Source organism: Halichoerus grypus, chromosome 1 (assembly GCF_964656455.1).
Source record: "Halichoerus grypus chromosome 1, mHalGry1.hap1.1, whole genome shotgun sequence".
NCBI lineage: Eukaryota > Metazoa > Chordata > Mammalia > Carnivora > Phocidae > Halichoerus > Halichoerus grypus.
Window position 1 is genome coordinate 199,465 of NC_135712.1, and position 550,330 is coordinate 749,794.

Here is a 550,330-nt window from a genome sequence, read left to right on the forward strand (position 1 = left end):
AACTTTACATCTAAAGGAGTTGGAGAGAGAACAGCAAATAAAGCCTAAACCCAGCAGGAGAAGAGAATTAATAAAGATTAGAGCAGAAATCAATGAAATAGAAACCAAAAGAACAGTAGAACAGATCAATGAAACTAGGAGCTGGTTCTTTGAAAGAATTAATTAGATTAATAAGCCCTTGGCCAGACTTATCAAAAAGAAAAGAGAAAGGACCCAAATAAATAAAATCATGAATGAAAGAGGAGAGATCACAACCAACACTGAATAAATACATACAATTATAAGAACATATTATGAGCAACTATATCTCAAAAAATAAGGCAATGTGGAAGAAATGGATGCATTTCTAGAGACGTATAAACTACCAAAACTGAACCAGGAAGAAATAGAAAACCTGAACAGACCCATAACCAGCAAGGAAATTGAAGAAGTAATAAAAAATCTCCCAACAAACAAGAGCCCAGTGCCAGATGGCTTCCCAGGGAATTCTACCAACATTTAAAGAATTAATACCTATTCTTCTGAAGCTGTTTCAAAAAATAGAAATGGAAAGAAAACTTCCAAACTCTTTCTATGAGTCCAGGATTACCTTGATCCCAAAACCAGACAAAGACCCCACCAACAAGGAGAATGACAGACCAATATACCTGATGAACATGGATGCAAAAATCCTCACCAAAATACTAGCCAATAGGATCCAACAGTACATTAAAAGGATTATTCACCACGACCAAGTGGGATTTATCCCTGGGCTGTAAGGTTGGTTCAACATCTGCAAATCAATCAATGTGATACACTACGTTAATAGAAGAAAGGACAAGAACCATAACTACAGGGAGACTCTCTGCACCACGTGGGCTCACTGTGAGCTGGTTGGCTTAAGACTCTGTCACCCGAACACCACAAATTCCTACTGGGAGTGGGGGGCCATGGTGCCATTTTGTGGCCCCAGGAATTAGCGTCCACTCAGAGCCCATACCTAATAATCCCTGGAGATCTCTAAGCGTTTCCTTTTAGATCTTAATGTTTCCACTATGTGGTCACATTAGCAAGTAGCTGCAGGTCCCTTGGGGACGGCGTGAAGGACGGTTCCTGATGTGTACCGGTGGCAATACAGGGCCCCATCTGAAAGGCCTCGCTCTCCCTCAAGAGACTTGGGGTTCGACCCGACTTAGGTCTGGGAACTTGGGAGAGAGAGGCCGTGGTTCTCCGCGGTGGTGATTCAAGTCAGATTTTGGTTCCCAGACCTGGAGTTTTTCCTGTCTTTCGGGTTAAGGACGGCTTGAGTAGGCTGTCCATCCGCTGCCAAAGATCTCCATGGACCAAGGCCTTCTGAGTACTGGGACGTCCCTCTGCGTCATTCACAGGCTATGTGTTCTACTCAAGTACGTAGTTCTTGCTGCGTTAGGACAGGCCGCTCCCGTGGAATAGAGCTGCAGGTCGGGAGTGGGTATGCAGGTCATGCGTGACTAGACCAAGGGTCCAGTGTAATGAGATAGGACCCCGAACTGGGGAGTCTGGAGAGGAAGCCAGGGTCAGCTGGAAGTGCAAAGGCCAAGGAGGAGCTTTGGGCCCCAGACCACCTGGCGGATGAGGGCTGTGAACATCCCTCTCCCGGGATGGCTGTAATTTGCCCTCAGTCGCTCGTCTGTCAAGAGGTGGTGTTGACACCCAGCAGGGGAGGTCACGCTCCCGTGTTCTGCTGAAGTCCCAGTCTGTGAGCGCCGGCGGGAGAGGATGCTGCCCTGGGGGCCCTGCAGCACTTGAAAGCCCCTCTCGTCCGGATGCTGGTTCCTCTCTCTGCCGGTGAGCCTCAGCATCCCTTCCTCGCTCTCTGCTCGCACAGAGCCCGCCACAGGGTGGGCGCATCCACCATATGTGGCTGTCCCATGGGCTGTGCTGTGGGTATCCAGGGGGCAGGCCCCACGCTCAGGCGTCCAGGGGTTGGATGAATAGATTCCAAACTGCTTTTCTGCTGCAGGAGCTGAAGCTGTGTTGTGTACCCGGAAGGGTGACCACAGGGTGAACCCGCCCCTAGTGCCCGGCACATACCACCCGGAGCCAGGCGCCCTTCCCTGGACTCGGGCAAGTCCTGCCCTACGGAGTGCACACAGCGTGTGACCCTTCAGCGGCCATCAGCCTGTGGGGCAGCTGAGGGCGCAGGCCCAACCCACACACTCAGGTCCCACCTCACGGAGGGGTGGGCCCAGGCTGGGGGTCCAGGATGGCACAGCTCAAGTCCCACGGCTCACAGCCCAGTGCTGTTTCCAGGACATACTGCCGCGTGTTGAATAGTCAAGAATTTCCTGGTAAAACAGATCATGACAAAACAGCTGTGTCCACAGACGTCTTGTGTACGGATCCTTCCGTGGCCACTGTGAACCCACGTCAGCAGAAGGGCCCCGCGTCTGGTCCAGACGTCCTTGGATGAGTTTGAGGCCATGGCTTTTTGTATAATTTGGCTAAAGGAACGCCTGCCTTTTGGGTTTCCATTTGGAAACAGCTCAGGAAAGGTGCTGCTGAAGACGGGGGATGGGGAGTCTGGACCCGGCTCTCCCGTAGCTGGTTGTGGGGCCCCAAAGAGGGGCGTTCCGCCGGCACCCTCCGAGGCTGGGCAGGACACGTCCAGGGCACTGTCCAGCTCCAACAGTCTGTGACCTCACCCCGGGTGGGGCGGGAGGCCTTGGGGTGCACCCGGCAAGTGCCCTCCACCACACTGAATGAGGATTTTCCCCTGAAAGCATTCGGTATCCACTTTGCAGAAGCAGGGCTTAGCTTGGGGTGGGGGGCAGCCAGGAGACCGTGCAGGGGCCGGGCAGGGGCCTCTCCGCTGGAAAGCAGCCCGCGGGGCCCTAGTCCTCGTGTTCAGCCTGTACTTGGAAGCTCTACAGTCTGGGCTGAGCATTTGCTTTGTTTGAATCAATGACTCAGTCTCTCTCCTCTCCCCACCCCCAACCTTGCCTTTAGAGCAACATCAATATTCATGTATAATTAAAAAACAGCACAAAAAGCTGACTCCCTACTTCCTGCCCCCCAGGACTTTCTCTTCCTTGGCCGGAGTGCAGTCCTGGCTCCTCGGCAAGTCCCCGGGTGGCCACCGGCTCAATGCGGCCCTGTGTGCAGGCCTGGCAGCCCGCTGCCCCCCGCCCCCCCGGCCCCCCCCCGGCCCCCATTGGCTGCCTGGGCCCGCAGCGGGCCGCACCGGCCGGGCCCCACCGCCGGGAAGGGATAAGACACCGCCCCACAGCCACTCAGGCCACTCTGGACGCGGCCGCCAGGAGGGACGGGAGCAGCTAGCAGGAGCCACTGACGTGAGGACACTCGGGGGGAACCTGCTCTTTTCTTTCTGGGGGCAGGGAACCCAGAGGGTGGGGCTGGGAACAAGGTGGTAGCTTCGAAAGCCCCTTTAGGATAACTGGCAGCATCTGACAAGTGTGAATCCTGTTACTGCTTTGTGGACGTGACTGCTCAACTCGAGACAGCTAGAGGCTCTTTCTGCCTGAGTTTTAAACCATAAATCGGAGAAACCTCAGGTCCCGTGGCTCAGAGGTGACTGCTGCATTTCCCCAGCAGGACTAACAAATGTCGCTTCTTCCCTAAGTCTTTGAAGGGCAGGGTTTTCACGTCCCCCCTGGCGGAGAATGACTGGCAACCAGAGCTAGGCCAGCCCTACCTCAAAAATAAATGTTTTCTCTTCTTGTTGCTTCTGTCCTGGCCCTGGGTGTGCAACCGCTTCCCTCTTTTCCCTCAACGGGGAATGTCAGGGTCTGCCTGGACACCACCCAGAAATTACATGACAATTGGGAGGTCTTTACAAGTAAATTGCAAACGGGGTCAAAGAAATTGGGGGTTTGGTGGGTTTAACTTCCTTCAGTGTTGGGGTTTCTCAGGGAGGTAGGGCCCCTTCCCACATCATGTGTGATGTGCCCTTCCACAGGGAGTTAAAGCCCAGAAGCTCTCTCGCTTTCCACATAAAGAGATTAATGCAGGAGTAACATTCACCAAACTAAGTGGAAAGGAAATACGGATATTTGATTGCCATTTCTCTTAAAAGATAAGCTTTAAAGCAGGGAAGAATTTAAAAGGAAAAAAAATTTTAATTAATTTTAGTGTGGTTAAGAAAATCACATTATATGGAGTTTTTAAACATGGAATAGATGTTTTATGCCTTTCCTTTTAAAAAAAATCCCACTAGTCATACCTTATGAAAAAATAATTTAGCCTCTCCTTCCCCCAAATGATCACAGGCTTTGAGAAACATCAGAATGATACAAATGTTTCTTGGGTTCTTTGTTTTGTTTCCAAAAAACAAAATCAATCATTGAAAACCTGGGTGCAAAGGGTAAGAACGAATGAAAGGTTAAAGATGTTAGTCTATGTGATTTGTCCCATCCATGTGTGATAAATCTGATTTTTAGGGATTTAAGAGCAAAACAAAGGATATTGATTATTAATAGGGTGACTTTAGCAAAAATCCTCAATGCTTTCTCCTTTGAGAAATCAGAAATAAATAAAATGTTAAATATTTCTTCCAACTTATTGTTCAGATATAAGTGACGTACCCAACATGGGACCGACTTTTCAACAATTAGATGTAGTTCTTGTAACCACTTTCAGCTGTGACAGGGCAAAGACTCCAGGCCAAAGGTCGGTAGACGTCTCTGGCTGAATGTCTCAGTTTTGTGAAACAGTTGACAAGCCGTCCTTTGTAAAATGTACCCAAGTCCCAGGATCCAACATATTTCCTGTTTTCAGGCCACGGTCTGAGGTTCAGGTGGTGAGGGGAGTAGGAAGTTGTGTACTTTGGTGCCCGCAGAGACCCCAGCTCCAGGCCTGCGCAGGGCGCACCGGTGAACAGGCCCCCTCCCCGCGCCGGAGGCTGTTGGGGGCCCCCGGGAATGCGACGTGCCTGGCGGTGCTCTGCCTCTTCTTCCTCAGAACCAGCCCAACCCTATGGCCTGTAATACAATTTTGTTTCTGGTAGGTCTTCCCTGATCTCTCACTCATCTTCTTTTTCAAGAATATCTGCGGCATTTCTGCCATATTTGTTTTTCCAGTTCAGTTTTACAGCTGTTTTTGCTCATGTTGCTCACACCCATCAAAAAAGATTGCCTTACAGACTTGTATTTAAAATGAGTTAAATTTATATATTATTTCAAAGGAAAGCGAGTTCCTGCGTTTTACGATCCTTAGAGTCTTTTGGAAGGATCTGCACTTTCATTATTTTTTTTTAATGATTTTATTCATTTATTTATTTGAGAGAGAGAGGGAGTGAGCTCACATGCACACGAGCAAGTGAGGGGAGAGGCAGAGGGAGAGAGAGAACCCCAACCAGATTCCCAGGGCGCAGGGCTCGGCCCGAGGCTCCATCTCACCACCCTGAGGTCGGGACCTGAGCCGAAACCAAGAGTCGGCACCTAACCAGCTGCATCACCCAGGCGCCCCAGGACCTGCGCTTTCCTTGCTAAACTTATGCTTAAGTAGTATGTGTGTGTTGCTTTATGGATTTATGAAAAGGATTTTTCTACTCTGTTTTCTAATTGTTTATTGGTAGAATACAGGGACACTATTGATTTTTGTAGCCTCGTTTTGTTCCTGGTCACCTTACTTCTTTCTAGTTAATTCTAACAGCTCGCAGTCAGTCCTTTCTCCCCTGCACTCTGTCCCTTCATCTTGGAGCCCGGTAAGGGCAGAGGGTGGCCTCCTGGGAGGAAGCAGGAATCGACCCCCAGAGCCCCTCCCTGCGCTGCCCCTGTCTATCTGCTGAAGTTCCCCATTGGCCAAATCACGCAGAAGCCAGGGGGCGTGGGAACTTAAGGATGTGGCCACAGGGATGAAGAAGGGAGGGGCGGGCAGGAGTGGATCTAAGAGGCTGCTGGGAGAATTGGGACAGAGGCCCCCTGCCTGAAGGGGGGATGAGCCAAGGCCGGTCAAGCCCCCTCCTCTGGGTGGAGGTCTGCACAGCTAACATGTTAACTATTCTGCGTACAAACAAGGCAAAAAGCATGAGAGGGCATCTTTCCTTTGTGGACCCCTAGGATGTCTGAGCTGGAGAAGGCCATGGTGGCCCTCATTGATGTTTTCCATCAGTATTCCGGAAGGGAGGGTGACAAGCACAAGCTGAAGAAATCCGAACTCAAGGAGCTCATCAACAATGAGCTCTCCCATTTTTTAGAGGTGAGTCTTGATTTTTAAAATCGACAGTTTATCCGTTCTCCTGTCCGCTTTTAAAACCACCTGTCCATTTTCTCTTCTGAGCTGCGCTGAAGGTCATTCTAGTGTAGGCTGCTTCTAAAAACGAGTTTATGCAACTGAACCCTCACTTAAGAGGCTACTCAGACGGCCCCACGGTTCTCATTTTCATCTGTTTTGTGTATAGTTGGAACAGCAAGGAAAAACTGCTGTCTCAAAGGCAAAAGAACAGGTTCCAAATAATGCTGACTTTTCTCTGAAAAATCTAAGGATTTACAGCAGTAATGATGGCGGAATGGGATGGAAAATATACTCATGACTTATGGGCCACAATGAACACACGAGAAAGATGTTAAACATAGGGTCTTGATTTTGGGAGAAGGACTATTTTCACTTTAGCTGCATGATCAGCATCCACCGGGGTGACTAAAGATGCTATTCACTCAGCAAGTTAAGTTTACTGAGGACGCACTGTGTTCACTATCGGCAGAGACACAGGCCCGAGGACATGGCCCTGCTTCTGGGGCACCCAGCCTGGCGCATCAACCCCGGCCGCAGCCTACGTGCTGAGGGCACGAGAGGGGAGGCCTGGGGGGTCTAAGGGGCACCCGTGGAGCAAGAGCCCCTAATGTAGGAGGCGGCATGAGGGGTCCTGATAAGCCTGCGGGGGAGTATGTCCATGACTCACTTCCCTGCCCGTCTCCACCGCCCCAGGCCGGCCACCATCTCCACTGCACACCAGTCCCGTGCCCTTGAGGCGATGAACCGCATCCACCTGGCCCTGGCCCTCCCTTAGTGCCCAGAACCCAGGTCACACACAGGAAATGGCCAGACGACCAACCAGGGCGCCGAGGTCTGACCAAGCGCTAATTCCGGGGACGGTGCCAGAGCGCCAGGCGTGTGGCCCCGCCGCCCGGTGGTGAGGAGCCGCCCTCCTGAGCCCGCTGAGCTCACTGAGGCTCCCCCGGTTCCAGCAGCAAGGCAGGGCCCGCCACCTGCAGGACTGGCTGGGACTCTCCTGTCCGCACCCCGACCCAAACACACCATCGCTGTGAGGGGCACCACCAAATCCGAGGACGTGCCTGCAGGCTTGGGGGGATGGGCGTCTCTTGGGCTGATTCTGGGATTTTCTCAGGCATTCAAGTTCAAGTGCCACTGTCCACACCTGCCCAGTCAGTTTCCCACCAATCCCACCTTCTAACCTAACAACCAAAACTCCCAGTTTCTTCTGTAGATGAGGGTTGTTCTAAGGGTGAAATGAGACAGTGTTTGAACCTACAGTGAAAGCTCAACAAGCAGTTATCAATAATTAATAATTATAAAATTATTATAAAATAATATAAATTGTGTAAAATAGTTATTAATTATTGATTTTAAAACAGGAAAAGCTTAGCATGTGGGAACCACAATTTATAAAAGACAATTCATGGTAAGTGTATCAAGATATCGTCAACATTTGCTGGCCTGGTTTTATTGTAATTTCGGTTTGGAGGCAAATCCATAATGTAATCGAAACACCGTACTTCCCGTCCCTCTTTGGCAGATGCTTCCAGGTCCCACCCAACGCCCACTGGAATCAATCCTGCATATATTCCACATTCAAGGGGGCTCGTGGACATTACCCCTGGCTGCTTGGGGCCGAGCTCTCCTGCTCCGGGGACTGGCGATTCTGAGCAGTCTGCTCTTACGCTGTCCTTGGGTGTTTGGTGCCACGTTCTTCCCACCGCACCTGCAGCCCTGCCCTGTGTCTGCCCCTGTGGGCCTTGTAACCCCGGTTGCTTGGCGGCAGTGAGGGGCAGCAGAACCGGCAGGAAAGTCCCATGATACCCAGAAAGCAACTGAAGGGGCAAAGAGAACACAAGGACTTAACAAATTTAGGACCTGTTGCCAAGAGTCATTCCAGGAAAAAAACAACTTTCAAAACATGGAAACCCACTGAAAGCCTTCACTCTAAGGACTTCCACTCCCAGAAGCAGTGAAACACTTAGGGGGATCCAAAAGTTCATGTTTTCTTCCAGGATGTTTGCTTATACCATGCTCAGGCTTATCTAGACTGCATTCCCCCTTCCCGGGTGTTTTTTGTTGTAAGTACAGTGATAGCAAGCTGCAGTTTTTTAGATCCTGGTTGTTCCATTCAGTCTTTTTCAAGTAGCTCTGGTCCCACGGGACCTACAGGTGGAAGAGACGGCGCGGACCCCCAGAGACTTCTGCCCAGCCAAGAGTCTCCCGGCCACACGAAAAACCTTTCTGGCATTTTGCATTTTATATCTTAAGTTGCTTCTGATACAAATTATGAAAGCCAGCCAACTATTAATCATGTTTTGATGGCCCTACATTCCATTTAAAAACAAGCTAGGCAATTTCTCTTCTATCTCGTAGGAAATCAAAGAGCAGGAGGTCGTGGATAAAGTCATGGAAACTCTGGACAGTGATGGAGACGGCGAATGTGACTTCCAGGAATTTATGGCCTTCGTTGCCATGGTTACCACCGCCTGCCACGAGTTCTTTGAACACGAGTGAGACAGCGAAAGCAGCTACTGTGTTCAGTGGCTGTTGAGGGTCACACAAGCAGAGAGCGAGGGCTTGCAGGCTAGTAGGAGCTGAGCTTTCCAGCTATGTTGTAGCTAATTAGGAAGCTTGATTTGCTTTGTCAATGAAAATTCGACGACCTCTTTCCCAGGGCTGATTTCAACGGCCCCATCATTCTTTCTGCTCTGTTAGCTGACGGGTCCGCGGGACTCTTGTGATAACCATTAAGGAGAGCGTGTGCTCAACCCGCAGTCATGGCTGTGGAGAATCCTCACCCAGAACGACCAAACTGACACCAAAAATGGCTCTGAACATCTGTGGTTCCTTAAGTCAAAAATACAAAGCTTTGCCCACCGTCCTTTGAAAGGCTGCCCTTCCTTAAATTGGTTTATCATCCGTGCAAATGAAACCTAGGGTCGTGAGGTGGTCTGACATGCGGCCGGCTACCCAGAGAGCGCCGTCACGCTCCGGTCCCTTTCCCCGTGGTGAGCTGTGGGTGCTGGGCAGACAGCCCTTGCTCACAGTGCTGCAGGAAGAATGTGACTCACCAAACATCACGTACTGACATGTTAATTCTAACCAGGACTGAGGATCAAAATTCCGCATTCTGTGGGACTCTTCTGCTCGGGTCTCACCTTGCTGGCTGTGTGGCCTGGAGGGGGAGGGGGCACAGCCCATGCCCGTGGCCTCCTCCGCCGTCTGGGGAATGCCCTGGCCCTCATGCATTTGTGTTGAAACGGGGCCTGCCCACGGCTGTTGGTGAAGTCAGCGTACGTGGAAAGCTGAACTATGTGCTTTGGTATCCACGATTTCAAATAAATCAAATTTCAAATAATTCAATCAACTTATAAATATTAACAGTTACTTCCCAGAAAATTCAAATTAACCTTATCTACCCCCTTCTTCTGCTGCTTTTAAGTGCACAGATTTGGAAATTCATAAGCCAATTGATTGCTTATATTTGCATTAAATAAAAAGAGTACTATAACAAGTCTCCGTAGCCATTAAACATGAAACAGAAGTGAAACACCTGCCAAACTGGAAGGAGGAGTAAAGTGACGGCCTGGCTTCATCACGACGCACGTGTGGCCTTCCCCAAAGCCAGGGCAGGTGCACAAGGCAAGGGACTCTTGGATGGGGGTGGGGTGAGCAGGGGTGGGGTGTGAAGGGACAAGCATGGATGGGGCAGGGTGCAGAGGGGTGAGGAGGGGCCCAGAGCGGTGGGGGTGAGGAGGGGGGGTGAGGGGATGAGGTGAGTTGGTGAGGGGGGTAGAGAAGGGGGTAAGGAGGGGGGCGTGAGTGGGGGTGGGGGTGGGGGAGAGGCAGGGAGGCAGGAGTAAGGAGGGTGGGAAGGTGGGTGTGAGGAGGGGGAGGTGGTGGGGGGGTGAAGGGGGTGAGGCAGGTGAGGTGGGGGGGTGAGGAAGGCAGCGCCAGGTGGGACAACCACTGGCCACAGGCTTCTGCCCCGGACTTCCTGCCCGGTTGGCGCCAGGCGGCCTCCCCTGGACTAATCGCGGGCAGGGGGCTGTGATGGGTCCTGTGCCCGCGGTGACCGGGCGCCTGGGCGGGCTGGAGAGGGCCTGAGACGCGCGTGGCTGCCCAGGCATTCGGGGCTGGGGACTGAAGCCAGCACCTAGGAGCCCCCTCCAGGGACCACGCCCCAGCTGGCGTGCCCACCGCCCACGGCAGGGCCCGTCTCAGTGCGGGCATCTGGGAGGGTCCTTTGGGCTCCAGCGGGTTTGCTCCCCACGTGGGCAGTGGCACCTGCTTGTCCCACCGTCCTGGCCTCACTGGGCCTTGCAAGATGTCCTTGAAAATAAATCAGCATAAGGGGTCTCTTTGGGATTGGCAGAGGAATTGCAATCAGGGACGTGCCAGTTACGACAAAACTGTGGGCAGGTCCCGAGGAAACAGCAGAGGGAGGGGCCGCGGTGAAGGAGAGTCCGCTGGAGGAAAGACTGCAGCCCGTCTGGGTCCTTGGGCAGCGGCGGGGACAGCGGGGGTGGGGAACGCAGGAGGAGGAGCAGGGGTGGGAGGCCCGGAGGGTCCCCCACAGCTGTCCCGCTCAGCCTGGGGCTGGCGTGTGCCTTGCACAAAGGGGCCAGCGAGCGGCAGGGAGGAGGGCGGTGGGTCAGCTCCGGGGTGAGCAGCCCACGTTGCAGCCCCCCCCTCTCCATTCATCACGGAACGACAGCCCTGCTGCTCTAGCCAGAGGCGGAGTGAGTCCCCGACAGTCATTCCCTCACCCGCTTCGATCCAAGAATCTCAAGGTGACTCAGTTCCCAGATGTCCCTGAGCTTCCAGGCCAGAGAGGAACCAACTGGAGTGGCCTGGCCCCCGGCGAGCCTGCCACGGCAGCCACGGAGTGTGCCCCCGGACCCCGCATCCAGGGGGTGCCCCTTTACCCCAAGGAGGGAAGCTCTCCTCAGCATGTCTGCACAACCACCTTCAGAGATCCTGGGGGCCTCTTTGAACCAACCACCACGCTTCCTGGTTGTAAAATGCCCATCGTCCTCCCCTGACTTCCGCTCAGTGTGACCTGTCTTCCCCCGCAGGCCGCGGCTAGTGCCGTGAATGGGTAAGTATGGTCCCCACACAGCCCCTGGCGGGCAGTGCGGGTCTGACCACCTGGAAGCTGCCCCAGGCATCCTCAGGCGGGCAGGGGCGTGTGTGGACAAGGCGGGCCGTTGGGAGGAATGACCTGTCTGGGAGGGAAAATCAGCTCCTGACTTCAGCCAGGAGCAAAGACCGCTCACTTGGGGCCTCAAGGATGGGAACTCTGCATCTTAAATGACCTCCGTCCTCTCAGGTTGCTTTTCACAAGGCCCAGTGCAGCCACATGCAATTTCCCCTGCCCCATTGGTTCACCGGCTTGATCCACAGTGGCCCAGGGAGTCTGTCTCTGACAGGGCCAAGACCCTGGGGCCGAGCCTGGGACCATATTTGTGACAAGTGCTGTCGAGAGTCTGGGGCCTCCTGGGGACCTCTCCTCCACCCTCTGGACTTCAAGCCTCCCAGTGGGCACCACTGCCCCGGCCCACAGGCCTGGCGAGACAATCACCAGACTTTCCTGCTGCGGAGAGGAGGAATCCTCACCTCATGGTCTTGGGGGGTGGCCGGCAGGCACAACAGCCACGGGAAGACCACTGAATTCCTGAGCCCTGGCCCTGCCGAGGGAACAGGGTGCAGTGGGGTGTGGGACAGAGCCGAGGCCGAGGCTGAGACGGGGACCTCCCCAAGAACAAAGCCTTTCTGAAGGTCCCCCACCTCCAGGGCCCCTCATGTAACGTGGAGGTTCCTGGAATACCTGTCACACAGGGGAAACCATCCTGAAATTTTCCCCTCTGTGAGAGGCTGGGGGTGGGCGGTGGGGGGGGGAAGTGCTGGCTGCGCAGACCCCCAGCACAAATCCCCCCCACCAGGAGCTTGTTAGATATCCAGCCACCCGGCCTCCCAGATCTGGGCTGGGCTGGGGAGGGGGGTGGTTGTTGGGAGGCTGCGTGAATAAGAATGCAGGTGATTCTTATCCTCGGAGAAGTTAGGAAAGACCAGATTAGTAAAACAGCACTATCAGCCTAGATCCTTCTAGCATTGTGCCGCCTTCCCTGAATGATGGGCGTCCCAAGAGCAGACGAGGGTGGGGGAGCCTCAGCATCCCCAATATTTGAGGATCCCGAGCAGGGATCTCACGGAAGCCGGGCCCCCAGACTGCAGCTGCCTTGTTTAGGAAAGGCTGTTGGATGGTGAGTGGATCTACCCGATGCAGCCCCCACCTCCTCTCCGGGTGGCCACACCTTGTGTGATACCCTGATGAACGTTCCTGATCTTAGGGGGAGGCATCCAGTCTTTCACCATTAAGCAAGATGTTCGCTGGGGCTTGTAGGTGCCGTGAAGTAACTTCTACCCCAGGAGTGTTGGATTTTGTCAGGTGTTCTACATTTATTGGGAATGATCATGTGGTTTTGTTTTTCATTCTATTGATACAGATTACCTTGATTGAGTCTCCGATGTTAAGCCAACTTTGCGTTCCTGGGATAAATCCCACGTGGTTATGGTATATGTATCTTTTTGGGTTTTTTTTGTTTTTTTTTTATATGTATCTTTTTGTATGTTGATGGATTTTATTTACCTTTTTTTTTTTTAGGATTTTTCTGTCCATGTTTGTAAGAGACATTGATCTTTTGTTTTCCAGTCTTTGTATTGTCTTTGGTTTTGGCCTCTTTTATTTCTAGGAAGATTTTGTGAAGAACCAGTATTAAGTTGTCTTTAGATGTTTGGTAGATTTCAGTGGTGAAGCCATCTGGGTGGATAGTTTTTAAATTACTCATTCTTTATCTTTACTTGCTATAGGTCTGTTCAGATTGTCCCTTTCCTCTTGAGTCAGGTTTTGTAATTTGTGTCTTCCTAGGAATTTGTTCACTCATCTAGTTTATTGGCATACCAGTATTGATAGTATTCCTTTAGAATATTGCTTATTTCTGTAAGGTTGGTAGTAATGTCCTCTCTTTTATTATGATTTTAGTAACTTGAGTCTTTTATTTTTTTTCTCAGTCAAACTAAAGTTTTGTCAGTTTTGAAAGAACCAGTTGTTTCATTGATTTTCTCTGTTACTTGTTTATTATTATTGTTAAAGATTTTATTTATTTGAGAGAGAGCAAGAGAGAGCATGAGCAGGCGGTGGGGAGAGGGAGAAGCAAGCTCCCTACCAAGTAGGGAGCCCAACGTGGGGCTGGATCCCAGGACCCCAGGGTCATGACCTGAACCAAAGGCAGATGCTTAACCGACTAAGCCGCCCAGGTGCTCCACATGTTGCTTGTTTATTAATTTCTACTTTTATTATTTTTCTTCTTCTTGCTTTAAGCTTAGTTTGCTCTTTCTTTTTGCAGTGTCTTTAGGTAGAAAGTTAGGTTATTGATTTGAGATCTTCTTTCTTAATATAGGCATCCATGGCTATAAATTTGCCACTGCTTTAGCTGCATTGATATGTTGTCCTCATTTTCATTCATCTCAAAGTATTTTCTTATTTCCCTTTTGATTTCTTCTTTGATCCATTGGTTATTTAGGGATGTGTTGCTTAACTTCCACACATTTGTCAGTTTCTCAATTTTTTTCCTGCTGATTCCTAATTTTATTCCACTGTGGTTGAAGATCATACTTTGTATGATTTTTATCTTTTTAAAATCTACTGAGGTTTGTTTCATGGCGTAGCATATGGTCTAGCCTAGAGAATTTCCATGTGCACGTGAGAAGGATTCATATCCTGTGGCTCCTGAAGGGAGTGTTTTGTAGATGTCTGTGTCTAGCTGATTTATACTGCTGTTCAGGTCTTCCACGTCCTTGTTGGTCTTCTGCCTGGTTATTCTATTCCACAGAGAGAAAACAGGGTACTGAAATCTCCAATTATCACTCCTTCCTTCGTTTCTGTCAGTTTTTGCTCCATGTATTTTGGTGATCTATTATGGTTAGGTGCATATATATTTATAATTATTAGGCCTTCCTGATGAATTAATTGTTTTGTCATTATAAAATGTCCTTCTTTATCTCTTCTAGCAAATTTTTGTGTGTGTTAAAGTCTATTTTATCTGATATTAGTTTAGCCACTCCACCTGTCATGGGGCTGCTGTTTCCAAGAATTACCCTTTTCCATTCTTTTACTTTCAATCTGTCAGTATCTATGAATCTAAAGCATGTCTTTTTTTTTTTTTTTTTTTTAAGATTTTATTATTTATTTGAGAGAGAGAGAGGGATAGAGCACAAACAGGGGGAGCAGCAGAGAGAGAGAGGGAGAAGCAGGCTCCCCGCCGAGCAGGGAGCCCGATGCGGGGCTCGATCCCAGGACCCTGGGATCATGACCTGAGCCGAAGGCAGACGCTTACCCAACTGAGCCACCCAGGCGCCCCTAAAGCATGTCTCTTATCCGTAGCATATACTTGGGTCTTTTTCATATATACGCAGTCAGATAATTTTTGCCTTTTGAATGAATTATTTCATCCATTCACATTTAAAGGGTTTTATTTTCTTTTAAAGATTTATTTATTTATTTATTTATTTATTTATTTATTTATCTGAGAGAGAGCGCACCAGTGGGAGGGGCAGGGAGAGAGAGTGTGGAGCCTAGATTGGGGGGTGGGGTGGGGCTTGATCTCACTACCCTGAGATCATGACCTGAGCCAAAACCAAAAGTCTGACGCTTAACCAACTGTGTCACCCAGGCGCCCTTCACCCATTCACATTTAATGTTTTGTGTCTCTGAATCCTCCTTTATCACTTTCTTTGGCATTAAGTGAATATTTTCTTTTTTCTTTTCTTTTCTTTTTTTTTAAGTCGGCTCCATGCCCTGTATGGAGCCCAACAGGGGCCTTGAATTCACAACCCTGTGACCAAGACCTGAGCTGAGATCAAGAGTCTGACACTCATCCAACTGAGCCACCCAGGTGCCCCTAAGTGAATATTTCCTAATGAAGCCTGTAGATTTCTTGAATGATATTTTTTGAGCTGTTTGTTTGGTGGTTGCTTTAGGGCCTACCATACACAATGTATCAGAATCAGTTTCAGATTTATACTAGCTTAATTCCAGTGAGACATACAAACATGACTCCTGCATGTCTTTCCATTTCCTTCCTTCTGTGGTATGGTTGTTATGCACATTACATCTGTTAATGTTATAGACCCAACAATACACTGTTGTAGTTATTACTTTACCATCTGTGAAGTAACCTGCTACAGCTTTGCTCCCACCCACTTCTTTTGTGCTGTTATTGGCAAAAATATTACATAGACACTATATTTCTGTAAGACCAACATTACATAATATACATATTATTTTATGCAATTTCTTTTAAAATTAGTTAAGGAGAAAAATATGCATTTATATCACCTTTTATAATTACATAATTACTGCTATCTTTACCAGTGCTCCTTGTTTTTTGTTTTTTTTTTTTTATTTGAATTCAAATCACCATCTGGGATCACTTGTTTTTAGCCTGAGGGACTTAATATTTCTGGTGATGCAGGTCAGTGTCTGGGAATATCTTTATTTTGCCTCCACTTCTGAAAGATAGCTTAGCTGGATACATGATTCTTGGTTGACAGTTCTTTTCTTTGGGCTCTTTGAACGTCCTCCCAGGGTCTTCAGGCCTGTGATTGCTGCTGAGAATTCAGCTGTCAGTCTCGTTGTGAGGGGCAAGTTTCTCTCTTGCAGATCTCAAGGTTTCCCCTGTCAGTATCTTTACTGTACAGCTGACCCTTGAACAACACAGGGCTACAGATGGTCACCTCTGTGCAGTTGAAAATCCATGTATAACTTTTGACACCTTCTAAACTTAACTGCTAACAGCCTCCTGTTGACCAATAATGTAAGCAGCCGATTAACACATATTTGTGTGTGTTTTATATACTGTGTTCTTACCATAAAGTAAGCTAGAGAAAAGCAAATGTTGACAAAATCATAAAGAAAATACATTGACAGTACTGTATGGTATTTACTGAGAGAAAATCAATGTGTGAGTGGGCCCGTGCCGTTCAAACTCATGTTGTTCAAGGATCAGATGCTTACGCCTGTGAATCTCTTTGTGTTTATCCAAATTGAAGTTTCTTCAGCTCCCTAATGTGTACGTTAGTACTTTTCAATATATTTGGGGGAGTTTTCAGCCACTAATTCTTCAAATTTTTTTCTGCTTTTTTCTCTCTCTTGTCTCCTTTTGGTAGTCCCATTACACATGGCTGGTGAGCTTAGTGGTGTCCCACATTTCTCTGGGGCTCTATTCCTTTTTTATCTTTCTTCCCCCTCTGTTCTTTGGATTGCATAATCTTTATCAATCTATCTTCAAGTGTGCTGAAACTTCTCCCCATCCAGAAGTACTGTTGAGCCCCTCCAGTGAATTTTTCATTTAAGTTCTTGTACTTTACCAACTCCAGAAATTTCCATTTGGTTTTTTTATGTATGTAAATATATTGTATATTTTAGATATATATTTGGATATCTTATATTATGTAATATATAAGTGACATCTATGGAATGTACAAACATGTTATATAAAATATTACACATTATATATTTTATTTTGATCTTTCTATTGATATTCTTTGATGTGACATTGTCATCATACCTTCCTTTACTTCTTTAATTATAGCTTCCTTTAGTTCTGTGACATATTTTAAGTGGCTACTTTCAAGTCTTTTTTAAATCTGACATCTGGTTCATCTCATATGAAGTTTCTGTTGTCTTCCTTTTTCCTGGTGTATAGATCATGCTTCTGTTTCTTTACATGCTTCATAATTTTGGGGGGGAATCGACATTCTAGATAGTGCACTGAAGCAACTCTGGGTTCTTGCCCCTCCCTCTACCACCCATCCCCCCAACCCTGGGCTTGTTGTCGTGTGTAGTGACTGGCCCCCTCCACGCAGTGGTAAGGCTCTGGTGTCATTCCTGTTCCTTGGGAGGTGCAGCGGTGGGTATGCCCACAGTCGCCCTGGGAGACAGTGGTTTGGGCAGGACTCTCGGCTCTTTCACTGACCACACCTGGCTGTTAAGCTCAAGCAGTACCAGCTGATTGCTCTATTGTTTTCAGCTGGGGGGGGAGGTACGGATATTTCTAGAGCCCAACTTGACCCAACGTGGGATTCACAGAGGAAACAACTCCCAAGATCAGTGTTTGAGGTTTGTTCTAACTCCAGGAGGGCTCTTCCCCAGTCTCTCTCCCTGGTTCTCCCGAAAATTTGCTGGCCTACAGTTCAGCCAGTCCCTTCACTGAATCTATGAATCTCTTTCCAATGGCCTTTCACCACAACTCCTACTGTTTTTGAAAATGTCCTTGTGATTGAACTTCTCCATGCTCTGGTGCAAATGCAGTCAGTTCCTTTGGGAAGAGACAAGGAGCTACCCGTTCTATAACCTGCTTCTCCCAACAGGTGAGGGCTCTGGGCCCAGGAGTGGGAGCAACAGCACACTTCTGAGGGACACACCCACTCTCAGAGCTTGGTGATCCGTGGGCTTGGGTACAGTACTACCCTCGGGTCTTCTCAGCTTGCTTCTCCTGGCATGGAACCGGCATCTTACCAGCTGGGCGAGGGGGGACTGGGCCCCTGCCTCAGTGGTATCTCACCCAAAGTAGAGGCTCCAGTCCACAAGGAGAGATTATGGTTATGCTGACCATCCTAGTAGAATCACTTCGAAACAAATCAGCTACATTCATAATCTGAAATTAAGCACAAGTAACCATAGTTTGCATAAAATACTTAAAACATTTAAAAAAAAAAAAACACCTAAATTGGGGCGCCTGGGTGGCTCAGTCAGTGGTTGAGTCTGCTCAGGTCATGATCCTGGAGTCCCGGCATCGAGCCCCTCATCGGGCTCCCTGCTCAGCGGGGAGTCTGCTTCTCCCTCTCCTCTCTGCTCTCCCCCCACCGCCCCCCACTCATGCTCGTTCTATGTGTCTCCTTCTCAAATAAATAAGAATCTTAAAAAAAAAAAAAAAACCTAAACTAAAACAGAATCGAGATACAAATGACCTACTAGACACAGTATGGACTATATGGACATTGTAATTCTTAATATAAAATGGCTCCTACAAATCAACCTAAAAACCTTTGAGCACAGTAAGAATCGGCAGATGTGAATAGAACGAATCAAATGAGAAATCAAAACGACACATGAAAACATATTTAACATGACCAGACATGACACTTATTTGACCATCAATTTGGCAAGGACTTATTTTAATCTTGGCCAAGAGTCCGTTGCCAATACCAGGGGCTGCTGGAAAGAGGCCACCGCCACACGGCCTTTCAAACTGGGATGAGCTCTGACCTGGTCACTCTCCCCGCAGGAACTGCGTCTGAGACAGCAACTGCCATTGCGGACGGGCGGGCACCCAGCGCGGCTAACGCGCGTCACCCGCCACCGGCGGACAGCAGGGGTAAAACTACCGTTAGTCACGGCACAGTGTCTAAAACAAGTAGAAGAATATATGTGATAGATTAAAAGTCTGTAATTTATTAAGTACAAAAATGGATATAAAAGCATAGGACCCTAATTTTGTAAAAATTTTAATAAAGAAAAAATTAATCCCTGAAAGGGTTTTTAGCAGATACTAATGCTGCTATTTCGCAGAGGTAGGATGAGAGGAGATCTTAATTTTCTTCTTCACACTTTAATGTGCTTTGTAGATTTTATGCTGTAAGCATAAATGCTTTTATATTCAGAAAAAAGAATGCATAATAAAATACATCCTATTTGGGGTAATTTAAAAAACATTTTCACACATTTCAAAGTGCAGAATTACAAATAGTCAATACCTTTTATTAACATAATGATATAAAAAAATTTTAGTGTGATATACAGAATTCTCAGAGAGTAATTTTAAAACATTTTAATGCGCTTCCTAAAATCTTAATTTACAAGACACTTTGTCTTACTGCCACTGACCTCTCAATACAAAAATTTTACAATATTTGTTTCCTATAAAACTACAACATTAAGATTAGGGTTAGGTAGTTTTCCCCTGCTGGCCACTGTATTACAAGGAATGTCCGTTAGTCCACTGCTAGAACCTCCGTATGTCCGACAATAAGTTATACAGATCATGTACATAATTACAATGGGCTTAGTAGGATTCCAGTACGTTGTAACACATCACACCGCAGCTTGACACCACAGGCAAACAGAACGAATGTGCACATGCTGCCTGCAGCCCAAGTAAGAGACGTGAGCGTCGGCCCAGCTGGCCGGGCCCATGCGGTGGTGAACTTAAAATGGTAGAGAATTAATAAGAGCTCTGCTAGGCACCGCTCCAGGCTAGTTCCAGAAACACCTGGTTGTTCCTAGGAAGCATGCATAATTCACAAACTTTCCCACACTCAAGCCCCCCAAAACCCCGTAACTTCATAACATACTCTTTAATAGCTATATAAAAATAATCTTAGATTTGAGCTTCGCTTCAAATTCTTTTAAGTATCTAAAAGATTTTACATTCTCTTCTTTGATTTAGGTTTACTATAATATTAGATCCGTCAGTTTCATCAAGTTTGAATAAAATAACCGAATGCAGTTTGGCCAAGTTTTATAGGCACACAACTCAGACTGAAATCCAGGGTAGGGCACAGGGCTGTGTCACGGCCCCCGGAGCCCATGCAGGGTGCTCCGCAAGCCGCGCCCAGGACCCGAACGCCCCGGCGCTGCCACCAACGCCCCAGGTCTGTTAACAGGAATAAAAATAACAATTCAACACAATTCCACGGATTGAGAAGGACTTATCCGGTGGTGTTAGGAAAACGAGGAAGTTAACTAAACAGCATGAAGTGACAAACCTAGGAAGTGGTTTAAGACTAAATGCTGGTTTACCTGCCCAAAAGCAAGCATCTAATCTGACAGCCCCCAGTGGCACTTCTCGAGGGTCAGTGACAACAAACGCGGACGATCGGGCACACGCGTTCTCACGTGTTTCCACATCCAACCAGCTCGGGAAGTGCCCTGTGAGCGCAGGGGGGGGGGGACCCAGGACCTACCACCCTCGCTCGGCTCCTCCCTGTGAAACAGAAGCGAGGCACACGGACCAGGGGCCTCAAGTTCTTCCTAGCATGAATTCTATATACGAAGTGGGAATAAATAATTGAATTTTTAAATTCAAGAACTATATTTTCAGCCTAAAAAAAGTGCAAACTCGCAACACAGTAGCGCACTTGCAATGCCTCCCCCCTCAGGCAGCCCTCCGTTCAGGTACTGACATTCCTGCTCCCCCAAATGTCCTCCAAGAACAAGACACTTCTTCAGATGGTCCAGGAGGCGGTTTCCCAAGTGAGATTTGGGGAGCCTGGAGCGGATCTGAACAAGCAGAGGAAGAAGGGGTGTGGCGCGCGGGAAGACTGGAGCCCTTCTGGTGGCCGCTGGTGGCCCGACGTCTCTGCCGGTCCCCGCCGCGGGAGGCACGGGGCTGAGGAGCCGCGCTCACATGTTGTAGGCCACGTAGATCGGGTCCAGCTGGTCGGCCAGGAAGCCGTCTCGAAGGTGCATGCGCTGCTTCTCGCCCCGCGAGTTGATGGGGATCACACCGGGGTCCACGATGACCACCACGCCCACGACCAGGTGATGCTCCTCCAGGACCACGTTTGTGACCAGAGCCACCAGGTCCAGTGCGTCCCGCTCCAGCCCGTCCAGCTCCACCACCACGACCAGCAGGTTGGTCCAGGTGAACACGGCGCTGCAGGGACAAGACAGGCAGCGTCACACGGGGGGTGGGCACAGGCCTCCGGGCCACACGGACGTGCGGGGAACAGTGCCAAATAGAGAGCAGTAAGCGAAATCACAAACGTTTGCTGACGTTACACCACAGCTTAACGTCACTAACAATGCAAGGGTTAGGCTAAATGCATTTTCCAGGAATCTCTGTTCTAATTAAAGCCCTGAACAAGAGCCGAGAGTATCAGCTGACGCTGAAAGCTCTGCCTGACCCAGTTCAAGCTCCCACCAAGGGCAGACGTCAGGAGTCACAACCATTTCAATTAAAAAATTCAAGTAAAAGCAGGAACACTTCAGGATAACTGAGGGACCTCACGTTTTGAAACGGATTAGGAGGTGAGGAAAGAGCTTGCAAGAGGCCTGGGGTCTGCTGCTGGAGGCGGGCTGGGCCGGGCGGGACGTGGCTCTCACCACTCAGCGATGCTCCTGTGGGCTCGGACCACGGACGTCTCGATGTCGATGGGGTGGTAGCGCATGCCTCTCAGCTCCAGCGTCTCATCCAGAGACCCGACCACGTACAGCGCATCATGTCGCTCTGTGAACACGGTTCGCACGCCTCAGGACACCCAGGGGACACCGGGCGCATCTGCATCCGTGTCAGCCCCGAGTCATGCTGTGTGGGACAACCGAGCCTCCCGTCCGTGAGCCGAGCAGGGGGCCCGGAATGATTCCCCGCGGGCGCAGCCCTGCGGCCAGTCACCACCTCAGGAGAGCCACGTCAGGGTGTGAACACACACTGTGAAATAATCTGTGCCATCTCTGGAATGAAACAGCATCTGTGGGGACACCCAGTTCTGACTTGATCTGGGCAACCTGTGGTGGCCCAAGGGACTCTGCAGCTTTCAGGGGTCACACGTGGAGGGGGCCTGGCGGCCTTGTCACCAACACCCCGCATCCCCAGCAGAGGCTGAGGGCCCAAGGCCAGTGAGGGACAGCCACGGGGGCAAAACAGCCATTTTCAGAGAAAACTGCTACCAGAGCACATCCCTGCCCCCCACACCTCACGACACAAGCTCACAGCAAAGGGCGGGGTGAGCCAGCAGGACGTCTGAGACGCTGCGGCTCGCGGGCGGTGCGGACAGAGCCCAGCACACGTCAGCCCCGGGGCGGCGGCGTCAGAGGCAGCCCTCACCTCCGCTGGCATCCGTGAGCTCTGTTCTTCGAAGGAAACCGAGGTAGCCAGTCCTCGCCCAAATGGTCTGGGTGTCTCCGAAACTCAGCCGGGCACTGAAGTGGTCGGCGTGCAGAGCCTCCTCCCCGTAGCCCGTGTAGTAGCCGGTAGCGTTGTGCGGGCTGCTCACCCAGATCTGCGGGGCTCAGAGGACGAGAAGGTCGGCACATCACAAATGCTGGGCACAGTGTCAGGAGACGTCACCGGCCCGGAGTGCTTAAGGAAACACTTAACAGAGGTGGCGGAGGGCGAGCTCTTCTCTCTTGTGAATGGAGTTAAAATTCCAGGCACGGAAAGCAAGCAAACAACCTTTCTCTCCTCAAGTGACGCATTCCTCCCTTTGCCCTAGAAGGTTTCTGGGAGCCCCTGCACGTCCGCTCGGGGACAGGTGAAGGGAGGGAGGGCTCACAGGACGGAGCGGGCAGGGCTGCTAAACCTCCCTGCGGACATGCTGCGTCTACACGACCCCACAGAGCCGTCGGCCGCACACGGGTAGCCGTACCAAGTGCTGTGGGGTCCCCTGGGGTGTCCTTCTAAACACAGGGCCCATCCAGGACCCACAGTCAGCTCCCCAGACTGAGCGCCTGGTTCTAGACAGCCCCCAGACGGCATCTCAAAGAGGACGCGGGGCGCCCAACAGGGCCTCCTGCCCCAAGAGGCAGGTTCCCAGCCTGGCACAGACCCTCCATGACCACCTTGGGGGCAAACTGTTGCCCTAACAGGCCTGGGTCCAGCTGGCCAGGAAGGGGGAGGGCTGAGGGGCGGCCCCATGCTGACTACACCCAGCCCTGGGCCCGGGACGTGAGCGATCAGGACAATCAGGACACTGAGCGACCCCTGGAAGGCCCCCATCAGACAAAATGGGCAGCATCTGTGTAAATACCCCTGAACCCCATCTGCCAGGACCCCAGAAGCTGTCCGCAGCAGAGCACAGTGGTCCTTGTGCCCACCCGGTGCTTGCCCACAGAGCCTGGAACTGGAAGCCTGAGACGTTCCCACCATGACTGAGCTGCCTGGGCCCCCGGCCCCCAGGGAACAGTCCCACCTGCCCTGAGTCACTCAGGACCCACTCCCATGCACGACACATTGTGTCGGCACAGTGACTCCCACAAAGCCTGCATCCTAAGAACACAGAGGCCCCCCCGCCCCAGCCTATGTCTGCCCCCAGCCAGGCCCTCCCTCGGGGACTGCTTTTCAAGGGGAATCACAGTGTCTGGGCTGCTCCCCGGGCCTCCCAGTGCCCACAAAACTCGAGGTTTCCCTTCGCTGGAGGGCAACCCTGGGGTGGGCTGCATCCTGCGGGAACCCAGAGGGACCCCCCCCACACAAATGGGTGCAGTACGGGCAGGAGCAAAACAGCTTCTCCAAAGTATGCGTGACTCCAAACGGCTGAGAATTCCCGACTCTGGGACAGACTGGGGAGACGAGTCGGGGCAGCTGCTGAGATCGTGGGGGCTCTGGCCCCCCACCTTACCTCTCCCAGGTGTGAGTCTCCAAGGGGCCCTTTGGTTTCAGTGTGCGCAATAATGACCTTCACCCCAGGGAGGATCTGGAAAGAGGATGTGAGTGATCAGGAGAGTTAGATGCCAACCTAAATCAGACACCGATTTTTCACAGAAATAAGAGACTTTTTAATAGATAAAAATAAATTGTGAATCTTAGCAAAATTATCCCAGTTCCTAAGAATGGACCCTATTTCAGATGTCGAGAGGGGTAAGGAGGGTTTCTGTAAGCATCTCCCACACCTGGGGTCTTTCACTAAGGCCACACGAGGACAACCTGCCCCTTGCAGGGGCCCACGAGTATGGGGTGCCGTCCACGCACCACGGGCCGCTGCCAGGGCTCTGTGTGCCGGCTCGGTGAGCCCCAGCCTGGCCTGGGGAGCTACCCGTGAAGACATGGAGTCAGTCCCACTCTGCCGGCTGGCTCAGGCATGCAGGGGCACTGGCTCTGGTCAGACCACCCGGATACCTGTTCTGTCTCAGGTGGCGTCCCCATATACGAAACAGATGGCAGTGGGGACCTCCAGGCAGATGGGAGGAAGGGTCAAGGGGTCACAGGAACATGGGGATGCAGGCTCTGTCGCCCATGGTCATCTTCCTCCTCTCCCCCAGCTCAGCTCCAGCCACACTGGCCCCTCTGAGGCCCACACTCCCACCCCAGGACCTTTGCACCAGCGGAGCCTTCTGCCCCTCAGGTCTGTGGCTGTCCCTCCTCAGAAGCCCGACCCTGGTCACCCTCTGCAGGCGCACGGCTCTTGTCCTGTTGCCGTCTCCACTGCCCTGTCCCTAGCGGTCGCTGTGACCCTAATCGTGTGGGAGCAGAATCGGGGTGGCCCTTCCAGGCTGTGTGGGCCGTGCCAACCTCCATTTCTTGCCTCTGGGATTGCGCAGGAACAGGACGGGCCGCCCCTCTGCCCTCGGCCTAGCACCGGCACGCTGCGGGAGCTGTGGGAAGCCCTGAGATCAGGGCCGTCTGTTCCTGGCCGCGACGCTGGGCGCCCAGCCCTGCCGTTGACCCTGCTGTCCCCTGACGCCCAGGTCACTCCGCACTGCATCACACCCCCTGATAAAGCCACGCGGGCGCTCTTCTTTCCCTTGAACTTTCCCTGGCTCTGAGGACACCTGTTCTCCAGATCCCCTGGTGGCATCGGGCCCAGCGGGCTCAAGCCCCCAGTGGGAGCTCTTTCTGGGCTTCTGCCCATCTCTCCTTTCTGATGTCCTTGTGTGAGAGGTGAGGAGGAGAAGAGCCCTCTGCATCAGCCCAGCCGCGACCCCGGTCGACCTGTTTCCATCAGGACATGTTGACCTCTCGGAACCCGCCAGGGGCCAAGTTCCAGCTCCCACTACCTTTCCAGACTCCGTCAACGGCAGACTGTGCGGAGAACCCCGTTCTACCAAACGTACCCTGAAAATTAACAAGGGAAAAGTCATCAGAAACTGCTTGTCACTATAAAGGTCAGTCTGTGGACAATTCGTCGTCTTCAGACTCACGACCTTGCCGTGACCTTGGAGCAGTGACTGCCTGCTGACTGGCCCCGACTCAGGGCAGGGGTCGGCTCCGGCTTTCTCTGCACCCTCCCCCCACCCACCCCCACCTGCTGGCCCCACCCCCAGGAGGCTCCACCACTGTTTACATCAAGGGGCAGCGTGGCCGCGTTTGAGGGTCCAGAACCAGAACCCAGCTTCGGAGCTGGGAGGGACCCAGACCCACAGGGACACACTGTGGCCCGCGCACATTTACTGGACGGAAACGCTAAGTCTGGTCTTAAAATGGTATCGTGGGAAAAACATGCTTGCCATTGGCTGGTTCGCTTGTTTTCTACCCCGTAAGACGACCCGTGTCAGGTGTTGGGTAACTCCCATCATCCCTCCAGGGGTGGGAACCACAGGTTCAGGGATGCTGCCTGAGCTGCGCTGACACGAGGGGCGAGAAGGCAGCCCAGGCTCCCCAGGGGGCCCAGCCAGCCAGCCGCTCACGCCAGGCTGCTGGGAGGTCGGCTCGGGACCCAGCCGGCCCACACAAGCTCCCCTGCGGGTGTGGACGGGCCCTTACCGGTCGTGCCGCAGCGCCCTCATGTCCACGTAGACGGTGGTGGGGTCTGGGCCGGCCGTGCCCTGAAAGGAGAGCAGCAGAGGAACTTCCCTTCACCGGGTCTGCAGGAGCGGGTCTGCATCTACACGGGCAGAGCCGCGTGACAGCCCCTCCCGGGCCCCCAGGGCACACCCAGGAAGGCAGCAGCTCTGCCTGGGGCCGTGAGCCTGCCCGGGGGCACAGACGCCCTCCATCCAAACATCTACCTGGCTCAACAACGTCGAGTGGAGCATCCAGCAAAACCTACAATTCAGTTCTAACAGCTCTGTGTTCCCGCTGGTCCCCACCCTCCGTGCGATGGTAGAAACACCACCGTAGGTTTTGGAGGGCATTTCCGCCACGCCGTCAGATCAGGCCTGGCCTCTCGCCAGCCAACTGGATTCTACCAAGGGCCGAGCAGAGTGGAGGCTCTCTCGGGGATTCACCCTTCTCGCCTCTCTTCGGAGACTTGGCATTGACCCTGCCGAGGCTATTAGGGCCCATTTAGTAGCTAAGGAACACGGAGTTAAATGGACACTCTGCTCGACGTCACTCTCTGAAGACCCCAGACAGTGTAACCCACGTCTGCCCTGGTTAAAACAAGTGTCTTCTTTGAGACCAAACACGGCCCTTCCTCCACAGGCAACGCTAGGACTGGTACGTTCTTTTGAAAATAGCTTTGCTCTTCCATTTGGTTTCAAAGGAGCTTTTGTAATATGTCAATAACATCCACTGTGAGCAAAGTCAGACAGGAAAGACACATGCGTTTGTCTGGAATTCACAAGAAGCCACAGGAACTCTTGGGGGGAAGCACAGAGGTGCCTTGAGGTTGAGGTCAAGGTCGTACCTGCTCAGCCAGCTTTCCCAGCCTGTTGGGCTGACAGAGGCAAAGAAGGCCAGCAGAGGGAGACAGGGAGGAGACAGCCACAGGAAACAAACAGGAAGCAACAGGCCACGTGAGAAACACACGTAAGAGAAAGCAAAATACGTCACTGCATCTCAAAGCGCAAACGTGAACAACCCATTAAGAGTCTGGCAATCCTACGTGGCATCCCACGTGCCGACAAATAGTACAGACACCTTCAAATATCGAGTAGAGAGGGTACCAGCTTTTAGATGTTGAGCAGAGAGTAAGGTGTTCACTTACAGCCTCGAACTGTGCATCAGCAGCCTGACACTTAGTCGTACTTTCTACAATAGGAAGGGACGTGAGGAGGGGGCCCAGCCCACCTCCTCCTGCCACCGGCAAGGGTCTGAGGCTTGGAGAGGCCAGCAGGGTCTTCACGGCGGGGAGGACATCAGCAGAAATGCCCGGAAAACAGGAGGATGGTCTCTGCATGAGAGACCGGCCCTGTGCCGGGGACAGGCTGGCCCAGGACAGGTGTGCCGGGTGCCAAGGACCAAGGCTGCGCGAGGCTCTGGCTGGGCACCTGGGCCCTGCTCTGGCTCCCGAGGTGCCTCTTCCACCCCGTAATTCCTATACCGTGTCCGTGAGGAAGGCATTCAGTATGCTTTTACGAAGAAGTGAAAGGCAGATACTGGTACCAAATCCGGAAAACAGCCAGTCATCTGAAGCAGCATTAGACACACTCTAGCTGTTCAATTTCTGAAACTTCGTGTTCTCCTTTTAATAAGTAAAATACCTTAATGTTTCAAAAATGAATTTGGGGCAATACAAACCACCACATTAATTAATGTTTCCATTTAAAATTGGTTGAGTGTCATAAGCTTTAAAAAATGAGCTACATATTGTATCCACCTTAGAGGTTTTTCCAGGTAAGTGAACAGCCACTGCTGAAGAACGTGTTGTTTTCAAATGAGCCTTTGTTCATCTAGGAGACTAGAATATCTTTTACAATAAAACCTCCTAGCTCACAGGCTGAACTGACATATGGAAGTGAACATCAAAGGCTCAGAGGACAAGCAGGGACCAGGGACCAGAAGGCAGGACAGCACACGGAGAGCGGCAGGAGGGCGGCAGGAGGAGGGGCTCCCCCGGCAGGCCTTACCTGGAGGCAGATGGCCACGTTGACCCTGCACCCGAACGTGGTGCTCACGGCGCGTGCCGGCAGCCCCAGGTCCTTGAACAGCTTGGAGAAGGACTGTGTGAGCGCGATCCTGGGCCTCTCCTCTGCGACCACCATGCAGGTGCGCACGCAGGACAGGTTCACCCCCTTCATCTGTGGGAGGAGTGGCGGAGCGGTCCTGAGCCATCTGAGGAAGCCTTGGAGGGGCACCCCCAGGGGCACCTGGTGCAGGAGCAGGGTGAGCGGGAAGCAAACCACAAACCCCAGCCTCCTCCTCCCCTGGGTCTCGCTGGCTGGGTCTCAGTTCCCCAGGGTCCTAAGCATGAAAGCACTGGAGGGGGACCCTGGGCTATGCACCCACTCCTGGCCTCCTGTGCCCCCGCTCCAGGCCCCTGGACCCCACGGTGCACTCAGAGCTAGTACGGGCTCCGCCCCCCACCCTGGCTCCCCTGCCCACCGCACTCTGCTCCCTGCACCCCTGCCTGGCTCTCACACCCTCCTCTGATGTGCGGGGTGTGCAGAGGAAGGGAGGGACCTCTAGGGGCTCAGCGAGGAGCTTGCAGCACAGTGGGGGCCGGGACAAAGCGCCATGGAGCCATGTGGCTCAACTCTATTTCCACAAACGGCTTGAACAGATCTTGGGGGTCTTTGTTTAAGGTTCCCGGGGTCCAGTTTAGAAACAAGTAGGAGCCCCTGGTTTGGGCACTCTGACAGGAAAGCAAGCAGGGTCGCGCACTCACCCTGAGGACGCCCGTCTGCGCTCCCAAGCCCTTGGTGCACATCTCCATCACCGAGTAGGAGCAGAAGGTGACCCGGGCCTTGTACTGGCTGACGGCAGACAGCCACAGGGACACGTTGCTCTCCAGCTCCAGCGGGGGCACCAGGACGGACTGGTGTCCTGAGTAGACGCTGGGAGAGTGCAGGGAGGGTCAGACAGCTGCTGAGCCCACGAGACGTCCTGGCCACCCGCGTCCCTGCCTCTTTCCTTCCCCGAGGACACTTCTTCCTAGCCAGCACTGGGCACAATTCGGCCCTAATTCAAGTGGGAGTTTCACTAGAAAATTCTGTGGGGAGCAGGGGGGTGACACAGGGGTGTGGTCTCCGTCTAAGCACTTCGGAAGGATCCAGAGTCACACTTAGGGACAGAACCTGCTGGCTAGAGACTCTGGCTTTCTACTTCCAAAGATCTGTCGCTACTTCCTAGTATTTGATGAAATTAAGTAGCCTCTTCCCTATTACTAGTAACGGATACTGTTTATATGTAGTGAAAAATGTATTTTTACTCTTTTTACTCCGTTTCAAACTCAGGCTCTGATCCTTTTCACCCCCAAACGAACCCACTCACATGTGCATCTTAGACTCTCTGGGCATCAAAAATGAATGTTAAGGTCCCAAAAATGACACGAGTGATTCCAGTCTTGCAGGCAGGCAAGCTGCAGGGGCACCTGCTCACCACCTGCTCACCACCTGCAGCACTCACCTACTCACCACCTGCTCACCACCTGCTCACCACCTGCAGCGCTCACCTGCGCACCACCAGCACTCACCTGTTCACAACCTGGGCACCACCCGCAGCACTCACCTGCTCACCACCTGCAGCACTCACTTCCTCACCACCTGCTCACCACCTGCTCACCACCTGCAGCACTCACCTACTCACCAACTGCTCACCACCTGCTCACCACCTGCTCACCACCTGCAGCACTCACCTACTCACCACCTGCTCACCACCTGCTCACCACCTGCAGCACTCACCTACTCACCACCTACTCACCACCTGCTCACCACCTGCAGCACTCACCTACTCACCACCTGCTCACCACCTGCTCACCACCTGCAGCACTCACCTACTCACCACCTACTCACCACCTGCTCACCACCTGCAGCACTCACCTACTCACCACCTGCAGCACTCACCTACTCACCACCTGCTCACCACCTGCTCACCACCTGCAGCACTCACCTACTCACCACCTGCAGCACTCACCTACTCACCAACTGCTCACCACCTGCTCACCACCTGCAGCACTCACCTACTCACCACCTGCTCACCACCTGCTCACCACCTGCAGCACTCACCTACTCACCACCTGCAGCACTCACCTACTCACCAACTGCTCACCACCTGCTCACCACCTGCAGCAGTCACCTACTCACCACCTGCAGCACTCACCTACTCACCAACTGCTCACCACCTGCTCACCACCTGCTCACCACCTGCAGCACTCACCTACTCACCACCTGCAGCACTCACCTACTCACCACCTACTCACCACCTGCTCACCACCTGCAGCACTCACCTACTCACCACCTACTCACCACCTACTCACCACCTGCTCACCACCTGCTCACCACCTGCAGCGCTCACCTGCGCACCACCAGCACTCACCTGTTCACAACCTGGGCACCACCCGCAGCACTCACCTGCTCACCACCTGCAGCACTCACTTCCTCATCACCTGCTCACCACCTGCTCACCACCTGCAGCACTCACCTACTCACCACCTGCTCACCACCTGCTCACCACCTGCAGCACTCACCTACTCACCACCTACTCACCACCTGCTCACCACCTGCAGCACTCACCTACTCACCACCTGCAGCACTCACCTACTCACCAACTGCTCACCACCTGCTCACCACCTGCAGCACTCACCTACTCACCACCTGCAGCACTCACCTACTCACCAACTGCTCACCACCTGCTCACCACCTGCAGCACTCACCTACTCACCACCTACTCACCACCTGCTCACCACCTGCTCACCACCTGCAGCGCTCACCTGCGCACCACCAGCACTCACCTGTTCACAACCTGGGCACCACCCGCAGCACTCACCTGCTCACCACCTGCAGCACTCACTTCCTCACCACCTGCTCACCACCTGCTCACCACCTGCAGCACTCACCTACTCACCACCTGCAGCACTCACCTACTCACCACCTGCTCACCACCTGCTCACCACCTGCAGCACTCACCTACTCACCACCTACTCACCACCTGCTCACCACCTGCAGCACTCACCTACTCACCACCTGCAGCACTCACCTACTCACCACCTGCTCACCACCTGCTCACCACCTGCAGCACTCACCTACTCACCACCTACTCACCACCTGCTCACCACCTGCAGCACTCACCTACTCACCACCTGCAGCACTCACCTACTCACCACCTACTCACCACCTACTCACCACCTGCAGCACTCACCTACTCACCACCTGCAGCACTCACCTACTCACCACCTGCTCACCACCTGCTCACCACCTGCAGCACTCACCTACTCACCACCTACTCACCACCTGCTCACCACCTGCAGCACTCACCTACTCACCACCTGCAGCACTCACCTACTCACCAACTGCTCACCACCTGCTCACCACCTGCAGCACTCACCTACTCACCAACTGCTCACCACCTGCTCACCACCTGCTCACCACCTGCAGCACTCACCTACTCACCACCTGCAGCACTCACCTACTCACCACCTGCAGCACTCACCTACTCACCAACTGCTCACCACCTGCTCACCACCTGCAGCGCTCACCTACTCACCACCTGCAGCACTCACCTACTCACCAACTGCTCACCACCTGCTCACCACCTGCTCACCACCTGCAGCACTCACCTACTCACCACCTGCTCACCACCTGCTCACCACCTGCAGCGCTCACCTACTCACCACCTGCAGCACTCACCTACTCACCAACTGCTCACCACCTGCTCACCACCTGCAGCGCTCACCTGCGCACCACCAGCACTCACCTGTTCACAACCTGGGCACCACCCGCAGCACTCACCTGCTCACCACCTGCAGCACTCACTTCCTCACCACCTGCTCACCACCTGCTCACCACCTGCAGCACTCACCTACTCACCAACTGCTCACCACCTGCTCACCACCTGCTCACCACCTGCAGCACTCACCTACTCACCACCTGCTCACCACCTGCAGCGCTCACCTGCTCACCACCTACTCACCAACTGCTCACCACCTGCTCACCACCTACTCACCACCTGCAGCACTCACCTACTCACCACCTGCTCACCACCTGCAGCGCTCACCTGCTCACCACCTGCTCACCACGTGCTCACCACCTGCAGCACTCACCTGCTCACCACCTGCAGCCCTCACCTACTCACCACCTGCAGCACTCACCTACTCACCACCTGCTCACCACCTGCTCACCACCTGCTCACCACGTGCTCACCACCTGCAGCACTCACCTACTCACCACCTACAGCACTCACCTACTCACCAACTGCTCACCACCTGCTCACCACCTGCAGTGCTCACCTGCTCACCACCTGCTCACCACGTGCTCACCACCTGCTCACCACCCGCAGCACTCACCTACTCACCACCCGCTCACCACCTGCAGCACTCACCTGAGCACCACCTGCACCACTCACCTACTCACCACCCGCTCACCACCTGCAGCACTCACCTGAGCACCACCTGCAGCACTCACCTACTCACCACCTGCTCACCACCTGCAGCTCTCACCTACTCACCACCTGCTCACCACCTGCAGCACTCACCTGCTCACCACCTGCTCACCACCCGCAGCACTCACCTACTCACCACCTGCTCACCACCCGCAGCACTCACCTACTCACCACCTGCAGCACTCACCTACTCACCACCTGCTCACCACCTGCAGCTCTCACCTACTCACCACCTGCAGCACTCACCTGCTCACCACCTGCTCACCACCCGCAGCACTCACCTGCACAGACACCACAGGGCGAAGCCGAGGCCGCAGTAGGGGTCAAGGCATATGGCGATCTGCCTCGAGGGGTACAGCTCACACTGCAGCTTTATGGAGCGGCACAAGGCACTTGTGGCTGCGTGTGACATCTTAAGGAGTAGAATGGAAGTTCCGGTCAGTGATGTGAGGGCAGAGAGAAAGTGAACAGCAGAGCCTATCAACCATGCGGACACAGTTGCTTCCTTAAAGGATGGCTGGCTCAAAGCCCCGTTCAAAACAAATAATACACAGGAAATGGCACACTAAAGACCTTCTAAATGAGATTTCAGAATATGAAAAAATTTAATGGAGCTCTTGGCTCCTGGTAAGGGGACAGACTCATTAAAGCCACCTGCTCCCAAAGCTAGGTATAAATTCTAAAGTTTAGATGTTACCATAAAACATCAAAATATGCATAGTTCTCGGGCTAACCTGATTCTGGGGGTTTACTGGTATTTAACACAAACTTCAAGGAACACTATTGTTGCTTCCAGCTGTGGATGAGAGTGGGGACCTGCATAAACCTGCACCCAACACCCTTTCTCCCCACCCGTCAGAGGCGGAAGCAAATAAGAGCTATGACCCCAGGACCCACCTTCACGCCTGCTAATATCCCCGTAGTTGACACGCTGAAGTCCAAGTATGCGAGCACATCTGGAGACGGGGGCCTGAAAATGTTCGCCACCTTCTTTTTTGGTATGTCATCTGTTGAAGCAGCGACCCCAGTAATGTTAACGCTACTCCAGGCTCTCAAAGGGAGAAAGAAAACATGATCCGTACCCGGGGAGTCCTGGGGAGAGCCCGCGCGGAACAGGAGGGAGGCCTGGAGACAGCAGCCCACACACATACGTGGAGAAGCTCATTTTAACCTTCAGGAAAAGGTCATGTGGAGCAGACCCGCCATGACTGCTCTGAGTGCATGGTGACAGGGACAGTGGGCGAGGTGCATTTACCAGTACGAGAGCTCGGAGGAGCAAGGACTTGCCAAAGGTCACAAAGCCTGTGGCAGAACCACTATTAGCGAGAGCTATGGGCAGGCTCCCAGGGCTCTCCCTGCTTCATCGTTCCTGTAAGACCACGAGGTGGACTCAAGTGAGGCAAGGGCTGGAGCCTACGTTGCCGCAAGCTGGCCAAGCAACAGGACTGTCTGGAGCCAGTCTGCTGGCTCCACACCGGCTGCCCTGGACCAGCTCCCCAGGCCTGTAGACGGGTACCGGGCGGGTAGCCACAGACAACACAACCCCTGACCGCTTGCCCTGGAGTGCAAGGGCAGATGTCTGCCCGGTGCGGGAGTCAGGAGGGACGCCCGCCTGCTCGTTGCCTGTCCCCCCGTGGTTGTGCACCACAGCCCACCAACAAAGCCTGTGGGGTGCTGCTAGTTTGGGGCATCTCAGCCCCAGGCTGACCTCATGGCTCGAGGCATAGCGGTCCAGGGGTTTACAGCCCTTCCTGCTGGCCCACAAGCATCTCATGGGGCACAGCAGCATTCACCAATGACGGGACAAGGGACAGAGGTGTGTGTGCGGTGGGGCCACGTGCTGTACAGGCATGAGAAGCAGCACGCGGAGGCGTGGTCCGCAGACACACCGGCTTCCGACAAGGGCTTCTGCCCCACGGTGCAGGGGTCCCGCCATGAGGGAGGCCCAGAGGCGAGCGGCCCTTCACCACCTATTTCAGCTGCTCCCACCCAACTTCTATTGTTTGGTGGCAAGCGTACAATCCGTACAACAAAGAAAGGAAAGGCGGTGTGTCCCGGGGGCCAGTGCACACACCGATGGCGCCGAGGACCCTCACCTGTATCTAGAATGGTCGGCCAGGTCCTGATGTCCACGGCGGCGGCCGCGTCTTTGGACTTGAGCAGCCGCATGATGGCCTGTGTGGTGAGGACGCAAGCGGACTTGCTGACCTGCAGAGCACAGGGGTTGAAGGTGTGAGCGGGACGTAGGGCCTGGGAGAGATGACGTGGTTGACTGCACAGGCCCCCCACCTGCCCCTGGTCAGGCCTGCCTGGCCGGTCCACAGTGCACAGGTACCTCCACGATCATCTTGACAGTGGGCAGCGTGGTGGTGAGGTTCTGGGGGTGCGGGGGCCGCACCGTGACGGGCACGCAGCCGCAGTACAGACAGCCGTAGAAGGCGGCAATGAGGTCCACTCCTGCAAAGACATGTGGTCAGAGACGGTCAGTGCGGGGTGGAATGTGACGAACAGCACCGAGTACCACGGAGGGCCAAACAGATGAGAGGGTCCCAGTCCAGCATTACCTGGATAAAACCATGACTACTCCAAACCGATACGGTATTGAGACAGGGAAACTGAAGGACTCCATAAAAATCTGATTTTTGCTCCTTTTCTTGCCTCTATTCTTGCTAGGACCTGCACCCCCACTTTACACATGCAAATGGTATATGTCCCCCTCGTAAGGGATGAGGAGTTAATGATTTCTTTAGAATAGATAACATCTAAGGAACGATCCGACCTGGTGAGAATGAGTATTCTGGACCCTCAGCTCTAGAGACATCTCTAGGCCAAGGCCCCCTGGCTCCAAGGAATATCACCTAAACCAGCTCCCGATGACTAAGAGGACATGCACACCAAACCACAGTCCTCAGTAAAACCCCCCACATCCCAAACAAAGATGGGACTCTCTCTCCTTACCTGAGTCTTCCAAACACTGTCCATAGCTGCGCTCTCTCTACACCTTCAATAAACTCTATTTCATTCCTATCTTGGCTGGTCCTGCAGGACTCCCTCCCAGTTCCCAGACCCGGCCTGCTGGCAACATATTTGTAGAAAGTGCTATGAGGGATGTACGGACACTATCCTGAAAGGCTGGAGAGGTAGAAGAGGGTGTGTCGTGGCACAGAGGAGGGCACCGAGGGCAGGAGGTCTCCAGCCCGGGAGCAGCACTAGGCCTACCATTCCGGGGGCCAAGCGCAGGGTAGGTGAGCAAGGGAAGTAGGAACCCTTTTGAGGGACAGGCTGCCCAGCTCTGAGAAGGAGGGAACACGGGAGGGTGAGGGGTCTGCCCACCAAGGAGAACTGGAAACTTGGAAGGCTGCAACTCCTCGCACATCTGTTCTCAGGCCAGGGCATCCCTCCTTGCTCTCAGCTTTCCATCATAACACGTGACCACCAAATGTTCCTTCAGATTTCTAAATGTTTAAGTCTTAGGGGGAATTATACCGCACTTAAAACCTATGCTCCCATCTTGAACTCAATCCAGCTTGAGACGCTTGCCCCCCCCCCCCCCCCCCGCAAACACACCCTGGAGACCCTTCAGAGCACACAGGGCCCCCACCTGGCATCCTCAGGCTACAAAACACCAGCCTCAGGCTATTTCAATTCCAGGGTCAAAATAACTCTGTCCCATTTAACCTGGCTGGTGGGTTTCACCGGATTACAAGTTCCCAATGTTCCATCAATATTAATAGCGGACTCTGAGGCCAGGGTTGCTCAGCAGGGCCGTGAGCACACCCAGCAGGCTGGTGCACATATGAGTGCTCTTACACCCAGCGTGGTCGCTTCCCAACACAGCACATGAGGAAGACATCGACAGGAGCCCACTTCCTTGAGCTCACAAAATTCATGCTGCTCCCTGAACGCACATATTTCCAGGTGCAGAGGTGGGGAGAATCCTTCTGATCCCACCAGCATCCCCCCCTTCTGCAGCTTCCAGAAAGCATGGGTTCTTAATCCCTTGGCTCAATACACCCCTTTGAAAATTGGAAAAGTCCTGGGCCACCCCCTTCCCTCCCAAGAAATACACAACACACCCAGTGGCAAATGCAAAGCATGGGGGGGAGTGCCCTCCCCACGGGGACCCCAGCTCAGCCTCCAGCTACTATACTCTCTACCTGCTGGCACGTTTTCAGATGTAAATTTAGACCTTCAGCATGCATCTTCTTTTTGTTGTTAAAAATGGTTTAAGAATAGTGTCAAACATACTTCACCGTAGCGAAGAGCATCAGGCCCCTCCCTCTCTTCACCCTCCAGATTCTCAATTATCAAGATCGCACTGGTTTGCTACCCATCTTTCCTTCCCTTTTCCTGTAGTTAAGCCTTCCCAGTGTTTCCCAGTTACTACAGCCCTGCGCTTCCCCGTGGGGGCGCTCCCTGTGCACGCTCCCTGTGGGCACGCTCGCTCCCTGTGGGCACATTCCCTGCGGGCGCGCTCCCTGTGGGCACATTCCCTGAGGGCGCGCTCCCTGTGGGCGTGTTCCCTGTGCGCGCTCCCTGCGAGCACATTCCCTGTGGGCACGTTCCCTGCGGGCGCGCTCCCTGTGGGCACATTCCCTGAGGGCGCGCTCCCTGTGGGCGTGTTCCCTGTGCGCGCTCCCTGCGAGCACATTCCCTGTGGGCACGTTCCCTGCGGGCGCGCTCCCTGTGGGGGTGTTCCCTGTGCACGCTCCCTGTGGGCGCGCTCCCTGCGAGCACATTCCCTGCGGGCACATTCCCTGCGGGCGCGCTCCCGCGTGCTGTGCGTGCTTGCAGCCCCAGCCCTGAGCCCGGGGCTCGGCACCACTGCAGCCGGTGTGGACAGCTCGCGGCCAGGGAGCTCCAGCTCAGCCATGTCTCTGCCCCTCTCAGTCAGGGTGAAGCTTGCCTTACATCTGGAACCCAGGGGTACTTGAAGAGTGGGGACTGAGCTCACCCTAGGGAAAAGTACCCTCACAGCCCAGGTGATGTGGGAAACAGAGGCAGAAGGAAATGTAGATAAAAGTAAATGTCCTTATAACCTGCAGCCCGTTGACGAATACTCGAGGCGGGCAGAGTGTAACATGCCTCCAGGAAGCTCCTGTCTTAATGTTGATGCCTTGTTAACAGGGAAAAACAACCCTAGCTTGACAAGAGCCAGGCCTCTGGTATCCTGTGAGTCTTCTTCAGCAGATCCAAGTCCTTTTGGACACCTCCCTTTTCCTTCCCTCCCCCAACTCCCAAGCATATGATCAGCCACCCCTCACAACCCTGGTGCAGCAGCTCCTTCTGCCCACGGGTCCTGTCCCCCCGGTCCCGTCCCCGGGCTTTAATAAAACCACCTTTCTGCACCAAAGACGTCTCAAGAATTCCTTCTTGGCCGTCGGCTCTGGACCCCAACACTCCAAACCACATCACAGGGAATGGAAGGAGGAGAAAAAAATGTGATGCCAGTGGGAGTTTTGGGAGTATTCGAGTTACCATGTATGTGTGCCAAGAAAGAGACCAGGCTGCCACCCTGCCCCAGGCCCCAGGAAGGGGAGACGTCTGCACTCCGTGGCAGTCCCCCAAGAAAGAGGCGCCCCGCTCCCACCAGCAGCAGCAGTCCCACATGGAGAAGTGCTGAATGCAACCCAGGGTACCCCAGAGATGCTGAAAAGGGGCCTGGACAAGTGGCCCAGAGATGAAGCACAGAGCACACTCGAGAGAAGGCACCCGACGGGGAGGATAGATCCAAGCCACAAGTCAGAAGAGTGCCAGGCACAGGAAAAAGGGAGGAAAAGCAGTCAGGAGAAAGAATATTTTCCTGAGATGGAGATGAGAACCCCAAGATTAAACAGGCAAGACAGTGAGCAGGACCCACCCCTGGGCGCAGCCCCATGCTTTCCTGGACTCTGAGTTGGAAAGGGAAGGCTGCAAGACTCTAGGCCAGATGACTCACAAACGGGGAAGAAGAGCTGGACTCTGACCTGCGAGACTGGAGAAGCATGGATACAGCCGTGAGAAACAGACCCAGGCGTCCTGCTCCAGTGAAGGCGTGAGTCGCCACAAGAGGGAGAGACACCGAGTGCACGGCCCTGAGTGCCAGACCCGCTGACAGGCAAACAACAAACTCACAGAAGGGGCACCTCCAGACCAGGGGCCGGATCGGATAGAGCAGGCGGAGCCCCAGGTCACCAAACCGAGGCTTAACCTAATTACACCTACGGCCTCTCCCAGAAAGGGGAGCTCAGCGTCCGTCAGGAGTCACCTGGTCGGCACGAGCGAGGTCCTCTGTCTGGCAGACCCCACGGTCCCCTGAAGGAGAGTGACCTTGTCCAACTAACCCGAGTTTTCCCGGGATCACGTCCTCGTCCCGCTCCCTCCTGCCCATGACCGTCTCTCATCTGTGCGGCTCCCCGGGGCTCCTTTCTGCCCACTGCGCTGCAGGCGGCCGGGTTAGGGGTCACCAGAGAAAGGCAATCAGACCTTCAAAATTTACCCCATTGGATTTTGTTCTTTAACAATCACAAAGTGTACAAACCATTATCAAAAACCAAGAACTCAGGAGACCACTGGTCCTAGGATTGCTTCCTGAGAAACCAGTTAGAGAAGGAGCGTCAGAAACCTGTGTGACCAGGAGACAGACAGCTCCGGGGGGAACTGAAAGCAAAGGAGGAGAGAAGCCAAGAGGCTGGATTTGTAAGGGCCGTCCATCCATCCCTCTGATAACGCAGACACAAGGCAGCAACAAGGTTGTGGGGGGGGGGGGGGTGGAGATGCAGAAAAGCATGTGCAAAAATTTTAAACTGTTTCCAAACTTCATTTAGGTGGTTACAGTATTTGTGCTGTTATTCTGGGGATGCTGCATGTGATGCGGGTTTGAGTGCCTGAGTGATTATGGGATATGTGAATTCCATCATCTCCCTGTTCTGAAGAACCAGGATCCTCAGTATGGAAAATGGGAGATACAAGGTAGGAGGGGTTTAGTCCTGAATTAAATGGGACATGACAGGATAAACTCATAAGGTACTGCCTCTCTAAGAGATACAATTGCATTTATTTGTAATACCTAGCTCTGCTCGCTGAAAGGCCAATAAACAGCAGTCAATCTGGAAGAAATGCGCATCCCTCAGGCCCAGGTTTTGTTCTGGGGGCACTGGGGTCTCCATGGAGGGATGGCTGGCTCTAGATCTGGGTGGGACGGGCAGGACGCGAGCCTGCAGCAGACTGTGGTCGCGTGAGACCAGCCAGGAGGGGCTCCTATTGGCCGAACGTGGGATGACCTGAGCTTTGACAAAGAAACTAACTGCAAAGGGCTGAAACCCAACAAAGTCATTCCAGTCCAGGAGTTCACAGTGATGTATGTATTTCTAGATCCACTGGAGTGTGACAGGAATACACAGGACCGACAGAAGGAAAGCATCAGCACGTAGGGATTCCACCGCTGCGGAGCCAAATGCTAGATGAAGGAAGTTTCTGTGTGTTAGTTTTATGGCCAATAAATGAAAACAGGAAGTGAGAGAATGAGAATATCACTGTTCCGTGACCCTGAAGAATGAATGAATGAATGAACTCTGAAGCACCAACAGTGGATGCTAACACCACAGGAGACACAAGCCAACACGGGTCCCTGATGAGATCATTCAACACCACCTGGAGTCGGCCAAGGCACCAAACCCGAGTCTGACCCAGGGCCAGGACCTCGCTGCCAACCTGCAGGAAAGACGGGAGCCAAGAACCCGCTGGCTTGCTCTGGGACTGGGGGGCCTCTGCAGAGTCAACCCAGAGCTTCCATCGATAAATTACAAAGAGGCGGAGAGGGAGAGCCTGTGGATTAAAAGAGACTAAAAACATACCAGATGTAAAGAAAACTGGCAGACTAAGCCGATGTGCAGGGTGCCCCGCTGGGCGCTCAGACGCTGGGGAACTGGAAGAGAGGGCTACAGAGCTCAGGGGTAGAGGCTGCTCCGGGGGGTGGACGAGTCTGTGCTGGGGACACCCGGGACACCTGGCCAAGACCTACTTTCCGACCTGGCTGTAGGTTACGGGGTGTCTGCTTTACAATAACGGAGGGCCCCGTGTGCTTACCTGGGGGGTAGACCAAAGCCACGTGGTCCCCGGTGCCCAGTCTTGCCTTCTCCGTCAGGGCGGCGGCCACCCGCTCTGCCTTCTTGTGCAGCTGGACGCAGGTTGCAGTGCTGGTGACGCTGCCCTAGGAAGGTGGTCCTTGCATCAGCGCGGAGCTGGGGCGGGGTCTGTTCCTCGGGCACCTGAGCACACACCGCTCGTGCGCTGTGCCCCGAACTCCTGGGCTTAGGGCCGGGGCCTGCGCCGGTTCTCGGGACACACCTAGTCGTTGTGTCTCAGGGAGGGTTCCCAAAGGCGGCTGTCTCTCCAGCAGGGAAGGGACCAGCTGCGCAGGGCTCCAGAGAGCCTGCAGCAGTGGGCACGCCGCTTGTCCAGGAGAGCCCGAGGCTCAGCCGTTAGGGAAGACTCTTGAGGGCACCCAGCTGGCTCAGCTGGTCAAGTGTCTGACTTGATTTCAGCTCAGGTCACGATCTCAGGGTCGTGAGATCGAGCCCCACGTCAGGCTCCACTGGGCGTGTCACCTGCTTAAGGTGCTCTCTCTCCCTCTGTCCCTCCCCCAACTCGCTCCCGTGTGCTCGCTCGCGCTCTCCCTAAAAAAATTTTTTCAAATAAATTAACTAAATTTAATTAAATTAAAAAAAAACTCTTTTGGCCTTTTTGATAAAATCTGTTAAATATAACAACATTATAAAGAATAATAGAATAAATATCCGGGTTCTCCTTACCTAATAATATTTTGCCACATAATGTTTAAATTTGTTTTCTAAAACATATCATCACCACTCTGCATACCAACCTTAATTCATCCTCTCCTTCCCCAGAAACAACCATTATCCTGAATATAAATACACATAATAATGCACAATAAACAAACATCCGGAAACTACACAGTTGTGCGTGTTTGAACTTCCTCTCCCCCAGGTCGGCGGCCTGCCCTCTTGGAGCACCTGCGGACACAGAGCGTTGCGGGTGGCACGGGCCCGTTCGCTCGCTTGCCTCGTGTCTCTGCCAAGGACATCAGGACACCAGCTCCCAGCAAAGGCCTCCTTCCCTCGGCTGACCGGAGTCGGGCAGGCCTCAGAGCTTTTAGTCCTTCTTAAGGAAATTAAAAGTGCAGCTTGGTCTAAACATAATGCCCCAGAACAGACCAGCCAAAGTCAGAACCCCTCCCTTCTCCCTTACGGAGGCCAACGTGCTTGTCCGCAGAGCCGGGCTGCGTGCAAGGGAGCTGGGCTTGCTTCCCCCGAGCCGCGCTGAGGTGCAGAACGGCAGAGCCGGCAGACCCTGCCAGCCCCCTTGGACGGCCACCTACACGGCCACAGGCCTCCTCCTAGGTCAGAGGCCAGCATGTCCCCAGGGACTCAAGGACAACTGAAAACCGAAGAAGGCTGACAAACCAAAAGAAATGCCAAGTTTTACTAGTGACTTTGAGGGGATTTGGAAAAGGCCAGGCCCAGTCTTCTGTGGTCTCCTCCTGAGCTCTCTCTTGGCTTTAAAGACCATCTACCTCGGGGTGCCTGGGTGGCTCAGTCGTTAGGCGTCTGCCTTCGGCTCAGGTCATGATCTCGGGGTCCTGGGATCGAGGCCCGCGTCAGGCTCCCGGCTTCTCCCTCTCCCTCTGCCGCTCCCCCTGCTTGTGCACTCTCTAATAAATAAAATCTTAAAAAAAAAAAAAGACCATCTACCTCTCCACACATGCCTGGTGGGCACCTCTGTGCGGCCCCCACCCCGGGGCCCCTCCTCTCTGAGCTGCCACCCCACACTCACCCTCCTGCAACCCACAGGAGCCACTCAGAACCACGAACCACATCACCATCATGCGCCTACAGCTCAGTCCCGCGCAGCTTCCAGCCACACCCTCGGGGTAACAGCCAGCAGCTGGCCTCGGAGCCCCTGGCACTTGGGGCCACACCCCTGCTGTTCTCATCTTCAGGTTCCCATCATGAGCTCATTTTACCTTGGCCACTTGTTAATTATTGGCTGTCTCCATGCTCTAGAACTCAATCAATGATAAATATTTTCTGAACACCGTTCTAGATCTGCGGATACACGGTGAACAAAGAACATAAAGTCTCTTTTACGGACTAGTTTTCCAGCAGGGAAGACTCACTGCAAGCGTCCTGAGGGCAGGACGCTTTTTCTCTTACTTAACACCCAGAACCTAACAGGTATCAATAAATATTTTTTAAATGAAGAAACAGTGGGCAGTAATAAGCAGAAACAAAAGCTAGACCAGCATTTTCTAAGGCCACAGCGACCTGCCCTTTACTGTGTCAAAGTGCAAACGTTCTCACGGCCTGTGTGAGATGCATCTGAGTGAGGCAGGATTTTTAGGGTTATTTAACTTGTCATGTTTCTATATTTTGTCTGCTGGCCCAAAGTTGGATGTGAGGGTTACGGCACCTCCTTCCTGTCCTGAGAACTCCTGGTACGGTGTAATCACACTAGAAGGTAGCCAAAATCATGGAAGTGAATTTCTGAATCTACCCCAGGATCAGGGCAATAAACAGCATTTGTCATGTTAAAGCTATAAACAAAAAAATCTAAATTCCTAATTTTTACAAAATAAACATTTCCTTTTAGCTCACTTAGGAGTCTTTACAAGCATGCTGTTTCTAACTGAGCATTTTCCTGTTAAGTACTAGCTCTACCAGAAATGTCACTGCCCGACTGAGGTGACCGCTGAGCTCCCCACACAGAAAACAGCAGGTGGGGCGGGCGGCCAGGGGCACAGCGCTCTCTGGGCAGGACCTGGGGGACAGAGCACTGGGAGCTGGCTCACCTTGGCGTTGAGCAGCAGGAAGAGCGGGTGGTCGGGAGTGGTGTGTGCCCGCCACTGCAGCACGTCGGGTAGGAACAGGAACTGCGCAGAGAGGCCCCCTCAGTCTGCAGCCTCGCCGAGGGGCGCCCTCCTCGCGCCCCCGGGCCCCGGCCATTACCTTTCTGGCCTGGTCGCTGTCCTCCAGGTGAGCCAGCTCCCTCCCCGAGGCCTGTGCGATCCTCTTCCCGGCAACCAGGTTCCCCACGATCATGGAGGCCGGCCCCACCTCTGGAAAACGGGGGATTCTGAGTGAGCAGGTGGTGGCTCAGGGACAGGACCGTCCTGTGGCTTTACTGCCGGAACGCTTTCTATCTGAATGAGGCGTTTCACTCTTCACTAAGGTGCTGACGCTCAGGAAGCCAGCCGTAAGGGTCATGGTGAGCGGCGAAGAGCGTCTCTCTCTCAAATACAAGCAACCCCAGACTGAGAAACTCGCCATCCGGCGTAGACCTGGGGGTATGACTGGACCTCAGCACAGCCACACGCTCAGGGTACTGCGCGGTTTTCCTGCATTTTACATATAAAACAGGAAATTAAACCTTCCTGAGTAAATGTATTTTATTTAATGATATCTTATGTGTTCAATAATCAGTGAAAGAAAAACAAAAAAATTTACATAACCAAAGGAACAAAAATAACAGTCAAGCCGGTCTTTGAACTTAGTTTCTAGATGTGTGAAATCAGGGAAGGGAGAGCATTCGTGGAGGCCCTTGAGGCATCAGCCGCGGGGAGCAGCCCGGCGGGCCGGCCCCCAGCACCGCACTGTCTCTCTCCATCCCTGAGCTCCACGTCTGCTCTTGGGCCGCACCTCTACTCCCAGGGAGCCACCCCCTCGCCCTCCAAGCCTCAGATGCCACGCCTGCATTTAGTGACTGAGATGGGTCCCAACAGGCAGCTGAGAACCACCACACAGGTGACATGGTAAAGTTTTCTCATCTGTGGCTTGGCTCCAGGGAGGCAGGAGGTGGTGACTGCCCTGATGTAGGTCTGGCTCCTAACCTCAGCCCCAGCGACGCAGGCCCCACGCGGGCTGCACCACTGAACCACGAGTGTGGCTGCCACCAATATTGAGACTGAACAGACAGCTATTGCTACATAGGACTAACCTGGTTGTTTCTGGCGAGGTTTGGGAAGGTTGGTGACACAGGTGTGAGGGCACATTAGTACATTACATGGGTGCAGCATCCCCTCCAGGAAACGCTGCTTGGTTTCAGAAATGTGAATCCCTCCGAGAGGAGCCTTGGGCAAGGTGTTGGCAGGAACCAGGGCCAGACAGTACACGCCCACCTGGTGGATGCTGTCGATGGCCTGGAAGAGAATAACACGAGATCGGAGGGACGGCGTTTGAGACCCGCCGTGTTACCCAGCTGAGGCAAGCACAGGCTGACCCGCTCACAGCTGCCGAGGGGCTGGGAGGCTGGGAGCTGCACCAGGTGAGAACACGCAGCTCTAAAGATCGTGGAGACTTTCTGTTCAACAAGAACACATAGAAGGACGTGCATATGTTTCTATCATTTAACACACACACGTACTGGTGTGTGCACATATACATAAATCTGAAGCTGCGTATATTAAAGAAAGGAAAGTTAGATAAGCCAGCGCAACTGTGGGGGCAGGAACTGGACTTCTCTGAATCTATCTTGTGTTCAGATTTGACTTTGAAGCCATGTATATATTTTACGTCCAAAAAACTTGAAATTTTAAAAAGCATTCCCTAACAATTGAAAGTGAAATAAAAGAAATGAACTCAGCTGAACTGGAATTAGGTTGGTGGCAAAGCCCCAGAGAGAGAATCTATTTAAAGTGACTTTAAACACGGTAATTTGATTAGTCCACCCCTAATGAGATATGCCCTATGGGCAAAAAGAACTGCAAAAAAATGTTAAGCTGCTCTCAGAAATCTCACGTTTTAGAGGGAGTGTGGAGACCGCTGTTTTGAGACTACAGTGTATAGCATGGCCTGAGGCAGATGAGTGATTCTCTGATGGGTTGTTGATGTCTGCAATTTTTCAGTGTGGGAGCAAGGAATCAGTGAGTTAAGTAAAAATTCTGTGCTCTTGAATTTGAGCTGGAACCAGCAGCATAAACTCATGATGTAGGTACTCTTACAAAGAGACATCATTTCCTACTCTGTCCAGTGAAGAAAGCCCAGAAACAGTGAAGAAGCCAGCAACATCAAGTGCCCAGATGGTGGTCCCCCAATTCCATTTCCCCTAGGAAGTAGCAGGGTCCCTAGGGTCCTGGCCATGACAGGTCTAGGATGCAAAACACACTGCCTTCCCCCAAGTATCTGAGCTTCCTCATCTCTACTATGGCCTCAAAGAATTCCAGGGGTACATCAGAAGGACTCAAGAGCCAACCTGAAGGGGCTCCCACTAACCACTGAAAAATAAAAAAAACTATAATAGACTGAATCACATCCAGTATGTTTGCATCCACTAGTTCTTAATGAAACAAATAAACAAAACTCATGGTCACTTGAAGAGGATTCTAAGAAACCACCTTACTACTCTGAAATCAACCCTTGATCTTGCTTTCTTACACAGCCTGCCTCCAGGCCCCTGGGTGACTGAGGAGGGCATGTGCTCTCCAGAGGAGAAACTTTCAAGGCTGCTCCGGCGAGCCTTCATAATCCGCGTAGCTCCGCTGTGAAGTCCTAACAGATCAGTGACCCAGGAGTGGTGAACAGAGGCAGCCAGAATCATATGCCACCTTCCAGGAGGAATTTTTGCCAGAAAACTGAACCTGAGTCTGATCCAACCACAATGTACAGGGTGAGCACAGGCGACAGACGCCTGTACTGAATGACAGATCTGAGACACAATCTTCAGAGCCTAGGCTAAAGAAACATACTGGACAAACAACGTGTTTTTGTCCACAAACCAACCACAAGAAAACTATGACAGAGGAAGAAGCTGTAGATTAAAAAAGACTTAAAGACCTTGTCCTCACCAAGCACAATTTTTTTTTACTTCATTTTGATCCTGAATCAAACAAACTAAACATTAGATAATGAGAGAGTCTGAATAGTGACTAGATATTGAATTACAACAAGAAATTACTGTTAGGGTAAAAACTCTGAACACAGCAGGTATAGAGAGAACATACCTCAATGTAAGAAAGATCATATTTGACAAACCCTCAGCCAACACCATTCTCAATGGTAAAAGGCTGAGAACTTTCCCCCCTAAGATCAGGAATAAGTACATGGAACTAGAAGTCCCAGCCACAGCAATAAGGCAAGAAAATGAAATAAAAGGCATCTAAATTGGAAAGGAAGAAGTAAAACCATCACTATTTACAGATGACATGATCTTATATATAGAAAACCCTTAAGACTCCACCAGAGGTCGCCTGGATGGCTCAGTCGTTAAGCGTCTGCCTTCGGCTCAGGTCATGGTCCCAGGGTCCTGGGATCGAGTCCCACATCGGGCTCCCTGCTCGGCGGGAAGCCCGCTTCTCCCTCTCCCACTCCCCCTGCTTGTGTTCCTGCTCTCGCTGTCTCTCTCTGTCAAATAAATAAATAAAATCTTTAAAAAAAAAAAAAAAAGACTCCACCAGAAACTGTTAGAACTGATAAACACATCCAGTAAAATCACAGGAAACATCTGTTGTGTCTCTGTACACTAGTCTAATGAATGAGCCATCAGAAGGAGAAATTAAGAAAACCATTCCATTTACAGTTGCACCAAAAATAGTAAAATAAAATAAATTTAACCAAGGAGGTAAGAAACCTATATGCTAAAAACTATGACAGTGATGAAAGAAATTGAAGACACAAAGAAATAGACATTCCATGCTCATGGATTGGAAGAATTAGTATTTTTAAAATGTCCATTCTACCCAAGGTAATCTACAGATTCAGTACAATCCCTGATTCCAATGGCATTTTTCACAGAACTAAAACAAATCATCCTAAAATTTGTAGGGAACCAAAAAAAGACCCTGAGTAGCCAAAGCAAACTTGAGGAACAAAGCTGGAGGCATCACACTTCATGATTTTGAATTATATTACAAAGTTTTAGTAACCAAACTGGTATGGTATTAGCATAAAAATAGACATACAGATCAATGGAATACAATAGAGAGCCCAGAAATAAACCCAAGCACATACGGTCGATTACTTTGTGACAAAGGAGACAAGAATATACCATGGGGAAAGGACTGTCTTCAATAAACGGTTCTGGGAAAACCGGACAGCTACATGCCAAAGAATGAAACTGGACCCTTTCTCACACCATCCACAAAAATAAAATCAAAATTGGTTAAAGACTTGAACATAAGACCTGAAACCATGAAACTCCTAGAAGAAAACATAGGTGGTAAGCTCCCTGACACAAGTCTTTTTGATGATTTTATGGCTGAGACACCAAAAGCGAAAGCAATGAAAGCAAACATAAAACAAAAAAGCTTCTGCACAGCAGAGGAAATCATTACCAAAATGAAAAGGCAACCTACTGAGTGAGAGAAAATATTTGCAAATCATATATCTGATAAGGGGTTAATATCCCAAATATATAAAGAACTCACACAACTCAATGGCAAAAACAAACAAACCAATTAAAAAATGGGCAGAGGATCCAAATAGGCATTTTTCCAAAGAAGACATACATATACTCAACAGGTACATGAAAAGGTGCTCAACATCATTAATCATCAGGAAAATGCAAATTTTAAAAAATGAGGTATCACCTCATACCTGTCAGAATGGCTAAAATCAACAACACAAGAAACAACAGGTGTTGGCAAGATATGAAGGAAAAGGAACCCTCCCACACTGTTGGTGGGAATGCAAACTGGTGCAGCCACTCTGGAAAACAGTATGGAGGCTCCTCAAAAATTAAAAATAGAACTACCCTACGATCCAGCAATTGTGCTACTAGGTATTTACCCCAAAAAACCCACCAAAAACACTAATTCAAAAAGATAAATGCACCCCTATGTTTAATGAAGCATTATTTACAATAGCCAAGATATGGAAGCAGCCCGTATGTCCACGGACTGACGAACGGATAAAGAACACGCGGTGTGGACACAATGGAATGTTACTCAGCCGTAAAGAAGAACGAGATCTTGCCATTTGTGACAACATGGATGGACCTCGAGGGTGTAAGCAAAATAAGTCAGTCTGAGAAAAACACGTCCCGCGTGATCTCACTTACACGTGAAATCTTAAAACTGAGCTGACAGATACAGAGAACAGACTGGTGGCTGACAGAGGTGGGGGAGGGGGGACAGAATGGGAGAAAGTGTCAGAAGACACGAACCTCCAGTTACAGAACAGAGAGTCTGGGGATGTAGTGCGCAGCATGGTGACCAGAGGTGAAAAGCTGTCCTGTACCCCTCTGAAAGCTGCTGAGAGAGGAGACCTTAAAGGTTCTCAATCACAACAAAAAGACTTGTAATTACGTATGATGATGAATGTCTACTAGACTTATTGTGATCACTTCACAGTAGATATAAATATCAAATCATTATGTTGTACGCCTGAAATTAGTATTATACGTCAATTATATCTCAATTTTTAAATTAAAAAAAAATTTTTTTTAAGATTTTATTTATTTATTTGACAGAGAGAGAGAGGGAACACAAGCAGCAGGCAGAGGGAGAAGCAGGCTTCCCGCTGAGCAGGGAGCCCGATGCGGGGCTCGATCCCAGGACCCTGGGATCATGACCTGAGCTGAAGGCAGATGCTGAAGGACTGAGCCACCCAGGCGCCCCCCGAAGGCAGATGCTTAACGACTGAGCCACCCAGGCACCCCTATATCTCAATTTTTAAAAATATTTTATTTATTTATCCAAGAGACAGAGAGAGAGAGAGATCACGAGCAGGGGGGAGGGGTAGAGGGAGAAGCAGGCTCCCCCCTGAGCAAGGAGCCTGATGTGGGACTCGATCCCAGGACTCTTGGATCATGACCTGAGCTGAAGGCAGGTGCTTAACCGACTGAGCCACCCAGGCGCCCCAATTATATCTCAATTTTTAAAACGTAAGAACATTATTGTTATTTCTTAGAGATGCGATAATGGTATTCCTTGTTTAAAGAAATAATAAAATCTTCACAGATAAAATGCGATGTCTGGCATTTACTTCAAAACACTCCTAAGGGAGAAGGGGGAGGGCCAGGCAGGGACACAGTCAGGACCTGGGTTGATAACTGTTGAACAGGGTGATGGGAACATGGGGTTATTATGATGTAGTTTTCGAATGTTGGTGAGGTTGGTGTGGTCCAGAGCCGACGGCCAAGAAAGAATTCTTGAGACGTCTTTGGTGCAGAAAGGTGGTTTTATTAAAGCCCGGGGACGGGACCGGGGAGACAGGACCCGTGGGCAGAAGGAGCTGCTGCACCGGGGTTATGAGGGGTGGCTGATCATATGCTTGGGAGTTGGGGGAGGGAAGGAAAAGGGAGGTGTCCAAAAGGACTTGGATCTGCTGAAGAAGACTCACAGGATACCAGAGGCCTGGCTCTTGTCAAGCTAGGGTTGTTTTTCCCTGTTAACAAGGCATCAACATTAAGACAGGAGCTTCCTGGAGGCATGTTACACTCTGCCCGCCTCGAATATTCGTCAACGGGCTGCAGGTTATAAGGACATTTACTTTTATCTACATTTCCTTCTGCCTCTGTTTCCCACATCAATTACACTCTTCTTCTTGTTTGTTGTGTCAGAAATATTCCATAATAAAACACCACAAATTTTATTAAAAATAAATGTTGGGAGATACTAGTGGGAAAACACTACTCTGAAGCTCAGGGCCGCCTGGTCTCCCTGACGCATGGACCGCTCTACGCCTGTTTCTACCAGCTTCATGCCAGTCCACACAACTGGCCTGGAGATGGCAGGGTACCAGAGGAAATTCACCCAAAGATTTGTACCATTGCCCACAGCAGCTTTATTCATAACAGTCAGAAACTGGCCACCCAAACGTCCATCAGGATGTGAATAGATAAGAAACACAACTCGGCCATCAAGAGGAATGCGCCACCCAACCACACGACGACACGAGGAATCTCGAAACCATGCTGAGGGAAGGAAGCCAGACAGAACGGCAAACACTGTGTGATTCCCTTTACCTAGAGTAAAGTGGTAGAAAGGGAGACACGCCGTGCCACTCACGCGTGCAGACACGCAGCCGACCAGTGGCTCTCGGGCTGGGCAGTGCGGCAGCGGTGGGGGACACGGGAGAACCACGGCATGGTGGAGACCCTCTGTCTTCATTACCATGGTGCACTGGTTACTTGGGTGCACGCTGTTGTCAAAACTCAGCGCCCGCACACTTACAGATGGGCTCATTCTACACAGAAATTGCATCCCATCAAGCCAACTGAAAGTCCCCTACTGGACAGCACACTGTTTGTGCACTTTACTGACTGTGAATTTTACTTCCTTCCCCCCAAAATAGCATGCTGGACTCCAGTTCAGTATTTAAAGAAATGAGGGCCACCATGCGGTGCAGGGGAAGGTGGCACCCCACAGCGTGCCCGGAGGAGTGGGCCGAGGGACAGAGGTGTGACAAGCAAGTGGGAGGACGTGCCAGCCATTGCAGAACCTAGAGATGGGTACTAGAACTTTCTGCAGCATGCTTTCCACTTCGCTCTAGCTCTGACATTGTCATAACAAGCTCTCAGTCCCCCCCGTGCCCTTGTGGCCATGGCCTGGTCCGAATCTAAGTAACAGTCTCAATGGATACCATCCTAATCGACAGGAGAGTCACGGGACTGCTGTTTTAGGACAACTAACCCTCGTACGGAATTAGTTTCAAAATGCTGTTCCCTTATCTTTACGAAGCCCGATTTCCTAAGCGCCTACTGTGGGCCGGCAGCACACGGTGGACGAAGGCTGCAGCTCTCAGTAACCAAGCCTGTGATCCTGTGTGGGGCGACTGGACATCTGGGCCGCTCGGCACTGAGCTCGAGACAGGGGCGGGCAGGCCGGGCTCCGAAGGAAGGGAACGCGACCCCCGTGCACTCGGACTCGTCGGAACCACGCTCGCAGAGACAGGCGCCAGCCGCCGGGGCCCACCTGCAGCACGCGGCTCATCCACTGGAAGCTGTCCTCCTCGGAGGCATCCGGCCGCTGCTCAGCCACAAGGACGATCCGGTCATCGTGCAGCACCGTCACGGAGAACACAGCAATCCTGGGGGAAGACGAGGACAAAAATGACCACCCTGCAGAGGACACCAAACAGGACGCGGACGCTTCCTCTCCCTTGAAACGGAGGGTGCAGACGTGCTCGTGTTGAAAAGACAATCTAACCACGGGCTGCTTGTTGCGACCTGGAGAAGTGACAGTCCCTAGTCTCCTACAGTACGGCTGAAATAAGTTCCAATTCGATAAAACAAAGAGGACTCAGCGCAAAGCAAAACAACCAGGCACAGATCTTAAAAGAAAATTTTTCTTTTATAATGTTAATGCATGTGCTACATTTCTTTGTGCAAAAATCTTTGTCTAGAAATACTATCAGGTGTATTGTTTAATCTTACTGATTAAATCTCTTTCACTAATGTGTTCATGTCCTCATGTTTACTGTGGTGTCAGTGGACTTGTTTCTCCCGCCTCACTTTAGGGATTTCAGCGCTCTCCGTTTCTCTGTATTTACTGCCTGTTGCCTCTTACACTTGGAGGTGGTTCTCTTCCTCCTTAGGGGACAAGAAGCTGGTCCCCCCATGGAGCCCAGCATGTCACACACCCACTGCCCCAGTTCTGGGCCCTCGTGGACGTGCTTGCTTTCTCTCGTTCTCCCCTTCGGCTGGTGTGCACATGCGCGCACACACACACTTTACCCAGCACTAAATTTCCCTTGCTTTCATGCATCTTGAATGGGTCTCCCTCAGTATCCCAAGAATATTTTTATTACAACTGCACAATTAAGTGACAGTTGGGATGAACATAAAATCTAAGTTAAAAATTCCTTTTAATAACTTAAAAACATCATTGCACTGCCACCTTTTGGAGCTGGCCCCAGCACTGGGGAGTCTCATGCCTTCTGCTTGATCCCGATGCCGGACCCTTCTTGAGTCCCGCAAACCCAGCCTCCTGCTGCCCAGACGCTGCCCTCCCCTCCACGCATGTGCCCTCCCCCTGGGTCTGCTATTTCGATGCCAACCCTTCCTTGGTTTTTTAAACTTTTTTTTTTTTTAACCTCTGGAGTACTTCCTTAATCTGACTTTCCAGTTTATCACTTCCTTCTCTAGCTGGTCTATCCTGCTATTTATTCCATCTATTGTGTTTGTGTCTAAGAACAAAGGACTCATTTTGTGTGCGTTATAATATTCCTGAGATGTTCGGCTTCCTCTAGCATACACACTCTATCGGCCGTGGCTCTAGTTCTATTTTATTTTATTCTTTTTTTGAGAGCGAGTGAGCGAGCACAAGCAGGGAAGGGGCAGAGGGCAGAGGGAGAGAAAGAGTCTTAAGTAGGCTCCGTGCCCAGTGCAGAGCCCAGTGCAGGGATCAATCTCACGACCCTGAGATCATGACCTGAGCTGGACTCTGAAATCAAGAGTCAGACACTTCACTGACTGAGCCACCCCGTCGCCCCTGTGGCTCTATTTCAAGGTGGGTGTGGTGGTGGGGACAGGCAGGTACCCCGGCCAATGGCTGATGCAATCACTGGCAGCCCCACTAATCACTCACGATGGCGTCACCTTGTCAGCTGCCTGCTCAGGAAGGGCCTGCACCCCTGGTCCTGCCAGGTCCTGGGGGCCTCCCTAATCTGCCCCAGAAGCAGGTGTTGGCCACCCTGACATTATCCCCACGGACACCCACACCAACAGTGTCCTGTTTCTGCTGTGAGGGCAGGTCACGAGGTGCTGGCAGCCCCCGCTCAGGCACCCACACAGGCCTGCCTTGCTGGCCTCTCCTTGGTAGGCATCCCATACCCCTGTCATCCCGACCTACGAGAAGGGCCAGCAGCACACACTCTTTGACAGAACTCCCTAATGATTTCTTTAAGGAATATTCAAAGGCAGGGTCTGGCCAGGCTCACAGGTACCCTAGTTTGAGTAATAAAGCACCCCCTTGAGAAGAAGAAAATTAAAAAATGCAGCCAGCTGGGTGGGCCAGCTAGGAGAAGGGAATGCTTCCTTCAGGACAAAGAGCTCAGGAGCTGAAGAGAGCCAGACACAGCTTCCCCCTTCACCCCCAGTTGCCCAGGGTCGGAAAGTGCTTGCCTAACACATTCAGAAAAGTTGAATAGTTGGTCATCCCAGGAGCGAGGTAGGGCCCTCCGTGTGTCTCGCTAAACCTCAGTAGAAAAGAGAATTGACCTTTGGTGATTCAGAGAAACTGGTCCTTGACTGTTTCAATCTGCATGTCTGAGGTTCCAGGGTCCTAAAGCAGGTGCTCTTTGGACCTCGTCCTCTTAAGAACCACATGAGCCCTGTGGGCAGTGAGGACACTAATGGGCTCCTGGCTGCAAAGATCGTCCTTTTCTTTGTGAAGATTTTCTGATGAACAGGAATTTTTAGGTTTTGTGTATTGCAATCACTGGGCTTTGCTTCTACTGCAGACAGATTCTCAAACTTCAAGGAGAGAAGGGGTCTAGAGCCATAGTACAGGGCCGCAGCGCATCACCTGCCTCTGTAGACAAACTTCATGGGCTCCACGGCCAGAGCTGTGGCCACGATGTCATCCGCACTGTGTCTACGAACTCCAACCACCATCAGCCCATCCAGCTTGCCCACGACAAAGACCAGGTTATCCTGGAAGCAAGGACACAGGTCAGGACTTGGGACACGCAGGCAGGCCCTGTGGGTCAGGCAGCTGATGGCACATGGAAACCAAGCGTCCTGCCATGTGGTGACACGGGGGGTTGGGGGGCCACAGGGTCCTGCCTCCTGGTGGGCTGGAGTGGAGACAAGGAGACATGGGGGGGTGGGGGGGCACAGGGTCCTACATCCTGGTGGGCTGGGATGGAGACAAGGGGACATGGGGGGCAGCGGGGGGGGCACAGGGTCCTGCCTCCTGGTGGGCTGGGGAGGAGACAAGGATATGTCGGGGGGGTAGGGGGGCACAGGGTCCTGCCTCCTGGTGGGCTGGGGAGGAGACAAGGGGACATGGGGGGGTAGGGGGGGGCACAGGATCCTGCATCCTGGTGGGCTGGGGTGGAGACAAAGGGACATGGGGGGCTGGGGGGGCACAGGGTCCTGCATCCTGGTGGGCTGGGATGGAGACAAGGGGACATGGGGGGGTGGGGGGGCACAGGGTCCTGCATCCTGGTGGGCTGGGATGGAGACAAGGGGACATGGGGGGGTGGGGGGGCACAGGGTCCTGCCTCCTGGTGGGCTGGGGTGGAGACAAGGGGACATGAAGGGGTGAGGGGGGCACAGGGTCCTGCATCCTGGTGGGCTGGGGTGGAGACAAGGGGACGGGGGGGGCACAGGGTCCTGCCTCCTGGTGGGCTGGAGTGGAGACAAGGGGACATGGGGGGCAGCGGGGGGGGCACAGGGTCCTGCATTCTGGTGGGCTGGGGTGGAGACAAGGGGACATGGGGGGCAGCGGGGGGGGCACAGGGTCCTGCATCCTGGTGGGCTGGGATAGAGACAAGGGGACATGGGGGGCAGCGGGGGGGGCACAGGGTCCTGCCTCCTGGTGGGCTGGGGAGGAGACAAGGGGACATGGGGGGGTGGGGGGGGCACAAGGTCCTGCATCCTGGTGGGCTGGGGTGGAGACAAGGGGACATGGGGGGCAGCGGGGGGGGGCACAGCGTCCTGCATTCTGGTGGGCTGGGGTGGAGACAAGGGGACATGGGGGGCAGCGGGGGGGGGCACAGCATCCTGCATTCTGGTGGGCTGGGATAGAGACAAGGGGACATGGGGGGGTGGGGGGGCACAGGGTCCTGCATCCTGGTGGGCTGGGATAGAGACAAGGGGACATGGGGGGGTGGGGGGGCACAGGGTCCTGCATCCTGGTGGGCTGGGGTGGAGATAAGGGGACATGGGGGGCAGCGGGGGGGGGCACAGCGTCCTGCATTCTGGTGGGCTGGGGTGGAGACAAGGGGACATGGGGGGGTGGGGCGGCACAGGGTCCTGCATCCTGGGGGGCTGGGGAGGAGACAAGGGGACATGGGGGGGCACAGGGTCCTGCCTCCTGGTGGGCTGGGATGGAGACAAGGAGACATGAGGGGGTGAGGGGGCACAGGGTCCTGCATCCTGGGGGGCTGGGGAGGAGACAAGGAGATGTCGGGGGGCAGCGGGGGGGCACAGGGTCCTGCATCCTGGTGGGCTGGGGAGGAGACAAGGAGATGTCGGGGGGCAGCGGGGGGGGCACAGGGTCCTGCATCCTGGTGGCGGGGGGGTGGCACAGGAAAGGTGAGGTTGTATAGGACTCTGACTGCCCGTGCCCTCGGGCAGGGCTCCCAAAGTCAGCGGCCGGGACATTCTGGGCTGACAGTACTCTGTCGTGGGCGCTGTCCTGTGGACTGTGGGACCTAGAGAGCATCCCTGGCCCCTAGATACACGCTGGATGCCAACAGCGTCCCCTCTACTGAGGTGTGGGCCTGTCTGGAGGCCCAGGTCCTGGCTGCAGGACATACTCACAGGCCCGATGAAGCCCAGCAGCCCCGTCCTGGTGAAAGGCCTGTCAGACACGGGCGTGCCTCCTGCCGTGACCGGGACGGTCTGCGCAGAGCAGAGAGGGGAACGTCAGGCTGTGCCCCATGGACAGCTAACCAACCAGATGCCGGCCAGGGTACGGCTCCCCAGATGGGGCTGTCACCCAAGGATCCCTGGTGGGGAACAGGCCACCCCAAGGCCGGAGTCTCTGTCAGCGGATGAGACGCTCCTCGGGCTCCCGCACCCAGCATGGTCTGTGTTCCTCCTGTGACCCCCTTATCCCCCTGTGCCCAGCAGCTGGCCCCTCGAGCATGCGGAGCGCTGGCTTCCCGGGCTGACCTCGACCCCCATCAGGGCTGGAGAGCCGCTGAGCCTCACGCCCCGCACTCCACTGATGCTACGGAATCCACCCCAACAGAAAGGGCAGGGAGAGGTACAAACCTCAAAGACACTCTTGGTGATTCCAAGCAGCCCATAGTACGCTGTGCCGGTGGAACTGGAGCTGACACATACCTCCCCGACCTCATCGGTTTTACAGAGGTAAGGGGCACCTTCCACCTTCACAACACACACGTCAGCTAGGAGAGGGAAAGCCCAAAGTCACACACAGGCAATACACGTAAACGGGTCATTCGCAGAGATCTACTCGTCGCTATGTCTGCAGTTATGGAAGCAAAACGTCGCACACGCAGTCTGCTCTTCCAACGAGCTGTCGGACGTGCATACCACACGCTCTGTCCAGGCGTGCGTCCTTCTGCTTCCTGCGCAGTATTTAACCGAAGCACGACGCATCCTGCACATCGTAAGCTCAGGCTGACAGGACACTTGCTCTCTCAGGGACACCTTCCGTGCCCCCTCCTTGTGTCACCCTCCTGACCCGTCTCATGCCGTAGCCCCGCACAGCCCATCCCAGAGCCCAGCCACCTCCTGGTTCCACTGTCATAAGCAGCTCCCCACCGACGATCCTGCCTGCCGCCCGCTCTGGCCGTGGGGGGCCGTGCCTGTCAGGTGACTGCAGTTCCAGGCCGCCCAGCGCTGCCACAGAGCAGGCATCCAAAACCAGCCTCCAACGGAAGGGTGAAATGCACACCAGAATGTGCAGTGGTCCATTTAAGGAAACTCGGTCACCCAGTGAGGAATTAAGAAGCCTGTGGTCACCGGGGCACGGCCCTTCCTTGGACTCTTGAGTGTTCTCTAACGCGTTCTCCTCTCCAGGATGGTAATTAGCAAGAGGACAAAGAAGGGGGCTCAGTGACTTGTTTGCATTCATTCATTCAAATGCTGGAGGGGGACGCTGGTGTGCAGGTCACAGCCAGATACTCCCACATGCCTGCATTCACAGCAGAGACCCTGATCTAAACGACAAAAGGCCACAAAGCCCTTGGGGCGAACACAGTGAAAGATTAAGTCTCTGCTGAAAACAGGACACCATCAGCCCTCAACACATCCCTCAGCTCTGCAATGGTCCTGGCAACTGACGGCCTGGGGAGCACTGTGCGCGCAGACACACATACACACGCAGACGCACACATACGCGCACACACCCTGGGGGAGCACTGTGCACACACGCACACACACGCACACATGCAAGCATCCAGGGGAGCACTGTGCGCGCGCACACACACACACACGCAAGCACCCAGGGGAGCACACGTACCTACACACCAGGGGGAGCACTGTGCACACACACACGCAAGCACACACACACACACGCAAGCACCCAGGGGAGCACACGCACGCACACACCAGGGGGAGCACCGTGCACACACACATGCAAGCACACACACACGTACACACACACGCACACTCCTAGGGGAGCACCGTGCGCACACACATGCAAGCACACACACACACACACACAAGCCCCCAGGGGAGCACATGCACGCACACACATGCACACTTGCACCGGGGGGAGCACTGTGCACACACACACACATAGGGTGGGTCAAGACAGCTGCCCATGAATCTCAGAAGGGCCCGCATGGCGAGGAGGAAGCCGAGCCACCGTGAGGGGCAACCCCAGAGCAGCAGGCAGAGCCTCCCCGGCTCACAACTGTCACTGGGCCTCCCGGGCAGGCTCAGGTCTCCATCTCCCTGCGCGACGCTCCGCAGGAGGAGCACAGGCAGGCCGTTCCCCCACCTCTCCTTGTGGCACTGCCACGGGGCCGGCACTCAGGTCCAGGGGGCCCGGGGGCAGGAGGCTGCAACGGGAATTTCTTGCAACCTTCAGAGTCATGCTCCTGACCGAACACCTCCCTGCTACCGCGGCTGCTGGCACCCGGCGGTCAGGCCGTCTGCAGACTCTGGAGCGCCGGGAGCTGACCAACGCCTCGTGTGTGTGCAGCATGATGCCCACGCCTGACGCGCAGTCAGCGCTCCAGCTCCCAGACACCGGAGAACCACATCCGGCTCAGGGGCCACCAACAGACCCTCCTGGTTTTGCGCAACCTTAAATTTAATACAGAGGCAGGCAAAAAACTGAACAAATAACACTATAAATCATAAAACCCCAGTATACATGGGAAACCACTGCTCAGAAGCCTTTTGCTTGTGAGCTTGCAGAGCACTCCCACGAAGCCGGAGCGCTCGGGACTTACGTCAAGCAGCTGTGGGACTGGACACACTCCAGCTCGTCCCTTACCTCCCGGCAGCACCTGACCAACGTCCTGAACGGTAAGAACGGACAGCTTTTCTTCAGTATCAACTCTGATCACACCAAAACTGAGACCGTTCATCGACAGAACAGCTTTCTTTGGTGGAGGTCCTCCCAGGTCTGGCGGCCTGGAAGACAAAAGCAGACGCACTGACGAGGGGACGGAGCCCACGGGGGGGAGGGATCCGTGCCCAGCTTGCCTGCAGGATGACGCTGCACCAAAGCCCCTGCTCTGCACCGCACACGGCTGGCCGTGGGGGACAGGCCTCCTGAGGACGCTGCGCACTGCTCGGCACGGGCACCTGGACACTCCTCCCCCGCCGGGGGCATCTGGTGGGCCGGGGGCATCTGGTGGGCCTGTGGCCAGGGTCTAAGGGACACTCTGTGACCTCCCCGGAGAGGTCATAAAGCTGACAGCTTCTGCCTGGCTGTGCCGGGACACTTGCTGGGAGCCCTGGGCAGCAGAAGGACAGGCCCTGAGGAAGCCCGGAGCAGCCCCCAACACGTCCAGTCCAGAGACCAGAGACTGCAAGGCAGAACCACCAGCCCTTCCCAAACTCCTGATGCAGAATGCAGGAGAAATAGTGTCTGATGCCACCAGGCGTGGGAGTGAGGTGTCACCATAGAGCAAAGGAGTGAGGAATACCTTATGGTTTGTGAAGGACAAAGATGTTCTTTTTCTTGCTAAGTTATTAAAATTTTAGGATTATTTAATACTTGCACATATGAAAGCACAGACTAATATAACACAAGACCACAACCATGACTGACTTTCTAATAACTGGGTTGAGAGCAGAAAATTAACGCAGAGACACTCTCAACTGTGAGCACACGGCCCTCAACCCCAGGACGGCACCCAGAGGCCGCTGCGGACAGGAGCCCTAGGGCCGCGAGAGGGGACCCGGGAAGGAAAAGGTGGCCCGTTAGGAGCAGGAAGGACAAGAGCCTGCCAGCTCTGAGGTCCCGACCCCACCCTCCGGGCTGAGACAGGGGGAGCGCAGAGAGAATGCAGCTGAGGAGCCGCGGTGGGGCTTCCTCAGGAGGGGGCGGGGGTGAGCGCTTGGCCAGGGCCCTTCTCCAGGACAGCCCTGCAGGTACAGACCCGTCCCTGGCTGCTGGACACTGGAGATGCCAGGGGCCCCCCTCGGGGCAGGGAAGGGCTCCGGGCTGCGATGCTTATGAAGGCCAAGGAGGAAGAGGAGCCCTCGGAGGGAGAACAAGCCCAGAGACCACAGCCCAGGGAGCCGCTACCCAAGTCCCGGCACGGATCCAGGCTGGAGTGAGACGCGCGACCAGCCCAGGGCGAGGGGCATGGTGCCCAGGGCTGCCCCCCCACCACGCGCACACGCCTGGGAAGCTGGCCCGGCGTGGCTTCGTGAATTCTCCCGCCTAGAGGCAGACTCCCACACTCCGCAGCACCGGTACTGCAGCTGCATGAGGAAGGCGAGCAAGCAACCACCTCACCTGCGGATGGCGACTGTTAACGCCTCAGGGGACGTCGCACAGGGACAGATGACCTCGGGCCTCAGCCCTCTGGACTGGAAGACATTGAGGAACGCATCACAGGAGGATATGGACCCTGCGTGAGACAGAGGGAGACGTGGGGTGACTGGAGGGCTGACAGGGACAGGCCTGACACCAACGCGCGGGCACACGAGCTCCAGGAGACTTCTGGGGAGGGGTGGGCCTGCTTCCATGGAAAACATGATGCGTCTGGAGACCAGCAGCAGGGACGAGCTGGACGTTTCTCAGGGAAGGCCTCTGCCGCGCCCTGCGTTGTGTCTGAGCGCTAACTCACGGCCAGCCCCACCCTCGCCCCATCTCCTCACAGGTCTGCTGATGGGAGGTGACGAGGAGCATTTATGGGGCAAACCTCCCTCATGGCGAGGCCCGGGTGCTGCTGCAAGTGCCTCAGGGCTGTGGGGTCGGCCAAGTAACCCCCCACAGGGGCAGCCCACACACTGTCCCCGGGCTGCCCCTGCTTCTCCCCGACTCGCCCCGGCCAGTCTGAGGTGTCATGGATATGGAAGCTCAGCTCCCAGGCGGGAGGGTGCCACCTGCTCGGGGCTGCACCCATTGGGACCCCAGGGCTGTGCCACGACCCTCAGGCACCCTGCCACAGCGAGGCTTGCGGAAAAGCAGGGGCGCTGCGTCCAGTTCTTGCCGGGCACCGGCAGACAGCAGAGTCATTCAGTGCCACAGGGCCCCGGAGGGCACGCGGAGTGGCAGGATCTGAGGTCTGTGGGGGACCACGTCTGCAGCCAGGAGGGTGAGCCCGGTGCCCGGTGAGGACCTGCGGGGGCGTGAGGCCAGGACCGGGCATGTGACTGGGTTCAGGCGGGCGTGGGGATGCCGGGCACCCAGCCCTGGGTGTCCTGGAGGCAGGATGGAGGGGCCCTGCTGGGCCCAGGGACGGGTGGAGGAGCTGGACGGCAGGGTGCCCTCCTGGGCGGTGGGGGACCAGGGGCGCAGGGCTATTAGGGCCCTCCTCAGGGGACTGGATGAAAGGCCAGCCCCCGGTCCAGGTGCTTCAATGCAAAAACAGCAGCACACAGCCGTTAAAGCAACGAGAACACCCTCCCACCTGGGCGAGGGCTTTGTGCCGCACGGAGGCTCCCACGGAGGCCCACCGCGCCTCCCCAGGGAACGCCCCGCAGCAGGCCTCAGACAGCCACCAACAAGCAGCCACACTCAGACCCTGCGCAGAGCCCGGGGCGCACAGCGGCACACCAGGGGAGATCCCGGCAGGAGGCCGAGCCGGATCGCTGGGGCCACAGGGGCCAAGGACAAGAGGCTGGGACAGGCTCCCAGTCCATATCTACATTCCGGCCATTTCCTAATGTAGCTTCTGTCCGAGGTGTTCAAATTGCTTTAAATTCAGTGCCTTCATAAACATGCACAAGATACACCAGGGAGTCCCCACCAAGAGGGCGTGTGGCCCAGCACACGGCAGGACATTTACGGATGTAACACCTCAGTGCTGCTTCTCGGCATGTTGTACTTGAACCTCTTCCCTCCCAAGTCAGGCCAGCGGTGGGGAGGCCCTGGCCACGCCCTTGCTCGGCTGCGCTTACTCACAGGGGTTAGCGCCGTCCGCCACGATCAACACGCGCAGTGAGCTGAGGCTGACGTCCCTCTGACCTCGCTGAGCTAGGAGAGACCAGTGCATGTCGCGGGACTTGACCAGCGCGGCCCGGGCTGCAGAGAGGGAGCAGCAGGAGAAGTGCCCTGCGTCACGGGAAAGCGGCACGCTTGCGCCTCACAGACACACCTGAGTCTACACGGGTCCCCAGGACGAGTGAGTGTGCGGACAAACCTGAGGCCCAGCCTCAGGGGGTCACAAAGGGGCCCCCCAGGCCTGCTGGCGCAGAGCCCGAGGGACGAGGAAGCCCTGTGGCTGACCAAGGCAGGGGGCAGGCGGGCAAGGCCTCCGGGCAGCCCCATGGCCCTCTGTCCACACTGCTTCCTGGGAATCAACAGCTCTAGCACTGGTAGCTTCTAAAGCCCTAACCTCAGATTAAAGCCATCCCCACTACTAAGAACCAGGAGCACTGATGGGACTGTAAAGAAAATTTCAAGAGAACAAAATTAGTAGCCTATGGTGTTTGCAGAAGAGAGCTGCCACGGGACCGTCCCCCGCAAGGTCCCCCGGGCCGTGTGCACAGGCCAGACACAGTCCACGACTGGTCACGGTGCGCGCAGGCCGTCAGCGCTCCTCAGCTCATCCCTGCAGTTCCGCATGTCGGCTTTATTACTGTCTGAATCACCAAGGATTAAATCAAAGTGACTTCTTGAATGAAGGATGAGTCAGATGACGGTGCTATTTCCCGTTACCTTTATAGGAACACACTTTCTGAATCCAGGACAGAGGGTTCACCTTCATCAGCGCGTACGGGATGCTGATGACATGCATCCTGTTCATGACACTCTGTGGAAGAAACGGAGGTGCTCAAGGGGCAGGCCTCGCTCAGGTGCAGACAGCAGAGGGCCACACCACGCCAGAGAAGGCAAAGATAACATCAATGCCCTCCTCATGATGACACTTCAGTTCAGATAAGGATTAATTACATCACCTAAAAATAGGGCTTGGTGTCATCTATTGATACGAAGCATTAGGATCCCTCAATTCCAACCATTAGATCATTTAGCATACAACACTCACTGTTAACACTCCATGCCACAGACCAGCATCCCTTTTGAAATCCAGCACATTTGTTAATGTCTCAGCTGAAAGTGGACAAAGATGGTTAAACCACTTGTGACCCTCTTCACAAGTCATGTGCATTTTTAAAGAAACTCTGAGATGAATACATCATTGATTGACATGAAGAGCTCTAGGAAACATACACACGATTTCCAAATACCATGTACCAATTAATCAATCGTCTTGGTTATCTATTCAAATTACTAGAAAAACTCAGAAGTAGGTCATACAATTTTGGATTAAAACAGAGCTATGCTGGGGCGCCTGGGTGGCTCAGTCGTTAAGCGTCTGCCTTTGGCTCAGGTCATGATCCCAGGGTCCTGGGATCGAGCCACCATTTGGGCTCCCTGCTCAGCGGGGAGCCTGCTTCTCCCTCTCCCTCTACTCCTCCCACTGCTCGTGCTCTCTCTCTCCCTCTCTATCTCTCTCAAATAAATAAATAAAAATCAGTAAACATCTTGAAAAAAAAAAACAACACAGAGTTATGCTGATCACTAATCTGAAAACATAAGGAACAGCGTGTACTTGAGCAGCCCCTCGAGACTCTCCCACTGCACATGGATATGCTTACTTCTCACTGTACATCCAGACGCCCCCATTCTCACACCGAGGCCACCACCCTGCATCTCTGGGAAACAACACATGCTGCTCATGTTGCTTCCCCTCAGAAAGCCGTCCCTTCCCTCTGCTCTCCTCCAGGAAGGGTGGCGACCCGGGGCTGCCCACAGAGCCCTGTGCCCTGCAGGACCTGGCTGCAGGCCCCCCACCGAAGCCACAGCAACCTCGACGTGCACCCCTCAGGACAGACACCAACGGTGAACATGAGTCTGCTGTGCCGGGAGATGAGACTGCTTTCTGAGAGCTCTGTATGTATGCTCCCTCTGTTGCTAAAGCGCCCAAATGATACGTGATATACACATGTCCAGAAAAAGGACACATGTGACTTAATAGATCCAATTTTCAAAAAATTATTCAGGCCCTTGAATATATCTAAAATCATCCTCCAAATCTCCACTGAAGTCTGCAGCGACCCCTGACTTTTATTTTATTTTCCCCTTACTTTTAAACACCTGTATTTTAGTTATTTAAAACATACCATTCAATTTACTTTCTAGTTTTATTCAATTCCAGTATTGTTACAGTAAGGAAACCATCATTTTTATAGTTTTTAAAAATAATAGTTCTAAGCTAAATATCCGATATTTAACAGTAAATGGGGGGAGGTGCTGCCTTTATCACCAACAGAAAATCTATGACTTTCAAGATTCCGTTTGTATATTTGCATGCATGACAGTTTTCGCCAAAACCACAGTCATAGAAAACAGTAATACAAAAGTGGGTCCATTAAGATGGTTTTCCATTTTTTTAAGTACAAAATACACTGCCCCTCAGCTATGTCACCGATGGAACCAGCCCACCACGCCTAAGTGGTGGTATGTGAATGTCATGCTCCTTAAGATCAACAGACACACACATGTACTGGAAAGGACCCTGAGCGGGCCTGCCTGGGTGACCTAACCCCCGCGCATCCAGCACAAGCAGAGGGCCCTGAGCACTCTGGCCCCCGGCCCCACCTGGGCGAAAGGGCTAGATGGACACAGCCACAGTCCCCAGGGGCCTGCACGCCCTTACCTTCTGAGTAGCCGCAAGCCTGGGTCAGAGCCTGGCACTGGGCCAGCAGGGATGCGTGGGACACCGTGACCCCCACTGTGCTGCCTTCTTTGCTGGTTTTATACTGAAAGATTTCAAGAAAAAAAACCCATTATGGGATGCTTCTGGAGGTCAGGGCAGACTGAATGGGAGGCTGACAGCATTTAAAAAGAAGTGGTCAGTTGTCCGTCCTTTAACCATCCCGTCACATGGGAGCACACGATAGGCCGTGAGTCTTGGGGTGACACCCACAGAGGAAAGCGGGGCACCCCTGGGGTAAGTGCCTGGGTACAGCGGTGCATGCGGGCTAACCCATAACTGCCTCTGGGGTGAAGCTCAAACAGAAGGGTAAGTTTAAGCCTGTAATCTAAAATAAATGGCAGCTTACACTCATGAGAAACAGGAGCCGAGCCTGTGGGGGCTGCTTCAACGTGCTCGGAGTTAGATGGGGCCATTACCTCGATGTAGGCGGTCCCAGCCCCTGCATCCTGGGTCTGCGGGTGCCAGTCTTTGGGGGGCTTGGTCAGATGCTTCCCGTCGATCACCAGCCAGGAGAGCGGGGGCCATCCTGTGAGGGTACAGACGGCCCAGGACAGTGGTCAGCGGGCCTCAGGGCTGAGCCCCCACCACACAGCCACGGGCTACTGCGCACCTGGGGAACACAAGTCTCCGTCCCGTTCACTTTGTATTAATTTATATTTAATTCAGTAGGTGCCTCTGACCAGTGACTCTGAACCGGGGGGAAGCGAGACACGCAGGCCTCTGACAAGGACCTCACTCCTGCTGGAGACACCTCCCCTGCCCTTGGGGGCCTACCTTTGAAAGTCGCCACCTCTCCCGTCTGTGCCTTGGGCAGGCCCTTCTGACAAGCATCCGTGGTCAGGGCCAGGGTGACGCCGCAGCTGCCCAGCAGAAACCCGACCTGCTGGCTGCCAGCGTCCTGCAGAGAACACAGCGAGGCGCTCACGGGGCTGCCACAGAGGGCCCTGCACCGCTCAGGCCCACCCAGAGAGCTGAGCCCTTCACCTTCATTCGCCCGCATCAACTTCTACAACTGAATCCTAGATGGGTATATACTGTATTTTCATGGAAATACAATAGAATCATTTTTAAATTGAAAAGATATATTTTTGCAATGAAATAGAAAGTTCTGGATAATGGGCTAATTTCTCAGTGTTTTCTTGTAAATGACATTTAGCAGCATTTTAATAAACCAAAAATAATAGCATGGAAATTTCCACTTGAGTCATCTTTAAAATTTGGAGATTAATCTGGGGAGGCCCAACCTTTAACACTTTAACACAATTACTTATTTCCCACAGAAATGTACATTTCCTTCCAGTCAATGCTTCTTTTATTCATATCCCTCAGTAACGTTTTGTCACTTTCTTCCTGCAAGTTTGACAAATCTTGCTTTTTCTGAAGAATCTCTGTATTCAAATATCTGTTCATCATATATTATCCTCTGGGGTGTGCTGGTTTTACGTCAAACTTCACTTTTGGGATTCTTGAGCATTTGTTGCTGATAATGCTTACTTTAACTGCCTGAACACTGATAGGGTGGAAAACTCTAATTTTCTAAAATACGTGCCTTGTGTACTCTTAAAATAATTACTTTTTTTCAATAATCAGATTACTGACATTTATACTTGAAATGTAATAGCTCCCTAGAATATCACCAAGTCCCCCACATTAATCATTTGTCAGTAGTAAAAACTGCTTGCCGTTATGTAAGCAGACAGAAAAGCAAGCAAATTCCCATCTCCCATATTCAAAACTATCACTGAGAAGGAGTTACAATATGTCACGGTGTGACTTACTCATTCTCAAGAAATGAAAATTATTATCGATAAGTGTATGGTTTTGAGAGACAGATTTAACAAAATCTGATCGTAAATTCTATCCATCAGAGGAAAAAACATGCACCATTTGTTCTGAAAAGTTCACAGAGATGACATAATAGCTCCGTCTACAGCTTCTAAAGTCCCTCTCACAACAAGACACACGGCAGCCGGACCGCAGCCGGCACCGCATCTAACACTCTCTCAGGTCCTGGCCGGCCTGCCTCCCTCTCTTCACTCCACACAGCGCCCGGCTGCCAGGTCGCTCCAGCAGGAAGGCGCCGGCTTCCGAAGAGAACCTCATGGGGCCGGAGCCCCACAGCCCCGACCGAGTTAGCTACCTTTCTTGTTAATGGCACTTCTATGGGGACAGGAACCAGGTCTGCCAGGAGACACCCGTAAAATGCCACCATGAACATCACAGGGTCACTGTTTGGAAACACCAGGGCCACCTACAACGGTACAAAGGAAATCCATGAAATCCACTCACGAAGGATGCCGCCATCCCAACGTTCAGAACCCCTGCTGACTAGATGGAATTTGGACATTTTAGATCATCTTACAGTTTTTCAAATGTAGTTCAGAAAATGTAATTTGGGGGTTAATTCTTGGTCCTTAGATTTCCTCAACCATGTAACTTTTCATAAATAGTTTTCAGGTTGAGGTATTTATTCTACAAGCAACAGAATAATTTAGAGCGTTTGTGCGTAACAGCGGTCCAGCACGAGTCTGGCGTGGGATGGAGACCTGGCTCGCTCCGTGCACGCCGTCTGTCTGGGGCACACCACCCACATCTGTCAGCCTGGGCGAAAAACACCCACAGCAACAGGAAGAGTGGGCACGGCACCAAATTATACCCAAAATACCTTGCACAAGATAAAATCCTAACACCAAAGTTTTAGTCGAACAGATCTTCGCTCAAGACTTAAATGTACTGACAGGGAATGGGGGAGGGCACCGGACCCCTCAGCGGAGACCCCCACCGCTGCTCCTCCCGCAGAGTCCCCTGGTCCCCATGCTGCCACCGTTTAAGTTACATGCTCTATTTTATTCATCTTACCCTTTCATTTTTATCAAAAACATTTTAAAAACACAGAATTTAAGATGACAAAAGTACTAATGGAAAACAATACCCCCATGCTCCACCCTTCCTCACTCCCCAAGGCAACCTCTTCAAAAATATCTTACATCTTCCTTTTGCTATTTACTCTCATATTTTTAAGTATTATGCTTACACTGCTATATTCTATTGTTGAAAATGTCTCAGTATAGACTTTATTTCCCATTATTGTAGATGAGTTCCCAGCCCTCTTCATTCCTGCCTTTCTCTTCCCCATCCTTGCAGCTGCCATTACTAACAACATCAGGTAAAATTAAAAGCTATTTATGGAATAAGATTTTTATAAGCCCCAAATATTGTAATAAGTGTGCTTGAAACCATAAGTGATAAAGTCAGGATAGTAGATGCTAACACCGGGCCCTTGAGGACACAAAACAATGGCTACATAGAACTACTTGATAAGACACAATTTAAGCTACACCTCTACTCTCTCCTTGAGGTCTGGAAATCCAGTTTCTAACAAGTTAATTTGCTGAAAAGGGCAAAGCTCTCCTTTAAAAGTTGATATTAATAGTGGTTGCACCAGAACTGTGACCCACAGCTTTGAGACTAGATATTTGGTATAACAACATTTTTAGAGAATTTAGAGTTGTGTTTGTTCACTTTTATAAACTCTTTTTCCCACAGGGTGATGAATTGGCTACCGACATCTGATAGTTAGCTCATTCACTGTGATCTGTCGACCTTCCATAATTAACCTAACTACGTGGACTCTCTCAGGAGTCAAGAAGGGTATCTGGTAGTCTCTGTCCTTGCAGGAATCTTTTTCAAGAAAATTAAATTAGTGATTCTTAGAGTCATTTTAAAGCACAACATAAATCAGGAACTCTTACAGTTTCATTCTAAAGCACAACGTATCAAGTACCATTCTCGGACTATTCTCATTTTTCAGCCGAGTCCACATCTGCTGATGGTAACTGCCACCTCTACTTGCTTTGCTTTCCATGTATCTGCTGGCCAATATGCTCTAAAATGCTCCGCCAGATGTGTTCAATACCTTTCCCAAGTATTTTCTAAGTAACCAACCTGTCAGGCTGTCCTAAGTCTTACCAGATGCCCAGCAGCGTACCCTGGCCTGGGGCCTCTGTCCTCCCAGGCCGCCCTGCACCTTGGCTCGCTCCTGCCCACCCGGAAGCTCGGAGGCTGGTTTCTGCACCCTGGTCCTGCTCAGTAAGTGGCAAGGAGCTCTGCTGCAGGCCCTCTCACTCTCCAACTTCAGGATGTTGACGGGCATTACTACCACCACTTAAAATTCTCTACTCTCTGTCCCCTTTCCCGTCTAGAACTCCTAGCAGCCAGACACCGGACCTTCTTGACCAAGGCTCAGTTTCTGTCCTTCCCACTTTCCATCTCTTAGCCTTCCCCACTAGCATCTTTGTCTTGATTTGTGGAGCAATATCTTCACCTTAGTTCTCCAGGGATATTAAGACTAATTTTTAAAAAAAAATTAATTTTCTGTATGTGACTTTCTTCCACGTTTGTTTCCTCCCCCCACCGCCCCCCGCCTTTTCCCTTTTCTTGTTTTTCTTTTCTTTGCCTGTTGGTTGTTTTCTTTCACATTCTTCAAATGCCCTGGGTGACTGGTTCTTTTTCAAGAGTGGACAAAGAGTTGCCTGAAACTTACAGTTTCACTGTGGGGCGATCTGACCACAACAGCCCTCTCACTAGGGGGTCTCACTGTTGAGTGTCCTGCCCTCCATCGTGGACGTTCTGGTCTACCTGCGCTCCTCATGTCTGCTTCAGTTTGCCCAGAGCCATGCTCACCAACAGAACTTCCTATGATGACGGAAACGTTCTATCTCCAAGCTATCAAATGTGGTAGCTATTAGCTACGTGTGGTTCACGAGCCCTTGAAACGTGGCTTGGGTGACTGAGGAACTAAATTTTTTATTTTATTTAACCGTGGTTAATTTAAATGGCCCCATGTGGCTACTGCAACAATGTTGGGCAGTGTAGTAAGTACAAGGAACAAATAAGCCTCTAGCCTCCTCGTGTTCTACCTCAGCAGTGAGGTAAGAGGGGGCTGCCTGGCCACGTGGACAAGAGGAAGAGATGAATTTCCAAGTAGGGTCAACGTTTTCTCATAAAACTTAAGCTTTGGGGATCCAATTTTTATTAATATTAATATTTTTACTAAAATCAATAGGTATGAAGTCAAAGAGGAAAGATGTTGAAGAGTCAGTGGATGAGCAATGAAGAATGAAAAGAACCATGATCTTACGTACATCATCATAAACTTTGTCCATATTTAATATTTTTCTTTGCTGACTTTAAACCCCTTGTATTAATGCTATAAGTCTAACCAACTGATGGAATACTGATTTCAATGAGACATATTTTTAGAGTTTGCTTTTGCTCACTCCAATAAGTTATATTCTAGTTACTTACTCTGTCTCCAGGTTTAAGTAGTGGTTCATTCTTACTAGTCAGTTTATTAAGTAGAGTATAAGCTAGTTTTAAACTCCGACTCCAAAGTTTGCCTAAAATAAAATAAAAATACTAAGCAATGTAAAATTTAAGAAACTGATAAATAACATTTTGATGTAGCAATCACAATATCCCATAATGTACCATCACTCTACTATTGGAAATTCAGGTAGTTTCCAACTGATAACTATTTTGCACAATGCTGTAATGAACATCATAGTTTTCTCTTAAAAATAACTTATGGATTTATTTTTCTTAATACAAAAATAGAACAGGAATTTATTATAGAAAATTTAGAACATAGAGAAGCTAACAGAAAAAAGTCAGCATTCTTTCGGTTATGTATGTACACACACACAACACACACAGACACAAAAGCATATATACATGTACATGCAATTTTCAAGAAATTGGATCATACTTCACTCTGCTTTGTTCAGTCAACATTGCATTTCGGATGCATTTTCATGTCATTAAATATCTCTCAACCTCATCCCTTATTATGATTATGAGTGGCATAGAATTCATTTAACCTCTATAATTCATGAGGTGGGTCCTATCTCCATCTCCAGTTTTCACACAAGAGGAGACCGTCCAGGAGACGTCAGTCCCTCCAGGAGACGTCAGTCCCTCCAGGACCCAGCCCTCAGGCCCAGCAGGTTCTGCCGGGCACACGCCCCTCCAGCACGCAGGCTCACGTACAGAGCACAGCCGTGAACGCTCAACAAAGGAGAGCATCACTTGGAAGATGGACGATGAAACAAAGGGAAGGGAAGGAAGTCTAAAGGCCTCTGGGAGGTAGACCGAGGAGGGGCAACAATGGGGTAGGACGACAGAAAAACCCAAGTCCATCCCCAACACCTGAAGCAGCCTCAACACCCACCCTACGTAGTACCAAAGAAGCAACACAAGAGTCATGATTCAGTCCCTTTCAAATTCCTGGGGAATGACCACGTGCAATTTGAGCAGCCATGCCCCCCGAGTAGTGCTCAGATTTCATCATAAATAAAACTAAACATGGGTGCAACATTATGAAACAAGTGAACTGTGGGACCTGAGAAATCAGTGAGAAAAAAAAATATTCAACTCAAAACACTATTGCCTTTGTCTATATACAAAGGTCAATTCAAGATGTTGATAACTGTAATAATCCAGATTTTCAATCTGAATCCAGCTATATATAAAAAGAATAATGTATCATGACAAAGTCAGTTTATCTCAAGAATGCAAAAAGTTTTGGGGCACCTGGGTGGCTCATAGGTTGAGCGTCCGACTCTTGGTTTGGGCTCAGGTCATGATCTTGGGGGGGTGAGACTGAGCCCCACCTAGGGCTCCGCGCTCAGTGGGGAGTCTGCTTGAAGACTCTCCGTCTCTGCCTCTGCCCCTTGCCCCACTCTCACGCACTCACTCTCTCTCAAATAAATAAATCAATCTTAAAAAAGTGCAAAAAGTTTTAACAGAAAATCAACATAATTTGTCACATTAACAAAAGTGAAAAAAGGTAAAACAATTGAACAATCATCCAGGATTTTAAATGATTTAAATTCAGAATAAAAGGAAATTTCCTTAAAGTTGATAAAGCCCATCTTTAAAAGTCCTACAGGAAATATCAGAATTAATGGTCAGATATTGAAAGCTTTCCCTGGGGAAGCAGAAACAAGCCAAGGACATCTGCCTTTTTATTGAAAGTCTTAGCTGACGCAGTAAGGGGGAGGGGTGGAGAGAGAAGGCCAACAGTTGGAAACAAAACTGTCATTATTTGCAGATGATGTGACTGGTACATTATGAATCTCTTGACGTCCTCCACGGATGTCAGGATTTACTACAGAGCCACAGTAATTCAGGAAGTTGGTACTGGCATAAGGGGAGTATATTCACTCAATGGGACAAAACAAAGAACCGCAACAGCCCCACCATGTGTGGACAATTCCATCTATGACACAGGTGGCCTGGAGAAGGGTGGTGGCCCTGTGGGAACGAGAATGGGACAGAGGGCTATCAGTCCTGAAAAACGGACCCTGGGACCCATCCCCACGCTGTACACAAGACTCATTCCCAGCGGATTTGGTACATCTAAATGTGAATGGCAAAACAGCAGAGCTATTGCAAGACAAGAGAATAACTTTATGACCTTGGCTTAGGTAGAGTCCTTAAGGAGAACTCCGGAAACATTCACCATGAACATAAAAGAAGGTGAGGTTGGGCGGAGCTTCTGCTCACTAAGGTGCTGGTCAGCAGTGGATGGGGAAGGCTCACAGTGGGGGACACTTGCAGCACAGGTCACTGACAAGGACTGGTATCCAGAAGACACCAAAAATTCCCACAAATAACCCTACATAAAAAATGTGCAAAAGATTCAATAGTACTTAACAAAAGAGAAAACCCAAATGATTAAAAAAAAAAATAGGAAAAGATGTCAATCTACTTTGTGATCAGGAAAATGCAAATTAACACCAAAATGAAATACTACTACCATATTCTCACCAGATTAGCCCCAGGAAGCCTGACGATGGGGAACAGATGGGACTGACACACTGATCAGTTAAGTGTAAACTGGGAACATTTGGCATTATCTGATAAATGTGAAGATATGCATAATCCCAGACCCAACACTTCCACTCAGGAGTACAGCCCCTAAAAAATGCATGCTTATGTACCAGGTGGCACACCCCAGAACGTTCTTAGCAGCATTGTTTGTGAGAGCCAAAACTGGGTATCAACATTATAGCCAATATGTAAATTCTGATCTATTCATTCTTAGACAGAAATGAATAAGCTACAACTATACACAGTAATATGAATCATAAAAGCATAATGGTAAAAGACTCTGCTTCCAAACAGGAGACAGTACTGGTGGCAGACCAGGGCTCCCACCTAAAACAATTTTATCCAACAACTGGATAAAATGCAGAAATCATCTAGCAAAGACAACTAGAGGAGTTAAGGCTCGAGAGGGAAAACCCTTGGGAAGGCGAGCTGACCGTGCACAGCTGGGGGTTATGCGGGCCCTGGCACCCACGGGAGACAGAGTATGTCATGGATTCATGCCCCTGGAGCACTGCCACTGAGGCACGAAGGTAACAGCAGAGCTTCTGGCAGAGGCTGGGAGCCACGACAGCACAGCCAGCCCCCCCCCCCAGGAAATCCACGGAGTCCTGGGCTGTGAGCAGCAGGGGCTGAGAACCCATGTGGAAAACCTCGGAGAAGCAAAGTGGAGTCCTTACGTCGCACATGAGACAAAAGCCATGGCTGGGGAACCCTGGAGGAGAAGCACAGACAGGCGCTCAGGGGGGGCTGAGCCAGCCCCAACTGCACGGCAGAGACCAGCCACCATGCTACCTGCCATGTGGAGTGAAGGAGGGACATCTCTCATGGAGGGGACATCATCTGGAACCTCCATAATTTTTTACACACAATGTCCAACATTTAATCAAAAAGGTACCAGGCATCCCAAAGATAAATTCCCCAAACTAAAACCAAGAGAAAGTACAGACAACAGCAACAGGCCCAGAGGTGACCTGACCTGGAGCTGGCTGACAGAAACTTTCCATCGTGGTAAGGGATGTATGGATTCTGGGAAATAAAGGGAAGGATGAAGACAATGCATGGAATGATAAAGAATTTTCCTAGAAAATTAGAATAGGAATTAGAATACAGAAGTGAAAATTCTAAACTAAAAAGACAATATCAAAATTAAGAACTCATCAGGAATTTCATAATAGAATAAAAATTTCACAGAAGACAGGATTAGAGAATTTGAATAAAGGAAAATTTAAAAATCTCCAAACTGAACTACAGACGACCCTCGAATAACACAGGTCCACTTAGTGGATTTTTTTTGATAAATACTATAAATGTATTTTCTCTTCCTTAAGATTTTCTTAATAACATTTTCTTTTCTCTACCTTACTTTATTGTATGAATACAATATATAATAAAAACAACATATAAAATAAGTGTTATCAACTGTTTATGTTATCAGTAAGCCTTCTGGTCAACAGCAGACTAGTAGTAGTTAAGTTATGGGGGTAGTCAAAACTTATACTTGGGTTTTCAACTGTGCAGGGGTCAGCACCCCTAACCCCTGTATTGTTCAAGGGTCAACCAAATACATAGAAAAGAAAACAAAATAGAAAAAAGAACATTAAAGCTATATGGGATTCAAAAAAGGTATAAGTGTAATCAAAGTCCCAGAAGGATGAGAGAGAGAGAGACCTCAATTCAACAGGTGGGGGCTGTGAGCAGACCACACTCCTCACAGCGGGCAGTGAGCGCCTTTCTGAGGAATTACAGATTGAGCTCTCATGAATACAGATGCAAAGATCCTAAACAACATATTAGCTAAATCAAATTCAGACATTTGTTAAAAAGATTATCATGGCGAAGTGGGATTTATTCTAGGAATGCCAAGGCTGCTTAACATTTGAAAATTAATCAATGTAATTCATCAAATTAAGTGGGGAAGAGAGAGAAAGATACGATCATCTTGACAGAGCAGAAAAAGTGTTTTATAAAATTCAATGCCATCCATGATTAGAAAAAAAAAAAAAACTTCTGGTAAACTAGGAATAGAAGGGAACTTCCATAATCTGACAGAGAATTTCTACCACAAAATAGCAATCATACTTCATGACCCAAAGCTTTCCACCGGAGATGGAGAAGGAAGCAAGCATATGCCCACTACCCAACATTGTACTGGGGTTCTAGCTCTTCAGTGAGGCAAGAAAAAAATAAAAGGCACAAGTATTGGGAAAGCCAAAATAACACTGTCTTTGTTCATAGATGACATGACTTTGAACATAGGATATCCAAAAGATATATGGACAAACTACTAATTAACAAACAGAAAAAGAATTAGTAAGTTAATTTAATGAGATTATTGGATACAAAATCACCATTTAGGGGTACCTGGGAGGCTCAGTCGGTAAAGCGTCTGCCTTCAGCTCAGGTCATGATCCCAGGGTTCTGGGTTCAAGCCCCACATCGGGCTCCCTACTCAGCAGGGAGTCTGCTTCTCCCTCTGCCTGCCCCTCCCCCTGCTTGTGCTCTCTCTCTCTCTCTTTCAAATAAATAAAATCTTTTTTAAAAAAAAAATCACCATTTAGGGCGCCTGGGTGGCTCAGTTGGTTAAGCGACTGCCTTCGGCTCAGGTCATGATCCTGGAGTCCCGGGATCGAGTCCCACATCGGACTCCCTGCTCAGCGGGGAGTCTGCTTCTCCCTCTGACCCTCCCCCTTCTCATGCTCTCTCTCTCTCTATCTCATTCTCTCTCTCAAATAAATAAATAAAATCTTAAAAAAAAAAAAAATTTAAAAAAATTAAAATCACCATTTAAAAAATCAATTGCACTTCTATATACAAGCAACAAATGAGCAGAAAAAAGTTTTTAATCATTCCATTTCAATAGGAATAAATCTAATGAAAGATGCTCAAGAGTTCTGTACTCAAAAGTATAAAACATTAATGAGAGAAATTAAAGGGGGCCTTGAAGTAAGGGGAAAATATTCCACAGTCCTGAATCGGAAGATTCCGTAACTGTAATGGTATCAATTCTCTTCACATTTAACTACAGAATCAATGCAGTGCCAATCAATATCCCAGCAGGAATCTTTCTGGAAATTAACAAATTGATTCAAAAGATGGCTTAGAAATGCAAAGAGCCAAGAATAGTCAAGAAAACCGTAAGGAACAATCACAGAGCTGAAGGGCATCTATACCAGACACTAGGGCTCATAAAGCTGTAGGCGTTCAGGGAGCACGGACAGACAGAAGAGCATGACAGACAGACAGAAGAGCATGAGCGCAGCCGCAGACCCACACATGTCTTTTCACCTGATATGCCTGGGGGAAGGATTCCTTTTCAGTAGATGGTACTAGGTCGATTAGACATTCACTAGGAAAGAAAATGATTCCAATGTCACACCATACAAACTAAACTGAAGATGAATCATGACACCTAAATATGAAGAGTAAAGCAAGTTTTTAGAAGAAAAAGTAGGAGAATAGCTTTGTGACCTTAGGTTTGGCAAACAGGACAAAAAGCCGCTAAAATAAAGGGAAAAAAATAGATAAATGAGACTAATTAGATTAAGACTTCTTATTTATCTAAAGCCGCAAAGTGTTAAAAGACAGTCCAGAGAGTGGAAGAAGACTTTTGCAAAACAAATCTGACAAAAGACATGTATCTAAAACATACAAAGAAGAAAACATTAGCAACCAAATGGAAAAATGAGCCAAAGATCTGGATAGTACATAAAAGAGGATATTCAAACAGCCAATAAACATACAAAAGTATTATTAGGCATCAGAGAAACGCAAATAAATTACCACCATAAATGACACCATAAAACACCTACAGGAAAGGCTAAAATGAAATAAACAGACAAGATCAAGTGTTGACAAGGGTGTGGAACAACGATAAGTCTGCACACAGTCTGGACACGGTGGAACAGTGTGTCCTAAAGCTGAACACGGCTGCTTGTACATGCACATTTATGCCCAGCACAGACAGACCCACCTAAGAATGTTCATAACAGCACCATACACAATAGCCCCAGGGGAAAGGTCCATTACTGTAGAGCACGCAAGTAATTTTTGGCATACTCATACAATAAACACATCCATCAATGAGCTTCACACAACATCATGGCTGAGTCTCCTAAACAATGCTGCACAAAAGAATGCGCACACAACACCTTTCACTTAATTCCATTTACGTAAAACTTGGACAGGGACAGCCAGAAGTGTTCACAAGCATCAGGACAGTTCAACCATCATTGTGAGGATGTACGTGCTGGAAGGGACACAAGGGGCCTAGGGAGCTGAGTGCTAGTTAGAGGAGTACATTCACTCCGTGAAAATGCATCGAGCCAGACGCTTATGATTTGTGTTACATAAAAATATAATACGGAACCAAGAGATGCCAAACACAAAAAATACATACTGTATGATTTCATTTATACAAAGTTCAAAATGAGACGAAACCAAATTCCATTGTTCAGAGGTGCGTATTTGGATGGGAACCTCAACACCAGAGCAGTGGCTGGTCGCCATCAGTCAGTGAGGAGTCCCCTCTGCTGGGAGGAAGGGGCAGTGGTCCAGGAGGGGCACCTGGAGTGAGGCAATGTTCTGTTGTTCTGACAGTTGTGTTGGTTTCTTGGGAATTGTTCTAGCATGTTCGTGAAGCTGTATGTCTGTGCTGTATGACATGTAACATTTTACAGCTAAACCAGAGCCCAGCTGCGTTCAACACTTGCCATAGGTGAGGGTGTAGACGGCCTTCCCAGCCGTGTCCAAGGCGGTCAGACAGGGGGCTTTGGGCTGCGTCGTACCCCACCGCTGCAGGGCGGCCAGCAGGGACGGGGGCCAGGGGACCCCCACAGCCAGAGGTTCCCCTCTCAGCACCACCATCTGGCTTCCCTCAGGCTTTGGCTGATTTGGATCTGGTTGCTGCACTGTAAGCAAAATTGAAATTTAAAAATCAGCATTTCATAGGACCATGCAAACATTCTGTTTTTAAGCTTTCTCTTAAAAAATACCAACTATAAGAGGGGCACCTGGGTGGCTCAGTTGGTTAAGCGTCTGCCTTCGGCTCAGGTCATGATCCCAGGGTCCTGGGATTGAGCCCCGAGTCGGGCTCTCTGCTCTGCGGGAAGCCTGCTTCTCCCTCTGCCCCTCCCCCTGCTCCTGATCTCCCTCTCTCACAGCTCTCGCTCTCTCTCAAATAAATTCTTAAAAAAAAAAAAAAAAAAAACCAACTGTAAGAAGGTTACAATAACTTGTTTAGATTTCCTTATCATTATAATAGTCCCAGACCAACGGACCAAAGGACAGATGGAGACTCGTCATGGAAACTGCGGGACACTGTACTGGACCCCATGGGCCAATCCCCAGAACGGCGGCAGTGCGTGGGGTGACAGCCGATGATGACACCTGAGGGAAAGGCACTAGTCCCACTTATCAAGGATGAAAGTGAGCAGAATCACCATCTCAGTTTGGGCACTCAAAACAACCATCACCATGTTGAAAGAAAAAGATAAAGTAAAATCGATTACATTTCCAATGGCTGTGTAACTGGCATTGGCCCAAGTGTAAGAAAGACTGCCCGGAGACCATTTCTACCACTGAACTCTGACTTTGAAAGGCGTCACCTGATTATAAAGGGGAAACAATGACCTAAGGGTTGTGTTAGCCCTCAGTGGGGAGGAGATGCCTGGCAGCGGTCAGCAGGGCAGCAACACGACGCAGGAGAGGCACGAGGGGCAGGGGGGTGAGCCGGCCATGCGCCCCTGCGGCTCGAACACAATTACACGCTCATACCTTGTACTAGACTTTATTTCTTTCCTACAGATTTATACTTCTTTCTACTTCTTGGTAATTTTCTTTTAAAAATAGATCTATATTCTTTTTTCCTAAGTGTATATCTCACTCATAAATGAGAGACTAAATTTCTGAAAAAGGGCCAAAACCATGCTAAAAATATACTTTAAAACCATGGGAAGACAAGTATTTCAGATTTAAAGTTTAAATAAAAATTCAAATAAGGGGGGTGCCTGGCTGGCTCAGTTGGTGGAGCGTGCGACTTAATCTCAGGGTCAGGAGTTCAAGCCCCACGTTGGGCATGGAGCCTACTTTAAAAAAAATTAAAATAATGTAAATAAAATGAAACCTTAGGAGTATTCTTATCAAGTACTAAGCACTGGATTAGAGGCACAGAGAAATGTTAAGTCCCTTAACCAGGAGCGACGCGTTTTCTCCCTGTTCACGTGACGTGACACACGGTGACCCCAGGGCTGGAAACAGACGGGGGGTCACTTGGTTGTGTTGTAACGTCACAGAGTGACCACACATAACACACATTAACAGGACAGCCACACTGTTCACACTGACACGGGAGCCCGCCCGAGGTCTCTCACCTTCCAACAGCTCCTCAAAATCATCCACAAAGAACTCCTTCAACGGAGGGCGCTTTGGCCTCTTCAGGGTGTTGAGAAGTTGCTGGATTTTGGAGGACACTCTGCTGTGCACAGGGACACCTGCCACGGAAAGAGGAGCGCTGAGGCCAGAGCTTGCCAGCCCTCTGGAGACAGGACGTGGGGACAGGGTTCAGTGACCAACAACGCACACACGTTGGAACTCATAAATCCAACCAAGCACTGGCCCCGCCGTGCAGCCATTTTGGAAGTCATTAACTCATTCAACAAATATTCACTGAAGGCCTTCCGGGAACTAGAACTTTTTTTAAGCTCGTGATCTTCCAAGCGGTCCAGAGACCCTTTCAGGGGGCTCGTGGGGCCACATGGCGGTGTCACTGCCCCTCCCTCCCTCCTCACAGGGCACGGCGAGTCTTCCAGAGGCCCCACGATGCGTGAGCCACAACAGACTGAACGGGGACGAGGCACGGGGGCCAGGTGCCTCCACCATGCCGGCGGCGAGGGAGACAGGCCGTGTGGAAACCAAGCCCATTCTTCCGGCCAAATCTTTGTTTTAGAAATTCTGTCATAAATATGTGCTACTTACGTGAAGATGTGATGAGTTTCTTATTGCTATTTTTAAATGGATTAATAAATATTTTTTAAATCTTTAGTTTTAACTTCTCACATAGTAAGTATCAAGAGATTTCAGCCACATACACTAAAAGCTCTTCGGTGTCCGCAGTAATTACCCAGAAACAATGTTTTGGGAGATGCAGAGTCAGCAGAAAGGCAGCTCCCCATCTGCTGGGTGAAAACAAGCAGGCACACGCGCACACGCCCAGAAGCCACAGCGGCCGACAGGGTGAGGCTGCTCTAAAGTGAGCGCAGTGGGAAGAAAGCCACAGGCTCCGCGGGCAGCACTGCCGTGGAGGACAGCGGAGCAGGGCCCCGAGCCTCAGACACAGCCCGCCGTCCAAGCGCAGTGGGCAGCCGGCGCCGATGTCCTCCCGCAGCAGCCCCGTCCTCCAATTTGGAGCCAGTCACGTTCCCGAACCAAGCACCGTACTGGGTCATCACCTGTCTAGTCTCCTTTGATCTGAAACATTTCTTTGTCCTTTATGACGATGACTTTTGAAAGAATACAGTTCTTTTTTTTTATGAAGTAGAACATACCTCATTTTGAGTTTGCTTGAGGTTTTCTCATGATTCAATTCATGCTGCGCTCCAGGTTGAAATACTACCCGAATATCATGTCCAGATATATGGGACGGCCACCTACCCTCACGGAGACAGATCTTCCTCACCCAAAATGCTGCCCAGCTTCTACACTACATTGTCACTATGTTTTCTTCTGCACCTAATATGCAATGTGTGAGGAGGCACTTCAAGACCACACAAATATCCCAATCCTCATAGAACCTTCTTCCTGCTTTTCACAGCCATTGGATCATTCTTGTCAGAAGCAGTTTTTACTGCAATGGTTGCAAAATTATTCTCCAACATTAGCACCCCATTTAAATTTACCTGTTGACACTCAGCATTCTGTTATCTATGTGTCTGTCTGTCTATCATTCATCAGGAATGACTCAGTGACTGCTCAATTGTTATAAAGCATTATGAATCTGGGGCACCTGGGCGGTGCAGTTGGTTAAGCGTTTGACTTGATTTCTGCTCAGGTTGTGATCTCAGGGTCGTGAGATCAAGCCCCAGGTTGGGGCCCATGCTCAGCGGGGAGTCTGCTTGGGATTCTCTCCCTCTGCCCCTCCCCCCACTATCCGTCACTGTCACTCCCTCTCTCCCAAATAAATAAATAAATCTTTTTAAAAAAGGCATTATGGTTCTTAACTATTTTGATGCACAAATTATCCCACATTTAGCAAGTGGGATCCTGGGCAAATTGATTGGTGACCTGCCCCCATCATTTTTTCTAAGCACTGCTGCTGTACATTGTCACGTTTCAGAGTCGTTTTATGCTAACCCTGCCCCAGCCCTGGAATTAGCATTTCTCTAAGGAGCCCCGGTCCTTCTGAGTGGGAAAGATGTTCAAGACTGAGATCTGGCCACTGAGTGCGCAGTGTCTTTGCTACTTGTGGAATACAGAGCTAGAGAAGTGTACTGTGGATGTACACATGCGCGTAGTCATGGATGCGCACACACACACACCTGGACGTCACGTACAGGTGCACAGACGGCACAAACAGATCCATATTCAGATCTTAGGAACCATGAGTACACACCAATACTTCCAATCCCAATCTTCCCCACGGGGTTCCTCTTACCTTTCCCATGCATATTTGGACATCCTTTCTTCCGCAGTGAGAACCCTGGCTCCCAACAACACTAATACCTTTGCTCCACACCATCATGTACATAAAATAAGCTCCAAGTTGCTCTTCCCACACAAACCTACAAGCAAGGCTTCAATATTTCTTTGCTGTTCACACCCACCCTCGTCCAAGACTGCAGGTATGAGTCCAACACCGTGTTCAGAACTTGGCTCCCTCTCTTCCCATTACCCCCTTAGATGTGGCTATGGAACTTCACGGGAATAGGACTGGGTTGATTTCCACTTGCTTTCAGTTTTAGGGGTTTTCCCCCTCTTCCCATCCTTCAAGTTTATGCTTTGAATTTTGTATTACATTAGCAAACTTCTAAAAGTCAAAACTATATTAAGACAAACTCAAACAAATGTCACTCCCTCCTGAACTCCTTCTACCCACCCACCCGCCCACCTCTGGGGGCGACCAACTTCACTGTTTTCTGGTTTGTCCTTCCAGTGCTCCTTCTATACAGATATGTGCTTTGTTATGTTCCCTTGTTTCTCACACAAAAGGCGGCATATTATAACTGCTCTCTTACTTTTTGCCCTTCTACTTACCAACATCTCCTGGAAAAACACCTCATCCCAAGCATAAAGAGCTTTCTCATTATTTTTGATAGCTGCACTGTACTCCACAATGAGAATGTACTAGGTTTATTCAACCAATTTGTGAGGTTTGGAAAGGTAGGGAGTTTCCGATATTTTGCAATTATAAGTAGTGCTGCCAAGAACTACCTTGCACACAATGTATTTCCTTACTTTTGGAAATGTGTGTTCAGAGTAAATTCCTCCATTGGCACTGCTGGGTCCAAATATAAGTACCTATGTATATTTTACCAATTTCTCTTCCAAAGAGGTTTAACTCTTTTGCATTCCCGCCAACGGTGTGTTTCTGTAGTTACGAAAAAGGCTGAACATGATGTTCAAGAGCTATTTTTATATCTTCTTATGAACTGGCTGTTCATATTTTTTTGCCCATTTTCCTATACTAGGAGTTGGCAAACTTTTCTTAAAGGGCTGGATAGGAAACATTCTGGGCAGTGAGCACCGTCTTGGTTGCAACTACCCTACTCTGCAATTCTGGGGCGAAAGCAGCAAAGACGACATTGGAAGGATGGGCATGGCCATGTCCCAGTAAAACGTTATTTACAAAAGCAGGATGCCAGCCCATACACTATAATGGGCTGACCAGCAATCCATATGATTTTGGGTCTTTTCCTATTTTTAAAAGTCTGTTTGAGGCACCTGTGGGGCTCAGTCAGTTAAGCATCTGCCTTCGGCTCAGGTCATGATCCCAGGGTCCTGGGATGGAGCCCCACATCAGGTTCCCTGCTCAGCAGGGAGTTTGCTTCTCCCTCGGCCTCTCCCCTCCCCCACTCATGCTCTGTCTCTCTCTCTCTCAAATAAATGGATAAAATCTTTTTTTAAAAGCTTTTTATTTTAGAAACATCAGAGCTTTAACTATCACACATGCTGTGAATAGTTTCTCCTAATTTGTCAATTCTCATGACTCTCTTTATGGGGTATTTTGCCATGTAAAGAATTTTTTTAGTTTCATGTAGTCAAATTCATGTATCTTTACTTTTATTGCATGTAGATTTTTAGTTAAATTCAGAAAGGCTTTACTTATAATCAGGTTAAAGAGAATTCACCAATTTTTTTCATTTTATTCTTCGTTTCTTATATTTAGAACGTCTGATTCTTTTGGAGTTTTGCCTTTTCAGTGGTATGGGAGAAGGATCTGAGTTTGACATTTCCCAACAAGCTTTCCAATGGTCCCAATAACATTTATTTAAAAAAACCATCTTTGCCACATTGAGGTAATATATATAATATCATGTGGAGGCATACTGTGATGAATATTGTAAATTCTACAGTAACCACTAAAAAAAAAAGTAGATATAGAATAGAATATAAACCAAAAGAAAGCAGGAAAAGGAGTAAAATTAACAGATGAGTCAAACAGAGAAAAGAGAGCAGGATCCTAGATTTAAACCCAACCAAATCACTAATTGGAATGGACTATAGGGGGAGTGCCCGGGTGGCTCAGTTGAGCATCCAAGTCTTGGTTTCAGCTCGGGTCATGATCTCGGGGTTCTGGGATTGACCCCCACCATCTGGTTGGATGCTCAGAATGGAGTCTGCTTGAGATTCTCTTTCTACCTCTGCCCCTCTGCCCACCCCACCCCTGCTCTCTCTCTCTCAAATAACTAACTAACTAACTAACTAACTAAATAAATAAATAAATAAAAATAAAATCTTTAAAATGGGCTATAGGGGCACCTGGGTGGTTCCGTCGGTTAAGCGTCCGACTCTTGATCTCACCTCAGGTCTTGATCTCAGGGTCATGAATTCAGGCCCACAATGGGCTCCATATTGGGCGTGAAGCATACTTAAAAACCAAACAAACAAACAAACAAAACTGACTATAAGTGATCCAAACACTCCAATGAAGTAAATGATTATGTGCTTAAAGAAAAATGCAAGAATGAATAAAATACTAATTATAAGAAACACATTTTAATTTTAAAGACCTAGGTAGGGTAAAAGTAAAAGGATAAAAAGATTTGCCATGTAACTAATACTCATCAAATAGCTGAAGCCAGCCATAATAATACCAGACAAAGAAGATTTCAGAATAAGAAATAACACAAAGGATAATTTTACAATTATACAGTGGCCAATTCATCATGACAGAACAATTTTTAAATATGTATGCACCTAATAACAGAACTTCAAAATACACAAAACAAAAACTGACAGATCTAAACAAACAGAAAAATCCACAATTAGAGTTGGAAATTCAATATCCCTCTCAGCAAGTTATAGAAAAGGTACACAGAAAATCAGTAAGGAGAGAGAAGACTCAAACTAAAGTATCAATCAACTGGATGTAACTTTCATTTACAGAAAAACTACCCAACAGCTTTATATACCCAAAACAGACCATGTGCTGGGTCATTAAAAAGTTTTAATATATTTAGACGGAGTTGAATTATATAATATAGTAAGAGAAATAGACCCAAAATATTTGGAAATCCATTGAAATTAAACAACACACTTCTAAATAAATCATGGGTCAAAATGGAAAGCATGAGGGAAATTAGAAAATATCTAGAATTGAATATTAAAAAGGAAAAGAATGGGGGCGCCTGGGTAGCTCAGTCGTTAAGCGTCTGCCTTTGGCTCAGGTCATGATCCCAGGGTCCTGGGATCGAGCCCCGCATCGGGCTCCCTGCTCTGCGGGAAGCCTGCTTCTCCCTCTCCCACTCTCCCTGCTTGTGTTCCCTCTCTCGCTGTGTCTCTCTGTCAAATAAATAAATAAAATCTTTAAAAAAAAAAAAAAAAGGAAAAGAATGTATCAAAATATGTGGGATGCTAAAACAGTTCTTAGAATATATTTATAGCTTTAAATGCCTTTTTTTTTTCTTTTTTGGAGAGGGAGAGGTGGGGGAGAGAGAGAGAGAGAGACTCTTAAGCAGGCTCCACACCCAGCATGGAACCCGACGCAGAGCTCAATCCCACGACCCTCAGATCATGACCTGAGCTGAAATCGAGTCATATGCTTAACCAACTGAGCCACCCACACACCCCTAAATACTTTCATTAGGAAACAAGAAAGGTCTAAATTCAATGATCTAAGATTCCACCTCAAGAAATTAGAAAAGGAAAAGCAAAGTAAACCCAAAATAAGTAGAAAAAAGATAGGAATAAATATAAGATTTGAAGTAAATACAATAGGAAAAAACCAATTAAACCAAAACCAGTTCTTCGAAAGATAAATAAAATTCAATTAACTTTCTAGCTAGAATGATCAAGATAAAAAGAGAGAGGACACTAATTACTAATACCAGAAATATAAGAGGGGACACCACCACTGATTTATATACATCAGAGGAAAATAAAGGAATATCATAAACTTATGCCTAAATTGGAGAGAACAGATGAAATGAACAAATTCTTTCAAATACACAAAATTGACTCAAGAATAGAAAAATCAGTTTTCTCTTATAAGAAAGTAGAAGAGGAGGGAATATTTCTCAGTTCATTTTGAGATAAGCATTATCCTGATACCAAGACCAGACAAAGATATTACAATGAAAAAAAAAAACAAAACAACTACAGACTACTACGTATCTTGAACACAGACCCAAAATCCTTAACAAAATGTATTAGCAAATCAAATCCATAATACAGAAAAAAATTATGCATGATAATTATGCATGATAACCAAGTGGGGTTTATCCTGAGAATATAACTTTGGTTTAACATTCAAAAATTAATTAATGAAATTTACTACATTAACAAACTACAAAAGAAAAACCATATGTGACTTTATCAGATCAAAAAAAAACACTAAACAAGGGGGCCTGAGTGGCTCAGTCAGTTAAACGTCTGACTCTTAATTTCGACTCAGGTCATGATCTCAGGGTCGTGAGATTGAACCCCCTGTTGGGCTCTGCGGTGGGTGTGGAGTCTGCTTGAGATTCTCTCTCCCTATCTCTCTGCCCATCCCCACCCCTTGCACTTTCTCTCTCCCTCTCCCCCTCTCTCTCTTAAAAAAAAAAAAAATCATTTAACAAAAACCATGACAAAAATTTTCAGGAAATTAGGAAAATAATAGAACTTCCTAATGAAGAGCACCTTTGAAAAACACACAGCTAACATCACAATTCAAACATGAGAAAGTGGATGGTTTCCCCCTACAGTTGGAAACAAGGCAAGTCATATCCTCTTTCAACATTTCTCAATGACACTAGTGGGAGTCCTACACTGCAATAAAGCCAGAAACATAAATGCTCCTAAAGACAGTTTGGAAAGAAAAGTAAAACCAGACTCATAGACAATATGGCCAAACATATAGAATCTTAAGGAATCTACCAAAAAAGTTACTGGAACTAATAAAAGGCCAACATACAAAAACCAACTGCATTTCTGTAGACCAGGAATAAGCAACTGGAAAAAATTTAAAATACTATTTACAATAACATCAAAAATATAACCTATTTTGGGATAATTTTAACAACATAGGTGCAATACCTGCATACTGAATTCTACAAAACAATGCTGAAAAAAATTTTATAAGAGCCAAATAAATGGAAAGATATACTGTATTTATCAACTGAAATATATAATATTGTTAAGATGCCAATTCTCTCCAAACTGATCTACAGAGTTAATGAAATATCAATCAAAACCCAGCAGGAATTTTGGTAGAAACAAACAAACTGACTTAAAAATACATGTTAAAATGCAAAGGAGCTGGTATTCCAAATTTGCCAAAGCAAACTGTAAAATGAAAAGCAGAGTGTGCGGGGCCTGGGGGGCTGAGTCGGTGAGGCGTCTGCCTTCAGCTCAGGTCATGATCCCAGGGTCCTGGGATCAAGTCCCACATGGGGTTCCCTGCTCAGCGGGGAGCCTGCTTCTCCGTCTCCCTCTGCCCGACCCCCCAGCTCGTGCTTGCTCTCTTGCTCTTTCTATCTCAAATTAATAAATAAAATCTTAAAAAAAAAAAAAAAAGACAAGCAGAGTTTGAAGAGAAACTGCACGATTTCAAGATTTGTTATAAAACCACAGTAACCATGACAGCATGGGATTGGTGTAAGAATGGACAAACAGCCATGGGATGGCATAGACAGCCAGGAACAGATCCTTCTCATATATGATCTACCAATTTTTGTTAAAGATGCCAAAGAAATTTGGTGGGGAAAGAATGGCTTATAACAAATGATGTTGGAACAACTGGACATCCACATGCGAAAAAGCAAACTCTGATCCATATGTTGTACTTACACTAAAATTAACTCAAAATGCATCTTATACCTACATGTAAAACCTAAAACTATAAAATTCTAGGAGAAAACATAGAAAACCTTTATGACTTTGGGTTAGGAAAATATATCTTAGATAAGACACAAAAGTAGGATCCATAAAAGAAAACATGAGTAAACTGGACTTCATCAAAATTAGTAACTTCTGCTCTTTGAAAGTCACTGTTAAGAGAATGAAAAAAAGACAAGCCACAGACTGGGAGAAAATCCAAATTATATACCTCATAAAGAACTTGAATCCAGAATATATAAAGAACTCTCAAAACTTATAAGAAAACATCACATTAAAAAAATAAGCAAGATCTGAACAGACTTCTAAAAAGACATACAGATGACAAATAAGCACATAAAAAGATGCTCCACTTCCTGAGTCTTTAGGGAGATGCTAATTCACCGCACAATGAGAGACCTCCACACACCCAGTAGGATGGGTGACATGAACAGATGGACAATACCAACTCCAGGCAAGGATGTGGGCGAACAAGGGCTCTCATCACCAGCCGTGGGACTGTGAAATGGTACAACCACTTTGGAAATCAGTTTGGCAATTTCTTAGAAAGTTAAGCATAAGCCTATTATATGATCCAGCCATTCTATTCCCAGCTATTGACCCAAAAGAAGTGAAAGTATACTTCTACACAAAAACTTGTATAAGAATATTCACAGCAGCTTTATTTGCAATAGCCAAAACCCGGAGGCAACCCAAATACCCCTCAGCAAGCAAACAAGTGCAGCGCATCCATAAAATGAAATTCTACTTATCAGTAAAAGGAACAAACTATCGATACATCCAAGAACATGAGTGAATCTCAAAGTACTTATGTAGAGCAGCAGAAGCCAGACAATCTACGAGGAAATACTGCATGATTCTATCCATATAAAATTCCAGAAAATGCAAACTAATTTATATTGTCAGGAAGTAAATCAGGAGTTGCCTGAAGCCTGGGGGTAGCCCAAAAGGGCAGAAGGGCGGGTTTACAAAGGGGCACAAGGAAACTTTTAGGAATGGTGGATGTGTTCACTATCTTTTTTTAAAAAAGGATTTATTTATTTATTTATTTATTTATTTATTTGAGGGGGAGAGAGACAGAGAGAGAGAGTGAGCCTGTGAGCAAGACATGGGGAGGGGCAGAGGGAGAGAGAATCCCAAACAGGCTCTGTGCTGAGCGCAAGCCCCATATAGGACTCGATCTCACCACCCTGAGATCATGACCCGAGCCGAAATCAAGAGTCGGATGCCTATCCGACTGGGCCACCCAGGCGCCCCAAGATTTTATTTATTTATTTATTTACTTATTTATTTGGGGGGGATGTGAGGGGAGGGGCAGAGGGGGAAGATGGATGTGTTCACTCTCTTGATCATAGGGACGGTTTTCACAGGTATACACACGTCTTAAAACTTGTAAGATTGTATACTTTAAATATGTGCAGTTGATTACAAGTCAGTTATACCTCAACTAGCTCTTATTTTTTAAATATAATCAAATTTAAAAAATCTATCTAACCAATGGAAAGCCTGCTTCATGTTGACTCAGTATTTTCCTGTTGCATCTGGACAAAGAGCTAAAAGACCTTGACAAAATTGGATTTACTGCTTAGGAATATCAAAATACACGTTAAAACCTTCGATCTAAGATCCTCTGGATTTTTTTGCAATTCTAATCTGGTACACTGGAAAGAAAACTTCACGTGATTTTGATAAAAGACACCGGAAACTGTTTCCAAAGGAAATAGCGCAAATGAGGACACTGTGAGGATCACACTGGCCTTTCTGGCCTGCAGGTCAGAACCAGGCTTGCCGCTATGCCCATTTCTCAGGCTGTGGGCACGGAGGGCGTGGGGACCAGTGTGTCACAGGCAGGGTGCTCTCACATTGAGGCCACACAGAGTCTGCAACAGAGACTGCCCACGGCTTCTCATTTTCCTACTGTTTTGTAGATCTGAACTCCTTTGGCATCCAATTTAGATGTGGAGGCTTTCTCCTCCCTGCTCTCCTTGTTCCCCATCTGACCCATTCCAGAGATTTTGCTGACTGCTTCTCCCCACGACACTCTCTGTAACGTCCCCCGCACACACTGGCCTCCGTTCACGCGCACTGAAGAATTACAGCTAATGGCTGGCTCAGGTTTGCTAAAGCAAATGCACCAAAGCCATGTTCCATACCCGAAGAGAAAGGCTGTGCTCTGCTGTTTCAAAAGGACAAAGACAGGCATGCTCACCACCAGCCGTTTCCAGGACACTCCCGCTGTAGCCCCGAGCGACACCTCGCACAGAAGCCAGCTGCGGATGTTCACGGTGCGAAAGCTCCCCAAGGCCCGTGGTGACATCCGGAGGGGCGGAGTGCACATCTGCTTTGGAAAAACAAACCCCAAATGAAAGTGGCTGTTGATTCAAAGAGGAGGAGGTTGCTCTTTAAATCCCATTCAAGGAAAGCCTCAGTAACTGAGCTCTAAGCAAGGAATGTGATATCTGATTCATTCTGTTTTTCTGGTTGACCAAGACACATCAGGACCCTGTGAACTCTGAACTCCCGGACACAGCCTGCGGACACCTGTATGCACGTGGTTCTCATAGGGATCTCGGCCAGAACCTCCGACGATAATGCGTTGGCAGTCATGAGTGAACTTTAGACAGACATCTCAGTGAAGGGGGCGCCTGGGCCGCTCAGTCAGCTCAAGTCATGATCTCAGGGTCCTGGGATCAAGCCCCTCATTGGTCTCCCTGCTCAGCGGGGAGCCTGTTTCTCCCTCTGTGTTCTCACTCACTGTCTCTCAAAACAAAATAGTAAGAAATCTCAATGAATCAGAGACACATTTTAAATCAGTTGTCATTGGAATATTTTCGTTGTATTATGAAAAAAATAGCCAGGCTTCTATAAACTACCCCCCACTCCCCCGAAAACTATGTTGAATGTCACAAAGACACAAGACCTTTTCAGGCTTCAAAGAATAAGCCTATGAAGATAAAAATGATCCCTGCTTCCAGATCAACACATCTCACTATTGGGGGACCTCAGTCAAGTACTAAAAGATATTAATGTCACAGTTAAAGACAAACGACGTTAGATGCAGAAAATGTTTGAAGTCACTCCTTCCATTGTCCGAATGCTCATTTTGGGGTTTAATCTGTACCATATGGCACATGTATCTGTTTGGAGTGCCGGCTGACTGGAAGCTGCTGAGGCGTGAGCGTGAGCATGAGCCTGAGCGTGAGCGTGAGCGTGAGCGTGAGCGCGGCGTCTGTATGAGGGCCGGCGGGACAGACCTGCCGTCCCTTTGGTCCTCTGATGCGTGTTCCTGCCCCCACAGGGGCCACTCTGCTGCTTCTGATTTTTAAGTTCTGATCGTTTACCTATTAGTTCATCACCTAGGCAAAATGCAAACCAAAATTTTTTAAAAATATGTAGAAAGATGAAATTATATGGAAGCAAAACCCAAACTCTATTTACATATCAGAAAACACCATTTGGAAAAATCTAACTTAATGACAGCGTTTTCACAACCCGTGAGAAAGTGTGATGTTGATGAAATTAGCATTTTAAAGTATGCCTATCATGAAGTTCTTTTAGTTTAGAAAGAAATTTCCCCAACCTTCCAAGTCTAGCAAAAAGAGTAAGTGATTTTAACAATATTCATGAAAGGCATAAATGGTAATCTTAACTATAAAGTAGTTTTAAAATCACTACATAAAAATAAACAATACTCAAAATAAAAATGAGCTGCTATAACTGAAAATACTACTTTTAAATATAGGTATTTACATCTGTGTCCCAATGTTTTATGGATTTAATTTAATTTCTTTAATCCAAAATTGAAAATATTTTTTTAAAATTACCTTTACCTAATATATTGTACCTCAATTTTTTTTTTTACCTAATATATCCTCCTTCTTTCTATATTTCTTTCCTTAGTCCAAACTGAAGAATTCCCCAGTGCTAAAAACTAAAAGGATGATTTTTATAATAAGGAGCAGGAAGGTAAGTATTTTCAGATTCAGGAACTCAAGTCAACTATATCCAGAGAACATTTAGCAGAAGAAGGCTACGATCCACAGTGAAGATGACTAGAATTTACAAGAACTGATCACACAGTGTGTGGGGGAGGCTAAGCGAGTGGGACGGGGGAGAAGAGGGTGCGGCCACACCCGCCAGAGTCGGGGGTCCTCCGTGCGCGCGGTAAGGAGTCTCCCTTGTCAGCCTCCACAGCCCCCCTCGCGGAGAACACACCCCCCCACAGCCACGGGCTTTGTGAAAAGACCCCACGGCCACAGGACAGTCCAGGGCTACGGGGCTCTGTGTTCTGGGCTGCGGCCAGCCGCTCATGCTACATACACTTTCATCTCTAACCCACCGGGAAGCAGGGTTCGCAACAGCTCGGCAATGCTGATGCAGTTCTACTTTCTACACCATCTCGCCCAGAACAGAGTATCAGGAAGCAGAAATAAGGTAACAGAACATTCAGAAACACCGTTTTCCTCCCATTGGAGATATCTATTTCCGATACGTGAAATCACTGTGACAAACAGAGGAAAAAATGCATCAGTGTGAAGGCCGTGTTTCCAGCTCTCCCCGGAAGCCCTCCTTGAGGACAGCTGGGGAGTGACCACAGCCGGCCCATCGGCAGGACACCCAGGGCCGCTGCCAGAAGAGCCTGCGGGGGCTGCTTCCCCAAGGGCTCTGCCCCCAAGCCCCAGCCCCGCCGGCTCCCCAGTGCCCTCGGCAGCCACTCCGTGCGCTGGAGCAGTGAGCCCACGTCACGGCGGAAGATAAGCTTGGCAGAAACGTGCAGGCTTCCCGTATTGACTCAACAGGTAAACAGAGAAGAGCATCCATGATGTGTCCACAGAGGATGCTGAGCCTCATCCAGTAAGGGGGTCAGCTCCCAGGGCAGCCAAATGACCAAGATTTCACAGGAAAGCAGCTCGGCCCCCGAGCCCGCACCTGCCTGGGGGTGGTAAGGCTCCGGGGAACCCCCGGAGACACGGCCTGTGACGGGCATGGTGCACCACGACAGTTTCAGCAGAACTCACAGCAAAGAGAACCGTGCCAGCCCTGGGCCAGCTGTGTGATCTCAGGCGAGGGACAAACAGCCTGCTGTCTGTCCTTCCCTGCACATCCAGAGAACCGCGGGGGTTAAGAGAAGTCTGCGGCAGTGCCGACAGCACCCCCGAGAAACACGCGTCGTTACGGGGCGAGTGCAGAGTGGACGCGAGCTCCGCGCACCAGCTCACATGCGGCGAACTATGCTACGGTCCAGCAAATAAGACTTCAACTCGGGAAAGGTTTGCAATTTTTCCTTTCTAAGATTAATGTAATTTAAAGAAATGGATGAATTAGAAAAGACCTACACATCTTTATGATTTAGCTTTGCCGGACACCTCGGTTCAGGGTGAGGGGTTGTTTCACTTGGGATGTGGCGTTAGGAAGGCCAGACCGTGGCTGCAGCCCCGGCCCCTGCCCCGCTGCTGGCTCCACTGCGGTGCTCACAAGGCAAAGAGCGAAGGCGGAGACAACGCAGGGGCAGCAGGCTCAGGGTGGCCATCAGGAGCCACCGAGGCCACGGCTGGGGACCGTCCCCCCTACAGCTGCTACCTGCACCAGCCCACCCCTCCGGAGCAGGAGGAGACAGGATTCCAGAAACACCACCACTTCTGGGGCCCACGGGGAGGCCAACAGACCACACGGTCTGCAACTGCCAAACCACAGAAGCATCAAGAACTACTTTTGTTCCCAAAATGACCTTTCCAGATGAAAAAGAGAAGGTGGGCCTTGATGGGCGCAGAAGCACCCCGTCCTGGAGGGGCCGTGGCTGCTCGTTACTGACCTATGTGGGCGTGGGCCGCGGGGCCTGTGAGCGTGGTGGCGGCGGCACTGGGAGCGGCGGCGGGTCTCCCTCCCGGGTGAGATGAGGTGGAGGATGCAGAGGATGAGGTGGACGAGCCCTGAATGACCCGGTCGAGCCAGGGCTCGATGTTGGAATGGCTCTGGAGCGGAGTGGAGGTGAGTCGCCCGGGTCGCCGTAAAGAGCCCTCATCTTCTGAGGCAGATGATGTGTCTGTGGTTAAAATGACGACAGGCATAATGTAGGGATGAGTAGGGAGGAGGGCGGAGTTCCCACACTGGCACCTGTGTCTCCCAGGCCCGCACACGGCAAGCTTTGTGCACCTGCACTGCTGCCCCCAGCCTGGCCCAGGGGTCACCTCAAAGGCTGCCCTCAGTCTCGAAGGGCCTGCGTTTGCCCAGCTGTGAGATCCAAGGAGCCCCACCTGGGAAAGTGGGAAAGGGGTTTCACAAGCCCAGCTTCCCCCAGGGGACGGTCTGGGAGCACCACACGCTGGGAGTGAGGACAACCCCAAGCCCTAAATGGCTTCAGCACACTCCCTGGTGGGGTCCCCAGGTGTTGAGTGCCCATCTGAGCGAACGCCCCGCACAGCCAGCACACAAGGCTCAGCCGGCCCCCTGAGGAAGTGCAGCCGTCAGGGGAAGCACCCCCAGCCCACCCAGGCCGCCCCCGTCCACCTGTGTCCTCCTAGGGGAGCTGGCGGTGAGCTCTGAGAACAAGTCCTTCCCCAAGACAACTGCTTCAGTCAATAAGGTTACCTGTTCGTTAAGGTTCTAGCAAGTCACCGTGACTGTGCATTTTATTATTATTAAAAAGTTTTTTTAAAAAGTGGGTAGTATCTATAGTTATATTTAGTAGAAACAATAATTTGACAGCTATTTCTAGAATATTTTTTTCAACAATATAAACTTTTATTTTTCTTTAGAAAGGAATTGTTACCAAAACCACCAAATTGTCTTGTAAATCTGGTGTGTTTGGGTTTCACTACATCATCAAACCAAAAACTCATGTTGCCATGTTTCGTGACTTCAAAAACAAGACAAGCAGCGCAGAGCGCCACACATCACCAACACCGGGCGTGGTGCGGACGGCGCTTACAACACCTTCGCTAAAGAAAAGCTCCATGTAAAAGTTCTCATTTCTAAAGGTAATGGCAACAAAACAATAATAAATTTTTTAAATCCTCCTAATAGCCTATACTCTCCTGTTTAAGGCTTGGTAACAATATAGTAAATAGTCATTAATAAGATGAGAATAATTTTAAAATTCTTAAATCAGAGAACTTTAGTATTCCAGTAACATTGATTTTAGGTTCCTCTCTTGACTAAAAAGCATAAATAGCATCTTAGTAAAAGAATTAAAATCTACCCAAAAGTCCTGTAGAAAGCAAGCACCCACGGGTAAGAGTCACACTGTATACCACAGATTTTCAGGAAGGAATACGGCACATATACAAACATTTCTAATCTCTAATTTTTCCAAATCTTTACTACAGGTCAGAGGGGTAAAGGAAGGCTATGAGGTCAGGCCTGTGGAACCCCACAGAAGCCAACAGTCCGTCCATACCTGGAGGCGTGTAGGTTTCCACCGAGGAATGTACGAGAACAGAACGTCTTTTCGAAGGCATGGGCATCTTCCTCTCCTTGTATTTGGCCAAAGCTGCTTGCACCGCCTCCGTGTGAACATCTACATAAAAACAAGAGCAGAAAAGACACTTTCTACAAGATCGCTTAGGCAGTAACAAAATTAAGTTTTATATTCTTATTTGTTTTCATTGAATGTGAAAGAGACATCAGCATGGCCTATCACAAAGGAGGGCACGTGATGGAATGAGCACTGGGTGTTGTATGCAACTGATGAATCATTAAATCCCACCCCTGAAACTAATAATACACTGTATGCTAATTAATTAATTTTAAATTTTAAAAATTTAAAAATTAAAAAAAAATAAGCATGGCCTATGACATTGGCCCTAGATTTCTTTAACTGTTCCTTCGTTTGTAGATTTGGACCCATGTAAATATTTTCAGTTATAAATCAAAACTATATAAAAAAGAAATCCCCCAAATTAAAAATAAAATGAAATAAATGAACCTAAATGTGTCTCCAGTTGTTGGCCTAAACTATTCCAAATGACTTTCAAGTACATAGTTAGACCCTTTGGCCTGTTCCTCTGGAGATATCTACTAAGGATGCACAGGAAATATAAACTCTGGGGGCGCCTGGGGGTGCTCAGTCAGTTAAGTGTCCTCAGCTCAGGTCTCGATCTCGGAGTCCTGAGTTCAAGCCCTGTGTTGGGCTTCACTACTTAAGAAAAAAAGAAAGAAGGAAAAGAAATACAAACTCTTTTCTGCATCACACAGCGATGCTACCATCCCTGGGAACCAAGACACTCACGAGGAAGAAGATCCAAACACAGAAAGGAAGTGAGGTCAGCCTCTGTTCCTGATCTGAATGGAAAGTGTCAGCATGAACACATGTGATATTTTGTCTTTAACTATTATGCGGTACCCCCTCTGCTAAAAATGCCTAGAAGTGCCAGCCCAGGGGCGCGTGGGTGGCTCAGTCGGTGGAGCATGGGACTCTTGATCTTGGGGTATGAGTCTGAGCCCTACGCTGGGCATAGAGCTTACTTAAAATTTTTTTTGAAATAAAAATAAAAAATTAAAAACCATACGAACATTTGGATATTTGATATTAAGGAATTATTTTTACTTATTTTGTGATAATGGTTTTTATCTTTCAGAGCTACAAGGATACGATCCTTTTCAGAAACAGGCACCAAGAATATTATGACATCTAAATGAAATAACGTCATCTCTGAGATTTGCTTCAAAATCATGTGGGAAGGGAGGGCGTAGGTGGGGTGTGGATAAACGGATCAAGACTGAGCATGACTGGGGCTGTGCATCTGGACAGTGAGTAATAACACGTGTAATAACACGAGGAAGTCCACTTTTGTACCTGTTTAAATTTTTCTCCAACAAAATGTTTTTAAAGCATTTAAAACCCTTACAGTGAAATGGCCCATAGGGTGATAATCAGGAAAGATGAAAAATCTGCACACAGATGTATTAAAATAAAATTTACAAACATCAAAGACAACAAGACAATTCTATAAGCTTCCAGAGGGAAAGACTGAATCACCTTGGAAGGATCGAGGAATAGACTCACATTACTCAACAGAAACTACTGGGGGCAGGAAGGCAACGTAGCACTGAAGAAAAACGTGCTGAACCTGGAATTTCAAATTCAGCCAAATTATCATTTAAATGTAAGGGTCTAATAAAAATACTCCCAGACATAAGAAGGTGTCTGAGGGAGAGAGACAAATCCAGGAGCCCTGCAACAACACAACAGTAACTGTGAGCACACACTTTAAACCCTACTGCAGCCTTAGAAACCAACACAATCACAAATACAGGTACAACAACAGAAGACTGAAAATCGACATGATACCAGCACAACAGGGGTCTAAGCCAACAAATCCAAGAAGCTCAGCAAACCCCAAGAAACATAAAACTACACACACCAAGGCACATGTAGGTTTCTGTGATTTGTCCCACATCACGGGCCAGCCCAACCCGCACGTAGGCAGACCGGCTAGAGCATGTTGTGTGTGAGACTCATGCTGCGCGAGTCACCTCAGGAGCCTGGTTAGTGGACATTAGCTGGCCTCCAGGTCAGAACCGGCCCTTCTGGTCTGGACCCCAAGAGCTGTAAATCTAGCCTCACATCTCCTCGCATGCCCGGCTGCTCCAGGCTGGGCTGGCCCCCCGGAATGGAATCTGGGAGGGGAGACAGACACACCCAGGAGCCCAGGCTCCTGGAAGATGTAAAGACATGACAACATGGAAATGCAGCTCACTCCAAACTGCACGTAGGTGAACCAATGTTTAACCTCAGACCCTGTCGTTGGCCCTATAAATACGGCCCTTATGGGGATGGTCAGTGGGAAGTCTCAGCTGCAGGGAGGACGCTCCGCCCAGGCCTCTCAGTGGGGACTCCACCCTGGCTGTCTCCACGGGGCTTCCCCAGCTGATAAGGTCGGGTGTTGCAAGCACCCGATCTGATGTAATTCTGTCCTATCCTCCTTTACTGCTTACTATTTCCCTCATCTATGCGCAGATTTCTCTTTTCTTCTTTCTATTTCTATGATATCAATAAAATGTTCTTTCCCCTTTGAAACTGAAAGTACGGCTGCCACAATGAGAACAGTACATCATAACCAAATCACTCAAAACCAGCGATGAAGAGAAAAATCTTAGAAGTGCCAGAGGAGAAAAGTCACATTACAGACAAGGGAACAACAATAAGGAACAAAGCAACAAAACTTGGAGGAAGAGCACTACTGATTTCAACAATTATTACTGAGCTATAATCACTGAAACATGGTTTTGCTGTAAAGATAGACAAATACATCAACAGGCCAGGACAGAGTCCAGAAATAGCATCGCGTCTACCTGCGCAGGTGTTCCTAGAGAGAGGGGCAAAGGCAGTGTGTTCTCAGCAAATGATGGGGGCAAGTGGGTATCTGTATGCCAAAAAATGAGCTTTGATTCATACCCTGAACTAATACTACACTCAACTAAAATATGGATCATAGACCTAAAGCTAAAATATAAAACTATAAAACATCTAGAAGAAAACAGGTGACAATCTTTGTGACCTTAGGTGAGGCAAAGATTTTTTAGATACAAGAACAAAAGCATTATCCACTAAAAAGAAAAACAAACAAAAAACGGTAAGTTGGACTTCATTAAAATTAAAAACTTCCAGGGGCATCTGGGTGGCTCAGTCAGTTAAGCGACTCACTTTTGCTTTCGTCCTGGGGGGTGATCTTGGGTCGCAGGATCAGCCCCACGTTGGGGTCCGTGTTCAGCACGGAGTCTGATTCTCCCTCTCCCTCTGCTCCTCCCCCTACCGCTGCGTTCTCTCTCTTTTTCTCATGCGCACGCATGCATGTGCTCAAATAAATAAATAACATCTTTTAAAAAATAAATAAAATAAAATTTAAAACTTCTGCTCTTCAAAAGCCGCTTTAAGAGAATGCAAAGACAAGACAAAACCTCAGAGAAAATACCAGCAAATCACAGTTATGGTCAAGGTCTTGTATTCAGAAAATAAAGAATTAGAACTAGAATGAAGTTCACAGTTTATTAACATCTGTCACATGGAAACAGATGGGGAGCAGAGGACGGGGAGGAGCAGGGAAAGTAGGAAGAAAAGGAGAGAAAGGGGGCCTCTACTATGACCCCATTCACGGAGTGCGTGCGTGCAAGCGAGTAACTGCATGTGCTTGTGGGTATCAGTGGGCGCGTGTGTGCACCTGCATGAGCGTCGGGGTATGTGTGTGTGCACGCAGGCATCGGCGGGTGTGCGAACCCTCGCATGCACCCTCCGCATGCACCTGCAGGTGTCTGCGTGCACCTGCTCAGTGAGATGCTGAGGGTGGTTGTCTCAGGATTCAGAGTTCAGGTGATTTTACTTTTGTCCTTAAACCTGATATATTTGATATCGCATGTAGTATTTATATAATCAGAAAAGAAAATAGGGGTGCCTAGGTGGCTCAGGTCATGATCCCAGGATCCTGGGATCGAGCCCTGCATCGGGCTCCCTGCACGGCGGGAAGCTTGCTTCTCCCTCTCCCACTCCCCCTGCTTGTGTTCCCTTTCTTGCTGTGTCTCTCTCTGTCAAATAAATTAATAAAAATCTTAAAAAAAAAAAAAAAAGAAAGAAAGAAAAGAAAATATTAACAGTGTGACAAATGTATGTTAAATTAGTATGAAATTATCTGATCAAAAATTTCTTGTCACTCCCATGTTAACGTAACACATAAAATCTTAACATTCCTCTGAGATATTCTTTAAACAAAATGGTCATTTCTTTATCTCTGTTGAAAGTTTTTCATCATTAAAAAAAAAAGCTTTCCAAAAGAGCTTAAATGGAAAGGAAATGTATGATCACACACGGTGGTGAAGCAGAGTGCCCCAAAGCTACTGACATGCAACCTACAGCTGAAAACATGAATCTTTTCAATGGGCATTCTGATCATTCAAATAAAATATCACAGGCTAATTTAAATATTGATAAAAGCACGGATAGAGTGGCAGAAATCTCCTTAGAAGGAAATCTCCAAAATTAGAAAAAGAAGGAATAGTAAAAACACCTATAGTAATAAAGCTGCTCCATAACATACAAAAATTACCAATACCAACCCCAAAGCTGGAGGTAGAAAAATGGACCAAAAAGTTTAAAGAAATTATACTAATTGCGGGGGGAGGGACAATTTCTCCAGGGGTTTTTATAAGCATTCCCTGGGGAGAGACCCCCAACCCTACAGGTCACATTAAGAGATCCTGTGATTGTGGGAAGGTTAGATTTTCTCTTGAAAAGTAACAGGATGTGGTAAATTATCCTTCAGTGAAAACACTTTCTTCAGCAGCCATTTACAGCCAAGTCCACCGCGGGGGGTGGGGGGGCTATCCCCTCTCTGGTCCCTACCTGACCGGAAGCGCTCGTCCCGGGAGCTGGTGGGCCGCGGCTTCTGCTGTTTGGGCACGGCGGCTGTGGTTTGTGAGGGGGCGGGGATCCTGTTCTCTGCTTGTAGGGATGGATCTACTCCTGCAACACAATTTTGTACGAACAGCTTGTGTAAACAATTTGCTTTTCCAATGATGGAAAAATCCATTTGAAACAGCACATATTCCTCCTATGTTGCTACACAGAACACACTGTAATAATCTGGGCACAAGCATCCTGCAGTGGCCCTTGAAGCCCAGAAGACCCCTGGATCTGGAGGCTGGGAACAGAGCCATGAATACTCACTTCCAGCTCTCTATCCTGAAAGTGCCCAGCCTGCCCTGCCTCATTGTCCGCCGTCCGCAAAAAGGGTGACCATCGCACAGCGTCCCTGCGCGCACCAGCACAGCACGTGTGGCCACCTGCGGCAGACTCTCCTGGGAAGGTCCCTCCTGAATCTGCAATGGCTGTGCCACTTTCCCTGGCACTGTCCATGACGTCAGCCAGCTCCCCAGAAAGCATCCCACGAAGCGGTCCCTGGGGCGGACCAGCTGCCCTTGGACACAGGCAAAAATGTGGGACAGGGGCGAGGGAGGGGTGCCCGTGACTGTGACAGCTGCAGAGCACGGGGTGCAGAGACCTCAGGCACTGACGCCCTCAGCCTGGGGAGCCGGCTTGCTTGCTGTCTGCAAACCCAACACCCAGACAGCCCGCCACCCTCCACGGCCCCTGAGCACACAGGTCCGTAGGACAGCGTGGTGAGTAAATGGACGGGGCCCAAGCATACAGGATCGTGAGACAGAATCCGTGGTATTGTCTGAGCTCCAATCTGCCGACCTTTGAGAACAGCACAACGCAAGCCTTCCGTCATGCTTCATCAGAGTGATGAAGGTTCACTTTAGTCTCTGGCTCCAGACATCTCATCCAAGTAGCCAGTAGGCATCCCAGCCCCGTGGGGTCTGCCAAGCCTTCATCACCTCCTGAAGAAAGGCTGTCTATCCCTGCCTCAAACCCACTGCTGGACACAGTGTGGCAGAGGCAACCCTGTGCGGCCTGGAGACAATGCAGCAAGAGGACACGTGAAAGGACAGCGGAGACCACAGTGGCCGGGGAGACTCAGCACTGCCTCCAGGACACCAGCTTCGGCTCTGGGGACAGGGCGAGTGGCCCTCGGAGCCACACTGCAGACGTGTGAGCAGAACAGCTGTCATCACTGGCGCTTAGGAACTGCACTGCTGGGCGTCTAGTTACAGAGCTAGAAGATGGGAACACTCCTGGAAATCAGTGTTTAGCTCTTCAAAATTTGAGCATACACATAGTATAGCAATACCGGTCAGCACTGTGATTGGCATCTTGTTTCTTGTGACTGGATAGAATGACTTTAAAGTTCGTAATGGAGAATACACAGAATCTTATGCATGATGGATACATGCCTATGGACATCCTTACATTTGCATTCCAAAATATGGGTGCTTTTATTCTTTGAGATAGATTCGTTTATTCCACAAAAATGTAAGCCCAATGTGAAATTATCACAAGAAAGAGCAGGTACATTTTTAGGTTTTACAGGTACCAAGAGATAACTTTCTAAAAGGGTTCCAGCAGTTTGCACGCCCACAAGCAATGCATGAAAGTGCCATTTCCCCACACCCTTGTCAGCACTGGGTGTTTAGAAAGATTTTTAGAATTTTGCCAATCTGATACGAGGACAATGGTTCACTTTAATTTGTACTTCCATATCTACTAGTGGGGTTGAACATCTCCATTTCCTCTTCTTTGAATTTCTATTCATTTCATCCAGCTGATGAGTTCCCGAGAAAGAGCTGCAGGAACCCCGGTCTGCTGGGGTCATGACCCTGGCCTGTGCACGCACCCCAGAGCTGGGGCCCGGCTGGTGGCAGCTCAGCCACTGGGAAATACTTTCATCTCTAGGCAACGAATCATACCTGCTTTCTTTTCCTTTCTAACTCCCAGGTCTCCCATCTTGCAACCCCCACTCAAAGGTGATTCAAATATCCTCCTGAATGTTACAGTATTTTACAATCACAAACATACTTCGAGCTTTGATTCTTCGGAAGCTTCTGTTCGCCGATGCTACATAGAGAGAGCACCCAGCTCCGCGGCCTCCGCCGGGATGGCAGTAGCCGTAAGACAAGGCCTCCTCCTTGGCGCTCTCCTGCATCTTGGCTGGACCGCCTTCCCTGCCACCGGCTGGCTCTTCTGCCCCGAACACCAACACCCCCTTGATGTGACTATGTGGGCACAACCAGGTTTAGTGCTGGAGGCCAGGCCGTTCTCACTAGTAGTCTCTCCCAGAGATGTACTGGCTACTCTCGGAAACTTTCCCCTTCAAATGGGTTATTATTTCCAATCCCAGGTTTGGAAATTTTAAAAACCAGCCAGTGGTATTCAGACTGGACTACATAAGGTCCACAGATTAATTTGGAAATTATAATTTCCATTTAGGAAATCAGTATCTTTCTTCATATTTTAGGGTCTTGGCTATTTCTTTCAAATAGATTTTATGATCCTAATAGAGGTTCTGTGACTTTCTTCCTAAGGCACTAATAAGCATTAGAGTGGCAGTCCCCTGTGGTCCCAAGGTATCACACACCTCTGAGCGCAGACAACTGTCGTTTGCTCTGGTCGTCCTGCTTTGCCCCCCGGTCATGCAGCGGCGGCGGCCCCCGGAGCAGAGTGGCGTCTCCCCCTGCCTGGGCTGCAGATGCCACAGTGTGCGTCACTTAGTCAGCTGCTGGTGACATCTGTCACGTGGGCTCTCAGAGATTAATGAATGTCAGGACATATTCTTCTTATTGTTGGTTTCTTGTGAACCGTACCATACTGATATCGGCAGCATAAGCCATGTGTTCCGTTTACAAATTATTACCGGGGAAGAAACCAGTGGGACAACGGCAGCAGTAAGGGACACTGAGGCACCTCAGGAGCCCCCTGCGTCCCCACCTCACTCCACGAGGACACGGCGTGCTGGCTTCGTGAACCCACTGCCTTGTCTCTCTTCACCAACTCCATGCGAGCTCCTGAAGAGCGCAGTCGGCATGTTTCTCTAGGCTGTGGTGGCTGTGCTCCTTCTGATTGTTTCCTTCACTCCCCATTATGTTTATGAGACGCATCCTTGCTGATGCGCGTGGGTCTCCAAGCTTCCCACCAGAGGGGTTCTGCTGCTCGACGTCTGAGCTCTTGGCAGTTTAGGGATCTAATAAACACTGCTGTGCACAGAGAGAGGACAGGGTGCAAACGTCCCGGAGTTTGTCCCGGGCACCTGTGCGGCGAGCGGCTGGGCACCGCTGCCCCTCTTCAGCTTTACCAGCTGTCCACTCCCCACTGTTGGAATCCCCTCCACAACCCATGCAGGTTACGGGCTTTGTCCACATCCCTCCGATTCCCACTGAGGTTAAACATCTTTCTTTGCTGTTGGCTGGTACGCTTGCCCACTTACAAAACAGTGATTCAAGGCTTCAGCCCGGTTTCCTCCTGCGTTTTTTGAAAAATCATGTTAGGGGACTTTCTGGCTATTTAAGTTTAAATTAATTACAATTAAATTAAAAATTCAGTCTAGCCGTATTTCAAGAGCTCAAGACCATCCATGGCTAGCGGTTACAGAACATTTCCATTATCACAAAAGTTAATAAATAGGACAGTGCTGCCGTCTATGTTCTGCATACTAGTTCTTTTTCAATTATTTGTGTTACAATTATCTTCCCACTGTGTGCCCTTAATCTCTTTATGGTGACTTTGGATAAAATGACCTTGTTAATTTAACCGCAGTCACCGCTCCCTCCCTTAGGGTCACAGCTCAGGCCCTTTAGTGACTCCTGAGGTCCTGCCTATCTTTCGATGGTGACCGTTTTCCTATACAATCTTCTAAGACGCCGTAGCTTTTGCCTTTCTTATTGGCCCTTCTGTGCCGGACACTGCTGTGTCCAGTGACACAGATCTTCTTTGAGGACAGGGAGCTGTGGCAGCACCGTCCCTGCAACGCTGCCCCCCCCCCCAGGCCACGTCTGCACACACATGTGCATCTCCATCTGGGCTCCGGGGCCTGCTCTTGATCCAGCTGCCTGCCCTTACTCCAAACCAGGCCATCTTCACGACGAGAGCGTGAGAGTCATTCTTCTTATCCTGGGAGGGCCATCTTCCCACCTCATTCTTCCTTTTTGAGCAGATTTTGAACCCCTTGGCCCTTTAAACTTATACGTAAATTTTAGAATTAGCTTGTTAAATTCCACCAAAAAAAAACTGTTGAAATGACAAGTGTGTTAGCTCTGCAGATCAATTTAAGGTAGGAAGAATTGGCACTTTACAACATTTGTTCTGAACCTAAGTAAGGGGATGTTCCTTACTATAATCACAGAAAGAATTGTATTCTATAATCATAAAAATATAATAAATCCTATTTGGAAATGAGATCTATACCAAACCCAAGCTATAAATTATAACCTGTGGATTATATTATTTAATATTAGATACGTTGGATTTGGATTTTATTATTTAATATTAGACACGTTGCCCAGTCCTCCTTAATAAAATATGAAACATACCAATGTAAAACTCTAAAATCCATATTTAGGTCAAGTTTGGTGAGAAAATTGACTGTTACAAAACAGTTGAGCGTGCTGACTTTACCTTGAATAAGTGGGATATAGCGTGCAAGCAGCTTTGCCCGTTTCTTTTCATATCCTTTTTGAGTGATGTCACCTGAAACGACAGTGGCAAAAGATGATTATATTTCCTCCAAAGTTCCAAAGTTTTTGAATGAAAAAATAATTCATAATGGAGAAACTGGAAACACTAATATCGCTGTGCACCCACACAACAGAATACTCTTCAGCAGAAAAAAGGAACAAACTTTGATATGTACAATTTGGACAGAGCTTCCTAAGTGAAAGCAGCCTGGCTCAAAGGGCTACAAACCGAATTACTCCATTTATAGGACATCCTGGAAAAGATAAAACCATAGGGACAGAGCAGATGGTAGTTGCCAAGAGATGGGGGTGTGGGAAGGGCTGACCACAATGGGGGATGAGGGGATTTTCGGGGGTAATGAAGCCGTTCTGTTTTGACGGTGGTGGTGGCCCATGACCATATGTGTTCGTCAAAACCCAACAGAACTACACACCAGGAAGAGTGGATTTTATTGTATGTAAATAATACTTTGATTTTTAAAAAATTGTGATCAGCATCCCCTAAGAGCCTGTCAGAAATGCAGATTCTAAAAAAATTTAATAAAAATTTTTAAAGTTAAAAACAAAGAAAGAGAAGCAGACTCTGAGGCCATCCCCCAGAATGAAGCTGAGCCTGCATTTTCCCAAGATCGCCAAGCGAGTCCCATGCGGGCTCACGCGTGCAAGTCCTGGTGTAAGGCCACAGTGCATCCCTGGGCAAGGACTCGGGAACAGGGACTGCTGTTCTGACAAATGATCATAAAGAAGAACAGCCTAAAAACGAATTAAAGCAGCCAGGAATGAGACAGGAAGTGTGTCTTCATGGAAACACTTCTCAAGCTATGCGCACATCTGTTTCCTAGAGAGAACTTGGCAGGCTCAACGGGAATCTGTCGTGTCTTCGAGACTTTATTTAGACCAGAAATATATATATAACAATTTCCACTAGTAGCTTGTTTGGGCAAACTGTCTTTAATAGAAAGCTCTTACTGTTTTGAAGCCCTCCTCCCCTCCCAGTCCCTGCCCCACCAAACCAGCCCAGGACCAGACTGCTGGCAGTTAGAGGGGCAGGATCGCCATCCCCGGGGGCCTCACCAAGCACGGGCTGTACATGATCTCTTGATGTACAATGATCTGTTGTGTCAAAATGTCTCCCATCTAAGTGAAGACTCGCTGGAATTCTCTGGGGAGACATTCATACACCATCCTACAGATGACGAGTTTGGGGTTGGGGAGCACCAGGTCCTGCTCTCCCAGCAGGCGGCTGCTCTGGTCCAGGCCAGACTACCGCAAGCTCCCAGTGGGTCTGCACTGCTTTAACCCCAGCTCCTTCAGCCGGCCCTCCCTGCCAAGCCTCTCTTGTGTATCTCACCTACCCTGCACTTGATTAGCCCCTCTGTACTTTATTCCCCCACCACCCCTACAGCAAACTAGTCTTCTAATTTGAATTTGTTCTGCAGAATGTACACTGCTTTGTGTCCATGTATTTGTGCTTTACCTGAATGGCATGATATTGCAAATCTCACTCTATTTTTTTCTGCTAAGCACTCCATTTTTAACACCAGGCAGTCCATGACGCAGTGAGCACACTAATCCGCTGCTACCAGCCAGGGCCCTTGGGGTGCACTGTCCTTGCCCTACCCCCTCACTGCACACTCACAGACACCAAGCCAGGCCAGGATAGGATTGTAGGATTTAGCTGCTTTTTTTTTTTTAAGATTTTATTTATTTGTCAGAGAGAGAGAGAGAGAGAGAGCACAAGCAGGGGGAGTGGCAGGCAGAGGGAGAAGCAGTCTTCCTGCTGAGCAAGGAGCCGGATGCAGGACTCAATCCCAGGACCCGGGGATCATGACCTGAGCCGAAGGCAGACGGTTATGCCACCAAGGCATCCCTATAGAATTTAGCTTCTTAATGTTTAACTTGTGAACAACTTTAAAGCACATGTATTTTTTTAAAGCAGTATCTACTAAAAAATTATGCTTCTTCTGAAATATATGAAAATATGTAATTAAGACAAATTGAAATGAAAACTAGATAGTTACATGACACAAAAACTGATAAACCCCTATTTAAAAGCAGAGCACTGATTTTCCAGGATATTTAAAAGTTAAGTATTCATTTCCTAGAGACGGCTTCTTCTTTGGTTCCCATTTCAAATGAACATTTCCGAGGTGAAGGTGCCAGGGAGCGTTCAGAAATGAAACGTTAGCTCCCTGCTTCATGCCTGTGATATTGCAAAAGTGGTCTCGTGTCTTCTCACTGAACCAGCTGAACATAACCAAGCTACGCATCTTCATGTGTAACCAGTTACCATATTTGTTACATCCAACTTAGACACTGACCCAACACGCCACTGAATGCAAACTTCTCCCCACACAGAGAGCAAGGCGGAATTCTAAAAGACAGTGCAGACACAAAACCAATAAGCTAATAGAAAAGGGACTCAAATCCAAATTTTCTGAACCCAAGTTCAGTAAACACTCAAGAGACAAACAGCAGAGCCAAACTCCCCAATTGTCTACACAAAACTGGAGTCTCCCTGACCCGACCGCCTTAGGGAATCTCGGTCAGGATAAAGCTCGCCCCTGGCTGTGCACCCAGGTGCCTGGGGGACTCTGGGAAGATGCCAGGGCCCACCCTTCTCTGGTGGTCTGTGGGCTGCTAGCTGTTCTGACCAGCCCTCCAGGCAGGGCTACGGTATGTGGCTCAGGTTGATCTCCACTGCTGCGAACCAAAGTCAGTTAGGGTTCCAAAGGCAAAATCGCAAAAAATATCTCCAAATCCCAACCCAGACACCACAGTTCCTAAAAGCCTATTCTCAAAAGCATTCAATAACTCCTTAAGGCCACAGCAACAAGGATAGGCAGAGCACATCATATATAACAACAAATAATGGGAGACAACCTAATTGTCCATCAAAAAAAAAAAAAAAAAAAAGGAAGAAAATATGCTGCCATACATCATTACTACATAACACTGTTGGTCCTAAAACAATACCCTGGTATTTGGAAGGTAGGGGATGGGTATCACTTACATAGATTCATGATATACTACTGGGTAAAAGTAGCAAGTTGAAAACTATATACATAAAGAATGATTTAATTCTGGTAACAAATAAATAAAACTATGCATGTGTGTAAGTGTATATATTTCTGTGTATGCAAGAAATGTCTGGAAGGGTGCCCAACAAATTATTAATAATGATTTATTTAGCTTGAGGTGGGTGTGAGAAATAGTTTTTACTTCATACACTTCTGAATTCTTTACATTTTTAGCACAATAACTGTAATTAAAAATATATGGAAAATAGTTTGATAATGTACTCTGGTTATATAAGATGTTATTGCAGAAAACTGAATGAATTCTATATACTATTTCTGCAACTTATGAAACTAAAATTATTTCAAAATAAAAAGTTAAAAATACATGGGAGAGACTATATAAAATTGGTGTTATATCTTTTTTAAGTGATAAAATTTGTCAGTGAAACCATCTGGGCATGCAGATTTACTTTCCAGAAGGTTGGCATTTTTTCCCCTTCTATCTTTTATTTTACTTAAAGCTATATATATATTTTTTTCTTTTTTTAGAGCAGTCTCAGGTCCACAGCAAAATTGAGGGCAAGGTACAGAGAATTCCCATACACTTTCTGTCCTAACGCATGCACAGCCTCCCCCATTATGAATATCCTCCACCAGAGTGGTGCACTTTGTTTCAATTGATGAACTATATGGATACATAGTAATTACCCAAAGTTTAGTTATGGTTCGTTCTTGGTGTTGTACATTTTATGAGTTTGGACAAATGGATAATAACATATCCATCATTATGATATCATACAGAGTATTTTCACTGCCCTAAAAATCCTCTGTGCTCTGCCTATTCATCCTTCCCTCACCCCCCAATCCCTGGCAACCACTGATCTTTCTACTGTCTCCACAGTTTTCCAGAATGTCATGGAGTTGTAATCATACAATAACCTTTCCAGATTGACTTCACTTAATGCACTTAAGTTTCTTCCATGTCTTTTCTTGGCTTGACAGCTCATTTCTTTTTAGTGTTGAATAATATTCCATTGACTGGATGGACCAATTTATTTATCTATTCACCTACTGAAGGACATCTTGGTTGCTTCCAAATTTTCTGTAAACAACTGTGTGCAGGGTTTTGTGTGGACGTGTGTTCTCATCTCCTTTGGGGAAACATCAGGGAGCATGATTGCTGGGTCATATGGGAAGAGCACATTTCGTTTTGTGAGAAACCACCAAACTGCCTTCCAGGGTGGCTGCCCCATCTGCTTCCCCAACAGCCGTGAATGAGCGCTCCGGTCACTCCACGTCCTCCCCAGCGCTTGGCGGTGTCCGTGTTCTGGATTGTGGCCGTTCTCGTAGGTGTGCAGCCGAGTTCACCTCCCCGAGGACCTATGACGTGGAGCATCTTTTCATATGCTTATTTGCCATCTGTATGTCTTCTCTGGTGAGGCGTCTGTTAAGGTCTTTGGACCATTTTTCCATCAGGTTGTTTGTTTCCTTACTGTTGAGTTTTAAGAGTTTTGTGTGTTTGGGTAACAGTCCTTTATCAACAGATATGTTTTTTTGTAAATATTTTCTCCCAGTCAATGGCTTGTCTTCTCTTACTCTTAACATTGTCTTTTGCAGAGCAGAAGTTTTTATTTTTAACAGAGTGTTTATTATTTATGTCATGGACTGTGCCTTTGGTGTTGTATCTAGAAGTCATCACCATACCTAAGGTCATCTAGGTTTTCTTCTATGTTATCTTCTATTTATCTTCTAGTTTTACAGTTCTACATTCTTACATTTAGGGATGAGGTCCACTTTGAGTTAACTTTTTGTGAGGGGTCCATACCTAGGTTCACTTTTTTGCCTGTGCATGTCCAGTTGTTGCAGCACCATTTGTTGGAAAGACCATCTTTGTTCCACTGTATTGCCTTTGTTCTTCTGTCAAAGATCAATTGGCTATATTTATGTGGCTCTATTTCTGGCTTCTCTGTTCTGCTCCACTGATCTATTTGTCTGTCCTGTTGACAACACCACACTCTCTTGATTACTGCAGCTTCATAGTAAGTCCTGAAATCAGAGTGTCAGTCTTCTTTGTTCATTTCCTTCAAAATTGTGTTGCTATTCTGGGTCTTTTGCCTCTCCCTATAAACTTTAGAACCGGTTTGTCAATATGCACAAAATAACTTGCTGATATTTTGATTGGGACTGCATTTAATCTATTGATCAACTTGGGAAGAACTGACATCTTGACAATATTGTCTTCCTATCCATGAACACAGAATACCTCTCCACTTATTTAGTTCTTCGATTTCTTTCATCAATATTTTGTAGTTTTCCTCATATAGATCTTGTACATATTTTGTTTGATTTATACCTAAGTATTTAATTTGGGGGGGTGCTAATGTAAATGGTATTGTGTTTTTAACTTCAAATTCCACTTGTTCAGGGCTGGTATATGGGCAAGTGATTGACTTTTGCATATTAACCTTGTGTCATGCAACCTTGCTATAACTGTGTATTAGTTTTGGTGGGAAGGAGGGCTTGTTAATTCTTTTGGATTTTCTACACAGACAGCCATGTTACCTGTAAACAAGGAGTTTTATTTCTTCCTTCCCAATCTATATACCTTTTATTTCCTTTTCTTATCTGATTGTATTAGCTAGAATTTCCACTACAATGTTGACAATGACTGGTGAGAGGAGTCATCCTTGCCTTATATCTGTTCTTACAGGGAAAGCTTTGAGTTCTTCCCCATTAAGTATGATGTTAGTTGCGGGTGTCTTATATTCTGCTTTATCAACTTGAGGAAGTCCCCTTCTATTCCTAGTTTACTCAGAGTTTTATCGTGAATGGGTGTTGGGTTTTGCCAAACACTTTTTCTGCATCTTTGATATGATCATATGATTTTCTTTCTTTAGCCTGTTGTTGTGATGGATTTTCCATTAACTAACTGATTTTCAAATGCTGAACCAGCCTTACAGACCTGGGATGTATCCTGCTTAGATATAGTATGTAATTTTTTTATACATTGTTGGATTCAATTTGCTAATATTTTGAGAACTTTTGCATCTATATTCATGAGAGATATTGGCCTGTAGTTTTGTCTTCTTGTAATGCCTTTGGTTTTGGTATCAGGGTAATGGGGCCTGATAGAATGAGGCATTCCCTCTGCTTCTATTCTATGAAAGGGACTACAGAGAACTGGTATTCTCTCTTCCTTAAGTGTTTGGTAGAATTCCCCCAATGAACCCCACTGAGCCTAGTGCTTTCTATTTTGAAAGACAATTAATTCCTGATTGAATTTCTTTATTAGATATAGGCCTGTTCAGATTGTTTATTTCTTCTTGTGTGAGTTTGATGGATTGTATCTTTCAAGAAGTTGATCTTTTTCATCTAGGTTATCAAATTCATCTAGAGTCAGAAATCATTGCTATGTCTACAGTGTCTGGCCTGTAGGCAACAGGAAGCTGTGACTACAACCCATGAAAACCAACAGATAATAGAAAGATACAGACAGGGAATCCACATAACGGCACTTTAAAATAACCATGATCAATATGTTCAAGGAATTAAAAAGCAGGATTGTGATTTAAAAAAAAAAAAAAGTAAATTCTATGCCTGAAAAATTCTGTATCTCAAATCCAGGAATAAATTTAATGAAAGATATATATGACCTCTAAACAGAAACTAAAAACACAGGGCACCTGGGTGGCTCAGTTGGTTAAGTGTCTGACCTGAGCCAAAGTCGTGGGGGGGTCGTGGGATCGAGCCCCATATGGGTTCCGCACGCTCAGTGGGGAGGCTACTTCTCCCTCTCTCTCTGCCCTCCCCCGACTCGTGCTCACTTTCTCTGTCTCATAAGTAAATAAACTAAAAGCACTACTGAGGTAAAGTTTAAAAGACCTAAAGAAATGAAGTGATGCAGCATGTTCATGGACCTGCACACTCAATACCATAACAATGTCATTTCTGTCCAACTGGACCTTTAGAGTCTGAGGAACTATAATCAAAACTCTTGCAGGGTTTTGTGTGTGTGTGTGTGTGTGTGTGTGTGTGTGTGTAGAAATAGACAAGCTGATGCTAAAATGTATATGGAAAAATGCAAAGGGCCAAGATTGGCAAATGAAACTTGAGAAATAAAAAGGGGCAGACTTGACCAGACACGGGCATACCATGAGGCTACAGTACGGAGCTCAGTACAACGCTAAGATGGACAAGGAGAGTAACCAGGCAGCCATCCGTCCTGAGCAGCAGGGGAAGACGGCCTTTTCCACAAATACGCCGGTCAACTGAGTATCCACACGAAACAGAAATGAAATGACTCTTTTCTCACAAAATTCAACTCCAGGTGGATTATGCATCTCAATGTGAAAGATAGATCAATAAAGCTCTTAAAAATAATACAAAAGAATATCTTCATGGCCATGAGGTAGGGAAAGAACTCTTACATAGGACAAAGATTATGAACCATAAAGGAAAAAACAAACATATTTCAGACCTCCAATATAATTCACGAAGAGGTAATATGGAACAAAAAATAAAAAGAAAACATCTTCTCTAAGTATGTTGCAGACCTTGAGGTGAGCGGATCCATGTCCTGTAGCTGCTGTAACAAATTACCACAAGCCTGGTGGCTTCAATCAAGGAAAATTTATTCACTCATAGTTCTGGGGGCGAGAAGTCCAAAGTCGGTTTCACTGAGCCAGAATCAGGAGACAAAAAGGCCGCACTAACTCTGAAGACTCTAGGGGAGAATCCATTCCTGGGCTCCTGCAGCTTCCCCGACATGGGGCCACATCCCTCCAGTGCCTGCCTCGGTGCCCCCCGCCGCCTCTCCCCGTCCGTTTGTGTGCATCCCACCGCCCTCTGCCTCTCTTCTCTAAAAACACCTTTGATGGCACGTAAGTTCCACCCAAAAATCCAGGTAACTCATCTCAAGATCCTCAATCACATCTACAAAGACCCTTTCTCCAAATATGGTAATGCTCACAGGTTCCAAGGATCATGACACGATTCTGGGGGAACTACCAATAAATGCGTTACAATGAGAGACCAATAAAAACTACGTGTGGGTCTTTAGAACTGCTATGCTCTCATGAAGAACACGTACTCCCTTGAGTCACTCTGGGAAGGGCGCGCATCTCTAGGTCAACAGTGTCAGATTTACCCTAACAATGTGGCTGCATAGAGAACCTGAATGACCATTTCTATACGCCCGTGGTCTAGCTGCGGCACACTGACCTACAGAGTAAGAGAGAAGCTGAGGCCAGGGTAAGCTGATAGTGAGATTCAAACCTGCCCTGACCTGCCCTGGGTCCACTTACTCCAAAACTGAGCCCACTCTGACCCTATGCTTCCCTCCAGCAGCCATCATTTGAGCATGGCCGGACCGAAGGTGCTCTGCACCCCTCTTCCTGGGCTCTTCCCCGTGCCGACTTGCGTGTGCACTCCCGGGCTGGGGAGAACCCTCCTCCACGTGGACGATGGGGCGATGCTGGTGCCAAGTTTGCAGATGGGTCGTCCTCAGTGCTTCAGAAAAGACCCTCAGGACCGCATGGTACACAGTGGGTGTGTGTCATTAGACATATGTCAAAACCCACAGAATATACAACACCGTAAGGCAACTTACAGAGCCGGGGGATGAGGTGCCAGCGTGGGCTCACGGACAGAACGAATGTACGCTGTGATAGTGGGGGGCTGTGCACGTGTGGGAAGAGGGGTGCACAGGAACTCTCCGTGCTTTCCACACAATTTGGCTGTGAACCTAAAACTGCTCTAAAAAATAGTTCACTAATTTAAAAAATATACACTCGGGAAAAAATTAATACACCATGGGGTCATCATGTAAGACTGCCACAAAGCCGTCAGTTAGAATGAGTCAGAGCTATAGGTATTAACATAATCATTACCATAATTCTAAAAACATAATGTTGAGATTAAAAGCAAGTTTCAGAAGGACTCATCTAGATGATTTATGTAAAGTTTTAAACCATGCAAGACAGCACTCTAGACTGTTTAAGGATATATGGAAATGCAATACAATGATCCAACACCAAGTTCAGGAGGGAGGCCGGGGGAAGGGGACTAGACTCAGAGTGAGTGTGGCCTACACGCTCTCTGTAATGGTTCTTTGCAAAAGATCTGAAGCTAGTATGAGAAAATCTTAATCAAGTGGTAGGTACATGGGTATGTATGATTCTCTCAACTTTTCTGTATGTTTGAAAGATTGCAAATATTAGAAAAAAGATTAAACAAGAAGAGTCATCCACACTCAACAGTTTCTGACTGCTCAATGCAAATGTCAGCCTTCTATTCCCCAGTCCTCGTGAGCTTATCTAAATTACCCCATTTCACTGAAGTAAGACCCTGAACATCCATTTAGAACATAAAGGAGACAGACAGCAGTGCCACAGAGAAGGGTAACAAGAGTCTCCCATAAAAACACAGCTCTTGGCGGGGCGCCTGGGGGGCTCAGCTGGCTGGGCATCCGACTCCTGATTTTGGCTTGAGTCCTGATCTCGAAGTCAGGGGATTGAGCCCTGCGTGGGCAGACTCTGCTTGTCCCTCTCCCTCTGCTCCTCCCCCTCCGTGCTCTCTCTCTCTCAAGTAGATCAATAAATAAAAGCTTTAAAAAATATACAGTCTTGGCTAACAAGTCTGTATTACATAAACGTGTAAACAGATAATAAACCTTTTAAAAATAGCAGATGGGCGCCTGGCTGGCTCAGCTGGTGGAGCATCTGACTCTTGATCTCAGGGTCGTGAGTTCCAGCCCCACGTTGGGTGTAGAGAGTACTTTAAAAAAAAAAAACATAAAGACTCACTCTGCTATTTCCAAAAAAAATTTTTTAATAAATAAATAAAAATGAAAATAGCAGACATTTAATGCAAGAATGCTTTTAAACACTACTTGGTGAGATAAAGTCACACAAGGGTATGATTCTTATTGGACACTCATGATCAGAACTTAGAATACTCTTGCAACTGGAAGGAGAACTTAAATACCATCCACTCTGGTGTTTTTCCAACTTTTCAGTGGCACACGTTCTATCCTCCTATTCAAGTGAGCTCTCCTGAGGAGGCTAAGTGGAGAGTCTGCTCTGGTGGAGGCCGGGCCAAGGCCTGCCCTCTAAGCACCGTCCCCCACCAGACGACCGGCCGCCCCTCTAAGAGAGCAGCATGGCAGGCTCCAGAAAACCCCTGGAAACCACACCCTCTCCTCGCTACTACCCTCCCCCCCCAACTCGGCTCCAAGAACACACTGTCCATCTGCTACTGGTCTGCCTCATTTCCCATCTTCCCTCCCTAGATGGTGCTCACTGTTCTGAGCTACCTTCCTGACTTTCCAGAATCTACATTGCTATGAATTTCTTCTTCATTTTTAAAATTTTTACCATTTCGGGGCACCTGGCTGGCTCAGTCAGAGGAGCCTGAGACTCTTGATCTCTGGGTCATGAGTTTGAGCCCGACGTTGGTGGTAGAGATTACTTAAATAAGTAAATAAACTTTAAAAAAATTTTAATAAATAAAATTTCTATCATTTCAATGCGATTTCAGAGAGGAGAGTCATCTTTACCTGATGGTGGTCATGAATATCGACCGAACACATCCTCGGTTCCCAGGGACGCTTCTTGTAGTAAAGCCCCTCCTGTGTCCGAGGCACGGAGGCCCACACCCCTGCTTCTCCTCCTCCTGGTGTGGCCCCTCTCTCTGTCTTTCCCTGATGGCTTTGGGTTCCCCAGGGTTTTGTCCCAGGACCTCTTTGCATTACTGAGGTCTCCCTAGAGGGTCATGGTAGTCACTTCAATCATGATTTCCTGCCAATGACTTCAGATTTCCACTGCTAGACAAGCCTTTCTAGAAAGTACCAGTCCTACATATCCAAATGCCCCCTGGACACCCCACACTCTACAGTACGAAACAGACATGTGCTTTCTGAGTTCTTTCTGGGCTGTTCTGTGAACAGCTCTGCCATCTTGCAGTCACCCATCTGGGAAACTCAGGAGTCCTCCTAGACCCTCCTCCAATGTCCCCTTCTTCACACTGAAACCTGCAGGGTCTGTGTCAGACCATTCTCTCCGTCCCACGGCCCTAGATCGCTGCAACTCTTTAACTCTTCTGCTGCCGTTTTTGTGCTCCTGCAGCCCACTCTCTACGCCCTGCCAGCAAACGTTGCTGTTGATCCTCAAGAGAGAAGAGGAGGAGGGACGGAGAGACAGAGACATAAGAAGGTTCACACGGGAGTATTTCAATTGCTGCTGACTGCCTTTAAAAACACCACCTGACTCCATCACCTGTTAAGGAAGACCCACTTCAAATAAAGCACCTAAGAAGAGCCACCCCCTTAGCCCTTTTTCAAAAACAGAAAATCGGCCATCTGTTTTCAAGATTTCATGGGTTCTTGAAAGCACACATGTATCACATCTTAATCTTTCCTAATTTCCCCCCATCGTCAAGTGCAGGGGTAGAAAACTGTGTAGGATAGACTTTGATGGTGTTACTCACTTCTAATAGAATGCCTTTAGCAGAGCAGGCGCTCGTCCACACGGGCTGTGCGAATGGTTGCTGTTCTTCCCGTACTGAAGAGTTCTGCCACCACCCTCTGATGATTCTCACCTATGCCAGTGGTCGGTTTGTCCACTCCCACATAACTCAAGACGCCATGTTTGTTTATTTACTGCCACAGTTTTAAAATTAATCTTGGTTATCTGGTAGGGAATGAGCCTTAACTTTGTTCTACTCTTCTTGGCAGTGTGCCCTCACAAATTCTAGGGTCAGACAAAGGACAAATTTAGGAACAACACGCATACTTGCAATATTGAGTATCCTTCTCCACCCAACAACATGGCATGATACGCTCCGCTCCCCTCTTTCTGGTCTGCCAAAGTTCCTCAGTAATATTGTGTGAGTTTCCAAAGGACAGTTGGCACATCTTTTGTTGGACATTCCTGGGTACCATATTAGTTTGTTGCTATTGTGACAGGTGGGGCTTTTGCCAACGGATTCTTTTAAATCCGTTATTCCTGGTGTGAAGGCATGTTCCCGATTCCACAGGACGGTCCTGCACCCAGCATCGGTGTGGCAATCTCATTAGCTCTGATACTTCACTGATTCTCAGGGATTTGTCTGTGTGAGCAAACCTACAGTTTACAAAGAGTTTTGTCTTTTCCTTACCACTGTAATATTAATAGAAGTTTAGATGGACAGATCTTTATTATATTCCTAATTTTATGGGAGTATTTTAAAATTTTAAGTTTTAAAGATTTTTTAAAATTTATTTGACACTGAGCAGAGAGCCTGACCTGGGACTCGATCCCAGGACTCTGACATCATGACCTGAGCTGAAGGCAGACGCTTAACCGACTGAGCCACCCAGGCACCCTTAAAATTTTAAGTTTTAAATTTACATTTTAATTAATTAAAAGTCAATTAAATGGGCTTTTCAGTTTCCCAGTCCCACTAGCCGCATTTCAAGTGCTTCACAAATGCACGTGACTAGCGGCTGCCGTGGTACTCAGTGGCCGTGGCGGCTGCCGCACAAACCATTTCCACCAGCACAGAAGCTTCCACTGCGCTACTCTCAGTCCTGCTCACCTCACACATCGGTAACACCCATCTGGCGGCAGGAGGCATCTGAGTTTCTTTCAACACTGGTCTAGACTCCAGAGAGCCCAGTCCGAATTCCCCACTAGGCTGTGTAAATCCTGCCATGAACCAGCCCCCACCTTTCCCAACCTGCCCTGTCTGCCCGTGTGCCGGGGCAGCACTGTCTGGAAATCCCCCAGCCCACTCAGCTCTGGCTCATCGTCGTTTGTCTAGCATGTTCTTCCCTGCCCTCCTGCAACACCCTCCTCACACATGCTTTCAAAGAAAGCTGGAAGAAACTCTATTTCCTCTATCAGCCCGGCTCGCCCGTACGGACAGCTGCTCCCCTTTGGGGTTACGATACAGCCACCGTGTACGTGTCTTCCAGCCCTCACTAAGCCATGAGCATCTTGGCACTCAGTCTGCTGAGTGTCGCTGAGCAACAGGGTGACACACAGAGTGTCTTGGTCTTCTCGGGCTGCCCTAACAGAATACCACAGACTGGGTGGCTTAAACAAGAGAAATGTATTTTATCACCGTTCTGAAGACCAGACGTCTGAGCTCAAGGTGTCAGCAGCTTTGGTTCTTCCTGAGGCTCTCTCCTTAGCTTGCACACAGCCGCCTTCTTACTTGTCCTCACACGGCCTTTCCTCTGTGGGCACACGCTCCTGCCATCTCTAAGAAGGACACCAGTCCTACTGGATCAGAGCCCACCCGTATGACTTCATTTAACCTTCATCCCCTCCTTAAAGGACATGTCTCTAAATATAGTCACACAGGGGGTTAAGGCGTCAACCTACGAATTTGGGGGACACATTTCAGCCCATGACGCCAAGATTACCTAATAACAAGGCCAGATTATCTCATTTCTATACCCTTCATCTCTAAATGATCTCCTAATTTTAGTGTTTCCTGAAAAGGGCTAATCCACACCCGCCATCTTCAGAGATAAGCAAAGCAAACAGAGCCCAGGAGTTAAGTAGGAACTCTCTATGACATGCTCTTTTGAGTTACTCACCTGCTTTGACAGCATGAATATGTCCTTTCACATTTCAGATACTTAATTTAAAGGTCTTTTATCAAAGATTCTGGAGAAAAAGTTCTGAAATCTGAAAGGAAACAAAAGAGCTTTCTCTGCTATTTCTAAAATGGTACTCTCAAGTCATGAATAGTCAGTGTAAACTGAAGGGACAGGATTTCTATTCTTCCCTTAAAGCTGAATAACACAAAGCCAAAGTCTGAAAGGAAACCCCTGCACGATTACTGTCCCCAGTGATTACCTGAGGTGCTGCCCCAAGAATCCAGGAAATCTCAAAAACAGAAGCCATTCATTTCCTGTGTGGAAAAGGAAGAGGGACTCTGGGTGCATCACTCTAAGTGATTCTTTATCGATAGATGACAGAGACAACTATTTTTAGGTGTTGCGTCTTTCAACGATTACACAGCTTTTTTTTTTTTTTTTTGCTGTGTAGTATATAATTTCCCAGTCTTTGTAATACACAGGTGCAGTATCAGAAATGTTAGATAATTTTCTCTATAAAGACTGATCCATAAAGATTGCAGTCTTACTCAAAAGCAAACTTACTGTAAACAAAATGCTAGCACAAAAATTAGTTTTAGAAGATCTATTAGCAGAGCAGAATAAAGTAACTCAACCCCCTTCATCCCACCCACCCTTTCTTCAGCTATGTCACAAGACAGTGACCAAATACTTTGTATGAATTCATTTTTATTTTACATACATGCCGCATATCACATCAGGTAAAATAACACATGAAAAGATGAAATAAAAATGTGTTTTCAAAACTTAAAACTCTTTCGTACCTTTCAACTAAAAAGATGGAACACTCAGAGCCTGGACCCTGACAAAGAGAGACAGGCATGGCAGCAACACATTGGCGACCATTCCCCGGGGGTGCACGGCGTGAAGTGTGGGTGCTGGTCATGGGGTGTGGGGGTGACGCCATTCCCCAGGCTCATGTTTCCATGAGACTCTTCATTCTAGCAGACCAGGGCCCCCACTCAAGTCTCTTTGCAGACTTCTAAGTCCTGGATGTACATCTACCCCACTTTGTGAGACTAAAGGTCTACAGAGAGAAGGGGACCAAACGACCTAAGTGATCTGAACCCAGTTCACGCTTGCCTCCCTGCATTCTTAACACAGCAGCTAGTGAGTCTCAAGGACATACATTGTCAGACCACAAGTTCCAGTGATCCCTCACGACGCTTCAAGTAGAAATCAGTAGGGCCACCGGGCTGGGCCCAGGCTCAGGCCGCCTTTCTGGCCTGCCTCCCACAACCCACCACCTTCTCACCACCTGAGTCACCACGCTCAGCCCACCCACCTGGTTGGGATGCTCCCTCTCCAGTCACATGGAAGTCACCTGCCAGGGGTGTTCTGACCACCAGTCTAAAACCACTTCCCTAAGTGCCAGTTGTTGTCTTTCTTTTCAGCAGAGCCTGGATGGACAGAGGTCCGTGGACATGGATGCACACCAGCTCTGGTGGCAGGGTCACAGAAGAGAGCAAGAGGCGTTTGGCCCCAGCCCTCAGGAAGTGTCACTATGGACAACTAAACCAGAGGCAGCCACAGGGAAGAGGGTCCTGAGAGAGGGAGTAATTCCATTCAATACACACAGACCAACAACTATGTGGCAGGTACAATCTCAAAGTGCAGACCGCTGATAAGGGAGACAGGCACTTAACCCCACAACACCAGGTAAGTCAGCCTTTCAACCTGGGTCTAAACCAGAGAGCCCATACGGCAGTTTAGGGCCTCTGAGAAGCAGATGCTAAGACAGAACAGACATGCAAGAGACTTAGGAGCGAAATGCCCGTGAGGGGGAATGGGGAGCGAGCCCCAGGCTGGGGCGCTGACACGATGCAGGTGATCCCTGGTAGAGGTAGAGGGAAGGCAGGCAGGTTGGCGAGGAAAGGCCTTAGGCTCCACGCAGCTCTAACAAGGTTTCAGGCCAGCATGGGTCCTTGAGCCAAAGTCCCCAGCAGGAGCCACAGGCTCCCAGGCCCGGGCCTGGCTTTGTACTCCTGCAACAGAAGTGTGGCCTCGGCGGGAAGGTGGTGTGGGCCCACAGCCCAGAGGGGAGGCCACGGGTGGATCACGGCCACCTCGGGGCTCGAAGATCCTTCCAGATGGCACTTGAGACTTGAGCCCCACACCAGCGGGCACTCCGCTGGTAGTTTCTTCCTGGTAGTCTGAGCAACCAAACCCAAATCCTGGGTCAATGGCCCCCTGAGACACAGGTCTGTCCTGCTGATGAATGGCTTCACTGAATCTGAAAAACTATTACCAAAAAAGCTAAGTATTCAATCAAGCACAGATGATTCTTAATTTACAACTGAAAACAGGGGTGCCTGGATGGCTCGAACGGTAGAGCATGTGACTCTTGATCTTGGGGTCATGAATTCGAGCCCCACATTGGGCATCGAGATTACTTAAGATAAAAAAAAGTAATAAAAGTTTTAAAAAACTGAAAATAAACACGTGTAGTTTTTACTCTTTTATTAATTAAACAATCATTCATTAAAATACCTAAAATATGCTAGGTGCTAAAGACATAAAGACAAACAGATCAAAACTTCCTCTTGAAGTGTTCCCTATGAAGTAGCAAAGAAAAGCAAGCAAACAAAGAAATACAATCGTGGGATAAAGCCTACAGGAGTGATACAACGAGCACTACGCGGACACAGAGCGGCAGGCACCTCACTGGAGAAGCGGGTGTTTCTCACAGCAAGGCAGAACTTCAAAGAGAAAGTGAAGTTTAAACAAAAGCAGGAATTCAACAGTTCAGACTAGTTGGCAATGAACAGTATGTGCAAAGTTTTAGGATATTAAAACCGAAATCATAGTATTGATACTCTTAAAAGCGTATAAATCAAAATTCTATAAAGAAAAAAATTTTTGTAAGGAGACAACTGTGCTAGGTGATTCACTACAAAAAAAATTCTAAAGGGAATATTCCTGAATCATGTAAAGTGGGACATACAAGCAATTAGTAAGTATAATTTTCAGAGATCTTCCAGCATGTTTTATAAATTGAAAACATCTGTCTTTACAAATATAAACAGAAATCCTTATTATGCCAGCAACAGATAAAAAATTTGTTACAAAAAGTATAAAGAAATATACAAGGACATTTGGGTATTTCCTTAAAAGTTCTGTTAGAGTTGCATGGACTAGCACTTCTCAGAAGTTTTGGACTCAGGACCCCTTCAGGCTCTTAAAAATTACTGAGGACCCCAAAGAGCTTTTGTTTGTGTGTGTTATATCGATCAACATTTACCATATTAGAAATTAAAACGGTGAAATTTTTAAAATATTTCACTTGAATTTGTTTATAATAAACCATGTTAACATAAATATATTTTAATAAAAAATAAAAGATTTCCAAAGCCAAAACATTCAGTGAGTACAGGTATTGTTTTACTTTTACAAGTCTCTTAAATATCTGGCTTCATAGAAGACAGTTGGATAGATTCTCTTATCTGCTTCAGCATTCAACCTTTTGCAATCTGGCTCTGTCTGAAGTCTACAAGGTGAATCCAGCCTCACACAGACAGATGCTGGACCGGGCGGAGTGTTTCAGTAGCCTTTACAGATCACTGTGGACATTCCTCAATACCACACCACCCAAACTAGGCAAGTGGTAGTTTCTCACAGAATAGTCGCAATGTAGAATCTAAAACCGTATCAATGAACTTTTCGTACTGTTGTGTTACAACCCAATGGTCTATATTTTGAATGGATCTTTTCACCTGTGCACAAATTTGTAACATGATACACTGATATTTAGAAAATACTGGTTCACAGAACTATACAGATCTTCCTAATGTTGACACATTTCATTATATAATATCAAAACCTGACATTAATATTGCCACTGATCTCATCAAAAAAGTATTTAAGTAATGAGAGGCTGTCATGCTCATGGTGCAGATAAGTTTTATAAAATTTTAATTTTTGTCCAAAAGCACAAATATTATCATTGACCATAAATTCTGACAGTTGTTCTCGTTCATTTATGTTCCAGAAAATGTCCACCAGATATCCAAGTCTTGGAAACTGCGGTTTGTCCAACACCCATTTTTCAAGTAAACACGGCATTCTGCAACAAACGCGGCTCATTCACTTTGCAACTCAAGACGCACAAGTGTGCTGTTCCTCACAACATGCCCTGGACCTCCTGGTGGCACTTCCCACTGCCTCACACGGACTATTAAAAAGATGGGCATTCAAGGGTCGGGATTTAAGAAAATTAATTTTTATTGCTTCATCAGGAAGGATACAGGTAAGTGACAGTGCCGCCTACGTTTGCTGCTGAGCGGGGGGTTGCCGAGGAGCACAACGGCCGTCGGCACCATCAGTGCAAACACGGGAAACAGAAAGGACATCCTCATGTCACTATGAAAACAGTCTTCCTTCACAGGTGCCCAGAAAAGGTCTCAGGGACCCCCAGAGGAACCACACTGGCAGATTACTTCTGGAAGGAAACCCAGGAAATGGACACGAGAGAACACCTGGCGGGGAGGGGGGCGCACCACACACTCACACTCACACTCATGCTCACTCACTCTACCCCACACTTCCTTTGAACTGTTTCACTTCTCTGCCCCTGTATCTGCATTACTTTTTAATAAAACAGTGTGCAAAGCTGATCAATGGAGAAATGCAGCTAACCCTGACCTTTGACAGCTGAAACATTAGCTTGCCAGTGGGCTCTCAACAATTATTGAATGCACGAATATATACAAATAACAAACACAAAAAACAAAAAGTGGCAAGAATCTCAAAGGTGGGAGCAAGTGTGATGAGACTTCCAAGAAAATAGCCACATCAGAGAAGGCATTTGGGCTCGGCTTTGATGGATGGAAAGAATTTGTGGACATGAGAACTTTAATATACCACAAAATATTTAGGAAGCACAACAAATGTTTATTGATGTAAAGGCAATGTCAGGCTTCTGTTTTGAAAAAGAAGAATTATATCACAAATTACAGACATTAAGAACATTCAACGAGGAAAAAAGCTTTGGGAAGAAGTCCCTTCCTCTACACCCACAGAGCTTTTCCCCTTTTTGTTTGCCAGCATCCAGGCTGAGGCCCCTGCATTAACAAAATGCAGTAAAACAAGCAACAGACTAAAGGTAAAGCTTTGAAATAGACCTATTAACCAGAATAGGAATAAAGAAACAGAAGTGGAACAAAGTCGATTGTGTAGGAATTTCCTTTCTAAACCACTGCAGGCCACTCCACCAGAGCACCAACTTGACACCACCATCCAGGTTTTTCTTTCTTTTTTTTTTTTTAAAGATTTTATTTATTTGTTTGACACAGAGAGAGAGAGACAGCGAGAGAGGGAACACAAGCAGGGGGAGTGGGAGAGGGAGAAGCAGGCTTCCTGCGGAGCAGGGAGCCAGCCCCATGTGGGGCTCAATCCCAGGACCCTGGGATCATGACCTGAGCCGAAGGCAGACGCTTAATGACTGAGCCCCCCAGGCGCCCCCACCATCCAGGCTTTTCAAGCAGTTCAGCCCCACCAGCCCCGAGATCCTGTACAGAACCAAATGAGCTGTGAGCTACTTAGACGGTAAGTTGACGCTATAAAAGGGTTTGGAAATTAATTCCTCTTTAAAGTCAAAGTTACACGTCTAATAACCTCATTCGCATCCACGGACAATCTCATATACTTTAAGGAGCCACACGTGTAAACTCTGTGTGTTCGTGATGGGGGGGTTGGGGGGTGCCTAAGAGTGGGGTTCTGCTTTCCACCTTTCTTCCTAGGAGATCCTAAGAAGGGTGAAACAGCTGGGAAAGTTAGGGGGCAAGACCAGAGTAATGCCTTACTTCCCTCTTAGGAATCCATAACATAAAGCCAATAAACCTGCCCTATAGGAGAAAATCAGTGTATTCTAAGACCAGAACCCCCCTAAGGGCTGACCCCAATTGCAGTGGTTAATGATGACAATCCAGTGAGGATGCTGGGGAACAAGGCCACACGTGAGTTATGAATAAAGGCAGGGCCATACTCAACTAATCACTACTAGTCAACTAGTCCGGTGTACAGGCCAAAGGAAGTTGTGCAGGATTTTCCAGATTATCCAGGTATCCATCACTACCGGTCTCCACGTGGGCAGCATTTTGTCTGTCAAGTCCCTCTTCCCCTAACCTGCCTAGCACAGTGTCAACGCTAGACTTGATGCAAGTTCTCACTCAGAGAAACGTGAGCACTGTGAAGCCATCCTATTTTGAAATTACTTTATTCTGAATTAGAAGTTTATCCCCCGCACACACAACGCGGGGAGGGGAGGCCCAGGACAGAGTCCCACTTCCTACTTCTACTTGATCAAAATTGACAAGTGATGACAACAAGACTGACCTGGGTTGCTTCAGGACTGTGCTCCACTAATAACACCTGGCCAGTTTCAAGGCATGTTCATGTACTCTATCCGACTGACTCTCTACAAGAACTACGGGGTGTCCATGAGGCTGCTGGTCGCCTCCCCACAGCCAACCAAACCCACGTTCAGAGCTGCCATCATCCAACGGAAGTTCAGGGGCGCGTACCAGATGCCAGCCACTGTGCAGATGCCGAAGGTCGGCCTGAGACAGTCCCCACCACAAAGCATCTCCGCGTCCAACAGGGAGGCCCTGTAGCAACACAACCACGACGCAAGCTGAAAAAGCCAGCATCCAAGGTGTAGGGACACCCTGGGAGCAGGGCCAAGTGTCGCTGGGCCTGAATCGTCACGGACCTATTGGGGCCAAAAGAAAGGTGTCAGGCGAGGCTAGAAGCTGGGACATAGGCCAGGGCCCCTGCCTCCCTGGCGCAATGCACTCTGTCCTTCTCTTCAAGGCTCTGTGCACACCCTTCTCGGCCTAGGCTAGCCTTCCAGGTCCCCTCCACTCACATCTAACCTTACACCCTTGACTCGTCTCTACATCCTCCACACACATCTAAAACGAGGCCAGCACGAACGGAAGCAACAAAGAAGCGTTTTGTTCACTGGACCCAGTCTCATCGGTCAACTCCTAGAAAGCACTCAAACATACAACCACAAAACAATAAGAATCGAGGGAATAACAAATACACTGGAGCAGGAATGAGGAGCAATCTGCAAACCCATATCTGAAATGTGTAAAGTCTGCATCTACGTGATTTTCCCTTGATGAAGAGCTATAACAAATTCAGGAGAGTACTTCCTGTCAGAACCATTCCTAATCGGAGTTTTTCAGACTTCTCAAGAGCATCTAATCACAAAGTATTCTCAAGTCCACCCACTTCTTACTGCACTTCCATTTAAAAAAATGTGCCGTTTATCATAGAACTTTAAAAAATTTCAGTGTTGAATTCGAAACAGCTGCAAGTAGATGCTGTGTTATCTTTAAAACAAAGGCGACAACCGCGCCTTCCACCCTGAGCTTGGTGAGGGTTAAACCGTGAGTCCAAGCAAGCACACACTTACTTAGACGGTTCTTTCAAAAATTCACTGCCCCAATCTAAGCCCGCTCACCAACCTGAAACTTAGTAACTGGACTATGAGAAAATGGATTCTAAAAACTGAAAATGCATTTGTTTCAAAAACAGAGTTAAACATTTAGATGTGTTTCCTCAACGGCCGCCGGCTGCCCTGCAACTGGGCAAGAACTTACTCTTCGCGCAACGAATCCAAACACAACATCAGGACACAAGTCTTGGGGAGCGATCATTCTAGATGCCGAAGCCACCCACCTCTGAAGTGCAGTGACTCCAGTCCATTTTTAACAAACAACCGTTCATTGTTTTTTTAATTTTTTAGAATTTTTAAGAATTCCGGAAATGGGGCAACAACCTCGTTCTAAGTGTTCAGTGCTTTGCATACGTTCTTTTAGCCCGAACGACGCAGACCGGCAGGTGCTGTTACACCCCGGTAATACGGGGGACACGGACACCCAGGCTGGAGGGAGGCTCCCAGGTCCTGGGAACAGCCACCCTCAGGAAGCCCAGACCTGCAGCCTGAAGCGCCGACACACACCGCCTTACTGCTTGGACAAAAATGGTCATTCCCATCGAGACTCACGTGCTTGAGGCCAAACCACCCAGTCAAACCGCAGGGCTCGGTGACCCGCCGGGAACCCAAAGGCTGGCGGCCTAAGCGGGGGGGGCGGGGGGGTCCAGTTCTCCGGGTGAGGGCCAGGCAGGGGTCCCGGGGTGAGGGCCGGGCGGGGATCCGGGCCAGGGTCAGGGTCCCGGGGTCCGGGGTGAGGGCCGGGCGGGGGTCCAGGCCAGGGTCTGGGGTCCGGGGTGAGGGCCGGGGTCCTGGATAAAAGCTGGGCGGGGGTCCCGGGGTCCGGGGTGAGGGCCGGGCGGGATCTGGGTCGGGGTCCGGGGTTCCGGGGTCAGGGCCGGGTGGGATCCGGGGTCCCGGGGTCCCGGGGTTCCGGGGTCAGGGCCGGGTGGGATCCGGGGTCCCGGGGTCCCGGGGTCCGGGGTGAGGGCCGGGTGGGATCCGGGCCGCTCACCTTCCGACAGCTCCAGCTCCAGCTCGGCCAGGCTCTCCCGCACCTCGGCGGGCAGCGGCACCGCCTCCAGCGGACACCCGCGGTCGGCCATGGTCCGCTCTGGCCGCGCCCCGCGGACGACCAGGCCGGAACACGCCCGGGAGGGGCTGGGGCCGCGGTCCCGGCCGGCCCAGGGCCGGGCGGCGGCGGCGGCGGCGCGGGCGAAGGCTACCTCGCTCCCCTCAGCCCCGCGACCCGCATCTGCCTGGCGGGGAGCTGAGGCGACGGGGTAGGGGCGCGGCCCGAGTGGCTCCGCACCGGCGCGGGAGCGGGAGCGGGAGCGGGCGCGAGCGCGGGCGCGAGCACGAGCGCGGGCTCCGCCGCCACTCCGCGCGCCCCCGACCTCCCGGCCGGCCCTACATGGAATGCGCGTGCGCGGCGGGAAGGGCGGGAGGGAGAGTGCGCGTGCGCGGCGGGTCGTGGGCCGGGCTTGGAGCGCCCGGCCCGCCCAGCAACACCGAAGGCTCGCTCCCATTGGCCCCGAGGATGCGGCGAGTGCCCTGCGGAGTCCCATTGGGAGAGGCGGGCAAAGTAAGCTGGGCGCCTGGACCAGTTCGCTGCCCGGGTCGAGCGCGCGCTAGGTTCGGCCCTGTCCGCCCTCCGGGGTTGGGGTCTGGGGTCCGCGGGCCTGCGCTGCCACTGGCCATCGGGGTGACAGCAGCCAGTTAGTCCATGTGTGACCCTGCAAGTGTTCCTTCAGCTGCACTCTTGGCGCTTTCCGCCGGTTCCCAGGAGCCTTGCTGGGACACCCTGTGCACACTTGGAATACCTGCTGGGATGTTAGCAGATACCTACATGGGCCCCCTGTGAGCCAGACGTTTGTCCCAGGCTTTTCTATGTGTTAGCTCATTTACTTTGCTAAACTGCCGCAGAACGTACAGTACTGACTAGGAATGAGCTCCAGCCGCCGTTTCAGACCGGGAGCTGACCTTAGGACGTGGGAGGACAGGCACCCGGGAGCAGCAACACATGAGGAGGCTGGGAGCTTGCTGGAGCTGACCCGGGAGGCCCAGGAATCCTGAAAGGGGAAGTGTGTCTGCAGGGTGCCCCTGAAGGAGCTGTTCCCCAAATACATAAGGGGAAGTGTGCAGGGTGCGCTGTAGTGGGTGTGCCCAAGGCCGTATCCTGCCTGGAGCAGTCCACAGCTGGTGACTGAATGGAGCGCAAGCATAAAGATCTGGCCATTTGGGCCCAACACCGAACCCCTCCGAGGATCAGTACCGGCCCCAGAGCACACCAGACCCGCAAGAGCTCTGCAGGGCCTCTGCACACTTCTGCGTCCTCTGCCCAGTCCTGCTTCCTTCCCCTTCCTCTCACAGGTCTTATTCCCCAAACTCCATCTCAGCATCTGCTTGTGCAGAAGCCATCCTACAGCACTTGCTACCAGGAGTGGTCTGCGGAAGTGAGGGAGGAGATGTGCTGGGTCACTCACAGCCCCTGTGGTGATCTGCTCATTTCTCACCGGCTCTGAGGCTGGAGGTCAACCAGTGACGTGAAGTGGAATACACTAAGTGGGTGACATGTGGAGCCTTTTTTACATTATAGTAGCTATCAACAAGGATCATGGAATTGGGTAGCTATTCCTCAGTACTACTGATACTCTTAAGAAAAACAACAGGCACACCTGGGTGGCTCAGTGGGTTGAGTGCCCAACTCTTGATCTCAGCTCAGGTCTCAGTCTCAGGGTCATGAGTTCAAGGCCTGCATTGGGAGCCCAGCGTGGAGCCTACTTAAAAAAATAAAATAAATAAAAAGAAAAACAGGGACGCCTGGTGGCTCGGTCGTTCAGCGTCTGCCTTCGGCTCAGGTCATGATCCCAGGGTTCTGGGATGAGCCCCATGTCGGGCTCCCTGGTCCGTGGGGAGCCTGCTTCTCCTACCTCTGCCGCTTCCCCTGCTTGTGCTCTCTCTGTCAGATAAATAAATAAAAATCTTAAAAAATAAATAATTTAAAAAGGAAAAAGAAAAACAATGGATAGCTGATGGCTAACAACAGATGGTTGAAAGCCACAGAGCCTCTTTGGTTGCATATAAAGAAAGCATCTCCCACACTGAGATGATAAAGACAAGGGCCAGGCCCAGGGATTAATACCTCAAAGATGGTAAGCACCCAACCAAGGCAGTTCTGTTATGCTGAGTTTGAGGCCCTGGTTGGGAAAAGCTGGGGCCATGACATGGGTTGGAGGTATTTGATATCTGGCTAGATACCCTCAAAGGTTTTGACTCCCCAGCCTCGCCATGTGGCTCACCTCTCCCTGTTTAGCCAGCACTCCTTCCCCCACTTCCTGGACACTAAGCATGGAATCACAGTTATTTGGGGGGCATAATTTAGCTGGAAACATGAGATGCAAGGGGAGCTATAGTCTCCTCCCCCTCAAAAGGACTGTGTATTTGTTTGCTAGGGCTTCACTAACAAAGTACCACAAACAGGATGGCTTACCAGGAATTTGTCTCTGGAGGCCAGAAGTCAGAACAAGAAGACGGCATGGGGGCACCTGGCTGGCTCAGTCGGAAGAGCATGCGATTCTACATCTAGGGGTCATGAGCTAGAGCCCCTTGTCGGGGGTAGAGATTACTAAAGAAACATAAACTTAAAAAAGAAAAAAGATGACAGCATGTCTGGGTCCTTCTGAGGGCTGCAAGAGGCTGTCGTTCCTCTCTCCCAGCTTCTGATGGTTTGCTGGAACGTTTGCTATTCCTTGGCTTGTAGGTGCATCACACCGATCTATGCCTTCATATTCACATGGCTTTTACCCTACATGTGTGTCTGGTTCTGTGTCCAAATTTCCCCTACTTAAAAGGACACCAGTGATACTGAATTAGAACCCACCCTAATGAATTCCTCTGAATTGGATCATCTGCAAAGACCCTATTTCCAAATAAGGTCACATTCAGTTACTCAGGGTTAGTACTTCAACATCTTTTCTGAGAGGGGGTGGGGATAAATTCAATCCATAACAAGCTGTAAGACCAGCCAACATGTACTTCCAGGAACTGGGAAAATTTGTGTGGGGCTGGATTATGAGTGTGTTTAATGAGTGGTGGTCCCCCACACGTTTAATTCACCAGCATGACCCTTGCAGAAATCAGAAGGGAGTTACAATGTAAAATTGGGTAGAAGACAAATGGAGTGATCCAAAGGGGCACCTGCACCCCAGTGTTCATAGCAGCAATGTCCACAATAGCCAAACTGTGGAAAGAGCCCAGATGTCTGTCGACACATGAATGGATAAAGAAGATGTGGTTCATATATACAATGAAATACTACTCCGCCATCGAAAAATGAAATCTTGCCATTTGCAATGATGTGGATGGAACTAGAGGGTATTATGCTAAGTGAAATAAGTCAGTCAGAGAAAGACAATGATCATATGATGTCACTGATATGGGGAATATAAGAAACAAAACAGGATCATAGGGGAAGGGAGGGAAAAATAAAACAAGATGAAACCAGAGAGGGAGACAAACCACGAGAGACTCTTAATCATAGGAAACAAACTGAGGGTTGCTGGAGGGGAGGGGGGCTGGTGGGATGGGGTAACTGGGTGACGGGCATGAAGGAGGGCACGTGATGTAGTGAGCACTGGGTGTTTTATGCAACTGATGAATCACTGACCTCTACCTCTGAAACTAATAATACACTGTATGTTAATTAATTGAATTTAAATAAATTTTATTTTATTTTATTTTATTTTATTTTTTTTAAAGATTTTATTTATTTATTTGACAGAGAGAGACAAAGTGAAAGAGGGAACACAAGCAGGGGGAGTGGGAGAGGGAGTAGCAGGCTTCCCGGCGAGCAGGGAGCCCGATGCGGGGCTCGATCCCAGGACCCTGGGATCATGACCTGAGCCGAAGGCAGACGCTTAACGACTGAGCCACCCAGGCGCCCCGTTGAATTTAAATAAATTTTAAAAAATAAAACTGGGTAGAAGAGTTTATTGGCTTATAAGCAATCTTCTAAGATATGGGGTTTAGGACCTGAACAAAGACTGGGTGTGAACTTGCTGAAGGGATGCTGCTAGCATGATGGGGTATCTAGTGCCGCATAACAAAGTACTACACACTTAGTGGATAAAACAGCAAGAAGCATCTCTCTTGGTGACTCATTTACGCACATGTCTGGCAGATGATATTGGCTCCCAGATTGTGGGACACGTGGAACAAATATAGTTTTGCCTGAAGGCTATGTTGACAATTGCACTGTCCCATTACATCCATAACAACATGTTCATCAGCCAGATGAGCAAGAGGTGAAGATGTTGGAGACCTTGGTAAGATACAGATACTCCAGAGAGGAAATAATAAACCCCATGAAGATTCAGGCGCCTGCTACATCCGTCATATTTTTAGGGATCCAGTGGTCAGCAGTGTCCCACAGGGCAGCTTTCCAAAACTAAAAGACAATTATTGCATCTGGCACCTTCAACAATTAGAAAGCAAGACATTGTTGGACCTCTTCCAGTTCTGGAAGCAGCATGTTCCACACCTAGGAATCCAGCTCTGACTCAAATATTGAGTGATTTGGAAAACTGTCAGCTTTGAGAAGAGCCGAGAACTCTGATATCTACATATTTGGATCCTCATCAAGGTATCCTGTTAGAGTGGTCCATAAGGGGGGCAGGTAACTAATGGAGGCCATAATAGGTCAGGCTCTGCTGCCTGAGCCAGAGGGTCTAGCAGGTGGCATGGTGGTTATTGGTGGCAGGGAACAATGCAACGTGGAGTTTCTGTCATGCCCCAGTAGGAGATTCACAGTTCAGGACCCCGAGGTTCTACCATACCACTTGGAGCAGAGAATTTATATGTCTTTTTGGGGAAAAAATACCCTGGTTTGCTGTTGTGCTGATAGACATGGAGCACCTGACCTTGGGACACTGGAGTCACCCCGCAGCCAAAATCGCCCGTTGTGAGATGGGCCATCAAACTTGGGAAGTCCTAAAGTCAGCTGGGCCCAGCAATAACCCATCATAAGATGGAAGTCTCAAGACTCAGAATGAGAACATACAGAAGTCACGAGTGAGTACAGAATAGGCAGCCCAGACCCGCGTGGCACCCACTGCTGTTCTGTCAGAGCCATCTATCATTCCACACCTATCACATCTGGGGGAACCTTTATGACCAATCGACAAAAGAGCAAACATCTCGAGCTTGGTTCCTAAATGGTTGGCTTGGTATGTGAGTTCGAAATGAAAACGGACAGCATGTAGGACAGGGGTAAGGGTATATCCTCCCAAAAGGCAAAGCTCTTAGTCACTCATCTTTTTTTTTTTTAAATGTAACAAGCAAACCAAGGTGAGAATATATATGGACTCCCACCAAGTGGGATGGTCTTTGTATAAAATGTTAATGCCCAGAGAGCATCCATGAAAGAAGTACTGAACAGCCCAGTAGACAGAATGCCTCAGCCAGCTGACGTTGGACGGCAGTTCTCATTGGCAACCCTAGTTCTGGCACGACGGGCACAAGAGTGGAGGCCATGCCCGGGCCCAGCAGTGTGAGTTCTCTGACCAAGGCTCATCTAGCCACTAGCTGCCACTGGATGTCCAACCTGCCAGCTAAAGACCAATGCTGAGCTCCCATGAGGGCTCCTTACGTACACTGAGAATTTCCCATGTTGGAACTCTTCCATCCGGGAAGAGCCAGCAGTTCATTTTCACAGGAATAGATCCATATTCTCTGTATCAGTTTGGCCTTCCTGCCCACAAGTACCAGCCAGCAAGGGCTTACGGAGTGTCTGTTCCACTGGCACAGGACCCGTATGGCATCATAGGAGACAGGATGCACCAACAGCAAAGGACGGGCAGTGAGCATGGGGTCTGCTGCTCGACAGAGCACTGGGACAGCCAGCCAGAGGCACAGCTGAAGTGCCAAAGTTGGGACTAAGATCCTGCAAAGCCAGGGTGCCCTCCAGACCATTATATAGCACCGTGTTCCCAGGGGGAAGGAGGCATGAGCTGAGACCCAAGGGGCGGAAACAGGAGTGGTCCCACTCACCATTGCCCCCAGTGGTCCACCGAGGGACCCTGCACTTCCTGTCTTCCCAAGTTCAGACTGCAGGGTTAGAGGTCCTGGCCCCCAAAAAGGACACTCACCCGTGAACGTATCAACTGTTCACTGGATTGCAAACTATGGAGGTCTGGAAACTGGGGGGTCAAAAGGAGGAGTCACTGTCTTGGCAGTGGAGAAGGTATGACTGCTCTTACATTAATTACACGATGGGGAAGAATATGTGGAACCCAGGTGATCCCTGTGGTGCGTCTTGGTACTCCTTTGCTTAACTGTGGTTAAGAAGCTAAAGAATTAAAACACTAACTCAAAAAGATACCTGCACCCGTATGTGCACTGCGGCAGTGTCTACAATAGCCAAGATACGGAAGCCGCCCAGTGGCCATCAGTGGATGACTGGATAAGAAGAGGTGGTAAATGCATACAGAGGAATATCACGTGGCCATTAAAAAAGAACAAAATCTGGCCATTCGCCACAACGTGGATAGAGCTAGAAGATATGCTAAGTGACATAAGTCATACAGAGAAGAGACAAATGCCGTATGCCAGGCAGGACGGGCCTGGCATCTGGCCCAGAACTCTGGGTGGTGCGCAACTGTAAAGGGGCACGAGGAGAACAGATCTACAAGAAAACGGCTCTGCTGTTTGGTTTGTTTTTTAGATTCCACGTGGGTGACGGCACCATGGTGAAACGTATAAACTTGTGGGGTCACGACACTGTACACCTAAAACTGGTATCACATTTCATGTCAACTATACTTCAATTAAAAATAAAAGTACAAAGGGCACCTGGCTGGCTCAGGCAGGGGAGTCTGCAAATCTTGATCCTGGGGTTGTGAGTTCCGAGCCCCATGCTGGGTGTAAAGATAACTTAAAAATAAAATCTTTAAAATAAATAAATAAATAAAGCGGCAGGCACCTGGCTGGCTCAGTTGGTAAAGCATGCAACTCTTGATCCCAGGGTCATGAGTTCAAGTCCCACATTGGGCATGAAGCCTACTTAATTAAAAAAAAAAAAAGTAAAAAATAAAAAAATTTTTTTAAAGTAAAATAAAAAAATTAATGAAAATGCATTAAAAATAAAAGCATAAGCTAAGAACATTTTATTCCATCAAAAAATAAAAAGTAGGAGCACCTGGTTGGCTTAGTCAGTAGGGCATGCAACTCTTGATCTTGGGGTTGTGAGTTCAAGTGCCATGTTGGGCACGGAAATCACTTAAAATTTTTTAAATTAAATAAAATATAAAAATAAAAATAAATTAGAAAAAAAAAAAAAGGAACCTAAGGAATTCAACTCGCAAACGTAATGAAGGGGTCTGCCTCTTGATTCACAGATTCCCAGTCTGGCTGTAAGGGAGGTTTAGGTGCTGTTGATTTAAGGTACACGCCACTTTGAGACATTCCCTCAAACGTGTACGATGTGCCTCCAGGCTGGTGCTGAATGGCAGCCTTCAGTGGCCACTCCACTCTTTGGTCAAGGCAATGGTTTCCAGCTGCTGGGACACACATGTTAGTTCTCAAACTGGCCCCTGTACACGGATACCCAGAAGAGAAAGAGTCAAAGGATGAGGCAGACCACTCCAAATTGGTAGGTGGCAGGTAGAATAAGCAAGGGAGCTTACTTATGGGGCCTGTCTTGGGCAGCCATAAGACAGGCAGATCTCCACGCCCACCTGCCAGTTAAAAGTCTATATAGAGGCTTTAACTGGATTCAGTCACATATTCGATCCAGATGGACTCAACAAGGCCATGTCCTTGGGACAGCTCCCACAGTGGGAACAAAGAGGCAGAGCACACATTCCAAGGACAGGGGAGGGAGTGAGGAGCCTCCGACTGATTGCCCAGGTCAAGCTCAAGGGTCACCTGGCAGTCACATCCTCTCGATGACCTCCCCCAACAACGGTAAGACCAGTGAGCTCTAGGAGCGTGAGCTCACCCTGCACTTTCCTTGCTTGAGAATGGCCTGGTGCTCAGAGGCGGGGCTGTGCCAAACCGCCCCTGGGGGTGGGATGTTCCGCAAGTCCACGGATGCTGGTGCTGATGGATGCACCACAGGCAGGGAAGCCAAACTCACACCTGTCCTAGGGTGACAAATCACCGCCTCCTCTGTAACGTGAGGAAGCAAGCCTCCATATCAGACTCAGCATCGGCATCCGCTCCTGGCAACTCAGGCCTGAAAAGTGGCAGAAGCCAAATGGAAATCTTCCCAAATCCACCCGTGAGCCAGGTTGTAGAGTGCCAACTGTCCGCTCCCGGCTGATGCCAACATGCTCCGGAGATCCGTCTGCAGAACAAACCTGTTCTTTCCTGTTCTGTCAACTGGCCAGAGGGAACGTCCCAGGAGACCACAGACCACGGGGGGAGGCAGGGGACTAGAAAACGCAGCACCACTCATTCTGGTTGCTTGGATCTGTTCAGACGCAGTTTTGCGTGTCTTCTAACGCGATGGTATTAGACGGTGGGAGGGAGCTTTGGGAGGTCATGGGTTCCAGGGGGTCATGAGGGTGAAGCCTCCGTGAACGGGATCAGAGCCTTACGAGTCACGAGAGCTTGTTGCCCCCGCCGACCCTCCTCCGCGTGAAGACACGAGTCACAGTGAGCAGTGTGCTCCCTGAAGAGGGGCCTCACCCGAAGCCCAGCACGCTGCCACTCATCTTGGACCTCCAGCCTCCACAACTGTGAGAAGGACGTTTTTGTTGTTGTCTGTAAACCACACAGTTTATGGTGTTTTGTTCCAGCAGCTAAGACAGCACCGTGTCCCGTGCTCGGTGGGATGCTCTTCACCCCTTTTCATGGTTTGCTCAGTTCCGCCCTGAGCAGGCCTGTTCTCCACTGGGATCAAACTCTTGACAAGGGCCCGGGAGCTACAGCACCTGAGGAAAGGCTTATATTCAGGCGCCTTGTCACCCCTTCCTCAATACCAACCAGAAAAGACAATCAGTCCAGCTTCAGTCGACAGAGGCCAGGGCCCGTCACAATCTTATCTTAGGGTCTTTGATTGTTTAGACACCATACGACTTTGGTCTGCTGCATTAAAAACATCACAGTAACAGGTCCTAGAGACCAGAAAGTAGCAGGATATGTGCTGGCTGTGAGGAAGGCCCCATGGAAAGCTGGGGCTGCCACTCGGCAGTTTCTGGGGGCGAGCGGCCTGCAGAGTAGCACGCTGCCCCTTCCAGGATCAGAGGCAAGTAGCTTGCGCTGCCGACACCTGGGGACGGCTGTCTGCGTTTGGGTCACCACCGTATTGGGATGTGCTGCCCAGTCTGCACGCTGAGGAGGCCACGGGCCGGGAGCCTCCTGGGAGACCGCACTGCAGACCTGCGGCTCAGACCCTCAGCGCCCCCAACGCGGGGTGCCGGACAATGCTCCACGTGAAGGCCCATCAGGGCGGACCACCAGGGTCTTGAAGCAAAGCTTTGTCTTCCTCTGCTGATAACTCAGTTTTCATTAGAGAAACCCCAGACTTATGCCTGGATCCTGGCGGAGCCCAAACGCCTGCCCAAGGAAGCAACACAACCCACACAGTGCATCCTGCCCGGGGCGCTGCCTGACCACCATGCCGCGAGGACAGGCGGGCACGGTGGGACCCCTGTCGCCCGAAGTGCTACGTATGTGAGGTGTGATGAAAAACACGTATCTGGTCTTCGCTGTTGGTTCCTGGCTCCTAAAACCCTTGGAGTTTCCTGATAGGAGCGTCCTCTTGTTATAATGAGCCCCCCTTGACCACACCGGAGTTTTTCACCCAGTGGACGCACAGTGGGGTCCCCAGAGAACCTCGGGAGGGGGGCTGGAGATTGACTTCGATCATGTGGCAAATAATCACGACGACATCATGAAGCCCTGATACAATCCTGAGCGAGGTTTGGGGTCTTCCGGGTCGGTGAACCCCTGCTGTGCTAAGCGGGTGCCACACGCACAGAGGGCAGACAAGCTCTGTGCTCTGCCCCCAAGCCTGTCCTGTGCATCGCCTCCATTGGCAGCTCCTGAGCTGTGTCCTTCATACCAAACCAGTAATAGTAACACACAGCACTTCCCGTTCTAGGCAATCCCCAAACTGCAGGGAGAGGTTGTGGAAACACCCGTATCTGTAGTTGGCCGGGCACAGGGGGCCCACTTACGGCTAGTGTCTAAGGTGGGGCAGTCTGTGGGACTGAGTCGTGCCAACCCCAGGGAGTGTCAGAACTGAACGGACGCACTCAGCTGTGCTGGAGACGTGCTAAAAACGGACAGGACACGAGACTCGAGCGGGTCAGGTACACAAACGTAAACTGCATGAATTTCTCCTGCTCAGTTGTCCCTGTGTCTCTGTCCAATTCTGTATGGGACATGGATTTGCTTTTCCTGCCCAAAGCTCATTTGTGGCCCTCCCAAATTCTTATTCACCATCACCGCTTCTCACAGTAAGCGTGGCATCCATCACCCGGAGTAGCTCACCAGCAGACGGTGGAAAGGCCCGCCTGCTCAAGACACTCCTGGAGCCGTTCCTCCCACAGCCGGGACGCGTCAGCCCGGGAGCCTGTGGGTGAGACGGGCATGGCCCGATACTGTCGTGGCAAAGGACGCCAAGGAGTTTCTGCTTCCCATCCTAGGACACTGGGCTCTGCTGTCCAAGGGAGGACTGCTTCCCCCAGAGGACAATGGTCCCTTTGAACAACCAGTGGAGACTGTCCCCTGAATCAGAGGGACAGGGTTACTACACTGGCTGGTGCGACGGACTCCAATCACCGTGAGGCAACTGGGTGGCTAGCGTGCAGGCGGACAGGGACATCGATCTGTAGCCTAGCGTATTCACTGGGCACCTCTTGGTACTCAGTACTTTCAGGCTCAACTGTAAGAGGAGAAAACAAGGGAAGTCTTTTAAAACCAAGACTATTAAGGTCTCAGACTTTCTGGAAGGGAAGCTAAGGTCACCCAACCAGCCAAGGTGCTGGCTGAGGGCCAGGAACCAAGGCCCGGGCGACGGAAGAGGGGATCAATGCCAAGTAGGGCCTTGCGACTCCATACAGAACAGGGAGGCGGCGGGCCCCCTGCCCCTCCAGCGCCCCCACTTTGTGTGACAAGCCGCGTGCATCCACTGCACAAAGTCATGAAGGACTGACCCTGTCCTAGAGGAGGGGCTCTGCTTCCCCTGGAGAGCAAGGCCGTGTGGGCCGTGGAGAGGCGCAGAGCATCCTACGATACGCCCCTCAGGTCAGGCAGGTGCACTAGGCTATGTCTCGGTCATTAACTGTGGGTGAGGCACGAGAACCGAAGGGCTGGCTGCTGCTGCCCACGTACCTTCAGACTGATTCTCACCTGTCTGCCCTGCACGAGGACCGTCCCAGGCTGCCCATCCAGCCTTGGTGGCCAGGAGGGCAAAGATGGGCGTCTCTCTCCTTTCCGCCGTGCTGCATGCAGCATCCCTATGACCGGCTCCTGCTGGAGGGCCCTGTCCCCTTGTCCATCGACCTGCAGCCCCCAGGCCAGCAGCTTCTGGCCGGGCTCACCACAGCCCCTGCACCACCAGGGTAATCAGACCCTTGCATTAAATCCCCTTTCCTTGGGCACCTGGGGTGGTTGCTGTTTCCCTGCCGGGGCCCGGATTCAGACAGGACCCTATTATTAGATTAAGGCATCCTGGCCCAGACTCCAGTTGGTCATGATGTATTTGTTCATCTTCTGTTACCAAAATTTTCACACAACCAGATATGCACTATATGAACTAGATTCAACATCTAACAGATTTTGCCATGTTTACTTAATACATATTCACGTGTATTTTTTTTCCTGATCATAGAACCATTTCAAAGTATGTTGCATACGTTGTGGCTCCTTATTCTTTAAAATTTTTTATTTTTTAAAAAAATTTTAATTTAAATTCAATTAACATCTAGTGTATCATTAGTTTCAGAGGCAGAGGTCAAGTGATTCATCAGTTGCATGTAACACCCAGTGCTCACTACATCACGTGCCCTCCTTCATGCCCGTCACCCACTTACCCCACCCCCCCACCCCCTCCCCTCTGTAACCTTCAGTTTGTCTTCTAGAGGTAAGAGCCTCTCATGGTTTGTCTCTCTCTCTGGTTTCATCTTGTTTCAGTTTTCCCTGCCTTCCTCTATGACCCTCTGTCTTGTTTCTTAAATTCCACGTAAGAGATCATATGATACATGTCTTTCTCTGATAGACTTATTTCACTCAGCATAATACCCTCCAGTTCGGTCCACGTCCTTGCAAATGTCAAGATTTCATCCTTTCTGATGGCTGCATAATATTCCATTGTGTATACATACCGCATCTTCTTTATCCATTCATGTGTTGATGGACATCTAGGCTCTTTCCGCAGTTTGGCTATTGTGGACATTGCTGCTATAAACATTGGGGTGCACGTGCCCCTTCGGATCACTCCATTTGTATCTTTGGGGTAAATACCTAGTAGTGCAATTGCTGGGTCGTAAGGTAGCTCAATTTTCAACTTCTTGAGGACCCTCCATCCTGTTTTCCAGAGTGGCCGCACCAGTTTGCATTCCCACCAACAATTTAAGAGGGTTCTCCTTTCTCTGTATCCTCGCCAACATCTGTTGTTTGTCTTGTTGATTTTAGCCATTCTGACTGGTGTGAGGGGGTATCTCATTGAGGTTTTGATTTGTATTTCCCTGATGTGGCTCCTTATTCTTAGTAATTCTGTGTATAAAGCCTAAGAAAGCAGCATTCTGTTACCTGTCAGCACACCCAAGATTTACAATCAACTCCCTTGAAATCTATTACCCAGCACAGATTCAGGTGTACCCCCAGTGGCCCCCAAAACTATCTTCACAGCTGCTGTCCCTCAACTTAAGGACTAAGCTTCACCACTGCACTGGGTTCTGTCTCCTTGAGCGAACAGGCCCTCACGTTTGTTTTCCCATCGGTGTGGCCAACCTGACGAGACCGGGTGAATCACTTACACAGTGTCCTGCATCTATCCTCTTCCTCACGGTCTCATGCACTTTGCTCCTCCAAGCCGGGGGCGCCACCGGAGACACTGTGCAGCCCACAAAGCATCACCCCCCGAGGCCCAAACGCCAGGCCGCCTGCTCGTCCGGGAGGTGCTTTTAGGACGCCAACGGAGGACGCCGCTGGGGGCTGCAGAATGGCGGTTCTCTAACTGGATCGTCCCCCCTCCCTAGTAATGAGCCAGCACTTTTCCGTGACCAAGAATGTTCCCTTGCCTGGGAGGATACCTGCAGTTCCCCCACGGGGGCTGGGTGATGATGGGGATGAACTCCCACGGGTACGGAGCTGGTACGATGGTCACTTCTGCTGGTGGCTCCACATGAGCCCTCCCACATGGGTAATTCTTCAGTATGTGATAACTTATCTACCACAGTCACTCTACTTCTGGACGGGAAACTGAAGAGACCCTGCCGGGGCTCCTGCCCCTGGGGGCTGGTAGCGATCCCGGGCGCCGTGAAAGCAAGCGGCCGAGCACACAGCTCGGCAGAGCGGGGCAAACACTAGAAAACTGGCCCGACAGTCACGTTCGCTGACACACAGAAAATGCAGACGTGCACCAGCGCTGTAGGCTACAAGGAAAATCTACCATGGAAATAGGCAGTCGTTTGGAAAAAGGTGTTTTATATTAAAACCTACGCCCGGCGTCCAAAGGTCCTAAAACCACATGGAAATACTTAGAAACCAAGGAAGACCGAAGCAAGCGGCCACTTTTCGGTCTTTACTGGGCGAAGAGGCCTTTGCGTTCCACAGAAAACTTTGACGTACAGTTCTACATAAATTCTAGGTCTGTTTTGGTTTTTCGCCAACGATGAAGCAAATTGGATCAAACTAAAAAACAACACAAGGGCCATTCACAAATAAAATAGTGCTGTGATTTTATTCTTTTTCTTTTTGGTGTGTTTTTGTTTTTAAACCAAGTTCCCATCTGTACACCTTAAGAAAATAAACAACAGGGAAGCCAGTCTCTGCTCACTTCTTGGAGGCGAGCAGGGCAGCTCGGCCACACGCACGGAGCTGGGCAGGCGCCCGTCACGCACGAGCGCGCCCGTCACCTTGTGAAGGAAGGAGCTAAAACACACAGAAGTTACAGAGGAGACTCCATTTGGCTTTGTAGCATTGCAAAAAGAGGAGAATGCTTAATGAGCGGCACTCGGGAGCTGGCATCTCGGGCTCGCAAGGAGACTGGGCGCTGCCTGCCACGCCATGCCACGAGCCTTCCTTGGAGAAAGGGAAAAAACAAATCTTTTCCTCAGATAGAACTGTCACAGGTAAGAGCCACAAGGATTTTATTCATTGTGTAATCTTCTGGCGGCAGGATTTCTTTGAAGCAGAATCTAAAATAAAAACGACACAGCAATTCGTTAGAGGTCTTCATGTGTCTTTTAAGAAGAATTTCAAAATTTTGAAACAGTGTCACTGAATTAATCTCATTTCTGGTAAAAATGACCATTAAGGTATACAACGGTTTAAACTGTGATGGTAAAGAAGCCCCAGCCAGATTACGTGCTGGCTGGACTGTGGGTCTTTGTGCCCCGTGTGCCCGAGGGAAGGGAGCTGAACCACAGGCCCAGCGAGGGCTGAACCCACGGTCCCCACGGCTTCCTGCTAAGGACACGTCCTTCTGACGCTGCTGCTGACAGCGGGTCACGAAGACTGACACCAACAACCCTCAGCCGAACGATACAGGCTTTGCTGTGCTGCTCCACGTTCCTTGTATGCAGCGCATTGTTGTAAAAAACAGAGAAGAACTTTTGTTACCTGGAGGCGCCCCGCCCAGTCTTTGCTGGATCATTTCTAAATGATGAATATATTCCGTCAAGGAATATTCAGGATCTTGAGAAGCAGTCAGGGATCTTTCTGATCTTGAATGTGGGGATGGAGTGGATCTTCAAACAAACAAACAAGCAAGCCACACCAAGAAACAAAGAGTGAAAGTCAACACATGGTGAACGTAGCCAGCATGCAGACAGGCGGTGGGGAATAGGGTGAGCCACACGGTTGTTTCCTTCAGATCCTTTCTTGACCACAAAATAAGAAAGTAAAGTGTGTGTCTGTGTGTCTATTTGTGTGTTTATCCACGTGCATAAGTATGCATGCTGTCTCTACACCCAACGTAAGGCTCGAGCTCACGACCCTGAGATCAAGAGTCGCATGCTCCACCGACTGAGCCAGCCAGGCGCCCCAAAACTAAGGCATTTTAAAGTGCTATGTAATGCTTTAAAAACCAACTTCTAGGGGCCCCTGGGTGGCTTAGTCGTTAAGCATCTGCCTTCGGCTCAGGTCATGATCCCAGGGTCCCGGGATCGAGTCCCGCATCGGGCTCCCTGCTCAGCGGGGAGCCTGCTTCTCCCTTTGCCCCTCCCCCCTGCTCATGCTCTCTCGAGCTCACTCACTCTCTCAAATAAATAAGTAAAAATTTTAAAAAACAAACAAATAGCAATTGCACTACTGGGTATTTACCCCAAAGACACAGATATAGTGAAAAGAAGGGGTACATACACCCCAATGTTCACAGCAGCAATGTCCGCAATAGCCAAACTGTGGAAAGAGCCGAGATGCCCTTCAACAGATGAATGGATAAAGAAGATGTGGTCCATATATACAATGGAATATTACTCAGCCATCAGAAAGGATGAATACCCAACTTTTACATCAACATGGATGGGACTGGAGGAGATTATGCTAAGTGAAATAAGTCAAGGAGAGAAAGTCAATTATCATATGGTTTCACTTATTTGTGGAACATAAGGATAGAATAGCATGGAGGATGTTAGGAGAAGGAAGGGAAAAATGAAGGGGGGGAAATCAGAGGGAGAGATGAACCATGAGAGACTATGGACTCTGAGAAACAAACTGAGGGTTTTAGAGGGGAGGGGGGTGGGGGGATGGGTTAGCCCGGTGATGGGTATTAAGGAGGGCACGTACTGCATGGAGCACTGGGTGTTATACGAAAACAATGAATTGTGGATCACCACATCAAAAACTAATGATGTATTATATGGTGATTAACATAATAAAATTTAAAAAAAAAGAAAAAACCAACTCTATAAAATGTCTCAGAGTTAAAATGAGTAAAAACTATTGTACATTATTTTATTATTTAAAAAGATTTATTTATTGGGGCGCCTGGGTGGCTCAGTCGTTAAGCGTCTGCCTTCGGCTCAGGTCATGGTCCCAGGGTCCTGGGATCGAGCCCCGCATCGGGCTCCCTGCTCAGTAGGAAGCCTGCTTCTCCCTCTCCCTCTCCCCCTGCTTGTGTTCCCTCTCTCACTGTCTCTCTCTGTCAATTAAATAAATAAATAAAATTTTAAAGAAAAGATTTATTTATTTAAGAGAGAAAGAGGGTGTGTGCACACATGAGGGCGGGCACACCGGGGGAGGGGAAGACGGAGAGAGAGAATCTCAAGCAGACTCCGTGCTGAGCGTGGAATCTGAGGCGGGGCTCAATCTCACGACCCTGAGATCATGACCTGATCAGAAATCAAGAGTCAGACATCTAACCGACTAAGGCACCCAGGTGCCCCAATAACATGTTACTTTATTCACGAAATTTTCAAGTATAAATGCATTACCCCAACTGGATTATGGAGCCCTGTCCCTCAGACCCACCCCTCGGTGCCCTAAGGGTGACCCCACTACCCACTGGCCTTTCTCTGATCATCCCAAACTGTCCCCTTCACTCGGGGCACAACCCACCGGATCCAGTCTCTACGCAGCACCCTTCCTCCCGGTCCTCTGCTTTGTGTCCTTCACATTCTCTTCAGGGTAGGCACACGTCTTCCTCATCCTCGTACCACCCACGTAAAAGAGGCCTTGGCTGGCACGGACTCTTTCCATAACCATCACCAACCCAGACACCAGGGTTGCCACAGCCACCGGCCAAGAGTCCCCGCCTTCCCCACACAGACCTGGGCATCCGGGGCCCCACGGACTCATGTGCACTCCCTGCCTTGCTTGAGGCCAGGCCAAAGCCAGCACTTCCGGAACACATCTCCCTGAGGAATCCCACACGTCGGTGGAACACCATCAGCGCAGGAGATCCCAAGTCAGCCGCACACGGGGCTGGCTGCCGCCTGGCCCCACACGACGCCCGTGCCTACGTCCTGTCCTGTCTCTCCTGTCAGAGACCGCTGTGCTCACCAGCGCAGCGTGCAGAGAGATGCCACCGTCAACCAGGGGCAACGGCTGAAGGCGCACACGCCGGCGCGTCCTCCCCGTCCACGGCACCCGTGGGGGACTACCACCCTAAGCACGGAGCACGCGCTGGGAAGCACCCTCAGAGAGACCGAAGGTTCTGGACGTGCAGACAAACACTCGCAAAGACACGAACTGAACTGTCCTATGTTACGAATCTTGGAAAAATCATGGTTGAAAGAACGAAATAAATGACTCGTAACCAGAGTCCCTCATCCCAGCGCCTGAGGAGGAGGTTCACGTGGTTCACTCTGCAGACATGAAACCCAAGGCCCATCTTTCACAGTAACAGCCGGAGGAGAAGTCGCAGCCGCAGCCGCACCCCCTCACCCCACCGCGGCCGCGGGACGTCCACGCAGTCACGGCTCAGCCCGCTCCGGCCATCAGGGGAACACAGTTCACTGTAACGTTGAAACAAACTTGCATTCCACCATCCAACCACAAGGCCTCTCATTTTTTTAACTGAAAAGGATTTTTTCCCCACAAGTAACCTACAGATGTTTAACGTGGTTGCTGTAACATCTCAATTGCCAACTGAGTAGTAAGTAGAGAGATGACCTCATGTGTGCAAAACACCCCGAATCCCACAGAAAAGAGACCAAGGCAAGCCCACCAAGGCCCTGGTGAGCACGCGCACATCTGAGTAGGGGCCCAGCGGCCCGCCTACCGTGCAAACGCAGCCTGGAAGCACACTCACCTCTCCCTCCTGCACGGGGAGGCCTTGGGCCCGCGGTCCCCGGCGTGGCTGGAGGACACGTCCCGGGCTGGCGGGGAGGTGCTGGTTTTGGGTGCAGGCTGCTGCCGTGGTGCTGGGAATCCTTCCCCCGCAACCGCTGAACAACAAAGGGATGAGGAAAAGAGACACGGATGCCTTTAGTAGAAAGGCCCCTCCACCAAAACTTAAAATTTACAAACTTTTAAGAGTCTGCGTGGCAATTTCAAAGCATTTTTAAAATACCCGGTTTATATATCGCTTCTTGGCCTTTTGGCTAAGATCAAGTATAAAATACCCGGTTTATAAAAATTATGTTTTAAAAAGCTCTAGAAGAAACCTGAGTTTTGATCACCTGTATTCTGCCCCTGCAGGGCTGACCTGACCCCCGCATCCATACGGCAGCGCCCCCAGGGGAGCACCCCGTGACCTTGGGGAGCCAGCGGGGTGCTCCCCCCCACCCCGGGATTTGAGGAGGGGGCTCTGGAGGAGGGAGAAGCAGAACCCTGAGACCACCAGGTGTGCCTGGTGTGGGAACAACCCTCCTAAAGGCCTGGAGGCCGAAGTAACCACACGTGGGAACCAAAGCTAATCGGTGGCCGGGGTCGCCCAGCTGCCGAGGGCTGGCTGCCTCCCTTCCAGACGCCTGAAGCCCCGCAGGACTGGGGGCCGCGCCCCTGCGAGTGGAAAGTTCTCTGCGCACATTTACCGCTCTTGGGCAGAGCGCAGGTAGTGGAGCTCCCAAAGGAGAGATGCAGCCGTGAAGCGGACCTTTTATTAAGTGAGTTATTCGTCTATATCTCTGGCATTTCTACATCGTTTCAACCATTAACCGGTCTTCTCTGCGCTTCCCAACATCGAAACCACCTTCCCTCAGAAGCCACCTGGCCTCGCCGACGGCCCCGCTAGCTGAGTGTACGGGTTTCCTGTGTGCTTTACGGGGCTCCCACTGGGCCCACCTGGACGGGGCGCTCGGCCTGCCACCATGGCTCCTTTCCGATTTACCTCTTGCCACTTCTTAACCAAGAAACGTAATCTACAAAGAAAACAAAGGACACAAAACATTGGAAACTAGAGCAAAACAGTTGTGAAAAGAGTGGTGAAAATCCAGATGTGACCGACACCCGGGGTCAGACTCGGGTGGGCCCCCGTCTGCGGTGACCGTGGCGCCCGTGCCACCAGCACCTTCCCGGCCACGGCGCCGCCCTGACGCCCACCAACCCGGGGTCTCAGAGACCCTGGTTCAAAGTCTGCAACACCCGCTCCCTACCGCCGCTGGGGCCACTCGACGGCTCCAGGCAAAAGGAGCAAGAGAGCGGCTCCTGCCCTCAGGTGTCCTTGGTCACACGGGGAGCACGGGTGTCAGGGTGAGGAGCGCCAGGGGTCAGTGCCCAGAGGGGCTGCGCTGCAGGGCTCCCTGACTCCTCCTGGGACGGCACCTCCGCGGCTCGGCGGACGCCCTTCAGAGACGCCTTCCTGTCAGCAGCTCCTTCGAGGCACCGCTGCCTCTCTGACCGCGCGCCCTCCTGGAAGGCACGTTCTGACTCGCATCCAAACCGCAGCTGCTCAAACTGCTCCGCCCCTTGACAGGAAGGCTGAAGGCAGGGCCTGGGCCGGGTCCCCTGCCCCACATCGCATCTGCCAGGCTTCCTGGCACAGAGCGTTCTCTCCAAACATGCAGACTGGACGGATGGATGGACAGACAGGTGGTGGGTGGGTGGTCTGCGGTCAGAACTCAGAGGCGAGGGGACGACGTGCCCTGAGGCTGAGGGCCGAGAGCAGGAGAGCGAGGAGGCCAGGCAGCCTCCCACCTCTGCTGGACCGGACTGGCCGGTGCTGGGTCTCTGCAGGGGCAGGGCCAGGAGGAGTGAGGGAGACAGCCAACGGGTGGGGTCTGAGGAAGGCACCTCGCGGGCATCACATGGCAGACAGAGCTAACAATTCTTAGTGGGACAAACATTTGTGGAGATTCAGCAAATCTTAAAATTATAACATAAAACGGATTTTCAGCACTGTTAATTCTGAACCGGTCAAAATTTCAGAGACTCACATTCCTGCCCCCAAAACGACGCCCCGTGTCAACAACGCCTAGGACACTGAGCGGTGCCTGGGGCTAGCGGGACCTCCACGCCCTGCCCTCCTCCAGGGAGAGGGCTCGTGGCCAGGATGAGGGCAGCGCACGCGGCCACCGCCCCGCGCGGGTGACGTGGCCCGGTGGGCCTGGCGCCTTTCATGGAGCGCACATTTCACTAAAATACAGGCAACTGGAGTGTGAAGCCGTGAAATGCAGTTTCAAACTCCATCAGACGTGCCTGTCATCAGAAGGAATCCTGGCACGAGGCCCGTAAGGGGCAAGGTATTGTTTTGTGATGAGCAGGCATCCCTCAACCTTAGTTTCAGAAGCTGGGTGACAGTTCTGCACAACATGGTCTCTCGGAGGCAAGCGTAGCTCAGAAGAGAGCGCCATTGTAGAGGGAGACAGCCCCGAATACCCAGCATGCCTCCCACTCACGAAGATGCGGCGGCGGGGGCCTCAGTGTACCTTAATATCGCGATCACCACCCTGACGGCAGTCCGAAACTTCGTAAAAGGGCGAGATGTGGTAATTTTCTTATCTGCTTTGGAAGGAAATACTCCCAAATGGGCGATCATGGAGAGCGTTTCTTGTTCAGAGTCCTGGAATCCACCAATCAATAGTAAAAGATACTTCTTTTGATAAATCAGAGCTTTTCTGAAGCTTTCTGCTCTCAAATAATGCAGGTACAATTTCTCCATCTGAAAGAAAAAAAAAGTTAAACAATCCTGGAACAAAGACATCTTGCTGACAGATGCATAGCACGTTCGTACCACTGGGCTTTAAGAAGAACCAGACAGGGGCGCCTGCGACTCTGGATCTCAGGGTCGCGAGTTCAAGCCCCACATGGGCTGTAGAGAGGACTTAAATAAATAAATAAATACATCTTTAAAAAAAATTAAACTAAAAAGATGCAGACCGTTTCTCCCTTCAGCAGACTGTTTACAGCAGTAAGCCCTGCGTGACCTCTGTCACCAGGGACAGCCTCGCTGAGCAGACTTGGACAAAAGGCAGACCAGACGTGCTTTCCAAGCCTCAGAGGAACCCTCAAAGGCCCCGTGAATCTGACCACTAGGTGAGGGGCACACCCGGGGCGGGACGGGGTCTCATCCCCAGGCCCAAGGCGTATCCTTATATCCTAATATTCTAACATGCATTTTCCCGCACCCCAGGGGCCAACACAATGACCAGCGAATCCCCGGTCTGGGGTGTTTTCAGGCTGTGGAGACGGTTACCTAATATGACTCCAAGCCTGACACCCGTAACTTGTGAGCACAGACACAAGACACCTGTACGGAACGACAGTGGGTTTCAGATGGAAGTGTATTCACTCTACTGCTCTAATCTGAGACGGCTCGACGTCGCCCCACTGCTGACAGACACACGGCGGATACACGTGTTGGCAACTATGCTCAGGCGAAGGAGAACCCCACCAGCACGAGAATGCTTTCGCAGCTACAATGAACAGACCAGGATTCTTAGAAGTACCGACTGTTACACCTTTGTCAGCCTCACGGAACGCACACCACCGAGCGTGAGCCCTGACGTAGCCTGTGGACTCGGTGGTGACCACCTGTCAGTGCAGGCTCACTCAGGTGCGGGCTGTCAGCACTGGGGGAACAAGGAATATATGGGAACTCTCTGTACCTTCCCCTCAATTCTGCTGTGAACCTTAAGCTGCTCTAGAAATACAAAGTGCTTGTTTTTGTTTTTTTTTTAAGAAAGTGTGAGCGAGCGTGCAGGGGGAGAGGCAGAGGGAGAGAATCCCAAGCAGACTCCCTGCTGAGCCCAGAGCCTAACATGGGGCTCAATCCCAGGACCCTGAGGTCACGACCTGAGCCGAGATCAAGAGCCAACCGGACACCCCTAGAAATATAAAGTCTTGAGAACAGATAAAGGGCACCCAGTGGATGACACTGTACATGCCCAGAGCGGCCCCCAGGCCTGGGCTTACGTGCACGCCGCAGGTGTTTCCCTCCTCGCGTGCGGCCGGCGCGGGCACTGCTGGGTCTGGCTGTCCTGCTGAGCTCTGCGAGACTGCCCTGTCTTGCTTCCACGCAGACTTGTCCGGTCTCTGTAACAAACCACAGACGACACCGTCTACACAGTTGCTCCAACAGAAGAACATCTTGAGAAAAACAGCCGAGGGTGGAGTCGCCACCCCCACCCCAGGGTCAGGGTCACGTTCACACAGCTCGTTTCTTCCTCGGCTGCTCCCCCAGGACGTGGGAGGGGGCTAGGGCACGTCTCCCGAATGCCACAACATGGGCCAGCCTGGGTCCATCTTCGGCATCTTTTCAGATGCCCCAGCTGTTACGTGGTATTATCAATCAGATAATTAATATTCACGGGTGGTTACTGCATACCAATTACTGAAGTATGACTGCACAAAAGGTACGTTTTTATCAAAAACAAACCCCAAATATTTGTGAAAGAACACCGAATTCAAAGCATTAAGCCTGCTGAACACCCGCACAGTCTCTGGTCCTAGAAAGGCTAACTCCTGACAGGTCCGCGTCCCTGGTTCTACGGCAGCACCAACAAATCACACGCTTGGAAACCTCAGCAAGGGCCCCACGTGGGCGCCGCGGACACTAAGGAGCTGTCACGACCAGGCGGCACATCCAAACATACACAGCGTGGCCTGGATACCACGGTGTGTGGAGAGCGCCCAGAGCTCCAGTGGGGACCCATTTATAGAGAAGGATCCCACAGTGAGGACAGCAAAGGGGCTGCCCGTTCCGGATGACCAGAGGGAGCTCCGAGCACTTTGGCCACGTGCACGGTGACCTCGTTCCTGCAGTTTGGAACAGGAATCAAAAGCAGCCTGGCTGCACCAGCCCCCAGCTCCAGGGCACAGCAGAGAGGAGGGGCCTGTGACTGAGGTGACCCTGTCGAAGGGCTCTCACAGGACCCCTGGTGAGGAAGGGGGAAAAGACTAGATGTTTGTTTTCCTGGTCCTAAAACACAGCCTGGTCATTTATGGAAAGAGGTTCTCTAGGAATCAAAGTCACCTTGGTTTCACCATGTTCTACCAGCTCACTCCCAGCCTGTGATTTACTCATTAAAAATATTTATTTTTCAGGGGCGCCTGGGGGGCTCAGTCAGTGAAGCGTCTGCCTTCAACTCAGGTCGTGATCTCATCAGGGTCCTGGGACTGAGTCCCACATTGGGCGCCCTGCTCAGTGTGGAGTCTGCTTCTCCCTCTGCTTCTGCCCTTCCCCCCATTCGTGCTCGCTCTCTCAAATAAATAAAATCTTTAAAAATAAATAAATACTTATTTCCTATAATGAAAGCAGAAATTAACAAGTGGGACTATGTCAAACTAAAAAACTTTTATACAGTAAACCATCAACAAATAATACACTCAACAGAGAGTGAACATCCAAAATATATTTAAAAACTCATATACAGCTCAATATAAAAAAACAATCCAATGAGCAGAAAATCTGGACATTTTTCCAAAAAATACATACAAATGGCCAAAAGACATCTGAAAAAATGCTCAACATCACTCGGCATCAGGGAAATCCAAATCAAAACCTCAATGAGATCCCACCTCACACCAGTCAGAATGGCTAAAATTAACAAGTCAGGAAAGGACAGATGTTGGCGGGGATGCGGAGAAAGGGGAACCCTCCTACACTGTTGGTGGGAATGCAAGCTGGTGCAGCCACTCTGGAGAACAGTATGGAGGTTCCTCAAAAAGTTGAAAATAGAGCTACCCTACGACCCAGCAATTGCACTCCTGGGTATTTACCCCAAAGAAAATTGAAATACAGATTCAAAGGGAAACAAGCACCCTGATGTTCACTGCAGCATTATGTACAGTAGCCAAACTGTGGAAAGAGCCGAGATGTCTGCTGACAGATGAATGGATAAAGAAGATGTGGTCCACATGTACAGTGGAATACTACTCAGTCATTGAAGAATGAAATCTTGCCATTTCTGACAACATGGATGGACCTCGAGGGTATTACACTAAGTGAAAAAAGTCAGACAGAAACAGACCAATACCATGTCATCGCCCTTATATGCGGAATCTAAAAAACCAAACCAAACAAACGAACAAAACAGACTCACAGAAACACAGAACAAACTGGCTGGTGGTCAGAGGCAGGGGAGGGCTGGGGGGCAGACAAAATAGACCAAGGGGATGAAGAGGTGCCAAGGCCCAGTCATTAGGACGCCGCCGCAGAAGGGGCAGTCAGGAAACCGTGACAACTCTGTGCGGTGACAGACGGGAACTAGACTCACGGTGGCCACGGTTTCGGGATGGATGCAAGTGTCGAATCACCATGTTGTACACCTGAAACTAGTACAGTATTGCGTGTCAGTTAGTCTTCAATAAAATAATCTATTTCCTGATTTCCTCGTTAACTTTCATAGAAAGGATAAAAGTGTTGTAATGGTGGCGGGGCTTTAGTCACAGGCACAATAAGACGCCTTCAACAGGGGGCCTCCAAACGCTTCCGACAAGTCCCAGAGAAGTAGACGGGACTGTGAACGGTGCTAACGGCAGCTTTCATCAAGATTAAAACGTGGAGCCATTGTAACTTCTTACATCAAGGAATGCAAGTCCTGGGTCGGCTTGGTGGTTGGACCCTACTTTCCAAGTACAGAGGTCCCTTTACCTTACCTACCAACAGAGCTTCAAAACAGACAAAGCAAAGCTGGATGGAGCGTGAAGACAAATTCACTATTCTACTTAGAGATGTCAACATCCCCCCTCACGGAGACCAAGGACAAGGAGGAAGCAGCTCAAGGCTACAGGAGATCTAAACGACCTTCGTGGGACCCTCCACCAACACCAGGAACACCAAGTCCATCACTAAAAACCTTTCCCAAAAGACCCAGGTGGTTTCACTGGTGAATTTTAATAAATATTTAAGGAAGAAATAAATACTAGCTCTAGGAAACCTCTTCCAGAAATTAAGAAGAGGAAGGAACATGTCCCAACTCATTTTATGAGGCCAAAACTAGACAATACAAAAAACCCCTCCAGATTAACATCCTTCATGAACCCAGAGGCAAAAATGCTCAACAAAATACGGGCAAATTGAATCCAACAATACGTAAAAATGGTAAGACATCATGACTGCCCGGGGCTTTCCCCGGCACACAACATAGAGTCCACAACCAAAAATCAACCTAATATACCATGTTAGCTGAGTAAACAAGAAAAAGCGCATCATCTTATCAACAGGTGAAGAAAAATCATAACAAATTCAAATATCCATTCATGATAGAAAGTCTTCGCAAACTAAGACTGGGAAGGGAACCTCAGCCCCAGGGCCTTCGCACGAGCACCTGACAGACGGAAGCTCCGGCCCTAGGACTGGGAACCCGGCCTGCCCAACCACGTCCAGGAAGTCCAGCCTGTGCAAGAGGCAAGAAACGGAAATCAAAGGTGTTCATATTGGAAAGAAAAGAAAACCCTATTCACAGATGATGTAACTGTCTCTGTAGAAAATCCCAAAGAAGGGCCCATCGGGTTAAAAAGCAAGGTTCGCAAGGGTCACAGCACAAGGTGAACCTGTGAACATGGACCGTGTTTCTACACACGAGCCACGAACAACTGGAGAACAAAAGGTTTGAAAAGTACCTTTTACAACAGCTCCCTGAAAAATGAAATGTTTAGGTATCAACCTAACATGTTTTTAGGATCTGAACGCTGATAGTTACAACACATTTAAGAGACAGAAACACATGAAAGGACATGCAAGTTCCCAGATGGGAAGGTTCGATGCAGCTAAATTCAAACATAGTTAGTTACGTAGCCAAGATGTCAATCCTTGCCTAAAACCTTTATGATAGCTTCACTGAAATGTAATTCACATACCATAAAATTTATCCTCTGAAAATGTACAATTCAACAGGTTTAGAATATATTCACAGAATGCAACGACCACCACTCTGTAATTCGTGTTTTCGTCACCCCCAAACCGCCCCCGCCCTGTCCCTCCCCACCACACCCCCAGCCCCAGGCAACCACTAATTTGTTTTCTGCCTCAATGGTTCTGCGGCTCTGGACACCCCACGTAAATAGGGCCCTACAAGGAGGGGACAGAGGCTCATCCACACTGCAGCACTTGGCAGTCTTTTAGTCCTTTACTGCCACATAAGCCCATTTATGGATATACCACATTTTATTTACCCGTTCATTAATTAATGGACATTTGGGTTATTTCCACTTTCAGGCTACAATGAGTAACGGTGGCAGGAAAGTTTTACGTGGAACTGTTGGTAAGAACGGCCAGACCATTTTCCAAACCAGTCAGACGCTGTACCTCCCGGTTCCTCCCACATCCCAACCAACCAACCAGCAAGATTCTAAAATTTATGTTCAAAGACAGAGGAACTAGAATAGCCAGATAATTGGAAGGCAGAAAAAGCCGGAGCATCCCCACTCCTGAGACGAAGCTGTGATCTCCCTCATGCTGCCTGGTCAGAACAGCAGGGAGAATCCAGACATACACGCACATCACGGAGCGACTTCTGACGTCGGTACAAAGACGATCCTCCAACACGTGCCGGAATAACAGTATCAACGTGCGTACAAATAATCCTCGACCTAACCCTCAGACCGAAAAAAAAATTACCTCAAGATGGATCATAGACCTAAATGTAGAAAGTAAAACTACAAAACTCTTGGCACAATCCACACACAAAAAATTTATTAAAATGAGAAAATCTTGTTGTGCAAAGGCTACCATCTCCACAGAGCGGGCTCTGCACAGACGGGGAGGAGAGATTTTCACATCATGGATCTGACCGCGCGGTCGCAGAACACGACAGTACCAGAAAGCAAACGGTGCCATTCAAAAGCGGGCAAGGGCTTTAAAGGACACTTCACCGAAGAGGGTACAGACGCCTCCCGGCACCTGGCACGACGCTAGCGGAGAACGCAGGCCGGCACCCAGCGAGCCGACGCAGCGGCGGGACTCCCACGTGTTGCTGAAGGGGAAGTGAACTGGTGCAGCCGTTCGACACTCGGCGGGCTCGACATTCACGTCATGGGGCACCCCTCCCCCCCAGGGATTCACCCCAGAGTAACTGCTCAGGAGCGCTGTCGTCGTCAAACAGCAGACACAACCCAGAGACGCTGCTGAGGCATGTCCGCGCCCGGACGCTGCTTGGCAACACGACGCCCAGGAAGGATCTCAGGCCCTCCGAGAGGTGACACACCGTGGGCTTCGGCCACGCCCCGGGAAGGGCACGCTGCAGAAAGCAGCCAGGCCGGGCCTGCCGGCGGCTGTGGGCTCTGTTAACGCCGGCGGGCACGGGGGTCACGAGAGTCTGCCCGCGCGTGAAACCTCAAATGACATCCTACCAACAAGGGGCAGATTTTACTGCACGTAAATTAAAAAATAATTTAGAAAATTTTTCATTGTAAAAAAGGTAAAGCAAATCACAAACGCAACAATCTCAATTTTATATAAAAGAAACGAAACTGGGCATTCCAGAAAAAAAGCCTATCAAACTACGCAGTCAGGAAAACTACGTCATTTTAATCAGGTCCGAACCGAGCAAAGAGATTTCCCGTCCCAAGCAGGCACGGAACGTGACCTCACGGCACGGTCACGTGTGTCACGCGTGTGCCGGCGTGTGGGACCCGCGCAGACACGTGGCTGGAGGGCTAAGCCGCTGAGGCGCCCCGGGAGCTCAGCCCACAGCCCAGCGGGAGCCCCGCCCGCGCCCGCGCCCGCGCCGCACAGAAGCGCCTACGTACAGTCCACACACCGCGCTTCAGCAGCTGCTGCTTCAGGGACGCCTCCAGCTGCGACACCGCCCGGCGCAGGTCCGCCTTCTCCTGCGTCACCGTGCGCAGGGCTCTCGTCAGGGAGTCGTTGTCCTTCAGGAGGACGTCCACCAGCTGGGTCTGCAGCTCTGCCGCCATCTTTGTCTTGACCAGGAGAAAACAGAAATAAATGTACACAGATTGTTTGTTAAAACGTATACACGTGCGGGGCCCGGGTGGCTCGGTCGGTGACGCGTCTGCCTGCGGCTCAGGTCGTGATCCCGGGGTCCTGGGATCGAGCCCCGCGTCGGGCTCCCTGCTCAGGGGGGAGTCTGCTGCTTCCCCTGCTCTCTCTCTCTGACAAATAAATCAAATAAATAAAATCTCTGTTAAAAAAAAATACACCTGTTATTTGTGTTTTTTACTGTTGGTTGCTTTCAAGAATTATAAATTTTACACACATCTGGAGTTCAGTGGGAGCCCGTGGGGCTGGGAAGAGCTGTAAATGGGAGTCATCAACTGCCGTTTCCATCCCGCCCCCGCGAGCGAGACCCGGCCCAGCACTGGCGGCACGAACGAAGCCCCCCGTTACAGCACACACCCGCTCCGACGGCTCACAGCTCTGTGAGCAGCACGCGCAGGGAGCAGGGGCACCGTGTGCTCGTCCCCGAGGGCCCGGCACACAAGGCCCTTAGAACAGTCCATCATCTCCACAGTCGGAGCTCAGCCCACAGCTGGCCTGGGACACGGCGGAGGCACGCCCCGCCCGGACCGTCACGCTCCTGCGGCATGCGGTGCCCTCTCCTGCCGTGTACACGCATGCTGCTCTCACACCAAACGGCGTGACTGCACAACTGCCCAGGAACAGCTACCAGGACCTGTGTCAGCAACCAGGACTTCTAAACACCTTCGGGCGCGGCCGACAGGGAGCTCAGAATTTGCCAGAAGGCCCGCGGGAGCTCACTTCTGGCTCAGGCTCTCAACCAGGTGCACACAGAGAAGGCTGGGTCGGCAGCACGCGCCCCCCCCCCCAACCGGGGCACCTGCCCTGAGCACCACGGCCCAGTGCCCGCTGGAGGGCGCACCGGGCGCTCGGCAAGGTCACGCCCAGGGCGGGCTGTCAGACAGGGGAGGTGGCAGGGAGGGGTAAACAAGGAACCACGCGGGGGGCCCCACCCCTCACCTGGGAGGAGCTGGGCGCGCTCAGGTCAGACTTGAGCTCCTCTAACGTGCGCAGTAAGGAGCTCACTGCTTTCTCATTCGATGATGTCCAATCACTAATTGTCCTGTGAACATAAACAGACACTGAAAAGCTCGTGCAGATCCCAACGGACAGTTACCCACGGCCACCGGGAACTCTGTGGGAGAAACGACAAATGGGGTCCAACGCAGCCCCCAGGAGGACGTGCTTATGACTGCTTCCTCCAGCCATGCTCTGCCCGCGAGAGGCGGGGGCTCGGAGCCGCTCCACCAACAGCGGGGGCCAGGATGTGACGCGGCCCTCACGCCGACAGTCTGCGAGGCCCAGAGACGTGGGCCGCTGACCACAGACTCCGGAGGCTCCGAGCGCTGCTCTCCACCGGGGTCTGTGTAGGGTGTGAAGCGCTGTCCGCTCAGAGACACTGCTGCCCTACAGACTGAACCAGTTACAGACGGGAGAGCCGTACTCGCAGAGGGCCGTGCAGACGGGGAAAGGGCGAGTATTAGTTTTCCTGTTCACAGAAACCCTCCTGTCGGTCCCTCAGCCATGGAGGTGCACCCTGGCTGTGTGAGCAGCGGTCCTGGGGGCCGCGGGCAAGGCGGACACCGTGTGGACGTGTTGCGCCACCCAGCCTTGACGGGCCCAGGCAGGACGGGCCTGGCATCTGGCCCAGAACTCTGGGTGGTGAGCATTTGTGAAGGGGCACGAGGAGAACAGATCTAAAAGAAACTTGGACTTTTCTCTCCTACTTAGAATGCAAAAAAATACAATTCTGTCAACATCTTTCAGGAGAGTGCTGCCCAGAAATTCACCCAGCACGTGGGAAGAGACCGTGTGCTGCACTACAACGGGGGCCTGAAATCAAAGCCACGCTCCAAGGCTCCATGTGTTGCCCCACACACGGGCTCCGATGGCAGGGGGAGCAGCCAGGCCCGAGCGGCTCACCTGTCCACCGTCTGGCTGACGAAGCTGGTCAGGAGCCCGGCTGCCCACAGCAGCTGCTGCCGGACCTTCTCTAGGCTGTGCCGTTCCTCCTGCAGCCGCTCGGCCTCCGGGGACTGGCGAGCGGCCGCCTTCACCTCCAGGGCCTGGACCGTCCGCTGAAGCTGCCGGATCTTGTGCTCATCTCGCTGATGCTGCAGCTCCAATTCCCGCTGTTGTCAACGGCAAAACAACAGAAAGTCCTTCACACGCCTGTTCCCAAAGCAGAAGCCTGAAGCCCAGCCGTCACCACGGGCGGCCCCGGCCGGCACGGGGTCCTGGGCGGGGGCCGCACCGCACACCAGCACCTCCACCGGGCGCAGAGACCCAGGCAGAACCAAGCTCCACGGCGCCTCCACCGGGCGCAGAGACCCAGGCAGAACCAAGCTCCGCGGCGCCTCCACCGGGCGCAGAGACCCAGGCAGAACCAAGCTCCGCGGCGCCTCCACCGGGCGCAGAGACCCAGGCAGAACCAAGCTCCGCGGCGCCTCCACCGGGCGCAGAGACCCAGGCAGAACCAAGCTCCGCGGCGCCTCCACCGGGCGCAGAGACCCAGGCAGAACCAAGCTCCGCGGCGCCTCCACCGGGCGCAGAGACCCAGGCAGAACCAAGCTCCGCGGCGCCTCCACCGGGCGCAGAGACCCAGGCAGAACCAAGCTCCGCGGCGCCTCCACCGGGCGCAGAGACCCAGGCAGAACCAAGCTCCGCGGCGCCTCCACCGGGCGCAGAGACCCAGGCAGAACCAAGCTCCGCGGCGCCTCCACCGGGCGCAGAGACCCAGGCAGAACCAAGCTCCGCGGCGCCTCCACCGGGCGCAGAGACCCAGGCAGAACCAAGCTCCGCGGCGCCTCCACCGGGCGCAGAGACCCAGGCAGAACCAAGCTCCGCGGCGCCTCCACCGGGCGCAGAGACCCAGGCAGAACCAAGCTCCGCGGCGCCTCCACCGGCGCAGAGACCCAGGCAGAACCAAGCTCCGCGGCGCCTCCACCGGGCGCAGAGACCCAGGCAGAACCAAGCTCCGCGGCGCCTCCACCGGGCGCAGAGACCCAGGCAGAACCAAGCTCCGCGGCGCCTCCACCGGGCGCAGAGACCCAGGCAGAACCAAGCTCCGCGGCACCTCCACCGGGCGCAGAGACCCAGGCAGAACCAAGCTCCGCGGCGCCAGAGGTGAAGGCCTATCTTCCGTCTCTGAGCACGATCAGGCTTTTACCCGCCTGCGCGGGGGAGGCTGGACACTGAAACAGGAGTGTTCACAGGCCCAAGTTCCGGCTTCCGGCCTCAGCACGCGTGCACACAACACGCCAACGCACACCAACACGCGGACACGGACAAGCACAGAGGAACGTGCACGTGCACCAGGTGGAAATGGCCTCATTTGCAAAACGCCCTTCACCACGTGTGCCGGGCATGTGCTGGGCTCCTGGGAGAAATCGGAGGAACGGCCACCGGGTCCCTGCCCAACACGGGGACCTGCGCCCCCACCAGGGAGACCGAGTGGATGACCCGGCGGAAACCTCTCTGGGCAGCCACTTAGAGCAGCTTCCACAGGTGAGGAGGCCTCAGGAAGGGCAGGAAGAGGCGCCGTGTCCGGGAGAACCTGGGACACCCGGAACCCAGCCTGGGCCTCTCGTCACGTGGCCCCACACAGCACATCATCTCGATCAACGCTCCAGCCTCGTGAGGACGCAGGGATTGTTACTTAGCTATTTTCCAGGTTAGGAAAGCGAGATACCGAGGGACCTACAGGTTTATTTTGTGTAGAGAAGATGCAATTGACCCTGAAACAACTATCCTGGGAGGCCACTGTGCTCAGAAAAAGAGTCCATAATCCAAAACAAATTAACCGTCTACAGTGACCATAACACCAAAAGGGCTGCATCAATTACTTAAAACTCCATTCCAAGATGCATCATGAAGAACGACTATTAAAACTTGGAAAACATTTTCTTTGCATTTTTTAAGCAATCACATTACCACTTGTTTTTTTTAAAAAAACCAAAGTTAAAGGGTTCGGCTGAAAACTTTGGAGATGGTTTGGGGAAGTCCTTAAGAAGCACATGAAGGCTACAGACACTCTTCCCCGGGAGAAAAGGCAAACACACACACACACACACACACACACACACACACACACACGGGCCTTGAAAACAGCAGGAAAGGAGCCAGATGGGAGAGGCCACGCACCGCCGGATCCCTTCAGAGGAAATGCCCACGACAGACCAATCCACAGACAGAAGGGAGACTCGCGGTGGCCAGGGCTGAGCGCTAACGGTGTGGGCTCCGTGTGGGGCGAGGAACATGTTATAACGTGGGTGTGGCAATGGGCACACGACCCTGAAGGTACTGAAAACCACTGACGTGTGCAAGTGAAGTTGGTGAACTCAAGTATGTGACTATCTCAGCAAATCTGTTCAAACCCACTGAACACACCCGACATGAACTTCCAAAACTAAGTAATTTCATAGCATTTTGGGAGCCGACTTATCTTTGTAACACTTAGAAATCTAGAGTTTTGTTTTTAGAAACACATACTCATTTCTCAAATATTTCATGGCAGGCTAACCACTGAAAAGTCCAGGCTACTGGTTTTCCTCGTGTGTTTTTAAAAACTTACTTGGATTTTCACAAATTTTAAAAAATTGTGTTTAAAAATATTTTTTAAAAAAATAATTAAAAAACATTTTTAAAGAAGGCAACACAAATGTCAATCCATATGAAGACACAGGATTTAATTTTCCCAGAAACAAAGGCTTCTGATTGACACAAAATGTATCTGAAAGTAACATTTTATCCAAAAAAATAGAAGAGGAACACTTCCCAACCTGTGAGGCAAAAATCATCCAAATATCAAAATCAAAGACACCACAACTTGAAAAACACAGACCAATATCCCTTACGAATACAGATGCAAAACCCTTATGCAAAACCCTAGCAAACCGAATCCAGGAGTATATAAAAACATCATCACCAAAGTCAAGTGGGATTCAGCCAAGAACGCAAGGGTAGATCCACAGACGGAACCTGATCAATGGGAAACTCGGCACCAACAGAATAAAGGGCAAAAACATTGATTCCAAGACACCAAAAGTGCAAATCCAAACTGTCTCATGACCGAAAATACAGCATACAAAGGCTGAGTGAACCAGAAGAGAGAGACTCCCGAGACGGGCAGGACGGCGTGTAAAAGTCACCCAGACAGGGACGGAAGAAGAAAGCCTACGTCTACGTGCCGGTGACATGACCTCATACACGGAAAACCACAAATACGTTAAAAAACTGGGAAGAACAAACAAGTCTAAGGTTGTATGATGCAAGATCAATAGCAGAACCAACCGTATCGCTGTACACCAGCCGGGGACGATCTGAAAATGAAATTAAGAAACCAATTCCATTTACAACAGCATCAGAACATCATAAAATACCTGGGGATAATTTAACAGTTAGTGCCACACTTATCACCTGAAAGCAGCAAAACGCTGTTGAAAGAAATCGAAGACCTAAATATGTGCACAGATTTCCGATTTCATGATCCACAGAGGTAACACCGTCAGGGTGACAACCCCCCAAAGCCATCTGCGGAGTCAACGCAACCCCCCAGAATCCCAAGGACCCCGGATATCCAAGACAACCCTGAGAAACACCGAGGTCGGAGACGCGGAAACCTGCCACGAAGCCGTGGTGAGCGGAGGGCGGCGGAGGACAGACACAGACCAGCGGGACGAAGGAGCGGAACGGGATCACGGCCCCGGGGTGCTCTCAGCCCCACGGCGGGCTGCTGGGTGGTGACGCGGCCGGCGCGCTCTCACCAGCTTCTCCTTGTCTCCCGTCGGCCGCATCTCCACGTCGGCCCGGCCCGGCCCCGTCTCCGCTCTCCTGCTCGAGTCCTCGCGTCCTTCCCGTGCGGCCAGCCTCGCGGAACTCTCCCCCTCTCTCCGCAGACCATGCCGCGGCTCCCGTGCCTGGGGGGGCTCCACGGCGGGGGTCTGTGCGGCCCTTACCTCCTTCTCCCTCTCAAGCTCCGCACGGCGCTTCTGCACGTCCACCTGCTCCAGCCTGGCTTGCAGCTCCGCCGTGCGGGACTTCTCGTCCTTCAGCCTCCTCAGCACAGCGTGGTGCGCCGGCGGGTCCCGTGCGCGGCTCAGCTGCTCCGTCAGCAGCCGCTCGTGCCGTAGAGCCGCGGCCAGCTCCAGCGACCGGCCCTTCTCGGCCTCTAGGCTCCGCCGCAGCTCGGACAGCTGGCCCCGCTCCTGTGCCAGGAGCGCCTCACAGCGCGAGGCCTCGATCTGCAGCTCCTTCTGGAGGTTGTCCTTCGCCGTCTGCTCGTGTTTCAGCGCAACACACAGGCGATTACTCTGCGCACACTGCTTCTCCAAGGATACTCTCAACTCCTGTGTCGGGGAGACGTCCGTCAAGAGCAGTATGGAAACAGCTTTCCCGCCCCGACTCCCGTTCCTATCCCCAGGCCAGCAACCACACCCTGTTCTGCGCTACCAACAGTCCCGTCCTCGCCTCACCGTCCCCTTCACGGGTGGAGCACGTTTTGGAAGCGGTGCTCCGTAAACGCACACCCAGCCCTGGGTTCACTCTCCCTCCCCGACAAGCACGACACCCCGGACACTCAGACAGCGTCCTGCTTGGCGGAGCCACGGGCGCCGTGTGTGTGAACGACAGCTTCGCACAACGGAGATGCGGCTGCACCAGACACAGGCCCGCTTCTCCCGGCACGTGCCCGCGGGGAGGGGAGGAGGGCCCCGCGGCCCAGGCACCTCCAGGGTCTTGCAGCTCTGGCCCTCCTTCTGCAGGTGCCGCAGATGCTCCTCCTGCAGCCGGCTCTGCAGGGCGCGCTCCTTCCCGCGCTCGCACTCCAGCTCCTGCAGGGCCGCCTTCAGCTCGCTCTCCTTACTGTCCAGCACGGACCTGTGTGGGGAGACGGGCCCACGCGGGTCACGGGCGCTCGCCCACAGTGCGCACAGACCGCAGCCCGCGAGGGCCACTCTTCCACGTCCACACCGAGAGATGTGGGGACAAGTGCGTGACTTCCGCGCGTTACTCGACAGTCCGCGGCCAGGTGGGTGAGGGCCCTACCTCAGCTGGAGGGCCTCCTTCTGCGCCTCACTGAGGGAGGCCAGCAGCCTCTCGTTGTCCTGCTCACGCTCGTGGAGCTCGGACCTCAAGTCTCTGACGACGGTCTGCTCCACCAGCAGGAGCTTCCGAACGCTGCTGGCTTTCTCCTGCTCTTCGTGCAGGGTTTTCTGAACTTCGCTTGCCATCCATTTCTCCCGCTCGACCTTATATGCCAGTAACTCCACTGGGGGTATGTTAGAGAACACAAGACAGCACTTCCCGTGAACCCAGCTGAGCTGTACCCGGCACGGCACAAATTAAAAACCAACCAGTGTGGGGACGAGGAAGCATTCACTCTTGGGGAAAATGACATTTCCGGGCCTACAGCCGGGACGCTGGCTGCTCCCCCCCCCCCCCCCCCCGCCAACACCCTCCAGGCCTCGGGGCACCCAGAGATGCATGGGCAGAGTGGCCGCACAGGCTGGAGGGCACGACATGGCTCCCCAGGGCCGGCTGCTCAGGCCTGGGGTCTGCCTAGACGCAGAACGGCAGGCTGGGTGGAGATGGACCGTCCCCGCAGTCATCCTGAATCACGGCTTCCCCCGCGACTCCTACACTGCACGGTCCCAACAGAGACAGCCCCGACCCCAAGAGCTTCACTGCAGAATTCTCCCAAAACCTAGGGAGGAAATAACCCCGGTTCTCTACAAACTCCAGAACGCAGAAGGGAAGAGACACCTGCCAATCCGCCACAAGGCTGGCACTACTCCCACACCAAAACCAAAGACAAAACCACAGACCAGCACCCCTCACGCATGCACATGCGAAGTATCAGCAAGCCCAGCCCAGAAATGCTCACAAGGTAACGCAACACGACCCGAATGCAAGGCTGCGCCGCTGGACGGGTCTGGCCCGCCATTTAACACCCAAAACTAGGAAAAGAAGGGGCTCTGCGAGCCAACGGGGCGCGGGTTCGAAGACCCCAACCGGCACCATGTGTGAGAGTGTGAGATGGAGCGCTGGCCCTACCACAGAGGCCTGCCGCGGCCCTCCACTCACCAAAACGCTCTGGCCTAACCAGAGCGACTGGTAACAAGAGGAGGCAGGCGGGGAAAAAAATAAAATGCTTTTTATTCAAAGACAACATGAGCATCTATTAAAAAAAAATCCAGAAGAGCCTACATTCAATGTAGAAACATGTGACAGGCTGTTTAAACCCAGCACAAGCCCCAGAGATTCCCAGGCACAGTCCCGCCGGCGTCCGGCGCTCACACCGACGCAGGCCCTCCACTGCCCGCCGGGACCCTGGGCAAGGCCTCCGCCCCCCTCGCCCCCGCCCCGGTCACCTCACCGGCAGCTCTGTGAACCGAGAACTGCCAGGGCTGATGGCCCCTGTGCCCAGGGACCCGGACAGGCTGGGACGCTGCTGGGGCCACGGCATCCAGTGCTGGGCAGCCCGCGGGGGGGAGGCTCACCTGTGCACCCCTCCCCCACAGGGGAGCACCGCGGGGCGCGGCGTGAGGGCGGCACTCACCCTGCCTGCGCAGCTGGTGCTCCTGCTGGCTCCCACGGGCCTCCGCGCTGGTCAGCGCCGCGCACAGCTTCTGCAGCTTCTCCTGGCTCTGCAGGTGGGTCATGCGCAGCTGGGCGCGCAGAGCCTGGATCTCGGACAGCAAGCTGCTCCTGTCTGACAGGCGAAGGTGCTCCAAGGACTCCTCCTGCAGACCTCCCCAGAGGTGCGGCGGGAGAAGGGGGGAGCAGGGTCACAGACGCGGCCACTAGCAGGCCTTGCGGTGGAGGAGCATCCCCGAGTGGGGAAACACGGGAGCCCGGAGCGCGTCCCAGGGGTGGGGAGGCCAGGCCTGGCAAGAGTGCTGACAACCCCAGGTGCAAGCAGCCCACCAAATGCAAACTCGTGCCTCCAGCTTCGCGGGCACGAGCTCGGCGACGGAGCCTCGCCCTGACACAGTAAGAACAGACTCGCAGGAGGATACCCGTGACAAACACGTGGTCTGGAACACGGACCTCACACACCTCTCCCCCAGGTCTATGCCAGAGTAGCCTGCTGTGGGCCCTGCGTCCAGACTCCAGTGCCCTCTCCTACGAGAGGCCTGGTGGAAACAGTGCTGACCCCTCTGGCGCTCTGACCCTCCAACCCTGGGCTCAGCGCTCAGCCTGGGTCAGGCCACTTAGCGCTGCTCTGTTTGCAAGGAAAGAACACAGGGAGGTTGAGAAGGAGAACGAATGCACAGACGTCTCCACCTGATGGAATCATGATTAAACAGTGTTACGTTTGGATGGAGGCAGGACTTCTTCCCGGTCACTGCCACGTTCCACGGTCAAATTGCCATGAACTGGTTCCGTCACCCTCGCTGCTGCGCGCCTCTGGGAAATCAATCAAGGCACGTGCTCACCTGCTGCTGGACCATCTTCTCTAGCCGCTCCAGCAGGGAGCTGTGGCCCCCGGGCTCAGAGCCGCAGGGCTGGGGCTGCAGCTCGGCCCTCAGCATCTCCCGCTCTTTTCCAAATGCCTCCTGCACAACCTGGAGAAATGCTCCTCTCCAGTCAGGACACATGCCGGGAGGGTCCTAAAATATTGGGACAAGGAGCTCAGTATTCTTACAAATGCGTCCTGTAGGCTGAACCAGAAACCACCCAACAGAAGAGCAGACACAAGAGAACCCATGACCGTCCAGGGCACAAGAAGCCAGCCCTGCTGAGGGAGGAGAAGCCACCGCAGGACAGAGCGCCGCCACACCACGAGGCCCAGCATGGCGGCTGCTGGCTGGCCACCTTGTCCCCTGGCAGGCCTGGGCCGGGCACTGGGGTACTGCTTCCCCGCACACCCTGTGGCCAGTAGCTCCCCTTGGATGTGGTTCAGCACCTGGCCCTCACCGAGCTGCCCCGGTTCCCTGGCTGCAGAGTGGACACTGGGACCCTGTGGGCTCAGGCCCAGCCCCCACGCCTGCCTCCCGTCACCCACCTCGAGCAGAGCTCCACCACGTGTCCTCCTCCCACAGCCTCTCCCGCCCTAATGGGGCCGGGAACGTGCTGGCACATGGCTGGTCCCAGCGCACATGACTGAGAGGGTGGCTGGCCAGGAACACGGCCCTCGTGCCCACCGCTGACCCACCCCTTTTTCCCTTTATCCCACTTATGTGGCTAAGCAACCCCCTCCACCTGCTCCTCACCCACACCTTATTCTCCTTCAGGTGGAACGCCCCATACCTTCTCTCCCTTTTGGGGTGCTAGGTTCAGATGTCTCCGCAGGGCCGGCACCGCCTCCAAAAGGCTGGGGCCCTCCCTCGGGAAGTGCTCAAGGGGGGCGCTCGGCTCGCCCTTGCTCAGGGCGCTGGGCGGCCCGCGGCACTCGGACAAGGCCAGTATGTGGTGGCTCTCGTCACACACCATCTGCAGCAGAGCCTGCGAGGGGACAAGCATTTCAGAGAGAGGGAGAACCAGCTTGAAGCTACTCATGCACCCAGGCCCCTGCCCGTCACCCATGAATGCTCACCAGGGCGGCCTGCACAGCACTCCCATGACCTTTGAACCAAAGACCGAGCTCTGCGGTTCTGTAACATTCTGAACCGTCCCGCCCCCACTACCTTCAGAGGCTGCCAGAAAACCAGTTGGAAGAGAATTTCTGGGTAGGCTACCCCAAGGACGGCCATCCCACCGGTGCCTGCATGGTGGGCACCATCCCCACCCCCTTCCTTAAGCCTGGCGGGGAGCACGGCAGGGCCTCGGGCCAACTTCTGAGGCCAGGTCATCAAGATGCCTTGTGATTCCCCGGCCCTCCTGGGACTGCACCTGCCACGCTCCGAGAAGGCTGCAGGGAGCCGCACAGGAGGCCTGTGCGTCCTTGGGGGTGAGGGGCCTGCACACTCCAGTGTCTACGGTGGGGCCCAGACATGGGGAGCAGAGGGACGGTCGCCCTGACAAGTCCCTGCGTGCAGGGTCTGTGAGCACTGGAACGGGCCCTTCACGGCACCGGGACACTGGGACACATACACTGGCCACCTGTCTCCTGCCCGAGGACACAGACAGAGGAAGAAAGTGGCTTCCCCAGAACTACCCCCGGGGCAGGACCGATACAGGGTCCAAAGTAACTATCACGGGCCTCACTCCACACGAAGATTCATTCAAGGGGCATGTTATGTTTCAATCTCTGGGGAAAAAAGACTAATAGATGCCTCAAACGGGAAGTATAAAAGCAGCAATGAAGGAGTTAGCTCGGTCAGTTCAGTGTCCAACTCCTGATTTCGGCCCAGTTCATGATCTCAGGGTCCCAGGATCGAGTCCTGTGTCAGGCTCCCGGCTCAGCAGGGAGTTTGTTTGAGATTCTCTCTCCCTCTGCCCCTCCCCCCACTAGCATGCGCGCACACTCTCAGATAAATCTTAAAAAAGTTCAACACCCAAAAAACAAACAACCCAGTTAAAATGGACAGAAGGCATGAACAGACGCTTTTCTGAAAAAGACATCCAGATGGTCAACAGACACATGAAAAAGTGCTCAACATCGCTCGGCATCAGGGAAATCCAAATCAAAACCTCAATGAGATCCCACCTCACACCGGTCAGAATGGCTAAAATTAACAAGTCAGGAAACGACAGATGTTGGCGGGGATGTGGAGAAAGGGGAACCCTCCTACACTGTTGGTGGGAATGCAAGCTGGTGCAGCCACTCTGGAAAACAGTATGGAGGTTCCTCAAAAAGTTGAAAATAGAGCTACCCTATGACCCAGCAATTGCACTACGGGGTATTTACCCCAAAGATACAAAAGTAGGGACCCGAAAGGCTACGTGCACCCCGATGTTTATAGCAGCAATGTCCACAATAGCCAAACTACGGAAAGAGCCTAGATGTCCACCGACAGATGAATGGATAAAGAAGATGTGGTTCATATATACAAGGGGATATTACTCAGCTATCAGAAAGGATGAAATCTTGTCATTTGCAATAACATTGATGGAAATGGAGAGTATTATGCTAAGTGAAATAAGTCAGTCAGAGAAAAACAATTATCATATGATCTCACTGATATGCAGAATATAAGAAACAAAACAGGGGCGCCTGGGTGGCTCAGTTGGTTAAGCGACTGCCTTCGGCTCAGGTCATGATCCTGGAGTCCCGGGATCGAGTCCCACATCGGGCTCCCGGCTCGGCAGGAAGCCTGCTTCTCCCTTTCCCACTCCCCCTGCTTGTGTTCCCTCTCTCGCTGTCTCTTTCTCTGCCAAATGAATAAATAAAATCTTTAAAAAAAAAAAAAAGAAACAAAACAGAGGATCATAGGGGAAGGAAGGGAAAAATAAAACAAGATGAAATCAGAGAGGGAGACAAACCATAAGAGACTCTTAATCATAGGAGACAAACTGAGGGTTGCTGGAGGGGCGGTGGGGGGATGGGGTAAGTGGGTGACGGGCATGAAGGAGGGCATGTGATGTAATGAGCCCTCGGTGTTGTATGCAACTGATGAATCACTAAACTCTACCTCTGAAATTAAAACTAATAATATACTATATGTTAACTAGAACTTAAATTTAAAAGATACATGATTAATAAATATTTTATTTTTAATGTATTTTAATGTCTTTTTCACCACCTACAATGGGAAAATTGACATGTATAAACACATTATGACTTTTAAAAATAAATAAATAAATAAGTAAGTAAATGTCTGGTAAAATTCCTCTGGGAGGTGGGAGAGTAGCAATGAAGAGGCTTATGACAGAGCACAATTAGCTAACTAGAAATAGGTTTTGCTAGGATTCTAATGATGTGACCCAAAAAAGTGGAATACTGACATAAAAGTGCTAAAGGCCCAACTACACATTATGTTTATTTTAAAAACACTTCATTTGGGGGCTCCTGGGTGGCTCAGTCGGTTAAGCGTCTGCCTTCGGCTCAGGTCATGATCCCGGGGTCCTGGGATCGAGCCCCGTGTCGGGCTCCCTGCTCCCTCTGCCCCTCCCCCACCCTGCTCATGCGCACACTCTCTCTCAAATAAATAAATAAATAAATCTTGTAGAAAGAATCGTTTTCTCTCGATGGTACCGTAACCGCAATGTAACCGGACCGCACCTATGGGGGGCACAGCGTGACATATAAACTTGTCAAGTCACCAAGTTGTCTGTGCACCTGAAACTGGTAGAACGTTGGTGTCAACGATACTCAAAAAAAAAAAAAAAGTTTTCTTTGGAAATGCTTTCAGTTTCACGACAGTGACACATCATTTACTTACTCAGCCAAGTCTGTGTCAGTGGTTTGACGTCGAAAGGATTTGCTAAACCGGCGAGAGAACAGAGAACTTGTGGAAAGTGCACAGGCCATCTGCCCCGGGTGACGGAGGTGCTAAGTAACCTCACTGGGGGGTCACTGCACCTTAAACTCACTGTCCCGCGTCAATTAAAACCAGAACAGAGCTGTTTTAAAAGTCTGCTCCTAGTTGAGCTGCCGCATGCTGACCGTGGCTGCCCTCCTCCGGCGAGGACTCAGCTCTGTGGCCAGGTGGGCAGCACGAGAGGGTCCTTGGGGAGGCGCCTGCAGGGCCAGCACAGGGGCGGCGGGCGGCTCACCCAGCGGGCCACCCTGTCTGCTCTGCGGCTCGGTCCCCTGCAGGCGCCTGGCGGAGGGCCCAGTGGTGAGCACATGCCACAGTCGTCTTAGGAAAGGCCAAAGGTCAATCTCCAGGACCAAACAGAGGGTCGTGCGTTCTGATACCTGAACTCAAGTCAGGAAGACTGACCCCAATTACAGCACCTGCACCTGCAGGCCCACTGTGCGCTGCGCGGCAGCAGGTGCGGGAAGAGCTGGTCCTCCTCCGGGGACCCCAGTGCCCGAGGCTCCCGCAGCCCCACCAGCCCGCCGCGCCAGGCTCTCACCTGGGACACCCGTCCCCACGCACCCCAGGACAGCAGCTATCTCCCTCCGGAAATACTCACACGAGACGTGAGTCCGAGCCCAGCTAGAACCGACACAGCGGTCTGTGCGGGATGACGCACGCAACCCAATGCCACGCGCCCTCCCAGCAGCCACAGCAGCTGCAGACGGAGGCACATGGCCACTGCACACCCTCACCTTCACTTGTTTCGGATGCACTTCCTTCTCCTTCATAGCTTCCAGCGGCCGTCGGAACCTTCCAGAGGTGGGAGGCGGCACTGGAGGACTAGCAGTGGGGGTTTCGAGTCTTCCCGAACCTTGGTTTAGTATCTTTCCAAACCCCAAGCCATCACCTAAAAACACAGCACAAAGTCAGGGTCTAAACCACAATCCTCTGGCGGCATTCCTGGGGGAGGGTCCAGGGGGGAGGGGCACTCAGCGAGAGCCAGGGGTGTGGTCAGACCCCGGCTTCCTGGTGCCGCGTGAGGCCCCAAAACACCCAGGAGAGCTACAGCCAGGGCTCCCCTCCCTGAAGGCATCGACAAACCACCGAAGAAGGCAAAAATAGTTTTACAAAACCGTAAGATGACATAACTACACACATTAAGAAAAAGCATATTTTGCATCTTTGGTATGTGAATACCCATGATTCCAACATAAACCTTAACGGGATCTCAGCTTATTTGTAAACAGATGCAGAGGTGGGTTTCCTCATCCCCCAAAGACAGGACCCAAGCCCGCAGGGCTCACACAGGAAGCGCCTGGGCAGACTGATGTGGGCGGGGCCTGTATTTCCACACCCAAGGAAGGGATGGGGACAGGGCAGGGCTCCCACCGCGTGCAGAGAGGAGGAGGGGGACAGGAGATGCACGGTGCCATCCGCAGGACTGTGTGCAGGCAGCAGGTCGAGCAGTAGGCATCTGGCCGGGAAAAGGTGAACACACCTGATGGGGGGGTGGGTGGAGACAAGCTCTGAGACCAGCCAGGCTGGACTGGAGAGCCCTCAAAAGTCTAGGGTTTGAGACACCAGAAACCCCTCACGGGGGCACCTCAAAAAGGAATTCCAAACCTCTCTGAAGTACGTGGTGCGTCCCGTGCAGCCCACAGCCAATGCCCAGAGGCTTGGAAAACAGAGGGAGGCATCCAGGGAAAAGCAGGATCAGCCTTTGGGGCTGTTCCACTGACCGGCCCCGAGCACGCGTGGGAACGGGGGCTCAGAGACCTGGCACGGCCCCTCCCAGCACAGACCTTCCAGCAAGTTGCCGAGACCACCCTGCTGAGGAGTCTGGGCTCTTAAACATGCCAAAGAATGCGCAAAAGACAGCATGAAACAGGGACTCAGAGACCGCTGGGGGAGATACAATAAAGGCAGCAAACATAAGAAAACTTCAGAAAAACCAGAATATTTTCAGAGAAATAAGTCTCATTCGTGGAACAAGGAAGTTTCAAGAGAAAGGAACAGAGAATAAGAAAGAAGAGCTCTTAGAAGTTAAGACACAGCAGAAATGAAAACATTCACTTCCAAGCTTAAGAACTAATTTCTTAAAAGGTTCTTTAACAAATAAGAACAAAAGTACAAAGAAATGGAAACAAAGTGAGAAAATAAGAACATCAGTCCAGTGATTAACAGGAAGTACAGCAAGATGAGAGCCAGGGGGCAGTACCCCAAGGAACAGTGAAGACCTATTCAGGATGAAGGACGTGCCCAGGCGCGTGGCGTCACGTGGCGGCCACGGCGCTCTGTGACACCAGGCTCTGGGACAGTGGTCAGACGCTCTGGAGTCTGAAGGGATGTGACTTCGCACCTGTGAACTGCACCAAGCCCAAACCATCAACAAACACCAGGAAGATGCGGAAGTTCTTAGAAAACCCACCTCACACGTGCGTTTTCTGCAAATGCTTCTAGAGAACACACTACTTAAAATAAGGACCACAAAGGAGGGACAAGGGGTCTGACCCAGAAAGCGGAGACGGCATGTTCAGAAGATGACATGGGCAGCGCACACCCATGCTTGCGGACAGTGTGGGCAGGAACCGTGACGGAGAACAGGAGGGAGGCAATGAGAAAGGGAACCCAGCTGTCTGGGAGAGGACACTCAGTCCCAGAGGTTCTGCGGGAATCTGACAGGTTGCACTCAAAACGCAAACACTCTGTGGTGAGGGGACAGGGCAGGACGATGGGGCCACCTTAGAAGATGGGGAAGGGAAGTATAAGAAACTGGCAGCCAGAAGTTTAAACACGTTGCTGTAATTAGCACATGTGATTTAGAAATAAATTCCGGAACAGATTTCTCAAAATTAAATGTGGGTGTCCTCAGGGAATGGTGGTTTGGAGTGGGGGCAGCTGGAAGGCACCTTGCAGAACAGCTCGATTCTTAAACCAGACACTTACCACACAGAATAACTCAAAACTAAAATTAAAACGCTGCTGGCCCCAATGAACTTTACTTCATTGTGGTCTAGTTTTCAAAAGCACTGAACTGAGTCAATGACGACTTTTTTTAAAAAAGCCAAAACATCTCAACAGGTGATGAACTTGTAAAAAGCCAACAATTACAGAAGGACAAGGTTAGAAGGTCACGGTTTGGCAACCATTCCAATGATGACCCCGGCGACAATCACTCCTGGAGGCTAACGTGAGTGGGTCTGAGTCTGAGAAACAAGAGATCACAGGCATGGTCTCGTAACCCCCTGCCCAACACCAAGCAATAGAAAAGGAAAAATCGAACAAAACCTGGCAGACACCACTGCCAAGGGGTCCAAGCGGGACACTGCAAGCCTTGTGCCGTGATGCCCTGGGAAGACCATGGCATCGATGCGGGACACCCATGCTGACGACTCTGCTCCAGATACCCAAACGAGACGCAGAACTGCTGGAAAAGTGAGGGGCTCCCTCTCGGGGCCCGCACGGCACAGCCTCCCTCCCACACTGCAGGGCCCAGCAGCAAGGGACATCTGAATGCCTTGTACCAGCGCAGTACCCGCTCCTGTGAAGGGCGCCAATGGGACAAGTGGCAAAATCTAAGGAAGGTCTGTAGTTGAGATGCTGCCGTGGGCCACGGCGGACGTCCGGGTGCTGAGTGCGGGGTCTGAAGGTGCACAATTGAGTTTTCCAGAGTAACATGACCTCAGGCCTTCAGGTGCCACTCAGCACAGAGAGGAGATGGAGGCGGGCACGGCCAGGGTGCACCAGCAAATGCCAACCTGGGGGCCCTCCATGCTGTCCTGTTCCCTGAAACCTTAAGAGGTGGAAAAAAAAAAAAAAAAAAACTGACTCACTGTTTTCACTTCCATTGTTCTTTCCTTCAAACCCGAGAGGAGAGGATCTGGGCTTTTCTTGAGCATCAAGAGATGTTACGATAAAGTCTTCAACATCTTTCTCCTGTTCAAACAGGCAAGTTTTTAAATGGTCATAAAATAACAACCGATCATACCAGGGAGCTGAACTAGCCAGATGGAAACTTTCTAAGGCCTGAATTTATCATTTTTCCACACAGAACCCAAACAAGAGTGTTTCACGCTTGGGAACACACTGAAATCACGTGCTTCTAAGAATTTAAAGAAACCCAGCAAATATCTCAGATTAAAAAAACTTCTGTGGTAGCGTGATGGGGATATGGGTATCTCAAGTATCATGTTCCCTGAAACTTGTTTTTTATTTTCTCTAACCCAGGATATGCAAAATCTCAACATTATTCCATAAGAAAAGATACAGTCTAACTCAAAAATAATTTTTTAAATTAATTAGCATTATATGCAGAACCTATTAAATATGAACTACAACTGAAAACAAATCTAGAAAATACACTCTAGACAAAGAACCTGAATGAAAACTACACACGAAGGCGGGTTTGTGACTGTGCTTCTCGAGTGCTAGTGGGCGCACGGAGGCCTGGCCTGAGTATCTGAGTGGGACTGGTGCGTCGCACATATTTTTAGGAATAACTGAAGTCCTCTAATTATTCGTATTACAACCGACTGGGGCTGGTGCTGCAGAAAGCGGACTGTCCCTACACATGGCTGACTGGGGGCTGTCAGGTGTGCGCCCACACCGGGGCCCGGCCCCACCAGCAGATGAACCAACAATGGCTGCAACTATGATCCTGCAGCTGCTGCAGACACATTCCCATGGGGACACTCTGGGGCCCTGGGCACCCACGGACAGCAAACCAGGGCAGCATCCAGGGAAGACCACTTACCACAGCCATCCGCTGCACATGTTGGTCAGCGGAGGGAGCTCTGTCTGCAGCCAATGGAGACTCTGCCCACCTGGAGGCCTTTCCTGCTGCTGAGCCGCCCAGGGACCAAAGCACCTCCAAATGGTCAGCCTGGACAGAGGCACTGGTCCTGTCCTGCAGGGAGGCGTCCAAGCTCAGGGCATCTGAGCATGGCGTCAGGGGCAGGCTGGGCGCAGGCTCAAGAGTTGAGTCCTTCCTGACAACCTCCGGGGAGCTCCAGGAGGACAAATCCACTGCCCTGAGTGCGTTCTTCAAGGGCCCAGGCCCCTCCGTATGGGTTAGGTCATGGCAGCCAGCGTGGAAGCCTGCTTGTAAACAAAGTGATCCGTCCTGCAAGTCAACCGGATCTTCCATGGCAACATTTGACATTTCATTTTTTATCAGTGGATCCTGATTTCCACTAAGGTCAATTAGATCACACATGGTTTTGTCGCTATGAAACGCATCCACAAGAGGCGATTTGCCAGTTTCTTCACTGTGACTAGAACTATCACTCGAACTATTTTCTAAAGCATGGGAAGATGCCACCAGCTGCTGATGTTTGAAATCCTCTGTCTCGATGTTCTGGAAGTTCACAGAATACACCAGACGGTTCAACTTTTCTTGAAGCTCTTTCACCTGACTTATGAGACCAACTTTCCACAGCTGACAATCTTCCAGTAGTTTTTCCTTATTCTGCAGGTAAAAAGGAACATGCATAAAGTAAAATAATTGAATTACACATAGTCACGTCTGTCTGTCTGGTATTTATAAGCCAATTTCAGAGGCTGTCTGAGCAGTTAAGAATGAGCCTCCATGAGGAGCCCTTGGGTGGAGATTTTAAGCTTTTTCAATTCCAGGAAAGACAGACTCACACCTGAGAGCCCCTTGCCTACACGGTGACTGCTGCAGAGGACTCTGGGAAGGAGGCAGAGCAGGAAGCATCAGGAACCTGTCTTCCACCTGGGCACCAACAGCACTGGCAGAACCGTGCCTGCCCTATACAACTCTGGAGTCTGCCCAAGGCTTGCAACTTCCAGGGGGGTGGGGGGCTTGGGGGTAAACTGCAGCCAATCTGGATCACTTTCAGCTCCTCGCACAGGAGCAGTTACCCATCCCTGGACGCCCAGCCCCTTGGCAGGCTGGTGTGCACCCTTTCCTGGAGCATCTTGCACATGATGTGTGCGAGCCACAGTGGGCAAAAGGGGCTGTCCCACAAATACTGGGCACCTGTGCTCTGACTGCCGCTCCAGGCCACTGAGGAGCAAAGTGGTGTGAGGCCACTGTTGCAGCCCCTCCCCCTCTGGCTGAAGTGACCTCCGGGGGGTTTAAAGGGCCAGTGCCCTTTTTCCCACCACAGCATTCTTCTTTTTGTGGAGAACTTAAAAACCAGAACATTCAAAAACAACTGCATATATAGAGAAAATGAGAAAGTGACTGTGAGTGCCCAGGTAAAGGTGCAGACGAAGAAAATATGTGAGAAGACCTGAAGTTGATACTTCAAGCTGATCCTCGGCACAGAGACAATTAAAAAAAAAAAAGGAAAAATAACAAAAAACAGCAAGCTATGAGGAAGAAAGAGATACAGATTTCCAAACTGACATTATCAGACTCAAATGTTCAGTGTTCAAAATCAAACCACAAGAAAAAGTACCCCAAGGCATACAAGGAAACAGGAAAGTATGGCCCATTCAAAGGAAAAAAGCAAATCCAAAGGAACTGTCCCTGAAAAAGACCCAATGTCAGATCTACTAGTCAAAGATGTTACAACAATGGTCTTAAAGACATTTGAGGAACTAAAGGAAGATGTGGAGAAGGTCAAGAAAATATGTGAACAAAGTAGAAATATCAATGGAGACAATCTAAAGGAATCAAAAAGAAACTGCGGAGCTGAAAAGTACAATAATTAAAAAATTCACTAAAGGGATTCAAAGGCAGATTTGAGAAGGTGAAAGAATGAACTGAACTTAAAGACAGAATAACGGAAATGATCATGTCTGAGGAAAAAAAAAGAAAAAGAGATTGACAAAAGTGAATTCAGACTACGGGACGTGTGGGACACCGGCAAGCAGACCAACATACGCATTGTGGGAGTCCCAGAAGAGGAGAGAAAGGTGGCTGAGAAACTATCTGAGGACATAATGACTGAAAACTTCCCAGAATTGATGAAAGACACAAATATAAATATCCAAGAAACTCAACAAATCCCAAAAAAGATGAACTCAAAGAGACATACACCAAGATACGTTATAATCAAACGTATAAAAGCTAAAGGCTCTGAGTGACTTGTCACATACAAGGGCCCTCATAGCATCACCAACAGATTCCTCTTCAGAAACTGGAGGCCGGAGAACGGCCAGTCAGTATATTCAAAGTGCTGAGAGAAAAGAACAGTCAACTAAAAATCCAATATCCAGCAAAACTGTCCTTTAAGAGTGAGGAAGAAATTACGATATTCCCAGATCAATAACAGCTAAAGGAGTTTGTGACCACTACACGTGCCCTGCCAGAAACGCTCAAGGGAGCCTGCAGGGCGTCATGAAAGGTTGCCGGACGGTAACTCAAGGTCACGTGGCGAAACAAAGCGCTCAGTAAGGTAAGTGCACGCACAAGAAAAGCCAGTGTATTAGACTGTACACCTGAACTGACACAACACTGTGTGTCAAAATACTTGAATTTTTTAAAAGGTCTGTGCTGTTATGACAGTGGTGTGCAACTCCACACTTTGTTTTCATCATGATTTAAAAGACACACTTTTTAAAAATAGTCTAAAAGTTAGTTTAAGTTTGTAACTCCATGTTTTTTCTACATAACAAGAAATTAATGGATTTAAAACAATCATTAGTTTTAGGTTTTGAGGCACAAAAGTATAAAAATGTGCTTGTGACATCAAAAACCAAAAGGGGTAGGGGAGAGCTGTAAAGGAACAGTTTTTATAGTTAAGCTGGTATAAATTCAAACCACAGTGTTATAATTCTGGGTGCTAAATGTAATCCCTAACATAACCACACACACAAAAAAATAGCTATAGTGTGTACACAAAGAGAAATGAGAAAGGAATTTAAACATCTCAGTATAAAATGCCAACTAAGCACGAGAATACAGTAATGCAGGAAATTAGAACCAAAAAAAGCTATAAGGCATATAGGAAGCAAAGAGCAAAATGACAAAAAAATATGCCTCCTCATCTGTAATTACTTTAAATGTAAATGGATTAATCTTTCCCATCAAAGAGGGAGAATGGCAGAATGCATAAAAACACATGATCCTGGGGTGCCTGGGGGGCTCAGTCTGTTCAGCTCTGACTCTTGATTTCAGCTCAGGTCATGATCTCAGGGTTGTGAGATCGAAAGCCCCACTTCAGGCTCCCGCTCAGTGGGGAGTCTCCTTCACTCTCTGCCTCTTCCCCCCCCTTTTATGCTCGCATGCTCTCTAATAAATTAATAAAACTGTTAAAAGAAAAAAAAGACAGAAGCAGAGGAATGCCTCCTGACTCATGGTATGAGTCCAGCAGTACCTTGATACTAAAGCTAGAAAAAGACACTACAAAAATGAAAACTGTAGACCAATATCCCCTATGAACATTGATGCAAAAATTCTAAAATACTAGCAAAATGAATTCAATACCATATTAAAAGGATTATACACTCTAACCAAGTGGCGTTTATTCCTGGAATGCAAAGATAGTTCAATATAGGAAAACCAATCTACATGATACACCACATTAGCAAAATGAAGGAGAAAAAAATCACATGATTGTCTCAACTGGTGCAGAAAACGCATCTGACAAAGTTCAACACCCTTTCATTATAGACATTCAACATACTAAAAGAAAACTACCTTAACATACAAAACCCATACATGAAAAACATATAGCGTACATCATACTCAGTGGTGATGGACTGAAAAGATTTTCCTCTAACACCAGGAACAAAGCAAGAATGCCTGCTTTCACCACTTCTCTTCAACACAGTACTGGAAGTTCTAGCCAGAGCAATTAGGCAAGAAAAAGAAATAAAATGTGTCTCAATTGGAAAGGAAGAAGTAAAATTATCTACGTTCCAAGATAATATGATTGTGTATGTGCAAAACAAAGATTCCATTAAAAAAAAAAACCTATTAGAATTAATAAATCAATTCAGCAATGTCACAGGATACAAAGTCAACATATAAAAATCAGTTGCATTTCTACACACCAACAATGAGCAATCAGAAAAAGAAACAAAGGAAACAATTCCATTACAATAGCAACAAAAAAGAAGAAAATGATTAAGAATTCGCTGTACCAAGGAGACGAAAGTTTTGTACAATGAAACTATAAAACGTTGCTGAGACAAATTAGGGAAGATGAATAAACGGAAGCATATTTCACATTTAGGACTGAAAGGCCTAAGACTATTAAGATGTCAATACTAACAGCCATCTACAGATTCAATACAATCTCTATCAAAATTCTAAGGACGTTTTTTGCAGAAACAGAAAAACCCACCCTAAAATTCAAAGGGTCAAAACAATCTTGAAAAAGAACAAAACTGGAGGACTTGTAACTATTTGATGTCAAAACTTATAATCAAGCTACAGTAATCAAAACGGTTGGTACTGGTGGGGGGCTCAGTCAGTTAAGCAGCTGCCTTTGGCTCAGGTCATGATCCTGGAGTCCCAGGATTGAGCCCCATGTCAGGCTCCCTGCTCAGCGGGGAGTCTGCTTCTCCCTCTGTCTCTGCCCTCCCCTGGGCTTGTGCTCTCTCACCTGCTCACTCCCTCTAATAAATAAAATCTTAAAAAAAAAAAAAAAGTTAAGATGTGGGGCACCTGGCTGACTCAGTGGGTTCAGTGTGCGACTCTTGATCTTGGGGTTGTGAGCTCAAGCCCTACGTTGAGTGTAGAGACCACTTAACAAAAAAAAAATCTTTTTTTTTCTTTTTAAAGATTTGTTTTTCCATCTGAGAGAGAGAGAGTGATAAAAAAAAACATGCATGAGTGGGAGGGGCAGAGGGAGAGGAAGAGAGAATCCCCAACAGACTCTGCACTGAGCAGCCCGACACTGGGCTCGATCTCACCACCCTGAGATCACGACCTGAGCTGAAACCAAGACTCAGAAGCTCAACCAACTGTGCCATCCAGGCGCCCCAAAAATAAAATCTTTTAAAAAAAGAAAAGTGCTTAAAATGTAACTCTTAGATTATATATATTTTACCACACGCACAAAAAAGGCAACTGTCATTTCTGTGGTAATTTACTGAGAACATAAGCATTTTTTTTTTTTAAAAGGGAAAAAGGGCCTGGAAGATTCTATATGCAAACATTGAAAAATATAAAATTGTGGGGCGCCTGGCTGGCTCAGTTGGAAGAGCGTGTGACTCTTGATCTTAGGATCACAAGTTCAAGCCACACATCGGGTGTAGAGATCACTTATATAAAAACTAAAAAAAAAAAAAATTGTGATTTATGGAATGAATCTGCAATTTCCTTATCAGTGTATAACTTCTAAGAATTTGGCAATCAGCTCACAATCACAAGGCTGAGCTTTCTCTCAAGAATTCAAACAAATGTTCTTATCCCAAGGGCAGTGAGAGAAGTTTGCTGGTTACAAAGCCCTCTCCAAACAGAATTAAATGTCCTGTGGGGATTTGATAAACCTATAAAACCAGACTCAGGCATCTTCTATCAAAACCGCAGGCACGGTCCACGCACCCAGTCTGAAACCACCTGTAGAATTCAGACCTTCTCACTTTACAACAGGAACGTGGTGAGTACGGCACATCACGGGAGAGCTCCCGGGAAGGGAGAACTGTTACAGTTCTACGGTTCTACTGCCAAGCCGTGCAGTGTCTACGGCAGCAGGGTCACTGGAGGCTCAAGAGAGCTGTCGATTGAAGGACACTTTGCCACTGCACTTAGGAAACCCTCCAAACCAGCCAGCCTCAGACAGCAGCTCTATTTTCAGAACATCCCGACCCTGCAACACTTGATGTGGCCGATGTGCAGCGTTCCCAACTCAGGACAAGAAAAGCCAGCTCTCCTGCTGCTGCCTTCCTGGTGATCAGAATGTTCAAACTGTCGCATCCCAGATTACCGTGCTCTTCTCTGCTGGGAGCACAAGTCAAAATACGCAGGAAAACCCTGAGGTTCAAAAAATACCGTGAGCCTTTCAAAGTAACAGATGCTGGTGACAAAGGCCTTGAGCCACAGCACAGCTGTGTGGACAACTTGTCCTCGCATGAAAACCCTAGAGACAGGCCTTGGAGCCCGGTTAAATCCTACTTGTATCGTTACCAGACAAGTAACCGATTGCTCATTTTCCCCAGGCTGAAAAGACCACGGGAAATGTGCATTTCTAGAGAACACCTAAATAAAACGTGTAGGAAATTTCAGAACAGATCCGAAGAGACGACTGTAAGAACACAATAGAGCTGCTGTCTGAGGTAACACGCATGTCACCTCTGCAAAAATGTCAGCGACGTCTCTGCCCACGCAGCAGCACGGGCCGCGTGCCCAAGTACCTTCATCCTTCCTGGCCCTTTGCCATGGTCCTCCGTTCTCAAGGGCATCTCGTTCTTCACCAAGAGCAGCTCAGACTCCATCACGCTGTCTTGTTTGTGCAGACCCGGGTGGTTTAACGACACCGGGGCTTCGGCAGGCTGCAGATCACCATTCACTGCACTCTACGGTAAGCGGAGAAAACAACAACAATGCTCGTGAAGATAAAGCTGAAGGCACCAGAGAGTCTGATGTGCACTGAGCCCAGTCCCTGGGCTGCCTCAGACTCCCCAGGGCTCTGGAGCTGGACCCCGAGGCAATGTCCCCATTTCCTACATCATGAAGAACATCAGACCAGAGCTGTGCCCAAAGTCCTGCTGCCTGCTCACTGCTACTGCAGCTGAGGACGAGCTCCCGGCCTGGGGCTCCCAGGGCACGGCACCAGCTGGGCCACCCCACAAAGCACGGGCCAAGAGGAGCTGCTCACAGCCTGGACATGGCACAGGGCAGCAGGCAGCGAACCCCAACTTCTACTCGAAACCAAAGTGCAGCATGTCCCAAAATGAAATGAGCTTACCATGTTTTACACAGGAAATCAGTGTTAAAAAAATAGAGCAACTGGTTAGAACTCAGGAAAATCCAGGGAGCCTGTGTAACACAAAGCCATCTCATCCAATGTTCCCAGTCACGGGACTCTGAAAACCTTAAACAACTTACGACAGTCAGTTTAAAGCTGTATGAAACAGTGAAACCCCCGCTGCGATTTCACCGTGTACACCACGTTCTGAGACTTGAGGTTCCACGGACCCTAACGCACCCGGGAGCCACGAGCTTCAGGTTCACCTCTACCACAGCAGGAGCCTCCCCACGGACACCGCATCCCCCGCTGCCTACCACAGAAAGGACGCGCTTTCAAATTTAAAGAGGAAAGGGGAGGAACAGTAAGTTCTCGAGAGAACCTCCAACCCCCTGGTCTAGCCCCAGTGCTCGGCCACCCGTGGCCTGGGTCAGCGCCTCTTACGGGGTCTCCCTGTGTATGCCCCCACCCCCCAGCACGCCGCAGCTCCCTATGCACAGACGCTTCACCTCCGGCAAACCAGCAAGAGGGGGCCTCCGACATGGTCATGGGAGCCTGCTGGCCACATCCTGCTGCGACTCTTCGTCACACGCGGCCTCCTCAGCCCTGGGGCCCCGTCCCTGGAGCTACCCTCCACGCAAGGGTGCAGGCGGGCCCCCCACGCCTGCCGCTTGCCCAGCCCCTTCTGGCAGCTCGGGAACCGCTGGTTCTGCACCTGCAGCTGGCCGCTGAGGCGGACACACTGCGCTTGGAGCCCCTGCAGCTCCGGGGGCTCATGCTCAGCGGCCATGGCGAGGCAGAAGCGGGAGAAGGCCATCACGATGGTCTCCAGCTCAGCAGAGTGGGCCAATTTCTGCTGCTTCATCGCGTCACTCGCTAAGTCCCTTTCTGCGACCTTGGCCTCCTTTGCCTGCAGGGCAGCTCTGAAGGTGTGGATCTGGGAAGCCAAGCCCTGGACCTCAGCCTCCCGGAGGGCCGCGCTGCACTCCAGCTCGGCCCACTGCCTCGCGGCGGCCTCCTCTGCAGCCCGCAAGTGCTGCGGCAGGGCCTCCAGGGGGAGCCGCCGACCCACCGCCCCCGCCGCCGCCCGTGCCTCAGGCCCCACGGCGGGGTCGCCCAGCAGCCCGCTAACCTCGGCCCCGTGCACCGCGGGCCCCCCGCGCGAGAGCTCTCTCTGCAGCCTCTCAATGACTTCGTGGAGCTGCTCCACCTCCTCTGCCTTCTCCCTCTGCAGACGTTGCTGGTTGTCTCGCAAGTTCTCAATGATGGATCTCAGCTCCTCGATCTCTGAGCTTCTGTCACACGGGACCTGAGGAAAAAGCACATTCAGGCGCGAAAAACACGTTTCACCTTCAGAACGTCCCTCCTCCAGCTTGCCAGGACTTCACAGCTGTGGGAACGTTTACTTCTTGCCAACACCCAGACGCTGCCCCCCAGCTCCGTCAGGTGCACAGCCGCCGCCTCACCACCTGCTCGGACACCTGGTCACACGCTGTGCGTCCCCCACCGCGGGTGGGCAGCGCAAACTGGCCGCTTCCCCGCGCACCTCCGCACGAACGCCGCCACCTTTAGAAGGTACGCTTTCTTAATGCTAAACGGGATAAATTACAGATAGAAATTACTAACAGGAGATTTTGGGGGTCATTCCAACACTACAGTAAGAGTGAAGTAAGGAAACCAGGCTCGGGACCGAGCCAGGCGCTCGCGCTGTGCCACCCCAGACCTCGGAGTGTGCGGTCACTCGTGCCCTGAACGCCATCCTCAACAACTGTAAGGAAAGAACCGTTGTTATACATACTTTGAAGATAACACAACCGAAACTCAGATGTTAAGTATCCAGTAGAGACTGCAAAGACAGGAAACGGAAAATCAGACTGAAACGGTTATCGCCAGGGCTCCAAACTCCATTCTCGTCAGACTATACCACCAACAGCGACAAACCCACTGATGCTCCAGTTAACAACCCTCAGCCAATTTCTTACAGTCCAATGTTCACTTCCTAATAATTGAGGGTTTCTAACAATTCTTGGTTTCACTAGTACCACTTAACGCCCTTAAGTTCAAAATCAAATCTGGCCAATACTGAAAACAAAAGTAAGAAAACAGGTGAATTTCTGGTTGTGACTTAGATGGCGTCAGCGGGCCACTGCATGCACATCTGCCACATCTACGTGCTGTGTCCTGAACGGGACAGGTAGCAAAGGGAACTCTGGAGGGGGCAGCGAGCCCCTTGGCCAGCCCGTGTGCGCTGCATGCCCGGACCACTGCCAGGACTCTCCAGAGTGACTCTGCACTCGCTGCACTAAGGACACGGGATGAAAAAGCACCACAAACCAGCCTCAATCACGACACAGACATAACCCAGCACGTGAAGGTCTCCGATGGGTCCTCTGGGTTACAGGGCAGATGGGGCGGGCGAAGCCGGCGAGGGGCAACACTGGTTGCCCGAAAAAGGAAGACCGCAAAGGCTGGGAACTGAGAACACGGGTGGACACGTGGGCCAAGAGCACGCACGTCTGGTCCCCCTCTGGCTGAGGCGGTTCCTTACAACGCGGGACACTGCGGGGGTGACGAGGCCTGAGTGCCAGCCGCCCCCAGGGCAGCCAGCAGGGGTGCACGCGACCCAGCAGCGGTGTCGCAGGGGGCGCCTGTCCCTCAGCGAGCGCAGTTCCGGCGCACAACCATGGTCTGGAGCGTCCAGCCCCGGAGAGGCCTACCTCGCTGAGAGCTCCACCTTCCATCCCAGCCAGCTGCGCCTCGAGCTGTTCGCTCACACACATGATCTCCTTTTCTTTGTTTTGCAGAAACGCCTGTGGAAATACAATAACCACGCCAACAAAATGGGACTGTGGGGGTAGACCCTGATCTGGCAGACGGGAAGCACCCCAACAAGCCGCAGCTTTAAAGACTAACACTCAATCTGGAAACGGTTTCCCGTTTACTACTGACCAGGGAGGGAGTCCCACCAGGAAGACGCCTGCTGCCTGGGGTTGGCCTGAAACCCCGTTTTCACTGAGGTCACACACACAGCCTGGGAGGGTCCACATGAACCCCACGCCCTGAGTGTGTTCCAACGCCTTCAGTTCACGCACCGACAGCTGCCGGGGTACCACAGGTGAAGGCTTGGCACTGGGGCCGTTTCTTTACAACTTGTTCTCCACTAAAGCACAGTAAGATAACAGAAGATTTAAAAACAGAGTTTTTGGAGGGCGCCTGGGCAGCTCAGTCGGTTAAGCACCCGACTCTTGATCTCAGCTCAGGTCATGGTCTTGGGGTCGTGAGATTGAGCTCCATGTCGGGCTCTGCGCTCATCGGGAGTCTGCTCGATTCTCTCCTTCTGCCCCCCACACTCACTCTATAATCAATCAATCAATCTCTTTTTCATCCTGCTCTTAGCAAAGATTAACAATGAGCAGCTCTTTAATAAAAGTCACCTCTTCTAGATCGGGGTACCCTTTAATGACCCAAATTAGGTCAAAGGTGACGATTTATTTCCTCTTCACGGTTTCTGCCATCAGACAGCGCGTCTCTCCAGCAGCGTGAGTCCCACAAGCGTCCTCTAAGACCGGGCTCCCAGGGCCGCAAGCAGGACGTGGAGGATGGCGCCCGAGGGACGCAGCCTCAAGGCGGCTCTGGGCTCCGCCCCGCGGTGCACCTTCCAGAGACCTCAGAACAGAAGGCAGGCACCTCCCGAAACGGTGGCGGAGGGCCATCCTCGGTCTTCACGACATCTGCGCCACGACCCACAGCCCCAGGGCCGGCTGCAGCACGGACGTAACCAACACGCCCCCAGGTGTCTGGGTGGGCCTCCCCGGCTTACCTTCAGGCTGGCGTTCTCCTCTTGAAGTTCCCGCACCGTGACGGCAACACGGCTGCTCTCTGCGTCTAATTTCAAGTTCAGATGCAGCACTTCGTCGCTCTTACTTACTAAGTCATCTTTAATCTTTCCTAATTGTTCTTTTAAGTCCAAAACCTTTCATTGAAACAAAATATTAAAGATTATCTAATATCCTAAATCACTCAATAATTATTAAAATTACTTTAAAACATTTAAAAGTACCGGCCACGCAGAGTTATTAACGTTTCGTAACTGTTAACGTCACGCAGTACAGAATATGGCAGGCACAGACCCCCTCCCAGATCAGGTGGGTGTCCGGCCCTCCCCAGCAGCCCGAGCAGATGGAGCCCTCGGAGCCCCCGACACTTGCCTCGCTGTCCCGCTGCTGGAGCGCCCTCTGCGCCGCCTCCAGCCGGGCTTCGGGGCCCTCAGGACAGCTGCCTGCAGGAGGCACGGGGCATGTGCCCTCATCGGGTTTAGACTGCAGCGTGGACACCAGCAGCAAGTTACTCATCTGCTGCTCCCGTAAGGCCTCTTTATCCTGACAGAAAAGAGAAAAGGGGGGAGATTTATTTTAGGTAAGTATTTTAGGAATCAGGGGCCTCAAACTGTGACGTGAGTGCACAGTGTCCTCAGATCCTCTTGGCGCTCAGCCGAGCAGGCCTGTGCACGCCAGACGTGTGATCCTAGACCAGCCGTGCCCCAGAGCAGAGATCCACCTGGTGAAAGATGTGATCCAGACAGAGAGCCGCATTGTGTGCCTGTGATTCCTCCGGTAATTATTCAAGAAGATGCAAAATAGTCTCTAGACTACTGGCTATTACAAAAAAAAGGTAAAGAGCTTGCCCAAGAATAGGGTAACAGCTGACAATGACATTGTCCATCTGTATAATGCACATTAACATCTCATTAAAAAGTTTTCAAAGAACATTTACTATGAAAAAATCAGTCACAACAAATTGAGTGGAGAAGTTACTTAAGTGGTTCAACTTTGTGGAAGGGAAAAAGGCATTTTCTATACCTGTAGCATCTAATAAGCTCAAGAAATGTTTACTGAGGGAAAGAGGGAGGGATGGAGGAGGGAGAAAAGATGGAGGGAGCAGAGGTGGAGGGAGCAGAGGTGGGGGGAGAGGGGGAGGGGTGAAGGGAGGAGGCATGGAGGGAGCAGAGATGGAGGTAAGAGGGAGGAGGGATGGAGGGAGCAGAGCTGGAGGGAGGAGGGAGCAGAGGTGGAGGGAGGAGGGATGGAGGGAGCAGATGTGGAGGGAGGAGGGATGGAGGGAGCAGAGGTGGAGGCAGGAGGGATGGAGGAGTGGAGGGAGGAGGGATGGAGGGAGCAGAAGTGGGGGGAGGAGAGATGGAGGAAGCAGAGGTGGAGGCAGGAGGGATGGAGGAGTGGAGGGAGGAGGGATGGAGGGAGCAGAGGTGGAGGGAGGAGGGATGGAGGAATGGAGGGAGATGTGCAGGGAGGAGGGATGGAGGGAGCATAAGTGGAGGGAGGAGGGATGGAGGGAGCAGAGGTGGAGGGAGGAGGGATGGAGGAATGGAGGGAGATGTGGAGGGAGGAGGGATGGAGGGAGCATAAGTGGAGGGAGGAGGGATGGAGGGAGCAGAGGTGGAGGGAGGAGGGATGGAGGGAGCAGAGGTGGAGGGAGGAGGGATGGAGAGAGGAGGGATGGAGGGAGCAGATGTGGAGGGAGGAGGGATGGAGGGAGCAGATGTGGAGGGAGGAGGGATGGAGGAAGCAGAGGTGGAGGGAGGAGGGATGGAGGAGTAGAGGGATGGAGGAAGCAGAGATGGAGGGAGGAGGGATGGAGGGAGCAGATGTGGAGGGAGCAGAGGTGGAGGCAGGAGGGATGGAGGGAGGAAGGAAGGGGAAACAGGGAAGAGGACGGAGGGAGCAGGGAAGGCTGCGGGGGGCTCCGATGCACGCAGCAGCCCAGCACTGAGCTGCGCACCAGAGCCAGAACAGGAAGTGGCTAGAGCAGGGGCAGGGCGCCCCTGTTGTGCTGGGTGTCCCTCCCAAGACAGTGCTGGTCCTCCAGAAGAGCCTTGCCTTCAGTTAACTGTCCCTGTCTGCATGTTTAAGAATCAAACTCTCCTCTTGGAAGCCAGTCTTGTCTTAGGGCCAAAACTGATCCTAAAGTAAGGGTCTCCTGACCCTCACTTTTCAAGTACCCCTTTAACCTCCCGTGACGTGGAAGACACGAAAATCAGAGAAGTTCCATTCCTAGGCCAAACGGCTGGAGGGATGGCACAGGGACTGGACTGGCCACACTGCCGGCCGCCCCGAGCAGCCAGAGGAGATCCCCGAGCAGATGTGGAGGGAGTTCAAACCTCCGGCTTGAACTTCAGACACCAACATCATCATCAGTATGCCATCGAGGCACGATCCTAACGACAGTATGAAAAACTGTCCCAGGAGGATGTTTTTACTGGGGAGTTGACATACTTTCTAAATTCAAAAATTAAAATAATTATAACTAGCTCTAGGTTAATATTTAACAGTTCTTCTAAACCTAAAATCCTGACTTTAAGAGATTACCACGGACAAATTCAGACTCCTTGAGAGAAAGAAGTGCCATCAAAGGGATAAAACACGCTACTTTCCGGGGCGACTAAGAGGTTCCTAAGAGGAAATACCTACTTGGTCAGACTCCCGGCTCAGTGCTCCTAGAAGCCCCGGGAGTCCCTGAGTGAGGACTGTGACAGTGTCTGATGGCCACACCTGACTTTGCCTTAGAGGTCACCCGCGGACAAGCCGTGGGATTAGGGCTGGTCTGTCGGCTCCCCCTCTATCCCCTGACCTCCGGGGAGTGAAGCCTCCATGAAAACCCCCAAGGACTGGGGTTCAGGGAGCTCCCGGCTTGGGGAACCCGTGGAGGTGGCGCGCCTGGAGGGGGCACGGAAGCCCCACGACCCTCCCCCTGTGCCCTGCCCTCTGCCTCTCCCCATCTGGCTGTTCCTGAGTTCCATCCTTTTCTAATGAGCTGGCCATCTGGCGCGTAAACGGTTTCTCCGAGACCTGTGAGCCGCTCTAGCAAATCAACCGAACCGGAGGAGGTCACGGGAACCTCGACTGATACAACAGGACTTGTGAATGACCCCTGAAGAGACTGAGCCCCTCACCCATGGGGTCTGAGGCCATCTCCAGGTGGACGGTGCATGAACAGAGTCACAAGGCCCCCCGCCAGGGTCTGCAGGCGTGTGGGGAGCCCCCACAGCCGCCTGGTGACCAGAAGAAGGGTTGGAAGTGAAGCAAAGTGTGTGCAGCTGGGGCCGGGCAGCACAGGAGATGCGAGGGGACGCTCCCCTTAGAGGAGATAAAGCAGGGCTTGGGGTGGATGCCAGCAGAGCGCGGGCACAGCGGCCCCACCAGGAGGGCTCAGCCCCGCCAGCCCCACGGAGCCCCCAGCAAGGCACAGGCGGCTACCTGCTGCAACGCTTTCACGGCGTCCCTCTGCTTCTCCAGCTCCTCCCGCAGCTGGGCCACCTCTCTTCTGCAGCTGACATTCATCTCCTCCAGACGTTTGATTTCCTCTTCCTGGATTAACATTTGTCTGTCCGCCAACTCTTTCTTTATAACCAACTCATTAAACCCATCTGATTTCTCTCTCAACTGTTCTTGTAACAATTCAACCTAAGACAACAGAAACACTTGAGAAATACAATAGTGAAAACAGTGATCTTCCAAGAAAGCACACGCCACGGCTGAGCGAACACCGACTCCTGGCGAGCTTGTCCACGGGGAGGCGGCACCAGGAGCCGAGTGAGAGATCGTGGTGAGACTGTGACGCAGGCATTCTCTCAGGAGAGATGAAGAAAAACACGAATGCAAAATGTATTAATAAAATAAAGTTAATTTTGTCAGTAAAAAAAGCTACTGGGCAATAAAAGAGAAAAGAGCTAGGCATGGTGGCACCCCGGGCGGAGTCCAGAGTCTGGCCAGGTGAAGGTCAGTACCAGACGGGCTCCCACTGCTTGGTCCGCTTGTGTAACTGTCCAGCAAGAGGACAGGTGTGTGGGTGGGAGGGGACCCCATGTGGTGCTGTAGGCTCCACTCCTGTGGGAGTCACCCTGGGGACCTGGGTGAAGGGTGCACGGGACGTCTGTCTGACTGTTTACGCCTGAAAATGAATCCACAATCATCTCAAACTAGGCTCAATGTTTGAAAAGAAGCAGCATATCCACCACAGCCAAGCCAGGCAGGTCTGGCTCCAAGCAGAAAGAAGCAGGAAAAACAAGCAAGAAACAGGCCCGCATGCAACAGCCCTCCCATCGGTGGTGCGGGGTGGGGGCGTGGGGGGGGAGGGGGGCACGCCCACCATGCAGACCTATGATATGCCGTACCTGCTCATACAGCGGCTCCTGCTGTCATTTTCACGTACATGGAAAGAAAAAATCATTCAAAAGGTTAAGCCGGCCTACAGAACGGCTGCCAGACAGGTATTGCCCAGGGCGCGCTTACTTACATCGCTGACGCAGGGGCCCCGGGGCCGTGGCCGAGCTGCCTGTCGGAGCTGCTCCTCCAGCCTCTGGATCTCCCGCTGGAACTCTTCCCGCTCGTGTTCCCTGTCAACAGCCTGCTCCTGTTGAGAGAGAGGCAGTTGGCTTGGACATCTCAGAAGCGCTGGCGGGACACAGCACTCACTTCTCCCTCCGCAGGGAAGGGGGAAGGCATGAGGTCGGGAGAGGAGACCACCTGCTCAGACGCTGACTGCCCAGCAGGCCTCTCACACTGCAGCCAGCCCTGCTCTTTCATACGTGTGTTCACTAGCCAGGAAATGGGCTCCCAGTCACAGGCACTCTGTGAACGGAGCTAAATGAAGGGCTGACCCTGCAGGTGCAATGAAAGGGAACTTGCGGAACGTGGACAGAAAGAACAGCCACGGGGGGGAGCCTGTGGAATGTGGACAGAAAGAACAGCCACGGGGGGGCACCTGTGGAATGTGGACAGAAAGAACAGCCACGGGGTGCCTGGGGAACGTGGACAGAAAGAACAGCCACGGGGGGGAGCCTGGGGAACGTGGACAGAAAGAACAGCCACGGGGGGGAGAGCCTGGGGAACAAGGACAGAAAGAACAGCCACGGGGGGGGAGAGCCTGGGGAACGTGGACAGAAAGAACAGCCACGGCGGGGAGGAGCCTGGGGAACAAGGACAGAAAGAACAGCCACGGGGCGGGGGGAGCCTGGGGAACGTGGACAGAAAGAACAGCCATGGGGGGGAGAGCCTGGGGAACGAGGACAGAAAGAACAGCCACGGGGGGGGAGAGCCTGGGGAACGTGGACAGAAAGAACAGCCACGGGGGGAGGAGCCTAGGGAACAAGGACAGAAAGAACAGCCACGGCGGGGGGGAGCGTGGACAGAAAGAACAGCCACGGGGGGGGAGCCTGGGGAACGTGGACAGAAAGAACAGCCACGAGGGGGGGAGCCTGGGGAACGTGGACAGAAAGAACAGCCACGGGGGGGAGAGCCTGGGGAACAAGGACAGAAAGAACAGCCACGGGGGGGGGAGAGCCTGGGGAACGTGGACAGAAAGAACAGCCACGGCGGGGAGGAGCCTGGGGAACAAGGACAGAAAGAACAGCCACGGGGCGGGGGGAGCCTGGGGAACGTGGACAGAAAGAACAGCCATGGGGGGGAGAGCCTGGGGAACGAGGACAGAAAGAACAGCCACGGGGGGGGAGAGCCTGGGGAACGTGGACAGAAAGAACAGCCACGGGGGGAGGAGCCTAGGGAACAAGGACAGAAAGAACAGCCACGGCGGGGGGGAGCGTGGACAGAAAGAACAGCCACGGGGGGGGGAGCCTGGGGAACGTGGACAGAAAGAACAGCCACGAGGGGGGGAGCCTGGGGAACGTGGACAGAAAGAACAGCCACGGGGGGGGGAGCCTGGGGAACGTGGACAGAAAGAACAGCCACGGGGGGGGAGCCTGGGGAACGTGGACAGAAAGAACAGCCACGGGGGGGGAGCCTGGGGAACGTGGACAGAAAGAACAGCCACGGGGGGGGAACCCTGGGGAACGCGGACAGAAAGAACAGCCACGGGGGGGGAGCCTGGGGAACGCGGACAGAAAGAACAGCCACGGGGGGGAGAGCCTGGGGAACGTGGACAGAAAGAACAGCCACGGGGGGGAGAGCCTGGGGAACATGGACAGAAAGAACAGCCACAGGGGGAGGAGCCTGGGGAACAAGGACAGAAAGAACAGCCACAGGGGGGAGCCTGGGGAACGTGGACAGAAAGAACAGCCACAGCAGGGGGGAGCGTGGACAGAAAGAACAGCCACGGGGTGCCTGGGTGGCTCAGTTAGTGAGGCGTGGCGTCTGCCTTCGGCTCAGGTCATGATCCCAGGGTCCTGGGGTTGAGCCCCATGTCGGGATCCCTGCTTCTCCCTCTCACCCCTCCCCCTGCTTGTGCTCTCTCTCGCTCTCAAATAAATAAAATCAGAAAGAAAGAAAGAGAAAGAGAGAAAGAGAGAGAGAGAAGGAACAAAAGAACAAAAGAACGAAAGAAAGAAAGAACAGACACAGAGAGCAGACGGCTCGGGCCTGACTTGGGGGGAGTGCTGGGCACGCAGGGCCTGCAATGTGGGCTGTCGGAGGGCCCTCCAGGCCACACACAGGAACATGTCGACAACCCCCAAGACGTGCACGGAGAGGCAAAGGGACCACAACAACCTGGCCGTGAATCAGCCCTAACGCTGTGTCATGGGAGCTCACGCTACGAAGATGACTTCCAGGGACGCAAATAAAATGCAGTCGAGACGCTTACGTCCATGAACTGGCGCTGGTTCCTCAGGTGCTTGTCCAGAGCCACCATCTGCTGCTTCAGCGAAGAGAGCTCCTCAGCCTGCTTGGCACACGCTTCATGCCGGGACAGCTGTTCCTCCAGCTCAGCCTCGAAAACCTTCATCTGGGAAAGCAGAGCAGCGCGGTCTCTCTCGGACTGCTTCCTGGCCTCCGACTGCTCCTGGGTTAGACATTCCACTTCCCTACGGAGAGCTAAAGATACAAAGGAAACAGGGAGAAGAGCCCCACGGATCAGGGAGGGTATTGGGCTAAAGCAGAGGCACGAAACATGCACGGCAGGTGCCCCGCAGGACAGGGCCCTCTGGGGAGAGAGCACACACGTCCGGCCTCCCTGGCAGCCCCAGCCCAAAGCCTGGCCGGGGGCAGGGGTGCAGCGTTTCCCTGCGGAAACAAGGTGACACCTCCGGGGAGGAACATGCACTTGCAAGCCAGTGTGAGCCTGTGTCCTGTCAGACACGAAGCCCACCCCCCTAACAGCCAGCGTTTAGCCAAATACCCACTGAAAATAAAGTCAGGTACTTCAAAAGAAAGAAAAACATATATATATATACATCTTTTAAATTAAGATTGGCTGAAATAAAAAACTTTAAAGCCCGAGAAGACTGTATCGTGGTATTTCCAAATGACACATCAGTTAATTTTCTAAGAATTACGACGTTACATATATTCTCCAGTATGGAAAAAATATATAACTTAAAACTTCCATCAGAGAGAACACGAGCCTCGATGTATAATGTGCTCCCTCCTTGTGCACCCAGGGCCGTCACAGCGTCTCGGAGGAAGAGGGTCCAGCCATCAGTATGTCAAAAGCCAATCTAAAATTAACTGGATGATAAGGCCATAACCCAAGTGGAAACTGTAAATTCATAAGCATCTATAATAAAAGGAGGCTTGCCTCTGATGAATCCTCAAGTGTTCAAACTATCCGCAAACTGAAATTTTAATTTCTTGTTTTAATTACATCTTACTAGCTTTCAAAACTTTTGTTTTACAAAAATCTGTCAGTCTTTTATGCCAAACTAATAGAACGTTCCCAATCAATTCTCATGCTACTAAGTCAGCACCTAGGGTAAATTACCTTAAACATGCAGTTAGAACAAGGTCATTCCCACCCCTGGAGCCAGCCAGACAGCACCATCCTCAGGGCCACATGCTGGACGAAGGGCATCCACCACAGCACACGTGGCCCCATGCAGGCGGCACTGAGGGGAAGGTGTCATGTGGCAATTCAGGCCACGCTGAGGGCCACCTACGAAGTCGGAGTGGCCCAGGAGCTCCACTCGGGGTCCCTGAGCCCCTCCCTCAAGACTTCCGGGGCCCCCAGAGCTGGCCCCCGGCCCAGGACAGCGCATCTACCACCAGACATGGCTCCCTGCAGAGCTGCACAGGCCATAGCTCGGTAACCACAGAGCATCACTGGACAAATGCTTGTGCATGCTCATGTATCAATTCAGGTTAAAGTTGGTATTTTTGTTAACAGTTTGCCACAAAAGCCTTGAAGTATTTTTCCTCTTTAGTAAAAAACTGGGGCAATCTGGTGCAGACATCGCTCGTCTCACATAGCAATCACTGGACTGAGTTTACAAACCTGAGTCCTCGTGTGCTATGGGAACAGGAGTGCCTATGAATGAAAACACAGCATTTTCAGACGTGGAGACAGAAAGTTAGTCAGCGGGCTTCCAGGGCACGTCTGTGGTCCTGGACAGTCTCGAACATCCACGCTTTTCCGTAACGCCACCCCGATGGTCTGAACATCTGTGTCCCCCCAACATCCGTACATTGAGCCTCACAAATGGGATCTGAGCCTTCCCAGAGGCCCCAGAGAGCGCCCGGCCCCTTCTGCATGTGAGCACACAGCCAAGAGGCTGGCGCTCATCAGAGGGCGGCGTGCCAGCGCCTTTACCGTGGACTTGCACCTCCAGGACGGAGGGCACAAGTGTCCACTGGTTGTACCCATCCGCACTATTCTGTGAGGGCAGCCCAGGCAGACTAGTTGCCTTTGGGTTGCAGCAGGTCCTGGATGCCAAAGAATATGGCACTGACTTTTAAAGGAGACAAAAACCCCACGTGGGATAGAAGGCACTGCCCTGAAAACAGCCACGAAACATGCCACACACCTGCAAACAGGTGGGGCAGAGCTGAATTTCCCCACAAGGTGCAAGGACTTCCAAAAGCTCTTAGAAAGTTGGTCAACACTCCCGAGGACCCCAGGCAGAATCAGGACCACACCCTGGACCGTAGCTGGGGAAGCCCGCGGTCAGGAAAGGTCAGGAGGTGCTGTGCAGATGGGCAGCACTGTATTTGTTTATTTTTAAAGATTTACTTATTTGAGAGAGATGGGGAGAGAGAGAGTGTGCACACATGCGCGTGTGAGCAGGGGGAGGGGCAGAGGGAGAGAAGCAGACTCCGTGCTGAGCATGGAGCCCAATGCGGGGCTCGATCTCACCATCCTGAGATCATGACCTGAGCCAAAACCAAGAGTCTGATGCCTACCCGACTGAGCCACCAGGCGCCCTGGACAGAATTTTAAACAACTTAAGCATGCGTGAGTCCTGAAATGGAAGCACAGAATTGTGTGGATGGGTGAAGGGAAAGGAAGAGAGATCAGAGAAGAAATTCGGCTGGAGCAAACAATGTAAGAAGAAAGCCAACCAAGGAGCCCAGAGGACCCCAGAGGAGTGACAAAGGGAAGCAGCAAAGACTGGCCTCACTCTCACTTCTGCCAAGGAGTGCCAGGGCTCTGGGCAGGGGCAACCAGAGACGCAGAAGGGCAGCTGTGTCCACAGCCTCGGGAAGACACAGAGGAGGAGCCAGGCCCAGGCACGGCGGAGCCGCTGGGGATGCAGCTCACAGAGGTAGGGCCACTCAGGCCTCAGGGAGTGAAGACGAGGCTGCTCCCCAGCTCTGGGCTATGTGACTGCTCAGCAGCTCAGGCCCCAGCTCTAAAGTCCCGACACCCAGGAAGTACACATGTTTACAGTGGTAAACTCGGTGGATGGGTGTGGGTCTGGCCACCCCACAGACCCTCAGGCTGGGGCAGTAACAGCTGAGAATGAGCGGAAGGGGCCCTGCACAAGGCACAGAATCCACAGAGCACACGTGCGCTTGCTCACCCCCACACACGTCTGCTCACACTCTCGTGCTCACTCTCACACAGGTGCACGCCCACACTCACAGGTGCACGCCCACACTCACAGGTGCACGCCCACACTCACGTGCTCACTCTCACACAGGTGCATGCCCACTCACGTGCTCACTCTCACACAGGTGCACGCCCACACTCACAGATGCATGCCCACACTCACGTGCTCACTCTCACACAGGTGCACGCCCACACTCACAGGAGCACAACCACACACACGTGCCCACTCTCACACAGGAACATGTCCACACTCGTGCTCATACAGGCTCACAGGCAGGCGCACACCCACTCACACATTCACACACACACAGGTGCACGCCCACACTCACGTGCTCACTCTCACACAGGTGCACGCCCACACTCACAGGTGCACGCCCACACTCACGTGCTCACTCTCACACAGGTGCACGCCCACACTCACAGGTGCACGCCCACACTCACGTGCTCACTCTCACACAGGTGCACGCCCACACTCACATGCTCACTCTCACACAGGTGCACGCCCACACTCACGTGCTCACTCTCACACAGGTGCACGCCCACACTCACGTGCTCACTCTCACACAGGTGCACGCCCACACTCACGTGCTCACTCTCACACAGGTGCACGCCCACACTCACGTGCTCACTCTCACACAGGTGCACGCCCACACTCACGTGCTCACTCTCACACAGGTGCACGCCCACACTCACAGGCGCACAACCACACACACGTGCCCACTCTCACACAGGAACATGTCCACACTCATGTGCTCATACAGGCTCACAGGCAGGCGCACACCCACTCACACATTCACACACACAGGTGCACGCCCAGGCTCACAGGCTCGCTCACACATATGCTTGCTAACGCAACTGCCCACATGCACACATGCCCTCACGCATGCATGGAGCCTCGCCTGACACCAGGATGGCTGGGCACCAGGCAGAGACGAGAGCAGGGGAGAACGGGACAGGCTCGGTGGCGTGAACGAGGAAGGAGCAAACACAGAAGGAGAACTGGATGCACAGCTTACGGTGAGCAGAAGGAAGTCCCTTCCACCCAGAGAGACACGGGAAGGAGAACAGGTCACCAGAAGAGCGCAGGCGGACCGAGAGGCTGCGGGCACAGCCACAAAACACAACAGGAACACCGCGCATCAGCTTCTCAGAAGTCATGTTAACATGAGATCCACAAGAGACACAGCTGAAGGGGAAAGAGACTTAAAGGGTGAAAATGACACACAAGAGAAAAAACAAAGCCGGGTTAAGTTTTCAACATCAGAAATTTACCTCAAAAAGTGGAAAAGGGACAGAGATACGTATAGGTAGACAGATGTTACCAAACGAGAGCCAAGCAAGAAGAGGTCTCGAGTGATTACACACAGACCTTCTGGAACATCCCACGTGGGTGGAAACCAAGAGCCACTGACAACTCACTCTGCCTCAAGAAGCCACGGCGTGGGCCCCGCCTCTCACCAGTACGCGCCCACCCGAGAGAGCGCACAGGACGAAGAAGGCCAGAAAGAATAAAGACAAGGCCGAAAACCAGTGAGTGGAAGACAAAGAAAACGGCGATGATCAGCAACCCCAAGAGCTGGTTGTGTATTGAGGGAAATTAAAAAGAAAAGAAAAACGACTTTCCCAACTTGTTCAGGGTGGCACAGAAACGGCTGAGGCTGTCCCACGAAGGAGACCTGTGCACCACGACCCGTCTGAGCCAGGACCCAGGAGGCAGGGGCAGCCCGCTCCAGGTTTGTGGAAGCACGGGACACGCACCGAAGCTGGCCGGGTGAGCGCAGGTGGGGAGAGAAGCGGGGAGAAGCCAAGGCTTCTGGGGCACCCACGCAGAGCCGCTTCTTCCGATTCTGCCCCTGAGGAGACTGCCGCCTGCCAACTCAACCATCTGAACTCCTCACGCTTTGACTGTTCATACTTGAAATGTTTTAAATATGAGACCTCTAATTACCTGAAATCACAACGAACTTTCGTTACAACTATGTTTTCCTACTTACGATTAATGTTACACGATTTTTTAAAATTTTAAATAAAAATTTTAAGTAGCCCGCATTTTCCCACAGTCTTGGCTATTTGCCTCAAACAGTGAAAAGCTCTTTTACTGACAACAGTGACGTTTTCAGTAGGCTGCTGTTTGCCAGAAGTGATTCTGACCTCACACAGGTAAGAACGCTCAGTGGCCACCAGGGCGATCAGCCCCTCTAACGGAGAAGCAATGCGGGGGGCGCTGCGCCAGCCGGCACGCACAAGGCCCCTCAGCCCAGGGCCCCTGCCTTCTTTCCTCTGCCCTCCACCAGAGTGAGCGTCGGCAAAAGGCACCAAGTCTGCTGCCCCTGGTCCCGCCCTCCGACGCCGGAGCCGGCAGTTCTTACCAGCTTCTCTCTCTTCCGCTTCTGCGGCCAAGACCTCCTTTTGGGTCCACAGGGCAGAGTTCTCCTCCTTCAGCTCTGCCTGCTGCTGGGTCGCCCGCTGCAGCTGCTGCCTCAGGCTCTCCAGCTCCACAGCGAGGCCCTGCTCGGCCGTCTCCTTCTGGCCCAGAGCCTCCTGCAGGCTGGCCTTCTCCACCTTGAACCCTTCGATGATGCCTGAGGAGACGGGGACAGACGCAGCTGCTGAGGCCTTGCTGGAGCAGCAAAGGGATGGGCCAGACGAGGGCATCCCAGCGCCAGCAAGATGTCAGCCATGGGACGTGAGAGCTGAGTGGTCACGCCCGCGTCCCGTTCCTGGATGGACGGCACAGGGCTGGCGCACCCAGGAGGCGCAGGAGCCACCAGACAAGGTGACACGCCTTAGAGCGGCCACGTACAAGACACCCCACACCACGCGTGCACAACACCAGCAGTGTGGGGGTCAGAGGGGCCCGGAATGCCACTTTCTGGGGCACCCACCGCCTGCGAAGGGAGGACTGACACTCTCGTCTCACCACACGAGGCAAGGCCGAGGCTGTCAGCCCAGGGAGCGGCGCTACCGCGCTTGTAAGCTCTTTCCCTGAGGCCTCACACCGTGCCTTATTTCAGTTTTACGTTTTGCTTTTAAAACCTCTGCTAACACCTGCCCTTCCCTCGTGCCTCTGGCCTGTGTGGCCCCTGCAGCCCTTCCCCGCCCGCGGCCGGCGCTCACCCTGCGCCTGGTGCAGCTCCAGCGTCAGCCGCGTGCGGGCCGCGTTCTCCTCATCCAGGCGCTCCAGCAACTCCTGGTGCTTTCTAACGACCTGCGCGGTCTCCTCGTTCTTACAGCTAAATTCCTTCTCAAAACGAGAATGAATCTGACGTGCTTCCTCCAGCTGTTAAAACACATTTGAAAACCGGAACTGCACATTAAAATAAAGCCGACGTTAACACTAACAGAATTAGAATTCTGGCACAAGTGGAATTCTGACAAAACTACAAATATCCTGTAAGAAACGATACTGACGTTCAATATTGTGTCAATTACTAGACCAATCTGCTCATTCAACAATTTTCAAGAAAGAAAAATTCTGCACACAAACACATACGACGCGGCACAGAAAATCTACATGTTCATCAACTATCGGAATAAGCTGTTAAGGAGAAGGTGCATTTCAAAGGTCACAGCAACTGTCCACTGAGATCCTAGAACCTGGGCAGGGATGACCACCTGGCAGTCCACAGGTGGAGGAGGAGACGGGGAGGCCATGGCCGGGAGGAAAGGCTCCTTGGGCCGGTCACCAGAGTGGGCAGGGGGCCTGACGCATCTTTACCACCCGCAGACCCTCCCTGACTCAGTCACCACAAGGCCCCTCTGGGCCTCCTCTGATGCCACCCAGGCCTGGTTCAGTCCCAGGCCCCAATCTCACCCTCCTACCCCAGCAGCCGTGCCCACCCTGCCCAGCCCAAGGCTCCCAGGCCATTGACAGGCTGGGGGCCCCAGACGAACCTCTGAATTCAAACACCTACACCCAACTGTGCCGACAGACACCTGAGCACCTACCCTGGGCCTCTCTGCCTCCTTCCCACTTAATGCAACTCCAGCTTCCCCAGACCCTGCCTCTGAGGGCATCTACAGGTTTCCCCTTGAAAATAGCCCCAAGGCTCCCTCTTCTCATACCTTCACCAGGTGGGGAAAACTTACTCAAGGATTTCTGGGATGTAAACAGCAATGTTTTGGCTAAAAATGCTTATTTTCTAATTGGGCTGAACGGGAAAAAGAATCTCCATACTGCTTTTCATACATTCATATTTAAGGTCTTTCCTGTCTAAAATGTTCTAAAAGATTAACAAACATAATTCCCTTTGCTAGTGATAATCTCTAAACATAAATATATTCAATGTGAAATTAAAATGGTCAGAGGATAGAGCAGAGTAAAGGTAAAAGACCGAACCATGTGTCCTTGACCTGACACTCAGCTCTTACTTTCCATTGGCAGCAAGCCTACTGCTTCCAAAATTTCGGTTCAGAAAAGACTTCTGATTAGGAAAAACACACAGGAGAATATCAGTGGTAGTAACAGAAGATCCAAACAAAATGAGAGGAAAGCAGGTGCACACCCAGAACTGATTTTCTGCCCCCAATGCCAAAGGAGGAGAGAATAGCGAGGGAAGCCAGATCCACCTGGAAAGTGCCAACGTCCCTTCTCACCCTGCAGGTTACAGTCAAGAATCAGAAACACGCATGTGCGGCGCCCAGCAGAGCGCCTGGGAGCTGCGCTATCCTCATCTATCAAGCTTATGCCACCAAACCATTCAAACTATCCACTTATTCAACCCATTATCCTTCTCAGAAAAAGAGAAACACTTACAGGAGCCAAAATAGGGCCACGGACGGACAGCACCCAGAGCCATGTCTCACCTGCCTGGTGGAGTCCAGAGCCAGCTCCAGCAGGCCATCCACCGCCAGGCCAAGGCTCCGGTAAATTCTCCTAATTGGCTGCTCACACTCCAGCGAACTTTGTGGGCTCATGAAAAAGCTTTCACAGATGTGACTGCTAATTTCAGCGTCTGAAGACATCTCCACACATTCAGACAAAGTTCTGTCCAGCTCCAGCAGGGCTGCCTCGGACCCAGGCCACGTCTCATCAAGCACTGGTACTGCAAAGTGAGCAAACACAGAAACCTGCACACACCGCGTGAAAAGCAAGCTCACACGACCAGTGTTGTCGAAGGATAAGCACACCCATGTCCCCAGGACAACGACCCATCCCAAGCATCAGGAGCTCAAGCATCAGCCCCAACAGGGAAGGAGGACAGCACCCAGCGCCCCAGCCCAGGGGCTGCAGGCACCGGGCTGTCCTGGCACTCACCTGCAAACAGGGCCTGGCCACTGGGCTGCGCATCAGGTAGGCCCTCATCCTCCAGACAGAGCCCCACGCGCTCACCGATCCGGCTCTTCAGGGTGATGGCAGCCTTCAGCATTTCTCCAAATAAACTGAGCAGCCTCCGCAGAGCATCTCGGAGCGCTCTCCTGAACAAAGCACACGGCGGACAGCGGGCTGTCAGCCATGACCCTAACTGTCTGACTCCGACAAGAGGGGCACAGCCCAGGGGGCAGCTCTGCCAACAAGACCAAACCTTTGGGCTGCTGCCCTTGACTTAAAAAGACGTCATCTTATTGCTAGTTTTAGCAGGTCCCTGTCCCCAGTCACAGCATTCCTGACCCTCAGGAGGACAGCAGGGCACCAACATGGCCCTGTCCGTCCAGAGCACAGTGACCCTGTCCAGGATATAGCCGGGGGCAAAGTGCTGCAGCCTGCGTGTGAGCTGGAGCCGGTGCAGGGTCCTCACACCGGGGAGATGCCAGGGCCAAGTGGGCAGGAGGCAGGCTCATCCACCCCCATCCATTCCCATGTTCGCATCCCCATCATGGGTCTGGAACAAGGTCTGCTCCCAACATGGGGACACGCCACTGAACAAAACACACGGGGAGCTGCCCCTTACAGGGCTAAGGCACCAGGGGAGAGACACAGGAAGGAGGGTGGGAGGGAAGCAGCGGGGCAGACTACGGAGCATACGGATAGCTGGGGGCCCAACGGCTCCCTGCTGCTGCCCAGGCCACCACAGGTGGCGACCGAGACCTGAGGACAGAGAGCAAGCCAGGCACAGGACGGGAAGGCCCTGTGGGGGCAGCGGGCGGAGGCAGGCATGAGGATGACCGCGGATACGGTGGGTCAGGGAGCGCAGGTGTCAGCTCTGCTCTGAGAAAACACGAGTCCCCCCTCAGAGCTGGCCCCACCTCCTCCTCACGCCCCGTCCAGGCCAGGATGGCTCCAGTCCCCATGAAGATCCTCAAAAATGCCACACACTCGTGGGTGTCAGGGCGTCTGCAGCCGCCGCTCGCCCAGCTGGCCACGCCTCCCAGACACCTGGGATCGTCTGCTCTCTGCCACGTCTCTCCCGTGTGGAGCCGGGACTCTGTACTCACGCTGGTGCCTGAGGGTGACGGAGGCGTCAGCTACAAACAAGTGCTAAAAAGGCACACAAGCTCGCCGTGGAGAGCTCGGAAACCATGCGCAAGAACTCAAGGAGGTCTAGACAGAATGAGAAGGATGCTCGTTCTCTGCACATCCAGCTCGGGCTGAGCAAGGCCTGGCTGGCCCAAGCTGGTTTCTCCTGACCCTCAGGGGCGCACATCTGCACAGGAGCTGCCGTGGACGGGGTCCGGGGCTTCAGCAGAGAGCAACAGGCCGCTAGGCCTGCACGCAGCGGACAGAACACGGGGAAAGGGGCCCAGAGAAAGGACCGCACAAGCTGCACCGCCAACTCGTGGTGCTCAGACTGTCCTGACATCAGGTACAAACACACGGGTAACGCCACAGCCCCAGGCACACTTCATCTCAAGACCAAAACCAGAAATCAAAGTCTGAGACCCCGAAAGAGAGAAGATCTGTATGGTGCCAGAGTAGGGACTTCTTAAATAAAACTCCCAAACAAAGACGACAAAGGGACAGATCAGGACTGGCGCCCACTGTAAAAACTCTAAAGGGACATGACATTTACAGCGGGGCCAGGCCAGCTGGGGGAGCGGACCCGACAGGAAGGAGCACCTGGCACGTGGGTCTTTCCCAACCCAGCAGGAGGAAAGGTTCTTCCTCTCCCCACCCCATCCCCCCCATAAAAGCCCAGCCAATGGGAGGCCGCCACAGCCCGGCCAACGAGACATCTGCAAAATGTTTGCTACTGGGACTCCAGCTGGTTTCATGCTTAAAAATGATGCGCATTTATAACTAAGTGGACTGACTTAACCAGAAGTTAATTTAGGACTTCAATGGCCATTACGAGGAACTTTTGATCTCCCTAAACTTTTTATTCAAAATTAAATTAAAAAGCCCTGGCTCCTTACCAAAAGGAAAAAAAGAAACCTCAATGGGATGCCTATTTTAAATGGTATCTTGGAGGCTTCCAGATGTTTTCGGGATTCTGTTTGCTTCTTTACAAAATATTTCTAAACTGAGGCAAACTGGGATGCCTGGGTGGCTAAGTCAGTTAAGCGTCTGCCTTCGGCTTAGGTCATGATCCCGGGGTCCTGGGATCGAGCCCTGCGTCAGACTCCCTGCTCAGCGGGGAGCCTGCTTCTCCCTCTGCCTGCAGCCCTGCCTACTTGTGCACTCTAATAAATAAACAAAATCTTTAAAAAATATAAATAAAAAATAAATCAACTGAGGCAAGCAATTAAAAGAAGTCAGAATGGCTTCTGAGGCCTCTTGACCTTCCCCCCATCCCCTCTGCAGACACGCTGGGACAAACTAGTACTGGGGTCCTGCCCCCAGTGCCATTTTCCTCTATTCTCTCTGCCAATCTTCCTTTTCCTCTGACCTTCTTCCCACTCCCTCCTCTCCTGAACCTATTAAAACCTGCCTCTCTAAAGTCTTCTGAGGATCTACACAGACCTCAAGCTTCTTATGTTCTCTGGACAAGACCAAATTGCGAGCCATAGTTAAAACAGCTTCCTAAAGTAACTAAGGGCTCCGATAGCTTTGCTGAAGAAGTTAGCAGAGTTACTCAAACTTACCAACCTGGTTTCTCACATTTATATCAGTTAGTCCACATGCTTGTTGGTGAGGGCCACGCCAAACACCAGATGAAACTAGCCCAAAGGAAACATCCCAAGGGGGATTAGAGAATCTAGCATCAACTTCCGTCAGGATGCTAGAACACACGCTGGAAATCACTGAGCAGGTACGGTAGCTTTTCCGAAGCCTGCTGATGGGAACAAAACTCAGGCTTGTACACAAGAGCCTAATAAACCTCTTCACGACCATTACAATGGACTCCAAATGGTCTTTTGAGACCATTCTAGTCTTTCTTTAGATGTTGAATCCACCTGGGTAGCATTTAACTCTATTTTTTAACAGGCTGAACTGGGATCTTTCTCTTAAAAAGGACCAGGACAGAATGCGAAACTGCCCGCTCCAGATTCAGTGACTACGGCAAACCAGCTGCTTACACCCTACAGGAGTCACCTAAGAAACTGCTGAAATCCTCAACTTTCAAATCTGGCAAGTAAAGGCCCCTAAACAAAACCAAAAAACTTATAGTTTCTGCTACTGCAAAGAGCCAGGACACTGGTGGGGGGGGGGGCGCCCTCTAGCCAGTCTTTAAAAAAAAAAAAAAAGATTTTACTTATTTATTTGACAGGGAGAGCACAAGCAGAGGGAGCGGCAGAGGGAGAGGGAGAAGCAGGCTTCCCGTGGAGCAGGGAGCCCGACGTGCGGCTCGATCCCAGGGCCCCGGGATCATGACCTGAGCCGAAGGCAGACACTTCACCAACGGAGCCCCCCAGGCGCCCCTCCAGCCAGCATTTCTGATGTAGGACAGGACAACCAGGAAAGTCCTTCCTGGCACTGAGGGACAAGACCACTAAATATGAAACGCCTGACTCTTGATCAGCAATGCTTTCAAGGAAAGATCCTGCTCAAAAGGGGCAAGTTGTAAAAATTAACAGGAAACCCGATCAGAATGGGTGAGGAAGCCGACAGGGGGAGCTCTCCAGCCCTCCCGGCCGCAGACCCGTCCGCAAGAGGCACCTCCACCAGATCCCACGTTACTGCCCAGGCAGGAGGAAGCAGGTTTCCTTCCGCCCAGAAACAGCTCAGCCAATGGGAGCCAATCACAACGCAGCCAATGAGAAACCACTTCCAACACCCAGTTGACTCCAATGGACTTTGTTTACAACAGGCCCAGCCCCCCTCCCCTCTATAAAAGAGCTTCCTCGCCCGCCCTCCAGACTGGCTCCTGGCGATGCACCCGCCAGCGTGTCCTGGACTGCGATTCTGTTATTCCTGAACAAGCCCACGTGTTGCTGGGAAAACAAACAAACGAAAACCTGGCAATTTAATTTTAAGGTTAACACCACTTATAGCACCAAATTTTGCAGTCTGGCAAAATGTGAAGATTTGGCAAAGTGAGTGGCAGGTATATGGGCATCTGACATCAGTCAGTACTTTTCTTGATATTTAAAGTCTTTTTGAATGAGAAGAATAATGTGGCACAGGGTTCCATCCTGCCCGGCATCTCTGTGCACTAGGGCAGAGGTGACAGAGGCGAGTGACTGACCTTTCGCGGTCAGACAGGTCAATGTCGGACTTGAGCATCGAGATGAGATTTGTGCCTTCCTGGTTTTCCCTGTCACGCCTTTGCTGTAGCTTCTCCAGTTCAGAATGGCGCTCTTCTACCTCGTGACTTAAGGATAAAATTTTGTCTTTCAGCTGTTGAGGAAAAATTGTTACAGCTTTATTTTTAGGAATAAACTTCTGTAAGAAACACTCATCATCCCAGTTAACAAAAATATGGCAAAATATGACAGTGATTAAAGGTGAAAATTACTAATAGGGTCCCCCCCCACCCCCACCATTATTCATTGCCTACAAAAACAGAATACACAAACATTCTAGCCTGCCCCAGGCACCAGGGGGAAGGGGCATATTCACCAGATTATTCTCATGAATAAGAACTCAAAACCTCTTTTTTGGTCATTTAGAATAAATATTAGTTTCCAGGCAAGTGAAGATCATGCTTATATATTTCTCCTTGAAAAAAGAGCCAAGAGAGGCGCCTGGGTGGTGCAGTCAGTTGAACATCCAACTCGGTTTCGGCTCAGGTCGTGATCTCAGGGTCCTGGGATAGAGCCCCAGTCAGGCTCTGTGCTCGGCATGGAGTCTGCTTGAGATTCTCTCTCTCCCTCTGCCCCTCCTACTCGTGCATGCACTCTCTCTCTCTAAATAAATAAATAAATAAATCTTAAAAAAAAAAGTCAACAATCATGGGGTCTCAGTGGGCTGGTTGGCTGGGTGGCACCAGCTGCCCTGGGCATCCCTGGCTACCATGGGCTCCCCAGGCTCCTGATCATTGACCACAGGTCATTGTGGTTTTGTCACACAGCTTAGTGAAATGACAAGTGTGTCTTCCCAGCAACAGAGTGACCTGGGCCCACTGCCAACCACCCTGATTCTTCCGGGCTGGTTGAGTTTACTGACAAGAACACGGGCATCTTCCCACAGAAGATGAAGGAACAGAGAACATGACAGGGCATGACTGCATACACATGCAGCAGAGAGCCAGGCAGACCGCGTGCCTGTCCCACACCGCTGTCAAGAATCAAGAACAACGGGTGCTCACAGCTGCTGTGGGCAGTGGACCAGCCAATGCGTGACATGCCTACCACCTCCAGCTCAGGATCAGATGGATGGAGCCCAAAAGCAAGTGGACTCCAGGTGGAGAAGCCGTGTGCTTGGGGCACACCCAGCTGGCATGGACATCTCTTCATCCAGGAGCAGGAAAAGCAGGTTTGCATGGGGCAGAAAATTGGTAAGAGAATACCAGAGTGGGACCCATAAAACATTAGAAAGTACAAAAAGGAAACAAAGACCAGATAAAATAAGAGTGTAATTTTGAAACCCCTTATTACAGGAAGGAAAGCAAACTCTAAACATAATTTCAATGCTATGCTTGTAGGGAAATTATAAACCACTGGTTATGTCACACTAAGATGGCAAATAAGGACCACAAACAAACAAAAGAGAAGACGAACAGTGAACCCAAATGCTGCCAGCACAGGAAACCGGTGCGCAGATGGCTCCAGGCATGGCCTGGCCCCAGCTGGTGGGGTGTGAGCAGACGGCAGATGCCTGCCGGACGCACAGCACGGAGCCCCGTTCCCATGTCGGCTGCGGGGTGAGGCAGCCACACCTGTGACGGCCAGTACAGGCCACCGCAGTGGCTGGTCCCAGTCTTTGAGTCTATGGGACAGACTTTCCCTCTGCCCGTCCTGCTACCTCCCTTTCACAAAAAAGTACATGGTGACTGGGTTTTCCCCAGTCGAAAAACCTGATACACCTCTAGCAACACTGATCCAAAAAGAGAGAAGTACAAACAAACATCTTAGCAAAACGTTTTTTCAGGGGGCGCCTGGGGGGGGGCTCAGTCGTGAAGCGTCTGCCTTCAGCTCAGGTCATGATCCCGGGGTCCTGGGATCGAGCCCCACATCCGGCTCCCTGCTCAGCGGGGAGCCTGCTTCTCCCTCTCCCTCTGCTGCTCCCCCTGCTTATGCACTCTCTCTCACTCGCTCTCTCTCTCTCTGTCAAATAAGTTAATAAAATCTTTAAAAAAAAAAAAAAGAAAGAAAAGGAAACATGATTATTACAATCCTGAAAGGTCTACATTGTGGGACTATCTCAGAAAACAGTATAAATAGGGGCGCCTGGCTGGCTCAGCTGGTGGAGCATATGCCTCTTGATCTCAGGGTCATGAGTTCAAGCCCCACATTGTGTGTGGAGCCCACTTGAAAAAAAAAAAAAGAAAATAGTATAAATGATACATCTATACTCACAAAGGAAATAATAAACTCAACAACAACAAAAAACCAAACCCAATTCAAAAACCGTCGAAGGACTTGAACAGACAATTCTTCAAAGACACACAAATGGCCAATAAGCTCAGGAAAAGATGCTCCACATCACTCATCATCAGGGAAACGCACATCAAAACCACGATGAGGTCGACGAGATCCCACATCACACCCGCTATGGAGGCGATTATAAACAGAGAAGGTGGCAAACGAGTGCTGGTGAGGCTGTGGAGAAACTGGAACCCTGTGCACAGCTGGAAGGAACCTAAGCTGGGGCTTCGGGTGTGAAGACAGTATGGCAACCCTCAGGACACAGACAGGTCGCCGTATGACCCAGCAGTCCTGTCCCTAGACACGCACCCCAGAACCGACAGCAGCACTTGTACACAGAGCAACGGCACTCGTAACAGCCAAGAGGGAGAAACAAACACCTAGAGGTCTATCGGCACATACATCTGTGAAGACAGAAATACAATGTGGCATCTCCATGTGACAGAGTATTTATTACTCAGCCACAGAAAACCAGGAAGCTTTGACCCACATTCTGACATGCATGGACCCCACAGACATTACGCTGAGTGAAATAAACCAGACACAAGAGGACAAGTGTTGTATGATCCCACTTACAGGAGGTCCCGGAAGTGGTCAAATTCACTGAGGCACAAAGTAGAAGAGTGGGTGCCAGGGGCTGGAGGGAGGGAAATGGGGAGCTAGCAGTGATGGGGGTAGGGTTTCTGCTTGTGATGATGACGAGCTGTTCTAGAAATGGATGGTGGTGATAGTTGCACAACCATGTGAATAGGGTTAATACCACGGAACTGTATACTTAAAAATGATTAAAATGGTAAATTTTATGTTATGCATATTTTACCACACACAAAAAAGTAATAACAAAGAAAAAACATGTGCCACATACCTGCAGAATTTGGTTATTCTTCTCCTGAAGCTGCAGAAACAAAGACTCTTTCTCTTTTTGGTAAAGAGACTGTGCGTGCTCATACTCCAGCCTATGTATCTCCTCCTTTTCATGCAAAGCAACTTTCTTCTTTTCATTTTCAAATTCACCCTGTATAAAAGTAATTAACAAAAACAACAAAAATGCCACTAAGCTCTAAAAATTATGCTTGTTCCATTTCTCTGCTGTTTGCTAAACCACAGTTCATTCAACAAATATTTATTGAGTCCATACTATGCCAAGAGCAGCGATCAAAAGGGACAAAGCCGGAGTGAACATGTATTCAAAGGTGCTTCTCATACAGAACATAAAGACGACAGCTCGCTGCCTTTCCCAAATGATCACATGAAGAAATTATCCATCACCAGGCTATCATGACCATCAGAATCCAAGATATTTAGAAACCTAAATTCCTTTGGTTTTAAAACATAAACCCTATTTCTTCCTAAATAATAAAAACTGTTTCTCATAACGTTCACCTAACAAATTATATTAATGAAATAAGCTTAAAACAAAACAAAACAAAACAAATACAGAGGCAGCACTTCCAAAATGGCATTACAAGGACCTCCAAAAATGTATTCCTCTATAAAAGCACTGAGAACACTGACAAACACTGTAAAAATCAACTTTTTCAGAGCTCTGGAAATTCAGAGAGACTTGTAACAATCCGGAGTTTACTACAAACAAAGTCTGAGTCTCCATCAAAAGAGCAAGCTTTGAGGTATTTAAACTTGCCCTAAGGCCATCACTCCAATCTCTGGTATAGCTTCGAAAACAGCAGGCCAGCGGTCTTAAGGGTTGGGGGGACAAAATGGGTTTGGATCTCCCCCAAAGCACCACCCCGGCAACTGTCACTAACTGGCCTATATTGCAGCTCCCTAAAAAGCTCCATTCTCAAAGATGATCTCACAGAGCTCACTCGTCAACAATCCTATCCCCAGGCCATTTAACAAAATCCATCAGCAGCCACTGTGCAACATCACAGGGGCCTGAGACTGATAAACTGATCACAGTTGGAGCCAATAAGAGGAAAACGTAAAACTTAGAAGGCTCTTAATAAGAGGAGCCAATAAGAGGAAAACATAAAACTTAAAAGACACTAGGGGCGCCTGGATGGCTCAGTCGGTTATGTGACTGCCTTTGGCTCAGGTCATGATCCCAGGGTCCTGGGATCGAGCCCCGTGTTGGGCTCCCTGCTCAGCGGGGAGCCTGCTTCTCCCTTTGTCTCTCTTTCTATCTCCCACTGCCCCCCACCGCCACTGCCTCTTCTCTCTCTCTCAAGAATGAGATACCAACAGGGAGCTTTGAAAGGCTCCAACATATTCCTGGGAATTTAGAAAGCAGGTATAGGGCTGTGTACTTATCAAGGAAAACCTGAGAAGGCTCTAAGAGTTCACTCCTTGTTTACCTCACACACACACAAAGTGAAAGCTAAGTAAGAGAAAGCTGCCTGCCAAGCACTGAAAGCATGCCCCAACCAGAGCCCCTCAATAAGGAGAGGAGAAAGCGGAACTGAAGAGAGATTCTGGAGCTGAGAAGTACAATTACTAAAATGAAAAATTCACTAGAGAGGCTCAACAGTAAATCTGAATGGGCAGAAGAATCAGCAAATATGAAGACAGATCAAATAAGATTATTCAGTGTGGAAAATAAAAAGAAAAAAGAATAAAGAAAAGTGAATAGAAAGGCACCCAGGTGGCTCAGTTGGTTAAGTGTCCAACTCTTGATTTCAGCTCAGGCCATGATCTCAGAGATTTGCTCTCTCCCTCTGCTCGCTCTCTCCCTCTCTCTCTAAATAAATAAATAAAATATTTAAAAAGAAAGGAACAGAGAGAGAAAAAAAGAAAAGCAAATAGAGCTTCCAAGGTCTGTGGGACACCCTCAAAGACCAACATACACATAATGGGAGTCACAGAGGAGAGGAGAAACAAACAGGGTAGAAAGACTGCTTGATGATATAATGGCCAAAAACCACAACTTGGATGAAAAAATGTTAATCTACAAACACAAGAAGCCCAACTAACCCCAGGTAGGATAAACTCAAAGAGATCCACCCCAAGACACATCCCAATTAAACTGTGAAAGAAGGCAGCAAGAAAAGTGACTCAACACAAGCCACCCTCAAGGTAAGATCAACAGCCAGCTTACTTCTCAGAAACCACAGAGGGCAAAAGGCACTCGGGTGATATATTCAGCGCTGGAAGAAAAAGATTTAACCAAGAATTCGATATCCAGAGAAAGAAACTCTTTCCAAAATGAGGGAGAAATTAAAACATTCCCAGGTAAATGAAAACTGAGAGAATTCATTACTAACAGGCCTGCCCTGAAGAAATGCTGAAGGGGGTCCTCAAGCTAAAGTAAAAGGACACTAGACATGAATTTGAATCCACATGAACAAATGAAGAACGTGGTAAAGGTGACTGAACAAGTAAACTGAAAGACAAAATAAACATAATTTTGGTAATTTTTTTCTTCTGATTTAGAAAAAAACTGAATAAATCAGTAAGTATAAGTTGTATATAACCGTAGTCTGTATGACGATATTAGCACAAGGGAAAGGGAATGAGGCTACATAGGAGAACAGATTTGTAAACTATTAAAATTAAGATGGTATTAATCTGAACTATACTGTTATAAGGTGTTCACTGTAATCCCCAGGGCAGGCACTAAGAAAATAATTTTAAAAATATATAGAAAAATAAACATCAAGAAAATTAAAATAAAAAGAAGGCAGTAATGGAAAACTAGAAAAATAAGAGAGATAAAAGATACATCAAAAGCTAACAGCAAGTACTGATGCACGCTACAACATCTATAAACCTAGAAAACATTGTGCTGAAAGAAATCGCACGTATTGTACGATTCCACGTCTGTAAGGTCCAGAAAAGGGAAACCCACAGAAACAGAAAGATTAGTGCTGCCAGGGGCTGGGGGATGGGAGAGGAAGCTAAGGGGTGGGGAGTTCTTTTTGTGGTGAGGTAAATGTTCTGGAAGTAGACAGCAGGGACACTTGCACAACCTGGTGAATACACTAAAAAACCACGGAAATGTCTACTTAACAAGAGTGATTTTTATGGTATGTAAATTATATCTCAATAAAGTTGTTAAAAAACCACAATAAAGCTACATTAAAAATCGTAAGAGCGGGTGTGGAGTGTTCACTCATCCTGCACATTCCTCCATGAAAACAGACTACTTGAAGCAAGAAAAGCGGTGATGTGGGTTCTGAGTCACCAAAGTACGGCAATAAGACCCAGACTTTCTCAGATTTAAAATACTTGACAACTTCTTAGCAGAAAAGGTATGATAACCATCCAATTCGAATAGAAAAAAATGAATGAAAAAGCTGCCTAGCAATGACAATACTTTGTTTTCACTTTGCGTGCCACCATTAACTGAGTGCAATCTCTCACTGACTCGCAGGTGAGAAAGGACAGCAGTAACTCAGGTCCGGCCGTGCGATCTGGCAGTGCTCCCGACCGGCACTCCTCCTCCTCCTGCACCTCAGCCAGAAGAGCGGGGTGCCGGGCCCAACCTCTGCAGCAGCCAGGGTGCCCTGCTTGAACGAGGAGGCGGAGTCAACACTGAGCCCCGCCTCCAGACAGACCTACCTGCTAATACCGGATTACCTTCACTCCACGCGCCTTCACTGCGAGGACACACAGGACTCAGGTGACGGCTCACAGAAAACTCACTCACAATCGTCAGAAGACGAGGCATGCGTGGCACAACACTAAGATCATACTTTCAAGTCACAGACACTGTTTCTGAGTTAACATATTTATACTTTTATAAACGTTCTCTCCTGAAATAAATTTAACTCCAAAACCTTTAAAAAGAAGCATCAAGTAAAAATCCCAAGTTATCACGCATTGCAAAGTTTCTGAAGTACTTGAATTACCACATTTACACCACAATTCCCCTTCTAGGGATGCCGATCCTGCGAGTGTCCGCCACAAACCGTGGGTGAATACAGGAAAAAGCCTGAACACCAGCAGGCACCACAGACCAGCACAGGGCCAAGGCCAAGGTCAGGAACCGTACTGCCCTTCCCCAAAAAACAGACCTCAGGGAACACTGCCGCCACTGTGCAGGACCCTGGGAAACGGAAGAAACCATCAATATCCAAGAAGAGGAAACCACACCCCTCGCCCCCAGCACGTGATAAACTATGACTGGTGTGGGACACAGAGGCAGAAGAAAATGTATTACATGTCCTTACTCCCGCCAGCCCACTGACAAGTCCCTGAAACAGGCAGAGGGACCCTCCTCTAGGGACTCGGCTGCCTCCATGTTAACACTTTGCTCAGGGCAACAGGCAATCCTAGCCTGACTCCCCCCAGGATCCTGTGAGTCTACTTTAAGTATAAAAATTCCTCTGGAAACTTCCTTTATCTCTAAACCCCCCAAAACACATGTTGGCAATCATCCCCCAAGCATACAGCCCACTGATACACATCTGAAGGGTCTCACGACTCAGGTTTTATTAGATGGTAATAAAGGACCTTTTCCCAACAACAGCTGGCCTCCTCAAGGTCCTGGAAACCTTGCTCCCAAATTCCTTAGAGACTTAAGCTTTCCCTAACCCCCTCCCAACTTGAAAGTTTATAACAGGCCACTGCTCATGACCCCGGTGCAGCTCTTTGTGCCCACGGGTCCTGTCCCCGTGCTCTAATAAAACCACCTTTGTGCACCAAAGACGTCTCAAGAATTCTTTCTTGGCTGTCGGCTTTGAACCCTAACGTTCTTTCCTACATCATGATTAACAATCCAACTGGAAATGGAACCACAGTTCTTTGGGCCCTGGGACCCTGGCACAGGCATTGGGGTGCTCCCCCCCCCAACACCTTCAGGGAGTGGTCACGATGGCAAACCCTGCATGCTCACTCTGCCCACTAAATGCTCTGGTTAAGATGTAGGAGGATTAAATACACGGCTCTTGGGAAACTTTCGAGCCACAGATCACTTTCTTCAGGCAACAATCTTTCATAGAAGCAAACTTCTGTTTGAGGTCAAGGTAGGAGTCCAAAAGCACCCCCGCCCCCGCATGCCCTTGAGGAACCCCCACCCCAAGTCCTGGGGCACCTGTGACCAGCAGGCTCCAGCCCTCTCTCTGGCCATATGCTCCCTCTGGGCCTCAGTGTCACTCTTCCAGGGAGTGTAGCTCCTCATCTGCCCCACTGAGGGACCCAGAGCCACACAACACAGAGCTACACTTGCTAAAAGAGGGTGGAAGCGAAGTATATCACTTGTTACCAATCACTTTGTTTCAGGGAGGGTTTTAAAGGCAGTTCATAGAGACACATGAAGTATGACAAGATAGCATAAACTTAATGAAGGAAGCAGCAAACACAAAGCACCCATGCAATGTGCACTGTCGGCAGAAGGAATGGCTCTAACTTTCCACCTACAAGGGGACAGTGGAGACACTTCATGCCTGTCCTGCCCAGTGCACACCCAGGCCTGGAGTGAGAACTTGCGAAAAAGTGCACCTTCACCAAAACCGAGGCAAAGGCCAAACACGGCAGCATCATGCGGCAGGATGGCCCCCGGGAAACAGGAGTCAGGTGAGGCAGGTTCAAGGGTGTGTACTCAGGAAAGGCTGCAGGACAGAATCCTGGCCACTGGACCTTGAAGGCCCAGTGGCCGTGGGATGGTTGTGGATGTCCAGCAGGACGTGTTCTCAGGCTACCCCCTCGACCTGACTGGAGAGGCTCAAAGTCAAGTCTCCCTTGACTCATGCAACCCCTACCTCCATCCATAAGACCTCCTCACAGATAATCATTTCTATTTCCAGCCTTGAATAAAACTGCATTTAATTGTCCATATTCTAAAAGGTAAAGTCAATATAAGAAAAAGATGCCTTTAAAAGTTTATTCTCAGGTTTTTCTAAAAATCCACAGAATTCCAGGAAAAATGTCATATATATTTTTTTAACCATTAAGAAAACATAACAGATATGACTAAAAAAAAAAAGTAGTATTACACAAAAAATACCAACACAGTCAGGTGCCTGGGTGGCTCAGCCGGTGAAGCGTCTGCCTTCGGCTCAGGTCATGGTCCCGGGGTCCTGGGATCGAGTCCCTGCATCGGGATCCCTGCTCAGCGGGGAGCCTGCTTCTCCCTCTGCCTCTGCCCCCCACCCCCCAATGCGTGCGTGTGCTCTCTTAATAAAATCTTTAAAAAAAACCCAATGTAATAAAAATAAATTTAACTGATAATGAATTAAAAACATTCAAACTGTATTTAAAATGAGCTTACTATTTTCAAAAATTACCATATGAAGTTTTTTTTTAATTGAAAAAAAGATGAAATTGCCTTGAGCAACTGATGGGCCATGTTGCAGACTGCTTCTGCATTCCAGAATTCTGCTTAGCGTTACCCACACAAGGGAGACTTCTTTACCGGATACACATCTCTAAGAAAGGGAAATCAAGCTTACGCTTCCAGAGAACTTTTCTCACAAGCGAACTCCAAAGGGAAGTAACCTGGAAAGTAATCCAATGAGCTCACAAGCACATGTGAAATAACTCTTCTGGTAAGTGACCCCGCTTTTCAAACAGGTGCAAAGATATTTGCGGCCCAGATAAAACCTGTCAGAGGAGGAACAGCGTGTCCCTGCTATTTTGGGGACAATGACCGACCCTGGCAGCCCAGAAAACGCCCAGCAAGGCTTTCCGCAGGATCTGCCTGCAGGGTGGAGCCTGAGGGAAGCCCACAGCAGGCACATGCAAGCACCCAGAAGTATTCCACCAAGACAGGGACCTGATGTGATGGCCTGTGCAGCGGTATGGACATGCTTACAGGAAGAAATACGGGGGACAGGTTAACCAGCATCACAGGAAGCAGTGTGGAAGAGTTTATGCAGAGCTGTGCCCCCGGATCAGAGGGAGCAGCCTGGGGTGCAGAGGGCGGGGACCAATGTGCAGAAGAGAGATTATGGGGGAGGCCGCCTTGCACAGGCAACTGTTGCTGGACCGGACTGGGAGCGCTCTGACACATTCTGATACCCCCCCCCCGCACGCCCCCCGCGTGCCTCCGTCCACCTACCATGCACCCCCTGCGAGCCTTCGTCCATCCGTCCACCCACCACGCGGCCCCGCACGCGCCCCTCCACCCCATGTGCCCCCTGAGCACGCCACCGTCCACCCACCACGCACCCCACACGCGCCCCCGTCCACCCACCACGCGGCCCTGCACACACCACCGTCCACCCACCACGCGGCCCCGCACGCGCCCCTCCACCCCCCGCGTGCCCCCTGCGCACCTCCATCCACCCACCACGCACCCCACACATGCCCCCGTCCACCCACCATGCGGCCCGCGCACGCCGTCCACCCACCATGGGCCCCTGTCCACCCACCGCACGCCTCCGTCCACCCACCGTGCACCCCCCACATGCCTCCATCCACCCACCACGTGGCCTCGCGCGCACCCCTGTCCACCCACCACGCGGCCCCGCACGCGCCCCTCCACCCCATGTGCCCCCTGAGCACGCCACCGTCCACCCACCACGTGGCCTCGCGCGCACCCCTGTCCACCCACCACGCAGCCCCGCACGCGCCTCCGTTCACCTGTCCACCCACCGCGCAGCCACCCGAGAGGAAGCCCCCAGTCACCACGGATGGAGGCAGAACATACGACATGCTCAGAGAGACAAGCACGCAGACGGCAGGAAGAGAGCTGCCCTGAGACCTGCCTCACCTGCTGCACTCCCGGAAGCTCAGGGGGCACCAGGGCTTTCACACCCGCACCCTGACTCCCGCTGCTCTGCGTCCTCAGGCCACCCTCCGCAGGCGGAAGCTCCTGGCCGTGTTCCAGTGCCTGCCCGTGTAGCTCCCGAGTCGGAGCGGCGGGGTGAGAAGCGTCCTTCCTCTGCAGCTGCTTCTCCAGGTCCGCTCTCAGCTGCTCTAGAGCCCACCTGTGCTCCTCCCTCATGGTCTGCATCTCAGACAGGTGACGCGATTCCAGAGAAGCCAGGTGTGACGAGTGTCTTGCCTCCAAAGCACTGACCGCCGCAGCATGCTGTGTCTGCAGTTCAGCCACACGGGCTTCTGAAAGAGCCCACTGCTCACTCTCCACCGAGGCCTTCAGCTCCTCCACCTCAGCCCGGTGCCCGGCCTCCAGTTCCGCCGTCAAGGCCAGAATGTGCTGTTGGTGTCTCTCCTGCAGGAGACGCAGCTCACAGGCGTGCTTCTCCTGAGCCTCCCGAAGGACGGCATCCTGTTCCGCAGTGAATTTCTCTGTGATTTCTTTACGTTCTTTTAAAAACCTGAGAGGACATGCAAAGTGAACTCGGGCAGCAGAACACAATCATAAAAGCACAACCTCGCTTGGAAACACCTACTCACCACCTTTCTTACAGGAAACACTACATCGTTGCCTTGTTTTAACTGTTCTTGCTCCTTCTCCCTCTGCCACAAATGGCCTGAGAGGAGGGGCCCCACGAAGCCAGAGGAGCTCAAAGGACAGAGCCCAGGCATCCCCGCTCACAAACGGAGTCGAGGACACAGGATCCACAGCAAGAAACCGCACACGTATTTCCGACAGACACCATGGCAAAGCAGATGAGACCGCTCACTCTCGGCGAGAAGGACCTCGACAGGGAAGGGGCAGCAGGATCGCTTGTAGGAGCCCACAGGGCCATAAAGAACAAAGACCTCAGAAAAACTTTGGTTGTGAATTAAGGGACACGAATTAAAAAGAGCCACGGGGTGCTGGCTGGCAGAAACACAGGCAGGCAGAAAGACTCACTTCTGATCACAGCACCCAGGATCCCACCAGGAACTGAAAAAGCCTCAACCTCAACTGGGCGCATGCTGCTCATCAGTGACATGCCCTGGTCAGTTCACCAGATAAGTCTGGAAGCATTCCCAGAGATTATCCCATTTACCCTCACACCCAGGGAGAGCACGGAGGTTCTGTGAGGTTGAGCACAGTGCCTGCAATCATCCAGCTTACACAAGGTGGGTCGAGACCTGAACTCAGGTCCTCAGACCCCTAGATCAAAAGCTCTTGTACCTCACTCATGATGGTGGGGAGCAGCTGATACACGAGAATAAACAGCACCAACAGCGAGTCTAATGACCCCAGACTCACAAACACCCCCAGTCACGACAGCCCGGGTTCGCGAAGAGTTAGCATTGACTGAGACCAAGAACCAAATCACATTCTAAATCTATTTAAAATTTAGTATTTAAAATTTAAGGGAAGTATGCATAAATTTTAGGAAAAAAACATTTATTTTTTAAAATATCTGAGTTTTAAAAACACAAAGAACTGATATGGATGAACTGCATGTAGTTTTGATAAGTGAGGCCTCAATTCTTGCTTTTGAAATTTTAAAATGTGCAAAGAACAAACATGACGTGGAAGATGCGTGCACAGTAGCATCCACCAAGGAACACAGGCTCCACCAGGAGGATGTGGACACTGTCTCTGATCTGTCCCCGCATATCTCAGCTATGGGATGTGATATGATTTGATATCCTGCTGTCATTTTAGGGTGAAGACCAGGGATCGGGGACTCGCTCTGCCCCACCTTCCTGCAGACCTTCCCGCCCTGCTCAAAGCCCACAGCACATCCTCCCAGGGCACCCGCCTCTCACACTCTGCTGGGCATCCTGGGGTCAGGCCTTAGCTGGGACGCTGGCCGACGGCTCTACAGCTAACACGCGGCCGCGGGAACGTGACCCACCTGCTCTGTGCCTGCAGCAGCTGGAGGGCACAGTCCTCCTTCAGGCGGAGCGCGGCAAGCTCCCAGGCCTGGTCTGCAGGAGCCAGACGGCCACACTGGCTGCACTGTGGACACTCGTCCCCTGCAAGCCCGAGCTCCAGCTGCCGGAGCCGGCCCTGCTGCTCCACCAGGGACCCCTCCAGGTCCAGGATCTGGGCTGCCTGCTGATCCTGAAGTTGCCTCATTTTGATTTCTCGAAGCTCAAACTTGTTTATTATCGACTGTTTTTCAGCTTCAGCTTGTTCTTTCAGGTCAAGGAGCATCAGCGCGAGTTCCTCTTCAGATTTTCTCTTTAGATTCTCACTTGCCACTTTCCATTCTGCTTCTTTGTCTTTGAATTCTTGCTTCATCAGCTGTAATTTCTCCTTAGCTTTCTTCAGCTCCTCCTGGTGATCTTCAACCAAGTTATATTTTACCTAGAGATAACATAATTTCATTTAAGACACAAAAAATTAAAAGAGAAGATTATTGGCAGGAATGGCACCCAAACCAGCTGTTCTTCACCTCTGGAGTTGGCAGGCCTGGACAAAAACTTACCGAACTCAAAACATACACACATGTGCGGAGCAAACAAAGACAGCGTCGGAGGTCTCCTCTGTGTGTCAAGACCACCAATGGGGGGGGAGGTCAAGGGGAAGGCCAACCACAACAGAGTAGAGCCACCATCAGCAAAAAGACTAGAAGTCCACGAGAACGAGAACAACAAACAATGTAATGAGCTCAAATCTGTGGACTTGCTTCATTCATATTCCATTATCTACAAGGAACCTGGTCAAAAGATTGATGAACTAAAATTTAAACTTTTAAGAGTATCTTGTGAAAAGGGAGGTTAATCACAATGCTGAGGATAGGCAAATATCCTGATTTTCAAAAAAGTAAGGAAAGTAGATCAATAAACTACTAAACATTATCAAAAATAAACAAAAGTAAAAATGGTATTGAAGATTGACCTCAACTCCTTATTTGAAAATTAAGTCATTAAAGGGGCACCTGGCTGGCTTAGTCAGTAGAGCATGCAACTCTTGATCTCAGGGTCATGAGTTCAAGTCCCATGTTGGGTATACAGTTTGCTTAAAAAAAATTAAGTTATTAAAAATAAGTTTAGGGTCATGCTTCTGGAGATGGCTGAGAAGCTCTAATAAGGCCAACCCTCCCAGAGGGTAACAGCTATAAAGGCTGGAAAAAATAAAAGAAACTACCCAAAGGCCTGAGAGAGCATCTAAAAGCAGACAGATTGTGGAGAAGGGCTGGACACCCGGAAGAAAGAAATGGCACTGGGCAATTTACCTGTCCACACCATGCACACAGAAATCCCAAAATCTCATTTGTTTGAGCAGAGGAGGTAGAAAGTGAAAGGTGAAAGCCCATTAGGACAGAGCCAGAGAGACAGAGAGCTGCACAATCTTTGCATTAACCTAGCCCAAATCTCAAGTTGATTCCTAATGCATACATGTGTGGGCAGACTCCAAGAGCAGACCAACACAGAGAAGATGTAATGTGGAGTTAGAATCCAGCCAAGTTAACTGTCTGCTAAAACAAACAAAAAAATCAATACTCTTCAGTGGTACATAACAGAATCCAGAGTCTCCACAATGTATCATTCACAATGTCCAGGATACAATCCAAAATTAGTTGATATACAAATAAACAGGAAATATGATACATGCTAAAAAGAAAATACAATCATTGAAGAACCCCAAGATGACACAAATGTTGAAATTAACAAAGGTTTTCTTTTTTTGTTGTTGGTGTTTTTTTTTTTAAGATTTTATTTAAGAGAGAGACACAGCAGACAAAGGTTTTAAAAGCAAATATCCTAACTGCATTTATGGGCATAAGAAAAATATGCTCATAATGAATAAAAGGATAGCAAATCATGGCAAAGAAAAAAGACATTCTTAAAAAGAACTGAATAGGGGGGAAAAAAGAACAACCAAACAATTTTCTAGAATTGGAAAGCATAATATCTAAAATTTTAAAATTCGCTGGGTGGACTTAAAAGCAGATCAGAGCTAACAAAAGAGTCAGTGAACTGGAAGATCAATAGAATTTAACCAACAGGAAGGGGAAAAGATTAGAAAAAAATAAAATGAACAGAACCTCAGAAACTGAAAGACAGAACATCCATGTAAATGGAGTTCCAAGAGGAAAGGAGAGAATGGAACAGAAATAAAAAACTGAAGAACATAGTTGGTAAAAATCTCCCAAATTTGGGGAAAGACAAAAATGTACAGAATTCTCTGTAAGTCACTAAAACAAACCACCTTTTTAGTAATGTCATTATTAAATAAGAAAAAAATAAGGTCAATTGAGTATAAGGTTTTGTTTTTGTTTTCTGAGGTAACTATGTCAGAATCAATTTTATGTACTGATTTTAAGAATTTCATGAGAGAAAAAAATACCAAAGAAAATCACACCTAGGCACATCATGGTAAAATGACTGAGAATAAAAGATAAAAAGAAAAACCTTTGAAGCAGTCAAAAGAAAATGACACATTATATTCAGGGAAATACTGATTTGAGGGATCACTGACCTATCAGAAATAAGGTCAGAAGTGACATCTTTAAATCCTGAACAAAAATCTTGCCTTCTTTATGTAGCAAAAAATTTCTTCAAGACAGACTGTAAAATAGAGACTTTCAGCTAAAAGAAAACTTGCGCAGCAGATGTACACGACAAGAAAGGCTAAAGGAAATGCTTCAGGCTGAAGGAAAGTGATACCAAATGGAAACTCAGATCTTTGGGAGGAAAGAAAGAGCCCTATAAAATGTTGTAAATCTAAGACTACTTTTCCTTTTAATTTCCTTCAAGTACCTATGACTATTCAAAGCAAAATTTATATTGTGGAATTTAACCACACAGAGATGTAACACCTATAAAAATTATAGCATAAAAGACAAAGAGAACATTATAGATGCACCTTTATACAACCATAGAACTCTTACCTTTTAGCTGAAATGGCATAATGTTAACTCTGAGAAGACTGTGAGAATGTATATTCTAATCCCGAAAGCAACCATTAAAACACATAATACAAAGTATAATTTGAAGTCAACAGATACATTAAAATCAATTCTAAAAATATTCAAATAATCCAAAAGGCAAGAAAGAAAGAACACAGGAAACAAAAAGAGAAAAAACACAAAGAAAAACAGATGGACCACACAGAAAATATAAAAATGGCAGACATTATCTCCAACCAGATCAATAATGAAGTGAAAGGTTAACAAACTAAATACACCAATTAAAAGGTAGCGTTTGTCAGAACAGATTTTTAAAAATATTCAACTATAGGGACGCCTGGGTGGCTCAGTTAGCTAATAAGCGTCTGCCTTCAGGTCAGGTCATGATCCTGGAGTCCCAGGATTGAGTCCCACATCGGGTTCTCTGCTCAGCAGGGAGTGTGCTTCCCCTCTGACCCTCCTCCTCTCATGCTTTCTCTCTTTCATTCTCTCTCTCTCAAATAAATAAAATCTTAAAAAAAAGAAAAAAGGTAGGGTTTGTCAGACGGATTTTAAAAAATATTCAACAATAGGGGCGCCTGGGTGGCTCAGTCGGTTAAGCATCTGCCTTCAGTTCAGGTCACGATCTCGGGGTCCTGGGATTGAGCCCCACATCGGGCTCCCTGCTCAAAGGGGAGTCTGCTTCTCCCTCTCCCTCTGCCCCTCCTCACCTCCCCCACTTGTGCTCTCTCTCTCTAATAAAATAAATAAGTCTTTAAAAAAATATTCAAGTATATGCTATGCATATGTGTAATATATTAAAAAATAAATATGTGGTCTCTGTCCCCAGTTCCCGACACGCAGCTGTAAAACCCTTGGAATTTCTGGAATGATCAGAGTCTTTTGTACACGAATGAGATGAGAGGTGGCTGGGGACCTCGGGTGGCTTCAGGATGGGAGCTGGTCCCCAGAAGAATCAAGGCAAGATGAGAGGGTTGGAAATTTCAGCCCCACCCCAACCTCCATAGAAAAGGGATGGAGACTGAGTTCAATCACCAATCGCCAATGATTTAATCAAACACGCCTACGTAATGGAGCTTCCATAAAAACTCCTAAATGGTGAGATCTGGAGAGCTTCCAGGTGGGTGCACAGGGTGGTAGGAGAGGAGCGGGCATGGAAGCTGCCTACCACCGCACACCTCGCCCCATGCATCTCTTCCATTCGGTTGCTCTTGTTTGCATCCTTCATAATAAACTGCTAGTAGTAAACCGTTTCCCTGAGCAGTGTGAGCCTGAAAAGAGGTGTGGGTGGGCATGGGAATATGCGGGCTCCAAAGCCAAGGCAGACCGAGATGAGCAGGTCATGCAGGGACCCAGTAACTGCAAACGGGTTCTGGCATGGGGCAGCCTCACAGGACTGAGTCCTGAAACTATGGGCGTCCAGCACTGACTCCAGCCAGTCTCCAGAGATCTGAAGTAAAATGGACAGAAAAGGGAATGCCATGCAAACAATGTGGATGAAGGCTGGAAGAACCGTATTCATGAAAGAGAAAGCAGACTGCGGTGCAAACAATGCTACAGAGGAGAGGGAGGGGTACTTTCTCAGGAAGACAGAACAATCACAAATGTGTGTGCATGTAATAACTTCAAAATACTCAAACACTGACAAAATTAAAGGAAAAATAGACAATTCTATACCCCTCTCTCAATAATTGATGTAAGCAGATAAAATGGTGGTCCAGGAAAGATATTACACACACACCTGAACATCAAAAGTCATGGAGGAAAGTCTGCCCTTGACTGAATGGTGCCTGAGGCGGCCACATGCTGAAAACCACAGACCGCCAGCAAGGGAGTCCCCCTGCGGCGGCCCACACAGCTCTACACAAAGCTCTACCCTTACTTCTGCTTTGCCCCAAGTCCTCACCAATGCCTTAGAGAACGACCTGCGATGAGACACGCAGGTAGTAACTTCGTATGAAACTGAGTATTGATGGAGAATGAAAATCCATAAAGACCTTCACGGGAAAGGACGCAGGGTGAGAGCATCGGGCCATAAGCACGAAGTGGGGGAAATGCGGCTTCGTCAGGACACTGGTGAAAGACTCGCAGCTCAAGCTACGGCGACTCCGTGACCCCGACAGGGATGAGCTAGGCCCTGCGCTGCGCATACGGTGAAAGCTGCCGGGAGTCTAGGCGAGGCTTACACACCAGACCTCCGCCAGCGTGGGTGGTGCGGCGGGGCTCTCCTCCCGCACAGGGCACACTCTACAGCCACACAGCCGACAATCAGCAGAAGAGCCCAGGGGCTCGACACCACGGGGCTCACCGGGGTGCACAGAGCCTGCAGCTGGCCGTGCCAACCAGCCTGCCGCCCGTCTGAGGATGCCCAGCCAGCCCCCCAAGCCTGGAGGCAGGGTGAAGGAGCAACAAGGAGCCAAACCCCGCTCGGCTCGGGGTGGAGCCCTGTCCTGACTGAGGAGGCACTAAGCAAACACGGCTGCAGGGAGCGGGGGGACGGAGCGCTAGGACCCGCATGGACCTCCACAGGAGCCTGCCACCATGGAAACGGGCCAGAATCACACCTACCCTCTCCAAGTCCTCTTTCAGGCAGATTTCGTGCTGCAACTTCTCATGTAAATTTCTATTTTCTAGTTTTAAGACATCAATTTCTTCCTTGAGCTCCGTCTGAAGAAGTGAGAGTTTAAGCTTGTGCTCAGTTTCCAAACCCAAGACTCTGGCCGTCACCTCTGTCTCCACCTCCAAGGCCGTATCCTGTGCACACGGGAGAGGCACCAGAGCAAGCTCTGTGAGGGGACAAGGAGGCAGGAGGGACAGTCAGGCACGAGCCTCGAGGACACCACACACAGCACAGACAAGGACACTCCCCTTCCAACGCCTCCCACAGCACGGGCACCTGGGACCCCGGCAAGCCCTGGGTGCACCCAGATGACGAGCTGCCCTGTCCTGAGCTACCCGTACGCACTCACCACCCACGCCATCCCGTTAGTTGGGGTACCAGGTGACTGTTTTCCACCGTGGGAACGTGTGGTTCTGGGCCAGGGGGACCCCCCCTGGGCTGTTCAAGTCAGGACCCGTCAGCTTCCTGGGCTCAGGGACAAGCTGAGCAGCGACACAAGCACTCCGTGTGCGCAGCAGCTGCGAGGACCTCCCGTGCCACGAGGACAGTGAGAGGGACATGCCAAGCACCACATGACCTTGGCTCTCAGGAGCCATGCTCCTCCTCTTAGCCCGTCTCTTCAGCTCCAAGGGAGCCCTTGCCCAGAACAGGTGGTCGTGTCAGGGCACCCCAACATGGATGCAGACCCCCACCCTCGCCGTGGGACCCCTCTGCCTTGCCTCCTCCGTGCTACAAGGGGTGGCAACGGCGCCCATCCCTCCTGGAATCCGTGTCCAAGGCTGGCCTTACACCTGCTCTCCTCAGCAGCGGGGCCACTGCCTGTCCCCATCTGCTGCATCCACTGGGAGGACCTCAGCTTCTCCATCCACCCCGTCTCCTGTGACCCCCAGGGCTGCACCTGGTCAGGCCCAAGCCCAGCCCCTTAACTCTGAGGACACCACCAGGGAGGATCTGCAGAGTCAGAGGCTGGGATGTCCAAATAACCCACGTGGGAGCCCCCAACCTTCCCACATATCGGCTCCTGTGGGCTGAACGGCCACCAACACAGGCAGCAGGGAAGTGCACACACCTTCGCCGGGCCCTTCTGAGAGACCCACACGTTGCTCCCCTTCCAACACCTGGGTCCCTACGAGGCCCACCTCCTGCCGGGCTTCCAGGGAGGACTTCAACGCTGCTGGTTGGCACCGGTGGTTTTCTTCTAACTGCGTGTGCAAATGAGGGAAAATCGCACAGAGGAAACGTTACAAGAGGCCTGTCTACCACGTCACCTAATCACTGCCTCCCACGTCACCCCTGCTGGGCCACGCGTGCGCATGCCATCTCCCCCGTCCCCAGCATCTCACCTCTGGGGGGCCAAGTAACTCAGGGAGATGGCACACCATAGCCCTGAGGAGACAGGGGCGCACCGCTGGCTGGGGAGCCCTCCTCACTCCCATGCGGTGCTCACGGAGGCCAACGCTGAGCCCCAGCTGCAGGGATGCCAAGTGGGCCATTCCTGGAGCCTGACCAGAATGTTCCTGGACCTGAACTGCAGGCAGACCCTGACCACCAGACCCCCTTCCCAGGGCCAGGGCTGCTGCCAAACATACCCTGCCCCACTGTGGGGGGCCCCCCCAGCCTGCTTACTCCCAAGCCCCCTCACTCCCCACTCTGTGTCTCCCCACTGCACTTCCCCTCCCAGAGTCAGACACATGCCTGGCCTGCTTGGGACATGGACCTGCCCCCAAGAGGAAGGGGCCCCAACGGAAGGGTCTCTGGTCACTGCTGTGAGCACACCTGACAACAAGCCCAGCCCAAGTATCCTGAGAGAAGGGAGGGAGGGAGGGAGGAAGGGAGGGAGGTAGGGAGGGAGGGAGGAAGGGAGGGAGGGAGGGAGGGAGGGGGGAAGGAGGAAAGGAGGGGGGAGGAAGGGAGGGAGGGAGGGGGGAGGGAGGGAGGGAGGCGGGGAGGGAGGGAGGGAGGGGGGAGGGAGGGAGGGAGGGGGAAGGGAGGGAGGGAGGGAGGGGGGAAGGAGGAAGGGAGGGGGGAGGGAGGGAGGGAGGGAGGGAGGCGGGGAGGGAGGCGGGGAGGGAGGGAGGGAGGGAGGCGGGGAGGGAGGGAGGGAGGGAAGGAGGCGGGGAGGGAGGGAGGGAGGGGGGACAGGAAGGGAGGGAGGGGGCAGGGAGGGAGGGAGGGAGGAAGGAAGGGAGGGGGGCAGGAAGGAAGGGAGGGGGGCAGGAAGGGAGGGAGGAAGGGAGGGGGGAGGAAGGGAGGAAGGGAGGGGAGCAGGAAGGGAGGGAGGGAATAAGGAAAGGGCTCAGGGCATGTGCTAAACTCTCCTGTTCCCCTTAAAATGCAGCCAGTAAACCCATTTTCCTCAAAAACCACAGAGGAGTCATATCAACCTCAACTTTAAGCTCACAATAAGCTCAAATTATCTTTTAAAGCAAGACTTAAATCCCTACATTGTTACAGAAACAAACCACTTGAGTGACAGGAAGAATCGAGTCCAGAAACAGACTTGTGCCCCTGGGACAACTAAGCACACAAAAGGTTGTGTTTTAACAAGTCAGGCCTGAAAGAGTGACTTGCCATTTGGAAAAAGGTCTTAAGCTCAGAGCCTACACCTCCTACTGGACAACAGCTAAGTCCCAGGTGGATGAAAAATAAAAATTAAAAGACTTAAAAAGATTATCAGAAGAGGGGCACCTGGGTGGCTCAGTCGGTTAAGCACTGCTTTGGGCTCAGGTCACGGTCCTGGAGTCCCAGGATCGAGCCCCACGTTGGGCTCCCTGCTCGGCAGGGAGCCTGCTTCTCCCTCTGCCCCTCCCCTGGCTTGTGCTTGCTCGGTCTCTCTCCCTCTCACACTCTCTCTCAGATAAATAAAATCTTTAAAAATAAGTAAGTAAAATAAAGAACAAAATAAAAGAATCAGAAAATGATGCAGGAAAACACCAGGCGCTCTGAGAAAGGGGATGAAGAGCCAAGGGCCAGGGGAGGACCCACAAGTGCAGACCCGGGCCCACGAGCACCAGTGCAAGAGAGAGCACAGCCGAGTCCAACGGCGAGCAGAGTGGGCCCTCTGAACCACAGGGGAAGGGGGGCAGATGCCACAAGAGCAAAGGGGTACAGGGAGAGCTTCAGAGGGGGAGAATAGTCAATTTCAAGCGAAAAGAGGTTTGACCTCATTTAAAACCAAAGAAACAGAAACTGGAAGAGATACTGGCTGTCCATCAACGGGGAACACAAAGGCAATGTCCAGCGGTAGGTGGGGGGGGGGGGGGTGCGTCGGGTTCCCACAGCCCGCGGGGGGGAGTTCAGCCAGACACCCTGTGGAGGGCACGGTGGCCTGTCAACATTTCAACACACACACAGGCGCACATAAACACGTGCACACACACACACATTCCATCCTTCTTCTTTTCCTGCCTTCCTGAAATGCGGCTACGATGACCAGGAAAATTTAACTTAGAAACCCATGAGGAGAAGAAACAGGAAGAGGTCTTCAAGACACCAAAGCTGACCAACCTCGGAAAAAAAGTCAGTGATCACGGCAACGTCTGGGGCCCAGGCGGCAGAAAGGCTGCACGCACCCAGGGCCCGCGGGCCAAGGCTGGCCGTGGGGGGCGGGGGACCTGGCCATCTGAGGCAGGACCCCAGGAGGAGCTCTCCCCAGAACCAGGGATGCCTCACACCACCCGTGAAGACACGGCCACGAGTCACAAACCACACAGGGGACCCCGACATCCACACAGCACAGACACCCACATGGACGGACGGGAAGCAGGAGAAACGCTTTAACACCGACGGTTTCCAGAGAGGCGCGTGCGAACGCTGTGCCCGTGGCACAGACGGGAGGACACAGCAAGAAAGCAGAACCCCTAGAAATTAAAAATGACAACAGAAATAAGAAATTTAACTGAAGAACTGAGAACAAAGCTCACAAGAGCTGCAAGGACACTGAAGAAGAGCAGTGCCAAGACCAGCCTCCTGGAAGCGAAGGCAGAGTCTCAGACACAGCCCCCCCCCCCACCCCAGCGTGAAAAGTGGACTCACACGCACGTGAACTGCTCACTGAAAACTTCAGGGAACTCACAGGGACCTCAGAGGGGCTGGCGGCACAAGCAGCCCACACACGAAGGGAGAATCAGCGGGACGGACGGGACGGCGGCTCTCCACGGCGCGGGGGCCAGAGGACAGAGAACACGTGCCAGACGTCACACCCGCCAAACACACACGAGAACGAAACAGGCTCTCAGGGGGCTCCCCTCACGTGCCCTTGCATCTCCACTGAGGGAACAGGTGCAGCCAAGAAAGGGGCCGCGTGCAGACACACGCCTGCTCCCCAGGCAGCAGGGACCACCCAAGGAGAAGGCAGGGCGACTCCAGGACGACAGTGGGTGGGGGCCCAGAGGGCAGGACAGGGCTGTGGACAAGGACCCAGCGGCACTACTGTGCCGGGCACAAGGGCTCTGCTGCTGCGGAAGCCACACCACGCCCAGCGGGACACACGCCGCACCCCCGTCCCCGGGAAAAAGTCACACGCAGAGACAGTTCTAGCAAAGGACATTAACAATGGGAAACTGGAAGCAGCCTGCTAAGCAGGATAAACTGGGTCCCCAAAATTCACAGGTCCAAGTCCGAGCCTCCAGCACCTCAGAATGGGACTATCTGGAGACAGAGACGCCAGGGGCGCGTGTGCACGGAGGAACCACATGAACAGGCAGCTCGAGAGCAGCCAACCGCAAGCTGAGGAGACAGGCCTCAGGAGAAACCAGCCCTGACCTCCAACTTCCAGCCTCCAGACTGAGATGATAAATTTCTGCTGTTCAACCATCCAGTCTGTGGTATATTCGTGATGGCCACCCGAGGCGATGAGACCAACAGATGCTGACGCCGAAGCTGTGCTCGCTGGGGCAGAGCACGTCTGCACGGGGCCACCACGGTCTGTCACGGCACGCCACCTGCCCAGGGTGGTGGCCACGAGACCCGGGCTACCAACACCGCAAGGCATCACCATCAAATAAAAGGGAACCTCGGGTGACAGGAAGGCCACACTGGCCACATCTCAAGTGCTCGCAGCCCGTGTGTCCACGGACTGACGAACGGATAAAGAACACGCGGTGTGGACACAATGGAATGTTACTCAGCCGTAAAGAAGAACGAGATCTTGCCATTTGTGACAACGTGGATGGACCTCGAGGGTGTAAGCAAAATAAGTCAGTCTGAGAAAAACGTCCCGCGTGATCTCACTTACACGTGAAATCTTAAAACTGAGCTGACAGATACAGAGAACAGACTGGTGGCTGACAGAGGTGGGGGTGGGGGGACAGAATGGGAGAAAGTGTCAGAAGACACGAACCTCCAGTTACAGAACAGAGAGTCTGGGCGTGTAGTGCGCAGCACGGTGACCAGAGGTGAAAAGCTGTCCTGCACCCCTCTGAACGCTGCTGAGAGGAGACCTTAAAGGTTCTCAATCACAACAAAAAGAAACTCCGCAGCCCTGGGTGCTGACAGACGTTAGGTGGACCCGCTGTGGCGGTCACTCACCACACACACAAACGTCAGCACCTTGTGCGCCTGAAACGGACGCTACGTCCGTGTCCCCTCAACAAAGGACAGAAGGGCCCATCACCTCAGGCTGAAGGCGGAGTCCGTCGCAGTGTTCTCTTCTTTCTTTCTCAGACCTCTCTTCTAAACACACACTGGGTGGACTAAGAGAGAAAATGTGTTTTAAAACCTCCTCATATGCCCCTTCTCCTCCCTGCTCCCTCCACGGCGATCCTACTTCCCGTCAAGGACAGGAGCCCTCGGCTGAGCGGGCCGTGTCTGTGTGACCGCGTGGCGGGACCCTGTGCGGGAGCAGAGGGGACCCCGGGTGCCGCAGGTCACGTGCCGCTCCTAGCCTTAACGCTCTCTTGCTTGGAGGCCCAAACATAAGCTGTGTTTCTAAAACACAAGGCTCCTGCTCTCCACTGGCATGAAATCACAAATATAACGAGATTTCAATTCAGCTCAAGGTTCCCACATTTCGAAAACACGCTGATGATGAAAAGCATTTATGCACCTGATTTCCACAGACTCCAGAAGAGACTCTTCATTCACCTCCTGCAGCCGCCGCTGTAACACAATCAGGTCTTCTTGGTAGCTTTTCTCAGCCTCCTCTAATTTCTTCTCAAAGTAAATTCTCAACTGCTCCAGCTCAGACTCGTGCTCGGCCTTCTCTCGCTGCCGCTGCTGCTGGAAGTCTCGCCTTAGGCGCTCTAGCTCTTCCCCGTGAGGCGTGAGGGCCGGGAGCTGGTCGTGGAACTCTTTAATGGGAAGGAATTACGCAGTCACCTTCAGACGAAACACTGAGGAGACACCAGGAGACACTGCAGACCTCAACTCCAGAAAGGGCTCCAGTCCCAGCACCCGTGAAGGTGAAGCGGGACCCCTCCGTGGCTTACGCTGGGCGGCGCCTCACACCGGGAGGTGGCCTGGGCGGCCTCAGCGGATCCCATGGGCCCCCCCGGAAGCAGAGTGCTTTCCCAGGCTGGTGCTGAAGGCGTCAGAGCCCAGAAGTGTGAGAGGCACTCCGCAGGCGGCTCGGGCCACAGGGCAGGGATGCGGGCGGCCCCCAGGACCTGAGAGCCCCAGCCAGCGGCCAGCACAGAAACAAGACCTCGGCCCTACAACCGCAGGGACTTAGTGAGCCACGGCGAGGCCCAGCCAACACCCTGATTCCAGCTGCGGGTGATCCTGGACAGAAAACCCGGGCACGCCCTCCCATTCCAACCTACGTAACATCTGCCGGCTAATAAATGTGTGTGGTTTCAAGCCACTGAATCTGGGATGTTTCATTAAGAGCAGAAGAATAGTAATACTCACGGACCTCGAGAAAACGCACCACCACCGCTGTTTTCAGCAAGAAAATGCTACAAGCCGCTTATCAATAATTAATAATCAGCTTTCAAATGATGTGGGTATAAACTGGTCCCTACCCAGAAGTTTCAAGACAAATATCCCTGGAAGGACCCCCGGAGGCCAGGGCGAGGCTTCCCCTACGGCCTCGCGAGAGCTGACTGCTCAGGAGCTCGGGAGAGCCGTGAGCCGCACCCTCCGCCATCAACACACCGGCACGAGCGGACAGGCGAGGCCTCGCCCACCACACAGGTCTCCGGCCCTTCCTCATAACCCTGCTCGTTGCCCCCGGCAAGGGGGACCCCTAGACTGAAAAGGCCCCACCTAGAGAGCAGCAGCAGAAACACACGCGTCCGCCTGTCTCGCTCGCGTCTCCTGACTTGCCCTGCTGAAGGCGCTGTCCGCAGGTGGGACTATTCTTACAGAGGCTCTCGTAGGAGGTGCCAGGTGAGCTGCTGGGCCCTGCCGACTTGGGGGTCACCCTCGGGGCCACGGGAACCTGACAGCACCTGCCCCAGGTGAGCTCACAGGGTTCACGGGGCGTCGCGCGATAACGCGCACCTGCACTCCCCCCAAATGCCCGCTGACTCGGCTTCTCGGTAGACGCCAGCCCTGCTGTAAAGCTTTATCCATCTCACACTCGCAAACTGCCTCATAGGAACATGAGAAAAATCACGATCCTGTAGCCGTTACTCAGCTAACTTGCTCGAAGATGAAACCAAGGCCCTCAAGTTTCCACCTTAAAACCACACACCTATCTTCAAAGAAGTTTACAAAATCGCTCTTTCTGTGCCTGCTACAATTGTTAAGTCCTAGTTTGGGGTTTGAACAATTAAAAACACAGCTGTAGCTTTTGAGGATCTGAACTTTCAACATGAAACTCCTCACCACTCGAGTCCTGTCTGTCAGGTGTCGGAGACTCGAGCTGAGACCACAGGCGCCGGATCTCTTCTTGCGACTGAGCCTTCAGCTCTGCGTAGGACGCCCGGAGGCTCTCTAACTGGAAAAGGAAGGTGACATGTGAGACGCCACCCGAGACCAAGCCCAGAAGGTATGCACCCAGCTCTGGAGGCACGCAAGGCAAAACCCCAAACCTGCAGCCAAGAAAAAACCAGCCACAGCGGCAGCACAGAGAGACTACAGCTCATCTCTAACAGGCCTTTGCCTGCTTGTAGTCTTGTTTTCCCCTCACTGAATGAGGACGGAAACTTTCTCCGTTGTCCTAAACACAAATCCTTCTAACTTGTCAGGGGAGGGAGGGCTGGACTCCTTCCCACGCTGCTGGGGGTCCCTCTGTTGTCCGCCCCAGGGGCCGTCCCTCCCCCTCCTGTGGCATGCTGGGGTTTTCTCTGCATTTTTCGGTTAGCCCCCCTGGAAAGGGTCTCTTCAGGGGTGAACAGAGTCAGCCCACCCTGCACCCACGGAGCTGAGAGCAGCAACCACTGTCGGGGTGGGCCCGGGGTCAGGCCACAAGTCGCCCACGGCACTAAGTGGGTGGGTACGCGTGCAGGGCTGAGGGCTGAAGGACAAGCCCTGCCAGAGGGGACACAGGACATGGGAGCTTTGGCCTACAGTGGCCCTGAGGTCAGCCTGCTGCCTCATGCAGGGACAGGACAGAAGGTGCCCTTCCGTGTTCCTTTCCCATCGGCAAGGGAGAATCAGCACGGAGGTGATGAGGAAAGGCGGCCGGAGCACGTGTAAACGCCACGGGGACAGGAGCACAAGCTCCTCCCGGACTCTCCTCTGAAATCCGGACATAGGCTGAGACGGACTCGGCCTCTCTGACTTCTTGGCCCGATGCCTGGGGCACTGATGGTCCTGGGACAGAGCCCTCGGTGTCTGAGTGAGATCTGACCACACCTTGCATCGTGGGTATGTGGTGTCTTGCTGGAAAAGAGTTCTGAATACACAAGCAGCAGGAATGTTTCTGGCTAAATCTTCTTAGGACTTCTGTGCTTATTTAGGATTATGGTCGGAGAACATGGCCTTAGACCCCTAATGCCTGGAGTCTGGGTCTCAGGGGCACTGGTAAAAAATACAAATTCTGTGTGTGTACGATCCAGCATAACCGTTACGCCAACTCCACAAACTCTGTCTTTACTTCTCTATCTACTAAATACCGACAGTCTCTTTAAATTTACTACTTAAGGGGCGCCTGGGTGGCTCAGTCATTGGGCGTCTACCTTCGGCTCAGGTCATGACCCCAGGGTCCTGGGGTCAAGCCCCATGTGGGGCTCCCTGCTCAGTGGGAAGCCTGCTTCTCCCTCTCCCACTCCCCCTGCTTGTGTTCCCTCTCTCGCTGTGTCTCTCTCTCTGTCAAATAAATAAATAAATAAATAAAAGTAAAAATAAAAAATAAATTTACTACTTAAGTTTCAGCAAATAACAGAACATGAAAACAATCCCATCCAAAATCTTCTAAAACCTCCCCTCCCTTGCCAGTTGGAATACAGAAGTCCCTGCCCACCTCCAGCTGTTTTTCTGCCTCCTGGTCTCGGAGTCTCTGCTCCAAGTCCCGCACGTACTGACCGCGCTCAGACTGCAGGTCTTCGCGTAACTGTTGCAGGGCTGCTTCCTGTTGGGTCTCCAGAGTCCTCAGGGCACCTGGACAGCGGCACACACACCCCTGAGGGCGTGGCCTTCTCAGCCACGCAGGAGCACAGCTCCTTCCAGACCCCGAGGTCCCAGCACCCTGCGCTCCTGGGGAGCAGCCCAGATGGGCACCACCTCCTCACCGCGGTAGCACCATGGGACAGGAATAAAAGGTAAACAATCGCAGCATTACTTTCTTGATAACAATTTAATAACGGAACATGGACAAATGTCTCTGAAACAAAGGTTTCAGGAGAGGTTAGGGAGCTTGAGAAGTCTGTGGTCAACGAGGGGAGACCCCAAGGCTGAGCCTGAGCCGCCCAGCGGGCCCTGCACCTGTCTCCACCACTGTGGGCGACACGCACCCACAGCCCCTCTGGCAACGAAACGCAGGACGCTCGTGCCCAGTGTGAGCCTGGCATGGCACGTGACTTTTGTCTGGCATTCCACACAAGCACTCAGTCCCCTCTTCAAACCTGCTCATTTTAATTTGAAACTCACATTCGGCCTGAGTTTTGGCTTGAAAAATCTTCTCCAATTCAGCTTTCTGTTCGGCCAATTCTTTCTTAAACTGGTCTTGTAAATTCTCCAATTCCAACCGATGCTTTGCAGACAATTCTCTGCGTAGGTTTTCTAAGCATAAACCTCTCTCCGATTCCCAGTCTTGCTTCAGGTTCTAATTCAAGTAAGGAGAGAAAAAAGACTATGGGCCAACAGTGGACTCTCTGTGGTAAAAAATTTAAATTGCATTTGAAAACCAGGCGTGGGCAGTCACTGTGCCAGACCAGACTGTCACTATAGGAAGCTGAATGGTCCCCACCAAAGACAAGGACAGGAGCAGAGAAAGCTAGGACCACCTGCCCAGAAACAAAGCGTGGACGGAGGTCATGCTCAACAATTCACACACCCGTCCTCCACGAAAGACCCAGGATCCTACAGTGACATCACCTGACCTCTGCAGAGGGCTGGCCTGGTCCCAGATGCCCTAAGAAATGAGTCCCCACTGTCCAGCTTAGAGGGGTGGGGCACAAGCCTCTAACCTGGGACTAACAGCCGCCCTCCACCAACTGCCCGATTAGAGCAGCCAGGACCTAAACACCCACGTGCCCCACGTCAGATATGTGCCCCCTAACGTCATTAACGTCCCCCGACCTCACCAGCCCCTTCCTCTGCTGTCACCGGCACCAACAGGCCTTCCACAAATGTAGCCTTGAGAAAGGGACCCATGGCCAGGATGAAAAGTTCCAGTGAGGGGCTTCTTTAGAGAGGAGCTAATTCTGTCCCGCCCTGAACAGAACTCTCTCGCCAGGAGGGGTGTGGGGTGAAATCAGTGGCACCAGCACAGGACGTATGGTCAGCCCAGCACATGGGGCCGGCTGCGGCATCGGCCGCACAGCAGCTCCCCCCCGCCCCGAGCTTCCCCAAGGTGCCTGGGACCTGCACCCCACACTTTTACTCAGTTGCCACAGGGTACCTCCCTGCCCTGGGACATCCGTCAGTCCTGGAGCACAGTGAGGCCACCTGGGAGCAGACTGAGGGTGCAAGAGCTTCATGTTATAGAACAAGTACATGTGAAACAGCAAACAAGCTGTGCTGACAAATTCAAACTGTCCAAAGAAAAGGATGCTTTTCCTCTAAAGCAAAAGGCAATGCATTTTCTACCAGCACGTTCAATTAAAGCTTTGATTGGATATCTGTCTGAATCGGGTGAGGGGCTTTCCCGTGGGGACTCCAGGCAAGCTGGAGGGATGGAGGGAACGGGGAGACGCCGCACACCCAGAATGACATTTCTAACCACGTCTACCTCTATCGTCCTCGCGTTCTTCTCCATTTCTGCCTGTAACTTCTCCTTCAGCTCGGCTGCAAGAAAAACATAAAAGCAGATGGGATCACAGAGTCTGAGCACTTGGAGGGGAGAGGGCTGCCGGCACGCACAGGCCGCTCCACAGGAACACTCTGCAACACTCCCAGGACAACAGGGCATGTCTGTGAGGGAACATGAATTCCACGTGTGATGTAACGAACGAATTATATTCCTGCCCAAAGCAAGGGCGGAGCCTTCCAGACAGCCTGACAGCCACACAAGCTGGGGGGTCCCTGGGCACCTTAGACCCGAGTCCCCCTCTGGTCTGTCTGCCCCACACCAGCCCTCATGCACCCTAGGCCTGGAGTCCAGGCTCCTGCCGTGCCAGACTCCGGGCAAGGTATGGAAGACAGACAGGCAAAGACATTCTAGGACCCGGCAGCTCCCGAGCCCCAAGGAAGAACCACAAGAAAAGAGGTACCAGGTGTTGGGAGTGCAGAGGAGGGAGAAGGCTGGACCAGTGGGCGTGGCCTGACATGGACTGAGAGGCGTGCACACCTGGGGGTGTGGCACCAGGAAGAGAAGCAGGGACCTCAGGAAAAGGGCTGAGGCGCAGCTGGGGCCAGCCAAAGCCACATGTGGAAGGTGAGGGGCCTGAGCAAGCCCAGAGCTCAAGCAAAAGCCAGGCACCACCTCTGAGGGGAGGTCACAGGGGCCCAGGCCAAGGCAGAGCCTCAGAGAGCAGAGGGCAGGCGTGCGCCCCTCTGTGTTCCCATCTCCAGGGGTGAGCATAGAGAAAACAGCATAGGAAAGGGCCCAAGGTAAAACATGTTTTGTATTTTCAAAAATGAGCAAAAACAGGGGGACATAAAACTACATATGTTTATTCGAATCTACATGAAGAAACATGGGACGGTATCCCCAGAACCTGAGAAGACTGGCTCCCTCTGAAGGCTGGGGGTGGGACTCGGAGGAGGAAGACTTTCAACACATCCAGGGCCACGCACGCTGCTTTCATTTTTCAAATGAAAAACTCAAGAAACAGGCAGATGAGCAGAGAAATGGGGATGACTGCTCATGGGCACGGGTTTCTTTCTGGGGGATGAATGTTCTAACCTTAGATTGTAGGGATGTTTGCATGACTCTGAAACGCACACTTTAAATGGGAGAATTGTATGGTATGTGAATTACAGCACAATCAAGCTGGTGTTTATAAAACTGTTTACGAAAGTAGTGACTAACAGAAAAGTAGGAAAAAAACATTAAAACATAAAATTATCTCTTAGATGTAAATAAAGAGCTCAGTCTAGGCCAGAGAACCACCAAAGGAAAAGGTGCCTAAGCCGTCCACCAGGAGCGACGTGGCCCCGCTGGGAGCAGAGTGAGGAGCTTGTGGGATGTGGGGGTCTGTGTCCAGGAGCATCTGGGTCGGCCACAGACAGTCCCGTCAAAGAGGTGGACACGGAAACTTGCAGCACACAAGCAGATCACCTCCAACGACGCGACACCATTTCAGAAACGAACACAAGCCCACCAGACGCACGGACAGAAGGCAAGGGGACAGCAGAGCCCCACAGCGCAGGAAGCACACCGCCCCACCCAGGACACAGACAGGGCCCCGCGCGCGCGGCACTTGTGCGTGGGCAGGGAGATCTGGGTGGGACACGCCCCTGATGGGGGCCCCGCCTGCCTCCCCAAAACCAGCAGTAGGGGCCTGTATGTCGCCGCCAAGTCATGGGGAAGCCCACGCCCGGCCCGCAGCCCCGTACCTGTCTCCCGGCTGCAGCGCCGCACCGTCTCCTCCCGCTCCCGCGCGTGCTGCCCCCGGGTCAGCTCGAGCTCCTGCTGCTGCCTGCTCCGCAGCAGGGCCAGCTCCTGGGCATGCCGACCGTTCAGCATGGCCCGCAGCTCCGTCAGCGCCGTCTCCTTCTCCTTCTGGAGGTTGGCCTGCGTCAGCTCCAGCTGCACCGTGTGCATGTTGCTCAGACTCAGGCGCAGCGCCTCCAGCTCCAGGGAAGGCACCGGCTGCAGGACGGACAGGGGCTTCTGGGCGCTGGGGAGAGCAGCTGCGCAGCTCACCTGCGCACCGACACGCTGCCTGGCGTGGCCGTGTCTGCCAAGACGCTGCAGCAGCGACCCCCTCCCACCACCACCACAGGCTCTTACACCTGCTTCCCGAGCCTCGTGCTGCAGCACCGGCCAGCTCCCCACAGGACCTCAGGCAGCCCAGGCACAGCCTGGCAGCTCGCCAACCACCTAAAACTGCCACCCAATCCTATCCTGAAGCCCCTGTAGCCCACATGTGCTCTCCCTCCACCTGAACCGCAGCTCTGCAGACGGCCGGGGCCGTTCCTCCTCGAGGACACAGGCCACACAAAGCCCGTGGCCATGCAGGAGGCCCCAACCTCCCTTCAGGCAGGCTCCCCAGCCCATAGGCCCATCCTGGCTGGAGCCAGGTGAGCAGCCATTCCAGATGTTGCAAGACCCCCATCGGAACCATGGGACGAGAACCAGAATACAGACAGGAGGAGGCTCGGGACAGTCACTGCCAACGAGGGCAAAATGTGAGGCCAAACAGGGCCCAGCAGTGGCTGAGTTAATGACCCCATCAGGAACCCCATGCTCCAGACCAGAGACAAGCAAGCTCTGTACTTCACTGCTCTGGAAGGTGGGCAGGGGAGACAAAGGAGACACTTCTGTGCCTAGCTAAGATACGGGGAATCTGTGCTCCTTCCGCTGCCCTGGGGAAAGTGGAGGAAGGCCAGGGTTCCAGGAAGCATACCTTATTCCCAGTTAACACAAACAGAAAAACATGTCTGGAACTTAGCACTTAAGGGACACCCAAAAAAGCATAAAAATAAAATGAATAAAGGGGAGTGCCTGGGTGGCTCAGTCGGTTAAGCGTCTGCCTTCGGCTCGGGTCATGATCCCAGGGTCCTGGGATCAAGCCCCGCATCGGGCTCCTTGCTCTGCTCATGCTCTCTCTCTCTGTCAAATAAAATCTTTAAAAATGAAGAAATAAAAAAAGATAAAGGAGAGCAATAAGCAGAAACCATGGGAAAAGAACATGTGTCTCCAAAGAGGCCAGTAAGGAGCTCCAGCAGGACAGGGAAGCCACAGTGAGGTGCAGGGATGCGCACCAGCCCACCCGCCGCAAGGGCGTGTCCAGAGCACCCTCTGCTTCCCGTAGGTGGCAGCCACCAGGGGAGTCGAATGTGCCTCCAGGACAGCCTGGCTCACGGCTTCTCTTCCTCGAGGCCCCTCACGGCCACGGAACCACCTGTGTTTAATGAGCGGGAGCGGCAGCGCATCGGGAAACCGCCGGCGGTGCTGTGAGTGGCCCCTCCAGACCCGCTGCCCCAGGCGTCCTTGCACGTCCCTCCACCTGCCCTTTCAGAGGCCCCCACCCAGGAAGCCTGCAGCACACATCCATCCACTCCGTGACAAACCTCTCCTACCTGCAGCCCTCCCAGACCCCCAAGCCCACTGGTGCAAACTACAGGGCGAGTGTGCGGGGGTCGGCCACACCCCGAGGACCTGGACGTGGGCCCGAGCACCCCGGGCCACCTGGGTCTGCAGCCGCACCTGCTGCACCTCTGCCGGCCGCTGGAGCTCCATGGCCACCTGCTGCCGTGCGCCGGCCTCATCCTTCTGTCTTCTCATCCGTTCCGCAATTTCTAGCTTATATTCTTGCTCACGGTCCTAGAGGAGGAACGCAAAGGAGGTGACCCAGAGAATTCACATGAGGAAACAGTCACTAAAAACAATTACGACACACCAGAGAGAACTGAGCCCAGCAGCGTTCACGGCAGCACTACTCACAACTGCCAGGAGGTGGGAACCACCCAAGTGGCCACAGGCAGGGGACGCATAAACACAATGTGGAAAAGCCATCCAGGGGGTATCACTCAGCCGTAAGGAGAAGCTACGACGCTGATAACCTCCAAATGTCACACTCCGTGAGAGCAGCCAGACACATACTGTGTGGTGAGAATATGAAATGTTCAAACAGGCAAATCCACAGGGACAGAATGCCGGCTGGTGGGTGCCCGGGCTGCAAGGGCAGAGGAATGGGGAATGGCTGCTAATGGGCATGAGGTTCCTTGTCAGGTAATGAAAATGCTTTGGAATTAGACAGTTGTGATGGTTGCACAACAGAGTGATTGTATTAAAAACCACTGATATATATACTTTAAAATGGTGAATTTTGTATATGTGAATTATATCTCAATAAAAATAACTATGAAAGAACATTAAACCTGTTTAAGTGGCTGAGGGTAAAGTGGAAAACCCCAGAGAGAGGCCGCTGCAGGTGCTGACACTGGACAGCAGTGTGAGCTCCCCAGGCCGTCTCTGGGGATGCTTACGGGAGGGAAAATGTACGTAAAATGCCTGGAAGTGGTGGGTGCCAAAAAAAGCTGAATGAACCTGAAGATGTAAATTTGAAACATTTTATAGCTAGTAAATCGGCAAAAGTTGGTGATAATATTGATCCTCAATGTCACCAAGGTCAAGGGGAAACAACCAAACACTGTCAATGACAGAAAAGTTGGTGTAACTTTTTCTTATGTGCTATCTTGACAACATATGTCAAAAGCCATAGAAAATGTTTCTGTCTTAATATTCCCAACTTTGGGGGCGCCTGGGAGGCTCAGTCAGTTAAGCATCAGACTCTTGATCTCAGCTCAGGTCTTGGGCGCAGAGGCGTGAGTTCAAACCCCACGCTAGGCTCTGTGCTGGGCTCAGAGCCTACTTAAAAAAAATTTCCCAACTCTGGGAACATTTTCAACATCACCAATCCAAAGGGAAAAGAAAAGCTACGGGCCCTCTGTGAGCGTCCCGGTCTCCCCCACCCCCCCAAGCCCCCACCCCGCGCGGGCCACGCCCTCCCGCAGCAGGCCGATACAGCTGCAAGCCCCCCAGCTTCCCCTGTGTGACAGCCCAGACCTTTCTCTGGGGCTTGTCTACAAGGCATCTTAGACTCAAAGCAAACCGAATTTTCCTGTCCAAGCTAGGGCTCCTCCGACATTATCTACCTCAGTTAACAGCACCCCCAAACCCTCACAGTGCTCCTACTCCTGCCTCCCCTCACAGCAACCCCATAGCAGCCCAAGGCCAGTCCTGGCATCCCTCCATTCCCATGAGCGCAGCTGACTGGCCCCCATGGTCACTCAGCCTAATGTGAGGTCACTGGCTTGGAGACCAGATGATGCATTCAGAAAACAAATCCAACCTTGTCACTCCCTTGAAAGACTCAGTGCACCTGCTGCCCTTGGGGGCAGTCCCTCCTGCTGTCCCACCTGGCACTTGCCTCCTGCACCAGGGAGGCCCCTGCGACCTTGGACCAGCTCTGCCTCCCCTCCTTTCGCTCCTCTGGGACCTTCCCAGCCCTGATCCCCCACCCCTGCAGAGGCTCCCACTGCTCCCTGCACATGTCGGTGATGCCCAGGAAGCACTCAGCACTGCTGGGAAGACGCACCCGCAAGTACTCCTCTATCTATGAGGGCCCACAACGTGGAGGCAAACTGTTCCAAGGGGAGTGTCAGAGCCCATTAAATATCATTATGGATGTTTCATCAAATTAAAGAGCTTTTTCCAATGGTAAAAGGTAATGTAGGAATGTCCAGTTTTAAAGATAAAAGGCAGAATCTTAAAACATTTTGGCTACAAACATCAGAATTGTTGGATAAAATGTAACAAAAGTGACTCTAAATGTTCTAAGGGAGGGAACAGCCCAGGTGCCAGACAGGAGGGATGTGGAACGTAAAACGATCTAGGGAGACGGGGACACGTGGGAGCACCACACGCTCCCAGGATCGGTGGCTTTGCTGGGAGGGCGGTTAGAAATGAGACTGTCGGGCACAGCCAGGTGTCCTGAAGGCCTGTGCGGCAGGACAGGACGCGTATCCTCACTGCCCGAGTGCGGGAAGGCCAGGGAGCTCACCCATCTCCAAATGCAGAGGCAGAGGAGGTGAGGTGGGGGCGTCTCTCCTGAAAAATTAAAACCCAGGCCTGCTCATCATACTTGTTGACAAATTTATACATGCCATGGGATGCAGAAATCCCCAAGCAAAGAAACTGACCTAAAAATAAGTCCTAGCAAGGGCACCCGGGTGGCTCAGTCGGTTAAGCATCTGCCTTCAGCTCACGGACCTGGGATCAAGCCTCAACCTCAGGCTCCCTGCTCAAAGGGAAGCCTGCTTCTCCCTCTCCCTCTGCCTACTTGTGCTCTATCAAATAAATAAAATCTTAAAAAAAAAAATCCGTCCTAGCAAAGGGCTATTCCCGGACACCAATCGGATACAAATCTGGGACCCATGTGGAGGGGCTCGCACAAGCCAGGACACCGATACTCGCAGGGAAACCACACAAACAGCTCACTAAAGTGAGCACAACAGGCTCCTCCAGGAAGGGCAACAAGCACCTGAACAGACCTTCGGCAGCACCCACACGGTCCCCACACAGCTGTGCAACCCAAAACAGCCCCAAGCCGTACAGTTACCTTACAGTGAAGAACTGACCACACCTCTGAATACTGGGCAAAATTCAGACCAATTTGCTCATGAAAAGATACAGTTACACTTAAAACAAAAGCAGCCTCAAAGTATCTCTAGGAAACGTTACATAATACAAAATGGTATCACTGTCTTTAAGAAATCCAAACAGAATGTCCTGAAATACAGACAGCAAAGACAAAATCAACAACTCAACAGACAGATTTAAGAGCAGATGACACACACACGAACAGAGTCAGTAAAGGAAGAGATAACCCAGATGAAATCTTTCAGGGTAACCAAAAGAAGGAAAGTACAGAAAACAAGATGGGACAAGTGTATACAGAGGAGCTCTGAAAACCTTCCCTGGAATTTGAGGCCCTGGAGAAGAAAGGCCAGACGCTATGCATGGAGATACTGCCTGGAGACTTTCTAGAAGCAACAGAAGCGAAAGGTATCAGCCACAGACCGAGAAAGACCCCATGATCCACGTCGCTCTAGTAAAAGAACAGAAGTGCACATCCAGGCCTACTGAAGTAAAACTGCGGAACAGCAAATAGGAAGTCTGCAAAGCAGCGGCGGCAAAAGAACGGCGGACCAACAGCTGACACAGAAGCCAGGGAAGAGCTGGACAAATACCCAGCACGTGACACACCAACCACCAACCTGAATGTCCATACCAGTTGGACCACCTTTCAGGAACAAAGGGAAAAAACCAAAAATACATTCTGGAAAACATCACCTGGGGGCGCTGGCATAAGAAGGGTCTTGCTACAGGAAATACTAACGCGTGTCCTGCAGACAGAAGGAGCGTGGCCCCACCGCGGAAGAAAAGGAATAAAGGATGAAGAAGACGGAACTACGATACTAACTCTAAACAAGAACTGACCACTAAAAAATAAGTAATTCCTTACATCATAATCACAAACAATGTGGAGGCAAGGACACTGTCCTCCACTAGGTAAGCAGATCAGCAGGCACGTCCATGCAATAAAGCAATGAAGAGAAGGGAGCTCTGATGTAGAAACAGCTTGCATGGATCTTATATTTGTTTTGCTACGATTCAAAAGTCAGACCCAAAAGGCTACATGTTCTAGGATTCCAACTGTACCACAGAAAAGGCAAAAGTACAGAACAGAAACAGGTGGGCAGTCACCAGGGGCCGGGGAGGGAGGGAAGGCTGACAGCAAGGGGTGCACAGGGAAACTTGCAGGGGTGGAGCTGTTCTGTGAGGGGTCCTGTGGTGCTGGACTGGAGTCGGGGACGGCAGGATGCACGCAAGCTTACTTTAATACGTGTACATACGGACAGATACATACAGAATTAACTACAGACCCGTGTGTGCACACGGACTAGTGTGCATACGCACCCGCTGAGCAACCTAGAAGCAGTGACCACACCCAGTGCCCAGGTCTTGGTTTCTACCACCATCAAATAAAAGGAACCAGGGCCCCTTGAAGAAATGGGTGACTCAGAACTGAGGCGGGGAGAGCACAAGATGAGCCTGAAGAAAGCCAGAATGTGCTTATAAGACAAAGGATGGGGCATGTCACCGGGACACAGGAGCCAGACTGAAAAAGCTCCCAATGGCGAGAGCTGGAATACTTGAAGAAACAAAAGAGATAAAACGTAGTTTGAGATTATAACACAAAGTATAACATAAATACACATGAGCCCATACGGATATAAATACGCGATTAAATTAATGGGGGCAAAGAGGCACATCTTCCTTACAGAAGAATTACAAACAGAATGTGTCGTGACTCCTCCCTGCAGGAGGCAGCATATAATTTCCCTCCCTTGAAGTGTGTGCTGGACTCAGTGACTCTTTTCAAAGAGAGTCTGCAAAAGGGGAAACCCAGCTGACCCTGCTGGGTAGAAGGAGATTACAAGGGCACATCGCCTCTGTGGTCAAATCCCTAACTTGAGTCTAATAATGAAAAAGCATCAGAGAAACCCAAACTGAGGGAGAGTCCCCAAAGTAACTGACCAGTGCTATTCAAAATGGTCACCAGAAACTAAGACACCGTCAGAGGCCCGAGGAGACGAAGCAGGAAAGACAACTAAAAGCAATGTGGTGTCCTGGGAGGGGTCCCAGACAGAAGAAGCTCTTAGTGGGAAAACTGGTGAAACCCAAGCAAGTCTATTCAGTTAACAGTAATGTCGCAGAGGTTATGCCTTAGCTTTGACAAATGTGCCGTGTGTCTAAAATGCTAACGATGGGAAAGTGGGGTGAGGGATACACAGGAAGGGTCTGTACTAGCTCGGCAGCTTTTCTGTAAATCTGTAACTATTCCTGAATTAAAAGTTTATTTAAACCAATGAATAGCTGGATAAATAGAAGGATGAATGAATTGTGGGGTTAAAAATTATTTTTAAAAAAAGGAATGCAGGGGCGCCTGGATGGAGCGTGCAATTCTTGATCTCGGGGTCGTGAGTTCAAGCCCCACAATGGGCACAGAGTTTACTTAAACAAAAAGGAATGTAACACTCATTAGGACGGCTACTATAAAAAAGAGAAAACAGGTGTTGGTGAGGATGTGCACTGTTGGTGAAATGTAGAATAAGGCAGCCACTGTGGAAAACAGTACGGAGGTTCCTCAGAAATTAAAATTAGAATTACCATCTGACTTAGCAATTCCACTTCTTGACATACACCCAAAAGACTTGAAAGCAGAGTCTCAAAGAGGCATCTGCACATCTTATCCGCAGCAGCATTACTCACAATAACTAAAACATGGAAGAGACTCAAGCATCCACCGTCAGATGAATGGATTACCAAAAAGTGGTCTAACCATACAAAGGAATATTACTCAGCCTTAAAAAGGAAGAAAACTTTGTCACAAGCTACAACACAGATGAACCGTGAGGATATCATGCTAAGTGAAGTAAGCCAGTCACAAAAAACCCAATTACATGATTCCACTTATGTGAGGTATCTAGAAGAGTCAAAATCAGAGACAGAAAGTAGAATGGTGGCTGCCAGGGGCTGGGGGAGGGGGAATGGGGACTTACGTTTAAAGCCAACAGAGTTTCAGCTTTACAATATGACAGAAGCTGTGGAGATGGACGGTGGTGATGGCCGCACAACATTATGAATGCGTTTAATACAATTGGGCTGTGCACGTAAAAATGGTTAAGGAGTGCCTGGCTGGCTCAGTCGGTTAAGCACCCGACTCTTGGTTTTGGCCCAGGTCATGATCTTGGGGTCTTGAGATGGAGCCCCTTGTCAGGCTCTGCGCTCAATGGGGAGTCTGCTTGAGATTCTCTCCCTCTCCCACTGTCCCTCCACCCTGCTCGTGCATGCCCTCTCTCTAAAATAAATAAGTCTCTAAAAAAATAGTTAAGATGGTAAATTTTAAGGTAAGTGTATTTTATAATTAAAAAATAACAAAAACATACACCAAGAGACTTATAAATGGAGTTTAAGTATTCTAAGATCCTTGTACTTTCGAAGACTGAAGGTACTGATTAAATTTAGACATAGAAAAGTATAAATGTTGCATGTAATAAGCTCACCATAAAAAGAATAAAACTGAATATATTACTTCAAAATGCATAAAGGAAGAATTAAAAAAAAATCCTCATAAAAAATAATCCAAAGCCCTGCCCCTGCAAAAGGAGAAAAAAGGAAACAAAACAAACAGAAAGCCTAAATTAAATGAAACATAAGCTCAAACACATCGGTGATTACATTAAACATAAATGAATTATACTATCCGCTAAAAAGACAAAGACTGTCAGAATAATTTTTAAAAATCAACCCCCCACTGTTTAGCAGGACATACATCTAAAACACAAGAATGCAAAGATGTTGGAAGGGAAAGGATAAAAAACACCAGCACCATGTCTGATCCATTTATACAGTCTAAAGCATAACTGCCACAGAAATCAGGATGGAGTTGACTTCAGGGTTAAGGGAAGACAGTAGCAGGTCCGGCACTTCCTGTGTCTTTCCTGCAGGAGGATCATGTGGTATTTACCGTGTACTTGTTAGTCTGTGTGTACACTTGTGTAATTTCTACTTTTCCACGTACATGCTGTATGTCACAGGGATTATTTTTTGTTTTTGTGCCACAGTTCAAAACAAGTATAAAAACATGTATTTAAAGGTGAGCTTTGTGGACCCCACCAGAGACCATTTTTCCAGGCCCTGCCTATGATCTAGACCTCACCTGCAATAATGCAAATTAAAAACCAAACTTGCTCACTGCCTAAAGTAATGTGGACTGAGTCCAGCTAGGATCCAATGTTTAAAATACAGAATTTTAACACAACAGTTGTAAACCGATCAATTCAGCATCTAATAAATTTCCTTCCAAATGCTAAAACAAAATAAATTAATAAAAATAATTAATCCAACACATGTGGAGTTCACGCCAAGTCCTGTGGCAGAAACTGGGACACATACATACAACTGATTATGAGAGAAATGAAGGCCAGGCCCAGGAAACACACTGCAACAATAGGGAAATGGGTCAATGAGGGAAGGCAGACATGACCACTATCCTCAGTGCATGAAAGGCAACCTTCTCTTCAAAATCTGGAACGAAAGATCAAAAGTCCCAAGGAAGGGAGATTTGGGCTCCATCAGAAGGGTCCCCAGAAAGACTTTCTGTGCAAGGGCAACGCCAAGGAAGTGAGGCCTGCAGGGGAAGCTCTGTACCCAGCTATCCTTGCTCTAAGCTTCTACTCTTGAAGGGACAGGGTCCTTCAGATACTGAGTCCTCTCTTTGGTTTGGATTTCTACCACAACAGGGAGAAATCCTCTGACAAGAAACATACTTTAACAGAGGACCCTGAAGAATACCTCTGTGAGAGATGGGAGAGAATACCCCAGGCTGCTCCAGATGGTCGCCATCCAGCTTCTGCTGTGCTGCTCCAAGTGCCCTGTCCTCTCTCCACTGAGGTCCTCCAACTAAGAGGCGAAGGGCCAGAGAAGAGCATTTACAGCAACATCCAGAGCTGCAACCTCAGGCCTTCCTGCCCACACATCCAAATGCCCACATCAATTCCATTCCTACCTGTTCAGAATGCACTTTCCTCCATAAACAATTCTCAATCTCTAAACATTTTTTATGCAACTCATTTCCCTAATGATGTTGCTGCCCCTTTACTTTTTAAGATTTTATTTATTCATTTGTGGGGTGGGGAAGGGCAGAGGGGGAAGGAGAGGGACAAGCAGACTCCATGCTAAGTGCAGAACCTGACACGGGGCTCAGTCCCATGACCTGAGCTGAAACCAAGAGCTGGATGCTTAACCACCTGAGCCACCCAGGCGCCCTGCTGCTGTTCTAGTTAATGAATTCTGCTTCCTTATTTCACTGTGTGCATGGCACTTAAATTACTAAATTTTAGTTTCTCAATAAATGTTAACCTTTCAGACACATGCATATTTCCTAAGCTCTTTTAAGTTCAAATATTTCATCTTCAAGATTTTCCATTTTTAGATAAATTTTTTCCTTAGTAATTTGTAGAAACAGTATTTTTTAGTTTCTTTTTAGAAATCATCTCAGGGGTGCCTGGGGGGTTCAGTTGGTGAAGCATCTGCTCAGGTCATGATCCCAGGGTCCTGGGATCGAGTTCCGCGTCAGGCTCCTTGCTCAGGGGGGAGCCTGCTTCTCCCTCTACCTCTGCTGCTCCCCCTGCTTGTGTGCATGCCCTCTCTCTCTCGTTCTTTCTCTCTGACAAATCAATAAAATCTGAAAAAAAAAAAAAAAAAAAAGAAAAAGAAATCATCTCAAACTTGAGTTTAAAGTTTCCCAATGAAATTATCCCTGATGGTTTTTCTGCCCATGAATTCACAATAATTCTGGGCTTTTAATCTGCTGTGCAAAATGAGTTGATAATGACTCTGCAAAAAAGTTGGGTGATGTCTAAAGATAATCTATGTTTGAAATGTGAAATCAAAGGCAGCATTCCACACCTAAATCTCTCTCATGCCTTTGTGGTCATTAACCACAGCATCACCTTAACTCTGGGTATGTATCAGGGTCTGCTGGACCCAACTGTAATTGTTTCTTTTTTAGGCAGTTATAACTACGTGAGAGGACTAATACTTCCTAAATTTTCTCTTATGGGTCTTCTAAAGCACAATGAAAAAAATTTACTTACTTCTTTAAAAAAAATAAAACATATTTTATTTTGTAATTACTACATGGGTCCACTAGACCCTTGTGTATATTTAAGATCCCAGATAGCTCTGAGCAATCTTGTTCTCCTCTATCACGATGCCACTTCATCATCCTAAGAATGATTTCGTCATACTCAACAGTTTTTCCCAACTATGCTAACAACAGCCAAAATACTGAGAAAACAAGAGAAAGGAGCTGTCTAAAGGACGAGGAGGCAGTGCAGTGAAGTCACCACCCTTTTGTTTTCTTAATCACTGGAGACCATCCCTGCAGCCTGTCTCCAGCATGACAATTCATTAAGAACTTTTCATTTTCCTCCCAAAATGGCAATGGGAAGAAAACTGACAGTGAAGACTTTCACAATCATCAAATGAATTAAAAGATGAATGCAAAGAGGGCAGCACTTGAGACCAAGCATGACAGCAAAACTGACAGTAAAAATGAAGTCTCAGATTACGATAATCAATTTTCTCAAAATCAGGAATCAGTAAGTGAACAAAACAATATATCTGAAGAGAAAGAGGAAGCATGGTAGTCTCATCCAGTTGGTCACTCACATGAAGGATTCCAATTCATGATATTTTACATCAAGAACCTCCACCATCCTACTTTGCTAAAAGCGTATCAATATTCTTTCATTTTTTATCTTTATGTGCCAAAATTTACTTGATATAAAGAGGTGTCAAAATTGTTAATATCATTTTAACTTACGGCTTCATTTTTTTTTTTTTTTTTAAGATTTATTCATCGAGAGACACAGAGAGAAAGGGAGGGGCAGATGGGGAGGGAGACAGACAAGCAGACTCCATGCTGTGCACAGAGCCTGATACGGGGCTTGATCTCATGACGCTGAGATCATGACCCAAGTCAAAATCAAGAGTCGTATGCTTAACCGACGGATCACAAAAACTTGTATTTGAAGATTTAAAATGTACGGCTGTAGAAGGTTTAGGAAGTATGTTCCAGAACTCTTCCAACTCCAAGTTGTGTGGATTACCACCACTTATCATCTGGGTCCAGCCCCGCATCGGGCTCCCTGCTCCGCAGGAAGCCTGCCTCTCCCTCTCCCACTCCCCCTGCTTGTGTTCCTGTTCTCGCTGTGTCTCTGTCAAATAAATAAATAAAATCTTAAAAAAAAAAAAATAAACCAAACTAAGAAATTTATTATATGTTGGAAAACGTTACTATTTCTCACACACCCACATTCATCTCATCTTATGCTATTCAATAAGCTCATTAAACGCCCGTAGAAGTGAAACTTCTAAAAAGCTCCATATGGGCCAAGTACAACAAAGACACCTTCAGTGGTGTTCAGAGACCAGCTCTGACATGAAGGTTCTACGGGGGCACCGACAGACACGCAGGGAAGACGGCGGTCTGGGCTGGGCTTGTAAGAGTGAATCTTTCCTGGAAGTTTACTTTCCAGAAGATGTTCTTCTAAATACAAAATTATTCCTGTCTTAGTGCCCACAATTAGATTAGAGACACAGTAAATCCTCAAGAACTATCATTATCTTACAAGGAATATGAAAAAACTTTGCTTTTCTGATTGAACTCATGATGTACAACTGTATGACAAGAAAGCCAAAATATCTGCTTCTTACAGCACCAAGGCCATATGCATAATTATAAAGTGGCCTCATCAAGAAATCTAATGCATAACTCAGCATACAGGAGGAAGATAATGATGACTCCATCCTATACATGCTTTTTTTAAAGACTATTTTATTTTTCTTTTAAAGATTTTATTTATTTATTTGACAGAGAGAGAGAGAGAGAGCACAAGCAGGGGGAATGGCAGGCAGTGGGAGAGGGAGAAGCAGACTTCCCACTGAGCAGGGAGCCCGATGTGGGGCTTGATCTCAAGACCCCGAGATCACGACCTGAGCCAAAGTCAGACACTTAACTGACTGGGTCACCCAGGTGCCCAAGATTTATTTTTAAGTAATCTCTATACCCAATGTGGGGCTTGAACTTAAAACCCAAGATCAAGAGTTGCATGCCCTACCAACTGAGCCAGCCAGGCACTCCTAACATGCTACTTTACCTATTCACATAAAAATTTTAAAATAAGCGTGTAATTAAAAATAACTTGTCCTGAAAAATAATAGAAATTTGAAAAATTGTGAATGAAGGTAAAGTCACACACAGAGAAAAACCAGTAAGCTTGACTGCATATGTATTTTAAAGCCTAAGTATCAATGATCTGTGTATCTATCTCAAGAAGTTAGAAAAACAATAAAATTATAACCAAACATAATTTAAAATAAGAAACTACGTACAGTAAGAGCAAAAACTAAACAAATATAAATATAGTATATAAAAGAATAAAGGCTATACGTAATTTTTTAAAGATTTACTTATTTGAGAGCAAGCGAGCACACACACATAGGGCTCGATCCCATGACTCATGGGATCATAACCTGAGCCGAAACCAAGAGTCAGACTCTCAACTGACTAAGCCACCCAGGCGCCCCTACAGTTAATTTTTTATAAGAATAATAAGGATTAACTTCTGGCGAGACTAATAAAGGCACAAATACTCACCTTTAAAAAATGAAAAGGGTCAACAATATCGATGCCACGGCCACTAAAAAGAATATTCCTATGAAAAAATTAATGACAAAAACTGGAAGTTCCGATGAAAAAACAAATTCTGAGGAAAACATTAGTGAATAGTCTGATAACTATCAAATAAATGGAGTCCGTAATTAAAAGCCTTCCCACAAATAAAACCTCAGTCCCCAGTCTTCACCACCCTACACGGCTCATCCACAGACCTCTTGGCTCATCAGATAAGGCCAGCACTGACAAGGAGGGAAAGGTACAGGTCACACTCCCATAAAAACACAGGCTCTTTCTGAAGCAACTGAGATGATTATATGACTTTTCTCTGTTAATGAATCACACTAATCTCTTGGAACGTCTGACCAATCTTGCAGGACACTAAAATACACTTCACGTGGGGCGCCTGGGTGGCTCAGTCAGTTAAGCCTCCAACTCTTGATTTCGGCTCAGGTCGTGACGTGAGGGTCATGAGGTCAAGCCCCGTGTCAGGCTCCATGCTCTGCACTGAGTCTGCTTGTCCCTCTCCGCATGATCCTCCCCCGACTCGCTTGCTTGCTCTCTCAAATAAATAAAATCTTAAAAAACAAACACTCCACTCCACCAAACTGTTAATGTAGAGGAAAAACAAAACAAAACAAAAACGACTGTCAATACCAATCGCAGATGTTATGGGACAAGTAAAACTTACATGTCACTACTAAAAATATAAACTAAACAACTGTTTTACATAGTTCAACATACACATGTTGAACACATACATGTGTAATGATCCAATAATTAACTATAGCCTCAATGAAAACATGTACACATGTACACCAAGAGACTTGTGTAAGAATGTACACAGCAAATGCCAAATAACAGTGGAGCAAAAGGATGGAAGTACATCCATACAGTGAAATACTATACAACAACAAAGATGAACAAACTATAGCTCTTAACATGGATGAACCTCATAAACAAGACACTGGATAAAAAGATCTAGACTCAAGACATGCATACTCATTATTTCATTTATTAAAGTTCAAAAATCAGGGGTACCTGGCTGGCTCAGTTGGTAAGGCATACAACTCTTCATCTTGGGGTCGTGAGTTCAAGCCCCACACTGGGTACAGAGATTACTTAAATAGACAAAACTTCAAAAAAAAAATTCAAAAATCAGGAAAACTGTAGTTCTAAAAGTCAAGGTACTCAATACACAAAAAGTAACCTGAGATGAATCATAGATTTAAACACAGAAAGCAGGGGCGCCTCGGTGGCTCAGTTGGTTAAGCGACTGCCTTCGGCTCAGGTCATGATCCTGGAGTCCTGGGATCGAGTCCCGCATCGGGCTCCCTGCTCAGCGGGGGGTCTGCTTCTCCCTCTGACCCTCTTCCCTCTTGTGCTCTCTGTCTCTCATTCTCTCTCTCTCAAATAAATAAATAAAATCTTTAAAAAAAAAATAAATAAAATAAAATAAAATAAAATAAAATAAACATAGAAAGCAGAACCATAAACTTTTCAAAAGACATAGAAAAATAACTTCACAATCTCAGGGCTAGGAGAAATTTTTTTGACAGGACATAAAAAGTACTAACCACAGGAAAAACTGATAAATTCAACTTCATCAAAGCAAGCAAGACTAAGGAAAAATATTCACAGTACATATATCTAACATATCACAGATATGAAGAATATTAAGAATTCCTACAAATCAGGGCACCTGAATGGCACAGTTAAGTGTCCAACTCTTGGTTTCAGCTCAGGTCGTGATCTTAGGGTCATGAGATCAAGCCACGCGACTGGCTCCTCACTCCACACCGAGTCTGCTTAAGACTCCCTCTTCCTCTCCCCCTGCCCCTCTCCTACCCCTCCCCACCTCAAATAAACAAATCTTAAAAAAAAAAAAAAGAATTCCTGCAAATCAATAATGAAAAAAATTTTTTTCAGAAGTCAAATGCTTACCAAAACAAAGCTAAACCAGCAAAGTCCAGACACTCAACAATGTTAACACTGACGATGCTTGACATCCAATCAAAAATTATTAAACATGCCAAAAGGTGGGAAATGTGACCCATAACTAAAAGAAAAATCAGTCCAATGGAAATATATCCAAAAATGACAGAGATGATAGAATTAGCAGACAAGGACATTAAAATAGCTATTACATTGATAACCAGTATTTAAAGGAAAACATGAACATGATGAGGAGTGAAAAATAATAAAAATACCTGAAACAAAAAGAAATTCACCACATTGGATTAACAGAGTAGATATTGCCAAAGAAAAGATCAGTTACTTGAAGACAGAGCAATAGAAGCTTATCTAAAAAGAAGCAGAGAGAGACACAGACTGGAAAAAAAAATTTAATAAGTAAATAAAGCAAAGTCTAAATGACCCACAGGATAACATTAAACAATTTGTAGTATATAAATTTGAGGTCACAGAGGGAGAGGGATGGGAGGAAACAGAAAAAGTATTTGAAGAAATGGCCAAAAATTTTCCAAATTTCAAAGTTCCATTAAGGTCAACAAATCCCAAGCAGTATAAACACAAAGGAAACCTCCCTAGGCTCATCATAATGAAACAGTTGGAAACTAGAAATAAAAACAAAAGTTTTTAAAAGTACCCCCAAAATGGGTGCCTGGGTGGCTCAGTCATTAAGAGTCTGCCTTCGGCTCGGGCCATGATTCCAGGGTCCTGGGATCGAGCCCTGCATCGGGCTCCCTGCTCAGCAGGGAGCCTACTTCTCCTTCTGCCTGCAGCTGCCCCTGCTTGTGCTTGCTCACTCTGACAAATAAATAAATAAATCTTTTTAAAAAATTAAAAAATGAGTAAAGGACCTCAAGAGACATTTCTCTGAAGATATACAAAAGACCACCAGGTACGGGGCATCTGGGTGGCTCAGTCATTAGGCATCTGCCTTCAGCTCAGATCACGATCCCAGGCTCCTGGGATCGAGCCCCGCATCGGGCTCTCTGCTCAGCAGGAAGCCTGCTTTTCCCTCTCCCACTCCCCCTGCTTGTGTTCCCTCTCTCGCTGTCAAATAAATAAAATCTTTAAAAAATAAATAAAAGTACCCCCAAAAAAGAAAGAAAAGACTCTGCAGAAAGAGGAATGAAGAATAACAGCAGATATCTTCAGAAATTATGTAGGCCCGAAGACCATGGGACCACAAGGTAAATGTGCTGCAAAAACAAAATTATCAACTTCAAATTCTACATCCAGTAAAAATTTCTTTCAAATATAAAGTCAAAACAAAGTCATGTTCAGACAAACAAACAACAAAAACGAAGAAAATTCATCAGCAGACCTGCACTACCAAAAAAAACTGTTGAAAGGAAGTTCTTCAGGCTGAAGGAAAAATGATACATGATGAAAAATGGGGTCAACACCAACAAACAAAAGCCCTGGAATTGGCAAATATGTTGGTAATCATAAAAAACTACTTCTCATTTTTCTTAGATAATGAACCATTTGTTTATTTGTGTTTAAGTAGGCTCCACAGCCAACATGGAGTCCAACATGGGCCTTGAACTCACGACCCTATCTTCCAGACCTGAGCTAAGATCAAGAGTCGGATGCTTAAACTGCTGTGATGTGATTGCCAGGATACTGTAAGTGAAAAAAGCAAGATACAGAAAAGTATGTAAAGTATCCTGCCACAAAAGAAATAGATGGTGAGGAATATATGCACATATTTGCTTCTATTTTTAGAAATGTAACAATAAGCAAGCAACTAAATAGTTACCTAGAAAACAAGGAAAGAAATAGTATGTAAGGAACAGGCATATATTAGTCAAATCATCTAAATATACTTTGACTTTATAGATTTAATTTTGGAACCGCATTGATGTTTTACACAATTGTAAAGCTAAAACAAATGAAAAAAAATCCCTAAAACATGAACAGAAAATAAAACAAATGAATATAAATATATTAAGTTACCCACTTAACCACATAAAGCAAAACTATTTCAAGTGACTTTAAAAGAAAGTAATTTGACTGCACATCACTGTGGAAAATATCTAAAGGACAAAAAATGCAAAGAAATCACATGGTTATTAATAATGCTGGTATTTTAAAACTATATGTAAAGAAAATCAACTGGGTAATTATGTTCATGTTAAGAACATATGTTTTTAATGTTAGAAATTTCAAACTTAAGTAGAATCGTAACCTATTAATCTGAAAATGTCAGTATGAACTCATAAACTGTAAAACAAAACCCTAACTATTCACTGACATGACCTAGAAACAATGAAACCCCTAATGTCCAGATCATGTTTCTGAATACTATTTCCCACTAGGAGGAGCCAGGAGTCACGGAGAAATGGCTGGAGCAGGAAATGTACAAGCTGACCCGCAACATTGTTTTTTCAAAAGCAAGGCTGCCCTCATAGTCATGACTGTGGAGGGTCAAACTAAGGATGCTCTCCCCAGTCAAAGATGGGAAAATCTGAGCAGCACAGTAACAGATGCACGAGGTGCTCATGACACATCATTAAAAACAGGCGAACTTACAGTGATGCTCAAGAAAACCATTTCATTGGTCACATCTGGAGAAGTGTAGCCCAGGGAAATGAGTAACTTTTTTAAACCGGTGACTAAAGGGAAAGAATGAAGCATTTTCCCTGCCTTCCCAATGCAAACTGGACCTCAGGGTAACCAAATAACCGATAAAGGGAAGTTCTCCTTATAGAATACGACAATCAGTAGGAAAGAATGGCAGAACTGAAATACTAGTATTTTGTGCTCACTGGTGAAATAACAGTTCTAGGCAATAACCCACACTGGCTACCAAAACCTGAGATAAAAAGTTCACAAGGACCTTTGACGTGGACAAGCGTGCAGACTGGTCCTAAATCCACTGGTAACCGTAACACCACAAGAGACCACCAGGCACTGTATGCTTTCTGACAGAAGTGCACAGTTACAAAATAGGCCATTAAACGACTACCACAACTCCTAACTCTAGGAAACAAACTGAGGGTTGCTGGAGGGGGTGGGGTGGGGGGTCGGGTAACTGGGTGATGGGCAGGCATGAAGGAGGGCACGTGATGGAATGAGCGGCGGGTGTTGTATGCAACTGATGAGTCACTGATCTCTACCGCTGAAACCAGTAATATACAATATGCTAACTAAATAGACTTTAAATAAAATTTTGAAAGGAAAATTAATTAAAAAAAAACCCAACTACCATAATCCGATCAAGCCTCTAATCTAGACTGAAGTACCAGTTTATAGAAACTATACACCAGAGGTACAGGGTGTCAGAGGACCCTTTCCAACAACCCACAGGGATGCAAACAACAAAATCCAAAATATGGTCAATTCTTCAAGATGAACAACAGATTACTTTAACAACTACATTACAAAGTTAAGTCAGGGGCGGGGAGGGGTAGTGTACAGATCAAGGGAATTAAATGCCCTTGTGGAACTTCAGGTTTCTGGAAACCTTAAGAATAGATGTCTGAGAACGAGTAGGGATAACATCTGATGATTACATTTTTAGCTTATGATTACCCTTAGCTCATTAAAGTAACAACTCTGAAAAAAAACCTTTGTCAGATGCCTGACCACCGCCCACCATTTTAAGAGCCGGCAGACACAAAGAGGAGTGTCTCTCTCCCTCGTCTGTAGCCACCAAGACTGTAGAAGAATTCTGCAGCCGAGAAGGTCAGATAAGCAGAACTGCTGGGCAGGGGAAGCCCCCACACGGAAAGTTAGTGCAGGATCCTTGCTGGCATTCAAGACAACACATGTGGTAAGCAAAAAAAAAAAAAAAAAAAAATTTAAGTAGGCTCCACACCCAGCATGGAGCCCAACACGGGGCCTGAACTCAGAATATTGAGATCAAGACCTGAGCTGAGATCGAGACGCAGACTCTTATCCCACTGAACCACCCAGGCGCCCCGTAAGCAAAATCTTGATTGAATGAGCATGCACGTCTTTCTAGAGAAAGAGCCCACATATTTCATCAGCTTCTGGGTTTAAAATACTGCTTGAAGTAGAAAATTACTACTTGTAGTAACAGTTATAAGTAAAAAACCAAAATGCTATGCCATGGTCACTGTATGAAAGCAGATCCCTGGGGCGCCTGGGTGGCTCAGTTGGTTGAGCGACTGCCTTCGGCTCAGGTCATGATCCTGGAGTCCCTGGATCGAGTCCCGCATCGGGCTCCCTGCTCGGCAGGGAGCCTGCTTCTCCCTCTGACCCTCCCCCCTCTCATGTGCTCTCTCTCTCTCTCTCATTCTCTCTGTCTCAAATAAATAAATAAAATCTTCAAAAAAAAAAAAAAAAAAAAAAAAAAGAAAGCAGATCCCTGCCACACCTCCCTCCCTGTCCACAGGTGAGGACAGAAACACTTCTGCACCACTGTCCCCCCAAGCCCCTAAAATGGCTGAGATAACTCAGAATTAACTCAACTTCCCTTCCCTACGCAGCGAAAACCAGGTCACAGCCATCAGTGTCTCCTCCAAAAGTGGCATGAAGCTACAGGCAGAGGTCTCGGGTGGCAGGACCCCTCACCAGGAGTCACAGTCACCCCAGGAGCACAGGGGGCACGGGCAGGACTGCCCAGGAAACAACAACCCCGCCCTGGGCAACTGAACTCCTTCTGCACACAGGAGCCGGAGGACGCCAGCCAGCACGGCCGTGCCTGCTCTTCTGGCCCACCACTCCCGACACTGACCCCACCCCAGGCCTTCCCACAGGCCAGTCACACCCCAGCGAGAGGTGGGGGAGGTAACAGCTCAGACGCATCAAAATGAATCCACGACTAGGAGGTAACGCCTAGCCTGGATCCACGACTGAGGAGGTAACGCCTAGCCTGGATCCTCGACGTAGAAGGTATCACCTAGCCTGGATCCACGACTTAGGAGGTAATGCCTAGCCTGGATCCATGACTAAGAGGTAACGCCTAGCCTGGATCCACGACGTAGAAGGTATCGCCTAGCCTGGATCCACAACATAGGAGGTAACGCCTAGCCTGGATCCACGACGTAGAAGGTATCGCCTAGCCTGGATCCACCACTAGGAGGTAACGCCTAGCCTGGATCCACAACTAGGAGGTATCGCCTAGCCTGGATCCACGACTAGGAGGTAATGCCTAGCCTGGATCCACAACGTAGGAGGTAACACCTAGCCTGGATCCATGACGTAGAAGGTATCGCCTAGCCTGGATCCATGACTGAGGAGGTAACGCCTAGCCTGGATCCACGACGTAGAAGGTATCGCCTAGCCTGGATCCACGACTTAGGAGATAACGCCTAGCCTGGATCCATGACTAAGAGGTAACGCCTAGCCTGGATCCACGACTAGCAGCTATCGCCTAGCCTGGATCCACGACTAGGAGGTAACGCCTAGCCTGGATCCATGACTAACAGGTAACGCCTAGCCTGGATCCACAACTGAGGAGGTAACGCCTAGCCTGGATCCACGACATAGGAGGTAGCGCCTAGCCTGGATCCACGACATAGGAGGTAGCGCCTAGCCTGGATCCATGACGTAGGAGGTATCGCCTAGCCTGGATCCACGACTAGCAGGTAACGCCTAGCCTGGATCCACGACTAAGAGGTAACGCCTAGCCTGGATCCACGACTAGCAGCTATCGCCTAGCCTGGATCCACGACTAGGAGGTAACGCCTAGCCTGGATCCATGACTAACAGGTAACGCCTAGCCTGGATCCACAACTGAGGAGGTAACGCCTAGCCTGGATCCACGACATAGGAGGTAGCGCCTAGCCTGGATCCATGACGTAGGAGGTATCGCCTAGCCTGGATCCACGACTAGCAGGTAACGCCTAGCCTGGATCCATGACTAAGAGGTAACGCCTAGCCTGGATCCACGACTAGCAGCTATTGCCTAGCCTGGATCCACGACTAGGAGGTACTGCCTAGCCTGAATCCATGACTAAGAGGTAACGCCTAGCCTTCGAACATTACAGTACATGTGACATTTCCTTTGAAAGAAGCAAGACGTCAACAGATGAACGGTGACCCTGCTGGCAGGGATGCCAGGACACAGAGCAGCTGGGCCTGAAGCTCCTCCACCTCCAGACCACGCCTCTCAAGGACGTGGTCCTCTTCACGCCACTTTTGGAGGAGACACTGATGGCTGTGACCTGGTTTTCGCTGCGTAGGGAAGGGAAGTTGAGTTAATTCTGAGTTATCTCAGCCATTTTAGGGGCTTGGGGGGACAGTGGTGCAGAAGTGTTTCTGTCCTCACCTGTGGACAGGGAGGGAGGTGTGGCAGGGATCTGCTTTCATACAGTGACCATGGCATAGCATTTTGGTTTTTTACTTATAACTGTTACTACAAGTAGTAATTTTCTACTTCAAGCAGTGTTTAAGCCTTAAGATCCAACAGAGGGGCACCTGGGTGGTTCAGTCAGTTAAGCATCTGCCTTTGGCTCACGTCGTGATCCCAGGACTCCGGGATTGAGCCCCTGCATTGGGCTTCCTGCTCAGCGGGGAGTCTGCTTCTCCCTTTGCCCCTACTCCCTGCTCATGCGCGTGCACGTGTGCGTTCTCTCTCTCTCAAATAAATAAATAAAACCTTTAAAAAAAAAAAAATCCAACAGAATTTGCGAACTAGGTTTTGGACTTGCTGGGGACCCATTACCCTTTTGGAGTAGGGTGGTCTATCCCATGCCTGTCCCACCACTGTATTTGGGAAGCACGTAACGTTGGTTTCACAGCCTCACAGCTGGAGAGAAATTCCGCCTCGGAAGAAATCCCACCTCAGGTCTTACCCATATCTGATTTCTAGAGGAGACTTGGGACTTGGAATACATGCTTGAAAGAGTTAAGATCTCTGGGGCCACTGGGATGGGGTGAATGTATTTTACATGCAAGAAAGATGAATTTGGGGGACCAGAGGATAGAATGTTATGGACTTAAGTGTATCCCCCAAAACTCTTAGGTGGAAGCCCTAACCCCCATCATGACTCTATTTGGAAACAGGGCTTTTAAGGAGATAAAAGGATGGGACTCTAATCCAATAGGACTATTGTCCCCCACACAGAGGAGAGACCATGTGAGGACACACTGAGCAGCCTCACCAGAACCCAACCCTGACAACACTTGATCTTGGACATCCAGCCTCTAGAACGGAGAATCAACATCTGCGGTGCTCTGACAGCTCAAGTGACTCACGCACAGCCTTTCAATCTCCCCTGACCTCTTCCCACCCTCTTCTTCCAGTTGACCTCTCCACTGCCCTCCGCATACAGCCCAGACCCCAAGGGCCCTCACTTCATTTCAACCCAAATGCCAACTGCGGCAGAGCTACGTGAGCTTGTCAGGAGACAACGGGACACCTCGCTCCTGCCCCCGGCCGTCCTTTCTTGGCTGCTCGATTCCAGCATGCAGGTACACAGTACCAGAATCCTTCACCCTTATTCTCATGGGAAACAACTTTACCAACCAGAGCCACTGTTTATGCACGGCTCCTTATGCCTTCAGTCCTCCAAACTCCACTCACTCCCGAAGAGACTCAGGTCGGCACCTCTCCCTCACCCCCTTAAGTGAGGCTGTTTTGTACACTGGTCATACTGGTGCGGCTTTCTGTCACAGTCTGCATTCCATCCTGCGGTCCCTCAATCTCCTAAATGGTTCTTTCAATTTGCATACAAATACATTTCAATATGATGTTTTAAAAATTACACGATCACACAGCATAGTTTCCCTAGAAGATCTCTGCTTCACTGATCCAGCTCTCCCCCCAACTGCTCCTCTGTTTCCCACCTCCGCCCGCAGCTGTACCTTCTCCGGAGTGCTCTGCAGACAGAACCACACGGAGTACAGCCTGCCGCACTGGCCCCTTCCAACTCAGCCAGGTGCATTAAGGCCCCTCCACGTCTTTATGTCTTGAATGTTCATTCCTTTGTATTTCTGAATTTGAATTGCTGATGGGAATGCAAAATGGCACAACCAGTTTGGAGGACCATTTCTGGCAGATTTTTAAAAGGTTAAATACACACCTACCATAGGATCCAACCATACCGCTCCTAGATAGGAATGGGGTAGTAGGGAAGAGGAAGAAATGACACTGAGTACAGCTCTGATCTTTGCAATCTTGGTAATTAATGTTTCACTTACTCAAAAAATAATTAAATTAAATCAAACTGGATGTGAGAAGAACCAAAATAGAATACAAACAATAAAACAAATAAAACTAACTGCATTACAAATGAATAAAATAACTATAACAAAGAAGTAAAGAATAAAAAAACTAAACAACTTTGGAACACTACACAACAAACTTGGGGATGCTAAAGCCAAAAAGAACTAGAGCTGACCCTTGAACAACAGGGGTCCACTTACAGACTTTTTTCAACAAACACAGTACAGTACTGTAAACGTATCTTCTCTTCCTTATGACTTCAATAACATTTTCTTTTCACTAGCTTGCTTTATATTAAGAATACTGTAGGAGCGCCTGGGTGGCTCAGTTGGTGAAGCGTCTGCCTTTGGCTCAGGTCATGATTTCAGGGTCCTGGGATCGAGCCCTCCATCGGGCTCCCTGCTCAGCAGGGAGCCTGCTTCTCCCTCTCCCTCTGTCCCTCCCCCCAACTCGTGCTCGGGCTCTCCCTCTCTCAAATAAATAAATAAAATCTTTAAAAAAAAAAAGAATACTGTATGTGATACAGAAAACACACAAAATATGTGTTAATCAACCGTTACATCATTTTGCTGGTAAGGCTTCCGGTCAACAGTAGGCTAACAGCAGTTACGTTTTGGGAAGTCAAAAGTTATAGGCCTCTTTTCAACAGCACAGGGAGGTCAATGCCCCAACCCCCTTGTTGTTGAAGGGCCAACTATATATACAAATATTCTAGTTAGTAAATTTGTTTTTCACAGGAGTGAGGATTAGCAATTCTGAAACTAATTTGTGTATATATATATATATTTTTTTTTTTAAAGATTTTATTTATTTATTTGATAGAGAGAGAGATAGAGAGAGCAGGAACACAAGCAGGGGGAATGGGAGAGGGAGAAGCAGGCTTCTTGCCGAGCAGGGAGCCCGATGTGGGACTCGATCCCAGGACCCTGGGATCATGACCTGAGCCGAAGGCAGATGCTTAACGACTGAGCCACCCAGGCGCCCTAGTTTGTATATATTTTAAGACTGAGCAAATAAGTAAATATATTGTAGATAATGAAGCCAGGTTTCTCACTATTGGTTAAAGGAATTAAGATTAAGGAGAGGGGGAAGCTAGAATGATTCCTATGATGTTGGATGGAAACTGAAGGTACTAGTGTGAACTCATGGTTTTTATTATACACACAGGCTGACAAAGAAACAGAGAGATCTAGCTCTGTTGAAACAGCCTAGAAGCAAAGATACCCCAATAGCAATAAGCACACCTCTCACCCAGATATTGGTTTCTAAATACCATTCTCCACTAAAAGAAACCAGAGCTTGAAGAATGGGCTGATAACAGGAAAAGGACAAAATAAACTTGGAAAATCTTGGTGCCAAAATGTAAGGAATTAAGGTGCCAGAAACAATGAGGACATGTTGGAAGGGCAGATGCCAATTCAAAGGCACTCCCAATGGCCAAATCTATGTATTTCAGCAACAAAATAAACACTGACATGGTTGACATGATGGGTTAAAACCCACAGAATAAAAACCGAGGTGCGCCTGGCTGGCTCAGTCAGTACAGCGTGCAACTCTTGATCGCGGGGTCGTGAGTTTGAGCCCCATGTTGGGTGTAAAGTTTACTTAAAAAAGGAAAAAAAAGAAAAAGAAAAATCCCTAAGTCCATACTGGTATAAACAATTGCACACATAAATACACTGGAGGGAAGTGACAGCTCCTCCTTACAGCAGAATGTCATTTAATACACGGAGACAGAATGATAGAAACAGGGCACCTGGGTGGCTCAGTTGGTTAAGCATCTGCCTTCGGCTCAGATCATGAGCCCAGGGTCCGGGGATCCAGTCCCGCATTGGGCTCCCTGTTTAGCGGGGAGCCTGCTTCTCCCTCTCCCTCTGCCCATTCCCAACTCGTGTGCGCGCTCGTGATCTCTCACTCTCTCTCTCAAATAAATAAAATCTTTAAAAAAAAGAAAAAAAAAAAAAGAATGCTAGAAACGAAAATCGTTTGGCCAACACCACCATAATAATTGTTGCAAGCAAGAATCATCAATGAAAGGTAAAATTAGTGGAGGAAAGCATGAGAAATAGAACTTTGCAGGGTCTCTATCTCCACACAATACACTTACTAACTACAAAGTTAAAAATAGTAACTTTTCTATCCAGAGATATCTGGCAGGTCCCACAGTAACTAAGTGATCAAAGTTGACATTACCAGTAGTAGTGAGACTATCAAGTATCAATACCAGGTGCACTGAGCAGGGAATATCATCACTTCTACCAAGTTCTCGCCAAAATTCAAACCTGATTTTAATCAGGAGTAAACATCAAACAAATCCAAACTGACAGGCATTCCACAAAATAACTAGCAAGGGGGTACCTGGGTGGCTCAGTCGGTTAAGTGTCTGCCTTCGGCTCAGGTCATGACCCCAGGGTCCTGGGATCGAGCCCTGCGTCAGGAGCCCTGCTCAGCGGGGAGCTTGCTTCTCCCTCCCCCTCCCCACCCCCCACCCCGGCTTGTGCACATGCTTTCTCTCTCTCAAATAAAAATAAAATCTTAAAAAAAAAGAATATCCACCAAGGACTCTTCAAAGACGTCCAACTTATAAAAGACAAGGTAAGACTGAGAAACTGTCTCAGACTGGAGTAGACTCAGACGGCAGGACACTGAGATACAGCACACAATCCTGGACCAGAAAAAGGACAGTAGTGGGACAGTGGGAGAAATCTGAGTAAGCTCTATCAATTAGCTCATAGTATTGTTTCAGTGTGAATTGAAACTGATTGTGATAATCATACCGATAACACAAGATGTTAACATTTCAGGAAACTAAGTGAAAGGTATCCACGAACCCTGTGGTAATTTTTGCAAATTTTTTGTTAAGCTGAACATTATTTCAAAATGAAAAGCTAAAATATGTAGGACATTTAATTTAAAATAAAAACACTTCTCTGACTTGAAAGTAAAAATAAAATAACTAACTATTAATTATAAATTATGAGCTTTTCTCCTCAAGGAGGCTAGGAGAAAACATACAGAGAACAGCCACTGGACGTCAACTCCCAGGACCCTCACTATAGCTTCCGTTCACTTGCACAGCTGTGATGGAGACAAGGCTGCTGAGAACTGCTGCCCTAACCCAGGACAAGCACAGAGGATGAACCTCAGGCCTGCAGTGGAGGGTCAGGCTGACCCAAAGGCTGGGCCCCCAGCCTGCTGGCCAGCTGCCTCCCAGACAAGGGAGTACAACTACATACTGGCAATGATGCCACTTTTCCAAGAAAGCAGGCCAGACACATAATGATTTTTTGTCAAATTCTGCCCTCAGTCACCAGTATTCCAGCTCATTCTAGCAAACACCTAAACCTGCACCTGCTCTGTTGCACCCAACAAGGAATAATCACAATTCAAGGGCCCTCAATAATGCACGTAAGAAGCCACAGGGAAAGCCCACCTCCAGGCGATCGGCAGGCCACGCAGGCCCTGCATCCACCAGTCAGCCGCACCCGCCCTGCAGTTCACAGGGCCTCAAGCAGAGGATGGTGGTGCCTCGTCCAGCAAGACACCATTTGTGCAACACCTTCACCCATTCCCTCTTCATCCCAATGTTCAGAAAGAAGGTAAAAAACCAAGGACGATAAGCAGGTGAAGGAATATTATGGTTTAAGTGTCCGAAGAAAAGCCTGTTACAGGGGCCGACACAGCCGCAGCCAAGGAACTCACACTGATAAAATTTCCGTTCCCAAAGCAAGAACCTATACTGACACTTGTCTTCAGTCAATCCAAAATCATAGAAGATAAGACATTTAGTAGGGATGAAAACATAAAAATACATTCCCTTTTTGTAAAGTGAAGCTCTCTTTCCCCACCTTTGATAGCCAGCAACAAGAAGAAAATAAGCAAAACGTTAAACCACAGTGCTGAGGAAACCCACCTGCGCTGCTCCTGCCCCATCAGTGGTGTCACCGCACGACTCGTCTTTGCAAACGTCCCCTCTTCCCAGGAGTCCACCATCCTCGGTGGCTACCAGGCTCTCCTCCTGGACAGGCGCATCGACAGCCGGGCCCTTCCTCTTCGCCGTCTTTTTCTTCGGATGCGCACAGTCACCTTTTGTTTTTCTCTGTCGGAAGTGAGCAAGCTGCGCAAAAATGTAGAGAAGTAGTAAAGGCAAAGGTAAGTAAGAAAAAAGTAACAGAACCACAAAGCCAATGAGCTGGTGGGGAACATGAGGCTCTGGGGCTGGCCCAGCGTACTCAGCCAAACCTCACCAGACCCACGTCAACCAACAGATCCCTGTCCCACAAACTCTGCCTTCATTAATATCTGCAATACTAGCATTTAAGTTCAGAATTCTATCCGAAGGAACTGCTAATTATGCCTATATATACGGACAAAAGAAAGCAATACGGCCAACTGGCAGAATAGCTTTTCTTGCCACTGGCAGTTCACAGAAAAATACAATTTAAAAAAATACATCTATTTAAAAGACTGATAGCTTAATCAAGGCATGCTTAAGGTTTAAAACTACATAAATGCTAAATCTCTTTTTGCTCCCATTTTCCCCCCAATCGAGGAAATATATAGCCTAGCCAAAACTTCCTAGCCATAGATTCTGAGACAAGGTACAGAAATAGCAAAAAATTAATTAAGCCAGGTCAATCTAAGATCCTCCTTTATGGAATCAGATGTTCTATTTTTCACGACACAGCTCACCAATGCACCAGGGACCTCCACAGAATGTCACCCATCAGAAGACACAACCTAGCTCTGTTCAGTCCCTCAAACTGAAGGGCTTTAGCCTCTGTTCACACACGGTCTCCCACTAAGATCTTACTCAAAGATGTGAGATCTAATATCAGCTTTTCATGAGACACTGGCTCCTTCAAATGACAGCTGTGCTTATAAAAACAACGCATTTAACAAATATTTGTGTAAATGTAACAGAAGTGCGCACTTTCACAGACACATAAAAATTACATAAGGCCATTTACATGAGAAAAACTGTGTCTCCAGGACAGCCTGCCTTCCAAACCAGCCCCATATTCCTCATTTTATGCCCCACTCCATCAACTCTGTCCCCAGGGTCCCTCCCACATCACCATCATCCCCTCTGGCCTGGGTTCTCGGACAAGAGGTGCCCTGTTTCTTCCTGCAACAAGGTGAACCTTCCTCATCACCCTCAACACTCCTTTAAGCACGTTTACGCATGCTTACAAACCATGGCAAGCTCGGGGAATACACACGTCAAATAGTAAACTCCGGCTCATTTTCATCTCCTGGCCCATGTACATGCCAGGCACATGTAAAGGAGAAAAGAACATGCCACCACCCCCCTCTTCAAACCCATCACAAGTTTCTGCTTCACAGGAAGCCTGAATGAGGCCCCTCTGTCCTCTGCCTGTCACCCTGCCATTAGATGCTGCTACACAGTCACTACGTGTTGTGAATGGCCTCTTTAATGCACTGGCCCTGTGGTTCCCTCCAAGGAAGAAACGAGCACTGAATATCTCCTAAGAGCTGGTCCATATGAAATTCCCAATGTCTGGCCCCATCTGAGCTCAAGCGCAGCACCTTCGCATGGCTCTACCCACTAACGGGGTGGCACCGTGCAGACTCTCGCTCATCCCTCGGCAGAACAGGGAAGCAACTGCCCACACACAGCCTGAATGGGGTGGGGCCAGGAGTCACAGCCAAAGTGCCTGCTTGATCCACTCTGCCTCTGCAGCTGGGTCTTCTCGGGTCATGGCCCAATCCCCACAATATGCCCCCCTGACAGAAAGTACCAGTGTCTACATGAAAACTGGGGCAAAAGCAAGATGATAAATGCATCCCTGGAGCCACACGACTCTAGGCGCACAGTGAGTTCCTCGGGGCAACCACAACCTAGGGTCCCAGCACTCCGTCCAGGAGGCCCAGCATGGGGGAATGGCTCCAGCAGAGCTCCTCACCTGGGCCCCAAACAGCAGTGAGGCCACAAGAGCTCCCGGACCCGAGAATATCAGGCAGCAGGTCGGCAGAAGGCACTCTGCAATGGAAACAATTCATGTGTTCCTGGACCACCACTCCAAAACTTTTTTATATTTAAAAAAACTACATAATTCCAAGTGAAATGACAATCTGTACGTAGTTTTAAGTGGACGTAAGTGGAGATAAGTCACAGCGCCTATCAGTCGTCCAGGAGTCCCGAGTTCCGGGAGGCGGGGCTGCGGCAGGTGCGGCTGCACAGGTGTGCGACGCGCCGGCGGTCCAGGACAACGAGGACGCGCGGGGTGGGGAGAGCCGTTCCCTTCCCCACCAGAGGCCTTCACTCTCTACTGGGAGCGCAATGTGGCCGGGCGCTCAGGGACGGCGCGCTCCTAGGCCACCAGTGTCCATCAGGGCGCCACGGCCGAGATTCCCCCGCCACCCGAGAGGCTGCTGCGCCAGCTTCCCCGGAAACGCCGGAGGGCGCGGCAAGGCCTCGAGAGAAGGCGGGAACCCCGGAGGCGGCGCGCGGCCGAGACCCGCCCCCACCCGACCCCACCCCACCCGCCGGCGCCGGCCCTCCTCCGCCGTGAGCTCCCACGGGCGTCGCCCCGCCCCTCGCGCAGGCGCAGCCCCGCGAACCCGGCCTGCCCCGCGCCGGGCCTCCTCGCGCCACCCCACCCCCACCCCACACGTCCTCAGCCGGTGACTGGCTGCGGCCGCCACAGGGGCGGGGCCGGGCAGAGGGCGGCCGATTCAAGATGGCGGCGGCCAGGAGGCGGCTTCCAGCCGAGTCGGCGGGAAGGGCAAGACTCTGGCGGCGGTCCCTGCCTGCCCGCATCCGCTCCTAGCACGGAACAGAAGCAGTCACCGGAACCTGCCCTTGGAAACCCACGCTGGGACAGCCGGAGGAGGAGGAGGCGCTGCCGTTTACCTTCGCTCTCCCGGCCTCCACCTTTCTGCGCCGCTGCTCTTGCTCATCTTCTTCCATCTCCCTCCGGGGCTTCTCGCGGGTCGCCCGAGAGGTGACGGGATCGACACGCCGCCGCCTTCGCTTTATTTACACTCCCTCCCCCTAGTCTGGGCTCGCCCTCCCCCCCGCGACAACTGTCACGCAGACGTGAGCCCGGCTCCGCCCCTGGCGTGCGCCGTCTGCCCCGCCGCCAATCGGGGAGGGGGAGTCGCGTTCCTGCCCTCGCGCACGCGCAGTCAGGGCGGTGCGACCCGGACGGAGTTCCGCCCCTGCCAGCCGCTGGCCTCCCATTGGCATGATGAGGACTCCACCTCCCAGCCGGACCAATGGTGGAGCGCGGAGGCCTCGGAACCCTCTGTGATTGGTCGGTTTTAAAGAGGCCCTAGCTGCCCAACGGGAGGGCGGCGGGCGCGTAGGACGGGTGCGCTCGCGCCAGCTCCGGGGCCGCAGCCGTGCTTCGAAGGGCCTTGGAGCGAGTGTGGTCGTCAGCCTTCGTCCGCCGTCTCGTTAGCTGGGAGTTCGACGTGGCCGCACCCCTTCCGTGAAGGGGCTGCGAGGCCGCCCACCGTCGTGTCCACCCGGAGCAAGTCCAGGAGGCCGCGACTTCGCACCCCGCTCCGTCTCTGCGAGGCCCCGGCGGTGGCAGGAGCCTGACTCCCGTTCCCCGGGACGCTCTGGGACCACCAGCCTGGGTGTCCTTCCCGTGCGTCCCGCCCGTTGCGTGCGACCTGTGTCCGGGACAGCCGGGGTCTGTAGCGGGGAATCGGGCCCCGAGCTGCAGGGACTGCACCTGCGCATGTTTCTCTCTGGGGACACAGTGTCGCGTCCAGGTCTCTGATGCGCTGCGCCTGCTTCCAGCTTGCAGCTCCCGGTGGGCTCCCACGGTCATGGGTCCGCTCGCACCTCCGCCATAAAGCAGCCCCCTGGATCAAAGAGAGAGGAGGGACGCCACGTGGAGAGAGGCTCTGAGGGGCGGGGAAGGCAAACTTACACATGTCTACTCCTGTTAGCACAGGAACCCCCGGGTGGCAGGGGCTCCCTAGGGCCGGCTTGCCCAGCGGCCGTGGTCCCTTGAGAAAAATGCAGTTTTAAATGATACTGTAATTGTACCCAGTTCTAGATCCCCAGAGAGAGAGCTAGTTAAGTGAACATCAGAACAGTCTTCTTACGGAAAAGATTAAGGCTGTGGGATGTTTGGGTAAATTTCAGTTGTATCCTAAATGGCTGTTAAAAGGGGATGTGCTTCCTGCTCAATTTTGCTGTGAACCTAAAACTGCTCTAAGAAATAAAGTCTGGGGGGTGCCCGGGTGGCTCAGTGGGTTAAGCATCTGACTCTAGATTTCAACTCAGGTCGTGATCTCAGAGTTGTGGGATCGAGCCCCATATCAGGCTCCCAGCTCAGAGGGGAGTCTGCTGGAGATTCTCCCTCTCCCTCCGCGCCTTCACCCCACTTGCCCACACTCTCTCTCTAAAATAAATAAGTCTTTAAATAATAAAGTCTGTTAAAATTTTAAAAGAAAAAAGGAATATAACTTTGCTTATGCGTTCATGGTCTGTGTGGGAATCTGAAGTCTTGTGAAATCATTGTTCCTCAGCTTCAAACTTCACTTGAACCTGTTTGTCCAGATAGGGAAACAACGCACGGTTTTTATTCCCAGCCCACGGTTTGGTTTAACCATCCAGTGCTGTTGGTGTAATCAAGCTCACCGGACGCTGATAAGCTGACAATAATCCGAGCACCTTGTCTTGCTGTAGTGTAACCATGCCGAGCGAGCCTTCTGCCAGCGTGGGCGCTGGGGAAGCTGGGGCCTTCCCCCAGTGGTGATCCTGTTGGCCTAAATGGGCTTCACATTCTCGGTCTCACTTTAACTTTCCTCATTGCTGTTGGAGTGTCCCGTTTACCGTCCAATGGAAGATGAAAGCAGTCTGTGCACGGAACAGCACCACAGTTCAGGTGCAGGACTAGGGAACTGCAGAGCTCAGGCAGACGAGAAGGAGAAGGTGGGCGTCTCAAGCTCGGGAAGAGGCATGGGAAATGAACAGCTGTGCCTCCGTACCGCATGGGAGATGTGAACAGCACGGGGCCAGATGGGCCGTGGAAAGGCAGTTCGGAAGACACGACTTCGAGCGGCCGGCCGCGGGAGAGAAAGTGGCACAAAAAGCGAGATTGCTCTGGGCAGTGTTGCAGTAGACACGCACTGGGTGTTTGGGGTTCCTTCTGCTCTGCTCACCTGTCCCCCGCCTTTCCTCGGACAGGGTTTGCGTGCAAGCTGTGCGCTCCCTGCTTGCTCTATGCTCTGAGACTGGGTAAGGGCAGTAATAATAGTGCCGCTTCCTCAGTGTGATAACGACAAGCTGGCTGACACAAGCTCATCTTTCAGCCTCAGTGAGAATGTGTGAGCATAAGCAACCGCAGCTTAGACAAACCTCCCTCAGAGAGTGCTGGAAACTCAACTGCCAGGAAACACGTCCTCTCCTGAGTCAGACCACAGCCCTTTGGTAAGTGCAGCTTTCAGTCTTAGCTTGCGGAATTCAGTGGTTTGAGCAAACATGGGTGTGGGTGGGCTCACAAGACCCGGGGTCGGGCAGGCAACACCGGCAGAGCACTGGGTCAACTTTCCAAGACCAGTTAGTCCCAGAGCCTGACTCTCGCAACCTTTACATGTTACAATACATGTAAGACTCCACGGGGTGTGTGCCCAGAGTCTTCCCACACGGGTTTAGTCACTGGTTTTCAATCTATATTCCTTAGAACCCCAGAATCATTTCCATGGTCATTCTAGACTATGTTATTGATCTGACTCTCAGTTTATTTTTAACAATTAAAACGCTGTCCAAATAAATGATGTAGATACTCACCCCAAGGAGGAAAACCTAACCCTCACTCCTTAAGTATGAGCTGTGCACAATGACTTCCTCCCACAGAGGACTGTGGAAAGGGGAGAAAAATAGTAACTGTGGAGTGAAGAAACCTAGCTGGGTGATCAGGGTCGGAGTCAGCACTGATGAGTCAGGGTGACCACATGCACTGTGAGAACTCTGTTATACCATCTTCCTGATTTTCCTGCAAATATAAACTTTAAATAACTTAATTTTTTTAAAGATTTTATTTATTTATTTATTTGACAGAGACAGTGAGAGAGGGAACACAAGTAGGGGGAGTGGGAGAGGGAGAAGCAGGCTTCCCGCTGAGCAGGGAGCCCGATGCGGGGCTCGATCCCAGGAGCCTGGGATCATGACCTGAGCTGAAGGCAGACGCTTAACGACTGAGCCACCCAGGCGCCCCAAAACTTTAATAAATGGCTTTATTTAAAAAAAAAAAAAAAACAGTCTAACAAACTCACACTGGGATGTGTTATGTATACCACGTGGATTATCTCCTAGCTACCTTGAGTAGCTTAACTAAATTAGTTTTTGTTTACACTCAGACCTCCTGTTTGAATGTTAGGGTTATGATACATATAAATCCATAACCACTGAAGTGTATGGGCAATTTAAGGGACTTTTAGCCAAATTTTGGCCATCTGATACAAGTTTTTGGTTCAGTTGCATTGAGGAGGGGGCTGTAAGTGTGCTGATCCCTCATTCCCACCCCAGCCCTGGACCGCTGTCACTGGATCCAATATCCAATCTGTTCTATCCACTTCATTAGCTGGGTTGATTAATTCGTAAATCTGAAATGTAAAGCCGGTACAAATGAAGAGCCACTTTGATCAGTTTTGTGCCCTGTGCTCTGTGTGAACGATCATTTATAAAAGGCTTCTCTTGCTGGGTGTCGCACCCCACTCCCCCCCCAGCGCTGGAGTGCATGTCTCCAGCCACCAACTTCTGACCGGACCAGCGGTCCTGTCCCTAGGTGCCCCCACCCCTCTCTGGGCCAGGATCCCCACAGGGCAATCCCAATCCTGCAGTCACATCCCTGCCTGGAGGAGTGGTAGCCCCGTGTGGCCCTGTGTCCTGCAAGGTGATGGCTAGGAGCCTGTGGGGTGCACCCACCCAGAAGCCCCACCAGGAAAGCCCCTAAGCAGGTCATTGGTCAGCTCCCTGTGCTGTCCCTTCTGCCGCCCAGAATTTCCTGAAATCGCAGGGACGTGGTGCCCCCACCCTGTCCTCCTGGTATCCAGGCTTCACGCCCATCTGGCTCTGAGGGTCCCTAGAAGGGGCTGGGGGCATCCTGGCCCCTTGGAGGTAATAATGGATGAGGGGAGGGTAGGCCCCTGCAGTGCATGGGGGATGGATGCAGCTGCCCCCCACCCCTACCCCATACTCTTCTGGACTCAGTCCTGAGGGTGGGGGCAATGCATGGGGGAATCAGGACTGCCCCCCAGGACCTCACTCTGTCCCCTCGGGCCCCAGCTGCTGCTCATCACCTTCCCAATAAGCCCCACCTGGCTACACCTGGAGATTAGCAGTGTTTATAGGCAACTCCTGTGGGCGGGGGGCCAGGCTGGGGCTTGGGAAGGACTCTCAGTGGAAACCTGGCAACCTGGTCTGTGTCTGCAGCGCCCAGCAACCGCCGAGGCAACGCGGCGCTCCGGGAGCTGTGGCCACCCTCCCACACGCTGTTCTCTGGCAGCAGCGGGCCAGGCTCCAGGGGGTAAACTCAGCCCAGCTCAGGAACCCTTCAAAGACACCACGGCTGGGGCTGCTTCTCCTTGCTTGCCGATAACCTGAGACCGAGGGAGGAGGTGGGTCTGTGGTGTCCCAGGATGCTGGACTCCTCAGTGGCAGATGCGATGACCCGACTGACCCTGAAACTCTTGGAGAAGGTAAGGCAGTGGGGGCAATCATGTTTTCAACAGCTTGTCAAAGAAGCACAGATTCAAAAGGTAAGTTATTATGCCTGTCAGTATACTCCTGCTTCCAAGGGAAAACACTTTCCTGTGCTTTTTAGCCTTATGATGAAGGCCTGTGGTCTCTTGGTTTTCTCTGCCTTTATGCAGAACCAACTAGGTTCTTCTGGCAGCTTCTCAGCTGGGAGGCTGGATACACCCACGGCCCAGAGCATTTTCAGGGCCCACAAACTCCCCTGCAGAGCCTCCCGGCTTCAGTGTTTGGAGAAGACAGGCCATGGTTGGTGCAGGGTCTGCAGCCGCGTAGGCCGGCCCTGCGGTCCATCCTGACGGCCGTCTTCCTGTCTTCCACGGCCAGCCTGCCCACCAGCACAGCGCCTCCTTCTGGGTGGCCCATGGCCAACGTGGAGGGGCCGGCAGGGGTCATCCCAGGACAGGCCCAGACCGTGCTGCTCAGCCCAGGGCTCAAGTGGTCAGGGGTGGGTGGTCAGTGACATGGAGCTGGCCTGGGTCAGGCTCTGCAGAAAGTTGCTTGAAAGGGGCCTTTCACATCAGAGCATCTGCCCTAAGATTTCAAGGTGGAACTTGTGTGCACCAAATGGAGAGCCTGACGCCCACAGTCCTAAGAGAGCACGGATGACCCTTGCCACCTCCCCCCACTCTGTCCCCAGTCACCTCCATCTGGGACTCTGGTCCCTTCAGACCCTCTGGGGCAGGTGCTCCTCCCCCCACCCAGACCCCACCCACTCGCACACTCTGTCCTTTTCGACACAGAAACTGGAGCAAGAGTGTGACAATGTGGAAGGGGATTCTGAAGAACCCCACCTCGTAGCAGGTAAGAGCCCAGGCTGCTGGGAGAACACACACACACACACACACACACACACACGGTGCTCTGCCAAGCACACCCTCATTGCTTACCACACCCTCACGAAAACCCCAAGAGGGGATACGTTCATCACTCCCATTCTGCAAATAAGAGAAGCGGGGTCCAGAGAGGTCTGATCGTCTGCCACAGGGCGCCCAGCTCAGACGTGGCCACACCTGGCCGATCTGTGTCGCTCTGAGCTTGTTCTGGGGTGGGGGGTATGTGGGGTTCCACCTGTCAGGTGAGCACATCTTCAGGCGCCCAGACCAGGCGCTCCTGTGCATCCGCAACCCGGGCCGACGGTCGCTCAGGCCACGTGAGCTGGAGGAGAGGACCGCTCTCCCGGTGACCGTGCCCAAGTTCAGTGACATCTGGGTGAGGTGCTAGGGAGGCCTACGAGAACACTGCCTGTTCATGGGGAAGAGTCCCTTTGGCAGTGGGAGCTCCAAGAAACTCGTGAGGACAGCAGGCAGAGCCCAGGGCTCAAATCCAGACAGGAAACGCCAAACAGGTCACCTGGCCAACAGGTAAGAGCAGAACCATGGAGTGGGCCAGGGCAGGGGGACTCCTGGGGACCCCCCCGAGAGGACAGGCTGCTCTAGGCATCCTCAGGGCTCGGGGGTGGAGAATGGGCGTGCTGTGCCCGAGGAAGGAAGGCCAGACCCTGTTCAGAGCCTCCTCTTGAGTGGGGACCCCTCCCTCAGGAGGCTGCAGATGGCATTACCTGAGGCTCGGTGGACCGTATCAGCCCCCAGGCCGCTTGGGGCCCCCAGATGGCTCCAGGTGGCAGGAGGCCAGGCTCACCACCCAGTCACGCTCACTACCGAGCCCCGTGAGGCCCTTCTCCCTCTCACCAGAGTCCAGCAGAGCCCGAGGAAGGGCTCTCTGTCATAGGGCAGTGCTTGGGCCCTGTGTGGGAACCTGCCTGATGTGACGCCCTGCAGGAAACAAGGACAAGCTGGATGCAGCCCTGCTGGGTGCTCTGAGGAGGAGGCAAGATCTTCTGCAGAGACTCTGGGTAGGCCGCATGTCCAGCAGCTGTGTGGACCCTGATCATGAGCAGGCCGGAGGCATGGGGGAGGGCTTCCTGGACGAAGCACTGGTTCCCTGATGTCTGTGACCTGTGGGTGGGTAATGGACAGATCCCGAGCAGCTAGGAGCCTGCGCACCTGGGTCCAGGACTGCATGGAGAAAATAACACCTGCATGCATGTTTTCCATAGTCTGGGTTCCAGCGGGAGTGTTCACTGAAAAACCCTGCTTTGGTTGTACATCCCCAAGGTGGAAATGCTGTGCAAAGGGCCCAATTCCTACAGGAAGTGGGATTTTAAGATGGCCAATGGCTTCGTCCAAACTAAATGCACCAGCAACAGGGAATGACCATGCGAAGCAATTAATTGAGTCCAAACGTATAGTTAGGATAAAATGCCACATCGTGGTGATGTGGGAAAGAGAATATACTCTGTTGGCTGGGCGAAGAGAACAACCAGAAACCGGTTCGTTATTTGGTAAACTCAAACAGAAGTTTTAAGCTCCCTCCCCTTCCTGCCACATGAAATGAAGGGTTCCTCTCATGTGTGCCCCCCACAAAGAGCCTGGCTCCAATTCCAGAGGGTCTGTGCCCCGAGGACGCCCTGAGACCCCTCCCACCGGAGGACCACGCGTCTGTGCGCCGCTGTGCCAGGCGGAGTGCGCGCCCTGGGCGCCCGGTCTCCTCCCTTCGGTATCTGGGGCTCTCCCTCTCTGGGTGCTGCAGCTCTGCCTTGTGTTGCAGGAACAGCATCTCCTAGAGGAGGGCTCCCAGGCCCAAGCACGGAGCGGGGTGAACAGAGGAGGAGCCCGTGGGTCAGCGCTGCCCCCAGAGGGGCCCCCCATGGGCATCTACCCCGCCGCCTCCCTGCCCCCACCAGCCCTGGAGCCACCACGGATTATCCAACACTCAGTAAGTCTTCATGACCTGAGGGCAGAAGCAATGTGGGGAGGATGGGCTGCCCACAGAGACCCCTCATCCAAACGGAGATTGTGGATTTTGGTGGTCTCAAGGCCTTCCTCCGCAGCATTATGAAGAGGGTCAGTCAGCTGGGAGCCAAGTGGCCGCATTTACCATGTCCCGGGCACTGCACAGGGAGCTCCTGGCTCCTCTCTGCGGTCCTCACAGGTGCCCTGAGAACTGGCTTTGGAGAGAGGAGGTGGTCTTACCCTTCATTACAGAGGAGAGCCTGAGGTCCCCATTCAGCCTCCTGACTCTCAGGTCCTAGCCTTTACACGAGGAACAGAAGTACTCAGCATCAGGAGGGCCCTGAGTTTGAGGAAGAAGTGTGTCAACTCTTTCTCAAAATTTCATAATGACCAGCGGAATCCTAAGACCCTAATCTCAAGGGCAGAATTTAAAAAGGTAAAAGAGTGTTCCAGTTTTTGAGAGCCTCAAACCTTTGTTCAGCATTCTGGGTTGCAAGCAATGGAAAGCAACTCTGACTCTCTTAAGCAGAAGAGAATGTAGCGGAAGGCAGGTGAGTGCAGAGAAGGGACAGAAGCCAGGCGGGGCTCATCAAAGCCCTGGGGAGAAGAGCAGGCGGAGGTGGTGGGCAGGACCAAGTTGCAAAGGTTCTGGACCAGCTGGCCAGGGAGACGGCAGTGTCGGCAGACTGGGACCAGGACCTGGAGCGCGTTTGTTCTTTGGAAGAAGACCTGGCAGCACGAGGTTGAGGGAATAGAGTGGGAAGGGGTGACCCTAGATCAGGGAGAGATCTGTGCTAACGGAGCCCCCAGGGCCCCCTTTTGCCCCTGGGCTGTCTGTGTCCAGGCTCCAGATCTCCCCTCCCCAGCCTGCATCTTTGGATCTTCCAACACTGGGACCTCCTTCCAGGAATGGCGGGGTGGTGGGGGTTAGGGGCAGGAGGCTCCCCCCCATTCCCAAACATGTTCACACTCATGGCAATCGCATGGGCCCAGTTCTGCTTGCACCTTTCACTCAGCCCCGGTGACAACAAAAGGGCAAGTAGGGCCTTTGGTGGTTACAGTGAATTTCCCTGATGCTGGACTCAGAGACCCTGAGGCAGGGTGTCCTCCAAGCCAGGGAGGCCACAGCTTCATCCGTCTACGTGGGGGAGAGCAGAGCGCGCTCCAGGCCGAAGCCGGCCTGCCGTCTCATTTTGTGCGACCTGTAAGCTGAGAACGGTCTTACACTTTTAAGTGTTTGGGGGAGGGGCGCCCGTGTGGCTCAGCCTGGGATCAGCTTGGGAAGCCTTCCCTCTCCTGGTTCTGAATCTCCCCCTGCTCGTGCTCCCTCTCCCTCCCTCCCTCTCGCCCAGCTCCCTCTCGCCCAGCTCCCTCTCTGGTCCTCTCTCTGGTCCTCTCTCTCTCTCTCTCTCTCTCTCTCTCTCTCGTCCTCTCTCTCTCGTCCTCTCTCTCTCGTCCTCTCTCTCTCATCCTCCCTCTCTCTCTCGTCCTCTCTCTCTCGTCCTCTCTCTCTCTCGTCCTCTCTCTCTCGTCCTCTCTCTCTCGTCCTCTCTCTCTCTCGTCCTCTCTCTCTCATCCTCTCTCTCTCTCGTCCTCTCTCTCTCGTCCTCTCTCTCTCATCCTCTCTCTCTCGTCCTCTCTCTCTCGTCCTTTCTCTCTGTCGTCCTTTCTCTCTCTCGTCCTTTCCCTCTCCCTCTTTCTCCCTCTTTCTCCCTCTTTCTCCCTCTTTCTCCCTCTTTCTCCCTCTTTCTCCCTCTCTCTCCCTCTCTCTCTCTCGTCCTCTCTCTCTCGTCCTCTCTCATCCTCTCTCTCTCTCTCATCCTCTCTCTCGTCCTCTCTCATCCTCTCTCTCTCATTCTCTCTCTCTCATCCTCTCTCTCGTCCTCTCTCTCGTCCTCTCTCTCTCTCGTCCTCTCTCTCTCGTCCTCTCTCTCTCATCCTCTCTCTTGTCCTCTCTCTCTCGTCCTTTCTCTCTCTCGTCCTTTCCCTCTCCCTCCCTCTCTCTCTCTCTCTCTCTCTCTCTCTCTCTCGTCCTCTCTGTCTCGTCCTGTCTTGTCCTCTCTCTCTGTCATCCTTTCCCTCTCCCTCCCTCTCTCTCCCTCTCGCCTGGGCTCTCTCTCGTCCTCTCTCTCTCTCTCTCTCATCCTCTCTCTCCCTCTCTCTCTCTCATCCTTTCCCTCTCTCTCTCTCACCCGCGCTCTCTCTAAAATAAATCTTTTTAAAAATGGGGGGAAAATCAAAAGAAGAATGGTTTGTAGCATATGAAAATGATGTGAAATGCGAATCTCAGTGCCCATACTGATGTGTCACCACCCGTCCCTTGCGCGGTGGCCACTTTGAAGCCTCCCTGCTGAGTGAAGCCTTCACCTGAGGCCAGGTGGCCCACAAAGCCAAAACTATTTGTGGTCTGGCGCTCTACATAGAGAGTCGGCCAAGCCCTGGTTTGTGCCATCATTCCTGGGAACTGGGAAAGAAAGGACAAGGCCTTATTCATCCAGAAGAGGAGCGAGATAGAAAGTCTCTGGTGCATGGTCAACACCTAGTGTGGGCTTGGAATTGTTGTACGTTTCTTTTAACTGGAGAGAAGCCAGAGATTATCTTCATGGCCTGTTCCTTGGATACCTCTATTCAAGCAGTAGTAATGAAACCGGATGTTAGCTTCCTCTCCTGAAAACGGGAAATGGGGGAAAATTAAAAATAGTGTGTGTTAGGGGCGCCTGGGTGGCTCAGTTGGCTAAGCGTCTGACTCTTGAGTTTCGGCTCAGGTCATGATCTCGGGGTGGTGGGATTGAGCCCCGCATCAGGAGCTTGCTTAAGACTCTCCCTCTGCCATCCCCCCACCCACAGCCGCCCACGCGCGTGCCTGAGCTCTCGCTCTTACAAAAGCAGACTATGTGTTAGTATGCTAGGGCAGCTTAAACAACAAAGTTATTCTCTCACGTTTCTGGAGGGTGGAAGTCCAAGATCACCAATCAGGTTCCTGGAGAGCGTTCTCTTCCTGGCTTGCAGACGGCTGCCTTCTCACTGCCTTCACATGGTAGACAGAGAAAGCTCTCTGGCATCTCCCTTTTTATGAGGACACCAGCCCTATAGGATTCGGATGTCACCCTTATGACCTCACTTAACCTTTATTACCTCTTCACAGGCCTGATCTCCAAATACAGACACATTGGAGGTTAGAGCTTCAACATATGAATTTCGGGGTGGACACAAACATTCATAACATATCATGTCCTAGGTGATACCCGGACTCAAATATCTATCTATTAAGCAACGAATTCAATGTATAGGGTTAATCATTTGAAGTTTCTCTTGGATGGATGGATGGATGGATGGATGAATGGATGGATGGGTGGGCAGGGTGGGTGGATGGATGGGTGGGTAGGTAGACGGCAGTGGATGGGTGGGTAGATGGATAGGTGGGGAGGTGGATGAGTGGGTAGATGGATAGATGGGTGGGTGGGTGGATAGGTGGGTGGGTGGGTGGGTAGATGGATAGATGGGTGGGTGGATGGATGCTGTAGAACATGGTCTCCTAGGGCACATTTAGGGAACTAATCATCTGGCTCTTTGTAGGCCCCCCAGCCTCCTGCCACCATTATTCAACAGCTACCTCCCCAGCCCCTCATCACACAGATCCCCCCTCTCCAGGCCTTCCCCACTCAAAGAGCAGGAAGTATTAAGGAAGGTAAGTGTTCCATATTAATACTGTTATGGGTTTATAAAATTCTCTACCGAAACAAAAAAATATTTTTTTTTAAAGATTTTATTTATTTATTTGACAGAGAGAGACACAGTGAGAGAGGGAACACAAGCAGGGGGAGTGGGAGGGGGAGAAGCAGGCTTCCCGCTGAGCAGGGAGCCCGATGCGGGGCTCGATCGCAGGACCCTGGGATCATGACCTGAGCCAAAGGCAGACGCTTAACGACTGAGCCACCCAGATGCCCCCTGAAGGCAGATGCTTAACGACTGAGCCACCCAGGCGCCCCATCCAAACAAATTCTGACCTGATCAAATATTTGAAGGTAAAAATAGGAACTCTCAGAAGTACCCTAACAACCACCCTGGAGAGCTCGTGAGCATTTTATAAATTGCAGTATCATAGACTGTATTCCCCATACTGTGCCGTTTGTTCTGTGACTCACTCCGTAACTGGTAGACCCAATCTCTCCCCTTCACCCACTTTCCCCAAACCCCACCCCCACCCGCCCCACCAGCAACCATCAGACCGTTCTCTGCATTTGTAGGTCTGATTCTGCTTTCTGTTCATTTATTCGTTTTTTCCATTCATTGGGCTTTAGTATGAAGTTGAATGCGTGGGATCTGGAGCCCCCTGCCCCCAGGGATGGAAGGAGCTTGGAGCACCGTCGCCCCCTTCCTCCCACCCAGTCAGTACTGCTCTTTCTCTTTTAGAACAACTTCCCAAACTAGATGCCAGGATGATCTCCTACAGAAATCATCCTGACATCCTACTCACCCTTTGTTGTATCTCAGACCACCCTTCTGGAATTATCTTCTATTATCTTGAAATAAGCCCCTTCCAAGTTCCTTTAGAACAGACTCTTGAAGCTCCCTCAGTGTTTGCCTCCTGGCAAATGTTTTTATTTCCCCTTGTTCTTAAATACCAGCGTTGCTGGATATTCAGATCTAAATTGATATTTATTTTCTCTCCATGCTTCCTGAGGACCCTTGTGATTATGTTGGGCCCACCCAGATAATCCAGGATAATCTCCCCACCTCAAGATGCTTTTTCAAAAATTAATTAATTTTAAAAATCGTGGTAAGGGTGCCTGGGTGGCACAGTCAGTGAAGGGTCCGACTCTTGGTTTCAGCTCAGGTCGTGATCTCAGGGTTGTGAGATCGAGCCCCGCATCAGGCTCCATGCTCAGTGGGGAGTCTGCTTGGGATTCTCTCTCCTTCTCCCTCTGCCCCCACCCCCCTGCATGTGTGCTCTCTCCACCCCCCTCAAATAAATACATAAATCTTAAAAATAAATTGTGGTTAAAAAACACATAAAATTTACCGTCTTAAACATGTTTAAGTAGTGTTAACTGGATCCATGTTGTTGTGCAACAGATCTTTAGAACTTTCCATCTTGCAAAACTGAAACTGTGTATCCAGGTCCCCCTCCTACAAGCCCCCAGCACCCGCCATCCTATTCTCTCTGAAGTTGATGACTTAGGTACCTCCTATGAGAGGAATCATACAGTATTTGTCCCTCCGTGACTGGCTTATTTCATGTGGAATAATGAACGTCTTCGAGATTCATCATATGGTGGCAGGTGGCAGATTTTCCTGCCTTTTTAAGGCTGAATAATAATCCATGGGATGGATGGACCACGTTCTTTTATCCCTTTGTTTGTTGATGCACACTTGGGTTGCTTTCATCCAAAACTTTTTTTTTTTTAAGATCCTATTTCTTTGAGAGAGAGAGAGACCAAGAGAGAGCATGAGTGGGGGGCAGAAGGAGAGGGAGAAGCAGACTCCCCGCCAACGGGGAGCCCAACACAGGGCTCCATCCCAGGACCCCGAGATCATGACCTGAGCCAAAGGCAGACACTTAATGACTGAACCACCCAGGCGCCCCTCCATCCAAGACTCTTAATCACATCTGCAACATCCCTTTCACCATATAACAAAACACAATTCACAGGTCCCAGGGATTAGGGTATGTACATGCTAGGGGTCCATCATTCAGCTGACCATGCTATTCAATCATATTATTATCCCACAAATTCTGGGCCCATTCTCTTGGGGCTGTGGAGCCACCACACGGTCTCATCTTCTGGGGAATGGACATGTACGTTTCTGTGGGGCCTATGCCTAGGGATGAGATGTTTGGGTCAGGAAATACTGCCAGACAGTTTTCCAAAGCGGTAGTGATGTGGGATCATCAAGCCCACAGTCAAAGAATTCTTGAGATGTCTCTGGTGCAAAAGGTGTTTTTATTAAAGCCTGGGGACAGGACCCGTGGGCAGAAGGAGCTGCACTGGGATTGTGAGGGCGACTGATTATATACTTTTTAATTAGTGGGGGTTAGGGACAGCGTGAGTCTCTAAGGAACCTGGAAGCGAGGCTTTCAGCACCTTGAGGGGCTAGCTGCTGTGAAGATAATGTTCCTTTTCAACATGAAGGCACTAAGGCAGTTCCTTGAGGAAGGTTACACTCTGCACGTCTCTGGAATCGATCAGTGGGCTGCAAGCTGTAAGGAGATTGAACTGAAGCTACATTTCTCTTCCTTTGTTTCTCTCGTCAGTAGTACCTGTCGACACTCCACAGGAGTGAACAATTGCTTGCAGCAAGTCACCAACCCTCGGTGTCCTTAGACTATTTCATCTTTGCCAATCTGGTGGGCATGGCAGCTCATTCCAGTTCTAATTTGCATGTCACCTTTTCATATATTTATTGGCTGTTTGAATACCCTTTTTGTGACGTGCCTTTCAAGTGTTTTGCCCATTTTTCTTCCAGGTCATCTGCCTCTCTCATTGGTTTCTAGGAATTCCTCGTGTATTCTGACATGGGTCCTTTTTGATACATGTATTGCAAATCGCTCTCTTTGTGGTGTCTCCGGATGAACACAAGTTCTTAATTTTTATTTTTATTTTTTTATTTTTTAATTTTTTTTAAAGATTTTATTTATTTATTTGACAGAGAGAAACATAGCGAGAGGGGGAACACAAGCAGGGGGAGTGGGAGAGGGAGAAGCAGGCTTCCCGCAGAGCAGGGAGCCCGATGCGGGACTCGATCCCAGGACCCTGGGATCATGACCTGAGCCGAAGGCAGACGCTTAACGACTGAGCCACACAGGCGCCCAACAAGTTCTTAATTTTTAATAAAGTTCTGTTTTTCAGGCTTTTTCCTTTATGGGTTCGTGCCTTTTCTGTCCTGTGTAAGAAGCCTTTAGCCACTCAAGGTCATGAAGATGTTCTACGATTTGCTTGACTTCTCACATTGAGATTTACGACCCACCTGGAACAGATTTTGTGAGCTGAGTTAGGGACTGGTGTTATCTTTGCCATGGATATCGGTTTGGCCCTGTGCCACTTATCGAAGACCCTCTTTCCCCACAACACCGACGTGTGCCCCTTATCCTGAGGCAGTTACACCGGCCCCACATGGGTCTCCTCAAGGGTCTTTGCCCAGAACGGGGCTGCCAGACTCAGCCTCTCCATGTTCTTGTCTTGCGGGGATAAGAGTTCCCACAGCTGTATTGCTGTGGGAATCTGGCTCTGTGCCCCCCACCACCCCATTGCTCTCAGGCCTGGGACAAAATCTTTTAATCAAGGGTCTCTAGAGAAACAGAGCCAACAGGACAGGTCTAGATAGAAAGATGAATTTTAAGGAATTGGCCAATGTGATTATGGAGGCTTGGCTAGCCCAGAATCTGCAAGGAGGGCTGGCTGGAGACAAAGAGCCGATTCCGGTGGGAAGGCTGCTGCCTACCCAGCTCCTGGACACCCCTGCCTCCAGGCTCCCCTTTTTTGGCTGGGAGTGTGAGTGGTTTTAGGGACCTGCCTGCCCTTGGTGAGGCTGACACAGCCTCGGGGCTGCCTGCTTTCCAGGGCCTCCAGGCTGTGGGGAGAACTCATGTTTACCTCTCACACTGACAGAAACGTGTTTCTTAGTATCCAGAGTTGGTGAAGAGATTGGTTTCCTGGTTTCAAAGATGAAATTCCTAGTAAAGTACCACAGGCCTGGGGGCTTAAAATAACGGAAATGTACTTTCAGTCTGGAGGCCGGAATTCTGAAATCCAGGTGTCACATGGCCAGGCTCCCTCCAGAGGCTCCCAGGGATGGTCCTTCCTGTCTGGTCCAGCGGTGGCTCCAGGTGGTCCTGGCTTGTGGCCGCGTGGGTCCCATCTCTGCCCCATCCCCATGTGGCCTCTCCTCTGCTGTCTCAAACCTCCCTTTGCCTCTCATAAAAACACTTGTCTTCTTGAGGTGCCTGGGTGGCTCAGTTGTTATGCGTCTGCCTTCGGCTCACGTCATGATCCCAGGGTCCTGGGATCGAGCCCCACATCGGGCTCCCTGCTCAGCGGAAGCCTGCTTCTCCCTCTCCCACTCCCCCTGCTTGTGTTCCCTCTCTTGCTATCTCTCTCTCTGTCAAATAAATAAATAAATAATCTAAAAAAAAAAAACCTTTTAAAAAAACAAAAACAAAACACTTGTCTTGGATGTAGGGCCTACCTGGATAATCCAGGATGATCTCATCTCAAGATTCTTAATTATGTCTGCAAAGACTCTTTCTAAGTAAGATCACATTCAGGGGTCCTGGGGATTAGAACGTGGACACACTTTCAGGGGCCCCCATGTAGCAGGAGTGAGAAGTGCAGCAGCCTCCCGGGAGCCCAGTGGACACCCCCAACAACACTTCAAAGCACACACACCCTCCAACCCCGAAGCTCTGCCCCTCAGAACACACCCCCATTGCCTGAGGGCCTCTTGCTTGTGGAGCCCTGAGCGTGTCTCCGCCGTCGGCGATGCTCTAAAGCTGCGTCCTCAGGAGAGGCCTGATGATCAGCGCGTGGTCTGGGAGTGACGGAGCCTCTCCTTGCAGACATGGTGGAGATGATGCTGATGCAGAACGCACAAATGCACCAGATCATTATGCAAAACCTGATGCTCAAAGCCCTGCCCTCATCAGCGTTTTTGCCCTCCGGGGGATCACAGGCCGCCCCCCTGCATCCCACCCCTCAGGTAGGCTCAGCTGGGCACAGGCACGGAGGTAAAGGAGGCCACCCAAATCAAACCCAGAGGATCTGGGTGGCTTTTCTTCTGGAAGTCCGTGTATCTGTGTAACTCTGAAAAGCACATTTCTGACTCCTGGGTCTGTGATCTGCTTGTGAAGCCCCCTGGCACTCCCCATTCCCACCTAGATGAGGAATGAGTTATGCAATTTGGGGCCCAGAAAGCTGCTTCCTAGAGCCAAATGAACTCTGCTGGAGCCTGGCCCTCCCTTCCTTCCTTCCTTCCCTCCCTCCCTCCTTCCCGCCCCCCCCCCCCCCGCCCCGCCCCATTGAAATGGGCTGGTGTGTGTGCTGTGCTGAGGACCTGCAGCGGGCTCCCCTTGTCCTCCTGCAAGCCAGAGGCAGAAGCAGCCCTCCGTGCATCACCACCACCACTACGCGCCCCCAGGTCCCCTGCAGGCCATCCCAGCACCTGGCTCCCTGGCTGGTTACTGCACATGGCCCACGGTGGTCTCGGCCACCGCCCTCCCACCTGCCTCCAGCTTCCTGCCAGCCCTGCACCACTTGGCTGGCCCTTCATCAGCAGCCCTTAGCCCGTAAGTCAAGGCCAGCTTCCTGGTCTGTGGGTGGGAATACCTAGGAACTGGGTTGTACCTCTTCACCCCTGCTGACAAGCCAGTGGACCCATCTTTATCCGGTCCGAGGCTGTAGCAGGGAATTTGGAAAGGCCCTCCCATCTTCCCCAGGGAGGCAGGTGGGTCCTTGGCAGTATTAGCCCCTGGAGGTCCCGGTCTGAGAATGGACCCCAGGCCAACCTCCCGGGGAAGCTGCTTGTGGCTTGGGTCATTTGTCCAGCATGAGCAGGGCTCTGGGGACCCGCACCTGAGCCCTGGCTGCACGGCTCACCCTTAGTGTGGTGTCTGCGTGCTAAGCCAGGGCAGTAACTGCACCCGCATATCCCAGCTTTCCCAGGGTGGCATCTGATGGCGTCCAGCCCACGCAGGCTCCGGGCTTGTGAGCCTCCACATGTGGACTCTGGTGAGCGGCAGAGTCCTGGGGACTCGGGGCATCGGGTGTGGTCGGGGAGGCCCGGCAGAAGACTGCAGCCTTGTCCCTGGATGCAGGACTGCGAGTCAAGAGGGAATACAGGGTCTCGTCAGGAAAGATGGCCCAGGAGCCAGAAGAGAAAGATGGGTGGAATTAGCTGCTTACACCATAAACAAAGTCAAATATGACGATAACTGGGAGCTCTGCCTGCCACGCGGGGGGCAGGAGTGAGGGTTCCTGCTAAGTGAACGGAGCAAGGCAAGCGGCCCGCTGGGCTCTCCCGTGGAAAGGAGCCTTCAGGTTTGGAGAGGTGTCCTTGCTGGTCTGCACAGCTTTCTCCTAGAAGGGAGACAATCGAGGTTGAACGTGGTTCCTTCTGAAGGGGGCTGAGGAAAGGGAGCTTTCCCTGTGTGTTTGTTCTTGGTTCTGTCAGGGCTTCTGATGTGAACGTCACCTTTACTCTTTCGTCACTTTTCGTGACCTTTTTCTTCTGGGTGGAATCATGTTCCCTTGCTGTTTTACTTATTTTAAAGATTTATTTATTTACTTGTTTGAGAGCGTGCGCAAGAGCAGGGGGGAGGGGCAGAGGGAGAAGCGGGCTCCCCACTGAGCAGGGGACTTGATCCCACAACCCTGAGGTCATGACCTGAGCCAAAGGCAGACCCTTAACCGACTGAGCCACCCAGGCGCCCCATCCCTTGCTGTTTTAATGTGATTTTCACGTAAATGTCGTTTTTAAGTGCTACCCATTTTCATCAGCCCCTTTTGGGTAAACCCTCTCGTGCCCTAAGTTCCACACTAGCAAGAGCCCAGTCCTCCTCACTGCTTCCTTGGACCCTGCAGGCTCGCCGGAATGCTGGCCTGGGCAGCAGGTGGAAGCAGGTGGCTAAGGAAGTGCCACCCAGCTCAGCGCCCTCGGGCTGGACCCCTGCTCAGAGCCTCCAAGGCAGGAGAGCGGCAGGGGCGCACACGGCGAGCCTGGCACGTGCTCTTCTGAAATGCAATTAAAGTTCTGACTCGATTTCTTATTTTCACATTGACATTTTCTAACATGGTTTTCCTGTTTGGTTTTATTTCTCAACATAATTGTTAGTTCAATACAGGGAATAAATTTGGCAGAAGTTGGTTGTCTTGGGAAGGCCTAATAAATTGGAAAAACTGTTTTGTCTGCGTCCTGAGTAAGGAAAACCCAGGTTTTCTCTGCGAATCTCCTTTACTCGCACACAGAACAGACCCTTCTATCACCTCTAGTCACTAATTCTGACATCAGCTGGGTGTCCTGCAGCCCCACTCGGTTCTGACACCACTCACCCATGTAAAGACTCAGTCCCATGAGACTCCCCGTGCCGGCTGCAAATTCAGGTTGTCCCCTGTGCTTCTGACCTACTGGGTCAGGGAGCAGAGGTTCCCATGACCCCCTTTTCGGGTTTGATTAGTTTGTTAGAGCGGCTCACAGAACTCAGGCAACCCTTACTGACATTAACCAGTCTATTTAAGGGGGTGATAAGGGGTGGAGTGGGTCTGGGAGGGTCGCGAGCACAGGAACTTCTGTCCCGTGGGGTGCGTCACCCTCACCGTGTGGACATGTGCACCCACCTGGAAGCTCTCTGAACCCCGTGCTATTGGGATTTATGGGGGCTTCCTCACGTAGGCCTGAGGTAGATTAACTGCATTTCTGAATACACACAGGAGTGTAGAGGGCCAAGGAACCCAAGGGACCCCTGGAGCAGGAGGAGGGACCAACGCTGGCAGAGGCTGGGTTTGCAGAAGCTCTGGAACCGGGGCATGGTAGCCAGGTCGGGGCGGACAGAAGTGACAGGTGGAATCAAATAGCCAAGGCAGAGCTCCATGGCTGGGTGGGGAGGACTTTTCTTAGATTTAGGTCAGACGGACACTGGCTGACGTGCTGTTGTGTTCAATGTATGTAAGAACCCTTCTGAATCCATAAAAAAGAAAAATCAATAGAAAAATGAGCATGAGGGACACCTGGGTGGCTCAGTCGGTTACGTGGCCAGCTTTTGATTTTGGCTCAGGGCATGATCTCAGGGTGATGAGACTGAGGCCATGTCATCTGTTGTTGGTTGGGCTCCTTGCTCAGTGGGGAGTCGGCTTGGGATTCTCTCTCTCTCTCTCTCTGTTCCTCCACCCCCAATAAATCTTAAAAAATAAAAAAGGAAAATGAGCATAAGACAAGCAGTTACAGTGGAGGGGATGCAATGGTGATGAGAAATGCAGGACAGCCTCAGTGGATACGTGATCAAGGGAGGGGTCAGGGTGCATGGGGGTTGGGGTCTGGACCCCAGGGTCACTGCTATGGGCTGCAGGGGGGGACAAGTAACCAGGTCCTTTGGAAGCACTAGGCATTGCCTGATAAAGCTGGATACCCCACCCCTAGCCCCCCAGCCATTCTGCTCTGAGGCCCATACCCAGGGAGAACTCTGCCTGTGCCCCCGACATGACCAGAGAGGCATGGGGGATGTCCGAAATTCCTGCTGACAGGCGTAGCAGGTCTCGGGATCCCTTCAGTCTCTTAAAAAGAACTGCAGAGCCAAGAGCTTTGTGGGGTCACCTTTGGTCTTTGCTGAGACTTTCTGCCGAGAACAAGCTTCACTATAAGCAGGCATGCATACCCAAGGCTTCAGGAGGGCCACAAGCCCAATTCTGTGTCCCCGAGGGCCTGGGAAAGTCCAGGCTGACAATAAATCCAGTGGGAAATGCATTTTCATGTCTTTCAAATGGATTCATGGGAGAAACCAGATTCTCAGAATTGTAGTATCCCTGGTTTTAGGACCACAAAGAGTCTCTGAGAGGCTGCGTTTCATTGCCGTGACCTCTTCGGAGCTCCTTGGCAGAATTCGGGGTGCTGTTGCCAACCCCACCGGCACCCGGGAGGCCTGGGGTTGGCTCAGCGCGTGCGGCCCGCTCCCGTGATGCCCTGGGCCCAGAAACAGCTTGGGTAAGTCTCTGTGATGCCTCCTGCGTTTATTTTAGTATCAGAAGAAAAGGCAGGAAACACTGACGGGAAAGAGGATGGGATGCGGCAGTGGGAGCTCAGGGCGCCTCCCGCAGCCAGGAGACATAGCTCAGCGGGTGGGCAGGGGATCCAGGGTTCCAGGGCTCCAGCCACGGGAAAGAGGACGCAGGTAGGGTCCACAAGCAAACCCCTGACCAGGGGCTGTGCCTGCCTTGGGAGCTGGGATGGGCAGGAGATGTCCGCTGTGGGTCACCTGGCTGAGGCTGTCACCCTAAGGGTCAGCCTTGTCCCTCCCTCATAAAGGCACCAAGCGAAGGTTCCAGGCCGCAGTGCTCTTGAGGGTAGGTGGAGACTGAAGCCAACGGTGTTCCTGTAGGAAGGAGGAACCCTGGGCTGCCTGTTCTATTCTCCGGAGCAGGCTGCAGAGGCAGGAGAGACAAATGCTCTGGCCACAGGCAGAACCCCAAGGGATGAAGGTCCTGTGCTCCAACTCTGCATCCTAAGAGCTTAGAACTACTTTATCTGCAATACTGAAAATATGTTTGCTAGGTTCTAAATGAAGAAAGGAATGCACATTTCTTTTATACTTTCACAAAACAGTCAGGTTCCACTTGTGTAGTTCTGCCCCCGAGTCTGTGTCACTCCTGTGGCCCCACAGGGCAGCAGTGACCAGCAGGGCCCTCAGTTTGGTGGAGTCCCTGGTCCTCAGGGCCTGAAAGGGAAGGTCCATCTGCTGTTCACATGGTGTCTCTGTGCTCTGGAGAATTCCTCGGGTGCCACCCGGCTGCTGGGCCTCCAGCATCCTCAGAAGAGGCCTCTGCTCAGAGGCTGGAGCCTGGTCCCGGTGCGCCGGCTCAGCTCCTCGAGAACCTGCTTCTCCGTCTGGTACATCTGAAAGAAAGGAGTGGAAACCAACTTGGACGCCCCAGGGGTGTCCTCTGGGGGAAGCCCTTCCCCGGAGCCCATGTCCATGGCTGCGGCATGAGGATCCTCAGCCATGTGGCCTCCCAAAGCCAAAGCGCAGGACCTGGTTCTGCTCACCTTCACCCAGCACTGTGCACATGGAATGTGGACATGCTGCCTATGAGGTGAAGGGTGGGACCAGCAGAGGACTGGGGTCCAGGGGCCCAAGCAGTGGTCTTGGGTAAAAGAAGAGGAGACCCTGTCTGGGGCTGTAGGAGAACAGGCCAGACACGTCAGCTGGGCCAAGAGTCCGTGGGAGGGGGATGCGTGAGGACAGCCCCTCCTGGGGGAAAGAGTGGTCAGTGCCTGGGGAAGGTGGATGGGGAAGCCCTGGGAGGGCTGGGGTCCCTGCTGGAGGTGACATCATGGGCTTTCTCCGAGATGCTGCCAGAGGGGGGTGAGGGGGCCACAGCAGGGTCAGCCTCTCACGTGGACAGGAAGCTGAGCCATGGTGTCCCTGGTGGGGGTCCAGCCTGAGAGGGGCTGGATGTGAGGACAACTGTATCGAGGACTTTTTTCCTAATTGAAAAAAAATTTTTATGCCTTCCAGAGAGCCTGATTATTTGATTACAAATATAATTTGAGTTTATTAAACATAATATGGTGCATATACCAACATATATCCTTATAAATGGGGTAAATACTGTCACTTCTCAGGGAAACAAACAGCTAAATAACTTTAGCCTGTAGGTCTCTATCAGATGCTTGCATGTTCCGAATCCTGTTCCCACCTGATAAATATCATCACAATTTCTCTTGTAAAGATTTTTTGACTTTAAGCCATTAGAATTTTATAGAATTTATAGAATCCAGGCTCTCTGCTCAGCCCTTCCTTTCAACAGCGAATAAGTAATACAGTTAATAGCCTTTGGGGAGCCCAATATTTTAAACAATGTTAGTCTTTTTGTTTTGTTTTGTTTTTATAAAGCAGGTGTTTATAAAATCCTTAATTTACTGCTTCCCCCCCCAACCCCCCCATTTTGGTTTTTGTACTCGACTGCAGGGACAGCTCAGGCAGCCCGGGTTCCTGGGCACCTGGTGCACGGGGCACCGCACCCTCTGTGCTGGAGGCCCGGAGGACAGCTCCTACCTTCTGCCACTCCGCCTCTGTGCTGTGTGTGAAGCCCAGCAGGTGACAGAGCCCATGGGTGGCAGTCACCTGTCAGAACAATTAAAAAGCTATTTCAGGAACTGATCATGACCAATCCCCGAGCCAGGGGTTGGGGAGTATTGGGGGGGAGGAGGAGGAGGGAAGGCAGGGAGAAGTCAGCCCATGCGTGGTGGGAGGTTAGGAACCTAGGGGTAGGTGGAGGGTACCTGGGGCTGAAAAGGTGCCTACATGCAGCTGGGGGCGAGGAGGAGAAGGTCCCAGGCCTGGTGGGCTGGCCCTCCACTGCAGGTCATGGCATCTCTGGGAGGTGGAGGCTGAAGCAGAGACGCACAACAGCCCCACAGGGGTGCACCGCTGCTGGCCACAGAGATCCCAGAGCTAAAGCCCATGCTGAGCAATCCTGTCTATGCCAGGGCTCCTGCCACACTCAAGAAGAAAGCACAGCCTCCTCCTACCAGAAAGTCCCACCAAGGAAGCAGGCCCCGTTGCCTGCTCATCATGGCTCTCCCTGGGAAGCTCTGCTTCAAGTCACAAAGAAGCACCAGGATCCCCTAAAGATAGTTCAGGGTGTGGCTGTTTAGTCAAAGGAAAACACTTCAACAGAAGCCACAGGAAAGTTAAGATACAATCGCTTTTCGGAACACCCCTCCCCCTTTTCTTCTGCCATCAAGTTGAGGAGAGACACATCTGGAAGGTCCTGGAGGCTACAGTTGTAAGGAGTCTATTCAGCAGATCTGAGTTAGCTAAACACAGCTTGCTGAGCTCCAGGGGTAAAAGCTAAAAACAAGGCGCTCCTGGGAGCTCCTGACCTGTTTCCTGTCCTCTACCCTCACCCGACACTGCTGGGGGCAGGCAGGCCCATGGCCTAGGCTCTCTCTCTCTCTGTGGGATGATGAGAGAGTGTCCTTGCTGCCCCTGCTTATAGGTCTCCCTCCCCTGAGAACCCTGGTCCTTCATGTGAGACAGTGGAGGCAGGCGTCCCATCCATGGCCCTCTTTTCAGGGCCTGTTTGTTTCAGCATCCCACTCACAGTAAGGATGTCATAGTAGTCCTCATCTCCTTTGCACTGCTGGAAGATATACTCCACTCCTAGGAAAATGTCACCCAAATTGTAGTCATCTTGAAAATCAGGCTGGGGAAGTTCCCCTGCTTTTATATTCTGGAAATGAGGAAATACAGATTTGGAGAACATGACCTCAGGAACTAACCTGACGGCAGGCCTACAGATTTCATTCTGGAAGATCCCTACTCAGTAGTCCCAGGGCAGGTGAGGGGTGGGGGGACTACAGCGGGGCCACTCTTTACAGGTGACCTCAGACAAACGAGCTGCTTTCCTCCGTCTCTTTCACCTTTTTAGTGCATGATCACACAGATCTACATTGGTACAATTTTATATTTCTGTTCTTTCTGTTATTTTGTCCTAAACGGTCTTCCACATTTTCCCACATAAAACAAAAGAAACAACCAGTCCGTTCATCTGAGGGCTGTTCACACTGAGCTCATCCTGCAGATGGATATTTAGGGTATTAACATGTTTCCTCCCTATTAGAAAAAAATACCAAGTGAATATTTAAGACCTTTATACTATAACATCTTCCTTCCTTAGCGGTGACACTAATGGATTACACAGTACACGCATGTTTCTGGTGCTCTTCAAGTGTACCGCCAAAGCGCTTTCCAAAAGGGTCCTTCCCGTTTATGCTGTTACTAGCAGTGTGGGAAGCCTCGAGTGAGCCATGCGCATCGTGGAGGGGGTAACCTCATCACTATCTTAAAGTTGTCCAAAATAGTTTTCAGTGTTATTTTTCATTTTCAGTGAAAAAATTCAGTGTTATTTAAAAATTTCAACCATACATATTTGTTACTGAATCACACTTAAAATTCCAGAAGCAGGGCTGCCTGGCTGGCTCCGTGGGTGGAGCATGTGACTCTCGATCTTGGGGTTGTGAGTTTGAGCCCACGTTGGGTGTAGAGATGACTTAAAAATAAATAAAAAATCTTAAAAAAAATTGCAGAGGCACTCTACTTCTCTTTTAACTCACTGACAGCATTACGAGGGCTGGGGGACCCAGCTACCTTTTCTCCTTGGGCGATGCGTATTGGTCAAAAGGGGTTGTTCCTGCTGTACTCTACTTATGTGTGTATTTTAAAGTTTTCAAAATGAAACTTAAAAATCAGAATGTTTACACCAGAAGGTAGGCCAGACAAGAGAATACTTTTTACCTCATGAAATGGAAAGGAAAGCACATCAGTTGGGATGTTTTTCTCTCTGTAGATTCTATTGATGTGCTGAATATTCTTGTTGTCAACACAGATGATCCCCAGGTCGAATTTCTGCACCCCTAATACACTCCTCACAATCTCCATCTTCTTGCGAAGGGGCGCCCTCCTGATGGGCACAGCTCGCTGCAGATTTCTAAGCACCAAACTCATTTCAGGAAGAGCAACACGGCGCTTTAAAAATGTAGAAAGGAGCCTGTGGTCCAAGTTTAAGAGAAAAGAAATCAGTTGTAGAAAGTGGTAATATATTCTGTAAAAAACACATGCACACACATCAGATCGTTTTATTTGGTGAAATTCACTGAAAATGTTAAGGGAATTTATATTTTACGGTAAGGAAGGTATAAAATTGAGGGGATATAACACATGGTCATGGAGTCAGGCCCACCACCACGGGTGAAAGTGGGAAATTAAGGCCTGTAGCGAGGAAGGGGCCATCGGCGGGGGGGGGGGGGGGCAGCGTGAGCAGGGGGAGGAAGAATAACAGGGTGTGTGTGGGAGGCGTGAGGTGCGCGGACTGGGTGCGGGGGGGGGCGTGTGGGCGGAGGGGAGGGGGGAGGAGGGGATGCGATGACGCGGGGTGGGCGGGAGGGGAGAGGAGGGGACGCGATGACACGGGGTGGAGGGGAGGGGGGAGGAGGGGACGCGATGACACGGGGTGGAGGGGAGGGGGGAGGAGGGGATGCGATGACGCGGGGTGGAGGGGAGGGGAGAGGAGGGGACGCGATGACACGGGGTGGGCGGGAGGGGAGAGGAGGGGACGCGATGACACGGGGTGGAGGGGAGGGGGGAGGAGGGGACGCGATGACACGGGGTGGAGGGGAGGGGGGAGGAGGGGACGCGATGACACGGGGTGGGCGGGAGGGGAGAGGAGGGGACGCGATGACACGGGGTGGAGGGGAGGGGAGAGGAGGGGACGCGATCACACGGGGTGGGCGGGAGGGGAAAGGCCGAAGAGGGTGAGTCCTGGCGGGTCCGGGGCTTCCCGAGGGGCCGCTCAGCGCGGGCACCGAGGCTCCGAGCGCAGGCTCCGGACAGCACGCGGGGTGCAAACGACGCCCCACTTTGCAGAGGGGAAGTCGCGGGCTCACGTACCGGCGCCGAAGCCAGCGGATCCCGCGCGAATCCCGCGCGCCGGAAGCCCCGCGGCGGCCGTCCGGCAGGCGAGCGGAACCCGAGTGTGGCGGAGCCAGGGTGGGGCGGAGCCGCGCGAACGGACCGGAAGTTGGTCCGCCGCGTTTTCTGCCCGCGGCGCGCAGCGAAGGGTCGTCTCCGGCGGGCGCTGTCTGCGCCTACGCCTCCAGCCGGGCGCCGAGGGGGCCCCGGGGCGGCGGCGGCGGCGGCGGGTCTCCGAGTCCCTGAGCCGGACGGTGAGCGCGGCGCAGGGTCCGGCCTGGGCGGAGGCCGCTTCCTTCCGCTGCGCCATCCCCTGCCCCGCCGCCGCGCTGCTGTCGTCAGTGGAGCGGGCCTGGGGCGCGGGCGGGTCTCGGCGGGGCGCGGGGCCGCCGGCGATTTTCGGGGTGCGCGGCCTCCGTTGCCCCGCCCTCCCTGGTCAGGGGGCAGCCCTTCTGCAGGGGCGCTCTGTGCTTTGAGCCAGTTTAGTGGGTCTTCTCAGGTAGAGCAGCACAGTTTGTTTCTCTACCTGGGTTCTGGTTACCGGGAGAAAATTAGGAAACCCCGACGGGCGCCTGGCGGGCTCAGTCGCTGGAGCCTGGGACTCTTGGTCTCGGGGTGAGTTCGGGCCCACGTTGGGTGTAAAGATTACTAGAAGAGATAAACCTTAAGAGAAAGAAAAAGGAGGAAACACTGAAACACTGATGTTCTTAACAGCGTTACATTGTAGTTTTCTGGCTGCGGAGATTGAAGACGGGAGAAACTCCTCTCTTTAAAGTGTGACTGCATTCATTTTCTCATGGCTCTTTGAGGTCTCTCGTGCCATTTACCAATTAAGTAAAATAATTTCAGTTTTTTTCTTAGTCTAAAGGATGACACTTTAAGCCTCCGGTAACAAAGTAATTTAATCTTCCACCCTCTACCCCAGGCAACCCCCCCCCCCAAAAAACACCCCACTGGCTCTCAGAAAATAATACCTAGCCCTTTGGTTTCCTTAGAGTGTGACATGTGATTACAAATTCTCTTCTTAGTCTTCCAGCAGGACGTGACGTGATGATCTGAATTTTTGTCTTCCAGCTCACTGTGAGGATGAGGGGGAGCTCCCTCGCTGAACAGACTATTTAAGAAGAGAACTACTTGTGTGCACGTAGAATTTACTGCCTTTCTTCAGAAGATGAACCCAACTAATCCTTTTAGTGGGCAGCAGCCTGGGGTTTTCCCAGCATCTACCAGTGGTCCCATAGGAACATTTCAGGCTAAACCACCTTTTCGATTTGGTCAGCCTTCTCCTTTTGGTCAAAATAATACGTTACCTGGGAAAACCTCAGGATTTTCACAGGTAGCCAGCTTTCCGACATCTTCTGGAGTAAGTCCTCCTTCTTCAGCACAAACATTAGGATTCTCCCAAACCTCAAATGTTGGACTCTTTTCTGGACTTGAACACACTCCAGCTTTTGTAGCTGTCTCTGGGTCTTCAAGTTCATGTGTGCCTGCAAACCCAGGATTTAGTTTTAAATCACCCAATTTTGGGGCTTTCCCAAGTACTTCTACGTTTGGACCAGAAACTGGGGAAATAGCAGGCTCTGGTTTTGGGAAAACAGAGTTTAGCTTTAAGCCTCTGGAAAATTCCGTGTTTAGACCAATATTTGGGGCTGAATCTGAGCCAGAGAAAACTCAGAGCCCAATTACTTCTGGATTTTTCACATTTTCTCACCCAATTAGTAGTGGGCCTGGGGGACTGGCTCCATTTTCTTTTCCTCAGGTGACAAGCAGTTCAGCTGCCAATTCAAACTTTACCTTTTCAAAACCAGTCAATAGTAATAATTCATCATCTGCCTTTACCTCTGCTTTGTCAAACCAAAATGTAGAGGAAGAGAAGAGGGCCCCTAAGTCACTATTTGGAAGTTCTAATAGTAGCTTCACTAACTTCCCCATACCTTCAGGGCCTCTGGGTGAACCATTCCCAGTTAGCAAAACAGGTGTGAGACAAGGATGTGAAGAACGTGTTTCCCAGATGGAGCCACTTCCCAGCCTCATGAAAGGACTGAAAAGGAAGGAGGACCAGGATCGCTCCCCAAGGAGACATGGCCATGATGCAGCAGAAGACTTGGATGCTCTGTCGAGGGGAGATCATCCTCCAGATAAACGACCTGTCCGCCTGAATCGACCCCGGGGAGGCACCTTGTTTGGTCGAACGATACAAGATGTCTTCAAAAGTAATAAAGAAGTAGGTCGTCTGGGCAATAAGGAATCTAAAAAGGATATTGGCTGTGCCGAATCTGGGGAAAATGACCACATGGCCATCCCAGGAGGGAGTCAGTCTGTCTTGACACCTTCCCGGCTCCCCGGTGTGAATAAAGAGGAAGAAACTGAAAGTAGAGACAAAAAAGAAGGTGAGCCCTCTGTATGTGCACCGTCCAGTACATGCTGCTGGCAGGTTCTTGGTAAATTTCCCTGGGTCTTAGTTTGATGTTTCTGGTAAACTTTCTGTAAACACTAGGAATGCTGACATGCCGAGAGCATGTCCTACGTGAGCATTTCCTGTGCTCTTACATAGGTAGTGCCTCTTGTATGAAATGTTACCTGGGGGGCGACTGGGGGGCGACTGGCCGGCTCAGTTGGAGGAGCATGTGGCTCTTGATCTCGGGCTCATGAATTGGAGCCCCACGTTGGATGTGGAGATTACTTAAAAATAAATAAATACATAAACTTTGAAATGTTATATCTATGCATTTTTTTAAAGAATTATTTATTTTAGAGAGAGAGTACACAATGAGGGAGGGGCAGAAGGAGAGGGAGAGAATCTCAAGCAGGCTAACTCCCCGCTGAGCTCAGAGCCTGATACGGCCCGATCTCACCACCCCGAGATCATGACTGGACCCAAAATCAAGAGTCGGCTGCTTAACTGACTGAGCCACCTAGGCGCCCCATCTGATACATTTCCGTGCCCGTTCTCCTATCCCTAGATTCTCTAAGAGGAACGCCTGGACGTCAAAGTAAAAGAAGCGAGAGCACAGACAGTCTTGGGGGCTTGTCTCCTGCTGAAATCACAGCAATCCAGTGTAAGAACATCCCTGACTCTCTCAATGACAGAACCATTCTGGAGAACCACTTCGGTAAAATTGCTAAAGTGCAGCGTATCTATACCAGGCGCAGCAAAAAGCTGGCAGTGGTGTATTTTTTTGATCATGTGAGTATTTCCAAGAAATTTAATGTGAGTGAAAAAAAATTGGAACTTTGTCATTTTGAAACCTGTTTTTTAATCTGTCAGTTATTTGCTAGAATTTGGGCAAGCGCTCGAATATCTTATTCTTTTTTTTTTTTTAAAGATTTTATTTATTTGACAGAGAGAGACACAGCGTGAGAGGGAACACAAGCAGGGGGAGTGGGAGAGGGAGAAGCAGGCTTCCTGCGGAGCAGGGAGCCCGATGTGGGGCTCGATCCCAGGATCCTGGGATCATGACCTGAGCTGAAGGCAGACGCTTAACGACTGAGCCACCCAGGCGCCCTCGAATATCTTATTCTTAACTTAGGCTGGAATAGCACTATTTATTTCATAACTTGGGGTTATTCATGGAAAGCTTGCAGTCCCTACTGAATCAGTGTTCTAGAAATGCTGGGTGAGTGATTCTATGAGTCAGATTCCTCTGACATGCATGGGAGTGGCTCTGTAATCACACGGCACTTTTTCCAAATTGAGTTTTCTTGTTTTATTTGGTCATAGTGCATAATCACTGTAAACATTCAAACAGTACAGAAAAAGTAGACTCCCCTTGTAATCGCACTCTCCAGAGGTAACTGATGTTACTTGTTTGGTTTATACCTTGACGGTAAGTACACGTGTAGGCACAAACATGCATGACACATTGGTTGTAGGGTGTGTGCATACAGGGGCCATTCACATTATGTAGCTTTGTATCTTTATTGTTTTTTCTGAATATTCTTGTGGGGGAAAATAAAGTTCTATAGAATTTCTAAAGTAGAAAGCATGTCTTTATACTTTTTTTTTAAATGATAAAAGTATAGCCTGTTAATGTAGGAGAAAAAAACAAATCTATGGGAGGGTAAATCTTTGCAAGTATGTAGTCATGTTGGTTTTACACAAATGGGATCACGCTGCATATGCTGTCTGGTAACCTTTCCAGGTAGCAATCTTCAGTATTTTCTGAAATCAATAAATAGCCTAGATTAGAATAGGATTGTTAAGCGCTACGTGGCATTCTATCCTGTTTACCTACTTGGCCAATTTTCTATTTGTGGACATTTTGTGTATGTATTTCTGATGGGCTTATATCCTTTGTTTAAATTCCTGAAGTTCTGTGCCAAAATACATGCATAGCCTTAGGGCTTTTGATGTTTATTCTTTTCTGTTGATATTTTTTTTCAATTCATTGGCATTAATTACATTCACAATGTTGTACAACCATCACCACTGTCTATTTCCGGAACTTTTTCATCATCCCAAACGGAAACTCTAACCACTAAGCAATATCTCCCCATTTTCTCCTTCCTTCAGCCCTTGGTGACCTCTAATCTATTTTCTGTCTCTATGAATTTGCCTATTCTAGAAATTATTTTTAAGTGGAATCATATAGTATTTGTCCTGTTTATTTCGGTCAGCATCATGTTTTCAATGCTTGTCCATGTGGTTGTACTTCATTCCTTTTATGGTTGAATAATATTCCATTGTATAGTATAATATTCCAATATATTACATGTTGTTTATTAATCTGCCAATGGACAGAGGTTGTTTCTACTTTTTGGCTATTTTGAATAATGCTGCCATGAACACGGTGTGCAAATATCTCAAGACCCTGCTTTTATTCTGTTGGGTATATACTTAGGAATGGAATTGCTGGCTCATATGCATTGTTTTTTGTTTTTGTTTTTTAAGTTATTTGGCTATTGAGATGTATTTGCACTTCTAGCTGAATCCTGGAAAATATTAATGTAATAAATATGTAAATTGTCATTGTAAGCAGTTCATTGATACATATAATGCCGAGGTTCCCTAATTACCCTCATCTCTCCTGTTACCCAGGAGCAAACACCATTACCCAGTATGGTGTGTATTTTTCTAGACATTTTTGTAGGTATGTCTGTAGGTCCACTAATATGTGGTTGGTTTTGTGATAAATTGTACCCCATGTGTATCATTGTCTTCCTTTTGTCTTCAAGTGTGACTTGGCAATCTTTCCATTACTGTATGTGTAATCAGATGGTGAGAGTCATCTCACCAAATGCCAGCAAGGCCAAGCTATGGGTTCTATCCCAGTAAAGTCATTACTTTCAAAAAGAAGAGCTAACCCACGCCTGTGAGATGGGTAAGGGAGGCGAGGACTGTGTGGTCAGAACACGTAGGGGCGGAGGCACCTCTATGGTGCAGAATTTTGCTCCTGCATTTGTGGTTTTAATCTCATTTCCTTTGGTGTCCTGATGTCCTCATACGTTGTGTTGTGGACTGTTTTCTAGGTGTCTGCAGCCTTGGCTAGGAAGAAGGGGAAAGGCTTGCATAAAGACATGGCTATCTTTTGGCACAAGAAGAAAATAAGTGAGTTTGCAATTATTCTTGGTGTAGTCTCCAGTCCTCTGTGTACCACGCCCTCCGAGCTGTCGCCAGGGCCAGGGTGGGGCTGGCTGTCGGTGCATCCTGTGTCTCGGAGTGTTTCTGTGGGCTCCTCTGGAACCTCCTGTGACAATTAAGAGAGTATTACTTTTTCAAACACAGTAAAAAAGTCCACTGCCAAGTGATTTGTGACTCATGAACTCTGCGCTTGTGTCCTCAGGTCCCAACAAGAAGCCCTTTTCCGTGAAGGAGAAGAAGCCGGGTGACGGCGAAGCTGGCCAGAGCCCCGAGGACACCCCCTTCCAGCATTCTCCTCTTGGCAAGCCCGTGGTGAGGGCCGCCGCTGGCACCCTCCTGAGTAAAAGGTGCGGCCGGTCCTTCCTGTGGGCTCCGACTTCTGTGCCCTCGGCCGCAGTCGTGCCGAGCATGGCAGGGACGTGGGCGACACACCGACACTTGGGCAGGGGGAAGGGGGCCTGGGAGGGGGAGAGGAGGGCGTGCTGGGAGGGCAGGGGGAGACGGCTGGGCAGAGCCCCGGGCTGCTCACTTGTCTCGCTCAGTCCCGTGTCCCGTGCCCTTGTATTGGCACCTGATGTGTATCAGTGTGTAAGGGGGACTTCTTCCCTTAAGAGGTCTAACTGGCTATGATCAAGTGTTCCTCAGAGCTCCTCATAGCAGTTTCCAGTATGACTTTCTGTAGGTCCAGCTTATTACGGTGAGGCAGTCCCCCTCGGCCGCACGATAGCTGGGGAGCCAGGGGTCTAGCTCTCAGGTGGGAGTGGGCACATGGTGTGTGCCTCGCGTGGCCTCCCCATCTGAATGGAATTCTGTTCCCAGAGCCCCCAACTTCCCGCATGACCCCCCCTCCTCACAGCCTGCTTCTGTTTGATCCTTCATGTATTTTGGTTAGTATATTGTTTCCTCACTTTTCATTTCACAGTTAGCACTTTAGTTGCTGATTTGTTTTGCTTTTTACTTTCCCACTCAGTCATATCTTCAACATTAGAGTTCACTGAATATCGAAAGCCAACTAGGAAATGGGGAAGCTCAGAGACATTGCTCATTTCTGTTTAGTACATCCTTCTACCAGAGTGAAGTGATATATGAAAACATGTAGGCGTGTGATTTCCTCATGGTGTTAAAATGGGTTTTTTTTTTTTTTTGTCCAAATCCCAAGCTGAATTTCATTTTTTTGAGATACAGATCTATGGATATTCATTTCAGCTGTTTAAATGGGCTCATCTCATTCTTAAAAAGTATGGAATATTTTATTTTATTCTGTTTTTTTTTTTTTAAGATTTTATTTTATTTTTGAGAGAGAGCATAAGTGTGCACGAGTGGTGGGGAGGGGCAGAAGGAGAAGCAGACTCCCCGCTGAGCAGGGAGCCCGATGCGGGACTCGATCCCAGGACCCCGGGATCATGACCTGAGCCGAAGGCAGATGCCTAACTGACTGAGCCACCCAGGCGCCCAAAAAGTATGGAATATTTTAAAATCACAGTGAATGACAAGAGTAACACCTTCGTGCTCATCACTAGCATTGTCAGGGCTTGTCTCATGTCTCATTGTACTTTGTCAGTTTTGGAGGAGCAGAAAGTCTTGAATGGTGGAAGCATTCAGAAGTAGAAGTGATAGAAGCACCTGATGGATACAAGGCCCTTGATGTGTTACTTTCTTTGTAGCTCTCCAGTGAAGAAGCCAAGTCTTCTAAAGACCCATCAGTTTGAGGGAGACCCTTTTGACTCGGGCTCTGAGGGCTCTGAGGGTCTCGGGCCATGTGTGTCATCACTCAGCAGCCTGATAGGCACCGTGGCTGAGACTTCTGAGGAGAAGTACCGCCTGCTTGACCAGAGGGATAGGATCATGCGGCAAGGTATGGTGGGTGCACCTCAGCAGCGGTCCAGAGACCTGGCTAAGGTCATGATAAGGTCACTGTGGGAGCTGGGAGGAGGGAGCAACCCCTGCCCATGGGGCTCCACTGTCATCGAGTCTCTGGGTCCTCCAATGCCCTGCATATAATCTTTCCTGTGAACTGGTTTCCCAAGGGGATGGAAGACATGGATTATAATGTAGATATGTCTTTAATTTTATTTTTGGAAGAAAATCCATAAACTATTGACCCATGCTAAATTAAACATTTTAAAGGGCCATTTTTAGACATTCAGAAAGCATATATTAAACAAAAATCCAAATGTTCGGTTTGACAGAAATCCCCACAAATAAAACTTAAGAAATGTCAACCCAGGAGAAAAATCTGTAACTCATCACAAAGGCCTGATTTTCCTGATATAGAAAGTACTGTGGAAGTCATTGTGAAAAAGGCCAGCCCAATAGAGAAATGAGTAGGGGGTCAGAAGAGTTACAGAAAAGGAAGTATACCTGACCTTGACCAACACAAGGTTAGGGGTGCTGGCCCCCTTACGGTCGAAAATCCACATACAACTTTTGACTCCTCAAAAACTTAACTGCTGATAGCCTACTGGTGACTTACTCATAACAGTCAGTTAACGCATATTTTGTGTGTTATGTGTATCATATACTGCATTCCTACAATAAATTAAGCTAGAGAAAAGAAAATGTTATTAAAATGATAAGGAAGAGAAAATACATTTACAGCACTGTAAAAAATCTGTGTATGAGTGGACCTGCACATTTTAAACCTGTGTTGTTCCAGAGTCAACTGTGTCATGAATTGGTTTTTAAACATATGGAAAGGTGCTCCCCCCATCACACACAGCAGTCCAGTTACACCCGCAGAGGTGGCCTCCCCCTGTTACACCATGATGCTGCGTCCTTGAGCGGGCTGTGGACGGCTGCACCCCTCCAGTAGAGGGCAGGTTGGCAGTATCTTCCAGCCTTAGGAAAGCCTGTGCCTTCGACCCAGCATCCCACATCCAGAAGTGGGTGTGTGTGTGTGCACACGTGTGTGTGTTCCACATACAAGGTTGTTTTTGATGACAAAGATTGGGAATTGATTGTCCACATAGCAAGATTCTAAACAGTCTGAAAGAAGACTGGGGTTTCTTTATGGAAAAAAATGAAGATTTATTGTGAAGTAGGAAATCATAGTGTGGAAGTATGTAGTATGCTACCCTTTGTGTATAAATAAGGGGGTAAGTGTACCTGCCTGTGGGTACATAAAGTAGTCCTGGAGGTATGAAAAGATCTCTTCACGTTGTCTCAGAGAGGGGAGCAAGGTGGGGGGGTCTATTTTGACATTTTTATACCTTTGGAATATAACCTATGTGAATATATTACTTATTCAAAAAATAAGTATTCTGTTAACTTTAAAAAAATATGTGCAATGACCACACATAAAAGGAGAAAGTATTTGTGCTTTTTTTGCAAAGTTTTTTTTTTTAAAGATTTTATTTATTTATTTGAGAGAGAGAGAGTGAGAGAGAGAGAAATGGAGAAGGGGGAACAGCAGAGGCAGAGGGAGAAGCAGACACCGCACTGAGCAGGGATCCTGACATGGGGCTTGATCCCAGGACTCTGGGATCATGACCTGAGCTGAAGGCAGACACTTAACTGACTGAGCCATCCAGGCACCCCTGCAAAGTTTTTTTAAATTAAATTTAGCTGTGGGATTTTACTCTTTTTAAGCTGTGAATAAGTGGAATAATCACAGTGCTTCCTTAACGTAATAAAAGCTGCTGTCATACATTATGTCATTGACATGGTGATTTTTATATTCCAAATAAAATTAGTAGGTATTGAAATTTTCCAAGATAAAAATAAGATGTGTGTATTTTGAGCTTGAAGTTGTTGTAATCCATCTCATTTAAAAGGTATTTTTGTAACTTTAATTCTGTGGGAAGTAAGAGTAGTTTATTCAGGACCCAGGTTCTCTTAGGTGTTCTCTTAGGTGATTCTTGTTCTGTCAACAACAGAATGAGATAGAAGCGATGAAGTACTGAGTTTTAGAGTGCTGGTATGTTTGGAATATTTACAATTAGCAAGTTGATCTTTTTAACAAACATACTGCAGCGTGATGTCTGTCGTTCAGACTGCTGTGGAGACACGGACGGTGATCAGCGGCCCCTCCTGCATCATGCGGTGCAGCCTGTGGCTTCTGCGGGGGACGGGGCCTCTGGGTGCTCTGGTACCTGACGTGATAGGCCATGCTTCCCTTTCAGCGCTTTACTTGGTCATTTGTGTGTGGCATTTGCCTTTAGTTTTATTTTTCCTTTTACTGTCATAGTAACTGTGTGATACGTTACTTTTTACTTGTCATTTAGCTCGGGTGAAAAGAACCGACCTGGACAAAGCGAGGACTTTTGTTGGGACGTGCCCAGATATGTGTCCTGAAAAGGAGCGGTACATGCGGGAGACCCGGAGCCAGCTGAGCGTGTTTGAAGTGGTCCCAGGGACTGACCAGGTGGAGCCCCGTGTCCTCGTGGGGTTCCTCTCTAGGCCGCTGTCCGTAATTAATCTTCAGGGTGGAGGTGGGCTGTATAGGAGGGGGGGGCTTATTCTTTTATAATTTCGGTACATATTGATACTTGATTTGGGCGTTTACCTTTTTAGAGGGTGGCAGGGATTTAGAGGGTGGCTACTATTAACATTCATATTGAATTATTTGTCCTGTGAGGTGTGTACTAAATAGTCTTGTGTAGGATAGCTGGACCCCAAGGTACTCTAAGGTATGGCTGTAGATACGGATTTGTTCATAGATTACAAGTTTCTTTTCACAATTTTCTTCCTATCCTTTTCTGTGTTTGTGTTTTGCACAGTGAGATTATGCTCTAGGTGCAATTCTGAATGAATCCTTTTCACTTAAAATAGTATCACATTTTCTTTTCTGATAAACTCTATCAGCATTTTTTAAACAACAGCCTATTATTTGATTAGGTAGCTCGGTCAGAACTTCCCATTTTGCAATCACTAGATACTTAAATTTCATTAATAATTCTATTGGGCATATTGTGTGTAACAAGTCTAAGGTATGTGGGTTATTTCCTTCTGATGGATCCTAAGAGTTCAGTTACTGCATCAAAGGGTGTGACCTTTCTTCAGGACCCTGACCATGCGCGTGCCAACGCATATTCCCAAATTGTTCCCTGGGAAATCTGCATCATTTTAGATCCTTTTTCCTCTTTGTTAATTTTGCTTGCGGACTTCTCTCTTGTTTGGTGGGGTTTTTTGTTGTTGTTTTTTTTTTAAAGATCTTATTTTTGACTAATGTCTACACCCAAGGTGGGGCTTGAACTTATAACCCTTAGATCGACAGTCACATGCTCCACGGACTGAGCCAGCTGAGTGCCCCTTGGCTGGTGGTTTTAAGTTGCCCTTGCCCCATGTGGGGCCCTCAGCTGGGCAGGAGTGTCACAGCAGAGGCTCCTGCCTTAGGAGACGGTCATGCTGGCTTACCGTGGATGCCCAGGGCTCAGTCCTGGGACGTCTGGTCTTCTGCCCTTGGCCACATGTCTTCAGCCTCCTTTTGCAGGTGGGACAGCTCCAGGCCTATGCCCTGCAAGGCTCCTGCTGCTGTCTCCGTTTCCTTTCTAGTCTGTGTGGACTTAACTTTGGTGTTTGAGTGTGGCTGAGGTCTGTTACAATGCTTCAGAGTCCTTTACCTGTCACACCTCTGCCCTTGGAACCATGCAGGTATATCTCTACTTACATTCCTTCTTCTTTTTTTTAATTTTTAAATAATCTCTGCACCCAGTGTTGGGCTTGAACTCACAACCCTGAGATCAAGAGTTTCACACTCCACTGACTGAGCCAGCCAGGCGCCCCCACTTACATTACTTCTGCTGCTTTGCTCCGCATTGTATTTGTCAAAAATAAGTTCCTTGTTTGTTTTTGAATTTTGATCATTACCTTCAAACAAATTTTACATTTTAAAATTATATTCTGTAGTATTGATCTTGTATGAGTATGTGGGTGATTTTCCTCCTCATTTTAAGGCACAGCTGTGGGGAGGCTGGCCCAGCACCTGACACCCAGCTCTTTGCCCCGACTGTGTGTCCCCAGGTGGACCACGCGGCAGCTGTGAAGGAGTACAGCCGCTCTTCCGCTGATCAGGAAGAGCCCCTCCCGCATGAGCTGCGGCCCTCAGCAGTGCTCAGCAGGACCATGGACTACTTGGTGACTCAGATCATGGACCAGAAGGAGGGCAGCCTGCGGGACTGGTATGACTTCGTGTGGAACCGCACACGGGGCATACGGAAGGTATCAGCCGCTTCTAATCAGAAAATTAGAAAATGCATGTGAATTCCAAAGTTGAAGCAAGATTTCTTTTCATTTTACTCAGTTATATTTCATCTGCGTAAAAAAAAAATGCTGTTATTTAAAATCATTACAAAGTCCTGTTAAAATGTGCTTCATGGGCTTTGTTTGAAATTGACATATGAGAAATTCAGGTAATCACGATTCTTCTAATCGTTTGTTCCCAATGCATGGAAATACATGTGTGTAATCTGTGTGTATACAAGACACATATGTATGTAGGGGGTGTGTGTGTGTGTGTAATACTCCCTCTTGCTTGTGGCCAGGACATCACACAGCAGCACTTGTGTGACCCTGTGACGGTGTCCCTGATTGAGAAGTGTACCCGGTTCCATATCCATTGTGCCCACTTCATGTGTGAGGAGCCCATGTCCTCCTTTGATGCCAAGATCAATAATGAGAACATGACCAAGTGCCTTCAAAGTCTGAAGGAGATGTACCAGGACCTGAGAAACAAGGGTGTGTCCTGTGCCAGCGAAGCCGAGTTCCAGGGCTACAACGTTCTGCTCAATCTCAACAAGGGGGACATCCTAAGGTAAACTTTCAAATTTGGAAGCTAGCCTAAGCTATATAAAAAGGCAGGGTTTTGTTTTTTTTTTTAAAGACTTTATTTATATTTTTTAAGATTTTATTTATTTATTAGAGAGAGAGTGTGTATGCATGAGGGGCAGAGGGAGAGGGAGAAGCAGGGAGCCAGATGCGGGGCTCTCTTCTAGGACCTTGAGATTACAACCTGAGCCAAAGGCAGCCGCTTAACCTACTGAGCCACCCAGGTGCCCCCCCCTTTTTTTTTAAGATTTTATTTATTTATTTAGAGAAAGCATGCAAGCGGGGGGAGGGGCAGAGGGGGGAGAGAGAATCTCCAGCAGACTCCCCACTGAGTGGGGAGCCCAAATGGGGCTTGATCTCATGACCCTGAGATCACGGACGACCTGAGCTGAAACCAAGAGTCAGGTGCTTAACCGACTGAGCTACCCAGGAGCCCCGATAGGCATCTCTCTTGAGTGATTCAGTCAACTCTGTTTATTTACAAAGGAAGACAAAGTTAAATTTTGTTTTTTAGATGTCATCATCATCAAAAATGGCTGGCAGTCATTTGGCATTAAAATAATTCTTTGATAATCAATTCTTAAATTGATTTTTGCTTGAATTTGTTTATTTACCATCTTTTTAGAGAGCACCATTGTTCCCAATCCAGCTCAAGAGCGGCAGCTTTGAAGTTAGTAAACTGAATAGAATGGCAGATGTCACCATTAAGTCCCTCTTTCTCAGTATGGTTAAAATTTAGATTTTTTTTTTTTAAATTACATCTATTTTCATGGACATTTTGTCTAATTAAAAATAAAATTAGGGGTGCCTGGGTGGCTCAGTCGGTTAAGCATCCAACTCTTGATCTCAGCTTAGGTCTTGATCTCAGGGTTGTGAGTTCAAGCCCCCTGTTGGGCTCTGTGCTGGGCCTGCAGCCTACTTAAAAAAAAAGGAAAAGAAAAAAATAAATAAAATTCTAACCCCTTTGTCTACTTTAATTAACAGAGAAGTACAACAGTTCCATCCTGCTGTTAGAAATTCCTCTGAAGTGAAATTTGCTGTTCAGGCATTTGCTGCATTGAACAGTAATAATTTTGTGAGATTTTTCAAACTGGTCCAGTCGGCTTCTTATCTGAATGCTTGTCTTTTACACTGTTACTTTAATCAGGTGAGTAATGTAGCTATGTTTGAAGAATTGGAAGAAACCAGATCGTTACTTTTGGCATTTAAGTGCTTCTCTATTCCAAGAACATTTTAGCGGGTCCAGGCTAACTCTCGTGTAAGCATTGCAGCCACCCCCGGAGGATGTTGCCGCATTACCTTGTGTCACAGGGGCTGGCGCCATGGACCGCTGGTGGAAAAAGCTGTATGATAGAAAATACTATTATTAAGTTTAGATCAGAGAAATCTCTTTAGAATGATATGACTTGAGTTCAGCACTATCATTTTCCTTGGAAACAAACCAAAAATCAAAAATTGCACATGCAAAATCCCTGACTTAAAAATTCTTAAGTGTTATTAATCTGAATTTTTGGAGTGAACCTGATGATGCTGAATCCATTTTAATAAATATCTTAAGGGCCTGCTCCTTGTTGAGTACTGTGCTGTGCCTTGGGGTTGCAAACCTGGGGAAGACCCATGTCTTACCTGGTGCTTTACATAGGGTATGAATGCCTGGTCTCAAAATTCCCCAAGTCAGGTCTTCAGCCCTAGCCCCCTGACAGTGCATGCACTGTGCTGCCCCCCAGCTGCAAGGGGTCCTCTGGGTGGGGAGGAGGCTGCCGGGGCGGGGGTGTGTGTGGGGGGGTGCTCTTAGGACCTGGTCAGCTGGTTCTATGACTCCAGGTTGTTTTTCTTCTTTGGTCACACATCAAGTCCTTTGGTAAACGGTGACTAAGCCCACGGTCATAGCCCAGGCAGAGGGTCTTCTTCAAGTGTGTTCATTGTCCTGTCTTATAATTGCCAATAGCACTGAAATTCTGGAACAAATGAAAAGATTTTTAACAACATGCCATTTGGGGAACTCTGTACATTCAATAAATAAAACCGATAGCTAATATTTTCAGAATGATTATGTAATGTTCTTAGAATGTTGGCCATTTGTGCCCGTTTTAATAACTTGAAACAAAAAAGACATCTAAGTACTTTAGAGAAACGCAGTGTTTGACCTGGTCCCATAGGCTTCCTTGCTCAGCTCCACCTGCTGTGATGCTTCCTGTCCGTCCAACCCCAGCCCACTACTGCCTCAGGGCCTTTGCACTTGCTGTTCTCACTGCTGTTCTTTCTCCTCACAGAGCCATATGGTGCTCACCTTCTTCAGGTCTTGGCTCGGCTGCCACCTTCTCAGCAGAGCCCACCCTGCCTGCCTGCCCTCCTCCTCTGCCTTCCTCTGGTGCACTGTCACCGTTAAATGTACTGTGTATTTCACGGGTTCAGTTTGTTCGTTGTTGGTCTCTCCCTAACACATCAGTTCTGGGGGCAGGGATTTTGCTTTGTTCATTGTTGCGTGCTCACGTTAACAATGCCAGATAAGAAATAAATACTTGACAAACACTGTTGGAATTGAAGAACACTGCAAGAGGAAGCAAGGGTCACCGAGAGTCCTAGACCCACATACAAGTTTTGTTAACATTTTCCTGTTTTTCCTGTCTTCTTTTTTTAAAGTACTTCTTATGAATTTCATGCCATTTCTGCATTTTTCCATGGCACTCTATCATCTCTGTGATAATTTTTAGTGCCACAGAGCTTTTTGTCAAGTGGATAGTGCACAGTTGACCTTCCACATGCTCTGCTGATGGATGACTTGTCTTCTAGGGTTTCTTGTGTGGGTGTGTGTGTTTTAGATTTTATTTGTCAGAGAGAGCGCATGTGCACACACAAGCTGGGGAAGTGGCAGGCAGAGGGAGAAGCAGGCTCCCCGCTGAGCAAGGAGCCTGATGTGGGGCTCGATCCCAGGACCCCGTGATTATGACCTGAGCCGGACGCAGACGCTTAACCGACTGAGCCACCCAGGCGTCCCTAACTGTTCCTGTGTATGAGACTGTTTCACATGCATTTCTGGGCATCTTCTGCTGAGCAAATCCCCTGGTGATTGCTAAGCTTGGGCCTCTTAGTACCAGATTGCTTTCCAGAGGGACTGAGCAGTAGCAGGACCCTGTCCCCCACGGAGGCATTTTGTGGTCATGGAATGACTGGCTCCTTAACACTGCAGTGATTTTGCTTCTCTCTTCAGATCCGCAAAGATGCTCTCCGAGCGCTCAACATCGCGTACACTGTGAGCACGCAACGCTCCACTGTCTTTCCCCTGGATGGCGTGGTGCGCATGCTGCTCTTCAGAGACTGTGACGAGGCCACAGACTTCCTGAACTACTATGGTCTCACTGTCTCTGATGGGTAAGAGCAGAGGGTGGCTGCGGGACCTCTCTCTTTTTTTTTTCCTCTTTTAGTTCTGATAAAGGGCTGGGAAGTGCAGCTACGTACCAGGCCCCAGAGAGGGCCCATTCTGCATGCTACCTCCCTGGGGTGCAGGTGAACACAGCGAGGCTCAGAATGGGCTGGGGAGCATCCCCAGATCAGACACTGCTCGTTAGCGGATTGGCGTTCAGACCTATTTCTTTGCAATTTTAAAATCAGTGCTTTTCATAAGATACTGAAGAAATTAAAGGTAAAGGTTAGGGTCTTCCTTATTCTTTCTCTCGAAGATGACTTCTGCTGGCCAGTGACTACCACTGCCGACCTGTGGTGGCCCAGACAGGCACTGGTGGGCCAGGCCAGGGGCTTCTGTGCTGCTTGGAGTCAGTGTTTTAAGAACCTGATGAAACTCGTGGACCCTCTCCTCGTAAATGGCAGCATAACGTGCACCATGTCTTGTTCCAAGTTGCTGTTTCTCTAGCCCTTCCCTCCTCACTCCTCATTGCCAGCCCCTTCCTGTCTGCTTCCTGCAGGCCTGTCCTCACAGAAACATGCGGCTTTGGAATAAGACAGGAGCATGCAGGTGTGTGCTGTTCCACGTAGGGCTGCGTGCAGGCAGGCCCGGAGGCTCCCATGTCACAGGGCAAGTCCAGGCTGGCAGCTGTGGGTACTGTGGGCTGGGACACCAGATCAGCCTTTACTGCCTCCCTCTTCACTTACACGTGGTTGTGGGGTGACCCAGTGATGGGGACAGGGCTTCCAGCATTGCTGCTGGGCGCCGAGAGGTAACGGTTGGCTTCTCACTGATGTAACGCTTCTCTGGGTTCTCTGTGGTCTGGGTAGCTGTGTCGAGCTGAACCGGTCTTCGTTCCTGGAACCAGAGGGCTTATCCAAGGCCAGGAAGTCGGTGTTTATTACCAGGAAGATGACCGTGTCGGTTGGGGAGATTGTGAGTGGAGGGCCATTGCCCCCCATCCCTCGTCATACTCCCGTGTGCAGCTTCAACTCCCAGAACAAGTACATTGGGGAGAGCCTGGCTGCAGAGCTGCCTGTGGGCACCCAGAGACCCAGCTCGGACGCAGTAGGTGAGAAGCTGCAGTTGCATGAGGGAAGTAGCATTGCCCCTCCAGGAAGCCTCTCTGGAGGTAGGAGCATCTGTTTTATTTTGTGGGTGGGGGTGGGGCGGGTGGGTATTGGCTCAGTGCTCAGATACTTCTCCCCTCTCAAGAATGGCCTGAATGGCTCTTTGATGTCACGGTGCTTGGTTCCCACTGGTGAAGCTCACACTGTCCCCTGTGACCTTCCTCGGGAGGGTAGCCAGCCCTTAGGGTCACTGTGGGTGCCCAGGGGTTGTCTTAAGTGCCTGCACTTGCCTGTTCCCTTCCAGGTGGGGGGAAAGGAGAGGCGTGTGGGGCAGAGGCAGATGTACTGCCGCCCGCTCTCCAGCAGCCTCTTCCCACCCCTGCGCCCACACCAGCTTTTCTGCCTCACCTCCCAGCACCGACCCCGAGCACAGCGCCTGGCCTCTTCCAGCCCCCTGTGCAGCCCCCCCTCCAGCCCCCGGTGCAGCCCGAGTTGCTTCCTCCAAGGCCTGTACCTTCGTACTCGGATGCGGTAAGGAGTGTTCCGGGTTAGGGCGCTGGGGAGCCCGTGGTACAAGTGTCACCATGGTGTCTGATACCCAGTCTGACCGTGGTCTGTGGATCGAGCCCACAGAGGTGGCTGCCTGTGGCTCTAAAATATTCTGAGTGCCAGCTGGGGCGGGTCTCAGGACCCTGGCCGTGGAGGCTTAAGCCTTTGTCTTTCTGACAAGGTGCCTGGGGCTCCGAGCTTAGGGCTGCACCAGGCCGCCTAGCTTGTTGCCTGTGTCTGCTTGGAGGGGCCACAGGTCAGATATTGGAGAAGGCGTGGCAGGGTTTTTGTGGCCATAACGTGAGGGCTGAAGGAAGTCCTGTCTTGCACTGAGGGCTCTGCAGACACGTGGGTCTCTGTGGACCACCCTCTGCCCTGTGGAGTGGGCTGTGTTGCCTGGTCTCCCACGAGGGGTCCAGGGAGAGGCCCTGCCTGCAGCCCCTCAGCTGCGGGTGGCAGAGCTGGGGCTGAGCCCGCAGGCTCGGTGCAGAGCCCCCATCTTTGTCACGGTCGTCAGGACAGCGCTTCATTGCTTCCTGTCCCAGTGCCGTCAGCAGCACCCCTGACGTGTCTGCTCTGAGGGATGTTCAACACTGCTCACTTGAGAGAGCCAGTGGACGTGTTGACTAGGGACCTGTGGGGCGCCAGGCAGCTCTGTGTGCCCGCCGATGGGGTTGAACAAGGCCTGTCTACCATATAGGTTGTGGGATCGGGCTCGCCAACCCTGTTGCTTGGGCCGGTGCTGGGGTGTTAAGGAGGCCTGAGAGGATCGTGAGAATGGTTAGAGAAGCTGACCGTGTTGGATGTGGTGGGGGGGGCGGCGTGGGAGGGTGTTGAGCAGGCAGCAGGCTTGCCCTGTCCTTTGATGAAGGCTTGTCTCCGTTCATTAGCAGGAAACCTTTCCAGAAGCAGCATAGCTGATTCCCAGATTGCCTCAGACAAGTGTCCACTGATGAGGTTGTGAAGGGATGTTTTTGCCCTGGGGCGGGGGGATGCTCCGTGAGACCATCTCCAAAGTTCTAACCCTCTGTGAAGGTTTTCAGTACCCTTAGGCTGTAGGGCTAGATTGTTTGGTTTTAAGCTCAGTCTGGATCGAGGCAGTGTTTCTCACTGCCGGCACTCTGACCCCGACCTGTCCTCTCCTTAGGACCTGGCTCAAGTAGTGGATGAGCTCATCCAGGAGGTTCTTCAGAGGGACTGTGAGGAGGTTGGTGCCGCTGGGGCGGCCTTCGCAAACACAGCTCTGGGGTAAGTGCAGTGCCCCCCCTGCTCTGAAGCTGTTTGCTCCCTGGGGCCGTTCCCCATCCCTCCGTGTTTCTTCTTATAGAGCTGCTCTCAGTCTTGGACAGGAGGTTGCAGCTGCCCATTTGTACAGGCTTAACTGTTGGTCCTGTCCTCTAGGTGGGTATGATTGTGTCATGTTCCTGACCTTCTCTTTGTCATTGGCATGAAGTTTCTGTTTGTGTGTGCTTTTTGAGCAATGTTAGGTTTATTAAAGTTGTAAATTAAAAACATGTTTTTCCTTGAACTTTGAACATGCCTTTAAAATACAGTAAAGTATAAAAATTTGTTTATTCTCTATTAAAAATTAGAAACACTTTATATGATCTTGGATTAAATTTTACTTTATAAATTTAACAGGTTAAATCCCTTAAACATTTTACATGATTTGCATTTTATACCATGATGAAATTTCTTTAGAGATTTCAAACTACAGTTATAAATTTCATATATCTAATTCTAATATTTTAGATAGTCTTAATAAATTTAATAATCAAAATTTTTCTAAGACTTAAACAACTTAAAGTTAATTAAAGCTAATCGATTTAGTAAATCAGATTATTTTAAGGATTTCAAACATGTTTTAAAAATCCTATTACACATGAAATCACACAATGATTAAAAAGTATAATTTCACCTAGTATAAATGTAGATGACTCTAAAGTCATCTTTTTATTAAAAAGTTAATCTTTTCAATAGGTTTGATTTATTTTCTTTTACTGGAGTCAGATACTTTCTGGTTGAATTAAAAATAAATACGATTTCCATTGGCTTTATTTTATTGTGATAAAATGTGCATAACAAAATTAACCACCTTAACCATTTTTAAGCATACGACTCAGGGCATTAAGTACATTAACAGTGTTGTGTATCCATCACCATTGTTTCCGGAACTTTTTCATCATCCCAAACAAACTATACCCGTTAAATAATAATATCCCATTCTCCTCTTTCCCTAGCTCCTGGTAACGTCTATCCTACTTTCTGTCTTTATGAGTTTGCCTCTTTTAGGTACCTCACATGAGTGATATCATAACAGTATTTGTCCTTTTTTGCCTGGATTTTTTTAGACACAAAAATGTCTTAAAGTTCATCTCTTGGTTATAGCCTATACTAGCATTTCATTCCTTTTTTATGGCTGAATAATACTTCATTAAAGTATACAGTTGACTTTGACCAACGTGGGGGGCTTAGGGGTGCTGACCCCCTGTGCAGTCGAAAATCCAAGTATAACTTTTGACTACCCAAAATCTTAAGTAATTATAACCTACTGTTGACTAGAAGCCTTACTGATAGCAATTAATAGTTGGTTAACACATATTGTGTATGTTATATGTATCATATACTGCATTCTTACAGTAAAGTAAGTTAGAGGGAAGGAGACGTTATTACGAAAATCGTAAGGAAGAGAAAATACACTTAGAGTCGTATGTGTGAGTGGACCTGTGCAGTTCAAACCCGTGTTTTTCAGGGGTAAACTGTATAAACACATAGACACATGTATATACACATTTTGTTTATTCATCTGTTGATGGACACTTGGGGTTAGTTCCACCTTTTGACTATTGTGAATAATGCTGTTGTGAACATTGCTGTACAAATAACTATTTGAGTCTCTGCTTTCAGTTCTTATGGGCATATGCCTAGGAGTGGACTTACTAGATCATATGATCTTTTTTTAATTTTTGAAAAACTGCCAAACTGTTTTCCACAGTGGCTGCACCATTTTATATTCCCTCTTCCCACCCCTGCGCCCAGCAGTGCACAAGGGTTCCATTTTCTCTACATTCTTGCCAATATACAGTATCATCGTTAAAAAAATAATTTTTTTTTTAAAGGTTTTATTTGACAGAGAGCGAGTGCACAGGTTGGGGGAGCAGCAGGCAGAGGGAGAGGGAGAAGCAGGCTGCCCGCTGAGCAGAAAACTCAATGTGGGGCTCGATCCCAGGACCCTGGGATCATGACCTGAGCCGAAGGCAGATGCTTCAACGACTGAGCCACCCAGGCACCCTAAAATTTTTTTTATTGTAGTCATCATAAAGGGTGCAGAGTAGTATCTTGTTGTAGTTTTGGTGTGCATTTCCCTAATGAGTAATGATGTTAAGCCTGTTTTCATGTGCTTATTTGCCTTTGTGTATGTCCTTTGCCCATTTTTAATTGTTTTTTGTTGTTGAGTTTGTAGGAGTTCATTTATTTTCTGGATATTAATCCCTTTTCAGATACATGATTTCAAACATTTTTTCCTATTCTGTTTGGGAATGTCTTTTCTGTTTGGATTGTCTTTTTACTTTCTTGATAGTGTCCTTAGGTGCACAGAAGTCTTAAATTTTATGTAGTCCATTTTATCTAATTGTTCTTTTGTTGCCTGTACTTTTGGTTTCATATTCAAGAAATTGCCAAATCCAATGTTATGAATATTTTCCTGTGTTTTCTTCTGAGAAAATTATAGTTTTAACTCTTAAGTTTAGATTTTTGTTCCATGTTGGTTTCATTTTCATATATGGTCCAACACCATTCTTTTGTATATATTCTTTGTATTTTGAAATGACTATCTTTTCCTCTTTGAATGGTCTTGGCACCCTTGTTGGAAATCAACTGGTCATATATGTGAGGGTTTCTTTCTGGATTCTCTATTCTGCTCTGTCGGTCCATATGTCTGTTTTTACGCCAGTACCACATTGTTTTGATTGCATAGCTTTGTAGTAAGTTGTAGTAAGTTTTGAAATCACAAGGCATGAGTCCTTCAACTTTGTTTCTCTTTTTCGAGACCGTTCCACTATTTGGTGTCCCTTGAAATTCCATATGAAATTTTAGGATGAGTTTTTTTTTTTTTTTTTTTTTTGAGAGAGAGCGAGCGAGCGGGGGTGGGGGGCAGAGAGAGAATCTTAAGCGGGCTCCATGCCCAGTGCAGAGACTGACCTGGGGCTGGATCTCACGACTCTGAGATCATGACCTGAGCTGAAATCAAGAGTCGGATGCTTAACCGACTGAGCCAGCCAGGCGCCCCTGGGATGAGTTTTTCTATTTCTACAAAAATGCTTCTGGGATTTTGATAGTGATTGCATTGAATCTGTAGATTGCTTTGGGTAGTTTTGACATCTTAACGTTAAGTCTTCCAGTCTAGGGGCGCCTGGCTGGCTCAGTCGATAGAGCATGTGACTCTCTTGATCTTGGGGTTGTGAATTTGAGCCCCATGTTGGGCTTAGATTACTTAAAAAAAGTCTTCTCGTCTATCTACATGGGCTCTCTTTCCATTTGTTTAGGTCATCCTTTATTTCTTTCAGCAATGTTTTCTGCTTTTCATCGTATAGGTCTTTCATCTCCTTGGTTAAATTTATTACTAATTGCTTTATTCTTTTCAGTGCTATTTTAAATCAAATTGTTTACTTAATTTCACTCTTAGAATGTTCATTGCTAGCATATAGAAATACGATTGATTTTTTTTTAAAGATTTTTATTCATTTGAGAGAGAGAGCATGGGGGGTAGGGGCAGAGGGACAAACAGAGTCCCCACTGAGCAGATAGCCTGACACGGGGCTCCATCCCAGGACCCCGAGATCACGACCTGAGCCGAAGGCAGATGCCCAACCAACTGAGCCACCCAGGAACCCCCGATATTTTTGATCCTTACATTCCAATCTTGCTAAACTTGTTTATTAGTTCTAATAGGTTTTGAATGGATTTCTTAGGTTTTTCTATATACAAGATCATGTCCTCAGTGAATAGAAAATAGTTTTTTTCTTCCTTTGTAGTTATGGATGTTTTTTATTTTTCTATAACTTCCAATATAATATTGAATAGAAGCAGCAAATAGGGCATCCTTGTCTTGTTCCTGGTCTTAGAGGAAAAGCTTTCAGTGTTTCACATCTGAATATGATGTTAGCTGTGGTTGTTTCATATATAGGCTGTATCATGCCGAGGAAATTCCTTTCTTTTTGTAGTTTTTTGAGTGCTTTTTATTGTGAAATGGGGCTGAATTTTGTCAGATGCTCTTTCTGCATCAATTAGGATGATCATGTGAGTTTTTTCCATTCAGTTTATTAATATGTTTGTATTACATTGTTTTTCATTTCTTGAACTATCCTTGCATTCTAGTAGTAAATCCCATTTGGTCATTTTATATAATCCTTTAAATATATTGCTGAATCTTGTTTTGTTGGTATCTTGTTGAGGGTTTTGGTATCATTATCCTTAAGGGATATTGGTCTGTGGTTTTCTTACAGTGTCTTTGTCTGGTTTTGTTATCAGTGTATCAGTTCAGGGCAATGCTGGCTTCACAGAAGTGTTAGAAAGTGTTTCTTCCTCTTCACGTTTTTAGAAGAGTTTGAGAAGGATTGGTGTTAGTTCTTCCTTAAGTGTTTAATATAATTTGTCGGTGAAGCCACGTGTTTCTGGACTTTTCTTTGTTGGGAGGGGTTTATGAATACGGAGTCAATCTCATAAGTTATAGGTCTATTCAGATTTTCTATTTCTACATGAGTCAGTTTTGATAGATTGTGTGTTTTAGACATGAGCTTAATTTTTATGCTAAAAGCCAAATATATATTTTTCCTAGTCAATATTAGAAGTTTAGTTATGCGGCTTGCTTGGCTTTTATTTATTTATTTAGAATGATACTCACTTTTCTCTGCCTAGTGTTTCCAATGCTGCTATGGAGGAGCTATTAACAGCTGCAACCACAGGCATTTTGAGGCACATTGCAGCTGAAGAAGTGTCTAAGGAAAGGGAGCGAAAGGAGGAGGAGAGGCGGCAGGCTGAAGAGGAGAGGTGAGTGTGTCTTGTTCTTGCAGTGCACATGAGGTCAGAGTGTGTGGACACGGGACAGAACCGACCCTGGCCTGGGACGCTCTTACTGTTGTCCACTGCACTGGCATCAGACCCATGGTTCACCCAGCGCCCTCATACACTGCAGTCCAGGTGATGGGCGGGGGTCCGAGGCCACACCCACCTTGTGAGCAGCTGCCTTCCCCCACAGCTGGAGGGGGGAAGGGTGGTGGTCAGGGGAGCTGGAGTGTGTGTGGCTGTGTGGCTTGTCTGGTGGGATCAGAGCTGTGGGCTTGCCGGCTTAGGCGGCACAACTCAAATCCCAACTTTCAAGGTCAGGGAGGGTGCTGACGCTTATTTTTATTCTTAAACATTACTCTTGTGCTTTTTTTTCCTTTTACCCTTAGGTTGAAACAAGAGAGAGAACTGGTGTTAACTCAGCTGAGCCAGGGCCTGGCTACAGAGCTGACAGAACTTGTTGTGACAGAATGCGTGAGGGAAACCTGCTCCCAAGAGTTGAAGTAAATGAAGTGCTGCTATCTTGTAGTTCAAGGGTGTAGGGTGGTGGGAAAGAAGGGGTTTATGGAGGCACTGTGGCCAGGCTGCTGCCGTTCAGGTAGCTGTGTTTCACTTTGACAAGGAACATATCTTTTGGATAGCCAAACAGTAAAATGCCATTCTTGTTCTTGAGTGTGTGTTGCCTCCAGAGAGGGCCTCACTTACACTCTTGACCTCATTGTGGGTCCTGCACTGGTGGTAGGGAAGTGTCTGTTAGCAAAATAATTCGTTGGTAGTCTTCTGCACACCGAGGTATTTACTGTTAGTTTTTCTCAAGTAGAAGATCCTTTCTCTTGCTTCCTGTGTTAAAAGATTTTTTTGAGGTATCTCATTTAAGAATTTTATTAACTTCTTTTTTTTAAAGTATAATTAACATGCAATGTTACATTAGCTTCAGATGTACAACATATTGATTCGAAAGTTCTATAAATTATTCAGCACTTACCATGATAAGTGTAGTCACCACCTGTTACTATGCAACATTATTACAGTATTTATTATTCACTCTATTCCCTATGCTGTACTTTTCATCTCTGTGACTTATTTATGTTTTGACTAGAAGTTTATATGTCTTAATCCTCTTTATTTCACTCTTTCACTCATTCCCCCCCCCACCTCTCCTCTGGCAACCACCAGCTCTCCGTATTTAAGAGTCTGTTTTTGTTTATTCCTTTGTTCTGTTTTTTAGATTCCACATATAAGTGAAATCATATGGTGTTTGTCTTTTTCTGTCTTATTTCACTTAGTACATTATTCTCTATGTCCATCCATGTTGTTGCAAATGGCAAGATCTAATTCTTGTTTGATGGCTGAGTAGTATTCCATTACACACACACACACCCACACACACACCCACACACACACACCATATCTTTATTTATGTATCTATAGGTACTTAAGTTGCTTCTATATCTTGGCTATTGTAAATAATGCTGTTATAAACATAGGGGTGCATGTATCTTTTCAAATTAGTTTTCAATATCTTTGGGTAAGATATTGATATCGGGTAAGATATTCTACTACCCAGTAGTAGAATACTGGATCATATGGTATTTTAAGTTTTAATTTTTTGAGGAGCCTCCATACTGTTTTCCACAATGGTTGTACTAATTTACATTCCCACCAATAGTAGACAAGGGTTCCCTTTTCTCTACATCCTGGCCAACATTATTATTTGTCTTTTTGATTCTAGTCATTCTGACTGAGGTGATATCTTATCTCATTATAGTTTTGATTCACATTTCCTTGATGATTAGTGATGTTGAGCTTCTTTTCATATGTCTGTTGGCCATATATATGTCTTTGGAAAAATATATATTCAGGTCCTCTGCCTGTTTTTAAACATTTTTTTTTTTTTTGGGTGGTGAGTTATGTAAGTTCTTTATATATTTTGGATATTAACCCCATCCATATTGGATATGTAATTTACAGATATCTTCTCCCATTCACTGGGTCGCCTTTTTGTTTTGCTGATTCTTTCCTTCACTGTGCAAAAGCTTTTTATTTTGGTATAATCTTAGTAGTTTATTTTTGCTTTTGTTTCTTTTGCCTGAGGAGACATATCCATAAATATGTTGCTAAGGCTGATGTCCAAGAGATACTGCCTGTGTTTTCTTTCAGGAGTGTTAAGGTTTCAGGTCTCACACTTGCGTCTTTAATCCATTTTGTTTCTTTTAGCGTGTGGTGTGAGAAAGTGGTATAGTTTCATTCCCATACATGTAGTTATCCAGTTTTCCCTACACCATTTGTTGAAAACTGTCTTTTCTCCATTGTATATTCCTTCCTCCTTTGTTTAAAGACAATCGACTATATAGGTATGGGCCCTCTATCCTATTCCATTAATCTCTGTGTCTCTTTTTGTGCCAGTACCATACTATTTTGGATTACAATAGTTTTGTAGCATATTATGAAATTTGGGATTGTGATACTTACAACTTCGTTATTCTTAAGATTGTTTTGACTATTCAAGGTCTTTGTGGTTCCATACAAATTTTAGGATTATTTGTTTTTGTTTTGTGAAAAATGCTATTGGTATTTTGATAGGGAGTGTATTGAATCTGTAGATTGCTTTGGGTAGTATGGACATTTTAACAGTATTAATTCTTTCAACCCATGAGCAAGAAATACCTTTCTGTTTGTGTCATCTTCAGTTTCTTTAATCAGTGTTTTAAAGTTTTCAGAGTATAAGGTCTTTTACCTCCTTGATTAAATTTATTCCTAGGTATTTTATTTTTTTTGGTGCAACTGTAAATGGGATTGTTTTCTTAATTTCTCCTTCTGCTACTTCGTTATTAGTGTATAGAAATGCAGCAAATTTCTGTGTATTAATTTTATATCCTGAAACTTTATTGAATTCATTTATCAGTTCTGATGGTTTTTTGGTGGAGTCTGTAGGATTTTCTATATGTAGTATCACATCATCTGCAAATAGTGACAGTTTTACTTCTTTTTTACCAATTTGGATGTCTTTCTTTTTCTTGTCTCATTGCTGTGGCTGGGACTTCCAGGACTGTGTTGGAAAAAAGTGGTGAGAGTGGCATCCTTGACTTGTTATTGATCTTAGAGGAAAAGCTCTCGTTTTTCACCATTGAGTATGATGTTTCTGTGGGTTTTTCATATATGGCCTTTATTATGTTGAAATGTGTTCCCTTTAAACATACTTTGTTGAGGGTTTTTATCATGAATGGGTGTTGTATTTTGTCAAATGCTTTTTCTGCATCTATTGAGATGATCATATGGTTTTTATCCTTTCTTTTGTTAAAGTGGTGTGTCATATTGATTTGCAAATATTGAACCACCTTTGCATCCCTGGAATAAATTCCACTTGATTGTGGTGAATTATTTTTTTAATGTATTGTTGAATTCAGTCTGCTAATATTTTGTTGAGGGTTTTTGCATCTGTGTTCATCAGGGATATTGGCCTGTAGTTTTCTTTTTTTGTAGTGTCATTGTTTTTGTATCAGGATAATGCTGGCTTTGTAGAATGAACGTTTCTACATTTATAGACTGTTTTACTTTCTCTTCTATTTTTGGAATAGTTTGAGAATAATAGGTATTAACCCTTATTGACATTTTTGATAGAATTTACCTGTGAAGCCATCTAGTCTTGGACTTTTGTTTGTTGGGAGTTTTTTGATTACTGATTCCATTTCATTACTAGTAATCTGTTCAAATTTTCTATTTCATCCTGATTGAGTTTTAGAAGATTGTATGTTTCTAGGAATTTATCTACTTCTTCTAGGTTGTCCAGTTTGTTGGCATATCATTTATCATAGTATTTTCTTATAACCTTTGTATTTCTGTGGTGTGAGTTGTTATGTCTCTTCTTTTGTTTCTGATTTTGAGTCCTCTCTTTTTCTTGATGAGTCTGGCCTAAAGGGTTATCAATTTTGTTTATCTTTTTAAAGAACCAGCTCTTGGTTTTATTGATCTTTTCTATTTTGTGTTTACTCTCAGTTTCATTTATTTCTGCTCTAATCTTTATTACTTCTTTCCTTCTACAAGCTTTGGGTTTTGTTTGTTCTTTTTTCCCCCTAGCTCCTTTAGGTTAGGTTGTTTATATGAGATTTTTCTTATTTCTTGAGTAGGCCTGTATCACTATAAACTTCCCTCTTGGAACAGCTGTATCCCAAAGATTTTGGACTATTGTGTTTTCATTTTCATTTGTCTCCATGTACTTTTTTAACTTCTTTGATTTCTTGGTTGACCCATTTAGTGTTTAGTAGCCTATTGTTTAGCCCCCATTTGTTTATGTTCTTTCCAGATTTTTTTCTTGTTTCTGATTTTTAGTTTCATACTGTTGTGTTTAGAAGAGATGCTTGATATGATTTCAGTCTTCTTAAATTTATTGAGACTTGTTCTGTGGCCTAACAAGTGATCTATCCTGGAGAATGTTCTATGTGCACTTAAAGAATGTGTATTCTGCATGTTCCATATATATCTGTTAGGTCTAACTGGTCTCATGTGTTGTTCAAAGTCACTGATTCCTTGTTGATTTTCTGTCTGATCTATCCATTGATGTAAATGTGATTTTAAAGTCCTCTATCATTATTGTATTACTGTGAATTTCTCCTTTTATGTCTGTTAATATTTGCTTTATGTATTTAGGTGCTCCCATGTTGGGTATATAGATATTTACAATTGTTATGTCCTCTTCTTGGATTGTTCCCTTTATCATTATGTACTGTACTTTTTTGTCTCTTACTATGGTCTTTGTTTTAAAGTTGCTTTGTTTGATATAAGTATTGCTACCTAGGCTTTTTTTTCCACTTCCATTTGCGTAGTGTATGTTTTCCACCCCTTCACTTTCAGTCTATATGTCTTTAGGTCTGAAGTGAGTCTCTTGTAGGCAGCATGTTAGATGGATCTTGTTTTTTAAATCCATTCAGTCACCCTATGTCTTTTGATTAAAGCATTTACATTTAAAGTAATTACTGAAAGGTAGGTATGTACTTATTGCCATTTTGTTAATTGCATTCTGTTGTGTTTATTTTTTTTTTTTATAGTTCTCTGTTCCTTCTCTCTTCACTTGTGGTTTGATGGCTTTCATTAATAATATGCTTGGATTCCTTTCTCTTTATTTTTTGTGTATCTATTATAGGTTTTATTTTTTAAAGATTTTATTTATTATTTATCTGACAGAGAGAGCGAGTGAACACATGCAGGGGGAATGGCAGGTGGAGGGAGAGGGAGAAGCAGGCTCCGCACTGAGCAAGGAGCCTGACGTGGGGCTCGATCCCAGGACCCTGGGATCATGACCTGAGCCGAAGGCAGATGCTTAACTGACTGAGCCACCCAGGCACCCCTCTATTATAGGTTTTTGATTTGTGGTTACCACGAGGCTCATATACAACATCTTATGTGTACAGTAGTCTGTATTAAGTTGATGGTCGCTTAAGAACTTTATTGATTTTACCTCCAAGCTTCAGGGTAGAAAGAAGTTCAGTGTGCAGGGAAATCTGTCTTTGTGCTTAAGCTCCCCTGAGGTAGGCTTGAAAGTGATGAGCTATATTAGTATAGAGCACAGATTCCAGTGCAGATGGAGGACATAGCCAGGAGGCTGAAGTATTTTTTTAATTTTTATTATTATTATTTTTTTTAAAGGTTTTTTTTTTTTTTAAAGATTTTATTTATTTGAGAGAGAGAATGAGATAGAGAGAGAGCATGAGAGGGGGAGGGTCAGAGGGAGAGGCAGACTCCCTGCTGAGCAGGGAGCCCGATGCGGGACTCGATCCCGGGACTCCAGGATCATGACCCGAGCCGAAGGCAGTCGCTTAACCAACTGAGCCACCCAGGCACCCCTTTTTTAAAGGTTTTTTATTTATTTATTTGACAGAAAGAGACACAGCGAGAGAGGGAATACAAGCAGGGGGAGTGGGAGAGGGAGAAGCAGGCTTCCCGCGGAGCAGGGAGCCCGATGCGGGGCTTGATCCCAGGACCCTGAGATCATGACCTGAGCTGAAGGCAGACGCTTAACGACTGAGCCACCCACGCACCTCTGAAGTGTTTTGTTTAAATAATGTTTCTTTCCATCTTTAATAAATGGGAGTCTATTTCCCTGTTTACTATAAGCATGAGACCTCATAAGTGATGGATCAATGTCTATTCTTAATCCCAGGAAGGAGTGTTAGGAAATATGTTAAGAGCTAGGACTTGCTGATACATTTTCCCACAGTCCCAGGAGACCTGGGCTTCAGCTCAGCACCAGGGCTGTCTCCATCTGCCACAGAGGATGGCTACTGGAAACACGTCTTGCTTGTTTAAGCTACTTTGATTTTGTGACTAAATGTATTTGATAACATTTTCTGTGTTCCCTTGGTTGACAGAATTTTGTCATAAAAATCTTCTGTTAGATATTGGTTTATCTGAGGGCCACTGCCCTGTGAAACATGGGCTGCCAGCCTTGGCTGCCGGCTGTCATGTACTTGAGGCACTTCTAATTGCAAACATCAGATATAGCTGATGAGAAGATGTTGTAGTTGTCTTATTGGTCACTTAAAAATTAAATTTTGTAACTATTTTATTAAGATAAAGGTTTACTTATTGACTATTTGCAAGGGCTCTGTTGGACCTGTGATCTAGTACCCTGTACTGCTTTTGTTCTTTTTTTCTCTGTCTTTTCAGGTGTCTGTACATTAAGTAAAATGAAAATCTCAAAGCTTCTCTTTTTTTTTTAAAGATTTTATTTATTTGACAGAGAGAGTTTCTCTTGTGGCAAAGACATAATTACATTTCAACAGTAAGGATGTAGGTCTTGCCATTTTATAGGGCAAGCCCTCAGTGTGTGTGGGCCCTGGGTGCAGTGTCCCTATCCTGATTGCTCTCTTCTGTAGGAGTGCAGTGGAGACAGACCAGAGGGTCCGCATGGCCCGTTGCTGTGAGGATGTCTGTGCCCACCTGGTGGACTTGTTTCTCGGGGAAGAAATTTTCCAGACTGCAAAGGAGACCCTCCAGGAACTTCAGTGCTTCTGCAAGTATCTCCAGCGGTGAGTCCTATGTCCTTACACATGAAATGCATGCACATGGGGAAAGCCTTTGACAAGATTATACTTTCAGAAATAGTCAATTATATACACATGTGAAACATGTTCCTTCCTAAAGGGTAGATGCTAAGGGGATAAGTAAGGAATTAGACTGGGAGCTGTTCTGTATTTCGACAAGTATTTATAGGTTGCTTTCTTTCATTTACCCACTGCTCTCAACACAGAGAGATGGCCATGAATAAGCCAAGCAAATTCTAGCTGTATGCACCCACATGGATGAATTTCTAAAACAATTTATACTGAAAAAGCAATTCTTAGGGAAATGTGTACAACGTACAGTGCATATTCAAACTAGATTGTTTTAGATTTATACATAGTAGTATAACTCTAAAGAAAAGGAAGATGGTGAACATAAACTTTGCATAGTGGTTACCTTTGGGAGTGAGAGGGTGTGTGATTGAGCAGGGCCCAGTGCTGGTCATGGCCACTGCTTCTTAATTGGATGGAAGTATGTGGCTGTTTAATTTATCATTAATCTTTAAACTGGGCATGTACTATGCATGTTGTATGGTGATTCATTTCATAGTTTCATTTAAAATAAATAACAGTGTACCTTGAAGTTTCAACCATGTAAGAGGGAATAGAGGGAGAAAGAGTGTCTATTTCACAAGAGACCCCCATTTTCCTCCTCAGAAGCAGCTGCTGAGTACCCATCCAGAAGCCTTCTGCCCTTTTTTGTGGTTGTTAGGACAGATGACAGCATGTTCTCTACTCTGTGCTAACCTTTCTTTACTCCATTTGAGGTCAGGTGGAGGCCTAAGCACAACAGCATATTGGACTCTTCCAGGTGTCGGAGGCACTGTAAATGACCTGCCTGGTTCTCAGTTGATGGACTTTCACGTGGCTTTTCTTTTTAGCCATGACAAAGAGTACTGCAGTGACTGTCCTTGTACAAACATTTCACAGAGGTGTACACATACCTGGAGATAAATTCCCATCAGTGGTATTTGCTGGGGCAAAGTATGTATGTATCTTATATTTGTATCCATATTGCCAAATTGGCTTCCAAAGATTGTTCAGCTTTAGTGCTTAATTTAAGTTCACTAGTTTTGTTGTTCACCACCACTCATCTGCTGTCATGCCTTTCCTGTGCCTGAGTATTAATTTGAATTCTGATTCATTTCTTAGTTTGAGGACTGTTGCTGAAAAAGACCTAAACGTTGCCAGAAAATGTGCTTCCGTATGTTGTAGCCCTGTACTGTGTTTTTGCCTTTGTCCCTGTAGTGAACTTTAAAATACCCAGTGATGATATGGTGGTGTATCTTCCAGGTGGAGGGAAGCCGTCGCAGCCCGGAAGAAACTGAGGCGCCAGATGCGGGCCTTCCCTGCAGCACCCTGCTCTGTGGATATGAACGACCGGCTGAGGGCATTGGTGCCCAGTGCAGAGTGCCCCATTGCTGAGGAGAACTTGGCCAAGGGCCTTCTGGACCTGGGCCATGCAGGAAAAGTGGGCATCTCCTGCACCAGGTGAGCACTCAGCCTGCCGTGGCTGCCCAGTGCCCCCCGCCCCACCTGGCTTTATAGAGAGCGTGGATTAATGTGTGCACTTGGAGGGAAGATGGTGGAATCAGAGAAAGTGAAGATAGATGCAGGGTTGTGTTCCTGAAGGTTGTCTTCCCCTCCAGTTCTGGACGTAGGATGTATTCTACATGCTTTGATTTCATGTGCCTTTTCCACTTCAAACACTCAGGGCCTGGTAATTGAATCTTACTAAGAATCACCTGTTTCTCTTCTGGTCTTGTGGATATACCATGTCCATTCTTGTTGGTGGAGGTTCTTCTGTCCCTATGAGTGTGTTCTAGAGGGCAGAATTTTTATCTGTATACTGTTCATCTCCCATGGCTGGCACTAGGGACAATAGATAATTGCTTGATATTTGTGGAATGAACAAGTCCTTTGACTAATTGGTTTCTTTATCAGCAAAAGTTTTCTTGGTCTCCTAAGCATTTCCCATCAGGAGACACTACTAACCAGTTACTTCCCACTCAGAACATCAGTAAGTAATTTATCAAGCTCCTTGCATGGGCACTGAGCTGGCCTCATACAGGCAGTGTCCTTCTCCTTTCTTTGTAGGTTAAGGTGGCTCAGAAATAAGACGGCGCACCAGATGAAGGTTCAGCACTTCTACAAGCAACTGCTGAGGTCTGTTATACCCCCGGCGTGTGTGCTTCTCCTGCCTGGGTTTGTGCATCTGGCTTACCCTCTGTGCTCTGTCCCTTCCAGTGACGCGGCGTGGGTGCCCCTGGACCTGCCGTCCCTTGTGGCCAAGCACCTCCCTGGGAGGCGGGAGCGTGTGTTTTGGAAACTGGTGCTGGTGTTGCCTGATGGAGAAGAGCAGTCCCCAGGGAGTCCTGGCAGGTCAGGAAGGGTTTCCCTCTCTGGGCTTTGAGGTTGAGAAAGTGACTTCAGGAGGCGGAGTGACTTCTCCGAGAGCATCAGCCATGAGGGACTTGTAGTCTGTTTTGTGATTTGAAGTTGACACTTTAGATTATTTAAATTTTTACTCTGTAAACTGGGCCCAAAAGCATTTTAAGAGTTGATCCTCATTTAAAGCTATGCTGAGGTATATTGATTAGAGCTTGCTTCATTGTAGATTCTTGGGGAAGACAGGTGACTATAGTTTGCTATAGTTCCTTTTTTTTTTTAAGAAAAAAACCCGGCATTTAAAAAAAAAAAAATCCAAGAAATTGACATGGCATTATTTCCTGTAACAAAACTGCTTCTAGAAGTCACTTTAAAGCAGAACATATTACTTTTCTTTTTTAACAATTTTATTGACATGTAATTCACATGTTATAAATTTCACCCCTTTAAAGTTTCTGTTTCACTGGTTTTTAATATTTACAGAGTGGTACAGCTATCACCATTAATTCCAGAACATTTTTTACCTACAAAGAAATCCCATATCCATTAGCAGTTACTCATCATTCCTCCCTGTTGTTAGCTCCTGGAAACCACTAATATGTTTCCTGTCTTCTATGCGTTTTCCTATTCTAGACATCGTATATGAATGGAGTCCTACTCTCTGTAGGCTTATGACTGGCACCTTTCACTTAGCCGTCATGTTTTCTGGGTTTTATCTTATAGCAGATATCAGTCTTTCATTCTTTTTTTGTGGCTGAATAATATTCCACTGTATGAATATAACACATTTTATTTATCTGTTCATCAGTTGATGGGCATTTGGGTTGTTTCCACTCTGGTTATTATGAATAATTCTGTGAACATTCATGTATACGTGTTTGTGTGTACAGATGTTTGCAATTCTGTTTGTTATATACCTGGGAGTGGAATTGCTAGGTTGTGAGGTAACTTTATGTTTGAAAGTCTTTGAAGAATTCCCAAACTGTTTTCCACAGTGGCTGCACCATTTTCCATTCCTGTTAGCAGTGTTTGAGGGTTACTAAATTTTCTGAATACATTCGTTTTTTAGCAGATAACTATTGAAACACATGCAAGCTAAGGAAAAAGTCATAAAGCTTGTAAGACAGCTGAGCAAAGAAGAGAGTTGTGGTATTTTAAAAGTATTTAAATGATTCATTTCTTAGAACAAAACAGCTGTCTTCTGATTCGCTAATAAGTTTATTCACTAAGAAATACACATCACTATATTCTTAAGGGCTCAGGCATGAAATTTGATTCTGTAAAACATGTGTATAGTTGATCCTTAAATAACACGGCCTTTAGGGAGGTCAATCCCCCCTACACAGTTGGAAATCTGAATATAACTTTTGACTCCTCCAGAACTTAACTAATAGCCTACTTGTTGACCAGAAGCCTAACATAAACAGTCAACATCTATTTTGTTTATCTATTATATACTATATTCTTATAATAAAGCTAGAGAAAATGTTAAGAAAATGTTTAAAATCATAAGGAAAATACATTTATAGTACTGTACTGTCATTATTAAAAAACATCTGCATATAACTGGACCCACACAGTTCAAACATGTGTTGTTCAAGGGTCAACTGTATTTCAAACTCTTAAGGACCTTTTCTATTGGTCACAGTCTCCTTAGTGCTCCAGAATTTTCAATCCCACTGCAGTGGACCAGGTTCATGAGCGCCCTCCCCTGCTGCCCCCATAGAGTTCCTAGCTCCAGTAAAATCACAGCCTCTTTTGTCCAGCTCAACTTTACAGTAAGAGTGGATGTCTGTGAACCTACATCTCTGTGGTATTTCTCTTCCTTACTTTTCCTAAAAATCTTTATAGTTTACATTTAGAATTAGACTCTTTTTGAAGTGTTATTTTCTTTTATTCACAGAATTTTAGCAAACTGGTTACAAGTCAAGTTCACGGGAGGTGATGGCTCAGTGGGCGACATGAGCAGTGAAGCTGGGGGCATTCAGACGCTCGCTCTATTTCACGCACTCAGCAGCAGAGGGGATCAGACTGTCGCTGTCAATGTGTGTGTAAAGGTGGGTGAGAATCACGTGTATTTACTTCTGTGATTTTCTTACTTCACTCATTCCCAGACATAATTGGAATCCTGTAAGTGAAGGAGTGTAGGAGGCTCAGAAGCCTGTGTCATGTCTGTTCCTCCTTGTGTCCTCATGACATCCCATGGATCCCCCTCTTGGTGTGACGTACCAAGCTAGATGCTCAGGAGTGCAGCGAGCCTTAACCAGTTATTTCAGGTCACAGACCTCTTTGAGAACTTGGTGAGAACTCAGAACCATCCTGCACAGATGCACATCATTCAGGAGCCCTGGCCTCCATGCGCCTCTGGTGATGACCCGAGAGCACGAGGGAGCAGCTCCCAGCTGCGGCGCCTGTCACGTCCTGGGGCTGCCAGTAGCTGACTCCTTTACTGTGACAGCTTCCTGATACGTCAGGTCAGGGTTTTTAATCCTATGCAGTGTTCGCTAAACTTGGCCCCAGCTACTGTAGAAGTTCAGTATTGGGCACTTCAGGTCAGTTGGTTTTATTTTACATTCAGGTTGTCCTCAGTGTTTGATTATAAGTTCTAATTTTGTTCTTTATAGGGGTTTGTATAGTACAGATGTTAACTGGTTCCCTGAGAGATTTTTTTTTTAATTTTATTTTGTTTTTATTGAAGTAGAGCTGATATACAATGTTAACATTAATTTCAGCTGTACAGCATAATGATTCCGTAAGTCTGTATGTTACAGTGTGCTCACCACAGTATATTTACTGTCACCATACAACGCTGTTACAGTAGCATTGACTATATTCTCTATTCTGCACCCTTTATCCCCCTGTTATTCATTCCATGACTGGAAGCTCGTAACTCCCACTCTCCTCCATTTTGCCCTGCCTCCACTCCCTCCCCTCTGGCAGCCATCACCTGAGAGATTCTTGTTTAATGAGAACCTGTTTCCTCATTAGCTTTAAGCCTACATAAATAGATTTTAGGTATTAGTGGTATTAGTGTATGTGTTCAGATAAACCCAGATGTGTATTTTATTTGCGTGGAGTATAGCAGTGCAGGGCAGAAAGTGTGGGCTTCTGGGGTTGATCGCTGCTGCTCTGGCCAGCTCTTTGAGCCTCATTGTGGTGCCTTCTGCAATGTGGTCATGACTCTGCTCCAAGGCCTCCTGAGGGCTAGCTGGGCTGCATGCTCAGATGGGGGCTCAGCGAGAATCCGCTCTCTCCTGTGTGTCCTGACGTGGCCTACTGTGCCCAGACCTCTCCTCTTCCTGAGAAGGTCACCTTTGTGCCACACTCTGCTCATGTGCAAGTGATACTCTAGTCCATGTTCCCTCTTCAAATTGGAACTTCTTCAAATCGTATTTTGGTTATAGGGTTTTTGTTTATTTTGTTTTTCCATTTTATTTTTATTTATTTATTTATTATTTATTATTTATTTATTTATTTATTTATTTATTTAAGTAAACTCTGTACCCAATGTGAGGCTCTAACTCATGACCCTGAGATCAAGAGTCCCATGCTCTTCTGACTGAGCCAGCCAGGTGCCCATGTTTTTCCATTTTAGTACTATTTATTTTATTTTCTAAATGTAAAAGTAATACATATATGAAGTTTAGAAATATAAGGAAATATAGAGGAAGCATAAAAATAATAAGAGCCATTTATTCTCTCACCATTTAGGGGTAACAGTCATGTCTTGGTTCATGTTCTTCCCTTTTTTCCTATGACCGTAAAGTCAGATTTCGCCAGTTGGACAATTGGTTGTTCCTCTTGCCTTTATTCTTAAGTCTTTTAATCAAAGCAATACTTGCATGTAGTTAAAAAGTCAGATAACATCTCATGATTTATAATGAGACATAGCAGCCCTTTCCCCTCTCCTAGCCCCTATTCCTAGGGCTTGATTTCTGTTGTGTTTCCAAATCGCATGCTTATGTTGCTCTTTCTCAACTTCTCTACTTGAGATGTTCTTCACTGACTTCCCATTAAAATATATCTTTTGCTGTACAACAAATTACCCCCAAACTTAGCAGCTTAAAATAGCAAACATTTATTATCTCATAGCTTCTGTGGGTCAGAAGCGCAGGTTGTGGTTTAGTTGGGTCCTCTAGCTCAGGGTTTCTCACAAGGTGGAAATCAAGATGTAAGCCAAAGCTCTGGTCTCATCTGAAAGCCTGACTGAGGGAAGATCCACCTCAAAGCTCACTCTCATGGCTGTTGGCAGGATTCCCTTCCTTGCAGGCTGCGGCTGGGGCCTCTCTGTAGGGCAGCTATAACATCAGCTGGGCAGGATGGCAGTCTCTCTGTAACCTAATTACAGAAGTGACATCCCGTCACTTTTGTCTGATTCTGTCTGTTAAAAGTGAGTCAGGGCAGGGGATCGTGCAAGGGCATGGGCACTAGAAGGTGGGATTGTGGGAGTGTCTTCATGGCTGCACCCCATGCTAGGTGAGGAGTGAACTCTTACATCATGGTCCTACCCAGGCTTCCCCAGTTCCCGGGTGGCTACATCATCACTTTATCTTACCTCAGTGAGTGGGGTCACATTTTGATGGCTGTGTGACTGCTATTTGCCCCAGAACCAGCAAGTGTTCTGTGACTACATTTCTTTTTTTTTTTTGCAAGTAATAGTTGCCTTATTTTCTCACTTAATGTAGTTTTCTCTGTATCTTTCATTATTTTTTACCCAAATATGCCACCATGTTGGCTATATACATCTTAGTAGGGGTTTCCAGATGCTCTGTCACTTCACCTTATCCCTTCACCTTTGAGAAAGTGCCATCCTCTTGCTCCCCTCTGGGCTGACCTTGTGTCCCAGGGTGTGGCTGCCACTCTGGTCTCCATACAGTAGCATGGTCCTGCTCCTTCCCCTGCTGACTCTGACCTTGGGCAAGTTACTTGCGTATGAGTACTCTTAGGAGCCCTCTTTTTTTTTTTTTTTTAATATTTTATATTGTTTATTTGTATAACACCAACAGGGTCTCTGCTCTCTGAGCTTTCCTGATTTTCATTTTGTTCATTTCCTCCCCTTCCCCAATTTTTGCTTTGTTTCTTTGTTTGTTTCGGTTTTTAATTAATCTCGGACTGGCTTGTACCTCTTGGAGAGAAAGCCTCTCTCCTTCAGAAGTCACACTGCGTTCCTCATCCATTCACTCAGGTATGCATTTCACAAGTATTTGTTGAGTGACTTCTCTGTCTCAAGCATTATTCCAAGTGCTGGAGATATGGCGGACAGCAACACAAATCCCCGTTCTCAGGAGCTAATGTCCCAGTGGGAAAAGGAAGCTGTGTGTGTGTGGGGGGGAGTATTAAGCACGCCTCCTCCCTGGTTGATAATCCAAATTATGACTGTCATTCTCCCCTTTCCCGCTCCTGCTGGCTTATATCTATTTTATTTTATTTTACTTTATGTTATGTTATTTATGTATTTATTTCATCATGACAATTGCACTCCTTAACCCCCATCACCTATTTCACCCATCTCTCCTCTGGTGACCATCAGTTCTCTGTGATTAAGTCTGTTTCTTGGTTTGTCTCTTTCTCTCTTTTTTTTTTTCTTTACTCATTTGTTTTGTTTTGTAAATTCCACATGTGAGTGAGATCTTATGATCCCTCTTTTACCTAAGAACAAACCGAGGCTCCGAGAAGTTAGAGTAAATTGCCCCAGGCCACACAGCTACCACATGGTGGCACCACACACAGGTGCCCTTGCGGGTGAAGTGAGTTAATACCTGTAGAGTTCTTAGGACCACACCTGCCTCCTACCAAGTGCTTATTTGGTCCTGCCATTGACAGCAGCAGCTATGTTTTTTCTTGGTTTAGTTTCCTGTTTGGTGGGGTGCATGTTCCAGTTTCTTCCAAAGAAAGGATCTGTGGGAATAGAATTTCCTTATTCCTTGACTCTCTGAACATGTGTTTACCCTCATATTTGCTTTATGGTTTATCGAGGTTTGTAGAAGTGTGAGTTGGTTTTTCCTTCCAGTTTTGCTCCATGGTCACCTGGCATCCAGAGTTGCTGCTGAGATGTCTAAGGTGATTCCTCTTCTTTCTCTGTGGCCTGGTTTTGTTTTTCTCTAGAAGCCTGCTCTCTGTCCCTGGGGTTCTGAAAGTCCCCTGGGTATGCCTGGTGCTGACTTCTGTGCTCACTGTGCTGGGCTTGGCAGGTCCTTGTGGGCTGGAGACGACTGTTCCACTTGTGGGATGTTCTTGCATCTAAGTGCCACCTGTTTTCCTTCTCTTTTTTTCTGTTCTCTCTTGAACTCCTATGAAACAGGTGTTGGATCTCATCAATTAATCCTCTGAACTTTTTATCCTTTCTACTCTATTTTCTGTCTTGTTTTTAAATAGTGTGCTCTGGGAGATTCATTGACTTTATATTCCACATGTTCTGTTGAGTTTTTTATTCTTTACATATCATTTCATTTCCTTGTTCTTATCCTTATTTGACTTTATCATGTCATCTTGTGACTATTTTTGGATGCATCATCAGAGGAAATTAGGATTTTTGAGGTCTGAGTTTTCTTATGTCCCATGCATTATCTGTTTCCTTTGGGTTTCCTTTTCTCTGTTACTCTAGTGTCCCTTTTATGTTGGAGGCTCTCCTCAGACACCTTATCCGAGGCTGCCCATACCTGAATGGGCCCTAAAAGGCTGGTCGTAAGCTGTGTGTGGGTGGGTAGAGGGTAACTGAACAGCATACCCCCAATGGGATCCCCCAAATGTCAGGACCTGGTAGCTCTTCATTGTTTGGTTTCTTTGGAAAGGATTCATCTTGTCTCTTCCTCTTGGGACAAGTAGGGAGTGGCTAATGCTGAGTTCCCTCCACTATGCCTGCATCCTCTCAGGATAGGATGCCTGCCCAGGGGGCAGGATGCACTTCGAGGCTGCCTGCAGGTGGCTGGATGACCTGTAGGGCCACTGCTGTGTGTGGGACTTGTCCATGTGGTCCTGAACCTCACCTCTGGCTCTTGGTGCCACTGGGTCTGAGTGCTTAGGGCTTTTGCAGGCTCAGCTGGTCTGGTTCCTTCCATACCAATATCTCTAGCCCTTCAGGACTAGCTTCCTCTGCTTCCTTAATCCGGTGGTTGTTCCCATCTGCATGATGCTTTCTAGAAACTGATCAGAATCCCTTGGCTGCTGCTGGTTTGCCTTTACCCCCTTCTGTTGTTATGGGCGTACCTGGTTGGTTTGTTTTTTGGGCTTACCTGTTTTTATACCTGTTTAAGGGTAATTGTTGAGATTAAAGTAACATCTTCAAACACAGTTCTAGCTAGAGGCTGAATTACCTGTTGACCTGGCTATTTCTTGCACTAATGTACAGTCTCCTGGAGGGAGGGCAGCCCAGAGAGCAGTGAGCATTTGGTCGCACTTGCTCTGGGGCTCACAGTCTCTGCTGATTTGTCCTCTGGTGTGTCCCTCCTGATGGTCTAGATGTTGTTCCAGGTGGCTCACGGTGCCCTTAGCGACTGTGCCCTTGATGCCGTGGAGACACAGAAGGAGCTCCTGGGAGCCAGTGGGCTCATGCTGCTGCTTCCCCCCAAAGTGGAGAGCGAGGACATGGCGGAGGAGGACGTGTACTGGCTGTCCGCCTTGCTACAGATCAAGCAGCTCCTTCAGGCCAAGCCCTTCCAGCCTGCGCTTCCACTTGTGGTCCTTGTACCTAGCCCAGGAGGGGACGCCATGGAGAAGGAAGTGGAAGATGGTTTGTGAAGGCAATTTCGTGGATGAACCCACATGTTTAATAAATGGGTCGAGCCCCTGGTCTGAGGAAGTGTTGGCAGTGTGGTGTAGGGGGTCAAGGGACAGTGGTGACTAGGAGCAGGGCTGGGTGGGGTCAGTGCAGTGAGATGTGTTTGTCTGCACACTGAGAGCAGAAGATAGGTGACCTCCATTTGTTTCTGTCAAAGGTCTGATGCTGCAGGATTTGGTTTCAGCTAAGCTGATTTCAGATTATACCATTATTGAGATCCCTGATTCCATTAATGATTTACAAGGTACAACTAAGGTAAGTCTTCATCATTTTTAAAGACCCAATAAGACACTTCAATTGTCCCCTTTTGTTCTGTCTTAATAAATGTACAAATAATACATTATATGTTAAAAAAAAAAGAAGATAGCAGGAAGGGAAAAATGAAGGGGGGGAAATCGGAGGGAGAGATGAACCATGAGAGATGATGGACTCTGAGAAACAAACTGAGGGTTTTAGAGGGAGGGGGGTGGGGGGATGGGTTAGCCCGGTGATGGGTATTAAGGAGGGCACGTTCTGCATGGAGCACTGGGTGTTATATGAGAAGAATGAATCATGGAACACTATATCAAAAACTAATGATGTAATGTATGGTGATTAACATAACATAATAAAAAAAAAGTAAGTGTAATGTATATTACTGCTTGGATTTTTTAAAAAATTAATTTATTTTTATGTAAATTTAGTGAACGTATAACGTATTATATTATTGGTTTCCGAGTAGGTTGTCAGTGATTCATCAGTCTTATATAATACCTGGTGCATATTACATCACATGCCCTCCTTAATGCCCATCACCCATTTACCCCCTCTCCCCACCCCTCCCCCCTCCAACAACCCCCGTTTGTTTCCTATGCTTAAGAGTGTCTTATGGTTTGTCTCCCTCTCTGATTTTGTCTTGTTTTGATTTTTCCTCCCTTCTATGATCTTCTGTTTTGTTTCTTAAACTCCACATATCACTGCTTGGGTTTTTAACTTTATGTTTTGTCAGGCAGCTTTCAAAAAATATAAGCAGAAATCAAAATAAAAGATAAAATCTGCCCCACAGTCTTGCTGTCTACAACCAATTAAATTGTTTATGTAAATTTTTTTAGAGGTTTTGTTGTAACAGTTCCATTTAGGGAAAGAAGTGCTGGGAATTACAGTGAAAGTAACTGCAGGAAGGAGATGTAAGGGTGTGAGAGCATGTGGGTGTGCGGTGAGACGTTAGGCCTAAGCATGGGCAGACGTGGCTTCCCTTCTGTGCACGGTGAAGACGATGTTCAGGACTGGTTTCCCTCGGGCCGGAGCACTTTCAGGGGTGATCCTGTAGGCTGCATTCCTTGGGGTAGGATGGGACCCGGAGCCCCTCCCTGGGAGGCTGAGGAGGCCGAACTCCACTACAGTGGAAGTTTCTGCCTGCTTCCCGGTGTGGTTGACAGGGTGGTGCTCGCTGTGGCACCCGCTGTGGGAGGAGCACCTTCAGGAAGCTCCTTCTGGAAAACGGTGAACTGTTTAACCAAGTCTCTTCTGACTGTCTTTGTGTCCCAGGTTTCACGGGCCGTGCAGTGGCTGCTCTCCCACTGCCCCTGTTCCCTTGACCTTTGCTGCCAGACCCTCGTTCAGTATGTGGAAGATGGGGTTGGTCGTGAGTTTAGTGGCCGGTTTTTCCATGACAGAAGAGAGAGGCGGCAGGGCGGCCTGGCCTCACAGGAGCCCGGAGCCATCATCGAGCTGTTCAACAGTGTGCTGCACTTCCTGGCCTCCCTGGTGTCCTCTGAACAGCTGTGCGACCTGTCCTGGCCTGTCACTGAGTTTGCTGAGGCGGGGGGCAGCTGCCTGCTTCCTCACCTTCATTGGAACGCCCCGGAGCACCTGGCCTGGCTGAGGCAGGCTGTGCTTAGCTTCCAGCTTCCACAGATGGACCTTCCACCCCCGGGGGGTGCGTGCTCATGCTGAGGGGTCCTGGCTGGGGAGGCATGGGACAGCCAGGCCTCCTGTTTTCTTTCTTACTGTACTGACAGCCTGGCAGGTATTGGGCACTAGTGTGAGGTTTGTGTATCCTCCTTCCCCGTTCCCACACCGTACCTGCTTGCACCTGCCTTTCGGTTCAGGAGTCAGATAGGGCTGGGGCTCTCTGTATGGGGGGGGGCTATTGGCTCTTTACCACCAATAGAGCAGTCTGGGGGTGTCTGCACAGCCCAAGGAAGAAGGTGGTGAGTGATGTCGGGAGGAATACTTAACCCAAGGCCTGTGGTTTTTGAATTGACAGCAGGTTCTATCCTGCCTTTGCCACAGGGTGTGGGGGCAAAGAGCATGGGGACCAGGTAGCCCTGCCCATGCTGCTGGCTCTGCTGGGGCCATGCCACGCAGTGCTGCTTTACCACCAGTGTTCCTTCTCTGTCAAAGAAGCTTCTGTTCTGTGACTCTGGTTGTGTCCAGGTGAGGCTGTTCTGATGAGACTTTATAGGTCCCCTGGGCTGGGCAGGGAGGTTGTCCCTTCCCTTGTTGACACTGGTAGGAGGGAATGAGGCTGTTTGCTACTTATGTGGCAGGACCACTCTCCTTTGGGGCTTGTGGAACAGAGGCCTCAGGTGCCCTTCTAAACTTCGGGGTGTGGTCTTCAGTAGGTCCAACCGATGCTTGTTACTGAAGAAACCCAAAGGGAAGGGAATCACACAGCGTAAATCCTCTGTGCTGTGAGCTAGTGCAGGGTTCCCCAAGAGAAGCCCAGACTTCCTCTACCAGAGCCACCTGGTTGCTGGTTAATTCTGGTGCAACCACAGGCCTGCATAGTCAGAGCCTCTAAGGTGGACTCTTTGTTGTGTATTTTGTGCAGGGTGCCTGCACCTCTTACTGGACATAGGGAAGGAGATGTTCTTCCCTCCCTCAGCAGCTGTGGTTCTGTTATTTTCAAATTCAAAAGCAAACTTCCCAAATACACAGTTGTCTTTTTCTAAGAAAATGTAGAGTGAGAACATTTTGTGTAGTATATGCCTATGCTTTGGCCAAACCTTGTAACTGAGGAGGTGCTTTCTCTCCAGCGCCCTGGCTCCCTGTGTGCTCCATGGTCGTCCAGTATGCCTCCCAGATCCCCAGCTCTCGCCAGACGCAGCCTGTTCTCCAGTCCCAGGTGGAAAACCTGCTCTGCAGAACCTACCGCCGGTGGAAGAGCAAAAGCCATTCCCTGGGCCAGGGGACAGGGCCCTCAGTTGCTGAGATCCCATGGGACGATGTCATTGCTTTGTGCATCAACCACAAGCTGAGGGACTGGACGCCCCCCAGGCTTCCCGTCACATCAGGTAGTTAGGACTCGGTGCTGTGGGGTCACCTCAGTGACTTCCAGGGGACTGTAAACATTGGGAGGAGCTAGGAATGTTCCAGGAGAACCTAGACCTACCTCCCTGAAATGGCCCCTAGGCTGGCTCTAAGTTAGATTTTGGTGACTCTGAGTAGTTACACTGGCCATGCCACAGTCTAGACATGAGCCTGTCTGAACCTTAAATGACCCATGGACGTTGGGGCATATTTGGGGCATGGGAGTAACATAACTGTGTGACTTCAATTAATCAGTAGGACTTGTCCTTAAATCGGTGTATTTAAGCAGATTTCAAGCAGTCACTTGTTGCTCTTTTGATATTCTTTTCTCATTTGTTTTTTGTATTGTTTTTTCAGAGGCTCTGAGTGAAGATGGTCAGATATGTGTATATTTTTTTAAAAACCATTTGAAAAAATATGATGTTCCTTTGTCCTGGGAACAAGCCAGAACGCAGACGCATAAGGAGCTACATCTGAGTCAGGAGCGGTGAGATCTGTGTCCGTTGTGTGTTTCTGTCCCGACAACCAGCAGAGCAAACTGGCTTATTCTTCTCCAGAGTACATGGAACATGGATGTTCTACACACAGATTCTAGCCCACTGTGTGTATGTTCTGACAAATACTCGAGGAACAGATCATTCTCATGCAAGCATGTTATTTATCAGACAGGCCTGACCCTGAAATCAACATAGCCAGGAGAGTGTAGACAAAAGAAAGCTGACATCTCATCTGACTTACAAGCCTGGTTTAAAAGTACTGAATAAAACGTGTTAGCGCATATAATCTTTTAGTACATAAAAAAATTCACAGTAGGCTTTATTCCAGGATAAATCATGTCAACAGAAATTGACTCATGTAATTCGCTATCATAGCATAAAAACAGTGATCATTTCAGTAAGTTATTTAAATGCTTTTCTTAAAGCTTATACCCTTCCACCCCAATTTATACTCATTCCTAAATTTCTTATCAAACTTGGGTAAAAAAATTCCTTAGCTTGGTAAGGCTTTCTACCATAAAACTACCAAAAAAAAAAAAAAAAATCTTCTTGCTAAGACATTAGAAACACGTCAGAACCAGCCTGAGCTGCCCCTGACGTCACTTGTTCACTGTTGTCCTGGAAATGCTGCCCAGGTCAGGGACACAGATAAGATGGCGTAAATATTAAAAGGTAGGAGGAACTGCCATTTCCACACAGTAAAACTGTCAGTTCAGGAAAATCAGTAGTTATGTCCTTAGAAGTTAACGTCCTTCAGAGTTCAGCAAGGTGATCAGACAGATGGGCCTGCAGCGTACAAAAATTGTCATTCACAGCAGCAAAAAATCCTTAACATATGGACATAAACTGACCCAGGAAAGGCCTTAAACCCCTGTGAAGCGGACTCTCGGGGCCTTGAAGGTGCAAAGAAAACCTGAATAAATGAGGGACGGGCTAGCTTTGTTGATGGGAAAATGCAGTGCTATAAAGATGTCAGTTCTCAAACGTAAAGTCAGGGCATTTCTAATCAAAAACCTGAAAGGATTTATACCCCTGGTCTTGACAAGTTAATTCTAAAATTCATCAGTATGAGAAAATGTGTAGCAGTTACTGAGAAAATTTTGAATTAAAATAACAAGGAGGGTCTACTCTGCCTGATAGCAGAACATACAGTAGAGTTAGAGCAGACTAATCAGACCAGGGAATCCAGAAACAACCACATGTGACGAAGCACCATGCCGACCAGTGAGAAGAGGATAGCCGTTGGCATCTGTTTGGAGAAAACAGTAGATACTCTTTCTTCCACTGTTTGTGAATATTACTTACACATGGATTTAAGAGCTAAATGTCAAAATAAGAACCTTGCCAATATTAGGGGAAAATAGAGACCTTGTTGATAACCCTGGGATGGGAAACAACTCGGAGGAGAGACGCTCCGAGCACCGAGCTGCCCAGGAGAGAAGGGAAGCCTCTTCCATAAGGCAGAAGACCCTGTGCCCAAGCCTGACCCCAAGGGAAGCCAGAAATAGGCGAGGTCTGGGACGCTGTCTACACCCACACTCCTGACGCTGGAGGAACCCCTTCTCCCTCTTTGCTGACCATAACCATTTCAAAACATGTACTTACAGTTTGGGGATAAAGTCTTTTCATCCTGCAAACAAGTTTCCGGCTCCGTTACTACACATGCACCGGAAAGGGAAGAGGAATGTGGAGCATGGCCCAGAGGGGCGGGTTCCCAGCACCCAAGATCTGATGTGCAGAGCCTCTGCCCAGGAGCTCCTGGCCCAGTGTCTGTCCCAGAGTCTGCTGCTGGAGAAAGAGGAGAGCAAGAGGTGAAGTCCATTCCCTTCTGTTTATTGTATCCTTCAGGCTTCTTCGTGCTGGATTAGTAAGGATCCCAGTGATGTGACTTTGTTTAAAAAAGGCCAGTCAGACGTGTAAAGTGTAAGCTCTTTGAAGGCAGAGGCAGGGCCTTAGTATGTCTTAAACTGTTTCTTATTTGAAAGCCATTTCACTTATTGTTCATTATTGAGAGTCAGTCCTAAGTTTTCTGGTGGGAAGAAAGTGTGACTGGCTTCTGGAGTGTCTTCAGTGGATAGTGCTGAATGTCTGGCTGGCACCAGCTCTCTGCCCTTGGCAAGCCTGAGGGTGCCGTTGCATCATCCCACTGTAGACCCTCCTCTATATCTCCCACCACCATGTTATGGTTTCACTAAGTGAACCAGGAAGAAGGCACTTTACAAAGTGGTCCGTACCCAGCCCCCACCCCCAGCAGCCTCCCTGGGTCTAGCTTATCACCAAGGGTAGCCCCTCCCCTTGGCTGGGATTCCATCTCCCACCCACTCAGGACACTCCAGTGAGCGTCCCTCTCTGTTGTGTCCCCTCCCCCCCCCCCAGCACCCAAACTGAGTTTCTGCTCCCTTGACTGTAAACTCCTCAAACAGTGTGGTCCTCTTTTCTCAGTCTCTCCTGACCCCCTCTCTACCCGCATGTCTGCTCTGGTCAGGGTCACTGCAGCCTGCACAAAGCTGAACTGACCATGAACCCCAGTCCCCGGCAGTGTTCCATACCTTTGTTCTCTCCCTCCTGACTCCCAGGAGGCCCTGAGTCCCTTTCCTGCCCAGCTGGCAACTCCCCCTAGGACTCTCCTGGTTCTTCCTCATCCCTGTGCACTCCCACCTATCTTTTGTGTCATCTGCATCCCCACTCCCCAGTGAAAGCATCCAGTTCATGAATTTTTAAATAACATCAATATTCTGACAACTCCAAATTTATATCTCAACCCCTGAGTTCTCTGAAGTCCAGATTTGAATATCCAGCTGGTTTCTTGAAGTCTGCATTAGTCATTTATAGGTTGCGTGATAGCCATCTCAATGCTAACATCCCAAATCTAATTCCCAATTTTCCCCCAATCAGCTCCTCCTTCGATGGTCTTCTCAGTTGATGGGGCTTTGTCCTTCCAGCTGCCCTGGCCAAATGTCTTGGAATTATCCCTCCATATCCAGTTCATCCATAAATCCTATTCTATTAAAAATATATTCAGAATTGGACCATTTTTTTGCAGTGGGCTGTGGTGTAGTCTTGGCAGACCCATTGTGAGCCTTTCAAGTGTTACTCCTTTGCTTATAACCTTCCAGGGGCGGCTTCTCCAATCAAAGGCAGAATCTTTATGAAGTGGGCAGGCCCTACATGCTCTGCATCCCATTTCCTTCCTGACCTCTCTGCTCCTTCAGCATGCCAGGCAGCACACAGCCAGGCCTCTGTGTTTGCTGCTCCTTGTGCCTGAACTCCTTAGCCACCTTCCTGATATCCCGTGGCTCACCTTGCACTCTACGTCCAGTCTCTGCTCAAGTGTCTGCTTCTCAGGGAGGCCCTCCTTACTCGTCCCCCGAACCTTCTGGTCATATCTCTGCTTTGTCCTTCTCACCTTCAGACCACATTTCCCTTTCCTTGTGTTCCTGTCTTTCTCCCCTCAGTAAAGTATAAGCTGCTTACAGCCAGGCCTCGTGTGTTTTCTTTCAGTGCTCTATCCCTGGTACCTAGAATGGTGCCTGGTGTTTGGTGGGGGCTTGATAAGTATGTGTTGGAAGAGTGAATGAATGTGTCATGATTTCCAAAGTAGGTTTTCCTAGGTCTGTCTCATTTAAGCAGTTGGATCAGATTGTTTTTCTTGAAAAGACTAGTGTATGGAGTGAACAGCTCTGAAGTGTGTTAGGTGGCAGTGGGGTATTATTTTGAGTTAATTTTAACTATAACCATCAATCCATATATTTGGATAATCCATTAAGAGATAAGAGTTACCAGGGCGCCTGGAGGGCACAGTTGGCTAGCCATCTGATTTTTTTTTTTAACATTTTATTTATTTATTTGACAGAGAGAGACACAGCGAGAGAGGGAACATAAGCAGGGGGAGTAGGAGAGGGAGAAGCAGGCTTCCCGCTGAGCAGGGAGCCCGATGCGGGGCTCAATCCCAGGACCTAGCCATCTGATTCTTGATTTTGGCTTGGGTCATGATCTCAGGGTTGTGGGACTGAGCCCTACATTGGGCTCTGTGCTCATTGCGGAGTCGCCTTGGGATTCTCTCTCCTCCCTCTGCCCCTCCCGCTTACGTGTTCTCTCTCTAAAATAAATAAATAAATCTTAAAAAAAGAAAAGAGAGATAAGAATTACTTATAAACACCAAAATAAGGGTGCCTGGGTGGCTCAGTTGGTTAGGTGGCTGCCTTTGGCTTGGGTCATGATCCCCGGGTCCTGGGATCGAGCCCCACATTGGGCTCCCTGCTTGGTGGGGAGCCTGCTTCTCCCTCTCCCTGCTCTGCCTGCCGTTCCCCTGCTTGTGCTCTCTCTCTCTGTCAAATGAATAAATAAAATATTTAAAAAAAAAAAACCCACACACCAAAATAAGCCAGAGAAAATAAACCAAATGAGAGAATTATGAGTAATATTAAGTAACATGCAAAACCAGTGTTTGAATAAATGCCACCTTTTCCATTAAATATTATTTGGGCTTATAAATTAAAGAGAAGATTAAAATTTTTAAGAGTATGATTCTACTTCTCAGTTGATGTCATAACTTTGTTCTATCCTTAGTAAAAAGCAAAGCTTTAAAAAATTAGAAGTAGGAGCACTTAGCTGGCTCAGTCGGTGAAACATGTGATTCTTGATCTTGGGGTTGTAAGTTAAAGTCCCATGTTAGTTGTAGAGATTACTTAAAATCTTTAAAAAAATTAAAAATATATATAGGAGAAAAGTGAATGATCGTTAAATGTTTTCTTCCTCATTCTCAAATGCTTTAGGTTTGAAGATCAGCTTCAGCAGTGGTTGTCTGCAGACTCAGGAGTGTTTACGGATTCAACGTCCCTTCCCCTCTACCTTCCTCAGACCCTGGTGTCTCTGCCTCAAACTATTGAACCTGTGATGAAGACAGTGACCGCTACTAGCCCTCAGGTGGGAGGAGAGTACACTTGGCATTTGAATTAGAATTCAAGACTGAGAGAATGGCTGGGAAAAGTAATGTCTCCATTCATCCTATGGTGTTGTGATGACCAATAAATTATCAGGTTAAATAAGATATTTTCCTAAGCTTAATCTGTCAGTGTTATAGAGGCCCAACTAATTCTGTGTTTCTACTTGTCAAATGAAGGGAGAGTGGAATTAAAATATGCTTAAGAACCGAACAAAACCCATAACTGTGCTGGCACGCAGTGAGGGCACTGAGCAGAATAACAAAGGGGATGACAGTGGCTTCTGTTTGTGCACATCATGTCCAAGCCTTGGCATCACCCCGAGCTTCCTTTCTGGGATTAACCTTCCTTGAGGAAAATTAATGAATGAAGATAAGATCACAGATGTCAGGGGCTCACCCAGGAGTGTCCAGCTGCTCTGTGGCCGAGCTGCTTTTCAAAGCCACACTTGACTGGCTCCAAAGTTCAAGGTCTTTCTACCTCACCATCCTCCTTCAGTGGTAAAAGAAGCAAAAATAGTTTTCATCATAGATCCATAATGCTGGACAGGTAGAACGTCTGCTCCTAGACTGGCTTTAGGAAGCCCTTCAATAGGGGAGAAAAGCAAATGAAGATGACATACTGTGTACATTTATCAGCTTGGCAGATACCTTCAAAATAGTTATACACTTTGACTTAACAGTTTTGCCCTAAAGAAACTACTATATATAACAAAAATTAATGTTTTTTTGTTTGTTTGCTTGTTTTTTGTTCACTGTAGTGTTAATCATACTGCATAAAAAAATGGAAACTGAATATCCAAAGATAGGAGCCTGGCTGTTATTACAGGTCATATGATGGAATAGCTCATAGCCCTCCACAGTGATATTTTATAAAAATAATTGACACTGAAAGTTGCTGATGATACAGTCTGAAGGAAACATTGTGTGTGCAGGTGATACTATCCAGCTGTACACATATATGCTTGAAGAGGCTGGAAGGGGGTAGGGTGGGTGCCCAGAGGTGTGTCTGTTGAGCCCGGTAGGCCCCAGACGAAGTTTCTAACATGAGCCAGATCTACTGCCCTTAAAGAGAGTATATTTGGGTTCCTGGATATCCCAAAACTATTTTTAGGTTCTTTTTTATTTAAATAGAATGAAAGGACAGGGGAGCAGCTGCAGTTGTCAGAGGCAACAGGCACATCTATGAGCGAACGGCTGAAGCACCTGGAAAGGCTGATGCGGAGTTCAAGGGAGGAGGAAGTGGCCTCTGAGCTCCATCTCTCTGCACTGCTGGACATGGTGGACATCTGAGCTCCTGAACATGAGAGGGAAGGTCTCCAGAAGATTTTTGCTTTTACTCAAAATAATGTTCTCAGATGCTTGATGCACTGTTGGAAATGTGATTATTAATCATGCAAATAAACATTTGAATGTCTAATGAGGCCTTTTCTAGTTTTCAGAATGAAAGGCTCTTTTCTCCTGGGTAGTGTCTTTGATATTCTTATGTTTCATCTCCTCAGACTGTCACCCATCAACATACGCTCTGAGGGAGTTTGCAGCTTACATTTCTGTGTGTGTCATTCGTTGTCACAGCAAAGTTGCAGTCACTGATGTGCCAGACATCACTAATTCAGGGACGAATAAAGCACAGGAACGGTGCTTGCCAGGCCCACCTCGCTCACATCTGAGAGAGCCAACTGTGTATGTACCTAGGAATCTGAGGATGTGCATGGGACATGTCCCTGCACTGGAAGCAGGGGGAGGCGAGAGGATTAGGTGGAGGAGAGAGCAGGATTCCTGGAGAGAAGTGCAGGGTGTAGCTGGGGAGAATGTGATGTAGCTGAGAGGATATGATGAAAACCTGGAGGTGCCAGCTTGGTGGTGCTGCCAAGTGAGGACATAGGCCAGACCACAGAGACCCTTGCTGCCTTATTCTGAGTGCTATGGGAATCCACTGTTGGAGGAAAGTGGTTTGGTCACATATTCTTTTTATTTTTTTGAAATAGTGATCGAGAGAGCAGGAGCAGGGGAGTAGAGGGAGAGGTAGAAGAAGGCTCCCCGCTGATCAGGAAGCCCGATGTGGGGCTCAATCCCAGGACCCCGGGATCATGACCTGAGCTGAAGGCAGATGCTTACCTGACTGAGCCACCCAGGTGCCGCCACAAACTCTTTTAAAAATGGCATATGGGGATGGTCAGCAAGACAAGGAAGGAATCTTGAAAGGGGTGCTGTAGCCATCTAGGTGAAAAAGGAAGGGTATAATCCTGAGTTTGCTAGCAGTTAGTTTGAAAGACGGATAAATCTGAGCCATCTACAGAGAGGCCTTGTTTTTACATTTACTTGTTTTTCTATGTTCTTAATACTACTTTACCCAAAACTTTCTGCCTTAAGTGTAAAGCTCTTCTAACACTATCATGTGCATCAGTTAATGTGCTAGTTCTACTTTCTTGTGGAGATAACCCACTGGGAAACACCCATTTTTCTGCCACAGCATAGACATTTCCTGGATTCTCAGTCCTGTATTTTCCTCTTCCTTTTCTTGCTTTCTCATTTTGGTGGAGCCCGTTTTCTAGCAGCCTTCTGAGCTTGCATATCTTGTCTTTATTTCTACCCTTAATGGAAATGGAATTTTAGGTTGGTAATCATTCCCCTGTGTTTTTGTTTTTTGTTGCTGGAAGTTTTACAGATCATCTCTGCCCATGGTGTTCTTAAATTTCTCAGCAACATGCTTGATGCATTGGTCTCCCTCCCCTGTTACTCACCCAAATTGTGCTGAGCACGTAGTAGTGCTTTTTCCCCTAGTGTTACTGCTGTATGACAAACTACCCCAAACATACATAGTAGCTTAAATTTGGGAAGGATTCGGCTGGGCAGTTTCCTCTTGGGATTTTTCATATAGTTGCAGTCAGGTATTAGCAGGGGGCTGCAGTCACCAGAAGGCTTGACTAGGTTGGATGTCCAAGACAAGTTCATTCACATGGCTGGCAGGTGATGTTGCACTGTCGGCTGGGGGGACAGCTGGGGCTTTCAACCTGAGTGGCCAATATGTGACCTCACTATGTGGCTTGACTTATTCATAGCCAGGTGGCCTCAGGGTAGTGAAACTTCTTACATGGAATCTCAGGGCTCCAAGTGCAAGGGCCCTAGTGAGCAAAATGTAAGCCCAGCTTTGGAACTCATGCAGGCTAACTTTCATAGCACTATATTATATTACAAACATGTGGTTAGAGATGCAAGGGATGGGACACAGATACCATTGATCAATGGGGATGAGTGTTAAGATCATATTGTATAAGAGCATGTGAGATGGGAGATGTTGCAGGAATCTTTTGTTTTACAGAGAGAAAATGCCGAGCAGGCTCCATGCCCAGCGCAGAGCCTATTGCAGGGCTCGATCTCACAACCCTGAGATCATGACCTAGCCTAAAATCAAGAGTTGGATGCTCAACTAGTCAACTAAGCCACCAGGGCACCCCAGCAGGAATCTTTGGAAAACAATCTGCCATGCTTTTTCAGTCTGGAAAATTATCCAACTATGCTGGAGGTTTTGGAAATTATTTAATATATTCTTCGCCTCCACTGTTTCCCTTTGGAACTCCTAATATTTAGATGTTTGACAACCTGGATTGATCCTCTAATTTTCTTTCTTTTTTTTTAAAAGATTTTATTTATTTGAGAGAGAGTGAGAGAGAGCACAGGCTGGGGGTGGGGGGGGAGGCAGAGGGAGAAGACTCCCTGCCAGTGGGAAGCCTGGTGCGGGGCTCGATCCTAGGACCTTGGATCATGACCTGAGCTGAAGGCAGACACTTAACTGACTGAGCCACCCAGGTGCCCCGATCCTCTAATTTTCTTCTCTCCTTTATTTTTTATATCTTTATTTTTTAACCTCCTACCCTAAAATTTCCCTATTTTATCTTCCTATTCTAGTGATTTTTAAAATCTGTTGCCGTATTTTTTATTCCTAAGTCTTTTTTCTTAATGTTTCTTATTTATTGAATCCTGTCCATTCGTTTATTCAATATATATTTTTGGAATGTTTACTCTGTGCTAGGCATTATTCCAGGCGCTGGGGATATGGCAACAAACAAATTTCAGCCCTCACAGGGCTTGTATTTTAGTGGGGACATATGGAATAAACAAGTAGGCAAATTGTTTGGTATGCTAATTGGTGGTAAGCAATGAGGGAAAATAAGGGAGGGAAAGAGTGTCAGATGGTTCTTGTTTCATAGGTACAACATCCTACCTCTGTGAGGACATGTTTTTGTCAAAATCCTTTTCCACACCTTGCACCATCTCCATTTCTCAAAATTTCCTTTTTTGGTGTGTTTTGTTGTCTTTCTTCATAGAGGCTTTCCTCAAATGTCTAGCTCATGTTCATGATGAGGCTCTGAGGAGCCTGCCAGCTGATAGGCTCCTCCACTTATCCACTGGGTCTCAGATGCCAATGTTTGCAGGTCTTTTGGGGGCCATTTGCTTCAGAGAAATCCTCTTCTTACTGCCCAAAGCTGTATGGCTGAGTGGGAGAAGCAGGACTGGGCTCCTCCACGAGTGTAAGGCTTTTACTCATACCCCATTTTCAGTGGCCCTCAGCTGTGTCTGGTTCCTGAGTTCACACCTGCTCTGACTCAATTGTTAGATGTGACAAGACAACTTACTGGTGACTGATAAGAGCAATCTTAGGAAATGTGAAGAGAAAAGGCTGGTGGCAGAGTTTTCTTTTTTTCGGGGAAGGGATCCTACTGCTTATTCAAAGGTCTTCCATTTTCCACACCTTCCTTGGGTTTGTTAGCAAGAATGGTCTCTTTTCTTGATGGCTTCACCCCAGTATATGGGTTTCAGCTTTCCTCTGGCTTGCTAAGTTGGTTATCCCTCCTTACATCACAGCCCGTCTAGAATTTTGTTGATCTCTTAGTTTCCTGGTATCTCCTCTCCCGTTCTTAAACTGTGAGTTTTTATGATTATATTTTATTTATTTATTTAAAGATTTTATTATTTGACAGAGACACAGCGAGAGAGAGGGAACACAAGCAGGGGGAGTGGGAGAGAGAGAAGCAGGCTTCCCGCTGAGCAGGGAGCCTGATGTGGGGCTTGATGCGGGGCTCGATCCCAGGACCCTAGGATCACGACCTGAGCCGAAGGCAGACGCTTAACGACTGAGCCACCCAGGCGCCCCTTTATTATTATTTTTTTAAAGATTTTATTTATTTGAGAGAGAGAGAGAGAGACACAGCAAGAGAGGGAACACAAGCAGGGGGAGTGCGAGAGGAAGAAGCAGGCTTCCCGCAGAGCAGGGAACCCGATGCGGGGCTCGATCCCAGGACCCCGGGATCATGACCTGAGCCGAAGGCAGACGCTTAACGACTGAGCCACCCAGGCGCCCCTATCTTTTATTACTTTATGTAAGTAGAGCTTGGATGGGAAATGGAAGCCAATGCCTGTGCTCAGTCTGACATGTTTAACTGGAAATTTCCCCCTTAAAAAACCCAAAACTCTGCCACCAGTGTTTTGTCTTCACATTTCCTAAGATTCTTATCAGTCACCAGTAAGTTGTCCTGCCACATGTAATCATCAATTCTCAGACCTCATTTTACAATCCCTCCAAAACCTCTACACAGACCACGTGTCTTCACTTGGCTTCCCTGACTCCACATTCCTCTCGTTTTTCTCCCGTTTCTCTTGCCACGCCTCTTCTGAACTGGAAACTATTGGTGCCACAGGGCTCATCCTGAAAATCTTTTCTTTGGAATACTCATTCTCTAGTTGATCTTGTCCAATCTTATGTTTTCAAACATCACCTAAAAATAGGTAACTCTTGAATTCCTCTCTCTAGCCTTGTCCTCTCTCGAACACCAGCCCACTCCAACGTACCTACTTGCATGTCTAATGATCATCTCTGTCTTAAAGTATCCCCAATCTAAGCTGAAATTTTCCCCAACACCTTCTCTACTTTTGTAAATGACACCATCCTATGCCTAGTCGTTCATGCCAAAAACTTCAGAGTCTTTTGTATCCAGTTCACTGAACAAGCTGGAATTGGTAGGGAGCATTATTTTCTCCCATGACTGTCTCTAGAAACTCTTATCTGTGAATTCTCAGACGGATTTTTACAATTTTTTCCTTTCCAAGATACTAAAAAAACCCAAATTGTTATTTTGCTCATAAAAAGTCCAGTACAGTAAAATATCAAAACTCGAAGTGTGCTCCAATTGGAACCTCTTTCCTCCCTTGGCTTTGCCAGACTCAGGCTTTGAGATGTCCATGTAGGCTGGAGCCCTAGGTCCCACCTCCTTCTTCGAGTTCAGAGACCAACTTCCCATCTGTTCCCCCCTCGCAGGGAAGTATGGATTGGTGAATCTGGGGGACGGGCAGGGTCAAGTGCTCAGGCTGCTCTGAGGCCGCTGTCTGCGAGCTGCCGCCTGCTGGGCATCCTCTCCACGCTCGCTGCGCGGCGCACGTGGGGCGGCTCCGCGGCCGGGAGGCTGCGGCTGGCCAGGGCCTGGAGAGAGGTGTCCGATTCAGCGCGGGATCAGCGTTGCCCTCTGGATGGCAGATGTCAGGCGTGTCTGCAAGGCTGGTATTCCGGCATCATCTCACTGCTGTGTCTGAACGAGGACAGGAAGCGGCAAGCGTCCTTTACTGACCATCTACAATCCCGGCGTTCATTCACGGGACGGCGCACGACACCCCCCGGAGCGGCCGCAGCCTGCGGTCAGGGCTTCTGCCGCGGTCTGTGGGCCTCGGGCCCCCCGTGTCCGTGGGGGCACCGCTTCCCGCACCAGGGCTCCCAGCCCGCCCCTCAGCCCGGGTCCCCGCCGCCCCCGCCCCCGCCGTCCCTTTCAAGCTCGGCCTCTGTCTCCGCCTTTCTCTCTTCCCTTCGCGGTCAAGACCTCTCACGTTCGAGTTACCCTGGGGCCCCCAAACTCCGGGCACCGCTGCGAGCGGCTGAGACCGTCCCTGAGCGGCCCTGACGCCCCCTGCTGGCCCTCCCGCCCCGGGGCCGCGGGGGCTCGGCCTCCCGAGGAGCCTCTCCTGCCGGCTTCCCCTCAGGTCCCCGCCACCGCCCCTCCTCCTCCGAGGAACCTTCCCACCTCACTGCCCAGCAGCGCCCGCACCTCCAGGCTACCGTCTTCCCCTCGCGCACTCACCTCCAGCCACCCGGCCTCCGCCAGCGCACAAGCTCCCCCCGCCTGAGCCTCCCTCCCATCGCCCCTGCCTGCCGGCCCTGGGCGCGCTGCCGGCCGCCTCCGCGCGTCGCCTTACGTCACTCCGGGGCCGACGCGAGCTCCCGGCGTGACTGCAGGCCCCGCCCCTGCCCCGCCCCTGGACACGGTCCTGCCCAGTCCTCGCCCCCAGCCCGGCCCCGCCCCGCTCAGACCCCGCCCAGGCCACGCCCTCATCGCGCTGGGCCGTCCGGCTCTCGACCACTGAGGCGGCCGAGCGCGCCCTGCGTCCACCTTCGCGGCGTTCTGATTGGCTGCAGGAGCATCGGCCCACCGCGCCCCGCGGTGTCAGCCGACGCGAGGTGGCGGGGACCCGGGTCTGGGGCCAGATCCCCGAGCCGTGGCGGGGGCGGCGTGCGGCGCGGTAGCGGTCATGACGGAGGGCACGTGAGTCCCCGCGTCCCGGGACCCCCGAGAAGGGAGGGCGCGTCGGGGGCGCTGCGGGGGCGGCGGGGACGGGGCGCCCAGAGCTCTTCCTCTGAGGTGCGTGCCATGGCGCCTGCCGGTGGGCTGGAGGAAGGGAGCGCGGCGGCCGCGGGGACGGGTGGGCCGGCGGCTCAGGCGAGCGCCCTCGCTCCCAGGTGCCTGCGTCGCCGAGGGGGCCCCTACAAGACGGAGCCCGCCACCGACCTCAGCCGCTGGCGCCTGCGCAGCGAGCGGGGCAGGCAGACGTGGACGTACTCGGCGGGGGAGGAGGCCCCCGGCCGCGGGCAGACGGCGCTGGAGGCGCACTCCCTGGGACTGGACCCCGTAAGTGCGGCGCGCGTCCCCCGCGCGTGGGCGCCTGCGAGGGGGTGTGAGGAGATTCGGAGGCAGGTGACGGGGCCCGCAGAGCGCGGAACCTTCCTTTTACTTGGTGGAGCGCTACTTACAGACCTCAGATGGGAGCACGGGAGACACGAGTAATCGGAGGCGTTGCTCCGGCGCGGGTGTCGGGGTGCGGCTCCCGGCCTGGCCTCTGACCCTCGGCTCCCGTCTCTCCTCCTTGGCAGGGGAGTTACTTCAGGGACCTGCCCAAGGCCCACACAGCCCGCGGGGGGGCTCTGAACGGGATGAGGTTCTACGTGCGGCTGCAGGCTGAGGACGGGCACTGGGCGGGCGACTACGGCGGCCCGCTCTTCCTCCTGCCAGGTAGGCGGCTGCTGCCGCGGCTTGTCGGTGAGGCCAGCCTGGGGCGTCGCTGAGGCCCAGTTCAGGCCCGTGGTGAACGCTGTGTGGAGAAGCAGGTGAAAACCCGGGAGCTTGTTTGTGAAAGGTCTCTGCAGGGGTGCCCTGCGCCTGTGTTGTCCTGGTGCTGGTGCTGGGCGAGGGGGCGAGGGCACTGCTAGCCCCGTGTTCTCAAAAGGGAAGCCGGGGTACTCCGTGGGGGCAGGGGAGGGGTGGCTCCTGAGTCCCAGTACGGAGAGGCGACGCGCTCCAGGTGGAGGACCTAGCCTCTAAAGATGTCAGAGATGGGCAGGTGACGGGTGGGGTCTTTTTTGTTTCTAAGATTTTATTTTTAAGTAATCTCTACGACCCAACGTGGGGCTCAAACCCACACCCCCAGGATCGGAGTTGCATGCTCTACCAGCTGACAGCCAGCCAGGCGCCCGGATGGGTGGGATCTTTACGTCTTCTTTGGGCAGCTTGCATGTATGAACCTAACCTCGAAGGGGTGGCTGAGGGAGCTCAGGCAGGGCACCTGCGGGTTCAGTTGGTGAGTCCTAGGAGGATGGCATGTGGGCCTCCTGGGTACTGAACTGGTTTGGCTAGCTAAAACCATTGTGTTCTGAGGATGTTTCACTACATACTCAGCTGTGTGAGGTGAGAAATTCCCTTCTATGAATTTATGGAGAAGGACTCTTTTCTCCTAGTGGGAGGAGCTTTGGGAATCCATCATGCTTTTGTCTCCCCTGGGCTGTGCAGCATTGTGTCTTCTTGTTTAGGGACCTATGGGCCTGTCCTTGAGGGGCTCTTTCTTCCCTTTGGCCTCACCTGGAGCCTATTGAGACTATTGTCAGAGATCCTCATAGGGAGGCAGTGACACTGCATTTGCCCGCTCCGGGCAAGGTGACAGGACTTCACTGAGTCTCCAGCACCTCCCCGGTGACATGGGGATGATGAGAATCAGGCTAAGTCATACATGCACAGCACCGGGGACAGCTGCACTGTTTCGTGCTTGCTGCTGCAGCTCTGGACCCCGCCTGCTGGGCTTCCTCCCCGGTGCAGGCTGCAGGCTGGGGCTTTCCCTTCCCCATTTTGAACTCTGGATAGACCGTCTTCCTTAGGTTGACACTGGTCTGTTCAGAGGTACTGCACAGGGTTTTTCCGTGGCTGGCCGAGCTTTGACCGGTCCTTCCTTTTCCTGCTTTAATTTGGAAGATGCTCCTGGGGGCCGTGATTCTGTATAGACACTTCCCCATTGAGTGTGGTTCATGTGGCATTGACTATTCCCATGGGTCTTTATGGGAAGGCAGTGACATGGCATTGGCCTGCTCGGACCCTGGGCAAGGTGGTAGGACCTCACTGTGCCTTGGCTGCCTCATATATGATGTGGGGAATCGGATTTGGTCATATGTGCACGTATATGCATCACTGTGGTGAGCCCTGACTCTGTTGTCCAAACCCCTGGGCTCCAGCCCCTGCCCCACTATTTGGGGTCTGTGCCTCAGTTTTCTTGCCTGTAAAATGGGAAGACACTGGCTCTGTTTCTTGCCCATGTGTGTTTCTTTGTCTTGACAGCATCATGACTATAATGAAAAGAGATGGGCTTGAGTTGGGATGATTTTTTTCTGTGAACTTCTGCAGCATCTCCAAACCTAGCTGCCCTTCTTCCAGGGTGTGTCTGTGTGTGAGTGTGTCTTCCAGGGTTTCTGATGCCTCTGAGCCAGAGTCAGGCATGTATCCATGGTGCGTTTTGGCTGGGGCCTACCCCAAGACACACACACCCCTCACCTCCCTTGCAGGGCACCACAGGCATGTGGCTGAGGGAGGAGGGGGTTAGGGTTGGGGATGGCCTGTGAGCAACATATTCAGGAGGGCTAGGCTGGGAAGTTTCTTTTTTGTGGATAATATTTATTGGCCGTTGGCCATCTCCCCCATTTGCAAAGTGATATTTGCTAGGAAAAAACCTATAAAACAAAAAAACATAAGACATAAATCTTATCCTATCCAGGGGAGAGCCATTTGGTGTTTCTTTTCTAGCAGGTGTGGACAGTACTGTGGGAGCCTAGAGTGGCTGGGAGGGCTTTGCACACCCCATGTTGTTGCTGTTCCCTGGGGCCCCACTCCCAAAGTCCCTGACGAGGCTGGGAGGAATAGCCTTCTCAGGCTCGTTTCCGTGAAAACGAGACCACTGGGTCAGCTCCCTGTAGGGTGGGAGGAAAGAGACCTGGGCTTAGCTGTGCTGAGTGCCGGCTCCCAGTGAGGAACATCTTTTCTGCCACATAGGCCTCCTGATCACGTGCTATGTGGCCCAGATCCCTTTGCCAGCGGGATATAGAGAAGAGATGGTGCGGTACCTGCGGTCAGTGCAGCTCCCGGATGGCGGCTGGGGCCTGTGAGTCGTTTTGTTACTGCACATATGTGCATGCATGTGCACACATGTTCTTGTGTAGGACATACGCCTGTCAAGAGTAGGGTGAGTGGAGCTACTATGGACCTGGGGTGGGTGGGAGGAGAACGTGGTAGGAGGGAGACTGGCTGGGTGCTGTGTACCAGCTGGACCCTGGTGTCCTAGGGTTCTCAGGATAGGTGGCCGCACACTCTGGGCCTTGGTTTTACAGCTTGTGTTGTAACTGGGCTTTATGACTCACACCCTACAGAAAGCCATCTGGCTGTTACCACTAAGGCAGAAGGAAGTTCTTGACTCTGGGATGGCAGCAGGTGGAGCCAGGGGGGCCAGGTGCCCCTCCCCAATTCTCAGTGTGCCTTTCTGACACATAGCTCACTCTGGGAGCAGGGCCTTCCCTCAGGGGGGTCAACTGCCTGCCCACCCTGGTCATGGGCTCTGGTACCTCTTGTTCTACACCGAGGGCTGGGGTTCCTCCTAGCGAGCTAAATCCACACCAGAGGGGTTCTCCATCAGAATTCTTGGAGGACATCCCAGCCTCTGTTTGCCCCTTGACGGGGGCTGTGGGCCTCAATTTGTCACCTCTAGAGCTTGTTCTGTGCGCTGTAGTGATGAAGGAGCCTGAGTTGGGTCACAGCCTGGGGCTGATGTTGATTCAGGTGTGGGAAGTAAGAGGAGGCAGGCAGGTCCTGCACAGGCAGTTTTGGAACTGATCAGTTATGGGAGGTACATGGATTCTTATTGGAGAATGGCAGTTCTGGGTGTTTCTTATGTTGTCATGTTACGTCAGTAAAAGATATTTTAGCATTTTTTATTTTTCTCAGGAAATTTCTCAGAAAGTCTTGCTTAATTTCTTAGAAGTAACGAAATATGGCATTCTCTTATCCTATCTCCTACTCCCCAAGGCATGTGGAGGACAAGTCCACGGTGTTTGGGACTGCACTCAACTATGTGTCTCTGAGAATTCTGGGTGTCGGGCCTGACGATCCTGACTTGGTCCGAGCCCGGAACATTCTTCACAAGAAAGGTACTCCTTGCACAGCATGTCCTGGGTGCTCCTTCCTGCAGGTAGAGGCTGTGAATGTCTCTCTTGGGGCTGGACTCACTTATTCTGGGGAAGCTGCTGGGCTCTGGAGCCTACTTCTCACCTGGGGTTGGAGGATCCTTAGCACTGTTTTCAGTTCGTGCAGGAAGGGGCGCATATGATTCCTGAGGAGCTGATCTTCACAGTAAGGCAGATGATACGGGACTTCTCTCTTCCGTAGGTGGTGCTGCGGTCATCCCTTCCTGGGGGAAGTTCTGGCTGGCTGTCCTGAACGTGTACAGCTGGGAAGGCCTCAACACTCTGTTCCCGGAGATGTGGTATGCTTGCCCTTCTGTGATTTGTGCCTGGGCTGCCGGTGCCTTCCTGAGTGGGCTGGCGGGCCCTGGGTCACTCGCTGCCTGTTACGCAGATGAGGGGGCGGTCCATTCTGTGGTGTGAGGCTGCATTAGGCTCCTGGTGGAGGCCCTACTTGGCTGAGTCCTGCAGACCCCAGTCGGGTAGGAAGGAGGGAGGCACTGTGGGCTTGGGCCGTGTGGCAGGTGAGTGGGGCCCCGCCAGGCTGGGAGAACCGCTGGTGTGGGGAGTGTGAAGCTCTGGCATTGTTGCAGAAGGCTGTGCTGTGTCTTGTCATTGTGGATGTTTTGAGCCTCTGTGGAAGCAGAAACAGAAGGCAGTAGGCCGCGCAGCTCTTGCCAGCCTCAGCACTGGGGTGTGCTGTGCTTTTCTCTGTTCCTTATCTTTCTGCCGGTGAATGAGAAAGTTAATCCCAGACATCATACGTCAACTGTGAGCACTTCGGTGTGTATCTTTGAAAGAGAAGAATTTCCTTGTTAATAGAATCACAATGCTGTTTAAATACTCAGCAGAATCAACGCTAATTCCTTATTGTGTGATACTTCTAACCAGTGTCTTAGCACTTTGGGCATCTCCCCAGAAAACATGCATATGCATGTAAATCCCCCAGTGTCACCTTCAGGAGGTGAGACTCCTGGTTGAGCTTGGGTAGAGCCCCTGCTGGCTCCCTGGAGCCCTGTCAGCAATGTCGTGGCCCCCCAGGGAGCTGTCAGGGAGGCTGGGGGGCTGTTGTGTTAGACGACCTCGGTGGAGGTCATATTAGGTGAAGGGTTCTGATGCCAGGGTTGAGGGACCAACCTCTGCAGCCTTGAGGGGTGGTGACGGGGGCAGAGGGTGGTGAGGTGAAGTGGTGGGAGGGGCGCTTGGGAGGAGGCGGGGAGGTGTTCTGGGGCCATCCCTGTGTTCCTCACTGGCAGCTTGCCAGGGGCACCGTGGACCTGTCCGGTGTGTAAGGAGTGGGCAGAGGAAGACACTGAGCAGGTGCCAGGAGGGTGTGTGGGTGTCACAGGCCAGTGTCAGGGCACTGTTGTCTGTGCCCTTACATGGTGGGCCTGGCAGTCAGTGCTGGTCCGTGAGGGCACAGCTGGTCTTTCCTGGAGTGCTTTTGGAGGGGTGTGTTAGAGGGTGAAAGTGTGCTCAGGGCTCAGGATCTCTGGTGTCCCTCCAGCTGCAGAGAAGCTGTAAAATATGCCCTTTAAAGTGAGTGGGGGAGCCCTGGAGAGTGAGTGTAGTGGCCTGAGGCCAGAGTTGGTGGGAGTGGTGGGTACCTGCCCAGCTCATGACTGGCCTGCCCGTGCCCCTCACACATGAGGACAGGAGGCTTGAAGGTAAAGTGGGGAAATAACCCCAGGTACCCACCCACCCGGGAAGCTGGTGGAGCCGTGTATGCTAAGGTCAGGCTAAATGTCTGGGCAGAAACGTGTTGGCGGAGATAACACTGAAAGCCTCAGTCCTTGAGAAGTGCCAATTCTGAAGGGTTTTAGATAAACTTTTTATTTTGGAATAGTTTTAAATTTCCAGAAAATTTGCAAAGATAGTCCAGAACGTTCCCGTAGACCCTTCACCCTGTTTCTCCATTATTAACATTTTACGTTACTGTGGTACCTTTGTCCCAGCTGAGAAACCCACAGACAGTCCTGGAAATTTAGAAGTCAAGCTTCCTGGCTTTAGATGTGCTGCAGCTGAACCAGGGGGAGTGGTTGTCACTCGTGAGGGCTGTGCCCGTCGGCACCCCACAGGAGCGTGGCTGCCGCGTGCTGGTGGCCATGCCAGCTTGGGCTGGGGCTGCGCGGGTGGTGCTGGGGGGGCCGGGCCCTGGCGCTGACGTGCCGTTCCGCAGGCTGTTTCCTGACTGGGTCCCTGCGCACCCCTCCACGCTCTGGTGCCACTGCCGACAGGTCTACCTGCCCATGAGCTACTGCTATGCCGCCCGGCTGAGCGCCAAGGAGGACCCGCTGGTCCGGAGCCTCCGCCAGGTAAGGACTCCTGGGCAGGGACCCCCAGGCTGGGGGGTCACCCTCAGGTCCGACTGTGCATGCCTGCTGGCCTGGGACTGTGCAGAGCTGAGTTCCAAGTCGTGAGGGCGGAGCCTCCACCTTCCCGGATCCTAAGTGACTGCCCAGAGGGGCTTGTGCGGTGGGACGGGCTCAGGGCCCTGGAGGCAGAGTCCACGCGGGAAGCAGGTCCCGAGAGGAGGCTCGGGGTGGAGGATGTCCATTAGGGTGTGTGCTTGGGGAGGCAGCGGGCGAGGAGGGTGCTGAGGTGCTGCTGCCCCCAGGAGCTGTACGTGGAGGACTACGCCAGCGTCGAGTGGCCGGCACACAGGGGCAGCGTGGCCCCCGACGAGCTGTACACACCGCACAGCTGGCTGCTCCGCGTGGTGTACGGTGGGTGCTTGCTGACGGGCTGGCGGGCCTCCCAGGGCTTGGCTGGCACCTCAAGTGGTGCTCAGTCTCCTCCCCTTTCTCACCACCTGTCGTTTGGGCCCTGTGGTGACTGGGGGGCAGCCGTGTGTGCTTCGTGTCCAGTGGGTCTGCTCTGTCTTTGCCCTTGGGGCAAGCCTGGGGCTGGGGCTCCTGGACATGGGGTTTGGGAGCTGCAGGCCTGGAGGGCACGCTCGTTCCTTCCCTTAGGGGAGAAGGTGCAGGCCTCCGTGGGGCCCGGTATAGGCCCATCTCCCTGCAGGAAGCCTGGTGGCTTGGAGGCCAGCATGGGGTGCAGTGTGTGGAAGGGTCATGTTCCCTTGCTCATGTCTTCTGTGCTGGGCCCCACGGTGGGAGCTGGGACCCTGCCTCAGTCAATGCTGAGATGCACCCAGCTGGATTTCCATTCAGGAAACAAGGCGCTAGGGGCAGGGCAGGGCAGCACACTAGGATGTCAGGGAGAGCCGGTGGGGAAGACAGGGTAGGGAAGGGCCCAGGTGCTGTCCTGTGCTGATGACCTCACCCCTGCAGCACTACTCAACCTGTATGAGCGCCACCACAGCACCAGCCTACGGCAGCGGGCCATCCAGAAGCTGTATGAGCACATCGCAGCAGATGACCGCTTCTCCAAGTGCATCAGCATTGGCCCGGTCAGTGCTCCCACTGCCCTGTGTCTGTGGTAGGGTAAGAAGCTGGGGCGGGAGGCCCTCTCGAGGCCAGTCTCTGGAGCTGGGAGTGGGGGTCTTCCTGGAGGTGAGGTCTCCCACCAGAGCCTGGCAGACGGGACCCCCCATTCTGTCCCCTGTGTTCCTCCTGCACTTAGCACTCCCTTCCCTCCCCACCACCTGGTGTGTTTGGAATGCTGCTCCTTGGGCCACCTCTCAAGATCTTTCTGGACAGTTGGGAGGGATGCTTTTCCTCCATTGACCATCTCCCCACAGAACTCGCTGTCTGCCCTTGCCTTGTGGGGTTTAGAGTGCTGGGGTGCTTGGGCTCCAGCCCTGGTTCCTGCTGAGCCTGGTGACTCCGAGCTCTCACCTCTGAGCCTCTGGGCTCCCGACCTGGCTTTGCATCGTGAAGCTCTGGGGCCTGGCAGAGGCCTGGCGTGGACACACTGTAGAGGCAGGTGTATCCTGGGCAGCACAGGGTTGGGGGGCTGCCTCTCAGCTGTGGGGTGACAGCTACAGAAGACAGTGTTGTTTTGGGCCTCTGGCGGGCCATGATGGCAGCCTTTCTGGGTCAGTCCAGTTGGTGCCATACCACACAGCTCCACTCCCGACCCTACTCGCTGGTGTTCTGTGGGGCTTGGAGCCGTGAGTCATTTCCCTTTCCGCAGCAGTGTGATCCCGTGTGGGCTTTCGACTTAGCGCTGAGTAAAGCGCATCTGACTTGAGTGAGAAGGGCAGTGCTAACGGGATCTTAACGAGATGCCAGAGTGCGAGGTTTGGGTCTTCAGAACATTCTAAAGCAGTCCCTGCTCCACAGGTCTTGTCTCTGTCTCTCCCATGCTCCTCAGGCCCTGCTGTTCTCTGTCAGCTATCTGAGGCATGTAGGACACAGCACACCCCACATGCCCACCAGTGGCCCCGTGTGGGGCCCCCAGCCCTTGTGGTGGCTGTGCTTGCTCGCCAGCTGGCTCGGCTCACACTGTCTCTCACAGGATGCCCTGTCTTCTCTCTGCACATGCCTCAGGCCTTTCCTGCCTCCCTTTCTGGGGTACAACTCTGGCTTGGTCTCTGGCTCTCAGGGCTTAGGGTGGAAGGCCTGGTCTGGCCCAAAGTGAGGTGGTGCTGGGGGCCGGGTGTTTGGGCCATAGTCCTCGTGCTCGGGAGCTGCTGCGGGTCTGGAGCAGGGTCCTGATAGGGCCGTGTCTCCCACAGATCTCGAAAACCATCAACATGCTTGTGCGCTGGTACGTGGATGGGCCAGCCTCCTCCGCCTTCCAGGAGCACATCTCTAGGATTCCTGATTACCTCTGGTGAGTAGTGGGAAGGGCCTGGCTGGTCACTGTCACTAGGTTCCTGTTACGTGTGACTGAGAGTCAAGGGCAGACATGCGTGGTGACCTCCCTGGGCACAGTGGCAGGTGACAGGATCCCGTATCTCAGCATCCTGGCAAGGGTGCTTTGGGGTCTGGAGTAACGCCTGGAACGAGGAATTTCAGGGTTTGTGGAAGATGGTGAGGGTTATCTTTGAGTTGAAAGATCTGCCACGTAGCGGGCACTTCTGGTGGTTTTGGAAGGTAGAACTTGGAAGCCTGTGGGCAGAAGGGGCAGGTTCCGGTGAACGTCAGGCAGGCCTCACTGACCAGGACAACTGATCAGTCACTGATTGCAGTGCAACCGTGGTGGGTGGGTGTGTCCCATGGTGTCCCATGGTGGGGAGTCCTGCATTCGAGGGGGCCCTCTTCCCTCTGGTGGTCCTGTGGGCCTGCTGCCGTAAGTGGGGTGAGCCGGGCTCTGGGTGGCCACCTGACTTCAGCTCTTTGCCCTCTACTCCCTGACCTGGGCTTTTCTCGTCCTCACAGGCTGGGCCTCGATGGCATGAAAATGCAGGTAAAGGCTACAAGGCCACGGCCACTTGCTTCCTTACCAACCATTGCTGCTCTTTGGGTTTGTTAAGATAACTGCTCCTCCCAGTGAGTTCTGGCAGCGTGTGCCGAGCGGCTGCAAGTATCCCCAGTCCTGCGTCTGAGGGGACAGCCAGTGGCAGGGATGCCGACAGGCCCCAGGGTCGTTTCCCTTTCAGCAGCAGTGTGATCCTGTGAGGGCTTTTGACTTAGCGCTGAGTAAGGCACGTCGGACTTGAGTGAGAAAGGGCAGTGCTAACGGGATCTTAGAAGATGCCAGAGTGCGAGGTTTGGGTCACCAGTCGGCTCAGTGTGGAAACATGGAGCCTCCAGCAGTGTTCTTGGATCAGATGGGCCACTGGCCCTTTAGGACGCGTACACATGGACCCAGCACCGTCAGCGCAGAGTTCACCTCGGCGTCCTTGCCTTACTCCCGGCTCCCTGACTCCCACGTGCCAAGAAGAGGAGGAGGTTGTCGGATCCTTCAGCGCCCTAGCTGATTTGTTCTTACAGAAGGGCTGTGCCCTGTCAGCGCCTTGCAGGCTTGATGACAGTCCCTCATTTGGTTTTGGGGCACATTTGTTGGCATCAGGGTTTGAGCCAGGTGGCTGGTCCTCAAAGCCACTTTTGTCCAGTGGTCCGGGCGCCCTTCTTCCTGGGTGGTTGGTTCCTTAGAGTACCCACCTTCTGGATCTGCCTGGTTGTTTCCTCTGTGCCCTCTATTTCCTGCAGCTGGAGGTTAGACCCTGAGGCTTGATCCTGAACTGGTTTCTTTTGGCCAGGAGGCTTTCCTGGTGGCACGTGTCCTTCCTGCATATTGTCCTGCAAGGCCATGGTTTCTGATGCCCCCTCAGGGCTGTCAATTGGTCTGGGCTCTGGTGTTGCCAGCCCTGTCCCTATTATCTGAGTGTCCCTGTCTGTCTCTGTTTCAGTGTGATTTGGCCACTGGCATTCTCGTGGGACCAGAGTGTTGACTGGTGAACTAGGCTCCTAGGGTGGGATTTGAAGGGGGCCTTCCCAGCTCTGATGAGGCCTCAGCCAGGCGCCACCACCTCCAGGCATACTCAGATGTGAGGGGATGTTTCTAGTCACAGGCAGTGGTCGTCCAGATCCTGGAAGTGCCCCGAGAGGGTTCTGTCCTGGCTGGTGGCCTGGGGAAGGCGGGTGGGGCTGCCCAACCCTCACCTGCCTGCAGGAACAGCCCCTCTCCGGCCCTCATGGGCTTTGAGGGGTGCACAGAGCATGGGGCCTGGGGTCAGGAGTTGGCTGGGCTCCCACCTCTTTGCAGGAGCTGTTGGGAGCCCCCAGACTTCTCCTTGACTCCCCAGGTGCCTGTCAGATCCTGGGCGATGGTGGGTGGGTCGGGGGAGCTGCACTGCTCTAACGGCTGGTCCTTGTGTGCAGGGCACCAACGGCTCGCAGGTGTGGGACACCTCATTTGCCATCCAGGCTCTGCTAGAGGTACGTGGCTCTGCCTCCTTGTTCTTCAGCCTCTAGTTGACCTTCCCGGGTGTCCACTGCTGCTTCCAGTGCGGACATGGCAGTTGCAGACCCTGACTCTTGGCTCACCTGGGCTCCGAGGCCTCTGGCGATGGTCCCACTGAGGCAGCGGTCTTGCGCAGCAGCATTGGGTGGTGGGCCGGCTGGGAGGCTTCAGGAGCAGGGAGCCTTGTAAGATCTGTTCCTGGGGAGACAGGGCAGGAAGCTTCTAGCAGGGGGAGTGGGCTCTAGGCTTTTCACAACACTCAGACTGCTCTTCATGGATACCTCTCAGCACATGCTGGAGAGAAATCAGAATGTGTTTTTGTGCTGGTGGGATTGAGGGTGGTGACATTCTGGAGAGCCTTGAGAAGGGGTCTGGGCCACATGGGGGTCTGCCATCGATGGGGCCGGGGTCCTCTGGACACGGGCAGGGCTGGGCCGGGTGTGGTGTGGACTCTCCTTTCTGTCTCCTTCATTTCTCCATCACATCTTCCTGACTTGTCAGCAGAAACGGAAGAGCCTGAGACTCGGGTGGGTTTGCTCCTGTTTCCCAGTGGTGGCAAGACGGCACCAGGATTGTTTGGGGACCAGTTCACCTGTGCAGGCTTGTGCCACCGAGCGGCTCAGCCTCTGTTGTCTCTTCCAGGCAGGGGCACAACACAGGCCTGAGTTTTCGTCTTCCCTGCAGCAGGCACATGAGTTTCTCCGGATCTCACAGGTGAGGCAAAATCTGCCTGTGCCTGGGCTGCTGGGGCTCCCCACAGGCAGGGGTGCCGCCTCCTCACCTCCGCCTTGGCACCCCTGCCCGCCCTCTCCACCTCAGGGTGGTGCCTGGGCACGTTTCTGCAGCAGTGGCTGGGGCTGTGGGCCCCGGGCCACAGGGGTGCCGCCTTGAAGGGGCCTTCGGCTCTGACGGTTGAGAGGGCCGTCGGGCAGCAGCTACGGGTCCCTGCATGTTCCACACCAGACCCTGCCGGCCCCGGTGTGACTGGGACCTCCTCTGCTTTCCACATGTGCCTCTTGGACGCTGCCCAGGTCCCAGACAGCCCCCCTGACTACCAGAAGTACTACCGCCAGATGAGCAAGGTACCACAGTCAGCCCTGTTTGCCCCCAGGCCTGGGCCCTGGTCGGCTATGCTTTGCCCTCTGAGTGGGCTCTTCCCTCGGCCTCCTGGGCCTTCCTGCTCTCACAGACACACGGCGTGGTGTTCCGGGGGCTTCCTGCTCTCACAGACACACGGCGTGGTGTTCCGGGGGCTTCCTGCTCTCACAGACACACGACGTGGTGTTCTGGCAACGCATCCGAGGTTTCCCTGGCCGGGGAGATGGGCATGTGAGGTGGCTGAGCCGTATGGGGCTTCCTCACGCTGCCGTGTCCAGTACTGCGTGCGCGCACACACGTGCACACGTGCACCCACACGTGCGCGCACGCACACACACGGATGCACACGCACGCACACGCACACGCGCGCCTCAGAGGTGCTTTTAGACGGCAGTACGTGCAGAGAGCAGAGACCGCGAGCAGAGACGGATTAGGGTGACGGGGCTGCTGCAGAGGGCGGAGGGCAGCTCCTCGGGGTGTGTGGGAGTGTGGACGCAGTGTGTGCGCCCTCTCACAGCGGGTCGGGAGGCCCGTCCGCGTGTGCGTGGCGTGGAGCTGCAGCTGCGCCTCTGTGGGGGCCAGGCCTCTGCACCGCTGAAGAAGGCTGCTCTCACCTCAGGAGGTCCTGACGACCAGGGTGCGGGCTCTGCCCTCCACGCTGGCCATGACAGGCCCCACGCTTTGCAGGGTGGCTTTCCCTTCAGCACGCTGGACTGTGGCTGGATTGTTGCCGACTGCACAGCGGAGGCCTTGAAGTCCATCCTTCTCCTGCAGGAAAAGTGTCCGTTTGTCACTAAGCACGTCGCGCGAGAACGGCTCTATGATGCTGTTGCTGTGGTGAGGCTGCGGGCAGGGGGCTCTGGTCACGGGGCACTGTGCACGCCGGAGGCCCGGACTGCCCCACCACACACCCTCAGGTCCGCTTAGCGCTGCATGTGAGCTGCGCTTCCCACGGCTTTGGTCTCTGCAAACCCCCGGGGTCAGACTGCAAGCCCAGAGGGGCGCATCCTCTGGTGGCATCTGTGTTTGGGGAAACCATGAGTCCTGCTGGAGGCTCGTGGATCTGGCTACTCACCAGGGAGGGCTGGCATTCTCCACTGGGTATCTGAAGAGAAAACGAGAACTTCTGTTTGTGTTTGTACAGAATCCTTTCAGGACACCCGGTTTCTGTGCATGTTTTACAACGGAGGTCATATAGTTTGGCAGTATACATGTGACTTATAAACGGATAAGCAAGTGCATGCCAGGGTCCCAGATGGTCACTCGTGGAGCACCTGCTTGATAAAGTTGTTGCCCACTGCTCTAGGCACTGAGGGTCTCGGTTTAATGCGAGAACTGGCTCCCCGTTCCCTATCCCTGCCCCATGGGTCTTAGCCTTGGGTGTTTCTAGAAAGGTCCACTACAGCTTGTGGGCTTCCCCCTCATGCTCAAGTGCATGGGTGAACTCTCAGGATGTCCTCTCTCTGGTTTTAGTTGCTGAACATGAGAAATTCTGATGGAGGGTTTGCCACCTATGAGACTAAGCGTGGGGGGCACTTGCTGGAGCTGCTGAACCCCTCGGAGGTCTTTGGTGAGTGGTTGGCCAGCCAGGTGGTACACAAACCCAGGGACCCTGCCTGCTGTGAGATGGATTCGCCAACCAGAGCCCTGAGTTGTTTCCCCAGGCCGGGAGCAGCGCCAGCAAAGGTTCTGCAAATGACTGTGGACCCTTTAAGGAGCACCCCTAAGCCCTGGAGTAGGCTGTGCTTCTCACCTCGGAAGGTGGCCGTAGTGTCTGTGGGTGTGGATGGAGAAGCGGTGGTTTTGTTTCTGAGGTTGGTGGAGGAGTCAGTGGGATTCACACCTGGCTTTCTGGCGCGAGCCTGGGCTGGCTCTTGCTGTGTGCTGTGTCCTCTGGAGACCATCCTGTGTCCTGGGTGCTCTTCACAGAGCCCAGGCACAGTGCAGGGAGGTGTCGGTGGGGACGCACTGGCCCTGTGTCCTCCCTGCTGTGTCCGACGGTTCTAGTCTGCCAGGGCGGCCTCTTTCCCTGAGTGCTGCCCTCGCATGCCCCTGGACCCCTGCTTTCCGGTCTCTGTCTCACTTCTGTAGCTGTTAAATGTGGTCTAGTTGGGCTCGGGTGTGGCTCTGCCCTGTACCTCTCTCCTTCACTCTCCCACTGGCCCAAATGTCCTACAGCCAGATACGGGTCTCCAGGTCGCTGTGTAATGCCAGCCACCCTCCCACCTGGTGGCCATGTCTCCTGGACCAGTCACTGGGAACCCTTTCCTTGTTTCCTCTGGAGGATGATCAGGCTCTTGCTGTCCCATGTAGGCTCTGCATGTTATGGCGCTCTCATTCTTCATGGTTTGGCGTGAGTTGCCAAATTGGGTGACAAGGTGAAACTCATATATGTGTTGATCCTTCCTTCCCTCTCTCAGGGGACATCATGATTGACTACACATATGTGGAGTGCACCTCGGCCGTGATGCAGGCACTGAAGCTTTTCCATGAGCGTTTCCCAGACCACAGGGCCGGGGAGATCAGGTAAGGGTGGCCTTGGCACAGGGTTGTTTGGTCACTGAGCCACGAGTACTACGCGTCAGGAGCCAGGAGCTGGGACGCTGCCACAGTGGACACGGAGAGCACGTGGTTGCTGGGGTGGGTGCTCACTGCAGGGAGGGGACTCTGGAATAAAACTCATTTAATAACGGAAGGGATTTCCAGTGTTGCTGAATCCAGTTGTATGCCTCGAAGTACAGTAGACCCTTGAACAACTCACGGGTTAGGGATGCCAAACCCCCACACAGTTGAAAATCTGCATATAACTTTTGATTCCCTGAGATCCTAACTATTAATAGCCTACTGTTGACTGGAAGTCTTTCCAATAACCTATGCAGTTGATGAACACATATTTGTATGTTGTATTTTTTATATATTGTATTCTTACAGTAGAGTAAGCTGGAGAAAAGGAAACATTAAAGAAAATGATAAGGAAGAGAAAGTACATTTACAGTACTGTACCATATTTATCGGGAAAAATACGCTTATCAGTGGACCTTCGAAGTTCAAGTCCATGTTGTTCCTAGGTCAATTCTTTTTTTTTTTCTTAAAGATTTTATTTATTTATTCATGAGAGAGAGAGAGAGAGGCAGAGGGAGAAGCAGGCTCCCAAAGAGCAGGGAGCCCGATGTGGGACTTGATCCCAGGACCCTGGGATCATGACCTGAGCCGAAGGCAGATGCTTAACCATCTGAGCCACCCAGGTGCCCCTCCTAGGTCAATTCTATATCAAATATGTGTACTAAGGGCTCAGAGTATCACAGCTGTAACACAAAAATCAGTTATTTTTCACATCTTAATATTGGTAAAAAAAGATCTATATCCCCAACTGCACCTGTGTCCACATAAACGGTGGTTTTTAAATAAGCCTGTCCTGTTGATGTCTGGCACGCGCAGAGAGAGATGCACAGATCTTATGTGTGGTGCCTGATGAATTATCATGAAGTGGACACACCCGCGTGACCCCAGCGGGCACATAGATGTTACCAGAAGCTCCCCTTCTGGTTCTCCTCAGGCGGCTGTGATCCTACACTTGGGGGATCCCACGGCAGAACTCGTGGGTCTGGCTTTCTCCATTCACTTGGTGCTCATGAGGCCCAGCCAGGTGGTTGGCGGAGCAGCAAGCCCACCCTCTCCTTTGCTGTCAGCATGTCTGTGGAGTGCAGATGGCATACTTTATTTATCCATCGGTTTGTCTTGGATCCTCAGGGGTCTTTCAGTTGGTCCCTCTGAATCATCCTGCTGTGAACACACTGTGCTTTTGGGGCCCAGGGTACCCATTTCTTGAGGACCTGTGCTTAGGAGTGGACTCCCTGTGTTATGGGGTACGCTCGTGCACCCCTGTGGGTTCCCCTTCACGCCAGTGTGATCTCGTTTCACGCTTCACGGCAAAGCTGGTATAGATTCAGCTTGGTCATAGTGTGCTTTTCCTTTTTAGATATTGCTGGATTCAGTTTGAAAAGTACTTTTTAAGGGATTTTTACAACTGTGGTTATGGAGTAGATCCCCTTACAGTGTCTTTTTTAGGCTCAGGCTCTCCTGTGAAAGTGATGCAGGACTCGTAGGAGGAGCTGGGAAGTATATTTTCTTTTTAGATTCTCTGGAAAAGTTTGTGAGAATTTGCGCTATTTCTGCCTCAAGTGTTTGGAGGCTCCATTTGGGCCTGGAGTTTCCTTTGAGGGAGGGTGTTAAATTTTTAATTACAGGTTCAGTTTTACTTGTTCTAGGACTGTATAGGTTTCCTTTTCTTCGTGTTTGTGTCAGTTTTGGGATTGTCCCATATCAGCTCCATTTTATGTGGATCTGCACAGAGCTGCCTGCAGTGTCCTGAACAGCACCTCCGTCCCCACTGAGTCCTCATTTCCTTCCCGACGTTGGCGCCTAGGCCTCTTGTCAGTCTTCCTTTCCTTTCTTAAGATTATTTATTTATTTATTTATTAGAGAGCGTGCACATGAGCAGGGGGGAGTGGGAGAGGGAGAAGCAGACTCCCTGATGAGCTGGGAACCCGATGCGGGGCTCGATCCCAGGACCCCGGGATCATGACCTGAGCCGAAGGCAGACGCCCAACGACTGAGCCACCCAGGCGCCCCAGGAGCTTGTTGGTCTTACCAGGCTTTTCAAAGAAACCATCCTCAGTCTTTGATTCTATCATGGCATATGTTTGTTTATTTTTTTGATGTGTTTGTTTTTGGTTTTATCAGTTTTTGCTCTTTATTATATCTACTTTATTTATTTTTCTAATTAGACACTTAAATGATTTTCAGGCTTTCTTTTTAAATGTGCTTAGCTTAAGTCTACGTTAAGTCTCGGTGTATCATTCAGTTAAAATTACTTTGTTTCTGTCGTGAGTTCTTCTCTGGCCAGGAGTTATTTAGGAGTATGTGGCTTTACTTCCAAACAATCGGAGGATTTTCTGGTTGTGTTTTGCTGGTTTCCTTCTGTTCGGGCAGGCGGTGCAGCCACTTGGAGGCACTGTGTTTGTCGCGCTTCGCTCACGAGGGCCGGGGGGTCCGTTTGCCCTGTGCTGAGCCGCAGCATAAGCTGTGGTCCCTTCCTCTGGGCACAGCTTGTCCGCGGTGACTGTTATGCAGTTGACCTTTTCCCTTAATAGATCATCATTTTAGTAAGTTTAATAAAGTGTGCTTCTTGGAGGAGACTTGGAGAATGCAGAAGCAAGTTGCTCTTGGCCGCAGGGAGGAACCTGTTAGGACTGCTTGATCCCACATTGCCGTGGGTCCTATGGAGCTGGCTCAGTCTGTGCTGCCGAGGTGTCTGAGAGCAGGGGACGCTGTCCCCTGTCAGCTTGCATTCTCCTCCTGCAGGAGTCACAGTGGTTGCAGGTATTTTGTTGTTTTAGTGGCCTCTTGGTTATTTCTAAATTTTCATTTCCAGCTTTTCCCTATTTTAACCTTAATGAGTGTTGTTTTATTAGATCTTTATCTGGGACCATTATTTTTCCCTGGAGCCACAGTGATTTTGGGGACAGCCTGTGTGGGGAGACCCACTGCCCTTGCCCTTTCCAGGTGGTGTGGTCCTGGTCCCAGTCACGTGACCCACTGGCCCGGGCCGCCCTGCCCAAGGTGGGGGGGCAACAGTGTGGGAAGCACAGGGTGAGTGTTAGTACCATGGAAAGCTCTAGACAGTTTGAACAGAAGCGTTTAATCTTTAAATAGATGTATTAATTTGTGATACTAAGTTGTTAAATTTATCTGGGAAATTTTAGAGATAAAGTTTAAGGTAGCCAGGTACTCTGCTTGACTTGAAATTCTTCTTAATTTCAAACTTACAGGAAAGCTTTAAAAATACCATAAATAGTAAAAAGCATTCCTTGGGGCACCTGGGTGGCTCAGATGGTTAAGCGTCTCCATTCGGCTGAGGTCACGATCTCAGGGTCCTGGGATCCAGCCCCGCATCGGGCTTCCTGCTCAGCAGGGAGCCTGCTTCTCCCTCTTCCTCTGCCCTCTGCTGGTGCGCTCTCTCTCTCGCTCTCAAATGAGTAAATAAAACTTGATGTCCTGTCAACTTGGCTGCAGTCTGTTGTTTGGAAACAAGTCCCAAGGCGGGGGCTGTCATGGGGGCGGGTATCTGCAGGTGAGGCTCTTGGGGATCACCTCGGAGGCTGCCTTTGTACCTTCACTCCAGCCTTTTCAGAGAACCAGTTAGACGTAGGGTGGATCTCTCATCTTCTGTCTGATTTTTTATTTCTTTTTAAAATTTTTTAAATTTCTTTTTGTGTATTTCCTCAAGCTTGTGTTGCTGACGTGATTGTGGTGGAACAGATTGTCTGTAGCTGCTTCTAGTGTGGGCATGTCGCCGACTTCCACTTTCCTCCTGCACTGCTTTCTTCTCACCACGACTTTGCTTCTCCCTCCCGTGTTCTCTCATCCCTTTCTCTCTGACCTTTGTGTTTCTTCTCTCGACTGTTGGCTTCTTTTTACCTATTTTTTATGGGAAACCATGCTCGTTCGTCTGAGGCCGTAGGATGGGAGGAATCGGGGTAGGTGGATTGCTGTTTCCCCGCAGAGTTTGTTAGCATCCTCCTGTGTTCCAGGGAGACGCTCAAGCAGGGCCTGGAGTTCTGTCGGCAGAAGCAGCGGGCTGATGGCTCCTGGGAAGGGTAAGTGAGCTCCTGGTGTGCGGACGTGCCAGGGGTTGGGAGGGCTCTGCTCTCAGTGTGCTCCGGGGATGCTCACTTATGTCCTTGTGCTACACCAGAAGTCTCTGGGAGTGAGGCTGCCAGCAACAGAGTTCTGGTGGACCTTGTTCGGGTCTGAGCGCCTGGCCTCATCCCGGTGGTGCTTGCTCAGTTGTTGCTGAAGCAGTTTGGCCGAGTGTGTGGGTGGAAGGGCTCCGTGGCCTGGGGCCTGGTCCGTGTCTGTGATTACTCCTTCCTCTGGGTGTGGATCAGGGCTTACATCCTGTGAGGGCCAGGCCGGGCAGGTCTGTTTTGCTTAGCCTTAAAGCTTGAGGCACAAGTTGGTGGCTTGCCGAGGGCCATGTGGATGGTTTTCTTGAAAATAACGCCAGCTTCTCCGACCCCATGATGGAACCAGTTCTCACAAGTCTGGCAGAATTCCTGTTGTTTTCCACACCCTTCTGAAGAGACTGAAAGGCTGAGGTTCTCCTTTGTCTTCCTCCAGCTCCTGGGGGGTTTGCTTCACCTACGGCACCTGGTTTGGGCTAGAAGCTTTCGCCTGCATGGGGCAGACTTACCGCAGTGGGTGAGTGAGGGCACCTGCCCCTGGTGGGGTGGGGCTCTTCTCAGCAGGACGCTCTGCTGGGGGTGGGGTGTCTTTTCCTTTGATGTTGGATTTGGGGTGTATTTTGTATTTTTCTAATCAGTGAGATTCCTGGCTCATGAGCCGACAGTGGCCTAGTAAAGACACTGAGCTGAGACCTTGCCTCACTGCTCTGGGAAGCTTCCGGCTAGTAGCTTGTGTGTGGAGGAACCCTCTGGGCTCACCTGGCCACCACCCCCAGTGGGACCCCCTCTGGGCTGGGTTGAGAGAAGGGAGGTGGCCTCAGGTCTGAGCTGTCCCCAGCCACCTCACCCAGCTCTGCTTTGTCTGGGTGTTTCGGGTGGGGGGTGGTCCTGCCAGCGCAGTATCTGCAGCCACAGAGCTTTTCACTGTATCTGGGAGGAAGGTGTCCCTGTGCCCTTCACATGGTGGGTGGGCCTGGAGTGCACTGTACTCCTCCCCATACCCCCAGGGAGGCCTGGCCAGTGGGTGATCTGTCCTGGGGCCTCCCTGGAGTGGTAGTGTCTCCATCTTACTGGTCTCTGCAGGGCTGTGTGTGCGGCGGTCTCCCAGGCCTGCGACTTCCTGCTCTCCAGGCAGATGGTGGATGGAGGCTGGGGGGAGGAGTTCGAGTCCTGTGAGCAGCGGCGTTACGTGCAGAGTGCCACGTCCCAGATCCACAACACGTGCTGGGCCCTGATGGGGCTGATGGCTGTCAGGTGGGGGCTGTGGGACCCATCCCCGGGTAGTGGGTCGAGAAGAGGAAGGACACTGAGCCTCGAGCAGGCAGTTCGGGTGGGGTGTGGGCAGCTGAGCTCTGAGCAGGGATGGGAGGAGGTGAAGTGTGCAGGGCAAGGGCGTAGGTCTTTCCAAACGCGGGCTTCCTCCACAGAGGCTCGCCTTTGAGAAGAAGACCACCCGAAGTGTCAGCAAGGGAGAGAGGAGGCCCGTATCCACAGGGTGCGGTGAGGCAGGTCCCTGCAGCCGCTCTCTTTGGGCCCTCCTGCCTCCACACGTGTGTACGGGCACACGCAGATGTGCACGGTATCCCGGTCTGTGCTGCCCTGTTGGCTTCGGGGTTGTTTGGGGAATCTTCCTAAAACCCCCCAAAGTGAGGCTACATCAGTGTGAACAGGAGCAGCGAGTGTGTGGGGGACCCCTAGGGCAGTGTGCCTCCCACCGCTCCTGACCCCACAGTCCTTGTGGTGTGTCAGCCCTTGGCACGATGAGTGAGGATTAGCACACGTGACTTCTGTGGCCCTTAGAGGATCCTGAAGGCCAGTGGGCCTGGGTAGTGGGCACGAGGATTCCCCTCCTCCTGTCCTGGCGTGAGCAGAAGAGCAGCGGCTGGTGGCCGGGGCCACTGGGGCAGGTCTGGAGCCGGCAGAGCCCTCACCCAGCCATGTTTGGGGGGCTGCCCACCCGGCCTGCTCACCTCCCCACATGCTGTGTTCTGCGTTTCTCAGGAATCTGGGTGTCTGGGATTTGGGGTAGAAAATGTGCAGTAGTGGCCTGTCGTGCCAGCTCTCCTAGCGGGCGTGTCAGGCGGGGCAGGTCCGGTCATCACACCGGATTTCACATCTGTGCACGCCTGGCTGCGTGAGGGTGAGGATGCAGCTTGGGCTTGCCCAGAGGCGCTCTCCTCCAGAGAGTGGTGGCAGATGTGTTCAGTGCCTCCTCTTTCCCCAGGCATCCCTGCGTAGAGGCCCTGGAGAGAGGAGTCAGGTGTCTGCTTCGGAAACAGCTCCCCACTGGCGACTGGCCCCAGGTATGCCCAGGAGGTCTGAGGAGCAAGGCTCCAGCCAACACTGACCTCGATTTGCATGATTGTTTTCACACACCTGTGGCATGCTGGTGAGCTTTGGGGATTTGAGATTCACAAACACCACAGTGAGAGCGTGTGTTGGAAGCAGGTCTATATTTGCAGATGAAGCCCTGGCTGGTGCTGGGTGCGGGGGTGGGGGTTCTGGGCACCCTCAGGCTCTGCCTGATGGCTCTGCCTCAGCAGGGAGTGCAGAAGCAGCCGTCACCTGTCCTGCAGGCATGGGGTCACAAGGTCACATAAGGCTGACCCCCTCCCTTGGAGGAGCTGGTGACTCAGGCTGGAGGCTTTGCTGCAGGGCAGGGGTCCAGAGCTAGGGTGGCAGCAGCAGGACTGTCCAGGAGCTGCCCAGCTGTCTGGCCAGGGTTTCCATTCAGGGAGCCCCTTAGCCACATGGTGGAGCCTTTGTGTTTATTTCCCTGTGTTCTTTCAGGAAAACATTGCTGGAGTCTTCAACAAGTCCTGTGCCATCAACTATACGAGCTACAGGAACGTCTTCCCCATCTGGGCCCTTGGCCGCTTCTCCCGCCTGTACCCAGAGAGTGCTCTCGCCGGCCACCCTTGAGGGCGCCTGGCAGGTGGGTAGGTGGTGGGCGCAGGTGTCAGGCAAGTTCCCATTGGAGCAGCTCGGGTGAGCTGCAGGAGCCCTGCCCAGGGGCCCAGTGCCCGTCACCACCCACTTCTGCAGGGCGGGGCCAGGCCTGGGGCAGGGCTGGGGCTGGTAGCTTTAGATAGTTGATTTTCAGGATCGGTTTAGTTCTTAGACGAGCTGTGGCGCTCAGGTGAGGAAGGGAACAAGCTGAGCCGTGACCCTGGAGGAGGCGTGGCATGTTCTGCAGTACTGGGCGTGGCGCACGTCCTCGCTACGGGGCTGGGGGCGCTTTCTTGACCAATACCTGAGTTCTTGGGAGAGGGGGACCGTGCCTCATCTGTCTCCTGCCAGGTGCTTCCCAGGAGCCAGCTCAGCTGGGCTTGTCTCTGTGTCTTCTGTCTGTGGGATGTGACAGCTTTTCCGAACAGCCCAGAGGGAGGCTGGTTGTCCCTGTTCACCCAGGCACCCAGGGCTCAGGAAGGAACGGGGACCAGACCTGCCAAGTGTCTGTGCTGCTCAAAGGGGTGGCCGCCAGCCCTGCCCTACACCTCAGGCCCACCCATGCTGCGTCACGGTGCTGCCCGTTGTGGGCGCCAGCGTCCTTCTGTCCTGAGTTGATAGCCTCTGGTGTCCGGTGCTGACAGAGCACAGGCGGGAGGCTAAGCACGGTGAGGGTGAGGGCTCATGAGTGCTTAGCACTGTGGGGCACTGCCGTGTGCTGAGGGCAGCAGAGCAGTCGTGCAGCTGCTGGGTGGCCTGACGTCCTGGTATGTGCTCTGAGCCCAAGTGAGGGCCAGATTTCCAAGGCAATGCCTCTTCGGTGCTAAACTTCTGAATTCCCTTCTGGCTCTAAATCTGTTTGGTTTGATGTGCGTGGATTTGGGGCTCAGGCTGAAAAAACCTGGGTTCTGGATTTGCCTTTGACCTTTGAGAACAAGTGGCTCACATGCTCAGGGCTTCCCCGGGAGTGTGGCTGTGAGAAGTCACCAGGAGCTTTGATGAGAATAAAAGCCAGGCCTGGTGCTGCCCCTAGGCCCTGGCCTGCTTGCCCACCCCAGTGCCCCGCCCACCTGCTGTTCTCTGTACCACCTCCTGGACTGGCAGCAGCCCCTGGCTGTGCTTCCTTGGCTGACCATCCTCCATCAGACAGCCAGATGTCTGAGGGCCCCCTGCTGCTGCCATTCTCTGCCCAGATCCCTGGAGGACCCTCACCGAGACTTTGCACCATGTGGCCTTGACCCTGCAGCTCTCGTGGCCTTGAGTGCTGTCCCTGACTCTGCCTGGGCTCGCCTGCTTTGGGCCTTGGTCTGAGCCGTTCCTCCACTGACCTCCTCTTGCCCCGAGGTGGTGCTTCTGCTCTGAGCCCTGCAGGCCTGGGCTGTGTGTGCGCACAGACGGCCTGCCAGCACCACTGGCTGCCATGCTGTGTGGCACGTAGTGGGTGTTCAGTGGACGTCTGCTGAGTGTCAGCACTTCTTCCCAGACAGTTTAAATGAGTGTTTATTTTGGCTGAAGGAACTGTTCGGATCTCTTTGAAATCTACTGGGTTTGCTCTTGCACTTCTTTTCTTGGCCCATGTTTTCCACTCACTGGGGCAGCAGGAACCCAGGTGGTGATTTACCACAGTCTGCTCCTCGAAATGGCCACTGCCCCTGGGAAACTCCCAGCCATGGCCGGATCACTGGACGGAACATAAGAAATGAAAATCTGCTTTTCTGCTGAAAATGTTGTCACTTCTGTGGCCAGCTACCTTAATAAACAGACATGTTTCCCTTAGGCTGAAGCACGTCACACTTGTGTTTGATCTCATATTGGGAATAGTCACAGATCTGGAGTTTTCTGAGACTGTCACTTGGGCACCATGTTGGACAGTGGGCCACCACCTCATCAGTTTCAGGGGATAAGAGTAACTGCTTCAAGATGAGCAGGTGTGTCTCCAGTTATTTGAGGGGAAATCATGTGCCTCAGCCTGATTAAAAATCAAGTTCTCATTAAGGAGTCGATCCCATTTACAATTGCACCCAAAACCATAAGATACCTAGGACTAAATCTAACCAAAGAGGCAAAGAATCTGTACTCAGAAAATTAAAGAATACTCATGAAAGAAATTGAGGAAGACACAAAGAAATGGAAAAACGTTCCATGCTCATGGATTGGAAGAACAAATATTGTGAAGATGTCAATGCTACCTAGAGCAATCTACACATTCAGTGCAATCCCCATCAAAATACCATCTACTTTTTTCAAAGAAATGGAACAAATAATCCTAAAATTTGTATGGAACCAGAAAAGACCCCGAATAGCCAGAGGAATGTTGAAAAAGAAAAGCAAAGCTGGAGGCATCACAATTCCGGACTTCCAGCTCTATTACAAAGCTGTCATCATCAAGACAGTATGGGACTGGCACAAAAACAGACACATAGATCCATGGAACAGAATAGAGAACCCAGAAATGGACCCTCAGCTTTAGGGTCAACTAATCTTTGACAAAGCAGGAAAGAATGTCCAATGGAAAAAAGACAGTCTCTTCAACAAATGGTGTTGGGAAAATTGGACAGCCACATGCAGAAGAATGAAACTGGACCATTTTCTTATACCACACACAAAAATAGACTCCAAATGGTTGAAAGACCTAAATGTGAGAGGAATCCATCAAAACCCTAGAGGAGAACACAGGCAGCAACCTCTTCGACCTCAGCCGCAGCAACTTCTTCCTAGAAACATTGCCAAAGGCAAGGGAAGCAAGGGCAAAAGTGAACTATGGGGACTTCATCAAGATAAAAAGCTCTTGCACAGCAAAAGAAACAGTCAACAAAACCAAAAGACAACCGACAGAATGGGAGATTTTTGCAAATGACATTTCAGATAAAGGGCTAGTATCCAAAATCTATAAAGAACTTATCAAATCCAAGTTCTCAACCCAAGGAACAAACAATCCAATCAAGAAATGGGCAGAAGACACAGTTCTGCAAAGAGGACATGCAAATGGCCAACAGACACATGAAAAAGTGCTCAACATCACTTGGCGTCAGGGAAATACAAATCAGAACCTCGATGAGATACCACCTCACGCCAGTCAGAATGGCTAAAATTAACAAGTCAGGAAACAACAGATTTTGGCGGGGATACAGAGAAAGGGAAACCCTCCTACGCTATTGGTGGGAATGCAAGCTGGTGCAGCCACTCTGGAAAACAGTATGGAGGTTCCTCAAAAAGTTGAAAATAGAGCTACCCTACCACCCAACAATTGCACTACTGGGTATTTACCCCAAAGATACAAATGTAGGGATCCGAAGGGGTACGTTCACCCTGATGTTTATAGCAGCAATGTCCACAATAGCCAAACTATGGAAAGAGCCCAGAAGTCCATCGACAGATGAATGGATAAAGAAGATGTGGTGTGTGTGTATACACACACACACACACACACACACACACATACACACACACACACGGAATATTATGCCGCCATCAGAAAGACCCGAAATCTTGCCATTTGCAACGACGTGGATGGAACAAGACAGAGGATCATAGGGGAAGGGAGGAAAAAATGAAGCAAGACGAAACCAGAGAGGAAGACAAACCATGAGAGACTCTTAATCTCAGGAAACAAACTGAGGGTTGGTGTAGTGGAGGGGGGTGGGAGGGATGGGGTGGCTGGGTGTTAGACATTGGGGAGGGTATGTGCTATGGTGACCACTGTGAATTGTGTGAGACTGATGAATCACAGACCTGTACCTCTGAAATAATACATTATATGTTGAAAAAAAAAATAGGGAAAAATGAAGGGGGGGAAATTGGAGGGGGAGACAAACCATGAGAGACTGTGGACTCTGAGAAATAAACTGAGGGTTCTAGAGGGGAGGGGGGTGGGGGATGGGTTAGCCCGGTGATGGGTATTAAAGAGGGCACGTTCTGCATGGAGCACTGGGTGTTTTACGCAAACAATGAATCGTGGATCACCACATCAAAAACTAATGATGTATGGTGACTAACATAAAAAAAAAAAAATCAAGTTCTCAACAAAACAGAAACATACTCATAAATATAGACCAAACTGGTGGATGCCAGAGGGGAGGGGGTGGGGGGACAAGGGAAATAGATGAAGGGGTTTAAGAGTACGAACTTCCAGTTATAAAATGTGTAATTCAGCGGTGAGAAGTATGGCGTAGGGAGCATAGCCAGTGATACCGCAGTCCCGTTGTGTGGTGACGGGGTTACTGCGCTGCGCGTGGGGAGCGCTAAGCAACATACCAAGTTGTCGAGTCACAGTACGGTACGCCTTGTGTCAGCTGTACTTCAGATCAAACAAAATCAGGTTCTTTCCTGGGCAAATCATTAAAGATGTCTGAATTCAAATTATTTTTTGGTATTGGGCACAGATTTTGAGTATTACGCTGGGAAGTTTTTGCTAGAACCATATTAAGATTTCTGTATTCACCATGATGCAAACTTCAGACCTTCCCTTTGAGGAATTCTCTACCTAGAAATCCTTAATTCACAGTGAAAATTCATCTCTGAGAAAGTACTTTTCCTTACTGGACAGAATCAGTATTGCTACATATATTTATGTTTTACTTAGGCAATAAAATATTTCAAAAATTAATGCTATCTCTTTTTGCTTTTTCATTCTTTTCTCAACTCTGCGGATAGTCTAATTATAGGTTAATTGGTCAGCTTGATTTATTTTCATTTCCATCTGCAATATAAATTTTTATTCATGATTCACTTTGCTTGAAAAAGGAATTAAGGGTAGAAACAGGAGGCAAAGGGGAGTCGGTGGGACCAGAGGTACATGCCGGGGTTGGATCCATTTGCTGTTGTGGCCTCGGCTTTAGGCTCAGCTTTCTAGGAGGTGGCTGGAGCTTACACACAATAGCCCTGTGATCCCACTGGCTGTGGGTGGGTCACAGCACCTCCCTGTAAGGCGTCTGCTCGCAGCGGGATCCCATAATAGCTGCCCACACAGGTGGCAGTGGAAGGAGGTTAAGGATGCCACTCTGGAGATCACCAGGGCCACGGCCCCTCTGTGGTGTGTGACCTTCATGCCTGGCACTTTCACCTGGGATTTTGGGTGCTGTCTCAGAGACACTCCCCTAACCCCTTTCCTCACTCAGGAGGATGAGGGTGATAACTTCAGGTTTTCTTCAGTGAAAATAATTGAACCATTAGTTTGTTTTTTTTTTTGTTGTTGTTAAAGATTTTATTTATTTGACAGAGACACAGTGGGAGAGGGAACACAAGCAGGGGGAGTGGGAGAGAGAGAAGCAGGCTTCCTGCTGAGCAGGGAGCCTGATACCGGACTCAGTCCCAGGACCCCTGAATCATGACCTGAGCCGAAGGCAGACGCTTAACGACTGAGCCACCCACGTGCCCTGAGCCATTAGTTTCTACACGATGACTACTGATAGGTGATTTCCAGCCTTTCTCCAGGGACAGTGATGGCCCTGGGGGCGTCTGAAGCCCATGCTTGAGACAAGTGGAGAAGAGCTAGCTTGCATGGCTTTAAAAGGCAGCCTCAGACACCTGCCCCACAGCCAGGCCTTCTGTGGGTGTGAGATGCGCTGGGCTTGACACCCTCTGTCTTTGATGCCCCTCTGGTTCTTGGGAGGGTAGAGGAGTGGGGGCTGCTCTTGGGCCATCCAGGAACAGGTGAGTGTTGAAACAGCCTATGGTGGCCAGAATACTTAAAAGACAAAACAAATGACCTATTGGGTGATCTTGAGTGGTCTAACATGCATATAATTGGAGTCCCACAAAATTGGGATGGAGGGAGGCAGAAAACCATCTGAGTAATGGCTGAGATTTTTCCAGATATGAAATATGTAAGCCCACAGACCTGTGAAGCTCAGCAGACACAGAAGAAGCACTGATTAGCTTTCAGAACTGTAAGAAAATAAATTTCTGTTGTTGAAGCCACTGTGTGTGCTCTTCTGTTATATAGCCCTAGAAGACTAACACACCAACCATTAAAGAAATTTTACTAACTGTAAAGGGCTAAGCACTCAAGTTAAAAGGCAGAGACTGTCACATTGAATGAAGACACGAGCCAGCTATGTTGTCCATGAGAAATTTTAAATGTAAAAATACAGACAGGATAAAAGTACAAGTTTAGAAAAATATATAACAAAAACAATCATAAGAAAGCAAAAGTACTGTCTCAATATCAAAATAGGTTTCAGGAAAAGGAACGGTACTAGAAATAGATTTAATAACAATAATGTGTATGCACCTAATAACAGCTTCAGAATATGGAAAAAAACGTGCAGCTGGAGAGGGAATTCGATAAATACACAAAGTGGGAGATTTCAACATTGTCTCAGCAACTGCAGACAAAATCTTGAGCCAGCTTGAAGTAACGGGCATTTATGGGACACTTCACCTCATTCTTTTCAAGAGCTTATGGACCATTTACTAAGCCCACATGCGGGGTCAGGAGATGAGTCTCGAGAAATTCAAAGGATTGAAGCCAGACTATTCTCTAACCACAATGGAATTAAATTAGAAATCAGTAGCTAAAAGAGATAGAAAATCCCAAATATTTGGAAATTGAACAATACACTTCTAAATAAACAATGGTCAAAAATGAAAGTACAAGGGAAATATTTCAAGCTAAACGAAAACAATGAGATAAGAGTTTATGGGATGTAGCTAAAGCAGTGCTTACAAAAATGGTTGCAGGCTTACATGTTAATGCTGTAAATCAGGTTTCAAACCAGTGATCTAAGTGTCCACCTTAAGAAACCTAAAACCAAAGTAGAAGGAAGGAAATAACCAGATAAAAGAGTACAAGTCAAATGCTGTAGGAGGCTTAACGGAGATCAGTAAAACCAGAAGTCGATGCTTTGAGAAAATTAACAAGCCTCTGGTCTGATCAAGAAAGAAAGAAAACCTACCACAGGCATAGAAAAGGTGCGTCGCCTCAGGTCCTGCAGACATAAGCCGGCTGTCCAGCCTGGTCACCAGCCTGCTGCCCTGGTGTGGTCAGCCTGAGTCCGCCATCCCGCCCCCTCTCTGCATCCGCCCGCTCCCACTGCCCCGCTTGCGGATCCTTACATCCAGCCGCACCCACCTGCCAACGCTGCTGCTCCGTGTTCGCACTCCGTTTCCTGCCGTGGCCGCGCATCCGTCTGCTCAGAGGCGTGAGACCACAGAGCTGGTACAAGGAGCGAATGTCCCGGGCTGCTCGCCAGCATGCCGCAGCACAGACGGACAAACGCCCTGAAAGACACAGTTGTCATCTAGGTGGTCGTGGAAAGAAGTGGGGAATTTAGATAGCCCTGTATCTGTTTTAGAAATTGAATTTGAAATTTAAAGCTTTTCCAGAAGAAAGCTCTAGGCTCAGATGGCTTCCCGGTGAATTTTATCAAAAAGTGAAGAGATCAGTAACAACCTAACACAAATACGCAGACATTAGAGGAGGAGGGACTACTTTGCAACTCCTTTTATAAGGTCAGCATGACCTTGATAGCAAAACCAGACCAGGACGGGGCGCCTGGGTGGCTCAGTTGGTTAAGCGACTGCCTTCGGCTCAGGTCATGATCCTGGAGTCCCTGGATCGAGTCCCGCATCGGGCTCCCTGCTCGGCGGGGAGTCTGCTTCTCCCTCTGACCTTCCCCCCTCTCATGTGCTCTCTCTCTCATTCTCTCTCTGTCAAATAAATAAATAAAATCTTTAAAAAAAAAAAAAAAAAAAAAAAACCAGACCAGGACGTTACAGGAAAAGGACATTCAGATCTGTTTCCCTCACACACAGAAAATACTTAACACACTAGTATTAAGTTGAATCTAGCGATAAAAGGATGTTGCATCATGATCAGAAAACTGGCAGAGGGTGATGGGCCTGTGGCTGGAGGGGATACGGTGTCCAGAGGGTTTTCTAGGGGTAGTAGGAAGTGGCGTTTAAATGCCACGGGAGGGGCCCGTGTGGGGGGAGGCCTTGCTCTCCTCTGGGAGTCCTGGGAGCTCCCGCACACCCTTGCTCAGTGGGGGCTGTCCACATGCTGTCCTTGTCTGGTGTGAGAGACTGTGGGTCCAGACACCGGGTCTTTCTCAGGTTGTATAAGGTACGTTTGGGACGTAGAAATCCTCTTTTCCGCAAAACCCGACTTTCTCTTCTTGAAGCGACCTTATGCTAACTTGGCAGTCTGGGGGAGATAATGGCTTTGTTCGGCCCGGAGCCCAGCCCCTGCACCGAGTGCCCTTGACGCCGCGTGGTGTCGGGGCTGAAGGGGACGGAGGACGTGCCTTCTCCTTGTTTGGACGATAGCCCATCCCAAGAGGGTCAGGAGATGACCCCTCTGTTGCTTCACGGCTGCCGAGAAGCTCGACCAAGAACTTTGGAGCCAGGAGACAGTGCTGAGTTCACTTACCCTCCTGAGTAGTTGGTTGGCAGAGCAGGTGTTGGGGTGGGCTCCGCGGTGGTCCCACTAACCGGGGCCCGAAATCCACACCCTGGCAGGACTCTGTGAGCACAGGTCTGCGTGTGATTGGTCCACACGGCCCTTGTGCCTGGTCAGGGGAGCCTTCAGTTAGGTCCAGTAACGGTCAGTGTTCCAGACACTCAGGGCTCACAGCCTTCTTTCCAAGGGACGTGTGGTCAGCAGGCGGCCTCCAACTGCCAGCCCCTCAGAGCCCGCCTGGAGTCCACAGGTCTGGGGGCTGTTGGGGGCACCCGAGCCCATCTCCCTCGGCCCCACTGCCCCTCCTTCCTTAAGTGTGCATCCCAGGGGTGCACCCTAATACCTGTCTGCACGCCAGACACCGGCCCAGGTCCTGGGGGACCCTGCCGATCCCACAGAGTGCGGAGCCACATGAGAACCATGGGAGGGCTGATGGCTCATGGGGAGGGACGCCACAAGTCACGCAGAGTGAAGGCAGAGTCCCCCTGAGGCCTGTGCACGCCACAGGGCGTGGATGGCCCGCCCTGCGCCTCAGCCCAGTGCTCTGGCTGTTCCTAGGGGGGGCTGGAGCATTCCCGTCTCGGGCTGAGCTGCCCTCCCCACGAGCCCCGTCCCCACTTCTCCCATCCGCTCCCTGTGTTCTGCTTGGCAGCCCCCTCGGCCGGAGGTGTCGCTCTGTGGGGCGCTGGCCCCGGAGCCAAGGTCTGCGGGTGGAGTGGGTGGTCCGGCGCCGACCGGCTCTTTAAGGGCGGGCGACATCACAAGGCTGCGGAAGGCCGGACAGCCGTGGAACTCCGGGGCCTTGGGCTGTTTCTCGAGCGCCTGCGGGCTCTGGATTTCCACCTCCATGGGGCCGCAGGCCCACACGTGAGCACCTGAAGACGTGGCCATGGCCGAGGGCAGCGAGCTGATGAACAGGCTCATGAGTGAGAACGCAGACCTGAAGAAGCAGGTGCGCCTCATGAAGGAGAACCAGATGCTGAAGCGTCTGCTCAGTGAGAGCTGCCAGGAGCGCTGTGGTCTCGGGAGCAGAGACCTCCTCTTCACCAAGGTGCCCACCTACCCCGAGGACTGCTCCCCTGGGAGTGCAGGTGAGGCCACGGGCCTGGGCAGCTGGGGCCAGCTGGCTGCGGGGCTCCCGGGAGCCGAGGGGAGGCCGCAGGGCGCAGGCAGGGCCCGGCCTGCTGACGCCGGTGCTCTCGGGCCCGCTTCCTTCCCTCAGGTCTGAGTAAACCAAGACCCAGTTCCCCATTCTGCTGTGTGTCCTCAGGTAAGGCCCTTCTCTCTGGGCCACTAAGTCCACACCTGGAAAACGGGGGGGGGTTAGCCCCCATAGCGGTGGCTGCCACCCACCAGCCCCCCGCATGGAGCTCATGGGTGCAAAGCCCTGTGAGCAAGCATGTCCCTGGGGTCCTTCATGGCACCTGGACTCCTTCAGCCTCAAGGGGGACCTTGAAGAGGGAGCTCAGGACAAGCAGAGGGCGGCGGTGGGGGGGTGGAGGGGGTTGGGGGGATGGCGGGAAGAGGACAATGACGCCCAGAGGGGCAGCTGGAGAAACCCCTAGTCCCTACCAGTCCTGAGCTCCCACCAGCTGCCAAGGCACATGCTTGTCACCAGAAACTTGCTGAGGAGGACTGGCCTCACAGGGCCTTGTCCCCTGTGTGACATCCCACAGCAGGGGGCCAGGGCTGCCTTTTTGGGCCACCGGGGATGCCCTTGTGCAGTGGCTGCCAAAGGCACTTGTCCCCAAGCCTTATTGGCTCTGTGACTCCTGCCAAGAGTCACAAACGCAGTGTGGCTCCATTGTCCTTTGTCTGGAGAATCGGGTCAGGCTGGGGCCTCCTCCAGGGGCTCAGAGCTACCCCTGCGTCCGCAGTGGCAGGAGCCCTGGGGCCTTCCCCCCTCCCCATCCCTCCGGCACCTCGTCGGGAGAGGTGCAGACTCTCACTCAAGCCAGGCTGCTCCTAGGGGGGCCCTGGTCGGGGCCCAAGTCAGGGTGGCGTCTCTGGGGTGGCAGCCGGCACCCCTGTGTGTCACCCCCAGCAAGCCCAGACTTTGCAGGACACCAGGCTTAGCAGGAGCTCCAGCCCCTGGCCAGCCTAAGGCCACCAAGCCTTGCACAGAGAGGCCTGGAGCCCCTGCTGCAGGGTGTGGGCCAGGGTCAGCGAGGCCCCGGCCATCCTCGGGGAGGGGCCAGCTCCACTGTGGTCAGGGCCACCGCTGTGCCCGGGGCTCTGGGACCCTGCCTGCAGGCCTGGCCCTGGCCCTCAGCCTTCTTTGGGGACTGAAGTTTGGAACTACTCTTGCACAGTGGCAGGAGTTTGTGAACCAAAGGGAGCTCCCCCTGCAACAGCTCACGTTTCTCACAGTCCCTTAGCGTTTGCCTTCAAAGCAGGATGTGCTTTAAGACCCGTTTTCTTTGTTCAACAACACGTACTCATGGCAAACTTACAAATACCCCAGGAGGATGTAACGTACCAGGCCGGGCCCCAGCTCCTGGCCCCATTCCCAAAGTCAGCCACTGTCAACGTTTTCCCGGGTCTCCCTCTGAAATGTGTGGTGGGTATGTTCATGTGCCCGTCCCAGGGGGTCGTCTGGCTTTCCCTAAGCGGGGTTGAGCTGTTGTGCACGTTGATGGCCCCCACCGTTCCCCACCACGGCAGCCAGGGCAGGGCAGACCTGCCGCAGGGGTCACGGCGGGAAACCCCTGGGTCAAGGGCCGGGTGCTGTTGAACTGTTGAGATAGAAGCTGCTGGACGCGCTCCGCCAGGCTGTGGCCTCAGACCCTGCCGGCCCCGGCACCTTCGCAACCCCAGGGCCACACACAGCCACGCTCCGGGGGAGGGTCCCGGGCTGCTAAGTTTCTCAGTGCGTTCTGTTCTGCGTCTACAACCACACTGTGTGCCAAGGACCATTTTAAACGAGATCGACAGTGTGTGTGTACTTGTTAATTTTGCCTTTGTCTTTGCCCTTGGAACTCTCAGAACCCTGGCATCGGCAGCCAGCGGGTGGGCCTGGGGGCGGGGGGCACGCAGGCTGGGCACTGGGAGGACCCTTCTAGTCCTTTCTAAAGAACAAGAAAAATCGAGAACGAGCTTGTCGTGTTCAGTTTCCGTGACCCCGGTCCAGCCGGGATGGGGTGCCCTCGGCTGGGGCCCTCGGCCTGCTCCACCCAGAGGCCTCGCGGCCCTGGGCTCCGGCCGGCTGCCCTGGCGTCTGCTGGGATGGGGCTTCGCTCAGGATCTCGGGACTCGGTTCCTATGTGAGTTCCGGTTTTGGTTTTCCGTCTGTGGGTTTTCTGTGTGGGGATTTGACATCAGAGTTGTGACCGGTTTATAACCTCGATCAAGCATCTTTTCATTTTTTTCAGTGTTCCAACCTTGTTCATGTGGCATAGGGATTAAGAATCATTTGGAATCTGAAAGAACTTGCTGTCACCCCGGCAGGCCCGTGCCCTCAGAGCATAATGGTTTTGTAACTTCTAGATTTTTCTTCTTTGCTTATTGGTCCATTTAGATTTTCTGCTTCTTACTGAGTCATTTAAAAACACCTTTCCGCAAGAGCTCTCCCATGACTGCGATCTTGGTGACGGGGCGGCAGCTCTCACCTCTTCCTGGTCTTTCTGATGTTGCTTTTCTCATTCCCAGTTTCATCTCCCCATGTTTTCTGTTTCCCCAGAGTCACTGTCTGCAGCTTTGCGGTCTTGTTGACGTGTCGTGGAGCTGCTTCCAGGGTATTCCTGCTGTCATTTCCGCTGTTTCTAGATTTTCTGTTTCTTAGGAGCTCCTCTTCATGTCTTGATCTGAATGCTTAATTTTTTGATGATTTTTAAAAAGTAATTAAGGCATTTAAATCACTAATTTCAATCCAAATACAGTTTTAAATGTACTGATGTACATTTGTGTTCTGATTTAAATGTACATAGTGTTCTGATTTTCATTATTTCTCAATAATCATTTTTTCATTTCTTCCTTGATGTGATCATTATTTGGGGGAATGCTTTTACTTCTGAGGAATGGAATTTTGTGCCGATGCTTGTTATTCATGTATAGTTTCATTAAAGTGTAGCCTGCAAATGTACCTACTTTTTGGACTTGACTGAAGGTTAAACATTTTTGTTTTTTTAATGTTATCACAACTCTACTGAAGGCTTGTGAGTAACAGAAGGGAATCACAACTCACTAAATAGGAACAAGACAAAGCCCAAACCCGGCTGAGCACAACAGAAGTCCCTCTAGCACAGGCCCTTGCCCTCTGTGGGGTGGCTGCCTGCCCTCAGGAGGTTGAGCCCCGAGCCCTGGGGCAGCCAGAGGTGCTCTCGTGTCGCATTCTTGGTGAGCTCTGGAAGGGTGGTCCGTGGGCCGTGTCTGGGCTGGTCAGGACACTGTGAGGCCCTCAGCAGGCCCACGGGAATGGCCATTTTGGCCAAGTGGGCAGACAGGAGGCAAGACACATCCTGATGGCTGTTCTTTTTTTGAACATTTTTTTTCCTAGGAAAACATTGCTGGAGGTAGATTTGTTGGTTCCCAAGGAGGTATATTTTAGGATATAATTTTTCATTTTTTTTAAAGTTTTATTTATTTAAGTAATCTCTACCCCAACAACCCTGAGATCAAGAGTTGCATGCTCCTCCAACCGAGCCAGCCAGGCGCCCCTATAATTTTTCATTATAACTCTTAAAAAACACTATTTTTCAAGCATATATTTGCCTTATTGCTAAAAGAACAAGTTTGTCCTATGGGAACAGAAAAGGATTATTTTAAATCACAAAAAGAATAAGTTAAAGTTGATTACATTGTAATTTGAAAAATTCTGCATGACAAGTCACTATAAAAGAGATTAAAATATAGGCAAGGCACCCAATGGAAGAAGACATTTACAACACTTTTCATCAACAAGGAATTAGTATGCAGGAGACAAAAAGAGCTGCTACAAATAATTTTCAAGACTACTCACCTCCCCCCGCCCCCCGCGCTCTCCCCAAAAATCCTAAAATGAGCAGAGAAAAGGCAAAGATAAATCACCTAAAGAAAACCTGAGGGGCTAATAAGCAGATATGACAGGATGTTCAGTGTCCCTGGGGATTAGGGAAAAGCCATGTGATGTCATCAGCCTGGCCTGTGCTTACCTAGGACCGGGGCAGCTGCTGGAATGTTCTGCATTCTACCAATGTGGATCACAGAGCAAGTTCGGCAGGCACACACCTGAGCCCGGTGTAGGTGGTGGAGGTGCTCACTGTGGGCAGGAGGCACGTTATGGTGCTCACTGTGGGCAGGAGGCACGTTATGGTGCTCACTGTGGGCAAGGAGGCACGTTGTGGTGCTCACTGTGGGCAAGGAGGCACGTTATGGTGCTCACTGTGGGCAGGAGACACGTTGTGGTGCTCACTGTGGGCAGGAGGCACGTTGTGGTGCTCACTGTGGGCAGGAGGCACGTTGTGGTGCTCACTGTGGGCAGGAGGCACGTTGTGGTGCTCACTGTGGGCAGGAGGCACGTTGTGGTGCTCACTGTGGGCAGGAGGCACGTTGTGGTGCTCACTGTGGGCAGGAGGCACGTTGTGGTGCTCACTGTGGGCAGGAGGCACGTTGTGGTGCTCACTGTGGGCAGGAGGCACGTTGTGGTGCTCACTGTGGGCAGGAGGCACGTTGTGGTGCTCACTGTGGGCAGGAGGCACGTTGTGGTGCTCACTGTGGGCAGGAGGCACGTTGTGGTGCTCACTGTGGGCAGGAGGCACGTTGTGGTGCTCACTGTGGGCAGGAGGCACGTTGTGGTGCTCACTGTGGGCAGGAGGCACGTTGTGGTGCTCACTGTGGGCAGGAGGCACGTTACGGGGTGCTGATTGTAGCTTTGCTTCTTCAAGGAAACCAGGAATTACCCTCATGTCTATCAGCAGAGCAACGGATATGGAAATTGCTCTGTGTGTGTGTGTGTGTGTGTGTGTGGATCACACATGTGGCATGAAACGGTTAAATGTATCAGGTAAGACTCAACATGGATAAATTCCCAAAAAAGATAACACTGCAGAAAAAGGTATGTGGCAGAATAAAACATGTATAGGATGATACCATTTATGTAAAAATTTACAAGCATATACAAGTCCCTTGGTACTGTGTGTGGGGGCATGGGCGGGTAGGAAGCGCATGGAGGCGTGCACGCTTGCCTTGCTCATGAACGTGAGGCTGGTGGCGTCCTTGGATGGGGTGGGCACCCACAGTGCCATCTTCTGTAGAGGGAGGAGGAGGGCTCTGAAGCACAGGGTGGGGTATCGCAGCCTGAGGCTGGGCATGCAGGTGTTCTTCAGTAATCTCTCCCTCCTTAGGGATGTTTCAGGAACACAGCCTGACTTCCCCTCCCTCCCCATCCCAGTTGCAGACTTTGGAAGGTTCTCCAGTGCCCCCGATGCACCCTCTCAGCTGCAGACGTCCTCCCTGGAGGACCTGCTGTGCTCGCACGCCCCCATCTCCAGTGAGGACGACGCCTCCCCTGGCTGTGCAACCTCCACCCAGGTGCCCTTCAAGGCTTTCCTCAGTCCCCTCGAGCTGCCTGTACCCCGAGGCACTGACAGGAAGCTGTCCCCACTCCTGAGCCCCTTGCAGGACCCGCTGGCGGACAAGACCCTGCTGGAGCCCAGGGAGATGGTCCGGCCCAAGAAAGTGTGCTTCTCGGAGAGCAGCCTGCCCTCTGGGGACAGGACCAGGAGGAGCTACTACCTTAACGGTATGGCCCAGCGGGCGTGGGCACCAGGGTGGGCACCGGGGTGTGGTGGCGGGCAGCCGGGGAGGGTGGCCTGGTGGCCAGCTGGCCAAAGCGTCTCCATTTTCCAGCAGAGGGAAGAGAGTGTGGCTGGGAGGCCAGGGTCTGGGGCTCTTCTGTTAAAATTTTTTGCCTATTAAAAAAAATTGAGTTGCTTATCTTCTTATGATCCAGTTGTCAAGAGTTCTTCATATATTCTGCACACAAGTCCTTTTCTGGGCAAATGTTTTGCAAATGTGGTCCCCCAATCTGTGGCTTTTCCATTTGCATAAGTGTTCTTTAAAGAGCAAAACTGTTTCATTTGATGAAGTCCGGTTTATTGATTTTTTTTCTTTTATGTAGTTCATGTTTTTTGTGTGCGATTTAAGAAATCTTTGTCACACTGAAGGTCACAAAGATTCTCTCCTGTGTGTTCTTCTAGAAGTTTTATGGGTTTAGGTTTTACATTTAGGTCTCTGATCAATTTCAAGTCAGTTTTTGTACGTGGTATGAGATTCACATTAGATGGCTACTTCTTCCAGAATCAGTGTTCAGAAAGATAATTTTTTCTCCATTGAATTGCCTTGACACTTCTATCCATATATGTATAAGTGTATTTCTGGATCCTCCATGCTATTCTATTTATCTGTCTGTGTTGATTCCAATGCACAGTGTCTCGATTACTGTAGCTTTGAAGTAAGACTGTTAATCAGGTGGTATATGTTCTTCAACTTTGCTCTCCTTTTTCAAAGTTGTTCTGGCTATTGTAGGTCCTTTGCATTTCCATATGAATTTTAGAATCAATTTGTCTGTTTTATTTTATTTTATTTTATTTTATTTTGACAGAGAGAGACACAGCAAGAGAGGGAACACAAGCAGGAGGAGTGGGAGAGGGAGAAGCAGGCTTCCCATTGAGCTGGGAGCCCTATGCGGGGCTCCATCCCAGGACCCAGGGATCATGACCTGAGCCGAAGGCAGACACCTAATGACTGAGCCAATCAGGCGCCCCTGTCTGTTTTTTTTTTTTTTTTTAAGATTTATTTATTTATTTTAGAGGCAGGGAGGGGCAGAGTGAGAGGGAGAGAGAAACCCAAGCAGACACCCCACTGAGCACAGAGCCAAATGTGGGGCTTGATCCCAACATCCTGAGATCAGACCTGAGCCAAAATCAGGAGTTGGATACCCAACTGACTGAGCCACCCAAGTGCCCCTCAACTTGTCTGTTTTTTAAAAAAATCTTGCTAGGAGTTTGGGATTGCCCTGCATGTACAGATTGATTAGGTTACTTTTCAGGGAAATGACACTTTTAACAATATTGAACTTTAGATCCATGAATACTGTATATCTCTCTGTTTATGTAGTTGTTTAAAAATTTCAACAATGTTTATAGTTTTCTAAGTTTAGATCTTGCACATTTTTGTTAAATTGACCCCTTAGTATTTTCACTTTTGATGCTATAGAAAATACTATTGCCTTTATCATTATCAATTTCTGATTGTTCTTTTCTAGTATATAGTAGCACAATTGATTTTTGTGTATTTATTTCTGTGATGGTTAATCTTATTTGTCAACTTGACTGGGCCATGAAGTACCCAGATATTTAGTCAGACGTTCTGGGTGTTTCTGGGAAAGCGTTTTGGGTGAGTTTAACATTTAAATCAATAGACTGAATAAGCACTTTGCCCGCCCCCCCCCCCCCGCCGCCCAGTGTGGGTGGGCCTCATCTAATCAGTTGAAGGCCTGCATAGGACAAAATTATCCTCCTCTACCCTGAGGAGGATAGAATTCCTCCTGTCTGACTGTCTTTGGACTTGACCTGAAACATCACTTCTTTTCTTTTTTTTTTTTTTAATTTTATTATGTTATGTTAGTCACCATACAATACATTGGTTTTTGATGTGGTGATCCATGATCCATTGTTTTCGTATAACACCCAGTGCTCCATGCAGAACGTGCCCTCCTTAATACCCATCACTGGGCTAACCCATCCCCCCACCTCCCTCCCCTCTAAAACCCTCAGTTTGTTTCTCAGAGTCCATAGTCTCTCATGGTTCATCTCTCCCTCCGATTTCCCCCCCTTCATTTTTCCCTTCCTTCTCCTAACATCCTCCATGCTATTCTATCCTTATGTTCCACAAATAAGTGAAACCATATGATAATTGACTCTCTCTGCTTGACTTATTTCACTTAGCATAATCTCCTCCAGTCCCATCCATGTTGATGTAAAAGTTGGGTATTCATCTTTTCTGATGGCTGAGTAATATTCCATTGTATATATGGACCACATCTTCTTTATCCATTCATCTGTTGAAGGGCATCTCGGCTCTTTCCACAGTTTGGCTATTGTGGACATTGCTGCTATGAACATTGGGGTGCATATGGCCCTTCTTTTCACTACATCTGTGTCTTTGGGGTAAATACCCAGTAGTGCAATTGCTGGGTCATAGGGTAGCTCTATTTTTAAATTTTTGAGGGACCTCCACACTGTTTTCCAAAGTGGCTGTACCAACTTGCATTCCCACCAACAGTGTAAGAGGGTTCCCCTTTCTCCACGACCTCTCCAACATTTGTTGTTTCTTTCCCTGTCCATTTTTGCCATTCTAACTGGTGTAAGGTGGTATCTCAATGTGGTTTTGATTTGGATTTCCCTGATGGCTAATGATGATGAACATTTTATCATGTGTCTGTTAGCCATTTGTATGTCTTCTTCAGAGAAGTGTCTTCATATCTTCTGCCCACTTTTTGACTTGATTATTTGTTTTTTGGGTGTTGAGTTTGAGAAGTTCTTTATACATTTTGGATACCAGCCCTTTATCTGTAGTGTCACTTGCAAATATCTTCTCCCATTCTGTGGGTTGCCTCTTTGTTTTGTTGACTGTTTCCTTTGCTGTGCAGAAGCTTTTTATCTTGACGAAGTCCCAGAAGTTCATTTTTGCTTTTGTTTCACTAGCTTTTGGAGATGTATCTTGAAAGAAGTTGCTGTGGGCAATGTCAAAGAGGTTACTGCCTATGTTCTCTTCTAGGATTTTGATGGATTCCTGTCTCACATTGAGGTCTTTCATCCCCGTTGAGTTTATCTTTGTAAATGGTGTTAGAGAATGGTCGAGTTTCATTCTTCTGCATGTGGCTGTCCAATTTGCCCAGCACCATTTATTGAAGAGACTGTCTTTTTTCCATTGCATGTTTTTTCCTGCTTTGTCAAAGATTATTTGACCATAGAGTTGAGGGTCCATATCTGGGTTCTCTATTCTGTTCCATTGGTCTATATGTCTGTTTTTGTGCCAGTACCATGCTGTCTTGTTGATCACAGCTTTGTAATATAGCTTGAAATTGGGCAACGTGATGCCCCCAGCTTTGTTTTTCTTTTTCAACATTTCCTTGGGGATTTGGGGTCTTTTCTGATTCCATACAAATTTTAGGATTGTTTGTGAAACATCACTTCTTCTTGAGTCTCAAGCCTGCAGTACTCTGGACTGAAATCATACCATTGGTTCTCTTGGTTCTCAGACCTTCAAAGTTAGGCTAGAGCAATATTTTCAGTCCCTCCAGGTCTCTACTTGCTGACTCACCTTGCAGATCTTGAGACTTGTTAGTCTCCGTAATCACGTGAGCTGATTCCTTACCCCCCACCCCCAACACACACAAACACACACACACACACACACACACACACACACCCCATATTGGTTCTGTTTCTATTTCTCTGGAGAACCCTGACAAAACACGACTTTGTATCTTGCAACCTTACTGAACTCATTTACTTGTTACAGTAGCTTTTTGTGGATTCCTTAGGATATATGATTGTGTCATTTGTGAATAAAGACAAGTTTATTTTTTCATTTCTAGTTTGTACTCCTTTTATTTTTTTTTTCTTGTCTTATTGCATTGGCTAGAATTTCTAGCACATGTTGAATAGAAATGGTGACAGTGGACATTTTTGTCTTTTCCTAATTTAGGAGGAAAGTATTCAGTCTGTCACTGTTGGGTATTATGTTAGCTCAGGTCTTTGTAGGTGCCCTTTATCAGGTTGAGGAAGCTCCCTTTAATACCTAGTTTTCTAAGAGTTATAGTGAATGGATATTGGATTTTGTCAAGTGCTTTTTCTGCATCTATTAGGATGAGCATTTCATTTTTATTTGTAGTCTATTTCTGCTAATATGGTTAATTACATTGATTTTTTTAAAAGGATTTTCTTATTTTTAAGTAATCTCTACACCCAATGTGGAGCTTGAACTCACAACCCTGAGGTCAAGAGTCACATGCTTTACTGACTGAGCCAGCCAGGCACACTGCATTGATTGATTTTTGAATTATAAACCAACCTTGCATTCCTGAGATAAACCTCACTTGGTCATCATGTATTATACTTTTTTGTATTGTTGGATTTAATTTTCTAAACTTTTGTTGAGAATTTTTACTGTCTGTGAAGGATATTGGGCTATAGTTTTTTTTAAATGTCATTTTCTGGTTTTGGTACCAGGTTAATGTTGACTTCAGTGAATGAGGTGGAAAGTGCTCCATCCTTTTTAATTATCTAGAAGAGTTTTTACAGTATTGGTATTATTTACTCTTTAGACATTTGGTAAAACTCACCACTGAAACCACCTGAGCCTTTAATTTTCTTTGTAGGAATGTTTCCCCTGCTGAAAATTCAATTTCCTTAGTTGATACACGGCTATTCAAATTATCTATTTCTTCTTGAGGGAGCTTTGGCCTTCACTCTCAATAGTGAACTTTTGTGTTTTTTAAGGAACTGGTCCATTTCATCTATCTTGTCAAATTTATTAGCATAAAATTGTTCCTAATGTTCCATTATTATCCTTTTAACATCTGTAGGATCTGCGGTGATACCATCTCCATTTTCTGATAGTGGTAGTGTTTATCTTCTTTCTCTTTTTCCCTAATATGTCTGGCTGGAGGTTTGTCAATTTTATTGACTTTTTTCTTTGAAGAATAGATTTTGGCTGGATCTTGGAAGGCCCAGGTTGGACTAGAAATGATTTCTAGAACATCTTAGGTATATATCACTTCTTCCATCTAATTTATGCATTAAAGACAGGGGTGAGAAGAAAGGCTGATTCCTGGTGAGAGAGGTATATTAATGTAGAAGGGAGTTTGCACCCTGCGCCTCTGTGCCCCTCATGTGCCTTGATGTGTTGCTGGGCAGTCAGTCTGGTTCTCAGCCCTAACTCCCAGGTAGCTTCTGCAGCTTTGCAAAGTGATCAGGGAAGGAGCACACTGAAACTACAATGCACTTTTGAAAGAAAGTGAAGAGGACTCAAATAAGTAGAAAAATGTCTTGTGTTCATGGGCCAGATGACTTCATATTATTAAGATGGCAGCACTCTCCAAATTGATCTGCAAATTCAACACAAATCCCTGTCAAAATTCCAGCCGGCTTCCTTGCAGAAATTGCCAAAATCATCCTGAAATTCAGGTGGAATGTAAGAGACCCAGAAGAGGCAAAACAATCTTGAGAAAGGAGAGCAAAATTGGAGGACTCACACTTTCCAGTTCTGAAACTTACTATAAAGCTACAGTAATGCAGACAGTGTGGCAGTCTTAAGGACAGATGTACAGAGATCAGTGGAGTAGAATTGAGAGTCCAGAAATAAGCCCAAGCATTTATAGGTTTAATATGCAACAAGGACACCAAGACAATTCAATAGAGAGAGAACAGTCTGCAACAAATGGTGCTGGGACAAGTGGACAAACACATCCATGAGAATGAAGTTGGCCCTCACACCACAAACAAAAATTAACTCAAAATGTAGAAAATCTAGGGCGCCAGGGTGGCTCAGTTGGTTAAGTGACTGCCTTCGGCTCAGGTCATGATCCTGGAGTCCCGGGATCGAGTCCCACATCGGGCTCCCTGCTCGGCAGGGAGTTTGCTTCTCCCTCTGACCCTCTCTCATGCTCTCTCTGTCTCATTCTCTCTCTCAAATAAATAAATAAAATCTTAAAAAAAAAATGTAGAAAATCTAAAAGAGCTCAAGACATAAAACTGTTAAGAGGAAAACACAGAGATAAAACATATGACCTTGGATTTGGCAAGAGATTTTTAGATGTGACACCAAAAGCATGAGCAACAAAAGGAAAAGTATATAGTCTGGGCTTTATCAAAAGTAAAAACTTATGTATTTCAAAGGAACACATTTCAAGAAAATGAATTCAACCCACAGAGTGGGAGAAAATATTTGTCAAACAGATGATAAGGGACTAGTATCCAGGATATATAAGAACTCTCCACAACTCAACAGTAAAAAGACAAACAATCCAATTAAAAATGGGCAAAGAACTCAAAGGAACATTTCCCCAGAGAAGACATACAAAAGGAGAATAAGCACATGAACAGATGCTCAATGTTGTATTTATCAATATAAACCACAATGAGACACCACTGCATGCCCACTAGGATGGCTGTCATAAAAACGAGGGACAAACACAGGCATTGGTGAGGATGTGGAGACATTGGAACGCATATATGTTGTCGCTGTGGAAACAGTTTGGCATTGCATCAAAAATTAAACACAGAATTACCATGTGTCCCAGAATTCCACTCCTAGGTATATATCTAAAGCAACTGAGAACATTTGACCACACAAAGTTTTTTATATGAATGTTCATGGCGGCATTATTCATAATAGCCCCCAAGCCTGTCAGCGGACAAAGGGACAACCGGAATGTGGTCCCTGCACACGATGCGGTGCTACTCAGCATGGGTAGGAGCTCAGTGCTAACGCGCCTGCAGTGTGGACGGACCTCGGGAACAGCAGTGTGGGGCCAGATGCAGGGCCACATGCTGCGTGACGGCGCTGGTGGGCCATGCCCAGCATAGAGGCGTCCACGGGGACAGGACGTACGTTGGTGTTTGCAGGGGCTGTGGGAGAGCGCTGTGTGACTGCTAGTGGGTACAGGGTTTTGTTTTGTTTGGGAATTTGGTTGTGGTGATGGCTGTACAACTCTGTGAATATAGAAAAACATCTGAATCGCATACTTGAAGAGCGTGAATTTTATACTCTGTGATTATGTCTCAGAAAAAATTTTAAGTAAGGCCCAAGGCTGTGTTGGGAGCCACGGCCTGTCCTGAGGCTCCAGCTCCGTGGCCCCGTCTCCCCAGCATTTCACACCAGCATTTCTCCTCCGCCTCAGAAACCTGCTCTGCCTCAGCTCATATCCTGCTTCCCCCACCCTGTGACCCTTTGGCCTCGGGGCTCCCCCCAGCTCCAAGGCCCTCATGGGGTTCTGTGGGGGAGCACGTGGCTCTGGGCCGTGTGGCTCAGGCGGGGCCCTCTGCCTGGGGCATCCACACCCTTGCGGCCCCTCCTGCTCCCCATCCCCACCTGCAGAGCCACGCTCCCTGTTCAGTGCCCGCGGCGCTCAGTGCCCGAGCTGCGTGGCTGAAGGAGCGAAAGCACAGTGCCCCCCGGGCCTATCCTCCGTGGCCATCTGGTGGCCCTATGTCAGCGGCCTGCCCTCAAAGGAGCTGATAAGCCCGTGCTGACGGGCTGTTACGTGCTGGGAGAGGCCACCATTCTCCTGTGGTGTGAGTGACCTGGCAGCTTTCTGGGTCGAGCGGTTAGGTGGACCCAGGCACAGGATGGGGCCAAGGAGGGCAAACACCTGCCCACGGCCACAGGCACAGCTGGTCCTGGAGCCCCGCAGCATTCACAGCACAGACGGCTGTGCAGGGGGTTCTCCAGGGCTGCTGTGGGGTGTCCTGAGTGTTGGGTCACCCAGCCCAAGCATGCACAGCCTGCCCACCGGATGGACCCCGCAGGCTGCACCCAGTCGATGCCCTGGAGGGTTTGCGTCATGCTCAGGTTCGGCGAGGCCCCGGGGGCTTTAGGAAAGGCTCTGCAAATGGGGCTGCTACTGTCTCTCGTGGGGATGAAAGAGCAGAATGTGGAGGCAGCAGGAGTCGGGGGCGCCGTCGGATGGAGGGTCTCCGGTGCGGAGGCTCTGCCTGACTCGGACGCAGGCTCAGCTCACTTCGGACCTCTCAGTGTCAGAAGCATCTGACCGGGTGTTTTCGGAGAGCACGTGGTTCGAAGGGTGCCGGTGCATACCTGCTGCTTAATGCACAGAGGCTGCCGTGGGGGGGCAGGTTGGGAAGCAGGTTTGGGAGGGGAGGGTGGGTGATGTATCCGGTAACGTCAGGGAGATCATTAAAAATAGGATCTCCTGCCAACCCAGCAATCCTCTCCGCAAACGCGGGGAAGACTTTTATTATCAAGTACCCATGAAACCAGCCTGCAATGCGCGGGCTGCCAAGACAGCCAGGCAGCCTGGACCCGTGACCCGGGTTACTTATGTGTTCCCAAGTTAACTGGCACCCCACCCTCAGGAGGGGAGGGGACACGTCTGGCCCACCGAACATACCTGGTCATAGGGGTGGGGCCTGTGTGATAAGCAGGGGTCACCCTTGACCCAGGTGCCTGGGCAGACTCCCCTGGTGCCGGGGGACAAGACAATCCTGGGCTGTAAAAACAAGCTTTTAAAGACATTTCTGCCCATCTCAAAGGGGCAGAGAGAGAGGACTTAGGATCATCGGTTACTCAGGTTGCTCTAAGAGGGAGAAGAGGACAGGTCTCTCTCCCTTTTGGCAACAGAAAAGTCAAAGTTTTCTTCTCCATTTGTATTTACCCTCACCGTTGGGGGTAGGGGAAGCAATGATGGGGGGGAGGGCCCCAGCGGCGTCACCCCAAACCTGCAGGGGCTGTGTTTAGGTTGGTCCTTTCCCTAAAATGGATCCCGGGGCGCCAGCAGGGGGAAGGCAGGTGGCCCCTGACCGTCCATGTCCTGGGACCCGTGGCCCATCTCACTACCTCCACTCCTCACAGAGATCCAGAGCTTCTCCAGCACTGAGAAGGATGGGCGCATAGTCGGGGAGATCGCCTTCCAGCTGGACCGGCGCATCCTGGCCTATGTCTTCCCGGGGGTGACCCGGCTGTACGGTTTCACCGTGTCCAACATCCCTGAGAAGATCAAGCAGGTATGCCTCTATGCCCTGGGGTCCCCTCCCTGCCCCAGATCCCCTCCCTGCTGTGGGGGGCCCCTCACTACCCTGGCATCCCTCCCTGCCCTGGGTCCCCTCCCTTGCCACGGGGCCCCCCTTGCTGCCCTGGGGGAAGGGTCCCCTTGCTGCCCCATCACCCGTGGTGCTCGCACAGCTGAGGACTGTGGAGGCCCACGTGTGACAGAGGGTGATGAGCCCGCTGCCGGGAGCGTCTCTGTTGGCACCCAGCCGCTCTGTGGCCTGGGACAGTCTCGGCCGTGGCTCCCGGGGCCACAGAGCCTCGCGCGTTCCGGCCTGTGCGCTAGGGGCGGAGCTCCCTGCTCTGGTCCCGGACACTGTCTGCTGGGGGGCACCCGGGACGCTGCGCTCTGCCGGGCTGGGGGCTGGGCTCTAGGCGCGCGTCCCTGTGTCAGCGGCCTCCTTCACGGAAGCCTGGTCGCTGTGCCCCCAGACGTCCATCAAGTCCCTGGACGGGTCGGTGGACGAGAAGAAGCTGCGCGAGCTGACGCACCGCTACCTGACGCTCACGGCGCGCCTGGAGAGGCTGGGCTACAACCGGGACGTGCACCCGGTGTTCAGCGAGTTCCTCATCAACACCTACGGCATCCTGAAGCAGCGGCCCGACCTGCGTGCCAACCCGCTGCATAGCAGCCCGGCAGCGCTGCGCAAGCTGGTCATCGACGTGGTGCCCCCCAAGTTCCTGGGCGACTCGCTGCTGCTGCTCACCTGCTTGTGCGAGCTCTCCAAGGAGGACCACAAGCCGCTCTTCGCCTGGTGAGCCTGCCCCGGCGCGCGCCGCGCCTTTCCTGCAATAAACGTGTTTGTTCCAATCCCGGGGGCCGCGTGCCTCCTGCGTGTCCCCTCCGGCCGGGGGAAGAGCCGCGTCCGCCGACGGAGCGCCCAGGGCCGCAGGCGCGGAGCAGGCGCCTCTCTCGGCCCGGGCCGCGCACCCCAGGCGCCCAGCCCGCCCGCCGCCCACACCCGCGCGGCACTGTCGCACTTTATTAAAATAATCTGTTTACCTGTGTACCTTTACCTTTGGCTCTTTGAGGGCATGGAGAACACCGCAGGAGGTGCCCGCCGGTATTTGTGGAATGAAGCCTGGACAGAGCCTCGAGGGGAGGGGCTGGGGCTCAGGCTGGGCTCCCAGACCCTCCAGCCCTCAGACCTCCCCGGGAGGTCTCGGTCTCCTCCCGTGAAGGGGCCAGCAGCTGGTTTCCCCACACGCAGAGCCTGAGGCAAGGATTCCGTCCCGGCAGGACAGCTATAGAATCTGCAGAGCCTGGTGCAAAATGAAAACACAGGTCCCTTGTTCAAAAGTAGGAATTTCAAGACAGCCAGGGCAGCAGGTTGGATAGAGAGCGGGGCCCATGCAGCTGTGTGGGTTCCGGGGAATCTGTTTATTTGGGAGATGATCTGATGCACACACAACCCCTGCCCCCAACGGAGCCATCAGGTCGCTATCTCTCCTGAGGTCTTGAGGACAGGTGACCTCCTGGGCCCCCAGTCAGGACCAGGGCCTGGCACAGGCACCTTCCTGGGCCTTGGCTGTGAGTGGAGGGTCTCTGGTCACTTCTCTGCTGTGGGTGTGAGGATGAAAGTATTGGGGTGTCTGGACCAACTTCAGTTGGGGCAACCTGTCCCTCGGTCCTCATAGCCCCATGTGTCCCAGAGGCCCCAGCACCTTAGGATACTTTCATCAGCTTGGGCAGCCAGAACGTGCACCACAGAACAGGGTGGTTCAGAGGACATGCTGGAGGCTAGACGTCACAGGTCAAGGTATTCACAGGGCTGGTTCCTCCTGAGGCCTCTCTCCTGGGCGTGTGGATGCCGCCTTCTCCCTGTGTCCTCACATGCTTGTCCCTGTGCATGTCGGTGTCCTGCTTTCCTCTCACTATAAGGACACCAGTCAGAGGAGATTAGGGTCACCCTACGACAGACATAATTTTAACTTTATTACCTTTTTTTTCAAAATAGATACTTTTATTTTAAAAAGCTTTAAAATTCATTGTTAATGACTGTTAATTATTTTTTAAATTTTATTTTATTATGTTATGTTAGTCACCATGCAATACATCATTGGTTTTTGACGTGGTGATCCACGATCCATTGTTTTCGTATAACACCCAGTGCTCCACGCAGTACGTGCCCTCCTTAATACCCATCACCAGGCTAACCCATCCCCCCACCCCCCTCCCCTCTAAAACCCTGTTTGTTTCTCAGAGTCCATAGTCTCTCAGGGTTCGAAGATAGTAGGAAGGGAAAAATGAAGGGGGGGGGAATTGGAGGGGGAGACCAACTTTATTACCTTTTTAAAGACCCTGTCTCCAAATATAGCTGCATTCTGAGGTGTTGGGTGTCAGCGCTTCCACATATGATTTTGGGGGTGGGCACCATTCAGTCCATAACTGACTCCGTCCTCCCCTTCCAACCACTGGACACCAACCCCCAGCTGGGGGACTCTGCCACCCTGGGGGCCTGTGGAGGGCGCACAAATTTGGCGCTAGGGCTGCTTGTTGGAGGAAGGACTGGTGGGCACTCCTGGGCACGGCTGGGATGCAGGCTCTCTTGGGTGAGCCTCGGTGTTAGGACCCAGGTTTGGAAGAATGCTTTTGTTGGGCCTTTGCTGTCTGCCAGGTCCTGCTGAGGCTCCCCAACCCCCCTGTGGGACCTAGAAGTGGAATAGCTGTCCTCACGTTCTCCCAGGGGAGCCGGCTGGAGAGGACCTGGCTGCCCCCAGCCTCCGAGGGTCTCTGGGCTTGTCTGGCTGCCCCAGGGGTGGCTGCTGGAGGGCTGGGGCCCCAAGGCCCATGCAGCCGGGGGTCTCCTCACCTGCGCTCTGTGGCCGCCCCTGCACTGCCGTGGCTGTGTGGGCGCCCGTGCCGGGAGGATGACAGGCGGGGTCTGGTCTGCCTCTGGGAGGGCCCTGCGGGGTTTTCAAAGTGCCCTGAGAGGCGGGGCAGTTGAACCTCAGGTCTGAGGCGTCCGCGCACTGCTGGGGTAGCCACGTGATAGGAAGCTTTGCAGACTGGAAGTGCCCGCCCCACTCAAGACAGTGCTGACCCGGCTGGGCTCTCTGGGTGCAGGGCCCTGGGCTGCTGGCCTGGGCACATCAGTCCTTTGTGAGGAACCACTGGCCTCAGGGAAGAGCAACTGGGAGAGCTGGGGCTTCATCGTGACCACTTGCCCTGCAGGGCCATCCACGTACAGCACAGACTTGACCCCTCCCCCCACTCTCCCGCCTGACCAGGCCGAGCTGACCTCTGCCGAGGGCCAGGTCCACGTTGGGGCTTCACACACGACCTCTCTTGTCTTCCTGCTACCTCAAGCTCAGAAGTTGACATGAAGAAATTTAGCAGGTCACCAGGAGAGTCACATGGAGGGGCACATGGAGGGGCACATGGAGGGTCACTGGAGGGTCACACGGAGGGTCACTGGAGAGCCACTTGGAGGGTCACTGGAGGGGCACTTGGAGGGTCACTGGAGGGGCACTTGGAGGGTCACATGGAGGGTCACTGGAGGGGCACTTGGAGGGTCACTGGAGGGGCACTTGGAGGGTCACTGGAGGGGCACTTGGAGGGTCACATGGAGGGTCACTGGAGGGGCACTTGGAGGGTCACAGGAACAACCACCTGGAGTCCCTGGGCCAAGCTGGGATTGGAGCCTGGGCTGACCTGAGTCCACCCCCCCGGGGAGGACTTTTACCCCCTGAGGGCCCTGGTCACATGTGCTGCTTTCAGGGGAGCCGGCCGGCCCCCAGCTGGGTAGGGGATCCCTCCTCCTCCATTGTCCGGCTCACAGGGTCTGGCCCCCTTCCTGTTCTGCTCCGTGTTTGCACAGGGACCACAGCCTGTCCCTCCTTGCCATGACTGGTGGTTAATCAGCAGCCCGGCCACCATGGGAGGGCCCTGGTGGGTGGATAAAGGCCCCACCAGGCACCGGAGGGCAGTGTCCCTCCTCCCCTGCGTCCACCCTGTGAGAGGAGTGCCAGGATCAAGGCCCAGATCATGTCCCAGCTGGTGGAATGCGTTCCCAACTTCTCAGAGGGGAACAACCAGGAGGTGAGGTGCAGGGGGCTAGGCAAGCGGCTCGGGGCAAGGAGAAAGGGGTGTGCTTGGTGTGGGGTTGGGGAGTATCTTCTCTGAAATGGAACCACTTCCTGTCGTCAGCCCACAGGGAGGTGCCCCGTGAGCGCAGGGACTCAGAGCGGCTGAGCAGGGGAGAGGAAGAGGCTGGGGGCTGGGCAGTCAGGCAGGGGTCCTGGCCCTGGGGCTGGGCCACAGGGCTGGTGGAAGGTCCCCAAACCTTATCAGGTGGGCTCCCCATGTTACCGATGAGGAAAATGAGGCATAGGGAGTGGGTGCAGGCCACTGAGGGCCATGGAGCCCCTGCTGCCTCAGAAGGTTCTGGGCCCTTCATACCCCTCCCCTAGTGCAGATGCTCCCACTAGGGACCGCTTGGGGGGCCAGGGCCCTGACCCTCTGTGACCTTGGCCTGTAGGTCACCTTCTTGGAGCCCCAGCAGTCCCTCCACCGGGGTTCTGATTCCTGCCTCAGTTTCTCCTGGAGGGTGCCGCCTGTTTCCCTTTTCTTGGCGATCAGTGATGGTCCTCCCTGGGCTTGCGCTTTTTGAGGAATTCCCAAATGCTCAGCACCAGCTCCTTAGGCCCATGTTTGGGTGGTGGTTGGGGGCGGCAGGAGAGGCATGGCCACCTCTGAAGCTCCTGTTCCTTCTTCTAAGTGGGGAAACTGAGGCACAGGGTCGGGCTTTCGTCCCCAGGTGATTGACGCCATCTCTCGCGCCGTGGCGCAGACCCCGGGCTGTGTGCTGCTGGACGTGGACGCTGGCCCCTCCACCAACCGCACTGTCTACACGTTCGTAGGGCAGCCCAAGGACGTGGTGGAGGGGGCCCTCAATGCCGCCCGGGTTGCCTTCCAGCTCATTGATATGAGGCAGCACAAAGGTGAGGGGTCCTCCCCCACAGGGTGTGGGGGCTGCCTGGCCTGCAAGCTTGCCCTGGGAGGACCCCAGAGCCCCCCGAAGGGTCTCAGGCGCAGCCCACAGAGGCTGCTGTGCCAGGCTAAGGTCCGTGGAGACCCCTCTGTGTTTCAGGGGTTCCCAGGAGTGACTGGCAGTGAGACTCAGGCATCCTGTGCAGGCCTGGGGCACTTGGGGGGGCAGGGAGCAAAGACACGGAAACCGGCCTGGCAATAGCCCTCAAAACCAAACACATCTGCCTTGGCAGGCAGGGTCAAAGGTTGGTGGACACGCCGGGGGCAGGTCAAAAGGGCAGGGGCTCTGGCCACTCACAGCGGGGGGGGGTCAGGCCCATGTGATTCCAGCTGGTAGAGAGTTAGCAAGCCAATCTCAAAGCCAGAGCTCCCAGGGGGAGCGGAGTGGTCAGGGTTTGAGAAGGACGCTCGGTAAGCTGCGGGGGCAGGGAGGGTTGGGTGGCGGGAGCCGGTCAGGACTCCGGCCGCTCAGCTTGGCAGGCAGTGCTGGGCAGTGAGCTCTGTGGCTTAGGAGACGGAGGGGCTTACCGAGGCCAAAGTACTTGACCTGCTGCTTCTCCCGGGATCCCTGTGGTCAGCGGGACCAGCGGCGTGTGTGGATGGAGGGCAGGGTGGGGGCAGGGAGGGCGGGATCCACGAGCCCGCTGAGCCCACGCCCAGGCCTGGGCCCCCCTGGCCTCCCCTTCATCAGCCCCCTCTCTGTGCAGGGGAGCACCCTCGGATGGGCGCCCTGGACGTGTGCCCCTTCATCCCTGTGAGGGGCGTCAGCATGGATGAGTGTGTGCTCTGTGCCCAGGCCTTCGGTCAGCGGCTGGCCGAGGGGCTGGGTGTGCCAGGTGAGTGCCCCGAAAGGGACACCGCAGGGCAGGGGCTCCCCCTCACTGCACCGCGGCGCCCTCAGGTTCTCTGCAGATAGAAGCCGGGTGCGGTGTGCGCAGTGCCTGGCCTGGCCGTTGGAGAAGCACTGGATGCCGCTTAGCTGCTCCGAAAAGTCAAGTCCATGCTTCCTAATGGAATAATTTCACCTTGGGGAATTAACCAAATCAAGAAATTATTAACCTGAGACAAACGGGGGGCGTCTACACTCGCGGGGCACGGGCTCAGGCAGACGGGGTGCGTGAGGGCAGGGCCTAAGCCCCACCCCCTGCGAGTACAGGCCAGTGTTCCATGCTCTCATCATTGTCGTGGGGACATTGGAGTTGGGGTGAGTTTTTTCTTTTCTCTGTGTTTCTTAATTTGTGGGCCTATTTATTATACAATGAAAATACACTTTAGAAAGAAAGGTGAACATGCTTCCATCCCGAACGTCTACTTCTAACTCTTAGCATCTCAGTGATGGCTTTTTCGGGGGCATCTGTGCAGGGGGAGCAGCAGGGGGGGCTGCCTTGGCCCTGGGTGGGCAGAGGAGTGTCCATCAGCGACCACCCACACCCATCTGATGAGGCGCAGAGAGATGGGAGCCAAGGGAGAGGGAGGTTGGTCCCCCAGGCTGAGCCTGGCAGGAGCGGCTGCCTCGTTTCTCCTCCAGGAGTGGGGGTTCTGGGCGGCCCACCGGCTGGGACCCTGACCAGCCCGGCCCCCTTGCAGTGTACCTCTATGGGGAGGCGGCGCGCACAGCCAGTCGCCGGACCCTGCCTGCCATCCGGGCTGGGGAGTACGAGGCCCTCCCTGAGAAGGTGCGTGTCTCCTCACCAGGGGGGGCAGGTGGAGGGGTAGACCCTGCAAGGGTGGGTGCCCTCCTCCTTCCCTGACCTTGGCGGGGTGTCCCTCCTGTGGGGGACACCACAGCCTAGGGTGAGTCTCCCCATAGCTCAAGCAGGCTGAGTGGGTGCCCGACTTCGGCCCCAGCTCCTTTGTCCCCAGCTGGGGGGCCACTGTCACGGGGGCACGGAAGTTCCTCATTGCGTTCAACATCAACCTGCTCAGCACCAAGGAGCAGGCCCACCGCATCGCCCTCAACATTCGGGAGCAGGGGCGTGGGAAGGACAAGGTGAGCAGCCTCCTGTCCCCACGGGGGCTTGGCACTGGCCCCGAGGAATCCTGAGGGGCTCACGGGAGAGAGGCAGAGGTGGGGTGGTGCTGTGGTGTGGACCTGCTGACCAGCCCAGCCTTGGTGTCCATGACAAGTGGGACGAGGCAGGTGGGGTTCCAGGGTTTGAAGTGGGGGAGCACCTGCTTAAAAGACCAGGGCAGCAGGCAGGGGTAGAGCTGCTGTTAGAATATTGCAGTACTTCCATTCTTCTAGGAAAACAGCTCCTTCTGAGCCCCAGGTGCTCCCAGGTAACTCCAGGGGCTCCCCTTATCTCCAGGGGCCCCAGGGGCCCGGAACCACCATGTCTGCCATAGCAGCTGTCCCCTAGTTTGAGCACTGATCTTGCAGAAAGTATGATTTGGACACACAGACACAGAGACCCCTGGTGAAGGAGGTGGAGGGTGACATCTTACCTACCTGTCAGCCCCCCGACCCCCAGAGACCTGGGTCCTGCCAGACAGCTGAGGGCCCAGGAGCCTGGCTTCCCGGCCTGCACGGGCTGCAGTGTGTAAGCACAACATACAAGCAGGGCGAACCCCAAATCCTTTTTGCTCCTGCTGAATTCGGAGGTCGGAGGTCCCTCCTCAGGTGGACTGAGCCACCCTAAGGAGTGAGGAGTGGAGAGCCAGCCTCTGGGGTGAGGAGGGACGGCAGGGACCAAGCACAGGAGTTTAGAGGTGGGTGGGGGTGGCCCCAGGCGGGCTCCCAGCACATGGTGTGGGCGAAATGCTGGCCTGAGCCTGGTGCCCTGTGAGGGGGCCTCAGTTTCCCTGTGGTGGGCGGGACCCTCCACAGCTGGCTCTGGAGCGTGAGGAGGGCCTCCAACCAGCTGTCCAGGCAGCACTGCAGGATCGCGGGCCGTGGCGTCTGTGGGGAGGGAGCCCTCCAACCAGCTTACGGGGGGTGGGCGGGGGTGGGTGCAAGTGGCGTTCAGTGCAGGCACTAGGAGAGGCTGGGCAGGGCCCAAGCTGGGAAAGACTTTTCCTTTGCAGCCAGGACGCCTGAAAAAGGTTCAGGGCATTGGCTGGTACCTGGATGAGAAGAACCTGGCCCAAGTGTCCACAAACCTCTTGGACTTTGAGGTCACAGCACTGCATACGGTCTACGAGGAGACCTGCAGAGAAGCCCAGGTGAGCAGGGCGGGTGTCCCCTGCTGGCCGGGGTGAAGTCCCTGCAGGTGAGCAGGGCGGGTGTCCCCTGCTGGCCGGGGTGAAGTCCCTGCAGGTGAGCAGGGCGGGTGTCCCCTGCTGGCCGGGGTGAAGTCCCTCCAGGTGAGCAGGGCTGGTCCCCAGGACACCCTTCAGGGCGTCTCAAGTCTAGCTCCCCTGGACATTGATGCCACTGGACCTCTGCAGGAGCTGAGCCTGCCGGTGGTGGGCTCACAGCTGGTGGGCTTGGTGCCTCTGAAGGCCCTCCTGGACGCTGCCGCCTTCTACTGCGAGAAGGAGAACCTCTTCATCCTGGAGGAGGAGCTCCGCATCAGGCTGGTGAGCCAGGCTCCTGGTGAGGGGCCAGTGGGGAGGCGGGAGCGAGCCTGACGCTCTGGGAGCAGGCCCGGGGCACCCTGTCTGCCAGCCGGGCCCCACTCCTCCTCCTCCTCTGTCTTAGTGTCTGTGCTTAGATGACGTCATACCATCATCATATCAGGGAACTGTAGGAGTTTTCTTTGTGATCTAGAAGATGTTCAGTCTTGTAAAATCCCTCAGAGAGGATGCACGCCACTTCCCCGTCCCTTCCGGTGTCTGTGCCAGAGGCGCTGGGTTGGGGCGGACATGCGTGCACTCCCGTGTCAGCCCTGTGCCCGCCATGGGGTGCGGGCGTGTGGACCATCCACGAACATCGATGGGTTGGAAGCTGGTGCCCTGTCTCAAGTGACAACTTTAGCTGGAATTCCTCCACAATGAGCACATGAGCGGGTTTCTCTGAAAGTGTTTCTCTTTGCTAGTTGGGTTTGTATCTCCTGATTCCACAAACACATCTGGACTCCTTGTCCTGTTTTCAGGCCTGTGGGGTGTTGGGCGTGGTTCCTTCCAGTTTAATGGAAGAGTCTATTTTTTAGGTATTCTGGTGATTACCTTTATAACTTAATACACTTACCCCTGGTTTTGATTTATTGGTTTTAAAATTTTACCCAAATTTTCAAATATATAATATGATTTATCAGTTTTTATCAGCACACTGACAGCCTACTATGGAAGAGAGAAAATAAACCTACTTAGCATTTACTCACATCTTTTCTTCCTTCTCTATTTCCTGATTTTTTTTTTTGAGTTACAGTAGTTTTTAGTGGGGGTGGGAGTTCTTTTGATGGTTAATTTTTTTTCAATGTTTTCTTTTGTAGTAAAATACACAACGTGAAATTGGCATCTTAACCATCTTTTAGGTATGCAGTTGGCGATATTAAGTACATCATAATGTTATGCAGCCCTCATAACCCAGGATGGGCTTTTACTGTGTCTGCAAAAAACGCCATTAGGGTTCTGATAAGGACTGCACTGATTCTGTGCGTTGCTTTGGGGAGTATGGCCATCTTAACAGTAGAAGTGTTCTAATCCATGAACATGGGCTTTCCGTTTATTTACATTTTCTTTATTTCAGCAATGTTTTGTAGTTTTTATTGTACAAGTCTTAATCCTTGGTTAAGTTAATTAAGTCCTAACTATTTTATTCTTTTTGATGCTATTATAAATGGAATTGTTTTTGCAATTTTTTTTTCAGAGTGCTCATTGTTAGTGTATAGAAACGCACTGACTTTTGGTGTTGACTTCGTATCCTGCTTCCTTGCTGAATTCATTTATTAGTTCTAGGTGGTTAAATTATTAAGTTTAAATAATATACTTAAATCCTTTTGCTCTTTATCCCTGTTAGACAGTGTCTGTTGACTGTTGGTGAAGACAGACAAGAATATTAGTGCACTCCTGTGAGTGGTCATCATCGCTGCTCTTGATCTAAATTGTTATTCGCTATTTTCACATTGTCAAATTTATGACATTTACCTTCTGTAAATGTTCCACATGTCTTAAATACCCACAGATATCTAACCTTAGCTCTGTACACAGGTGAGGTCATCTCTGTTCCTACTTGTCTGTCTGTTGCCTGAATCTCACAGTCAAGCAGATTTTTTAAAGAAAGGCTCATGGTGCTTTACTCTGTGGGATATGGCATATTTGGCTACGTCTTTCTGTGAATTTATTCTTGCAAGATAGTTAGACAATCAAAATCCCAAGTCACTTGTTTTCACCGAGAATATTGCAAACATATCTTTTTTTTTTTTAATTTTATTTATTTATTTGTCAGAGAGAGCACGAGCACACAAGCAGGGGAGTGGCAGGCAGAGGGAGAGAGAGAGAGAGAGAGAGAGAGCGCGCATGAGTAGGGGGAGTGGCAGAGGGAGAAGCAGGCTCCCCGATGAGCAGGGAGCCCGATGCCGGGCTCGATCCCAGGACCCCCGGATCATGACCTGAGCTGAAGGCAGACGCTTAACCGACTGAGCCACCCAGGTGCTCCTGCAAACTATCTTTACCATCTTCTGGAATCACATGTCCCTGGGGGAGGTCTAAGTCTGCCTGGTTATCTCCCCAGTCTCCAGGGACTTGTTTTACTCCCTGATGCCTGAGTCCCCTTGTATTCACTGTGGGTTTCTCCAGCCTAGCTTTTACGTGACTGATACAGTTTATGGCCAGGTCTGTTCTCTTTCTAGCTGTTCCAAAATTTTGTGTAATTTTTTTTATGTTGATGTACACAGCAAAGGTGTAGGAATGGTACAAGGAGCCCCCTCACGAGCTCCAGATCCTCCAATTGTTTGCATCCGCCCCATTTGCTGTATCATTCCCTCTCTGTATCCACGCATAGTCATATATTTTTTTGGACCACTTCAGAGTACGTTAAAGACATTGTACCATCTTACCTCAAATTTATTTAGGTTTTATTTCTTAAGAACAAGGACATTTCTTTTGCACAGCCCCAGTGCAATGATCAAAATCAGGAAATTCAACATTAATACTATTCTAGTATCTCATCTGCAGACCGTAATCAAATTACGCCAAGGTTTCCGTAATCCCCATTATAGCCACTTATCCTCTCACCCAGGGTCCGATCCGATGACAGTCCTTTTCTGCCATGTCTTCTATTGTCTTTAATTGGGAGCAGCTCCTTGTACTCTTGCCCTTCAATGACCTTGACATAGTTTAAAAGGACAGGAAGTTGTTTTGTGCAGTGTCTCACGACTACTGGGGTTGTGGGCTTCTGACGGGAGCAGGGCGTGGGGGACATGCTGTCCTCAGAGCGCAGGGTGGGGGGGGACACTCTCCCTGTTGCCTGGGGTCCTTGGTTCAAGGTGCTGTTATTCGCTGCAATGTTTTTCCTTTTGTAGTGAGTGCTGCGTGGGGGGTACTGTAAGAATATGTAAATACCCTGTTTCTCTTGAAATTCCAGCCGTAAGTTTTAGCAGCCTGTAACGGGTTTCTAACTTTACCCTTTTTCTTTAAGAAAATGCTTTCATTTTTTGCCCCCTCAGGAAACAGAATTTATTCACAAAGTTTAACAAGTAATGTGTACAAGTATCAACCAATGCATGTTTTTATCTATGTTACAAATATTAAAAAATGCCTTAACTAGTTTCAATGCATTGTCTTTACGGATATGTGGCTTTTTAAAAATTCTTTTTTTTTTTTTTTTTAAAGATTTATTTATTAATTTGAGAGGGCGAGAATGAGAGAGAGAGAGAGAGCACACGAGAGGGGGTAGGGTCAGAGGGAGAAGCAGGCTCCCCGCTGAGCAGGGAGCCGGATGCGGGACTCGATCCCGGGACTCCAGGATCATGACCTGACCTGAAGGCAGTCGCCCAACCAACTGAGCCACCCAGGCGCCCAAAAATTCTTTATTTAAATTCAATTTAGTTAACATATAGTGTATTGTTAGTTTCAGGGGTAGAATTTAGTGATTCATCAGCTGTGTATAACACCCAGTGCTCATTCCATCACAGGCCCTCCTTAATGCCCATCACCCAGTTACCCCATCTCCCCACCCACCTCCCCTCCAGAAATCCTCAGTTCGTTTCCTATGATTAAGAGTCTCTTATGGTTTGTCTCCCTATTTTCATCTTATTTTATTTTTCCTTCCCTTCTCCTAAGCTCCTCTGCTTTGTTTCTTAAATTCCACATATGAGTGAAATCATATGGTATTTGTCTTTCTCTGATTGACGTATTTCACTTAGCATAATACCCTCTAGTTCCATCCATGTTGTTGCAAATGGCAAGATTTCATTCTTTTCGATAGCTGAGTAATATTCTATTGTATATATACCACATCTTTATCCATTCATGTGTTGATGGACATCTGGGCTCTTTCCATACTTTGGCTATTGTGGACATTGCTGCTATAAACATTGGGATGCAGGTGCCCCTTCGGATCACTCCATTTGTATCTTTGGGGTAAATACCTAGTAGTGCAATTGCTGGGTCATAGAGTAGTTCTATTTTCAACTTTTTGAAGAACCTCTACTGTTCTCCAGAGTGGCTACACCAGCTTGCATTCCCACCAACAGTGTAAGAGGGTTCCCCTTTCTCCACGTCCTCGCCAACATCTCTCATTTCCTGACTTGTTAATTTTAGCCATTCTGACTGGTGTGAGGTGGTATCTCATTGAGGTGTTGATTTGTATTTCCCTGATGCCGCCTGATGTTGAGCACTTTTTCATGTGTCTGTTGGCCATTTGGATGTCTTCTTTGCAGAACTGTCTGTTCATGTCTTCTGCCCATTTATTGATTGGATTATTTATTCTCTGGGTGTTGAGTTTGATAAGTTCTTTATAGATTTTGGATACTAGCCCTTTATCTGATAAAACATTTGCAAATATCTTCTCCCATTCTGTCGGCTGTCTTTTGGTTTTGTTGACTGTTTCCTTTGCTGTGCAGCTTTTTATCTTGATGAAGTCCCAATAGTTCATTTTAACTTTTGTTTCCCTTGCCTTTGGAGACGTGTCTAGCAAGAAGTTGCTGCCTGTTTTCTCCTCTAGGATTTTGATGATTTCCTGTCTCACATTTACGTCTTTCATCCATTTTGAGTTTATTTTTGTGTATGGTGTAAGAAAATGGTCCAGTTTCATTCTTCTGCATGTGGCTGTCCAATTTTCCCAACACCATTTGTTGAAGAGACTGTCTTTTTTCCATTGGACATTCTTTCCTACTTTGTCAAAGATTAGTTGACCATAGAGCTGAGGGTCCATTTCTGGGCTCTCTATTCTGTTCCATTGATCTATGTGCCAGTACCATACTGAAAAAAAAAAAAAAAAAAGAAAATCCTTTCATCTCTCCCACATTAATTTATTCCTTATTAATGTGTTTGATGCTCTCCTGTACTTCTTAACATGTTGTTTTATTTTTTTTATCTGAAAGTTCTGATATCTGCAGTCTTTGAAGGTCTGATTTTGCAAATTGCTGCATCTGTTGACTTTCTCATGGTGACTTGCTTCTTCATGTGTTTTGTGATTTTCAATTGTATGTGCATATTCTTTGCAAATTTATCTGTGGTAATTCTTGGACACCTGGGTTTAAAGTTTAGATTTGCCTCTGTTAGGTCTCAGGTACATGATCACACAGGGCCCCCCACACTCAGTCTTTTGCTTGGAGCTTTAGAACTACACAGGTAGAGAGTTCTATGTGAACCGTGGCCCACATCCCCTCAGCGTGGCTTGTGGTTATAATTCCAGGAAGGGTTTTTCCTGCTTCACCAAAGGGAAGGCAGAAACTGAGGAGTACCCCAACTACATCTTTCAGTGTTTTTTGTTTTCTTAATCTTAGTTCATCCTTGGAGAGGTCACCTTTCAGGGGCCTCCAGTCTGACCCTCACTCTTTAGGACTTGAGACCTCCCTGCTCATGAGGGGCTGCCCGAGGCTCTCAGATGTCCCAGGGTGGACCCAGCGTTGGGGTGAGCAGGCCTGTCTGGTTCCCTTTCTGGTCATTTCTGGCCTTGAACGAGCACCTTTACTTTCCTCCAGCTTAGCCAGGCATTTAAATTCATGTTTAAATTTCTGTTTGTCTTTCTGAGGTCTTCTGTGCCAGGAGGGCTTTGCTTTATTGCTTGCTGAAGACTCTCAGGTGGGCTCTCAGGAGGCACTCTTGCCCATCTCCATGTCCTCGGGGAGACCCCTCGGCCACCCCTGCCCCCGGGACTCTGCTGGCTTGTTTCTGTCAAGAACCACCTGTCACTTTCCGGTTTTGTAGAAAGCGTCAGCCTGCTTAGCTCAGAGTGCGCCGGACTGTGCCGCTGGCACACAGCACCGTAAAGTGTTTTGAGTACTTTTTGGTGGAAAGAATTCTAATATTAAATGGAGATTTTTTCCAACTTCATTTTGAATTTAAGTAAAATCCATTTTGCCTCATAGGACAAATCTTATGTTTAGGTCAACCAGGCAGCTCCTGGGCTTTAAAAGTTGTGAGAACTGACACCCAAAGAATTAGGAATCTTGTCCAAAGGGGTAATTTTGTGGGTCCCTTTCCGTGATGGGCTCAGTGTGTGGTGTTGTCTGTGGGACGCATGTGGCTTAGAACGAGGGCACCTCCTCTCTCTGGGTCTCAGTTTCCCTGTGGGGGAAGATGGGCGGGTGGATGTGTCAGGGAGTCTGTGGGGGGCCTGCCCTGGGCTGGGGGCTGTCCCAGAAGCCAGCAGTCACAAGCTCGTGGTGGGTGGGCATGCGGCCGGCTATGCCTGGCTCCCCACACAAAGGTGGATCAGAGCAGGGACACCACCGTGAGCTCAGGTGGGACCCCACCATTCACTGGCCTGCCTTGGGTGGGGGGGGTCGAGGTGGCTCATCATCACCAGCCCCTCTTTCCAGGTGGTGAGCCGGCTGGGCCTGGACTCTCTGTCCCCCTTCAACCCTAAGGAGCGGATCATCGAGTGAGCACCTCCCCTACCCGCACAGAGACCTGCCTTGATCCTTCCAGAGCCTTCTGTGTGGTCACTTATTCATCAGTAAACACCAGGGTGTCTGTGCCAGCCATGAGGCTGGGGGCCAGCTGGGGGGACACAGTGAGACCCCAACAAGGTCCCACCATATTGTCATGGGGGCTTCTGTGTGGTCAGGGCCACTCTGCACACTGGGACTGTGTCCCCTCCCCCGTGTGTGGGGAGAGGCCTGGGGTCAGGGATCAGGGTCTGAACCAGCCCTGCCCTCATAGCCTGCGGTGGTGACCCTGAACCCTGCCCGCCATTCCCTGTCCCCCAAAGCCCCATCCCCTGTCCCTAGCCCTGCACAACCCGGGATGCATCCCCTGTCCTGGCCCTAAGGCCTCCCCGCCCTGAGCCTCGCTGAGCCAACCCCTCCCCACAGGTACCTGGTCCCCAGTGGTGGGCCTGGGCAGAGCCTGGTGGACAAGCCCCTGCGTGCCTTCGTCCGTGAGGTGGGCGCCCGCTCTGCAGCCCCGGGGGGTGGCTCTGTGGCAGCGGCCAGTGCAGCCATGGTGAGTGTGCAGCGAGAGGCAGGGGTGAGGACAGGGCCGAGGGCGCCTGGCCTGGGGTCCCGAGTCGCATGCCCAGCACCTCTCTTGCCCAGGGCGCCGCGCTGGCCTCCATGGCTGGCCTGATGACCTATGGGCGGCGGCAGTTTGAGCACCTGGATGCAACCATGCGGCGCCTGATTCCGCCCTTTCACGCGGCCTCGGCTGAGCTGACCAAGCTGGTGGACGCTGATGCCCGGGCCTTCCAGGCCTACCTGGTAAGTGCTCAGAGGGCCCACCACCAGCCTGTGGACAGCCCTGAGTGAGATGGGGTCAGCAGACAGTGGGGGGCATCCTGGCGAGAGAGAGCTCCCCCAGGGTCACAGAGAACTGGCACGGAGGGTAGGGGCTGTTGTAAGCTCAGGTGTCTGGAGAATAGGGGAGGTTGGAGGGAGGGGATGGTGGTCTGACTGCTATGGCCCCCTCCCCTGACTGTAAGGCTGAGTTCAGGGGTTCTGAGGCTTTGGCCCAGGCGTGGCCCCACGCTCACGTCCACAGCAGCGGGTGGGTGGGGTGGGAGGGAGAGAGGGTCCGCCCAGGTTCAGCGCCGCTGCCCAGCTACCCTGAGTCTCGGAGTTGGGTCAGTGCCCAGACCTACAGACGCTGGAGGAAGGCCAGTTCCCCAGAGAAGGGCTCATATCCCAGGACAGACGGGCCACAGAAATCCTAAAAGAAGAGCCATTGACTGATGGTCTCAGAGGCTGGAGAAGACATTCCAGCCAGAAGACAAAGAGAGGACCATGGGGAGAGCTGGGAACTCTTCACACGACGTTGCAGGCCGGTCAAGTCGGAACCGGCTCGCCCACCCAAGAGGGAGTCTGTGCGTCAGGTGGTGGGCGCCAGAGAAGGGGCGTAGCTCAGAACCCAGGGCAGGGAATGGAGCACTCGCAGGAAGATCCGAGACGTGAGTCCAGACCCAGCTGTGCTGTGCGTCTGTCTCCCAGAGCAGTTCGTGGTGGAAGGACCGGGGAAATGCGTGAGCTCACAGCCCCCAGCAGCCCCACAGGCTTCTGGGCAGAGCCACCTCGAGGGCCGGACTGCGCTGAAGGGAAGTCAGGGCTCCGACGACCACCGGTGGCCTCCAGGGCACGCCGTGCACCCCGAGTGAAGACTGTATCCAGATGGGGACAATCAGAGTCTCGCCTAAATAAGTTACCATCTGGAGCTAAAGTTCACGTCCTCTGGGCGGGAGGTATGGATACTGGTCATCTTTTTCCATTTGTGTTTTTACACTTAAATTTCATTTATTTGCTAAAGTAGGTAAAACCTTCAAGCAGTTCAGAATTCACAGGACAGGAGGATAGTGGATGAGAAGTCCCTGTGCTCTGCCCCCCGCTGCCCCCCCGCACATCCCAAACAGGCACAACTTCTAGGGCAAGCATCCGGAGATGTTTATTTATATTGGCGTAGATCCAATTTTCCTTTTTCTCCTCATTTCTTACACAATGGCATCATATGTGTTCTTAGTTTGCCTCCTGGGCTCATCCCTTGACGTTCTATTAGAGATCTTTCTACATTGGTGCATAGAGACCACACGCCCCAGTTGCTAGTACAGATCTGCCCTGACTTACGGTGGAGTCATGACCCACAAACCCATCGTAAACTGAAAATACTGTACGTCGAGAATGCATTTACTACACCCAGCCTGCGGCACCTCACAGCTTAGCCTGGCCCGCCTCAGCTGCTGAGAACACCCGGTGGCCGACAGCTGGGCAGAATCAGCTCGCACGCGGCCTGTCTCACGAGAGCGTGTTGAATAGCTCTGTAAGTGACCGAACACCGTACCCAAAGTGACCGACAGAACGGCTGTGCGACCGCGGGGCTGCCCAGCCCCAGGACAGGACCGCACATCGCTAGCCTGGGCAAAGACCCACACCCCAAATTCCAAGCACTGGTTCTCCTGAATGCATGTCCCTTTCGCATCAGCACGAAGTCAAAATATCTGACGTCGAACCCGTGTAAGTTGGGGACCGTCTGTACTGTGTAGACGTCTGGGTCGCAGCACCTTTGGCCAACTCCCCGGGGGATCGTAGGCTTCTTCGTCTGCCCCCGGCATGCCTGTGTGTGAACACCTCTGGTGTCTGTCACCAGGCACGCGGTGGGCAGCCTGTGCGAGTGATTCATAGAAGGGCTTGCTGCCAAGTGGCCCTTGGGGGGCTGCATGGATGGGGCTCCATGGTCCGAACCTGAGGGCTCCTTCCTGGGACCCCACGCCATGGACGTGGCAGTCACACGTGGTCCGCGTCTCCGTGCTGCCCTGGGTGAGCTGCTCGCCGTGCGCGGCAGGGAGCGTTTCTCGGGCTCCGCACAGCGGTGTTGTGCGCCTTCCGGAAAAGCAAGGCTCCCCTCCCTCCCAGAGCTCCCGGACTGCGGGCCACACTCGGGACTCGGGCGGGCGGCTTCCGGCGGTGGTCTGCCGGTTCCTGACGGAGCAGCTTTGAGTTTTCTGTCCTTGAACCCAGAGTCTCCCAGCTCTTCCCCGGGGCTCGTGTCTCGGTTTACAGGGCCTCCCCCGGTGAGTTACTGAGCTTCTCCCGTGGTGCTTCCCAGGCTCCTGTGCTCTGATGACCTTCATACATGGAGAGGCTTTTAGGGGGAAGCATCAGTTTTAATATAAACGCAGAACATTTCAGGCTAACCACTAGAGATTAGAAATAAGGCGAATAAGTAGAAAACAACCGGCGCCTGGGTGGCTCAGATGGTTAAGCGTCTGCCTTCGGCTCAGGTCATGGTCCCAGGGTCCTGGGATCGAGTCCCACATCGGGCTCCCTGCTCAGTGCAGAGCCTGCTTCTCCCTCTGCCTCTGCCTCTCTGTCTCTCTGACTCTCATGAATAAATAAATTAAAAAAAACATTAAAAAAAAAGAAAACAACTGGAAGGAAGTAGAAAAACAAATATCTAATCAGAAGGCAGGGGAGAAATGAAAGATGACTGGCAAAGGTGTCTGGTTCAGAGCCTGAGATGTGACTCAGAGATGCACAGTCAAAAGTCACACGCACGAGGGGAACATGGTGCTTTACCCTTCCTGGGGCAACAAGAAGATGGAGATCTGAAAAAGGAAGCATCCTCATCTTGGGCCAAATGAGGAAGCGATTTCCAGCTGGGGAAAAGCAAAGCTTGTGATAACCTAACTGCAGGTGGGTGGGCTCCTCCACTGGACGCAGCTGTGACCGTGGGAAGGACAGGCCTGACTGAAACCAGCCCCGTGCCGCCCGGCGGAGACCCCGAGCACCCGGTCGGGCTGCCTCACGGGACAGGACTGATGCCCCCGTGTGTGAGGACTGCTGTGGGGTCGCATGCGGGAGACTGGGGGGAGGTGGGCGCCGCCCCCGTGGCCCAGGCAGCCCCTGGGGGACTCGGGATGGTTTTGTCCACCAGCAGGAGTTGGGGTGCTGACCCGGTGGGCTCCAGGCGGGGCCGGGGCCCCCTTGCTCTCAGGCATGCTGACAGAAGCGTCGACTTTTGGACGGAGATTTAGCCAAATCCAGGACGGACACATTCCCCACCTGGCCAGGCCCTTGGCCCTTGCAGGCGGGCAGGGCGGGGCCTGGGTGTGTGAGGGACAGGCCTGGGCAGACGCAGGGGCGCGGATGGGGGGCTGTCCAGGGTGGCGACCAGCGTGACCACTTGCGGAGGAGGGCCTGAGCTGGTTCAGGCGGGAGGGGGAGTGGGGCACACACCCCTAACCCCGAGGCCCAGGGCTGTGTCTTGAGTCACAGACGGTGTCTGGAGCCCGTGCCGCGTGAGGGGACGCCCGGCCCCTGGGCGTGGACACTGCCCAGACTCTCCATGTGGCCCCGGGGTACGGCCACTGCTCACCCCACGTTCTGTGATCTCTTCTGGCAGGAAGCCACGAAGCTGCCTACCAACACACCTGAGGAGAGGGACAGGTGAGTGCCGCAGCTGCCGTGGGGGAGGCGCCACCCCAGCGTGGACGCCCAGGCACGTGGCCTTGGAGCCATCTAACCCACCCTGTGGGGTGTGTTTGTCCCTGTTGGCCCCCCTCCTCTGTCTGCTGGGGTGGAGCTGGGGGGCAGTCCAGGTGGCCCCTGGGTGCCCTGGGCTCTGACCATCGACCCGCTTGGATTCAGGCGTGCGGCAGCCCTGCAGGAGGGGCTGAGGCGGGCGGTAGCCGTGCCCCTGGCGCTAGCAGAGACGGTGGCCTCGCTGTGGCCTGGGCTGCAGGAGCTGGTGCAGTGTGGGAACCCGGCCTGCCGGTCGGACCTGCAGGTACGGGAGCGGGGGCTCGGCCTCCTGCGGCAGGGGGAGCAGCGTGGAGGGCCCGGGGACACTCATGGAGCCAGCCCGGACAAGAGCGCTTCGCAGGGGGCCTTGGCCAGTCTCAGCCAGCAGAGCCCATTGGTTTATCCCGTTTTAAGAGTGGGAAGTAAGGATTTCATTTAAGCTTGCACGGCAGAGAGGCAGAAACTCAACTGTATCTCGAGTCCACCCCTAACCCCCGTCCCCCAGACCGTCCTGGCGACCCCATCTCCTCCTGCTCCCTTGTTCTCTCTTCCCTCCTGCTCATGGCCCCTCGTCCTTCGGAAAACCCCTAAACCAGCTCGCAGAGATGCACCTGTCGCCCTGTCCACAGCCCGTGCGTGGAGGGCTCAGGGTCGGGGACATGGAGTGGGTGCTGAGATTTCTCGGCCCATCCTGAGCGCCGCAGCTGTAGGGCTTTACAAGAAAGACACCTGTTCCCAGTGTCCGTCCTGAGGCTCCAGACAAGCGTCCCCTCCTTTCCTGGGGAGGCGGCCGTGTGCCGTCTGGGCACAAGCGGCTCCTGCCGTTCTGGGTTTGTCCCTGAGCCCGTGCTCCCGCCTGCTCTCCCCACCCCGTGGCCCGCATGTGGGAAGCCAGGAGGTGACTCAGTAGCATCAGCTGTAGGCCGGGCCTGAGGCTGGCATGCCGGGAAGCCTCACCTCTCCCAGGGCTTCGTTTTCTGTGCTCAGAGATGGAAGGCTGTGGTTGTCCTCTGTCTGGAGGGGCCAGGCTGGAGCCCACCCTTCTGCATGTCCACTGCTGGGGCCTCTGCAGACAGGCTGGCCCTGGGCCTCCTGGGGACCCCTGGGCGCTCAGTGCACCATCCTTACTGATGAGATGTGAGAGGCCCTGGCTGTGGCCCTAGGTGGTGGAGAGGGCAGGGTGAGCCCGCCCTCCGCCCGGGTCACGAATGGCCAGCTCTGCTCCTGGCACCTGTTGCAGGTGGCGGCCAAGGCCCTGGAGACGGGCATGTTTGGTGCGTATTTCAACGTGCTCATCAACCTGAAGGACATCACCGACAACGCGTTTAAGGACCAGGTGAGCAGGAGGCCCACAGGGGCCGGGCCCTGCAGCGGGACCTGGAGGTTGCCCTCAGGGCTATGGTTCCTCAGTGTGGGGCTGGGGAAGTGTCCATCTGCTGAGATGTTCTCTGGCCTCCGCGGTGGCTGTTGTCCTCTCGGGGGGTTCTGGAGGTGGGGGGCTGGGCATCATCCATGCCTCCACCTTCTAATGGCTGGGGGGCTGGGGAGCTGCTGGGATTGGGGGCCCCCATACCCTTGACCCCGAACCTGCCCGCCATGCTCACCTGCCCAGCCGGGACACCCAGGGCTGAGGCGCCCAAGGTAGGCCCTTAGCACTGACAACACGGGGCCTCAAAGAACAGTTGCCAACTCACAAAATGATCTTAGCTTCAGCATTTGTTATAATTTCGTTGTTACTGCTATCGAGGTAAATTTGAGGAATATACAAGTCACCATTTTAAAGTGTACCACTCAGGGCATTTTGCACACTCACGATGTGTGACCACCACCTCTGTCATGTTCCAGAACATTCTCACTGCCCTAAAGGAAGCCCCCCCACCCATTAGAAGACCCCCGTTTCCCCGCCTCCAGCCCCGGACACCACCCATCTGCCTCTGATTTTGTGATAATCTTTAAAAACTAACAGCTCAGAATGAAGGCCTTTTCGGGGACTGAGCTGGGCTCCCTAAGGGAAGTCCCTGCCTACCATGTGACCACATGTGTGTTGACTTAAAGGATGGGCTGCATGAACCCCCTCTGGGCTCAGGGCCATAGCCCTGCCCTCTGCAGTGGTGGCTACCATGGGAAGACCAAGAGGGTGGGGGTCCTGGGCCTGGCTGTCCTCAAATCTCAGGACAGACAGAGGGACTCTCCCATCCTCGCTGAGAGGCCTGCAAGGAGTTGGGGGTCCCCAGGTCGGGGGCTTGGGATCACCCCAGAGAGGACAGGCAAAGGAGCGTGGCCAGAGGGCACAGGGAGGTGGCAGGGGTCCGGGGTTGGTGGGGATGGGCTGTGGGTGCAGGGTGACGCCTGGGCCTGGGCTGGTGGGGGTGGGCTGCAGGGCAGACTGACGTCCGGGCCTGTGTCTGTCAGACCCACCAGCACATCTCTAGCCTCCTGCAGGAAGCCAAGACCCAGGCAGCCCTGGTGCTGGAGCATCTGGAGGCCCGGCAGGAGTGACGGCAGGGGGAGAGACCGCGTGGACTCCGCAGCCCTCGGTGCCGCTCCCCCTGCCTGGCAGCCTCCAGACACAGTCCCTGTGGGGCCCAGAGTGGGCTGGGCGGTCAAGGGTCCGCTTGGGGTGGAGTCACCCCCCCATCACTTGCAGCTTTTAGTAAAGTCATGACCCACCAGTGCCTGTGTAGTGTGTTTGGGGCTGGAAGAAGGGAAGGGCCAAGCTCAGTGGGCAGGGATGGGGGACTCGAGATGAGTGAGCATGGGGAGAGGTGGTCAGAGGAAATGGGGGCGCAGCATGGGGGTGACACACTGGTTCTGGGGTTCCACAGATGCGTGTGGGATGCCCCTGGAACCTGCACGGGCCACAGGTCACTGGGAGCTGGGGGGTTATGGGGAGGGTTCAGGGCAGGTGCCTGGGGCTTAGTGGCCTAGGGGCGTGCATGGGACAGAAGCCCCCCACCAGATAGCAGGGCTCCCCCATCATGTCTGAGGAAGGAGGTGAGGCCGGTACTGCCTGAAGCGTGGGGGAGCTGTGGCCAGCACCTGATGCTGTGGGGGTGGCCAGGCAGGTGAGGATGAGGAGGAACAGGGTGCCGGGAGTTCCTGGGGAGGGGATGAGTTCCCCTGATCTGGCTGGGAGGTGACAAAGCATCACACCCAGGGGTCCCAGGAGGGATGGACCCCGGCCACAGACTTCTCTCACAGTGGAAGCTCAGGGGGCCGAGGCCCAGTGCTGGGGGTCCCAGGAGGACAGCTCCCCTATCTCCCAGCCCACAGCCCCTCTGCCTGCTCCTGCATCCCCCCACAGAGCCTGGTGGCGAGGGACAGGGAGGGGGTGTGGTGGAGAGCCCCCTGACAGACAGCCCCAGATTCAGATCCTGCCGAGCCAAGCGTGACCGTGGTGGCTGAGGGAGGGCCATGGGGTCCTGGGTGGGAGCTCCAGGAGGAGGGGGGCAACAGGGCTCCGGCGGGCATGAGGCTGCTGTGGTCTGGTCCTACTGGGGGCTCCAGAGAGGCTGTGCGCAGGTGGCCGTGTTCCCCAGGGGGCTCTGAGCCTTGAGTGAGTGCACATGGGCTCTGCCACAGGCTGAGGTTTTCCCAGTTTAATCTTCCAAAATAGGCAATGAGTTACGTGCTCCCAAACCGGAGTGACATGGGTTCCCTGGGGAAGCCTCACCACCCCGTCCCCGCCGGGCCCCCTTCACACCCTCCTAGGAAAATCACTGCGTTCTGTTTCATACCCACTTCGTGCCTATTTAAGCAAACACAAACACATGTGAATATATATTCTTAATTCTTCCTTCAGTGTGTAAAGAGAACGGGTTACATGCTGGATTCCGAGTCTACTTAGCAAGAGCACCTTTCTTATCGGTATTTAGAGAGACTCCTTCTCAAAATGGGTTTTATTCACTCATCCTTTCCCATATTTTCTTAACCATTTCACGGTGAAATGTAAGAAACATTCAGAAACCACGACCAACTTCTCAAGGGTTTGTGACCATGTCCTGGGTGACCCTCTCCCATCAAAGAACACCCCTGACTCCCACAATCCTACTCTATGGTGACTGGACCCCTGTTTTCCTGTCGGTCCATCTGGCAGAAGCAAGCATGGCGGTTTGCTGACCTCAGAGTCCATCTGGTCCAGTGTGTCATTCAAAGCCCTTGTTTCCTTGCTGATCTTCTGCTTAGATAATCTATCCATTGCAGTGAGGGGGGTGTTAAAGTCCCCCACTATTATTGTATTGCTGTCAATGTGTTTCTTTGATTTTTGTTATTAATTGGCTTATATAATCGGCTGCTCTCATGTTAGGGGCATAGATATTTACAATTGTTAGATCTTCTTGTTGGATAGACCCTTTAAGTATGATATAGTGTCCTTCCTCATCTCTTATTATAGTCTTTGATTTAAAACCTAATTTGTCTGATATAAGGATTGCCACCCAGCTTTCTTTTGGTGTCCATTAGCATGATAAATAGTTTTCCACCCCTTCACTTTCAATCTGGGGGTGTCTTTGGGTCTAAAATGAGTCTCTTGCAGACAGCATATCAATGGGTCTTGTTTTTTTATCCAATCAGATACCCCGTGTCCTTTGATTGGAGCATTTAGCCCATTTACATTCAGGGTAACTATTGAAAGATATGAATTTAGTGCCATTGTATTGCCTGTAAGGTGACTGTTTCTGTATATTTTCTCTGCTTCTTTCTGTCTTTGTTCCTTTTGGGCTCTCTCTTCACTCAGAGGATCCCCTTTAATATTTCTTGCAGGGCTGGTTTAGTGATCCCAAATTCTTTTAGTTTCTGTTTGTCCTGGAAGCTCTTTATCTCTCCTATTCTGAATGTCATCCTAGCTGGATATAGTATTCTTGGCTGCATATTTTTCTCATTTAGTGCCCTGAATATATCATGCCAGTCCTTTATGTCCTGCCAGGTCTCTGTGGACCAGTCTGCTGCCAGTCTAGTGTTTCTGCCCTTGTAGGTTAAAGACCTCTTGTCCCAAGCTGCTTTCAGGATTTTCTCTTTGTCTCTGAGATTTACAAGTTTCACTATTATATGTGGAGGTGTTGACCTATTTTTATTGATTTTGAGAGGGGTTCTCTGTGCCTCCTGGACTTGAATGCCTGTTTCCTTACCCAGATTAGGGAAGTTCTCAAGTATAATTTGTTCAAATAAGCCTTCTGCCTCCCACCCTCTCTTTCCTTCTCTTCTGGGACCCCTATTATTCAAATATTATTTCACTTTAGGTATTATTGATCTCTTGAATTCTCCCCTCGTGATCCAGTAGTTGTTTATCTCTCTTTTTCTCAGCTTTCTTATTCTCCATCATTTTGTCTTCTACGTTACTGACCCTCTCTTTTGCCTTGCTTATCCCAGCAGTTAGAACCCCCATTTTTTACTGCAACTCAGTAATAGCATTTTAATTTTGGCCTGATTAGATTTTAGTTCTTTCATTTCTCCAGTAATTTCTCTTCTGTGCTTTTTTTCAAACCCAGTTAGCATCTTTATAATCGTTGTTTTGAATTCTGGTTCTGACATCTTACTTATTTCCATATTGATTAAATCCCTGGCCGTGAGTACTGCCTTCTGTTCTTTCTTTTGGGGCGAGTTTCTCCATCTCATGATTATGTACAGAAAAGAATAGATGAAAGACAGAGAAAAGGCAAAAACTGCAACAACAACACCAGAAAAATACAAACAAAACAAACCAGAAACAAAACAAAGTAAGAAAAAAATCAAACAAGAAGTAAAACAGAATGAAACAGTAAACTAGATCCTGGTGTATTTTGGTCTGTTAAAAGAAACTAGATCTCAAAATAGGAAAGAAAGAAAAACTGTATATACACAAATAAAATATAATGAAAGGAAGCCAAGAATAAAAAATTATATATAATGTATATATAAAAATTAAAAAAGAATTGATAAAATAAGAAAATAACCAAAAAAAAAAAAAAAAAAAAAACTGAAAGACTCAAGAATGATAAAACCACAAATGCTACATACCGTTTTCCCCAAGAGCTGAAGTTGCAGTTCTGTGTGATAGTGAACTTGGTGTTTGCCGGGTTTCTGCAGGTCTTCTGGGGGAGGGACCTGTTGCGCTGGTTCTCAGGTGTCCTTGCCCAGGTAGAAGTGCACCCCCCTGCCAGGGGGCCGGGCTCAGTGTAAGCGGCTCTGGATCACACTGTGTGGCCCCGTGTGCTCCTTGAAAGCTTTCCGCACCTTCCAGAAAGGGGTCAACTTCCTAGTTGTAGAACTGAAGCAGTTCTCTGCTCAGATCTCCCATTGATTCTGCAGGTGTTCAGAATGATTTGAAAACTAGCCAGCTGGATTCCAGGGACCAGATGAAATTAGGGTCCCCTACTCCCCTGCCATCTTGACTCCTCCCCCCAACAAACATTTTTAAAGCACTTTGGCTTAGTCTAGGGATAGAGGGGGACTTCACTGATGCAACAGCATCCTTCTCAGCTCAAGACCAGCTAGACAGGGGCAGATTCTGTGGTCAAGGCTGTCCAGTCTATAGACTTGGGGTGGTGTGGACGGCCAGTGCCTGGAGTCAGAACCTGCCCCAGGACAGCAGGGTGGGGGGGGGCACCATGGTCAGTCCTGGTGGCACATGAACGGTCTGAATGTCTCCTTGGCCACCACAGGGGTGCCTGGTGGGCACAGACATAAGGAGGCTGAGAGCAGGAGGCAGTTGAAAGCCTTTATTGTACTGGGGCGTGTGCATACAGGAATGTGCAGGGCCTGCTGTCACGGCTCAGTCTGGGGCAGGTGACCTCAAGGGCCAGGCAGAGACCTCAGAGCAAGCCCAGTAGAGCTGGTGGGGCCCACAGAGAGCCTTTGGAGGGCACTGGAGGGGCTGAGGAGTCCAGGGATGAGGCTGGGCTGAGGAAGGCCAGGGGAACTGCAGGCCGTCCATGAGGGTCTGGAGCACTGGCCACCAGAGTGCACCCTGCAAAGCCTCTGGGATCCAGGGAGGGCGTGGAGGGCAGGGTGTGAGCAGACTGCCAGGAGTGTAGTGTGGTGGGACGCTCTGGAGGGGCTGGGGATGGGCGGGGTCCTCTTTTCCTGACTTCACACCCACACCTGGAGATGGAGTCTGCAGCATGCGGGACCTCGAGTGAGTCTTAGTAGCACCACGGGTAGAGGACGGTGCCCACGGGGCTGGGGAGCCTGGGGCACGAGGCTGAGGGCGCAGGCAGGGCGGCGGGCTGGGAGTGCGAGATGGGGGCTGGAAGCCGGGGCCAGGGGCTCGAGGCTGGGGGCCTGGGTGTGGGTCTGGGGGCGGGGGGGGGGGGCGCTAGCAGATCCAGCGGATGAACCTGTCGAAGAAGCCGGGCTGCGCCAGGCTGTCGTAGTCCTTCTCGCGGAAGACGGCGGTGGCGTCGCCCAGGCTGATCTTGGACAGCACGTCTGTGTCCACGTCGCCCCCCACGGCCACCACAGTGGGCACCACGTTCTGCTTGCGCATGGAGTGCACGGCCTCCTCCAGGCTGTCGTTGCCCGTGACGCCGTCGGTGAGGAACACGAAGGCCAGCTCGGCGTGGCGGCGCGCCCCGGGCCGTGCGCCGCGCACCACGTGGTTGATGGCGTGCACGATGCCCGCGCCCACGTGCGAGAAGGAGTTGAGGTAGCGCGCGCCTTCCAGCGCCTGCTGGATGAGCGTCAGGTTGGAGGTGAGCGGGAACTCCACCTGCTGCTCGCCGGGGCCCCCGAACTGCAGCAGCGCCACGCGCGCGTTGAGCGGGTCGTCGTTCCTGCGCGCCAGCGTCAGCCGCCGGGACACCTCCTCCACGAAGCGCCGCGCCTTGTGGAAGTTCTGCTCGCCCAGCCGCTCGGAGCCGTCCAGCAGGAAGACGATGTCCACGGGCCGCTGCGTGCACTGGGCCACGTACAGCTCTGGGGGCAAAACGGGCTGGTGGGCAGGCGACCTGGGTGAGGCCCCCCCGCTGGCCGGGCCCTGCGCTGGCTGCCCCTCCTGGCCACTCCAGGCCCTGGCACAGTCTGCTTCCTGGCCCTGGCCGTGCCCTGCACCCATCTCTGTGCACACCCCTCCCACTGGAGCCCTAAGAACCACCGGGGTTGTGGGGTTGCATCCAAAGGCACGCATGACCGGGAGCCCCCACCACAGTGGGCCGGGGTGGGCCCCATCTTCTGGAACCTGTCACTGTCTTTGCTGGTTTTGCCTCCACCAGGAAATGTCCCCAAACCTGAGGACTGAGGGGTTTATTTCCACCCTCCAAGCACCATCTCTGCTCAGTGGCCTCCTCCAGGCCCTTCTGGGGCAGGAAGGGACCCCAAAAGGGCCTCAGTCCACAGTAGGGGTGGGAGAGCGGATCAGGGAGGCTGTCTTTGCGTTTGTAATTGACAAAAAAGATCTCATAAAGACCTCCAGCCCTGAAGACCCCAGGATACAAGGACCCACATCTGCCATGACCCCCTGTTGTCCCAGAGCTGCCCAATGCTGGCTGAGCCACGTCTCTCCCAGCTTTGGGAGCAGCAGAGAGAGGAGCCTGTGTCCTCTGGGACTGGACATCTTCTCTCTGGTAGGCAGTGAGCACTGGGTGGCCAGGCCCCTGCAGCCTCTCCAGTGACTCACTATTACCTGAGGAGAGCCCTGCTCCCATCTGGGTGGTCACCAGCCCTGGACTTGCCAGACAGCATTGGGGGCGAGGCTGCGGCCAAGGCTGAGGCCAAGTCTCTGGGGGATGTGGGCGCCACAGCTCAGGCCGAAAACCCACTCTTCACATACATGGGACATGGTCCACCCTCCGCAGACACGCAGCCAGGCCCCTCTGCCGTGGCCTTGCTGGAGACTTCACCTCTAACCGTAGTTGGGGCTGGGGGAGGACAGAGCTGGTCCTCCTGCTTGCATCCAGTTTCTCAGCCCTGCGAGCCCCACTCTGGGATGTGGTCCAGGTATGCTGACCCCTGGGGCCAGGAGTGCGGGGATCCCGTCAAGGAGGAGGTCCTGACTCCTGGCACCGATGAGCAGGGCCTCAGCCCAGGTCCCAGCCTTGGGGCAGTCCTGCAGGCGGCATCCCCCCAGCTACACAGGTGCCCGCTCCAGACCAGTCCCCAGCCACGGCATGTCACCCCAGCACATCACGTGACCACAGCAATGCGTTCACACTCTTTTTCAGCTTTTATAGAATGTTTAAGATGTGCTCACAGCACCTGAAGGTCGCTCCCTGGGTGTGTCGCCACGCGGTGTGGGCGCCAGGCTACCCGCAGATGGAACAGCTATTTCTGGCAGGCAGGATTTTTTTTTTTTTGGAGCTTATATTAATGATGTAGCTTATTTTGGTGGCCGTGCAGATGAAAAGCAGCTTCTGCTTTAAATCCACGTGGCCAGAACTTGCTGAAAAGGTCTAGCAAGCAGTCTGGGTGCCCCTGCGCTCCCAAGTCACCACCAGCAGAGACACAGGTGGGGGCGGCTGGCTTGGGGGGCAGTTTTCCTCAATGCACAACCAGGGAGGCCAAGAAAAATGCATAAGGGGTGGCAGCAGGCACCTCTGGGCTGCAGGGAAATCGAGGAGTTTAGGGATTATGAGGCTTTGCTCTTCTCTCTTCTTTTCTGGCCAAGTAATGTCTCCCCCAAAGATGCCCATGTCCTAATCCTGGAGACTGTGAATATGACCTTATGTGGCAAAAAAGATTGCATGTGGAATTAAATTATGAGCTTGGGACTACTCTGGATTCTCCAGTGGGCCCCAAGTGCCACCACAAGGTCCTTATAGGAGGGAGGCAGGGGGGTCAGTCTCCAAAAAGTATGGGCTACGTGACCACAGAGGCAGAGACAGGAGCTGGAGGAGACAAGAAGGGTCCTCCCTGAGCCCCCGGAGAAAGCGTGGCTCTGCCACACCTGGATCTTGGGTTTTCGGCCTCCAGACTGAGAGAGGATAGATTTCTGTTGTTTTAAGCCCCTTCTTGTGCGGTAGGCCGCCCCAGGGAGCTAAGAGGGCTGGGTGGGGGCAGCTCTGGCCAGCCCTGCATGCGGGCGGCCTCTGTGGCTTCAGCAGAGTGCCAGCACGGTCTCAGGGTCCCCCACGATGTCCCTGTGCACCAGCTTAAATGTGTCAATGAACAGTTCCATCCAGTCCTGCCGCTCGCCTCCCGTGGCGAATTTGGCTCGCTCGGCGGTGTAGACCATCACGGCCACCAGCCTGGAGTAGGCGGCCGGGTCCTGCGTGAACTCCGTGGCGTTTAGCAACTGTTGGATCAGGGGGATGGTCCTGGGGAAGGAGGCATCCGGGCCCTCTTCCGTGCGGAGGAAGGTGACCGGGGGCTCGCCGCCAGGCCGCGGTCCATCTGCAGGGGCATCCAGAGAAGGCTTTAAGGGACTAAGTTGGCGTGAGTGGGCCTCCAGCTGCCCTCCTGGGCTGAGCGTACTGTGAGAGCCGAGGGCCTCTCTCCTCCGGGATGACTTAGGACCAAAGCGAGGAATGGGTGTTAGGCTCAGCAAGGGGGTCGGATGAGGAGGCTGGGGGGGGCTACAGCGCCCCCATGTCAGCACGCGGGTGCCTGAGCTCACAGCAGCTTGGGGAGCCAGCAGCAAAGCATGCTGCCGAGGAGACGGGGAGTAGAAGCACCTTTGGGGTCCCCACAAGACTCTTGGCACAAATGGTGGCACTGAGACTTGACCAGTCTCGGGGGCGGCTTCTAGCCGCTCAAGGCTGTGCCCCTGGACCCCCCTCAGAACAGCTTCCAGAAAGCTTGCGATTCTAAATCCTCTGCACTTTGAGATGCCCATCGCCCACTGCCCAGAACTGTCCCCTTGAGGACCCGGGAGCGGCCGTGCCACATACACTAGGGACTCCCGCTCTCCCTCCCGGCCCCCCTGGGAGGTCAGGGCCCGACCCCGCGGGCGCCTTGCTCCGAGTGCACCACGGCCTCTGTCCTAGGGGTCCAGGAGTTTCTTTCTCCTCTGGGGAGGTGCCAGGTAGCCAACCCAGGTGACCTGGTCGCACGGGCCCCCCACCCCGGCACACACACCGCCCTCTGAGCCTCTCCTCTGCACACCCGGCCCCGGAGAGTCTCCAGCGTCTGTCCCAGGGAAGCGGGGCTCGGGTCACGCTGGGGCCCCTCCCTCCTGCGGCAGCTCTCCAGAACCAGCTCAGTCTTTGCCGCCTCAGCCCCTGGCCAGCTCTGTTGCTCCCCGAAACCCTCATGGCTCTGACCCAATCGAGAAGCTGCCCCCTGGCCGGGTCCAAGCCTAGGAAGGTGGGCCTCTGGGTGGACGGGGCCATATGGCCCAGAAGGTCAGTGTCACGTCCCAGCCAGCAGCATCCACCCAGCACCCTGTTTGCGGCCTCGAAATGCTGAACAGCACACCCACCCCCTGGCGTGCCAGGTTTGTAAGATCTCATCCCCCAGAGACCTCTGCTTTCTTCCTCTCTGGTCACAATGTCTACGACACTTGGAAATTTTCATCACTTTAAAGGATAAGCTTGTGAGCTCAGCAGAGAAGGTAACTGGGAGGAGGAGAAGAAGGGCCTCCTAGGGGGCCACGCCCTCCCACTGTTGGGTCTTGGAGGCTCAGGGGAAGCAAGGTCACCATCCCACCAACAGCAGAACCACACGGAGACATCACAAGAAAGGGAGCTGTGGCCGGATAGCCCTCATGAACACAGATGCAGACGTCCTCAGCAGAATATTAGCAAACCAAACCTAACAACACATAAAACGATTTATACACGGCAACCAAAGGGGATTAATCCCGGGCCGGCAAGGTTGGCTCACCATCTGAAAATCAACGTCATCCATCGCATCAACACGGCAAAGGAGGGAAACTGCCGAAGCAGCCTGTGACAAAGCCCCACGCTCACTCAGGATGAAGTCCTCAGTAACTAGGAGCAGAGGGGACCATCTCAACGTGACAAGGCGCATCGGTAAAAAGAACCTCGGCTCACTTCGAACTCAGTGGTGAGAAACTGGAAGCTTCCCTGCCAAGATCGGGGCGAGGATGCTGGGTCCCTACTGGGCCCGGACACCAGGGCTCGGGGTCTGGAGTCTGCCCTCGAGGGGCCAACCTGACTGTGGGGCCCACTGCAGGGTGACTGGGGTGCCCTGCGGGACAAGCAGAGGTACAGCCCGCGGGGTGCTTGGCCGCTCCGGGTGGCCTCTGGCAGAGACCGCACTGGCCCAGCTCTGAGGCTGGCACCTGGGGTTTGGCCGCTCTGGGCACTGTGTACAGCCGTCCCCAGTGGACTCGAGGGACCCCAGGCCCGGGAGGTCCCCAGAGTGAAGCCCAGAGCTCACAGGCAGCCACGGTGTGGTCAGCGTACCACCGTGATGACCTTTTTCTGGGAAGCTCTCTGCCTGACCCAGCTCAACACAGTTCCTTCCCTCGGGCCGCCTCTGTGCCTTCGGACCTGCCCAGCGGGCCCACCTGACGCCCCATGAGAAGTACGCACGCAAGCCCAGGAAATGCTGACTTCGCCCGGCAGAGCAGGGGGTGGACGCGGGCCCCGCGTTTCTTATCTGTGTCCTCTGTGGGATCTGCCGGCACAGCCCAGCCTGCCCGCTTCGGCGGCCCCCGCTACACCAGCTCCTGAGAGGGTACGGACCTGCAGGGTACGGGCCTGCTGCCCACGTCCCAGCCGGAGGGCCTGGTGCTGGTTCCGGGCCCCCGGCTGGCGGGGAGGCTCAGCAAGGGGACGTCTCGGCTCCCGGCTCACCCAGGCACCTCTGCGGGTGTCCTGCCCCTTCCCTGGCCCTGCAAGCCCCCTGGGACAGCTTCTGCATGTCCCCAGCACTGCAGCCGTGTCGGGCAAGGGGCCCGGGCCCCCAGACCCAAGCCGGTGTCTGCTTCCTGAAGCAGGAGCTCAGGGCCGTCGGAGGGGAGGGGGACAGAGCATCAGCCCGAGGCTGTGTGGCCGAGGCTGCTCGCACCTCCTGGGCGGTTGTAAATCGGCCACTTTGTTTACTGCGTCTGGGGCTCCTGCCTGTGGGAGCTGAGACGGTTCTGGGGTGTCTGTCCCTCCGGGGGCAGTGGTGGAGGTGGGGGACCACAAGATGCTGAGGCTATGAGCCTGCGTTCCCGACCAGGGCCCGCCAGACACATGCAGGCCTGGACGGGAGCCCCCCCACCCCCCGAGTGTGCGAGCTGGGTGGGCGGGCTGAAGGGCTCTAGACGTCAAACCTCACCCCCAGCCCCTCCTCAGACGTGCCAGGGTCCTGGGGCTGAGTCGCCCATCTGAAGGTTTCTTGCCAGGGAGGGCTCCCGCAGCGGCCCCTCCTCCCCAGCCTGGGCCGCTTGTGAGTCTGGGGTGGGGGGCTCGGCAGCACCCCGAGTTACCTGTTTGGCAGGGAAGGTCCGGGCACACGATCTGAGGGTCTAGGAGCAAGGAAAGAGGCCAGGCGTCCCAGTCAGTGGCCACCGGCCGGGCCAGGGGCTGGACTCCCTCAGCGGCCCTTGGATGTCCCGGCCACTTCCGCCCCGCCGCACGTCCTCCTTCCCCTGGCACGGACCCGGGCTGGGCAGGCCGCCGCTCACCTGGGCACAGGACGTCCTCCATGTCGTCGATGAACTTCTCGGCCACCAGATCAGAGAAGAGGGTCATGTTTCGCACCTGCTGCGGCTTGTCGCATGCGATGGAGTAGAGGTTCTCGCTCTCGTGCCCCTCGTGGAACATGTCCCCAATGCCGATGGCTGTCACCGTGACGTCGTGGTTGCACAGCGCCCGCAGGTTGAGGTCGTCGTCCCGGGGGTCGTGGCGGCCGTCCGTGATGACCACCGCAAACACGCGGGTCTTCTGGCGCCGGCTCTCCTTGATGAGCTGGTTGTAGGCGAACTTGAGGGCTGAGGGCGTCCAGGTGCCGCCGGCGATCCACTCCAGGTTCTTGACGGCCTCCTTGAAGCTGGATAGCGAGTCGATGCGCTCATCGTCCAGCTGGATGGCCTCAAAGGTGCCCTCGTGGCTGTACTGCACCACGCCCACGCGGGTCCCTGCGGTGGCCGGGCCGGGCGTGAGGTGCCGCCCGCTGCCCCGCCCTGCACGGCCCGCCACCCTCAAGTGGGGCCTCGGCGGCTCTGGGCAAAGCTGACACCTGTCCCCTGAATGTCTGTCTGTCCGCCGCCTCCCGTGACGCGGCCTCAGGACGTCCCGCCCGCCCGGCCTCCCTCCCTGCTGGTGCGTGGGGCCTCCCAGCTCCCCTCGCCCCACGGCAGGCACAGCTGACCCGTCTCTGACTTGGGGTCCTTGGCAATGGCCCCCAGCCTGTTGACCACGTTGATGACGAAGTTCTTCTCCAGGGTGAAGTTGGTGTAGCCAATGCTCTCGGAGCTGTCGATGACGAACACCACGTCCAGGGCCCCGCACCGCTTCTCGCAGTCTGCCGGGAGGGGCAGGGTCAGCAGCGGGGGGGGTCAGGTGGCTGTGTTCACTGACCCCGGGCCCGGGGGGACACAGGCCCGAGGCCCACAGCCAGGTGCACGAGCGGGAGGGCGTGACCCAGGCGGATGACCCTGACCCCAGACCAGAGCCCTCCAAGGACACTAGGGTCCTAGCTCCTCCGCCACGTGGGGGCCGAGACTCACCGCAACACCCGCACGTCTCCCTCACGTAGGTCATGACATCACATTCCTGCAACACAGGGGCGTCAGTCCCGGCCCGAGGAAGCGAGCTCCTTGGAGGGGCCGAGAAGGGGCTCCTGGGAAGTCTTCGAGCAAGCTCCTGCTGACCTCTGACCTCACCCCTGCTGCCCTTGCTTTCCCATTTTAGGAGGGAGGGGAACGCGGATTCCATCCCTGCCTGACACTTACCGTGAGGCCGGGGTCTCCAGGGGGGCCGGGCTCTCCCTGGAGGAGGAAGGGTGACAGTGAGAAGTGGCCTGGGTCTGGGCTGAGGCTGGGCAGCCCCCCACACCCTGTGCACTGGCATGACCCTGAGGTTCGGGGTGGCCCAGGGCTGTGACCTGAGGGCTGGAGGCACCAGCCGCTGACCTACCTCGGGTCCTGGGGGTCCTCTCGGCCCCCGAGGGCCGGGCTCACCAGGGGGACCGGGATCTGCCTGAGGAGCGAGAAGGGCAAGTGGGCGGTGGCCTCAACCTTGGGTGTGCGCCCCCCCCCACCGGCTCCCATGTGCCCCCGGCCCGGGGTACTCACAGGCTCGCCCTTCTCGCCTTTCCTCCCGGGCTCTCCTTTCAGACCAAAGTCACCTCTGCCCCCCTGAGACACAGAACACGTCAGCCCGGGTGGGGAGCTCGGCACGGCCCCCCTCCCCCAGCCAAGACCTCCAGGGGTCGGCCATGGGCACGGGCGTGCTCTTGTCAGAAGAGCCTGTGCCTGGCGGTTGGTGGGTTACGGGCCGCGTTCGGGAGAGGCGGGGTTGCGGCTGGAGAGTGGCGAGCGCGCTCAGAGCTCAGCACAGGGGGCTCGCGGGGGCCGAGTGTGAGCTGAGGGGCGTGCAGGCCGCCCCGCGGTGGGTGCGGAGGAGGCCCCTGTACATACGTACCTCAGGGCCGGGTGGGCCAGCCTCGCCTTTCTCTCCCTGGGAAGCAAGCACAGGTCACCGTAACTCAGCACAGAACCCGAAGGGCTGTCCCTGGGGCGGGAAGCTGGCTCTCCTGGGGACCCAGAGATTTCTGGAAGCCCCCTCCTGCCCCCTTAGGGTGGCCTCAGTTACACAATCTGTGTGAAGCCGTGAGCGCCGTGGGTGAAGGCCACACCACCTGCCCTGTGTCTGGGACAATAGGATCCTGGGGGTCTCTGCCACAGACGAGTGACCCCCAGGCCCACTCACCCTCGCCTCGACCCCCAGGAGGGAGGCCCTCGCAGGAACTAGTGGGAACCTTCATGGCCTCCCAGGGCCCCCCGACCCCTGCCAGGACTTACGGGTGTTCCTCGGGGTCCTGGGTAGCTAAATCCAGGCCTGCCGGGGTCTCCCTGTGGGAAAGGGGGGCTGGTCAGCGAGGGTCCAGTGGGAAAGGAAGAGGCTGAGCTGGCACGGGCTGAGGATGAGGATGGACGGGGCTGGGCTGTTGGTCTGGGGGGCTGTGTGTGTGTGCAGTCCCAGCCTCGGGACATGCTCCCCCCGAGGGAGACACAGGAGGGGCTGCCCGGCCCCCGCAGGTCCCCCACGCCAAGGGGGCTGGCCGGGCATGCTCCTGGCAGCCTTGCTCGGGAGCTGAGAAGGGGCTCAGGCTCCCTGCGGCCAGTCTTGCCCAGCGGGGTAGGGGACATACCTTGGGACCAGGCTGTCCTGACTCTCCACGGGGACCAGCGTCACCGGGGTCTCCCCGAGATCCCTGAGGGCAGAGAGAACATGGAGTCGGCACAGGTAAGGACTGACCACGTCTGGCAACACTACCCTTCTCCCCTGCTGCCCTATGGGGACCGGGCAGCCGGGGTTCACTTCTTCCAGGTGCCCCATCCTGGCTCCCAGGCCCCGCACCCTGCCTCCCCCTCACTGCCACCTGCCTGATATAGCTGGACCCCTCAGGGCAGGACGACCGTGGGAGGTACGGTGCCCCCCCCATGCTTCTGCCCGAGCGTGTCACGGGGACCATGTCCTGAGGACAGGAGACCCAAGCAGCACTATGGGGGGGGGATGGTGAGATTGAAGGGCAGCGAGGGCCCGAGCCCCAGAGCCACAGGGCCCTCCCAGGTGTCCTGCTACTGACCTTATTCCCGGGCTCGCCCAGAGCCCCCTGAGGGCCTCTGGGTCCAGGCAAGCCTCGGTCTCCCTGGAAAGAAAGGACATCCCTCTGTCAATCACTGCAGATTATGCGGGAATGGGGGGGTGCCCCTGCTGGGCGGGGGGTCCCAGTTACCCCCCACAACCGGGGAGCTGGGTGCCTGCCCCAGGAGGACGAGTGGCCTCACTTACCTTGGCTCCTTTGTTGCCAACCTCCCCAGCCAGACCCCGGGGACCCTCAGGGCCAGGGTCTCCCTGTGAGCAGAGAACACGAGTCAGTCTCGGGCATGTGGAGGGAGTGGAGGGGAGGGGATCATTTAACTCCCTGGAGAGGGTGATACTGGAACTCAGCCCTGCCCACTGAGTCTCATGCACCAGGGAAGGGACTGCCACCCATTTCCCGGAGGGGAAGCCCCTCCTTCAAGCCCTTGACCCACATCTTGCAGGGAACTGTCAGTCCTCTGATTTGCCACAAAGACGCCCTGAGTCAGCTGCAGGTCTGGTGTGTCTACAGTGGGAAGCTGCTGGGTGGAGCTGTGCACGGCACTCATGAAGCGGGCCTTACCCTGCCCCTGCCCCTCGGCAGGGAGCGTGGATGGGGGTCACCTGTCTGCCTCCTGCTTTCTGAGAACCTACGGGGGTGCCTCTGCTCCCGCAGGCGGCCGGGTACCAGGGGTCACTTTTTTTTTTTTAAGATTTTTATTTATTTGAGAGAGAGCAAGAGTGAGAGAGAGCACAAGCCAGCGGAGGGCCAGAGGGGGAAGCAGACTTCCCGCTGAGCAGGGAGCCCGACGTGAGGCTCGACCCCTGGACCCCGGGATCATGACCTGAGCGGAAGGCAGACGCTTCACCACCTCAGCCACCCAGGCGCCCCTGGGGTCACTTTTGTTTTCCTGGGTGGACCGTGGTGGGGGGATTGTTGCTTGTCCCTCGTCCCGGGGCCCTGTCGACCCCTTGGTGAGAGCCTGGTGCAGAAGCAGCCGTGGCCACCGGCTCCCCCTCTCAGCCACTCACCTTCTCACCCTTGGGGCCGTTGCTGCCTGGGCTGCCCTTGGCTCCTGGGTCCCCCCTGCGCCCCTGCAGAGAACAGGTATGTAGGTGCGGGGCCTGATGGTGGGGCCGTGTGGGGACCCCTGCTCTGCTCTCCTCACTCGGGCTTTGGGGGAGGGGCCTGGTCCTCCGTCGGGTAAGACCAGTTGCAGTCACGGATTTAGGAGATGAGGGGCTCCGGTCAGCGTGTAAGACCGGGTCAGTTAGGAGTTTTAGTTGATGTGACGGGGGCCCAGCTTGGACCGGCTATCAGCATGGTCACTCGGTCCACCTCCGGGCCAGGCCAGGCCTCGGGATATTTCCCCTTTGAGGGCCAGCCCTGCCGTGAGGCACAAGGGGACAGGTGACGTGGGGACACGAGGCAGTTCCCAGGCAGGGGTGCAGCCGAGCCCGGCCCGGCCAGCAGGGGTTCTGCCCTACCCTGAATGCTTCACCGGTGGTGCCCAGAGCAGGGTCTGTGCAGGAGCGGCGAGGCAGGCAGGCCGGGGCCGGAGGGGACAGCCCACCCCGGCCAGCAGCCACTGAGCCCTGGGCCCCGGGCGCCGGCAGCGGGGACGGAGCATGAACTCACAGGCTCGCCTTTGGGTCCTCGGGGCCCAGGTCCACCCTTGGCTCCTTTCACACCGGGACTTCCCGGGGATCCGTCGTTGCCTTGGTAACCCTGCAGAGAAGAGCCACGTCGGCCCCACAGGGGAGGGCCCCGCGGAGCGCCCTCGGCCCCAGCCCGGCCACCGCTGGGTGGGAGCAGGTCTGCCTCAGGTCGCCCAGCAGCAGGGCCGGAGGGCCTGGCAAGGGTGCCCGTGCCCCTTCCTGCCCCTCCCCCGTCTGTGTCAGCGGGCACGGCTGGTGTGCGGCTGGGGGGCGGGGAGCAGGGGCCCGCCAGGGGCACTTGCCTTGCTTCCTTTGGCCCCGCTGTCTCCTGGGGGTCCTCTGCGTCCTGGGCGACCAGCATCTCCCTGGAAAGGTTGGAGAAATCAGGCTTGTGTCCCTGAGACGTCGGCAACAGGCCCGAGCAGCTGCACAGGTGAACCCGTCAGATAGGCGCCCCGTCCGCGGGGGCTGCCTTCTTGGGGAGGGCGGTCATTCCTGCTCCTCCAGAGGCCCGGGCGCCCAGGACCGTGGATGCAGAACAGCCCGGGCGCCCGAGAGCTCGGCAAAGGGGCTGCGAGGCCTGGGAGGACGGTGGCTTGGCTGCTGGGGCCACTCGGCCACTGCGGAGCCGCCTGATCGGACACATAGCCACACCCTGGCATTGCCGGGCGAGGCACCCCACACCCCCGGGCGTGAGCGCCACGACCCCTCAGGCAGGGACTCCTAGGCCTCCTACCCCGAGCGCCAGTTTGCAGGGACAGGCCCTCTCTGCCGGGCTTCTTGGCCAGGCCGCCCCCTGCACAGCCCCCTCCCCCCCCAGAGGCCTGGCGCTGCCCTCAAAGGCCCATCACCTTGGCCAGGCAGCCTACCTTGATGCCCTGGTCCCCTTGCTCCCCAGGGTTGCCGGCTTCCCCTGCGTATCCATCAGGGCCCTGCAAGACAGGGTGACAGGGCTGTGCTGGGCTTTCCCCAGGAGTCCAGATGAGCAGAAGCCTCGTCTGGACTGAGGCTCCGCCTGGGTCTGGGCTTCCAGAACCCACCGTCAGGACTCCCAGGAGCACTGCCCCCGACCTGCCCCAGAAGCCCCCGAGAGTATTTCCTCGTGAGACCACAGCTCTGGCTGAACCCTGGGTGGGGTCAGGGAGAGGCAGGGAGAGGCTGAAGGAAGGGTCCACTCCAAGTGACTCCCAGCTTCCTCGCTGCAGCTCGAGGGGCTGGCCGCCACTCTGCCCACCCTCGCCACGACCCTGCGTCCCCCGGAGCTGGGGTTGAACCCCAGGAGGAGCACCAGCTAGCCTTACCCGACTCCCTGGGTCTCCCTTGCAGCCCGGAGGCCCGATGCGCCCCAGCTTGCCCTGGAGGAGAAGAGGGGGGCAGAGGGTGGGTCAGGGTCGTGCACCAATGATGGGCGAATGTGCAGGGCAGTCCCCTCCGCTTCACACCCAGCGGGCACCCAGCTGTGTGTTTCAGGGCCTGGACAGTATGGCGGCCTCTCTGTGGGTGGCAGGGAGTCCCTGGGATGCAGCTGCAGCATGCGGGTGGCCCGCCAGTCAGGCCAGGCTGGGGAATTCCTGCGAGCTGGTCCTCAGAAGCAAATGTCCACTCTGGCTCTTGCCATGTTCTTATTTGTCCTGTGTCCCTGGCTAGGTGCCAGTGGGGGCCGTCCAGCCACAGGCTGTGGGCAGGGGCCAGGGGGGCCCAGGGACCCCAGGTAAGGACCCAAGGGTCTCGGGGAGGCTCTGCTCACTCCTACGTCAGAAATGCTGACGTGCACCCGGCCCGGGGAGGGGCCCCGAGACGCACTCTACCTTCTGTCCATCGGTCCCGTTCTTGCCGGCCAGGCCAGGGGCCCCCTGGAGGGAGAGGTGTAATCGTCAACCCATGGAGCAGCAGGAAGGTGGGGTGCCCTGCCCGCCGGCCCACACGGCCCGCTTACCTTCCGCCCCTCGGCTCCAAATTCACCCTGTGCAGGAGGAAAGCGAGGCCGGTTAGCTCGGCGTCCCAGACACCACTGCCTCAGGGCCCAGGTCTGCCTCGGGCCGAGCAAGAGGCCAGAAGGACCCCAGAGAGGGCCGCCCCCCCGCAGGACGCCTGTGCCCCGATCAGGGCCACGGACTCGCTGACGGACGCAGCTGGGGGCTGGTGCCGAGCTGGAGCCACGGCCACGTCACAGTCTCACCTTCTCTCCTTTGAAACCAGGAACACCCTGAGGTTGGAAGGAAGGAAGAGCGGCGTTACTGCGACGCCCACCGGCTCGGGGGACAGCAGGGCTGGTGGCCAGCCTCCGGGGAGAGGCATGACCAGGACTCGGCGGGGGGCTCGGTTCAGGGACAGCATTCAGGATATTGAGGCTCTTGGCTTCTCGCGTTGGGGGTGAAGGGGGCGGGCGGGCCGGAGACACCCTGACCCTGTGGGCCAGCCCCACCTGGCCCAGGCAGCCCTTGGCTTGTCCCCCGCACCCCCCCAGCCACGGAGGGCAGGGCTGGCAGCGACTTGCCTTGGGTCCTGGGAATCCAATGGGGCCTTCGATGCCTGGGTCTCCCTGTGGAAGAACGAAGAGCCGCGGCTGAACCCCAGTCCTGGGGACTCGGGGCCAACGGGGCAGGGGTGCAGAGGGCACTCACCTGTCGTCCCTTCTGCCCGGGCTCTCCTGGCTCGCCCATGTTGCCCTTGGCGCCCTAAACGCAGATCATGGAAAAAGGGGTAAACTAAGGCAGGAAGCAGGCAGGCAGGCAGAGGCTTCTGAACTGGTGTGTGTCCTGCTTTGGGGGCTCCTCCATGTCCCCTCAGATGCTGCCGTGGGCGCCCCTCCCCCCATGGGAGGGCCACTGCAGCGAAGCTGCCTCCGTGGGCACCTCCACGCCTGGGCCGTGGCGGGTGGCAGTGCCACGGAGGACGGGGCGCGCGGCAGCATCCAGCTGGCGACCCGGCGGGCGGGCGTCTACAGTCCTACTGGTCTAGACGGCTCCTTCCCGATTTAGAAAGAGGGAAACAGGAAGCTGCGTAGGGATAACCTCCAGACGGGCTCGTCTTCCCAGAGGTCCCTTCCCTCCTCTGCCTTCACGTTCGGCCTCTGACCAGAACTACTGGTCGGTCAGAGACCCTGAGTGAGTTTGTAAGAAGTGGGTGCTCCTGATGGATTAGCAGACGCCTGTTTCAGGTTTCCTGCACGAGCTTCCTTGCTTTACCAGGGCGCTGCAATGGGCAAAGCTAATAATAAAAAAGCATCCCTGCTTTTCTCAAAATGCCATTTAAGAGGGAGATAAAAACTGAATTTTAGTTCATCCAGGATCAGAGGGGCTGAGGTCATTCCAGGGGCACGTGGCCCCACGTCTGGAGCTGAAGAGAGGTCGGGGCTTCCTGGCAGCTGACCCCGTGGGCGGTCTGGGCGGCTTACCTTCTGTCCGCGGTAGCCCTTGGGGCCAGGGGGCCCGGGGATCTCCAGACAGCTCACCTTGTAGCACTGAAACGAGAAGCAAGCGGTGTAGGGGAAGTGGGCGCAAAGAGCCCCAGGTGGGGGGCCGAGGACCCCTGGTCGGTGGGCCATCGGGAGCACGGGGCTGGATGGAGGAGCAGACTTGGGAGGTGCCCAGGAGGCCCCCGAACCCTCAGGCACTCTGGCCGTGTCTGGGAGAACCAAGGTTACACAATGGCCGAATGCAGGAAGGATGGAAGAACCCTCGGCCAGGCCCCACGAATGCTCGTGTGTGAGCAGCTGTGCCAGAAAAGGGCGCCTTTGTAGGAGCCTCGCTGAGTAGGAAGAGCCGGGGCTGGGGATACACAGGGATGGGGGAATGCGAGGGGCCCTGAGCTGAAGTCCCGAGCTGGGTGCCACCTTCCCTGTCTTCCTGGCCCGGAGCTTGGAAGGTGACCCCGAGCCTCGCCCCTCATCCACTTGGTGTGTGCTGGGTGAGCGACCCTAATGCCGACCCCTGGGTTTAAACAGCCTGGTTTTGGCCGGGAGCCCTTCATCCAAACGTAGGCTCTCAGGCCCGACATGGAGCAGAAGGGTCTTGCTCCCTGGCCTCCTCCCATTTGTCCTAGACCCCGGGAGCAGCGGGGGGGCTGGTGCAGTGATCATCTCTGCGGGGTCAGCGCCTCAGAGGCCCAGCGGGCAGCACCCAGCCAGGGTAGCAGGACCGGAAAACGCCTCTCACCTCTCCATAGGCTTCATGTTTCTGCAGAAGAGACCAAGAAATGCTACTTAGCCGGAGCCGGAGATTTGGGTGAGAATGCCCAGGCTTACCCTCACAGAGGGGTAAACTGAGGCCCAGAGCAGGACACTGCCCACTGCCGTAGTGGGGGAGTGGGCCCCAGGGCTCTGGCCTCCACCCTCCACTCCTGGTGCCCAGTGGGCGGGCACGGCCCCGGGGGCGGCTCACCATGACCTTGATGATGCGGTTGATGGTGTCTTGGTCGATCTCCAAGTCGGGACGCACAGTGGCATAGTTGTTACGGTAGAGCTCAAGGGGCATGCTGGCCATGTCCCGCAGACCCTGCTCATTCGGGTTCTGGTCGGGGGCCACGGTGAAGATCCGGATGCCCTCCTCGCGGGCCCGCTCAGCCTGCAGCTTGATGCCCCCGCACGGGCTGCCGGTGACGTAGCCGTCGGTGATAACCACCGCGAAGTGGACCCCACCCTTGCCCTTGAGCTGCCGGATCTCCTGGGTCATGTTGGCCAGCGCGCAGTCGGTGAAGGTGCCCTTCCGGATGGAAACGATGTTCTCCAGGCTCTTGGTGAAGGAGGCCCGGTCGCTGTCCGGTGGGCTGAACACCTTCACCACGTCGGAGAAGTGCAGGCCTCCGTAGCGCCAGCTCAGGGCTACCTGCTCCAGGTAGGTCTCATCCTGCAGCTGGCTGATGAACTGGCGCACGAACTGTCTCATGTGGTAGAGCAGGCTGTCGATGGGGGACTGCATGGTGACGCTCTCCGAGGTGTCCAGCACGAAGTACACGTTGATGGGGCAGTCGGCCTTCTCTGGAGGGGCACGGGACGTATCACGGGCCTGCCTGTGTGGAGGGCCTGCGGTGCGAGCCCATCGCCAGGCCTTGTGCATGTGGGCGATCTGGGCTCTGCCCCCACCGTGGCCCCACCGCACCCCTTTCCTACCCACACCGGGCCTCAGCCCCCACAGCCCCTACCTGGGCAGCTGTTCCTCTCAGAGGCATCGGGGGCGATGATCTGCTGTTGGGCACGGAGGACCCCCAGGAGCGCCCAGAGCAGGAAGGCGGAGCAGGGGCCTCGGAGCATCTTGGCAGCACCCATGCACCCTGACGTCCTGCAACAGGGAGAAACAGCCACTGCAGACAGCGCCCAGTGCCCCTCCGGGACCCCAGAGCCCCCTCCCCAGATGGTGGGGGCAGCCAGGGAGACGCCCTCTTCCCTCGCCCTAAGTGGGGCCCACGCACACTCAGTGGATGCACAGACTGAGAGCTTTGGGCTTGGTTCCGGGTGGGTTTCAGACGTTTGTGGCCCGTCCCTGCCCTGTGGGGGCTGGGTGCGCTAAGCAGACAGGTGCATTCTCGGAAACTGAAATGCCAGTGGTGGGCGCTGGTGACAACAGAGCCCTGTATGGGGGGCTCAGCGGGTGGTGACTGGGGACGGGTGCCAGGGGAGGGGAGAAAGGCCCGGGCTGGGGTGGGGTGGGCCTTGGCACTGGATGCCAGCCATCCACGTGACCCCATGCTGACAGACTGGGGGAAGGACCTGGGGATGCAGGATGGGGGCTGGGATGCAGACAGGCCTCAGGGGCTGGTAGGCAGCGAGTGCCAGGGTCCTGCTCGGATGGGGGGTCCTTCCCCAGAGGGGGTCGCCGTGCCCTGACACATCTCTGTGGGAATGGAGGGTTCCCTGCTGCTGGCTGCCTGGCAACCAGATGGGGGGAGAGGACCTGGGGCATGGGGAGGGGGGCTGGGCGGGCGCTGGGGACCAGGAGGGACAGGAAGGGGCTCGTCCTGGTGGGACTCTTGGTTCACACAAACGCCTCACGGCTTCCTGGAGTCCCCAGAGCAGAGGGCAGACCCAGGGGAATATAGGGACTCATGGCCTGCAAGTGGGGCGTGCAGGCAGACTGGGCCCTCAGGGGACTGGGGGGAGGCGGTGCCTGGAGAGCTTTGGGGGCCCTCAGGGGACTGGGGGAGAGGTGGTGCCTGGAGACCCTTGGGGGAAAGCGAGGCATGGGGGCACTTTGGTGCTGTTTTCCTGGTGATGCCCCTCAATGCATTTTTGAGAGGAGGTGGATGGATTTTGGGGGGCAGATTTAAGTATCACTTGAGTTTAAGGTGAGAGGAGCTGGTCCTGGCATTGTTAGGGGTGAACAGGACATGGCCCTGCCTCCCCAGCATAGGTCATGGTCAGGTCAAGAGGCCATGACCCTGGAGGTAGGGGCTGTGACCCAGCAAGGTCGTGACAGTTGCCCAGACAAAGCAAAGCCCAGTGGGTGTGCCAGGGAATCCAGGCAGGCTTCCTGCATGAGGCGACAGAAGTGTCCAGACTGAGGGGACTGGCCAGAAGAAGGGGAGTGCCTGACTCAGGGAAGGTTCATTCAGGGAGGGCTGGGATGGAGCTGAGAAGATGGTGAGCGACAAGCCAGGGGCCCTGAAGAACCTGGAAGCCAAAAGGATGTTGGTGGGAATGGTCAGAGAAAAGAGGTCCAGAGCCATCAACTCTGCATGACAGCCAATGTGGGGACTGCGGGAGCTCAGCAGGGCGGGGCGGGGGGCCGGTCAGGGCTGAGCACTGGGATGTGGGTGCAGCTTTGTCCTCCCCTGCCCCTCATCCTGCTGGCCCACAGTGGGGGAGCCGTGAGTCCCGTTCTGCTGTGGGAGGGAAGGGGTTGCCGAAGGGCCAGGGACTCTGCAGCTACCTTGGCACCACTCCCCGTGCGTGTGCACACACCACACCAGTCACATATCACACACACCCTCACACACACCACCACACACACAATCAATTCAAAGAGGCCCCCATACTAAAGTGTACTGCTGGAAAATGCCACTCTCAAAGGAAATGAAGAATTCTAAAAATAATCTACGCAGGAGAAAAACACAACAGCAGCAACAAAAAAAAAATATATATATATATATAAAACAACACCTAATGGGAAGAATGATTTTGGTGTCATGGTGGGCAACCCCCGAGGTGGGCCCAATTCCTCCTGCTTCCTGGTGCCACCCTCTCACGAAATCTTCACACACTCAGCTGTCACTGGTCTGCCCGTATGACCAACAGCTCAGCACGCAGATGACGGCGTGTGCCTCCCGAGATGAGCTCACAGAAGACATCATGGCTGCTACCTGGCCCTCTCTTGGGGTCCTCACTGGGAGGAAGCTGACGGCCATCACATGAAGGCACTCACACAGCCTTCCAGAAGCCCAAGAGGGAGGGACCGAGGCCTCCAGCCAACAGCCAGGTGAGTGAGCTGTTGCAGAAGCACATCCTCAGCCCAGTCGAGACACCAGCTGAGCGAAGCCCTGGCCAGTCCCCTCGACTCTGACTGCACCTCATTAGGGACCCTGAGCTAGAGCCACCCAGCCAAGTCATTCCTGACCCAAATCAATTATGACACAGTAAACGCTTATGGTTTTAAATTACTAAGTTCTGAGGTAACTTATACATAGTAATAGATAACTAATTCAGGCATCAAACTTTTTCTCCATAATATTTTATACAGAAAAACAATGAGACAGTAACTAGAGAATTTTGAGGGGAAAATAAAATGACCCAAAGATGTCTGCCTAGTCAACTTAGCTTTCATGTAAAGGATAAAAGTCTCAGATGTAAAAAGGCTCACCTACATACCATTCTTAAAAAAATTCTGCAGACAACAGAGAAAGGAATAAAAGTAAGTAAGATAGCAAAGAAACTTGAGGAATACAGTAAAATATAAAAAATGAAGAAAAAAGGAACCAGAAAGCACAATTAATATCACTTGGATCAGCTATGACAATATATGTGAATGCTTTAAATTCTTCTGTTGAAGACAAATGTTCCCATGCACCCTGATGTTTATAGCAGCATTATCACAATAGCCAAACTATGGAAACAGCCCAAGTGTGCATTGACTGATGAGTGAATAAAGAAGATTGTTCATATATACAATAGAACATTACTCAGCCATAGAAAGGATGAAATCTTGCCATTTGCAATGATGTGGGTGGAACTAAAGGGTATTATTGTAAGTGAAATAAGTCAGTCAGAGAAAGACAAATACCATATGATCTCACTCAAATGTGGAATTTAAGAAATGAAACAAACAAAGGGGAAAAAGAGAGAAACCAAAAAACAGACTCTTAATATAGAGAAGACACCGATGGTTACCAGAGGGGAGGTGGGTGGGGAGAAGGTTAAAGTAGGGGATGGGGAGCCAGGGATGCACTTGTGATGAGCACCAGGTGATGTAAGGAAGTGTTGAATCACTATATTGCACCCCTGAAACTAATATAACACTATGGTAACTCTATTGGAATTAAGATTAAAAAATGGATAAAGAAAATGTGGTATATATATATATATATATATATATATGTATGTGTGTATATAAACAACACACGCACATATACACACAATGGTATACTATTCAGTCATAAAAAAGAAAGATCTTGCCATTTGCAACAACATGAACCTAGAGAATATTATGCTAAAGACATAAGTCAGACAAAGACAAATACCATATGGTTTCACTTGTATGTGGAATATAAAAAACAAAACAAATGAACAAATAAACAAAAACAAAAATAGACTCATGAATACAGAGAACAAACTGGTGGCTGCCAGAGGGAAAGTGGTGGGGGATGGGTGAAGTAGATAAAGGGGATGAAGAGGTACACATTTCCAGTGATAAATGAGTCATGGGGATGAAAAGTAGAGCATGGGGCACACACTCAGTAATAGTGTACTAGTGTTGTGTGGGGACGCATGGTGACGACACTTAAGGTGGTGAGCAGAGCTGAATGTACAGAACTGTCGAATCACTATGCCATACACCTGAAATTAATATACGTCAACTATACTGCGATAAAAAAAGGAAGAAAAGAAAAAAAAGATAAATATTCCTAAATTGGATCACTAAACGAGACCCATCTGGATGAGGTCTGTGAGTCACATTGGAGGCTGTCACAGACAGTGCAGAGGAAAGCAGGGCAGGGTGAGACAGAGAGGACAGTGGTGGGACAGCGTGGGGGCCCGTCCAAGGTGAGACAGAAGGGCGAGGGATGGTGCCAAGGACAAGATAAAGGCTGCTTATGAGTCTAGCTATGAGTCTGTATGTATCAGATTTCATAACAAAATTATATAAAGCAAAAGTGGTGAAAAATTGAAGAAAAAGCCGACAAACTGCAATCATAATAGAAGACTTTAACTCACGTTTGAAAGTTCTTGACAGATCACATAAACAACAAAAAAGAGGATGTGAATGTCCTCTTTTATAAAACTTTGATAGCAACAAGTAGGGAATACGTATTTTCCAAACATTTGGATTTGGATAATGTGCATGGAACACACACACATACCTCCCTAGCTATCATCTATATCCATCTTTGAAACCTACAAGTAGGGAAAGCATGTTCTTTTAAAAATTTTACAAAATTCAATCCTAGAGTAACCACAAAAGCAGCTTTAATTAATCTTTTAAAAAATCAGAAATTGGACATGAAATTTTCTGAACCACAATACAAAAGCAGTCACTAGTAAGACAAAAAAAAAAAAAATCAGAACACCTGGAAATTTAAAAAACTCTCTCCTGCTAAAACTACATAGGAATTAGGGACAATGACAATGTTATACATATAAACAAATATGAGAAGGCCAAAGCTATAATTAGAGGACAATATATAGCCTTAGATGCTTTATGTTGTAAGATAGGAAATTAGCGTAACAAATTAGGCACATAGTTGAAGAAGCTAGGGACAAAAATAAATTAACAACATGAATCTCAGGAAAACAAGGGAAAGAAAATAATAAGAAATAAACTAACTGATTAAAAAAAACCAACTGGAGAATTATAAATATATATATATCTAGAGCTGGTTCTTTGAAAAAGCCAATAAAGTAGAAAAATTTAATCAGAAATGAAAATGATGAAGCACAAATGTAGTAATAAACAAATTTAGGAATGAGTAAAATAATATAATGGTAAGTAAAGAAGGTTTTTAAGAGCATACCAAGTGCAGCTCTAAGCTAATGAACGTGAAAGACCAGGTTCTGGGCAAGTCTTGAGACAAGGTGGGGACCTGACTGGACTCTGCCCAGGAAGGTCTGGAAACGCTGGCAGGGGATGTGCCCCAGGGCTCTGCTCACATGGATTTGGGAGAGTTCTTTTGCATCTTCAAGACAAATACTTCTCTACTATTTAGCCTGTTCCAAAACATAAAAAGATAAGCTTTTCAATTCATTTTTAAACTTGGAAAAACCCAAGACCAAAACTTGATAAAAGAAATCCCTAAAAGAAACTCTGTGGACAAATCCCACTTTGGAATACAGTTGCAAAAACCCTAACAGATGTTAGAAAATAAAATCCAGTAGCATATCAAGGACAACTGCACCAGAACTGGACAAAGTTAGTTTAGAAATACAATGATGATGCAACACTACAAAGTACATTAACGTAAGGCACATTAATATAAAAAGAAAATCATGTAACTGCTTTAATGGTGCCTGAAACATCCATTGCTGATTGGGAAAAAAAAAAAAAAAAAAAAAGGCAAAACTTGATAAGAAATTTAGGAGTTGAATTAACGTTATAAAGCATGTAAGTTTCAAATTGACAACCAAGATCATATTTCATACAAAAACTGATATAGGGGTTCTTCCTTCAAGAATCTGGACCATTCCACTTGATACAAATGCACACATACCCATATACTGAAATCACACCCTTCCTGATCTCACGGAGTCCACCGTGGACCTGACCCTGCATTAAAAACTGCTGCACTCAAAGAATGTCTACGAGAGCACAAGAAAGAGACACATAAGACAAAGAGTGCTGCTCTCACTCATTATTCAGAGTTGTGTTGGAAGCTAATGCAATACGACTGTAAAAAGAAACAAAGTATAAATCTTGGAAAGGGAAGAGGTGGAAACTGTCCTCACTAAATGGGAAATCGAAAACCCAATTAAATCAACTATACAAAGTTTAGGGGAAGGAGAGGGATTCAGTGAGACAATTATAAGAAAAATATATACAAAAAGCTATAGATTTTCTTCTATCAGCAACAATGAATTAGGAAGTTTAATGGAAAAATACTATTTACCCTAGCAACAAAAATGACATAAAGTTAAGGAGTAAACTTAAGAATCTAAGAAAGTGCAGGACTTACTAAAAAATCTCAAACATTTTCTAAGGAACACTTTGGAGAGACGAACCTTGTTTCTGGATGAGAAATACAATACTTAAGAATATTAGTTATTTCTAATGGAATCTATAATTGAATGTAATTTTGATTAGAATCTCCAAGGAATATTTTTGCCTTTTTGCTTGTACATGTGGACAGAATGAATCTAAGGAAGAATAAGTAAGAGTAGCTGAGAAAAACCAGAGAGAAGGGGTGCTGAGGGGCTTTGCTATCAAGGGCAAATGATAGAATAAAATCAGAGCAATAGGGCATCTGTGGTTTAGTGGTGGAATAGCAGCAACCCGCAAGACGACCCACAACAGAAGAGGCAAGATGGTGGCCCTTCAGAGCAGCGAAGGGGCTGGGGGCCGGGGGCTCACGACATGGCTAGAGGCAGGAGTCATCTTACCCACATCCAAATAAATCCCAGAAGAGAGTGCAAAACACGGACCAAAAAGTCTTTGAAAAGGATGGATGAAGTGATGAGGAAATGTCTTCTGTGGTTACCGGATGCCAGCTACACCTTCTCCTGTAAGGCGCACAGCACCCTCAGGCATCGGTACTCGGGAGGACACTGACCCAGCACAGGCAGCTAGCCTGGGGAGCTCAGCTAGCAGCCACGGGGCATGGCTCAGGGTCCACACTCTTTTTTTCTTTTTTTGAAGATTTTATTTATTTATTTATTTGAGAGAGAGCACACGAGCACAAGAGGGGTGGGGGGGGCAGAGGGAGAGGGAGAAGCAGACTCTTCGCTGAGCAGGGAGCCTGATGTGGGACTCGATCCCAGCACCCCAAGATCATGACCTAAAGTTATAATTTATACTGGTTTTATATATATAAAGCCAGTATAAATTCAGGATGTATGTGTGTGTATATGTACATATACACACACACATACTGCTGTCACAAAACTACATTTTTATACATTGTGTGTTCAAAGCATAACCAAATATCATTTTTAATGCATTAGTTTCTTAAATTATGTAAAAAACAAAATGTGGAGTCACGTACCATTACCACAATAAATTAGCTTTTATAATTGCTCATGTGTTGATCTTTACTGAGACCTTTATTTCTCCACATGGCTTCAAGTTACTGTCTAGTGTCCTTTTATTTCACCCTACTGGACCCCCTTCAGCATTTCTTGTAGGTCAGGTCTAGTAGTAATGAACTCCCTCAGCTTCTGTTTATCTGGGAATGTTTTAATTTTACCCTCACTTTTGGAGGACAGTTTTGCTAGATATAGAATTTTTGGGTGACAGGGTTTTTTTTTTTCTTTTTCTTTTAGCATTTTGAATATTATCAGCCCACTGTCTCTGGTCTCCCAAGTTTCTGATGAAAAATCTGCTGATAATCTTATTGAGGATACCTTGAATATCATGAGTCACATCTCGTTTGCTGATTTCAAAATTTTCTCTTTGTCTTGGTTTTTTGATAGTTTGATGATGATATGTCTCAGTGTGAGTCCCTTTGAATTTATCCTACTTGGAGTTCATTGAGCTTCTTGGATTTTATGTTCATGTCTTCATCACCTGGGAAGTTTTGAACCATTATTTCCTCACCTAATTTCTTTGCCGCTGCCTCTCCCTCTTCCCCTTCTGGGACTCCCATACCATGCATGCAGGTTCTTTAGGTTCTGTTCACTTTAATCTTTTTTCTTTCTGTTCCTTAGACTCAATAATCTGCATTGTCTTATCTCCAGCTTCACTGGTTGTTTCTTCTGTCTGCTGAAATCTGCTTTTGAATTCCTCTAGTGAAGTTTCCATTTTAGTTATTGTATTTTTCAGCTCCATTATTTCTTTTTGAATTCTACCATGGGTTTCTCTTTATTGATATTTCCATCTTATTCAGACATTGTTTTCTTGACTTCTTTAACACCTTCCTTTAGTTTTTCGAGCATCTTTAAGATGGTTGTATTCAGGTCTGTGGCCACTAGGTCCACCATCAGGTCTTTTTCAGGGATAGTTTCTGTTGGTTTATATATATATGTTTTCCTTAGAATGAACCATACTTTCCTGTTTCTTTGTGTTTTGTGATTCTTTTGTTGAAAATGACATTTAAATCTAATAATGTAGTATGTCTGGAAATCAGATTCTTCTTCTTCTCTAGGGCTTGCTGTTTGTTTATTTATTTACTTATTTTATTGTTAAGCTGTCTCGGTGCCAAGGATCAGCCTGAAGTACAAGGTGTCCTCAGGTGCTTCCTGGGCATACATCTTCCCTGAACGTGTGCAGTGCTCATCTAATTTCCCCCGTATATGCAGTTGCATTAGAATGTCCTAGTCTTCAATGTCTGGCTCCCCAAAAAAGAAAGAGAAAAGTGCATAGGGAAAAAGGGTGCCGATACTTTAAATCCCTGGAGTAAATTCAGCCAGAGAAGGAAGGGAGGGGCTTGCAATAATGGGAGAAGGTGAAACAACAATGGCAGCCTCCATGGGTTTAAGAAGAAAATATCATAGAAAGTATCTTCTCTGATCACAATGGGATGATGTTAGAAGTCAATAACAGAAGGAAAGCTGGAAAATTCACAAAATTGTGGAAGTTAAAGACTCACTTTTAAACAATCAGTAGATCAAAGAATAAATCACAAGGGAAATTAGAAAATACTCAGAGACCAATAAAAATGAAAATAAAACATGCCAGAATGTATGGAACACAGTGAAAGCAGTGTTTAGGAGGAAATTTACAACTATACATGTTTTCATACAAAACCAAGAAAAAGCTCAGGGGCACCTGGGTGGTTCAGTCGGTTAGGAGTCCAACTCTTGATTTCAACTCAGTTCATGATCTCAGCGTTGTGAGATCGAGCCCTGAGTCGGGCTCTGCACTCAGCAGGGAGCCTGCTTGAAGTTCTTTCCCTTGCCCCTCCCCCTGTTCATGCACAGGTACAGCAGGCACATTCTTTCGCTCTCTAAAATAAATAAAAAAATCTTTTTAAAAATTAAAAAAAAAAAAAAAAACACGAGAAAGAGCTCAAATCAACAACCTAACTGTACAGCTTAAGGAACTGGAAAAAGAAGAACAAATGAAACCCAAAGCTAGCAGAATGAAGGAAATAATAAAGTTTAGAGCAGAGTTACATGAAATATATGACAGAAAAGCAACAGAGAATAACAATGAAACCAAAAGTTCGTTTTTCAAAAAGATCAACATCGACAAACCTTTAGTGAGATGAACTAAGAAAAAAAGAGAGAAGACTCAAATTACTAAAATCAGAAATTAATGTGGGGACATTACTACTGATTCCACAGAAATAGAAAGGATCATAAGCGAGAACTATGAACAACTGTATACCAACAAGCTGGATAACCTAGGTGAAATGGGCAAATTCCTAGCCGTGCAAAACCTCAAAACCATGAAGATATAGAAATTCTGAACAGATCTATATGGAGTAAGGAGATTGAATCAGTAACGGAAAATCTCCTGACAAAACAAAAAACAAACCCTAAATCTGATGGCTTCACTGGTGAATTCTACCAAACACTTAAAGAAGAACTAACATCAGGGGCGCCTGGGTGGCTCAATCGTTAAGTGTCTGCCTTCGGTTCAGGTCATGATCCCAGGGTCCTGGGATCAAGCCCCGCATCGGGCTCCCTGCTCCGTGGGAAGCCTGCTTCTCCCACTCCCACTCCCCCTTGTTCTCTTTCTCGCTGTGTCTCTCTCTGTCAAATAAATAAATAAAATCTTTAAAAAAAAAAAAAAGAACTAACATCAATACTTCTCAAACTTTTCAAAAACAAGCTGAAGAGGAGGGAATATTCCCTCACTCATTCTATGATGTTGGCATTACCCTAGTGCCAAAGTCAGACAAAGACACTACAAACCAATATTCCTATTGAACACTGACACAAAAATCTTCAACAAAATATTAGCAAACAGAATTCAATAGGATAGTAAAAGGATTAAACACCATGAGTAAGTGGCATTTATTCCTGGAATGCAAGGATGAATCAACATATGAAAATTGATCAATGTAATATAATCCACATGATCTCAAAAAATCTTTTGATAAAATTTAACATCCTTTCATGATAAAAACATCCCAAAACTAGGAATAGAAAGAACCCACCTCAATATAATAAAAGTCATATATGAAAATTCCACAGTAAATATCATACTCAATGGTGAGAGACTGAAAGCTTTTCCTCTAAGATCAGGAACAAAGCAAAGATGCCTACTTTCATCCCTTCTATTCAACATAGTATTGGAAGTCCTCGCCAGAACAATTAGGCAAGAAAAAGACATAAAAGGCACTCAAAGTGGAAAGGAAGAAATAAATTATTCCTGTTCACAGATGATAGGATCTTACATGTAGAAAACCCTAAAGATCCCACAAAAGGAATTCTTAGAATAAACCAACAGAGCAAAGTAGTAGAATACAAAGTCAATACACAAAAATCCATTGCATTTCTATATACTAACAATGAACAATGCAAAACAATTCCATTTCCATTAGCATCAAAAGAATAAAACATTTAGGAATTACCTTTACCAAGGAGGTAAAAGACTTATTCACTGAAAACTAAAAAATCTTTCTGAGAGGAATTAAAGAAGATATAAACAAATGGAAAGATAATCCATGTTCATGGATTGGAAGACAATATTAGGATGTCAATACCACCCAATGTGATTTACAGGTTTAATTCAATTTCTATGAAAAGCCCAATGATGATTTTTGCAGAAATAGAAAAAGCCAAAATGAAATTCATGAGAAATCTCAAGAAACCTTGAATAGCATAAACAATCCTAAAAGAGAAGAGCAAAGCTGGAGGACTCACACTTCCTGATTTCAAAACTTACTACAGAGCAATAGTAATGAAAACAAAGTGGTACTAGCATGAAGACAGACATATACACCAATGGAGTTGGATAGAGTCCAGAAATAAACTCTTGCATACACATTCAAGTACTTTTCAACAAAGGAGTCACGATCATTCAGTGGGGGAAAAGACAGTTCTTTAGAACAAATGGTGTGGTGAAAACTGGCTATCCACAAGCAAAAGAATGAAGTTGGACCCTTACCTCACACCATACACAAAATTTAATTCAAAGTGGATCCATGATCTAAATGTAAGACCTAAATCTATAAAAGTTTTAGAAGAAGTGTAGGGCAAAAGATTTGCAACACTGCAGTTGGCAATGATTTCTTGGATATGACACCAAAAGCACAAGCAACTAAAGAAAAAATAGGCAAATTGAACTTTATGGAAAATAACACATTTTGTGTATGAAAAGACACTATCCACAGAGTTAAAAGCCAACCCTATAGAATGGGAGAAAGTCTTTGCAAATGACAGATATGAACAGGGATTAGGATCCAAAATATATAGAGAACTCCTAAAACTCAAAAACAAAAAACTTGATTCAAAAATGGACAAAGGACTTGAACAGACCTTTCTCTACAGAAGACATACAAATGGCCAATGGATACATGAAAAGATGCTCAACATCACTAATTATTAGAGAAAAACAAATAAAAACTGTAAGGATATCACCTTACACTCATTAGGATGGCTAATATTAAAAAAACCCCAGAAAATAACAAGTGTTGGAGGATGTGGAGAAATTGGAAGTGTTGGTGGGAATGTAACATGGTAGAAACTCTGTGGACAACAGTATGGTGGTTCCTCAAAAAAATAAAAATAAAATTATAATATGATCTAGCAATTCCACTTCTGGCTATATACCCCCCAAAATTAAAAGCAAGATCTCAAAGAGATATTTGTATACCCATCTTCATTGTTCACATTAGTGATTATTTACAACAGGTAAAACAGGGAAGAATCCAAGTGTCCACTGACAGATGAATGGATAATCATAATGCGGTACATTCACACCAGGGCATATGATTCAGCCTTAAAGAGAAAGCACATTCTGACACCTGCACCTTGAGGACATGATGCTCAGTAAAATAAGCCAGTGACAAACAGATAAATACCGTATGATTCTAATTATATGAGATGCTTAGACTATCTAAAAAATCATAGATAGAAAGTAGAATGGAAGCTCGCAGGGAGGGAATGGGGAGTTAGTGTTTAATGGGTATAGAGTTCCCGTTTTTCAAGATGAAAGGAATTTCAGAGATGAATGGAGGTAACAGTAGCACAACAATATGAATACCACTGAACTCTACACTTAAAAAATGGGTGAGATAATAAATTTTATGTCATGTGTATTTTACCACAATTTTTAAGCAAACTGGGGGAGAAAGTTCTTACAGATAAGTAGAACTGAGGACTCATTAGGAACATGGGGGAAATCGTAACCAGGCAAATGGTCAGTAATCAAAAAATGCTGAATGCACAAAAATCGAGGACGTGCAGACAGACCAACAGCACACATTTCCTCATCTAGGACACTGGCGTACAAGAAAGAGAAAACGAACAAAACCAAACGCAGTATAGCGGGCTGTGGGGAATACCAGGGTCCCTCTTCACTCTTCTGGTGAGTATCTGACTGCAGGCATGAAAGCCTCGACACTTTCCAGAGCTTTAGACCCAGAGTCTGCTCTCCTAGCAGCAGGGGCCCCTCACAGCTGGATGCCCGCCCTCCACTTGCTTATTTCAGCCACTGCAATGGGCCACCACGAGGCTGACCACCAGTGTGGCGTGGAGTGCTGACATGTTTGGGTCAGCGGGGAGGGTGTGCACAGAGTCTGCGGAGAATGTTGCTCTATGATACGGCCCAGTGCCTGCACTGGCCCTCGGGTGGGGGGGGCTCCGCCAGGCCCTGTTCAGTGAGCAGCACCCCAGGACCCTTGCTTCTCTGCAGGTGTGCCCCACACCAGGGTTCCCACCCCGTGCCCCCCACCCCCTGCCGGCTTTGCACAAATGTGTGAAAGAAGCCAAAGAAAGGACTGATCCACTGAAACGTGGAAAGAATCAAACTATTTGTGGTTTTCTTAAAATAATCACAAGAGGGGCGCCTGGGTGGCTCAGTCGTTAAGCGTCCGCTTTCAGCTCAGGTCATGATCTCAGGGTCCTGGGATCGAGCCCCGCATCGGGCTCCTTGCTCAGCGGGGAGCCTGCTTCTCCCTCTCCCTCTGCCGCTCCCCCTGCTTGTACAGTCTCTCTCTGTCAAATAAATAAATAAATAATCTTTAAAAAATAATCACAAGAACTAGGTTTTTCCAGCATCATAAAGCATTTTGTGGGTACAAACATGGTCTTCCCACACTCTGTGCCCTTGGAGACCCTTAGCAGTCCTGGCAGGTAGGAAGGTCAGGTGCTATTAAGCCCAGCCTGGTTCTGCAGATGAGAAAATGCTGGCCGGGGTACGGCCGGGCCAAGCCCTTCACCACGGCCCCCAGCTCCTTCTCCCAGGCACCAGCCCTCCCTTCTCTGACCTGGCCCAGCCCAGGGAGCTCGTCTGAAGACCTCCCTGCCGCCCACAGCTCCCCTGCTGGCCAGTGACGCAAAGTCACCGCTGGGTGTGACAGGCACTGCGCAGTGCGGGGACCCGAGCTCCGTCCAACCAGGGGGCCCAGTGGCATAAGCCCGACTCTGCATGTTGCCTTCCCTGTGCTCCCCAACAGACTCCCCCAACAATGCCCCCCCCCCCACGGGCTTTGCTGGCCTCCCAGGTTACTTTCCTTAGCAGAGGGTGGCAGCTTCACGGTGGCCAGAGGGCCCAGGGGCCCATCAAGACCTGAGTCCTGCCGAGGGGACACACCTGGGCCCCTTGTGCCCACCCGCTCCAGTCTGGCCTGGGAGACTGCGGGCCACCTAGGCTGGGGGCTCAGGCCCACTCCCTGGCCCTACCCTCCTGCCTCTGGATGACTTCAGGAAGGCAGACAGCGTCCCTCCTCAGAGCCCCAAATGCCTTTTTGGTTGTTAAACAAATATAAGACCATCTCTGGGCCCAAACTCCTTTACTGGAAGAAAAAAATCAGAAATCTGTGGATCTTCCGCTTCCTTCTTTTGGCTATTAAACTAAAAGTGAAGCTCCTTTCCTTGGGGACCGTTGGGTGGACGAGGGGTGTGGGGCTGCAGCGGCGGTGTTCTCGCTGGGTACGGGGGATGGTGACCCATGTGGGCCCCGAGCAGGACGCCCGCACTCCTGAAGCTCCGCCCTGCGTTTCTGGCGGTGTCGTGATTAACAACAGCAGGGACCTCGCAGCGGATGACCCACCCACTCCCACCCCAAAGCCATGCTCTGAGCGAGCGGGCCCCCAGGGTTCTGCTAAAGTGAGTGAGGAGTCCTGGAGGGTGTGGGGTCTGGCCTCGCCGGGGAGCCGTCACAGGCTCCGTCAGCCTGCGCTCCGGCTTCACCCCGATGCCCACCATGCAGCCCCCTGCAGACTTCTGATGTTGGGGCGATGCCCAGTGGGCCACTTCCAGCCTCAGAGGAATGGGGGACAGGCTGGGCTCCTGCTGATTCCGGGGTGGGGGTAAGGTGGGGGTGTGACCTGTCCTCTCCACTGGGGTATCAGAGACCCTCTGTCACCTGAAGAGTGCCTGGGAGGCCCTGGAGAGCTCACTCTAGCCACGGGCACTGCATCCAGAAGAAGGAGGAAGAGCCTCTCCCTCTTGAGCCCAGGGGACGGGGGCCAGCACCACTGGAGATCCTGTGCCCAGGCCAGGTGAAAAGGGTTGGTCTTCCCGGGGGGGTGACTTGGGCTCCCCAGCCCTCTGAATGTGATCTCCAGGCCAGAGATAAAAACCAAGCCTCCCAGGAACCAGCCAGAGGTCCGACTGAAGATGCTGAGCCCTCGGGGCTATTTGGTGACCCAGTGGTGGCGGTGACGGTGGCGAGGGCTCCCCAGCTGTCCCAGCAGACAGTCTCTGCACCGAGCCCAGGAACAGGGAGGAATCCCCCCCAGCCCTGCCCCAGAAGGGGCCAAGGAGGGGGCGGCCAGAAAATTAACTCGGCGGCCCCTGGTCCCAACGCGCGACGCTGCGCCAAGGAGCGCCCTGGGGAGCTCGGAGGGAGGGCAAGTGGCGGCAATGGGGCCACCAGGCCGGCGTGCCCCCCACGCCCGGCCCCCCGCGGGGCACTCGCTGCCACAGGGGAGACCAGCCCGCCCTGCCTGGGGGAGGGCCCCGCCGGGTCACAGCCCGCAGTGCGCGGCCGCCGCTCCAGGCGGGTCCCGGGCCGGCCGAGCGGCGCTTACCTGACCCCGGAGCGCGCCGGGCGCCCTCGCTGGACACGTCCAGAGGAGCTCAGGGTCCTGGTCGCCGAGACGCGGGCTCCGAGCGGGCAGTAGGGAGGGGTCCGCGGCGGGGGCCGCCCACTTTATACCAGTCCCGCCTCCGCCAGGGCCGCGCCCCGACAGCGGGGACCAGCGGGAGGCGCTGCGGCCCCGCGGATGGCCGGTTGGGGGGCGGGGAGGGGGGCGAGGGTCCCGGGGCGGAAAGCGGTGGGGTGAGAGGAGGGGCGGGGCACGGGGGGGGGAATGGAGGGTGTGGTGGGGTGGATTAGTAGATGGAAGTTAGGGCGGTGGGGTGGGGCGGAGGGGAGGGGTGCGGGGGTGGGGGCGCTGGGGTGAGAGGAGGGGCGGGGCACGGGGGGGGGGAATGGAGGGTGTGGTGGGGTGGATTAGTAGATGGAAGTTAGGGCGGTGGGGTGGGGCGGAGGGGAGGGGTGCGGGGGTGGGGGCGCTGGGGTGAGAGGAGGGGCGGGGCTGGGGGGAATGGAGGGTGGGGGAGTGGACGAGTGGATGGAAGTGAGGGCGGTGGGGGGAATGGAGGAGGGGGTAGATTAGTGGATGGAAGTGAGGGCGGTGGGGTGGGGCGGAGGGGAGGGGTGCGGGGGTGGGGGCGGTGGGGTGAGAGGAGGGGCGGGGCTGGGGGGAATGGAGGGTGGGGGAGTGGACGAGTGGATGGAAGTGAGGGCGGTGGGGGGAATGGAGGAGGGGGTAGATTAGTGGATGGAAGTGAGGGCGGTGGGGTGGGGCGGAGGGGAGGGGTGCGGGAGTGGGGGCGGTGGGGTGAGAGGAGGGGCGGGGCTGGGGGGAATGGAGGGTGGGGGTGTACTAGTGGGCGGAAGTGTGGGCGGTGGGGTGGGGAGGCAGAGGCGGAGGTGCGGTGTGCGGGGGAGACGGAGGGGCGCCACCAGGACGAGGAATGCGGGAGGGAGGATGGAGGGTCGGAGGGGGACACGGGAGGGGACTGGGACGGGGCGGGACGAGGAGGCGCGGCCGGGGGGCGCGCTGCACCTCTCCCTGAACTAGTCCGAAGTCAGCACGGCCTGCATCCTCGCCGGCGGGTCCTCCCAGCCCTCCGCGCCGCCCTGCCTCACGGGACCCCCTGGACCGCATCCCGGCCGCTGCTTGGACTTCAGGCCCCGGCCTGGCGGCCCCTGCCCCATTTCCAGGGAGAGCTGACCCGGGATGTTGGGAGTCGCGCCCTGCACCTGGACTGGCGAGGGGCCCTGGGACGCGCCCCCGGGTGCAGCCACGGGTCCTCCTGCCCCGCAGCGTCCCCCTTGCTCGGGCCTTGTCCGGAAACACCAGCCCCAGCTCCGCGACCCTGCGCGTCAGAATGCGTGTCCGCGCCCCGGGCTCCCTGCTCCCCTGGGCGGTCAGATAGTTGGGGGCAGGCTGGGAAAGGGCAGGGGGGCCAGGACGGTGGGAGCCTCAGGTGCTCTGGGCAGGAATGAGGGCCTGGAGGTGCAGGAAGTGTCCTCCCTTTGCAGGCACTCCACAGATGGGCTTGGTGCTGGGCCCTGAGGCCACCGTGATGGCCTTATAGCAGAGTCTTGGAGAGGGTGAGAGGGGGGGTCTCTGGCAGAGCTGTGGTGGGGATTCCTGCTCCCCACCCTGGAGAGGCAGACGCCCAGTACCCGGGTCCTCATTTAGTTGGGGTGCAGGCAGGGCTGGGCAGAGGTCCCTGGGCTCTGGGACAGTGGGGAAGTGTAGCTCCAGCTGAAGAAGAGCAGTTTTGCAAATCTCTGATTTAGCCCCCCCCGCCCCCCAAGAGGAGAGATGTCCCGGAGCTTCTTGGTCACCTGTGTGTGCCCCAGGGGCTGCCCTCTCTGCATGCATGCCTTCTGGTCTTCCTGACCACTTCTTTCCATCTGCACCCTGAGTCTGGTGCACCTGGCTCCCATGGCCTGGCCAGGCTATAAGGTGGCTGAGGGCAGGGGTCTAAGGAGGCAACTTTGTGTTTTCAGGGAGCCCAGCCTAGACCCAGACTGTTCGAGCAGAGGGAAGCAATGTCTCCTGGGGGAGGGTTAGGCCACCCCGCAGCTGCACAACACGACGCCCCTGCTCTCACGTCCACAGGGCCTGCAAGGTGTGCCCGGTCCCCAGCAAATGGCCTCCCACCTGCTCCTGGCTCCCAGAGCCCCCCTTGGCCTGGCGCACAATCCGTGCCCACTCTGCCCCCACTGCCCATCCTGCCCAGGCGGCACCAGTCTCTCCTCTCGTCCACCGCAGTGTTTTGCTGTGTGCAGCGGATGCCCTGAGCCAGGGGCACGGAGGAGGGTGTGTGAGTGTGTGTCTGTGTGCACTTGTCAGCACCACACCTTGGCAAGTATGGACTTTGTTCCCCCAAAGAGACCTACAGCATTTCCTTGGGTGACTGGATTCATACCCAAAGTGTCTCACGGCTTCCCTGGTGGAGGGAAGTTTTGGGGCCAGGTCATAAAAGGGATCTTGGCTAAAGTGTTGGTCACAGGAGGACCCTTAGTCAACAGTCCACCCAGTGGTCGTCTCCCTGGTCCCCAAGTGTGTTATCGTAATTCCCATACCTGGCCATCGGAGTGACCGGGATCCGGCTTGTGTGGTCGTGGACGTGGTAGTGGGGAAATCCAGGGGAACTTGGACGCTGCCCCCTCTACAGCCCAGAGAGCAAACCACAAACAATATTGTGCCCTGGAGGTCGAGACCTGGAGGGTGCAGGGGTGGTGGGTCTCGCAGAGACTGGAGAGCGACAGGTCCTAAAGAGAATCTATAGGCCACTGAGGCTTAACCAAGTAGCTGCCCCACCTCCTCTTCGGCTGTGCTGGGCTTGGAATTCTGGTGACAGCAGATGAGTAAGGCCTGGGTGTTCCTGCAGGCAGAGGTGGGATAGCTCTGGGAATCAGGTGCAGAGGGATACGGAGGGGCACCCGCTCACCCCTCTCTGCATGCATGCCCTCAGCCAGGTGCCCCGAGTCCGAGGGGCTGTCTGTGCGAAGGGCCTGCAGAGGGTGATGCCGGAGGCTCACGGCACCCCACGTGGTTTGTACTATTCTGTGGCCAGAGAGGAAGCCCATCCAAGGTCGCGTGACTGTGCCATTTTGCTGCTTTTGACCGTGTTTGTGGGGAGATGGCTCAGATGGTCTGGCATTTAAAAGACCGGCGGTAACCCACGAAGATGCGTGGGAGCATCTTGTACTGGGGCCACTGGCCCACTGGCCCGCCTGCAGGACGGTTAAGGAATGTCGTTTCCTTCTCTGCCCCCGTGTTCTCAGGCCGAGGGAGGCCCGAGTGGTTCTGAGTGGACAGGCCCTCCGTGGCTTTCTCATGCTCCGTCTGGCTCATGGGACTGTCCTGGGGGGTGGGGCTTTGCTCTATGGCCCTAGAAATGTATTTCAGAAGACGCTTGCTTTCCTTTGCTCACTCATGGGGTTGGAGGGTAACATTCCCCTCCTGCATCCCAACTGCTCTCCACTTTCTCCAGGGACATGAAAATGTTACAAGACCCACCATCCTGGGGCACTGGGTGGCTCAGTCAGCTAAGTGGCTGCCTTGGCTCAGCCCAGGGCCTTGGGATCGAGTCCCACGTCTCGCGTGGAGCCCTGGGGAATGGCGGGGAGTCTGCTTCTCCCTCTGGCTTGGCCCCTCCCCACCGCTCGTGCCCTCTCTCTGCTCTCTCTCAAATAAATAAATAACATCTTAAAAAAACCCATCACCCATGGGTAACACGTGGGAGTCAGTGTGTCATCGTGTGGGTTACCGTTGGTGATGGAGAGTGGGCTTTTATTTTTTTTTAAAGCCAAAACTACCTCGTTAGTCCCAATAATCCCTCTGGGTCTTGGGCGGCCGAGTGTTTTATGTAGGTCTTCCAAGTGTATGACTGCACTTGGGTGCTGGAGAACTTGTTGTCCGCATCTCCAGGGAGCCAGGACAGAGGCCGGGCACCTGGGCAGGGCCTGCAGGGGCCACGAGCGCCAGGGGGCAGGGAGGTCCAGGGACACATGCTGGTGGAGGAGAGCTGCCCCCTCGGTGGAAAGGGTCTGAGTGCTCCCAGTGGATCTGTCCGGGCAGGGTGGTGCTCCTGAGGGACCCTCTCTTCCTCTGACATTTGGCTTTGGGCAGATGGTCATTTCTTGGAAAGTGAAGCCAGCCTGAGAGCAGGAGCATTCCAGTGTGGCACCTGCGAAGCTTCCGTCCACACCGGACCCGGTCAGATTCTGCTGGTGAGAGTCTCACCCAGGACACGGAGGCTCACGGGGGAGACCAGGTGGGGAGAAGAGCTTCTGGTCCGGGAAGGGGTTCTTTCCCCTCTGTCACCTCCAACTGATTGTAAACTACATGAAACTCGTTTATAAAATGTTTCAAAATATTTATGACTCGTGGGAAGCTCCTCTTAACCAGCTGTGCTTCACTGAATGGAAAGGGTCCCCCGAGTGTCACGCACCTCAGTTTCCTGCTGGCCCAGGAAGGCCACACCGACACACTCCAAGGGCTGGCCTGCCTGGGTGTGAGAACACCGCGGAGTCCTACCCCAGAGCCCTCCCCCGGGGCTTCTTACCAGGGGTCTGCTCCGGGAGGCAGGGTTGCAGCGAAACCTTGCCTGCATGCATTTTCCTGGGAAGAGGCCACAGGTTTCTTGGGATTCTCAAAGGTACGTGTAGTTTCAGAAGTACTATACATTTTCAATGAACTGGGACACACCACATACACAAAAATCATACTGTTGATGTTTCTGTGGTGATTCAGGAGGTCTGGTGTTGTCCTCCTCCTCCTCACGGTGACCCCCCCACCACCTCCACCCTGTTATCTATTTCTCTGTAACAGACCTTCCCTGCACTCAATGGGTTAAACAACAACCATCTTATTTGCTCATTTTTGGTGGGGTGACACTTTGGGCTGGGCTTCGCCGAGTGGTTCCCCTGAGCTCATTCAGGTGACAGTGGTTCGCAGAAGGCTTGCGGGACGAGGGCGATCCAGGACGGCATTGCCTACAGATCTCACAGGCTGGCTACCGGTCAGGGCCTTGCTGTGGCCTCTCTAGAAGGACAACTCAGCCCCACTGACGTGGGGGCCACATTACCACAGAATCAGAGCAGAAGCTCACGGACTCTTGAGATCTGGGCTCAGGAGCGATACCATCACATGGCCACAGTCTGTGGGTCAAAGCAAGACAGAAGGTCAACCATGACTCAAGGAATGGAGACACAGACTCCAGTTCTTGATGGGAAGAGCTACAGGGATTATGTGACCACCGTTCGTCTACACCACCACCTCCACTACCACTACCCTCTCCCGCTGCCCCGTCCATCAGCTGCACTTCCCCTCACCTTCCTCTCCCCAGACAGGCACTGACCGTTGAGGGGCTAGGATCTTAGAAAGATATAGTCTCTGTCCTCAGAGGTCTTGCCATGCAGATGAAGGTCAAGGACGTATTCGTGATGGACAAATAGTGGTATTGAAAAGGCTGTAAGGCACGTCATCATTCTCCTCACTTACACTCACAAGCCCTTGAGGGAGACAGGCGGGCAGAGGTTCTGGCGTCTGGGACCCTCCCATCTTGGGGCAGGCAGTGGGGTCTCTGATGCGGGAGAGGATTGTGCCCACTGCAAGAGTGTGCCATTTGTCAGTTCTGTTTACTTTTCTATGCCTTTTAAATTTTTGCTCATTTTAAAATTTTACTAATGGTTGGCATTAAACTTTTGTAATGACTCCCCCATCCCATCCCAGACGCCAGAACCTCTGCCCGCCTGTCTCCCTCAAGGGCTTGTGAGTGTAAGCGAGGAGAATGATGATGTGCCTTACAGCCTTTCCAATACCACTATTTGTCCATCATGAATACGCCCTTGACCTTCATCTGCATGGCAAGACCTCTGAGGACAGAGACTATATCTGGCATTAAACTTTTGTAGTATTTATTTTTTGGGGAGCAGATAATGCACGTTCATTGTTCAAAATTCATAAGGTACCACAGGGCATGGGGTGAAAAGCAGACTTCTCTCTCAGCCTATCCTGCAAGGTCTGACTGGAAACAGTCATCTCCAGGTTCACTTACGTGGCCGTGGCAGGTCTCAGCTCCTGTGGCCGGAGACATTAACCTCCCACCATATTTCCCCCATGCAAGCATGGCAGCTCAATTCCCCGAGTGGGAGCTGAGAGAGACAGAGAAAGAGTCCATGAGAGGAGGCAAGAGAAGGAGACAGAGGTCTATCAAGAGAGACGCCAACATCTTTTTATAAGCTAACCTCAGGATTGACCTATCACTTTTGCCATGATCTGCTTGTTGGAAATGAGTCTTGGGGTAGAGCCCACACTCCAGGGGAGGGGTTACACCACGTCATGAATACATGGGGCAGCGTCACAAAGGCCATTTTAGAGACTGCTTACCGTCATTCCCTTTATTATTTTGTTTAGTGTGGGTCTGCTGGCCATAGAGCTTTCAGTACTCACCTTTCTCAACAGCTTTTTATTGAGCCTTCAGGTTTGAAGGGTATTTTCCTAGGTGAGAATTCCATCTTAGCCATTACTTTCTTTTCATTTTCTAAAGATGACATTTCATTGTCTTCTGGCTTCCAGAATCATGGAAACTCTGTCTTTTCTTCATTCCACTGATGATAATATGCCTTTCTTCTCTGGTTGTTCCTAAGATTTCCCATTCTCTTTGGCTTCTAACAGTTTTACTGTGATGTACCTACTGGTGGTGTTCTTTGCACTTATCCTGCCTGGCACGGGTAGATCTCTCTTTCAAATCTGTGGAAAGATGTCTTTTATCGGTTTTAGAAATCCTTTAGAAAATCTCTTCAAGTACTGCTTCCACTCCATTCTGTCTGTATTCTCCATTTGGGCCTTAAATTTCACGTATGTCAGACATTTTCAAAGTCCCCCATATATATCTTATGCTCTTTTCTGTTTTTGATATCTGCTCTTAATTTGTCCTTCAGTCTTGCCCATTTTCTATTGACCTATTTTCCAATTAATGTATCCTCTCTTCTGCTTTGTTTAATCTGCTGGTAACCCCAATCCTTTGAATTTTAACTATCTATTATTGCATTTTTTATTTTTAGAATTTCCATTTTCTCTTCAACTTACAGATTGCAGTTCTCTTATCCAGTTGTCTGTCTCATCTTCCACTTTCCTGAGATATTAATCACATTTACTTTAAAATCTATCTATGATAACTCTAAAATCAGGGCCTCCTGTGGGTCTGTTTCTCTTGTTTGTTTTTTTCCCATAGAGTTGTGTGGTCCCATCTCTTGACCAGCTTGGTGATTTTTTATTAGCTGCTGGACATTATATGTGAAAGATTGTCAAAGTCCTGCTTAGTGTTATCTTCTTCTTTTTTTTAAATCAGATTTAATTTTATTTCGGTGGGCAGTTAGTGTAGGGACAGATTGCCTTTTCCCAATCAGGGGTTGATATGATTTAAATCTAGGTTTATCTCAGTGAAGACTGGGCTGTTTCCAGTTCTTCCTTACTCCTGGAACATAACTTTCTAAGGGACCCAGTTGAGAGCCTGGGATGTTTATGTTTAACCAAGGCTCTTATTCCTTTGAGGGTCCTGAATTCTAGGTGTTATCTCCCTACCAGTGAGAGATGGCAAAAGCTATGTTATGCTTTTTTTTTTTTAAGATTTTATTTATTTATTTAATGTATATGTGTGTGAATGGGGGAGTGGGAGAGGGGAGGGAGAGGGAGAATCTCCAGCAGACTCCCCACTGAGCTCAGAGCTCAACACAGGCCTCGATATCATGACCCTGAGATCATCACCTGAGCCAAAATCAAGAGTCAGAAAGTTAACTGGCTCAGTCATTGGCTAGCAATGCTGGCTAGCATAGCCCCTATGCTATGCTTTTTTAAAAAACAGACATACTGAGGTATATTTTGCTTAACAAAATTCATCCTATTCAGGTGTGTAATTCAGTAATTTTTGGTAGATTTACTGAATAGTATGATCATAAATCAGTTGTAGAACTCTTTCATCACCCCATAAGACCCCTCATGCCCCTTACAGTTAAGCCCCTTTCCTCCATCCCAGGAAATCACTAGTCTACTTTCTTTCTTTATATATTTGCCTTTTTTGGATGTTTCATATAGAATTCTCTACATTATTGTTCAAGAATCAATTCTCATCGTGTTGATGGTTTGGTGGATTTGCTGATGTTTCTTTGTGCTCTCAACTAAATAAGAAATATGATGACCAACTTTATGCCAATATTTAGACAACTTATATGAAATAAACAAATGCCTTGAAATATACAAATCATCTAACTAAGCCAAGAAGAAATAGTCCTATGTTTATTAAAGGGGTTGAATTGACTATCTGAGAGGGCTTCACTGGGGAGTTCCAGCAAACATTTAGGAAAGAAGATAACACCCATCCTGGATAAACTTTTTCACAAGATAGATTTTATGAGGCCAGCCTTACTCTGATACCCAAACCAGATAAAGATGTCTCTGCCTGTCTTCCTTGTGTGGCTGGGCCTGTCTCTATCTGGGAGGACAACCAGGCACAGTCCAGTGCCGGCCAGTCCATCCGGGGAGAGCCGTCCTCTGACTGGCCCATGACGATCGTGGTCAGGATGGTGCTGTCACGGCACCGAGCTGTGCAGGGCACGGCACCGGGCTCGCATTGGGGCTCTGGAATGCTGGCTTCAGGGCCTGGTGTCAAGCGAACCCTTCCATGTAAGCAGCCTTGCAGGGTTCCAGGGCCAGTGTGGTCTGGGTCTGGAACTCTCAGGCAACTTCTCAAGCTCACTGGTGGTGTCAACACTGCGTCTTGTTGGCACGATCATGCGCACACTTTGTCCAGCTGAGCCCAGGGAGGCACGTCCAAGTGTCCTATGTGGAGAGAAGAGGAGAAACCTGTCATTGGCTGAAGACGGGCCCAAACTGCATCAATGACAGCTAATATCCACTTCTGATGGACTTGATCCTCACATTATTACAAGTGTCTACTCATGCTTGTTGGCAAAACCAGGGGTGCGTGCCTATATGTTCCTCATTTTCCCAACTCCCACCTGCCATGGGACTTGTCCCCATCTGGACTTACTCGGCTCTTCTTACTGAATCCGTGACCCCCGCCAGCTCTATTATGTTATCTGCAGGGTCAGAGCCTCATCTGGGTGGTAGCCACGCGCCCCCCATGCCCCAGCATGGCTTGGACCCGGCCCCCCAGGACAGCAGAGGTGTGCCGATGCTGAGTACTGGGCACACAGGAGCAGACCGCGCCCACCACCTCCCACGAGAAGTCCCAGAGGTGATGGTAACCACAGGGTGGGCTGTGGGCAGAGCTGGTGACACGTTGCTTATGAGTGGTGGGAGCCTAGGAAATCCGAGGTTTGTTCCAGCTTTAGGAGGTGTGGGGGGAATGTCACAAGGCTCAGGACAGGGCACTGGGTCCTCTTCCAGAGCTGGAGTTTGAGGCCTGAGGCCAAAGGTAACCTGGGGTGTGTCCAGACCCAGAGAACAGACAGCAAGTCGGGTTGCTGTGGCTAAGATGCCAACATGGGGAGGGGTCAGGAAGCAGAGGGCACCAGGAGCAGTGTGCACGCAGCCAAGTGTAAAGGAGACATTCCCTAAGAATTAGGAGCACCCCCTGGAAGGGGCCCTTGGACTCACCTGGGGATGGACGCCTGTCTCACAGCTCGACCCCTCACCCCAGGCCGGGACTCTAGGACTGGCACAGGGCTCCCTACAGTCAGGAAGGGGGCACTTTAACAGCTAGTCTGTGCCCTGCTGTGCTTTGGCAGGAGGCTGACTCTCCTGAGGCTGCCCAGACCCCTCCCCAGGTTTGCACTCGCCACCCCTGGCCCCCGTTCTCTGTGGGCTGCCTCTGGGCGGGAGGCTCATGACATCAGCCAGAGAAGGATCACTTCCTTTTGATGGACCCAGTCTCTGGCAGGAAGAAAATTTTAAACTGTCTGACAGATCAAGCCCTAACCAGAACCAGCTTAACCAAAGATTAACAGTCCTGAGACCCAGAACAAACGAGCAGCGTGGGTGAATTCCTACATTCAGGGGGCGAGCCGGTGCTGTGGGTGCTGACTGGGCCAGATTTGCCAGTTGGAAGGGACTTCAAGAGAGCCCTGATTCCGGGGCTCAGGGTAGTCATGGGTGTGGGATTTTCTGGAAAACTACAGAGCCCATCAACTTCTCCTCGGGTCAGGAGCTACCAGGTCGGGGGGGTTCGCAGTGCGGCTGTTACCCGCCCTCCAAATCCACAGCCTCTGCTTGCATGCCCTGAGTGATGTCCGGCCCCCGAGCGACGTGTGGGCCCTGCCCTGTCATGAGCTCAGGCCCACGTGGACGTGGTCGAGGTGAGGCCAGCAACGTGCTGCTCACTCTCCCTCCCTCTACCCACTTCACTATTCCACACACTTGACCCTCCGTGTGTGGCGACATGGCGGCAGGCGCGGGAGGGCCCATCTGCAGGTGAGGCAGGGTCTCACGAGTGAACAACCTCAACTGGGGACGATGCTCTTCCGCCCGGAGAACCTGACTGGTGAAGAAGCCCAGTGGCCCTTAGGTCACTTTTCCAAGCTCTGGTCCTGCTGGTGAGTGTCTGAAGGGTCCCTGCCTGTGTGTTTCCCAAAGGATTTTGGGCCGTGGGCCTGGCTGCCCCGTCCCCTTTGGAGTGGCGCCAAGGCCTGTGCCCATCACTGAGTCTGAGCCTGGACCCTGGCAGAGCCCCCCTCCAGCTGGCTCTTCCTGGAACACACCTTCTACCAGCTCTGGGACCCCCACGCCCTTATCAGGGAACCCCGGCCACCTGCCCCGCCCTAGGCCCCTGCCAGCCTGTCATCTCATTCGGCCTATGTCAGCTGACCTGGCCTCCCCTTCTGAGTGGACGCAGAGACCTGCCTGGGGGCGGCCCTGGCCAACGGGGTCCTCCTGAGCCTTTTCTCCCCGTTGGTCCACACGCGCCCGGACAGCTGGCAGTGCTGGGCTCAGCGCCGGGTGACTTGGGCCCAAAGTGCGAGGACCCGCTGGTCTGCCCGGCTTTGCCCTTGGGGTCTGGCCTACGGGAAGGGGCGGGCTCGGGGTGTCTCTGGTGAGCTGGCTGGCCTGGACTGGAGGTCAGATGAGGGTGAGAGGCGCAGGCAGCTGCTGGTGGCCACGAAGGTCACGGCAGCGCCTGGGAATGAAGGTGGTGGATCCGGAGCAAGTGGGTGAGGGTCAGTCCCTACGGGAGGAGAGGCCAACCACCGTCCAGCCTGCTGGCTCCGGGACTGAGTGCGGCCTCCCAGGGGCCCCTCCCCAGTCTAGTCTCGGCTCCTGCACCCTCTGATCTCTGCCCACAAACGGCACCGACTCGGAAGCCGAGTGCTCGGACCCCATCCATCTGCTGCGCTGCCCGAGGCCGACCACTTGCTCCCTGGTTGCCTGTTTCCCCACCTGGACAGTAGGCGAGCATGTCCTATGAGACTGTGAGACGGAGCAGGTGCTCCTGGCTGTCCCCTGCGGTCCTCTTGTCCCCGCTAAGAGCAGGAGAGAGGACATCCCCACTCAGTGGCCACCAGTGGGAGGCCTTATCAGTTAGTCCTCTAATTGTGGTCAGGTTAAACCCAGCAGCCCTGGAGGTCAGGGTGCTCCTGCCCTCCCCGCCCTCCCCACACACACTGGACCCTGCAGAGGCGTCCTTGGGGCGGCTCCTCTTTCCTGCTCCCGATGTGGCACCCACGGCTGAGCTAGGATGGCCCCCGGACGGCAGGTAGTGTGTGTGCTGCTCGCTGGCCCAGACACCCCGCTGTCTGGGGCTGGAAGGCGCTGGGGCTCTGAGCTAGCTGCTGTTGGCCCGGGCAGCACGGGCAGGGGGCGTGCCAGGAGCCTGGACGCCAGAGAGGGGGTGACTGGCCAGCCCGTCAGCCCCGCCCACAGCAGGGACCCCAAGGCAGGGCTCCTCCCCTCCGTGCTCTGGGCCCACTCCTCCGTTCCCCGTGCTGGGGCCTGCCGGGTGGGGGGGTCCTGTGGGGCCGGGAGGAAGCTCCCATCCATCCCTAGCCCACTGCTCAGGGAGACATGGCCACAGTCCCTCCCCCGGGGCAGCTGAACTGGCCATGGCGATTCCCGTAGTGACGCACTTTCCAGAAACCGGGCAGTGAGCTGCATTAGTCACTCGGAGAAAATGTTCTGAAGGTGGTCGGGTCCAGGTGAGCGCGTCACAGCAAATTTATCAGAAAGAAATGTGGCTGTTGGTGAGTAACTGTGGAAACAAGCCCCACACTTGCCGCCGAATGGACCCTCGGTGTCCGGTGCTCGGTGCCTGGGAGTCTCCTCCTCCACACCCTTGTCCCGCAGAAGCCACTTCATGCCCCAGGAGGAGGTCTCTGGGGGCCTTGGTGCGCACACCACTCCCACCCCCCGGCCCTGGCATGCAGCTGGGTCCGGCCCTTCCTGTGGCCACTCGGGGCCACCATGTCACACCTGCCACGTCACGCCTGCCACGTCCCGCCTGTCACGTCACACCTGCCACGCCACGCCTACCACGTCACGCCTGCCACGTCACACCTGCAGGTGTGATGAAGCTCGCCAGTCAGTAGACCTCAGGATGAGGTGACCTGGGTAGGCCTGACCGCGTGGCCCAGCCCTCACAGAGCAGCTTTCTCCACTGGAAACAGGAAAGGAAGCCTGAGGGATGGGGAGCCCCAAGGAATTCAGGGTGAGGGAGGTGGGGGTTCTCGTGGCTGAGGTGGGGGGGCCCCCAGCTAATAACCGTCCAGAAGACCTCCTCCTACAGCCGCAGGGAAGTAGGTGTGGCCAGTGACCCAAATGAGCTGGGGAGAGCGTTCTCCTTGCAGCCTCCCGATGGGACCCCAGCTCGACCATCACCTTCACGTCGACATGTGAGGGCCCACTGACCCCCTGGCTGCTCAGCTGGAGTGTGGGCGAGGAGTGGGTGCTACATCTGGTGCGGAGTGCGTGGGAAACAAATACACTCCTGGGGGTCCCCTCCTGCCATGCCCAGGGGCACCATCCCTGAGCAAGACCGGCAGCATCTCCACACTGCCCTGCATGTTTGGCCGCGGTTTTGTAGCCCTGCTGGACGGTGCCCTGCGGACCCCCAGCTGCGGGCTGGCATCACCCTGACACTCACTGAATGTGCTCCTGGCTCCCAGCGAGAAGCTCACAGCTCTTCCCTGGTCAGCTGCTGGTGGATGCTGGGAAGCCAGACGTTAGAGGGTGTCACAGGTCCCATCTGGACCACCCTCCAGGGAACGAGAGTGGGTGAGGCGAAGATAGGGCGCAGGAGGTGAAGGTGCTCGGGCTGATGGGGCAAGGCTGGGAGCAGGGGGCAGATGTCCTCCATCAGGGATGCCCTCTGAGGCACACCCCATGGTACATTCACCCCAAAACACTCCCCGTGGTGCACCGCACTGTACACGATGCCCACACCTCCCCATTGCACACCCACCCCCTGGTGCACACCTTGTAACACACCCCACGGTGCACACACTCCACTCTACACTCCCCGGTGCACACAACACCCCACGGTGCACACACTCCACTCTACACTCCATGGTACATGCCCCATGGCACACACCTCACAGCGTATAAAGCCTTGCACACCCACGAAGCACGCGCTGTTTTGCTGTGAGCACGAGGGCTGCTTCTCGGGGGGTTGAGGGAGAGCGGTGTGGCTCGTAGGAGGGGCTCAGTGCCCCTCACATCCCCTCACATCCCCAGTGAAGACTGCTGCTCGTCGCTGCATTTTCCTGAAGGAGAACACTGGAGCGGGGCCTGGGGCGGGGTGTCGGGGTCCCTGCCAGGTTGCTGCAGTGCACCAGGATCCCTTGTCCTTTAGGAGCTGATTACACGTGCTGTGTATGTGTGGCTATGCATGTGTGCATGTATGTTTATGAACACGCATATATACACGCACGCACGCATACACGGGCGTGTACTCACATGTGCATGCATGCATGCAGTGTATGTGTATGCGTGTGCATGCATGTGTGCCTGTGTGTACGTGCATTTATGTATATGTATGTAGACATGTGCTCTTGGCAGGGATGAGGCATGGTGGTGACCACTCTCCTGGAGTCAGGGGAGACATGCTTGGGAGCAGAAGCTTCTAGAACGCCCTGGTTGGATAAGATCAGTTGTGTGGCCAACACATGTTAGCCAGATGGAGCCGGGAGCTCACAGGAAGTAAAAGTCCTTGTTAAAAAGCCTTGTGAGTTGGTTGGGGGAGGGTGGTGCCGGCTTCCTCTGAGTCACACACAGGGTCTGTTTTCAATTACGTGTCCCGCTGGCGGAGAGACCGCCGTGTGTGGAGGTTGGAATCTGAGAGCAGCTATACAAAGCCTCATGTACTCCTTGGACCCTATGGGGGCCTGTGTCCTCCCCCCTGCTGCCAGCAGCATCCCCTGCCTCAGACCCCAGGCCCCAGTGTTTTCTCAGGGTCTGCAGATGCCCCTTCTCTGCTGGCCCTGTGCTGACCGTGGGAGTCCCAGGAGGCTGTGGGCCTGGAGACCCTGCCCCATCCTGGAGACCCTGCCCCCCCCAGACCCTGTCCCACCCTGTTGACCCTGTCCAACCCTGCAGACCCTGTCCCACCCCGGAGACCCTGCCCCACCCTGGAGGCCCTGCCCCATGGTGGAGACCCTGTCCCACCCTGGAGACCCCATCCCATCCTGGAGGCCCTTGCTTCTGTGCCCTCCACACTTCCCACACTCAGGTTGCCTTCCAGGCTCAGCCTGTGATGCAGGATCTTCTGGAACTTTCCACTCCCTGAGGTCCTTCTAGCCCCTCAGGGACTAAGATTTTGAAATATGAAAGTAGGAATAAGCCCATTTTCTCTGTTCTGTGTTAACTGGAGTCAGGAGGGCCAGGAGGCGCATCCAATGCAGGGGGGAAGGGTGGCAGGGAGCCAGCAACACACGGAAACCATCGATGACTCTTTTGACAATGGTAACCCCCCTCCCCGCCCCCAGGGCCATGCAGGGCAGTGTGGTGGCTATCGGGAAGGAGGGAGTTGTGGGATGCGTGCTCTGGCACAGGGAGCATTAGGAAGGAGGATGACGGCCTTGGCCTGTTACTGGCTCTGCCCTTCCAGGCTGTGGGGCAAGAGTATTGAGTATTAGCCAAAAGGTCTCCAGAGAAACAGAGCCAATAAAATAGCTATCTATAAAAATTTCTATCTATCTATCATCTATCTATCTATCTATCTATCTATCTATCTATCTATCTATCTATCATCTATCCATCTTCTGTCATCTATCTCTCAATATATATGAGGAGATGTATTACAGGGATTGGATCAGTGGGATGTGGAGACCTGAGGCCCCAGGATCCCTGTCTGCAAGCTGGAGGCCCAGGAAAGCAGGTGATGTTAGTCAGTCCAAGTCCAAAGGCCTGAGAACCAGAGCTCCATTGTCTGAGCGCAAGACAGGACGGATGTCCCAGCTCAAGAAGGGGGAGAGAATTCACCCTTCCTCCTCCTTTTTGTTCTATCCAGGCCCTCAGTGGGTTGGGTGAGGCCCAACCACCTTGGGGAGGGTGATCTTCTTTATTCTGTCTACCAATTTGAATGTTAATGTCTTCTGTAGACACCACACAGACATGCCCAGAAATAATGTTTTATCAGCTATTGGGGCGCACTTAGCTCTGTCAGACTGACACATAAAATTAATCACCACACGTCCACCCCTTGTCAACTTGGTACCCATATGTATCTCCTTAAACCATACTCAATCTCCAAATAAAGGCAATAAAAGATCATATATAATTTTGCCTAGCATGAAACAACCATCTGCATACAACTGAAGATGCATTAACCCTTTCCCCAGAAGAAGAGGTGAAGTCCTTGGGTAATGCTTACAACCTTCTCCTTGATGTCCCATAGCTTAAAAACTATGATGCAAAATTAACAATACTTAATATTGATAGAAAGTCAATACATTTTGTATTATATGATAAGGGAATAAAAAAGGAAAGAAAACAAAGACATTTGCTTAATATATGTGTACATATATACACACACACAAATGTATCCTTTACAAGATATGGAGAAAATACTCATGGGAATGACAGCCTTGTTACTGGTCACACGGTCATAGTTGACATTCATAACTGTCTTCTTCTACTCATTCTGCATTCCTTTGTCTTCAGCAAGCACCTCAGCTAGTCATGATTCTTTACCTGCTGGGGTGGCCTGAACCTTCATTCCTGGGGGGCGTCTATAGGTCATTAGTGGTCCTGCCTGGATTGGGCTGTTCTGGTTTTCCACCGACCTTAATTCCAGGGCATAGGAATACCAAGACATGCCCTAAGGCATCTCCTGAGTCCAGACACACTCTTCCCCACCTCCACTGTGGAGGAGCATTCTGATCTCCCCTTGGTGGCTGGGATGAGTCGCCCAGCCAGCACAAGAACTCCCTTCCCTGCCTTTGATGCACAGGTATGAAGCTCTCAGAGTGGCTGGGCAGCTGTCTGAACTTGCACTCCAATGGAATTGTGCTATCTCCTGGGAAGTACTCTTCCTTCTGGAACTAAGGCTGCTTGGCCTGTAGAAAATAAAGTCACAGGAATAGGAAGCAAAAATTTTGCTACTAGGTTACTAGGGGTAATAGTGGGTGGCACTTCTTCCATTTTCACCCCTTGATTCCTGGACCCATGAATCTTGACTATGGGAGAGACAGCATCACACGTTCAGCCTTCTGGAGAACCTCGCCCCAGCCCTGGAAGGCTGGCACCGTGATTGAGTCTTCACAAGGTCATGTCACCATTCTAGCAAAACAGCTGTTTTGGGATGGGTTGGGGGACAAGGCAAGGCCAATGAATCCTATGAGTATGGACCACAGACACACGTCTTTTGTTGGGAAGTGAGTTCCTAGATTGGAAACTGTACTGTGCAGAATGCCATGATGCTGGAAAAGGCATTCTGTAAGTCCAGGGATGGTGGTTTTATCAGAAGCATTGTGCGCAGGAAAAGCAAATCCATACCCAGAGTAACTGTCTACTCCAGGAAGGACAACATGCTGCCCCTTCCTTGATAAGTGGTCCAATGTAATCAACTGCCACTGGGTAGCTGCCTGATCACCCAAGGGATGGTGCCACATGGGTCCTTAGTGGTGGTCTCTACTGCTAGCTGATTGGGCATGCAGTGGTGGCTGTAGCCAGGTCGGCCTTGGTGAGCAGAAGTCCCTGTTGCTGAGCCGGTGCATGACCTCCATCCCAGCCACCATGGCCACTTTGTTCATGAGCCCATCGGATGATGACAGGGCGGCTGGGGAAAGAGGCTGACTAGTATCCGCAGAAGAGTTCATCCCATCCACTTGATTATTAAAATCCTCTTCTCAGGTCACTCCTTTGTGGTCATTCACATGGGACACAAATATCCTCACTTTGGAAGATAGAAGGCTATCCACAAATCTCTTCCCCAAATTTCTTTGTTACCAATTTTCTAATCATGTCCTAATCTAATCAAAGTCCTTGACGGTCCAGCCAAACCACTGGCCAGGGCCCTTTCATTGGATAATTGCATGTTAGGCCATTTCTCCTTCTAAGCAAAGTGGACAACCAGGTGCATTGCCTCAATTTCTGCCCTCTGGGATGTCCCAGAGTGGGGCTGTTGTGCGGCAGCTGTCCACTCTGAGTGGTGTCTGTACATGGTGCAGAGTCACCTGTAAACCAGACTGAGTCTTCTCTTCTTCCATCAACTAGTCACAGGGCATTCCCCAAGAGGCCATAGGTGCAGTCTGGGAGAGAGAAGGTCATGTAGTGGGAGTGGAGGCCATGGGCATTTGGGCCGTTTGTTCACTTAAAGTACTCGTGCCTTAAGGGCCTGCATGGGTCATGTACAACTGTGTCCGTGTGATGATAGAGATCTGCTGTGCACAGCCAACAGTATGGCTTTATGAGTCAGATAACACCCAGCCATTGATGGGCAACTCAGGCCACAGGGTAACTTGGTGGCCCATGGTCAGTGTAGATTGTCTTGGGGAGAGCTTTATTTTAACATTATTGTGTTTTTTGGTTCATAAACATGGTATACCTTTCCACTTATGTAGGGCTTAATTTCTCTCAGCAATGTTTTATAGTTTTAGGAATACAGGTCTCAAACAGATTTTGTTAAATTTATCCCTAAGCTTTTCTCGTTGTTGTTGTCTTTTTATGCTATTGTAAATTATATTTTAAAAATTATAGCTTTCAGTTTTTGTTGCCAGACTCTAGAAATACAATTAATTTTTTGAGGGTGTATTGATCTTGTATTCTGTGACTGTTAAATTCATATGTTAACTCTAGTAGCTTCCTAGTAGATTCCTTAAGATTTTTTTAGGTATGCAATCATACTGTCTGTACATTGAGACAATTTTACATTTTCTTTCCAATCTGTATGGCTTTTATGTTTAGGCTTATGGTAAGGCCTGGCCGTAGGCGAGCACCTTGAGTGCCATGTTGGGTAGACACTGTGGGTCTCCTCTGTCTTGGATTAGCACAGCAATTCCATTCTTGCCTTGTTCCTTTGCTTAAGAAGAATGCATTTAGCCTTTCACATTAAATTGACATTAGCTATAAAATTTTTCTGTAAATGTCCCTTATCAGGTTGAGGAAAATCCTACTATTTCTGATTTCTAAGAGTTTTGATTTACATATAGCAGTTAAATTTTGGCAAATGCTTTTTCTACATCTATTAAGAATCATATTTTTAAAATTATTTATTTATTTTTTAATTTATTTAAATTCAATTAATTAACATACAGTGTATTATTAGTTTCAGAGGTAGAGTTCAGTGATTCATCAGTCTTATATAACACCCAGTGCTCATTACATCACATGCCTTCCTTAATGCCCATCACCCAGTTACCCCATCCCCCCACCCCCATCCCCTCCAGCAACCCTCAGTTTGTTTCCTATGCTTAAGAGTCTCTTATGGTTTGTCTCCCTCCTGATTCCATCTTGTTTTATTTTTCCTTCCTTCCTCTATGCTCCTCTGTTTTGTTTTCTTAAATTCCACATATGAATGAAGTCATATAATTGTCTTTAGCTGATTGACTGGTTTCACTTAGCATAATACCTTCTAGTTCCATCCACGTCGTTGCAAATGGCAAAATTTCATTTTTTGATGGCTGAGTAATATTCCATTGTATATATACCACATTTTCTTTACGCATTCATCTGTCGATGGACATCTGGGCCCTTTCCATAGTTTGGCTATTGTGAACATTGCTGCTATAAACACTGGGGTGCAGGTGCCCCTTGGGATCACTCCATTTTTTTAAAAGATTTTATTTATTTATTTGCCAGAGAGAGAGAATGAAAGTGAGGGAGCACAAGCAGGGGAAGCGGCAGGCAGAGGGAGAAGCAGGCTTCCTGCTGAGCAAGGAACCCAATGTGGGACTCGATCCCAGGACCCTGGGATCATTATCTGAGCCAAAGGCAGATACTTAACCAACTGAGCCACTCAGGCATCCCTGGATCACTCCATTTGTATCTTTGGGGTAAATACCTAGTAGTGGAATTGCTGGGTCGTAGGGTAGCTCTATTTTCAACTTTTTGAGGAAACTTCTTACTGTTTTCCAGAGTGGCTGCACCAGCTTGCATTCCCACCAACGGTGTAGGAGGGTTCCCCCTTTTCCGCATCTTCACCAACATCTGTTGTTTCCTGACTTGTTCATTTTAGCCATTCTGACCGGTGTGAGGTGGTATCTCATTGTGGTTTTGATTTATATTTCCCTGATACTGAGTGATGTTGATCATTTTTTCATGTGTCTGTTGGCCATTTGGATGTCTTCTTTGGAGAAATGTCTGTTCATGTCTTCTGCCCATTTCTTGATTGGATTATTTGTTCTTTGGGTGTTGAGTTTGATAAGTTCTTTATAGATTTTGGATACTAGCCCTTTATCTGATAAGACATTTGCAAATATCTTCTCCCATTTTATTGGTTAAGACAATCATATTTTTTAAAAAAATTATTCTATTAATATGATGACTTGCATTGTTTGATTTATGGATGTTAAATGAATCTAACATTTTGGGATATATCCTATTTGATCATTTGCATTTGAAAAAATGTTGTTGGATTTGATTTTGTTGAGGATGTTTTCATCTCTGCTCATGAGGGATAGTGGCCTGTAGGTCTTCATCTGTTGTGGATGCAAGGGTAACACGAGCGTCAAAACATGAGTGGGTGATGTTTACCTTTCCTATTTTCTGAATGTCTGTGAAGATTGGTATTACTGCTTCCTTAAATGTGTGGCAGAATTCACCAGAGCAGCCATCTGGGCCTGGAGTTTCCATTTTGGAAGGTTCTAGATAATGATGTTAATTAATCTGTAGACACATTCTGATTTTCTACTTTTTCCCCTTGATTTACTTTGGCAATTTGTGTCTTTCAATGAGTTTTTCCATTTCTTCTAAGTTGTCAGTTTGGGGGAGATAAAGGTCTTTATAATAGTCCCTGTCCTTTTAATGTCTGTAGGATCTCTAGTTTTGGACTCCTGTTTTACTCCTGATGTTGATAATTTGAGGTTTTTCTTCTTTAACATAATCAGTTTATCTGGATGTTTATGAATTTTATTGATATTTTCAGTAAGCCAGCTTTGGTTTCATTGATTTTTTATTTCATTGATATCTACTCTTTTCTTTTTAATTTTCTTCTTTCTACTTACTTTTTAATTTTTCTAGCTTCTGAATGTAAGAACCTACACCTTTTATTTTAGGTCTGTTTTCTTTTCTTTTTTTTTTTTTTTTAAGATTTTATTATTTATTTGAAAGAGAGAGAGAGAACACAAGTGTGGGGGTAGGGGCAGAGGGAGAAGCAGACTCCCCGCTGAGCAGGGAGCCCCACATGGGGCTAGATTCCAGGACCCTGAGATCATGACCTGAGCCAAAGGCAATGCTTAACAGACTGAGCCACACAGGCGCCCCTGTTTTCTTTTCTAATATAAGCACATTATGTGTACAGCTCCTTCTACACACTGCTTTAGCTACACCACCTGATATACTGGGTTTTCATTTTCATTCAGTAAAAAATATTTTCTGAATTCCTTTTGATCTCTTCTTTGACTAAAGTATTATGTATAAGAATTTTGTTTAATTTCAAAATATTTGGGGATTGTCCAGATACCTTTTGTTATTGACTTCTAGATTCATTCCACTGTGGTCATAGAACATGTTCTGTATGATTTTGTCCCTTTTAAATTTATTGAGACTAATTTTATGGCCCAGTATATGGTCTGTTTTACAGAATATTTCATATGCACTTGAAAAGTATTTTCATTCTACCATTGTTAAATGCAGATTTCTATAAATGTCAATTAGGTAAATTGGTTAATGGAGTTTTTTACATCTTTACTGATTTTTTTTGCTTATATTCTATTGGTTACTGAGAATAGTGTTGAAGTCCCCACTGTAATTGTGTATTTGTATTTCTCTCTTCAGTTCTGTCAGTTTTTAATTCATGTATTTTGAAGATTCTTTTGTTAGATGAATACCCATTTAGATTGTCTTTCTGATGAATTGACAATCTTATCATTAGGTAATACTCCTCTTTATTTTTCATAATATTGCTTGTCCTGAGTCTACTTTGTCTGATTTAATATAGTCACTCCAGCTTTCTTATGATTAGCATTTAAATGGCTTATCTTTTTTATCCTTCTATTTTTACCTGTGTGTTTTTGTATTTATTTATTTATTTATTTATTAATTATTATTATTTTTTAAAGATTTTATTTATTTATTTGAGAGAGGATGAGAGGAGAGAGAGAGCACATGAGAGGGGGGAGGGTCAGAGGGAGAAGCAGACTCCCTGCTGAGCAGGGAGCCCGATGCGGGACTCGATCCCGGTACTCCAGGATCATGACCTGAGCCGAAGGCAGTCGCTTAACCAACTGAGCCACCCAGGCGCCCGTGTTTTTGTATTTAAAGTATGTTTATTTTTTTAAAGTTTATTTATTTTTAAGTAATCTCTATACTCAAAGTGGGGCTTGAACTCAAGACCCTGAGATCAAGAGTCACGTGCTCTACAGGCTGAACCAGCCAGGTGGCCCTAAAGTATGTTTCTTTAAATATTGTAGGATCTTGCATTTTTATGTATTCTGACACCTCTGCTTTTTATTAAGGGTGTTTTGACCATTTCTATTTCATGTAATTATTGATATATTTGGGATTAAATTTACCAATTTGCTAATTGTTTTTATTTGCCCCATCTATTTTTTGCTCCTTTCCCCCTCTTGTTCTGCCATAGTTTGGATCGAGTATTTTTTAGTATTCTATTTTACCTCCTTTATTTGTTTATTAGCTCTACCTCTTTGTTTTATTTTTCCAATGGTTGCTCTAGGGTTTACAAGATACATCTTTTACTTTCTTCTAATATTCTACTTCTCATGTATTTTAATAAACTTATGACAGTGAACTTCCATGTCTCTCTCCCATCCTTTGTGCTATTGCTGTTATACATTTTATTTATACATATAAGTTCCAAAGTACATTGACATATTGGCATTATTTTCATTTTAAACAGTTATCTTATAAAGTAATTTTATTTTTTTAAAAGATTTTATTTATTTATTTGAGAGAAAGAGTGAGAAACAGCATGAGAGGGGAGAGGGTCAGAGGGAAAAGCAGGCTCCCCGCTGAGCCGGGAGCCCGACGTGGGGCTTGATCCCAGGACTCTAGGATCATGACCTGAGCTGAAGGCGGTCGCTTAACTAACTGAGCCACCCAGGCGCCATTATAAAGTAATTTTAAAATGAGACAAATTCTTACATACCTGTCTGGAATACTCCTTATTATTTTATGTAACTTTGAGTTTCCATCTGGTATAATTTCCCTTCTTTCTGAAGAACTTCCTTTATCATTTCTTGTAGGTGCAATTCTCTTAGCTTTTGATTGTTTGAATATGTCTTTATTCTGCTTTCATTTTTAAAGGTATTTTGCTGGGGCACCTGGGTGGCTCAGTCGTTAAGCGTCTGCCTTCGGCTCAGGTCATGATCCCAGGGTCCTGGGATCGAGCCCCGCATCGGGCTCCCTGCTCCGCGGGAAGCCTGCTTCTCCCTCTCTCACTCCCTGTGCTTGTGTTCCCTCTTCTGCTGTGTCTCTCTCTGTCAAATAAATAAATAAAATCTTTAAAAAAAAAAAAAAGTATTTTGCTAATTACAGACTTCTAGGTTGATGTTTTTCCCTTCAGTACTGCCAGTATGTTGTCCATCATCAGTGGCTTGCATGGCTGATGTCAAGAAGTCTGCTTCCCTAGATGTAAGATGTCTCCCCCAGCCCTTAATGATACTGTCTTTTTCTCTATGACTGCTTTAGGGAATTTCTTTCTACCACGGTTTTTAAGAAATTTTATTATGATGTTCCCTAGCATTTATTTCCATTGTTTATAATGTTTGGTGCTTGTTGAGTTTCTTGTATTTGTAACTTCAAAGTTTTTATCAAATTAAAAAAATCATTGGTTTTATCAAATATTTTTCTGACTCCCTTCGTCCCAGAATTCTAGTTACAACTATGCCTGATCAGTTGACAACGTCCCTTAGGTCTCTGACACTCTGCTCTTTGTTTTATGCATTTTCCTCTGTGTATTTCAGCTTGTGGTTTCCATTGCTGTTTCTTCTGTTTCACTGATCTTTCATTCTGGTGCCCAATCTATTTAAAAACCAACCAATGATCTTTTAAGTCAGGTATTTTATTTTGGCTCTAGCAATTCCCTTTGTTTCTTTTTAAATGTAACTTCCATTCCTCTCCATTCCTTTCATAAATGGCGGACCTGTGGCCAAAGCCCAGTACATCTCACTCTGATTTCAGGACTCTCTTAACTTCGTTTGCATTCCTTTGAGTAGCTGGAACAGCTATGGTACCAGAAGCTCAGGATTTCAAGGCCTCACGCAGAGCCCCACAACCTGGCTCTTACTCCACTGCACTCACCACTGTCTTTCACGGGCCCATCTCCAAGCACTTGACTTCCTGCTTTCTGGACTCCTTGGGCCTTTATTACCACACTCAGCTTGGGCTCCACCCCCTGCAGCCCTAGGCTGGCTATCCTAGGTATTAGGCCCTCAGGGTCCCTTGTTAATGTGAGACAATGGAGAAGTGTGTCACCCCACCCAGAAAACAGATACACATGTTATCAGTGCCTTAGTCCCCAAGCCCTCTTGTGCATTCCCAGTGAGGACGCTGGGTCTCGGGCATGTGACAGGTAGGGCAGTCGACCTTTGGTTGGGTGACAGCGCCCATTCTGAGGCCCGGTCAGCCTGTGTAGCCCTGGCACCTTCTTATACCCACACCTACAGCTTTAATTCAATGCAAACTCATCTAGTCCTCAAAGTGTTAACTTCCCACCAACAGCTGTATCTTAAAGAGGAGGGACAAAGCCGACCTAAGGAGACATGACCACAGATGACCCCTTTGAAAGATGATTGGAGACTCTGTTTTCAAAGAGTTCAGCAATTAGCAAGCAAGGCTTCTGTTGCAGATGCAAACATGTCAGGGACTTCTGGATGTACTGAGAGCTCATGGGAGTGGCAAAGAGAAAGTCAGAGCTTTGAAAGAATCCTTACTAACACTTTGGGCATTATCCAGTAAAGTCATTGGATCAATCTCTGGCACATTAATTCGATTAATCAGTATTTTTGATGCTTGAAACTATATCCCAAACCATCACCCATCGCCCTACATGCAGACAGCCAACAAGCCCTATGAATTTTCCAGTCATTCATTTTTTATTTATGAATAAATATTTATTGATCTATGTGTTACATTTATTGATTACACATTCAAAAGACAATTATTGAGCACCTGCTCAATTAGGATTGAACAAATAAGTAAATGATGATGGGTGGTGGGAGCTATGTTTCTCACTTTTGGGATGGAAGTTACAGATAAGTCAGAAAAGGAAACTAGAATGAACCCTGGAGTACTGGGTTGGAGTTGGAGACATTGGTATGAAGTCATGTTTAGCTACACACACACACACACACGCAGATAGATGGGTGGGAAGAAAGCCATCCACAGCCATTTCCTTGGGTGACTCGGGAAAAGAAAAGGCTCAGATATTTTGAGAACAATTGGGCACAGACTCTGAGCTCACACTATTACTCAAAGACCTAAAATGTGACGGTGGCCCTTATTAGACGAGGGTTTGCAGATAATAGAGTTGTGACTAATCTCCAGCTCACCATGGGTTCACTGGGGCTACCAGTCCACCTAGTGGTCATGTCCTTCCTCCTGGAGTGGAGAATTGCAATCAATATACTTGGCAATGGGGTGAACTCCACACTGGGTTCTTGAGCTGTGGGTTATAAGCTATAATAATGGAAACCTCTGAAATTGCTCCCCACCTCCAGGCAAGACAGTAAGACAGAAACCATATCACATTCTAGAGGGGATGACAGAGAATAGTGCCATTAAAGACCTAAAATATTTAGACTCCTAACATAGCTGCGTTAAATTCACCCAGTCAGCACTTGCATGTGTCCTGGGGAGTGACTATCATCTACTACAGGAGTAACCAAGTAGTAACTCCAATGCAGCTGCTGCTCTAGATACAGTATTGTTGATAAAGTAGATTAGTAAGAACTCAGGTACATGGTATGTGGCCACTGATTTGGTGAATGTGTTCTCTTCTATTCCGATTAGAAAGACTATGAGAATTAGTCTGCAATCATGTGGGATGGACTAAAATATATAGTTGCAGTTTAACCTCAGGTTCTGTTAATTTTTCTATCCTCTGTCATAATATAGTCCAAGGAAATCTGGGCTGCCTGGAAATCCCACAGAACATGACACTGATCAGTTACATTGATGGCCTCCTGTTGATCAGGTAGGAGGAGAAAGAGGGTCTCTGGATCAAGCCCGTGCTGTCCATAGCAGTGAATCACATGCTCTCGGAGAAACATCTCTTGGAATGTTACAGGGCCTTGATGGGCAGAGCACTTGACCAGGGACAGCAAGTGACTATGTGTTTGAAACTCCCCATTTTGAGGTAGAGTCTGCTGGATTCACCATGTCATGAAGCCACATAGGTCCAGTCTTTCAAAAGTTGGAAAAGAGTGTGTGAGGAAGCTACAAGCTGGTAGCCCTGACCCCCATGTCACCATAAAGGTGACACCAGTGGCCTCTCCCCCAGATCATAATTATGGCCGTGTGGACAGCTCTATATGAGCGGATAAATGAGGAAAAGGCCTGAGCCTGGTTTGTAGATGGGGTCAACCTGTTACGAGAACAAACTAAAAATAGATAGCTGTTGCACTCCACCCATAGTCAAGGGTATCTTGGAAGACACTGAAGGAGGAAAGTTGCCCACAAGGCAGTGCTTCGAGTGCCTGGTCGTCCACTCTGTGTGGAAGGAGAGGCAGGCAATATGCAATGGCCCAGCTGTCTGGTCAGGGAGCTGGAAGGAAAAGACTGCAAGAGGAGAGGAATTCTGGGGTAGAGGCATGTGAATGTACATTTGGAGTGGACACAAAGTGTGAAGATGTTTTTTACCATTTATTAACACCCACCAGAAAACATTCACCACAGGAGGCCCTAAACTACCAAGCTGATAAAATGTCTTGGCCAGTGACATTAGCCAGTCTTCATGACTAGTTACCCAGAACCAGCAGCATGATGGACATCTAAATGGAGGGGCCATGCTGGTAGAGATGGGTTCAAGAATATGGACTTCCCCTTCCAAGGCAGATCCAGCTCTGAATGTCCAAACTCTCAGCAACAGAAACTGGCACTGAGCCCCTGTTATTCCTCAAGGAGACCAACTGGATACTTGGTGGTAAGTCAACTACACTGGACTCCGTCTATCCTGGAAGAACTTGGTAAATAGATATTCCAGAAGAGATTTACCCTGCTCACAGAGCCTCAGCCTGTAGGGCCGCAGAATGCCTGACCCACAGGCATGCAGGCATGGAATCTCACAAACATGGCAGCCAATCAGGGGCCCACGTCACAGTGAAGGAGCATGGGAGTGGGCTCATGACCATGGAGCCTGCTAGTCATACCATGTACTCTACCTCCCAGAGGTGGCCGGCCTCACAGAAAGCTGGAACCTTTTCTAAATGCAGAGCTGGAGCACTGGTGAGGAGGCAAACCCTCAGAGGCGGGGTACCCCCCCTTCAGGATGCAGTGCTGCATTAAATTGGAGACATTAATATGGTGTTGTGACCCCAGCAGAAAAGATATATGGGTCCAGGAACGGAAGGGTCCCACCAACATCACTCCCACTGGCCCACGGGAAGTTTTGGGCTTCCTGTTCCTGCAACCCTGGGCTCTGTGGGGTTGAAGGTCTGGTCCCCAAAGGCTCCTGTTGGACCATAAGTCACAGCTGCCAACATGGGACTGTAGACTCCTATGTCCAGGGACCAACAGATGAGATGGGGAGTTGCCAGTTTAGTGGGGTAACTGCTCTGATCATCAGGAGGTAGGACAGACTTCAAGGTTTTGGGGGCTGGGAAGGACACCTGTGAAGACCAGGTGATTCACACGGGTGCCTCCAGGCACTCCCTTTCCCCACCACAGCTGTGGATAGACACCTGCAGCCATGTGGTCTCAGGTTTACGCCAGCCCACTCCTCCAGGATGAAGGTTTGAGTCACGCTCCGGGAAGCCATGGAGACCTGCTTAGGTGGTCCCCCCCGCTGACCCTGGAAGCGTGGGAGTCACAGAGGAGAGGACGCACGCAGTGCCGGGGGGGTACTGCCTGGGAAGCAGAAGTGACGAAAGGCCCGTCTCCCTCCCCGGCCCCCGCCGAGTGCTGGGGGGAGGCCCATACCAGGGGTGCTCCCGTCCAGTGACTTAGCTGGGGGTGCGAATGCCTGGGGGTGCGTGAGGGGCATGCGGCCTGTCTGAGTGTGTCCCGTGTCCTGCCCGGTCGGCCCCTCTGCCCTGCACCCTCCCTGGCTGCCCCCATTCTCCACAGATGTTTCCCCAGGACGTCTCTTGCACCTTCAGGGCATCTGCCTCTTGAAGGACATGAACTCTTGTCTATTTTCTTCTAATGGTAACATTTTTTATTAAGCCCATGATTTTCTTTATTCAGTGTTTTTGAAGGAAGTCTTTAAGTGGTTCATTGCTTAGGGTCACACGGGATCTGGGATGAACCCTGTGGGGACTGAAGTATGCTCCTGTCAGAATTTCTTCACAGCCAGATGAAAGGAGGAGGATTTACTCCGAGTTTACATGGGTAGCTTAAGATCCAGACTCAGTGAGGAGGGCCACCGTAGGAGGAGCTGCAGATGGTTCTGGAAGGAAGCAGAAACTATGTGCCAGCCGGGCAGCTAGTCCAGGAACAGTCCTGGGGTCACCCTAAGTGCTGATGTGACCCACATGCGTAGGAAATAGGAGAGCTTGGGTGGCATCTCTGTCCCCTAGCTTTTCCAGGCCTGCCCTCCCTTGGCCCTGAGTCCTGGGCCTGGGTCCCTCATAGGGGGAGAGCCTCAGCGGGTCCTGACAGGCTTATCATTTATACAACGGGTCCAGGCTGCGAGACTCCCGGGCAGCCGCCCAGCCTCTCCCTTCCCTTCCAACCTGAACACATTTTTGAGGGGGGTGGGGAATTTCTAGCCCAGATATTTTATTTATTTTTATTTTATTTTTTTAAAAGATTTTATTTATTTATTTGTCAGAGAGAGAGATAGCGAGAGCAGCAACACAAGCAGGGGGAGTGGGAGAGGGAGAAGCAGGCTTCCCGCTGAGCAGGGAGCCCGACGTGGGGCTCCATCCCAGGACCCTGGGGTCACGACCTGAGCAGAAGGGGCAGATGCCCAATGACTGAGCCACCCAGGCGCCCCAAGATAATGTGAGTACTAAATTGTTTTGCCAAGAAGCCAAAGTAACAGATATTCTTGCCCTGTGAAATATTGCAGAAAGGGTGCAAATTTCCATGCGAACCTCTGTTAGCACTCGTGGTTCACACGGCAAACGCCACCTGTCCACGGCTGCGTCTGCAGCGCCTCAGGAGACCAGGAGCTCCTCCAGCTCTTGAGGGTGGAGACCTGGTCTTTTCCACCCTCCATTCCCACCACATGGTGCTCTGCTCATAGTAAGTGTTGAATAAACACTTGGTGAATTGATGAGTAAAAGGGGGAATTTGAACTAAGATGCTCATATGTGTTAGCAAAGTTTCTGTGTTGTCAAGACTACATATTTGAGTCTCAAAACTGGGCAGAGGTTTGGAATTCCTTATTTTGAACAAAAATAGAACAAGTCAGCAAAAAACAGCCTTAGTGAGGCAGCTAGTTCTTGGAACCTGGGGGGGGTTCCACACTGTACATGCAGGAGCTTGCTGTCAGTGGGGACCAGCCAAGTAGTGTGAAGGGTGGACGGGAGCATAGGAGTGAAGGTTCCGCCTTCTGACTTTGCCACTAAGTAGCTGTGCGGCTTTCTGTTTGCTCCTTGGCTGCTTCACTTTACAATGAAACATCTGGAATAAAGGAACAATATTTTTCTAGCAACCAAATCCGTGATATTTAGAGATAAGGCATAGATAGCCTATTCCACCATCAAAAGCTCTGGTGGTTTGAAGAGGAGAAGGCAAATGCTGTGAATTTGTTGCTGTTATTGTTGTTTTTATATTTAAATCATGAACAGGGTTGGGAGACGCAGGTGCAGAGATGTTCCCCATGACACAGGTCTGGGAAGAAGCCTGTTCTACGCGGAAAAGGTAGCCATGGCCCTTTCCCCTTGGTGCCCTGGAAACGGGCATTTGCAGCTAGCTCTGTGGCGGGGGTGAGCACAGAGTGAGACGGGGGAGCAGGGGTTAAGTGAGACTTAGTTTGAACTTCTGGAGTCCAAGTCTTGCTGACTTTCCAGCTGTAGGTGTCTGCTGGAAAAATGTAGCTGGGAGCCAGGTGACGCAGCTGTGTGTGTTTGTTTTTGATGTTACCAGAGAAACAAGAGGGAAAAATTAAAAAATGAAGTTTCCACAAAAATTCAAACTGACTTCAGAAACGTCTGTGTGTGTGGAGCAAGGAGAAACAGTCCAATAATGGTGTGCTCTGTCCTGCCTCGGCAGCCCACACCCCACCCACACCCGGGCGCGCACACTCACACACGGGAAGTGGAAGAGAAAATTGGTTTTTCCATGCGGGGACCGGCTGCCCGCTTGTCTCTGTGCCAGCCACATGAAGTCAGTCTCAGCCAGGGCAGGAGAAACACTGCACTGACTGTTAGCATTAGGTTAGTGGGTGGATTAAATAAAACCACCCGGCCACAGAGAGACCCTAGTCTGCATTATTAAGTGGTTATAAATAGGAAGGGAGGGATTGCTATTAGCAATTGAACACTGAGAATCGGGAGACGGGAAAGGAGGCGGCTGTGAACTTAAAGAGAAGGCAGAGAGCCAAACACCACAGGCCAGGGGCCCACTCCCTGCCACAGGCCCTGATGTGCCCTGCTGCAGCTTCGGGTTCAGGCTCTGCCAATGCACAGAATGGGCTGCGACCCGCGTCCTAACCAGGACCCAGAGTAAAGGGCAAGGCACAAGCAGAGTGCCAGGCAAGTGGGCCTGTGGGTAGCTCTCGGCCCTGCGGCCAGCTGGTCACCCTGGGCAGCCCCTGGGCTCTTGTCTAGCTGGCAGGCGGCTCGTGGCTCCCTCTGGGCCTCAGCGTGTGCATTTCCGGCACTTCCGCACAACCACCAGCACCGTCACTGATGCCCTCCTAGGGAGTGCTCCTCAAAAAGACCCAGACACAGGGCCTGGCTTCGGGCACTTACTGTGGAGACAGTCTGCTTAGGCCCCGCCTCCCTCCCTTCCCCTGTTTCCTTTCCTCCTTCCACCCTTGCAGAGAGAATTCATAATTTTAACGATTTGAAGGTGCACAGTTCATTGCATCTTGTGCTTTCACAGGGTTGTGTAACCATCTTGTATCTGGTTCTGGAGCACTTTCGTCACCCCAAAAAGAAACCCTGTACCCATTAGGCGGTAGCTCCCTCCCCCGCTCCCTCCTCCTCCCAGCACCCCTCCACCCCCACCCTGCACAATCAGCAGTCTGCTCTCCGCCGCTATGGATTCACTTATTCTCGACAACCCATATAAATGGGATCATACAACAAGTGCCTTTTTCTATCTGGATTCTCTTAGTGTGGCGCTTCGAGGTTTACTCATGTTGCAGCATGTATCGGTATGTATCAGTATGTCATTCCCTTAACGACTGGTAAGATTCCGCTGCGTGGATAGACCACATTTCCTTTACCCACTTGACCTCCGATGGGCACTTGGGCTGTTCCCACTTTCTGGCTATTAAAAAGAACCCTGTGAAATGAGCGTCTCTACCCCATTCTCTGTGGGAGTGGGGCTATTTCTCCTAGTACTAATCCTGGACAAGCTCCCCGGCAGGACCCTCGGCACCCACGGCAGGGGCCAAGACCAGCAATAAGGAAACCCAGGTCCCACACCCGCAAAACTTGGGGTTGGATGCCCGGCTCAGGCCCACGTGACTTCTGGGGCAGGGCTTCCTCCTCCAACTCCGCAGGCCCTGGCGGGGCGAACCTGGCCTGCCCAGCGCCTATGTGACTCCTTGCGAGGGCTGGGACTTCCGCCGCTGGGCACCGGGGACCAGGACAAGCACTGGGCTTCCACGTGCTTGCTGTCGGGATCAAGCTCCGCCCCAGGTGGAGGCCTTGTTTGCCTGGCTCGTATTGAGCGTATTTGGGATCGGAGGCCCTGGGGCAATGTGGGGACACGCAGTTCTTAAGCTGGGTCATGGGCAAGGAGCCTCTGCCCTGGAGTCTCAGGCCGGATCCCGGCCCACTTCTTGGTCCCTGGGCCCGTGGTGGAGGCGGGTTGCCTGTGTGGGCCTTATTAGGGCTCATAATTGAAAAAAAAAAAAAAGAAGGAAAGAAAGGGCATGAAAGCTACAGCAAATGAGGAAAGGAAAAGGCAGCGTCTACCGGGGCCAGGCGGAGGGCCGTCTGTCCCTCCGGGGGTGTGCAGAATCAGCCGGAAAACGGGACCTGTGTGTGTCACTGGTGACCTCTAAGGGGTCGAGGGTTTAGCCTTGAAGAGTTAGACCCTCTTATCCAGGGATTTAGAATGATTCTGAGTGCTTGGTTGTTCCTCTATGCTGTTCTCACAGCTTAATGAATGATAAATTTCATAAACCAATGAGTGGTTCCTATTCTTAAAGTGTTGGTTCCACTTGGTTTTCTTTTATCCAAATTTTCATTTTCCTTTTTTGCAGACACTCCTTGAAGGTGGTGGGAAACAAGGGGATGGAGGGAAGGCACAAGAGGGAATGCCACTTTAGCTTTCTTCATTAGAACTTGCCACACTTTGACTACGTAAAAGAGGGGGGCATCCTGTCTAGAGGACCATGCTTGTTGACCAAACAGTGTACACTTGTATTTCCCAGTTGCCCAGGAGCTGAGTTGTCACATTTCACCCCTACTGCCCCAAACTTCAAACCCAGTTCTCAGACAGTGTTCCTTTCTGGAAAGCCAGAACCAGAGTCCATGCTTTATTTAAGGAGGTGATCACTACAGCTGGGAGTTAGAGACTTCCTGCCTGGTTTGGGAAAAAATGTGAGAATGTCTTGCAACAGCCAAAATAAGGGTCATGCAGAGGGCCTAAAGTGGTATGGGAAGGGAAAAGGGGTGGGGATGAGAGGCCCCATGGAGGCAAGGTGTGTGTTGACAGCTAGTTGATGGTTTAAGGAAGAGGGAGAGTAGAGCATGGCTCTGAGGCTGAGACTGGGATTATGGTGGAATTGGGACAGAACTAGGAAGGCCAGGAAGGAGGGAAAGCAAGGACACAAAGGGTGGACTATGGAGCAATGCCCCCCTCCCAACAGCAACCCAAATCTGAGAGTTGGTGACAACCAGCACTGGAATTTTCCCATGAAAGTAGATGCTCTCCATTCCCCAGGGATGGTTCGTGAGGTTCCACCTCATGGGTTCCCTTATGTTCTTCCCAATGTCTGAAATGCCTTTCTTACAATCTCCATCTATCCAAATTCAACCAACTTCCAAGACCTAAAATGATTTCTGAAACTTTACCTGATACCATCCAAATTTATGCAGCTCCCTTTGAGATAATGCACAGGGTTTGGCAAAGGCGGATTCATAAAAGCTCAATAAACATTTATTTTAAATTGAATTAAGTTACATTGATTTCCTTAAGTGTTCCCACTGGGACAGGCTATCCCATCCATCCTGGTCAGAAGCAGAGACTTTCCACTGGAAATTCCCAAGGACCCGGCAGCCTGGGGTGGGTGTGTGTGCTGTACCCCATCCAGAATGACTCACTGTGGTCACTCGGTGACCCATTTTCCACTGTGAGCTATGTCTGAATGGATTCTCATGATGCTTTTTTTTTTTTTTTTTTTTTTTTTACCACGGTCACCTCCTCACTGAAAAAGCAAGGCTAAATGAAGGATGAATTGGAAACAGTGAACTTTGCCATGACACTCCTGAGGGTGGAAAAAAGGAATTGGAAGGGAAAAGGCAGGTCCCTTAATACTGTGGCATTACCTGGATTGCTCTTCTCCAAAATAAAATAGCTTCCTCTAGCTCCTCTCGTAGAACTGCAAGTCCTGTGACAAATGGAAAAAGAAGTTTGGGTGGGTGGGGGCAACTTGCCCAAGGCTCCGAGACAGCGAGCAGTGAGTCCGGGATTACAACCAGAGTTCTCTGCCTCCTCAGCCGCGCGCTGTCGTGTCAGGGACAGGTAGCTGCTCCCTCTCCCACAGCATCATGTAAGAATGAATTCTTAAGTGTGACTAAGTTTTTGACAAATGCTTTTAGCCCTGTGACCCCTTTACCTTCAGAGAGTTCCGGGACGAAGCGTTCTGCTCTCTCTGTGCCCGTTTGTGCCCCAGTGTGTCATTTCAGTGTCCTTGATGGGCTTAGGGCGGTTGGGGAAACATGATTTTCAACTGAGCATCATCAAACACTCCCTTTAATTAGAAACATAAAATATTCTGTTAGTTTTTCAAAATTTAGAGTATGGGACATACAACTCTGCCAAGCAAATATGGTGAATAACAACAACATTGGATATTTTCGAGGTGGCCTCATGTAAGAAAAAGACAAAAGTGAGAGATGACACACAACCTATCTGCAGACACACTAGAGGATGGGGGAGCTCAGGCAGCCGTGGGTGTTCTAGCATCCTCACCTGTAGCCTTTGGTTATTTGAAACTTGGCAATAAGACAAAAGGCTAGTGATGTGCTGTTTCAATGTCATCCTGGGGCAGTGTTGAACCAGCTCACCCAGGGATTATTTGAGACTGTGCTTGACATCACCATACCCTAAGGGCTCAGGTTCTGTGAAGTTTCATGTTGGCTGGAGGGCTGTTTCTGGGAGAAATGTGAGTAATCTGCCTGGTAGAAAGGATAACTGTAGAGGCTATGATCTGACTGCTCTGTAGGACATAACACTGTCTTTAACTCAGCACACTCACCTCAGAAAGTCCTTCCTGATGGATGGACTGTCCCCACTCCTCTGAGGCCTGTTGGAACTGGTCCTACCATCTCCCTGGCTGCTCATGAATGGGCTGGAGAGAATCTTTGCTATGTCTTCATCCCATACTTGTGTGAGAAGCATGTTTTTAACTTTCTGAAAACCATACTTTGACAGTGAAAATGTGCAAATCTGTGTGGGGTCTTTGCAGCTATAAATGAAAGTGGCCAGGCCACCTCACTTGCCTCATGAGCCACAGGAGCTCCTGAACCAGCCTGGAGTAGAGATGAGCCCTACATGCTGCCATCTGGATGTCTCCTAGGTACACAGATATTTATCCAGGTCGTGATGACAGGTCAGACTTCTCTCTCTGGGGGAATGAGGAAAGCCCAGCTCCAAAGGGAAAAGCTTTGCTCTTTCTAGGAAAGAATGTTGGTTCTAGGCACAAAATCTCTTAAGGGGATTAAAGCTCAAAAAACACACAATGTAATGCTGTCCTCCTCCTTCCCTCCCTGCTACTGAGCATCTACCATGGGGAAGAAGACTTGTGGTCCCAGCTCTCATGGGGCTTGCCGTCTAGGTGATAGAACAAGAGACAAAGAATGAGTACCTTTCTTTAACATAAAGGGAGAAAATGTTATTTTGAAAATTGGCTGCACTTCAGCTGATAGCTTGAAGAAGGACAGAAGATTTCCTTGGGTTGGGGTCCCCTTCCTGGATGTTTAGACTGTGGAGGACAGTTCCTGCCCCATCTGTGCCTTCTGCTGCTCTGGATGGAAAAGCACTGTGACAGGGAGGAGTGGGTTGCATGGAGGGTCAAGCCACAGGAGTGCTGAGCAGTACCTGAGGGGCTGGGGTCCTTGGGGGGAAGAGACAGGAGCAAGGTTTCAGGGCATAAAGAAGGTGCAGGGGCTTGGGGGCTGGTTTCCAGGGTGTGCTATACTTCCCCTGGGCCCTCCAGATGTCCAGGACCATCGTGGTCACCCCAGCCCCCTGTCTAGGGTGTGCTCCTGGCTGGGTTCACACTCAGGCTGAGGCAGTGACCAGCCTGGGGGGCTCCCCACCCTTCACTGTCTGTCCCTCCCCAAACTGGACAGATTTATGGTCTCCTGGGGGGCATGAGACATTAAATAAACAGAGCCAGGCAACAAGACTAACTGTACCAAGTGAGCCCTGTGGGGGCACTGATTCCCTGCCAGGCGTGTGCTCCGTGTGTGACGGGCCTCTGTGATGCGTGTCGAGTGTGGCCGCCCAGTCGCAGCGGCGGTGGAGTCCCTGCCCGCACCGGCCCCCCTGCTGACTTCGGCTGCTCTCGAGAGTAGCTCTGTGGTGCCCTCTGTTCCCTTAAGCCTTCCCATCTGTGACCAAACTGAGAAGACCGAATTCTAGCCATAAATGGAAACATTTCTAAGAGGCCCCAGTCAACTGCCAAATGAGTTGGGAGGTGACTAAGCGGCCAGAAGGAGGGAGTGAAGTGTCTTGGTGCGGAAGTGTGGCTCTCTTCCCAGAGGGCCAGCGTGTGACCCTCCCCCAACACGCCACCAGCAGCAGCCATTCTCAGCCCCTCCTGTAAAAGGCGAACTTGGAAGATTCTCAGTTGTAAAAGGAAATCTCAAACTTGGCCACAAAGTCAGTTGAAAGTTCGTGAAAAAGGACTTTCTTTTTCAAAGTTAGGTCTCAATGATGTTGGGAAACATCAGGGTGAAGCTATTTCTACATAGACTTACACATGGTATGTGTGTACATACCACAAAAGCATGAAACATCATCAGATTTGGTCAATTTAATGAAAACCAGGCCAGAGAGATAATTATTTAGTGCTTTTAAAAACACTAAAAAAATCTGTTGCTATGCTCAGTTTTTTTCGTTTCAAAATGGCATTTTCTGTCTTTGCTTCCCATTTCTCCAAATTTTCTACTGAGAATCTCACAGCACCGCAGTGCAGCGTGGACACGGCCACTGATAGATGTACAAGAACCCATGTGTGGAAAAATAAAAAAAAAACGAACGTGTGGGCTTGGGCTCGTGCAGGTGGGCCCCCGCAGGTGGGTCAGGTGGGCCCCGCGCGGGGCGGGGCTCGGGCTCAGTTTCAGGTGGGCCCCGCGCGGGGCGGGGCTCGGGCTCAGTTTCAGGTGGGCCCCGCGCGGGGCGGGGCTCGGGCTCAGTTTCAGGTGGGCCCCGCGCGGGGCGGGGCTCGGGCTCAGTTTCAGGTGGGCCCCCGCGCGGGGCGGGGCTCGGGCCCGTTCAGATGCGCCCCGCAGGCAGGTGAGGATGGGCTCGCGCGGACTCCCACGGCCTCCGCAGGCACCCGGAGGAGCGTGGGGTGCGTCTCCTCCGCACAGGGCTGCAGCTCGGCCTCCCTCGAGGATCGAGGGTCGCCGAGGGGTCTTGGGACACCGGACCCCTCGGAGGGTCACGCGGGAAGGTCAGGAAGGGGCAGAGCGCTCTTGGTGCTCACCCTCCCCTCGGTGACGGGGGGACCCCAGCCCAGAGAGGGAGCTTGTGTTGGGTAACACAGGTAATGAGCGCAGGCCTGACTTGAAGGACACCCCGTTTCCCAGCCTCCTTGTCGGGTGGAGTCCCGAGGCCGAGCGGTGGCCATGGACTGCAGGTGGAGGTGATTTCCAGCCCGGCCCGTGAACCACCTCCGTGTGATCCTCCACACTGTCTTTCTCTCACTGCCGAGGCGCGGAGGGCTCGAGACGGACCCCCAAGGCACGGGGTGGGGCCCAGCCGGCAGACGGAAGGATCCCGAGTCCCCCCGTCTCCGCATGGAGCGAAGCACCGTCCTTGCCAACTTGCTCTGAGTCGTGGCGGGAGCAGCGGTGGCCGGTTAAGTGCTGAGCTGCTGGGGTACTAGAGTGCTCGGGGACAGCACCCCCGCCCCCAGGCCCTTCCGCCCCCACACTGCTTCCCAGGCCCTGAACGTGCTGCGTCCTGGGCGCCGCCCTGTTGGTGCCACAGAGGACGCACAGAGGTCATTGGGTCTGAGGTGCAACTGTGCCACCAAGATGGGATGGATGAGAAACCTCAAGCAGGGGCCCAGATGGCCAAGCAGACTCTCAGGCGGGGGGCACTGAGACCCCGCTGGAAGGCAGCCACACCCACGGGCTGCCCACCGGTGGGCCCAGAGTGGAGAGCCCAGGGTTTGTGGAGCTCCTTCTTTACTGCAGCTGCCGCTGGGGCCCTCACTCCTGGCCTGCTTGGTGGGGCTCGTGGACACTCAGCGGTGAGCGGCCGTGCTGGGCCTGTCTGGGACCCGCAGGACGGTGAGGACAGCAGTGCAGGGTGGAGGGCTGTGCTGGGGACAAGCCATATTCCATTCAGAGATGGCAGGGTGGGAGAGAAAGGGGTATGTGGGCCGTCAGGGAGAGAAGCTGACAGGTGGCTCTAGTCCGGCCACAGGGCGCCTGGAGCAGGCAGACGGCTCCAACAGAGACAGACCCTGGGGACAGGCTGGCCTCCAGGCTCTGGGGCTCCTGGGAACTGGGTTTGTTGAGAGAGAAGTGCATCGCCACATCACAGGACACGGGTCAGAGGACCCTGCCGGCGGCTGGGCATCAGCTTGCTGCTTCTGTTTGCAGCATTCCGGTGCTTGGCTCCATGTCACTGGGGCCGACCCCACCAACTGCACCCCTGCAGGATGCCACGTAACCCATGAATTCAACCAAGCGGTATATTCCAGGAATGAAAGTTAAAATGATCAGTCATAGTAGCATTAAAGGGGGCGCCTGGGTGGCTCAGTTGGTTAAGTATCTGCCTTCGGCTCAGGTCATGATCCCAGGGTCCTGGGATCGAGCCCCGTGTCGGGCTCCTTGCTCAGAGGGAGTCTGCTTCTCCCTCTCCCACTCCTTCTGCCACTCTCTCCCTCTCTCTTTCTCTCTCAAATAAATAATCTTTAAGAAAAAACAATAGCAACGGGACGCCTGGGTGGCTCAGATGGTTAAGCATCTGCCTTCGGCTCAGGTCATGATCCCAGGGTCCTGGGATCGAGCCCCACATCGGGCTCTGTGCTCAGCAGGGAGCCTGCTTCTCCCTCTCCCTCTGCCTGCCTGTCTGCCTACTTGTGATCTCTCTCTCTCTGTCAAATAAATAAATAAAATCTTGTTTTTTTTAAAAAAAAAGAAAAAACAATAGCATCAAAGAATGCACATTACTTAGGGATAAATCTAAGAAAAGAGGTGTGGGACCCACACACTGAAAACTAAGACTCATTGTTGAGATCAAAGAAGACTAGAGAGGCAGAGAAGTAGTCTGTGTTCATGGACCCAAAGACTCCGTGTTGTCAGCCTCGGAGTTTCTCCCAAATTGATCTTCAGATTTCATGTGATCTCAGTTGATCCCACCAGGCTTGTTTGTAGACATTGAAAGGTTGATTCTAAAATGTACATGGAAATTCAAAGACTTTGAATGGAAAAAAATAGTCTCTAAAAGAACAAAATGGGAGGTTTTGTACCACTCGATTTTAAGACTTAGAATAAAGCTATAATAATTAAGACTGTGCTGTTGATGTAAGGATATATCTATAATAATATATTATGCTACATATAATAGTTAAGTAGTTAATTTAATGCAAAGTACAACCATGGTGAGATACCACTGCACGTCCACTGGGATGTCTACAGTTAAAAGGTGACAATACCGAGTGTTAGCAAGGCCGTGGAGCGACACACTGACAGGGGACGTTTAAAGTGGAGCAACTACTTGGGAAACTGGCAATTTTATATAAAGTGAATTTTATGCTCCCCTGATGGCTGGACCATTCCTTTCCTGAGTATTTCCTTAAGACAGGTAAAGACATATGTCCCCATCAATATCATATAAGGGTGTTCACAGTGGCTTTATAACAGGCAAAAAGTGGAGACCATCCAGGGCTGTGGACATGAGAGGACGGCAGGTGCCGTGTCCCACCCCCCGCCCCCCACCCCCGCCATGGGCAGCTCCTCAGCTAGAAGCTGACGGAGCACTGGCTCTGTCTCTCTGCAGCAGCCCAGGGAAATCTCAGCAACATGTTCCTGAGGAAAAGAAGTCAGACACGGAGGGGTAGTGCTGTGGAGTCCATTCTTGTGAAATTCTAGAGCAGGCGAGAGTCACCTTTAGTGACTGAGAGCAGATGAGCAGTGGGCTGGGGCGGGGGTGAGGGATGCGTTGTGCACTCGAGCGGGGTGTTACACGCTGTGTGCATTTGTAAAACGTCACCACACAATGTGCTTAAAGTAGTCTTTCTTTATATGAATTGTGCCTCAATAAGATTGATTATAAAAGTTATAAAAAAGGCACCGCTGTTTGGAAAGTGCAGGTGAGTTCTGCCCATCGCCTGCTGCAGGGATGGCTGTGGAGAAGCCAGCCACAGACAGCCACTGACTCCGTGGCACCCTGTAGGGACCCCATGGGAGCGCGTCAGTCACCGTGGTCTTGCAGCTCTTGCCAGACTCCGTTTCCCAGAAGGATGGTGGGGCCGAGGTGGGGGGGAAGCATGGAGACAGGAGGAAAGGGGCTGGTGCAGGAGGAGAGAGGCGCGGGGCGGGGCCAACACAAGGACTGGGTGGCACGGCTCTGCGAGGGAAGGGCAGGTGTTTTCTTTTGGAAGAAGATGCTGAGCAGGATCTGGACGCTCCTCACTCTGGGAGCCATGTGTCCTGCGACACACACCTGCGGGATCCCCGATGCAGGTGCCCAGCTGTGGGGCCACCTGCCCTGGGACAGTCACCAAAGGACTGTAACCTCGGCTGCAAGGCAGTGGACACTTGTGGTCTCAGGACCCACCTGTTCCTCAGGGACATGTTGCTGTCGGTATTTATGATATTAGAAATTAAAACAGAAATGTAAAAATATTCACTTATTCGTCCAGTGAATATAATGGGATAAACCCATTACATGTTAACATATACAACATACTTTTAATGAAAAAAACCGCCTTAAACAAAAGTGACAGGGGTTGTCCGCGTTTCCAAATCTCTGGAAAAGATGGGTTCTCACATCTACTCGAGCACTCAAACTGTGGTGACAGGCTGTTTTGGGTAAAATCTGTGAAGGAAATCTGGCTGCTTATGGACATGGAGTTGGAGCGAAGACTATTTTGAGGATTTTTTCAGATAATTGTGGATAGTTTTGATATGTCACCAAAACTTAATAAAATATCATTTCTTAAAGATGTATTGTCATGTGGGGTCTGAAACAAGTGTTTTGTGCGCCCGGGAGCAAGTGAGGGTGAAAAAGCATTATTATCAACCTTTAGTAGTATTACCAAAGGAGGTTGGCCTCACAGAACCCCTGAAAGGGTCTCTGGAGCCCTGGGACCCCCAGACCACATTTTGAGAGCTGGGTGCTGGCATCAGCTGGGCAGAAATACCCTGAGCAGACAGGGCCCGTTGGAGCCCCAGCTGGGGCTGGAGAATGTGGATTTCTACAGAGCTCCCAGGTGGGCCCCGTGATCTGTCCCTTCAGGACACCCTGTCAGGGAGCAGCACCCCAGGTCGGGAGAGAGGGAAGCTGGGAGTCACTGCAGGGAGGGACCAGAGGGAGCTCCTACTGGGAGACCCGGCTTCCTCCTGGAGACCTCCCCAGACACTCCCACACTCGCTGCAAGGGGGGCTGGCACATGTTGTCCCTTAGGTGGCACCTTGTTGGCCGGAACAGGAAGGAGGAAGGGAAGGATAGGCATGGGGTGAGCGGAGAACATGCCTGGGACAGTCACCAAAGGACTGTAGCCTCGGCCGCAAGGCAGTGGACAGCCCTGGCTCTGTTAGGGGCCGGGGCCCCACCAGGGAGCTCCAGGGCCGCCTTCACCGGGCCTCCAGAAGGCCCTGGATGGTTCCCCGCCCTTGACCCCTGGCCGGAGCTCCTTTCGTAGGATACAGATAACCAGCCTCCACTCTGCCTGACCCTGTTTAGAGTCCCCACAGCGACCTGGGAGACCCGCCCTGGTTGCAGCTGGGCCCGGTGGGGGGCTGTCTGCAGGGGTCAGGGGTTCCTGAGCCCCTGGTGTTTCTGCTTTCTCTCTACATTTTCAAGGTGAGTCAGCCCTCTCTGCCATGTCCCCAGACCCCCAGCCCTCTGCGTAGCACCCCGCAGTGGAAGGCAGACCCCTGAGCTCAAGTTTGTGGGTGAAGAGGAGGGTGAGAGAGAGGGGAAGGGCCAGGGCGAGGCCCAGGAAACCCCGTCCTGTCCGGCCGGCGGCCAGCGCGCAGTGCAGGTGCTCTGTGGGAAGCCTGCGTGCCAGCCCGTCCGGCAGGCCTAAGGGGTTCCAGATGTGGGTCTCCGCGTGACTCAGGGAGGCGGCTGGGCTGCATTAGGCTGCCCCCAGGGACCCTTTGTGCAGCCAGGAGGATGGACTCTGCTGCACGTCCTCCATCTCTCCAGGCCCAGCGGTGGGCTCCCACGAGGGCTCCTAGGAGGCGGCAGGCCTGGGAGCCGGGCAGGAGGGCGTTCTCAGGACCCAGGATGCGGGCTGCGGGCCAGGCGCGTCGAGGCACCTGTGCAGGGCCGGTGGGCTGCGAGGGGGCTGTCAGCGCAAAGCCGGGCAGCAGGCACGGGAGACGTGAGGGAGGGAGGGGCTCACCTTGCTGGCCTATCCTGACCGCCCCGTTGTGGGACTCTGCCATCACCGGTTTTTTTTTTTTAAGTAGCATAATGATCCGTGGCACCCATGTAAGACTACGTGCGCCAAGCCAAACTAACGTTTCCTCCTCAGAGACAGGTAGTCTCCAAGTATGCATCTTGGATTAAACACTTTTCTGGCTGAGGGCGTCTGGGTGGCTCAGTCGTTGGGCATCTGCCTTCGGCTCAGGTCATGATCTCAGGGTCCTGGGATCGAGCCCCGCATCGGGGTCCTGGGATGGAGCCCCACGTTGGGCTCCCTGCTCAGTGGGAAGCCTGCTTCTCCCTCTCCCTCTGCCTGCCCCTCCCCCTGCTTGTTCGTTCTCTCTCTCTCTCTGACAAATAAATAAAATCTTAACAAAAAATTCTTAAACATTTTTCTGGCTGAGGAACTGTACATATTTAAAAATAAGAGCAGAATGCCTCCAAATAACAGGTCTGTGGGAAGAGGAGAAGGTAAATCCTCCCCATGGGAGGAAGCCATAAGATGGCTGTGCAGAGAGCAGGTTTGATGAAACGTTCTTGGAAGACATGTTCACATCCGTCATCCACCATGAAGCTGTCTGTTGGAGCACCACGCTCTGGCCCCCCCAGCTGCAGGGGAGGGAAGGGGAGGGAAGGGGGGAAGGGGAGGGAAGGGGGAAGGGGAGGGAAGGGGAGGGAAGGGGGAAGGGGAGGGAAGGGGAGGGAAGGGGAGAGAAGGGGAGGGAAGGGGAGGGAAGGGGGGGAAGGGGGGAAGGGGAGGGAAGGGGGAAGGGGAGGGAAGGGGAGGGAAGGGGGAAGGGGAGGGAAGGGGAGGGAAGGGGAGAGAAGGGGAGGGAAGGGGAGGGAAGGGGGGAAGGGGAGGGAAGGGGAGGGAAGGGGAGGGAAGGGGGGAAGGGGAGGGAAGGGGAGGGAAGGGGAGGGAAGGGGGGAAGGGGAGGGAAGGGGAGGGAAGGGGAGAGAAGGGGAAGGAAGGGGAGGGAAGGGGGAAGGGGAGGGAAGGGGGGTAGGAGAGGGAAGGGGAGGGAAGGGCGCTGACGCTTGTGCCCTGTGAATCCTCCGACATCCCTGTGGCGTTTGCCGGAATTTCCTCTGGATTTCGGACTCACAGATGTCTGGTTATGCAAGACTCATTCCCATTTTTGGCAAAGGAAGTTAGTTGAGGAGGAAAGGAGCATCTTGGGCTGCCGGCCAGCTGGGCGGGGGTGGAGGCCCTGGGTGCCCCTTCTCCCAGGGACCGGAGTGAGGAGGGCCCTGCGCTGGCTTGGGAATGCCTCTCCCTGGAATGTCTCTTTGGAGCAGGCCGTCTTTCCAGATTCGTCCCTCATCCCCTGGCCAGACGTGGGTCATGTGCTCTTTCCTGAGCAGACCTGACTGCCCTCCCTGCTCTGGGGCTTTTCTGGAGCTGAGCCTCGTGGGGGAAGGTGGACAAGGGGATAACAGGAGTCAGTTAGGAGGAAGGCAGAGGAGTGGCTGGTGGATGGGCAGGCAAGAGTCTCTGCTGAAGCGCAGGGTCTCAGGGGCAAGTCACGAGGTGGTAAGCAAGCCCACGGGGTATAATAGTAGTCCTTAGAGAGCAGTGGTTCTCAGTGGGGGTTCATCACCCCCTGTGGTCATTTAGAAATGTAGGAGGGGCTTTTTTTAAAAAAAAGATTTTATTTATTTATTGACACAGAGAGAGAGAGAGCAAGCAGGGGCAGGAGCAGAGGGAGAGGGAGAGAGAATCATAAGCAGTCTCCATGCTTAGCCCAGAGCCTGGCTTGGGGCTTGATCCCACGACCCTGAGATCATGACCTGAGCCAAAATCAAGAGTTGCTTAACTGACTGAGCCACACAGGCACCCCATAGAAATGTAGGAGGGGCTTTTAAAAATAAAATTCTTTAAAATAAGATGAAAACAGAGAGGGAGGCAAATCATAAGAGACCCTTAACTCTAGGAAAAAAAAGAGGGTTGCTGGAGGGGCGGGGGTGGGGGGGTGGGGGAGGGGGTAACTGGGTGACAGGCATTAAAGAGGGTTACTGATGTGATGAGCACTGGGTGTTTTATGCAACTGATGAATCACTGACCTCTACCTCTGAAACTAATAATACACTATATGTGAACTAAATTGAATTTAAATACAAAATTAAAAGAACGAAAGCAAAAAAACAAAAATCAAATTTTTGAGGTATAGAATGTCTTGTGTATAAAGTTATACATACAGTAAGATGTACCCATTTTAAGTGTACAGTTTGATCATCTTGACAAGTTTATATAACTGTGTGACCATTAGCACAATCAAGACAGAGAACATGCGCATCATCCTGAAGGGAGACCTCAAACCCTCTTGCAATAAATTGCCCCCGCTCCATGCAATCACTGATGGGTATTTTGTAATTACAGGTTAGTTTCTCATGGAAAGACAATACAGACTCTTCTGGCTTAGGTATGTCTTTGAGATGCATCCAAATGTAATCTCTTGAGTGTTTAATCATGTGCTATACAACAGTTTGTTTATACAATAACCTGTTCATGGACATTTCCAGTCCATCGTGTGGTTGTTTCCAGTTTGGGGCCATTATGAGTAAATCGGCCATGCACACTCATGCGGAGACTTCCGTGATGATGGGTCTTTGTGCTTCTCGTGGGTAAATATGTGGAATGGAATGGTGGGGTCCCGGTTCAGTCTCCAAGAACGGCCAGTTTCCCGCCAGTGGCGCGGGAATTCTATTTCATGGATGTACCAGAGTTTATTTACCTGTTGAAGGACATTTGCATTTCTGGAATAAACCCCATTTGGTCATAGTTTATTATTATTTTTATATATTGTTGTATTTTATTTGCTAACGTTATGCTGATGACTTTTGCATCTTTGTTCATGGGGAATATCGGATTGCAGTTTTCTTGTTCTGTGTGCTGTCTTTCTCTAGTTTTGACCTCAGGATACTGCTGGCCTCATAAAGTCTCTTGGGAAGTATTCTCTCCTATTTTCTGGAAGAGAATAAGTAGAATTAGTGTTGCTTCTTATTTAAATGTTTGGGAGAATATACTAGTGAAACCATCTGGGACTAGATATTTCTTGTTTTGTAAGGTTTTTAACTAAAACTTCAATTTCTCTAGGAGTTATAGAACTTCTTAGATCCTCTGTTTCACCTTGAGTGAGTTTTGGTACTTGGCAGTTTTTGAGAAATTTGTTCATTTCATCTAAGTTGTTGATTTTATGTGTGCATAGTTTTTTTGTAGTATTTGCCTAATTTCCCTTTCTTGTCTGCAAGGTCTGTAATTTTGATATCTCTTCATTCATTACCGACATGGCTCTTTCATTCCTATCTCCTCTCTTTTATTGGTCAGTTTGGCAAATTTTTATTGATCTTAACTGTCTCAAAGAACCAGATTTTGTTCCCATTGATTTTCTCCATTGTGTTTTGTTTTAAATTTCATTGATTTCTTCTCTTTATTTTTCTTCCTTCTACCTGATTTGGATTTATTTTGTTTTTCTGAAGTGGATTCTTGAGGTGAAAGCTTGGATTACTGTTTTGAGATCTTTCTTCTAACATTTAGTGGTACAAATTTCCCTGTAAACACTAGTTCAGGTGCCCACCACAGATTTTGTTATGTTGTATTTTCATTTTTATTCAGTTAAATATGATGTTTAATTTTCCTTGAGCCTTTCTCTTGGTCCATAGATTATTTAGAAGTATGTTGTTTAATTTTTAAACAGAGATACTCTTTCTTAGATTTCTGTTATTGTTACCCAGTTTGATTCCATTATGGTTAGAGAACATACTTGTCAATTCTCTTATCTTTATTAAAAGTGTTCTAATGATTATGAGTATCATTTATCTTGGTAAATGTAAATGAACACAAAAAGATGTTTGCGTTCTGCTCTGATTGGGTGGAGTGTTTAATAAAAGTCCATCAGATCCCACTGGTTTGCAGTGATACTCAGTTCTGCTTTATCCTTGCTGATTTTCTGTCTGTTCTGGGAGGGAAGTGTTGATGTCTCCAACTACAATTCTGAATTTGTCTGTTTTTCCTTCTAGTTCTGTCTTCACAAATTTTGCTTCATGTATTTTGAAACTGTGTTGCTAGGTACACATTTAGGACTGTTACGTCTTCTTGGTGAATTGACCCTTTTATTATCAATTTTCCTTTTTATCCATGATAATTTTCTTTTCTCTGAAGTCCACTTGATCTGTTATTAATATAGGCACCCCAATTGTTTTGATTTGTGCTTGCAAATCTTTTTTCATCCTTTTTCCATCCTTTTAATACAAACCTACAGATATTATATTTGAAGTGAATTTCTTGTAGATAGCATATAGGTGGGTGATTTTTTAAAAATTCATTCTGATAATCCTTCTATTTTAATTTAGATCACTTACATTTAATGTAATTATTGATATGTTTGGATTCAGACCTACCATTTTAATTTTGTTTGTTTTTTTTCCTTCCATTTTTTATTCTTCTGTTTCCCCATTCTTGCTTTTGTTTTGGTTATTTGAACATTTTTTAGCATTCTGTTTTAATTTATCTATTGCATTGTTGATTATATCTTTGAAAAATCTTTAGTGGTTTCCCAGCAATTACAATATGCATACTTAACCTTTCACAGCTTACTTAAAATCAGTATTTTACCATTTCAAGTGTTTTGTAGAAATCCTACCACCACCTAGGCCCCTGTGCTCTCCATTCTTTATGTTGTACTTGTCTTGTGTTCAACATCCACACATGCTGAAGACTCAGTGAGACAATATTACAGTATTTGCTTTTAATCATCAAACATATTTTAAAGAACTGAAGTGGAGAAGAAGCCTATTAGCATGTTCATTGCTCTTCCTCTCTCAGTTTTCCTTATGTCTGAAAAACTTTTAGCCACTGTTTTAGGGAATGTTTGCTGACAGCAAATTATCTTAGTTTTTCTTCATCTGAGAATGTCTGTATATCATCTTCATTTCTGAAGGATATTTTTTCCTGTGTATAAAATCTGAATTAATGTTCTTTTCTTTCCATACTTAAAAAATATGCCACTTTCTCCTGGCCTCCATGGTTTCTGATGAGAAATCTTTAGTCATTCCAATTGCTGTTCTTTTGTAAGTAATGTCATTTCTATCTGACTGCATTAAAGATATTTTTCTTTAGATATTCTAATGTCTTGAGTTTTCAGAAGTTTGAGTGTGAGGTGTCTGAGTGTGGATTTATTTAGGTGTTTCCTGTTTGGAGTTCATTAGCTTTGTGGGCCTGAGAAGGAGAGAAGAGTTCTGGCAAAAACCTTAGACCAGACCTATCTGCAGAACTACATGTGAAGGAATTTAAGGTTCTGCAAAAAGTAGCTGCAGGAGCCCCAGTGGGCTAATTTTTATTTTCCAAGATATGGCTTGGTCAGTTTGGCCAAGTAGATGGAGACAATAGAAGTCCCAGGTTCTGGATGTGTGCTGTAGCTCCCATTGAGGGCCAGCCGTTGGATCCTCTGGTAGAGGAGCACACTGTTCTCTGGTCACTTGGACCACACATGGTGACTTAAAGGGCTTGAGTTAGGAATGGCCCCTTTTCTCATCACTGATCTGGAAGGAGGCAACTTTAAACAGATAAAGTCAATGGGCATCATGTTGGTCAACTTCCCATGGATGCCTCCAAATGTGTAGGGCAGTTCATGCCCCAAGACCCTCTGTTGAGGGCCAGGCTAGAGTGGGAGTGGGTGGGAGAAGGCGTGCAGCAGTAGCCCACGGTGAGCTGGTCCAGCAGGTGAGGGGAAGGGCTGGCTCCCATGGGACAAAGGCAGGCTGGTGGCGCAGCATAAGGTATTTTCACCACACACACAGGTGTGAAGCACGGATGTTCATAAAATAAAGTCATGTGATGAGGAAGTGAGGAACTCTGAGTATTCATTACCTTTGTTTTTAATACAATTTATTTAATTATAAGTTTATATAATTTGATTTTTTCATAACGGCTGTGTTTAGCAACCAGGTCTCAAAATTCCTGAAGGCATATCAATGTCCATGTGAGCTCCAGCATGCCCTGGGGTGTGGGTGCGGCAGTGGGAAGAACTTCCTGAGGGTTGGGGTGAGCTCTGGTTGCAGGACAGAGCTGCTGGGGGGTCAGTGGATGGGTGAGCCTCGGGGGACAGGAGGGAAGCTGGGCCCAAGGCCTCATGCCTGGCTCCTGGTGTCTGCTGGGTGGGGACTTGGGGCCTCCTCTGCTGCTTGCTGACTCACTGGGTCCATGGCGAGATCTAGGTCACTCACTTTCTCGTGACTCACAGGTTGGCTGTTGCTGTCTCCAGGCTACTTCTGAGGGACATGGTTTAATGCTGACTGTCCCAGTGCCTCTCGGAGGCCCCACTCCCTCCTTACAATCTAGCCAGCTCCTAACCAGAGCAGGACAGGTCTTCATGGGCCAAGTCTCTGAGGATTTCTTGGGAATGAGCTGTCCGTGGCCGTGAGGCCCTGAGCGAGGTGGAGCCAGGGAGTACCAGGGCCAGGAACTGAGAGCTTCAGAGGCCCTGATGCCATCACAGGTCACTCCCTGACCACCAGCCTCCTCTCCATTCATTCATGTTTCTACAACCCTTCCGAGTGCCTGCTGGGAGCCCTTTCCCCTTGGAGCATGAATGGGCACACTGTGGAAAGACTCAAGTCCTAACTGAGTCCTCCCAGCCACAGGTGGCCATGCCGTGGGGGGCATCCCTGGGCAGCCCGGTAGACGGGGAGCAGCCTTCATCATGGAAACTCCTGGATCATCAAAACGATGCACTTTCTGCATCACCCAGCAAAAGCCCTGGAAACATTTCCACTATGAGTTCTAAACACACCTTTATTTGCTGTACACATTTAAAACAATTGATCTAAGAAGCATTTTCACTTTGTTTTACTTAGCAAAATATTTTTGATCTGTATAACCAGTCCTGGGAAGTTATTTTTGTAGTAATTCCGAGTCAGACAATATGGGTTAGTGTCCTGGTTCTGTGAGTCTGGGCGGGGTATTCGGCAGTCCGGGGGGGGAGTGAAGCAATGCTTGCCCAGAGGTTGTTGAAGGAGTGAATATGTGAGAAAAGAAGAGCATTTGGGAGAGGAATTGATTAGTGCACAGTGACAAAGGAGCTCATTTCTTAACTTGACATCTTTCTGGGTGTTGGGAGCAACAGAGGGGAGTTGGGCTGCCTCCTTGGACACTGGGAGAACCCCGAGACCTGCCGTGGGCATGGCCCTGGCTCCCTTTCCTCGCCCTGAAGAAGGAAACGGTCTGGGATTGGCTGGGCCAGCCAGGGGGATGCCTGTCCCTCTCCACGGGGACCGAGGGCACCTGTGTCCCAGGGCAGGGCCACTTTTTGGGTTACACTGTCCAGGTGGGCGGGTGGGGGGGTGTCTCTGAGGACAGGATGCCCCAGCCCGTCTGGGGTGGAAGGCCCTCGTCCCACTGAGCCCCTGCCCCTGCTTCAGGCCTCATGGTTTGTAATTCTTCATTTAGGGATTGTCTGACTGGCTTCCATCACGCCTCTGGACCACAAGCTCAGGAAGGCAGGCCCTGTGCTTTCTCTCTGTCATGGGATCATTCTCCGTGGAATAGCCCAGCATCCCCCCGGCCCCCCACCATCTCTCTGGCTTCTCTCTGCCTTCTCTGCTTTCTATCTGCTTGGACGTTAGGGTTGCTTAAGAGGCTTCTCCCCCCAGACCCCCTCCCACTGACCCCCACAGCCCTATCTCGACAGCCAGCCTCCTTTATCCTGGGAAAGCGGCTGGAGTCCTCAGGGCTGGGGCTGTGTCACGGACTCTCCTTCAGGAGCCCCGGGCTAAGCGTGGGAGGCCTGCTGGAAGCCAGCTGTGGCCTGTCCAGGCCAAGACACCCTCCCCGCAGCCCCCAACCGCGGCTTTCTGCAGAAGTTGAATGTTTCACGGGATGACGCCCAGACGGGGCTGTGGTTTGGAAATGGTTTGGGAAACTGGAGGAAGATGGCAGACTTGTGACAATTTCGGAGTCTGGTTATCTGTGCTTGGTCTTTTAAAAGCTTTGGGCAGAAACCAGGAGACTGCCGCCACTTGCCCCTGCTCCAGCCACGGGTCTGGAAGTCACACTCAGGAGGGGCGCCGAGCTGGTGGGGGGCCTGGTGTGCCGGCGTCTGCCCTGGGCCCCCCAGCTCAGCTCAACCCACCCAGGCCAGTGGGTATAGGCAGAGCGGGCCCCTGGGTGCCGCCTCACCAGCTGCCCATCATGCTCAGCACAAAACTTCCAACAGCCTCCCCTCCTGGTCCCCTCTGGACCATTTTGGGCATTCTCCCTCCCCACTCCCTGGCTCGAATTCTGTCTCTAGGACAACTAAACTTGTTGTCCTTTCTGTCCCCCTTGTAGTCTGCACCACTGCCCCCTGACTCCACACCCTGTCCTCAGCCCTGGACTCATCCCATGCCTGGACCCTGGTTTTCTGATCTATCGTCTTGGGGTGCAGGCCATTGGCAACGATGAAAGTACTCAGGTTGACAACAGTAGGAAAGTTTATTTGTTGCTCGTGTGTTTAGGCTTATTTGTTGCTGTGAGTTCAAGGCAGAATTTCCACGTCCAGCTTGCCCTTGGACCCCTGAAGGAAAGACTTTCAAAAGCTGGCCAGCACTGGATGCGGCCAGCCCACACCCCGGGAGGAGCGTGCCCTGGGGCTCCCACCTGCCGTGCAGAGCGACTGGAGGCCCGGCTTCTGCTGGGGGCCCTTGAAAGGCCAACCCTCACTGCACGAAATTGAATCGCAGCCCCTGATGATGCCCAGGTGGTGGAAATCTCTGCAAACACTTCCTTGTGAGATTGTATTCAAAACTGCAAAGCCACCCCTTCCGCTGAGCCAGCAGTCTACACAGAATGTCCCAGGGATTCCGAACGCCCTCATTTCCTGGGGTGGACGGATATCGTCTATGCAGCTGACCCTGCATTGAGAATATTTGCCTTCTTTAAATGAGCGCTCTCTTTTACTGGACTTTTTAAGAATTTATTTTTAAATCTTCATGCAATAACAAATGTGTGACCCTCTACATCAGGGCAGAGAATAGTCCCCTCATCCCCCAAATTCCTGGTGCTTCGTGTCAAACACTGCCCCCCTACCTGGCGACCCCGGACCTGGTCCCCAAGGCTTAGCCCCCGCCGGAGCCCTGCGCCGCCTGCGGTCCTGGCTTCTCCCCTCAGCCCCATCCACCCGGTTGTTGGGTGTGGCTTCCTTTCCACGTTGTGCCGAAAGCCAGAGCTGTGGAGAGACACTGGGGCTTTCTCAGGGTTTGGTGATTATGAACGATGCTGCTATAAACATTCATGTCCAAGTTTTTGTTGTAAACACAGGTTTTCATTTCTTTGAGATTAATCCCTAGGAGTGGCTGTGCTGGGTCATACGGTAAGTGTGTGCTTAACTTGATAAAACTGCCAGACCGTCTTCCAGAGGGGCAGTCCCAAACTCTCTCTCCAGCCACGTACGAGAACTCGAGCTGCTGTGCATCCCAAGAGCTTGGTACTGTCAGAGGTTTATTTTCTGTTATTTTGGTTTTTGATTTCAGCTATTCCATGTGGCGTGTGGTGCTATCTCATGTGATTTTAATTTGCATTTTCTGATGATCAGTGATGTTGGACACCTTTTCCTATGCTCACCTGCAATCCTCTATATTCCTTGGTGACATAATTTTTAAACCGCTCATTTTAATTGGGTTGTTTGCTTTCTTATTGCTGAGTTTTGAGAGTTCTTTGTATAACCTGGATACATCCTTTGTCAGATAGGAGATTTATGATCATTCTGTCCCAGTCTGTGACTTGCCTTTTTAATTTGCTATTAGTGTCTTTCAGAGAGCAAAGTTTTTAATTTCGATGGGGTCCAATTTATCAGTTCTTTCTTTTATCAGTCATGCTTTTGGTGGTCTAAGGCTCCTTATCTGACATGAGGTCATACAGACTTCCTTGTTTTCTCCTAAGGATTGTGTGCACGTTCAGGAGCATGACCCACTGTGGGTTCACCTTTGCGTGAGGGGTGGTTCCCTTTGTTTTCTTTCTGCACAAGATTGACCAGATGTACCAGCACCATTTTCTGGAAACAGTGTCCTTTCTCCACTGAAATGCATTTCCACCTTTATCAAGGTTCCAATTTTTCAAGGGGGATGGGAGTCCAGAGACAAGCTTGGTGGAGTTCCCAAGACGGCCATGGCCAGGCCCAGTTCTATGTTCCCTTCCTGGATTAGCAGAGGGCTGTCCGACCCTTCATGGCCTCCAGGGATGAGGGACCTGGGGGTGCACCAGCTCCCCTGTGCCTCCCACGATGGGTCTGCCCGGAACCTCTGAGTCCCAGTACTGGTACTGGGACACAGTACCCCTGAGTTGCTATCATATCTTCCCGCTCCACTGTCCTTGTTAGCCCAGTCCCTCTGTGCCGGGGCCCTCCTGCCTCTGCATCCAAGCAGCAGGCCCCTCGTCCATGAGGCTTTCCCAAAGCTGTCTCTGCCATCCTGGAGCCTGGCCCTGACCTGGCCTAGGGGGCGGAGCCGGTGCAGGCCACGTGCACCCAACCACGTGGCCAAGTCCCCAGCGAGCCTCTCTGGACTGTGCCCAGCATGGGCGGTTCATCCCTCCAGTCAGTGCTGGGTCCCCACCAGTCACAAACACAGGCTGCGTTGTCCGTGCTGTGAGCAGTGTCTCCCCCTGCAGGCCTGGCCCACCTGTCTGGGGATCCTGAATGCTGTCCTTCCTCAGGGAGCTGGGGCATTCTGTGGCCCTGGCCCACCCCCTGGCCAGCCTGGCTCTCGGCAGAGCCCATCCTTCCAGACGGTCCTGTGTTTCATCATGATGAGTTTCCTGTAATGTTGGACATTCACATTGTCTCCAAAATTTGAGTAAATGTTTACATTTCAGACTAATTCCCTGGTAAATATTCTTAAAAAGAGTTACTGGCTTTCAAAGGAGTGAACTTTTCATTGATGTTTGTGCCTATTTTTAAAAAAGATTTTATTTATTTATTAGAGAGAGAGAGAGAGAGAAAGAGCAGGAGGGAGGAGCAGAGGGAGAGAGAGAAGCAGACCCCCTACTGAGTGTGGCTCCATCCCTGGACCCTGAGATCATGACCTGAGCCAAAGGTAGATGCTTAAATGACTGAGCCGCCCAGGTGCCCCTGTTTGTGCCTATTTTTAAATTAAGATCTAATTTCCACTAAGAAAGGCACAATCCTGAGTGTACCTGACTGGCACCAGATTAGGGGCACTCTCCAGGAAGTGCTCCTGTCCTTGACACCTCAGCCCCACCTCCAAGTAACCCGTGTTCCAGTTTCCATCACCACCCATCAATTTTACCCATGCTAGCACTTCATGTGAAGTATGAAGTCCCTGCATCTGGATCCCACCGCTCAGCACCACACTTCTAACACCAGCCATGTTGTGTGTGTCCGAGGTTCATCCTCTGTATTGGTCCGTGGTGCTCCATTGTACGGCCACACCTCAGCTCCCCTGTTCTCGGTGTCTGGCAGTGAATGCTCGTGCATGATCCTCGTGTGGGCCCAGGCGCCCCTAGCCTACTTTTTCCATCTTCAAAGACAACAGTAGAGAGTTGAGTCCGCTGATCTCTTCTGCCCCCTCTCCCATTTTTAAGGACCCTTGTGATTGTATTGGGTCCCTGGGAATAATCAAGGATCGTCTCCTTATCTTAAGGTTGACTGATTGGCAATCTTAATTCTACATTCAAACTAATTCTTGGTTGCCAGGTAACCTAGCAGATTCATAGGCTCCAGGGATTCGGGTGTGGATGGCTTTGGGGAATTGTTCTGCCCACCACAGATATTTTCACTGAATATAGAATTCATTGTTTTTTTTTCCTTCCATCTCCTTAAAGATGTCATTCCATTGTCTTCTGGTTTGCATTGTTTCTGTTGAGAGGTCTGTCTTTGTTCCCTGGAAGTAATGTGTCTTTTTTCTCTGGCTGCTTTTAATACTTTCCCTTTGTGTCACTGATTTTTAGCAATTTGACTATGACGTGCTTTGATGTGGTTTTCTTTGTGTTTACCCTGCTTGGGGTTTGTGGAAATTTTTTTTTGTCTGTAAATTTATAGTTTTTTTCAAGTTTTGGGAAAAATTTAGCCATAATTTATTCAAATAATTTTCTGAGTTTTTCTCTTTTCTCCTTCTGGAGCTCCGATTATGTTAGACCTCCTGTTACTGGGGTTACTGGGGTTCACTTCATTCTTTTTTCAGTATTTTAAATCTCTCTCTGCTTCAGTTTGTGTATTTTCTGTTACTATGCCTTCTGGTTCACTGATCCTTTATTTAGTGTTTGAGATGCTATTATATCCATTCAGTGAATTTTTCGTTTTGAATATTGTATTTTTAGCTCCAGAAATTCCATTTGACTCTTTTTAATATCCTCCACTTCTCTCATTGTGTTCATGTTTTCTTTAAAGTACGCTCAGCTTAGAGCGACCTAGGAGCCCCTCGGCCAGCCTGGTGGAGACTCACGGTATTCACGCACAGCTTAGTGTTCAGCAGTGGATTCAAAGCCCCTCTCCAGTGTTCTGGAGCTTTTTCTCTGCATAGCTCCTTCTTCTCTGGAATTCTGCCCTGAAAATTCTTCTTGCATCGGTGTTCTCAAACTCTGCTTTGTCTCCTCAGCTCAACGGGACTGTTTTCTGATGGACTTTTCTTTCCTTGCAGGGGGGTTCAAACAGGCCCCAGAGAGCAGGGAGAACTAGCTTTGTGTTTGAGAACACTTTGATTCTAACTCTCATGCCAACCCGCTCTGTGGTTTAAAGGTTTCAGGTTTCTTTGTACCCCAGGAGAGTCCTTCCGCCTTGAGAGGCCTGTTTTCCATTTGCCCATGTTCAGATTTGAAAATGCACTCAGGGGCAAAGGTGGCTACATGTTCCCCAGTAAAGGCTCATCACTCTCTGGAACTGCATTATTTTGACTTCTTTGTCTCCACAGCTCTACTTGGTTTTATATTTTTGCTTCTTAGCATGTCCAGTGTTTTCTGTCATTACCAGAGGCGGTACGACCAACTACCTTCTAACAGGAAGCAGGACACTTGGCATACATTTTTCAAGTATCTTGATACAGATTATCTAATTGCTTCCAGAAAAATTGAACTAGCGCACACGTGTCCAAGTGTGTACCCCTCTTACCGAGCCCTTGTGAGCGCTGCGTGTTATTATCTGTTCTTTGTACTTTTGACCAACAAATCTTATTCTTTCATACACTTAATGGGCATTTCTATTTTTCTTTTAGTGCTTTTTCTTTACTTTTTGGGGTAATTATACCTTTATTATTGGTTTATAAGATCTCTATGTGATTGGGCATTAAGTTTATCTCAAAAGATTACACATATTATACATGAACACATTTTTCTTGAACAATGTTAAAACTCTGATACTTCTTTTTTTATACCCTATTCTTATTTCTTTTTCTCAGAGGTAACAACTTCTAGCTATTTGATGTATAATTTTTCTCTTTTGTTTTAATGCATTCATTTATATAGAAATAGATCTAATATAAAATTGTTGATATTCAGTCACTTTTGTCTTATGAAAATGGCATTTTCATATGCTTCAATCTAATGAATAGTTGAAACTTTTAACTGATATGTTTCCATTTCTCTGGCCTTTTATTTTTTTTTTTAATTGGTGACTTTTCTTTGTTATATATATATGTAGGTATATCTATATATATATTTCATTATACCCCCAAATATTTTAAATTTAATCACTTTGTTTTTGAATAGATTTATGTTATTTGTACCTTTCTGCTGTTACAAACAATGACAATGCAATCTTCTTTGTGCAATTACTCCTCAAGGAGATACACTTGTTAGTGAGATTATATTCACACCATGTTTTTTTAATTGCTATAGCTTTATATGTTTTGATAACCAATTAAGTTCTTTTGCTTCAAAATTTTTCTGGCAATCATTTTCTGTTTTCTCACTGAGATAAACTTGAGAATTAGCATGTTGGTTTAGGATTCCATGAGACTTCTAGATTTAAATTTGACTAAGAATTGACATCTTCATGATGCTAAGTTTTCTCAACCAAGAGTGGTATGTTTCTTTATTTATTTAGGTCTTTTATATTCATTCATAAAAGTTTGTAGGCATTACACTTTTTAAATTATATCTTCTTAGTTATTTTGTTTATTTGCTATTGCAAATGGGATCTGTTTTTTCCATTTTATTAATTTTATATTTGTATTTTTCAACATAGTTATCCAATTTTTGAAAGATTTTATTTATTTATTTATTTATTTATTTATTTATTTATTTATTTATTTAAGAGAGAGAGAGAAGGAGACAGAGCAGGGGGAGGAGAAGAGGAGGAGGGATAAAGCAGACACCCACTGAGCTGAGTGTAGAGCCTGATGTGGAACTTGATCCCACAACCCTGAGATCATGATCTGAGCTGAAATCAACCGTCAGACACTTAACTGACTGAGCCACCCAGGTGCCTCCACAGTTACCCAATTTTTAAAAAATGGACATCTGGTTCCTACTGGTTTCTAATGACAGTATTATGGACTAAGTTTCTGGGATATCTATTTTATTGGACTACATTTTTTCAAGATAGGTCCAGAAGGAGCTGAGATTTAAAAAATCCATGACAAGAAAATGTGGCTTTCAAAGCACTGCCCTCTTAACAGAGATTTATTTCATGCTTACTCTGCACTGGGCTATTTGCAGGACCAAGCAAGGACAGGGTCGTCCCAGGGCTTGGGTCACAGGTTCTGTGGTAGCAGGTGTCAATGATAGAGGCACAGTGGTCATGGGACTCAGAGTCCAGGATTCTCATCTCAGCTTGTGTGACCAGCCACCAAGCCACCAGACAATGGAGCTGACTGTCCACACTGGAGGTGATATGGTGAGGCCAGACTCAGTGGTATCTTTAAAAGTGTTCCATCAAGAATAAAGTGAGACCCCTCCTCTTCCAGCCTGTATCACCCCCTGTTCTTCCCCTGAGCATGGTCTATCCTGGTAGTCTCCTTCTCTTCTTGGATCTTGTGAGGAATGGGACTTGGGCCCATGTCAGCTCCCATCATGTGATGTCCATGTCATGGAAGTTATCAAGTGACATCAGTAAGAAAGGCAGACTAAGGAGTTCTGAAAACCTGCTACCATATAAAAACAATGCTCACACTGGCAAAAATTGTCAAAATCAACTTTTAAAGGGCTCTGAAAATTGGTGAAAACTTGCAACAATCTGAAGAGTGTTTATTCAAGTCAAACCACCAAATCTCAGTAAGAATGTGAGCACTGGAGAGTTTCAATTTGTTCTATTCCCATCCTTCTTTCCCTAGTTTTATGGTGGCCTTGAAAACCAATAACCTGGTAATAGTGTTGAAACAGCAAGCAGCCTAGCAGCCACTAGAAGGGGTGTGGACCATGTGTTTGGACCTCCCCCCAAACACCATTCTTAGAGAATTATTATTTGACCAGTCTGGAAGTTTCCTGGACAACCCCATTCACAATGCTTGTTTTCATTTTTTTTCTGACTCACACTTTACATACTGCAAAAAGCATTTTGCCCACAGGCACCTGTTGAAAACAAAAGAAGTGAATGACTTGTACACTGAAAATTACAAAACATTGTTGAAAGAAATGAAAGAAGACATGAGTAAGTAGGAAGACATCCCATGTTCATGGATTGGAAGATGTAATATTAAAATGGGAATACTCCCTGGAGTGATCTACAGATTCAACACAATTTCTATTAAAATCTCATCCAACTTTTTTGCAGAAATTGACGGGGTGATCCTAAAATTCATATGGAAATTCAAGGGATCCAAAATTGTCAAAACAATATTGAAAAATAAAAACCACTTTGAAAGATTCACAGTTCCCAATTTCAAAGCTTACTACAAAGCGACAATAATCAAATCAGTGTGGTACCAGCACAAGGACAGACATATAGATCAATGAAACATGACTGAGAGCCCAGAAACAAACCCTTACATTTGCAGTTGGTTGGTTTTCAACAAGGTGCCAAGACCATTGAATGAGGAAAAAATAATCTATTCAATGAATGGTGTACCAACTGGGATGTCCACATGCACCAGGATGAAGTTGTATTCCCGCCTCACATCATATACAAAAATTTTCTCAAGCTGGATCAAAGACCTAAATGTAAGAGATAAAACTATAAGTCCTTATAAGAAAATATCTTCATGACTTTGAGTTAGGTAATGGTTTCTTCAATGACACCAAAAACACAAATTACAACAGAAAAAATTGATCATTTAGACTTCATCACAATTAAAAATGTTTGTGCTTCAAAGGAGACATTAAAAAAATTAAAACGCAACCTACAGAATGGGAAAAACATTTTCAAAACATGTATCTGAGGGGCGCCTGGGTGACTCAGTTGGTTAAGTGTCTGACTCTTGGTTTCGGCTCAGGTCATGATCTCAGGATCATGAGATGGAGCCTGGTGTTGGGCCCCACACTGAGCGCTGAGTCTGCTTGAGATTCTTTCCCCCTCCCTCTCCCTCCCCCTCTGCTCCTCTCCCCACTCCCACACTCTCTTTCTCTAAAATAAATAAATAAAATCTTAGGGCACCTGGGTGGCTCAGTTGGTTAAGCGACTGCCTTCGGCTCAGGTCATGATCCTGGAGTCCCTGGATCGAGTCCCGCATCGGGCTCCCTGCTCGGCAGGGAGTCTGCTTCTCCCTCTGACCCTCCCCCCTCTCATGTACTCGCTCTCTCTCATTCTCTCTCTCAAATAAATAAATAAAATCTTTAAAAAAAAAAAAAAATAAAATCTTAAAAAACCACATATATCTGATAAAGGACTTGTATTTGCAATGTATAAACCACTCTAACAACTCAATAATAAAATGATTATTGACTAAAAAGTAAACAAAGGACTTGAATAGATATTTCCCCCAAAAGGACATACAGATGAACAAGAAGTACATGAAAAGATACTCAATATCCTTAGTCGTAGAAAAATGTAAACCAAAGCCACAATGAGATACCACTTCACACACACACTAAGATGGCTAGAGTAAAAAACATGGATATTATTAAATGTTGGCTAGGATGTAGAGCAATTCAAAGCTTCATACATTGCTGGCAAAAATGTAAAATGGTGCAGCCACCTTGGAAAAGAGTTTGGTAGTACTTCAAAATTTTAAACATAGACTTACCATATGGTTTAGCAATTCCACTCCTAAGTATCTATGCAAGAGAATTGAAAACACGAAAACTTCTACACCAATGTTTATAGCAACATTACTCTTAATAGCCCAAACTGGAAACAGCCAAAACGCCCACCAATGGATGAATGGATAAACAAAAGTGGTGTATCTATATGGTGGAATATTATTCAACCATAAAAAGGAATGAAGCACTGATACAGGTGCAACATGGATGAGCCATGAAGACATGAAGCTCAGTGAATTAAGCCAGTCACCAAAGGTCACATATGGTATGATTCCACGTATATGAAATGCCCAGAATAGGGAAATCCAGAGACAGAAAGTAAATTAATAGTTGCCAGGCACTGGGAGAAAGGGAATGCTAGTGGGTATAGGGTTTCTTTTTGGAGTGATGAAAATATTCTGGAATTAGGTAGTGTGATAGTGTACATCTCTGTGAATATACTAAAAACCATTGAATTATACATTCTAAAATGGTGAATTTTTGGTATGTGAATTATATCTCAAAAAATAAAACAAAAAACACCTGAAACTGTAACCCTTGTTAAAAACAAAGAAAGAAAGGGCATAGAAGTTGCACATGCCTCTAAGAAAATGTGGACGAGTCTACCAAAAAGTATAAAGAATTCCATAAGCCTGCCTACCATCCCATCACACCCACTTTTAATATTTTTGTGTATATCCTTCCGTAATTAGCTCTATGCATGCATACCTCTGCACATGCATGTACTGTTTCTAAAAAGTGTGACACTTCGCAGGCACCTGTTTGTAACTCGCTTTTTCCCATGTATCAGTGTAAAATGATATAATACGAAATGCTTTTATTTCAATAAATATATATATTTTTAAAAAAAGATAAAAAAGTAAAGTGAGCTCCATACAAGGACAAAGTCCACAGCAGAGGGTAGGCCTCCCGGCTTACTAAGCCCCACTGGCTTCAGTCTGCAAAGGGCAGGACAGATGTCCCACGAAAGTGGGGCCCACTAAGGGGGTCCAACCCCAAGGAAGGTGGAGGGGGCCCTGGCCTGAGAGCAGGTTCTAGTGGGTTTCAGCATCTCTGGAGGGTGCTGTGGCCTGGGGCTCTGTCATCGGGGGACGCAGCCTCTGTGCTGTGGGTGAGGACACGGGAAGGAGCCCAGTGTACATTCCAGAGTGCTCCAGGGTGACGGCAAAATATCTTCATTTTTCATAAAATGGGAGGATTAAAACGTCATCAAAAACAGAAAGAAAAAACAAGTAGTATTAGTCACGGGATGAGGCCCAAAGCGCTGATTGGATGCTAACATCTTGGGAGAAGGGCTTTGAAAGAGTGTGGACTTACTGGCAGGAGACAGAATCTAACTATTTATGGACCGCCAGCACCAGCAGCCGGCCTGTGGCTCCCCCCGCACCCCACGTGGATAATTCTCACGAGGGGTCTGGGTCGCCCCCAGGTGCACTGGTCCAGCCACACCTCCTCCTCGGCTCAGTGGGGACAAGGAGGGTGTGTCCAGTGTAAGGGTGGGGGGAGGCCTAGGCACATAGCTCACCTGTCAGTCGCCCTGCACGAGGCGTGTGCGTGCATGTGTGTGTGTGCACGTGCGTGTGTGTGCATGTGTGCGTGTGCATGTGCGTGTGTGCATGTGCGTGTGTGTGCATGTGCCTGTGTGTGTGTGTGTATGCCTCTAGGACAGGACCACTGAGGCACACGTGGACGATGCCCCTGCCGTCAAGACCCGCCTCCTTGCTTGGGGCCTCTCAGGGTCCCAGGGAGAGCACTGCCAGGCAGCTCCCTGTGTGGGCTTGTCTGGGCTGCAGGAAACCGGGGTGTGCATACAATATATATATGTTGCTGGCCCACTGGTGACCCTCAGATCTTTGGAGATGCCTGAAGACCATGGCTGTAGGTGGTAGGGAAATGCAGGGTTTAAACTCTGCTTGGTCCCCTCCCCTGCCCTCCGTGGCTCGTGGCTCAGAGATCTAACCCAGGCTGCCGTCCAGGACCCACCTGCCCTCCTCGTGGAGCGTCACCATGAGGGGTGAAGCTGGGACTGCCCAGCCCGTGGGTGCTCACCTGCCGTGTGACTATCATCTGTGCCTTGGTTTCCCTGTCTGTAAGGAGGGGGCACTGACAGCATTCCTCCCCTCCCCCGGCCACAGGGCTGTTTCAAGGGTGGGGTGAGTTAACAGGGGCAGGGGGCTCAGGATGGGCTCCCGAGGCTCTCACGTGGCTGTCACCCGTGATGTCAACATCCTTGTTAGTGTTACCTCCAAGGGCACCAAGCCCAACTCAGGGCCGTGCTTCACCCCATCTGGTGTCATGGAGCCCTAGAATCCCCCTCCTAGTGGGCCTCAGGTGTCGGCTCTTCTCTGTCCCCAGAGCAGACCCTTACTGTCCCAGTGCCTCAGGGGTCCTGTCCTACGGGCATACACATGCACCCTGTCCAGCCCCCGGCCTCAGCTCTGGGTAAACTCGAGGCCTTCCCGGGGCACCCAATGGCTGTGTGGTTTTGGGAAAACCACCACCTCCCCTGGAAGGGTGTCCCCACCCCACCCGGAGGAAGGCTGAGGAGAGTGCGTGAGCCTGTTAACTGCATGGGTGCAGCGAGCGTGCGCGCTCCTTAACTCGGGGAGCCCACAGGACAGCCGTTCTACCGCAGGAATGTTGAGCTGGGCCGTCGAGGAAAGAGGCCCCTCCCTCGCTAGGGGCCCCTGGTTCCCAGAAAGCCCCGGATGTGAGAGCGTGACCCTGGGGCAGGAGCCCATGCCGGGCTAGGGTCAGGGTTAGCACCTCTGAGACCAAGCGGGGCGGCTTCCAGGAAGGCAGGAGGCTCTCATGACCCAGACACTCCATCCTGACGCCCGCCTGAGGCTGTGGGGCCAAGGGCAGGGTGCTCCAGGCTGGAATCCGGGGCGGTGGCGGGGGAGGCGAGCCCGGGCTCTTCCTGTGCCCCCCCGGCCCCTCCCTCCGGGGCTTTGGGATCCTGGACGGTGGCTGCATGGGGATAAGGCTGGTGGCCGCGGAGGAGCCCCTCCTGCCGCCCGCATCCCCTCGGCGCTCCGCAGGCGGGACTTGGCAGACCCCCCAAGGCCTCGTTTCCTTTCTTCTAATTCAGCAGAAATCCTTCTCCAGATGTGTTCTCCCCAGCATGTTTGTTTAGAGTCAACTGACATGTTACAGGGAAGAGATGATTCACGGCAGCTCTCAGCTCCTGAAGCCAACAGTGGCCAGGAGAGGCCCAGACTTCTGGGCAGGGGGTGGGGACCCAGCGCCATCCTGGGGGAGGACAGCGTCCAGGCCCCGCCAAAGCCAGTGCCCCGAGCTCGGGCTGGAAGGCAGGGTGACCTCTTGTCCCTGGCAGTGAGCAGGATGCTTGGTCCTGGTGAGAGGGGGGCAGGGACAGGGACTGGATCTCAGCCCTGTGGGGTCCACCTCACAGTGGGGGCATCCACCCCTCCATCCTGAGGGATGCCCCACCTCAGGCCACTTCTGGACCCTGAGCTGCAGGAGGGGGTGGGCGCAGCAGCTCTGACAGGAGGTGGGATGCCCCTCAGCCCCCCCCCCCACCTCAGGTCATCTTCAGTGCTGTCACCACATGTCCTCCCGTACACCGGGGCTGCCGTGAGGTTGGAATGTGAACAGAAGACCCGTTCAGGTCAATGGCTCTTTCCCTCTGCCAGGCACCTGGGAGACGGGGGGTGCCCCACGTGGCTTGGGAGCGAGCCCCACTCAGGGCTGGGTGGCCAGACCACGGACACACAGATGAGGTAAGCAAGCAAGAGACAAAAGCGAAACCTGCTCTTTTCAGCCTCTGCTGTTTGGGGATGTTTGTTTCCCAGCCCATCTGACTGATACAGATGCCAAATGCCCCGTACTGCAGAGGATGACCTGCGCCTCCACATTGACAAAGTAATTCTAGAACAAGGAGCGAGGAAATGGCTTTGGTTTGGGATTTTGTACACATTCCACATATTTTGTTTCATGAGGTCAAAATGTGCTGTGTTGCGACCATCCCAGCAGTTGCTTCTGCCTGAGCCCCGAGGGCCATCGTCCCACACGGTCCCTTCCCTCAGCCCCAGTTCGGGGGGCCCCACCCAGGCCCCCTGTGCTTGCCTGCACTGGTCTGGGCGTGGTGGCAGGCAGTGAGGCTTGGTGGGGTGGTGCCCTGGCTGTGGCTCATCTCTGCAGGCCTCAGTTTCCTCCTCCCCAAAACAGGGATTAAGCCAGCGGTGGCCACCTTGGGTCAATGTGCCTTTCTTAACTCAGCTAAGAAAATCCTTAGAACCGAGGAGCCTGGCACCTAGTAGGCTCTCAGGTATGGTCTGTTACTGTGGGGAGCTTTGTGTCAACACAGTGTCAGCTTACACACTGTTTTAGCAAAGCATCCCGCACACAGAGACGGGCATGTGCGGCTTGGACCCCTGATGCGCCACCTCCCCATGGAAACAGCAGTCCTGGGCCCCTCCCAGCCCGTCCCCACCCAGGGCAGCCACAGTCCTCATTCCTCCAAGACCAGGTTGTACTGTCTGATTGGGAACTTTATACAAATGGAACCCTACACGTGTGGCTCCTATTGTCACGTGGCATCTTCCAGACCAGCTCTCTGCATTGAGGTCCATCACCGTGTGGACTTCCCCTGTGGACATGCTGCCATCTGCTACCCCATCCAAGACAGGCACCCAGGGCTCAGTGAAACAGCACCCGTGACATTTCTGGGGGTGTGGGCTGGGTCAGGCTTGGGGGCATGACAGCCGTCCCCACCCACAGCACCACTGCCCCGCTGCCCACCCTCCAGCACCAGCTCTCCCCATGCCGGGCCACAGTCCCAGGCATCAGTGGCATTCATGGTGGCAACGTACCTTGCATTTAAAGGCCGGGTTTTGGTGGAACAGGGTGTGCGGTAACAGGTGGTGACAAGGGGGTCTGGGCTAGGCTCTGCGCTCCACCGTGTTGATTGCTCCTCTTGGCCATGCATGCAGGCTGACTTACCTCACTCCAGAAAGGAAGTGCCTTCCTGCATCGGAAACCCCAACTGACTTTGAGCACCCCCAAAGCAAAAACTTCCACAAGGGGGGCCCTTAAGGAAAGCAGCTATAGGAGGCCGTGCTCTCTCAACAGGAGGGCGTGTCTGGCCATGGGGCCTCTGCCCTGTCCTCCTCTGGGAATGTGAGCCCACTCACTAGGCCGGGGTGTGACTGTTGGCCATGGCCACGCTGGTCATCCACCCACGGAGAGTAGACCAGCCATGCCACAACTTAGAAGAGGGAGCTGGACAGTTCTGCCCCTGGGACTCGCCCCTCAGGTGCGCATGGGCCCCGCTCTTTTATCTGCTCAGGTGATGCAGCTGCAGGGTTCCCAGACTCCAGCCTCCCTGCCCCACACTCTCCCCCACTCAAGTGGGGACGCTGTGGACCCTAAGGTCCAGAGGCTGAGACTCCAGACCTCTGGGTAGAGGCTGGACCCACATTTTCCTGTAAAGGGAGTAGAGACTTCCCTTCCCTCAGGCTCACTCAGGGGGAGGCATGCTGGGGCTGTCCTGCTGGGCTGAGCAGAGCCCTCTGTGCTCTGGCTGAAGGTTTCCGCTGTCCTGGTAGGGCTCCAGTCTCCCAGACCCTTTCCACTTGGAGACAACATGTCGGCCAAAGAGGTGCAAGGTGGCAGGTGGGAGGTCCTGGAGGCTTTTGAGCCTCGTGCAGAGAGGGGCGAGGCAGAGGACACTGAAGGCGCCTGCCTGGGGCCATGTCCATCAGTGTCTCCTCACCTGGGCCAGATACTGGAAATAGTTCTGGCCAAGAACTGGAAAGAACCCATGGTTCCCGAAGCACCACATTAAAGAGAGTGGACCACAAATTCCCTCCTAGAATGTTTCTTTATATTGTTTTCCCTGTTCTTGAGTTTCTATTCTTTATTTATCAGTTAAAACCAATCTCTAACTGTCCAATTGTCTATGTGTGTGTACTTTTTTGTATGGTGTGAGGTAAGGATCTTTAACATAAGATATTTTGTGTCTGTTCCCCATACATCTTAATTTTTCTCTCAGTTTTTTTTTTTTTTTTTTACTTCATATTCTCTTCCATATCCTAGAAAATTATCTTGAGGTTTTCTTTGAACTGATCTGGTTTTCTGTAAAATCCAAATTACTATTCATTCTTTGCATTTAAAAAATGGAATATGTCAAACAAAAAGATACAGGAACAATGTTATCAACACTCATGGAGCCCCCACTTAGGTTTACCATATGACGGCATTTTGTTTTATTTGCTTTCTCTAAGAAATAAAACATAGTAAACAGAATCAAACCTTTGTGTGCTCTTCCCAATTCCAAAAGGCACTGGTCCCTTAAAGAAGAGATAATGATCCTGTTCAACACTAAAGAACATTCTAACTCATGGTACTACAGGAATAGACGAAGGAGAAAACCCACACAATCATGATAATAGGAGCAAATCAGCATTTAATAAAATTCAAAACTCACTCAAAACAAAATGTTAGCAAGTAGGAATAGAAGGAAATGTTCTTAGCCCGAGGGAGGATATTTATAAAAATTCATTGTTAACATAAGACAACAGTGAAACTAGAATATTTCCACAAAAGGAGATTGCCTACCATGGCAGGGTTACTCATCCCACCTGTCTGCACATGATACACCCCATGTTAGGGGCCCAGGTTACCTGGGAGCACGAGAAAGTGGAATTGTTTTGTCCTTCTTCATCTCTGGTAATTTCTTAAAAAGTGCTATTTTGTCTAATATTAATATAGACAACTTTTTTGTTTAGTCAGGGTTAACCTGAGCTATACTCTTCCTTCTCTTTATTTTCAGCCTGTCATTGTGGTTTATTTTAGGTGTGTCGCATGCAGGCAACATTAACTGAATTTTATTTTATTTTATTTTCATACAGTCTATTGATATTTATCCTTTAAAATATGAGTTTAATCCATTTACAGTTACAATAATTACTGACATATTTAAACCTTTTTCCTGCCATCTTATTTTGGGTTTTCTACCTGCTGGAGTTTTTCCCTCTGCTTTTTTTCTTTCTTTCCTGACTTCTGAAGGATATGGGTTTTTTTTTGTTTATGTTTTTGGTTTTTTTAGTTAACATAATGTATTATTTGTTTCGGGGGTACAGGTCTGTGATTCATCAGTCTTACACAATTCACAGTGCTCACCATAGCACATACCCTCCCCAATGTCCATCACCCAGCCACCCCATCCCTCCCACCCCCCAACACTCCAGCAACCTTCAGTTTGTTTCCTGAGATTAAGAGTCTCTTATGGTTTGTGTTCCCGTTGGGTTTTGTCTTGTTTCTTTTTTCCCTCCTTTCCCCTATGATCTTCTGTCTTGTTTCTCAAATTACTTATATCAGTGAGATCATATGACAATTGTCTTTCTCTGATTGACTTATTTTGCTTAGCATAATACCCTCTAGTTCCATCCACGTCGTTGCAAATGGCAAGATTTCATTTTTTGATGGCTGCATAATATTCCATTGTATATATATATATACCACATCTTCTTTATCCATTCATCTGTTGATGGACATCTAGGCTCTTTCCATAGTTTGGCTATTGTGGCCATTGCTGCTATAAACATTGGGGTGCACGTGCCCCTTCAGATCACTACATTTGTATCTTTGGGGTAAATACCTAGTAGTGCAATTGCTGGGTCGTAGGGTAGCTCTATTTTCAATTTTTTGAGGAACCTCCATATTGTTTTCCAGAGTGGCTGCACCAGTCTGCATTCCCACCGACAGTGTAAGAGGTTTCCCCTTTCTCTGAATCCTCTCCAACACCTGTCGTTTCCTGACTTGTTAATTTTAACCATTCTGAATGGTGTGAGGGGGTATCTCATTGAGGTTTTAATTTGGATTTCCCTGATGCTCAGTGATGCTGAGCACTTTTTCATGTGTCTGTTAGCCATTTGGATGTCTTTTTTGCAGAAATCTCTGTTCATGTCTTCTGCCTATTTCTTGATTGGATTATTTGTTCTTTGGGTGTTGAGTTTGATAAGTTCTTTATAGATTTTGGATACTAGCCCTTTATCTGATATGTTATTTGCAAATGTCTTCTCCCATTCTGTTGGTTGCCTTTTGATTTTGTTGACTGTTTCCTTTGCTGTGCAAAAGCTTTTTATCTTGATGAAGTCCCAATAGTTCATTTTTGCCCTTCTTTCCCTTGCCTTTGATGATGTTTCTAGGAAGAAGTTGCTGTGGCTGAGGTCGAAGCGGTTGCTGCCTGTGTTGTCCTCAAGAATTTTGATGGATTCTTGTCTCACATTGAGGTCTTTCATCCATTTTGAGTCTATTTTTGTGTATGGTGTAAGAGAATGGTCTAGTTTCATTCTTCTGCATGCGGCTGTCCAATTTTCCCAACACCATTTGCATTGGACATTCTTTCCTGCTTTGTTGAAGATTAGTTGACCATAGAGTTGAGGGTCTATTTCTGGGGTTTCTAGTCTGTTCCATTGATCTATGTGTCTGTTTTTGTGCCAGTACCATACTGTCTTGATGATGACAGCTTGTAATAAAGCTTGAAGTCTGGAATTGTGATGCCACCAGTTTTGCTTTTCTTTTTCAACATTCCTTTGGCTATTTGGGGTCTTTTCTGGTTCCATACAAATTTTAGGATTATTTGTTCCATTTCTTTGAAAAAATTTGATGGTATTTTGTTTGATAGGGGTTGCATTAAATGTGTAGACTGCTCTAGGTAGCATAGACATTTTCACAATATTTGTTCTTCCAATCCATGAGCATGGAACGTTTTTCCATTTCTTTGTGTCTTCCTCAATTTCTTTCATGAGTATTCTATAGTTTTCTGAGTACAGATTCTTTGCCTCTTTGGATAGATTTATTCCTAGGTATCTTATGGTTTTGGGTGCAATTGTAAATGGGATCGACTTCTTAATTTCTCTTTCTGCTTTCTTGTTGTTGGTGTATAGAAATGCCACTGATTTCTGTGCATTGATTTTATATCCTGCCACTTTACTGAATTCCTGTATGAGTTCTAGCAGTTTTGGGGTAGAGTCTTTTGGATTTTCCACATAAAGTATCATAGCATCTGCGAAGAGTGAGAGTTTGACTTCTTCTTTGCTGATTTGGATGTCTTTTATTTCTTTTTGTTGTCTGATTGCTGAGGCTAGGACTTCTAGTACTGTGTTGAATAGCAGTGGTGAGAGTGGACATCCCTGTTGTGTTCCTGACCTTACGGGAAAAGCTCTCAGTTTTTCCCCATTGAGAATGATATTTGCTGTGGGTTTTTCATAGATGGCTTTTATGATATTGAGGTATATACCCTCTATCCCTACCCTGTGAAGAGTTTTAATCAAGAAAGATGCTGTACTTTGTCAAATGCTTTTTCTGCATCTATTGAGAGTATCATATGGTTCTTGTTCTTTCTTTTATTAATGTAGTGTATCACATTGATTGATTTGCGGATGTTGAACCAACCTTGCAGCCCAGGAATAAATCCCACTTGGTTTTGGTGAATAATCCTTTTAATGTACTGTTGGATCCTATTGGCTAGTATTTTGGTGAGAATTTTTGCGACCACGTTCATCAGGGATATTGGTCTGTAATTCTCCTTTTTGATGGGGTCTTTGTCTGGTTTTGGGATCAAGATAATGGTGGACTCATAAGATGAGTTTGGAAGTTTTCTGAAGGATATGTTTTTTAAAAAGTCTATTCCCCCCTTCTCTGCTAGTTTGGAAGCTAAGATTTATAATTCTATTCTTGCTGAGGTTACCTTAAAATTTTAGTATGCATTAGCGATTTTCTAAGAAAGTCCAAAGTTACTCAGTATTTCTATCCTTCTGTAGAGCATGAAATCTTAGTGTGCTTCCACTATTCATTTACTTTTTTAAAAGACTAAACTTTTCAAAAACGAATTTACTTTAGATGCCACAATTTAACCGTTTTTCTTATAACCCATGGTATTTATTTAAATTCTCTTTCTTTTTGATTGAAGTACCTCCCTTAACCTTTCTTTTAGTGAGGACATTTAGATCGTAAGGTTTTTCAGGTTTTGTTGTGGTTTTCTGTTGCTACTTAACAAGTCATGTCCAGACACAGTGGTGGAAAGGACAACTCTTGTATTTTGCTCCTAGATTCTGCTGATCAGGAATTCTGACAGAGCACCTGAAATGGCTTTTTGTCCATGTGGTTTGGATGAGCTTACGAGGTGGCTGCTTCAATGTAGAGTTCTCCCACTGCCCTAGCCCAGTGCTGCCAGGGCAAACCTCTGCTCTGGGCAGAAGCTGCCTGGCCTGCTCTGGGGGCCACACAGAGTCACCCCACCATTCTCCACTCATGGACCAAATCACAGGCTCACTCGGATTCAGAAGAAGGGTCACAAACTGCCCCTTCTTGTGGGGGTGAGCTCAAAGAACTTGCATCCATGTTTTAAAACCACCACAATCTCTCTAGACAAAAGTTATTTATATCCTTATCCCAAGCAAAATATGCTCAGTTTCTCCCACAACTTCCCCAAATTGTGGTTTTGGGCACATGCTCAGAGTTGAGGGTGTTGTTCCCCAATCAAGTCCAGATATGAGTGAGACTCCTCAGGTATGGTTCCTCTTGTTCTAAAGACTTATAAGAAAAAGAGACAAGGTGTCTCCGTGCCATGCTCAGCATACAGACGGGCGAGGGTAAGGCCATCGCAGTGAGCACACCCATGCAAGCAGGACTGCCGCAGGAGGCACACACAGTCCCTGGGCCCAGCGAGCACCAAACCACTGAGCATCTACCCCTGGGTCCCTGATCAAGGCTCCACCCACTTCTTGGGGGAGACTCTTCTACTCTCTTAGTTTGGTTCTTTGTGCTCTGGTTGATGCTCTGACTCATCCTTCATACTCCATCAGAAGTAACCAGTGTTTGTAGCTGAGTGTGCCTGGTCTGTTTCCTTTCTGTAGAAGTTCAGGAGCCTGAAGACCTCTGCGAATTCTCTGCTACTCTGTCCCCTTCAGACCACATGGATACATTCCCTTACAAACATTATGGGGTTTAGTTTGTATAAACTGCATCAGACAAAAGCTGCACCTAAAAATAAATCCTTCTGTCCCTTAGCCCCCTGTGAGGTTACTCTGCAGTGGTGACCTTAAAATTCTTAGGGCCCCTGCTGGTTAACATAGACGGTCTGGCAGGATGCCTGCAAGATCCTCAGAAAGCAGTTGTTTATCTGAAATGGTCTTTGAAGCACTGCTTCAAATATTTCTGAGACCTTACTTAGGGATTTGCAGTCATACCCTTGGTTTCAGTCTTTACTCTGAGACCATGTTTTCTGAACAGTGACCTGGATTTAATCTTCATTCTTAAGTTCCATAGCACTTTGAGAGTCCTATTCTCTCACCCCTTAAATTGTACTTGGAATCTGAGAACTTTGCTCTTCAGTTTATCTCTTTCTTGTTGCATTTTATGGTGGACAGCTGAATCCAGGCAGAGCTGTCACCACCTCCTGCCCAGAAATCTCCTCGCTCGGTCATCATGGGCGTTAGAACATGCCCTGTTTTCCACGTTCCTGCAGATGAGTGTTGCCAAGCTTTCCGTGCCGCATGACGAGTGTTTTCTTCCCGCTTCCCAGGACATGCTCACCTGGTTCTTTTACACCCTGCCCAGACCCTCCAGCTTTGGGCTGTTGTCGCTTCCCCGTGGTGACAAACTTTAGTTTTTGTCATGGCAACACAGACCTTCCAGCTACCAAAATCACAACAAGGCTCATTACGGTCCCACCCTTGGCTTTGTCTTTTCCCTGAGACCATTTCCCTGCCTGGCTTGGGTTTATCTTTGCCCCAAGGCCCTTTCTTGCTTTGAGAGTTCTCTCCTCTCTGGAAAGACTGTCCTGAGACTCCTGTGTTTTCCCTAAACTCTGCTGGGAAACTGAACAGTTCATTCTTTTTAGGTCACGTCTCTATGCCCAGTTGTTTATTATCCTCTCACTCCTGAGTAAAACCTTAGCTGGGTATAAAATCCTACGTTGTCAGTTGGGGCTATGTCTCCATTATTTTCCTGATTCTAGTAATCTTGATGAGAAGCCTGCTGTTAGTCTAATTGTTCCATTGTAGGTATTCTGTCTATGCCTGAAGTTCAGTGGCAGTACTACAATGTGTCTGGATGGTGGACAGTATTTTCTCTGTTTGAAATTTGGACTCTGCTTCATATTTGAGACAAGAGAAGGAAGGGAATGAGTTCCTTGTGACCACATAGCAGGCTGGTACCAGAGCCAGAATGAGAACCTGGGCCTCCAGACTCCCCAGTGAGTGCTCTCCTGTGGCCTTGCTCTTCCCAGAGGAGTGTGGTCTGCACTGTGCTGTGTTCTCTGTCTTAGGCAATGGGGAAGGGGCAAGCAACCAGGGAAGCCGACTTCCATGGTGATGTTCTTTCTTCCCTAATTGGATGTACATCCACTAAGGGCAGGGATTCTATCTTCCTTTTTTCTTATCCTTGTTGACAATGCAGTATCACAGAGCATGGTAGGCTCATTTGAAAGAGAACACACTTTGACGCTGGGCAGACCTGGGTCGGAATAATCCAAATTGCCACTGAGAGCTGTGTGGTCTTGGACAAATTGCTAATATCTCTGAGTCTTGCTTTTGTCATTCATAAATTGAAGATATCACTATCTTCCTATTGGGTATGGAGATGTTTGGGGCACATGGTAGATGTGTGGCAGGTGCTCGGTACAAGCCTGCTGAAAAGGTGTTCAAGGTTGATGATATGGGACCGCAAACAACTAACTTAGAGCCACCAAGATGCCACATTGTCAGGAGGAGAGGAAGGGATCACCATAGGAGGACATAAGTCTGCTCTTCCTTGTCCCCAGAAGCATATAGACCTGAGGGCCCCCCTGGCTGGGAAATGTGCCCGGCTTCTCTTTGCTCTGCCAAGTGGACAGTGTTACTGTTTTTGGCTACCACCTTCTTAATTTTTCTGAGAGTGGAGGAGAAAGAAAAAACCAGATCCCCATTCCCTGGCTTACTCTGTGAGTTCATTCCAGAGCCTTCCGGTTAATGTTCCCCAGAAATCTCTGAGGAAGTGCTGAAAAAGGGGGCGGTTAGTATTTTGTGTGCTTTTGTTGGAGGCTGGCTAGTTTCCTCCAGCACTGGGGTGAATGGCCGTCTCCAAATGGATTCACTGCTGTGAATAATGCCTATTTACCTCAGAATTGCTTAAAAGCAGGGTGATACACGTGAATTAAAAAGAACATTTTGAATTTTTTTCTTCAGGACAAAGCATGTGTGTTAAAGGGATCTGAAAAGATAAATTAATCCATTTAAAATACAATGATTTAACACTTTTGTTGTATATGTTTCGGTGCCCTGTTGACCCGGTCAGTTCTCTGTGAAGCTGGTGCTATGGCCCACTTGAGCTGAGTGCCCGCAGAGCTGAAGAAAGCATGTGGCTCAGAGCAAAGGAGAAACCAAATCTCTCCTTATGAAAGTCCTGGCAGGCCAGACAGTCCTCTGTCCAACAGATTCCCCTGAAATGAAAGCTGTTTATAAGAGATGCCAGATCCTGGATCATGCTTTGAAAATGTTTTCTAAGCTCTGTGATAACCTCACTGAGGTCACATCTGGCCTGGAGGCCACATGCCAAACACTGCATATTTAGAGCTGAATTTGCAGTTCACAACAGGAGGGAAAAATACAATAGAATGTGTCAAAATACCTTCTCTAGAGGGAACCTAAGGACACAGAATTTGTTGATTACAAACCTTGTTTATTGCATGGTATCATGATTGGTCCATGCATGGTCAACTCCTTATGTCCTCACCAACATTAGATGCCAGTCTTTTGAACTTTAGCCTTTTGTTAGTACAAAGTGGTACTGATTGTGGTTTTAACTGGCATATCTCTGATGACTAATTGTGTTGATCACCTATTGGTGTGATTATTGGATATCTTTGTGTTTATCTTCTTTTTTTAAGAAATTACTCTTTATGGCTTTTGCCCACCTTTAATTGGGTTGTCTTTTTATTACTGAGAGGTAGGGGTTCTTTATATATTATGAATACAAGTCATTTTTCAGATATATGTATTATAAATATTGTATCCCATTCAGTAGCTTGCCTATTGATATTTTTAATTATGGGTTTTGATAAGGAAATGTTTTTAATCTTGATAAACTTAAATTTATCTTTTTTTGTTTCATGGTTGGTGATCTCTGCATATCCTGTCAGTCCAAATGTTGCTAAAGTTATTCTCCAAATTTTCTTTTGGAGGTTCTAAAATTTTAGCTTTTATGACTAGGTTTTTGATACATCCATCCTGAACTATTTTTCCTGTATGTTTTAAGATCGCATTAAGATTCATATTTATTCCTTATGGTTAACCAGTTGTTCAAGCACAATTTGTTGAAAGACTCTTCCCCCTAATGAGTTGTTTCGGTGGCTTGGTTGAAAATAAATGGACTATGTATGTGCTAGTCTATTTCTGGACTATATTCTGTTTCATTGATCTATTTATTTGCTTTTACATCAATACCACACTCTCATAATTATTAGACCTTTACTAAGTCTTGAAATTAGATATGTAGTGTAAGTTCTCTGATTTTGTTGTTTTTTTTTTTTTCCCAAAAACTTGGTCCTTTGGCATTTTCATGTGAATTTTAGAATCAACTGTTACTTTCTATTTTTAAGAAGTCTACTGGAATCTTTATTGACATTTATTAAACCTATATATCAATTTGGGGGAAATTAGCATATTAACAGTATTGACTTGTTCTGTCCTTGAACATGATAGACATTTTCATAAGTGGTTTTTCAAAATTTTCAAAATTAGGTTTTTTTTTTGTTTGTTTTTTATTATTATGTTTAAAATTAGGTTTTCTTGAATTTTTCTCAGCAATGTTTTAAATTTTTCTTTGAAGAGGTCTTGTGTATCTTTCATTAAATTTAAACCTAAGTATTTTTAAATGTTGATGCTATTACTGGTATTTTTTCCATTAAATGGTTGCATTTTCCAATTGTTTACTGCTAGTGTATAAAAATTCATTTGATTATTGTATTGACTTTATATCCTATGACCTTGCATAATTCACTTATTCTTATAATTTTTTTGTTGTTGATCCTCAGGATTTTCTCCATACACAATCATATCCAACGAAGACAAGTTTACTTCTTCCTTCCCTGTGTTTATCATTTTTATTTCTTTTTCTTATCTTATTGAACTTAGGTAGGAACACCAGTACAGTGTTGAATAGAAGTAATAAGAGCCAACATCCTTGCCTTGTTCTCAATCTTAGATGAAAAACATTCAGCATTTTACTACAAAGTATGATGTTATCCCTAAGTTTTCAACTTAAGGAAATTCTTTTCTATTCCCTGTGTCCTGATAGTTTTTAAGATGAATAGGTTTTGAATTTTGTCACAAGGCTTTTAATACATTTATTTAGATGATCTTATGAATTTTGTCCTTTAACCTATTAAGGTGGTGAATTACATTTATTGAGTTTTGAATTAAATTCCTAGAATAAACCTCACTTAATCATGATGGATTATCCTTTGTGTATTGCTGTTTGATTAGCTAACATTTTGTTTTGTTTTGTTTTTCATTTATGCTCAGTAAGGATATTGGTCTGTAGTTTTTCTTTAGGTTTGTAAGGGTTTGGTATCAGGATTATTCTGGTCTTGGGGAGCATACCAGTGTCCTTTTTTCTTTTTTGAAAGGGTTTGCGAATAATAGGCATTATTTATTTCATAAACATTTGATATAATTTACCAGTGAAGCCATCTGAACTTGTCATTTTCTTTGTTAGAATGTTTTAAAGTATGAATTCTATTTTTATTTATTCTTGGGTCAGTTTTGGTAAGGCTAGTCTTTCAAGGTTTTTATCGATTTCATCTAAGCAGTTGACTTTATTGATATAAGGTTGTTTATAATATTCCACTATTTTTTAGTAATGGTTTTGAGATATAATTCATGTACCATAAAATCCACCTTTTAAAGGTATATAATTCCGTGGTTTTTAGTATATTCATAAAGTTGTGCAATCATCACCATCATCTAACATAACAAACCCCCAGAGAAGCTTCATATCCATTGGCACTCCCTCTCCATTTTGCACCCTCCCAGCCCCCGGCAAGCACCAATCTATTCTTTGTCTCTCCTGATTTCCCTATCCTGGACATTTCATAGAGTTGAGATCATACAATGATCTTTTGTGACTGACTTCTTTTACTTAGCATAATGTTTACATGGATCATCCATGTTGTAGCATGAATCAGTACTTCATTCCTTTTTATGGCTGAGTAATATTCCAGTGTACGGACACACCATCTTTTATTGATCCATTCATCACTTGATGAACATTTGGGTTGTTTCCATATTTTGGCTATTATGAATAATGCTGTTATGACTATTCATGTACAAGCTTTCCATGTGGACATGTTTCCAATTCTCTTGGGTATATACCATGGTGTAGAATTGCTAGATTATATAGTAACTTCATGTTTAACATTTTGAAGAACTGCCAAACTGTTTTCAAAGTGGCTGCACCATTTTGTTTTCCCATCACAGTGCACGAGGGTTCCAATTTCTCCACATCTTTCCCATACTCATTATTGTCTGTCTTTTTATTATAGCCATCCTAATGGGTATGGAAGTGTATCTCATTGTGGTTTTGATTTGCATTTCCCTGATGGTTAATAATGCGAGCCACGTTCGGTACCTGGCTGGCTCAGTCAGTGGAGCATCTGACTCTTGATCTTAAGGTTGTGCAGCTTGAGGTAGAGTGTGTAGAGACTACTTAAAAATCAAATCTTAGAAAAAAATGTGAACAATCTTCATGTGCTTATTGGCCATTAGCATATCTTCTTTGGAGAAATGTGTACTCAAATCTTTTTTCCATTTTAAAATTGGTTATTTGTCTTTTTATTGTTGATTTGTAAGAGTTCTTCATATATTCTGGATACTAGTTCTTTATCAGATATGTGATTTGCAAATATTTTCTCTTATTCTGTGAGCTATATCTTACTTCTCCTGATAAGAACAAAAGTTTTAAATTTTGATGAAGCCCAATTTACCTATTTTTTCTTTTGTTGCTTGTGGTTTTGATATCATAATATGCTGTTCTAAAAAGTTATCATTGAGGGATGAATGGATAGAGCACAGAGGATTTTTAGAAAACTGAGAATACTCTGTATGATATTATAATGATGGGTACATGTCATTAAACAATTGTCAAAACCCACAGAATGTACAACACTGAGTGAACCCTAATGTAAAATAGAGACTTGGGGTGATAATGAGGTGTCAATGTAGATTCACCAGTGTTAACAAATACACCTCTCTGGTGGGGTGTGTTGATAATAGGGGATACTATGCATAAGTGGGGGTAGGGCTATATGGAAAATCCCTGTACCTTCCTCTCAATTTTGCTGTGAACCTAAAATTGTTCTTAAAAATTGTCTTTAAAAGAAAAATTAATTAAAATACTTTCCAATTTTCCTTATAATTTCTTCTTCTGTGTTGTTTAGATGTATATTGTTTAATTTCCAAATAGCTGGGGATTTCATATATATATATATATATATATTTTTTTTTTTTTTTTCTCTTATGCAGAAATGTAGCTCTTTCCCAGTTGCATCTTTCCTTTTAGTTGGTCTCTGAGGGATGGGGCTCACCTTCCTCAATCAAAGACCTATCAAAAAATATTCCCAAACACAGAGTCATCTCCTCTGCTATGAATCATGCCTCTGGTGTGTTAAAGCTGCTCAGTCAGATATATTTCTGTTATTGATTTCAAACAATTCCATTACGGTCAGAGAACATATCCTGTATTCTTTCAATCCTATTAATTTTATTGACATTACTTTATGGCCCAACATATAACCTATCTTGGAGTATGTTCAATGTGAACTTGAAAATAATGTGTATTATTCAAACATTGAGTGGAGTGTTTTATAAATGTCAATTAAGTTAATTGATACTTGTTCAGGTATTATATATCTTTGCTAATATTTTTTTGTCTAAAAGAAAAGAGTTAAATCTCTAATAGTTATACTAGATTTATCTCTTTTTAGGTGCAAATATATTTATATTTGCTATGTTTCCTTCAGGAACTAATGTTTTTATCATTATGAAATGTTCTTTGTCACCACTAACATTTCCTGTCTTAAAATATACTTTGGTTTTTACAAATATAGCCACTCCATCTTTTTTAATGATTAATGCTTTCATGGTATAACTTTTCCCATTCTTTAAATTTGAGCCTATTTGTATCTTTCTGACATCTCCTACAAACAACATGTAATCGGCTTTTATTTTTAGAAATCCAGTTGGGCAATATCTACTTTCTAATTGGAGGATCTAGGTCATTTTCACTTACTGTAATTATTAATAAGGTTTGGTTTAAATCTGCTGCCTTGCTATTTATTTTTTGTTCCTCCTTTACTGCTTTCTTTTTTTTTCTCCTTTTTCTTTTTTACTATTCCAGTGTAGTATTCAACTCTTTCTCCTCTATTGAATTTTAACTATATATTTTTAGTGGTTGTTTTATAAATTTGACATATACTTTCTTATTGGTCTCCCTTGAATCAATATTACACCATTTCATCTGTAATACAAAAACCTTGCAATGGTACATTTGCCCTCTTCATATCTTTGTGCTAATTTTGTCTTATATTTTATTTCTAAATATATTATAAATCACAGAATTCAATAATGTTATCTTTGCTTTTAATTTAATTGGCTTTCAAAAATTAAAAACACAGAAAAATATTATTTTATATTAACCAATAGTCACCTAGTTGCTGTCTCAGTCAGTTTGCGCTGCTATAACAAAGTGCCAAAGATTGGATGGTTTACAAACAGAAATTTCTCACAGTTCCGGAGGCCGAAAGTCCAAGATCAGGGGACCAGCACAATCAGGTACTGCAGAGGGGCCTCTTCTGGGTTGCAGACTGCGAGCCTCTCACTGTGTCCCGCACATGGTGGAAGGCGCAGGCAGCTCTCTGGGGCTTCTATAAGGGTACCAATCCCATTTATAAGGGCTCTACCCTCGTGACTTAATTACTTCCCAAAGTCCCCACCTTAGATTAGGGGTTAGGATTTCAACATATGAATTTTAGGAAACATTCAATTTCTGAACAATACAAACATTGGGTCCATAACAGTTTCCTTTTGTGATGTTCTTCATTTTCTCTGGCCTACTTAATTCCCATAGGAGACATTTTTAGTTGTCCCAACCGGAGGACGGTGCTCCTGGAATCTAGTAGGTAGAGGCCAGGGTTGCTGCAAAACCTGGTATGATGTGCAAAACAGCTCCACCCCTCCCCCAACAGAGATTTATTTGGCCCTAAATGTCAATACAGCCAAGGTTGAGAACTTGCTAGAGAGCCATGTTTATATTTGGCGTCATTTCTCTTCAGCCCCAAAATATGCCTTTAGCATTTCTTGTAGTGGAGTTTCAGTTGCTACACAGTATTATGTATGTGTTTTTTTTTAGCTTTTATCTGAAAATTTCAATTTTACCTTCCTTTTTGAAGGATAATTTTTCTGATTATAGAATTTTAAGTTGAAGGTTTTCTTTTCTCTCAGCACTTTAAACATGTTGCCTTCATTGCTTTCTGCCTCCCAATGTTTCTAGTGGAATCAACGATTTAAAAAAAAATCACTGTTCTTTCTACATAATACATATTTTTTTCTCTGTTTTTAAGATTTATCTTTATATTTGGCTTTCAGCAGTTTGATTATAGTTAGTTGTGGTTTTCTTTGTATTTACCATGTTTCAGATTCATTCATTTATTAAGTATATGGGTTGATCCTTTTCATCAGATTGGAATATTTGGGCCATTAATTTTTCAAATATTTTTCCTTCATTTTCTCTCTCTTTCCTCTTATTTTTGGACTCCAAAATGCTCGTATCTCAGACTACTTGATATTAGACTACTTAATATTGATCCTGCATTTCACACATGTTCTTAAAATATTTTTTCTCTCTTCTCCAGTTTGGATACTTTTCACTGGCCTTTTTTTTAAGTTCCCTGATATCTTCTTCTGCATTATCCAATCTAAGCCCAACCACTGATTGTTTTTTTCTTTCACATAGTCTATTTTTCAGCTTTTTAAAATGTGTTTCCATTCATTTCCTGAAATATACAATTTTTCATTCATATTTGAAATAATTTTTAGTTTATTCTTATTCTAATAACTGAACAGTCAATAGTTTCTTCTCTAATTTCTTATAATTGTTCTTTTTTTATTCTTTTTATTTTTTATTTTTTTATTTTATTTTATTTTATTTTATTATGTTATGTTAGTCACCATAAAATACATCATTAGTTTTTGATGTAGTGATCTTCACATTATGTAGAAAATAATCAAAGGAACTTAAGTATTTTTGTTTTGCTCTGTTTGTTCCTGGCAGATTGTAGTCCCCTCCCTCTGAATGCAGTAAAGGTGAGGAACTAATCACTTAGCTTTCTGCTAGTGTCTAGTTGAGCCCGAGAAGTTGCAGCTTTCCTCAAGTTGAGTTAACTTGTGATTAGCCCAACTTTAAATCCTAAGCTACAGTTTTTTGGAGCTTGTTGGTGTTTGGGCTGAGAAGGGGTTGATTGCAGTTGCAACTCACTTAGGGGCATGGAACCCATTAACCAAAAGCAAGCATGGGACTTTGTGATTTCTCTCTCCAACCCCCTTTTGAAACACTGACACTTTTATGACTAAACTTGGAATTGGGGAGGAGAACCATCCAGGTTGAGTGCTCTATCCTTGCCTTTGTGGCTCTTCTAGACTCCAATTTGTCCATCAGTCCATTCTACCATCTAAAGTCCAACTGACAGTCATTTGTTTTCATAAAGTTTCTTCATCCATAGTAGGCCAGGTCTACCCAGACTTCAGTGTGGAAGCAGGCAGCTCTCATGTCTCTTCACAGCCATGTTTGTTTCTTTCTGGAATTCAGTTCTCAAGGTTTCCTTCTGTCCTCTTCTCTTCCCACCCTTAGAAAAGTGTAATTTTGTCTTGATTTCTCTTGTCTCCATGGGAATGAAGGTCTTTCTCATCCAAATATGAATCAGAAATCCCTTACGCGTGGCGTTTTGCTACATGCTTTTTCCATCAACAGTATGTGATGGGTATCTTTCCTTGTGAAGGCAAACAGGTTTACCGCATAATTGTAGAGCTTTAAACACTTTTAATTTTTTAAAAAAGTAATGCCTTTTTCATTATATGCAAACTGGTAAAATATTGAAATTACAGACAAACACACAATAAAAATAATCTCTAAGTTAACCATTGTTAACTTTTCTTGCCTCCTTTTTTATTGAGGAATAATTCACACACAGCAAAGTGCCCACATCTTAAGTTTACAACCCAATGAAATTTACATACATTTACACTTTGTGATCACCACTCAGATCAAAATATAGGATACTTCATCGTGACTCTTGCCAGTCAGTACTCTCTCCTAGAGATAATAATTATTTTGATTTCTAGAATGATAGATTGGTTTTGCCTGTTCTTGAGTTTAATATAATTAAAACCATCTAGTAGGTATTATATTGTGTCTGGCCTCTTTAGTTCAAATAATGTCTGTGGCATTAATCCATGTTGTCATGTATTTCATGTTTTTCTGTTCTGCTGTGTGATATTCCACTGATGAATTATGCCACAATTTATTTATTATCCAGTAGATGGACCATTGATTTGCTTCCAGTTTTTGCTTTGTTATGAACGAAGCCAACATGAAGGTTCTTGTATGTGCTTTTTGGTAGGGCATATACACTAGTTTTTCTAATTTTACCGAGGGTGGAACTGTTGTGTCAAAGGGAGGTGCATATAGAGCTTTAATAGAAACTGTCAGTTTTCTCAAGTAATGGAACCATTTTATATTCCATCAGTGTATGAAAGTCACAGCTATTGTATATCCTCACCAACACTGGGTATTATCAATCTTTTTATTTATTTATTTATTTTATTTTTAAAAAGATTTTATTTATTTATTTGAGAGACAGTGTATGCCGTGCCTGTGGAGGGGGAGGGGCAGAGGGAGAGAGAGACTCTCAAGCAGACTCCCCACTTGGCATGGAGCCTGACATAGGGCCAAATCTCACAATCCTGAGATAATGACCTGAGCCAAAGCCAAGAGCTGGTCTCTTAACAGGCTGGGCCACCCAGGTACCCCTCTTCCATTCTTTTTAATGCTGCATGGTATTCTCTAGTGTGAATGTTCTAGAATTTATTTAGCCATTTAATTATTGGTGGATATTATCTTTGCTTTCATTTTTAATTCTTAAAAACACTGTGGCATTACACACCCTAGACCCATACCTGAGAGCCCACATGCAAGTATTTTGGGGCACAGGTCTTAGGGCACTTGGCACTGTGGTATAAAGCTTGAGGGAGCAAGCCTGTCATGCAAAGCCCTTACAACCTGTCCACAAACCATCTGTCCAACATTATGCTGCCTTGAACCAAAACAACATGGAAACACGAGGACTTTCCCATGCTGAGCCCAGAAACACTTTTCATGCTGTGCTTGCGTCTTCTGTGTGTTGAACTCCTCTTTCCTGAGGTTCCCATTTCCTCTGACATCAGCATGGATGAGATACGTTTCCCTGGCTTTCCCTTCCTGGCTGCTCTTTTAAACAAGGCATTTTTAAGAAGACATTTTTCTGCCTGTTACCGAAGCAAAGCAGACCTGCAACAACAGAAACCACTCAGAGCAAGCTGGAGAGCTTAGAAGCCCTCCTGCAGACTTCAGGTCTTACAGTCTCAGTCCTCCATCCACACTGCCTGATTCATGGTGCTAAGATGGAAATCAGCAGCCTTCCTCATCAGGGATTCCTTTTCTCTGCTCAGGTCAGAAAAGGCTCCTACATTTAGACTTAGAGGAGCTCTTTCTTCTTTCCCGTTCCTGATATTGGGAGCGAACACCACAAGGTTAGGAAAGCCTTGAGATGACCATGAATGAATGACAGCCTAACCCGGAAACCATTCCGAAACCCACCCTAGGCTGTGGGGAAGTGTTGTGAATTTGGTTGTCCTGGGTTTAAATCTTGGCTCCCCAACTCTTTGGCCATTTCCTTTTGGGTAAGTAACATTAACCTCTCCATGCCTCATTCTCCTCATCTGCTCCATATGGAAACGAACAGGAGTGATTTCGTAGGATGGTCGTATCAGGGACGCCCGCGGAGCCTGGGACTCTGGATCTCAGGTGCGTGGGTTCAAGCCGCTTAGAGCGTGGCCCGCGATCGTCCACAGTGAGGTGGACACACTACCAGGGCTGATGTTCTCGCCGCCCTGAATCCCCGGTGAGGGGGAAGGCGCTGGCCACAAGCCTGGCCGCAAGAGGAGCCACCGGAGAGCTCAGGGCACCGTCGGCGGAGCTGGGGGCATGCCGGGCTCCCCCACGAGCCAGCCCGCAGCTGGAATGCGGCTCCGCCCCTCGGTTTTCTCCTCGGTGCAATGGGCGTGTTGAGGCCTGTCGCCGCGTCGTGTCCTGACCCCACCAGGCCGCGCCCAGCACACTGTGCAGCCTCAAATGAAGGCTGTCCCGGCTGCACAAACTATCCAGAAACCCACAAACCGGAGGCAGGGCGGTCGCCGTCCGGGCCAGTGCTTTCCTGCCCTCTCTGGGTCTGAACCCCTTCGTTCAGGCGGGCGCCCCTCTGCTGCTTCGGCCCAGGTTCAGACTGAGTAGCCTCGAGCAAGGTTTCCCAGCCCCAGGGACCTTAAAATCGCCTGGGGCTCCGCAGAACGCGGGCGCTGAGCCGCACCAAGCCCTCTCCGTAGTCCGAGGCCTCGCCCCTGCTGTGCGCAACCTGAGCCACCGGTCCAGGAGGACGGGCATTTCTGTCCCTGATATCCGATTGGCTTAGAAATACACACGTGACGCCTCGCTGGCCAATGGGATGTGAGGACAATTGCCCTGTGGGATTCTGGGAAGGGCTTTCTTCGCGACCGACCCAGAGAGCAAAGAAGCAAGCTCCGTGTCTGGTCAGTCGGGTGTGTGCCTAGTACTAGGTCGTATGACAGGGTCCCGTGAGGGGGTCCCATGAGGGGGTTTGTGACATGGTCTCCAGTGGTGGTCCTGTGTGGTGGTCCCCATGTGGTTGGTCCCCGTGTGGTGGTCCCGTGCAGTGGTCCCTGTGCAGTGGTCCTGTGCGGTGGTCCCTGTGTGGTGGTCCCATGCAGTGGTCCCCGTGTGGTGTCCCCATGTGGTGGTCCCGTGCAGTGGTCCTGTGCAGTGGTCCCATGCGGTGGTCCCCTTGTGGTGGTCCCATGTGGTGGTCCCCGTGTGGTGGTCCCGTGAGATGGTCCCGTGTGGTGGTTCCCATGTGGTGGTCCCGTGAGGCTGTCCTCATGCGGTGGTCCCTGTGCGGTGGTCCCTTGTGGTGGTCCCGTGCAGTGGTCCCTGTGCGGTGGTCCTGTGCGGTGGTCCCTGTGTGGTGGTCCCATGCAGTGGTCCCCATGTGGTTGGTCCCCGTGTGGTGGTCCCGTGCAGTGGTCCCTGTGCAGTGGTCCTGTGCGGTGGTCCCTGTGTGGTGGTCCCGTGCAGTGGTCCCGTGCAGTGGTCCCATGCGGTGGTCCCCTTGTGGTGGTCCCATGTGGTGGTCCCCTTGTGGTGGTCCCATGTGGTGGTCCCCGTGTGGTGGTCCCGTGAGGTGGTCCTGTGTGGTGGTCCCTGTGCAGTGGTCCTGTGCGGTGGTCCCTGTGTGGTGGTCCCATGCAGTGGTCCCCGTGTGGTGTCCCCGTGTGGTGGTCCCGTGCAGTGGTCCCATGCAGTGGTCCCATGTGGTGGTCCCCTTGTGGTGGTCCCATGTGGTGGTCCCCGTGTGGTGGTCCCCGTGTGGTGGTCCCGTGAGGTGGTCCTGTGTGGTGGTTCCCATGTGGTGGTCCCGTGAGGCTGTCCCCATGCGGTGGTCCCTGTGCGGTGGTCCCTTGTGGTGGTCCCAGGGTGGTGGTCCCATGAGGGTGTCCCGTGTGGTGGTCCTGTGAGGGGGGTCCTCATGCGGTGGTCCCCTTGCGGTGGTCCTGAGCGGTGGTCTCCGTGTGGTGGTCCCATTTGGTGGTCCCCGTGAGGGGGTCCTGTGAGGGCGTCCCATGTGGTGGTCCTGTGAGGGAGGTCCCTGTGAGGTGGTCCCACATGGGGGTCTGTGATGAGGTCCCATGAGGAGGTCCCATGAGGTGGTCCCGATGAGGTGGTTTTATGGGGTGGCCTGTGAAGGGATCCGTGAGGTGGTCCCTGTGTGGCGGTCCCATGAGAGGGTCTGCGAGGTGGTCCCTGTGTGGTGGGCCAGTGAGGTGGTGCTGTCAGGTCAGGGCACAGGGCGGGATGGGGGTGAAGGCCCAGACAGTGAGTGGGCTGCTGAATCCACCACTGGGCCAGCCTCAGGCTTCCCTTCATCAAGCGCAAAAGGAAAGAGCAGAATCAGCAACAGCAGAAAGAACCTCGCTCCTTAAAGCTGTCAGCTCTGGTTTAAAGCGTCTCCAGCCCAGGGTGAATGCCCAAGGACTGTTCATCTTCTGGGAAATGAGACTGTGAGACAGAGTTATCGCAAGTATTCCCACCCCGAGTCCTCCAAAAAGCCTGGTGAAGAAGCTCAGCCCTCTCACTGAAGGAATGCTTGGATGCAGCCGGGAGCTGCTCTTATCTTCCTCCAAGTGGTGTTTGGACAAAGTGTTTTGTTTGGTTTCTGTAGCTTCCACAGCATTTAAGGAATGCTAAGGGCTTCTTTTCCTCGGAATCAGTGGCTGCTCCTTAAATCACCTGGGCTGTCTCCAGCGCTGGCTGGGCCTGGGCTGCAGTCCAGAGGGTCAGAGTTACTTGGGCTGGGCCAGGCCTAGAATCAGGGATTTTAAGAACCCCTTTGCCACTTCTGCCTTTGCGCTCATGTGAAGTCAGCTGGGGACCTCTGCTCTGAGGGCTTGATTGGAATGGGACTGAGGGCCACCCAGAAGAGACAGCAGCCCATGGAGTCCATGTGCTGGCTCCAGCTCTCCGCCCAACTTGTGCTTTGAGTCTACATGGTCACCTCTCTTCCCTCAGTTAGTGGGGTTTGGCCTGACACATGGAGAGTCCCTTGTGGGTCTGGATCTTCTTGCTTAAACTGTGCCCTCTGTCCTCTGGAGCAGTTCAGACCTTGCTGTCCTCAGCCCAGCCGTCCCCTATGTGCTCTGCCACAGGGCTAGTCTGAACAACACTGCAGCCGCTCTGACAGCCTCTCTTGCCACATGTGGGAACCATCTGGGAGAACGGAGATCAGACGCAAGCCCGAGAAGAAACTTCATTAGATCCAACTGGCAAAAGATGAATAAATATGCAGAACACAGAGACGGAACCCACAGAAAAACAACATGAAGGCAAAAGTAGTGGGGATCTGACCTAGGAATGCTGTCCTGAAAAAAGCAAGATAGTGGACGGCAGGGACTAGTATGCATCAAACACTTCTGGAGTGCAAGGTGCAGTTATAATCTCCTTGTCTCTTAATCTCACAGCCATGGGATAGGCACTTTTATCAGGCTTATAGACTTCATTTAAACACTTCTCATCATACTTAGCCAGTCCCGGGCACTGTCTAGGTGCTTTATAAAGACTATTTTAACATTCAGGACGACAGTCTACTCTCGGTGTTTTTATTGCTCCCATATCAGAGATGAGCAAATGGAAGAACCGACAGTCAGGATCTGAATCCAGTCAGTTGGCTTCTGCGCCTGTGCTCTTAACCCTAGTGCTAGCTGCCTCTGGCGTAGCAGGAAAGGGTCAAAGCCTGGAAGCTAGCAAGTCTGAGTTCAAGTCCTGCAAAGATTAGATATGATTTGCCTTGACCCAGCCTAGTGAGAATCCAAAGTCCTCAGGGATTTCTGCTAATTCATGGGGACTCTCACTTTTGTGACCTCTATGCCCCAGCACCAGGGTCTGTGCGCTGTCCCTAGTCCTACTCTATATCTACTGGGTACAGGATTCCTCACATCTCAGTACCTCTCAAAAACTTTGAATGAGAAACATAGACTATACTGAGTGGTATACGGGTAGTGGAGGAGGAGGTTCGTGTAAGACACTAAGATGTGCCTGCCCTTCTCAAGTTCACTTTGCTCTCTCCCGGCTCACCTCCTACACAGTCTTAACATTTTTGTCTTCCTTTTCACATTTACACTTCTCTAGTGACTTTAAACTCTTCTCTCTACTGTGTTGTACATCCCCAACACCTCCTCCCTTTTCTGAAGACTTGTTGCCCTCCTTGATCACAGTGAGGGAAGAGGGAGACAACTCCTTTGCCTTTCTACTCTAGTACTTTTCAGGGAGTTCTTTCCAAGAAGACAAGTGCTCTTTCCGCCAAGACACCTCATACTGAATGAAAAACTCATAATGAATGAAACGATTTTTGGTCAGAAAATGTTGCTTCTGTCCCTACTATATTGAAGAAGTAAAAGCACAAGACAGGAATGAGAAGGCTCCATGCTATATAGCCCCATCACTCACTGGCTGAAGCTCTGGAAGAAGTCCCTGGTTTCTTTATTCATAAGCCAAGGATCAAAGCCACCACTCCACACCTTTGAAGAGCTGTCAGTTACTTTTGGCTTAGGAGGCTGGGTGAAGCCAGTTCTCAGTCTCACTATCCTTAAACACAAGGAAATGAACACCACAAGTGAAGCCAAATAACAGCAAGGCCTTCATCCTGTTGCAAAGCAGCACCTGCCTCCACCTTGCCTGGAAGCTGTGGAGAGAGAAGACTAAAGTCAGAGTCTTGGGGAAAATGCCCACCAATCCTGTCAGCAGTAGAGGGCTGAAGGGAATGGGATTCGGCAGCCCTGGAAAAGGAGGTGAGAGTTTCAAAGAGGGTGGAGCCTTTCTTACCCTTTCCTCTTGCCCCAACCGTAGTGATGCAATAGGATGGGGTGGCTAGGTGGCAGGGAGACTGAAAGATGGAACACCTAGTGCAGCTTATCACCAACAACAGACAGGACTGTGGCCAAAGACAAGGAAAAGAGAAGACAAATGAGAGAAGACCTGAGAGAGTAGGATGAGGGGCCTGGCACAGTAAATGTGCTAGGGGATTCAATGTGGTGGCCCTCAGCTGCCTGCTGTGAGCTTTTATTCCATTCTGAATTGAGGGAAAGATATAAAGGCACCAACTTCCAGAAAGAGATAGAACAGGCAAAACAAGACCAGCTGTCAGACTTTGGGGTGACACCTGAGGTCCCCCTGCCCTGGACCAGATATGTTCTGGACAGGGTAGAGTGCATTCCTGCAGTGGACACTGAACAGAAGCCAGAGCCCAGGCCTGCGGCCAGCAAGGCATACAGGTTGGCTTGGTCTTCTGGTTTGGGAAAGCCCAACTTTCAAATGGTCCTAGATGGGGGAGGGAGAACACTGAGATGATTCACCTGAATATATAAGAATAAGGAAAAGATTTAGCAAGAACTAATCAAGGTACACACGAGCAAGGAAAATACAGGCAAGGCCAACATGTTAAAGCCTTTCTCAATAGGGCTCTTCAGCTGGACCACAGGACATAGTAAATGATTGAGTAACTATTTTCTCAGTTCTCCCAGGATGGTTTATGACTAGTACTATTCCAGATGCAGAGGAATCAAGTTGATTTGTTATCAGCAACAGATGTTTTAGGGTATTAGGAGTTATTTTTCTTTGGGAACCCAGTTGAGATAGGCTGAAAGAAACCAAATATGAAAAATTATTTTCTGGAAGAAAAATACCCAAGGGGGTAAAAGCCTATAGGCATTATCAGTGTGGAGGTCCTGTCAATTAGACTTTAAAAAAAGATTGCAGTGATATGATGGTTAACAAGAGAGGTGAAAGGAAATTACCCAGCCAAAGATGGGATGAGGGAACTGAAGCACTGAAAAGTCAACAAATGCTATGCCATGTCAAGTAGAAAAGCAGGAAGAAGATAGTCTCAAATATGAAATTACTCTGGATGTTAGCCCCCAGGGACTCTGTTAAATAAAATATAACTCTAAACAAGAGATGAAAGGAAAAGCTACAAGGCAAACATGGATGATGAGCACAGACTTAACACTAGAAAGGCAGGTTCCAACAACTACAGGACAGAGTCTCAGAAGAAAATGTCATAAATCATAAGATAAAATTGACAAAAGAAATCAAGAGGTTTGGCAGAGGGAGTATGAGTGTATTAGAATATTGATCTTTCAAGTGGGAAGGCACAGATAGTTTCTAAGTTAAAAAAAAATCAAGGAATAGGGGTGCTTGGGTGGCTCAGTCAGTTAAGCCTCTGCCTTCAGCTCAAGTCATGATCTCATGATCTCAGGGTTCTGGGATCGAGCCCCATGTCAGGCTCCCCACACAGTGGGGAGTCTGCTTGTCCCTCTCCCTCTCCCTCTGCCCTTCCCGTCCCTGCTTCTGCTCTCTCTCTCACATAAAATCTTTTTAAAAAAATTCAAGAAACAGTTATAAAGGGACCCAGACCCAGGAGGAGAAGAACTAAAATAGAAATGAGCATGAATTAAAGCCAGGAAAAATCAGAAAGTAAGCAATGGAAGGAGAGTTGTGATGAAGAGGCCATCTTTGATTTTCTTATCTTCTTTAGCAGACAGTCAATAAATACTGTCTAAATATGCTAAATCTAGGAAAAGTGTTAGGGTATAATATATGAAAGAAGAAACTGGAGTAATTAAACAGATTGTAACCCTTTCAAATTACCAGAAGGAAAACCACCCCATCAGAAAGAAGAAAGTCAAATAGCAAGAGTGAAAAAATTGAAAAAGCATTATAAATAGAAAACATAAGATGTTGGCATTAAGGCAAAAACTCTATTATGTCAAAGGTAAATTAAATAAACTCATCTGTTGAAAGTAATAACAAAGCCCATGTACATGTTATAAATAAGAAATTAAGGGCGCTTGTGTGGCTCAGTGGTTAAGCGACTGCCTTCAGCTCAGGCCATGATCCCGGAGTTCCGGGATCGAGTCCCACGTTGGGCTCCCTGCTCGGCAGAGAGTCTGCTTCTCCCTCTAACCCTCTCCCCTCTCATGCTCTCTCTCACTCTCTCTCTCAAATAAATAAATAAAATCTTTAAAAAAATTTTTTAAAAAAGAAATTAATCTAAAAGTGATTCAGGAAAGGTCCATTAAACCTTAGGAAAACAAGGGAGATTGAATTTAAGACACAAATTATGAAACAAGTTAAAACATCACTGTATATTTATAATGAAGATAAAATTGTCACAAATCTCAATACACCAAACAATACATTGATAAAAATACATGAAACTGACTACTTCTCTGGGACATGGACATACTTTTCCCTATTCCACCCACTAAGTACAACAAAAAATCTGGATACTGTATATAAAACAAGTTTAAGAAGATTCTGCAAGGTAGAGAGAAGAGAAACCAGCCAGGGACATTAGGATCTGAGGAACAACATGGTGGTGAGTTACCTGGGTTTTCTTTTTGCCTCACACATTTCAGACTTGGAGCTGAAGAAGCTGGTAACTTAGAAGTCACAATGGGTGGAGCGCCTGGGTGGCTCTGTCGGTTGAGCATCTGCCTTCAGCTCAGGTCATGATCCCAGGGTTCTGGAATCGAGCCCATGTTTGGGCTCCCTGCTCGGCGGGAGCCTGCTTCTCCCCTTCTCCCTGCTCATGCTCTCTCTTGCTATCTCTGTCACTGTCTCTCTCTCAAATAAATAAAATCTTTAAAAAAAAAAGTCACAATGGGTGTAGACAAAACTAGTCACAACAAAAGCTTTCTCTTTCCAGACTATGGACTCTGAGAAACAAACTGAGGGTTTTAGAGGGGGGTGGGGGTGGGGGGATGGGTTAGCCTGGTGATGGGTATTAAAGAGGGCACGTATTGAATGGAGCACTGGGTGTTATACGCAAACAATGAATCATGGAACCCTGCATCAAAAACTAATGATGTAATGTATGGTGATTAACATAACAAAATAAAATAAAAAAATAGAAAATGGAAAAAAAAAAACCTTTCTTTCTCCAGTCAAAAGACCAGGAAAAGGGTAACCTAGAAAGGAAGAAAACTTTGGGACAATAATCTCTTTATTCTAGTTATAAACCACATAAAAGGAAAACTGTGGCATCATTCCCACCATGCAAGCATAATCTAAGTGGGGGAGCCTAGACTTTCACCCTCATAAGAATGATATTACAGAGTGCCAAGTACAGAGCCAGGATTTTCATCCTCACCTTTTGGTAATGTGGCATGACTCCCTGCAGTTCAGTGGAGACTACAGAAAGATGGGACTTCCACATTTATCTAATAGTAATAAGGTATTCTTCTCCCTCCTCATTGGATTGGTGTCAGAGGAGCCTGTTGAAGAGTTAGGACTTCCACATGGCTCAGCAGTAATGAGACCACCTCCAGTGTGGTATCAGTGGAGACTGTATAGGGATTGGAACTCCCATCATCGTGCAGAAGTGACAAAGAGTCCCCCTCTCTTTGGGTATCAATGGAGGGTTTCATGGGAAACATGGACTTCTACCTCTACCTGGCAATAACAAGGTAGTGCTTCCTGTCCTTGCCAGAGCGCTGTCAAAGAAAGCCAACTAAAACAAAATTTAAGTGAGATCCAGAGTCTCATAACATAATACAAAAATGCCCTGATTTCAGTCACCCATTACTAATTATACCAAGAACCAGGAAGATCTCAAAATGAATGAAAAAGACGATTGATAGATGCCAATACTGAGATAACAAAGAAAAAGAAAAAAGAAAAAAAAAAAATAGCCCCAGCAAAGAAATGGAATAGAAAGTTTCAATGAGTAGAAGACATAAGGAAGAACCAAAAGGAAATTTTAAAACTTAACTATAATAACCAAAATAAAAGCTCAATGGATGGGTTCAACAGTAGAATGAGGAAAGACTCAGTGAAATGGAAGATAAAACAATAGAAATTACCCAATATGAACAATACAGAGATAATAGAGTTTAAAAAAAAGGACAGAGTCTCAGGGACCTGGGGGACTATGACAAAAGATTTGACATTCATGTCATCAGGGTACCAGAAGGAGAGGAGCAAGAGGGTACAGTTGAAAAAGTACTCAAAGACTTTCCCACAAAGGTGCAAAATGAGTTCAATAGAAGAAAGATTGTCATTTCAGTAAATGGTTCTGGATCAACTGGACATTCATAAATAAAAAAATGAATCTCCACCTAAGCCTCACACCTTATACAAACATTAATTTAAAATGGATCATGGAACTAAATGTAAAACATAGAAATAATAAAAAACTGTCAGAAAAAATAGAAAAATTTTAGGATCTAACACTAAGCAAAATTCTTAGACTTGACACCAAAAGCAAGATACATAATAGGAAAAATTTATAAATTGGACTTCATCAAAATTGGAAACTTTTGCCCTGTGAATGATCCTTTTAAGAGGATGAAAAGCTATAGAGTTGTAGAAAATGTTTGCAAACCACATACCTATCAAAGGACTAGTAACTAGAGTATATAAAGAATTCTCAAAGCTCAACAGGGGGGGAAAAAAGCAATCCAACTAGGAAATAAGCAAAAGACATGAAGAGAAATTTCACTGAAGAGGATATTGATGGAAAATAAACACATGAAAAAATATTCAACATCTTTATCCATAAAGGAAATGTTAATTAAAACCACAGTGAGATACCGTTACATATTTATCAGAATGGCTAAAATGAAGGGTGGTGTTAGCACCAAATATTGTTGAGGGTATGGAGAGACTTACTTATACAATGTTGGAGGTAATGTAAAATGGTACAGGAATTCTGGAAAACAGTTTGGAAATTTAAAAAAAAATGCAACCTCTGTATGACCCAATAATTGAATTCCTTTATCCCAGACAATTGGGCCTTTATCCCAGACAACTGAAGATTTAAGCTCACACAAAACCTGTACACAAATGTATATAGCAGCTTTATTCATAATAGCCTCAAACCTGATACAACCAAATGTCCTTCAGTGGGTGAATAAACAAACTGTGACACATCTATACCATGGAACACTACTCAGCAATAAAAAGGAATGAACTACTGATACATACAACACCTAGATAAATCTCTAGAGAATTATGGTGAGTGAAAAAACACCAATTCCAAAACACTTGTGAAAAGACTAAAGAAATGGAAAACATATTAGTGATTGCCAGTAGTTAAGGATGGAGTGGAGGTGGGAGGGAAGGGGATATGACCATAAAAGAGCAATGGAGGGATCTTTGTGGTGATGGAACTATTCTATATCACAGCTCTGTCAATGTCAATATCCTGGTTGTGTTGTACTATAGTTTTGCAAGATGTTACCATTGGGAAAAACTGGGTAAAGCGTACACAGGATCTTTCTGTATTGTTTCTTAAAACTGCATGTGAATCAATAATTATCTCAGAATAAATATTTTTAAAAATTTAAGTCCAAGAAACATTACAAAATTGGTTTCACATTTGAAAATCCATTAATATAATTCACCATCATAACAAACTAAAAAAGAAAAAAATGTATGATCATCTCAAAAGATGCAGAAAATGCATCTGATAAAATTCAATATCTTTTCTTGATTAAAAAATACCCCAATAAACAGAGAGATCTACTATGTTAATGGTATTGTTAAGATGTTATTTCTCTCCAGATTGATCTATTGATTCAATAAAAATTTTAATTCATAGAAATTGATAAGCTGATTTTAAAATTCAAATGGGAATGCAAAAGGCTAGAAGAGCCAAAATGGTTTTGAAAAAGGTTGGAGGACTAATCCTAATTTCAAGACTTACAAGCCATAGTAATCAGAACAGTGTAGTATTGAAACAAAATATATAAATAGATCAATGTAACAGACTAGAGTTCACAAGTAGATCCACACATATATTTACAACTAATTTTTACAAATGTGCAAATGTAATTCAGTGAAGAAAGAAGTTTTCAACAAATGGTACGGGGATGATTGGATATCCACATGTAAAATAAAATGAGTATTGATCCGTATCTTGCACCATATGCAAACATTAACCCAAAATAGGTAATTTAAAACATAAAACTATACAATGTATAAAAAAAATACTGGGTAGGGCATTTTTTACATGTGACACCGAAAGCATGTTCCATTTTTTTTTTTTTAAGATGAAATGGCCTTAAACAAAATTAAAAACTTATGCTCTTTGAAAGACATTGTTTTGGGAATGAAAAGGCACAGACTGGGAGAAAATAATTGCAAATCATACGTCTATTAAAGGACTTGTATCCAACATATATAAAGAACCCTCAAAATTAGATAATAAGACTAAAAATCCACTTCTAAAAATAGACAAAGATTTGAAGAGACACTTCACCAAAGAAGATACATGGATAATAAGTACATGAAACCTCAACACCATGAGTCATTAGGGAAATACAAATTAAAACTATAATGCGATATCACTATGCATTAGAATGACTACAATTTAAGACTGATCATATCAGTTGTTGGTGAGGATGTGAAGCAACTGGAATTCTCATACACTGCTGGTGGGAGTGTAAAATGGTACAACCACTTGGAAAACAGTTTGTTTCTTAAAAAGTTAAACATATCTTTCATATGACCCAGTCATTTCACTTCTAGGTATTTACCTAAAAGAAATGAAAAGATATGTCCACATGAAGATTTGTATACAAATGTTCATAGCTGATGAATATGTGGAGAAATGGTCATGGCCATGCACTGTCAGTTTTGCAGACTTTTTGGGGGAGGCGAAATTTAGCAACATCTATCGTCGTTTCCCCAAGAGAAACTTAGTTCTTAGTTTGTCTGAGGCTGGCTCTCTGGTTGCCTCCTTCATTTGGAATATTTTGGATTACTCTAGATATTCAGAAAGCAATAGAAATAGAACTGTTATAGGAATGCACACTAAAATATGTTAATTATGCAGATGAAATCAGAGTGGGAAACAAACCCTAAGAGCTCTTAACCATAGGGAAAAACCTGAGGGCTGCTGGAGGAGAGGGGGCTGGGAGGATGGGGTAACTGGGTGACGGGCATGAAGGAGGGCACTTGTAATGACCACTGGGTGTTATATGCAACTGATGAATCACTGACCTCTACCTCTGAAACTAATAATATACTATATGTTAACTAATTGAATTTAACTAAAATAAAATAAAAAATTTAAAAAATATGTTAGTTATGTGTTTGTGAGGATTTTCCTTTACATGCCCTATTTTCCTTACTTGTTATTAGTAGATTTATTCCAAATGGAAACTTTGTTGAAAATATTTCAATTGTGTAACTCTTAGTACTTTTGCAAAAGTTGCTTATTAAAACGTCTAAACAAAGGCTAATTTCATCAGTGAGTATAGTGGGTATTATTTTTATCCCTAAATACTTCAGTGTGTGTCTCCTAAGAATAAGAACATTGTCTTAAATAAGCAGTGAAATGATCAAATTAGGAAATTTCACATTGACACAGTGCCATCACTGAATCCACAAACTGTATTCAAATTTTGATGAGAGTCCCAGTAATGCCATTTGTAGCCTTTTTTTCTCCTGCCACATGATCCAATCTCAGATCACATGTTGCATTTAGTTGTCATGTCTCTAGTCTCCTTTAATCTGAAACAGTTCCTCAGCCCTTCTCTGTGTTTTATGACTTTGACATCTTTGAGTGATATAGACCAGTTATTTTGTAGAACATGCCTCAATTTTGGGCAGTTGGATGTGTCCTCATGATTAGATTCTTTTTTTTTTAAAGATTATTTGTTTATTTATTTATTTATTTGAGAGAGAGGGAGCACGTGCACAAGCAGAGGGAACAGCAGGGAGAAGGAGAAGCAGGCTTCCTGCTGAACAAGGAGCCCGATGCAGGACTCGATCCCAGGACTCTGGGATCATGACCTGAGCCGAAGGAAGACACTTAACGACTGAGCCACCCAGGCGCCCCTCATGATTAGGTTCTAATTATGCATTTATATCATTATGTTATGGGCAGGACTACCACAGAGATGACGTTGTGTCTTTTTACTGTATCATATCAGGAAGCCCATGAAATCTGTGAGTTTCAGGGTTTTTTATTATATGGGTGTTTGGTTTTTCCTACACTCTTAGTTGGAAGAGTTTTCTTTCCCCAGCAGGTTAAATCTTTGCTTTCTCTTCCCCCTTTAACTTAGGCTTTTCTTTGGGCCTCTTGTACACTCCCCTGAGTATGTGCAGTTCAGTGGTCAGCCAAGGATCTGGAGTTGACATGCAGGTTTGTGGGGCGGCACCCTGTCCCCCTCCCCCCGTGGCCCTCCCCTTTCATAGACCCTCCACAGACACACATACGTGCTATAACACACACAGGGGAATTTGAGGTGGCTCATAGGCCTACATGTAAATGCTGAAATAAATGTTAGAAGAGAGCGTCCTCATGACTTGGGGTTAGGCAAAGATTTTTTGGGACACAAAAAAGTAATAACCATGAGATAAAAATTGAATATTAGACACTATAAAGATTGAAATCTTCTGCTTATCAAAAGGTAACATTGGGAAGGTAGTGATTAAACAAGTCATGGAGTGGAAAAAATATTTGCAAAGTATATGTAACAAAGGACTTGTATTCAGACTATTAAAAGAACTCATACACAACTACAGACACAGAACTAGAAAACTACACAGCCCAGTCAATTGGGCAGAAGACTGCAACAGGCACTAAACAATGGAGTGACCAGTCAGTAAGCAGTAGTCATTAGTGATTAGGGAAAAGAACATTAAAACCGTAATAATATACCACTACACACCCACAGAAGGCTCAAATTAATAAGACTGGCAGTATTAAATGTTAACAAAGATGAAGCAGTTGTAACACAAACATTTCTGATGGAAATACAAAATGGTATAAACACTTTGGAAATAGATACTGTATAATCCGGCAATTCCTAGTATTTATCCAAGAAAAATGAAAATATTGGTCTGTACAGAAAGGTTTTAGCAGCTTCATTCATAAGAACCCAAACCTGGAAACAAGTGCAATCATCACCAGTGTGTCAAGGATAATCAGAATACCCACATAATGGAAATTGACTTTGCTCAGCAGCAGAAAGGAACAGACTCCTGACAACATGGATGGACCTCAAAAACATTGTTACACTGAGTGAAAGAATACAGACACAAAAGAGGACATAACTCTATGATTCCATTGTTGGGAAACTCTAGAAGAGACGAACCTAATCTACGTTCAGAAGGATGTCAGTGGTTGCTTGGGGTCCGGGAGGAGGCCTGAGGTCGGGGGTGTTGATGTTCTTGGTTTTGACGGCTGCTCTGCAGGAATGTACTTTCGTCAAAACTTACCTAACTGTACACTTAAAACGGGTTCATTCTATTGTGTGTAAATTTGTTTCAGTAAAACTGATTTAAGTAAAAGAACACAGGGGTCTTGACTTTTTTTTTTTTTTTTAGAAAGGGAGGGGGTGGTGGGAGAGCAGAGGGAGAGAGAGAGACTCTCAAGCAGACTCCTCGCTGAGCACAGAGCTGCACACGGGGCTCGATCTCACAATCTTGAGATCATGACCTGAACCGAAATCAAGAGTCAGACGCTTAACTGACTGAGCCGCCCAGGCGCCCCAGGGGTCATGATATCAACATTGTGCAGGACAGATCTGTGGCGAAGAAACATTAAATGAGAGGAGGAAGGACATCAGAGTGTGGGCTACTTTTCTTAATGACTGCATTATAGAGACAGCTATTTATGCAGCAAATGACACAGCCACGCTTGAGCAGAAACTGTAAGACGTAATAGGAGAAACAGAAAGAAATCCCACTATTAGGAGATTTAATGCTCCCCTATCAGTCCAAAACAGACCAAGGGGACACAGGGAGTTAGGATGGGGAAGTCCTATACAACGTGGCATGGCAGATCTTGGGGACAGCTGTGGAAGTCTGTGCTCTGATCACAGAAAATGCACTTTTCTGTTGCAGCGCACATAGAAGAGTCATGAAAACTGACCACAAATTAGGCCACAGTGAACATCTCAATTCCAGATAGTAGAAGTAATGTAAACAACATGAGAAAAACTAAAAATCAAAACAGAAAGTATAAATGTTCTTTTGCCTAAATATTTAATTTATTTTTTTTATTTTTATTTTTTTTTTAAAGATTTTATTTATTTATTTGACAGATCGAGAGAGAGAACAAGCAGGCAGAGAGGCAGGCAGAGGGAGAGGGAGAAGCAGGCTCCCCGGCGAGCAGGGAGCCTGATGCGGGGCTCGATCCCAGGACCCTGGGATCATGACCTGAGCCGAAGGCAGCCGCTTAACCAACTGAGCCACCCAGGCGCCCCTGCCTAAATATTTTAAAACTTTGTTTAAAAACTCTTGTGTCAAAGGGTAAAGACAAACCAATTTCAGAACTGCTAGGGAATGATGATAATGAAAACATATCAGAATCTAGGGAATGTTGCTCAGACAGGGTTCACAGACAAACTTACAGCCTTATAGTTATATCAAGAAAAACAAAAGAAAGAAAAATAAACGAATTAAATGTCCAATTCCAAAATTTTAAGTAAGAACAATTGAATAAACTGAAAGTCGCCATTAATAATGCAGTCAGAAATTAACTAGTTGGAAAACAGGAAAAGAGTAGAATTAACAAATAAAAACCCAGTTTTTTGAAAACAACCAACAAAATAAATAAATCACTAGATAACCTAATCCAGAAAAGTAAAACCATAAATACATGTAACAAATGTCCTAAAAGGAGGAAGAGATGACTATCAAGATAGAGGAAATTAAATCTTAAGAGATTATTTATAACTCTAGGCCTAAACACCTGGGTGAAAATGTAATTTTCTATGACTTACCAAAATTGAGTAAATAAATACAGAATGTTGAAGCAGATGCAGTTGCATAGAAAAATTAGAATTTTTTCTATCTATCTCCCATCCCAAAATCATCAGGCTTCAAAATGAGCTGAGGAGAAAATCAGATGATCATCTCCATATATGCAAAAGAAGATTTATTCCCTCATCTTTTACGGACAAATAAGAAAAAAAAATCAGCGTCTTTATGGGGTACACTGAACACTTCCACCGAAGTCAGGAGAATGACCAGAATGCCCACTGTCGTTACCCCTACTATTTAACATCCTATTGGAAGCATCACCAAATGCAGTTACACACACACTCACATACTTATACACACACACACACTCACACACACACAATCATAGAAATTGGAAAGGAAAAGGTAAAAACCACTGCAGATTGTCCTTCTGTAAAATCAAGGCAACTGACTGAGAAACTACTAGAACAATAAGAGAATTCACTAATGTAGCAGGATGTAAAATCAACATAGAGAAATCAGTAGTCCCTATAGAAACAATGACCAAACAATAGTAAGTAGGAATTAACAATAAATATGCAAAATTTATATGAAGAAAGCTTTAATTTGAAAGAGACTGAAATAGACAAACAAATGAAAATATAGGGCATGTTTTTGGACAGGAAAAATGGGTATCATGAAGATGTCAAGTCTCTTTAATTTATAACTAAAAATACAAAGGGTTTTTCCTCTCCTGAGGACCTGGAAAAATTGATTCTAAAGCTCATATGAAAATATAAACAAGATGAGTCAGAAAGGTGCTGCAAAAGATTAGCAAAGGCAGGGGGGATGGGGCTATTCCTAGCAGATGTAAAAAATACTATAAAGTGTCCATAATAAGTGTGGTACTGGTGCAGAAATGGACTGATCAGTGGAACAGACTAGAAGATCCAAAATGGACCCGCGTACATATGTGGAGTTTTAGTGTGTAATAAAAGCCGCACCTCAGGTTGAGGAGAAGATATGCTTTTTAATAAATGGCATTGGGTGATTTGGATAGCCATTTGGAAAATAAAATTGGATCCTTATGCCAACTATATACTATAGGATACACTTCAAATGGATCAGAGATCTAAATATAAAACATAAAACCATGTAAGTACTAGATGAAAACACATGAATTGCTTTATAACTTGGGTATGGGGAAATCTTTTCTAAATCTTTTTCAAAATTCAGTATCAGCAGAGGAGGTGACCAATACATTCAACTGTATTAAAATACAAAACATCCCTGACCAAAGTTCAAAAAGCAAAAGCAAAAGACCAATGACGAGTTGAGAACAAACACTTGGAAGTTGTCACTAAGGGACAATCTACTTAATAGGAAGAGTTTCAGAAATGGAGAAGAAAAAAAACC

The 550,330-nt window shown here is 49.9% G+C and overlaps 10 protein-coding genes and 2 long non-coding RNA genes across 43 annotated transcripts; 6 read left to right on the forward strand and 6 right to left on the reverse strand.

Moving 5' to 3' along the window:
• The first annotated feature begins 3,156 nt into the window (after positions 1–3,156).
• S100B (S100 calcium binding protein B) lies at positions 3,157–9,712 on the forward strand. The gene is made up of 3 exons (XM_036081655.1): positions 3,157–3,311; positions 6,039–6,177; positions 8,572–9,712. The coding sequence occupies exons 2-3, from the start codon at positions 6,040–6,042 to the stop codon at positions 8,710–8,712; spliced, it is 279 nt and encodes a 92-aa protein (XP_035937548.1). The 5' UTR covers positions 3,157–3,311; position 6,039; the 3' UTR covers positions 8,713–9,712.
• A 9,288-nt stretch (positions 9,713–19,000) lies between these two features.
• Positions 19,001–126,117, reverse strand: DIP2A (disco interacting protein 2 homolog A). 5 transcript variants are annotated; one of them, XM_078071389.1, is made up of 39 exons: positions 125,746–126,112; positions 103,587–103,658; positions 98,922–99,041; positions 93,984–94,103; positions 92,400–92,630; positions 88,797–88,925; positions 78,427–78,546; positions 76,768–76,965; positions 69,473–69,564; positions 66,306–66,416; positions 64,940–65,063; positions 64,582–64,691; positions 64,106–64,208; positions 62,432–62,496; positions 62,104–62,197; positions 61,348–61,467; positions 59,734–59,848; positions 58,258–58,397; positions 56,058–56,194; positions 55,602–55,682; positions 53,638–53,765; positions 51,085–51,199; positions 44,172–44,373; positions 43,184–43,293; positions 43,027–43,107; positions 40,245–40,368; positions 34,513–34,634; positions 34,274–34,385; positions 33,075–33,184; positions 32,459–32,589; positions 28,468–28,636; positions 27,710–27,880; positions 26,548–26,577; positions 25,683–25,744; positions 24,977–25,034; positions 23,602–23,676; positions 22,089–22,263; positions 21,368–21,491; positions 19,001–20,918 (listed from the first exon to the last, which is right to left on the reverse strand). In XM_078071389.1, the coding sequence occupies exons 1-39, from the start codon at positions 125,834–125,836 to the stop codon at positions 20,666–20,668; spliced, it is 4,725 nt and encodes a 1,574-aa protein (XP_077927515.1). In that variant the 5' UTR covers positions 125,837–126,112; the 3' UTR covers positions 19,001–20,665. The 5 variants fall into 5 exon arrangements, 4 of the variants coding, with proteins under 4 accessions (XP_077927515.1, XP_077926143.1, XP_077926529.1 ...); XM_078070017.1 differs by lacking the exon at positions 26,548–26,577 and having other exon boundaries at positions 125,746–126,111; XM_078070403.1 differs by lacking the exons at positions 26,548–26,577; positions 92,400–92,630.
• Positions 126,118–139,625: 13,508 nt separating this feature from the next.
• Positions 139,626–264,386, reverse strand: PCNT (pericentrin). Of its 6 annotated transcripts, none has more exons than XM_078072449.1 (48): positions 264,210–264,386; positions 261,246–261,449; positions 235,617–235,733; positions 233,801–234,056; positions 232,032–232,087; positions 230,729–230,903; positions 230,103–230,239; positions 228,524–228,635; positions 226,800–227,043; positions 226,368–226,446; positions 221,823–221,955; positions 220,702–220,919; positions 215,131–215,585; positions 213,138–213,705; positions 205,392–205,541; positions 202,186–202,337; positions 197,937–198,097; positions 197,486–197,724; positions 195,797–195,959; positions 195,049–195,261; positions 191,126–191,158; positions 189,500–189,729; positions 187,199–187,315; positions 187,077–187,097; positions 186,160–186,366; positions 183,097–183,267; positions 182,709–182,861; positions 181,606–181,698; positions 180,021–180,197; positions 178,335–178,496; positions 171,814–172,527; positions 170,894–170,996; positions 167,813–167,967; positions 163,963–164,157; positions 163,149–163,322; positions 162,269–162,452; positions 160,756–160,978; positions 160,437–160,587; positions 159,477–160,058; positions 155,635–155,843; positions 154,672–154,774; positions 153,480–153,653; positions 147,702–147,821; positions 146,216–146,448; positions 144,633–144,709; positions 143,659–143,794; positions 140,526–140,653; positions 139,626–140,101 (listed from the first exon to the last, which is right to left on the reverse strand). In XM_078072449.1, exons 1-48 carry the CDS (start codon positions 264,264–264,266, stop codon positions 140,058–140,060), a joined length of 8,958 nt encoding a protein of 2,985 aa, XP_077928575.1. In that variant the 5' UTR covers positions 264,267–264,386; the 3' UTR covers positions 139,626–140,057. The 6 variants fall into 6 exon arrangements, 5 of the variants coding, with proteins under 5 accessions (XP_077928575.1, XP_077928200.1, XP_077929386.1 ...); XM_078072074.1 differs by having other exon boundaries at positions 187,077–187,094; positions 235,599–235,733; XM_078073260.1 differs by having other exon boundaries at positions 159,669–160,058; positions 235,599–235,733.
• Positions 264,387–264,396: 10 nt separating this feature from the next.
• C1H21orf58 (chromosome 1 C21orf58 homolog) lies at positions 264,397–280,744 on the forward strand. The gene is made up of 7 exons (XM_078073961.1): positions 264,397–266,747; positions 268,752–269,017; positions 269,816–269,876; positions 270,854–270,927; positions 271,683–271,850; positions 275,444–275,555; positions 280,425–280,744. The coding sequence occupies exons 2-7, from the start codon at positions 268,958–268,960 to the stop codon at positions 280,664–280,666; spliced, it is 717 nt and encodes a 238-aa protein (XP_077930087.1). The 5' UTR covers positions 264,397–266,747; positions 268,752–268,957; the 3' UTR covers positions 280,667–280,744.
• Positions 280,745–284,568: 3,824 nt separating this feature from the next.
• Positions 284,569–290,157, reverse strand: YBEY (ybeY metalloendoribonuclease). Of its 5 annotated transcripts, none has more exons than XM_036081652.2 (5): positions 290,025–290,147; positions 288,873–289,125; positions 287,680–287,808; positions 286,629–286,697; positions 284,569–285,466 (listed from the first exon to the last, which is right to left on the reverse strand). In XM_036081652.2, the coding sequence occupies exons 2-5, from the start codon at positions 289,080–289,082 to the stop codon at positions 285,380–285,382; spliced, it is 495 nt and encodes a 164-aa protein (XP_035937545.2). In that variant the 5' UTR covers positions 289,083–289,125; positions 290,025–290,147; the 3' UTR covers positions 284,569–285,379. The 5 variants fall into 5 exon arrangements, 4 of the variants coding, with proteins under 4 accessions (XP_035937545.2, XP_035937547.2, XP_077934313.1 ...); XM_078077209.1 differs by lacking the exon at positions 284,569–285,466 and adding an exon at positions 285,473–286,057 and having other exon boundaries at positions 290,025–290,154; XR_004913880.2 differs by lacking the exon at positions 284,569–285,466 and adding an exon at positions 286,878–287,200 and having other exon boundaries at positions 290,025–290,157.
• A 9-nt stretch (positions 290,158–290,166) lies between these two features.
• MCM3AP (minichromosome maintenance complex component 3 associated protein) lies at positions 290,167–340,852 on the forward strand. Of its 8 annotated transcripts, none has more exons than XM_036081622.2 (29): positions 290,167–290,299; positions 291,120–292,435; positions 293,009–293,232; positions 295,515–295,593; positions 295,829–295,973; positions 297,291–297,481; positions 299,850–299,989; positions 301,588–301,785; positions 302,109–302,377; positions 303,376–303,538; positions 305,603–305,763; positions 306,625–306,926; positions 307,169–307,395; positions 308,561–308,661; positions 313,330–313,461; positions 313,866–313,979; positions 320,349–320,501; positions 321,828–322,025; positions 322,632–322,700; positions 322,782–322,916; positions 324,826–324,979; positions 330,381–330,651; positions 330,857–330,954; positions 332,227–332,617; positions 333,720–333,977; positions 334,351–334,480; positions 336,098–336,301; positions 339,266–339,416; positions 340,567–340,852. In XM_036081622.2, exons 2-29 carry the CDS (start codon positions 291,217–291,219, stop codon positions 340,723–340,725), a joined length of 6,036 nt encoding a protein of 2,011 aa, XP_035937515.1. In that variant the 5' UTR covers positions 290,167–290,299; positions 291,120–291,216; the 3' UTR covers positions 340,726–340,852. The 8 variants fall into 8 exon arrangements, with proteins under 8 accessions (XP_035937515.1, XP_035937514.1, XP_077932249.1 ...); XM_036081621.2 differs by lacking the exon at positions 290,167–290,299 and adding an exon at positions 290,403–290,660; XM_078076123.1 differs by lacking the exon at positions 290,167–290,299 and adding an exon at positions 290,403–290,660 and having other exon boundaries at positions 307,259–307,395.
• LOC118528959 (uncharacterized) lies at positions 334,632–336,234 on the reverse strand. The gene is made up of 2 exons (XR_004913881.2): positions 336,096–336,234; positions 334,632–335,276 (listed from the first exon to the last, which is right to left on the reverse strand). It is a non-coding gene; the product is annotated as an uncharacterized LOC118528959 (long non-coding RNA).
• Positions 339,694–346,665, reverse strand: LOC118528960 (uncharacterized). The gene is made up of 4 exons (XR_013450416.1): positions 346,560–346,665; positions 343,658–346,016; positions 341,551–341,652; positions 339,694–340,018 (listed from the first exon to the last, which is right to left on the reverse strand). It is a non-coding gene; the product is annotated as an uncharacterized LOC118528960 (long non-coding RNA).
• Positions 346,666–346,901: 236 nt separating this feature from the next.
• Positions 346,902–392,963, forward strand: LSS (lanosterol synthase). 7 transcript variants are annotated; one of them, XM_078054657.1, is made up of 23 exons: positions 346,902–347,021; positions 347,216–347,384; positions 347,627–347,765; positions 350,064–350,172; positions 351,090–351,211; positions 351,450–351,546; positions 353,424–353,559; positions 353,862–353,970; positions 354,538–354,656; positions 355,887–355,984; positions 356,533–356,560; positions 357,979–358,035; positions 358,703–358,774; positions 359,092–359,142; positions 359,846–359,995; positions 360,632–360,728; positions 361,579–361,684; positions 365,752–365,817; positions 366,341–366,421; positions 366,988–367,158; positions 368,129–368,207; positions 368,695–368,839; positions 392,831–392,963. In XM_078054657.1, the coding sequence occupies exons 1-22, from the start codon at positions 347,008–347,010 to the stop codon at positions 368,824–368,826; spliced, it is 2,202 nt and encodes a 733-aa protein (XP_077910783.1). In that variant the 5' UTR covers positions 346,902–347,007; the 3' UTR covers positions 368,827–368,839; positions 392,831–392,963. The 7 variants fall into 7 exon arrangements, with proteins under 7 accessions (XP_077910783.1, XP_035937528.1, XP_035937529.1 ...); XM_036081635.2 differs by lacking the exon at positions 392,831–392,963 and adding an exon at positions 383,622–383,754; XM_036081636.2 differs by lacking the exon at positions 392,831–392,963 and adding an exon at positions 380,934–381,334.
• On the forward strand, positions 383,750–394,033 carry SPATC1L (spermatogenesis and centriole associated 1 like). Its single transcript, XM_036081648.2, has 3 exons — positions 383,750–383,972; positions 392,831–392,982; positions 393,458–394,033. The coding sequence occupies exons 1-3, from the start codon at positions 383,891–383,893 to the stop codon at positions 393,782–393,784; spliced, it is 561 nt and encodes a 186-aa protein (XP_035937541.2). The 5' UTR covers positions 383,750–383,890; the 3' UTR covers positions 393,785–394,033.
• A 2,804-nt stretch (positions 394,034–396,837) lies between these two features.
• Positions 396,838–415,179, forward strand: FTCD (formimidoyltransferase cyclodeaminase). 3 transcript variants are annotated; one of them, XM_036081646.2, is made up of 14 exons: positions 396,838–397,067; positions 397,786–397,969; positions 398,726–398,854; positions 399,606–399,694; positions 399,829–400,008; positions 401,043–401,180; positions 401,406–401,537; positions 407,888–407,949; positions 408,383–408,512; positions 408,605–408,766; positions 412,395–412,438; positions 412,640–412,778; positions 413,754–413,849; positions 414,946–415,179. In XM_036081646.2, the coding sequence occupies exons 1-14, from the start codon at positions 397,014–397,016 to the stop codon at positions 415,165–415,167; spliced, it is 1,761 nt and encodes a 586-aa protein (XP_035937539.1). In that variant the 5' UTR covers positions 396,838–397,013; the 3' UTR covers positions 415,168–415,179. The 3 variants fall into 3 exon arrangements, with proteins under 3 accessions (XP_035937539.1, XP_035937534.1, XP_077912980.1); XM_036081641.2 differs by having other exon boundaries at positions 396,852–397,067; positions 414,926–415,150; XM_078056854.1 differs by lacking the exon at positions 396,838–397,067 and adding an exon at positions 398,119–398,263 and having other exon boundaries at positions 397,846–397,969; positions 414,926–415,150.
• A 4,014-nt stretch (positions 415,180–419,193) lies between these two features.
• On the reverse strand, positions 419,194–451,356 carry COL6A2 (collagen type VI alpha 2 chain). Of its 4 annotated transcripts, XM_078057880.1 has the most exons (29): positions 451,228–451,331; positions 449,030–449,188; positions 435,928–436,064; positions 435,168–435,763; positions 434,943–434,963; positions 434,183–434,248; positions 433,410–433,463; positions 433,283–433,327; positions 432,965–432,991; positions 432,722–432,748; positions 432,594–432,638; positions 432,087–432,140; positions 431,655–431,717; positions 431,088–431,150; positions 430,766–430,855; positions 430,159–430,221; positions 429,337–429,399; positions 429,131–429,193; positions 428,693–428,755; positions 428,343–428,393; positions 427,963–427,998; positions 427,614–427,676; positions 427,456–427,518; positions 427,272–427,307; positions 427,047–427,092; positions 426,689–426,841; positions 426,003–426,455; positions 425,805–425,843; positions 419,194–420,419 (listed from the first exon to the last, which is right to left on the reverse strand). In XM_078057880.1, exons 3-29 carry the CDS (start codon positions 436,049–436,051, stop codon positions 419,632–419,634), a joined length of 3,255 nt encoding a protein of 1,084 aa, XP_077914006.1. In that variant the 5' UTR covers positions 436,052–436,064; positions 449,030–449,188; positions 451,228–451,331; the 3' UTR covers positions 419,194–419,631. The 4 variants fall into 4 exon arrangements, with proteins under 4 accessions (XP_077914006.1, XP_077913633.1, XP_035937523.1 ...); XM_078057507.1 differs by lacking the exon at positions 449,030–449,188 and having other exon boundaries at positions 451,228–451,356; XM_036081630.2 differs by lacking the exon at positions 449,030–449,188 and having other exon boundaries at positions 419,802–420,403; positions 451,228–451,356.
• Between the last annotated feature and the right edge of the window lie 98,974 nt (positions 451,357–550,330).

Coding starts and splice junctions, on each gene's coding strand:
- S100B (XM_036081655.1), top strand. CDS start 6,040: ATGTCTGAGCTGGAGAAGGCCATGGTGGCCCTCATTGATGTTTTCCAT. Junction 6,178..8,571: donor AGCTCTCCCATTTTTTAGAG/GTGAGTCTTGAT, acceptor TCTATCTCGTAG/GAAATCAAAGAGCAGGAGGT.
- DIP2A (XM_078071389.1), bottom strand. CDS start 125,836: ATGGCCGACCGCGGGTGTCCGCTGGAGGCGGTGCCGCTGCCCGCCGAG. Junction 51,200..53,637: donor AAGTTTGTCTACAGAGGCAG/GTGATGCGCTGC, acceptor GTCTTCCCCCAG/GATTGCTGTGTTCTCCGTGA. Junction 34,386..34,512: donor CTGTCAAGATGATCGTGGAG/GTACCTGTGCAC, acceptor TGTGCTCTGCAG/GTCAGCAAGTCCGCTTGCGT.
- PCNT (XM_036081618.2), bottom strand. CDS start 264,266: ATGGAAGAAGATGAGCAAGAGCAGCGGCGCAGAAAGGTGGAGGCCGGG. Junction 261,450..264,209: donor TGGAGGCCGGGAGAGCGAAG/GTAAACGGCAGC, acceptor ATTTTTGCGCAG/CTTGCTCACTTCCGACAGAG. Junction 160,979..162,268: donor GCACCAGCTGCGCAGGCAGG/GTGAGTGCCGCC, acceptor ACATACCCCCAG/TGGAGTTACTGGCATATAAG.
- C1H21orf58 (XM_078073961.1), top strand. CDS start 268,958: ATGCTGGACTCCTCAGTGGCAGATGCGATGACCCGACTGACCCTGAAA. Junction 269,018..269,815: donor CCCTGAAACTCTTGGAGAAG/GTAAGGCAGTGG, acceptor TTTTCGACACAG/AAACTGGAGCAAGAGTGTGA. Junction 275,556..280,424: donor AGCAGGAAGTATTAAGGAAG/GTAAGTGTTCCA, acceptor CTCTCCTTGCAG/ACATGGTGGAGATGATGCTG.
- YBEY (XM_078077209.1), bottom strand. CDS start 289,082: ATGAGTTTGGTGCTTAGAAATCTGCAGCGAGCTGTGCCCATCAGGAGG. Junction 287,809..288,872: donor TTTCCTTTCCATTTCATGAG/GTAAAAAGTATT, acceptor CCTCATTTCCAG/AATATAAAAGCAGGGGAACT. Junction 286,058..286,628: donor CAGAGGCGGAGTGGCAGAAG/GTAGGAGCTGTC, acceptor TTTTTCAATTAG/GAAAAAAGTCCTCGATACAG.
- MCM3AP (XM_036081622.2), top strand. CDS start 291,217: ATGAACCCAACTAATCCTTTTAGTGGGCAGCAGCCTGGGGTTTTCCCA. Junction 295,594..295,828: donor TTGGCACAAGAAGAAAATAA/GTGAGTTTGCAA, acceptor TTGTGTCCTCAG/GTCCCAACAAGAAGCCCTTT. Junction 320,502..321,827: donor TTCTGCAAGTATCTCCAGCG/GTGAGTCCTATG, acceptor TGTATCTTCCAG/GTGGAGGGAAGCCGTCGCAG.
- LSS (XM_078054657.1), top strand. Junction 358,775..359,091: donor AGTTTCTCCGGATCTCACAG/GTGAGGCAAAAT, acceptor GACGCTGCCCAG/GTCCCAGACAGCCCCCCTGA. Junction 359,996..360,631: donor TCTATGATGCTGTTGCTGTG/GTGAGGCTGCGG, acceptor CTCTGGTTTTAG/TTGCTGAACATGAGAAATTC.
- SPATC1L (XM_036081648.2), top strand. CDS start 383,891: ATGGTCCGGCCCAAGAAAGTGTGCTTCTCGGAGAGCAGCCTGCCCTCT. Junction 383,973..392,830: donor GAGGAGCTACTACCTTAACG/GTATGGCCCAGC, acceptor CACTCCTCACAG/AGATCCAGAGCTTCTCCAGC. Junction 392,983..393,457: donor TCCCTGAGAAGATCAAGCAG/GTATGCCTCTAT, acceptor CTGTGCCCCCAG/ACGTCCATCAAGTCCCTGGA.
- FTCD (XM_036081646.2), top strand. CDS start 397,014: ATGTCCCAGCTGGTGGAATGCGTTCCCAACTTCTCAGAGGGGAACAAC. Junction 412,439..412,639: donor ACACCTGAGGAGAGGGACAG/GTGAGTGCCGCA, acceptor GCTTGGATTCAG/GCGTGCGGCAGCCCTGCAGG. Junction 412,779..413,753: donor CCTGCCGGTCGGACCTGCAG/GTACGGGAGCGG, acceptor CACCTGTTGCAG/GTGGCGGCCAAGGCCCTGGA.
- COL6A2 (XM_078057507.1), bottom strand. CDS start 436,051: ATGGGTGCTGCCAAGATGCTCCGAGGCCCCTGCTCCGCCTTCCTGCTC. Junction 434,249..434,942: donor AACATGAAGCCTATGGAGAG/GTGAGAGGCGTT, acceptor TTCTCGTTTCAG/TGCTACAAGGTGAGCTGTCT. Junction 429,400..430,158: donor ACGGCCCCAAGGGTGAGAAG/GTGAGTGGCTGA, acceptor CTCTGCTCACAG/GGAGACCCTGGCCCTGAGGG.